Source organism: Giraffa tippelskirchi, chromosome 11 (assembly GCF_054371585.1).
Source record: "Giraffa tippelskirchi isolate mGirTip1 chromosome 11, T2T-mGirTip1v1.2.pri, whole genome shotgun sequence".
NCBI classification, from domain to species: domain Eukaryota; kingdom Metazoa; phylum Chordata; class Mammalia; order Artiodactyla; family Giraffidae; genus Giraffa; species Giraffa tippelskirchi.
Genome location: NC_137285.1, coordinates 38819411 through 39396126, shown reverse-complemented (window position 1 = coordinate 39396126; position 576716 = coordinate 38819411). Strand labels below are relative to the sequence as shown.

The 576716-nt window shown below is 36.6% G+C and overlaps 1 long non-coding RNA gene across 1 annotated transcript; it reads left to right on the top strand.

Annotated features, from left to right (window-relative positions):
* Nucleotides 1–150295: 150295 nt before the first annotated feature.
* LOC145525362 (uncharacterized) lies at nucleotides 150296–424091 on the top strand. The gene is made up of 7 exons (XR_014068136.1): nucleotides 150296–150361; nucleotides 151857–152046; nucleotides 305699–305751; nucleotides 366773–366844; nucleotides 368788–368845; nucleotides 415753–415927; nucleotides 422088–424091. It is a non-coding gene; the product is annotated as an uncharacterized LOC145525362 (long non-coding RNA).
* Nucleotides 424092–576716: the final 152625 nt, after the last annotated feature.

Here is a 576716-nt window from a genome sequence, read left to right as displayed (position 1 = left end):
TTTAGAAGGTGAGTGATCAGAGGTAAGATTTTCCCTTAAACAGCTTTTTATCTGAGGTATAATTGACACACAATATGCAATGCACTTAATGTGAACAGTTTTGAACTGTTGAATTTGAATGTGAGTTTTGAACATATGTGCATAACCATGAAACCATCATTGCAATCAAGATGATGAACATGCCCATCACTGACATAAGTTTCTTAGAACACCCTTGTAATTCCTCCCTTCCAGTCCTTTTGCCTTCCTACTTCTGGATTCCCAGGTAACCACTGATAAGCTTTCTGTCCCTATACATTAGTGTGCAGTTTTTAGAACTTGATAGAAGTGTTTTTGTCTAGCTTGTTTCACTCAGGACACCTTTTCAGAGCTTCATCTGTATTATAGTTTTCTTCTATACTGTATTAGTTTTATACCTAAGCAATATGTCTTTGGATGGATATAGTATCGTTGTTTACCCATTCACCCTTTTGATGGGTGTTTGGATTGCTTTTAGTTTTTGGCCATTACAAATAAAACTACTATGAGTATTAACTTAAGAATCATTATATGGACCTGTGCTTTTATGTAGATGTTTTACACCCAGCTTTAGTTCCACATTCTCTTGGGTAAATAATTAGGAATGGAATTCCTGAATCATATGATGCAAGAATGTTTTTAAGAACTGTTTTTTCTAAGCGATTGTACAATTTTACACTACCGCCAGTAGGTTGTAAGAGTTCCTGTTTCCCCAACATTCTCCATTACTTACCAACACTTGGTATGATCATACAATGAAAAGATAAGTAGAAGGCAGATAGAGACTCAGATGGTCACCTGAGGAATTTGATCTTCCCACGAAGACTCATTAAAAAGTTTGGAATATTGGAGAGGTAAGATGTATGAGGTGATTTAGGAAGGTAAGTCTCTTATGGTGTATGCAAGGTAGACTAGGGTAGGGAAAGGCTGAAAGTTGGAAATTCAGCTTAGGTGGCCAAGTTGAAGGTGCTTGCAGTAGTTCAGGCATGAGAAGATAAATGTTGATGGGGGTGAAAAGGGAAAGGAAGAAGCACATTCAAGAGGGAGTTTGAAGGAAGAATTAATGAGGTAAGTTTTATTTGTTTTTATTTCTTATAGGAATGGAAAGAGAACTTTATTTGGAGGCTTATATTTGGGAAACTTTCCCCACAAAACTGTCAGTTCAAGTTAAGAGCTATGGATGACCACTCCAGAGGTCATTCATGGTATTTCAGAGGACCATTTCATGGGTGGCTTTACTGGGAATCCTGTTTACAGTTTTCATCATTTTCTAAGATGGTTGTCATGAACTATGTCAATCTCTGTCCAATTCTTTCTTCTTTGCTGGTTTTCCTCAAATCCCACCATTGTTGGGAATGTCCACATCTGTTTTATTACCTAGGGTCCGGTTCTTTACTACTAGCACTGCCTGGGAAGCCCCTAACAGACACGTACCCAACTACCCACCTATCTCTAGGGTCAGGTTCTTTACTATTAGCACCACCCGGGAAGCCCCTGACACACACACACAAACACACACCCACAGAGTTATATGGCCAGGAATTTTATTCTACTGTTGTATCTTTAAAAGATGATTCCAGAATTCAAATCAGTAGTGTTGTATGCAGTGTTATAGAGCCTTAGGGAAATGTAATTTAAAATTTAGCTTTGGGGAAATTACTCTTTGGGCATTTCTTACTGTATTTAGAATTCATATTTAAATGACTGAGGCCAAATAGAAGAAAATAAGTCTCTTAGATTTCATGAACTAGAGAAATGTTTATAGACTGCTGGCGAACTGTGTGTGGCAGTCAGGGAGTCAAGCTACGGCACCCTTCATGTTGCCACAGAACAGATCCTTGAGAATGCCTAAAATGATCATGACGATGCATCTTTTGATGAGGACTTCCCATTCTGTTCTTGCCCACAACTAGCCACACAGCCTGAGACCACTTACTTCATCATGAAATAGTGATTTTTTTTAACAGTTTGTAAGAGAGAAAGTGTTTAAGTGTGACTTTTTAAAAAAGCAAACACACTGTATTGATGCCTCAGGAGACATAATGAGCTATGTTGAATCCCTGCCAGTACTTTCATACTAAAGTGGTTCATTTAAATGTAGTGTTTTCTGTGGATTGAGAGAAAAATAAAAATTTTTTTGTTGTTGATTCTTCTTCTGTTTTCTTTGTTTTAGGTAGAATAACATTCTTTATGTCAATATTAGCATTTATTGAAAACAGTATTTGTTACGTTGTGTTAGACTAGGATTGAATGCAACTGTCATTTGTCTCCTGATTCCAGTTTGTACATATGCTTCTTAATGGCCTTAACAATCTTTGCTCTGGGTCAGGTATTGTTCCGATTTATCTGTTTATATTTATTGCATATTAATATTTTATACTCACTGATTAAAGTATTGTTCTATAGGATTAGAGCATTACAGGTGGCCTTGCTTGGGATTGACATGTGAGCACTATTGTGTTTAAAGTGGATAACCAGCAAGGACCTATTGTATAACACAGGGAACTCAGCTCAATATTATGTAACAACCTAAAAAAATTTGAAAAAGAATAGATGTATGTATAACTGAATCACTTTGCTCCATACTTGAAACTAACATTGTTAATCAACTCTACCCAAATATAAAAAGTTTAAAGAAAGCAGCACTATTAGGGTTACAATTTTCAGCAGGTTTATTTAGCCAAGTTTGTCATTTTAGTGTTCTACTTCAGTTTTGTCATCTTTCCTGAAAGTTTATAATTGAGCTCAATCATGAAAAGTGCCAAAAGTAGTAGAGCGTGACAGTTAGAAGCATGGGCCTAGAATCAGACTATACTGCTGGAAGATGCTCCTTCAATGAATAATTTTTTAATTTTGGTAGGTATTTAATTGTGCTTTAGTTTCCTCAGATGTACTCAGATGTACAGTGGCAATAAAATAGTAAATGTTTCAGTGGGCTTTTGGGAATAACGATATGTTTTCAGAGGAAGCAGTAAGTAAAGTTAGCAAATAACAAGAATAAAAACAAATGAGAATCTTAACCAGCTCTAAGGCTTAATCACAGATTTTCTTTCTGCGTGTAGGTGGAGCACCATCCATTCAGGGACACATGTTGGATAAGTTCTTCAAATTCTGTGAAAGACTTCTGTATCCATTATCTATTGCTGGGTAACACACCACCCCAAGCAGTAATGGTTTAAAGCAACACAAATGATTCTTTAAAATCTCAGATGGCTTCTTTGGTCAGGAATTCAGGAGTGGCTGAGCTAAGCAAGGCAATTTTGGCTTGAATCTCTCATGCCATCGTGGTAAGATCGTGTCTAGGAACAAGGATCTCTTGAAGGCTTTTTCAGTCATGTGTCAGGTTGTGAGGACTGAAGACTCCAACAGCTTGGGGCTGAAATAGTAAGGTCTCCCCTGACATCTCTCTGTCTGTGTATCTTCTTCATTTCATTTTTCTAATATGCTAGCTTCAGGACAGCCAGGCTTCTTAAATGTTGCCTCTAAACTCCCAAGATATGTATCCTCAGAGAGAGAGAGAAAGAAGTGGAAACCATATCATCTTTTATGACCAAGCCTGGGAAGTCAGTGTTCCTTGCAGCATAATCTAGTACGTGAAGCAGTTACTAATATGATGATCCAGCAGGTTCAAAGTGAGGGAGTATAAACAAAGTGGAGAAGTGTAAACATCATGTTGTAAGAGATGATGTGGAATAGAGTTCATATTTATGTATTTTAGGAAAATGAAACATGTCACAGCAGCCAAACCTCCTGGTATTTATACTTAGATGGTTGTCTAACATGGGTAAGTGATTTTTAAGAATCTGGTTAAATAATATGGCTTTAAATTCTCTGCTGCTCTGTGCTCATCAGAACTTCAATTGTGAGAAATAATATTCAGGGAGGATTTTAAAAAATATCTTGCCTTTTATCTTTTGATTAAACTAGACCAAACTTTGAATTCTTCCAAAAATGTTTTACCTAACTTGACCTTTGATCTTAACCCCCTGGCCTGCTTTTGAGGAATCTGTTAGAAATGGCCATATGAAAATTACTCATGCATTAAATATAGAGATGTTTAATCCTTACTACTCCCTCTTCCACTAATGTTCTTCTTCTCAATTCTTATAAATCCACTTCCTTAAGTTGTAAACTTGTGTGTCTTCTTTGGCTTTACCCTTTACTTCATAGCAAATTTATGATCAAATTTTCTTGTTACACTGTTTGAAATTTGTATCCTTTTTTTCCTGCATATACCTGGAGATGGTCTTGCACTGAAGGAGATCAAGAGTACAGATTTGGTTTTACTCTCATTTTGGGATTAAAATTTAGGAGAAAAATGCAGAAAAAAAGAAACAGATTTTGGACTTCCCTGGTGGCTCAGTAGTAGAAGACATGGGTTCAGGTCCTTGCCTGGGAAGATCTCACATGCCAGGGAACCCATGTGTCACACCTATTAAGCCTGTGCTCTAGAGCCCGGAAGCCACGATTACTGAGCCCTTGACCCTAGGGCCCTATCTTTGGCCCCCACTTTCTGCAACTAGAGAAAAGCTCACTCTGCAATGAAGCAACAAGAGAGTAGCACCAGCTCTCTTCAGCTAGAGAAGGCCTACGTAGCAACAAAGACCCAGCACAACAAAAAATAAATACATAAATAAAATTATTTTAAAAAAGAAAAGATTTTAAGGAGCATTTCTCATTTTTTTTTTTTTTTAGAGGGGAATGAAACTTTTTTTTCATTGATTTTTGACCAGTGAATTTCTTAGTGTCCTGAACCACAAGTAATTGCATTTCATGTTGAACTAATTAAGCATTATCTATCTTATTATCCCTGGAGTTAAATTTTTTTTTGTGACATTTGCATTTAAACTTTATTGATTGTGACTGTAATATTTTGGACTATAGTGCATAAGATTGGTATAATCATGTTTTTTAGCTCATAGTAAGTGCCACCATTGATCCATGCAAGGCTTATTTTAAAAAAATTGATTATCTTCATTCTCTTTTGTCTGCCTCATTACCATAAATAGCTATTCTAAATCATTCACTGTGTAGCCTTTTAGTTTGATATATACTCTTACTAAATTCTATTGTTGCTTTGTAACATGTATTTTACATTTACATAATTGATATTCTGGTATTGATCTTATTCTGTTTCTTCCATTAAAAATTGCCCTTAGGAATTTGTTTGTTTGTGGGTAAATCCAGTTCATTGCTTCAAACAATTTTTAAAGTAATTATGTTTCTTTTCACTTAATGTCAGTTATTCTGCATTTTTTTTTTCACAAATGAGGACAAAAATCATTGGTCTGTTGTTCCTTAAGTGTAGTTTAAACTTATAGTTTAATTATAAAGTTAATTAAAGTTCATAATAGTTAGAAAAAATATCAGTCACTTTCCTTATTCTTTTGTGCTGCATTTGTTCTCATGTTTATATTTCAGACTTATCACTGAAGGATAGCTATCTTTCCTCTAAGAATCATTCCACTGTTTAAAATCTTTCATTTAACTCTTTCTTACTAAATAGATGTTTAAAAAGTATCGAAAGCAGTGGCACACTGAACTCAGGGATCTGACTATTGTTATCTGAAACTGATTTCAGGACACCATTTAACAAATACGCTATAAATTTGTGTCTGGCATTTTAATAGAATTTTTTTTTTTTTCTAATCATGGAATTAAAGCATCAGCTACTATATGTTTATTCATCCTGAATATTTACCACCCTCTTGACAACACACATGTGTAAAGGGAGGTCATTTTCCCCTTTGGCTTGTCTCGGTGTATATTTGCTGGCTTTGATTAGCAGCATGATGAAGCAATCTGAAATAAATTAGTATCAATGGAATGGAAATCTTAGCGGTTTAAGTATCACTATTAGTATATACTGCATGTCTGAAACTCTGCATTCCTTTCCTGGCTGCATCTCCTTGTTCCCAGTCTTTCCAAGATTCTGTCAATGAAGTCCTAAGTAGTTGACTACTTGGATGAGATCTGGAAATCAAAGAGACTTTCAACTTTTATACAGAAGGGTCATTTTGTGGACCTGATGAAAGTTTAGGTCTTGGTGGGCCCACGTTAAAACAGATCAGAACCTTAGGTTGAGAATGAAATTTGCCTACAGTTCATCTTAGTCTTAAGTGGAAGAATGTTAATTGTATTGGTTGTATCCTACAGACAAATAAGACAGGTATTACTTAGAGATTTTTATGGGCAGACTCAAATGGAAACAGTCTCCTTCCAGGCTTGTACTTCGCAAAGCTCCACTAAAAGTAGGTAGGAAAGGCAGAGAAATTAGCACAGGTTTAGCATTGTTGACATGAATCAGTCGTTTGTACATGACAGATTTTTCTTTACCTGGTGCCCTTTCTCTGTTTCTCTTCCTTCCGCTGCTATTTTCCATGCCCTCTCCTTTCCTCCTACCCCTTCTACTTGGAACAGAACTCTGGATAACCATTAGTGAGGAGTTTGTCAAGTTAGAATTGCTGATTTGGACATATTTGTTAGGCAGACAACAAAAAAGTCGTAAACACTGGCTTGCTGGCAAGTAGAGAGCTGACGGAAAGGAGAGAGCCTGTGTTTTCACTCGTGCTCTGCTTACTCAGGAAGCATACGGCCATTGACAAGTTAGGAAATGCACCTCCCCTCCACCTTCTTGCCAGGAAAAACACAACCTTTGGAGAATAGGGGCATAAGAAACGGCTGGCGTAAGACCTTTCTGTGCCTGCTGGCACTTGAAGTCACCATTGCTGTGGTTCACTTTGCTGCTCATTCTTGGTCTTCATGCGCGTGACTGGCCTGATTTATCTTTATGGCTTTATAGCTGAGGAGGATTTGAGTACAAAAAAACTTTCTCCTAAGATTGCTGAAAGGTCTTTCCCTTTTGAATGGAAGCAGAATTAACTTTTGATGACTTCTGAGTTTAAACGGTACTCCCCCTGTATAGTAGCAACAACCACCCTGACAGTTACAGCAGCAACTCAGGACCTGGGATGTAAGTTTAGGTTGCTTTCAATTTAATTTCTATTATGTCACTTTATTTTTTTAATAGGTTTTATGATATCTGTGTGAACCATGCAGCCAGTTAGAAATGGACTTCTTCTCAGATCATGATGGAAGGTTTCCCCCAACCCCCAGATAAAGGTATGTAAAGTGAGTATAAACATGCAGATCCTTAATCAGACTCACCCATCAATCAGAAATTTTTAACCCTGTAATTTTTTTAAGCAATAGGTAAAAGGACATTAAGTGCCTATCAGTGCTTGCTTTATACTAAACCTTTGTAACTACAACCTAAATGTCAGTGCAGCTCTGCTTCTGTTTCTTAACCTCTGACTTCATAGATAAAGCACTAAGTTAACCGATTCCCAAAGGTGCAACCTGAGGAACTATAGCTATCTGAATCATCAAATAGAGATAGAATTGTATTCTCCATGCTGCATTTAACAAGTCAGGAAAACAGACTAATGCATTTATAAACATTTTTGATCCTGAGGGTTGAAATAAGAAGGGTTTTTCTATTCAATTATGAGTTGACCAGAAAATCCAATGACCTAGAACATCTCCTTTCCTGAGAATTTCAATCAGTTGTGGTTTTGGAGTATTTACATGAGGTTCATGTTGCATAAGCTGTATGGGATCATACTGAACAGAGTCATGTCCTCATATATCAGGGAATCTAAGTATAAAGACTCTAGCTTAGCTTTCCAAAGGTGAGGGAGATTAAACTTCTGCCTTGGGAATCAGACCCATATGCGTATTAACGTCACCAGGATTCATACTCTCTTCCCCACCTTCCAGTGTGGGTTGCAGGGGGGAGGGGGAACACCAAATCTACCCCAAACTTAGGATCTTTGCCTCCTTTTTCCAGGACTCTAGATTTTTCTCTCACTGGATTAATTACTTTATATAGAGATATTAAACCCCTAAGGAAGGTTGTATTTGAAGTCCATTACAGGATAATATTCCACAAAAATTGTTCTTTTGAAGTTTGATTTGAAACTCATGCACCTCATTAACACGGGCAGCAGGAAGGCGGTAGACCTGGCTCTGAAAAGGACTTGTTTTGAGCTGGGGAAACAGCTTGAATCCTCAGCATGGATGTACAGAGTTAAAAGCAAAGCCAGGCAAGAAATGAGATCAAGCCTGGAATGATGTATCTGTTAGTAATTCAGATCCGCGTGACTAGTGAGACAGCATGTTTGTTCTCTAGCTGTTTTTGTTTTTTTTTTTTTTAGAGACTGATCAGCGTAGAGTTGAAGCAGGATTTTAACTTTTGACTTTGATTCTAATTTCAAGATTTTTCTTCTTCCTAAATTTAGCCTTGCAAATATCCCTGTGAAATGCTTGAGTCAGGACACAATCAGTCCTTTTCACATATCATCAGAGTCTCTCCTCAACATGAAGAAATAACAGAGTAGGAAAGAATTCCTTTGGGGACAGAGCATACTTTGTAGTTTTTTCTTTCTTCTTCTTCTTCTTTTTTTTTTTAAAAAGTGAAAATTATCCAGGCAGAACTTGGTTGTCAGTAAAGATGTTTGTTTTATTTGGCAATCAGCATGTTTAGTCTGAGAATAGGGACTTTGAGCTCAGAGGTTAAAGCCTGAAGGTGCATTGTCTCCAGACTGAGAGAGAGCAAAGAAATTGGTGGAGTAAGTAAGGCAGTGATGACTTTAGGTCTGTTTCACAGACTCAATCTGATTTTTACTTACTCAACTGGAATTTGTTGTGAGTGTGAAGTATGTTTGTGTTTTTCAGCATATGCACTTGAATCTAGGCCTAGGTTTATAAGTGGTACTTGGGGTAGAGGTGGCAAGAGGGAAGAATATAGCAGTTCTCCTTTTGGAAGCTGTAAGGGAGTTTTCCAAAGGGAAGAATGGAATCGATTCAAGCTAGAGAATCCCTCCATTGTTTTCCTTCTCATTTTCTCTATCTTGTTTCTTTCATACTTTACCTCATTTAACAAATATTTGTTTAACTTATGAAGTAGCATGGTGATTAAGAGCAAATATTCCCATTAGAATGATCCACATTCCAATCTCTTAAGCTTCAGTTTCTTCATCACTAAAATGGGGGTAAAAATAACATCTACAGCGATGGTTAGCGTCAGTATTAGATGATATAATCCCTGTTAAGCTGCTTAGTGTACAGCACCTGGTAGATAGGACATACTTAATAGTTATGTCATTTATTTATTTCTTAAATTCTCTATGATCAAAAATAGATATTTATCAATACATTGAATATTTAACTAAAATTATTAGTATTAAGTGTAGTTTCCTTCTAGAGGTGATTTCTAAACTGGGAGCCATGGGAAGTGGGGTGATGTGATCATTCTTTTGACTGAATATTTCTCTGGAAATTATGTGTATTTTCTCTCTCTCTTTTTGGTAATCAGTCTCCCCCACTAAAGGACAAAGGAAGACAGAAATTTACTGTTTTGAGAAATGAATAAGATCAGAGAATGGGACAGGGCTCTGGAAGAGGAAAGATGGCATGCATGTTGGACCAGAGTCCGGGTGAGTTTGGGCACTCAGGAACAGGCTGGGAGGAACCAGTCATGGTGATCAGAGCAAGCATGTTTGAAGTTTGGCTGAATACTTGACTGAAAGTTGGTGTTAAAATTGTTTAGTAGGAAACTGCTCAGAAGCCCAGCGGGGCAGAATCTGACCTCCTACTACCTTCAGTGAGTAGGTTGAGTATGTCATCAGGGATTGCTCAGATTCAGGTATTTTTAAACCTTTGCACTGAAAATTTCTAGAAAGATTTGTAAACTTTGTCCTTGTTATTTAAAAATTAAAACAGCAGGACATCATAAAACATAAACCTTAAATTATTGCTGAAAGTGAAACTGTGTTTTTTATTTTGATTTTTTTATGGACAATTTTGTTGAAGAGGAACATTTTTGTGTGCCCTTACCTTGCTAGTATCCTGAGCATGTATGTAGTCTGTCTGTTGGATAGTAATATAGCACCACTCTCAGTCCTGAAGCCAAAGCTGGGTGAGCAGAAACAGTCAGGGCTATGCCACCTTGATTCATGAGTATTCATCACACAGAGATGGCTGTCTTAGTTTGCGTTCTTTAAACTGTCACTGAAACAAATTTTGTTTTCTAATGATACTGGTATCTTCAGTGATTAAGTTAAAATGGGTATAAAACAGAAAAAGTGGATTTTTTTTCTTGCATAAAATTTACCACCATTACTCTTGGAAGGAACAATTAAAGTCTTGTGGGAAAGCTAAGTATTTTGGTAACTGCTAGTTGTCACCTTCTAGCTCAAGGATTGTTGGTGTACAGTTTGCATTTCAATATTAACCATATTTTACTTCATTACTCTTCCTCTGGAGCTCTTTGCAAGCAGAGGAGAGCTTTCTTATGTTTAGATTTTAAATTGATTATTGAATGAATGAACAAGTAATTATTTTGCTCTTTGTTTTAATCTTTTTTCTTTTATCTTAGTGTTATCTGGGATGACAGTGGAGGTTTCATCTGAATCCGACTCATGCTAACCTAAATAATGTCAGCTCATTACCATTGACTTTTAGCAATATAGTAAATTTGGAGTATCCATGCCTTTCATGTTCGTATAAACATCTTTTCTTTCAATTTGATATTTTTTTCAGTTGAACTTTTGCTCTCTTTATTCACCACTCTCTAGATTCCTCTCAAATCTCTTTTATTTTCCTTAATTAAAACATCATGATGAAACATAATGGTCTAATATATGTGTGTATAAAACTTCAGACAGGTCCACAGATAAGATTTCAGTTTCATTTCACTTACTTTGTATTCCTCATGTTTAAAATTAAAATTAAAACCTAATAAAGCTAACATATAACAAAGAAGAAAAATAATCCAACTTAATAGTCTCAAAATATCTACATCCAATTCAGAGTGGCTGAAGCCTATTAAATTCTAAAGACTTGGCAGGCTTAAATTTTGTATTCTCTTTCTCAGACAGTATTGCTTAATGTGTTTTGTGTAAAGAAAGTAAATGACACATGGCGTCTACCTTGAGTGGAGAACTGAGGATTTAGTTTTATTACCCACAGGGCAAGGGCATGGGCAGATGTCTTGTATTTTGTTGCTCCTTTAATTGCTGAGAGAGATGACCGCCACCTTTGAAATAGCTTTAAGGAAGTTTTCAGACTTGATGATCACAAGTCTGACATTTAGGATATAGTACTATATTATGGGCTTTCCAGGTGGTCCTAGTGGTAAAGAACCTACCTGCCAATGCAGAAGACATAGAGATGTGGGTTTGATCTCTGGGTTGAAAAGATGCCCTGGAGGAAGACATGACAACACACTCTAGTATTCTTGCCTGGAGAATCCCATAGACAGAAGAGCCTGGCAGGCTACAGTCCATAGGGTTGCAAAGAGTCAGACACTACTGAAGCGACTTTTCATGCATGCATTTGCTGTATTATAGTCTGAGGGTCTAGAGAAAGCAGAGATAAACCTACAAAGAAATAGAGTTTTGTGGCCTAAGTGTCTGATAATGTAATCAACTCTCAATTATTCATGGCATTGAGAGCTGGAGATACATAGATCATTGATATCTACTCATAAATCTAAAGCCTCAGTTTAATAAACCATTACTGTATCCTGTTCTATGAGAAGGACTAACAAGAAGTGGGATAGATTAGTTTGTGTTTCAGCAGATTTTACTTCTCCTGCCCAGCCTTGAGTGGGGTTGCTAATGAGCAATGTAATGTCCAAAAGGCCAGGAGCCAGAGGGAAAAATGAGACAGCGGCTAGCAGAGTCCATGACCCAGTAATTAGCTTCAGAATAATATAGTGTAAACTGTGTGTCCATTAGTAAGAGAGAAGCAGATGAGCTCCTTTGTGGTCCTTGACTGTTGAAAAATATCTACCCTCTCTCCTCAGAATCTTTTCATTTAGAAACATGTATTCTGTGTATTCTAGTAAGTTGAAAACTAGAAATAGATCTTATGCAGTATCATGGTTAATTTGAACAGCAGCTTACTTTTTCAGAGTTAGCTGCACATGGGTTCTGCACCTTCTTGTGTTAACAGCACACATCATGGCTGGTTTGGTTTGGTTTTGCTACCCCACCATCACCACAGTAAGAGTAAGTGATGCAATTTACAGTGAAGGGATTCCCTATTGGGAAACAGCTGGTGCCTGAAAGCCTTTCCTGTGCATGTATAAAGGCAGTTAAACATTGTTTTTGCCTCAACACAGGGTGAAATTCCAAAATACCATAGAGAGAGAAAACCATGTTTTGCATTTAAGAATAAGGGCAGTACTGCATAATCTATGTACATTCAAGTAAACATTTTCCCCACTTGAACAACTGCTCCATAATTAAATGTAAATGCCCCATTCCTGCATAATATGTCTATGCTCGAACTCACCAGTAATATCCCCATGGAACCTTCTGACATACTGTCTGCCTTAAACTAGATGAAGAACTATAAAAACTTGCCCAAACAGTCATGTAATTATCTCAGGTCTTTGGCCTACAGCCTGATAGAAGCTAGACCATGTCTAAATGAACTCAGACTCCAGGCAGATAGGAGACATAGGCGCTCATGACACGGAAGAGAAAAATCTGAACGTTGAAACTGCTTCACAGTTATTCATTGTAAAATCACTGCATTGGAGGCTTGAGTGGAAGGATTACAAAAAGTTTAAATGAAGGGTTGATATTTTAGGCTTTTAAGTAAAAACACTCAGGTGCATTATAAAAAAAAAAACCCAAAACACCTATATATACCATTGCTGACTTTCTTGTTAAAAAATAAACCGTGATGAAGATTCTCTGGATATGAAAGATATTTTATTTCTGTGAAATTTTAATAGACTGCAAACTGTCTGCAGGAAAAAGACTAATTAGTCCATATGTTTCTTTTTCATTGACTGCTCTTTGAAAATATAATAACTTCATGTATAATTAAAATAATGGAGAAGGTATTTAAAAATGACCAAATTAAGTATGGAAATAATATTTTTTTCAAAGCCCCTTCCCACCAAAGGATCATTTATATAGCAAAACCTTAAATAAAGTGGCATGTTTCATATTATTGATGATTCTTGACAAAGAAAGGCAGAAAAGGTTTTTGAATGGGCACAATATACTTCTTTGACTATTCTGTTATCTATTACATTATAGCCAGTATAGAAATTTGTTTTAAGTGGATGGACTTTATAGGATGAAAAGAGATGGACTGAAGGTGGAAGGTATAAAGTTCTCTTTCAAGAATTGTTTTGTGAAGTTTTTTGAGATGAAATATTGAGTTCTTTTTAAATTGGGAGAAATTTGCTCTTCTTTTTTCTTCTGTCTATCTATCATCTATCTGTCTATCTACCTACCTACCTACCTGTTCTGGATCTTAGTTGTACACACAGAATCTTTAGTCTTTGAGCAGCATGCAGGATATTTAGTTGAGGCATGTGAACTCTGAATTGTGGCATGTGGGATGTAGTTCCCTGACCAGGGATTGAATCTGAGTCCCTTGCATTGGGAGCATGGAGTCTTAGCCACTGGACCACCAGGGAAGTTCCTTTTTTTTTCCAATTTAGGGAAGTGGCTATCACTAAAAGATTGTATAAATGAAGGGGATTGTATTAAGAAGGACAAACTAAGGAAATATGATATGGAATAAGATTCAAGACAAAGTAAGGAGAGACGGCAAGGATGAACAAATGATGTTATAAAGACAGTTAAAGCTTGGAAAAAGGGAATTTGCATTGGAAGACCTTGATGAAGTAGAAAACTGAGAAAATGAGCTGGGTAGATGTAGGATAAGGGCATTGGGATGGTAGTGAAAGTTTAAAACACTTACATATTAACAGAAATGGAGAAGTGAGCTTTCCAAAGAAAAAGACAAGCATTTATTAAGTCCAGCTCAGAGTCTCTAAAACTTGGCCTAGAGTAGAAAGTTGGATTGATCTATCACAGAGGCCTTGTCAGGTGAATGGGGTAGGAGGACCAAGATGGGAAAAAGTGAGGATGTTAATAATAAAGGCTGGACAATTTGGAGAGAGCCAAATAGGGAAGGCAAAAGGGAGGAATCAAGGAACTGAGATTACAGTGAAATTTAGGTAGGTTTAGTGGGAATGAAGAGCTTCCCAGGTGGCACTAGTGGTAAAGAACCCGCCTGCCAAGGCAGGAGATGTAAGAGATGCCAGTTGGGTCCCTGGTCTGGAAGATCTGCTGGAGGAGGGCATGGCAACCCACTCCAGTATTCTTGGCCTGGGAAATCACAGAGGAGCCTGGCGGGCTACAGTCATAGGGTCTCAAAGAGTCTCAAACCACTAAAGCGATTTAGCAGCAGCAGCAGTAGCAGTGGGAGGGAAACAAGATGGGAGATTTTCTCTTGAGTAGAATACTGATGTTTAAGGTTTTAGAGGAGGAACTGGGTGATGACAAGGGCCAGTATACAGCCAAGACAGTGGGTTGCTTCCATCTACATGCTGTTACATACATATGGAAAAGATCAGAAATGAGGAGCTTTTCATTACCAGCTTCTTTAAAGGCATCTTGGTACAGCATGCTGGAAAAGCACTAGCAGGACTCACGTGGGTTCTGGCCCTGCTGTTCCACAGTTCTTGCTCTCCACTTTGATAAAGTGGGTGTGAGTTTATCTGTGACAGTCCCCTTTCAGGTATGCTGGGAAGAATACATTATATATGTGCAAGTTCTTTGAAAGCTGCAAAGCACTGTGTATTTATTGAGTATTGTTAAGGAATAAATTTTTAAAAGTGGCCTCACTGTGAGCTGGGCCAGTTAGGAAATCTTTAACAAATAAGATAAGGATCTTAATTTTTAGAACTTAATTATCAGATTCTGAAACCTTATCTTGCGAGTCCTTAGCCTGAACCTCACTTCCCAACTTCCATGACTCTCAAGTGAATAGTTGAAGGCTTGTTAGAAACTGAAGTATTTACCTAGAGTTAACACCCCACCACCCATCACCTGACCCACAGTATTGCCACTGCTTAGAAATTCTTGTTTTCACAGCTCAGTTGCTACACCAGACCCTGATGTATAAAGTTGCTGGCTTGGATTGAGCCCAGTGTGCTAGAATAATACACTGGTCACTTTTATTTGGACTTCTGATTATCTTCCTTGAAGTCAGCTGCATAGCCTAGTTTACAAAACTCGGGTCCAATTCTCCATGATCTCTCTTCTTTCCGGCTGATCTAATATGGAGGTTTCAGTGAGCCTTATCTGATTCTGTTACATTGCTATGGCATTAGAAAATGATTGAAGTGGTAAAACAAACAGACAGGGAAAAATGACACAATCGGTTTTCTTTTGAGGGAGAGTAATAATTGAAGTCAAAATATTTTTTGAGTCTTCCTCAACGAATGCATTTCAAAACTCTCTGATACTAGTTTTATCTGATGTGTATGTTGATACAGGTATTGTTTAATATGTAGTAGTAGTTTTCAAATGGATGGAATGTCTCAGAATTCATTATCTTAAGGTGTATTTTCCAAAGAAATTGGAAAATACCTTGTTATGAGAACAAAGTTGGGGTGAAATTATAAAAAAAAATATAGATACTGAAAATAAGAACAATGAGATTGCTTTCTTTGCCCTATTCTGTCTGATTGTCTGATGGGCAATTTTGCATTCATTTGCAAATGATACTTCAGAAGAAAACAGTTGTATTTGGTGAAACACATGTGGAGGTTCAGACCTTGATTTTTTATCCTCCTCTTTGAAGCCCCCCTTTTTTCCCTCCCTGACTTACATACATAGAAACCATCAATAGATTCCAGCTGGCTATATGTCCTAAAATAGTTCAGAAAAAGAAAATCCCAATTTGAAAACCTTTATAATGATCTGTTTGATAAAGCCATGGGATGACTAATCTCTCATGAAAAAGACCTAGCCAAGTTTTATGCTCATGAAGAGAAGTTTAGATATCTCTTAGACATGCATTTACCATCAACAGTAGCACAGTTAATAGAGAGACCTGCAGAGCTAAACTTTACCTCACTGTCAGAAAAGAATGTACTTGTTGCAATGTATTAGGCTTTTCTTTGAGACACCATAATGAAACAGTTGCATGGGGCAGACAAATAAAGTAATCTATCAGATAAATAGTCTTGTCCTATTCATAGTGTTCACAAGCTAAGTTCATGTGGGGAATGGGATTGGGAGAGATTTCTTTGTCATAGTTTTCTGGACAGTTTTCTCTTTTTTTTTCATATGGTCCAAATCTTTGTATACATTGAATAAAGTATGGTAAGGCCCAGCAAAAAGATATGTAAACATATAAAGTGCTTTGCAAATAAAACTTTAGAAGTAAAAAGCAGTATTTAAAGCAGATTTCTGGGTCTGATATTCAGTTATTCTATGAACTGAATTGTGTCCTCTCAACATTTTTATGTTCACCTCCAGTGGGACTGCATTTGAAATCACCTGTGAGGAGATGATAACAGTTTAATGAAGTCATAATCCAGCAAATCCAGCAGGACTGGTGCCTTTCTCTCTGTGCCCACTTTGGAAAGCTTATGTGAGCACATGGAGAAAAGGCAGCCGTCTGCAAGCCAGGAAGAGAACTCTCACCAGAAGCCGAATTGCCTGGTACCTTGACCTTGGGCTTAGAGCCTCTAGAGCTATGAGAAAATGAATTTCTACTGTTTAAGCCACCCAGTCTATAGTATATATTTATGGTGTATGTACTACTAAGTTGTTTCAGTCGTGTTTGACTCTTTGCAACACCGTAGACTGTAGCCCACCCTGCTCTTCTGTCCATGAGATTCTCCAGGCAAGAATACTGGAGCAGGTTGCCATTTCCTGCTTCAGGGGATCTACCCAATTCATGGAACGAACCCGAGTCTCATGTCTCCTGCATTGCACGTAGGTTCTTTACCACTAGCGCCACCCCAGAGCTAATACAGATTTTTGTACTGTGAAATGAGCTGCTGTTATAACAAATGCCTAAAAATGTGAAAGTAGCTTTGGATCTGGTTAATGGGTAGAGGTTAGAGGAATTCTGAGGTACATATTAGAAAGACACTAGATTGCTGCGAACTGAATATTGATAGAAATATAGCCCTTATAGGCTATTCTGATGACGTCTCTGACAGAAATGCAGAACAGATTTATAGAAAACTGGAGGAAAGGAATCCTCATTACAAAGTGACAAACAACTTGGTTGAACTGTGTTCTAGGATATTCTGGAAAGTGGAGCTTGTGAAACATGAAATTGGATATTTAGGTGAGGATGTTTCAGACCAAAATATTGAAGGTATGGTCCCAGTCCATCTGTCTGTTTACAATAAAATGTGAGAGGAGAGAGAGGGAAATTGAAGAAGGAATTAAGTAAAAAGGAACCAGAATTTAAAGATTTGGAAAATCCTCAGGTTGTCCGTATTGCAAAAGAAGAAAAAAAAGAAAGAAAATCGATCAAAGGTGTTCCAAAGTGAACACCAAGGGTATGGCTGGGCTGTCATTTGATAAAGAGATTACGGGGTTATACAAATAGAGACCCTGCCAGGGTGAACTGAAAGGGGACAAAGATGGGACAAAATGAAGTATCAAGGGCTCTCAGATTCTACATGACAGGATGATGGAGCTATTCTGCTGCATGCATGCCTTATCTTCCAAGAAAAGGGAAAAATGACTCTGAAGATGTTTCATAGGTTGTCAGGGCTGCCATGCCTACCATATATCCAAGAGTCCAGGCTCATTCCTCTTGTTTCCTCTTCAGTTTTGGCAGATCAGAATGTTCTACCCAGTGCTTCATGGATAGAACCCTTGCTGAGAGCTGTAGGGGCGGAGCTGTCCCAAGAGCCATGGGTTTGATTTTGCCTCTCAGTGGACTTAGAGGGCAAAGCACGGAACCAGAGAGGATTATTCTCAAGCCTTGAAATCTGATGGAATTTGCCTTGTTGGGTTTTGGACTTGCTTTGTACACATCACCCCTTCCTTCTTTCTGATTCCTCTGTCTGTTCATAACTTGTCTATTTTGACAGGTTGATATCTGGAGAGAAATTTTGCCTAGGGATGAATCAATACTGCGAATCTCACCCATGTGTGATTTAGATGATACTTACTTATTTCTGCTTTACATATTCTGTTCTTAGGTTTAGTTGGCTTACAATATTATATTAGTTTCAGGTGTACAACACAGTGATTCAAAATGTTTTTAGATTACACCCTACAGAGTTATCACTTGTTTTGCTTCCCCTGCTCCAGGTCCCTGTAACTACTAGTTTATTCTCTGTATCTGTGAGTCTGTTTCTGTTTTGCTTTATTTGTTTGTTTTTTAGATTCCACACATAGTTAAAAACATACAGTAGTTGTCTTTCTCTATGTGACTTATTTCACTGTGCATAAAACTTTCAGGTTTATCCATGCTGAGGCAAATGGCAAGATTTCATTCTTTTTATGACTAATTTCCATTGTATAAATATACCACATCTTCTTAATCAATTTATCTATTGATGAACACCAAGGTTGCTTCCTTATCTTGGCTGATGTAAGTAATACTGCTATGAATATTGAGGTGCATATATCTTTTTTAATTGGTGTTTTTGTTTTCTTTAGAGAAAGAAGTGGAATTTTTGGATCATCCCATCATTCTACTTTTACTTTTTTGAGAAACCTGCATACTGTTTTCCATAACGGTTTTACCAATTTATATTCTAACTAAGCAGGTATTAGCATTCTTCTCCACATCCTCACCCATGCTTGTTATTTATGGTCTTTTTGATAACAGCCATTCTGACAGGTATAAGGTGATATCGCATTGTGGTTTTGATTTGCATTTTCCTAATGACTAGTGATGCTGAGCATTGCTTCATGTGCCTATTGGCTACCTGTGTGTCTCCTTTGGAAAAATGCCTATTCAGGTCCTCTTCCATTTTTTAATTGAGCTTTTTGATTTTGATATTGAGTTGTATGAGTTCTTTATATATTTTGCATATTAACCCCTTATTGAATATGTCACTTGCAAATATATTTTCCCATTAAGTAGATTGCCTTTTCATTTTGTTGATGGTTTCCTTCACAGTGCAAAAGGTTTTTAGTTTGAGGTAGTCTCATTGGTTTATTTTTGCTTTTGTTTCCCTTGCTTGAGGAGACAGAGCCAAAAATTTTTTGCTAAGACTGCTGTTGAAGAGTATACTGTGTTTGTTTTTCTTCTAGGAGTTTTATGATTTCAATTCTTACATTTAAATCTTTAATCCAGTTTTGAGGGTTTTTTTTTTTTTTTTGGTATGTGGTGTGAGAAAATGTTCTAATTTCATTCTTTTACACTCAGCTGTCTGGTTTCCCCAACATCATTTATTGAAGGTACTGTCCTTTTGCCATTGTATATTCTTGCTTCCTTTTCATAGATTAATTGGTCATATGTGCATGGGTTTATTTCTGGGCTCTCTAATCTGTTTCACTGATCTATATGTCCATTTTTGTGCTAGTATCATTGGTTGTGTCATTTTAAGTTGTGTCCAACTCTTTGAAACCCCCTGAATTGTAGCTCACCAGGCTCCTCTGTCTATGAGATTTCCCGGCAAGAGTACTGGAGTGCATTGCCATTTTCTTCTCCATGAGATCCTCCTAACGCAGGGATTGAATGTACATCTGTTGCATTGGCAGTCGGATTGTTTACCACTGAGCCATCATGGAAGCCCATACTGTTTTGCTTACTGTAGCTTTGAGTATAGTCTGAAGTCAAGGAGTGTGATACCTCCCTCTCTGTTTTACTTTCTCAAGATTGGTTTGTCTATCTTTTATGGTTCCATACAAATTTAAAAATTATTTGTTCCAGTTATATGAAAAATGCCATTGGTTGTTTTTATAGGGATTGCATTGAATCTGTAGATTGCCTTGAGTGTTACAGTCATTTTAACAATAGTAATTCTTTTAATCTATGCACACAGGGTTTCTTGTCATTTATTTGTATCATTGTCAGTTTCTTTCCTTAATGTTTTTCAGTTTTCAGGATACAGGTCTTTTACCTCCTAGGTTAAATTTATTCCTAGATGTTTTATTCTTCTTGATGCATTTATTGATTTCTCTTTATGATTTCTTGATGCATTTATTGATTTCTCTTTTCTTTCTCTTTTTTTTTTTTTTTTGGTCTGCTTGCTTTTTCTAAGTCTTCTAATACTGTGTTAAATAGAAGCAGTGAGGGTGGGCATTTTTATTTGTTTCTAATCTTATAGGAAATGCTCTCAGCTTTTTCATTATTGTGTATCATGTTAGTTGTATTGTGTATCATGTTAGGCTGCTCATATGTGGCCTTTATTACATCGAAGGACATATCTTTATACACAGTTTGTTGAGAGTTTTATTATTAAAAGATGCTGAATTTTGTCAAGTGCTTTTTCTGCAGTTTTCAGAAGAAGTTTCTCTGTGTGTGTAGCTGTACCTTTGTAGGATGAAGAGAGCTTATAAGCCTCCTGGGTAATTGTATTGGTTGACTCTTGAGTGCCTGTTTTGTACTGGATACTGTCCAGGCATTGGGACTACAGAAATGAATGCAATGAAGTCGCTGCCCTGGTGGAACTTGTATCGGTGAAGGTGTAATATAATGTCAGGTAATGGTTATTTCTGAGAAGAAAAGTAGAGCAGAGTAAAGAAGGTAGTGAAAGGCTGGAAGGAGCTATTTAGGCTATTCAGGGAGGGCCTTTCTGAAGAGAAGCCTCGCGAAAGAAATGAGAAGAGACTCATGCATGTGGATATCTGGAAAATACATAAGTCCCTGAGACTAGAACATGATTGGTGTGTTCAAGAAAACCGGGATATGCCAGTGCTGAAGGATAGAGAGAAACTGGCAAATGGTCACTAAGGCCAGATCATATGAGGCCTGTAGGCCATGATCAGGAGATAGAATTTTCTCTGTGATGGGAAGCCATTGAGCTACCATCTACTTAAAAAAAAAAAAAATCACTCTGACTGCAGTATGGAGAGTAGACTTTAGAGTTAGCGAGAGGAAAAAATTAAGCTGTGTAACCGGATAGTTGTGTAACTATTATAATAATACAGTTGAGAAAGATGGTGGCTTGATCAATGGTCAGTGCTTTTCACCCTTGGCTCCTGTTACTGCCTTTGTGGTTACTACTTTGGACAGTGATTCTCAACCTTGGCTGCTTGTTGAAATCACTGGGAAGACTTAAATGTACCAGTTCTTGGCCACACCCACAAATATTTTTATTAGTGGCTTTGGATTTGGCCTTAACATAGGAATCTTTTAGAAGTCACCATCTGGAGTGATTTTGGGACCCCTCAAAAAATAAAGTCATATGTCCTTTGTGGTTAAATAAGTCCATGTCAGTAGCAATGTTGTGCAGAGTACTGTGATGGTGAATAAGGCATTCGATATGTCTAATGACATTGCTGCTGGCAGAAAAATTACACACTGGGGAGGCAAATGTATATCTAAAATATGTCTGTGCTAGTGAGGGCAAACCATGCACTGCTACTAATGCAAAAGGTTTAATGTTTAAATTTGCCACCTGTTGGCTGACTGAGTCCCTCAGGGAAGAGTGACATCTTGGGGATGTAACCTTAATTTCTGCTGTTGGCATGGTAGATACTGAAAATTAATAGATAAATCTTGTGTGTGTGTTAGTTGTTCAGTCATGTCCAGCTCTTTGTGTCCCCATGAACTAAATGTTGCCTGCTAGGATCCTCCGTCCGTGGAATTCTCCAGGCAAGAATACTGGAGTGGGTTGTCATTTCCTTTTCCAGGAGCCTTAGATATTGATAGTTCATGATGTTGAGTACATTTGTAGCCTCTTTTCCTGTTATTGAGGCTCTTTTTACAATTTTTTAAAGCAAGCACATAGATGGTTTGTTAGAGAGACTGAGTAACATCCATAAAGCATGTCATCTCTCTACCTGATTATTGGAATCTTCTCTGCATGTGATGTTCTTTTGTGAGCATTCATATGAAGCACAAACATCCCCACTCTCTGGCCCATTCTGAGATGTCCTCCCAGCTGTTCTTTCTCTAGTCCTTCTTGTCATTAATTTTCTAGTGCTGTTCTTTAAAATTCTCTGACTATCAGCTAAACAGCTAGTTACTGACTACTTTAGATCTGCATTTCTCAGTCCATACAAAGTGGAAAACAGGTGAATTATTTGATGTGTTCCTCATAGGGAGGGTTACCTCACTGCCGCTGCTGCTGCTAAGTCGCTTCAGTCGTGTCCGACTCTGTGCGACCCCATAGACGGCAGCCCACCAGGCTCCGCCATCCCTGGGATTCTCCAGGCAAGAATACTGGAGTGGGTTGCCATTTCCTTCTCCAATGCATGAACGGGAAAAGTGAAAGTGAAGTCGCTCAGTCGTGTCCGACTCTTAGCGACCCCATTACCTCACTACTCTCTGTCAGAGCATTGCTGGATGGCAGTAGCAGTCCATTTGCAGGTTGTGACAGCATATCATGCAGAATCACCCTTAAAACAGGATTTTTCTTCCTCATTCAAATGATCAAAATACTTCCCTGTGAGGCACTGAGTATGGATTAGGGAAGAAGAGACAATGAAACAGTAGGCGACATATGAGTATGAGCCACCCACTCAACACCTTCCTTCCAGGCCAGCCTCATCACTTGTATGTCATTTTTACTTTACAAAGATTTGCTGCATCCTCTTAACATTGTGATTTGGAGGGGTCAGATAACACCAGAGCACTAGTTTACAATGTGTATCTCAAGTCACATGGTCCCTTGATGACCCATGTTAGAAGTACAATCTCTGTCAGGGTCCAGGAATAAGCTCAGGGCTGTTTTTGAAAGGGAAAATAGTTGTCTACAGAAGAATACATCTTTTTGTTATAAAATCTGGGCATTCTGTGTTGTAATTCTTCTTTGAGATCTTGCTAGAGACTTTATTTGGCATCCTTATTTGCCACAGAAACTTTGAATATCATTGGATCTGTTGGATCATAAAGTCCAAGTGACCACCTGTACTGCAGCTTGGTTCTGCTGCAGAGTCTTCTATTGCTGTAGGCTTTGCTTACAACTGGTAGGCTTTGAGGTTAGTTCATAAGTGAGTCTGAGCAGTGTGCTCATATATGGTACGTATTACTTCCAAAACCCAAACAGATCCGTCAAACATTACACCTCTTTTTAAATAGTAGGTGGATTCAAGGTTCAATAACTTGTCTTGCACTTTGGAGGAAATATATCAATATATCCCTGAAATGACTCCTGAAATGACTATAAAATAATAGGCTCCTCAATTTTCATTTACAAAATGAAAAATTTTCTGCGTTACCCAAACCTTTTTAAGCCACATACCTTCTCTTTAAAGTTTAATATTTCAAGAGTAACTTAAAGCCCTGGGTCACTCAGGAAACAGACTTTATAGGATTTAATTTTTTAAATAAATAAAATGGACAAGTTTGGCTAGTGATGGGAGTTTCACTATTAGGGGAGCACCGCTGAGGATAGAAATTACACAGTGTGCTTACTGACCCTACCCATGTCCATCCTTTACTTATGCAGATATCACTGGTTCACCAGATTATGGCCTCTTTCTAAGCCTGAATATTTTCTCTATATCAACAGAGGGCCTAAGCAAGCCAAAAAAACTGATGAGAATTGAAACTTGTTAGCTATTTCATGGAACTCCTGCATGAGAATCAATGGAATGCTTGTTAAAAATTTCCTGGCCCCACATTAGGGCCTTTCGAATAAGAATGACAGGTATCAGGAATTTGTAGTTTAGCTAGTATTAACCAAGAACACCTTCTTGGCTCTCAGCTTGACTTAACCCTAGTTTTGTTTCTTTCTGATATAGACCCTTATCTCCTGTTGCTTGAAGCATTTACTTTAGAAAATTTGTAATTATACATTCATTCTCATCCTCTTTGAGATGTAAGCGTTCTCTCGGAATGTTGTGAAACTGACAGTCCAGGATGTCTTTCTCAAGGACCTGAGAAATATCCCCTTTAGATGTAATCATCGGGACTTCCCTGGTAGTCCAGTGGTTAGGACTCAGCACTTTCACTGCTGTATTGTTCTTGTTCAGTTGCTAAGTCATGCCCGACTCTTTGAGACCCCATGAACTGCAGCACGCCAGGCTTCCCTGTCCTTCCCTATCTCCTGGAGTTTTCTCAAACTCGTGTTCATTGAGTCAATGATGCCATCCAACCATCTCATCCTCTGCTGCCCTTTTCACCTCCTGTCCTCAACCTTTCCCAGCATCAGGGTCTTTTCCAGTGAGTCAGCTCTTCCCATCAGGTGGCCAAAGAGTTGGGAGCTTCAGCTTCAGCATCAGTCCTTCCAATGAATATTCAGGGTTGACTTCCTTTAGAATTGACTGATTTGATGTCCTTTCTGTTCAAGGGATTCTCAAGCGTCTTCTCCAGCACCACAATTGGAAAGCATCAATTCTTTGGTACTCAGTCTTCTTTATGGTCCAACTCTTACATCCATACATGACTACTGGAAAAATCATAGCTTTGACTATATGGAACTTTGTCAGCAAAGTGATATCTCTTCTTTTTAATATGCTGTCTAGGTTTGCCATAGCTTTTCTTCCAAGGACCAAGCCTCTTTTAATGTTGTGGCTGCAGTCACCATCCACAGTGATTTTGGAGCCCAAAAGAATAAAATCTGTCACTGCTTCCACTTTTTCCCTATCTGTTTGCCATGAAGTAATGGGACTGGATGCCATAATTTTAGTTTTTTTAATGTTGAATTTTTAAAAGCCAGCATTTTCACTCTTTCACCCTCATCAAGAGGCTCTTTAGTTCCTCTTCACTTTCTACCATTAGAGTGGTATCATCTACACATCTGAGGTTGTTGATATTTCTCTTGGCAGTCTTGAGTCCTGCTTGGGATTCATCCAATCCAGCATTTTGCATGATGTGCTCTGTAGAAGTTAAATAAGCAGGGTGACAGTATACAGCTTTGATGTACTCTTTTCCCTATTTTGAACCCTATTTTAACAATGGAGCCATTGTTCCATGTCCTGTTCAAACCATTGCTTCTTGACCTGCCTATAGTTTTCTCAGGAGACAGGCAAGGTGGTCTGGTATTCTCATCTCTTTTAAGAATTTTCCACAGTTTGTTGTGATCCACACAGTCAAAAGCTTTAGTGTAGTCAATGAAGCAGAAGTAGATGTTTGTCTGAAATTACCTTGCTTTCTCCATGACCCAATGAATGTCGGCAGTTGGATCTCTGGTTCCTCTACCTTTAAAAAACCTGGCTTGCATATCTGCAAGATAGTTTGAATGTTCTTTGGCATTTCCTTCTTTGGGTTTGGAATGAAAAACTAATCTTTTCCAGTCCTGTGATCACTGCTGAGTTTTCCAAATTTGCTGGCATATTGAGGGCAGCACTTTAATAGGGTCATCTTTTAGGATTTGAAATAGCTCAGCTAGAATTCCATCACCTCCACTAGCTTTGTTTGTAGTAACACATCCTAAGGCCCACTTGACTTCACAGTCTAGGATGTCTGGTTCTAGGTGAGTGACCACACCATTGTGGTTATCCAGGGCATTTAGACCTTTTTTGTATAGTTCTTCTCTGTATTCATTGCTGTAACCCAGGTTGGGTGACTAAGATACCTCAAGCTGCATAGCATAGCAAGAACAAACAAAACAAATAGATATCATCAAGAAAGGGAGCACCCCTACCTCTCAATAAGCTCCAATTAGCATCACAGATGGTCAACACACATTGACTAATCTTCCCATTGATGTCCTCTAGTGAATTTCCCTTAGCTAACCACAGAATTTAAATGTTCTGCTGCCTTTTATTTTAGTACATTTGAGTTCAGTCTCTTTCCCTTATTGTAATAGTCTTGAATAAAGTCTTCTTTGGTTAACTTGTTTGCTCCAATTTTTCTTTGACAGTCCCACAGGTAATTTTCATTAATATTCAAATACTACAGGGGAAACATTTCTAGATACTGAAGAGTAATCTTCAGGGAATTAAATAGTCATTAACCTGCGGTGGAAAGATCTGCTGGAAATGGGATTGACAACTCACTCCAGTATTCTTGCCTGTGAAATCCCATGGACAGAGGATCCTGGTGGACTACAGTCTGCAGGGTCGCAAAGAGTCAGACACAATTGAGTGACTGAACGTAAACACACAACAAATAAACAGATAGTGTCCTTTCCCCAAGACCCATTTACTATTTCTGACCTAGTATTAGAAGGGATTGGTCATTTAAATGGCTTCTTCAATGGATGAATTTTGACTAAGTGAAAATTCTTATTTAGTAAACCTGATGGTAGGTGCCCATATTTGTGAGATGACTGGTTAGGGAAAGTAGTACAGTCTGTAGTAATTGCTCAGAATGATGCTAAATAAACATATAAATTAGATATTACTGTAGGAGTAGAATTTGTTTAGAATGAAATTAGAATAAATGATCAGCACCCAAACTTTGCCTTATTATCGGATTAAGCTCAATTATTTTCCATATCTTCCTGAGGAATCTTACTGCTTTTAGAATCTGTCAACATTCTATTCTGTGGGAGCTGCTTTATCCAATATATAGCACCTCATATTGATGTACAAATGGTTGCCACAAAGCTGCATCCCAGAGGTTTTCATGGGATATGGCAGAATAAAAATATTAACTGGACCTTTCAAGCTGTCTCGGTATCCTTTCATTAATGTGAGCCAAAGTCAACAGGAGGGTGATTTTTCTTTCTGTTAGTCAGTGCCTATGGACATTCATTTTTATCTGTAAAATGAGGGAGGCTTAACTCACATTGTAAATATTAGTATGCATTTTGATATTCTCATTTTCCAGTCTCACCTATCAGTCACAGCCAGTGGTTCAGTGATCCTATGAGTCTGTGAAACAGGACTAGATTTTTGATGTGGTTTCAATATTTGTATGATCAAAGAATCCAAAAACTTGAGTTCAGTAAGAATGATTGTGTGAGATAATCATTCCACTGAATATTTCACCCACTTTTTCTTCCTCATCTGCTGGCCATAATGTTTTCAGGTGATCAGGTCAGATGTACCATTTGGGTTATAATCAGAATTTATTCAAATCATGATGGATACTGAACAGCTTGAGAGTGAAAGAAAAATGTCTTTATTTTGTGGTCAGTTTTGTCCTGCTATAAGTAGGAATTTAATACTGCTATTTTTTTTTGACAGCAGAGATTTACTTGAAATTCTATTTACTTCTTATTTAGATTCATGAAAGTTTTATAATTCATATTAATGTTCATGGCTATCAATATTTTCATGGCTATCAGTATTTTATATCAGTAATTATAAAATTGTATAAATAAATTAACCATAAGGAGTACTTTTTTCTTTCTTTCTTTCATCTGTTTAAATATTGATGTCATAAATATTGGCTGAAAGCCTACTATTATGTTGCTGTGCTAAGTGCTGAGGATACAAAAATCAAAGAGGTATAGCAAGTAACTTCCAGTGTAAGTATTAACACTTACACTATGTAAGTGTTAATGGACTTAGGCACCAAATATTAAAGGAGTACTAAGGATTGTTTGATGACTTCATGGGATGAGGCAAGGTATTGTTAAGAGAAAACTTCATAGAGCAAGTGATATTTGACCTGAGTCTTGTACAGAGACCAGGGATTTGCTACATGAAAAAAAAAAAAAATGGGAAAAGAGGATAACAGAGGATGAAAAACTTGTAAGGAATGATTTTGAGAGAAATGATTGTCTAATGAAAGACAAAGGCTTTTTTTGTGCCAGTTTCTTCATCTGCATTTCCAATAGGAAGTCATTAACCTTGGCCTTACAATGAAATTCAGTGTAATGCTGATGAAATGATACCTGATTCATGAACAGTTTCCCATGGAAAATCCTCATAAAATCTGTTGTTTCTCACAGATTCATGAGTCTGTAAAGCAAAAAGGCCTATAAAGAGAAACATTTGTGCTCATGAATGTAAAATGTTATCCCCTCTGCTGTGATTATAACAGGTTCACTTGAACCTCTGCGTAATAACAGAGTAAAAATGCTACTAATGTAGACCTCCCTTTATTAGTCAAGAGGTGTTGTCTGTTTGATTTGTTTGCATTTGCTCCAGGAGATGATATTGAAGAGATAGTTAATTAGTTTGGAGTCCGTTTTTCCCAGAATAAGAGAAAAATCAATTTGACCAACTAAAACTTGAAAGAGAACAAACTACCACTAAGTGTGGGCTGTGTTTTTTCAGATGCTTCTTTGGACTGTTTTTAGATTATCATGAAACTTTGATGTCTCCTCTTTAAGTACTGTTTTATAGTTTTTTAGTCAATATTATTAACCACTACCTCTTGAAAAAATCAAAATCACAGTCTTAAAAAGTCAGGATATAATACAATTGTTTACTCAATATCAAAACTTTCATAAGGATGTGTATACTGTTATCTGATAGCAAGGAAAATGTAAATGAAATAATACTGTTTGTTTGCACCATCTCTAGTAAGTTGGATATTTATCAGGTCTTAAATTAGTCTTCTTTTAGACTAATAGTAATTAGAGAAAGTTTGCTTTCTTTTAAAAAAGTTTTTTTTTTTTTTTTGAGGTGGACCATTTTTAAAGTCTTTATTGAATTTGTTACAATATTGCTTCTGTTTTATGTTTCCATTTTTTGACCACGGGGGCACCGTATGTTAGCTCCCTGACCAGGGACTGAACCCACACTCTCTGCATTAGAAGGTGAAGTCTTAACCCCTGAACAGCCAGGAAAGTTCCGAATCTTTACTTTTATTATTACTTTGGAATATCTGAGAAAAGAGAGTTTTTTGAAAGGCTTTTTCTTCTTTTTTGTCTTTTTTAAACTTTTAATTTGAGAAAGAAATTACATTGCAATGTCAAAGCTATGCTTTCCATAGCAGTAAATTAGAGAGAGCTGATTTGTGGGCATAGCCATACTCTGATAGCTATAGATAGATTTTCCCTTTAATTGAAATCTCAATGAGGAAACTTTAGGAATCTCAGTGGCATCTTCCAGGAGATTTAAATCTCTCTCTCAGTTTCTTCATTTTAGATGTCCTTCCAATAAAAAGCTTATATTTCTGGAACCCTCTAAAGCCTAAAAGGATATTCAATGGTTACTGTAATAAGAAACTCTATTTACAAAGATGTTTAGAGTACCCAGGTTCTTAAGGGATTAAAGATCTTATTTCACTTCTTCTTATTGGAAAAAGAGGAATCAGTGATGCATGTACTATGTAAGTCCTGGAGTTCTTTGCTTAAGTAATACGTAAAACTTTATGAACTGATTTATGCACTTTCCAAGTTGAATTTGTTGTACATATGGGTTATTGGTTTCTTAATTTTCTCAGTGTTTTTAGGTGCTTAAACACAGAGTATTCTTTTACTAATTTGGTTATCTTGTGCTGCTCAAAATATTCTGAAAAAAACTGACTTAATGCTTTGCCAGTAGAAATTACGTATAGCCTTGTTGGCTTTATTTAGTTGTAACAGAGAGAAGAGCTATTATACATACAGCATTGGGGATTATATTGTATTTTGGGTTTCTTGTATCATAGCAAAGAAAGTAGACTATTGCTGAGAGAGAAAACACTGTGTACTGCCTTTGAATTATTCTTTTCCATATTGGTAGAGTCAAAATCTTGGTAATTCTCAAAAAAAAATTTTATATGTAATAACTTACATCACATTTTCCTAGTGAAACTAAAATGAGCTTCATTTCAAGGTAAGGGCTAACCAGTTGATCCTGTGAAGAAATATCACATTCATCTGAAAGTGAGAAGTTAGACAGCTTCAAAGTATAGTCCACAAGGCTGCCCTCACTTATGATACTAATTGCATGTTTGGGGGTTCTCAAGAAGGTTCTCCTTCAACTTCAAAAATTTGTTAGGACCCACAGAACTCACTAAAATCTATTATATTCAATAGTTGTGGTTTACTGTAGTGAAAGAATACAGATTGCAATCAGCCAAGGGAAGAAGTTCATGGAACAGAGATCAGGAAGCTTCCCAATAGAGAGCTTCCAGTTGTCCTGTCTCCCTGGAGTCATGGATAGCATTGCTCTCTCAGCAATGATGTGTGTTAATACACATGGAATATTGCTAACCAGAGAAGCTCCCCTGTTGGTGTCCAGAGTTTTATTTGGGTGCTATGGTATATTACTCACATGATTGCTTTTAATTGCCATCCCTCCTGGAGTTAATGTGGTTACTACATGGGTCAAACTCTCCATCACAATTCACATTTTTTAAACTGTGAGGTGGCCAAGGCTCTGAGTAAGAAAAGACATTCTTTCTAGAGATCACCTTCTGTCTGAAGAGGGCAAAAGCAGATGTCTCTTTGAGTAAGGCTAATCCCTTAATCCACAGAAAATGATATGAATAGTTCTGAGAAAGAGCTGAGCATTTGAATGTGAAGTCTGTCTTTTAGGTTGTGACTTTTTAGCTGTAGAGGCTTCATGAGTGATCAGAAGTGATTAGCTAGGAAATAGATCTCAGCTGATGTTCACTGGTTTGTGTGAGTATTTGGCTGCTGCTGCTGCTAAGTCGCTTCAGTCGTGTCCGACTCTGTGCGACCCCATAGATGGCAGCCTACCAGGCTCCTCCATCACTGGGATTCTCCAGGCAAGAACACTGGAGTGGGTTGCCATTTCCTTCTCCAATGCTTGAAAGTGAAAAATGAAAGTTAAGTTGCTCAGTCGTGTCTGACTCTTCGCGACCCCATGGACTGCAGCCCACCAGGCTCCTCCGTCCATGGGATTTTCCAGGCAAGAGTACTGGAGTAGGGTGCCATTGCCTTCTCCAGTGAGTATTTGGCATGTTGATTCAAAAAGCTGTTTTATTTTCCTTAGCTTCAGTTTCATGGATAATGAAACCAAAATAACCATCCCTAACTAGTTCACTAGATGATAGTGAAACCTAAATAATAAAAATGCACAAGTGCTTCATAAATTTCCATAGTAATGTAATTTATAATATTTAACATCTCTGAAAAAGATCTGGCAGTTATGAGTAATCAAACCATTTGAGTTAATAATTTTTTACTTGAAATTGCAAAGAATGTTGTTAGCAAAGTCCACAACTATTTTAAATAGAATTAAGTACTATAATATAAAGTATAAAAGATGATGCTATGAAAGTGCCGCACTCAATATGCCAGCAAATTTGGAAACTTCAGCAATGGCCATCAGACTGGACAAGATCAGTTCTCATTCTAATCCCAAAGAAGAGCAATGCCAAAGAATACTGAAACTACTGCACAATTGCACTCATTTCAATTCAGTTCAGTCGCTCAGTCATGTCTGACTCTTTGCAACCCCATGAACCACAGCACACCAGGCCTCCCTGTCCATCACCAATTCCCTGAGTCCGCCCAAACCCATGTCCATCGAGTCGGTGATGCCATCCAGCCATCTCATCCTCTGTCATCCCCTTCTCCTCCTGCCCTCAATCTTTCCCAGCATCAGGGTCTTTTCCAATGAGTCAGCTCTTCGCATAAGGTGGCCAAAGGATTGGAGTTTCAGCTTCAACATCAGTCCTTCCAATGAACACCCAGGACTGTTCTGCTTTAGGATGGACTGGTTGGATCTCCTTGCAGTCCAAGGGACTCTCAAGAGTCTTCTCCAACACCATAGTTCAAAAGTATCAATTCTTCGATGCTTAGCTTTCTTATAGTCCAACTCTTACATCCATACATGACCACTGGAAAAACCATAGCCTTGACTAGACGGACCTTTGTTGCAAAGTAATGTCTCTGCTTTTAAATATGCTATCTAGGTTGGGTTTGGGTAGACTCCGGGAGTTGGTGATGGACAGAGAGGCCTGGCGTGCTGCAATTCATGGGGTCGCAAAGAGTCGGACACGACTGAGCGACTGAACTGAACTGAACTGAGGTTGGTCATAACTTTCCTTCCCTGGCGTGCTGCAATTCATGGGGTTGCAAAGAGTCGGACACGACTGAGCGACTGAACTGAACTGAACTGAGGCTGGTCATAACTTTCCTTCCAAGGAGTAAGCATCTTTTAATTTCATGGCTGCAGTCACCATCTGCAGTGATATGCTAGCAAAGTAATGCTCAAATCTCTCCAAGCTAGGCTTCAGCAGTATGTGAACCGAGAACTTCCAGATGTTGAAGCTGGTTTTAGAAAAGGCAGAGGAACCAGAGATCAAATTGCCAACACCTGTTTGATCATAGAAAAAGCAAGAGAATTCCAGAAAAACATCTACTTCTTCTTCATTGACTGTGCCAAAGCCTTTGACTGTATGAATCATGACAAACTGTGGAAAATTCTTCAAGAGATGTGAATACCATACCACCTTACCTGGCTTCTGAAAAACCTTTATACAGGTCAAGAAGCAATGGTTAGAACCAAACACAGAACAACACACTGGTTCCAAATTGGGAAAGGAGTATGTTAAGGCTGTATATTGTCACCCTACTTATTTAACTTATATGCAGAGTACATCATGTGAAATGCCAGGTTGGATGAAGCACAAACTGGAATCAAGATTGGTGGGAGAAATATCAATAACCTCAGATATGCAGATGGTAGCACGCTTATGGCAGAAAGTGAAGAGGACCAAAGAGCCTCTTGATGAAGGTGAAGGAGGAGAGTGAAAAAGCTGGCTTAAAACTCAACATTCAAAAAACAAAGATTATGGCATCTGGTCCCATCACTTCATGGCAAACAGATGGGGAAACAATGGAAATGGTGAGAGACTTTATTTTCTTGGGCTCCAAAATCACTGCAGATGGTGACTGCAGCCATGAAGCTAAAAGACACTTGCTCCTTGGAAGAAAAACTATGAACAACCTAGACAGCATATAAAAACCAGAGACATTACTTTGCCAACAAAGGTCCATCTAGTCAGAGCTATGGTTTTTCCAGTAGTCACGTATGGATGTTAGAGTTGGACCATAAAGAAAGCTGAGCACCGAAGAATTGAAGCTTTTGAACTGTGATGTTGGAGAAGACTGTTAAGAGTCCTTTATACTGCAAGGGGATCAAGTCAGTCAATCCTAAAGGAAATCAGTCCTGAATATTCATTAGAGAGACTGATGCTGAAGCTGAAGCTCCAGTACTTCAGCCACCTGATGTGAAGAGCCGACTCATTAGAAAAGATCCTGATGCTGGGAAAGATTGAAGGCAGGAGAAGAAGGGGATGACTGTGGATGAGATGGTTGGATGGCATCACTGATTCAATGGACATGAGTTTGAGAAAGCTCTGGGAGATGGTGAAGGACAAGGAAGCCTGGCACGCTGTAATCCATAGGGTCACACAACTGAGTGAACAACAACATAAAGCATCAATGTTTAAATATTTTATTTTCAGGTATATGATTTCTACTATAGACTGCAAGGAATTTTTATAGATAAAGCTATTTTACAAAAGTAAAATGTGTGAGCTTTAAAGACAGAGAGTTCAAGAAATGTCGAATCACTGGAGAATAACTCATGTGTATAATGCATTGGTCGACACATCTTACATGGGTCATGTTATCATTTAATAATTTAACCATGGCAGAAATATAGTCTGCTGATGTATTTCATATTTTAAGAAATAATGTCAAGTAGAATTAGAACTAGTAGGAAGCTGCCTTTGGACAATCCCTTGTGCTCCTTGTGTAAATAGGCATTATTTAAATTTATTTAGCAAAATGCCACTGCTGACAAATAATGCTTGTACTTTCTGAGACTGTCATCATTTGAGAAGTTGATTAAGCAACAGTTACATTCCAATTACCTGCAGAACGTTTCATAAAGAGCACTTCTACTAAGAACATATATCCATGCACACCCACTGACTTTGGTTAGTGGTTATAAACTTGATATATTGTGCAAGTTTGTTCCTTTTGTTGGAAAAACAAAAGAGAAGAATTATATACCTGGCTCCTGCCCTGAAGGCTAGCCCAAGAAGGGGATGATGTAGGGTGAAGACTTAGAATCCTCACACCAAATCAGTGTCTTGCTGACATCATGAAGCCGTGTATACTTACGAAGTGCCAAGGTTCTCCGCACGGTCCCTGTTACCCACCTCTAATTCTTTCACACACAAGGTCTTCCAGATGTTCCTGAGGCAAATGTATCTCTTTATAATAAAAGTTATATTAGCTATCATTTTCCACATATTCCTATGGTACCTATTTACAAGAATTTGTAGTACATTCCCAAACATCTGCAGATAGTATCTCCATAATTACTTTTGAAATTACTAGCCACCTGTCAGCACAGGGATTACTACTATGAATAATGTCAAATGGGAATTAAAGTTTTGTATTAGGTCACAAGCATTCTACCATAGACATACTGTAGATGGATAGGGCTGTTTCAGCACACAGTTTTATTAGATACAATAAATTTGGAGGCTACATACTCTGTTACTGCATATGCATATTTATAGTGTGCCTATTTACTCAGCACTAAGTGAAAACTGTTGAGGATAGTAATAGTACCTTGGGGTTTGGGTTTAGATTAAAAAGAGATGTTTGGCTTCTTCATTTCTTGATCAAAATATATTTGTTTAAAGAGCAACTGGAGGTACTTAGAAAGCATGTTTTTTGACTCATGGAAATGTTGTGGACTTTAATTTTGCAAGCAAATAAATAGATTGAGAGGATAACTTTTAGGAATTAGGGTGTGAAGAAAACGGAAAAATTAGGAGGCTGAAGAATGAGCCTGATGGATGTGGCACAACTATGGAATATCTCATAGGGCCTATGTGAGAAGTCAGAGCAAGGGTTATTGGTTTGCTTTTGATGTCTGCCTACTCTTCCAGGACTAATAGATAATATTTGAAAGTTTGCAGTCTGACAAGTGCTGTGTTGAATATTTAATATGTGATTTAGTCTGCATAATACACTTTGAAGTAGGAATTAATCTTACGATCATCATCTCATCATGTTTAAAAAAGAAAAAAGTTTTTCCACAGTCATGGCTAGTCAGTAGTGACACTGGGATTTCTGACTTCTATCATCTACACTAGTATCTGAAGTCACCAATGGCCTCCATGTGCTAAACTTCATGGGCTTTTCATCTTATTCGACTCAATAGTAGAATTTGAACAACAGAATACATATTCCATAAAGCATTTTATTTCCTCTTAGCTTCAAGGATAATATATACTCCCTATTTTCTCATTCTGGACCCCGGGTCATAGCTGTTGCTTCTTTATCATCCCAGGGCTCAGTCCTGAGCTTCGCTTTCCTATTTCACTCACTGTCTTGGTGATTTCATTTAGTTTCAAAACCTGCAATACTTTCTGCAAGCAAATGGTTCGTTCTGTATATCTTCAGGCTAGACTTTACCAGACTCAAGGCATCTTTCGGATTTACCTTCTCTCTTTTCCTCTATGTGACTGATCAGAGCTAAAAGTAAGATCTGAGGTTCCAGTTTGGATTCAGAGGCCTTTTATGTCTCTAGCATAATACAGTGCAAATTCTAACTCAATAGGATAGTCTTCATTTGAGTTTAGGGCCCAATGCATGCCTAATAATAAAGGTTTTTTTTTTTTTTTTATTATTATTCCTATTTCTTTTTCTTTTGCAGGTATTTCCTCTGTCTGCTTCCTTAGGAACCACAGGGTAAGGGATGTTTCCTGTGGTCTGGGGCAGAATTTACATATTTCAGGATTCCCTGGCTAAAACCATCTTATTAAATCTAAATTTTATTTTTAACTGTCAGACTTGCACAGTAATGTACATTTTGAGGGTATAGGCATATTGAGTCTAAGAATGTATAGTAAAGTGTTTTTAGGTGATAACTTTTCAGAGGAATTTGAATTACTTCTGTGTGATTTGACATTCTAGGATATGATACGATGTGATATGATATGATATATACCCTTTGTAAGACTTGGTGGGCTTTTCAGTAGGGCTCACCTGGGCCAAATTGGATTTGATTCCTGGAAATATCAAGGATGGTTTTTAAGAGGTAATAAAATTCAAGTTGTCTTCAGGCTTTGTAATAAAGGGCAGGAGCTTGTAAGAGTTCCACAAGCTGGGGAAATGGCATGTTAACAGTTCTGGTGGTAAAAACAAGAAGACACATTTGGGAAGTTATAAGTAATGTGGCAAGTATATAGAATGCCTGTAGACAGTGACAGGATGATGCCAAAAGGTAGGCAGGATAAGAAACATCAATTGTCTTGGACTCTGAGGAGGCCTGCAAATGGCATCTTTGCTTTTCTAGCTTTGATTATAAATTGTGCTCACTCACTCGTGTTTGACTCTTTTGGTACCCCATGGACTGTAGCCCACCAGGTTCCTCTGTCCGTGGGATTTTTCCGGCAAGAATACTGGAGTGAGTTGCCAGTTCCTTCTCCAAGGGATCTTCCCGACCCAGGGATCAAACCTGTATCTCCTGCTTTGGCAGTCAGATTCTTTATCCACTGAGCCACCTGGGAAGCCCTTAATTGGTAAAATGGAGTCATTAGAACTAAACATCAGCTTTACTAATGATAAAACTCATATGGGAGAAAGTGACATGGATGTATGACATTGGTGGACTACTTCTTACTGAAGTTCAGAATTAGACAGGTAGACTTACCCAGTCACAGTGGTGGCCACACACAATATAGATCACCACACATGGAGCCCTGCTTTTATGGGGGAGAGGGAAAGAAAAACAGAAAAATATAGTATAAGGAGGAGTAGATAAAAATGTTGGCTCTCTGATTCCCACTGAGAAAGAAGAGGGAAGTAACTGAGTTTTCTCATACTTTAAAATCACAAAATGAATAGTACTTCAACAAGGAGGATTAAGGAGTGGACTAAGCGACTTCACTTTCACTTTAAAAGACTGGAGTATTTAGAAGACTAAAGGAGTAAAGAAGCATTACCCTTACTCATTGCCCCAGGATTGAATTATTCAGGCAGTGGGAAATGATTGAAGAACTTTAAGCAGGAAATCAAAGCATAGTTGTTTAGTGCTTAGATATGGGGTTTGGTGGGTAGGTATGGGACGATTAGGGCCTTCAGTGTTAAGGTACAGGTTTTAAATGAATTTAGTAGATGACAGAGAGCCATCAACATTACTGAGCAGAAAATATTTAATCTGAAAGTGATATGCAGAACTGAAGGGGTTTGAAAGGAACTGGAAGAAGGGACCCAAGTAGTAAGCAATGATAATAGTGGTAGGCAGTAACAGGAACTACTAAGGTATTCTAGAGATGAAAATAAAGAATAGATGTTAACAGTGAAAGTGAAAGTGTTAGTCCCTCAGTCATGTCCAACTCTTTGTGACCCCATGGACTTTTGCCTGCCAGACTCCCCCGTCAATGGGATTTCCCAGGCAAGAATACTGAAGTAGGTTGCCATTCCCTTCTCCAGGGGATCTTCCTGACACAGGGATTGAACCTGGCTCTCCTGCATTGCAGTCAGATTCTTTACCATCTGAAGCACCAGATAAGAATGGGTAAGTAGAACTAGATGATTGTTTTAGAAGAGCGAGAAGGAGAAATCAAACCTCAACCTTGGGTTACTCTGCTCATGTGATCAGGGGACTTTTGGATTAAATTAATAGAGAAAAATAAGGTGCTGGATGGAGAAGATGGTAGATTCATATGGTAGACATGAAGATCTGGAATATGGAATAGGGGTTATACAGTTTATTTAGATTTGAGAGGCTTCTTAAAAAATAATGAGTTGAAGGTATGACAATACAAGATAATGTATAAAGAGAAGAGCGACTGAGATCTGAGGCATAATATAGAAGGAATAGAAAAAAAAAATAGGATAGCTGAAGTCAGAAGTAGGAGTAAAACTGGAGAAATAAGGAGATTCAGGCCAAATGTATACTAGAAATCATTATATGTAATAAGTGTTAATAATGGCGGTTGTTTAATGATGAAGACTACAAATTGTGTAAACTCCTTCTTCCTTGACAAGTGTATTGAACTTAGTGTGAAGATTAATGTTTATTGAGGTTTCTGGTATGTGGTATGTCTGATTAAGGAGAAGCACTAGAAGGAGTATACCAGTGAAGAGATGATGCAGGGAGGCTATGTATGAGAAACACACCCTAATTTACTCACATAATAGACATATCTGCTGCTATTAGTATAGAATGGCTGTAAGAGAATTCTGAGTCACTGATATTTTTCTTATTCCTTTGTTTTCATTCATATATAAAACTTAGAAGAACAAAACAATGTGTGTGGAATTAATTATCAGACATCATAATTCTTTCAAGTGACCATAATTAAACCCTTGGGTCTTGCACTCTCTGAATAAAAACTGATCTATGATATTTATAACAATTTCCAGTGTCTAAGCATTCAATATCCAGGAAATGAGTCCTTCAAAATATTTCTTTTAGTAAGTTTTAAGGGAAACCTTTAATCTGTAATATGGTTAAATCTTGTGATTCATCCCATAGTGTGGAGTTTCTCTGCCAAGTGAGACTGGCTTCTACCATGTGAGTCAGAATTTTGTTATGTATTACTTGGCTCAGGAGATATTGTAGAAAAATTTATCTATATATCATTTGGCCTAGAGGAATTTCTGAGAATGCCTTTTTGCCTATTAATTAGCCAGAAAACCACTTATAATATTTAATTTGACATTTTTATTCATAAAATCCTTTCTTTCAATAACTGTCATTTAAAAAAGATGTTGCAGATTGGAAGATAAATGTTCTCTTTCAGAAGAGCTGTTTTTCTCCTAAAAGTAAAACATTGGCAAATTTAAGGTTATTATATAGAACAGATCAAATATCTCATCAATGCAGGGATCCCTTTCCTAAAACCCATGATTATTGATAATCTGGCCTCTGCTTGAATAATTCTTTTGCCCAAGTCATATTTTATCTTGCATCAAAATCTACATTTTAGTTTCACTGAATTTATTAATAAATACACAGGTATACCATCTTAACTTTATGTCTTATAACCATTTTATAAATATTTGAAGGCAGCCATTTTATTCTGGTGCCCTGCCCTCATGTCTTCTCTTCACTGGATATAAAGTCCCTTTTACCTTGACCACTATTCATGCACATGGCCTGTAGTTCTTTTAGCTTCTAAGAGATGTACTGCTAGGTAAAATATTTAATTAAACCCTTGATATTGGAGAAGTAGCCTTGATTTGGACTAAAATGCAATTTATCCGGAATTAATTTTCTTTCTGTATATTTAACCACAATAATTTTGAAAGTGCATAGTCATGAAAAGTAAATATTTTATTCTAGACTGTAGAAGATATTTTGATTAGCTAAAAAGTGGATGAGACCAGAAATAAAACGAGGTTCAGAAATTAAAAAGGTAGATTTCCACTTCTTCCACTACTTACCTATTCTTCAAGGATATACACTTCTATCAATTAGAAAATCAGTAGCAAATGTTCCATTGTATGAAACATAAGGTGAACAACTTGCTCATTCCCCATTCCCCTACTATATTTTTTCTTTCTACATCACTTGTATCCATTTTTATCTACATCCATTCTGTTATTCTCTAGTTAATGAAATGTGGGCAGTGGTAAAAATGACAGGCACAAGAATTCAGTAATCTGAAAGGTGTAACCAATCATACAAAAGGAGAGAATGAGGAACAGCCATTGGTGTTCTGTGTTTCTGGAAATAAAGAAAGCTCCTCACCATCTAGCAAAACTATCAGCCTCCGCTTATGAAACTATAGAGGTCACTCTGGCAATCTCTACTTCTAGGCTAGGCAGATAATTATATCTGATTGGAATCATGCCTACTGAGATGTAAGTTCATAATTTTCATTTATGGCCTCTCCAGAGTGGGACTATAAGATGTTGCAGGCTATTTTGGGTATTGCCAGCATATCATATAGAACCATCTCTAAATATGACCCATTATTTTCTTCCTCAGTCAGTTGGTCATAAAGAATTCCCCGTAAGAACATAGGTGCAGGTTGAGAGAGAGGAGAAAGTATATAATATAGCAGGAATTAGGTTCATGAACTCCAGGCCACTTGCTCTGAAGTTTACTAGTGGTTTTAAGAACCTACTCAAGCCTTGTTTTGTATATTTCACTTTCATATGATAATGAGTGTTGTGGTATAGGCCAAAATTTACAGTTGTTATTCAATTGCACAGTCATATCCGACTGTTTGCCTCCCCATGGACTGCAGCACTCCAGGCTTCCCCGCCCTTCACTATCTCCCAGAGTTTGCTCAAACTCATGTCCACTGAGTCAATGATGCCATCCAGCCATCTCCTCCTCTGTCGTCCCCTTCTCCTCCTGCCCCCAATCCTTTCCACTATCAGGGTCTTTTCCAGTGAGTCGGCTCTTCATGTCAGGAAGACAAAGTATTGGAGCTTCAGCTTCAGCATCAGTCCTTCCAGTGAATATTCAGGGTTAATTTCCTTTAGGATTGACTGGTTTTATCTCCTTGCTGTCCAAGGGACTCTCAAGAGTCTTCTCCAGCACCAGCTTTTGAAAGCATCAATTCTTTGACACTTAGCCTTATGGTCCATCTCTCACATCCGTACATGACTACTGGAAAAACCATAGCTTTGACTATACAGACTTTTGTTGGCAAGGTGATGTCCTTGCTTTTTAATGCACTGTCTAGGTTTGTCATAGCTTTTCTTCCAAGCAGCAGGCGTCTTTTAATTTTATGGCTTCAGTCACCATCTGCAGTGATTTTGGAGCCCAAGAAAATAGTCTGTCACTCTTTCCGTTTTTTCCTCATCTATTTGCCATAAAGTGATGGGGAACCATGATCTTCATTTTTAGAATGTTGAGTTTAAAGCCAGCTTTTTAACTGATGAATCAGATAATCTTCCTGCCATAAACATAAAATGTATACATATAAAATATAAATATAAAATGTGAATTATGCTGATAAATATAATTACTAAATTATTCCAGGTTGTTTTAAAAAGCTGATATACTACTGCATTCAAAATGAAAAATTGAAAGTAATTTAATCTTGAAATGAGAGCATTGTTAGGTAAATTATGTTGTATTAAACAGAAAATTATTGCATAGTCAATAAAACATATATTAATAGAATCATATAGTATACATTTGCTACTGATATAATACTAAGTAAAAAGAAGCAGGGTATAAAATTATACCTACCCTGAGTTACTTGCATGTGTAAAATAGACATGGGAGACAAAAGGATTATACATAAACATACCAATGTTAACACTGATCTTCTTAGAGTAGTGAGATTATATAAGATATGGAAAAAAATCTATTTAAGTAAACCTTTCATAATGTGATTCTGTTCACTTTATAATAAAAGGAAAATTCAAATTAAAAATATATCATCCATGCTATTTTTATATGAATTATTGATTATTCACCTTCTGATAGATTTGGGAGGGAAATTTATTTATTTTTTTGGACTATATACAAGTACTTTACTTGCCCCCACTAAATTTTGTCATGCTAATTTTGGGTTCTCCTTATAGTATATTAATTTTTTTTAATGGTGAGTCACTTATTGATATTAATTTTTGTAATCACATCTATAGATTTGATGAACACATCTTTTTTGCTTTTATCTAAATTGTTAATGAACAAATTTTACTGCTAAAATAAAACCACTTTTAAAAGTTTTTGATGTACCTTCTAAATTGCAAATACAGTAGACTAATCTCAGTTCTCATTTTTCTGTATCAGGGAATATTGACCTCTGCCTCCTAAAATGTTTCACTTGAGCACAGCCTGTCCTAGTTTTCTACTATCATTCCTACCACCTAGATCAAAGCATTCTGAAGGTTGTACATATTCTGATCACTATTCTTTTTCTATTAATAGTTTCCTTGAGTATCTTATCTGCTTCCAATTTTCTAAAGATGACCTCTGTTAAGATGACTCCCAGTTATCTACTTGAGTCTGGATGTCTCTGATTTTTAATATGCTGTCTAGGTTTTCTTCCAAGGAGTGAGCGTCTTTTAATTTCTTAGCTGCAGTTACCATCTGCAGTGATTTTGGATCCCAAGAAAATAACGTCTCTCACCACTTCCATTGTTTCCCCATCTATTTGCCATGAAGTGAAGAGACCGCATGCCACGATCTTAGTTTTCTGAATGTTGAGTTTTAAGCCAACTTTTTTGCTCTCCTCTTTCACTTTCATCAAGAGGCTCTTTGGTGGTTCTTCGCTTTCTGCCATAAAAGTGGTGTCATCTGCATATCTGAAGTTATTGATATTTCTCCCAGCAATCTTGATTCCAGCTTGTGCTTCATCCAGCCCAGCATTTTGCATGATGTACTCTGCATATAAGTTAAATAGCATGGTGACAATATATAGCCTTGACATACTCCTTTCCCTATTTGGAACCAGTCTGTTGTTCCATGTCCAGTTCTAACTGTTGCTTCTTGACCTGCATACAGATTTCTCAGGAGGCAGGTCAGGTGGTCTGGTATTCCCATCTCTTTCAGAATTTTCCACAGTTTGTTGTGAGCCACACAGTCAAAGGCTTTGGCATAGTCAATAAAGCAGAAGTAGATGTTTTTCTGGAACTCTCTTGCTTTTTCAATGATCCAGTGGGTGTTGGCAGTCTGATCTCTGGTTCCTCTGCCTTTTCTAAATCCAGCTTGAACATCTGGAAGTTCATGGTTCATGTACTGTTGAAGCCTGACTTGGAGAATTTTGAGCATTACTTTGCTAGCATGTGAGATGGCTGCAATTGTGCAGTAGTTTGAACATTCTTTGGCATTGGCTTTCTTTGGAATTGCAATGAAAACTGCCTGTTTCTTGTCCTGTGGCCACTGGTGAGTTTTCCAAATTTGCTGACATATTGAGTGCAGTACTTTAACAGCCTCATCTCTTAGGATTTGGAATAGCTCAACTGGAATTTATCACCTCCATTAGTTTTGTTCATAGTGATGCTTTCTAAGGCTCACTTCACTTCGCATTCCAGGATGTCTGGTTCTAGGTGAGTGATCACACCATCGTGGTTATCTGGGTCATGAAGGTCTTTTATGTATTGTTCTTCTGTGTATTGTTGCCACCTCTTCTTTTGCTTTTGTTAGGTCCATACCATTTCTGTCTGTGCAGAATACCTGATGAAAAATGCCAGGCTGAATGAATCACAAGCTGGAATCAAGATTGCCAAGATTTCTCCTCAGATATGCAGATGACACCACTCTAATGGCAGAAAGCAAAAAAGGAACAAAAGAGTCTCTTGGTAAGGGTGAAAGAAAATAGTGAAAAAGCTGGCTTAAATCTCAGTATAAGATCATAGCATTCAGTCACATAACTTTATAGCAACCGAAGGGGAAAAAAGTGGAAGCAGTGACAGATTTTATTTTCTTGGGCTCCAAAATCACTTCAGACAGCCGCTGAAGCCCCCAAAATAAAAGCCTCTTGCTCCTTGGAAGGAAAGCTATGGCAAACCTAGGCAGTGTGTTAAAAAGCAGAGGCATTACTTTGCTAACGAAGGTCCATCTAGTCAGAGCTATGGTTTTTCCAGTAGTCATATAAGGATGAGAGAGCTGGACCATAAAGATGGCTGAGCACTAAAGAATTGATGCTTTCAAACTGTGGTCCTGGAGAAGACTCTTGAGAGTAGGTTGGATAGCAATGTGATCAAACCAATCAATCCCAAAGGAAATGAACCATGAATATTAATTTGAAGAATTGATGCTGAAGCGCCAATACTTTGGCCAACTGATGTGAAAAGTCGACTCAACAACCCTGATGCTGGGAAAGATTGAAGGCAAAAGTAGAAGAGGATGACAGAGGATGAGATGGTTAGATAATGTCACTGCTCAATGGACATTAATTTGAGAAATCTCTGGTCCATAGTGAAGGACAGGAGAGTGTAGCGTGCTATAATCCATGGGGTTGCAAAGAGTTGGAGATGGCTTAGCGACTGAACAACAACAACAGTAATCTCTGAACTCTAAACTTATATTTCTAGATGCTTTCTTGACCTGATAGTTCTGTTGGAACTTAAAGTGTGCTTTCCCAAAACTCTCTTTACTTTGATAAGAGCAGTATTCTTGTAACCTAATTTTGGACCCATATTTGACCTTTTTTCACTTTCCTTTAATACTTAGTTGCAATTTGTTGAGTTCTATCTAAGCAGCATTTCTTGGTCTTTCTGCCCAGACTGAGAAGCAGTGTGCTGAATCATTAGGGTCTTGGTCTCTAGATGCAGACTACTTGAGTTCAGGCTAGAGCTTTACTACAAACTACTGTGTGACTTTAAGTAATTTCTTAAGCTCTCTTTGCCTCAGTTTCCTCATTTGTACATTGGAGATGACAATATTTTTATCCATATGTCTCATAGGATTATTTTGAAGAAATGGATAATGTATGTTGTGTTGTAGAATAGTAGTGCTCAATCTTATCTTTTATTATTATTGTTATTTCCATTCCAGTTCTCTACCACCTTATTTTAGACTCCTTTTATTTCTAAGGTCAGTGATGTCAAGATGGATCATCTGCTTCTGCAGAAAAGATCTATATTTTTTTATTTGAGATACAATTTTAAAATTTATATGGAATCCTCTGAATTTGACTAAGATTTATGTCTCTTGTAACTTCTGATTAAGGAAATAGAAAAGCTTCACAGTGGAAATGTTTTGTTCCCATTGTACAGGGGTGGAGGTGGCATTTAGTGTGAAACCAGCAGGTTCAGAAGAAGCCTCAGAAAATCCAAAGATAGATGCACAGTTTGGAATGTAAAAATAAAACAAAACTGAAGTGCTCAGGCAATATCAACTCAGGCAAAATTAGTCTGGGGAAAATTTACGCATCAGAAAATCTCAGAAGAGGGAAATGGGAAGCTGTGGTATAGCCTCTGGACTTCTCTGAAAGGATTACTTGGTTAAGCAACAACATCAAGTAATTCCTCTCTGTAGTCATGTGCACTCTGGATCATGATGAGTTCCTGTTTCTGTTTTCTTTTCTTCTGCAGACAACCACGTTTTACCTCAGTCAAACCATTTGCTCAGAATGAAAACCTCATTTATGTAATCATTTTACATGCTTTTTATGCTAATTCACAAATTGTTTATTTCTCTGAAAAACAGTTATGATATTTTCTCATTCGTGTTGTGTATTTAATACTGCTAATTTTAAATGGTTCTAATTTGGGTTTCTTACCAAATGCATATCTTAAAAAGCTGGTTAAAGTGTATAAAAATTTCCATAGTTTCCAGTTTCGTTGTATCATGGTTTCTTTTAAAATGGCACCTGGGAAATATTGACTAAGTTTTATTGTAGTTAATTTCCTTTGTCCTGTGGCTTATTCCTGTCTATTTTTGTCCAAGTTATGTAATGTTTATCCATATGCCAAAGGACCATGAAGAATTGTATGGACTCTTCAGAAAGAATTAATTGAATACTGTATAAAGAACTTAACTGTGTGATTTTATAAAGGCCTGTGACAATAGAATTAACTTTCTTTTGTTCCTGGTACTAAGTATCATGGATAGACATGAATCTCGATTTGCTGAATCATTCATATTTCCTACATCTAGAACTGTTGAACTGACTTTTTTATTGTGCTGTCAACTGAGGAGAGCAAAGTTCCCTTTGTATTACTCTAAAATGAAAACTTCAGAAGCAAGTAAACTGTGATTATTTATCCATCTACCTACACACCTACTTATCTATTCATCCATCTATCTGTGATCATCCCTGCCGTTCTTCTCTTTGTATTCATGCTGACAATCAGTGTCCATTCCTGCCTCATCCCCCATAATTACCTTCATCCCCTTTCAAAGTGAGGCAGCATAGATTAGTGTTATGATTAGAGATTATGGAGTGATACCTGAGTTTTAACTGTGGGCTGCCATTTATTTGCTTTGTTATCATCTCTTCATCTGGAAGAGAAGGTAGTCGTTAAGTGTTCCTGCAGGTTGTTATGAGGATTAATTTATATAAAGGTATAATGTACATAAAAATGTATATTATAGATAAGAACTTGATCCTCTCTGATGGGAAGGGAGAACAGTGTTAAGATCTCAAATTTTTGGAAACTGTCCTTTGATTTGCACTTCCTAGATCTCTCTTTGAATCTTACTGATTACGTCTGGGGTTTCATTTTTGTTCTGGGTGTATCACTTCTTTCCTTTTTCCAAAACTAAGGTTTTTATCCTAAATCTTTGCAATTTTTGTTTTAACTATCCTTTTGTTCTTGACTTCTGTAAAATTGTTATATTTTTTAGGAACTTCTTGTCTGAGGGGTGTATCTGTGAGAACAGGAGTAGAAGGCAAATGGGAAGTAAGAGAAAGTTTATCTTTAAATTTTGGGTCCTGAATCCCAGATGAGGGTTGGGCTGACAAATCTCAAATCCTGAAGATCTAAACAGAGTTGTAGAATCATTCATGGATAATAACTTGCTTTAGACCTAGGTCAAGAGGATATTTCATCAGCTAGGAACAATCAAACACTACAGATTTAGATACCGCCAAATCACTTTTCTGCCCAAATTTCATTTATTCACTGTAGTGATATTAATACTTTCTCTTATCTTCTTATATCTGATTGAGGATTCCTCGTGTTGACTGAAAACTTCAGCATACTTCCTGTATGTCCTTTTGTTTGTAGTACATACTCTTTGGAGTCACTGTCTTTTATGGCAATGATTTAGATATGCTTATACTTCTTCTCTTTGGTTAGTTTTTAAAAGGGCCCACTTAAAAAAAAATTCCTTTTCTTTTTTGGCTGCAAGGCACGTGGGATCTTAGTTCCCCAATCAGGGATTAAACCCACCATTCCCCCGCCTGCCTTAGAAGCATAGTCTTACCCACTGGATTGCCAGGAAGTCCCTAGGTATGCTTTCAGTCAGTAATTACCTATGTACCAGTTGGATTAAGCTTCACTCTAGAGTCAACTTGTTGCCCTAATCAGGAAGGCACCATTCAAGGACTGTTTTCTATATTTGAAGCAAGAAGCCAATTATACAGAGGTAGCTACTATCAGAACTTTTGTTATTTGTTTCAGTATCTAATATTGCTAATGAGCACACTGATTATAAAAAGTGAGTTTCCCTTTGTAGCACCTGAGGCTTGATTTCAAATCAATCATTTGTCTAGCCATGAATTTAGGAAAATTTCTTGTTGCTTGATACTGACTGTAAAGTAACAGAGTCTTGTCTCTGGAATCTTATGTCTGTGCTGAGTGCACAACTGGTGCTCATGTGAAGCATGCTTGGGAGGGACTCACACTTAAGTTAATGCTCTGCTGTTGTCATGCTGAAGTTTTTAAAATTTTCAAAGAAGGAACTTCACTTTTATTTTGCACTGGGCTCCACATATCATTTAACCAGTCCTGACTGAATTAACTTTTCATGCCAGGACACCTGTAAGGATAGAGCCAGGACTTCCTTGAGTTTATCATGTTGAAGAAATACTTATGTCTGCTTATTTAATGAACGTTGATTTATGGGGTAGATATGGTTTGAAACTTGCTTCAGTAAGAACCAGTGAAGTTGTGGAAGTAGCTCACCGTCTTCACCTTCACTGACTGTTGTTTTTTTACAGAAAAGAACCTAAGATTTACAAAACCAAATTATCTTAGGTGGGTTCATAACAATGTCATCTAGGTTTCAAGGGCTACTTAGTTCATCATAACAGGGAGAAATAAAACTCTTGATACAGAATGCTTTGTAATTTTGGTGCCATTCAACTTGTATCAGTGTTCTTACCAGAAAATTAAATATCGGATTATAAAACAGTTTTACTTATTTTGCTAAATTTTATAATGTTTTATCCTGTCTCTCTATACCAGAGCACAGTAACTCTGTATACAGTTTTACTGGAAACAGTAGATTGGATTGTGTTTTTATATAGAGCACATGATTTTTCAAAGGATCAGTTCATTGTTTAGGCAGTACTCCTAAATGTCAACCTTTAGAGCAAGATTTGATTTAAAACCTCATGCATAGAAGCAAATTATTGCCCAGTAATATTGATTGAGTGATGGTCTGACAAAGATCCTAGGAGATGAGGCATTATCTTCAATTTAAAAAAATTTTTCATAAACCACATTTTTGTTCCCCTCTGTTATGACTGTACTTTTCTTTTTTCTTTCTTTTTTTTTTTTGAAGTTAGAACATAGACATATTTTCCAAATGAATGGAAATTCAGTTTGTAATGAGATGGCAAAGTCTCCTTTATGGAGAAGAATAACCTGGGGACTCATAGAGGCCTGCTTCAGGCTAGACTGGAAATAAAAAAAAAATGATGTTTTCTGGCCTTTAAGGAGCATTCTCTTGACTCAGAGCTTTTTAATCTTCTTTTGAACATGTGTAATTCTTCTTTCTATAAAACCATTGGGGATTATTCTGCCTGTTGGTTGTTGGTGCTTTCTCTAGGATGCAGTTTTAGCATTATATGTATTTTTTTCACCTTAGCCAAATGAAGAGTAAAGGGGAGGTGAGAGTCCTGCTCTTTCACAGGTTTACTTAGGCAACTAAAGTAAAATTAGAGTCTTTTAGCAAGTAACCCCCCCCCCCCAAAAAAAAATTACCCCATAGTGTTTTTCCTTAATAGGTGCATCAGGGCCTTTTTAGCAGTGACACTGTGGTTATTGTGCTACAGAAGGCCTATTGCACATCTGACTGGCATTAGGAAATGTGTAGTGTGACCCACAATCTTTGATTGAATTTAAAGGATGACATCCAGCAAGCTCAGGTCATATCTTTCTGGCTTTTTGAACATGTAGAACCATCAGTTTTTTAGCCACCTTGCATTTATTGCCTATTTTGCAATGTATTTCACACTTGAATGGATTAAGTAAACAACCAAACAGGAAAACAAAACAAAAAACTCAAAATAAGCAACTCAGTTTCATAAATTTCTTCAAATTTTGGTTGGAGTTAATGTGCTGTGTTGTGAGCATATCTAGTTATTTAGAATCAAGCAGTCCTCTGGGGGCTTTCCCGGTGACTCAGTGCTAAAGAATCTGCCTGCCAACACAGGAGACACAGGAGAGACAGGAGACATGGGTTTGATCCCTGGGTCAGGAAATCTGGAGATTTGGAGGAGGAAATGGCAACCTACTCCAGTATTCTTGCAGGAAAATTCCAGGGATAGAAGAGCCTGGTGAGCTACAGTCCATGGCATCACAAAGAATTGGGCACGTTTGCTAGACTGAGCACACACTGGGTTTTATAATTTGTTGCTGTTATTCAGTCGCTCAGTCGTGTCCAATCCTTTGTGACCCCATGGACTGAAGCATGTCAGGTTTTCCTGTCCTTAACTATCGCCTGGAGTTTGTTCAAATTCATGTCCATTGAGTCAGTGATACTGTCCAACCATCTCATCCTCTGTCACCCCCTTCTTTTCCTGCCCTCAATCTTTCCCAGCATCAAGGTCTTTTTCAGTGAGTCAGCTCTTTGCATCAGGTGGCCAAAATATTGGAGCTTCAGCTTCAGCATCAGTCCTTCCAATGAATATTCAGGATTGATTTCCTTTAGGATTAACTGGTTTAATCTCCCTGCTGTCCAAGGGATTCTCAAGAGTCTTCTCCAGCACCACTGTTTGAAAGCATCAATTCTGTGCTCCAACTCTCACATCCATACATGACTACTGGAAAAACCATAGCTTTGACTATATGGACCTTTGTCGACAAAGTGATGTCTCTGCTCTTTAACATGCTATCTAGGTTTGCCATGCTCCTTTTCTTCCAAAGAGCATTTATCTCAATACTGTGGCTGTAGCCACTGTCTGCAGTGATTTTGGAGCCCAAGAAAATAAAATCTGTCACTATTTCCACTTTTTCTTCATCTATTTGCCATGATCCTATTTAATCAGCTTCTGTGGATTTTAAATAACATCCTTTCAACTTTGTGTTCTTATGTTATTTTTTGAGGTAATCAGTACTAGAATTTTCTTTCCAACATGCTTCTACCACTAAAAAGTCTAATTTTATTAGACCTCATTCACAAGGGTCATGCAAAGAGAAAACAGAGTGCTTTATTTTAGATAAGGGCCGCATATTATCATAAGAAGTATGTGTCATATGTTGTAGTCAGCATTTTTAATAGCAATAATAAATGTGGCTCTAAGTCAACGTTGAGCACATAATTTAATACTGGTAATTATATACCCACAAACCTCATACAAACTAGGCTTATACTTTCAGTTTGAGCAGGCATATATGTATCACTAAATGACTGTGGGTTTTCAAATATTTCACCAGAAAAGTATTTTTTATTTCAATGCCGTTTTGTGTCAGGTCAAAAGACTCTCTTCACGGGTATGTTTTATTTAAGGGAAACCTTTATACTACATAGATTTTATATGAAAATCACAAAGCTGGGTGAATTTACAACTCTGAATTGTGACCAAGTTAAAGGAAAGAGCCTGTAATGGTCACTTAAATGAGAAACACAATTGTAAAATCTTCACAGTTTTCATAGAATTTTTTCCCTAATATTTCAGCTCTTATGTCTTATTTAAAAATTTTTCTAAAATGTATTTATTTATCTATTTTTTTACTTTACAATATTGTATTGATTTTGCCGTACATTGACATGAATCCACCATGGGTGTACATGTGTTCCCCTTCCAGAACCCCCCTCCCACCTCCCTCTCTATCCCATCCCTCCGGGTCATCCCAGTGTACCAGCCCCGAGCACCCTGTATCATGCATCGAACCTGGACTAGCGATTCGTTTCACATATGATAATTAACATGCTTCAGTGCCATTCTCCCATATCATCCCGCCCTCGCCCTCTCCCATAGAGTCCAAAATATAGTTCTATATATCTGTGTCTCTTTTGCTGTCTCGCATACAGGGTTATCTTTACCGATTTACTTAATTCCATATATATGCATTAGTATACTGTATTGGTGTTTTTCTTTCTGGCTTACTTCACTCTGTATAATAGGCTCCAGTTTCATCCACCTCATTAGAACTGATTCGAATGGATTCTTTTTAATGGCTGAGTAACATTCCATTGTGTATATGTACCATGGCTTCCTTATCCATTCATCTGCTGATGGACATCTAGGTTGCTTCCATGTGCTGGCTATTATAAACAGTGCTGCAATGAACATTGGGGTACACGTGTCTCTTTCAATTCTGGTTTCCTTGGTGTGTATGTGTATGCCTAGCAGTGGGATTGCTGGGTCATATGGCAGTTCTATTTCCAGTTTCTTGAGGAATCTCCTCACTGTTCTCCATAGTGGCCATACTAGTTTGCATTCCCATCAACAGTGTAAGAGGGTTCCCTTTTCTCCACACCTTCTCCAGCATTTATTGTTAGTAGACTTTTGGATAGCAGCCATTCTGATGGGCATGAAATGGTACCTCTTTGTGGTTTTGATTTGCATTTCTCTGATAATGAGAAATGATGGGAATACCAGACCATCTGACCTGTCTCTTGAGAAACCTGTATGCAGGTCAGGAAGCAACAGTTAGAACTAGACATGGAACAACAGACTGGTTCCAAATAGAAAAAGGAGTACGTCAAGGCTGTATATTGTCACCCTGCTTATTTAACTTACATGCAGAATACATCATGAGAAACGCTGGCCTGGAAGAAACACGGGCTGAAATCAAGATTGCTGGGAGAAATATCAATAACCTCAGATATGCAGATGACACCACCCTTATGGCAGAAAGTGAAGAAGAACTAAAGAGCCTCTTAATGAAAGTGAAAGAGGAGAGTGAAAAAGTTGGCTTAAAGCTCAATGTTCAGAAAACTAAGATCATGGCATCTGGTCCCATCACTTCATGGGAAATAGATGCAGAAACAGTGCAAACAGTGTCAGACTTTATTTTTTTGGGCTCCAAAATCACTGCTGATGGTGATTGCAGCCATGAAGTTAAAAGACGCTTGCTCCTTGGAAGGAAGGTTATGACCAACCTAGATAACATATTTAAAAGCAGAGACATTACTTGGCCAACAAAGTTCCGTCTAGTCAAGGCTATGGTTTATCCATTGGTCGTGTATGGATGTGAGAGTTGGACGGTGAAGAAAGCTGAGTGCCGAAGAATTGATGCTTTTGAACTGTGGTGTTGGAGAAGACTCTTGAGAGTCCCTTGGACTGCAAGGAGATCCAACCAGTCCATCCTAAATGAGATCAATCCTGGGTGTTCATTGGAAGGACTGATGTTGAAGCTGAAACTCCAATACTTTGGCCACCTCATGCGAAGAGTTGACTCATTGGAAAAGACCCTGATGCTGGGAAGGATTGGGGGCAGGAGGAGAAGGGGATGACAGAGGATGAGATGGTTGGATGGCATCACCGACTCGATGGACATGGGTTTGGGTAAACTCCGGGAGTTGGTGATGGACAGGGAGGCCTGGCATGCTGCGATTCATGGGGTCGCAAAGAGTTGGACACAACTGAGAGACTGAACTGAACTGAACTGATAATGAGTGATGTTGAGCATCTTTTCATGTGTTTGTTAGCCATCTGTATGTCTTCTTTGGAGAAGTGTCTGTTTAGTTCTTTGCCCCACTTTTTGATTGGGTCGTTTATTTTGTCTGAAATTGAGCTGCAGGAGTTGCTTGTATATTTTTGAGATTAATTCTTTGTCCATTGCTTCGTTTGCTCTTATTTTCTCCCATTCTGAAGGCTGTCTTTTCACCTTGCTTATAGTTTCCTTTGTTGTGCAAAAGCTTTTAGTTTTAATTCGGTCCCATTTGTTTATTTTTGCTTTTATTTCCAATATTCTGGGAGGTGGGTCATAGAGCATCCTGCTGTTGTTTATGTCGGAGAGTGTTTTGCCTATGTTTTCCTTTAGGAGTTTTATAGTTTCTGGTCTTGCGTTTAGATCTTTAATCCATTTTGAGTTTATTTTTGTGTATGTTGTTAGAAAGTGTTCTAGTTTCATTCTTTTACAAGTAGTTGACCAGTTTTCCCAGCACCACTTGTTAAAGAGATTTTCTTTTCTCCATTGTATATTCTTGCCTCCTTTGTCAAAGATAAGGTGTCCATAGGTGCGTGGATTTATCTCTGGCCTTTCTATTTTGTTCCATTGATCTATATTTCTGTCTTTGTGCCAGTACCATACTGTCTTGATGACTGTGGCTTTGTAGTAGAGCCTGAAGTCAGGCAGGTTGATTCCTCCAGTTCCATTCTTCTTTCTCAAGATTGCTTTGGCTATTCGAGGTTTTTTGTATTTCCTTACAAGTTGTGAAATTATTTGTTCTAGTTCTCTGAAAAATACCTTTGGTAGCTTGATAGGGATTGCATTGAATCTATAGATTGCTTTGGGTAGTATACTCCTTTTCACTATATTGATTCTTCCAATCCATGAACACGGTATATTTCTCCATCTATTTGTGTCCTCTTTGATTTCTTTCACCAGTGTTTTATAGTTTTCTATATAAAGGTCTTGTGTTTCTTTAGGTAGATATATTCCTAAGTATTTTATTCTTCTTGTTGCGATGGTGAATGGAATTATTTCCTTAATTTCTCTTTCTGTTTTCTCATTGTTAGTGTATAGGAATGCAAGGGGTTTCTGTGTGTTGATTTTATATCCTGCAACTTTACTATATTCATTGATTAGCTCTAGTAATTTTCTGGTGGAGTCTTTAGGGTTTTCTATTGAAAGGATCATGTCATCTGCAAACAGTGAGAGTTTTACTTCTTCTTTTCCAATCTGGATTCCTTTTATTTCTTTTTCTGCTCTGATTGCTGTGGCCAAAACTTCCAAAAATATATTTAATAGTAGTGGTGAGAGTGGGTACCCTTGTCTTGTTCCTGACTTTAGAGGAAATGCTTTCAATTTTTCGCCATTTAGGATAATGTTTGCTGTGGGTTTGTCATATATAGCTTTTATTATGTTGAGGTATGGTCCTTCTATTTCTGATTTTTGGAGGGGTTTTTTTTATCATAAATGAATGTTGAATTTTGTCAGAGGTCTTCTCTGCATCTATTGAAATAATCATATGGTTTTTATTTGTCAATTTGTTAATGTGGTGTATTACATTGTTTGATTTGCAGATATTGAAGAATCCTTGTATCCCTGGGATAAAGCCCAGTTAACAGTTTAGCACAGTTGCCTCTTCTATCTAATATATACACATCTGTTTATCCATCTCTGCATATATGTATGTATGTACTATGTATCATCCATTTCTGTTATTTATCTTTTCTTTCCATTTGAGAATCTGTTGCATATGTGATGTTCTGTTACTTCTAAATACCTCAGAGTCTATTTCCTACTCTCCCATAATACATGAATATATCAAAATCAGAAAATTAACCTTGGTATGAGAATATCATAATCCACAAACCCCTTTCAGATTTCAGTGATTGACCCAATGACATCATTTATAGCAACAGATAAGACAAGGAGGAAGAGAAGGTGGATGAGGAGGACAATGGGGAAGAAAGATAGGGGGAAGAGGAAGGAAAAGGGGAAATAAGAGAGGAGTTGAGGGGGAGGAGGACATATGCAATATTAAAAACAAAACTCCTGGTGTAGGGACCAGTTCAGGATCAAGAGTTTCATTTAATTGCCATGTTTCTTTAATTTCCTTTGATCTGGAGCAATTTTTTGGCCTTTATTTCTTAACCTAGGCATTTTAGAAGTGTATAAGCCAATTATTTTGTAGCATGTGGGTCACTTACTTTTAAAGTAATCTGTAGTCTGGGGGGTCACAAAGAGTTGGACACAACTGAGTGACTGAGCACACACATGTAATTATTGCCATTTTGCTACTTATTTTCTGGTTGTTATGCAATCTTTGCTCTTTTCTTTTTCTTTTCATTCTTCCCTTGTGAAATGATGACTACATTTAGTGTTATGTTTGGATTTGTATTTCTTTTTGGTGGGCATATGTATGATAGATTTTTGATTTGTGTGTACCATGAGGTTTATATATGGGACTTGCCTCATGGCTCAGATGGTAAAGAATCTGCCTGCAATGAAGGAGACCTAGGTTCAATCCCTGGGTTGGAAAGATCCTTTGGAGAGGGAATGGCAATGTGGTCTAGTATTCTTGTCCAGAGGATTCCATGGACAGAGGGGCCTGATGGGCTGCAGTCCATATAGCAACCTTTATATTTATTTATGTGATTATTTTGAGTTGATAATCTCTTAAGTTTGAACACATTCTAACAACCAGGTATGTTTATTGCTCTTACCTCATCTCCATTTAATGTTTTTCTATCATATTTCACATGTTTTTGTCTTGTGTATTCCTTAATTTCTTATTGTACATATAGATTACTATTTTTTTTTCCTTTTACTCTTCCTACTAGTTTTTTAAGTGGTTGATCAACTACCCTTACTGTGTATTTGCCTTTACTCACAGGGTTTTTCTTTTTGCAATATTTACATGTTTAGTGGTGATCTTTTCTTTCCCTCCAAAAAGTCCCTTTAATATTTCTTGTTAAGTCAGTTTTGTGGTGCTGAACTCTTTTAGCTTTTGCTTGTCTATAAAATTATTTCTCTCTCCTTCAAATCTGAATGATAGCCTTGCTGGGTTTCTTAGTTGTAGGATTTTTTCCTTTCATCACTTTATATGTATCATGCCACTCCGTTCTGTCCTTCAGGGTTCTGATGAAAAGTGATCTGGTAGTATCATAGGAGTGCCCTTGTATGAAAGTAACTGCCTTTCCCTTGCTGCTTTTGGTATTATCTCTGTCTTCCTTCCTCCCGCATTTTTAAGTGTAATGTGTGGAGTTTTTGGAGTTCGTTTTTTTGGGGACTTTATATTCTTCCTGATCATAGCAAATTGTGGAAGCTCTTAAAGAGATGGGAATACCTGACCATTTTACGTGTCTCCTGTGAAACCTGTATGTTGGTCAAGAAGCAACAGTTAAAACCCTGTATGGAACAACTAATTGATTCAGGATTGAGAAAGGAATACGACAGGGCTGTCTGTTGTCATCCTGTTTGTTTAACCTATATGCTGAGCACATCATGTGAAATGCCAGGCTGGATGAGTTACAAGCTGGAATCAAGATAGGCAGAAGAAAAATCAACAACCTGAAATATGTGGATGATACCACTCTAGTGGCAGAAAGTGAAGAGGAACTATAGAACCTCTTGATGAGGGTGAAAGTGGAGAGTGAAAAAGCCACCTTAAAACTAAATATTGAAAAATAACCCCACAAAATTAAAATCATGGCATCTGGCCCCACTCCTTCCTGGCAAATAGAAGGGAAAAAGGTGGAAATAGTGACAGATTTCCTCTTCTTGGGTTCTAAAATCACTGTGGATGGAGACTGCAGCCATAAAATCAGGACAATTCTTTCTTGGCAGGAAAGCGATAACAAACCTCGACTGTGTATTGAAAAGCAGAGACATCACAAGGTCCCTGAATTCAAGGCTATGGTCTTCCCAGTGGTCACATAAGATTGTGAGAGCTGGACCGTAAAGAGGGCAGAGCACCAAAGAATTGATACCTTTGAATTATGATGCTGGAAAAGACTCCTTAGAGACCTTTGAACAGCAAGGAGATCAAACCAGTCAGTCTTACAGGAAATAAGCCCCGAATAGTCATTGGAAGGACTGATGCTGAAGCTGAAGCTCCAGTATTTTGGCCACTTGATACAAATAGCTGACTCACTCCAAAAGTCCTGATGCTGAGAAAGATTGAAGGCAGAATGAGAAGAGGGCGTCAGAGGATTAGATGGCTTGATGGCATCACAGATGCAATGGACATGAACTTGGGCAAACTCCTGGAGACTGTCAGGGACAGGGAGGCTTGGTGTGCTGCAGTCCATGGGGTCATAAAGAGTCAGACACGACTGGGCAACTGAACGAACAAAAATGCTTCCTGGACCTGAATGACTATTTCCTTTACCAGGTTACGGAGGTTTTCAGTTATTATTCTTCGAATAATTTCTCTGCCTCTTTCTTTATCTTATAAACTTCTGGGACCTCTATATCATGAATCTTTGCATGCCTGAGTTTTTCCTAGTTATATCCTAAATTGTACTCATGTTTAAAATTTTTTTTTTCATGTTGGGTGATTTTCACTACTTAATCTTCCAGTTTGCTTATCCATTCCTCTGTGCTATCTCATCTACTTTTGACTTCTTCTACTTTATTTTTAGTTTCAGTTATTATATTCTTGCAGCTTCCCTGGTGGTTCATATAGTAAAAAAAATCTGTGTGCAATGCAAGAGACCTGGGTTTCTGTTGGTTTTTATTGATATATTGTTACTCTTTATTACAATTCTGTGTTTAGTCATTCTCCTACCAACTTTTTTGAGCAACTTTATGATCATGGGCTTCCCAGGTGGCACTGCTGGTAAAGAATCCACTGCTAATGCAGGAGATGTAAGAGATGCAAGTTGGATCCCTGGGTTGGGAAGATCCCTTGGAGGGAAGCATGGCAGCCCACTCCAGTATTCTTGCCTGGAGAATTCCATGGACAGAGGAACCTGGTAGAGCCATAGGATCACAAAGAATCTGACATGACTGATGTGACTTAGCACCCATGATCATTACCTTAACCTCTTTATTAGGTTGATTGATTTTCTATACTTTTAATTCTTCTTTTGGGGTTTTATCTTCTTTCATTGTTTGGAATATATATATATATATATTTGTCTCTTCATTTTGCCATATTCTCTGTGTTTATTTGTGTGTATTAAGTTATGTTTCCTGATCTTGGAGCAGCAGCTCTGTAGGAGATGTCTGATGGAGCCCAGAAGAACACTTTCCTTTTGTCATCAGAGCTAAATGCTGTAGGATTGCATCCTATGTGGCTTGTATTGGCACTTCTATTGTGATTTAGCCAGCTGTTTAGATGTCCTGGTAGACAGGGCCCCATTGGCTGCCAGACTGATGATGAGTGGGCTTGAGTCCTGGGGTGACTGGCAGTGGCTTGCAGTTGGTGCTTCCTCACTGGTGGGTGGGCTTTGGCTCTGAAATGATTGATTACTGTGCTAGGGGGCCTGGAATCTGGTATCAGCCCACTGATGGGTAGAGCTGGATTCTAGGCAACTGGCAGCAGGGCTGGTGAGAGGGCAGTGCTGGTGCTGTCCCTCCAGTGAACAGAGCCAGATCCCTGCATGGCAGACTTCATGACACTGGGGTTCCTGGACTTCTGATGGCCTGCTGGTAGGCAGGTGAGCCCCCGTACTGATAGACTGGAGGGAGAACTCCATAATATCACTTGACAGCACAATGTCTTGATGGTAAAATGGGCTCCCAGAATGGCTGCTGTCAGCATTTGCGTCCCCTCAGTGAGTCCTAGTTGCTGCCTCTTGGGAGGTTCTCTAAGATCAGCAAGCAGATCTGACCCAGGCTTCTTTCAAATTACTGACTCTGCAATGGGACTTGAAGTGTGTAGGATTTGGTATTCATTCTTTGAGAGTAGAGTCTGTTCTGTACAGCCCTCTGACTCTCCATATGCAAGTTCCACTGTCCTTCAAATCCAGACATTCTGGGCACTCATCTTCCAGGTTCAGGATCCCTGGTATGCAGAGTCCAAGGTGGGGCTTAGACCCCCCTCTCTTTTAGAGGAGAGCCACTGCAATTAGAGTATCTTCCTTTTTGAGCATATCCTACCACACAGTGTGAATCTTGACTGTACCATACGTCTGGCCCTCCTACCCATCTCTTTGTGGTTTCTTCTTCATATCTTCAGGTGTGAAAAATATTTTTTTGCTGGTCATCAGGCTAATCTCATATATAGCTACTCTTCAAGTGGTTGTAATTTTGATGTGTCAGTGCTCAGGGTGTTCCTAGTCTGCCATCTGGGCCACGCCTCCCAAGAACTGCCTTTTCTGCACTAAAATTACACCTGCATTATTAAGTGAGCCTAGCTGAATGGGTATTACCTCTTTTAAGCAATTTTCCAAAGGAATTAAACTCATAAAAGAGATAATTGGATAACTGTGTTCCCTTGCATGAAATTGAGGTGTTTAATCTTTGAATTATTAGAAAGGACCTTTAAAAATGATTCTATACCTTGTTCTGGAGACTCATGATTCAATGGCAAGAATTATAACTGTGCAATGTAAAATAAAGACTTGGTGGTGCTAAATGGATAAAGATATTTGCTTCCCTTCTTATACTGTTAGAAATAACTAAAAAGGTTAGATTATTCAGTCCATCAGGGGTATGGTTTTGAACAAGTTGCTCATTTAGTTTTGGAATGCTGCTGCTGCTGCTGCGTCGCATCAGTCGTGTCTGACTCTATGCAATCCCATAGATGGCAGCCCACCAGGCTCCTCTGTCCCTGGGATTCTCCAGGCAAGAATAGTGGAGTGGGTTGCCATTGCCTTCTCCTTTGGAATGCATGGCACCACTATATCCCTCACTCTTGTGTTTTTCTTCCATGTTAGAGAAGAATGATCCAATCTGTATTTTATGACTTACTCAAAATATGTTATTATTATTGTTAATCTTCTGTACTTTTGTAACTAAGAGTGAGGAAGGTGATGTTTGTCAGCATATATAACAGTGACTTAATAACTAGGTCAAGTCAAAAATGCCATGCACTGAGTCTTGATTCAGAAACTCAATGAAGTCTTTTGTTTGAAAATGATGAGTGAGTCCCTTTCATCAGCAAGAATTTCTCTGTAACCCTTGACAGTGTAGGTTGGTTGGAAATAAATAAGCTTGAGATAAATGGATAAAACAGGATAGTTGGTTCTAATGAAATCAAGTTAATTTGGGATCCATGTCCTTGTCTTAGTTCAATCACTAACCATCAGAGTGACACTATAACCATGCTTTTGATCGAGTGACAAACTATAAATTAAAGGAGAAGAATTAGTGCTACTCTTTCCATAATAAAAATATTTGACAAATTGTTAACAAATATGAAATATTATTAAAACAGCCAAGTCTTATTTTAAACATGTGAATGACCATGTGAATAAAGGAGGAAAATAGTAATATGGTTATTTCTAAACAGCTTTTAGTGGAACTGTTTCTTCTTGTGCCAGTTCATATACTGAAAGAATTAAGAGACTTGTAAGAAATTGTGGATTTCATTGCCACTCTTGAGTGATGGGGAGGGATGAGAAGGAGTTTATGTCTCTCATCCATCAGTCTGGATCCTCAGTCCCAGTCTAAAGAAAGACAAGAAGACCCACTTTCATCATCACTGCCTTAGAATTCAAGCCAGATAGGATGAGGCCAAGTAGATGAAACATTTGTGTCTTCCCCCAGTGTTCCTTAAGCCTCCTTAATCTTTGGTTTTGTAATGCTTTGTATTGTGTTGTATACAGCAGATTTGTCTTATAAATGTGCTTTATTTAACCATGCCCTTTGAAAAAAAAAACTAAGTGATACAGAATTGTACTATATAGGATGTCAATTTTAAAAGTAACTCTGTTATGATAATGACAAATTTTAAAATAAATATATGTATTTATATATATATATATATATATATATATACATATATATATATATATATATATATATAAGGTTTTTCTTGTGCATTAAAAAGTTCACCTTTATGACCTTGGGCAACTTTTTAGCTAAATTTCCTAATGTGTTTCCTGAAGCTTTTGAACTTACTGACCTTTGCAGTACTATCTTATCTGAGCTTACTGTGGTTCTATGCCTTAAGAGCACAGAGAACTTTAAGAGACCTTAGGGATTTGAGGCAAGAGACATGGGAGTGTAACTGAGTGCAATGAATAAGACTGAATACCAAAAGGAAAATATATTGTGCATGAAAGATCTGGATTTGTGGCTATTTTTGCTGGTCAGTAAAAGGGGAAAATCTTACAGGGTCAGAATTTTCTTCAGTCAAACCACAGTATTAATGTCTTAAAAATACAATCATGTTTGGAAGATTTATATTCTGGTGAAGAGAGATCAGATAAGTACATGTATACGACTCCAAATGAAATGTGAAAGGAAAAAATTATTAAAGGTCAAGTCACTTTTCCCATATATTCTAAGAGGGTAGTGTTGGGAGGGGAATCCATATTTTAGGGGAGAACAATAAGAAGCCACATTCCTGGACTCGGTGTGTATAAATGCCGTATAGAAGGGCGATATTTTTGTATATGTGACAGTGCAGTAGGAATCCTGTTCATTCTTGATTGTAGCTAATTTAGACATATCTGAAGTTCCCTAGGAACCTGGTGGAATTTGCCTGGCAGGTGCTTCTTTGTGAGAGGACTTCAGGAGTTTTTGGGAGGAGAGAACCTATCCTAAGGGAAGAAGTCAGCCATATGAACTGACCCCACCACGGCACAGTCATTGGAAGGCTGGCGTTCTTTTGTATTGTCTTGGTACATAGTACAGATCTACATTCCCAGAAGCATAATAAAAAGGAAAAGAGCCATTTTTGCAAATTTTGAGTGTTTGATGTAGCATTGAGTGGATCGTATCAGATGAGATGTTTATGCTAAAGAAGATACACTTTTTCCCTAAATTAGCTTTGAATTGAGTGACATGTCCGTCTCTGGCTTCAGTGGGGGACGTGGCAAGTGATGAAGATGCTGTGGTGTTGTAGAGTTGATAAACATGTGCAGAGGAGGCTTGTACATGTGGGAAGTCCAGAAAAGGCAGTAATGGGGGTGACTGATAACCAAGACTAGAGTGCTCGAAGGAAGTAGACTGACCTAAGTATGTTGTATGTATAGAATGCTGCACACATAGAGTCAGCAAAGATACCCAACTGCAAAAAAATAACAGAAATTGTGAACAGGAATAACAAAGGTAAAAAAATTATGGAAAAATTATAAACCAAATTATAAAGGCAGGTATAATCAAAGCTTAAGAGCATTAGAGAAGAAGTAATAATAGAAGCATTATATATTAAGATTGTATAGTTGTCAATAGAAAAGAAGTGAGAGGGGTGGTAGGATTAAGAATGGAGACAGGAAGTTAATCATAGCACCAAGAACAGCAACTATAGTTTCTGTAAGATATTTTTTAAGAAGGAGAACTACACTGAAGAAAAAGAATGGAAGGGCAATAGTTGACAAGAAACTCCTAAGCACCAGGCCCTGTTTTGGAATATATTATTTCAAAATGTTTGAAATATATTGTTACATGTAGTCTTCTTGTCAAACAATTTGCCCTAAGAACAGCTACTAAATGTCAAACCTGGATTTGAACCCAGTCATCTGACTCCAAAGCCAATTTTTTCCTCCCCCTCTTTTGGAAAGACTGTAGACACATCCGGAAGTTTCAGTCAAAGGCTAAAGATAAAAAGAAGTGATCTACCAACAAGGCCCTTAGTTTAAGAAATGAGCAGCACAATCACGTTGTGGAAGAGGAGCTCATGATTTTAGCTCTGGTGTCCTTATTTTTGAGTTCAGAAAGGCTTCTGAGTTTTGTCTAAACAGTTTTTGGCTATTGTTTTCATTGGCATATGGGAGAGAGAGAGGTAAAATAATCAACAAAATGAAGTTAGGAATTTTAACTAAATATATTTTTTAAAAGGAAAAGGGAGAAGATTAGAAACAGGGCAGCAGATTCACCATCAGAGAGCAGAGCACAGGAACCCTCAGTAAAGAATATGCAAGTCGGTGCTCTGTGAGCTAAAGAGGTGCCAACAGGTGCTCTGTGAGCTGTATCCAACAAAATGGGGCTGGGTGTGTAAGATAAAGCTTTTGTTAAGACATACCACAAAGAAATTATGGGTCTGACTACCTGCTGAAAAATAAAAAAAAAAAAAAACTTAAAAATCAATGTAATCAGTTTAACCACAATTTGGGTATATATTGACAGTTAGATGACAAAATTCATATAGAAATGCAAAGAGTTAAGAATGAGCAAAACAAAGAAAAATGTTTCAGTCTTACTCAGTAAGATAATTAAGACATTGCAATATTGATGCCAATATAGACTAATAAACTGATAGAATAGAGAGACCAGAAACAAACCACACTTGATTCACACCAAAGCTGGTATTACAGAGTCATGAACAAAGGATAATTCTTCATGAAATGATGTTTGGATCAATAGAATACCACCATAAGGAAAGAAAAAGCAAACTTGACCCATGGATCAAATCATATAAAAAATCGATTCCAGGTTGATTGTTGATCTAAAAGTAACAGGTAAAACAATAAAGCTTCAAGAAGATAAAATAGGACCTATCTTCATATGACCTATACCTTAGATTAGGTATAATTTCTTATATGGGGCACAAAAGTTCCAACATTAAAGAATGTTAATTGTACTACATTAAATTAAGAATGTCTATTTATTAAAAGATATCATTAAAAAGTGAAAAGGCAAGCTGAGTGGGAAAAGATATATACTATACATTTGACAAAGGTTGTTATACATGTAACTGACAAAGAATATATAAAGAGCTATCATAAATCAATAATGAAAACCAGACAGCTGTGTAAAAATGGGGAAGATGTTGAACAGGGACTTCACAAAGAAGAAATCCAGTTGGTCAGAGAACATAAGAAAATATGTTCAACTCCTTAGAAAACAGAGAAATACAAATTAAAATCATAAGGAGATACCTCCTAACACCTTCCAGGATGGCAAATAAACAAACATAAAACTGACAATACCTAGTGCTGGTGAGGATATAGAGCAACTGGAACTCCCATGGTTGCTGGTGCAATGCTTGGGGAAATTGGAAGCATCTATTAAGATAAAGACACATTCCTGGGAGCCAGCAGTTCTTCTCCTAGGTATATATCCAGTGGAATTATGGCCACATATATATCATATATACCAATCTTACAAGTGAAAATTTTCCATGGCAATGTCATTCATAATAGCAAAAACTTGGAAAGAATTCAGATGTCCAGAGAGGATAAATTAATTGTAGTATATTTATGCAGTGGACTAGAATACAGCATTAAAAGTGAACAACTACCAATACAAGTATCAAGATGTATAAATATCAAAAACATAATGTAAATGAAAGAAGCAATTCTTGAAAGAATATATAAGAATATATAAAAGAATCCACATGCAGTTCCAATGCAGCCACTACTAATTTATGGTACTGAAAATGAGGGTGGGGTTCCTTGAGAAGCATAAGGTGTAACTGGGTAGAAGCGGGGCTTGCAAGTTTCTGGGAAACTATTTTCCTTGACCTGGTGAGTTGTTACCTGGGAGAAATTTCATTGTAATAATTCACTGGTATGTGTATACTTATTAACTTTTGAACTTATGTATATTTTGAACTTTTGTAGTTTTATGTTAATTGTATTTAGTAAGAAGTTTATTTATTTTTTTAAAAGACCCTAACAAAATATTGTAACAACACTTTTATGCATATGAGGACGGGAGAGGAAAAGTTAAAATGACAAAACTGATACTCTCCTGTCGTTTTGTGGGTACTCTGAAGTTCTCATTAGAGAAAGAAAAGCTTAAATGAAAGGAAGTATAAGGAAAAACGGTCACGATACAGACTGAATGTAGTTGTTTAGATATTTTCAACTAATAATAAAGGGAGAAAAGGAATAAATACTTAAATTTATCAAAATGACCAGACAAATTACCACAGCTACCAACAAAAAGGTCCTAAATATGTTAGAAAGGGAAGAACATAAAAATATTAAAAACAGAAAGTAGAGTTTATGGCAGACAGAGTATTTGGTGTCCTTGTCTTTGGGGGAAGGTGAATAAGATTGACCCAATGCCAGTAATTTTTTCTTCTATTTTGGTTATGCATGAGCAGAATAGGTGGTTCTATCTTTGGGCATCTTTCTGACTTCTGCTAGCAGTGTTTATAATTTATAAGACAAGTGTTTATAATTTATAGCCAGGTTTGTGCACCTAAACATCCCATTTCTCTTAGAAGACTGACCCTTGAAAACCGTTTGGACCTGTATTGTCTGATACTGTTTTTTCCCAAGCGTATAGTCACTCCATTTTGGGGGCCCATTAATCACCAGTGACTAATTTGCAATTTTGAGAACCCACAAATTGTATGAAACTCATCTCAACAAAACCAGCACCTGTAGGCATTCTCTTTAGCAGTTTTGAATTCTACCGGTCTACTTCTACAAACTGGTGGGAAGGGAAAGATCCAGTGACGTGAAAACAATTTAAAAAACAGAAAAACATCAGTCAGTGGGAGCAAAGGTTGAGAAAGATGAGGCAGTGAAGGTTGGATTATGAAGAGCTAATGCTAGAAAGTGAGAGAGTGCAAGCCAGAGAAATATCAAAAGAATGTGACAGCTTATACAGTATACAATGACTAACATAAGGCTTAAGACTCCAGAAGAAAGCTTTAGGATCCTGGAAAAATGAAAAGAATGGAAGAAAGCATAAATGTTGTATGGGATGTTCTGTTTTAACAAATTATTTAATATTAATACTGTTTCAAATGACCATGAAGTTATGAGTCAGAAAAGAATATTCTGTCAGTGAAAGGTATAGGAAGAATCAGACACAGTAACACTCTGTACATGTGCCAGAACAAGTGACGTGGGAGGAAACAGGTAAATCTTAATTGTAAAGATTCTATTTCTTAAAGGTAGAAAAAGGAAGACTAAAGAACTATGATTTATGGGTAGCAATGAATCAAAACAATTGAAAAAGTTAAAACTGATAAAGAGAAATAATAATAAAGATAAATGATTTATATCTGTATAGCACAGAGTCCATATTTCATTTTTACTTTTAATACTTTATAGTGTTTTTGTTGTTGTTTAGTTGCTAAGTCATGTCCGACTCTTTGCAACCCCATGGACTATAGCCCTCCAGGCTCCTCTGTCCATGAGATTTTTCAGGCGAGAATACTGAAGTGGGTTGCCATTTTCTTCTCCAGAGGATCTTCCCCTGGCTCACAAAATCCTTCACATCATGGAGGTTGGCTTTATGTTAGTAAATCTCTCTCTCTGAAAGAAGATAAGTGATGGTGAAGCAATGTGGCATATTGATTAGGAGTCTGAACTGCCCGAGTTAATACTTCTGCTGGTGTTCTAGACTTATTACCCTGGGCAACATATTTAATTCTCTGTACCTCAGTTTCCTTAACTGTAAAATGGAGATAATAATATAATTTATTTCAGAGTTTTATGAGTATCAAGTATTATTTAATTATTAAGAACTCAGTCAGTGTTAGCTGTTATTATCTAAAGCTACACTTCTCTTTAAAAGCACAGTGTGGACTCAAGTCCAGTTTTTCTGTCTTAAAATCCAGTGCCCTTTCCTGAATGCCCTTTTCTCTTTCTTCCTTGATGAGTTAGAATCTGGGCCTCTAGCCAAGTTGCGGCCTTAAGAGTCAGGGCCAAAAAGTAAGAGGGCAATCTCTGAGGGATTGATGCATAGATGAAGTGTGATCCAACTTGCAAGTTAATCAATCTAGTTAGCAAGAAACAGGCCAAAACATAAGGCCCAGAGGGGTAGACAGCAAGAATCAGCTCTAAGATGTATGCTCTATAATGCAGATAGGTAGGACAGTGATAGGATTTTGAGATGGGAGACTAGTAGAAATCGCTAGGGTAATTGTGTATATATCATGTTATTTGTACTTTTTGGCAGTGGGAATCCAACTGTAAATGTTTATGAAATAATGACCTACTTGGCTTCTACCTCTGGCAGCTGGGACTACTTCACACCTACCTGCAGGTCCAACCTCATCTCAAATTTCTGTGTCAGTTTTGGCCCTCACCAAGGAGATTCTTAAGGAGTCCACCAACTAGTCAACTAGCATCAAGTCATTCTTCTAGGTGGAGGCAATCTGATGCTGTGCTTTGTTTTCCTAAACAAAGCCCTCCCTCTAGTACATTAGTTATTTGAGATTATATAAAGTTCCTTGAGAGCAGTTAGAATGGATTTTTAGTTAATGAAACTAAGTTCCCATCGCCTGAAGCTGCCTTTCTCTAAAGGGAAGTGAAACTCTGCACCTCTTCTGTCCTGGAGCTCTGTCTTTTGCCTGCTGTCTGCCCCGTTCGAGTGCCAGGATTGCCACCTGTTGCTTACTCATTTGAACTGTATTGTTATGCTGGCTTATTCTTTTGGTCTGTTTAGTCTCTTGGGCATGACTTGTTTTTGATGAGATTTGTCCTACTAAAGGTGAATCATTTCTTTAGTTATGACACACATGCAGTATTAATCTTTAATATAGGGCTTTAGCTAACACTAAACATTTCTATGTCCTAGAAACACTAAACATTTCTATGTGCCTTGTGTTTTATACTCATTTTCTTACTTTTCCCTCAAGTAGGAAATGGCAACCCACTCTCGTATTCCTGCCTGGAGAATCTCATGGACAGAGGAGCCTGGTGGGCTACAGTCCATGGGGTTGCGAAGAGTTGAACACGACGGAGCGACTAACACTTTCTTACTTAATCTTCCCAAGAACCAGTGATGTAGGTACTATATTGTTAGGCTCAGTTTTCAAATGAAAAACTGAGGCTCAGAGAGGTTAAGAAAATTTTCCAAGGTCACATAGCTGGTGAAGTGGTAAATTTGGGAATCAAAACCAGAGATCTATTATATAATATATTATATATTATAAAATATATTATATAATGTCTGAGACCTTAGATGTTATATGTTGACAATAAAAGAAATAATAAACTAGAGAGGATGTGGAACAGTTTAAAAGAGAATTGATCTGGTAAGACAAAATATTATTAATAGTATTAAAACTGTTATTAATAATATTGAATTTATTGTTAATAGATTTTTCATCTTGATGCTCATTAATTCCACCAGCAATATCAAAGAGATGCTGTTTGAGTGTTTTGAGATTACCCTATATCTGAAAGAAAGGCAAAGATTGTAACAGAGGAAAGAGCAAGACTGTTTTTTAGAAAAGTATTTTGGAGTATGTTAAATGGTAATTAATGAGAATTCAGGAGAGTGTGGAATCACCCACCATAATCAAATACTAATGAGATATAATCACTGCAATGGGTACAAGTAGTCACAACCAACACTGACCAAGTACAGAGATGGAGAATTATGAATTGTACTCTACTGAGGATAATTTATAAGTTAAAGAGAAAGTCATTGGTCATTAGTGACTGATTAAGTGATAATGTTCAACTGTCTTCTATATCTCAAGTGGCCTTCCTGGATTTAGTAAAGGGAGATCCCTAAAACAGAAAACTACAACAAATGATATGGTTTCATTTGTTCAGGATCCAAAATAGTTGTTCATACTTTAAAAAACAAAAAACAAAAAACAAAAAAAAACAAAACTCAGGAGGCCCTTTGCAAATATAATAAATTCTACATACTCTTTCCATAGGAAAATACATAAAGTCCACATCCTTGCACAATTTATCACAGTTTTATGTTCTTCCCCAAAGCCTGTTCACAGACCCCAGGCTGACAATCCATGATTTGGAAGAACTCTTTTTGACTAGGGGAGAATTCCAGTGTTAGAATTAAATCCTAGTGAATATCTCTTGCCAGATGCTTTCAGAGAGCTGTGGTAGTGGCGACTGCAGTGTGTACGGTTCACTTACTTGTGAGTAGAATGGCTGCTGCTGTTTCAGAATCTGACGGTTTTCATAACAAGAGACACATACATATACATCTCACATTCTTATTTTTCAATTCTTGTTATCACTTTTATATATAGATAATTTTTTCCCAAATTCTGCCAAAGGATTCTAAGATGGGCAAGAGATTTTTAAAAATCTGCTATGGTGGCCTTTTTTTATAAAATGAAGTATGTTTTTTCTTTAAGCCATAAAATTACTGTAGGTTTTGCCGTAGAGACATTTTCATAGTTGGAGCAACTTTGGAGCCCTAATTCTAGGGTTGTTAATCAGGCCCACTGACAGGACCTAGAAACATAATACAGATTTAGATAATCAGCCTGTTGTTTGTGCCTTTTTATGTTGGATTAATGCTCTAGGAACCTCTTCAAAATTATGCTGTGGAGTACTCCAAGCATTTGTTTTCATAATATTCTTATGTAACTAAATTCTTTCTATTCATTTTCCTCTTCCATGTAAGTAAGAAATCAAAGGCACTCAAGTGTAGATTGGAGCCATTTTGCATCCTTTTCTAGCATTGCTGCTACTACTGCTAAGTCGCTTCCGTTGTGTCCGACTCCTAGCGACTCCACAGACTGCAGCCTACCAGCTCCTCTGTCCATGGGATTTTCCAGGCAAGAGTCCTGGAGAGGGTTGCCATTGCCTTCTCTGTTTCTAGCATTAGGTCAGTTGATTCTTTACAGTCATCTTTGGCTTTATCCTTTGTGGCCGCATGATAATGATATATAGATAAAGTTTATTCACACATACCTGAAATGAAGGCTTTGAAACATATCTGTATTGTGCTAGGTTGAATGAGGAAGCCTATTTTTTTCTCTTTTCTTCAGAATGCCACCATATTCCCTCTGATATATGAATGTATCTTGGTACAGTGATAAAGCTGAGATTCATTTGTTAGGTGGGATAAATATTTGGATTCATAAAAAGTAAAACCTAATTTATTTTAAATTAGTGTTGAAGCCGAATTAGAATTAAGCTGCTGTGTGGATAGGGAGGTATAGGTATGTCTGATGGTCCTCTCCTCATTACAGGCAATAGCTATTAAGATGGAAGGGCTGGGTTTGAGAATGAGAAACACAAAGTGCAGGTTTTTTTTGTTTTTGTTTTGCTAACAAGGAATTGTCTCTTTGCTTGAGAATATCATTCATTTCAATTAACCTCAGTTAATTGAAAGTAGAAAATGGAATGCTTTTAACAGTTTGGAAAGACAGAAAGTAGCTGGTTTGAACTACCATCTGTGTAGGCGCTATGTAAACTTTTCTGTTTCTGCCAGTGAACACAGACTCTACCATCAGTGCCCTGTTCTTCTACTGTCCATCCTGTCTTCAGAAGATACTGCAAAAAAACAAAACAAAACTGAGTCTGGGTACATATATGTTGTAGGTAACTTAACTGAAACCTTAGGAAGAGAATATAAGATAATGTGGTGAATAACAGATGGTACTGACATGCTGACATTCTGAATTAGATGTATCAGTTCTTGTCTGGAGTCATCACTCATACTTCCCAGTATGGCCCAACCCAAGATGTATCACCAAATCCCCAGACGTGAAAGGTCACTGTGGTCACCCACTGGGACAAATATAGATTCTCTGCACATGAAGTTTTAATTAGCAGGGTTTCAGGATGAGACATCAGCCATTTTTAACTGATAGTGATAGCTTTATTGTTTCCTTCAAAGTTCAGTGACACTACAGAGGATGTTGTGGACAAAACCTGCATGGAATTAAAGGAAAAAGCCCAATCTCTGTTTGAATAAAATTTCAGGTATTCTTCACTAGTGAAGTTTGCAGTTTAGAGTGTGGTAATTGTCTCATTCTGGCAGTTACATAATAACTATATTGAAGGGTGATTTCCTACATATGTGTCCATAGTTGGCATGAATCCAGTTTGGTACTATCTTCTCTCAACCTTCCTCTAACTGTACTTTAGAGAATGAACAGGCACCTTCCAATGAGAAGACTCTGCTCCAGCACATGCCTATTTTTAGAGTGTCTCTGAAGAGGCCACACTCATTCTCAGTATAGCAAACTTTTTAAGTTAAAATTGATTGCCTTTCCAAACAGTTTTAGTGCTGCTTTGGTGAGAGTTCTGGGATTTGAACCCGGGCCTTATCTGATTTCAGTAGATGAAGTAAGTAAAGTCAGACAGACTTGAGTTAGAGACCGTCATTAGGTAATTGTATCAGTTTGATCAAGTTATTTAACTGTTCTGAGGTTGTTTTCTTTCTTTCTTTATGATAATAGCTGAAAAGCTTGTAGCTGGAGTAAAATGAGATCAGATACAGAAAGCACTTATATCAGTTAAGTTCAGTTGCTCAGTCATGTCTGACTCTGCAACCCCATGAATCGCAGCATGCCAGGGCTCCCTGTCCATCACCAACTCCCAGAGTTTACCCACACCCATGTCCATCGAGTCGGTGATGCCATCCAACCATCTCATCCTCTGTCGTCCCCTTCTCCTCCTGCCCCCAATCCTTCCCAGCATCAGGGTCTTTTCCAATGAGTCAACTCTTCGCATGAGGTGGCCAAAGTATTGGAGTTTCAGCTTCAACATCAGTCCTTCCAAAGAACACCCAGGACTAATCTCCTTTAGGATAGACTGGTTGGATCTTCTTGCAGTCCAAGGGACTCTCAAGAGTCTTCTCCAACACCACAGTTCAAAAGCATCAATTCTTTGGCGCTCAGCTTTCTTTATCATCCAACTCTCATATCCATACATGACCACTGGAAAAACCATAGTCTTGACTAGACGGACCTGTGTTGGCAAAGTAATGTCTCTGCTTTTAAATATGCTATCTAGGTTGGTCATAACCTTCCTTCCAAGGAGTAAGCACCTTTTAATTTCATGGCTGCAATCACCACCAGCAGTGATTTTGGAGCCCAAAAAAGTAAAGTCTGACACTGTTTCCATTGTTCCCCCATCTACTTCCCATGAAGTGATGGGACCAGATGCCATGATCTTAGTTTTCTGAACATTGAGCTTTAAGCCAACTTTTTCACTCTCCTCTTTCACTTTCATCAAGAGGCTCTTTAGTTCTTCTTCAGTTTCTGCCATAAAGGTGGTGTCATCTGCATATCTGAGGTTATTGATATTTCTCCCGGCAATCTTGATTCCAGATTGTGTTTCTTCCAGGCCAGCGTTTCTCATGATGTACTCTGCATATAAGTTAAATAAGCAGGGTGACAATATACAGCCTTGACATACTCCTTTTCCTATTTGGAACCAATCTGTTGTTCCATGTCCAGTTCTAACTGTTGCTTCCTGACCTGCATACAGGTTTCTCAAGACACAGGTCAGATGGTCTGGTATCCCCATCTCTTTCAGAATTTTCCACAGTTTATTGTGATCCACACAGTCAAAGGCTTTGGCATAGTCAATAAAGCAGAAATAGATGTTTTTCTGGAACTCTCTTGCTTTTTCGATGATCCAGAGGATGTTGGCAATTTGATCTCTGGTTCCTCTGCCTTTTCTAAAACCAGCTTGAACATCTGGAAGTTCACGGTTCATGTATTGCTGAAGCCTGGCTTGGAGAATTTTGAGCATTACTTTACTAGCATGTGAGATGAGTGCAATTATGTGGTAGTTTCTGACATAAAATAGGCATTCAATAATTAGTAGCTAATACTGCTGTTCATAAAGGATCATGGAAACATAATAGTCATATGTAAAAACATGGTAGTTCTGAAGGTATGTATATTTTGCTTCCCTACTCTTACCATATAGTGAAATCTTTAAACTTAGAGACTCATGTTTTCTGTTATGTAAAACCTACTAGTTTTTGGTGATATTGAATGGTTAGTACATATAAAACAGTGAAAAATAGGCAATTTAAAGATGGAAAAAAAGAGCAAACAACAAAGGGTAGGATATTAAGAAAAATGTGTCACCTTATTTCCAAACTTTAGATTGAATGAAACTTAGTATTTTGGAAAAAATTGTCAAATAGTAAAAATAAAGTTTTGAGAGGCATTGAATGTCACACTTATGTATAGAAATTTTTAGGGATCTGTTGTACACTGCAGATTTCTGTGGAAGACAAGGTTGTTGTTGATGGCTTATATTGTTTGCCTGTATTTATTTTCAATCTGGAAGTTCATAGAGGACATTTAATAACATTTCCTATGATATAAGCCTTGACACTAGGCAGTCTGAAGGGATGAGTTCTGGCAAAGTGGGATCAAGTTAATTTTTTAGATATTGGGGATTCTTAGGTGACTTGCTTAGGTTGTTTTTTGTTTTTAATGTAATCTACTCTGTGTTAGATGCAGAAGGAAATGGCAACCCAGTCCAGTAGTCTCGCCTGAAAAATCCCTTGGACAGAGGAGCCTGGTGGGCTACAGTCCATGAGTTTGTGGGGGGTTGGTCACAACTGAGCAACTAAGCATGTACTCTGTGTTAGAGCCATACTTGTTTATGTTTGGTTACTGTCATGTAGCAGTGAGACTTTGAATAAGTTACTTAACTTCCCTTATTTAAGTTGCTTTTTTCTTGGTGATAAACTGAAAATAACAATACTTACTTTGCCACATTGCAGCGAAGATTAACTGAAATTAAAGTGGATGTGAGGAGAAAGTAGAAAAGTATATAGATCATGAAATATTAAAGAGGTAAAGATTAGTTCTTACTATATATAGAAGAACACATGTATCTGGCTGTTGATTGCTTATTAATATAAATGTGAATTATTTTCCATACATACTGTTTATATATAAAAATATTTTTGGGGGCTCCAAAATCACTGCAGATGGTGATTGCACCCATGAAATTAAAAGATGCTTACTGTTTGGAAGGAAGGTTATGGCCAACCTAGACAGCATATTAAAAAGCAGAGACTTTACTTTGTCAACAAAGGTCCGTCTAGTCAAGGCTATGGTTTTTCCAGTGGTCATGTATGGATGTGAGAGTTGAATGATAAAGAAAGCTGAGCGCCAAAGAATTGATGCTTTTGAACTGTGGTGTTGGAGAAGACTCTTGAGAGTCCCTTGGACTGCAAGGAGATCCAACCAGTCCATCCTAAAGCAGATCAGTCCTGGGTGCTCATTGGAAGGACTGTTGTTGAAGCTGAAACTCCAATACTTTGGCCACCTGATGTGAAGAACTGACTCATTTGAGAAGACCCTGATGCTGGGAAAGATTGAGGGCAGGAGGAGAAGGGGATGACAGAGGATGGGATGGTTGGATGGCATCACCAACAATGGACATGGGTTTGGGTAGACTCTGGGAGTTGGTGATGGACAGGGAGGCCTGGTGTGCTGCAGTTCACAGGGTTGCAAAGAGTTGAACATGACTGAGCAACTGAACTGAACTGTTTATAAGATACTATTTTAGAGACTTCAATACTTAACTTTTTACATGTCAGAGTTGAGTAGAAATACTTTTTGAAAATTGTTAGGATGATTGTGTAGGAGCAGCAAAGGGTCATGTATCCTAATAATAGTTAAGAGGTCAGGAGACTATTGCTATCATTGATTTTCTGAATTATTTCATTTTTATGCTTATATTGGATTAAACTAAAAAATGTGATTCACCACAGATGACAAGTTGAGGTAAAAATCATGCGTTTTTCTTAGAACGCTGCTCAAAGTTATGTGGCAGCCTGGTTGGGAGGGTCATTTGGCGGAGAATGGATGCATGTATATGTATGGCTGCGTCCCTTTGTTGTTCACCTGAAACCATCACAACATTGTTTGTTAATTGGCTATACCCCCATACAGAATAAAAAGCTCAAATGTTAAAAACATGATGCATTTTTGCTCTCTAATTGATGCATTATTTTAATTCTCTGTCTTTAATTCCTTTGGAATCTAAATATTACAAATTGAGGATAAATATATTTTATTGATATATGCTTGGAAACAATATTATACACATGTTTTTTCTTTCATACATGCAGCTGGGACTTTACTGTTCTTATTTCCAGCACTTGTTTTCAACATCTCTGTGGTTTTGTGTTGCGCTCTAGCAGATATGTGGACTGAGAATAATTAGAAATGGTGAGTAACCTAGAAGAGTCAAAAGGAGAACACTCAACTCAGGGAATTTGTGAAATGTTCTTTATCTGAATATGTGCCTTGGGCTGTGTATACAAGCATTGTTAGAAGTTGATGTTGATGCATGGCTTTTTGTGCTATGCTCTGTTAAGCAAGGTATTATAAAGAATGTAAAGACTGAATGAATTTTTCTATTTGTTTAGTGACAAGGCAGAAGGACTTTGTGTGTATGCATGTGTTTGTGTGTGTGTATTTCAACTTCCTGTTGTGGGTGAGTCTTTAATATTGACGGACAGAGCTGGGTTTTAAATTTGGTAGTGATAACAGAGTATCTCCTCAAACATTCAAAGATTGAAAACTGGCAGAACCTAGTTTCTTTTTAACTATTGGCAGTCATTCTCCATGAAACAAACATTATTCTGAAGAAAGAATTACACTGATGTTTTAATATCCTATTATCTCCAATGTTTTTGTGTAATACCTGACAAAAGTTTGATTTAGTTTGGTTTAGCACTCGATTCCAAATACTACAGATTTTGGATTAAATTGAGCTAAGGTGAAATCAAGATAAATTTATTGAAGATCTGTCAGAGAGCTGGGTGATTTTTGAAATCAGTAGGCCAGTTGTCTTATTTTACAGATGAGCATCCAGTCCTATTACTTCATGGCAAATAGATGGTGAAACAATGGAAACAGTGAGAGATTTTATTTTCTTGGGCTCCAAAATCACTGCAGATGGTGACTGCAGGCACAAAATTAAAACACACTTGCTCCTTGGAAGAAAAGCAATGACTAACCTAGACAGCATATTAAAAAGCAGAGATGTTACTTTGCCAACAAAGGTGTATATAGTCAAAGCTATGGTTTTTCCAATAGTCATGTATGGATGTGAAAGCAGGACCATAAAGAAGGGTGAGTGCCAAAGAATTGATGCTTTTGAACTGTGGTGTTGGAGAAGACTCTTGAGAGTCCCTTGGACTGCAAGGAGATCCAACCAGTCAATCCTAAAGGAAATCAACCCTGAATATTTGTTGGAGGGACTGATGCTGAAGCTGAAGCTCCAATACTTTGGCCACCTGTTGTGATGAGCTGACTCATTAGAAAAGACTCTGATGCTGGGAAAGATTGAAGGCAGGAGGAGAAGGGGATAACAGAGGATGAAATGGTTGGATAACATCACTGACTCAATGGACATGAGTTTGAGCAAGTTCCAGGAGATGGTGAAGGACATAGAGGCCTGGCATGCTGCAGTCCATGGGGTCACAAAGAGTTGGACATGACTGAGTGACCAAACAACAACAACAGATGAGAAAACCAAAAACAAAAAGGTTGCTCAAAAATAATAATGACAAAAGTTCTTATTTTAATATACAGTATGAAATACAGTTCAATACATTGAAATATTGTGGTGAAGAACAAATATCTAGAATTATTAGCTCTATATCACCTTGAAAATCATAAAAATTTTTATTATTTTACATATTCTTTTATCTCTTTATTCCTTTTGTCATGTCTGGTCATTAGGCCAAGCACCCCAAATTTCCTCAAACACTGAGGAGAAACATGTATCCAAAGGGTAAGAGACTTAAGACAGAATGAGTTAGGGTAAGGAAGTACAAGATGTGGGTATCATTGACAAAGTTGATTTGATTCTGGTGACATTTTATTGCTAACCAAGCTTGTGTGCTGATAATCCTTATTTGTAAAGAAGTTATAGCACTTCCTGATGTATCTGAAGACAAATTTCATTCAATAATTGTTGTAAATACTTTTAGTCCCTTTGATTTCATTTTCACCATCATGCTTAGAATTTTAAAACAATTTTTATTTTTTTCTTTTAACTGATTTATATATGAGAGTAATCTGTCATATATAGGAGGTGTCTTTTCTTCTTTATCATCTGTAATTGTTGAGAAAAAACTTTGAGAAGAAATATTTTGCTTATTATTTCCCCAGTGTGAGGATATCGTTGTTTAGTCGCTAAGTCGTGTCTGACTCTTTTGTGACCCCAGGGACTATATCCGGCCAGGCTCTTCTGTCTATGGAATTTCTCAGGCAAGAATATATAATTATGTAAAAGAATGTCTATGTTTTTGAGAGGTATAGGCTGTAGATCATATAGGATGTGTGTGTATCTGTGCACTCAGTTGTGTCTGACTTTTTGCAAACCAGTGAACTGTAGCCTGCCAGAATTTCCTGTCCATAGCACTTTCCAGGCAAGAGCACTGGAATGGGTTACCTTTTCTTTCTCCAAGGGATCTTCCCAACCCAGGAATTCAGCGCATATCTCCTGTGTCTTCTGCATTGGCAGGTGTGTTCTTTACTGTCCAGCCACCAGGGAAGCCCGATGTGATTGTATTGTTCTGAAATGGAGAAAAAAGTTGATAAAGAATGATAGTGTGTTCAATAAGATTATCATGAAGGGTTACTGCTAAATTACAAGCTAGTGTTATTTCCCCTTCTTCATCTTAACTCTTGAATTCCTGCCCCAGAAAACCAGAAGACTACAAATATCACTCCTGAATTGCTGCCTCTACTCTCATACATTGCCTGACTACTCACTCCAGAGCCTAACACACACCTCAGCTAATAGACTTGTGACCCTGGCAGGAAACTGTTACTTTGTTCTGAGCATGGCTATAGAACTATTCAGGTGGCTTTGCTTTAGGAAGAGTGGTGTCCAGAGAAGAATTATTACTTCCTTTACTTTGTGGCCCTGGTGAGAACTCAGGAGGTGAACCTAAAACATGAGTGCCAGATGGCTGTAGAAAGGATGTTCCTGGAGGCCACTGCTGCAGAGAAACTCCAGAAAGGTTGACTTTGAAGTTGATTATTTACAAGATGGACCTTGTGTAGTAGCCCAGGTCTCTACCCCATGGTGGCAGGAAAACCTGTTGTCACCAGACTAATCTTTGTATTGATAATAAACTGACACAGTGGAGGCAGAGTGGAACCCAGAAAAACACATATTGCCATTGTACTCGATCAGTTATGCTGGCTACAATTCTTCATCCATCAGTGAAGTGAAAAATTCTGGAAAACAGGAAAGACACGCTGAGATTCAGGGTCCAGTCTCCATCCATGCACGCCCTGGAAAACCTGACAGGACTCTGCATATGAAGTCTAACACTGACCCTGAAGGGCAGGGCTCATCGGGATTAAAACAATGTAAACTTTAGCCAGAATCAAATTGATTGAAATGAAATAGTTTGATATGAAAATTTGATTGAACAAATGTGAGTGAAAGTGAAAGTGTTAGTGTCTCAGTTGTGTCTGACTCTGCGACCCCATGGACTGTAGCCCACCAGGCTCCTTTGTCCATAGGATTTCCCAGGCAAGAACACTGGAGTGAGTTGCCATTCCCTTCTCCAGGGGATCTTTCTGACCCAGGGATCAAACCTGGATCTCCTGCATTGCAGGCAGATTCTTTACTATCTGAGCCACCGTGGAAGCCCTGAACAAATGTATGTGATGTATGTGTATATTTGTTAAGTTACTGTCACTGTATTCCGGGGTGTTAGTAATTTAGAGAGAGATAAAGTAATTAAGAGCACAGTTCTGGTATCAAAATGACTGGCTCTAAACCCCAGCTGCACCATACATGTACTGTCAGTGTGGCCTTGTGTCTGTGGATTTGAATTCCAGCTCTGCAATATGCTAGATGTGTAACTTGGGTGAGTTACTGAGTTTCTCTGAACCCTCAGTTTTCTCACCTGTTTTTGTTGCTATTGTTTAGTCGCTAAGTCGTATCTGACCCTTTGTGACCCCCTGGAGTGTAGCCTCGCTAGGCTTCTCTGTCCATGGGGTCTCCTAGCAAGAATACTTGAGTGGGTTGCCATTTCCTACTCCAGGGGATCTTCCTGACCTAGGGCTTGAACCCATGTCTCTTGCGCTTCTTGCATTGACAGGCAGATGTTTTACCACTGAGCCACCAGGGAAACCTACCCACACATAGTAAGCATTCATAATTCATATAATATAGATATATTGACTGAACTGAACTGATTGGTATACTTTTGGACAGGGTGTTACTCTCAGTACACTGTATATATTATCAATTAATGTAAAACTATTATAATCATTGTTATTTTTGGATACCCAATGATTATGTTTGTTTTGAAGCTCTTATTCTCTTTAAGAACTTCTACTTGCCTTACTTTCCCCCCCTTTTTATTTCTGATTTATTTTCAGCTATAGTAAAAGAGGTTCAGTTCAGTTCAGTTAAGTTCAGTTGCTCAGTCATGTCTGACTCTTTCTGACCCCATGAACCGCAGTATGCCAGGCCTCCCTGTTCATCACCAACTCCCAGAGTCCACCCAAACCCATGTCCATCGAGTCAGTGATGCCATCCAACCATCTCATCCTCTGTCATCCCCTTCTCCTCCTGCCCTCAATCTTTCCCATCATCAGAGTCTTTTCAAATGAGTCAACACTTCGCATCAGTTGGCCAAAGTATTGGAGTTTCAGCTTCAACATCAGTCCTTCCAATGAGCACCCAGGACTGATCTGCTTTAGGATGGACTGGTTGGATCTCCTTGCAGTCCAAGGGACTCTCAAGAGTCTTCTCCAACACCACAGTTCAAAAGCATCAATTCTTCAGTGCTCAGCTTTCTTTATCATCCAACTCTCACATCCATACATGACCACTGGAAAAACCATAGCCTTGACTAGATGGACCTTTGTTGACAAAGTAATGTCTCTGCTTTTTAATATGCTGTCTAGGTTGATCATAACCTTCCTTCCAAGGAGTAAGCGTCTTTTAATTTCATGGCTGCAGTTGCCATCTGCAGTGATTTTGGAGCCCCCCAAAATAAAGTCTGACACTGTTTTCTCATCTATTTGCCATGAAGAGATGGGGCCAGATGCCATGATCTTAGTTTTCTGAATGTTGAGCTTTAAGCCAACATTTTCAATCTCTTCTTTCAGTTTCATCAAGAGGCTCTTTAGTTCTTCTTCAGTTTCTGCCATAAGAGTGGTGTCATCTGCATATCTGAGGTTTCTTGATTCCAGCTTGTGCTTCCTCCAGCCCAGCATTTCTCATGATGTACTCTGCTTATAAGTTAAATAAGCAGGGTGACAATATACAGCCTTGACATACTCCTTTTTCTATTTGGAACCAGTCTATTGTTCCATGTCCAATTCTAACAGTTGCTTCCTGACCTGCATACAGATTTCTCAAGAGGCAGGTCAGGTGGTCTTATATTCTCATCTCTTTCACAGTTTTCCACAGTTTATTGTGATTCACACAGTCAAAGGCTTTGCCATAGTCAACAAAGCAGAAATAGATGTTTTTCTGGAACTCTCTTGCTTTTTTGATGATCCAGAGGATGTTGGCAGTTTGATCTGTGGTTCCTCTGCCTTTTCTAACCAGCTTGAACATCTGGAATTTGCTGGTTCACTTATTGCTGAAGCCTGGCTTGGAGAATTTTAAGCATTACTTTACTAGCGTGTGAGATGAGTGCAATTGTGCAGTAGTTTGAGCATTCTTTGGTATTTCCTTTCTTTGGAATTGGAATGAAAACTGACCTTTTCCAGTCCTGTAGCCACTGCTGAGACATATTGAGTACAGCACTTTCATAGCATCATCTTTGAGGATTTGAAATAGCTCAACTGGAATTCCATCACCTCCACTAGCTTTGTTTGTAGTGATGCTTCCTAAGGCCCATTTGACTTCACATTCCAGGATGTCTGGTTCTAGGTGAGTGATCACACCATCGTGATTATCTGGGTCATGAAGATCTTTATTGTACAGTTCTTCTGTGTATTCTTGCCACCTCTTCTTAATATCTTCTGCTTCTGTTAGGCCCATACCATTTCTGTCCTTTATTGAGCCCATCTTTGCATTAAATGTTCTCTTGGTATCTCTAATTTTCTTGAAGAGATCTTTAGTTTTTCCCATTCTGTTGTTTTCCTTTGTTTATTTGCATTGATCGCTGAGGAAGGCTTTCTTATCTCTCCTTGCTATTCTTTGGAACTCTGCATTCAAATGGATACATTGTCCCTTTTCTCCTTTGCTTTGCTTTTCTTTTTTTTTTTCAATAAATTTATTTATTTTTACATGTACACAATGGAATATTACTCAGCCGTTAAAAAAATACATTTGAATCGGTTCTATTGAGATGGATGAAACTGGAGCCCATTATACAGAGTGAAGTAAGCCAGAAAGAAAAACACCAGTATAGTATACTAATGCATATATATGGACTTTGAAATATGGTAATGTAACCCTATATGTGAGACAGAATAAGAGACACAGATGCATAGAACAGTCTTAAGGACTCTGAGGGAGAAGGTGAGGGTGGGACGTTCTGGGACAATAGCATTGAAACATGTATATTATCTCCTTTGCTTTTCGCTTCTCTTCTTTTCACAGCTATTTGTAAGGCCTCCTCAGACAGCCATTTTGCTTTTGCATTTCTTTTTCTGCGGATGGTCTTGATCCCTGTCTCCTGTACAATGTCATGAATGACGTCTGTCCATAGTTCATCAGGCACCCTGTCTATCAGATCTAGTCCCTTAAATCTATTTCTCACTTCCACTGTATAATCATAAGGGATTTGATTGAGGTCATACCTGAATGGTCTAGTGGTTTTCCCCGCTTTCTTCAGTTTTAGTCTGAATTTGCAATAAGGAGTGAGTTCATGTTCTGAGCCACAGCCAGCTCCTGGTCTTGTTTTTGTTGACTGTATAGAGCTTCTCCATCTTTGGCTGCAAAGAGGTGGAATAACTTAAGTTTCCAAACATTATACATTAGTGTTGAGGTTCCATATTTCAGAGGTGGTGTGGTTTGGGGTATAAGAATAATAAGAACTAACAATAGAGTATTACTGTATACAAAGCACTATAGAGTAAGTACCTTTATAATCCCATTTATCAAATAAGATAACAAGTTTATAGAGAACCTAAAAATGAGTAGCTGGTAACATAACCATAACTATTGATGGAACTAACATTTCTATCTAGTAGACTCATTCCAGAAAGAATGTGTATTGTATGCTCATAGGACATATATAGCTGAAAGAATAAAAGTGGAAGTTATTGGAGATGAAAACATCAGTAAAGTCTGTAAAAAGGGCTTGATGAGTTACTCATGTGGATGTTGATGTCACCCCTGACTGATGGTACATCAAGGAAAAGAAAGACTGTAAGTCATGAGGTAAAGCCCTTGACAGACAGATAGGATGAACCAAGTGATAGTAACAACGAATAATGGAGGCTAATATACTACCACTGGTGCTTCCCAGGTGGCTTAGTGGTAAAGAATTTGCCTGTTGATGTAGGTAAAGAATTTGCCTGTTGATGTAGGAGATGCAGAAGACACAGGTTCCATCCCTGGGGTCGGGACAATCCCCTGGGGGAGGAAATGGCAGCCCACTCCAGTATTCTTGCCTGGAAAGTCCCATGGATAGAGGAGCCTTGTGAGCTACAGTTCATAGGGTCGCAAAGATTCAGATGTGAGTGAGCAACTGAGCACGCACAATACTACTACCACTAGGAAATGAACAGCAAGCTAATATTTACAGAGTCCATTTTATGCGTCTGGCTTTGTATGGAAGTTTGGAATAGCATTATCTCAAGAAATCCACTCAATGATCCTTTGAGGAAGATGCTATTGTTCCCATTTATTACTCAACCTTGGTTTTAGAAAAATTAAGTAAATTGACCAAGTCATCCAAGGTAGCTCTGTGAAATATTTTCTAAGAAGTCACTCATCTCTCCATCCATTTGTTCATCACATTTGAATATCTGCTGGAGATTAAGCTCTAGCGATCAAAAAAGTACTTTAAATCGCAGTCCCCATTCTTTAGTCTGATGAGAAGAAGAGCGATACAGGAACAATCGGTGAAATCTACAGTAGAGGTATGACTTAATTATTTGTGAAATGAGAATACTGTGTTGCATAATCTTTAAGATTTGTTCCAAATTCCCTCTCCGTGATTCTAGAAATGTCAAGAAGTAATCAATAAAAGCAAAACTATGCACAGCTTGGTGGTATAAAACTTGAATCTACTTAACTGCTATTAGCATAAGACCTTCCGTATTTTCACAGACTGGCGAGTTTGGCAGTGGAGGAACTCAGTGTGAGGCAGCTGGGCATGATTTGGAGTGGGAGACTCGGAGTCAGTGTTGGTGATGTGTTTACAGTTTGCATGTGCATTGCAGGTGTGTGACATCACTTCCCAAGGCTGATGCAAATGCTGGGAATGATGGCAAGAGACCCAGAGCTTGCCTTTAACCCTTTCCAAACAAGCCATCTTGTAGGCAGATGTTGACCACACCTTCTTGTGCATCTCTCTGAATGAGCCTGGAGATGAGCCAGTTTTTGCTGATCCAGGCCTGGCATTAGAATGCACAGTCTCTGAACCTCTTCAGGAAATGAAGATAGGAAACCAAGTGCTTTCTGTTAATGCTCCAGGTGATGGAAGTGATGGGAAAAATCAGCATTATTATACTGTTTAGGCTGCAGTCAAACCTCATTATTGTGATTGTAATTTTGGATGGAGTGGGAGTAGAAATAGGTTTCCTAAGTAGGAGAAAGTCCTATTAAAGAAATAGTTTTCCAAAGTACTAGTGTATGCAAAATCACAGAGAGAAATATTAAAATTACTTAAGGGTACAAAATGTTTTCATGTTTTTCCTTGCACATACTTCTCTAGTTTATCCAGTGCATGCTTTCTGTTGATATAAAGGCAACAAACAGAATGAACAGTTATGGTAACATAAAATCATCTCTGTGAAGTTATTAAAACAGATTATGCTTTTAGTTTGTACATATTCTGCAATGTTAAATCAGGCATTTGATATGATGTCTAAGCAATTTAGAATGACCACAAAAAAATGTTGCTAGGAATTGGCTAAGGATTTTTTATATTGCCTGCTTAATATATTTTTCTGTAACATATGTGTGCATGCACATGTAAATGTAAACTAATGTAAATGTAAGTTTTATAGGAATAAAAGTAGCAATATTTAACTTAAAATAGCTGTATTTTAGGTTTTTCAGTAATTTGTGTAATTTTCCCTCTAATTCATGTTAAAGATTTAATAGTATGATACTTTTTATCTTAGATGTTTATAGTGTTTGAAGTACTGTTGTGGCTTTTACTCTTACATACAACTTCAGGGTGTGTGGATAAGAGGGTTCTTACTTGTAAGTTATCACTGGAGAAGGCAGAGCCTGAGACTCAATGTATTATTAATCATTATTTCTGGAATCATAATGGCTATTTTGAGCAAGGGAGGAAAGTGGCATCTGAAAATGGACCCCACTGAAGAAAACAAAGACCCATATTCCAGCCCTTTCTTTATCTTCTTATATCAGGATTGGCACTCTGTGTAGTGCCTGTTTGGATCACTTTATCTATGAAATGCATTTGAAAAAAATTGCTAGCCCTCTTGCAGCTGTAAGTGCTAGTTATTTTGCTTCAATTTGTAGTTTTGTGCTGTTTTCTGGCATGAATGCATGATTTTGTAAAAAATTTAGACACAGCCTACATTTGTTTTTCTTTAAGTCCTAGACAGTTCTAACTGGACAAGTCTGATTAACATGTTGAAAAGTTTGAAGCCAAATCTTCACAACCCTGCCTTTGAAAAATGTCCAGATTTTTAGAAGAGGAGATTACTTTTAAGGAAACGAAGCTTCCTTATGTTTCAAGTTTGAAGATGAAATGAGATTGTGTCTCTTTAATTTGCATAACTTTGAAGATGGTAGAGACAGGATGGCAGAAACTAGGATATAAAATTTTCTAAAGCAATTTCGTTTCAGAGTATTACTGGGATCTAACTACAATGCTAGAAAATTTAGTTGACATCTTCATTTTTTTTTTTTTTAGTTGAACTCATCAGATTTTCCTATTTATATCATATAGGCCACAAGAATTAGTTTTGGAAAATTACAAGAGAAAAACTTAGAAGACATGTCTCTTTTCAAAAATGTTTTATTCAAGAATAGTTGGTTAATAATGTGTGAATTTCTGCTGTATAGAAAAGTGATTCAGTTATACATATATATACACACTCTGGATGGTGACTGCAGCCTTGAAATTAAAAGGTGCTTGCTCCTTGGAAGAAAGGCTATGACAAACCTAGACAGCATATTAAAAAACAGAGACATTACTTTGCCGACAAAAGTGTGTATAGTCAAAGCTATGGTTTTTTCAGTAGTCATGTACAGATGTGAGAATTGGACAATAAAAATGGCTGAGTGGCAAAGAATTGATGCCTTCAAACTGTGGTGCTGGAGAAGATTCTTGAGAGTCCCTTGGACAGCAAGGAGATCAAACCAGTCAGTCCTAAAGGAAATCAACCCTGAATACTCATTGGAAGGACTGACAGTAAAGCTGAAGCTCCAATACTTTGGCCACCTGATGTGAAGAGACTACTCATTGGAAAAGACCCTGATGCTGGGGAAGATTGAGAGCAAGGGTGTGGGCTAGGGGTGCAATAGAGGATGAGATGGTTGGATGGCATCACCAATTCAATGGATATGAGTTTGCCCAAACTATGGGAGACAGTGAAGGACAAGGAAGCCGGGCGTGCTTCAGTTCATGTGGTCGCAAGTGTTGGACATGACTTAGCAACTGAACAACACAAAAATTACATTCTTTTTCATATTCTTTTCCATTATGATTTACCATAGTATATTGAATATAGTTCCTTTTGCTATGTAGTAGGACCGTGTTGTTTATATATTCTATATATAGTAGTTTGCATCTGCTGATCAGGACATCTCTAACTTAATATCCTAGAGAGACATCCACTTCTGTCTTTTCTGTAACCATTTGTGTTTGTGAGAAGTAGAGTGTGTAACATTAATGTGGATCTCCTTCCATCATGGCTGCGACCTGACACATTTGAACACACAAATGAAATTAGAATGATTGGTGAGTCTACCTTGGAAAACTCAGAAGCCAACTGGAGATCCTGTTGCAGCCAAAATCAGGCACATAATCAAAACCAGGTTAGCTTTTTAAAATCAGAAAATTAAAAATGACGTGTACTGGCTCTGTGAAGGGGTTTGGGGCCCCTCTTACTGGTAGTGGCAATTCATAATCATGCGTCAGAGCCAAGGTAATTGTTACTAGCTATATTGCAAATTTTCCTTGTCTTTTAAATATTTCTGAAAGAACCTTTTTTTAGGTGATGAAATTAAAAACATTCCGAAATGTACAATCTGTTAATGTTTTTTAAAAACTGTTTATTTTGAGATAATTTTAGATTCACATGCAATTTTAAGAAATAAGGTAAAGAGATCCATACCTCCTTAACTTGATTTCCCCCAGTGGTTACATCTTGCATATATATTGTATAATACCATATCATAACCAGGAAATTAACATTGATATAATTCATCAGCCTGATTTAGATTCATGGGTTTTATGTGAACTCACTTGTATGCGTGTGTGTGTCTGTATATTTAGCTCTATTCAGTTTTATTACATGTGCAGATTCATGTGATCAGCATCACAGGATGCAGAACAATTCCATCATCGTGAGTATCCCTGCTGCTAGTTATTAGTTTTTGATGGGGAATAAATCGAAAGATTTATCACCAATTAAATAGCTTCTCTAAGGCTATGTTCTACCTAAAATAGCTTTGAAAGTACACTAAGTGACTAAGAAGACAGAAGTTAACCTTTACACTCATTCTAAGAATAGGCTGAAGTTGTGGGAGCTGGTCTCCCTGTGGAGTTCTCTGGAAATATAAACAATGAATGACCATGCTGCTTTAGAAAGGAGAAATTGCTGAGCAGAGTGGAGGAAGATTTTAATGATATGCACAACAGAATAAGGCAGGGCTTTAAGGACACAGGTTAATAGGTCCCTTGCACAGTTTTAACAAAAGGAAGTTAAAAATTGCAGTCTTAGATTATTTTGTGTAAAAAAAAAAAACAATGTTAGCAAGAATTAAAAAAAAATTGTTGCTGATCTGTGCTGTTTGAAAAGAGTTTTCTCCCCTTGGGAAAACGATAAAAAATTATTTGCCCCTGTATCAAGTTTAGGACCACTTACCAAAATGGCTAGCTTGGCAGAGGCTGTCACTTAACTCCGAGCTCAATTGTATGATTCACTTGTAGCTCAGCATGAACTTTCCACATAGACAATAGACATTTGTGTTCACACATTTGGAAAATGAACTTACACAAATAAGGGCAATTTATACAGTTTCTTAAAACCATAAAACGTTGACACTTTTCAACTAATGGGCTTTGGGCTACCCTCACACTTTGTGTTCTTTGCTGCTACCCTTTATGTATAGGGTAATGAAGACCATCTATGAAGTGAAATTGTTAATAGCAAAAAATTGTGAGAAGTCAATCATAAAAGCTGCATTCTGGATATTTCCCCCTACTTGTGGCCCTTTGGAAATTAAAGCTATTCCTTCTGTTTTAAAGAGAATATTGGTTTAGTTATAACATGATTAAAATTCTGCTCTTTTCTACTCATAGGTGGAAAAGACTGTCTGACATACTACTAATGGCCTTTTAGAATGGCTGTTTGTTTGAACAACTACATTGAGGATTATTTTTGAAGACCTGTGATTCGCTCCTAGATCTAGATGGTAAAGGTCTAGGAAAGTGAATGAACCTAAAATACATCAAGTAGAATATTATTTCCTTAGAAAATTCTAGGAGGACTAAAGCAAAGGAACCCAAGACACACGGTCTTGAAGGTTTTCCTTCTGTGGTGCTAGGTCTGTTTCATCTCCTAAGCCTGCCTCACCCCTCCAACCACAGGTCCTTGAAGGCTCACTCACTCCCACTGCCTTAGGTAGGAGTTTTGTGTGTTGTGTGCTGTGCTATGTTGCGTAGTCATGTCTGACTCTTTGCGACCCCATGAATTATAGCCCTCCAGGCTCCTCTGTCCGTGGAGATTCTCCAGGCAAGAATACTGGAGTGGGTTGCCATGCTCTCCTCCAGGGGATTTTCCCAACCCGGGGATCGAACCCAGGTCTCCCGCATTGCAGGCAGACTCTTTACCATCTAAGCCACCAGGGATTATGTAGTTGCTCTTAACCCCTCTAAGAATCTGGAGGGGATTAGAATTTATATACTTCCACACTTTCACTTTTCCCTTTCATGCACTGGAGAAGGAAATGGCAACCCACTCCAGTATTCTTGCCTGGAGAATCCCAGGGACGGCGGAACGTGGTGGGCTGCCGCCTGTGGGGTCGCACAGAGTCGGACACGACTGAAGCGACTTAGCATAAACATAAGGGAGAGGAATAGTGTGAAGGGGCTTCCAGGTGGTTCAGATGGTGAAGTGTCTGCCTGCAATGCGGGAGACCAGGGTTTGATCCTTGGGACAGGAAGATCCCCTGGAAAAGGAAATGGTAACCCACTCGAGTACTCTTGCCTGGAAAATTCCTTGGACGGAGGAGCCTGGTAGGCTACAGTCCATGGGGTTGCAAAGAGTTGGATATGACTCGGAGACTACACTTTATAGACATAAGGTCTGGAGCAGCTCTGTGCATGTTGAGCTTCTGAGAATCTCCTTAGGTCTGGAATTTGGTTCCCTGGGATGAACCCTGGGTTCTGTCTTAATGGTTAGTGGTCATTCTTTCTTTTTTTTGCACATTGACCCAGTTGTAGGGACTGGTCTTTTACCCTAGCCTCTACCTCTGAGACATTGTTTGAACTTTCAGTTCAGAGGTTTCTTTTTAGTTTGACATTTTGGTTCCTTTCACCTGGGGTTGGAACCTTGCTCTACATCCCATCAGGGGGATGCTTTTTCTTTTTTTTAACATTTTCCCCTTTAAATCAAGTGCCTCCAGTGACAACACTTTCTATTTCTCTATCTTTGTTTTAAAATATTTTGGTATAAATAATCTTTTTTTGAGAAGCTAATGAAAACTCCAGATTCTCTTCCAGGAATAGTATGTGTGTATGTGTGTGTGTGTGTATATAATTTTGTGTTCTCTAGAAAAGTACACATAGCCATAATTTTTATTAAAGTTTCAAAAGATCTCTCTCTCTCTCTTTAGTCACTAAGTCATGTCCAACTCTTGTGACCCATGGACTGTAGCCTGCCAGGCTCCTCTGTTCGTGGGATTCTCCAGCCAAGAATACTGGAGTGGGTTGCCATTTCAAAAGATAATAGCACTCTAAATTCCATGTATGGATCTCACAGAAGTCTGTGTGACTTGGGTCAATAAATCCTTAATTTATTCTCTTAATTTTCAGGTGAAAAATTGTGGCCCTCAGAAGGTCAGGGGTAGGTCTTTATGGCTTCCCTAGGATGTTAAGAGTAGGCCTTTGCTTCAATACTGGATTATTGGTCAGTTGGCTGTTAAAGGAAGCAAAAGTCTGTAAATTTCTTTTTCAATAATGTATCAATGCTCATTTTACTTACTTGCTTATCCTTTCTCTCTTGCATCACTGGTTTTAGATTTTGACTTTTCTCTATATCTGTTCTGTGTGTAATGCTTAGACTGATGTTTATATGACTTCTTTGCTCTAGTCTCTATAGGCACTCCTGTTTGAAGCAAAACTTTCCTCCTCTCCAAAGTTATTGTGGACTAACTGTTGACCCTCTAGATGGGAGGCAGTGTCTTATCTGGTATTATATATAAAACTGGACCTTAATTATTGTAAAATGTACATTGGTAGATAGTGACTCCCAGAACCTAATGTTGGGTATATTTATGTGGATTGTGCATCTGTATTAGCCTGCTTAGGGTGTTATATGGATAAAACAACGGAAACTTTTTTCCACACAGTTTTGGAAGTTGGAAGTTCAAAGTCTGAGGGCTAGTGTGGTTGAGTCCTGGTGATTTGTGTGGTTCTGTTCCTGATTTGCATCCAGCCATCTTCTCACTATGTCCTCACATGGCATAAAGAGAGAGACAGATCTCTGGTGTCTGTTCTTATAAGGGCACTAATCCCATCATGAGATTCCCAACCTTATGAACTCATCTAAATCAGATTATCTTCCAAAGATAATCAAATCTTATCTCCAGCTACCGTCATATCAAGGGTCGGGCTTCAGTATGTGAATTTTAGGGAGACACACAATTCAGTCCATAGTGGCATTTCTGAAAGAGGAATATGGTGAAAGGCACTAGTGACCAGTTCTACAAAGAAGAATGGCCTTCCAGCTGGGGCTTATGTCCTAAGAAATACATGTGAAAAGAAGGTCAGGTAAAAATCGCAGAATCTAAGAGAACAACAAAGAAAACAGGATTTCTAAGGGTAGGATTTTATTGGACACTCATCTGTTTGAAGAATAATTTTTAGCAGAATCAAAGTGGACAGATTAGGGACCCTACCAGATAAAGACTGTTACTCCAGAAATGAAAAATGTATTTTATTTCAGTAAATTAGGATTAAGGGTGAAAGGTAGGAGAACAATTTCAAGCATTGCCCTTGGATTTACTCTTAACTTTCATATATACCATATAGTGTTAATTACATTTATCATGTTGTACATTACATCTGTAGTGCTTATTTATCTTTTAAAAAGTTTTATTGGCATATAGTTGATTTACAATGTTGTTAGTTTCAGGTGTACAGCAAAGTGAATCAGTTATACATATACATTTATATACTCTTTTTTTAAAAGATTCTTTTCCCATATAGGCCATTAGTGACTATTTAATAGAATTCCCTAGGCCATACAGAAAGTTTCCTTAAATCAGGGGTTTTGACTTTGTGATACACTCACTCTCAGTCTCATTACTGGGAGGGAGTGGTTTAGAGCATGAATCTCAGTGTTGGTTCCTAAATTTGGATCTACCTTTCATGAGCTCTTGTGACCTCAGGCAAATTACATGGACTTATCTAACTAAGACTCAGTTTCCTAACTTGGAGCTTGTGAGGATCAGTTAAGATAATGTAAAGAAAGAGCTGGGTTAGCTGGGAACCAGTGGAGAGTCCTGGAGAAGGAAATGGCAACCCACTCCAGTATTCTTGCCTAGAGAATCCTGTGGATAGAGGAGCCTGGTGGGCTGCCCTCTATGGGGTTGCAGAGTCGGACAAGACTGAAGTGACTTAGCAGCAGCAGCAAAGAAAGAGCTGAATATAGGACTCGGCACATTTTAAAGCTCTACAAATGAGAGGGGTTATCAGACCGATAATTCATCAGTACAGTGATTGACCATTAAATCTCTGTCAAGCCCACTTTCTTCCACAAATTGCAGAGTGGATTTGTGATAGCAAGCTCTTCCTTTCTTCCTCCTAGTGGGTATCCATGGTTCTTGACTCTTTACTGACTCAGAATGCCAGGGAACAAAAGTAGACATGTGCAGCTTTTGCCCTCTTTTCCTACAATAAAAATCCCTGTAAGTTAAAAAACACCTGAAGTGAAATTCAAATGAGAAGCAGCAGAAGACAGTTACCTTCTTGGGGAGAACAATTCATTGATTTTGTCTGAATATGTTTTAACTAAACCTAAACTTACAGACCAAGGATTATTTTCAGGCATAATCCTAAACTGATGCAAGATGGAATCAATTCATTAAGTTTTATTTATTTAGCCTGTATAATATATGTAATCTCAATGTAATTAGGGGTTTATTAGTAATCCTAGATAAGGTTCAGTTATTTGAGTTATTTATCAAATCAGGGATTTCAGGCATAAATTGAAAAGCTATTCCTCTGTATATTAATTATTAAGCATTTTATACCTGATGTAACAATATCCTGTAAAAAATTAAAATCCAAGATCTTGAAGGAAAAGGTTGCTACCTAGCACCATGAAGAGAAGCGTGTGCTTTTAGTGGAATGTTTTGGTAAAAGTAGTAAAGTAAGTTTTTACTGAAAGGATTAAGTAGCTATGGCAGCCACTTCTAATAAAGGGTATTATAACTGAATATGGTACAGTAGCCAGATCACAAAAGGGGTAAAAATGTTCAATTGTGAATAAGGAAGATAGTTCTGTTTCACACTATCCTTTTCCTATTACTTTCTCCCACACAGATGTGCAACCTCAGATCAAAATTCTGCTTCTATTATACTGTATATGGAATTTAATAAGATTCAATAGCTCCATTATGCATTATTTTCTCAATATCTGTTAGCCACAGTTTCTGAACTTAACTTTAAAGCCTTCTCCCTTGCTATTAATGTCCTGTTCATTTGCAATTTTTTTTGTAACCCAGTAAAACCACCCTTTTGCAGCCCAAGTTTAAGTTATTTGTTTGCTTGCCTGGGGCTGACCGTGCACACACGCTGAGTGGTCAACTAAAGTGTTAGGTTATTCTAGATTCTTGGTTCATAATAATCATCTAAAAACACTAGATGGCACAGGAGAGGTATAAATGGATCACAGAGAGAGCCCAGTGCTCAAACTTTATGTGTTTCTTTAGAATTCTTGTGGTTAAAAGAGCAACATTTTAAGATATTCTTGTATCACCTGTATCACTTGTATATTCTTTTGTATCACCTTTCCTATTGCTGTTTCAAGCTTTATCATTGGGATTTTTCAGAACTGGGTGATGTAAGATAACATTCTCCTTTCTAGCTTGAAAGCAAACACAAAATTTCTTGCTTTAGTTGTGCCTTTTTTATTCCATTTCTTTAATTTATCATAGAAAACATACATACATGCTATATGTATAGTAACAATATGTTCTATAGTGTTTATATGTATTTGTTTGTATATGTGTATGATATCTTTATGATGAATTAATTAAACATGTGCTGTTCCAGGACGCTTAGAGATAATGTACACCATGGTATTATACATGTGCATGTGACTGTGTTTATTGTTTCAATCATGTGACTAGAACTGAATTACAAGAAATCCTTTCTAAGAGAAGATATATAAACGTACTAGCTGATGCCATTAATTTCTGTTTTTAATCAGCTTGCAGTGAGTACATGTATTCCAGGAAATTCCATGTATATTATGTTTATTAAATAGGAGGTTAATTTATCATTTATTTTAATAGAAAAATGATAAGGTATGAATAGGAAAGTATGTTAAGCAAATATTGTACATTGAAACTCAAACCACTAATGATTGCAAAAAAGAGTACTATTAACAATAATTATAAAAACTCATTCATAGGAACATTGTTCATGTACAATCATGGGCTAATCTCATGGTTTGCTATTAAACAATTTAATGGCAAAATTAATGGAGTAAAACTATATAAAAAGGAAGCTTATAGCTGGTCATGTTTAAAAGATACTTGGATAGAGAAAACTGGCATGATTATGAAAGAATGAATAGATTCTCATTTTCTAAAAAATTAGATCTGGATTATTTGTGTTTTTTTGAAAGTTCTTTGGGTAATTAGTGTTAACTTAAAACCGGTGGAAACTGTTTTGACATGTTTGTTCCTCAGTCTTTTCCATAGACTAACTGAGCTCACTGGCAAAATATTGTTTTCTTACCTGTAATATGGGGAAAATGACACCTACTTTAACAGATTGTTTTGAGAATTAGAGATAATGCACATGCATGTATATAAATTTAATTAATCTCAAGTTTTACATTTTAACAACTTTATTGCTGAATTAAATAATTTAGAAAGAAACAAGACTAACCAGAAACCAAATGACAATATCGTTTCTAATCTAAATTTAAACAGAAGATGTACAGAGTCCACATGTTTCTGAAAGTTGCCTGTAAAGAAGTCATCTGCAATTACTTTAAACTTTTCTGCATTTCTGTATTCTTCCAATCATTTTGAAGAAATGATTGCGCAATGTATCATATAACCACATGCAGCACAGTTATCTTTTTATCTAAAAATGATAGCTTTTTAAAAACTTTTTATTTTGTATTGGAGTATTGTCCATTAACTCGGAGAAGGCAATGGCACCCCACTCCAGTACTCTTGCTTGGGAAACCCCATGGATGGAGGAGCCTGGTGGGCTGCAGCCCATGGGGTCGCTAAGAGTCAGACACGATTGAGCGACTTCACTTTCACTTTCACTTTCATTGCCCATTAACAGCATTATGATCGCTTCAGGTGCACAGCAAAGTGACTCAGTCTTACATGTACATATATAGCAAAGAGAATGGATACATGTAAAAAATGATAGTTATTAAGAATTTTGGGTGGCTGCTGCTGGTGCTAAGTCGCTTCAGTTGTGTCTGACTCTGTGCGACCCTATAGATGGCAGCCCACCAGGCTCCTCTGTCCCTGGGATTCTCCAGGATACTGGAGTGGCTTGCCGTTTCCTTCTCCAATGCATGATTTTGGGTGGAGGCTGTGCTGTATTGCAGAGAATATGAGTTTAGGGTTCCAAGACAATGATTTGAATTCTTTTCCCACCACTTATTAAGTAAGTAACCTTGAATACTTAGTTTTCAAGGTCTTATTTTCTTCTTTGTAACTTAGAATTAATACCATCTCATTATACAGGGTTTCTATGGGTTAAACAGGATTTCTCAGTCTCAGTACCTCAGCACTATGGGTGCTTGGGGCCAAATAATTTTTTGTTGTAGGGACCACCCTATGCATTGTAGGATGTTCAGCAACATTCCTGGCTTCCACACACTAGATACCAGTAGCACCTCTCCCACACTGATGACAACCAGAAGTGTCTCTGGACATAGCCAAATGTTCCCTGGAGGGCAAAATTGCCCTCCTTTGAAATGCCACAGATGTGTAATACCCAATACATAAAACTGAGTAAACATCTGAAGAATGATAGCTGTTATTACTTTTTAGCTCAGCACTCATTAGCTTTGTGGAGAAGGCAATGACAACCCACTCCAATACTCTTGCCTGGAAAATCCCATGGACGGAGGAGCCTGGTAGGCTGCAGTCCATGGGGTCGCCAAGAGTCGGACATGACTGAGCGATTTCACTTTCACTTTCATGCATTGGAGAAGGAAATGGCAACCCACTCCAGTGTTCTTGCCTGGAGAATCCCAGGGACCAGGGAGCCTGGTGGGCTGCTGTCTATGGGGTCGCACAGAGTCAGACATGACTGAACAGACTTAGCAGCAGCAGCACGATAAGCTTTGAAATTAATGACGTCATCAGAAATCACCAGATTTATCTCCAGTCATCTAATGTAGAGACCTTTATTTGAGACAGAAGTTCGACAAGAATATTTTCATAAAGCTACTTGTTTATACTTGTGGGTTAACCTAATGATTCAGTTCCTTTAGTCATCAGTTCAGTTCAGTTCAGTTACTCAGTCGTGTCCGACTCTTTGCGACCCCATGAGCTGCAACACGCCAGGCCTTCCTGTCCATCACCAACTCCCGGAGCCTACCCAAACTCATGTCCATTGAGTCGGTGATGCCATAAAACCATCTCAACCTCTGTTGTCCCCTTTTCCTCCTGCCCTCAATCTTTCCCAGCCTTAGGGTCTTTTCCAAAGAGTCAACACTTAGCATCAGCTGGCCAAAGTATTGGAGTTTCAACCTCAGCATCAGTCCTTCCAATGAACACCCAGGACTGATCTCCTGTGGGATGGACTGGTTGGATCTCCTTGCAGTCCAAGGTAGTTTCAAGAGTCTTCTCCAACACCACAGTTAAAAATCATCAATTCTTCGGCGCTTGGCTTTCTTTATCATCCAACTCTCACATCCATACATAACTACTGGAAAAACCATAGCCTTGACTAGATGGACCTTTGCTGGCAAAGTAGTGTCTCTGCTTTTTAATATGCTGTCTAGGTTGGTCGTAACTTTCCTACAAGGAAGTAAGCGTCTTTAATTTCATGGCTTCAGTCACCATCTGTAGTGATTTTGGAGCCCCCCAAAATAAAGTCTCTCACTGTTTCCACTGTTTCCCCATCTATTTGCCAAGAAGTGATGGGACCGGATGCCATGATCTTAGTTTTCTGAATGTTGAGCTTTAAGCCAACTTTTTCACTCTCCTCTTTCACTTTCATCAAGAGGCTCTTTAGTATTTCTCCACTTTCTGCCATAAGGGTGATGTCATCTGCATATCTGAGGTTATTGATATTTCTCCGAGCAATCTTGATTCCAGCTTGTGCTTCATCCAGCCCAGCGTTTCTCATGATGTACTCTGCATATAAGTTAAATAAGCAGGGTGACAATATACAGCCTTGACATACTCCTTTTCCTATTTGGAGCCAGTCTGTTGTTCCATGTCCAGTTCTAACTGTTGCTTCCTGACCTGCATACAGATTTCTCAAGAGACAGGTCAGATGGTCTGGTATTCTCACCTCTTTCAGAATTTTTCACAGTTTATTGTGATCCACACAGTCAAAGGCCTTGGCATAGTCAATGAAGCAGACATAGGTGTTTTTCTGGTACTCTCTTGCTTTTTCAATGATCCAGCGGATGTTGGCAGTTTAATCTCTGGGTCCTCTGCATTTTCTAAAACCAGCTTGAACATCTGGAAGTTCCTGGTTCATGTATTGCTGAAGCCTGGCTTTGAGAATTTTGAGCATTATTTTCCTAGCATATGAGATGAGTGCAATTGTGTGGTAGTTAGAGCATTCTTTGGTATTGCCTTTCTTTGGGATTGGAATGAAAACTGACCTTTTCCAGTCCTGTGGCCACTGCTGAGTTTTCCAAATTTGCTGACATATTGAGTACAGCACTTTCACAGCATCATCTTTTAGGATTTGAAATAGCTGAATTGGGATTCCATCACCTCCACTAGCTTTGTTCGTAGTGATGCTTCCTAAGGCCCACTTGACTTCACAGTCCAGGATGTCTGGCTCTAGGTGAGTGATCACACTATCATGATTAACTGGGTCATGAAGATCTTTATTGTACAGTTCTTCTGTGTATTCTTGCCACCTCTTCTTAATATCTTCTGCTTCTGTCAGGTCCATACCATTACTGTCCTTTATTGAGCCCATCTTTGCATGAAATGTTCCCTTGGTATCTCTAATTTTCTTGAAGAGATCTCTAGTCTTTCCCATTCTATTGTTTTCCTCTATTTCTTTGCATTGATCGCTGAGGAAAGCTTTCTCATTCAAATGGGTATATCTTTCCTTTTCTCCTTTGCTTTTGGCTTTTCTTCTTTTCACTGTTATTTGTAAGGCCTCCTCAGACAGCCATTTTACTTTTGCATTTCTTTTTCCTGGAGATGGTCTTGTTCTTTGTCTCCTGTACAGTGTCACAAACCTCCATCCATAGTTCATCAGGCACTCTTATCTATCAGATCTAGTCCCTTAAATCTATTTCTCACTTCCACTGTATAATCATAAGGGATTTGATTTAGGTCATACATGAATGGTTTAGTGGTTTTCCCCACTTTCTTCAATTTAAGTCTGAAATTGGCAATAAAAAGTTCATGATCTGAGCCACAGTCAGCTCCTGGTCTTGTTTTTGCTGACTGTATAGAGCTTCTCCAACTTTGGCTGCAAAGAATATAATCAATCTGATTTCGGTGTTGGCCATCTGGTGATGTCCCTGGAATGCAAAAGTAGGAAGTCAGGAAACACCTGGAGTAACAGGCAAATTTGGCCTTGGAGTACAGAATGAAGCAGGGCAAAGGCTAATAGAGTTTTTCCAAGAGAACACACTGGTCATAGCAAACACCCTCTTCCTTTAGTCATACTTTAAATCAATTATGAAGTGTAGATAGTGTTAAATGGGCTTCCCAGGTGGCTTGGTGGTAAAGAATCTGCCTGCCAATGCAGGAGCAGGAGACGTGGGTTCAGTCTCTGGGTCAGTCAGATTCCCTGGAGGAGGAAATAGCAACCCACTCCAGTATTTTTGCCTGGAAAATTCTGTGGACAGAGGAGCCTGGCTGGGCTACAGTCCTACACTCCATGGGGTTTAAAAAGTCAGACATAACAGCACACACACTCAAACAGAATTAAATAATGGCTAGGAGCAAAGTTTTGTATATGTCACTTTTATGGGGCCAAATCCTTAAAGGACATATATTAAATCTAGAGACTAATCAAACCTCTCTGTGAGCCTATCAGCTGGATGCTGAGCAGCAGGGAACCCGCAAGTATTCTTTATCTCTCTGGCTATATGATAATCACTCATCATACAGCTGTTTAATGTCATCTTAATATTAACCATTGCATTAAGTCCCCTGGGGAGTCAGTGCCATTCCTTAAAGATTATAATGGGAAAAATAGACAAACGAACCATAATTCAGTGAGGTCAGAAATATGGATTGCATCTTTTGGAGGGTCTCTGAATCCACTGGGAATGTAAGAGAAAACTTCCTGGAAAAGGTAAAATCTTGGCTAAACAATGAAATTAGAACAGATATAAGCAAGGTGAGAGTTGAGAGGAATGGATAGTCTGTAGTATAGTAGCATGTGAGTAGGGTGTAGGGAATATGGCATAATTTACTTTCTCAAGGAAATCCATGTATTAAATGAGAGTTATGAATGAATGGTCAGATGGTCAATTCATGAAATACCTCATACACACACTAAAGGGTTTAGAGTTTATCTACTAGAGTACTGATTAAATTATTATAATCTGAGGTGTGACCTCATTTAATTTGAATTTAAGGTCACTGTGATATTGGGACAGAAAGAACCAGAGGGAAAGGTAGGTGTAGAAGCCGAATATTTAGAATACTACAATAATCCTGATAAGAAATAACAGAAACTGAAAACTAAGTTAAATAACATTAGGAATAAAAGAAGGCAGAACCAAAAAAATTCAGCAGGTAAAATTAAGAGGAATTGTTTATTAACTATATGGGAGAAATAAGGAAAATATGTTGTACTTAGAATGATTATTGTGCTTTCTATTTGGGATTAGAGAATGGTGATTTCAATTTCAGAAATTGGAAACAGAAAGGAAGACACTGTATTGAGAGTGGCAGAAGAATCCAGGGGAAGAGAGGTGTGGAGTTCAGTATTGCCATATTGAACATGAGTTGCCAGTGAGAGTAGAGAATCTGATCAGTAGTTAGCATAGGTTTAGAACTATGGGTGGAAGTGGGCCTAGAGATAGAGATAGAGGAATTTTCAGGACACAGATGGTAATGGATGAGTTCATCAAAAGAATGTTGACCAAGACTTACAATGAGGGTAAATCACTGGCAATGTGAATAGTTAAGGTCAATAGAGAAAGCAGAACCTCCAGAGTAAAGTGAGGAGTGGAGTAGAAGATAGTAGATATCCACGAAAGGGTAGAGTCAGAGAACCTCAAAGGAGGAAGCAGTTGAAAGACAGTGTAAGTAGAATAATGCCCATTGATCCTTCTTTGGGAAATTTGAATAAGAGATTGAGGTAGGGTTAGGAACGGTGGGGTCCTGGGAGCAAATTCGGAGAGAATTTTTCAATAGTTTTTATTTTGAGTACCTTTACTTGGCACTATTCCTTTTCTAGCTTCTACATGCTCCATTTGTTAAAAAACTTAGAAAATGGGGTCAGAGACTATAGGTCTCAATAAGTTAAATAAAAAATATATTGACATGAGGAGACATAGAAAACTAAGAACAGACTGGACATAATACTACAATCTTATAGAACAGTTGTTTTGTTTTTTTTTTGAGTATTTACTGAAACTAGTATCAGTTGCAAGGTTACTGACTAAATGGAAATCAGGTATTTGAAGATCTGTCTAATAGTGGAGATAAGAGAAACACACTGGTAAATTCTCAAGATGTCAGTTAAAAAGAATACATTTCTAGAGAATTAAAGAATACATTTTATTGTCTACAAGTTAAAGCACTTCAGCATAAGTAGTGTTGTGTGTATGTGTGTGCTGAGTTATAATCTGTATAGTGGGGGTGGGATATGGTTAGTTAAAATTAAAAACAACCAAGTATGGAATACACACGCTCGGTAGGGGGAAGATTTGGCAAGCTTTTGAAAGGCTCTAATCACATCCCTACACTTTGGAGGTGTCTAATCCAAGCTTTCTGTTCTCTTTATTCCAGACCAATACCAGATGGTGTGGTAATTAGTGTGTTGGATATAGAAATGTTTTGTTATTGGTAAAATTAGTTATGTTCAAGATGATCTGTGATTGGCTAGTTACTTTGAGCTGGGGCTCCTGCATGGATAGGATTTTAGAATATGGTCAACCTGATAGCCTACATCCCTTAAGAATGGTCCCTTAGTATAGGATCCCAAACCCATATGATATGAGTGCACTTATCTGAGTTTTTTGTTTGTTTTTGCTTTGTTTATTTTGTTTTTTTGCTTGACTCCTACTGGGGTCGCTGAATCCTGCCTCTAGGATATTGCTTTTCTGCCATCCATTAACCTTATTTATACAGGATACTGATGAATACCTGAACCAAAGAGAGCTGGTACTTCATTGAGCCTGTAGAACTAGTTGCATTAGTAATTTTTATGGCTTCCTACTGTCAAAAGTCTGCACATCTGGCATGATTTCGTCTTCAATATTCACTGATTGCATTATTATACTCAACATCAAGGCTGCAGGTAAGGAAATTTATTAAAGCTAGCAATATCTACCACAAATAACCCAACAATTGTGAATTACCAAATTAGATTGGTTTGCAACATCTGGTACTCATTCTTCTGAATGGGACAGTGTAAAATTTCTTATTCTGTACCTAGAAAATTTTGACAAGTCAATAACCAAACTTGATTTCCTTATTTAATAGGTCAGAAAAAAATATCCATTCCAAGACTAACAATAGCAAATAATTTATTAACACTATTCTTGAGACTTTACATATATACATTTCATTTCATTTCTATACCACCACATAAAGTAGTTAAAACTATTATCTGCTTTTTTTGGATGAGAAAATTGAGGCACAGTGAGGTTAAGTAGTTTGTATGTTCAAAGTCACACTTGTAATAATAGACCTGAAATCGTAAGATTAGTCAGTATGGTTCTAGAGACTATGCTCTTAAACATAACCTTCTATTAACTCACTAGTTTACATGAAATAATTTATATGAATTTTCTTATTAGCATTTTCTTGGCTAGGTTTCACTGGAACTAGGCAAGAGATTAAAGAGCTTTCTTAAAGTTTCTGTCACTAGATAAACACTTAAATACTGGTCAAATGTGAATTGATTCTGCTGCTGCTGCTGCTAAGTTGCTTCAGTCGTGCCCGACTCTGTGCGACCTCATAGACGGCAGCCAACCAAGCTCCCCCGTCCCTGGGATTCTCCAGGCAAGAACACTGGAGTGGGTTGCCTTTTCCTTCTCCAATGCATGAAAGTGAAAAGTGAAAGTGAAGTCGCTCAGTCGTGTCCGACTCTGTGCGACCCCATAGACGGCAGCCTACCAGGCTCCTCCGTCCATGGGATTTTCCAGGCAAGAGTACTGGAGCGGGTTGCCATTGCCTTCTCCGTGAATTGATTCTAGAATGATCCAAACTTGATGCATATTTATGCACTTATTTTGCTATAGTGAATCTGTATTTGTGAATTAATCACAGTATTCATGTACAAAATGTTAAGTCTAGTACTGGTAAATCAGGTAAAGATGAAGAAAAGAATACCCAAGTGGATATTTCTTTCAGTTCAGTTCAGTTCAGTTCAGTCGCTCAGTCGTGTCCGACTCTCTGCGACCCCATGAATTGCAGCACGCCAGGCCCCCCTGTCCATCACCAACTCCTGGAGTCTACCGAAACCCATGTTCATCGAGTTGGTGATGCCATCCAACCATCTCATCCTCTGTCGTCCCCTTCTCCTCCCGCCCCCAATCCTACCTAGCATTAGGGTCTTAACCAATGAGTCAGCCCTTCGCATGAGGTGCCCAAAGTATAGGAGTTTCAGCTTCAACATCAGACCTTCCAATGAACACCCAGGATTGATCTCTTTTAGGATGGATTGATTGGATCTCCTTGCAGTCCAAGGGACCCTCAAGAGTCTTCTCCAACACCACAATTCAAAAGCATCAATTCTTTGGCGCTCAGCTTTCTTCACCGTCCAACTGTCACATCCATACATGACCACTGGAAAAACCATAGCCTTGACTAGACAGAGTTTTGTTGGCAAAGTAATGTCTCTGCTTTTAAATATGCTATCTAGGTTGGCCATAACCTTCATTCCAAGGAGTAAGTGTCTTTTAATTTCATGGCTGCAGTCACCATCAGAAGTGATTCTGGAGCCCAAAAAAATAAAGTCTGACACTGTTTCCACTGTTTCCCCATCTATTTCCCATGGAGTGATGGGACCAGATGCCATGATCTTAGTTTTCTGAATGTTGAGCTTTAAGCCAACTTTTTCACTCTCCTCTTTCACCTTCATCAAGAGGCTCTTTAGTTCTTCTTCACTCTCTGCCATAAGGGTGGTGTCATCCGCATATCTGAGGTTATTGATATTTCTCCCGGCAATCTTGATTCCAGCTTGTGTTTCTTCCAGCCCAGCGTTTCTCATGATGTACTCTGCATATAAGTTAAATAAGCAGGGTGACAATATACAGCCTTGAGGTACTCCTTTTCCTATTTGGAACCAGTCTGTTGTTCCATGTGCAGTTCTAACTGTTGCTTCCTGACCTGCATACAGGTTTCTCAAGAGACAGGTCAGATGGTCTGGTATGCCCATCTCTTTCAGAATTTTCCACAGTTTATTGTGATCCACACAGTCAAAGGCTTTGGCATAGTCAATAAAGCAGAAATAGATGTTTTTCTGGAACTCTCTTGCTTTTTCGATGATCCAGCAGATATTGGCAATTTGATCTCTGGTTCCTCTGCCTTTTCGAAAACGAGCTTGAACATCTGGAAGTTCACGGTTCACGTATTGCTGAAGCCTGGCTTGGATAATTTTGAGCATTACTTTACTAGTATGTGAGATGAGTGCAATTGTGCGGTAGTTTGAGCATTCTTTGGCATTGCCTTTCTTTGGGATTGGAATGAAAACTGACCTTTTCCAGTCCTGTGGCCACTGTTGAGTTTTCCAAATTTGCTGGCATATCGAGTGCAGCACTTTCACAGCATCACCTTTGAGGATTTGAAATAGCTCAACTGGAATTCCATCACCTCCACTAGCTTTGTTTGTAGTGATGCTTTCTAAGGCCCACTTGACTTCTTTATTAGGCTGTATTTTGCAACCTTATCATGTATGTGTTACATCCATGTTTTACTTTGGTTTTATTATTTTTAATAAATCCATTAAAACTTTATTCTTGAACACAGTCCTTACACAGTTGAAAAATTCTTCAAGTATTTCGATGAAATTTCCTTACTCAGCACTGATTTTTATTTCCAGAAAAATTTCCAGATCTATTAAGAAAAAAAAAAATCAGCTTACTTTTTCGTTTGAAATTCCAATAAAGCAGTCCTGACTTTTCCACTAATTGCTGATCAGACCTTGAAAAGTATAATTGGAAACAAGGTTATTATTATTTTTTTCTGTTTAGTAAGTACCTTCACATACTAATTTTTACTGACTGAAGTATTTTCTTGGCTAGGTTTCACTGCAACTAGGCAAGAGATTAAAGAGCTTTTTTCTTTTCTTTTGAAAATGCAATTTTTTTTTTTCCTGGGGTACATATCAGCTTTAGATAAGCCTTCTGAGATCTACAAAAGAAGTTAAAACTTTGCTTCTCAGCTTTAGAGTTTCCACAAATGTGTTCAGTTCACCTAATAGCATCTCAGTAGAATGGACAGGGGAATATGGAGGAGAAATGAGATTTCATCTGAGCTTTAGAGGCAGGAGGAGAGAATGTTTGTTCCATGTGTTCACTCTTTGGAAAGCAGAGGAAAGTCTGTTTGTCATTAATATTAACATGAATTAGAGTTGCTTACTTCCCATCAGAGCCTATGATATAAAGACAGGGTGGGCCAAAATTATTCCCAAGAAAGATGGGTAAATATTCCAGAGGAGCTATAGACCTAGCATCTGAAAAATGTAAACAGGGATGAAACAGCAAAGCCTGTGGGGAGGAGGGAGACGTTTTTTCACTTCTGCCAATGTGCAGTTCACTTGTGGTGCTTTCTATGCTGAGAAACACAGGGAAAGAAAATATTTAATGAGCAGAGTGGATGGGTTTTCTGTGTTAATTGATTTGCTGTTATTTTAAAATAAGGCATTAAGTTTATGTTGTTTCTATTTATAAAGCAGGATTTTAAAATCAAGCTTTCTTTCTTATTCAGAAATTTGTTGTGTAAATTCCGTGAAACCATAAAGAGAGCAGATATTCAACAAAGTAGTTATTTAAAGAAGCCAAATCCAAGTAGTTTAAACGGTAACTTTAACCATATATGCTGTCATAATTGTAGCTCACATGTACGGTTATAGTTACTATAGACTAGCTATTGTTTGTGATTTTATAAGAGTTATTTCATTAAATCAAAACAAATCTATTAATGTTCTTCTCTCTTTGTATTTGAGGAAATGGAAGGTAGCAGTGGTTAACTTTCTCAAGATCACATACCTAAATGATAGAGTCGGGATTTAACCAAGCATACATAATACCACTTGCCATTTAACAGTGTTCTCTCTTTTTAAAAAAAAAAATAATAATAATCTATTTATTTTAATTGGAGGCTAACTACTTTACAGTACTGTAGTGTTTTTTGCCATACATTGACATGAATCATCCATGGGTGTACATGTGTTCCCCATCCTGAACACCCCCTCCCACCTCCCTCCTGAATAAATGTTGGACAAATTTTACCGATCTTTTTCTGTGTTCTTCCAGAGGATTTAGAACAGATGACCCCATTTTAGCCCTTTCAGTAGCTGAAGAAGACTCAATGCTCTTGGCACTCCTGTTGGAAGCTGGTCACTTAATTTCTGTGGCCTGTGTAGCAAATATTATAGAAACAAGACTTGTGAACTGTATTTAGTAAGTAAATGTCATTGGAGGATTGCTGTAAATTCTTAAACCTAGTCATTTCAGGATTGTGGCATATTTTGTATCTATGTCTATTTAGCAGTAAAACTCTCAGCAGACTGTGAATGTGAACCATGTAAGTAATGTTTCAGTTCAGTTTAGTTCAGTTCAGTCTCTCAGTTGTGTACGACTCTTTGCGATCCCATGCACTGCAGCTCACCAGGCCTCCCTGTCCTTCACCAACTCCCAGAGTTTACTTAAACTCATGTCCATTGAGTCGGTGATGCCATCCAACTGTCTCATCCTCTGAAGTCCCCTTCTCGTCCCACCTTCAATCTTTCCCAGCATCAGGGTTTTTCCAGTTAGTCACTTTTTCACATCAGGTGGTCAAAGTATTGAAGTTTCAGCTTCAGCATCAGTTCTTCCAAAGAATATTCAGGGCTGATTTCATTTAGGATGGACTGGTTTGATCTTATTGCTGTCCAAGGGACTCTCAAGAGTCTTCTCCAACACCACAGTTCAAAAACATCAATTCTTCGGTGCTCAGCTTTCTTTATAGTCCAACTCTCACATCCAAACATGAATACTGGAAAAACCACGGCTTTGAGTAGATGGACTTTTGTTGACAAAGTAATGTCTCTGCTTTTTAATATGATGTCTAGGTTGGTCATGTCTTTTCTTCCAAGGAGCAAGCATCTTTTAATTTCATGGCTGCAGTCACCATCTGCAGTGATTTTTGGAGACCCCCAAAATAAATCTGTCACTGTTTCCATTGCTTCCCCATCTATTTGCCATGAAATGATAGGACCAGATGCCATGATTTTAGTTTTCTGAATGTTGAGCTTTAAGCCAACTTTTTCACTCTCCTCTTTCACTTTCATCAAGAGGCTCTTGAGTTCTTCTTCACTTTCTGCCATAAGGGTGGCATCTTCTGCATATCTGAGGTTATTGATATTTCTCCCGGCAATCTTGATTCCAGCTTGTGCTTCCTCCAGCCCAGCGTTTCTCATGATGTACTCTGCATATAAGTTAAATAAGCAGGGTGACAATATACAGCCTTGACGTACTCCTATCCTGATTTGGAACCAGTCCGTTGTTCCACGTCCAGTTCTAACTGTTGCTTCCTGACCTGCATACAGATTTCTCAAGAGGCAGGTCAGGTGGTCTGGTATTCCCATCTCTTTCAGAATTTTCCACAGTTTGTTGTAATCCACACGGTCAAAGGCTTTGGCATAGTCAATAATGCAGAAGTAGATGTTTTTCTGGAACTCTCTTGCTGTTTAAAAAGGTTTCATAAGATCCAAGAGTTGAGGTGGACTGGTGGATGGAAGAAATGGATTATGAGTGTTCATAGGATATATTCTTGGGCTTTTTGAACTGTTAATGGTTGTAGCTCCCTTTGTTCATAGCTCTTCATTTTAATTAGTTCAAGTAGAGTAATCAAAAATACAGTAAACAGAGAGGGGGAAAACCTCTCTTTAGGGTGGTATCAAATTTTTTAATTTGTCAAATAAAAAAGTAAAAGTATTTATGAGTTGAAGACAGTGAAGAACACTGACAATGTCTGACCTTAGCCAATTTTCAAAGTTACTATTAATTGTGTGTTTTCTCTTTATCAGAGCTATGCTAGATCTTTTATATATGTTAATATTTTAAATCTTTATAACATTGGGAAAAGGATAATATGTTTAAACCTTATTTTATAAAAGACATGCTGAAGCATGAAAACTTTCCCAGTGCTATAAACTTGTTAAAAAGATCAGAGGCAATTGCATTCACTGATAATGGCATACTTTTCTAATCTTTTCTCATGAAAAGAGCATTGACATTGATCTTAATTCTCCTGCCTTTTGTCATAATATAGTCCAGAGGATCTGGACTGCCTGGATATTTTATAGAATACCTTATTATGTCTTATTGGTGCTATATTGATGGTATCATGGTGTTTATAAGAAATGAACTACTCAGAAAAGGCAAATACATTTGAAGGCTCTATAGACAGAAGGAAGGAGATGAACCCTATGAAGATTCAAGTACCCACCATATCAGTTCAAATTTTCTGGATTCTAACATGGGCATGCTGTGTGATACCACCTCCAAAGTAAAGGACAGACCATTTTCATCTTCTCTATCCCCAAGAAAGAAGCACAGTGCTTGATAAACCCCTTGATCACTTTAGGATTTTTGTGGCAAGGAAACAATAGACAAAACTGAAATCATCACACTGGCAGAGGTAAATGACCCTGATCATCGGGAAGAGATAGGACTGCTGCTAGAAAACATGGGCAGAGAATAATACTTTTGATATTGAGGACTTGTTATATCCATCTGGACATCTCTTGGTGCCCCGATACCCCTCAGCCATAGCCTGAGAAGAGCACAGTAACTAGAAATTCAGACTCACAGAGATGAAGTTCTGGGTCATTCTATCAGGTTATCTGCCTAGTGTGTGATCCAAGTATCTCATTGGAAATGGCCAGGGGTAAATGGAGGAAAAATGTGATTTCATTGTGCATTTTAGAGACAGGAGAAGAGAATTTTGTTCTATGTGTTCACTCTTTGGAAAGCAGAGGGTTTTTCATCTGTCATTAGAGTTAGCATGAATTAGAGCTGCTAGGCCAGGATGGAGGGGAATTTATAAGGGCAGTTGGAAGGGGAATGTTGGTTAACTGTTACAGCCTCAAGAGTTGCAACAGTGGGGCTGTAGTTCATTTCATTAGCACTTCTCTTATTAAGTTTTTCCAGAAAACAAGGCCAATCAGAACATGGTGGAAACTCCTCAGGTGGGGTGAATTTGCTTTGAGAAGGAGTCCATCTGAGTGGTGCAAGGGGTAGATTCTGGAGTTCTCCATGCAGATTCCCAAACTGATGGTGTGCAGCTTTGTCCTTCACTGAGAATTTAACTTAGCCCAGAGAACTGCCTAGTGCGAGGCAGTTGCACAATTTAGTTTGGTTCTGTTTCACAATGTTTAGGGCCTCAGCTAGGAAGACTAGAAGACTAGGAATTAGTCTGTGGCTGGGATTTGGAAACATCTGGAGGCTTCTGCTCTCATGTCTGGGAGTTGATGCCGGTTGTAGGCTGTGGCCTTATTTGGACTGTCAGCTGGAATTACCTACACTGTGGCCTCTTCTTATGATATGCCATTCTAGTCTGGACCTCACAGCATGGTAGGTGGATTTCAAGAGCTACCAGCCCAGGAGAGAATGAGGCAGAAGTGCTTGGCATTTTATGGTCTAGTTTTAGAAGTCACGTACCATTAATTTGGCTATACTCTAGTGGTCAAGGAGTCACTAAGATTCACTCTGCTTCAAAGGAGAGGAAGTATAGACCCCATCAATGGATGGAAGTAATGCCAATTTGCCATTTTAAGAAGACCATGGAGGATGTGAGATATTGATGTAACCATCTTTGGAAAATACAATCTGCCACATCAAGGAAGAGAGACTAACTTCTTCTCTTTCCTGTGCATTCTACTTTTTCCAGCACATCATTGATACATTAATTTTCTTAAAACAATATCTTGAACAAAGCATTTCCTTAACGAAAATAAAAATAAAAACCAAAACAGAGCATAAAACTTTCAGAGTCTGCTAATTCCTTATAGAATGAAGTTCTAGTTTCTTAAATTAGCATTTAAGAGCTTTGAAAATTCAGATATAATCTCTTTTTACCCCTTATCCTGTTATTTTCAGGTACATACTGTAGCTGATGGCCAATTTACATAATTTACCAATGCCATGATGTGTCCTGAGCTTTTTACTTTTGTCCCTTTGAACATGCTTTTCTCTGACCTCAGAATTCCACTATAGAGGTGGTCTCAACATTTACCTAATAAAATACTGCTCATCTTTTAAGGCCTTTCCTCATGCCCAAACCAGAAGTGATTGCTTCTTTCTACTTTCAAGTAACAGTCATGTGTCATATATCACACTGTGCTAAACTATATGTTACTTTGGAAAGAGGCAGTGCTTTATTATGATTTGGCCTGTGAGTTAGTGCTATTCTCATAGCAAAAAGGATGTCCTCCCTTAGCAAAATTTAGAGAGAGATCATACCTTTATCTGATCTTATTGCTTCTGAACTAGTTATTTATCATAGCAGAAGTTCATCTAAAAAACCTGAGTACTTCATGTTTCTTTATTACCACCAGATTCGAAAATGTTCTGGGAGCTAACTTACCTCTTAGTAGGTTTCCAGGGCACCCAGAGTGTTAATGCAAAGACACACAGGTATTTAATTATGTCGATGAGCCACAGAATGTGTTGGAGTGGATTAAAGTCAGTTGGAATAAGTGAAACATTAATACCTGGGGAAAATTTTTCAATTTTCATTCATAATAATTTGGATATATATGTGTGTATATATATATATATATATGCACATACACATACGCCTCTGCTGGCTTAGATAGTAAAGAATCTGCCTGCCATATGGGAGGTATAGATCTGATCCCTGGATCATGAAGATGCCATGGAAAAGGGAATGGTTACCCACTCCAGTGTTCTTGCTTGAGATATCCCATGGACAGAGGAGCCCGGTGGGCTACAAGTCTATGGGATTATAAAGAGTCTGACATGACTGAGTGACTAACACTTTCCCTTTCATATATATACACACATACTCTTATGTATATAAATCTTTGTAAAAATTTTATAAAATATTTTTAGGAACATGAATTTAAGGTTTACTTTACAATTTTTGCACCTTTAATTCTGTTGCTATGCTTTGTGACTCTGGAAGTGTCTAAAATAAGGTAGTGTTCCCTATGGACCCCTGTGAGATTATGGGCCGAGGACTCTTCCAAGAATTACATGTGAGAAGGCAGTCATGTTACAGTGTGGTTCTGCCTCTGCTACTTTGCCTAAGGAAGGACTTGACCCTGTAGGGCCAATGAGTCTTTGTCCCAGGATGTTTGAATTCAGAACTGAAACAGAGGGGGCCAGTCTTGCTTGAGTGCCTTGATTGTAGGTAAATTAAACACTCAGGATCTATTAATAACCTTTTTTCCTACCACATAGAAGTGAAAGGAGCCTGGTTCTTACCAGGAAAAAAAATGAAACCAAGGGGAGAAAAAGATAGTGAGTCCTAAGAGCACTCGAATCCTTGGATCTAGCTGCTTCTAAGTCCACATTCTTGACCTTAGGTTCCCTGTGACATTCCATATTCCTTATAAACATTCTCCCCTTTCTCAATATAGTTCTTTTTTTTCCTTCTTATAACCAAAAATATTCCAATTAAAATGCCACAGAGCTTTTTTTTTTTTTCCATCAAAGCATTTTATGGGATTAATGTTACATAAAGCTCATTTTGGATAATGCTAGTTGTAAAATGATGAAAATAAAACAAAAGGGGCAGCTTCTCCAAAGCGCAGCCTAAGACAGATTGGACTAAATCTGGTTCCTTTAAATTTCTACTCTGTAGCTCATTATCGGTTTTATAATTACATGTACATATTTCTAAACATAATAATAAATTTTTGGAACTGCAGTGGTCCTTGGGAAAAAATATTATTGAATTTTAAAATTTTACCTGTAAAGAAACGAAGATCCAAAGAAGGTCAACATTTAACCCAAGATCGCACAGACAGATGACAATGATCTCAACCATGCATTTTCTAAATATTGCAATCCACAATAGTTTGTTACTGGGGACTCTCCCTATGCAAAGATGCTTCAGATTCAGCAGAATCTCCAGATTCTGCTTATTTGCAGGAAGTGATGTGTGCAACCTCCTGGGTGTTTCTCAGAGGCCCACTACTGTCCCTGAACTTATTTTCTGTTTTACACTTGTTGAATCATGGTGACAACTTCAGCAGTCACTATAGACACACAGATGGAAAGCACAAGTTAAGATAAGTGGAGCTACCCCAGCAGCAGAGTCCCTGGGAGCCTCATGGAGCAGAGCCCATCACCTGTTCTGGAATTTTACTTAAGAGAGAAGTCAACCTTTGCTTTGTCTGAGCTCTTATACTTTGGCTCTCTTTGTTACAGCTGCTCGTCTTATACCTGAACTAATATTTCCCCAAAATAAACCTTTGTAAGTATTGTAAGAAACTGGTAGACAGTGTAAGCAATGGGCACACAGTGTGTGTGTGTGCTCAGTCACTCAGTCGTGTTCGACTGTTTGTGACCCCAGGGACTGTAGCCTGCCAGGCTCTTCTGTCCATGAAATTTCTCAGGCAAGAATACAGGAGCAGGTTGCCATTTTCTTCTCCAGAGGATCTTCCCAACCCAGGGATTGGCAAGTGGTTTCTTTACCATTAGTGCCACCTCGGAACCCTGAGTACACAATAGCTTTTATTATTTTAATTTTTAATAGCTTTTGTTATTTTCATTTTTTTGCTGAATATATCTGGCCTCTTTTGTAGTTGACACTTCAGATACCATTATTGGTCCCTGAGCTCACCTCTGTTTTCCTCAGTAACTCATTGGATCCGTGCTAGTAACTGTGGACCGAAGCATCCCACTCTACACCAATCTTTGGTTTGGGAAACCTGGTCTGAGTCAGAGTTCTGGGGTTCTAATTGTCCAGGAATTAAGGTTATGGATTCATAGAGCTAATAGCAGAATCCAAATTTCATTATATTTTGCTCTCAGAGAGAAATTCATTCATTTTGAAGACTAAAGCATTGTGCTGGTTATTTTGTGTTCATCTTTCAGTTATTATGGCATATGTTCTCACTTTTTAGTTTACCAGAGATCTTGTAATATGGAGAAATCTCAGAGAAGTGAGAGAGTGATCTACCTGCTTAATTCTCTATCAGCTGCCAAGATGGACACCAGTTAGTGCTCAAATGAGCAGTAATTTTCTGTCTGGGATGATGCCCAGAAGTTTATCATCCAAGATGATCTACTGTTCAGGCTCCTGAGCTATCACCTGAGGGGGGGTCATTTTTTACTAATGCCACTTTCAAAATATGCAGATATTCTATCCCTGCCAACAAATCAGATTTCAAAAAGGAAAGCAGAGTGAAGGTAAACAAAGAAAATGAGGGAACTGTATAACTGTATATACCGTACTGAAGTTAGGTCATATTTTATTTTTTAATTTTTAAATGGGATCCAAAGTGCCTTTGTACTGACATATGAAACCATCAGTTCTTTTATGATTTTAGTGAATATCACACAGTGGTAATGATCAGGAAGACAAAGACACCTTCAGAAAAAGGCCTATTAACTTTAATACAGGGAACACTGGCTTTGCTTGAAAACTCAGTGGTTAGAAACGATTACTGGGGAAATGCCGCCCAGTCTTGAGCCAGTGCAGATCCGGACAGGGATGTATAAAGACATTATTAATTTGGATGAAAGTTTTGTTTTTGCCAATATATCTTTTATTTGGCTACAGATAAGAGGATTGTTCGGAACTTTTCAAAAGACCTTTAGTATGCTATTTATTAGAGAAACATTCATTTAATCAAATAACACTCACTTTATAGAGGAAGAAATATTCCTCAGCTTTGAGGGCCATAGGTCATATGCTGGAGTATGGCTTTGGTCACTGACAGTGCTGACATGATGGAGATTTTTTTCTTCTTCCCTTATGAGGATTCCTTTCTGTAACCTCTGGCTACATTAGAAACTTCACTGCTTAACAGAAACAATTGCTCTTTGTTCTCATGGCCAAATGAAAGCTCTTGTTTTCCAGTCCAGTTCTGCTGGCCGGTTAGATGCAATCAGGAGTGTCATCAAGGGGAGATGAGAATATGCAGAATACAACCACTTGTTGTTTTTCAAGGCAAAATGCCCACTTTTTTGGTTAAGTCAAAGCTAAGCACATGTGAGAGGAAAGAAGGCTAAACTGTGGCTCTTTCAATGTGATGGTTAATGCTTTGCACAAATTCAAAGTGATGGTTGAGAGTGTCAACATTTCTGACCATTTTCCTAAGACAGACACTTACACAGACAGATTATTTTTACCTGTCTCAGAAACTCTGAGATCAAATATGCTGCATTAAATAATCCATAATGCCAACACCTTAGCTCTTGTTCAGGAATCTTTTACATGGTGTCTTTAGTAGAAATCCTATAATAAAATGATCTGGGGGAAGAAAAATAGCTAAAAGTATGTAGGGAAGTCTCATTTGTTTCAGGTTTTAGGATTTTTAGCTAGGTTGCTGTCACACTGTGCTAGGCCTTCCCCTCGCCACAAACTCTTCATTTTTCATCGTGTTGATGATCCATTTGCTGAGACAGCTCTTTGATTCTTTGGTCGTTGTATACGAGTTATATCTGTAAAGTGCCGTGATGCCTATTTTCCTGTGGTAGGTAAAGGTCAGGGTATTGAAAAGATTCACTTTTGTGATTGTAATTCTAGTATTATATAAAAGCAGAGAAATTAAGGGAGACACTAAAATGTAACTCAGGAAAGTATCATCATAGCCAAGAGGTATTGTTAGAAACTGTATGACTGGTGTTTTCAGAGACATGTGAATGGTGCAAATACAGAGAGAGGAAGCAGGGGCTAAAGTCAGTTGGAATTCCAGAATGCAACTTGTCCCAGGAGTCATTAGAGAGAAGGGCAGGTCATTGAAGAATCATGGAAGAGGAACTTTGAAGAAAAAGAAGATGAGCGTTATTGTTAAATGTAGCAGTGTTTGAAGATTGAGAAGAGGCCGTTATGAGTATTGAGAGAGAATAGAGTCTCAGGGGAATTAGGCTAAAGAATATTCTCAAGCAGAAAAATTTCAAAAACATTCATTTAGCCATCTGGGGTTTTAAAAAAAGGAACATTTTTTCCTATGTTTTGAAAGGAAAGATTTGACTTTTAATGAGAAGTCTGCATTTCATCTTAAAGGAAGAACACATCTTAAGCTTAATTATTCTCCACAGGAAAATCCTGTGTGTGTGTGTGTGTGTGTGTGTGTGTGTTGTATGCTTGGTATACATTAAACATATTTTTCAGCAAAGTTTTATCTGGTGTAATGCACATATATATGAGTAGACAATGTATATATGTTCTGAGTTTTTTCTTAGCTCTTAGTTCATGATTATAGCAAATAATATTGACTTGGACAGAATAAAAAATTCTGGTTGTCTCCAAGATGCTTATTTGAAGGCACTGATTCATGACATGTATTGTGGAGTCAGTTCTGCCAGATCTGCTAGTGACGGTAAAGGAAGTAAAGCTTTTGTTAGGAAAATAATAGCCTTGGGAATCAGATATAAGTGCCTATCATGATATCTTTATATGTTTATTCAGTGATAACTTGTTTTGTAGGTTTGTATAAGGATTAATTGAAATAAAACATATGAAAGTACTTTTAGGATTAGATTTCTATGCAAATGAATGACACATGTAAATTTTGTATATAAGGATATTATGATATGTCAAAGTCTCTGGGAAAGCATGTATATGATATTTATACTAAACTTCAAGTCGAAGACTGGAAAAATGTGTTCCAGGCTCTGGCAGATGTTCTCTGATCAAATGATGTTTTTGTGAAAATTTATGTAAAATGTTCAGCTGATGGAGGATTAAACATGAAAGGACAGTATAATGGGTTCGCTTTTGGTTAAAAAGAACCATTTATTCAAGTTTGTGTGTTATTTTAGTCATGTGTTTTAGATCTAGTAATGGATGTAATGGGAGTTTCAGATGAGGCTTCTAAACTATTTATATTTTGAATTTTTATACTGGATTCCATTAGGATTTAAGACATTTTGCAATAAAATCACAAACAGTAAATGGTAAACTACAAATAAGAAATTGAAAAAATATATACCCAAGGAAAAAAAGGAAATAAAAAGTAGAAACCAAAGAAGAAAAATAGAATGGATGCAGTAAGGGCTTAGAAAGTTCTTATGGTTATGCCACAAATATTATGCAGTTTTTCAACTGAAAAATAAATATAATAAATGATTTTTATAGAAAATGTTAAAGCACAAAAAGTTGTAAAATAAGAAATGAATATCTCCTAAAATTTATCTACCCATAAGTAACTATTAACATTTTGATAAGCATCATTCCAGCAATTTTTCTCTGTATTAATACAAACCTACTTTTTATATAGTTTTTATTTCACATATTGCTCTCTTTGTACTGCAGTATATCTGATCATTTTTCATGCCTTTGAAAATGCTTTAAGAAATTATTTTAAATTGCTGCATAAAGAGGTATGAGTAACCATAAATTACTCAACCAATATCTTAATATTAGACATATGCATTGTCTCTAAGTATTGCTATGATAAATGACTGCCCTAAGCATATTTGTGTATTAATATTTGTGTGAATCCTTAATAATTTATTGGAAAACATTTCTAGAAGACAGTAGAAATTTTGATTTTGTTAAAGGTCATAACCAATTTTTAGGATCTGAGGTTCAATTGCATTTTTTTTTAATAATTTGACTGAGCTGGGTCTTTGTTGCGGCATGCAGGATCTAGTTCCCTGTGTGTACATAATCAACCCCTAAGTCATGTCCACCTTTCTGCGACCCCATGGACTGTAGCTTGCCAGGCCGCTCTGCCCATGGGATTTTTCCAGGCAAGAATACTGGACCCCACTCCCTGACCCCAGGGATCAAACCTGGGCCCCCTGCATTGGGATTATGGAGTTTAAACTACTGGACCACCAGGGAATGGCTTATCTACGTCATGTCTCTGTGACTTTAAGTAAGTTGTTTAACATTTTTTTGGTTCAGTTTATATCTGAAAATAACAAGTTTATATCTGAAAATAACAAGCTGGAATCAAGATTGCCGGGAGGAATATCAATAACCTCAGATATGCGGATGACACCACCCTTATGGCAGAAAGTGAAGAAGAACTAAGGAGCCTCTTGATGAAGGTGAAAGAGGAGAGTGAAAAAGTTGGCTTAAAGCTCAACGTTCAGAAAACTGAGATCATGGCATCTGGTCCCATCACTTCATGGGAAATAGATGGGGAAACAGTGGAAACAGTGTAAGACTTTATTTTTGGGGGCTCCAAAATCACTGCTGATGGTGATTGCAGCCATGAAATTAAAAGACGCTTACTCCTTGGAAGGAAGGTTATGGCCAACCTAGATAGCATATTTAAAAGCAGAGACATTACTTTGCCAACAAAAGTCCGTCTAGTCAAGGCTATGGTTTTTCCAGTGGTCATGTATGGATGTGAGAGTTGGACGGTGAAGAAAGCTGAGCACCGAAGAATTGATGCTTTTGAACTGTGGTGTTGGAGAAGACTCTTGAGAGTCCCTTGGACTGCAAGGAGATCCAATCAATCCATCCTAAAAGAGATCAATCCTGGGTGTTCATTGGAAGGTCTGATGTTGAAGCTGAAACTCCTATACTTTGGGCACTTCATGCGAAGGGCTGACTCATTGGTTAAGACCCTAATGCTGGGCAGGATTGGGGGCGGGAGGAGAAGGGGACGACAGAGGATGAGATGGTTGGATGACATCACCGACTCGATGGACATGGGTTTGGGTAGACTTCGGGAGTTGGTGATGGACAGAGAGGCCTGGCGTGCTGCAATTCATGGGGTCGCAAAGAGTTGGACACGACTGAGCGACTGAACTGAACTGATATCTGAAAATAAGGACTATAATAATACCTTCCTCTTAGTTTTGCTATGAGAATTTCATTTGATATTTAAGTGCTAAGCCCTATTTGTGTCATCTAATGAATGTCAAGTTATTCTTTATTATATTTCTTAATTACCCTTCAGAAACGCTGTGTCAGTTTAAAACTCTTATCATTTCTTTTGCTGAACATATTTTAAAAATTCTTCACATGGTATTTTATAATTCTTAATACAGTAAAGATGCTGATTGTTTGTCTTATATGTTTTATATGTTATTATACTTCATTTGCATTTTAAGTTTTATACTTACATACTTTTTGAGTCATTTATAATTTATACTTTATATTTTTAAGTCTGTTTTACACAGTCAAAGAAAGATGAATGGTTAGCTACAAATACTTCAAAATCCAAGAAGTACATGACGAGGTTGACATTCCTTTGTGAAAACTAATTCTCTTAGACAAGGTTCTGTGTATATTTATTTGTCACTGAGATGGAGAAATAGATTGCATTAAGACCTGTGAGCATAGTGAAAGAGTAATTAGGTAACACTGGATTCAGATTACACAGTAACCTCTTTATCAAAGCCAGTGAAAGTGAAAGTCTCTCAGTTGTGTCTGACTCTTTGTGACCCCATTGCCTATACAGTCCATGGATTTTCCAGGCCAGAATACTGGAGTGGGTAGCCTTTCCCTTCTCCAGGGAATCTTCCCAACCTAGGGATGGAGCCCAGGTCTCCTGCATTGCGGGCAGATTCTTTACCAACTGAGCTATGCCAGAAGTGTGTCTAAAGCTGTGTTAGTTTGCCCATTCTTTGTACTGTCATTGAGTTCACCCTGGGAGAGAAATTGAATGTTTTTCTATTGATATTTAAACTTATCTATACTTTAGGTTCTTTGCTAGAAAAAAAGAGAGGAGCAATGTCTTGGAATTGTTGAAAACCTAACCTTAATCAGCCTTGTAGTCTTTTCTTGGAATTTATTCAATTGTTTTTACAGACAAACTTATATGATCAACACAAAAGTCTGAAATTAATTTGTTGATAACAAAGGGATACATCTTTTTAAAATATTTACAATATTTTGATGATATAAATATTTATGATAGTTCAATAATATAAGTATTTATAATATATTTTTTTGGTAAAAACTCTTTTCAAACTTGAAATCTGAAAACCACACAATTAATTTTATTATTGTTTTTAAAGTTTTTAAGAGAATTTCTACCCTTACACACAGACTGAGAGATAGGAGTGCTCTCTTTCTTGATGATTAACCCCTCACCCCCCACTCCATCCACCTCTCCATCCCCACCCTGTGCTGTGAGGCATATGGGGGTCTTAATTCCCCAACCAGGGACTGAACCAGTGCTCCCTACAGCGGAAGTTCCAGGTTCTAACCCCTGGATGGCCAGTGAATCCCCACACAATTTATTTTAAAAGAAGAGTTTATGACATTTCTTTTATTTTTCTGCAGGTTTTTTCAAGGAAGGAAATTATAGTGCTGGTATAGAGTAAAGATTAAAAATGTGAATTCTAACTTAAGGTTGTCCAGAAACTACAGGAAGGAGCTCTAGACCTTGAATAGAAGTGTGTGTGTGTGTATGTGTGTGTGTGTGTGTGTGTGTGTGTGTATTGGGTGGGAATATAGTTGGGGAATATGTTTGATAATGCTTCTAAGTTCTCTTCCACTGTTAACATTTGAATTCTAGAATACCTATTTTGTAGCATAGTGAATTTATTCAAGGCATTATATGGAATTAAACTGCTAAATTTATTATTTTTAAGCCATATGGCTGGCTCCAATCACTTAACCACTTGGAGATGTTTCCCTATTTTAATATAAAGAGATTGCTTGGTCAATTTGTGTCACAGGATTATTGGAAATAGAGAAGTTTGTGCATGTGAAACTTGAAAAAATAATAAAGATCATTTTTGTTACCATCACTATATTTGTACTTAAAACACAAACATACATGTTTACATATATTTAAAACAGTCACCCTGGGCTTCTCTGGGGGCTCAGTGATGAAAAATCTGCCTGCCAATGTGGGAGACCTGAGTTTGATCCCTGATCCAGGAAGATTCCATATGGAGTGGAGCAAGTAAACCCATGGGACACAACTGTTGAGCCTGTGCTCTAGAGCTTGGGAGCCACAATTACTGAGTCCACTTGCCGTAGTGACTGAAGCCTGTGTGCCCTAGAACCTGTGCTCTGCAACAAGAGAGGCCACTGCAGTGAGAAGCCCGTGCACTGCAACTGGAGAGTAGCCTCCGCTTTCCATAACCAGAGAAAAGCCCATGCAGCAGGGAAGATGTAGCACAGCAACCCCCACCCCAAACAAGAAAAACAACACCACCACCACCAAAAGTTGCTCCATAGTATAAAATCCTCATTTTCTGCAGCTTGATTTATGTTAGTCTGTACCTAGAAATTATACAGGCTGACAAAACTTCAGTGTGTACTCTCTTGTAAGGACTAATCCTGAGTAAACCTGTTCCCCACTGCCTAATAGTTTTCTGAACAAATTGCTGAGCTACTATCAGCTGGACTGACTGACAGTCATTGGAATCTTCCAATATCATTAATTATGTGTTCAAAAAAATAGCATTTGGCACCTTAAGAACTGCTAATTATGCCCAGATCCTAATCTTAATTTCTCAGTTTATTATAATTTCTTCATATGTCCTCATTGTCTGAGTAAATGGCTTATCTTCCAGTATCGCCTCTGACAGATGTTCTCTCAAAACAGATGTTGGCACTTCAAGAGAAGAAATGATAATCAGATTAATTATGTGGAAAGGTTTAGAGGGTAGTATCATGTCTTCTGTCCAGATCTGCCTTTTCATTACTCCCAGTGAAGATCAAAACAGGCAAATAAAAAATAGAGGTAGCTCTTTCTTCTTTCACCTATTTATTCCTCTTTCTCTTCATCCTCCCCTCCCTCTATACCTTTCTTCTTTCCTTTTAAGACATTTGTTTTTTCTAGTTTAAGCTACTAGAAGAATTCAATCCTTAATTGAAAATCTGATTTTAAAGTTGGAAATTTGTACTGAAATATTCTCCACTTCAAATGTATACAGTTAATGATAAAAATAAAATAATAGTAAATAATAAAATACAATAATTTAAAATTGATTGAGTTTATAGCTTCCTTTATGCTTCCATAATTTCTGTGGGGTTAGAATTCCACAAGTGATCCTAAAAATTAAGAAATTTGCTATGAATTATGAGAATTTCTCAATTTACATAGGCTTTATGTAATGTCATAGGATGAAACAACTAATCCAGAGAACTGTCTAAAGCAACCTCCTCATTTCATTGATAGGAAAAACTAAAGTTCTGAGAGATCCAATGATTTAATTATGGATACAAACTAGTTGTTGGCAGATCTACAGAGAAAACATAGTTGTGTTTCCCAGTTGTTTAAAATTTTTACTTAGAAATTGGTGAATTAAAAAAAAATTTCATCTAGCATGATACTATCATTCCCCAGTCCGTTGTTGTTGTTTAGTCACCAAGTTGTGTCCGACTCTTTGTGACCCCATGGACTGTAGCCCACCAGGCTCCTCTGTCCATGGGATTTCCCAGGCAAGAACACTGGAGTGGGTTGCTATCTCCTTCTCCATCCTCAGTCCCTAGAAAGGCATTTAAATGTGGTGTATGTATATTAAGTATTTGTCTTTAAACAGATACTTTTTTGTTTTACTAACAGCTTTCTCATTGAGAAGGCACTATTGTACCGAAGTTATCAGTGAGAGTTTAGGTACCATAACTGTCTGGGTTCATTTTCTGTCTCCTCCATTCAATATCAATGTGCTCTTGGGCAAAGGGCCTAAATTCTCTCTGATTCCATTTCCTAAATCTCCCTAAAATGAGGATAACAGTAAGATTTGCCTTAGATTTTCATGAAGAATAAGTTAAAATACTTGAAATGATGCTAGGCTAACACATAGTAAATATTAAAAAATATGAAATACTATGTTTGCTTTATGAACTAATTAAACACATATTCTAGGAATGAAGGTGTAACTTTCCGTTAATGAATGTGCTATATAAGAATCTAAACATAAACATATAATGGAGGTTATGAGTATGGGATAGTTCAGTTCAGTCGCTCAGTTGTGTCCGACTCTTTGCGACCCCATGAACTGCAGCACGCCAGGCCTCTCTGTCCATCACCAACTCCCGGAGTCTACCCAAACCCATGTCCATCGAGTCGGTGATGCCATCCAACCACCTCATCCTCTGTCGTCCCCTTCTCCTCCCGCCCCCAGTCCTGCCCAGCATTAGGGTCTTTCCAATGAGTCAACCCTTCGCATGAGGTGCCCAAAGTATAGGAGTTTCAGCTTCAACATCAGACCTTCCAATGAACACCCAGGATTGATCTCTTTTAGGATGGATTGATTGGATCTCCTTGCAGTCCAAGGGACTCTCAAGAATCTTCTCCAACACCACAGTTCAAAAGCATTAATTCTTCGGCGCTCAGCTTTCTTCACCGTCCAACTCTCACATCCATACATGGCCACTGGAAAAACCATAGCCTTGACTAGACAGACTTTTGTTGGCAAAGTAATGTCTCTGCTTTTAAATATGCTATCTAGGTTGGCCATAACCTTCCTTCCAAGGAGTAAGCACCTTTTAATTTCATGGCTGCAATCACCATCAGCAGTGATTTTGGAGCCCAAAAAAATAAAATCATCCACTGTTTCCACTGTTTCCCCATCTATTTCCCATGAAGTGATGGGACCAGATGCCATGATCTTAGTTTTCTGAACGTTGAGCTTTAAGCCAACTTTTTCACTCTCCTCTTTCACCTTCATCAAGAGGCTCTTTAGTTCTTCTTCACTTTCTGCCATAAGGGTGGTGTCATCCGCATATCTGAGGTTATTGATATTTCTCCCGGCAATCTTGATTCCAGCTTGTGTTTCTTCCAGTCCAGCATTTCTCATGATGTACTCTGCATATAAGTTAAATAAGCAGGGTGACAATATACAGCCTTGACGTACTCCTTTTCCTATTTGGAACCAGTCTGTTGTTCCATGTCCAGTTCTAACTGTTGCTTCCTGACCTGCATACAGGTTTCTCAAGAGACAGGTCAGATGGTCTGGTATGCCCATCTCTTTCAGAATTTTCCACAGTTTATTGTGATCCACACAGTCAAAGGCTTTGGCATAGTCAATAAAGCAAAAATAGATGTTTTTCTGGAACTCTCTTGCTTTTTTGATGATCCAGCAGATATTGGCAATTTGATCTCTGGTTCCTCTGCCTTTTCTAAAACGAGCTTGAACATCTGGAAGTTCACGGTTCACATATTGCTGAAGCCTGGCTTGGAGAATTTTGAGCATTACTTTACTAGTATGTGAGATGAGTGCAATTGTGCGGTAGTTTGAGCATTCTCTGGCATTGCCTTTCTTTGGGATTGGAATGAAGACTGACCTCTTCCAGTCCTGTGGCCACTGCTGAGTTTTCCAAATTTGCTGGCATATCGAGTGCAGCACTTTCACAGCATCACCTTTGAGGATTTGAAATAGCTCAACTGGAATTCCATCACCTCCACTAGCTTTGTTCGTAGTGATGCTTTCTAAGGCCCACTTGACTTCACATTCCAGGATATCTGGCTCTAGGTGAGTGATCACACCATCGTTATTATCTGGGTCGTGAAGATCTTTTTTGTACACTTCTTCTGTGTATTCTTGCCACCTCCTCTTAATATCTTCTGCTTCTGTTAGGTCCATACCATTTCTGTCCTTTATCGAGCCCATCTTTGCATGAAGTGTTCCTTTGGTATCTCTAATTTTCTTGAAGAGATCTCTAGTCTTTCCCAATCTGTTGTTTTCCTCTATTTCTTTGCACTGATTGCTGAGGAAGGCTTTCTTATCTCTCCTTGCTATTCTTTGGAACTCTGCATTCAGATGGGAATATCTTTCCTTTTCTCCTTTGCCTTTGGCTTCTCTTCTCTTCCAAGCTATCTGTAAAGCCTCCTCAGACAGCCATTTTGCTTTTTTGCGTTTCTTTTCCATGGAGATTTTCTTGATCCCTGTCTCCTGTACAATGTCACGAACCTCTGTCCATAGTTCATCAGGCACTCTGTCTATCAGGTCTAGTCCCTTAAATCTATTTGTCACTTCCACGGTATACTCATAAGGGATTTGATCTAGGTCATACCTGAATGGTCTAGTGATTTTCCCTACTTTCTTCAATTTAGGTCTGAATTTGGCAATAAGCAGTTCATGATCCGAGCCACAGTCTGCTCCCGGTCTTGTTTTTGCTGACTGTGTAGAGCTTCTCAATCTTTGGCTGTAAAGAATATAATCAATCTGATTTCGGTGTTGACCATCTGGTGATGTCCACGTGTAGAGTCTTCTCTTGTGTTGTTGGAATAGGGTGTTTGCTATTACCAGTGCGTTCTCGTGGCAAAACTCTATTAGCCTTTGCCCTGCTTCATTCTGTACTCCAAGGCCAAACTTGCCTGTTACGCCAGGTGTTTCTTGACTTCCTACTTTTGCATTCCAGTCCCCTATAATGAAAAGGACATCTTTTTTGGGCGTTAGTTCTAGAAGGTCTTGTAGTTCTTCATAGAATCGTTCAACTTCAGCTTCTTCGGCATTACTGGTTGGGGCATAGACTTGGATTACCGTGATATTGAATGGTTTGCCTTGGAAACGAACAGAGATCATTCTATCGTTTTTGAGATTGCATCCAAGTACTGCATTTTGGATTCTTTTGTTGACCATGAGGGCTACTCCATTTCTTCTAAGGGATTCTTGCCCACAGTAGTAGATATAATGGTCATCTGAGTTAAATTCACCCATTCCAGTCCATCTTAGTTCGCTGATTCCTAGAATGTCAACGTTCACTCTTGCCATCTCCTGTTTGACCACTTCCAGTTTGCCTTGATTCATGGACCTAACATTCCAGGTTCCTATGCAATATTGCTCTTTACAGCATCGGACTTTGCATGTATCACCAGTCACATCCACAGTTGTGTATCGTTTTTGCTTTGGCTCCATCCCATCGTTCTTTCTGGAGTTACTTCTCCACTGATCTCCATTAGTATATTGGGCACCTACTGACCTGGGGAGTTCATCTTTCAGTGTCCTATCATTTTGCCTTTTCATACTGTTCATGGGGTTCTCAAGGCAAGAATACTGAAGTGGTTTGCCATGCCCTTCTCCAGTGGACCACAATCCGTCAGACCTCTCCACCATGACCCATCCGTTTTGGGTGGCCCCACACGGCATGGCTTAGTTTCATTGAGATAGACAAGGCTGCGGTCTGTGTGATCAGATTAGCTAGTTTTCCCTGTCGGCCGCCGCCCCCGGCCCCCGGCCCGGCCTAGCCCCTGTTGGCCGCCACCCCCGGCCCTCGTCCCGCGCTAGGACCTCTCGGCCGCCGCCCCCGGCCCCCGGCCCCTGGCCCGGCCTAGGCTCTGCTGGTCGCCGCCCCGGAGTATGGGATAAAGTGTGATGAATTGCTTATTTATTTTATAAATAAAACTTTATTGGCAAAACTATTGAAATTCTGTTTCATTTATTTGGAGAGCATTTTTGGTGAGTCTCTTTGATTGCACTGTCCAGTTTTTTAGTAACATAACCCATGATCTAAAAGTGAGTTTAGAATTTCAACTCTCTGCTTTCATCTCCCAGAAATATTAGATATACCTCACTTTATAGAAAAATTAGTATAACAAACTGTTGAATCAATGAGTAATTATATATTTTGAATACAAACCACTTATCAGTCTATTGTTTGCACATATTTTCTTTCACTCAGTAGGTTTTCTTTTAGTTTTATTGATAGTTACCTTTGCTGTGCAAAAGCTTATTTAGGTCCCATTTAAAATTTTTTGGTTTTATTTCCTTTCCTTTAGGAAACAGAACCAAAAAGAATATTGCTACAATTTATATCAACGTGTATACTTTAATTAATAAGAAACTGCCAAATTGTTTCTCAGCATGATTGTATCATTTTGCACTCTTATCAGCAACATAGTGTCTACAAGTTCCATTTGCTCCACATCCACACCAGCACTTAGGCTTCTAACTTCCTTTTATGTTTTCTTTTAGGAATTTTATGGTTTCTGATATGAATGCCTGTGTGCTCACTTGTTTCTGACTCTTTGCAACCCTGTGGACCATAGCCTACCAGGCTCTGCTTCCACGGAATTCTTCAAGCAAGAATACTTGAGTGGATTATCATGCCCTTCTCCAGGGGATCTTCCTGACCCAGGGATCGAACCCACATCTCTTGCATCCTTGCATTGGCAGGCAGGTTGTTTACCACCAGTGCCACCTGGGAAGCTGGTTTCTGGTATATTTAGGTCTTTAATCTGTTTTGAGTTTATTTTTATATATGGTGTTACAGAATGTTTTAATTTCATTCTTCTACGTGTAGATTTGCAGTTTTCCCAGAACCACTCATTGAAGAGACTCTTTTCTCCATTGTATATTCTTGCCTCCTTTGATATAGATTAGTTGCCCATGTGCTGTGCTTAGTCTCAGTTGTGTCTGAATCTTTGTGATCCTGTGGACTGTAGCTCGCCAGGCCTCTCTATCCATGGGGATTCTCCAGGCAAGAATACTGGAGTGGGTTGCCATGCTCTCCTCCTCCAGAGGATCTTCCCAACCCAGGGATTGAACCCAGGTCTCCCTCATTTCAGGCAGATTCTTTACCATCTGAGCCACCAGGGAAGCCCATCAGTATGTGGATTTATTTCATAACTGTCTGTTTTATTATATCCATTTATGTGTCTGTTTTTGTAACAGCACCGTGACGTTTTGATGACTACACCTTTGTAGTGAAGTCTGAAGTTAGGGAGTGTAATTCCTCTAGCTCTGTTCTTTCTCAAGATTGTTTTGACTATTCAGGGTTTTTGTGTTTCCATGCAAAATTTAAAAATATTTGTTCTAATTCTGTTAAAAATGTCCTTGGCATTTTTAATATATTTTTTTAAGTCTTTCTTGAATTTGTAACAATATTACTTCTGTTTTATGTTTTGCTTTTTTGGCCCAAGGCATTTGGGATCTTACCTCTCCAACCAGGGATTGAACCTACACTCCCTACATTGGAAGGTGAAGTCTTAACCACTGGACCAGAAAGTCCCATCCTTGGTATTTTGATAAAGGTTGCATTGAATCTATAGATTGCTTTGGGTAATAGTGTGGTCATTTTAACACCATTAATTCTTCCAGTCCATGAACAGGGTATATCATTCCATATGTTTGTGTTATCTTCAATTCGTTTCATCAGTGAAAGAGTAATTATAAATAAGGAGAAAGTAGGTGAGATAAATGTAATTTAACTTTCAGTTGGATACACCCTATTGCTAGGATATTTGCAACTCCTATCAGTAGCTTAAGAGGACGTGTAGAATTTTAAAGAAAAATATTGATGTTTCTGTAAAATTAATCAGACAATTATTAAGGGAGATATGAAAATATCAGTCTTCATCATTGTGAAGAAATGTCTTATAAGCATTTTCTCCAATTGGTAGGCAAAAAGTTAGGTATTTTGCTTTGAAGTCAGCACTCCAAAGTGTGAAAGTAAGGGGTAGGATTAATATTTATAATAGCAATGGATTAATGAGTAAAACAATTATGTCTTTCTCATATTTAAAAAATCTTTAATCCTTTTTAGGTCATATTTATCGGGCATAAATTTCATATAAAACTTCACCTCTTTAAGTAAGTGTACAGTCTGATGAGTGGTGAATAATCTGCCAGACACTCTGTCGCTTACTCTCACTTCTCAGCAGCAATTGATCTTGTATCCTTAAAATGTTGCATTTTCCAGAATATTATATAGTTTCCAGAATATTATATAAATGAAATAATACAGTATGTAGCTTTAGAAATCTGGGTACTTTCACTTAGCCTAATATATTTCAGATTCAACCATGTTATTGTATGCATTGGTAGTCTATTTCTTTGTTTTGCTATATAGTATTTTATTACATGGATTAACCATGGTTTGTTTGTTCATTCACCAGTTACAGGGTTTGGATTGTGATCAATTTTTTGCTGATTATTAACAATCATTTATGAGTATTTATGTGGACATATACATTTTCATTTATATATGTTTTTATTTTTCCTGGGTAAATACCTAAGAGTGGGATCATTAAGAAGAAACTGCCAAGTTGTTTCTCAGCGTGACTGTACTATTTGCACTCTTATCAGCAATAAAGTGCATACAAATTCCAGTTGCTCTACGTTCACATCAGCACTTAGTCTTCTCAGGTTTTTTAAAAACTATTCTAGTAGAAAGGTAGTGGTGACTCACTGTGGTTTGAATTTGCATTTCCCTAAAGACTAATGATGTTGAGCACCATTTTATGTATTTCTTTTCCCTTTTTTGTATCTTCTTTGGTGAATCTTTGCAAAACTTGTTTTCCTATTAGTATATATATATTTTTCTTGGCAGTAAGTTATAGGAGGTTTTTATATATTCAAGATTCAAGTATTTTTTATCAAATATGGATATTGCAAATATATTCTCCCTGTCTGTTGGTTATGCTTTAATTTTTAAATTACTTTTGAAGAGTGTAAGCTTATAATTTTTGTGAGGTCTAATTTATCAGCTTTTTATGGTTTGTGTTTTTTAAAAAATAATTTTAATCTTTACTTTTAGGTGTATACTTAATTTGGGATCAATTTTTCAATGAAGTGCAAGATAAACTTCAAGATTTATTTTTTCTCCTTTGGCATATAAATGTCCGATTGTTGCAGCATTGATTTTGGGAAGATTATTCTTTCCTCATTGAATTATCTTGGTACCATTGGTCAAAAATAACGTGACCTTATCTGTGTGGGTCTATAGCTAATCTCTTCATTCCATTTTGTTAATCTGCATGTCTAATCTTTATGGTGTATCATACTACTTTGGTGCCAGTGCTTTACCCAATACTTTATATTAAAGTATTAAAATTATGTAGTGTGGATCTTCCAACATTGATTTTTGTCTTCAAAATTTTTGACTATGCTATGTCCTTTGCTATTCTATAAAATGTTTGGAATCAACTTGTAAATTTCGGTTAAAATATCTGTTGCGGTTTGTTTCTTAATACGATAAAATCTATAGATCAGCTCAATCTCTCATCCGGGAAGATCCCCTGGAGAAGGAAATGGCAACCCACTCCAATATTCTTGTGTGGGAAATATTATGGACAGAGGAGCCTGGTAGGCTACAGTCCATGGGGCTGCAAAAAGCTGAACACAACTGAAGTTACTGAGGGCTTCCCAGGTGGTGCTAGTGGTCAAGGACCCACCTGCCAATGCATGAGACTTAAGAAATGCTGGTTCGATCCCTGGGTCAGGAAGATCCCTTGGTGGATGGTATGGCCACCCACTCCAGTATTCTTGCCTGGAGAATCCCTTGGACAGAGAAGCCTGTCAGGCTACAGTCCATAGGGTCACAAAGAATCAGACATGACTGAAGTGACTTAGCATGCACACACGAAGCGATTGAACAACAACAAACAGATCAGTTTGGGGAAAACTGATGTCCTAACAACACAGAGTCTTTCCAGGAATGCATACACTATGTCTCTCCATTCATTTGGGCATTTTTTGGTAGTGTTCAGCATATAAATCTTTTCACTTAGTTTTTAGATTCACCTCTACATATTTCACATCAATTATTTCTATTCTGTTGGGTACCTGATGATTTTAGAGGGTGGTGGTCATTGGTTATGCTCCAGTTCTCCTTTTATTGACCTTTTGTTAAGTTTGTCCTTCACTGCTTTCTTGAAGATGTGACACACTTTGGCCAATATGACATTTCTAAGCAGAAGTCTTTGAAACTTTATGGGCAATTCACCCCTTCCTGTTGCCCCTCAATATGGAAAAGTTTTAGGAAGAATGGTGTATCTTTATGACGTATGCATGTCAGGGTGGTTGGAATGTAGGGTATGCTGAATGTGAGGAAGCCTAGAAAAGTGGTGGTTAAGATTATAGAGACATTTAGTACCATTTCAAAGCAAGGGTACAACTTCTGAAGATTTGTAAGTAGGGAAATAGAGTGCCCATAGCTGAGCTACAGAATGACAAATCTAGGATAGGAAGGATTAGACTGAAAAGGAAGAGATACTAATGATACCTGTTTAGGAAACTATTCCTCTAGTCTGTTGATGAAGAGGGTCATCTGTGTTTGTATCAATAATAGAGCAAATGGAAAGGATAAAAGAAAATGAAACACTGGTAAAGAGGAGAAACAGAAATTGATACCTGATTGAATGTAGTAAATTGAGAAGAGGGAGACTCTTTCAGGGAAGAAGTTCTGTGGCCGTATTGTAGAGGATTTTTCTTTTTAGGGCACTATTTGGAAAATATACATGTTTCTGTGTAATTATATAGGGAGCTATTGTGGGGCATTATCCTTGTCAAGATTTTCATTTTTGCTGAGATATGAAATGGGGTTCCTACCGTCTCCCTGTCATGGGATGAAGGGAAAGAGACACAGTGGCAGAGAGAGATTCTTCTAAATTCTGACTCAATAAGAAATAGCTTCCTACTTATTACTAAAGACAGTGAAGGTGCTTCATGTATCCTGGTTTCTCTTGGCACTTGAAGTACTCTGTGCACAATCGTGAACTGGCTATCCTTAGCATATTTCTAACTTTGATTCTAGGACCTCTTATGAGGTCATTTTTCTTACTTTTAAAATCAGGAGTGTGGTTTTCAACATCTGCATCAGCTTACAAACATGAGAGACGAAGTGTGGACATAACTATGTTTATTCTCACTGGAGAATGAAGTTTGGTGCTTTTCCCATCTTACTTTCTCATGTGGGAGACAAACATACTTTCATCAGTTTTAAATGTCTTCCCTCTCCTCTTTTCTGTGCAGACTCTATACAGCTTGAAGCTGGACTGCCTATGAGAATGACTGTGACCTGCTGCCAGTTTTCTGAGTTTTGGTTTTACTGTCTAATACATGGACTTTTCTCCTTTGATTTTGGAATCGTAGTGCTCTAGTAATGCCCCAGAGCCCAGCTTTCCTGTAGCATATCCATTTTGCCTCTTAGGTCCCCGTGCTTTGAAATACATTCATGCACAATGAAGGAGTTGCATATATCTTGTATTATCTTTCTGTTAGCCTAGAAAGCATACACATTAGGGAAAAACACCCTCACTGTAAGCTCTACAATTTTAAATTTTGTCAGCATCATATGCCTTGAGGATTGATCTGACCACAAGCAGTATGCTGCTTAGATTTGGCTTGGGGAAGCCATGTCTTTTTTACCTTTTAAAATGAAGTAGTATATCTGTGTACATGCTAAGTCACTTCAGTTGTGTCTGACTCTTTGGGACCCTGTGAACTGCAGCCTACCAGGCTGCTCTGTCCATGGGATTCTCCAGGCAAGAATACTGGAGTGGGCTGCCATTTCCTTCTCTAGGGGAATCTTCCCGACCCAGGGATCAAACCCTCATCTCTTATGTTTTCTGCATTGGCAGGTGGGTTCTTTACCCATTAGCACCCCCTTGGAAGGGCAGTAAAAAAAATGTGGTTAGTCAATAATCTAAACACACCTATTAGATAAGGATATAAACACCAGAGTCTAAGACAGTCATGGAGCTAAGTCTAGTTGCTTCTCTTTATTGTTATAGAGTGTATAAAGAATGACTTTGGAAGTAACCTAGCTAAGAACAAGAAACTTCAAATAATCATTAGAATAATTGTCATCAAAACAAAAGTAGGCAGTCTCCTTTGCATTTTCTATTAGGCTTTAGTGAATAATAATAATGAAAAAATATACAGTGGAAACAGTGCCCCCAGCTGAGTGTTAAAATCTGTTGTTAATCTAGGGGGTTTTAGAAATTGAGAAGAGGGCTGCAGCTGTCTGCTGTGTCTTTCAAGTGGTATCCAGACAACATAGTGGCCTTAGCCAATTTACAGAAAAACTCACCTGTGGACCGGGTTTTTTCATGAACTCTTTTTTCCTATTTCTTCTGTTTCTTTTATTTCTTTTGATCTCTGGTCTCTCAGTTTACCTCTCTGCATCTTTTTTTTCGTGTTGACCAATTCATATCATTCCACTGTTCCTAAGTGATAAAATAGTGATGAATTCACCTTCCATCTTATAAAATGCCTTTGAGAAGTTATCTGTAAAGTGTCATATTTACATATTATACTTAATATGTTTGTCTATTTTGGTATCCATTTCAATTTGATTTTTACATCTTTGAATGAGTTAAGACATTTAGGGACTTTTTCTTGAAACTCCTAAGCACCAAATTTCCTCTTGTGTAAGAGTGGCCATATCAGTAGTGAATAAATAATTAATAATAATTAAATTAATTAATATTAAATTAATAGCAAACACCCTCTTCCAACAACACAAGAGAAGACTCTACACATGGACATCACCAGATGATCAACACCAAAATCAGACTGATGATAGTCTTTGCAGCCAAAGATGGAGAAGCTCTATACAGTCAGCAAAAACAAGACTGGGAGCTGACTATGGCTCAGATCATGAGCTCCTTATTTCAAATTCAGACTTAAATTGAAGAAAGTAGGGAAAACCACAAGACCATTCAAGTATGACATAAATCACATCCCTAATGATTATACAGTGGAAGTGAGAAATAGATTTAAGGGACTAGATCTGATAGACAGAGTGCCTGATGAACTATGGACGGAGGTTCGTGACATTGTACAGGAGACAGGGAGCAAGACCATCCCCAAGAAAAAGAAATGCAAAAGAGCAAAACGGCTGTCTGAGGAGGCCTTACAAATAGCTATGAAAAGAAGAGAAGCCAAAAGCAAAGGAGAAAAGGAAAGATATTCCCATCTGAATGCAGAGTTCCAAAGAATAGCAAGGAGGGATAAGAAAGCCTTCCTCAGTGATCAGTGCAAAGAAATAGAGGAAAACAATAGAATGGGAAAGACTAGAAATCTCTTCAAGAAAATTAGAGATTCAAGGGAACATTTATGCAAAAATGGACTCAATAAAGGACAGAAATGATATGGACCTAACAGAAGCAGAAGATATTAAGAAGAGGTGGCAAGAATACACAGAAGAACAATACAAAAAAGATCTTCATGACCCAAATAATCATGATGGTATGATCACTTACCTAGAGCCAGACATCATGTGAAGTCAAGTGGGCCTTAGGAAGCATCACTAGGAACAAAAGTAGTGTAGGTGATGGAATTCCAGTTTGAGTTATTTCAAATTCTAAAATATGATGCTGTGAAAGTGCTGACTCAGTATCCCAACAAATTTGGAAAACTCAGCAGTGGCCACAGGACTGGAAAAGGTCAGTTTTCATTCCAATCCCAAAGAAAGACAATGCCAAAGAATTCTCAAACTACTGCACAATAGCACTCATCTCACATGCTAGTAAAGTATTGCTCAAAATTCTCCAAGCCAGGCTTCAACAATATGTGAACCATGAACTTCCAGATGTTCAAGCTGTATTTAGAAAAAGCAGAACCAGAGATCAAATTGCCAACATCTGCTGGATCATTGAAAAAGCAAGAGAGTTCCAGAAAAAGATCTACTTCTGCTTAATTGACTATGCCAAAGCCTTTGACTGTGTCGATCACAACAAACTGGGAAAAATTCTTCAAGAGATGGGAATACCAAACCACCTTATCTGCCTCTTGAGGAATCTGTATGCAGGTTAGGAAGCAACAGTTAGAACTGGGCATGTAACAACAGACTGGTTCCAAATAGGAAAAGGAATACGTCAAGGCTGTATATTGTCACTGTGTTTATTTAACTTATATGCAGAGTACATCATGAGAAATGCTGGGCTGGATGAAGCACAAGCTGGAATCATGATTGCTGGGAGAAATATCAATAACCTCAGATATGCAGATAACACCACCCTTATGACAGAAGGTAGATAAGAAGTAAAGAGCCTCTTGATGAAAGTGAAAGAGGAGAGTGAAAAAGTTGGCTTGAAGCTCAACATTCAGAAAACTAAGATCATGGCATCAGGTCCCATCACTTCATGGCAAATAGATGGAGAAACAGTGGCAGACTTTATTTTGGGGGGCTCCAAAATCACTGCTGATGGTGACTGTGGCCATGAAATTAAAAGGCACTTACTCCTTGGAAGAAAAGTTATGACCAACCTAGACAGCATATTAAAAAGCAGAGACATTACTTTGACAGCAAAGGTTCATCTAATCAAGACTGTGGTTTTTCCAGTAGTCATGTATGGGTATGAGAGTTGGAATATAGAGAAAGCTGAGTGCCAAAGAGTTGATGCTTTTGAACTGTGGTGTTGGAGAAGACTCTTGAGAGCCCCTTGGACTGCAAGGAGATCCAATCGGTCAATCCTAAAGGAAATCAGTTCTGAATATTCATTGGAAGGACTGAGGTTGAAGCTGAAACTCCAATGCTTTGGCCACTTGATGCGAAGAATTGACTCATTTGAAAAGACCCTGATGCTGGGAAAGATTGAAGGCAGGAGGAGAAGGGGACGACAGAAGATGAGAGGGTTGGATGGCATCACCGACTCAATGGACATGAGTTTGAGTAAACTCCAGGAGTTGGTGATGGATAGGGATGCCTGACGTGCTGCAGTCCATGGGGTCGCAAAGAGTCGGACATGACTGAACAACTGAACTGAACTGAATATTAAATTAATAAATTAAATAATTAGTCTTTATTAATTAATAGATTAATGTTAAAAATAACTTAATTACTTGATTAAACACTGAGGAAAATGGAACCTGACATAAATTTGATATCAAAATATAAATCTAACACATTTATATGTTTATCGGTATAAACTGAAAATGGAAGATTGTTTCCTTGAGATTATTGTGGTTATTTGACTTTAGCTAAGAATATTATTAGACTCTGTGAAAGACAGGTATTGTCAACTGGAAGCACTTGTACACATAGAGGCCATGCTGTCAGATTTCAGTTGTCTATGCATAGGAAGAAATATGAACTTCAAAGGAAGCTTTCTTGTCAAGAAGCAGTTTGATACACAGAAAAATAATGGACTGAGAAGACCAATTTTAAGAAGGATCAATAATACACCACCATTTCATCTTCCATGAAGGATCATAAAAAGATGTTTAAAAAATTAGAATTTGAAGTTAGAATTTCTGGACACATGACAGTTGAATAAAATTTACTGATTATAGATTCTTCTGTCATTGTCATAATCGGTGGTTAACTTGGATGGCCGTAGATATAGCCTTAACACTTACGGAGATATAAATACTTTTAAAGCTTGGCATTTTTCTAATAGGTCCGATAGACAGAGGAAAATATGTTTGTGGGACTGAACTTACAAGTTGCTTAACTTTTATGAGGGAGTAACTTTGGTGCCAGGAGGATCTGGTTCACATTTTTCTTTCTTTTTCCTGTACTGTATGTCAATACAGAGGGTGTAGTTCCCCACTTAATTAGACACGGTCCCTTCCCAGTGGGTTTAACACTAAAAATAAATGGGTTTCCAGTCAGACTGGTGTTGTTCATTCACAAAAGGAAAATAATTTCAAATCGGAGCATGTGTCTGTGTAAACTCATACTGCTGACATGTACAAAAAAAGAGGTTTAGTTCACACATGTTTTTCATTACCACACAGGGATACAAATGAGAAAATTAGGCTATAAGACTTGATTAAAGTTTAAGTATATGGGCATTTTAAAAAAAGTGTCCATGGAACAGCATTCTAACGTTTTCCCCTGGCTTTGCTATCCTATTGGGTAGCAACAAGCCCCTCTATAGCAAGCAAGCTTGATGCTATTAGTGACAAAATTTCTTCCCACGTGGTATAGATCTGTCTCATTTCTCTGAAATGTGCTCTCTTGCATGCCGAAATCCTTCCTATGTTCCCTCTGAAGAAATCATCTCTAATTTGAAAACCTCTGTAGATGGAATCCATACATCGTTTTACTATTTGGGGAGGAAGGAGCACTCTTCTTTGGGTACCAGATTATAATAGATTTTGTGGGTTTGACAGCAATATGGCCAGATTCTCTGTGAAAAGAATTGCTTTCCTGCTGTTATTTGAAAGAAGAAGAACAGCCCTTGTTATTGAAGGAATTGCTTCTTTTCATCAAAACTTCTGATGTATCTAATTGACTCCGAAGATATTCCCTTTCTGTCTATGCTGAGTTTCTGCCACTGGCCTGAGGTTTGAAACTGCAGATGTCCACTACCAGACCAGAAGCATTATTTTTTGAGTAGTTTCTTACTTTTTAGCATCAAAACTGAAGATATGATCACTAAAATCTCTTCTTTGTGTAATAGGTTAAAAATGGAGAGGCATTTCTGGCTAAGATGGGATTCTACATTTTGAACATTTTTTAAGGGAGAATGAGAAGCAGATTGTCATTGATTATTCATAGTATGTTCATAGAGAGGAGTTTAATAAGCACAGTGTTCTAGAAAACACAGCTTTGGAAGGGTCACATTGCCTGGCCACATGTTATGTATTAAGGAGAATTAATGCAATCGGAGATAATTTGTGCTATGGTGTTACTGCTGCTTATTAGTGCAGGAGCTGGAGGGTACGTGAACTAAATGTTCCTTATTCACAGGGTGGTGCATGATGCATTTTCTTGGCTCTCCTGACAAAGCCGTAAACTGATTGAATGAACTGAAAAATAAATCCAAAATAATTTTCAGAGGGCAAGTACTCTTTGGGGGCTATTCTTGACCAAATGGCTACTTGGCTCTGTTATCTGAACATCACATAATCTCTAATTGCTCCAGTTACTTCATAGGTCAAGTACAACTCTGTCTGTGTCTACATAGCACCATCACAACTATTTGAAATCAAAGCATTGTGTATTAAAATCAGCTGAACTAATTTTGTTTTTCCCTTGAGTTGACAGTTTTGTTTGGGTGTTGTATAGACAAAGCCTCAATAATCAGCAGTAAAACTCATCCATTTAAACTCTACTGATTCATAATTTGTGTTAGTTTGACCTGGGTGGATCTAAAGTTTATCTTAGTACAATCTGTTAAAGACAATTAATAAAATGAATATACTAATAGTATAAACTAAACAAGACTGCAGAGGAGATTGGATCAAGATGGAAAAACGAACATATGCTCCTATTTTTCCTTCCATCTCAAAATCAGTTGACTAAGGAAACTATAGCCCTTCAAGTACACAAGAGGGCAGGGCAAAATATATGTGGAGGAGTCTAGGTAACTTCTCCACTTTAAGAACATTGGATCTCAGAGATGTCTCTGAGAAAAATCAAAGCAGTTAGTTGGAGTGTGAAACTTAGACAAGCTGGTGAATTGCTCCACAACCGACTCCAGAGTTCTAAGTCTGATATTTTTTTCTTGGCATAGTGAGTATGAGGATTTGAGTCAGAGGAGGGGTGGCCCTTGATGGCTTGTGATACTCAGGTAGAATAGACAGCCTGTTCTCCTGTAAAATGATTTGCTAGTACTCCTCGGTTAGGTAGTTTGTCCTAGTCCTTTCCCATAGTGGAAAAACCACAGTAAATACGCAATCATAAGCCTATTGCTGAAAGTCATCAGGCATTGAACTAATGAATATAACACCTGAAAAAAGAAAGCCAATGAAGCATACAGGTAAAGGCTTTGAAATAAGTGTAAATAATATTCCCAATGGGATAAGAGACCATATCTCATCCATGAAAGAAGACGTCTTGGTGATAACAATATAATTGAAAAATAATTGAATAAATTTAATAGCAGATCTAAATAACCCAGGCATGAATTAATGAGCTGCAAGATTAAGCAAAAATAATTCTATATTTTATTGTTTATATGCTATATAAATATAGCATAAAATAACAAATAAATGGTTCTATGAAAGAAAAGTTGAAATAAGCTGAAGTTTAAATGTCAGTTATCAATGTGTCTGAGAATGAAAAATAATCAAAGCAATGATAGAAAAAAATTTCCAGAGATCAAGATAGACATGAACCTTCAGATGGCCTGTGAATGCTGAGCTAGGTGAATGAAAAAAGAGCCACATGCAAATAGATACATTGTGGTGAAAGTTCAAAACTAAGGAAAAAGATATATTTCTAAAGATTCAGAGAGTAATTCAGAATCATTCAAATGAGAAATGGAAATCAAATTAACAGTAGACTTCTCATTGTCCACATTGGAGACTAGAAGGAAGTGAAGAAATATCTTTAATTTATTTTAGATCCATAATTCTGTATATCCTTAAACTAATTTACATTTTACAGGGATAGGAGTTTGAAATTTATAAAATTTTTCAAGATTTACAAAGGCTCGGAATGTTCATCACAGAAGCATTCTAAAAGAAGTACTAAAGAGGTTTGTTGAAGTGAGGTGAAAGAAAAAAAAGTAAGAGAAAGATGTGAAATAGAAGAAATAATGATGATAAAAATAATAAATTGATTGTATAATTTAAAAATTGTGGTTGTAATTACTTAAACAAGAATTTATTTGACGCATACTTTTTTCAGGAACTGTTTTAGGAGCTATTCATTGATTGAATGTTTGAACATTCATGTTACAAATATAAGGCAAAATATTGGAAGACTGATCATAATATGTGTATCTCTGAAGTCAAGGAAAAGAATGAAATGAGAAAACTTAATCAATTCTACAATAGCAAGAAAAGTGCATAAGAAGCAACCAGAGGCATGGTTTAATAAAAAAAATAAAACAAGATATAAGAAACAAGACCAAAATATTAAAAGATACAGTCATAATCACAATAAAGTTATAATCATATTAAAAGATTACATTCTCCCACTAAAAGATAAGGATTCAGATTAGTTTTAAAAAAGAGAGATCGGGTTATTTGATATATATGACTTAAACTTTGATACCTACTTTTGATGTACTCAGCTGTTTCCTTCTCTCTGAATACACCACTCACGTCTGTATGAAATCATAGATACTGCCTTTGTGAAGTGTAGAGAGAGAGTTATATCTCAAAAAGGATTTTGCCAGATAGAGTTGAGTATAGTCTGATATGTAAATATCAACAGACCAAAAAAGTTTTTTAGGAAGCTACAAAGTATCATCAACATGGGTTAAAAGAGAGAGTGACAGTTTAATACTTAAAAAGACCTTTTGATCCTCTGTGTTGGGTGTGGGTATTAGTTATTCATTCGTGCCTGACTCAGTGACCCCATGGACTGAAGCCCACTGGGCTCCTCTGTCCATGGAATTTTCCAGGCAAGGATACTGGAGTGGTTTGCCATTTCCTATTCTAGGGGAACTTCCCGACCCAGGTATCGAACATGGGTCTTCTGCACAGCAGGTAGATTCTTTACCAACTGAGCTACCGGGAAGGGTGGTCAGTCACTAACTCATGTCTGGCGCTTTGTGACCCATAGACTTCAGCACGCCAGGCTTCCCTGTACATCACCAACACTTGGAGCTTGCTCAAACTCATGTCCATCAAGTCAATTATGCCATCCAACCATCTCATGCTCTGTCGTCCCCTTACCCTCCTGCCTTCAGTCTTTCCCAGCATCAGGGTCTTTTCCAATGAGTTGACTGTTCACATCAGGTGGCCAAAGTATTGGAATTTCAGCTTCAGCATCAGTCCTTCCAATGAATATTCAATGAATATTAATTTCCTTTAGGATTGACTGGTTTGATCTTCCTGTGCAGGGGAGTCTCAAGAGTCTTCTCCAGCAACACAGTTCAAAAGCATCAATTCTTCAGTAAACAATGTTCTTTATGGTCCAACTCGCACATCAGTACATGACTACGGGGAAAACCATAGCCTTGACTATACAGACCTTTGCCTGCAAAGTGATGTCTTTGCTTTTTAATATGCTGTCTTGGTTTGTCATAGCTTTTCATCCAAGAAGCAAGTCAATTAATTTCATGACTACAGTCACCATCTGCAGTGATTTTGGAGCCCAGGAAAGTAAAATCTGTCACTGTTTTCCACTTTTTGCTTTCTAGTTACCATGAAGTGATGGGACCATTTTCCATGATCTTAGTTTTTAGAGTGCTGAGTTTTAAGCCAGCTTTTTCACCCTTCTCTTTCACCTTCATCAAGAGGCTCCTTAGTTCCTCTTTACTTTCTGTCATTGTAATGACAATGTGGTATCATCTGTGGTATCATCTGTATATCTGAGGTTGCTGATATTTTCCCCAGCAATCTTAACTCAGCCTGTGATTCATCCAACCTGGCATTTTGCATGATGTGCTCTGCATGTAAGTTAAACGAACAGGGTGACAATATATAGCTTTGTCATACTCCTTTCCCAATTTCGAACTAGTTTGTTTCACATCTGATTCTGACTGTTGCTTATTGACCCGCATGTAGGTTTCTCAGGAGACAGGTAAGGTGGTCTGGTGTTCCCATCTCTTTAAGAATTTTCCACAGTTTGTTGTGATCCACACAGTCAAAGGCTTTAGCACAGTCAGTGAAGCAGAATTAGATAATTTTTTTGTAATTACCTTGCTTTTTCTATGATCCAATGAATGTTGGCAATTTGAACTGTGGTCCCTCTGCATTTTTCAAACCCGGCCTGCACATCTGGAAGTTCTCAGTTCACGTACTGTTGAAGCCTGACCTGAAGGATTTTGAGCCTAATCTTAGTATCTTGCAAAATGAACGCAATTGTCCAGTAGTTTGAACTTTCTTTGATATTGCCCTTCTTTGAATAGGGATGAAAACTGACCTTTTCCAGTCCTGTGGCCACTGCTGAGTTTTCCAAATTTGCTGGCATATTGAGTGAAGCACTTTAACACCATCATCTTTTAGGATTTGAAATAGCTCAACTGGAATTCTATCATCTCCACTGCCTTTGTTCCCAGTGATGCTTCCTAAAGCCCACTTCACATTTCAGGATGTCTGGCTCTAGGTGAATGATCACACCGTTGTGGTTATCTGGATGGTGAAGATCTTTTTTGTATTGTTCTTCTGTGTATTCTTGCCACCTCTTCTTAATATCTTCTGCTTCTGTTAGGGCCATACCATTTCTGTCCTTTATTTTGCTTATCTTGCATGAAATATTCCCTTGGTATCTCTAACTTTCTTGAAGAGATCCCTAGTCTTCCCCATTCTATTGTTTTCCTCTCTTTCTTTGCATTGATCACTGAGGAATGCTTTCTTATCTCTCCGTGCTGTTCTTTGGAACTCTTCATTCAAATGTGTTTATCTTTCCTTTTCTCCTTTACCTTTAGCTTCTCTTCTTTTCTCAGCTATTTGTGAACCATTTTAGTTCGTGAGTTTTAAAATGTCTGTGTTTACTTTTGCCATCTCCTTCTTGACCACATCCAAGGTAAGTTGATTCATGGGCCCAACATTCCAGGTTCCTATGCAACATTGTTCTTTACAGCATTGGACTTTACTTTCAGTGCCAGACACATCCACAACTGAGTTTGTTTCCATTTTGTCCCAGCCTCTTCATTCCTTCAGAAGCTATTAGTAATTACCATCTACTCTTTTCCAGTAACATATTGGACACCTTTTGACCTGGGGGCCTCATTCTGATGTCGTATCTTTTGTCTTTTCACGCTATTCATGTTAATGAGAATATGGCAAGAATACCTGTGTGGTTTGCCATTCCCTTCTCCAGTGGACCACATCTTCTCAGAAGCCTCCCCATGACCCATCTGTCCTGGTTGACCCTGCATGACATACCTCTAAGCTTTATTAGTTATACAAGCCCCTTCGCCACAACAAGGCTGTGATCCCTGAAGGCGTTTGACCCTCTAGCTTTCTACAAACAGGAAACAGGTGGAAAAAGAGACTTATCAACCATTGATGGGATTTTCTCCAGTGCTTTCTTCATTTATGGCCAAGGAAGAGGAAGAATATCCCAAAGAATGGAGCTAGTAGTCAAGGAGAAAAATGGACTGGGAAGTTTCTCCTAAGAAACAGGACTTGGCCTAATTAAGAGACATTTTCTATCCCATGGTAGGGCATTCTGTCCAGTGATTTAGAGTAGCTCTAGACCAGTAAATGCTATTGCCTTTCATTCTTTCCCTTTTGAAATGGTGATGCTCATTTCAGTTATCCTTTCCCCATCCCACCATTTATGATGGATATATGAGAGTGTGGGTCTGACCAAGTGTGACCCTGACTAAGAACAGAGAGCTTCAGGAGACCTTAGACCCATGAAGAAGAAAGGAGAGCTTTTTGTTACAAGCTACTGAGTTTTGGAGTTGATTGCTATGCAGTATTATTCCAACAGAGATCAAATACAATGGGAATTGGTAGAAAGAGTAGTTAAAAGATGTATGTAAAAGAAATCAACCTTGAATATTCATTGGAAGGACTGATGTTGAATCTTCAATACTTTGCAAAAGATGCAAAGAGCCGACTCACTGAAAAAGACCCTGATGCTGGGAAAGACTGAGGGCAGAAGGAGAAGGGGATGACAGAGGATGAGATGTTTGGATAGCATCACCGACTATGGATATGAATTTTAGCGAACTGTGGGAGATGGTGAAGGACAGGGAAGCCTGGCGTGCTGCAGTCCATGAGGTCGCAATACTTACAACAACAGTCTGTTAAAATGGACTAGCTTATAATGTGACAACAAACAGTCACAATATCTCAGTAACTTATAACCACAGAGGTTTGTGTGTGGCTCATTCAGTGTGTCCATTGAGGGTTGGCTGTGACTAATTCAGGACCCAGGCTGATGGGGCAGCTACAGCCTAGAACATTGGTGGCGTCATGGCTAAAGAGGAAAGTGAGGATGACAAAGCATATGATGATTCTCAAAGCTTGCAGCCAAAAGTAAGAAATGATGATTCTGGTCAGATTTCATTGCCATAGGAAATAACATAGCTACTCTGAAGGTCAGTAGGGTGGAGACGTTGTCTTCCCACAGGGTGGAGATGTTGAGTCTTCCCACAGGGAAGATCAGATATAACAGGTTAATAACAAGTTTAAAATAAGAAGAACAAAACCAAATTGTTATGCTAAATGTATCCTACATCGTTTCTGCATAGATTCTGACAGTCGTCATAAAATGTTAATTGTTATTGTGATTACAAAAGAAAAATTCTTATAGTAAGTCAACTTCAGCTTCCTTCATGTAATTGCAACCTATATTGTGGCATGTTCAATCAATACATCATGTTGAAGTTTGGGGACCTAAAGTAAAGCTGTCACTTATCCCATTCTGCCTTTATGAGCTTTCTGCATTTTCAAGAGCTGTCAGTTATGTGCTTTCTGTGGTAGAAAGAGTACTATTTTTTGAATATTCAAATTCTGATTCCTTTTTTTCCTATTTGAACTCTCCGAATGTATCTTCATAACAGTAAAATTGAGGAGAGTAATATCTCTATTTTATTGCATATCTATGAGGATTAAAAAGATGTCACTTCAAATGTCTGAACATTGGGGTGCTCAAAACTAGCTGTTGCTGTTGTTGATTTTCTTGGTGGTCTTGTTCTTATCTAGGAAATTTCTTGGATAATCAGTGTGTTGTAGATAAATACTTGATTATTATATATATATATATGTATAAATATATATGTATGTGTTACACACACACCATTCAAGTAGGTGACAGTAGCATGAATCTCCTTTAGTATAGTGGTACTCAAGGCCCAAATAATGACAGCCAGATACTTGAAGTTTTGAACTGTTAGCCTATTTAATGTTGGAGGAGAAAAAAAGAAGAAAATTAAAATACTCATCAATCAGAACAATTCTTATGGAGATAATCATTTGGAAACTACATTACCATTGTTGATGAGAGCTAGAGGAACTTGACTTTATATTTTAAAAAATCTATAGAACAGACACTTCAGATATATTTGAGCCTGTTGTGAAACTATATTATCATAATAATCCAGCATCACTCCAAGGAGTGTACTCAGAGATCTATCATTTAGAAGACACATGTATTATTTTCACAGCTGGCATACGTAGAATTTTGTCAGATTCCTTAACAGTATTGTTTCTTCTCTTTTTTCTATTATTTGAGCTCTAGGCAAGATATACTATGGCACTCAAAATCCAGAAAATTTTTGCTCAAAAGAAACTCCTGAAAGTCCAGCATGCTGAATGTGTCCTCTCTTTTGAACTCAGGGGAAATTCACATGGAAAGTGTAGAGTAAAAAGAAACATCTTTTTTAGAGAGAGAAAGGTTTGCCTGCAATTTTGGAAGCTGTGTCCCTTGGGATGTGACATGATAAGAGCTGGAAAGGTTTCTTGTAAAATCAACCAGTCATGGGCTACTCAGCATTGTGCTGGCATTGGTGGGGTTACAGAAGCATGAGGCTTCAAGGACTCTCTCTCTCTAAGTAGTTTCCAGTCAAGATAAGAAATTATAATAATAAATATTATTGCAAAACCCTAATGTAATACTGTGTCAAATTGAGCAAACATGCTATAAAAATTCAGAGAAGAGTACAGTGAAGACTTGGAAGAGAAGTGAAGGGTCAAGTTAACCTTGAACAGTCCATAATGCTCTGAGGTATGGGAGAATCATGAATGATGATAGGGAGGTGGACACTAGCCTATTAACAAATTATAACCAACCTAAGTCCATAGTTCACATCATGATTCACTCTAGGTGTTGTGCATTCTATGGGTTTGGACTAATGTATAATGACATGGGCTTCCTTTGTGGCTCAGCTAGTAAAGAATCTACCTGCAATGAGGGATATCTGGGTTCAATCCCTGGGTTGGAAAGATCCCTTGGATAAGGGAAAGGCTACCCACTCCAGTATTCTGGTCTGGAGAATTCCGTGGACTATATAGTCCATGGGGTTTCAAAGAGTCAGACACCACTGAGGGATTTTCACTTTCACTTTCTTTCTCTAATGACATGTGTCCAACATTATGGTGTCCTACAGAGTATTTTTACTGCCCTAAAAATTCTCTATGTTCTACCTGTTCTTCTTTCCCCTACCTCCAGCTCCTGACAGCTACTGATATTTTTACTATATGTATAGTTTTGCTTTTTCCAGAATGTCGTGTAGTTGTATTCATATAGCATGAAGCATTTTCAGATTGTTCTCTTTCAGTTGTTAATATGCATTTAAAGTTTTCTCATGTCTTCCCATGGCTTGATAGCTCATTTCTTTTTAAAACTCAATAATATTCCAGTGTCTGGATATACTGCAGTTTATTTATCCATTCACCTGAAAGACATCTTGATTGCTTCCAAGTTTTGGCAGTTATGACTAAAGCTGCTATGACCATCCATGTGTAGGTTTTTGTGTGGACACATTTTCAACTTCTTTGGATGAGTACCAAGGAGCTGGATTATATGATAAGAATGTTTAGTTTTATAAGAAACTTGACAACTAATTTCTAAAGTGTTTGTACTATTTTGTATTCTCACCAGCAGTGAATGAATGTTCTTACTTCATATCCTCCCCAGCATTTGGTGTTGTCCATGCTATGGGTTTTGGTCATTCTAGCAGTTGTGTGATGGTATCTCGTTGTTGTTTTAATTTGCTTTTCTCTTATGCCAGATGCTGTTGAACATCTTTTTATATGCTTATTTTCCATCTGTATATCTTCTTTGGTGAGGTCCTTTTCAGAATTTTGTTCTGTGTTTAGATCAGGTTATTTTATTTTTGTTGAGTTTTAAGAGTCCCTTTTGAGTTGAGTTATTTAGGATAATAGTCCTTATCAAGTGTCTTTTGCAAAATATTTTCTCCCAGTCTGTGTCTTGTCTTCTCTCTCTCACTTTTTTTTTCCCCAGTAATGTCTTTTGCAGAACAGAAGTTTCAAATTTTAATAAAGTCCAGCTTATCAATTATCCTTTTCATGATCATGCTTTTGACATTTATTAGGTTTGCATGTTTGAAAGAACACCCTGGTTTCAATGTGAAGAAAGGTTTGGAGGGAGATAAAGCCAGATACAGGAAGAGTGGTTGGAATGCCACTATACGTATATAGAGGGTTGGTTATACAGAAAGGCTGAGCATAGCACCTACTTGATCCTACTTTCCTACCAAGGAGAAAGTCAATTAACCTGCAGGCCACAAGGAAAATGTCAGATTGCCCTGTGGAGTTGTACAGTACAAAAAGCATCATGACATTATTTGGGAAAAAAAAAACCTACTTTATGCCAATCAGCAGTTATTTGCCCACATTAATCACTAACTCTGTGTCCATTTCCCTCTCTAGAAGCTTCAGCAAATGAACAGAAACTCTTCTGACTCAAACTTTTCTTTCTGTATTTCTTTGGAATGTTATCATTTTTCTAGAATATACCAAAAGTTAAAATAAACATGTTGGTATGAATAAAGAAGCAGACTTCCAAAGTAGGATTAGGAGTCCAGTAAATATTGCATTTTAAAAATAGACATTCATTATCTTCAAGCATTCTCTGCCTTACTCACATGTGGTACCAGGCAATGCTGTGCTGGATTGTCCCATCACGTGTACTCCAGCCTTGGTGGACACACACCAGACACACATGACTTTTGAATCATGGAGTAATCTGAGAGGCCCATGATGTCATTTTGAGCTTTCTGCTGACAGGGCTGCATTGTTCTTTACCAAAGAGCTTTAAACCCATGGCCTAGTTGAGAGTGAAACAGTTCTTTCTAAATGGCTCTATCCTTCCTCTCTTAGGCTCCTTCTTTATCCTAAATGAGGTTCATGAAATTTTTCATTCTTCATTCTTTTGAGTTCCTTCTTTGTCATTTTTTTTTTCCTACCCCTTATATGGAATTTAATCTCATCCTTTTGTTTTCTGGTGTGTCTGAAGCTTAGGCAAAAACAGGTTGTTGTTAATTTCAGCAATGCATATCAGGGGAGTTGCCTTTGAAATGTTCCCTTTGCTAGGTGGTCCGAGAATCCGGTCACTGGGTTGGTATCTCGCACTAGGTAGTCCTTCAGGGCTAGGTGGAAGCCTTCTCTGACCCTGCTGTCCACCTGCACAGGGATACTGGGCCACATTTCTCCCTCTGCAAGTGTGTCTCCTGGAACTACTCTTTGGAAAATTCTGGCCATAGGTAGCCAAACTAAAGCTATTCGTAAAGTGGGGTCCTCTTCTTTGTTTTCATGTAAGTGTAAAACCTCACACTTCAAAAATCTACAACTTTATCCTGCCCAAACTTGATCTGCTTTGCTATTAGATTCAAAAGAGCTTTATCTCTTAAAATAAAAATACAGTAGAGTGTGTGTACTGAAAAGATCATTGGTGTGATGTTTATTGGTTTGTAAATCTGTGTGTGTGTGTGTGCTTGCACGTGCGTGTGTGTGTGTTCAATTGCCAAGTCATGTCTGACTCTTTGTAACCCCAAGGACTGTGGTACACCAGGCCTCCCTGTCTCTAACCATCTCCTGGAGTTTGCCCAAGTTCATGTCCACTGAATTGGTGATGCCATCCAACCATCTCATCTTCTGTCATCCTCTTCTCCTTCTGCTTTTAATCTTTTGCAACATCAAGGTCTTTTCAGTGAGTTTTCTCTTTGCATCAGGTGGCCAAAGTATTGGAGTTTCAGCTTCAGCATCAGTCCTTCCAATGAATATTCACAGTAAATTTCCTTTAGAATTGACTGTTTTGATCTCCTTTCTGTCCAAGGGAATTTCAAAAGTCTTCTGCAACACCACAGTTGGAAAACATCAATTCTTTGGTGCTCAGCTTTCTTTATGGTCCAACTCTCACATCCAAACATAACTACTGCAAAGACTACAGCCTTGAATATATGGACCTTTGTCAGCAGAGTGATATCTTTGCTTTTTAATATACTGTCTAGGTTTGTCATAACTTTCCTGCCAAGAAGCAATCGTCTTCTAATTTCATGGCTGCAGCCACAGTCCACAGTAATTTTGGAGCCTAAAACATAATGTCTGTCACTGCTTCCACTTGAAACCCTTCTATTCACCATGAAGTGATGGGACTGGATGCCATGATTCTTAGTTTTTTTAATATTGAGTTTTAACCCAGCTTTTTAAATCTCCTCTTTCACTTTCATCAAGAGGTTCTTTAATTCCTCTTCACTTTCTACCATTAGGGTGGTATAATCTGCATTTCTGAGTTTGTTGATATTTCTCCGGGCAGTCTTGACTCCAGCTTGTAACTCAGCCAGCCTGGCATTTTACATGATGTGCTCTGCATATTAGTTAAATAAACAGGGTGACAGTATACAGCCTTGTCATACCCCTTTCTCAATTTTGAATCAGCCAGTTGCTCCTTATACATAAGGTTCTAATTGTTGCTTCTTGACCTGCATACAGGTTTCTTAAGAGACAGGTATGATAGTCTGGTATTCCCATCTCTTTAAGAGTTTTCCAGTTTTTTGTGATCCACACAATCAAAGGCTTTAGCATAGTCAGTGAAACAGAAGTAGATGTTTTTCTGGAATTTTGGTTTGTAAATCTGTCAGAATTTAAAGAATGAGATGTGTCTTTCATATTGACCATTGTTTCCATCTTTAAGAGAAAAGAAAATGCCCATTCTACTTGTCAGTACTTACAATAGCAGTCAGTTCTGCATTTAATTTTGATGTATTATGTCCCACTGTATTTTTATATTTTTCTTTTGTGTTTTAATATTATCACGTTGTGAAAATAACATAGATATCCTATTCTTGTGTGTTCTAGAAACTTATCTTTTGGTGAACCAATGACTTTTCAAAAATGTTCTCTGCAGTGAAGTGTTTTGAGGTCAAACATCTTAAAAAGACATAGAAATGAAAGCTTTGGCTTTAGACCACTAATGGCTTCTTTTCTGTCTTTTAAAACAAGGATCTCTTAGTTGAGCTTGAACTTAGATATCTGGTTCTGTGATATCTTCAGTTATTATTCTGTGAGTTTTTCCCTCTGCATTTTCCCCCTCCTCATCCCATTACTCCACACTCCCTGTAAGCAGTGAATGGATGTGTAATACCTAACTCAGGGAGGCCTGTGGCAGGGCAAACTGTCCAGTCTGGACATATAAAGGGCTTAAATGAATGGCAGTTACTGATTATGAAATAATCTTAAAGAATCATGAGACAGAAATGAATTTCCTCTGATATATCTTTAATATTTTCTTGGAGGGGGAGAGAGGGAGGATATGTGACCCCAAGAACACAGTAGACCTGCCCTGATTTTTTGGCAGCATATGGCTAGATCTTAGAAAGCAGAGGCTTCATGGGGCATCTAGGTTGGCAAGGCCATAGGAAACCTTGCAAGAGCTTTCCAAGCATAGTAGAAATCATCCGACGGTTGATAAACATGGAAAGGCCAGGCTGAGAGGATCACTAACATCTTGGTGCTAATTTGTTTGCTAGTTTTGCTGAAGAGATACTGTAGTTAACCACAGCTTTCCAACCCCTTAGTGCTGCCTAGAGCATCTCTAAATTTTGTCATGGACCATAAGTTTCCCACTGGCTCATGGGGATGACAGCTTGAATGTAACTTAAGTTGCTTTATAAAAGTGTTGATTATTTCTCACATGCTTGAGTTTGTGGCCTGATATTTATATTCTTTCTATATATGTATAGTATTCTCTTAAGTCACTACTGCCATAAGAAATCTATTAAATCTCATAAAATGAACATCCCTAAGACTTAAAGGACATCCCTCTCTGGGACACTTTGCAAGAGCATCCTCTCTACATATTAGGTGCTTAGGTATTTTACTTTAGGAGAAAATAGAAGCTCACTATTCCTTAGATCCCTACAATTCTGGCCATTGGAAGCCTAGCTATGGAAGCGATTCCACCACAGGAGTCATCATCTTGAAGTATCTGGGGTTTGTAGAAGAAGGAAAAAGCAAGCATTATTTTAAGCTATTTGGGCTTCTGGCTTTCAGGATATATCATCAGGATAACTGAGAAAAAGAATTTGTTTTTTAGGAAGTAACTTTCATCCATACATTCACTAGTAGAATCCATGATTTACCAATTATTTTGGATGAACTGGCATTTTAATATGTACTTTCTAACATATATATGTATATATTCTTTATCTTAAAAGTCAAAATGTGTGTGTATATGTGCATAGAATTTTCTTTCTGAATCTTCTCTGTTCTTTTAGCTTCAATGCAAATAGAGAAAGCATAAGGGAAAAATAAAGATGGAGAGAGACAGAAATTATTGGCTTCTCTTCTGTCCTACACTTAAAGTATTGACACAATGTGTACAGTTTTAGATAGGTCAAATGTTATAACACAGTATTTAGTTTGGGACTTTTCTATGCCAAGTCAAAATCTTGGCAATTTCTATTTACTAGTTAGCAACTTATGTTTGGATCTGGCTACCAGTTCAGATTACACAGTAAGCCTTACCAAAATAGGCTTTCTCAACACCATCTTCTTAAGAGTCATATTGGCACAAATTAGAGAATAAAGGACCATTTTGGATTTCTGTTGGATGACGTGGAAAATTTCAAAATCCTTGAGAGAGGCTTGGCAATAGACTTATACTTTATCCTTGTGTTATTGTGGTTATCAACATCAAACTTTCTTGACTATGCATGCATGCTCATATATAGTCATGAACATATATTTGTATCTGGCATAGGAAATCCCTCAAAAGGAATATAAAACAATAAGGAACATAGTGCTGAATTGTGCCTCAAGAGTGAGAAAAACCTAGAGGAGAAAATGAAATAGAATCTCTCAAAAGGAGGGAGAGCTCCTAGTTACAACTGCTAGATTTACCAAATACAAATTTAATTTGTCTCCCAATTAAATGTGAATTACAGATACATTTCAGATATTGCATGGATTATAGCTATACTGTGAAAGTATTCATTGTTTATCTAAAATTCAGGTTTAATGAAAACCTGTATTTGATCTGGAAACCTTAGTACAGGTAGACAAGATTTGTGGATCATTTTCTCTTGGCGAGTAGAGGGTAAGTGGCTACCTCTGAGAAGGCAGATTCAGGGTCCAGAAATTGTGTGATAATCCCAGGATAAAATTTCAAGGAAATCCTATCTTCAGCCTGGGGAGGAGTATGTGTGAGGCCTAGAATCGTAAAGGTTTCCTGTTGTGACGGAATTCCTCTGATTCTCTTGAGAGATAAATAAATCAGTAGGTTGGAGAGCAGAAAAATAGGAGGTGATTCTTAGAAATGACCTTTCTAGGAGAGAAAGAACAATGACAGCAACAGCAACCAAAAGGCAAAGAGTTTTGAGAGTGATGAACTGATGTAAAAAAATGAAGGAGAAATAACACAAATGCCCAGGTTGGTTATCACTGAATCCTCTTCTTTATTGCAGGTCCTTCCCTGAAGAAATGAGGGAGATTTGAATGAAACTAGATTGCCCAAAACATTGTAAGTAATAATGAATGGAAGAAAATCTGGATTTATTTTCTTTCTTTTTCCTAATTATTTTCCTTTGCATTCATGTGTATTCATACTTAATACATATGTATACTCACATAGGGAAAAGTAGTATACATTTTACTTTTCACTTGGTGGTTTAAGAAGGTAGTAACTGTAAGATTAGTGAAAAAATGAAGTATAAATTTTAAATGGAGTGCAGTCCAATGTTTTGGTCATTTTTATTTCTCAGTTGCATTTTCTTGTTCTTACTCTGGATTCTGCAAACCTATAATCCATAGTAATTAATTTAAATTTTCTTTTGATGTTGATCTTCGTCAGCTCTTGGTTTAAATACCAAACACTTCACACACCACAGATTCTTGTTTTAATCCCTGAATTTAATCAACATTTCATATTCTCCTTCATATGCTTGCTATTAGTAAGCTTCCAAGTTCTGTTCTCAATTACCACAGATATGCTAAGTGTATGTGTAGCAGAAATTTGCTAATTTGTGACTTAAAAGCCTGGAAAACAATGGGCTTAAATCAATTGGGTATCTGGTATTTTTTAAATTACGAAACAACCAAACATTAACTAGGTTGAGAAAGAACAATTATTGTACTTTATATAATGCACGGTTTTATATGAACAGATAATGGCCTACTTGAGACTTCTAGGTTAGCTCACAACTCTGCATGTTCATACAGCTGTCTTTAGGTACTGGCTCTAGTCAATATGCCAGAAACCAATTTACTGAATGACCAGTTCACTAAATTACAGAATTTCTTAGAGCTTTAGTTTTCCCTGTGTCGCTGCTCTTACCCTTGCCTCTCTGTTATATGCAGGTGAGTGTTTTCCCTTAAATACCGTTTTCTGAATTCTCTATTTATGTGGGCTTAGGTTTGCTCTTGTCTCTGCCAGTAAATGATTAAGGCAGTGTGCGCATGTGTGCCAAGTTGCATCAACTGTGTTTAACTTTATGCAGCCCTATGGATTGTAGCCTACTAGGCTCCTTTGTCCATGGGATTCTCCAGGCAAGAATACTGGAGTGAGTTGCCATGCCCTCCTGCAGGGCATCTTCCCCACCCAGGAATCGAACCCATGTCTCTTACATCTGCATTGGCAGGTGGGTCCTTTACTAACAGCACCATCTGAGAATCCCTTAAGGCAGACATTTAGATTATATTAGGTTAAAACTTAGTTTGGGCCTTTAGTACTGAGGAATGCTAAGCAAGAACTAGAAAAGAACATTGGTCTGATGAGGAGGAATCTGGCTTTGTCATTAGGCATCTGAGTGACCTTGAACAATCAGTTTCTCTTCTCAAGGCTTAGATTTCCTAATCTCATGTTATCTCTCATGTTATCAGTCTCAACCGAGAGATGGATCTATGGGAAGGAAAGAAGTATACTTGCATTTCAAATACAATTGAATAGAGCTTGTGGTCCCCTTTACCCTTGGAAAACTGTGTTACTCATGTCAATAGTACCTGAATTGTGTGTGTCCTGATAGATAGAGGATCAAGACTGTGATTCTCAGATGCCTTCTAGTCTTGCTGTTGTATAATTTCACTGTCCTCTAGGTACCAGGACTCCTGTTATTAGTGTGATATTTTTGAGTCTATGATTTAGGGAATTTCAACTCAATAGTTTTCTAGGAGATTCACAGTGCCAGGTTTGGATAACATGTTTCAACTAAATGGGAAATAAAAACAAGATACTTAGAACAGTTTTACTAATGAAATAAATATTTGTGTGTGTACACTTAATTCATTCATTTACTAGCAAATATTTATTGTGTACCTACTATGTTCTTACAGTGGATCTGGAACTCAGGGTATAAAGGTTTTCACAAAGTGCTCATGGTCTTTTCAGAAATAGTCATGCAGTCAGGCAAGCAAGTATAACACAATGTGGTAAATTCCTTGTAAGTTATATACAAAGAGTGTTGGATATCCGAGGTCTCAGAATGCTGCCACCTCACAATCCTTTCATGAGACTCCTTCACCATGGTTACCGTGCTACTGCCAATGGACTTGCCACTCTGGTCAAAGCTGACTCTGCCACCACATAGCATATCTTCTAAGCTGGACAGTGTACTCCTGGGGTGAGTGGTAGAAAATAACACCTCAGTAGAGATCATGGTGCCTAATTGCATTGATACAATCTTTTCTTCCAAATGGGGCTTCACTGGGTGAATCAGTCAGTAAAGAAACAACCTGCAAAGCTGGAGACCCAGGGTCAGTCCCTGGGTCGGGAAGATCACCTGGAGAAGGGAATGGCAACCCACTCCAGTATTCTTGCCTGAATAATCCCATGGATGGAGAAACCTGGTGGGCTACCGTCAACAGGGTTGCAGAGTCAGACATGACTGTACAACTAACTTCATTTCATTTTTTTCCGAATAGTTTGAGCTCAACATATAGAAAAAGTCATGCAGTAGATAAAATGGAAACAGAAGTTAGAAGACCCTGTGGTATAGTAACGACAAGGCATGAGCAAAGGGCTTAACATATGCTTGCTTCTGATATAAGTCATGAGAGCTGCCCTGGAACCTCAGTGCTTTCCTCTCTCTGAGCTGTGCTCCAACTTCCTGAGGCCTGGCTGGGTGGGTATTCCAGCATTCCCACGGGGCCTCTCCTCCTCATTCCTGCTCCTGTTTTCACAACAGATGTCCATTTGTTTGTAGCCTGGGTGGTTTCTGGTTTTAGCAATGTGAAGTGCCAAACACAAAGGTTCTATGAGATGATGAAAGAGAGAGTCCTGACTCTATATCAGGGAGTACATCATAGCGTACTTCACCTGAGACTTGGAGGGCCCATAGGGTGGGCCAAGGGGAGGAGAGGGGACCACCTGTGAAGTACAGGGAGGCAAGAGAGAACAAGTGATCTCAGGGAACAGGTAGTAGTTTAGCAAGGCTGGTACAGGAAACATGTGTGGGGGCAGGATGTGACTTGTCCTATAAGTACTAAAGCAGGATGATTTTGCATTGTGTACTACAGGTAGGGAGAAGCGACTGTGGGCATTTTTAAATGAGTACCTCGGTAGCAGTGTGGAGGATTTATTGGATAGGAATAAATCTGGGATTTAAAAGATAAGTTATTGGGTTTATTTCAGTGGTATAGATGAGATATAACAGCCTTTACTAGAGCAGAAGCACTTAGTTTAGGGGAGTAATTATAAAAGAGATTCTAGAACAGAGTGGATGAGGAAGAATTGGTAACTGTACGAGGGAACACTCAGGGATGACTCTCAGGGTTTCTGGTTGGATGATTATGAAGATGAAGGTGACAGTTCTCAAGCAAGAGGACATGGGAGAGAAACAAATTTGATGGAAGAAAAGCTAAATTCAGTTTTAGTTCTTTTGGATTTACGGCACAAAAATATTTGATTGTCTTTTGACTATGAGGTCTAAACTAAAAACAGAAGTAAAGAAAGATGATATAGAAGCAAATTATTCTAGGCTTCAGATGAATTTGGCATTGTTCTTCTTTTTCTTAGTTACCATTTTCTAATTATGGACCTCTCTGCATAGATTTAAAGTAGCCAGGAGAGAGTCCTTGAAGGGATTTCCAGTGATTTTGCAATCCTTTGACTTTAAGGTGACTCTGGGAGGCAGCTGGTTGGTGTACACCTGGTTCACGCTACATCTCCCTAGGGACTGCCATCAGTCCCTGTGCTAGGCTGTGCAGTGGTGAGCAGTGATGGGGATGAGAGGAACCTAAACAACAGCATACAAAAACTCTTCTTGGCTTTCAGTTTCCTCTCAGTGCTCTTTCACTGACTCTAAAGGTAAGATAATGGCCTTTGTTTTCCTTCTTGTCTAGATTGTTTGACTCAACAGTCGGGCTGATTTCTGAAACAAAGGGTGCCTTATATAACCGGCAACTGTCTATTACTGTCCTCTACATGGCAACCCACTCCAGTGTTCTTGCCTGGAGAATCCCAGGGACGGCAGAGCCTGGTGGGCTGCCGTCTGTGGGGTCGCACAGAGTCGGACACGACTGAAGCGCCTTAGCAGCAGCAAGCTTCCTTTGTCCCCTTGATCATTTTTAGATTGTTAGTGGGTTTTTGTTTGTTTGTTTGTTTGTTTGTTTTTGCACTATACACTGGTGAATTTGTTTATCATTAGAAGGAGTTCATTGGAGAAATTTACTCTGGACTCACTTAAGACTGATGCTGCATGCATGCATGCACTGCTTCCAGGGTTACTCACTCCTTTAGCTTTGGTAAGGAATCTGTCAGTCAAATGAGTGGCTGCTGACAGCAACTTTTAAAGACTCTTTTCTCTTGACCATAACACATTAAACACTTTTAAAACAGATAAGTAAACATTGTCTTAGAATCTGTTGTGCATGAAACATGCACACTTGCTGCACACTTCAATATAATGAAATTCATGTTGTGCAAGGAGAATTTTGTTGAAATGCATCAAATTTCAGTCTTTATCCTTGTATCCATATGTGTATGGCTTCCCACAAATCCATGACATATAGGGCTAATGTGATAATGAATTTTCATTTTAAATGTTGAAGGTCCTTATTATGATCCACAGCTCAACTGAAGTTTTCCTTGTGAAAAATATGATGTTACTCTTTGCATCTATTCTCTTTTGTTTTGCTCATCTCTTCCATTAGGATGAATCTTAACATTTTGAAACCAAGAGAGGCACTATCGGTGGCTTTTGTTTAGGGGAGTATCCTCGCTGAAAGCAATACCGGAGAAGCTACGTGGAAATAGGCTTTATGATGATGAATTACTGTTGCAAAAAGAACTCAGTGACACTGATAAATATTAAAGAGCCACTACAGCCCCCATGGAAACCATTTTATTTAGTTGCTTCTAAAACCTATTCTCTGTACTTCTCTTCCCTTTTATTTCTGAGCTGATTTACATGACAACAGAGTCTATGGTCTAAGTATGTCTGCTCTTGCTGCTATTCTCTACTTTGAGTCGTCACCCTCTCTTTGCTGAGATGAGTGACAATGAAGTGAGGAGTAAATGGCTACTGGAGCAGATGAACTCTGAGAAACAAAGATCCCCTTTTCATGCAAATCTCCATAGTAATTTAACATGAAGGAAGAAAAGAAACCAGGGTACAAGGTATCAAGAGAACTGGATGGTATTCAAGGTTGTTTCATGAAGCCTTGACGTCTCTTTAGGAGTGTCATCTATCAAAGCATCTCTTTCTCTTTCATATGGAGTGAAAACACATCTCCATTTTGAAGGGAAATGAGGAGGAACATAAAACTAGCCTCAGTCACGGGAGCTGGATGTGTGCTCACGCTGCCCGTCCCCTCAGTGTCAGGTTTGACTCTGTCACTCATTCCCAGCCAATAAAAACTTATCTCAGCATGACTGCCGATTGCCCAAGTTTTCTTCTCTGCCCTGGAGGCCTGCTCCTCTTCCTTTCTTAGTCCAGCTTTCTTTATCTTTCAAAGCTTAACTCAAGAACTGTTGTTTTATTCTTAAAGCCTTTCTTTTAAATTGAGTATTCTTTATTCAGAATTCCCATTGCATTTTGAGTTGGTGTCTATAATTTAATCGTCAGTTCCTTCATATGATAGAGATTTTTCTCTCACCAAAATATACTGAGGAAAGGGACCATGTATTATACTGCATTACTCTTTATCCACAACTCTTGATATAATAGCAGATATATAATATGTCATTGTTAGATGGATTAGCTACTATTTAAGAATCATGAACCAAGAAGGGTAAATTTGAAATAGATGCCATGATTGTTTTTCTTGTATCTTCAACTCATGGTACCTTTCCTTAAAGATAAGGCATGGCCTGCATTTGATGACTATTCAGTGATGACATTGATTTCAGGATGGTCAATCAATGTATTTCAGTTAAAATAATTTTTAACTCAGAGGCTTGATACCTACTCACATTTTTTTTTTTTAAGTTGGGATACTTTATTGATAACAGTAATGTTTATAAGAGGAAATACTTAAGAGCTCACCTTGTGTCCAGCAGGAGTCCAAGCATTTTAAGTATATGTATTATTCTTTAATCCTCACAATAGCCCCGTGAAATAAATAGTATCATTGTCATCACCATTTCATAGAAAAAGAAACTGAGTGTTAAGTAACTTGCCTACTGTTACAGAATTTGTACCTCATCAGGCTAGCTCCGGAGCTTGTACTTTTAAAAAATGTTATTGGAATATCAGTTCAGTTCAGTCGCTCAGTTGTGTCTGACTCTTTGCAACCCCATGAACCACAGCACGCCTCCCTGTCCATCACTAACTCCCAGAGTTTACCCAAACTCATGTCCATTGAGTTGGTGATGCCATCCAACCATCTCATCCTCTGTCGTCCCCTTCTCCTCCTACCCTCAATCTTTCCCAGCATCAGGGTCTTTTCAAATGAGTCAGCTGTTTGCATCAGTTGGCCAAAGTGTTGGAGTTTCAGCTTCAACATCAGTCCTTCCAGTGAATACCCAGGACTGATCTCCTTTAGGATGAACTGGTTGGATTTCCTTGCAGTCCAAGGGACTCTCAAGAGTCTTCTCCAACAACACAGTTCCAAAGCATCAATTCTTCAGCCCTCAGCTTTCTTTATAGTCCAACTCTCACATCCATACATGACTACTGGAAAAACCATAGCCTTGACGAGATGGACCTTTGTTGGCAAAGTAATGTCTCTGCTTTTTAATATGCTATCCAGGTTGGTCATAACTTTCCTTCCAAGGAGTAAGCGTCTTTTAATTTCATGACTGCAGTCACCATCAGCAGTGATTTTGGAGCCCAAAAAAATAAAATCATCCACTGTTTCCACTGTTTCCCCATCTATTTACCATGAAGTGATGGGATCGGATGCTGTGATCTTAGTTTTCTGAATGTTGAGCTTTAAACCAACTTTTTCACTCTCCTCTTTCACTTTCATCAAGAGGCTCTTTAGTTCCTCTTTACTTTCTGCCATTAAGGTGGTGTCATCGGCATATCTGAGGTTATTGATATTTCTCCCGGCAATCTTGATTCCAGCTTGTGCTTCATCCAGCCCAGTGTTTCTCGTGATGTATTCTGCATAGAAGTTAAATAAGCAGGGTGACAATATACAGCCTTGACGTACTCCTTTTCCTATTTGGAACCAGTCTGTTGTTCCATGTCTAGTTCTAACTGTTGCTTCCTGACCTGCATACATGTTTCTTAAGAGGCAGGTCAGCTGGTCTGGTAGTCTCATCTCTTTCAGAATTTTCCACAGTTTATTGTGATCCACAGTCAAAGGTTTTGGCATAGTCAATAAAGCAGAAAGATGTTTTTCTGGAACTCTCTTGCTTTTTCGATGATCCAGCGGATGTTGGCAGTTTGATCTCTGGTTCCTCTGCCTTCTCTAAAACCAGCTTGAGTATCTGGAAGTTTACGGTTCACGTATTGCTGAATCCTGGCATGGAAACTTTTGAGCATTACTTTGCTAATGTGTGAGATGAGTGCAATTGTGTGGTAGTTTGAACATTCTTTCGCATTGCCTTTCTTTGGGATTGGAATGAAAACTGACCTTTTCTAGTCCTGTGGCCACTGCTGAATTTTCCAAATTTGCTGACATATTGAGTGCAGCACTTTCATAGCAACATCTTTTAGGATTTGAAATAGTTCAACTGAAATTCCAGCACCTCCACTAGCTTTGTTTGTAGTGATGCTTCCTAAGGCCCACTTGACTTCACATTCCAGGATGTCTGGCTCTAGGTGAGTGATCACACCATCGTCATTATCTGGGTCATGAAGATCTTTTTTGTGCAGTTCTTCTGTGTATTCTTGCCACCTCTTCTTAAAATCTTCTGCTTCTGTTAGGTCCATACCATTTCTGTCCTTTATTGAGCCCATGTTTGCATGAAATGTTCCCTTGGTATCTCTAATTTTCTTGAAGAAATCTCTAGTCTTTCCCATTCTATTGTTTTCTTCTATTTCTTCGCATTAATCGCTGAGGAAGGCTTTCTTATCTCTCCTTGCTATTCTTTGGAACTCTGCATTCAGATGCTTATATCTTTCCTTTTCTCTGTTGCTTTTCACTTTTCTTCTTTTCACAGCTATTTGTAAGGCCTCCTGAGACAGCCATTTTGCCTTTTTGCATTTCTTTTTCTTGGGGATGGTCTTGATCCCTGTCTCCTGTACAATGTCACGAACTTCTGTCCATAGATCATCAGGCACTCTGTCCATCAGATCTAGTCCCTTAAACCTATTTGTCACTTCTACTGTATAATCATAAGGATTTGATTTAGGTCTTACCTGAATGGTCTAGTGGTTTTCCCCACTTTCTTCAATTGGAGTATAGTTTATTTATAATGTGTTAGTTTCAGGCATATAGCTAACTGAATCAGTTTTACATATACATATATCCACTCTTCTTTTTTTGAGTCTTTCGTCATATAAGACATTACAGAGTATTGAGTTGAATTCCCTGTGCTATATAGTAGGTCCTTATTAGTTAATTTTGTATGTAGTAGTGTAGATATGTCAATCACAGTCTCCCATTTTTTCCCTCCCTCCCCCTTTCTCCTGGTAACTGTAAGTTTGTTTTCTACATCTGTGACTCTCTTTCTGTTTTGTGGATAAGTTCATTTGCATCTGTTTTTTAGAGTCCACATATAAGTGATATCATATGCTTTTTGTCTTTCTCTCTCTGACTGACTTCACTCAATATGAGAATCTCTGGGTCCATTCATATCTCTGCAAAAGGCATTATTTCCTTCTTTTTTGTGTGAAGACTGTGCTCTGAACCACTCTTCTATTCTGCCTCTTCCACTGCCATTGGGTTTCTCCATACTGTCACCCTTTCTTGTGTACAGTGTCCCTCAGCATCCAAACTCGGGGACCAGAGATTCTGAGGTTTCTGATAAGACTCTTATCTGGGATCTTAATATTCACCACGTCAAACTCAGGGGTGGATTCAAATTGGATATCAAGATTTACTCTGAATAAAATATATTAGGATATTACAGTTAAAAGTATGATCATATGATTGTTGGAAACTTTTAAAAATTAATGTGTATGTGGTACCAATGAAAACCTAAATGAAGGTTAGTGAGTCAGATAGTTTGATTAGAATTCCTTTTAATCACCATTTCTTTTAATTGGCTATTTGTCAAGTTACATAATGGCTAAATGAAGCTGAAATTACACAAGTTTTTGTAAAACTAAAAGGAGGAGTATATAAAGCTGTTGGGGAAATATATAAAGGAAATGATTCCTGGACTTATTTTTCTTTATGCTATGGGGAAAAATATCTTCCTAGTTGAGACAGAAGACTGTCTTTCACTATGATGCTTATTTAGGGAGCCAAACTTGTGTTCTGGGAGTGAATTACTATTGAAGTGGATTGATCTTTAAATACCTCAAAGGACAGGTTTTTTTTTTTTTTTTAATATGTGTGTGTTTGTATGACCCTTTGATAAGGTTATGGGATGTATTTAGATTCCATTTAGATGTATAAAACCACTTAGATGACAGATGTATTTTCTGAACTAATATATAGTGAAATAAAGGCCTCATATCTCTCCTTTTCTCCCGAGTGTGGTAAGAATTAGAGGGGAGAGCAAAATTTGACTTTGCATCCATACTGTAAAAACATGATTTCAGGAGTGCTCCTTGCACAGGAATTTCAGAGACTTCTGCCAGCTGTGTACTAGAGAATGAAGCCCAATCACTTATAAATTAACCTGCATTGGAGCAAGGGATGATATGCTACATTTCAGCAAGTATCATCACCCTCACTAAGTTAGACACCTGATCACCTGATTTTCCAAACTGAAATAAACCAAGAACAACCAGCACAAGCCTAAAAATTACTCAGTTGTCATACATCTAGTGGGAGCCTACTGTCAGATACTCTACTAAGCTCCATGGGTAGAAAAAGAATAAATTGTACTCTCTGTGCTTTACAGCCTCATAATCTGTGGTAGGGGAGGTAAAGAGCAGCAGGATGATGGGAAATGAGAAAATTGGTCTTAAAAATTACAATAAACATGAAAAGGGATATGTCTTTTAATACTCCTTAAGTATTAAAGAGTAGGAGTGGAGAAAGGTTTATCAGAGCAAGTAGCCTTTCTGGCTGGGCACACAAAGAGAATTGAGCCTGGCTGAGTAGAAGCAAGGAGAGCAATGTTTTTGTAGGAGGAACAGCTTGTAGAAAGGCATCAGGTTGTAACAAAGCAGAATTCTGTTGGAAAACTGCAAATTGGAAAACACAAAGAAATGTGGTTTCATTTTTGCTTATAGTTCTCATTCATTTAGAACACTTGATATAAAAATGGTGCTTAATTAATCTTTAAAACTTCCCTCTGAGAATGGGTCTTTGGAGTTCAGCATCAGGTCTGGGCTGCCATATGTGACAGGTCTTGGTGAAGGGTTGTCCTGGGCATCTCCAGGAGTGCACGCCCTGTGCAGGGGCACCTGTGTTGCAGATTACAAACAATGCAGGAAAACTTGTGTGGCTGCAGGTCAGAGATGTGGCCTTTGGGGGAGCTGATGCGCTGTGCCCTAGATGTCCTTCTTTCTCTTGCATTCCTGTGTATTACGTTCCCTGTCCCATTGGCTCTAAACATCCTCTTCCTTTCTTCTACATGAGAAAGTCATTCTTATTTTGAAATTAAAAACTAAAGGCTACTATGTGGAAAAGGTTCTCATTTCGCCTGTGTAATATATTCCATATATATACTTTGCTTGTGCATGGTGGAGAAACATGTGTAAAGGTTTTATATTTCCTTTTATAGTATAACAGGTTTGTCTGAATTTATTTTAGTCATCTGAATTAGTCACGAGTCAAGACAACATTTGACTTTCAGAAACTACAGTCATCATGGCTTGGTAATGATTGTGTAAGTAGGAAGAGTGAGTGAGTGTGTGTGTGTGTGTGTGTGTGTGTGTGTGTGTGTGTGAAGGGAGGGCATAAGAGAGTGAACTTGCCATTCACAAGCATAAAATAACCCAAAGAAAACATTCTGAAATTTTAATATGCCATGTTGTCCCCTAAAAGCAGCTGTATTCCCTCATCAGCCTCTCAGAAAGCTCAACAGACTGCCCGGTGCCCTGCTGCATGCCCCATCACCACAGACAACGTGTCTGCGGTGTCACAAGGCAAATAACATGGCCAGAGCCACTGTTTTAATCTTCCAGTTGACATCTGAATGTAGGCAGTTGTTTTAAAGTAGCAATTAGCTACACCCTCTGGGAATTTATTTCCAAAATTTATGCTAGTCCTTATGTGTCTCATTATTTTGCTTATGTAGGCTGTCTTGTTCAGCTAAATACAGCTATGTGGTGATTATCTGCTTTCCTTAGGAGTCCTACTTTAAATTTGATAGACAGAGGAAATGATGGTTATGCCTGCAGTTTGCACCAGAGTCAAAGACATGATGTAACACTATGGGGATATTTATTTGGTTTCCAGACTTTATTTTGAACTTACAAAAGAGTAGAAATTCAGGTATTTTTATAGATTATGATGTGCTTAGACATGAGGAGATAAACTCCAGACATCTATCTACATGTTGGCAAATATAGAAAAGCCTGATTTGAGAATTTGGTTGGCAGTGATTTCCAGCTTTGGTCCTAAAGTAAAATATAAACTGTACTGATTTGTTCATTCCATAGTGTGTGTCATAAGATAGGCTTCAGCTTTAACATCGGCCCTCCCCCTGCTCAAGTACAGATCCAAAATACTGTGTTAGAATTGTTATGCTGTCTCCTCAAAGAGCATGGAACAGAGGATGAGCCTAGAACTATGTGGAATTAGCAAAATTGTGCCTTAACTTCCTACTAAGAGAAATTAGTACATATGTAATTAAATGGATCACTCATAAAAATTATAGGCATTTCTTCTTGAGTGTAATTGTCTTTAACTTAACTTTTTCCGAATCATAGTGGTTTTCCACTATAGTATATGCCTTATACTTTTCGATTCCTTACCTATAAAGAGGAAGACTGGAAAATATGAGTCAAGGATTTAGTAAATTTGAAACTTTCTTTGTTCAGACAGTTTATAATGAAAGTCACATCACAGTGAGATAGTCTGAGCTTGGGCCACTTAGCAGTTTCCTGCTTACATCATGGACACACCTCCGTGGTGAATTCCATACTGTCTGTATGATCTGATTGAGGAAGTCAGACTTACTGATTTCATTGACCTTTCATTCATATGAAACTGCCAATCCCTCTCTTCTCTATGAAGGAGGAATTATAAGTAGAAGACATTTGCCATCCAGGCTGCCTACCCTCAGTGCTAGAGGTGGTCCTTACCCAGCTCTGCAGAGTACAGTGATCACTTCACCAATCTCTTAACTAACCTGCCAGTTCATCAGTGTGTGCTTCATCCCTCAGTGGTGTCTGAGTCTCTGCGACCCCATGGACTATAGCCTGCTAGGCTCCTCTGTCCATGGGGATTCTCCAGGCAAGAATACTGGAGTGGGTTGCCACGCCCTTCTTCAGGTTTCCGCGTTGCAGGTGAATTCGTTACCGTTTGAGCCATCAGGGTCTCCATGAAACATACTGCTTAGGGCCAAGAGCACATGCAAGCGTCTTGCAAACCGGCTCCACTCTGATGTTCTTGTACATCTTTGCACCTGTACATTTTAAAGTTACTTGCTTATAATAAAGAGTTAGTTGTTTTATTCTTCAGTCAGGTTCCCTGGGAGGTGGATTCTGAGACAGAGATTAGCATACTTGAAGTTTATTAGGGAGTGCTTTTGAAACAACACCTGGAAAAATAAAGGGAAGGAGACAGGCTTCAGCAGAGGGATAAGCTGGGCTATAACAGTTTCAAAAAAGCCTTCATCCACCACCACAAACAGCTCCTGAAATCTGGAATGCCACTTTAGAGATGTATCAGACTGGGGATCAAGGTGCTGGACCTTCTCCCCTCATGCTGACTGGTCATTGACTCTGAGCTGCTCCAGGCACTGGCTTTCTCTTCTGCAGGAGAATGAGAGCTGGCGGCTGAGGACTATTTGTACTGCCCTCCCAGTATCTGGGGGAGCAAGGCCTTTCGTCCTGAAGGGGGATCTGTTTCCACTAAACCTATTGATAAACATTGTAGTCATTGCCAGTACATTTATTTAGTTAAATAATACTTAAATCCACATAAGATACAGTCAGAAGGAGGTAGCTCCTTCTATGGCAAGTAAATTGATTTTGTTTTTAAAGACTCAAAAATTAAGAACTGAGTTACATGCTAAGTATATAAATATTGCTCTTTTCATAGGTCCCAAATTAACCTTCTGAAATGACCATTTTATAGGACATAAATGTTAAGGTTGACAATTTCATAAGGAAAACACTAATATAAATGATTGGAAAAATGTCATAGAAATACAGAAGGAGTTTGCAAGCAAGTAACTTTATGAGATGCTTCTTTCAGTTCTAACAAAATGAAACTATTAATTATTGACTCAGTGGTATGGGCATGGTTTCTTTAAAAAATGTGGTACACCAATCAGTGATCTATTCTCAGAGAAAATGCTTTGACCCTACATCAGACAACTGGTCAAGGAATATACCCTTAGACATTTCAAGTTTAAATGAAATATTGGAAAAATTTAGCCTGGTGACAGTTACCTCCTTGGCTGGCTTCTTATTTTTTGGTGTCTCTGCCATTTTGTATTCCTTCCAAGTTGCTGACTGATACTCAGTTTCAGAATAGGGATAGTTCTAGGATTTGTGCAACTTTAAAGCATCTACAATTTGGTGATCCTCAAGAAAAGGGATATTGAACTAGGTATAAGTGATTACTTGAAATAAAATAAAAAATCACACAAAAAACTAACTTTAAAAAGTTTATAAATAGTATAATTATAGTAAAATTTATAAATATAACATTTTATTAATTGGCTGCATCTTTTAAAATTTTTATTTATTTTATTTGGAGGATAATTACTTTACAATATTGTGATGGTTTTTTCCATATATCAATATGAATTGGCCATAGGTATACATCTTATACCTCTATATCACTGCTTTCTTTTTTTTTTCAATTTTGCTTGCATACATTTTGATCACTTTTTAAATGAAAATAATTTTGTAATATTTTTTTTATAAAGAGAAATAGAGGAGTAGTTCAATCTATCTTCTAGCATGGTTGATAATTTAGATAAACCTCTTTTATCTTTATAACTCATCATTGGTAATCTTTTGTGTGTTTTCAGATTGTCAAGCAGAAGAAAACCTTTATCAAGTTTCAGATACAAACTTTCTCAGAGTATACAGAGTATAATACCCTTTATGGTGCAATGTCAAATCTTAAATCCTCTTTGATTTCATAATCTTTAGTAACCAGTTTGTCACTGATGACATCATTAGAGAGTTTTACCTTATCTGAACTTCAGCATTTTGCATAATTAGCAGAAAGTTAAGTCTTTTTCATATATTTCATTTTTTTTACCATGTCTAATTTGTATTTTATTGATGATGTTGAAAACACTTTCAGTGCTTTTTTTTATTGCAAGATATTTGCTTTAGAATATTGTGCTGGTTTCTGCTATACGTCAGCGTGAATCAGTCATAGGTATACATATGTCCTCTTCCTCTTAAATCTACCTCCCATCTCCCACCCCATCCCATCCCTCTAGGTTGTCACAGAGCATTGGGTTGAGTTCCCTGTGTCACACAGCAAATTCCCACTGGCTGTCTGTTTTACATATGGTAATGTATATATTTCTATGCTACTCTCTCAATTCATTCACCCTGTCCCTCCCACACTGTGTTCCCAAATATGTTCTCTATGTCAGTGTCACCATTGCTGCCCTGCAAATAGATTCATCAGTATTATCTTTCTAGATTCTGTACACATACATTAATATACAATATTTGTCTTTCTCTTTCTGACTTGCTTCACTCTGTACAATAGCGTCTAGGTTCATCTACCTTATTAGGACTGACTCAGTGCGTTCTTTTGTAAATCTGAGTAACATTCCATTTTATATATGCACCACAATTTCTATATCCATTCATCTGTCAATGGACATCTAGGTTGCTTCCATGTCCTAGGTATTGTAAATAGTGCCACATCACTGGGGTACAAGAATCTCTTTCAGTTATGGTTTTCTCAGGGTATATGCCCAGTAGTGGGATTGCTGGGTCATATGGTAGTTCTATCCCTAGTTTTTAAAGGAATCTCCATACTGTTTTCCATAGTGGTTGTGTCAATTTGATTTCCACCAACAGTGCAAGGGGATTCCCTTTTCTCCATATCCTCTCCAACATTTATTGTTTGTAATCCCCTTTCACTGAAATCATCATTCTGCATTGAAACACAGTTTACCTCTTACATTTAGCCCTGTCCCTAGTTTCTTCACTTTTTTTCCTTCTGGAATTTTAGCATACCACTCAGCTGACATTACATGTAGTTATAATAGAAATTTTGAAAAACAACCAAAGTAGATTCTAGAAGAAAAATATTTGGTAAAAGTATATCTGTATTTAAATCAAAAGTTGTAAGAATAATACATAATCTTGATGAAGGAATTATTGAAACTGGAGGAATATTCCTTCTATTCCTGGAAGTCAAATGGTACTGTAGGGTGTTACTGACATACTATCTGTTAACAGGTTAACGAGAATGAAAGTCTCCCTCCACCTAAACCTGGCTGATCGTCATACATCTGGTTTGAGATTATTTAGTGTGAGTGAACAAAGGAAATTTCTCTGAACACTGTCAGAAACTATTCCACTAAGAACTCCAGACACTGCAACATGATAAATGGATACTTTGTTTATTTTAATTATTGGACAAGATGTTGGATGGCTAAGTTTTTATGTTGTATAAGGGTTTCTGTTTTATATTTCTTTGGGTTTTGATCTGCATTGGTCTACTTTCCCATTACAGCAGAACTTAGGTTCTTCATAGTTTGATATCATTCCTGTTATTAATCACATACTTTTTAGTGCTGTTAGACCACTGAATTATTTGACACAGGTGGTCAAAACAATATCCTTCCAAGATAATTACATGTAATTTCAAACAACCAGGGATGGGCCAATCTAGGGTAGGTTGTGATATGTTGTGTTTCACACATTTTCCCTGGTGTTCCCAGCATTCCAGAAGCTCTGTTGAATTTTATTCTCTAGTTCGTGCTCATTGACCTTTTCAGAAATTGGAGGCCATTCTCTGAAATCCCACCGTAGGAGCAGGGAAAATATGTGAGCCTAGCAGGTAGGTGAACAAGAATAACATCAGTATGAATAAAAAACTTTACATGTAAAATTACAACTTGCAACTGTAATGTGATAGCCTCTTTTCTTCCAGTGAAACATGAGAAAATATTTTAGTTTTTTTAAAGTATTGCTCTTTAAAGCCTGAATTCTACCTTTTGAAAAATAGGCTTTAAATTTCTGTTCTCTGCCATTTAAATAATTGTGTCAGGCTTCCAAAGAACTTTCCTTAAAGATGTCTACCTGTTCTTAAGAAGTTATGAGTGTGATTAAAAAAAAAAATGGTATTTTAGATTAATCTTTTTGTCTGAAGATTATAACATTTTTGTCCTTTCTCCATATTCTAAAAGCAAAAACACTAAATACCAAGTATATGTGTTTATGGTATGCAGGTCTTTCCGATGAGCCCATAAAAAGTGAAGCCCTACATTTCCTTGTGAACTGATGATTTATTACCATAGTTGAATAGTTCTTTTCATTGGCATAGGATATTTTTTTCAAGGTGTACTTCTTCATGATTAATGACTTTCAGAATATTAGAGCCTCCAAAATCCTAAGTATGTGGCTTATCCATAACATGTCGATTACTTAAAAAATTAATGAACCTTAATTTTTAAAAATTTTGTGCAACTATATTCTAGAAAACATTTCTGTTCAATGCAGATAAAATTGAAATAAATTTATGTCAATAAATTTAAATGATTTTAAAGTACTGAATATATAGAAATAGCTTATGTATATGATACATATGTACAGAAAATTATTTATATGCAACTATCCATTAAATGGGGCTTCCCAGGTTGTGCTAGTGGTAAAGGACCTGCCTGCCAATGCAGGAGACATTAGAGACATGGGTTCAATCCCTGTTGGAAAGATTCCCTGGAGGAGGGCACAACAGCCCATTCCAGTATTCTTGCCTGGAGAATCCCATGGAGAGAGGAGCCTGGTGGGCTACAGTCCATGGGGTCACAGAGAGTTGGACGTGACTGAAGTGACTGAGCACACACACACGCATTCATTAAATGAAATGATACTCAAGAATAAATTTCAAAGTAACTTTAAACAATTATACAGATTAATATATTCCATGATAAAAAATTTTGATATATGGTTCCATCTTAATTTTTGTTGTCCTTCACTAACTGACCAGATATATTACATAATAGTATATCACAACTAATTAATTCCTTTATAAATTTTAACTGACTCAAATTAATAACTGATAGTCACTGCCATATTATCCTGTATATTCTAATACCGTCATTGGTGCTTGGTGATTCTACTGTATAGTGATTGAAAACTAATCAAATTAAGTAATATATTGGATAAAAAACATTCAGCCATTAAAATTTGACATAAACAGAATTGAAACAAATTTGAAAGGATCACAAAAATATGAAAAAAGTACTTTATAAACATCTTTAGTGGGACTATTTAAATTCTGGCAGTAATTATTAATAAGACAAGTGAGAAGTTGCATTCAAGTGATCATCATTAGTACATATTTTTTGAGTTCTGTTTTTCAGTTCCTGTTTTGAGTCCATTTTTGAACTGGAAAACAAGTGTGATATATGTTATGTCTGCCTTGTAGGAATTTAACTTCTATTTAGTGAGGCAAAAGCAATTCATATAAAACAGCATATCCTACTTTTCATGGGATACATTGTAAGAATACACTTTATTGATCAACTGTTATCATAGAAATTGTCAGGTCATATCAGTGCAAAAGTGAGTGATTACTTGTATAGATGCCTGATGATAGAGAAAGAATCTGGAATTTGGCATTAGAAGACTATCTGTGTCAGATTCCTCTTATGCCCAAAGTTACATTATTTCAGCCTACAATTTTTCTCCAGTCATTGCTGTAGCAACCAGCTGGGACTGGGGTAACTTGGTGTAACCTCACCTCTGCTGCATTAAATATTTGTCACCACATTGCTTCTCAGCTGCTATCACATGGGAGATAATGGAAACTCACTCAGCAGTTCTGGAAGTGTGAGAAACACTTAGGTCACTAAGAAGCGTGAGCTGGTAGATAAATATTTCCCTCTGTTGTCCATCTGTAGCCAATTCTAGGGTGCATTCTCCACACTTCTCAGAGGGTACCCAGTGAGATGAAACCCCAGTTATTATCATGAGACTTGATAAGGCATCCTTGAGCTTTTCCTTCTTCTTTCTTTCACTAGTACAAATGCCCTGTTCCTAATTCCTAGGATCTATACATAAAGTAAATTATTTGCACACAAACCTTGAAGGAAATAGCTACCTACTTCAATATCTTTGCCAGGAAACTTCCATGGACAGAGGAGCCTAGTGGGCTGCAGTCCATGGGATCCCAAAGAGTTGGATACCACTGAGAAACTAACACTTTCACTGCTTTTATGACATTGTTTTTAAGCATCATAACATTAAGATACTTTTTAAAAAAAATATTTACTAAGAATGTGACATGGCAAAACAAAAAAGAAAAACAATAAAACCCCCTTTAAATCAAGAGGCAGCCTGGATTGCTTGGGTTCAGGCTCAAAGTTTGTTAGTGACTAGCTGTATGACCTTCAGCAGGCTAAGTGTTTTGTGTCCTGGTTTTCATACTTATAAGTATGGATAAAACTAGTACCTACATTGTAAGGGTTGCTGTGACAATTAAACATAAAAGTGTCTTAGCAGTAACTGACTTAGCTGAGTAAGGCTAAAATGATTTCATTTATACAAAGCATTATAATAATGTCAGGCACAGTAATGACTTAAAACAATGCACACTTATTTTACAGTCTGGAGATCAAGATTTCCACAGGACTGTGTTCCTTGCTTTTCTAGCTTCTGGAGCCTCCTTACTGTGGGGCCCCTTCTTCCCAACTCTTCTTCTATTGTCACGTCTCCTCTCACTCTGACTTCCCTGCCTTCTTCTTATTGGGTTTACAAGGATAATCAGAATAATCTCATCTCAACATATTTAATCACATTCACAAATTCTGTTTTGCCAGAACAGGCAAAGGTGACATATTTATGGGTTTCAAGGATTAGAATGTGGATCTCTTTCGGGAACAATTATTCTCTCTAACAAAGTGCTCAACAAAGTTGGCCAAATAAATTCCTCTGAGCCCCATGTACATCATTTATTGCAATCAAAATAATTATAGTCAGAATGACATGATTTGGTAAGATTAAACAGGAACAGTCTATGTTTATTATATAAGTTTGTACCATTATAAAATCATACTTTAAAACTGCACTTTCGGGACTGCCCCAGTGGTCCAGTGGTTAACACTCCATGCTTCCAATGCAAGGGGCCCAGGTCCCATCTCTGATTGGGGGACTAAGATCCCACATGCCACAGCTAAAGATCCTGCATGCTGCAACCAAGAGCTGGCACAGCCAAATAAAACTAAGTAAATAAAATTGGCCTTTCAATGCTGTCTTAATCCTTACACTGATTCATAGGTTGCTTTATTTTATCTCATGTTAAGTTTGAGCCCTGGTCATTCTAAGAGATTTGGAGTTTCCCAAACCCCCATGATACTCAAGACTAACTTTTATTATTTTTTAATTTGTCACTTTTCTTTCTCCCTTAGAAGACTCTCAGCTTCTTGAAGTGCTGTGTCCTGGTTTTCTATGAATGTTCTATTTGGCCATGTCTAGAACAAAGTAATGATCACTAATTTCTGTTGAATGATCCATAGCCAAATGAATGTATACATTTGTGAGAAAAGGCCAAGCACATAGAATGCTTAAACGATAGATTTTCAATCTGATGTTGTTTAGTCTATAACTGTTGAAAAGATTAAGTGTAATTTTTTTGCATTTAAGCTGCTAAACAGCAAAGATACAAAAATAAGTATTGCAGTTGTAAATATTTTGGTGGTAATATTTTGGGTTAATATTGTGAGAAAGTGTGTACCCTACAAATAAACCCTAATTGCTGAGGGCAGAGAACTTAAATACACCTGATTGTCAACTTCTCTCTCAGAAAGCAAGTGCAGAACTGATGATCTCAGAGTTCTATTGTGTTATGGTTGGAAAAACAAGCCCTTGAAGACACTTACATGGTAAAATACAAATGCAAGCAAATACTGCTGCTGTACTCTTTATATTTGCAGCAAAAATATGCAACTGTATAGTCAAATTAGGTCGTGCTGTTGGCAGTCTGGAATTTTGCCTCAGGTGACATGAGATTTTGATTCTATCCTGAAACTACATGCCAGAATGCTAGAAGTTTCCAATCTTAATTTTGTAGTGAAATTAGGTGCAAATGTGATGACTGATGTAATGTGTGCTGTCCTATCAGATTTATATTTGGCATTAATATATTGCTTCTGGGTACAGTAGTGACTTTCCCAATTTTCCCTGTCCCTTAGCTTGTTGGAAGGAAGCCATCCCAACAGCATGAGGTCAGGCCAAGGCTCGTTTTTTCAGTTGCTGAAATCACACTTGATGTAGGACACTGAAGTATTTTGTGTGGTCCGCAAATTCAAATTCAAGCTTTAAATGTCTTTCCTTTACATTAGTAGTGTTGTTTTTCAGTAGAATTGTGTTCCTTATTTGGAAAGTGTCTTTGTACAATTATTCAAGATTTGATATGCCCAGATTTACAGAATCATTGAGGCTTTAAGATATGCTGCTTAGGACTTAGGATAGCAAAACCAGTTTCAGTAATACTGCTCTTCTGTGATATTCATAGTTTCCAAAATTTAAAGTTTACATGTGAGCCACTGTGATGGTTATTATATGTCAGATTGACTAGACTCCAGCATTGTTGTTTGGTCAAATACCAGTTGGGTGTTGCTGTAAAGATATTTATTAGATGTGCTTGGTAGACTATGTACAGATGAGTATACAGATATGGGAAAAATCATGAAGAAGTTTCGAAAATACTGGCCTGCAAAATATCTGGAACTTTTTATTTATTTAAAAGTTTCTACCTTTAAATTTGATATTTTGACTGAAGAATGGATACTGGTTTAAGAATTTTTTAACATATGTAAATAAAAGCAATATGAATTGGATATCAAGGAGTTAAATGTAATATCTGATAATAAGATGACTTTGTAAGGTACTGCCTTAAAAGATTATAAACTTGCAGTATAGCTATGGTAGAGGAATTAAGTACTAGATTATTTTGTCTCAAAGCAATTATTATTGATTCCAGATGGGGAGGTAAATACCATACACACATACACACACACACACACACACACACACACACACACACACACATACATCATTCATTCATTCATTCATTTAGTTGTGTGTATAAATTTAGAATAACATTGCGGGTAATTGGGATCTATTTTATTCATTTAGGTCCAGTAAAGGAAATGTTTTGAAAGAGATATTTTTTATTTTTAAATAATGGAAAATAACATGAATAAAGTAATTCAAGACAAAGAATACTTGAGTAGGAGGCTACAGTCTTAGATCCCTTACAGCTAGTCAGAAGTGCCTTCCCAGATTATGTTAGGAATTAAAGTATGTTTAGGGCTGTGTTAGGTTTAAAAAAATAATACGGTGTAACAATTCTATGAGTGTATTTTGGAGCTAGGTTTGGATTCTAGATCTGTTACTTGACTCAGTGACTATGGCAAGCTTATTTAACCTGCTTATCTATGAAGTAGGGAAAAGTGACAGTAAGCAATTCTAGAGGATTCTGAGGATTAAAGGAACCACTAGAATAGTGTCTAGCACACAGTAAATGGTCAGTAAAGTGAAGATTCTCCCGTGCTTTCATCCTCATGTAGTTTTTTAATACAAAATTAAAATTAAAAAAAAAAAAACTGGCAAGAAGTTATTTTACTTTTGTCTTAATGTTTTTAAAACGTGTGGCTAAAGCCAATAGTCCCCACATACTTTGTGAAAGTCGTCATTGTGCTACATTGAACAGAATGAGAAATGGAAGTGTCACTAGTGTGTTGCATAAATCTGTCTCTGTTGGCCCTTAAATATGATTTCTTGTGAACTGTTGAAATTCCTTAATTTCAATTTTGAGATCCTAATACATGCTGTTGTTTAAGTGCTTATGAAATGCAAAGTGTACACAGTTGCTATAAGGATGACAAGTAAAAATGATGGAGATTGACTACAGTTTTCAGAACACATAAGACCTCAGAGACACTAAAAATAAATCAGTTGAGATGTAGAAAAATAATCTGAGTGTGAATAAATGCCTTCTTTGATATACTCTGCATACATATTCTGAACCTTCATTCATCCTTTCATCCTGTTGTCATAAACCCATGGATGGTATAACGCTGCCATAATGCTTTTTCTTATAACATATGGGAGTCCATGCAGGCTTTGAATGCATGTCCCACTTGATTCATTTTTATGGGAATTACTGCATGCAAATAAAGATGAATAATACTTGTTCTGTTTTCATTTCTTGCTTTGACCAGAATATCTTAATGTGAGTTACATCACAAAAAAGTTTACTTTAAATGTATTTTTTGCATCATGATGTCCAGTTATTGGTCAGACCATTTCACTTCATCCTTCTTGACCGTCTCTTGAATGGGCCTAGTGTTTATACCAGAATAACTTTCTTCAGCTGGATCATCTATGCATATATAATTCCTCACATAGAACTTCCTGCCATCTGTTTCACATTTTATTTCCCATGTATGCTTTCTTGTTTCATCATCTGTATTAGTTTGGAGCTAATTCTTAAGTAAGAAGTAATGCTCTTTCCTGAGTCTGTTCTGAATTGCTGGTGGTTTTGAAAAACCTCTTATGCAAAAACAGTGAGCATTATGGGTATTAGGGAAAATTATACTACTTTAAATATTTTGTGTTGAATCATCATTCAGATTTAGGTACAACTCAGATAGTGTTTACTAACTTGACCCAATTTGGAAATTAATGTCTCTTTAAGAATATATGGGAGAATTATATGATACTATAATATTTGATGGCATGACAAATTCACAGGGAAGTTTGGAACTTACACACAAAGGTTTCATAAAGAACCATTTTACATAAAGAAGCTGGGGTTCCCAGGTAGCACAAGTGGTAAAGAACCCACCTGCCAATGCGGGAGACATAAGAGACATGAGTTTGATCTCTGGGTTGAGAAGAGCCCCTGGAGGAGGGCATGGCAACCCATTCCAGTATTCTTGCCTGGAGAATTCCATGGACAGAGGAGCCTGGCAGACTATGGTCTATAGTGTCGCAAAGGGTTGGACATGGCTGAAGCGACTTAGCACACACACAAACCAAGATTTTCCTTCAGCATTTTCTATAAAAGAGAAGTGTAATATATTGGTGCTATCTTCTTCTAAGCAAAGAAGTGTATAGATAACTGATAGCTTCTTCATCTTTGCCTGTGACATTTTCGTCAAGAAATAAGCGCAATCTACATAGTAAACTGGGCATTCCGAGTCTATACTTTGCATTAATTTATACGTTAGCCAAAGTAAGTATTGTACACGTTTTGTTATGGATGTTTCCAAGTCAGTTTTCAGTATCTTCAGCCTCAGGAGACTTGAGAAAATTGCAAAGAATGCCAGTAAGTTTAAGACTTGAAGCCTTGATAGATGTCTTAGCCTGACTGAGCAAGTTGGGAAATAATGGAAGCCAAGGATAGCATGTCCTTTGAACTTAGCAGAAGCACTGACGGCAGCATGTCCTGGGGTCTTTAGGGTGAACGAGGAGAGAGAAGTGCATGAGCACATCCTTAGTCTTCTCTCTCTGAAAGGATGCCTTGGGTTTTGAGAAGAAGACAGCTCTTCTAAGGCATCACTTATTAAAGTTTTATGTCCTACTTTAAAAATGAAAATTAAACATAACTCGTTCTCCAGGAGATTCTAAATTTTGCCTAAGTCTAATTGTAATAAAAATGTTCTTGTTAGACTCAGTCAGGCTTTCTGGAACCCGAGCACAATCAAAATGTTCTACAGTGTTTAAGATGCTTGGATAAGAAAGAAACACCAGCAATTGGTTTGAGCAACCCTGAACAGCAGATAGTGTTGCTGGAAGGGGTACTTTGGACAACAGTCTGATTGTCCATGCAGTTGTAGCTTCTGAAATGTAAAGTCATTGTATTTTAGGGTGAAAGCAATTTAGAAATAAAAGGATTCAGCCAACTTGGTTTCCATGAGCCATATTTTGATGCTAGAAGAACCAGAGATCAAATTGCCAACATCCGATGGATCATTGAAAAAAAAAGAGAGTACCAGAAAAACATCTATTTCTGCTTTATTGACTGTGCAAAAGCCTTTGACTGTGTGGATCACAATAAACAGTGGAAAATCCTGAAAGAAATGAGAATACCAGACCACCTGACCTGCCTCTTGAGAAACCTGTATGGAGGTCAGGAAGCAACAGTTAGAACTATACATGGAACAACAGACTGGTTCCAAATCGGAAAATGAATAGGTCAAGGCTGTATATTGTCACTCTGCTTATTTAACTTGTATGCAGAGTACATCATGAGAAACGCTGGGCTGGATGAAGCACAAGCTGGAATCAAGATTGCCGGGAGAAATATCAATAACCTCAGATATGCAGATGACACCACCCCTATGGCAGAAAGTAAAGAGGAACTAAAGAGCCTCTTGATGAAAGTGAAAGAGAAGAGTGAAAAAGTTGGCTTAAAACTCAACATTCAGAAAACTAAGATCATGGCATCCGGTCCCATCACTTTATGGCAGATAGATGGGGAAACAGTAGAAACAGTGGCTGACTTTTATTTTTCTGGGCTCCAAAATCACTGCAGATGGTGACTGCAGCCATGAAATTAAAAGACACTTACTCCTTGGAAGGAAAGTTATGACCAACCTAGATAACATATTAAAAAGCAGAGACATTACTTTGCCAACAAAGGTCCATCTAGTCAAGGCTATGGTTTTTCCAGTGGTCATGTATGGATGTGAGAATTGGACTATAAAGAAAGCTGAGCGTCGAAGAATTGATGCTTTTGAACTGTGGTGTTGGAGAAGCTTCTTGAGAGTCCCTTGGACTGCAAGGAGATCCAACCAGTCCATCCTAAAGGAGATCAGTCCTGGGTGTTCATTGGAAGGACTGATGTTGAAGCTGAAACTCCAATACTTTGGCCACCTGATGTGAAGAGCTGACTCATTGGAAAAGACCCTGGTGCTGGGAAGGATTGGGAGCAGGAAGAGAAGGGGACGACAGAGGATGAGATGGCTGTATGACATCATCAGCTCAATGGACATGGGTTTGGGTGGACTCTGGGAATTAGTGATGGACAGGGAGGCCTGGCGTGTGGCGATTCATGGAGTCGCAAAGAGTCGGACACGACTAAGCGACTGAACTGAACTGAAGTGCTATTTTTTCCTAGTTAATTATGGGAACTTTAAAGAAAACACAGAATCATAAACAACATATATTATGGCAAATGGTATGGTCTTATTCATGTGGTTTACTTATGAGTAGAAAATTATCTTTATTCTGGTACTTTATAAGAATGCCTCAGTGGCGTTAGAGCCATCAACTTCAAGAAATGTTTAATCATTTTTCCATCGAGTGGTTAGCCTCACTATAGCCTATTTCTATATACTTCAGTGCTCCACTACTAGAAAACAATTTTTTTTAAAAAGGCTTTTTTTCTTTCTGGTGCTTATTTCACTAAGCTGTTATATTAAACATTCTTTTGTCATATCTCTGCTGTCAGGTGATGCTAAAATAATAAAACTGCTTTGTGTAATTCAGCAAAAAAAGGTAATCCATTTGTGTTTGACTGAAGAGTCTTTAGAATAAATCAATAAGACATGCTACATGTGTAATTATTTCAGGAAACAAAGCAGCCCTAAATACTGTTTTTTCCATTTATCCTCTTTCCTGTTCAATTTTAGTTGTTTCCAAGTTTTAAGAACTGGCAGGAGTAAACAGTTAAGTGCTTCCCTGCAGGGTTATGGTCTTGTTGGTGCTCTTATAACTAGTGTGTATAGAAAAGTTCCTAACTATTTATCTGCTGCTAATGGTTGTGACCCAAAGGGAGTGTTATAACCAGATTTATATGTATATGATATATATACACACACACACATTATATATATAAATGCATATATATATGTATACATGTGTACACACATTTTTCAGCTTTGCTGAAGATATTGATAGCACTTGTGATGTGATGAAGGAAGAATATACTATGTGCTGTTTTCCATAAGGGATGAGATAAATGACCATTACTCAGCCCTCAAATGCATACCAACCCAATATGAAAGCAGCTCGGCAGAAGAGGAATGTGCACCTAATTTGGGGGCAAAGAATTATGCAGAATGTGTCCAAGACACCTGCAGAAAATTAAAAGACTTTACTTCTCTGTATGTGAAATTCTCACGAGGTAATTACCCTCAGTGTCAGACATAATACCGCTCCCATTAGACAGAACACATTGAGGGAAAATTGAATAGACTTTTTGTCGGGAGTGCTCCTAAGGATTAATAGGGCTGTCTAAAGCAGTAATTGGAAGGTTTTCCCCCACTTTGCATGCAGCCATCCTCACTTATGTCTTTCAGGTTTATTATTAGGCCGTTGCCCTTCTATTTACCATGGAGGCACAAGCATCTTCGTTGTTAACACTCCTGCCAGCACATTTGTTTCTTTGGAATGGGCTGCTGCCTTTAACCACTTCCCTTTTTGTGCTGGCCTTGCCTTGCTTCCCTTTATGTCTCTCCATAGTCAGAGTGCCAAGAGCTGGCAGAAAAGGGGCTCCTTTTCCATGCATGCATCACAAAGATGAAAGTGACCAAATAGGGCTTGATCAGCTGAAGCATCTCACTTTGTTCCAGGGCTCTTTCATCCTCCAGGGAACTTCCTCAGTGGGGGTGGAGCCAAGAGCTAATCTTTCTGTGTTTTGGCATCTGTAACACCGATATCCAGTTTATAGATCTATACAGCAGATCTCTTTATTTGGATGTTTAGTGTGTCACTAATTATTGCATGATAAGATTTCTGAGCTAAAAGGTATTCAGAAATCTGTATCATATTATTTTCTCTGCTTCTTTAGCATATGGGGCCATGTTGATGGATTCATACTAAATTGGCACGAGTTGTAATTTATCAGTAATGGTGTTCTGGTTTAGGTTTAACTAAAAGTGACTTTAAAAGTACTGAATGTGCAATCAGATTTTTGTGTATCACAGTGGTTGACTCAGGTGTGAGGGGTGTGTGTGTGTGACTGTGTTGTCAGAAGGAGAGAGGGTTTGGGATGGGAAATGAGGAAGAAGAATATTTATGTAGGCTAATGATTTTGAGATTCTCCTTCTTAGATATTGTACTTGAAGCTAGAAACTTTAACTTTGCCTTTCAGTGCACATTTGAACACTTATGTATTGAATGAAAAATATCAGAATGGAAAATGTTCTGCCAAGAACAAGGACCATCACTATTAATTGTGCTGAAATAAGTCATTGAGAATGAAGAGATACCACCTATTCCTTCACTTTATTCCTATACATTCCTCTTTATTCCTCTGAGTTGATTTTGTGACCAAATAATGCCATTTGAAATCACTGTGAATGGATTTGGGGTTGTTTTTAAAGACAACTATATGATTTAGAGGATTACCGTTGCTGATATGTTCATCTTAACGTATGTATTTCAACTTAAAGTATACTCACTTTTCTTTTTAGAAGAACTCAAGGAAATCAAATATTTGATTCTGGTTAATTCTCATTATCTTCTACTTGTGTGTTTCTTATTCGTCTCACTAGAATATATAAAGTCCTTAAAGATGGCTACTGTCTGTCTGATCTCACTTTTGCATATCTTTCTTTCTTGACACAGCAAACTTTCAATAAATACTTGTTAAATACAACCTTTTAGGGTAATTGTGGGGCTTCTCTGGTGGCTCAGATGGTAAAGAATCTGCCTGCACTGCAGGAGACCTGGGTTTGATCCCTGGGTTGGGAAGATCCCCTGAACGAGGGCATGGCAACCCACTCCAGTGTTCTTGCCTGGGGAGTCCCCAGGGACAGAGGAGCCTAGTGGGCTATGTAGTCCATGCGGTCTCAAAGAGTCGGACATGACTGAGTGACCAAACATAAGCACAGAGTAATTGTGATGGTTTTCACTAAATGACATACCAACAGGTATGTGCTTGTTCAGGGGAAAAGTTTGCTCACTTTCACTTTTAAACCAAGCAATTTTTTTTTCTGATATTCAGGGTAAAGAATAAAATAAAAATGATAACCAAGAAAAATTTTAGTTTTAAATATTGATCTTGCAAGAATCTCTTTTGAATTTAGTAAAATGATCAATCCTTAATCTGTAATACTGTCCCTGCAGCTAATTTCATATATATAGTTACTTATGAGATATATGAATATATATGAGATATACATGTACATTTTATTTTTAATTTATTTTTTGTTGAAGTATAGTTGACATTGTATTTAAACAAACATAATATTTATTGGATATTTCCTATTTATTAGATACTATTCTAACTAGTTTATATTCATTGTATCATTTAACTCTGAGACAGTTAATTATATTGTTATCCTCATTTCATGAATGGATAAATTATAGTAACAGCCGACGATCCCTTGTATTCTTGGGAAACAATGAGTGTACACAGTAAACATATCTTGTCAAAGGGATAGGAAACCACTGTGTGTATAATCTATGTGCACAGTACCATGATTTATATACACAGTTAAAAGATTGATGATCTAAATGACCAGAAACACTTAATAAGGGCAGGTACTGTGCAATATATTTAAATATTTCAATCTAAATTGTCTTTAATTCAATATTTAAATGAATAAACTTCAGTTTTCTAAAAAATACTCTTGTGTATAGAATGTCCTCCTAGGCACATGTAACTCTTTACCAGTTGAAAAGTCACTAGTACAACTGAGAAAATAAACTTTTACTTTTATATCATCTTGATTAATATAATTTAAATTTTAAAACTTAAAACTATCTTTGTTGGACTAGATCTCACTTTAACCTTTGTGTAGAATAAGGTAGTACTGTAGTTTGCACAATAGGAAATTACTTATTTCATAGCTTCACATGTTACACATAAATACTTATAAGCTTTTATATGTAAATAATATTTATACATGTTTATATATATAAAAGATTATATATGTATGTATGTACTTAACAATGTTATGCTCCAATAAAAAGAGCAAAACATGGAGATTTAAACTTATAAGACTGATACATCATTGTTTTTATCAAAGGACTCAACATAGATAGCTTTTGCTAGGTATTTAAATATAATTAAATATTTTAAGCTTAGACACAGAAGTATAAAGTGCATAATATAATGCCTCACACTTAGGTGCTCACTGAAAATGGCAGTTGTTATCACTATTCTTGTTACTACTTTTAGGCATGTGTAGCATAGTGGATCTAACACTGGACTTTAGCTTATGTTAAGAATATGTCCTGACTCATTCCTATACTCCCTGTGTGTACTTTGGCAAGGTTTTTACTTCTAGAATTAAAATTTTCCACATTTGTGATAGGTGAAGTCATTTGATAAATTGTAAATTTCTTTATGATTGGAGACCAATATTATTTTAATAATTTTTTTTATGGCTTATTTCCAGAACTGAATCTGTAATATAACTCAGTTACATATAAAGCACATTTACCTGATTATCTATTTATTCTAAGATTCTTCTGATCTGTGGCTAATAGATTATTTAACAGAATGCATCATAATGAATTGTGTGATATGTCAGTTACAGCGCTTATGGAACTGAGTTTTTCAAAAGAAAGGCCTATTCATCAAGCACCTCTATTTTTGAAATTTGGCCTTGCCAACTGAATACTGGTAGATGATCCAAACTGAGAGCTCTGTGAGGTATCAGTGAAATGAGGTATCAATGAAACTCCCTCTTTGTTTGACTGGACATACTACACTTACCAGGTGGCCTTGGCCAGGAGCCTCCGTGCCAACCTGGGGAGGACCACCACAGGCCATGAATGGCTGTTTAGTCTCCAGACTTTCTTGATTTCTGCCCACCTCCACCCCCAGCAGATTTTAAGCAAAAGCCTAATTAATGGTGGTGACACCTGCCCACCAAAGAATGATGGAAGACCATCAGCTCAAGTCTCAAAGATCACTGAGTGTCTAGTAGGTTATGAAAACATTTGATCATGACTCATACACCACTTGGACTAGGTTCAAAGTGGGGAAACTAATTTCTGGTTCCTTCAAAAATTAAGCTACCTCCTCTGAATAAAATACATAAACCACCTAAATGTATAATGCATATACCCTCTGGGATTTTGGCTTTCACAGGTTGACTATTGTACACAGCCATGTAACATTATTATGGCACATCTCTTTGTACGTGTTTGTTAACCTTACATTAGTAAAGAGATAAGAAACTTTTAAAGTATATTCATGTTGAAATAATCTTTTCCCTTTGCCTATATTTTTATATTAATAAAATGTGACTTGAGAAAACAGAGGGTAAATTTTTCCTTCATGAACACTTACAAGGTGAAGCTAGTAATTTCCCTTTGCTTTATTACTAGAAAAATAGCCATTTTATCTTTATCTGTGTATCTGTTTTGAATTTTTAATCCACTATACTTTTGAGGGTGACATAGTGACACATTGAAAACAGTGAACTGATTTTCTTTAAGAGTTTGTTCAAGATTTTAGGACCCCCTTTATCCTCCCTACTTTACCTTGTTTAGAGTTTTTTAAAATTATTTTTTTCCCATGACCATTCTTGTTAGACTTTTACTTTTTTCCTAGCTCAGTACAACATACCCTCTCTTAACTTGAGGAATTAAAATAAACCTCTAAATTTTCAAAGTGGCAGATAAAATCTATTGGTTAAATTTTTCTCATCAAATATTTAATATCTTTTAATACATATGATAGTTTCCTTGAAAATATTTAGAAAATATGTTATACAAAAGACTGTATAAATTCATATGTGCCAAAAATTGTAACATGAAAGTAACACTCATGTATCCATCATCTAGCTTAAGAAATGAAATATATGCCATTGTTACCCTCCATATAACATTCTGTTCTCTTTCTCTATTTTGGGTCTAACTACATGTATATTCCATAACAGTATGTTTTGTTTACTGGTTTGAACTTTATGAATGGAATTGTAATGTATGATGTGTCTATCTATGCCTTATTGTCTTTTGTTCAAAATTATTCAAGATTCACTTTTGATGCTATGCATAGTAGTATATCATTCATTAGAATTTTAGTGTATGAATATACCTTAATTTATTTCTTTGCTCCATGTAACTCACATAACCACATAACAGCAATAGGTTTTGTGGTGCATTTGTTTTCATACACATTTGTGATTGTTAGGAACAATGGTGCTATGCATCTTTGTTATGCAAATCTGCCAGTATATAGATGTAAGGTATTCTGTTAGGAATATAATTACAGAGTTGCTACATATACACGTGCTCAACTTTAAATGCCAAATATTTTCCAAAGTGTTTGCACCAGTTTACCCACACTCCAGCAGTGATTAGGTGGACAAGTCCTCGTGTTCCAACTTTTTTCTAAAATTGACATCGACTCACTTTAAAATTTTTACCTGAAATTCTACCTTCTTGTAGTTTTAAATTGTTATTTCATGATTATTAACAAGAATGAACACACTTTCATGTTCATGATCTATCTGTTTATTCTTTTTATAAAATGTCTGTTTATGTCTACTGCAAGCTTTATTTGGGTTATATGTCTTTTTCTTTTTGATAATAAAAACTTTTACATGTCCTGAATACTAATCCTTATTTATAGATGCTGAAAATTTTTTCTTATAGGCAACAGCTTCTCTTTATTCTCTTCATGGTGTATTTTAACTAAATCATTTTAATGTAACTGAACTTATTACTTTCTTTATGACTAAATTTTTTATATTATTAGTGGATCTTTTCCTTCCCCAATCTCATTAAGATCTTATCTTAATTGTCAAATGAAAGGTTTATAGATTTTATTTTATAAAAATAAAGTGTTTATTATATCTGGCGCTTATAATTTGTGTAGAGTGTGAAGTAATGATCATATATATTTTTCTTCTTTTTTCCAAATGAGTAACAAGTCTCCCAGCATCTTTTTGAATAGTCATTTCCTCACCAGTCTACAATGTCAGATGACACACTTATGTATGTCTGGATTTATTTCTGTTCTGTCTCTTTTCACTTATATTCTTTATCTTTATACCTTATATCTGTGGTATTTATGAATCTCAATATTTGGCAAGGGAAATCATCCCACCTTTATTTTTCAGGCCTGTTTTTCTTGTTTCTAAGCCTTTATAATATGGTTACCCACTCCAGTATTCTTGCCTGGAGAATCCCATGGACGGAGGAGCCTGATGGGCTATAGTCCGTGAGTTGCAAATGAGTTGAACACAACTGAAGTAACTTAGCATGCATAGCTCATTTTGGGAAAATTTACATCTCAACTCTTCTTGGTACCCCTATCAAAACACATAATTATGCCTATCCAAATAGAGAAGATTAAACAAATAGCTTTCAATGAGTATTTACAATTTTCGTCACATACATTTTGCAGAATTTTGTTAGATTTACTTTTATATTCCTTTTATGATATAAAACTATTTATATATATATATACTTTTTAAGCTGGTACATATTATAAACAAATAAAAAGTGCCTGAAACACAAAGTTCAGCTTAATTATTAGAAATTCACATAGCCGTGTGACCAACCACCAGGTTAAGAAATACAATAATGGTAGCTACTCTCTAGAAGCCTCATTTATGATCTCTTCTTGTCATAACTCTCTCCTAATGTTTCTCTCTAGCTACTCTCCTATCTTTCTTGTCCTTCATAGCTAAACATATAAAAAACATTATCTAAATTTGTTGCTGCACTTTATTTCTTTGTTGATTTCTCAGCCTTCTGTAAAATACCTTGTGCCCCTTTCCTAACTGCTGTTACCATAATTGGTAATGACAGTAAATCTAAGGAATGTATTTTAGGTCTTATTATAATTGTTTTCCAGAAATATATGATATGATCAATCATTCTTTTCTTCATGAAGCATTATATTTTGACTCCTATGATTCAAAGATCAACATATTGTTCCTCTAGTCTACTTAGCCACACCTCCTTAACTTTTTTTTTCATAATTCTCATGCTCTATCTGATAGATTCTGTTCAGGGCCCTTCCTCTTTCACTCTAAATATGCAGCCTGGGTAATCTCATCCACTCTGATTGTCTCAATCATTGATAGACTGATGATTCATCCTGGTTTCCACTCTCTTGAGCCTCAGGTGTACCTACTCAAATGCATATTCTGCAAATGCATGTTCCTCAGGTACTGGACACTCAGCATTCCAAATTAAACTTGCCGTCTTTTCTCCCTTCCTGCTCCCCCTCTGTGATTCCAGTCATAGCACATGCCACCACAACCTAGGCAAGGCAAAAAACTAAGTTATTCTTCATTGATTCTCTCCTTTTCATTCAACTTCCAAATCTGAAAAATTATCATTTTCTGTTGATTTTAATGCCTTTTGAATATCTCTACTTCTTTTCATCGCCACTAATGTCACCATAGATCAGCCTCCATGAGCTCTTTCTTGAATTTCTAAACTACCTTTCCAGGAGATTTTAGTAGCCCCAATCTTCATTCTTCTAAAGTCTACAGAAAAATCTGATTATGGTGCTCCTTATTTAAAACTTCGAATTGCTTCCCATTTATCTCAATTTAAAAACAGCAAAAGAAAGCATCCATTTTCTTTTCATGGTCAACATGACCATGTATGATTATTACCCTCTCCTTTCTTCATTTCCTCTTTATTTCCTTTTCTATCATTTCCATAAGGCTTCACCTCTCCCCCAACTCGCTACCATATTGCTTCTGTAGAGCTCTATATTTCATGTCTTCTAGAACACATTGGACACTGTTGCACTTAAAATTTTTCTTGTTTGAATTTCTCCTTCATTAAGCTCTATGAGTAGGGTTACCAAAGTTTTTAACAAAACTAACATATGATTTAGATTACTATAATAAAAAGCCATGATATGGAAACTGTAATGGCAGTAGTCTATACTATTATATTATAAGTGGATATTTTGCACTAAGTTTCATTGCCTCATTGTTTATCATAGCAGAGTATTTGGTTGGCCAAAATGTTCACTGGAGTTTTTCCCTAAGCTGTTATGGAGAAAAGACCAAATGAACTTTTTGGCCAACCTAATAATATACTTAATCTGGGAATAAAAGACATTTATGGGTTTGATTCTTTTCTCTTTATTCGTAAGTTCAAAAATAAGACCGCCTGGTTCAAAATTTGCACCTGAAAAAGCTTTCTGTGAAAGCTGACCCAGGTTCATATGTTGGTCATTCTATACCAAGTGCCTAGCACAGGACTTAACTCATCATAAGTCCTCATTAGATAGTTATTGAGTGAGTGAATGAAGGAGAGAATGTGGGGGAGCATGAAGAAATAATTAAGTGTTGGTATTTATCTGGTAAAATTAGGAGAGAAGTTACTGATCTAACAAGATCAAGCATAAGGCAGTAAAGGGCAGTTGTAGTAAAGAGAGAAAGGTTTGGGGATTTAGTGTTTCTACAATCACTATTTTATCTTGATTATTCCTTACCTCATTTTCATCACAGCAGTTCAGTTAAATTCTCACTTTTAGAATAAATCATTTTGTTAAGAATAGACATTGTTTTGAAGGTAATCTATTTTTTCCTATAATAATATTCATATGAAATTTCTACCTGTATCATGCTGGGCATTCACCGCCTCTGCTTCTATCTACCTCTGTTTGAAAATAACCACTACTGAGACAGCAATAAATATCCTCTAGATCAGTGTTAGATAAACTTTATCTGTAAAATGCTAGACAGTAAATGTTTTTAACTTTGAGGGCCCTAGGGTTCCTTTGCAACTACTCAGCTCTGACTTTGTAGTGGGAAAGCAATACAGATGATATGTAAATAAGTGTGTGTGGCTGTGTTGCAATAATTTATTTACAAAAACTAGTTGAAGGATGTGTTTACCCCATGGACCATATTTTTGCAACCCCACTCTAGAGGAAATATTGAAGGGAGAGGAAAGGTATATGGGAATAATACTAGATTAGAGCTCAGCTCTGTATTTAGGCATTTTTCTCCAAAAGCCAGTGAAGATGAGCAACTAGGCCTCTTCTAGTCAAAAGAGGAGGCAGGCAACTGTGCCTTCCATCCCTCTTTCATGTTGGCAATTTCACCAACATGTTCCTTTGTATTTCCAACCTCCATGATAATGCTTTGACTTTCAGTTTGAAAAGCAACTGGTTTAGAAAAATAGTTTCTCTGGAAAAATGGTTTCAATATTTATTTTACATGAGCAAGATATGTTTGAGATAAATTTGGTCTGCTTCCAAGTTAGCTCTGGGGACTTCTGTGGTCTATCTGTAAGTGTTTACAAGGCAGAGTTTGCAGATTATTTTTAAACCAGGAATAGCTTGGTAACTGAATGTTTCCTCATTGAAAGGGCAATGAATTTCCCCAAGAAAACACAAGCACGCTAAGAACAGTCTGACCACTTCAACAGAATTTTAATAAGTTCCAGGATATGCGGCAAGTGTGGATATGGCCGAAAAGCAACCATTTTTTTAGCATATGCTTCTACCCATGTGCTGTGTGTGTATGTCTCAACTCTGCCATTGGCACTATAATCTAGTTTGGGGAAGAAATGTCAATAAGGATACTGAAATTCATATTATATGTTGTATAATATTTTTGTAAAGCTCTATGCCATGATTTCTCTTGATGCCATAAGAATTAACCTACTTAATTCAAGTTTTATGTCTGGCATCCTACTGGGACATTACCCCAGCATTGTTATACCCTACTCATTTGGGTTACATGACAGCCAGTAGTACAATACTGGTCCTATTCAAAAAAGTGCTGCATAAGTCTTCTTCAGGGGACCATCACTGCAAACTGAGAGTTGTGTGGATTTAAAACTGTAAAACAAGGTTTCCCTGTTTCCTCAGTGGTAAAGAATAAGCCTGTCAGTGGAGGAGGCACAGGTTTGATCCGTAGTCCAGGAAAATCCCACATGCCATGGAAGAACTAAGCTTGTATGCCACAGCTATTGAGCCTGTTCTCTAGAGCCCGGAGATCGCAACTACTGAGCCCACATGCCCTAAGCCATCACAATGTGAGGCCTGCACACCACAATGAGAGGATAGCCCCACTCTCCATAACTAGAGAAAAGCCTGCACAGCAACAAAGACCCAGTACAGTCAAAAATAAATAAATAAATACAATTTTAAAAGAGACTTTAAAACTGAGAAAAAATTAGAATAACTTTAAAAATTAAGACTTTATTTTTTAAGGCAGGCATAGGTTTAAAACAGTGGCTTTTAAATATTTAGGATCATCAGGCAAACTTGTGTACATGCTTGGGATTTGCCTACAGAGATTATGATTGCATGTATCTAAAGAGATACTCAAGAATCTCCTTTTATTCATCATTGTAGATAATTCTGAAGGAGTTGGTCCCCACCCAGACTTCGCTTTGAGAACACTGTTCTTAAAGCTTATTCTTTTTGTGACTTATGGGTCTGTAGCAAATACCTTGAGATATAAATTGTATTTCACCATTGGGTTGCCTCCAAAGTGTTCTCTGGTGTATGAAAAACTTGATGATTTGAATTGTGCACTTCATTCAGCAAGAGCCTACTGGCTCACACATTCAACAATAATACCATGGAAGCCACAATAAAGAGGCAGATGCCTGGATCCTGCTGTTCATGTGATAGAAATGATTGTATTCAGCAGCAAAATCCAGAGAGACTGGATGAAACCTAATCAGGCAAGTCAGTTTCCAGAAATATAATCCATTCCTAAGAATGAAGAACAATACTATGCAACTCATTAAAATCATTACATCAGTCTTGCATTTGAAGAAGAGCTTTTAATGTTTCTGCCTTGTTTTATATATAGCCAGACCTCTTAATCCTATAATTCTCTCCTCTGACTGCCAAGAAGACACTTGAAGAATGAATTGAAATGACATTTCATGGGCTTCACACTTGAAATGATCAAGCATGTTTGGTGATAAAAGCTGAATTATTCATAAACAAATAGTCTGGAGACATATACTATTGTTTTGTGGTTGAAGAGCTATAGTTATTTCCCCTAAAAGCTCCCTTTTATTCTTTGAATAATTACTCAGGACATATTTAAAAGAAATGTAGTTCATCTAGTTGTAGTTTCAGATGCCTTCCTTCTCCCTCTGTTTCTCCTCTTTCTCTTTCCTCTTTTTCACCTTTTTTTTTCAATGGACATACTTTAGGAACAGCTTTGTTAGATTTTACAAGGACACAGGCTAGTGAAGATTTTTCTTTAATTTTCATACTCTTATTGATTAACATATTGTTGAGTCACTATTTTATTAATGACTATTTTTTTCCATTTTTATTAAGAGTAAGATGATACTATCTCTACAGCTAAAGGCATATAAACAATTGAAGTAATATAGAAAGCTTATTCTAAACTAGTAATAGGTAAGCACAGATGTTACTATCTTCCATAAGAGATTATATTAATTTAAGCTCACTTGTTTTGAAATTGAATTTTAGAAGTTTCTTTAAATCTCTACTATATTCCTGAGGAGTAATACAGCATGTGCCAGAGAAGAAGCCCCTTTCTGGAGTTTTATATTGACTTTAATGGTGCCTAACCCTCTGGTGAGTAACTGCTCGTAAAATAAGTTGTTGACACTAGTGAAGAGAATACATTCTTTCATGGCTCTGGCAAGCTCCATAACTTACATCTGATCTATCTTAAAACTAAGCCCTGTTTGTTACACTGTCACAGCATTGGTCACTTATTCTTTATTTTTAGCTCCTTAACAATATTTAGAAATTATTTAATTGTACAGCATACTAAAAAGGATGTAGTAATTTCATTTTGGCAGCATAAGGCATCGTTTGTGCTAATTTAGATGCAAGCCATAAGAACATCTGTCAGTTCCTGTTTGTTAGTTGGAGCCTCAGTGCTTCTTTCTGATGCTCTCAGGAGACCGACACATGCTGTCCTCAGAACTTGGTTTGTGACTCCCACATCCCTCCTGTAGATTTCCATGTATAGCCTAACTGTGACTTTGGAGTTCTTGTAATTTATTCTCAAAGAGATATCAGGAGGAAAATAATGTTTAGATGAAGAAAACAGCCTGCAGAGGAACAACTGAATATTGTCCGACATCCTTTTGCACACTGAAGTCTGTATAGTCAAAGCTATATGTTTTTTTCTAGTAGTCAGGTATGGATGAGAGAGTTGGACCATAAAGAAGGCAGATCACCAAAGAAATGATGCTTTCAAATTGTGATGCTGGAGAAGACTCCTGAGAGTCCTTTGGACATCACGGAGATCAAACCAGTCAATCCTAAGGGAACTCAACCCTGAATATTCGTTGGAAGGACTGATACTGAACCAGAAGCTCCAGTACTTTGACCACCTGTTGTGAAGAGCTGACTCATTGGGAAAAACTTTGATGCTGGGAAAGACTGAAGTCAAAAGAAGGGGGCAGCAGAGGATGAGAATGGTTAGATAATCACTTACTCAATGAATTTGAGCAAACTCCACAAGATAGTGAGGGACAGGGAAGCCTGGTGGGCCACAGTCCATGGGGTTGCAAAGAGTGAGACACAGCTTAGTGACTGAAAAACAGCAGCAACACCTTGTTGAAATTGTCTTGACTTGATGAAATTAACATTAACCTCCAGGAGGTAGAGCAAAAGATACTAGACTAGGAACCAGAGACCTGATAGTGTCCCTGAATGACAGTGGCAAGACATTTAACCTCTCCGAATTTTATTTTTCCCTGTCTCTATGAATGTAACTTAAAATAATAAAACAGATTTTTGTGGGATTAAATGAGATAATCTGCCTTACACTGTATTTTGAACTCTAAATCTAAGGTGCTATATACTGTGTGGCGTTACTGCTCTTGGTGTTGAATTTGTATTTGTTAGATTAAGAATCTGTGAATTGGAAACATTAGTCTAAAAATTGACTGTTTTCCAATGAATGAATAGTTTACTAGTATACTTTCAGCAAAAATCTTTTTTTCTACTGTCCTCCAGAACATAATGTTGACACAGTCTTTTTCCTACCAGAGACTATCCAGGAGTAATGTTTTTATGATCAGATGGTTTATGATTAGAATATTCTTTTCTCTGTGTCAGCTGAGTCCTAACAATGGAAAAACCCATCTATTTCCTTTGATTTATATGTTACTGTTTCTTCGTCCCTCACACCACCTTCTCAGAAAAGATTGTTCATCTGGTTGGTTGAAATAATGACACATTCAGATTAGAGCTTCTGAGGTATCAAGGATGGAGTACACTCAGTGGCTTTATAAACAGTGGTTAAAACACTAATTAGTTCATAGAACCTTAAGAAGAATTGATAAAACTATGAACTTCTCTCCCTTTCTTAGCCCATTCCATAGGAAAAAATGAGTAGTTTAGAATTTGGAAGGTAGGGGAAAGAAAAAAAGATGTTTGTATTTTGAAAATGCTCCCCTGAAAATCAGAGTGATCCCCTTCTGAAGTAGTTTTCCCCTCCTTCTTCATTTTATTGTCCCTCTGTCCCATGGGTATATTTCTATTTCAAAAAGCTTATTAAAAATAAGTTTTTATTATAGATAATGACATTCTCTCCAATGAGAAACAAATGAGAAATTTGATAAGTATGTAAGAAACTGAAGATTGCTGAAACCTTGGTTTAGTACACAGCTGCATGGCAGGTGGAGTTCCTTTTATTAAGCTATATTTGTAATTTTTATTTTGCTAGGATGAAGTAAAATGTGATAAATGCTAATACCTGGGGTTATTAAGATTGTTAAGGAAGAGACATAAGGAACGTAGATTTTGGCAGGATATTGTATATGACGGTTTCAGAATCTAGACAATCGCAATGTGCCTTTTTAAAATCTCTTTTCACTCCCACACACTTGCAATAAAAAAATAAGTGGTATATAGGAGAGAATTCACTGGGTACCACCAGGGTTGTGTGGGCTTAGTTTTGTGATTGTGACTTTTAGGAAAGTGCTCCTGTGGTAAGAAATGTGAAAATGAAAGAAGAAAAAAATGGTAGCACTATGGGGAAGGAACCAGGGGTTTTTTCCTTCCTTTGCGTCCCATAACACTTGGACCACCAGATACCCATGCTGGTTTCAGTGAATAGGTATGTGTCAAATGTGGATTCTGACAAGGGCTTGGAGTTTAGTGTCTAGATATTGAAAGCAAGAGTTATTGCTGAGACACTGAGCTGGGAGCTAGTCAGGCAAGGACACTTTCAGAATCCCATAAGCAGGGATTCACAGGTGTTTTATAAAATGAGATTTTTTTCAGAGAATTCTGTTTCTGTATTCATTCTATAGGTTTGATGTTTGCTTTGTTGTTTTGTATTCATTGAACCTCTTTGTACAGGCTCATTTGCAACAAGAGGATGATGTTGGCTATCCAATATATGAAATGTTCTGGGTGTCTTGTATTAAGATAAGTATGACCTGAATAGAGCTAAACTAAGGGAGTGATCGGAGAAGGAAATGGCAACCCACTCCAGTGTTCTTGCCTGGAAAATCCCATGGATGGAGGAGCCTAGTAGGCTTCAGTCCATGGGGTCGCGAAGAGTCGGACATGACTGGGCAACTTCACTTTCACTTTTCACTTTCATGCATTGGAGAAGGAAATGGCAACCCACTCCAGTGTTCTTGCCTGAAGAATCCCAGGGACAGTGGAGCCTGACGGGCTGCCATCTTTGGGGTCGCACAGAGTCGGGCACGACTGAAGTGACTTAGCAGCAGCAGCAGCAGCAAGGGAGTGATATCTGGGCTCTCATGTTTTATTGCGCAGCTGTACAGGAAGGATCTAAGTAATTAATTAATTGTATTTCTTTTTGTTTCAAATCATTTTAAAGTGATTTTAAAAGTTATGTAAAATAGAACAAATTAGAATATGCTAAAAATTTGCAAGAGAAAAACTAAAACCATTTAGGGAAATGACATAAAATGGAGAGGTAGTAAGCAGAGGATAGATATGCTTGTCAAAAGTTACTCAGTTGCTCTGAGTTAGTGAAGAAATATGATTCTAAAATTTCTAGCAGCCAATAAGAAAACTTCAGTTACTCAATTTCAAGTGTCTGTTAAAACAAAAATTGCTCCAGAGAATTACTGTATTATAATGTAGCAGCAGCAGTTCAGGCGCTATTCTCCTTGGTTACTTTAAAAAAGTAAAATACAATATGTTATAGAGCCTAGTCTTCAAAATAATCTGACTTTTACAACCTGGAACTCTCCAAATTCACTGTGTGAGATTGTAACGCCAAGACTGTAGAGCTACAGACTGCAAATCAGAAACTCAGAATCATGTCCATGTGTTGATTCTGGGCTTTCTTATCATCATGTGTTAATAATGAATACCTTTGTTGTGTTCTGAAGTGATAAAACCAAAAATTAAGTAGCATTCAAATTTAAGAAATTAGTTGTAGTCATCCAGTGAAGACTCCTAATACTTTATAATTCTACTAACCTGGAATGATATGCAAGTGCTTTTTTTTTTTTTTAACAGAGTCAGTGTTCTTCACCTGGACAGCTTTTTTTATTTTTTTCCTGCCTGATATTCCATACATTCATTTATGACTCTTTGCAATGAAGGGATGCACGACATCTGTTTCAAATCAGATTTTCCCTAATTTTTATGTATGCCCTCTTGTTCCATCATCCGCATTAAAATTCACAAGCAGACATGATCTATTCCACACCGGATTTCATCTTCTGTACTGCAGATCTATAAAACCTATCTTTACTGCCTTGTTTCACATGTCTCTTCTGTAAGAATTTGTCTGCTTGGCATTTCTTTCTTTCACCTTTGACCAGAAATCAGGCATAATTTTGGGTCCTTTCTTTGTCATGTCAATGACTAAAGCATCTTTCTGTAAAGGAGAAGAGCTAATCAAGTTGGCAATCCAAGAGAGGTCTGTGTATTCTCACTTCTCATATTTGCAACACCTTCTCATCGTTCTCTCAGTGCCTCTTCTTATTTCTGTGGAGTTTTAAAAATTATTCCCCTGCACGGTGAAGACATCTGGACATTCTGAATACGTGTCTGGTTGTGCGCTGTGTATGTGTTTTCCTTTAAAAAGAGGCAAATTCCATCCCTTTTGCTTGTGTTCATTCTTACAGGATTGGTAAAATTCTTACTTTGTATGGAGTCATTCTTTCCCAGCAAGGTGAACTTTTGGAAATTTTTTTGGAAAACATCTGTGTGACATCTCTTCTATCCTGGAAAGCAGCCTGCTTGTGTAGTGCTGAGGGATTCGTTTAATTATGAGGGGCAGGAGCCTGCTTTGAATCGCCAAATGGTGCATTCTGAATTCTCCAGTCTTCTCATAAGAACTCTGGTCTTTGTAGCACATCACTGTGGGATACAAGAAGAGTTTTACACTTTTAGGGAATATCCTGCTATTTAAATGAGTGGATTTTGAGAGAGTAACATAATGAGAAACTTTGTCATTTCTATACCCTATTAAGGCTAGTAGATTATTAAATGTATTTAAATAATTTGCTTAGAACCTACTATTCTTAACAAATATACCTGTATGATTTTTATCTTCAACTTGTAGAAATGATGACTAATACATTGTTCATGCCTCTAAATTCACAATCTAATACATGAGCTTATTGACCCATTGGAAAACATCGGCTGGTTATTTTAATGTTGATCTTTAGAAAGAGCTGTAGTGTGTGATGGAAGAAAACTGTTCAAATATCTTCACATAATAGTCTTTTGCTTCTTTCTACTTTGTTTTCAAATTCTGTAGTTTGAAGCATGTTTTGTGGGGGAGGCTTACCAAATGTTCTGCAATATCTTTGTTCTTCTTTCCATTTGTTCAAACATCTAAAAATCCCTTTACATTTGTAAAACAAGTGATTTCTAATTCTTGGACTTAATCCTATTGCAAGTAGGTGGATAGATTAAAAATATTTTGTTTTGGTTTTCATGTATTTCCAGCTACTGTAGTTACCTAGTGACAATTTTCTGTGTTTTTGACTGGTTATTTGCATAACCTGTAACTGATAACTGGCATACCAGTTTATGGCAAATTATTATTTGGAATGCCCTCTTGATTGCCTGGAGACTTAGAATATGCCCTTTGAAGTTAGAAGATATTTAATATTGGGTTTTTATGATAGATAGGAATCATACTATTATTTTTAAATTTAGCCATCTTTCTTGGTCCACTCCTATATTTTACTACTAAACATTTTTAAGAAGAATAATATTAGAATTTATATCTAATTTTGGTTTATTTATTTTTAAAGATTTTTTTGATGTGGACCATTTTTAAAGTCTTTATTGAATTTGTTACGATATTGCTTCTTTTTTATGTTTTTTGTCTGTGAGTCATGTGGGATCTTAGCTCCCCAACCAGGGATCAAACCCATACACCCTGGAAAGTGAAGTCTTAACCATTGGACCACCAGGGAAGTCCCTATATCTAATTTTTAAGATACTCCTTTAATATGTTCTCTAAATCTGTACATATAGTTGTCATAATCTTGCTGACTGATAGGCAATATCAGGAATATAAGGAATAACTGACAATTGGTGGAGTGTTGAGACATCATCAGTATTGAACACAAGTTGGAAAACTACAGCCTATGAGTCAAATCTGGGCCACCACCAATTTTTGTAAATAAAGATTTTTGTGATGCAGCCTTACCCATTTGTTTACCTGTTACCTGTGGCTGATTTTGTACTATAAAGGCAGAGTCTAGTTGTTGCAACAATGACCATGTGGTGTGCAAAGCCGAAAATAATGAGCATTCAGTCTTTGCAGAAAGTTTATTGATCCCTGTTCTTGAGGATCACTCAATTTATTACTATGTAACTGCCTAGTGCGTTGAAGCCAGAGTTCATTCTGTTTCTCTTACAGAATCTGATCATTTAGTTTTCTTCTGCAAATTAGGATTTAGGAAAATCTCTTGATGTGGCTGGGAACTCAGTGATTTCATGTAAATCAGTTCATTTCAAACTCATTCTTAGTGACAAGTTGGCCAACTCTTGATTGATTTAATATTTTGATACTTTTAGTAAGTAATGATGTGGTGATATAATTAAGCCATTAATTTTAATGACTTCTCAGGAAAAGGAAGTAAAATTAGTTGAATGCCTCCCATGATACAGGCTCTTTGCTAGATTCCAGTCTCCAGGTGGCAGTTAAAATTCAGAAAGTAATATATCAGCAACACAGAGAAAAAAGGTTCCAAAGGATACATTCCATTTCTCATATTCTCTTCCACCCATTTTTTTTTTAAACAGGTGAAAAAATTAAATTCAGTAGGGTTAAATAACTTGATTGGAATTACAAATTAGAAAGTGGCAGAGTTGATATTTGTGTATAGACCTGCAGGTTTTCAGAGCCCAAGCTTCTTATGTTAAACTGTATTGCTTAGTATGTTATGTCAAGACATATAGAGTCTTCAAAATAATCTACTTGTGGATTGTGGCCTTTAAAAAAAATAGCACTAGAATTTTCCCCAGAAGTTAACTACTTATAGTACCTTACTAACCCAATGGATAAGAAGATATTGAGCAGGTCTAATATAATCCCATTTGGATACAGGACTATCAAAATCATAGCCACTTCAAGAAATTATGTAATCAGCCACTTTGTAAGATATATGTCATAGCCACTTCAAGAAACCAACAGAGTTTGACAATAAAAAGGGTATCTGGTGTTAAAATCGCTCTCAATTGTGACTGCATGCATTTTATCCCGTTAGTACATGGGAAAAAATGTCTATTTCTCTTCTAAGTTCTTTTGTCTAGGGTGTTCTTTTTCAGAGAGTATTATTATTTTTATTATTACTTTTATATGATGGGATTAGTGGAGAATAACCTGAAAGCAAGGAACATTAGTGATCCAGCAGGACAGTCAACAAGCTTTAGAGCCTAAAAAAATTTTTGTTTTTACATTTTTTTTAGCTCAGTCATGTCTGACTCTTTGTGACCCTATAGACTGTAGCCTGCCAGGCTCTTGTGTCCATGGGATTCTCCAGGCAAGAATACTGGAGTGGGTTGGCATGCCCTTCTCCAGGAGATCTTCCGGACCCAGGGCTCAAACCTGTGTCTCCTGCAGCTCTTGCATTGCAAGCAGATTCCTTTACCAATGAGCTACTGAGGAAGCCCTTAGACCTTATTACAGGCCCTGATATAATGCTTGATGTATCAATCAAAATGAGCGCCAATTCTGTCTTGTCCTTTGATGCTGATTCCTTTGGTTCTTTATAAATGGCAAACTCCTGCAATTGCTATTCTGCTGCCTGACACTGACATCACTTGGAGAAAAATTAGCAGCTACTCAAGAACTCCAGACTTGTAGAAATATTCATAATACTTTAGTTCTTTTGTGACAAGTCATTGGGTCTGGTTAACAAACCAAAAATGAAATGGACTTTTCTAAGAATTGCAAAATATCTGTGGATTGTCTCTTTTGTCATCAGTTTTTCCTCTAAATAATTTGTATTTAACTTGTCTGACTGATTCAAGCCCTGAAGCAATTATAAACTGTTTATAACTATTTGAAATAGTGTGCAATTTGCATATATGTACAGCTTAGGTTTCATAATGGATAAATCTATTGAATTACACTCCCGACCTGTACTAATTCTGTTTCTTTTTTTTGCATATAGATGTCAAATAATTAAGGCCACACTGAGTATATTAATTTCTTATTTATGGTAATATAGAGCACATTAGCTCAGAAAGAAGCAGGAAGCAGATACTTTGTTTACTGCTTTATGTAGGTGTAACAAACTCTAACCTATATATAGGTTCTGCTGCCAAGTGAAATCTTTGGTTATGATGGGAGAAAAATAAAGGAATTGATTGTTTTGGCTCAACTCTTTAGGTAGTGCTAAGTATAAGATTGTGTCAAGGGGGTAAAAATCTTAGAGGATGTCGATAAAAAGAGTTGAAAAAATACATATATTCCACATTTGCTGCATGTAAAATTGTAACCATATCATAACAGAAAACATATGTGGTGCCACTAGCTTGACTTGAATTACTAAACATGCATATAGGCCCCTTTTTCCAGCGTTTTAAATAATGTCATATTATCCTAAAGGTTGTTTTAAGAGGGCATGTCAAACCAACCTGATGGTTAAGTAATATAAGAAAATAAGAAACAATTAGAAGTATGGGAGTAAACACTGTCCTACAAAATTCGGACCTTAAATTAATAAATAAGGAGATGAATTTCAATAGTAATAAGCTGGCATTTAAGGACTTTTTTTTTCCAAATGTACAAATCATGCTAATCTTGTTGTCTGGAGGTGATTAGCTTATTATGACAGACTATGAGGTCATTAAGAGAATTAACATATTCCAGGTGTATTATTCTACTGGCACAATGCCATTGGGGAAATGTGTTTATTCATCTGAAACCAAGAAAATGTAATTTAATTCACATGTGCAAGATAAAGCTCAGTTCAAAACTTCTAGTGACATTTTCCCCCAATTGGCATCAAAAAACAAAACCTGAACTTTTAACAATATGTTTTAGCAAATCACATAGTTTGCATGAGAATTTTCAACTTCAAAATCCATCAACACAGTGAACAGGGGTATGATATAATATGTTTTTGTGTGCTGATTTGCATTCTTTTACAGGGGAATAGTTAGATATCAAGTTTTATGAAAGTTACATTAATGAATTTATATACACACTTATAAACCTTTATCTAATTGATTCATTAATAAAAAAATTTGAATGCTTACTATGTATCGTGCTCTGATCTTAGGTATGTATTGATGAATAAAACATCTCCCAAGTTAAAATATCTTTTATGTTCAGTTTGTTCTGAAAATAACTTTCATTTGTGAATAAAAATAAAAGATTTGAAAAGATGTATTACTTTCCCAAGGATTTGATCAACTTTTTAAATTAGTAAATTAGTTACTTGGAGTATTTTGGAAGAGACCCAAATATTTAAATTTTGAAGTAGCAATTAATTTATTGAAATATAGGAAGTATTGATATTCTTATTATAAAAAAAGCATAAAATTAAGTCTATGTATATCTTGATTTAAGATGAATTATTTATGAGCGTCTCAGTATAGTTTTAGCCTTTTAAGTCTTTTCAGTTTCACAACAGAATTAGTATTTGTCACTCAAAATGCTTTTATAAAGATTCTCTTTTTACTTATTTTGTCAGTTTTTCACAACTGAGAGAGGAGAATTTGACTTTTATGGAGTGGTACAGTGTTTCTGATTATGTTGGGAAAATAAAAACTACTTTTCTATTGCACAGATTTCCCCCTAATAACATTTTGGGAGTGCCAGGTTAGAGTATGCCAGAATTATTTTATATATTTTTCCTAAAGTAAGTCAATTTTTAATGAAGTCACTTTTATCTCTTTAGTCTAATACTAGTGAATGATAGTTGGAAAGAAAAGAAAAAATATCCAGCTGGAATTCAAGTTTCACTAGATTACACTGGAGGGGGAATTTCCCTTCTAAAAATACAGATGCCTTTTAAGTTACTATTTTTGCATCACGATGTGTTCATATGTCACAGTGAAGCCTGAAAAACATGATTCAGAAATAGAGCCTTGACACTTCCTTGTTGTTGTTCAGTTGCTAAGTCGTGTCCGACTGTTTGTGACCCCATGGACTGCAGCACGCCAGGCTTCCCTGTTCTTCACTATTTCATGGAGCTTGCTCAAAGTCATGTCCATTGAATCAATGATGCCATCCAATCATTTCATCCTCTGTCACCTGTTTCTCTCCAACCCAGGAACATGGAATATCTCTCCATCTGTTTTATGTTGTCTTTGATTTCTTTAATGAATGTCTTACAGTTTTCTGTTTACTTCTCTTTTGTCTCCTGAGGTAGGTTTATTCCTAGGTGTGTTATTTTTGTTGCAGTGGTAAATGGGACTGATTCCTTAATTTCTTGTTTTGATTTTTCATTGTTAGTGTAAAGGAATGCTAGTGATTTTTGTGTATTGATTTTGTATCCTGTGAGTTTACTAAATTCACTGATTAGCTCTAGTAATTTTCTGAGAGTATCTTTGGGGTTTTTTATGTATAGTATCATGTCATCAGCAAACAGTGAGAGTTTTACTTCTTTTCCAATCTGGATTCTTTTAATTTACTTTTCCTCTCTGATTGCCATAGCTAAGAATTCTAAAACTATGTTGAATAACAGTGGCTAGAATGGGCACCATTGTCTTGTTCCTGATCTTGGAGGGAATGCTTTCAGTTTTTCACCACTGAGAATAATGTTTGTTGTGGGTTTGTTTTATATAGCCTTTATTGTGTTGAAATAAGTTCCTTCTATGCCCAGTTTTTGAAGAGTGTTTTTTATCATAAATGGGTGCTGAAATTTGTTGAAAGCTTTTTATGCATCCATTGAGATGGTCATATGGTTTTATCTTTCAATTTGTTAATATGGTGTAACACATTGATTGATTTGTATATATTGAAGAATCCTTGCATCCATGGGATAAATCCAGCTTGATCGTGTTGTATGATCTTTTTAATGTATTGTTAAATTCTGTTTGCTAGAATTTTGTTGAGGATTTTTGCATCTGTGTTCATCAGTGATATTGGCCTGTAATTTTCCTCTTTTGTAATGTCTTTGTCTGGTTTTGGTATCAGGGTGATGATTGCCTCACAGAATGAGTTTGGAAGTGTTCCTTCCTCCACAATTTTTAAAAAGAGTTTCAGAAGGATAGATATTAACTCTTCTCTAAAAGTTTGATAGAATTTACCTGTGAAGCCATCTGGCCCTGGGCTTTTGTTTTTGAGGAGATTTTGATCACAGTTTCTTTTTTTTTGTTTTATAAATTTATTTATTTTAGTTGGGGGCTAATTACTTTACAATATTGTAATAGTTTTTGCCATACATTGACATGAATCAGCCATGGGTTTACATGTGTTCCCCTTCCTGGACCCCCCACCCACCTCCCTCCCCATCCCATCCCTCTGGGTCATCCCATTGCCCCAGCCCTGAGCCCTTGTCTCATGCATCGAACATGGAATGGTGTTCTCTTTCACATATGATAATATACATGTTTCAATGCTGTTCTCCCAGAACGTCCCACCCTCACCTTCTCCCTCAGAGTCCATAAAATTGTTCTATGCATCTGTGTCTCTTATTCTGTCTCACATATAGGGTTATCGTTACCGTCTTTCAAATTCCATATATATGCATTAGTATACTGTATTGTTGTCACAGTTTCAATTTCAATGCTTGTGATTAGCTTGTTCATAATTTCTGTTTCTTCCTGATTCAGTCTTGGGTGTTTGAACTTTTCTAAGAATCTGTGGCATATTTGCTCGTAATAGTCTCTTATGATCCCTTGTATTTCTGAATTGTCTGTTGTAACCTCTCCTTTTTCATTTCTAATTTTGTTGATTTGATTCTTCTCCCTTTTTTTCTTGATGAGTCTGGCTAATTGTCGATTTTGTTTATCTTATCAAAGAACTGGCTTTTAGTTTTATTAAGCTTTACTATTGTTTCCTTCATTTCTTTTTCACTTTTTTGTGCTCTGATCTTTGTGATTAGTTCCCTACTGACTTTGAAGGTTTTGTTGTTGTTGTTGTTGTTGTTCTGTTTCCAGTTGTATTAGATGTAAAGTTAAGTTGTTTATTTGGTATTTTTCTTGTTACTTCAGTGTATTACTGTAAGCCTACACAAATTTTAGGATAATTTGTTCTAGTTCTGTGAAAATGCTATTGGTGTTTTGATAGAGATTGTATTAAGTCTGTAGATTGCCTTGGGTAGTATGTTTATTTTAACAATGTTAATTCTCTCAGTCCATGAGCTGACTGTGTCTTTCCATTTGTTTGTATAATTCTAAATTTCATTCAGCAGTGTCCTTTAGTTTTCTGAGTGCAGATTTTTATAACTCCTTAGTTAACTTTATTCTCAGGTGTTTTATTCTTTGTTTGCCTTACTTCACTTGTAGTCTCTAGGTCCATCCATGTTGCTGAAAGTGGCATTATTTCATTCTCTTTTATGGCTGAGTAGTATTCCATTGTGTGGAATTTCTCTTTATGATATTTACATAAATATCATATATATATGTATACACACATACACACACACACATACATACATAACATATCTTCTTTATCCATTCCTCAGTTGATGGACATTTAGGTTGCTTCCACATCTAGGCTATTGTAAATAGTGCTACTGTGAACCCTGGAGTGCATGTATCTTTCCAAATTAGAGTTTTCTCTGGATATATGCTCAGGAAGTGGATTGCTTGATCATCATACTCAATGATAAAAAGCTGAAAGCATTCCCTCTAAGATCACAAACAAGACAAGGATGCCTAGTCATGCCAATTTATTCAATGTAGCTTTGGAAATCTTAACCATAGCACTTAGAGAAGAAAAAGAAATAAAAATAATACAAATTGGAAAAGAAGAAGTAAAATGGTCATTGTTTGCAGATGACATGATGCTATACACAGAAAATCCTAAAGATGCTATCAGAAAACTACTAGAGCTCATCAATAAATTCAGTAATGTTTCAAGGCACAAAGTTAAAATACCAAAATCTGTTGCATTTCTATAAACTAACAATGAAATATCATAAAGAGAAATTAAGGGAACGATCCCATTTATCATCACATCAAAAATAGTAAAATATCTAGGGATAAATCTACCTAAGGAGGTAAAAGGCCTATACTCTCAAGACTATAAAATCTGATGAAAGAAATAGAAGACAGCAGAAACAGATGGAAAAAATATGCTGTGGTTTTGGATGGGAAGAATCAATATTGTTAAAATGACCATACTACTCAAGACAATCAATGCAATGTCTATCAAATTACTAATGGCATTTTCCACAGAACTAGAACAAAAATTTTAAGATTTGTATGGAAACAAAAAAAAGTACCCTGAATAATGAAAACAATCTTGAAAAAGAAGAATTGAGCTGGAAAAATCATGCTGTCTGACTTCAGACTATACTACAAAGCCAAACAGTATGGTACTGACACAAAGACTTATAGATCAATGAAACAGGATAGAAATCCTAGAAATAAATTGGTGCATTTGTGGTCATTTAATCTATAGCAAAGGAGGCAACAATATACAGTGGAGAAAAGACTAGTCTCTTCAGTTAAGTGGTGCTGTGAAAACTGTACAATTACATGTACACAAATGACATTAAAAATTATCTAACACCATACAAAAATAAACTCAAAATGGATTAAAGACTTAAATCTAAGACTTGATACTCTAAAACTCCTAGAGAAAAATATAGGCAGAACACTCTTTGACATAAATAGCAGCACTATATTTTTGGACCTATCTCCTAGAGTAATGGAAATAAAAACAAAAATAAACAAATGGGTCCTAATTAACTTAAAAGCTTTTGCATAGCAAAGGAAACCATAAGCAAAATGAAACAGCAACTTGCAGAATGGGAGAAAATATTTACAAATGACAAGGGATTGATTTCCCCAACATAGAAACAGCTCATACAGCTCAGTATAAAAAACATAAAACAGCCAGATCAAAAAATGGGCATTTTAAAGAGACATTAAAGAGACATTTCTCCAAAGAACTCATATAGATGACCAAGAAGCACATGAAATGATACGCAACATCACTAATTATTCAAGAAATGGAAATCAAAACTACAGTAAGATATCACCTTTCACTAGTCAGAATGGCCATCATTAAGAAGTCTACTAATAGTAAATGCTAGAGAGAGTATGGAAAAAAAGGAAGCCTCCTCCACTGCTGGTGGAATGTAAATTGGTGCAGCCACTATGGAGAACAGTATGGAGGTTCCTTGAAAAACTAAGTATAGAGTTAGCATATGAATTTTATTCTTCAGTTTGTTAATGTGGTGTATCACATTGATTTGTTTGTGTATTTTAAGACATCTTTGCATTTTTAGTATAAATCCCACTTGATCATGATATATAATCCTTTTAATGTATTGCTGGATTCAGTTTGCTAGGATTTTGTTCAGGAGTTTTTGCACCTATGTTCATCAGTGACATTAGCCTGTAATTTTTTGTGTGTGTCTGTGTGATATCTTTGTTTGGTTTTAGTATCAGGACATTGGTCACTTCATGGAATGAGTTTTGAAGCATTCTTTCCTCTGCACATTTTTTGAAATAGTTTATGAAGCAAAACTCTTTATAATGTTTGGTGTAATTCACTTATGAAGCCATCTGGTCATTGACTTTTGTTGGGAGTTTTTTGTTGTTTTTTTTTAATTGCTAATTCAGTTTTATTAGTGACACTGGTTTGGTTCATATTTTCTGTTTTCTTGCTGATTCAGTCTGTGGAGACAGTACATTTCTAGGAATTTATGCATTTTTTTTTAGGTTGTCCATTGACATATAATTGTAATAGTCTCTTATGATTCTTTGCATTTCTATGAGTCACTTGTAGCATCTCTTTCATTTCTGATCTTGTTTACTTGTGCCCACTCCCTTTTATTCTTGATGAGTCTGGCTAAAAGCTTATCAATTATGTTTATCTTTTCAAAAAACCAGGTTCTAGTTTAATTGATCTTTTCTGTGGTTTTTTTTAGACAGTATTTATTTCTGCTCTGATTGTTAGTATTTCTTTTTTGCTGACTCTGCATTTGTTATTGTTATTTCCTTTTTCTTTTATCTGTGCAATTAGATTGTTTGATTTTTTTTTTTTTTATTTCCTGGAGTAGGCTTGTATCAGCATAACTTCCTTTTTAGAACTGCATTTGCTCTATTTTATAGATATTTGATCATTTTGTTCCCAATTTTATTTGTCACCAATTATTTTTATATTTTCTTTTTGATTTCTTCAGTGATCTATTCATTGGTTGTTTAGTAGAATATTATTCAGCTTCCACATGTTTGTTTGTTTTTTTCCTGCAGTTTTTTCTTATAATGTATTTCTATTTCAGAATGTAATGGTTGGAGAAGATGTTTGAAATGATTTCAGTCTTCTTAAATTCATATCTGAAGGATGACCTTGTGGGTATTCTTGGTTGTAGTTTTTTTTTCCCCATCACTTTAAATATATTGTGCCACTCCTTTCTGGCATGCAAATTTTGTGCTAAAAAGTCAACTCAGAGTCTTATGGGAGTTCCCTTGTATGTCACCTCACTTTGCCTAATTCTCTGTGTTTATTTGTATATATTAGTTAGGTTCGGAGAAGGCAATGGCACCCCACTCCAGTACTCTTGCCTGGAAAATCCCATGGACGGAGGAGCCTGGTAGGCTACAGTCCATGGGGTCGCTAAGAGTCGGACACGACTGAGCGACTTCACTTTCACTTTTCCCTTTCATGCACTGGAGAAGGAAATGGCAACCCACTCCAGTATTCTTGCCTGGAGAATCCTAGGGATGGCAGAGCCTGGTGAGCTGCTGTCTATGGGGTCGCACAGAGTCGGACACGACTGAAGCGACTTAGCATAGCATAGCATAGCATTAGTTAGGTTGATTACATTTCCCAGTCTTGTTAGTTAGAATTAGTTTTACATAGGAAATGTTCTCTGGGGCCCAGCAGCACAGTCTCCCCTGCTCACCAGAAATATATGCTCTAGGAGTGGCCCCTGTGTGGGCTGAGTGGGCCCTTCTGTTGGGACTGGGCCAACTACTGTGGTGTGAAGTTAAGAAGAGCTGTCCCCTGACTTGGCTGGTTCCTGCGCAGTGACCTGTGGGGCCATGTCCCAGCAGGGCTGGATTTGGCCCTGGGTGAACTGGCTACTGGAACGATGGGCAAGTGCAGCGGGCACTGCATGCTGGTTGCCTTCTGCTGTCTCTCCCATCAGGAAGCTTCCATAAGTCTCTTATCCTTATCATTCAGAGGGTAGACAGAATGAAAACCACAATCACAGAAAACTAATCAATCTGATCACATGGACCAGCCTTGTGTAACTCAGTGAAACTATGAGCCATGCTGTGTAGGGCCCCCAAGACGGATGGGTCATGGTGGAGAGTTCTAACAAAATGTGGTCCACTGGAGAAGGGAATGGTAAACCACTCTGTATTCTTGCCTTGAGAACCCAATGAGCAGTATGAAAAGGCAAAAAGATAGGACACTGAAAGATGAACTCCCCAGGTTGGTAGGTGCCCAATATGCTACTAGAAAAGAGTGGAGAAATAACTCCAGAAAGAATAACGAGACAGAGCCAAAGTGAAAACAACGCCCAGTTGTGGATGTGACTGGTGATGGAAGTAAAGTCATGCTGTAAACAGCAAAATGCATAGGAACCTGGAATGTTAGGTCCATGAATCAAGGTAAATTAGAACTGGTCAAACAGGAGATGGCAAGAGTGAATGTCGACATTTCAGGAATCAGTGAACTAGAATGGACTGGAATAGGAGAATTTAATTCAGATGACCATTATATCTACTACTGTGGGCAAGAATCCCTTAGAAGAAATGGAGTTGCTCTCATAGTCAACAAAAGAGTCCAAAATGCAGTACTTGGATGCAATCTCAAAAATGACAGAATAATCTCTGTTTGTTTCCAAGGCAATCCATTCAATATCAAAATAATCCAAGTTTATGCCCCAACCATTAATGCTGAAGAATCTGAGGTTGAATGGTTCTATGAAGACCTACAAGACCTTCTAGAACTAATAGACAAAAAACATGTCCTTTTCATCATAGGGGACTGGAATGCAAAAATAGGAAGTCAAGAGATACCTCAAATTAAAGGCAAATTTGGTATTGGAGTACAAAATGAAGCAGGGTGAAGGCTAACAGAGTTTTGCCAAGAGAATGCACTGGTCATAGCGAGCACCCTCGTCCAACAACACAAGTGAAGACTCTACATATGGACATCACCAGATGGTCAATGCCAAAATCAGATTGATTATGTTATTTGCAGCCAAAGATGGAGAATCTCTGCAGATGGAGAATCTACAGCCAGCAAAAAGAAGACTGGGAACTTACTGTGGCTCAGATCATGAACTGCTTATTGCTAAATTCAGACTTAAATTGAAGAAAGTAGGGAAAACCATTAGACCATTCAGGTATGACCTAAATCAAATCACTTATGATTATACAGTGGAAGTGACAAATAGATCCAAGGGATTAGATCTGATAGACAGAGTGCCTGAAGAATTATGGACAGAGGTTTGTGACACTGTACAGGAGGCAGTGATCAGGACCATCTCCAAGAAAAAGAAATGCAAAATGGCAAAATGGTTGTCTGAGGAGGCCTTACAAATAGCTGAGGAAAGAAGAGAAGTGAAAGGCAAAGGAAAAAAAGAAAGATATTCCCATCTGAATACTGAGTTCCTAAGAATAGCAAGGAGAGATAAGAAAGCCTTCCTCAGTGATCAATGCAAAACATAGAGGAAAACAATATAATGGAGAAGACTAGAGATATCTTTCAAGAAAATTTGAGATACCAAGGGAATATTTCATGAAAAGATGGGCACAGTAAAGGACGGAAATGGTATGGAACTAACAGAAGCGGAAGATATTAAGAGGTGGCAAGAATACATTGAAGAACTATACAAAAAAGATCTTCATGACTCAGATAACCACAATGGTGTGATCAGTAGACTAGATCCGGACATCCTGGAATGCAAAGTCAAGTGGGCCTTAGGAAGCATCACTATGAACAAAGCTAGTGGAGGTGATGGAATTCCACTTGAGCTATTTCAAATCCTAAAAGATGCTGCTGCTAAAGTACTGCACTCAATATGCCAGCAAATTTGGAAAACTCAGCAGGGGCCAAAGGACTAGAAAATGTCAGTTTTCATTCCAGTCTCAAAGAAAGGGAATGCCAAAGAATGTTCAAACTACTACATAGTTGCACTCTTTTCACACGCTAGCAAAGTAATGCTCAAAATTCTCCAAGCCAGGCTTCAACACTATGTGAACCGATAACTTCCATTTGTTCAGGCTGGATTTAGAAAAAGCAGAGGAACCAGAGATCAAATTGCCAACATCAATTGGATCATAGAGAAAACAAGAGAATTCCAGAAAAAAACTTCTAATTTATTGATGATGCCAAAGCATTTGTGTAGATCACAACAAACTGTGAAAAATTCTTCAAGAGAAGGAATTCCAGACCACCTTACCTGCCATCTGAGAAACCTGTACGCAGGTCAAGAAGCAATAGTTAAAACCTGACGTGAAACCACAGACTGGTTCCAAATTGGGAAAGGAGTATATCAAGGCTGTATATTGTCACCCTGCTTGTTTAACTTATATGCAGAGTACATCATGAAAAATCCTGGACTGGGTAAAGCACAAGCTAGAATCAAGATTGCCCAGAGAAATATCAGTAACCTCAGATACACAGGTGACACCACCCTTATGGAGGAAAGTGAAGAGGAACTGAAGAGCCTATTGATAAAAGAGAAAAAGAAGAGTAAAAAAGCTGTGTTAAAACTCAACATTCAAAAAAGAAAGATTATGGCATCTGGTCCCATCACTTCATGGCAAATAGATTGGCAAACAGTGGAAACAGTGGCAGACTCTATTTTCTTGGGCTCTAAAATCACTGGCAGTGGTGACCACAGGCATGAAATTAAAAGACGTTTGCTCCTTAAAAGCCATGACCAACCTAGACAGCATATTAAAAAGCAGAGACAGTTGCCAACAAAGGTCGGTGTAGTCAAAGCTATGGTTTTTCCAGTAGTCATGAGTGTATGTGGAGGTTGGACTATAAAGAAAACTGAGTGCGAAAACACTGATGATTTTGAACTGTGGTGTTGGAGAAGACTCTTGAGAGTCCCTTGGACTGCAAAGAGATCAAAGTAGTCAATCCTAAAGGAAATCAGTCCTGAATATTCATTTGAAGGACTGATGCTGAAGCTGAAACTCCAATACTTTGGCCACCTGATGCAAAGAACTGACTCATTGGAAAAGATCTTGATGCTGGGAAAGATTGAAGGCAGGAGGAGAAGGAGATGACAGAGGATGAGAGGGTTGGATGGCATTGCTGACTTGATGGGCATGAGTTTGATCAAGCTCCGGGAGTTGGTGATGGACAGGGAAGCCTGGCATGCTGCAGTCCATGGGGTCGCAAAGAATCGGACATGACTGAGTAACTGAACTGAACTGAACTGACTACAGGGCTTAAGAGTTCTGAGCTGGTGGTCTCCTGCTGGTGGGTGGTGTTGAGTCCTGACGTGACTCGCTGTGGGTGCTAAGGCATCTTGTTGTTACTTCTGACCCACTAGTGGGCATAGTGGAAGGAACTGATGCAGAATTCAGGTCCTTTCCTCCTTGTGGAGAACTTCTGCAGTTCTGAAACATGCTTGGGCATTTGACCCTTTGCTTCAGAGTTGCTATGCTTGCACTTGGACAGATGCCTCCTTGTGCAACAAAATACAAAGAAACTATAAGGGACTAAAAATAACTGCATGCATTTGCAGTTATGGCAAATTCTGGATTAAAGATACAAAAAGACCATAAAAGAGAAACTGCCACTTCTGGGAGCAAATCGGGGTGTTGGGAGCAAAAGGTGCCTGTCCCCTGCACTCAGAACCACAAAGGGGTGGCAAACCACCTAAGCCACACCTCAGGCCCAATCCCTAGATGCATCTCTGCTCTCAACCCCATCCAAGGGACTAGCTCATCTGCCCATTAGGGAGTGAGCTAACAAAGGGACCTGCTACTTGTTCTCGTAGAGGCCTTGCTACAGTAGAAGCCCCAATAAAAACCTTTCCTGAATTTCTTGTCTGGGCTCTAATCAATTTCCATTGATTAAGGAGGCCAAGAACCCTGGCCAGTAATAAATTAACTATTCTTCCATTTGTGGGTAACCTATCTGGGGAATGGGCCTTGCTTGATCCACATATCCACTCCTCCTACTCTTCTTACTGTGGATTCTTCTGTATATATTGAATTGTAGAAGGTCTTTTCTGCTGGTCTTCAGGTTGTTCTCACCTACAGCTCCTCTGGAAATTCTTGTAATTTTGCTGTGCCTGAGAGAGGGCATGAACTCAGGGTCTTTGTATCCCACCATCTTGGCCACTCTCCCTAAGTTAGTTCTTAAATAACAACTCTGTTACAGAATTATTTGGAAAATTGCTGACACATCTGCTTTTTAATGTAATTATGTCATTTTAGTATTAGGACTTGTATACTCAAATTATATCTTTTTATCCTTAATTAATAGTCTCTTTGAAAAAAAATATTATGTAGTTTATGTTGAATCTTCAGTGTTTTGAAATGGAATTAGAAAGTTTGTGTTTGTTTAAAAGACTCCACAACTGTTTAGAAAACTGTGAGGCTACAGAAATTACAGAACACTGAAGTATATTATGAAGATTGGTAAGACTGAGAGGTTACAAAACTGAGGACATGATGCAAGTGGTCTGAGATGAGAAATATTCACTCATTCATATTATCCGTGATGATCAGGGTATTAAAGTTGAAGTCAAGAGACATTCCAGGTTTTAAGAAATACATCTGCTAACTATTAAGGAAGGTAGAATTGAGAAATAGGCCACATTACCTTGTTACCTATGTAACTCTTATTCTAGATCACCATAGCTATGGCCTTGGCTGTGCCTCCAGAATCTACAAACAGAAATTAGTACTTTCTTTTCATTAAAAAAAAAAAAAAAGTAAACTTAACTAGATGATGTCTGCTAGAACACTTAACATATGGGTTTGATGCACAGATCTCTCTTTTGGCAGAAAGGGAACATTTCTAGAGGGAGCCAGGGCTTTTGGAGTCTGGTCACCATTGTTTTAGTCAGTGTCAACAAGTCTGATTATTCAGTCTTATGAAACAAAATGCTTGATTTGTTGAATGTAAAGTAGGTATGTAAAATTTTGTGAAATTTAAAAAATTGAGTCACTGACTACCATTCTTGTATTTTTATTAAAGAATTAATAAGCAAATGTAAATGAAAGGTAATGAAAATGACTGAATAATTTAGAGGAAAAAAAACAGTTATCATTTATTTGTTAAAATAGTTCCTGTGGGAAAACTTCCTAGCATGGTTATATAAATATGCTTTTGTGTCTGATTCAATCTAATTTTGCTAATTACTTTTTATATAATATTTTTATGATTCTGAACTTTTAGTTATTCAGTAGGTTTAGCTTTTTCACATGTGTTTTGGTTATATTTTCTCTTTCTGGCTTCTCGGTAGTCTGTGATTTTTAAAAATAGTATGAATAGGAGTCTTTGACCAATACTTTTTCATGGTTATACCTAGTTCACATATTTTAATTCTGGAGAAGATTTCATTCTCAAACGTTTTTAGTGTCCTGAACTGAAATAGATTTGAAAGATCATGAGTCATTCATTGCATGACAAGTGAGATGTCTTTTATGTTACCATCCCGAATGGGGAAATAGCATGTCCTATATTTTTAAAAACTGGTAATTCAACTGAATAGACCCTTTTTCAAGATAATTTGTTTATCAAAATTTTATTCAAGATATATAAATGTTAAATAGGAAACTATGTTTTAATATAAAGGAACAACTGGCATAGAGAGATCTAAACTGATTTCTTTTTCCTGTCAAGATATATGAAATTCTATGTTTTTTCTCTGTTTTGTAATCTTAGGTGGGTTGTATTTTGTCCAAAACGGACTAGTTATTTATTGTCCTTTGGACAAACTCAATTAATATTTGCTTTTTGGAAAGGGTAGTATACTGATAAGACTGAGGCACCACTGTCTCCTCACGTTTAAAATGCTTACTTTCTTATTAAAGAAACTGTCCAGTCTTAATTAAAAAAAAATTATTGACAAATAAAATAGAAAAATATTTCAGTTTTAATTGTAGTTTAGACCAAGAGACCTAGTTTGATTCTTTTGGAATACTCAAAGTTTTTGAGACCCAGATCATTCTTTCTGTCATTTAAAATTTTAAACCTATGTACATATAATCACCACAACTTAATTACATCAAGTGAACTATGTTTCGATATGTATCATGGTAAAAAGTATATATGAATCCCTAAATCTTAGCTGTTTGTGATAAGTTATTTTATATTTTGCTCTGCATATTTTTGTTCAGTGTATTAATAGATAAAATTTGAATGCCTTGACCAAGAATCTGAACTTTTGAAAGTCAGACAATTTAATGATAGAGGTAATATATTAAGAAATAAGAAGCCTTTTCCTGTGCTTAATGAAATGAATTTTAGAAATATCATGTACTGAACAATCACTTCTAGATAGGTTTACAAAGATCAAAATTACTACAAATCAAAACTTAACAATCAAACTGTTTTACAATGCTGATAAAGTTTAAGAAAATAGGGAGATAGTTTTAGGATAGCATGAATATGAAACTCTGTATGTAAGTCTTTTGTTAAGAAACTATCTTATGTTTTCTGTAATAAATTTAAAATTCCTTATTTAATCAGGTAAATAACTCAGATGAATTCAGTTTAATTACCTATTTCATACTTACTGTGTATTTTAAAAGTTACTAGATGAAGAAGCTAAGATCCAGAGAGGCTCCATGATTTTTTTGGGGGGGCGGGGGAGGGCGTGAAGATCATAATATTTGTTTGTTGTAGGACCAGAACCAAAGTGGAGCTGTGTTCTCACTTTAAACTAGACTGTACTATTTTAATGTATATAAACTTTCTATCCCCTATCCCTAAAGATGCCTGTATTCCTTATCCTAGACACTTTTAAGTATGTTAGTTTACATGGCAAAGGGAAGTTAAGGTTGGAGATGGAATTAAGTTTGTTAGCCCAATGTAATTTCCAGGTGGAGAGTAGCCCAAATTACCCAGGTGTTCCCAATGTAATTATGGGGCTCCTAAACTGTGGAAGAGGGAGGTGGAAGAGCAGAGTCGGAGTAATGGCCTGGGAGAAAGCTATAGCTAGCTTTTGTTGTCTTTGAATATGGACCAAGAGGGCTATGAGTCAAATTCTAGAAAGGTAAAAAGCCTAGATTCAGATTCTCCCCAGAGCTTCAGAAAGAATGCGACCTTTCAGAAACCTTGATTTTAGTTCAGTGAAGCCTGTTTCAGACCCGTGACCTCCGGAAAGGTTAGTAAGACGCTAAGTCCTGTTGTTCGTGCCCACTAAATTTATAGTACATTGTTACCGTGGTGCTTGGAAACCAGTACAAGTTAGAAATGGAAATATGATGTAAATTGAATGATTTCTACACCTAAGGAATCTTGTTAAAGGAAAATTAAGAATAAAAAGGCTCTGTGTGGATTCTTTCTTCATTTTAGGGTTCACAAATAAGTTTGTTTTCTTCCCCAGTTCTTTAAGCTCAGTGTCCATAATTCAGTGGGTAGATTTTTATCTACAGTTGGAAAATAACATACATTTGTTTTGTTGTCTTCTTAAGGTTTCCCTTACGACCTGTATGGCCTACTTTGTTTAAAAGCAAGTTTTCCTGTCAATTCATGGTTGTGCCTTAAGAACTTTATTATTTATCTTTCAGAAAAAAAACAAACAAAACTGCAAAATGGGAGTAATGCTACTCATATCATAGATAAGGCTAGGATTTTCTCTTTGAAGACTTAATGTGATAGAAAAATTCATTTGTATTTTTAATTTTTACGATAGAGAGATGTAGTATATAAAAAAGTCCTGATGCTTTGATCTTATTCATTGACAAACAGGTTTTCTAAAACTACCTTGTGGTCTTTTTTCTTTATTTTTGTTCAGACACTTAAATTTGCTTTATTGGGGATTATTTGGGTTCACTGCTATTTTCATGACAGCTTAAGAACTGTAGCATTGACCTCCTGATTCAACTGTGGTTATAATAGCTTCCACCCTTTGTTTCCTAGGTCCCTCTTAGCAGTCATGCTGAAAGCAGTTTCATAAAGACTAGGCATATTTGATTTCTTGGCAAGATTCCTGGGAACATTGTCACATGAACTTTACCAAAGTCTGTATCTGGTACGAAATGCTTTTATTGAGATTCAAACAGCAGGGTGGGTAATTTGGCACAGTTGGAAAACAGGCCAACTTCCTACAACAATATGTCCTCTAGTTAGACCTTCATAGTGGCTGGTTCATTTTCTTGTAGGAGTTAACACCAAATGGTGTCACTATAGTAAAGATGTACCTCAGAGGCGCTTTGTAATTTTGACTTTGTCTTTAATATAACGTGATATACAACTTTTAAAATTGAAACTTAATTTTAGTCAAACTAGACTCTTGCCTTCCTTTTATGTCTGTCATCAGGATTAGAAACCTTAAAAACTATGAAGACTCATTACTCTCATGTTAATTGATATATTTCCAATTGATAGATTAACTTCCAGTGAGTTAGTGCCTGGACTTATGACATTATTTATGAAACAAAAAAACTAAATTTGTTAATTTCTAGGAAGATCCGCTGTAGAACATGTTAATAATAACTTTCTTTATTTGGATGGCTTTCATTGGTTATTCAAGGATATGCTGAACAATTTTATTTAATGCTGGTGTTGTATAATGAAGCATTTGGCTGATCTTTGTCCCTGGTTCCTGGAATTTCCCAAGCAATAGGAGTACCTTTGTTGTTAAGGTGGACACCTGACACCACACCTGAGTTTATGCTAACAAGATGACTCATCATGGGTCCTAGATAGTTTCATCATGGGGGATGACCATGGTGAGAACACCAGCCTGGTGACTAGATGAGTGACTTTGAACCATACGATGTAAGACCAGACATCCTGACCTTAGAAGGAAAGGGGAACTGGAGATAGAGTTCAGTTTCACAGCCGATGATTCAATCGATCATGCCTCCATAATGAAATTTCAATAAAATTCTGGATGTCTGAAGCTTGGATGAGCTTATTTGTTGGTGATATCAATGTGTCAAGAGGGTAATGTGTCCTGAGGATGCAGAAGCTTTGCATCTGGGACCCTCCCAGACTTCCCCTATGCATCTCTTCCTTTGGCTGGCTCTTATTTATATTTTTTAATAACAAAACTATAATCATAAGTATGTGTTTTCCTGAGTACTGTGAGTCATCTCAGCCAAGTATTGAGCCTGAGGGTGTAGTGGGAACCCCAGAACTTGTAGACAACTGGTCAGAAGTATTGGTAACCTGAGGACCCCAGAGATGGTAGCTATGTGTTAAATGGGGAGAGTCTTGTGAAGGACTGTGCCCTTAATTTGTGAAGTTTAAATTAACTCCAGGTAATTTATGTCATAATTGCGTTATAGCCAATTATAACTTGATACCTAGAAATATGTATCAGCTTATGTATATCTGCATCATAGAGTTAATTTTGCTGTTTAATTTAGAACTTTGATTTTTTATCTTCATACATAATATACTGAACTAACAATGCTTTAAAATAATTTTCAGTAGATTTTAAATAGTTGGTTTTTAGTGAAAAGGCATGTGAGAAGGAATTCTCCTAGTCTTCTGATGAAACTAAAATTGTTTATTCTTTGATTATTCAAATGCTTGCTTCCATTCACAACAAAATTTGACAAAGAATGCTGAGATGGTTGCTTGATAATCCTAATAAAGTACTGATATACATAATGTCACTAGGTAAAGGTATGCCATTTACCTAATCATATCCTAAATCGTTTCGGTATCCTGGACTCAGGGACTATTGTGATGATAGTATTGTTCTTTGATTATCATCCAAATACCTGCTACCATTCATTATAATTGTTAGAATTAAACACTAAAAACTTGCTTGATATTCTTTTAAATTGAAACAAAATGGTCATGATACAGATACTAATATTACCTTTATTATTGATGAGGAAATTGAGGCATAAAAAGTTTATGTAAATTATGAAGGTTACAGAAGTAGTGGGTGGCAGGCCAGTAATCAATCCCAATCCCCCTTGCTGTGTCCTTGACCACTGAACATTTCATTGACTGGTCGTGTTTACATCTTACTTTTATAAGGTGATGATGATTTTCAGACTCTGTTGCAGTTAAAATGTAATTGGATACTTTGGATTCAATGTCAGTGATTCATTTTTAGTTCACAGAGCATCTGTCATGTTTCACATACTGGGCGGGTACTAGGGATACAGCTCAAAATTAACAGAATTATTTTACTTTACCTCAGGGCAGACTGTGTGCACCAGATATTCCTGTCAGACCTAACCTTTCCCAACACACTCACTCACTGAGAAAATTCTAGACTTGGTTTTCTTTGTATCTTTTGTGTCTGTTGGGGGAAGCCAGGAAGAGATAAAAGGAGGTAAGAGAACCAAAATCAATTCAGACTAGGAAAAATACAATAGAAGAACTGCATTAAAATGATAACTTTATTTGTTCACATTTTCACATCCTGTTTTTCAGTCCTTTGCAGTTAGAAAAATCAATCTATTTAAATTTCAGTGGGATTTTACAGTTCTGAGGTTGTGTTACCAGAACATTCTCATATTTAAGATTCCTTTGACCTTATATATTTATTTCTATTCATTTTTTCCTTCTCTTGGCCATTTGAGATCATTGAGGCCCCAAATTCTGGCTCTCCCACTACCCCAAATTCCATAATCTATTACTTTTGACTTTCCTTCTCTCCCTCTCTGTGTCACACACACACACACAATTAAGGAAAAGCTGATTTTTCACATAGGATAAAATATAAAACTGCTTCAAATGTAAATTGTTTTTGAGCTTCCACAGGAACTCAGTGTCAAACTTAGGGCAGAAGACTTGAGCATAAAAATCTACAAAATATTTAGCTAAATCATATTATAGATTAATATTTGGTACAATATAATGTATATTCTTAAAGTTTTTGCCTTCATGAAATTGGAGGTTCTTTTTAATCTAAATGTAGTACTATGTATGTTATAGTAATTACTTTCCTGCATATTGTATATATTTCATCAGTGGGCATATTATATTTTAAATCATTTAGAATTTGTGCAGTTGCTCTATGTTGGCATAGAGAAATTGGTCCATCAAAGTGGGGATTCAAAAAAAAGTAATTTTATGCCATTTGTTTCAAGAAACTGTTAAGATACTTTGAAATTATTTACCTGGGATCTTTACATGGTAACTGAAGTGGATAATTGAGATAGCTACGTGAATTACTTCAGAAAAGTTTATTTTAACCAACTGTATATATTTTTATTTGATTTTATAACTATTTGGCCTAATAATTTGGGTAATATGTTAACTTTTTAGTAGTCCTATACACATAAGCTTTCCAACATACTTTTTACAACATTTTTTATATCATGTGAGTTTCCATTTAAGGATTATTATTGAAATAAATGAAAATAATATTATTTAAAAATAAAGCTAAAAGGCAAATAAAAAATATTTTAAGAATATTTAATTTAACAAAATTAATTTTACCTCAAAGCCAAAAGATAAATCTGTTGTGCTCTAGCAATAGTTCATTTAAACTTCCTTTTCTAAGTGTTCATTAACAAAAAAAAGTTTAGGAGAGGATTAAAGGAAGATGTATCAGTTGTTTCAATTCCCTTCAATCTTCCTCTCAGGTCCATAAAATATAGGTACGTATATGTGCTGGGGGAGGCCTGCCGGGCAGGTTGAGAGGATTAAAGGAAGATGTATCAGTTGTTTCAATTCCCTTCAATCTTCCTCTCAGGTCCATAAAATATAGGTACGTATATGTGCTGGGGGAGGCCTGCCGGGCAGGTTGATGGAACTTGGAAGCTTTGTTCATTACCGAGTATCTGTGAAGAAACACATTGGCTGGGGAACTTTGCTTAGTACTAAGTATTAAGTAATATACTGTCTAAATGGTAGTTAGAAAAGTCCTTGTCATTTAGCTACTAAGTCGTGTCCAACTCTTGCGACCCCATGGGATTTTCCAGGCAAGAATACTGGAGTGGGTTGCCATTTCCTTCTCCAAGTTAGAAAAGTGTTCGCTGTTTCTTTTTTCATTATATTATATGTTTATACATTGTTTACTTTTGCCTTGATGCATTATATCACATAATTTAAGAAAAAAAGCAAAAGTGTAATTTTAATGAGGGAATAAAACAAAAAGTAGACAAATAATAGAGAGCTGCTCATGGTGTTTGGTGAAAACATGATAAACATGGCAATTTGTTTTTATGTGTTGAATGCAATTTTAGGGCAGTGGTTTCAAAAATTAGATAAAACTATATACAAATTTATATGAAAGAATAAATGTCCTGGAGAAATCAAGAAAGGTATTAGAAGTATATTAAGTGGATATTTGCTTTGCCTGATACTGAAACGTACTACTATATCATTGTAATCATATGATGGCGATACCAGACCACCTGACCTGCCTTCTGACAAATCTATGTGCAGGCCAAGAAGCAACAATTAGCACTGGACATGGAACAACAGATTGGTTCCAAATCAGGAAAGGAGTATATCAAGGCTGTATATTGTCACCCTGATTATTTAACTTATATGGAGAGTGCATCATGCCAAGTGCAGGGCTGGTTGAAGCACATGCTGGAATCAAGACTGCCAGGAGAAATATCAATAACCTTAGATATGCAGATGACAACACCGTTATGGCAGAAAGTGAAGAAGAACTAAAGAGCCCCTTGATGAAAGTGAAAGAGAAGAGTGAAAAGTTGGCTTAAAACTCAACATTCAAAAAACTAAGATCATGGCATCTGGTCCCATCACTTCATGGCAAATAGATGGGGAAACAGTGAGAAACTTTATTTTGGGGGCTCCAAAAAATCACTGCAGATGGTGATTGCAGCCATGAAATTAAAAGATGCTTGCTGCTTGGATGAGAAACTATGACCAACCTAGACAGCATATTAAAAAACAGAGACATTACATTGCTGACAAAGGTCTGTAAAGTCAAAGCTATGGTTTTTCCAGTAGTCATGTATGGATGTGAGAGTTGGATTATAAAGGAAGCTGAGCACTAAAGAATTGATACCTTTGAACTGTGGTGTTGGAGAAGACTCTTGAGAGTCCTTTGGACTGCAAGGAGATCCAACCAGTCCATCCTAAAGGAAATCAGCCCTGAATATTCATTGGAAGGACTGATGCTGAAGCTGAAACTCCAATACTTTGGCCACCTGATGCAAAGAACTGACTCACTGGAAAAGACCCTGATGTTGGGAATGATTGAAGGCAGAGGAGAAGGGGATGACAGAGGATGAGATGGTTGGATGGAATCATTGACTTGATAGACATAAGTTTGAGCAAGCTCCAGAACTTGGTGATGGACAGGGAAGCTTGGGATGCTGCATTCCAAGGGGTGGCAAAGAGTCAAACATGACTGAGTGAGTGAACTGAATTGAAAGGATGCATTAATATATATTTCTAATAACAGCTGGCACACAAACAAGTTTTAAAATTGTTTAGGAAAAAAATGTGGTGGAAAAGCTTATTTAGGTAGAAATTTAAAGGAGATACTTGAACAAAGTAGATCCAAAGGGTCTATACTAAAACAGTAATATATAAAATCATAATCTGAAAGAAGATTGAAGAGACTTTGTGTAACTGAGTAAAAAAGAAAAAAAAAGTGAGTATTCCATTTTAATCCAGAAGCAAAGTTATGTATTTTCGCAGGAGAAAGAATGTGTTGTCAGTTTGCATTCCGGTAAAATCTTTGTTATATGTGTATGCCTTAGATACATATTTTGATGCTATTTCAGCAATCATTCTCATTAACAATATCAGTCCAGTTAAAAGAGAGTTAAGTACTTGTGAAGTTTAAATCTTGGTACAAGTCTGATATTGAAAGTAGTAGAATATTAGTTATGTTTCCCCCTCTAGCAGCCATGGACAGAGGAGCCTGGCAGGCTACTATCCATGGGGGTCACAAGAGTCAGACCCAACTTACCAACTAAACCACCTCCACCTCTGGGAGCCATGGGAGTGTGCCTCAAAGTTCCACCTGCAAGCATGTGATTGACAGAAGACCCCAGGTTGCCTGCTCTGAAGTCTGTCAAGGCATTTTCACAGAAGCCATGCTTTCCATGGCCTACTGCTACTGTGAGCACAGGTGGGACTCTAAAGTAGGCCTGTTCCTGGCAGTCACAGGGTTTCTCTGATAGATATCTGGGGCTCAGGCTCCCTGAGAGCCTGGGCTGAATCTCCCTTAAACTGCAGGACAGTCTAGGATGCTTCCATCAAGCCTTTATTTCATCCCTCCTTCCCTTGGAGTCAGGCTTATATCAGGTGTTGATGTCTCTCCCCGCCTCTCCTGGCTCCCTCCCCATTTCCTCACACAGACATTTTCCTTAATAAAATCTTTGCATGTTTAATCCCATCTTGGATCTGTTCTTAGGCATGCCTGATCTAACATTTCTCCTTATTTTAATGAAATTGCATGCTAAACCTATCTCATAAAGGTCTAACCCAAAGAGGATTTTTGAGTATTTTTAATTTCTTTGACCTTTAAAGTAATTATTTCAGGTGGTAGTTTTAAGCCTTTGTTCATTCTGTAAAGGAATCTAATTACATTTCTGGGATGGCAGCTATCATTCATGATTACATGTTTTGGCTCAGCATAGTAGATTCTATCTTTATGTCTTTTTTGTTTTTTTAAGTAGCGGCAGTGAATTTTTGGGGTAACTACTAAAGCCGTTATCACCAAAGCCATTATCAGCATTCATACATATACTGACGTTTATATAGTTTTAAGTTACATTCAGGGTATTAGGAGGTTTTTAGGATGATTACTCTGAAACGGAAGTTTGGGTTATAAGATGTCATTATTTTTCTCAAAGCAGTTCAGGTTAGCATTGCATCTGATGGTATACCAGAGGTCATCATACCAGAGGTAGAAACAAAAGCCTGAATGAGTTAGATGTATTTACAAATGTCATTTGAAAAACTCAGCAGTGGCCACAGGACTGGAAAAGGTCAGTTTTCATTCCAATCTCAAAGAAAGGCAATGCCAAAGAATTCTCAAACTACCACACAATAGCACTCATCTCACACACTAGTAAAACAATGCTCAAAATTCTCCAAGCCAGGCTTCAACAGTACGTGAACTGTGAACTTCCAGATGTTCAGCTGGATTTAGAAAAGGCAGAGGAACCAGAGATCAAATTGCCAACATCCGCTGGATCAGGGAAAAAGCAAGAGAGTTCCAGAAAAAGATCTACTTCTGCTTTATTGACTATGCCAAAGCCTTTGTGTGGATCACAACAAACTGTGGAAAATTGTTCAAGAGATGGGAATACCAGACCACCTGACCTACCTCCTAAGAAATCTGTAGCAGGTCAAGAAGCAACTGTTAGAACTGGACATGGAACAACAGACTGGCTCCAAATAGGCAAAGGAGTACATCAAGGCTGTATTTTGTCACCCCGATTATTTAACTTATACGCAGAGTACATCATGCTAAGTGCCAGGCTGATTGAAGCACATGCTGGAATCAAGACTGCCGGGAGAAATATCAATAACCTTAGATATGCAGATGGCACCACCTTTATGGCAGAAAGCAAAGAAGAACTAAAGAGCCTCTTGATGAAAGTGAAAGAAGAGAGTGAAAAAGTTGGCTTAAAGCTCAGCATTCAGAAAACTAAGATCATGGCATCTGGTCCCATCACTTCATGGCAAATAGATGGGGAAATAATGGGAACAGTGAGAGACTTTATTTTTTGGGGCTCCAAAATCACTGCAGATAGAGACTGCAGCCATGAAATTAAAAAACGCTTGCTCCTTGGAAGAAAAGCTGTGAGAAAACTAAAGAGCATATTAAAAAGCAGAGACATTACGTTGTTGACAAAGGTCCATCTAGTCAAAGCTATCGTTTTTCCAGTAGTCATGTATGGATGTGAGAATTGGACTATAAAAAAGCTGAGCGCCAAAGAATTGATGCTTTTGAACTGTGGTGTTGGAGAAGACTCTTGAGAGTCCCTTGGACTGCAAGGAGATCCAACCAGTCCATCCTAAAGGAGATCAGTCCTGAGTGTTCGTTGGAAGGACTGACGTTGAAGCTGAAATTCCAATACTTTGGCCACCTGATGTGAGAGAACTGACTCATTGGAAAAGACCTTGATGCTGGGAATGATTGAAGGCAGGACGAGAAAGGGATGACACTGGATGGGATTGTTGGATGGCATCACTGACTTAATGGACATGAGTTTGAGTAAGCTCCGGGTGTTGCTGATAGACAGGGAAGCCTGATGTGCCACAGTCCACGGGGTCACAGAGTCAGACACATCTGAGTGACTGAACTGAACTGAACAAATATGATAGCTCAGTTGGTAAAGAATCTGCCTGCAATGCCGGAGACCTTGGTTCAATTCCTGGGTTGGAAAGATCTGCTGGAGAAAGGATAGGCTACCCACTCCCGTATTCTTGGGCTTCCCTTGTGGCTCAGCTGGTAGAGAATCTGCCTGCAATACAGGAGACCTGGGTTCTGTCCCTGGGTTGGGAAGATCCCTGGAGAAGGGAAAGGCTACCTACTCCAGTATCTGGCCTGGAGAATTCCGTGGACTATATAATCCATGGGGTCACAAAGAGTTGGACACGAGTGAGTGACTTTCACTCTACCCACTCACTCTGATCTACAAATAAAAATATTTTCTCTTCAATTGGAAAATTAAAACAATGATCACTCTATTATTCTGTCTGGAGTTATCAGGAGAATTTTGAATACATTTTAAGACCAATGCAGAGTAATTTTTTTCTCATGGTTGATACTTATTAAACTTTTTCAGTGTCAATGTAATATCCTTATTTCTCCTTTCTTCTCAGATTAGTATATATATTAGAAATTCAGTGATGAATTTAAGTGAGTTGGTAAATGTGTATTTGAGGGCAAAAGTTAAGAAAAATTTTAAAGATTCATTAGGTTTAAGAAAGAGAATGACCATCGATCAGAAAGAATTCATGAAGTTAGTTTTAATTCTGTAGTTATCTAAAGTCAACTCCAAAATCTATTGTCAAGGAATAGACAATAGCAAAATCAAATGTCTACCATATGGTTTAGAAGAGAAAATGGCTTTAGCTGTTAATCCCTGAACGCTTCTTAAACAATGAGAGATAGTTAAAGGGAGTGAGACTGTTTCAGATCCACATGTGAACAACATAGTTATGTTAAGCTGGAGTAATTCTTATTTACTGAATATTCTTTAATATTAAAAGCATTGATTTTTTATGAGCAGACTCTTTACTGGCTTTTTAAAGTTATGTGCAACACAGAATATAGATTTTGATTATGAAAACTTACATGATTCTGTTTTGAAAACTTACATGATTCTGTTTTCAATGGATGGTATCCATTTTCTGTTGCTCTTCATGCTTCTTAACGTCTAGGTTAACATTACTGATATTGAAAGGTTGCTGCTGAACCATGAAAGATGCCAAGATTCTTGGCCTCTGGAGTAGAAGAATTCAATCCGGGTCCAGAGACAAGGCTTGATCGCTCAGAGCTTTTGTGTGATAAAGTTTCATTAAAGTATAAAAGAGATAGAGAAAGCTTCTGATATAGACATCAGAAGGAGGCCAAAAGAGTACCCCCTCACTAGTGTTAGCAATGGAGTTATATACTTTTTAATTAGTTATTACAGTGAATCAAAAGAATGTCTGGAGGTTGTAAAGACCTTACTAGACCCTCCCTGATAATTTACATTTTAAGATAACAGAATTAGCCAGGTTTTTTCCAGAAACTGTCCTCAAGCAGAATACATTATTGTTATATAATCCTAAGGAATGTAGAGAAAAAACAAAAAAACAAAAAACGTTTGTCCTTTCGTCCTCCTTGATTCCAGACCGCTCTCTCCTTGGGGACCCCTGGACTTCTTATCAACCTGCCTAGGAATTGACTCTCTCAATATGATGCAAGTGCAGAATTGATCCCTGCAATTGCATATCTCCTTAAATTTTGAACCCTGGGTGCCTTGCTTCCCTCACCTTCCAGCTCTGTTGTTATCCTCTCTCTTATGATACTATTTGACAGGATTAACTTCCTGAAAGATATGTTACCCTGTAACAATGTATCTTAGTTCCTTGACTTGACAGACACCTTTTCCAGTAATCTTTCTTTTAATTCACTTGTTTTTAGGGTCATACCTTAGACCTTGTTACTATCAAAGATTACACCGCTTCCAAAACATAGATATCAAGCATCCCATTTTTCATCAACTCTACTAACTTTACAGTGCACTTGCTCTAGTATCCTCACTGGATGAATTCTCATGCCTAATTGAGAAATTGAATGTTACTGTCCACATCATACTCTTTTTCATGTGCTCATTTTCCCATTTTCCATGCTTAAAGTCAGTTACTGAAATCACCACCTTGCATGCATCTACATTTCTCTATCATCTAAATTTACCAGGTTAAATCCAAGCCTTCTGTTCCAAACCTATAACCAACAGGTGGTTATATTTGAAAAAAAAAAAAAAAAGAAAACAACCAACAAACAGAAAACTCATTGACTGGTGTCCGTTTTCACAGTTTAAGCTTTCCTTCAGCTCTGTCCAGTTGTTCTACTGCACTTCCCTAGTCAACTTTTCTCCTATTTTTCAGCATTTATTTTACAGTTTCTCCTTGTCAGACCTTCAACATCTATTTCTTATTCTTCACTCTCAGCTAATAAAGCAGTCAAAACACAAATCTCATCTTAATTTATTACCTTCAGTTTATCAATTTCCCTGTATTTGTGTTCGTATTCTCAACCTTCTATTATGATGATGAACAGTTTCAAAAGCTATTGTATTCCCATGTGCTTACTTAAGGATTTTACTTCTGAGTTACCTCCTCCATGTCCTGGGTCATCAATTTTTCCTTTTTACCAAATCAATCCACTAGTATAACCAATATATCATATTAATCATTCTGATCTTAAAAATTTAAGAAAGCTATCCCCTTGACTTTATATCTGCATCTACATCCAGCTGTTTTATATTTCTTTCCTTCCCTTTAGAACAAAATTCCTTGAAAAGTTTTGTACTTGTAGGGAGAGAATGAGTGTTCTGTAATAGGGATTAATTATAGAAATTATGGCAGGGAGGAGCTGGGAACAAGACTACAAAAGGGGGAGTTGGAGGATCAAAGAAAAGTTTCTGATCACTCTTCTGAAACACTGGTGTGGGTGAACAAGCTAGAGGCTTCTGGAAAGCCAGACATGTCTGACTGCCAGAGTGAGGCCATGAAGCAGAGCTAGAGAGTCCATGGAAGGCTCTTGCCTCTGGACCTGGTGGTAGGTCTGGGGTTGCTGTTGGTTAGCAGGGCTTGCAATAAGGAAGAAGAATTACCTGTGGAACAAGAAGAGGGCAGTGGTCACCGCTTCATTCTGTCTGAAAGTTTCTTTGTTGTCCAGCTCTAATCCAGAACTATAGAGAGAATGGGTTTTTATAAAACACAGTTCCAAACTACTCAAGTCACCACAGTACAGAAGCACCACAGCACTCATTGCATCAACTTTTCGTGCTTTTCATTCTTGTTTTAATTCATTCATATGCTATGCTATGCTATGCTAAGTCGCTTCAGTCGTGTCCGACTCTGTGCGACCCCATAGACGGCAGCTCACCAGGCTCCGCCGTCCCTAGGATTCTCCAGGCAAGAATACTGGAGTGGGTTGCCATTTCCTTCTCCAATGCATGAGAGTGAAAAGTGAAAGTGAAGTCGCTCAGTCGTGTCCGACTCTTAGCGACCCCATGGACTGTAGCCTACCAGGCTCCTCCGTCCATGGGATTTTCCAGGCAAGAGTACTGGAATGGGGTGCCATTGCCTTCTCCGTTAATTCATTCATATCTACATTTTATTCCCATCATGTCATTTAGTACATTCTTATTAAGTTTATGTGTAAACTCTTGTCATAAAATTCAATGATAATTTCTTAAACATTGTGTTCACTAACTTTCAGCTGTATTTGATGCAGCTCTTAAAAAAATTCTTTCCCTTGATTCAGGGATATGCCGTCTGTATTTCTTTCTTCCTCATTGGCTAGATCCTTCCATTCTCCTTTGCAGGCTTTTTCCTTCTTCATGATTTCTATCTGTTGGAGTACCCTATATCTGCTTGCTTAGTCCTCACCTTCTTTGTTGCCTGCTGTTGCTCTGCAAGGCTTCCCAGGTGGAGCTAGTAGTAAAGAACCTTTCTGCTGATGCAGGAAACATAAGAGACGTGGTCTTGATCTCCAGGTTGGGAAGATCCCCTGGAGGAGAACATGGCAACCAACTGTAGTATTCTTGCCTGGAGAACCCCATGGATGGAGGAGCCTGGTGGGCTATAGTCCATAGGGTCACAGTCGCACAAAGTCAGTCATGACTGATGCAACTTAGCATGCATGCACACATGCATCACTCTACAGAGGATCTCATTAATTCCCACTGTTTAAATATCATGTATATCCTGATATACACTCATATTATTTTGTTAGTCCTAACCTGTCCTCTAATTTCTAGACTTGTTTATATAGCTGCCAACTTGACACCCTTATCTCTGTGTCTAATAGACATCTCAAACATAACATTTCCAACGAAGAAGTCTTTACTACCCTCCTTAAATCTGATATTTCCCAAATTATTCCCCATAACATATACTATTATTTTCCCCGTTGCTAAGACACAAAATTACCAAGTTATCCTTAGTTTCTCTCCTACCCTTATTCTCCTCTTACCTTTAATTTTAAAATATTTTCCTTAATTAGATAATTGCTCACTACCTTCTCTTCTTCCACCCTAATGCAAGCCAGTACCACCTTTCAATAGACCCATGTAATAATCTCCTAAAATGTTTTACTGTTTCCACTCTTTTTTTTTATAGCTTGAAATACCAATTTATTATTTCAGTGTTATTTGATCAGAAGTCCAACACAACAGGACTGGTTACTCTGCTCAGAAACCTACAAGGTTAAAATCAAGGTCTCAACCAGGCTGTGTTCCTTTCCAGAGACTGTATGGAAGACCCTGCTTTCAAGCTCAGGCCTATCATTGGCAAAATTCAGTTCACTCCAGTTGTAGGACTGAGGTCTCCATTTCCTTGCCAGCCAGCCTCCTCCATCTTCACACCAGCCTCAGCACAATGAATACTTCTCATACTTTGAATCACTTCAATTTCCTCTTTGCCTCTGCTTTTAAGGCCTCCTGGGATTACATTGGGCCCTCCTAGATAATCCAGGATAAAATCTCTATTTTAAGATCAACTGATTAATAATCCTAATTACATTTCAAAGTCCCCTTGCTATGTGTGATATCTCATCATTTTTAGTCCTGGGGATTAGGATTGAAATGTTCTTAGAGCCATAATTCTGCCTACCCATTTCTTCATAGGTAGTAAGGGACAGACCAGGGGCATATACCCGAATCTGTTTTATTTGACTTTTATCCTGTTTCCTCCTTAAACTCACCTTAACTTTTATCTGAGCTGCATAAGCACAAACCAGTAATATCTGAGGGTGCTGGTGAGATGGTAGAGTGTAATGTCTAAACCATACACTCTAAAGCAGTCCTAGCTGTAGTCAAATCCTCAGTCCTCTCATTTGTAGAATGGGTATGATATCAATATTCACCTCTAGAGTTGTGAGAATCAGTGGCTTAGTATATGTAAAAGACTGAGAACATTCCCTGTCATATAGCAAACATCATAGAAGTGATTTTAAATAAATAAAATAAATGAACATGAGGTGTGAGAGAGAAAAAGACAGAGGACAGCAGTTGAGAAGTGATTTTTCCCATTCTATTACCCTGTGAGAATTTATACCTTGTGTAAAAGTTGAATTGTTGGTGATTATAACACTGCCTTACTTTTCAGCTGATACTATAAGAAGTATCTTCACCAAGTTTCAACCAATATTTTGAGGGTAAGGAATATGATTTCTATGCATTAGATTCTCACTAATCACTTGGGGGAGTTGAATTGTATTCAGGAAATTATATAATGGGGACTTCATGAATTTTTTTTATGTCTATTTCCAAACACGTTATTAGTTGGGAAAATAATTGTAAAAAGATGTTTTTCTATTAAAGTTTTGTTTTAAGAGGATATGGAGAGTTTTATTTATTGAAGCAGCTGCTCTGAGAGCAAAATCACAACATAGTTAATAAATAGTTAAAATAATCTCTGTGATTGAAGAACCTTTGCTATGAGTATGGTTTTATCACAGACATAGCAGCAGACATCCTCCATGGTTGACTCCGATGTATAATATGAAGGTATTTACAAGACTTGCATCTGCCCTAAAATGCCATGTCCCTTGGCTGATGACAGCTATGGAAACTGCTCTTAATATCTAACAAGATACTCTTGTTAATATTTATGATATCTGGGAGGGAGTTTTCATCAGTGAAATAGCACCTAGTAATTAGATGATTAAGAGAAAAAGAAGAGCTGTTTCTTTTCTTGCACCAATGCTTTGGAAAAGAATTTTCCCAATGAAATTAATATATTTGTATACTGGATTATTTATAGTATAAACATATTGGTAAAATCTTAAATAATAGTAGAATAAAAGTAGATTGCATGTCTCTAATTTGCTAGAGAATGAAAAAATGGAAACAATATATTGATCAGCAGATGAGAGGGAACAAAAGAAGGAAAAAGGAAGTAAAAAGGAAGAAAGCAGAAGTAAGAACTAATGTATCAGTTACAACAATAAATATGAGTTGAACTCCATTATAAGACAAAAGATTCACAAAGCAAATTCTACTACATGCTATTCAAAATATTATTGTTGAGTCTCTAAGTTGTGTCCAACTCTGCGCCCCATGGACTGCAGCATGCCAGACTCCCCTGTCCTTCACCAGCTCCTGGAGTTTGCTCAAACTCATGTCCATTGAGTCGATGATGCCATCCAAGCATCTCATCCTCTGTCACCCCCTTCTCCTACTCTCAATCTTTCCCAGCATCAGGGTCTTTTCCAGACTCAGCTCTTTACACAGCTTAAAAATAAAATGATGGGAAAATATGTAAAGCAAATGAATTTAAACAAAGAGAAATGGGAGTAAAACATTGTCTTTAAATTGATTGTTTCTTTATTATTTCTATTTCCACTCTTTCTTTGTAGTCTTTTCTCCAAAGAGAAGTCAGAATGTGCTTTCAAAAATATAGACAGATTTCCATTCACAATGGATTCTCATCACACGTATTCATTTTTCTAGTTTGAAAGGTTACATTATCTTACATCATCATTGCTTTTCCTACCACTTAGAGATAAGGTTCTTACTACTATCTCTTTTCTACCTGTGGCTCCTACCATCCTGCCCTACTTGTTACTCCTCACACATATGAAGGTCATGATTACATTTTGGTTTTTATCCTTTTGAACTTTGATCTCCTGTTCAACCTATTTGTCTTGAAATGTTTCTTTCTTTTGATTCTGGGATTCCATTTCTTCTAGTTTCAACTTTTTTTTTTTTTTTTTGTCACCCTTCTAAAATTTCTTCTGATCCATTGGGTATGCCTGTTGGGTATGCCAAATGCAGATGATGTTGGAAGCATTAATTTGATAGAGTAGGATTGGTGAGGAAAGGTACAAAAAAGTTTTGAGGAGCTATTTTAACATTATCAATGCTCTGTCCCATTTATATTGGTGTAGCTGAAGTTAGAGTAGAAATAATACAGTATCAAGTGAACTCCAGAATTCATGACAAATCATTGATGCCCTACTAAATTTCTATTCCAGAGATGTTCATGTTGGATAAAATATGATCCAGGAAATATGTCTCATGCTTTTATGATATTCTCTTCCAAATCAGTGTTACATGTGCCTGGCAAATTCTCCTGTCCTCCTAACTCAAGAAAAGCTATCTTCACTATCATCACTACTACAGGCTTTCATGGGATATATAATTTAGTAAAATAGTTCAACCTAAGATGTTGTAGTCTGGATGATGAGGAAATACATCAACATTAACCCAAATAGGCAGTAGTCTAAAATTGTAGGCTTTGAGGACTTAGCAGCAAAGAGTGAATGATATGAAGATTTTATTCATTGTGGCAAGATTGATAGAGGAGGTAATTTAAAAATATTTTTTATTATGGAATCTTGTGAGTCTAAGGTTGATCTTTTAAATTTTTTTTTTGTTTTAGGTTCTCAAAACTAAGGGTATTATGGCTTGTGACTAAATCTATGGAAATAAACTTGAATATGGAATTAGAAAACGGGAACCTCCACGTTAGCAGTAATAGATACTCAGGGGTAAATGAGATTGATTTTGTTTGCATATAGCACTTGTTAATGTTGTTTTTCATAAAAAGAGATAGTAACATATTTTAAAAGATGAAATATCATGCTCTGAAAAGATGATTGCATCTTGGAAGTTCATTCAATAGACTGTCATAACGTGACTGTCAGCAACTGTATTCTAAACAAAGCTGAGTTGTTATCTCTGAAAATGCTTCTCCTGCAGCATTTTGCTAACCTCTGTGAGAGCAGAGTGGCAGTCTCTTACGAACTCTTCACTCATTCCAGCAATAATGGTGTATTCTTTGGCTTCTTAGACTGGAGTTGTTTCTGTATCGGATTACTGCTTTGCAAATGAGCAGCAGTTTTTTTTCCTGCTGTGGTCTTGTGGTCTAATATTAATACATTTTTGCAATGAAAACCCCATGGATTAGATAATTTTTCTAGGTTTGTATCCCATGGGATATCTAACCTACAATGCTTGTTTTAATTAAATTACCACGTTTTCCATATGAGTGAATGCCTGAATAATGAAGACTTATGGGACTAAATTTTAATGCACCATACATTAATATGAGCAATGAGGGGAAACATATGATTTTACTTTAAGTAAAATCTTTCAGTAGCAAATGTTTTACCTCTTCTCTCTTTTTTCCCCAAAGCAAATGAATGTTTCAGCACTGCAGAACACCAACCAGTGGAGCCTTCTGCAGTGGCGTTCAGCGAATGGGAAAGAGCATCTTTGAGATTTTCTTTTAGATTTTGGAATATGAAAGGAAATTGAGTATGGGCCAGTGTTTTTGGAGTAATGAAACTGGCTGACTCCTTTTCCTCCTGGAGTAGGATAACTTGCCTTTTTTTTTTTTTTCCTCTCCCCACATGTCAGGTATACTTTGCATCAGCCATGTAGACCTATCAACCCATCAATATGAATAGTCATGGGGTAGCTAATAGAAAAATTGGGTACAACCACTTTAAATTTCAACAAAGACTAATTTGTACAATCTTTTTCTGTTTTCTAGTATCATCATGATAACCTCAAAGTCAAAAACAATTAGGCAAAATGGGAAAAATATATCTTGATTTTTACATCAGAAACATTCCCTGAGCTGTGGTTATTAGGCTAAAAATGAATCCTCTGTAGTAAATTCTGTGAATACTTTTGTCAGAAGTTATTACATTTAGTTACATCTGAGATCAGTTAGGTGTTTTATTTTCTATTTCACTGTTAAATAATAATTCTACTGTAAAATTATGTATATTTATTACCTTAACCTGAGTTTAATTGAGCAGAACATGAGAAGGAATGTAATATATTGACCAAGTATTGTTTTTGTAGGTCACACTTAAAAAGAAATTCTATCATCTTCAGATTCTAACATGGTGGTGATTGTTTTGTGTTTGTTTGTTTTCTGCTTTGGGCTTCTCTGAGAAAAAATCAGGAGAAAATTTGGGGCATTGTTTTAGTAACTTAGGGATATAGCATAGATTTTGGTGTTCAAATTCTGGTACTTCCTAACTCTATAGTTTTGGCATCAGTTCCTTCATCTACATAATGGGGTTATCAGTACTTACCTCACAGGATTTTTCTGATTAAATGAAATAGTACTTCTGAAAGATTCTAAGTATCATGTAATAAATGCTCAAAATGTGAGGTCCCCTTTCTTCCCTCTCTCCCTCTGGAAACTTCTACCATGTGTGAATGAGAGAAAAAAAAAAGAGACGTTTCTTTTCTGGTTTTCTCTCCTTTTAAAAAGCCATAAAGTATTTAAGGAAAATACTACAGTAGATTTTGAGATGGATAAAACACATGCATTTGGTTTATTAACTTTCTAGTTAAGAGATTTATTCCCTAACTCGTTTAAATATTTTGAGAAACATACTGTTACATTTAAACATGAAATCTGTCTCCCTTACACTTCATGAAGCTTTTCCAGTTTCCTGTCTTCAAGTTAGGAAATGATGAGGTTGAAAGCATTCTGGCCTTAAGACACCAACATTTCTGAGCCAACCACAAGAGTTCATTCAACTTCTCATAAATGCCTCAAGACCTTCAAATGCAAAACATTTGGGCCATAGACTTAGTCAAGGGACATGATACCAGCCTCCTTTGTGTGCCATTTGTCAGACCTTGATTTGTTGAGTACCAGGTTTCAAAGCTTGACTTTTCTTCTCAGGCACTGCATACCATTCAGGGTATCTCATTCCCTGATGTTTGTAGTCCTTTCTGCTCATGATTCACTTCCTAGTCTGCCCAGCTTCATATTGTCATAGTTATTTTGCCTGTGGTTTTTTCCTTCCTTTAAGAATTTTTTTTTTTTCAGAGTTGTAGGAAGGGTATATAAGGTCTGACTCATTTAAGGGAACGTCATTTTATATTTTTGACAAATATTTGCCCTAAATAATATGGGTAGAGTACCATTATCTTAGTGTATCTCTGGTTGATAATAGCCTCAGTCTTGACCTCTCAGTATAAATAAATAGGATCTCATAGTTTGTAACCATGGAGAAAGCAAGAGTTTACAAACATTTATACACAGTTTTAAAGCTTCCCTGGAGGAAAATGGATGCAACTGAAGGGAAGATAAATTATCTTTAAAGATGTTTCTCAGATTGGATTGTTCTTAATAAATAACTCCATTCTACACATTTTCTTTCTTGGAGCCAAGTTCTGCCTTTGGTTTGCTGGCTTGTTCTGTTTGCTCACTGAGGGAGGTCCGCATGGGAAAGCGTGTGGTTGTCTCAACTTTAAAGAATTTAAGAAAAGGAGAAACATGCATTGCTGAGGAGGTTTATTCATTTCAGTCAGTGAGTATTTATTGAGCGTCTACTATGTGATCTTCACTGGTAGCTTGTTAGATAGATACATGGAAAGCTAGTCAGTGACACAGGACAGCAGACATCAAGGTACCAAAGGACTTGCAATATATTACTTTAGAACAGTGGTTCTCAATTGGGATGACTTTGCCCTCCAGAGGCATTTGGCAATGTCTGGAGACATTTTTGACTGTCACAATTATTTGCTGCTGACATCTCAGTGGGGCAGCCTTTGTAGAATCTTTAGTAGCATCCTGCAGTGCACAGCCCAGACCCCACAACAAAGAATCATCTGGTCCAGTAATGCAGGAGTTGAACAACCTTGCTTTAGAAGTGTCACAGCAGAGAGAGTATCCATCAGGTGGAAAAAAGCCTCTGTTCTGCAAAATTCTCAGAATACAATAATATAACCTTTAAAATACTCTTTCTTCTTTTTTGAAGAAGCTACCATATAGGTGTTGATTAATATCCTTGTTTTTGAGTAAATGAAGTGCCTTCTAGTTGTGAGTTGGACACCAGAGTGGTACTTCTTATGTGTTTCTGAGTGTCAGTTTTTCTGGAAAATGCTTCTTGAATTTTGGCTTATAGTTTTTCGCTCCTTTGGGCTCAGATAGGAATCCAGTAGACTTGGTGAGGTAATCAATGTCCACGAAGCACAAAATTTTGTCTTTTACCAAGTTTTCCTTTACTCTTTCCAAAACTGTCATGTAAATAACCTCCTGGAAGATGTCCCCACTAAACCATCTTACCTGCCAAGACACAGTCAAACATCACCAGAGGACAGAGTTAAGGGCAGAGCTGGGATCCTTGCCACTTGCTCTGGTGCTTTGTAATCAGGGAGAGAATAAAATGGGTGAGAGGGAGGCGGGAGTGGGATGTGGAGGGTGAGGGGAGAGGTAGAGAAGGAAGGGAGGGGAGGAGAAGAGAGGGAAAGGAAGGTAGGCAAAGGGATGGCATTTTGGACATCATTCATAAGTGTTCTGATACCCCACATCTTCTGGATGTGGCTATGTTGCCCCTCAGCTTTCTTTCCTTTCTTCTTCAGAGTAAACTTCCCTAGACTTCCTGGAGCTTTAGGGGGCCTTCCACATTCTCCTACACAGTCTCTGCATATATCTCAGTGAGCATTTATATTAAAATTGTCTGTTTAGGTGTTCATCTTCCCAAATAATGTGAAAACAACTTGAGGTCAAGTGCTGCCTAAGCTCCCAATTTCCAGGACAGTGCCTGCCTAGACATAAACGCCTATGGTATTAAGGAAGAAGCTGATCCCCACTCTAGTGCTTAACTTCAAACAAGGAGACCACTTATGCAGTTTTTCATTTTCTGGGTTTGCTAGGGCTCCAATTCTGCCTCCAATTCGAATTTTCTTGGTGAAAGATAAAGGGAGGTTTGCTGTGTTTTATTTCTTTTACCTTATACAGTCACTGTGCAAGGTTTATTTTGCTCCATCTCCATCTTGCAATCTCCCATTCTAAGTCTCTTTTCATAAGAATTGTCTCTATTCCTATTGGTTGTATATTTTATCTCCTCATTGAATTGCAGGATAACAGAGACTATGTCATATCTTTGGTTGCTTGTGGGTTTTTTTTTTTTTTTTTTTGGCTGTATTGCGTGGCATGCTGGATCCTAGTTCCCCAACCAGGGATCAAACCCGCACACCCCATAGTGGAAGTACAGAACTTTAGCTGCTGGACCACCAGGAAAGTCCCATATCTTTGGTTTTTATATTCCAAAATACTTCTTTTCCACTAATGTGCATGAAAATGCCTGGAGTTGCAGTATGCAAAACATCTCTTTACTTTCATTGTCTTACATGCTGAGTGATGGGTTTTGCTAGGAAGATATCCTTTCTCATTAATACAGGAAATATTTTCTTGCTTTTGTTTTTGGCTTCTCATGGCTATAAAGTGTGAGGTTAATTAAATTTGACTTTATTTCATAAAGAATCTATTTTTTACAAATGGCCTACACTATAGTGTTAAGGAGTAACTCTGGTATAAATTCTCACATAACACCTAACTACATATAATAAGAAAGATAACAGCAGCTAGTATTCAACTGTTGTCTCCTAATGCAGAGTGCCATGAAACTTATAGTTTTTTTCATTATTCTGTGTAGAAAGGCAGAGAAAATTAAAATGGAGAGGATTGGAGATAAAATAAAAGTTTAAGTGGGAAGGGAAAGAATAAAGTTTTAATGGGACAGAACAATGGGTTAAAATTCATGATAAAAGTTAAATAAAAGGAACCTAGTGAGAGATGCAGGAAGTTAGAATGGAGATTAAGGGGTAGAAAGCATAGGTCCTCATCATAAGTTTGTGCAAGGAATCTTAGATTTCTCTTTACTTTAACTTCTGTAACAGAAAGACAAGTAGTAGACTCAAAATAGATATCATATTAAAGGGCAGTTGTCTCCAAGTTTTTAGTCTCATTGCTACTCTGATGGAGAAATGACTTCATGGAGAGAAAGGAATGCTATTTGCCGTTTTTCATTCTCGCCTCTGTAGTACTGAGCTATATTTGTTTAGGCGAGATTAACTTTTCTCAGATACAGTGGGAAATCCTGTGTGGGATTTACAAATCTGTTGCTCATGTTCTCATTTTATGATCAGCTTAGGTATCATTAAGTAAACTTAGAGTTGACTAACCTTTTTCTTTTCTCTCCGCCCCCTCTCTTTCTCTCCCTCTCTCTTATTTTCTTCCTTTCTCCATTTGTGTGTGTGTATGTATGTGTGTGTGAATATATATATAGATAGATAGATACATATATATATATATAATTTATCAGTTATTATATCTTGGCATTTAGAATGAGCATAAATCATCTGATTTTAAATAAAATTTTAAAGGCATGCAGATTGTTTTCAAGCTTTGCTCTTGCATTATACATTAGCAGACACATTGTCTTTCCCATTGCAGAACTGTAAATTGTAAAATACGTGCAACATACTTATACAGTTTATGATGAGCAGCTGACAAGATGGATTAAATCAGAAGGCAAGATGCTCTGCTGGAATTGAGTGGAGTCACTGCTGTTGAAATGCCAGAGTGCAGTGTGTGCATTTCACCCTCTCCTCTCACTGCCTAATTGAGAGAGGCGTTAATGTGGTGAAGAGTGCTGAAAGCAAAATGCCAGCTTTGTCAAACAGGAAACAGATACATTCAATTATTACTATTTTTTTGGGTTGCACTACCATCTATGATAAAGCAAAACAAATGTGGTTGCTGCTTTGCCTGTATTGAAGTTATGAACAAGAGAGCGAGAGGGATATGTGGCGTGAATTCAGCAGTTGATAGCACACTGCCCCCAGCCCCCCAAACACAAGGAAACTCAAGATCCTGGTTATTTATATGATAAGTTTAGATGATAAGCCCTACTTGATAAGTGTAATAATTGAATCAAAATATTCAGTATATTTTGGGTTTTATGCATCGACTGATACTTTCTGAAAGATGAGTAATATTGATCCTCACATTTCACTCTTGCCTTTAGGATTAGTAGAGGGAATTGTTCTCATGGTGTCAAACTGCTTTGGATGAAGCTCTCTCTAAAAGACTAAATTGCAATTACGGAATAGAGTTTAGCGTTAGCATGAAAGAAGATTGGATGGGCCAAAGTATCATCATTAAATACGATGCACGTAACATACTGGCTCATGTTAATTAGTCTGTCACTGAAAAGCAAGACCCTCCAAGTGACTGTGGGAAAGTGACTTGGTGATTTGCTATTGCTGGTCAGTCTCACAAAAGGAGAATTGTCTATTGTGAAAAAAAGAATCTGTTAGAATTTGGATATGGTGATAGTAAGAGCAATGAGTCAGAGGAATCTAAAACCTGTGGGATTGATTTCCTAATAATATAACTTGGATCTATCTGTGGGGTTCCAAAGAAGACTAGTGGTTAGAAGACTGACATCATGTAAACTGTTCTTTTATACTTATTCACATTGTTCAGGTGAACAAACTTAAGATTTAGTGGAAAAGGAAAGAACCCACATTTAGATGTTAGAATCTTTTCAGTACAGCTCCCAAAAATAGGCCGTAGAACAGAATCAAAAGAAACTCAACTTACTATGCAAATCTTTTATTTGCTTGTAATTTCTAGGTGCTGCTCTTACATGCACATTACTTCCTTGGTTTGGATATATGTAGTAATTGTAATCTAATAATAAAAGTTAAAATTATCCTAACAAACAGAAGCCATACTCAAATAATATATTCTGACTTTTAGTAATAGCACAAAAAAGCTTAGATGAGGAAATGAAAGATTGGAATTCCCATACTAAGGATCTGCCACAGACAAAATGTAGGTTAATCACACAGGTTTTAGTATAGTTAATGTCCATTCAATGGCTAATGACCAAGATGTAAGGAAAGAAGTAGAGCACAATTTTATTTGAGCAAATATGAGTGTTTTCCTGTGAAGCAAAGTATTAACAATTTATTCTGTCAATTATTTTTATTCTATAGTGTTTATGCTCCAAACAGCTTTAAATAAATGAGTTGCTGAATTCATTGGGTCAAATTAGTCCATTTCTTACCCTTGTTTCCTTTATTCTCCTCTCCCTCCTCCTTTCTTTCCTTTCTTCCTTTCATATTTATTGAGCAGCCAACTAATTTCAAGCATTTGGGTAGGTGCTAGTGACATAATGATTAAAATTATTTCCCATCTTCATTTTTTGGATGAGTATAATGCAGCTGGTTTTAGCTACAAATCTCTTGGTCTAATGGGACTGTCTCCTTGGGTTACAAATTCTCTAAGCACTGCTGACATAGAATCATGAAGAAACTAAAAAAAAAAAAAAAAAAAAAAATCCACTGCAGTTGTGAATGGATAAGCCAGATATCTCTCCAACACATTGATTTTTTTCCTCTTATATTATTTAAATAATAGCAGATTTTTAAAGAATCAAATACTATGAAACTCTTGGATATAATCTGTAAAACAGTTTTTCTCTTTTTTAAAGGAGAATTTGCTGGGGTCATATGGTAAGCTAGAAGGGCAATCGAACTTAATATGTTAGTGATTTTGCATTTGAAGTACATCAAATTACTTCATTCAAATAAGATATCTCTAGTCTAGGACAAAAAGGGCTGTAGGATATTAAAGAGGGTGTTAGGTGATGATTTGGAAATACATTTTGTATTGAGAGTAGAATTGCATCTGCCTCACTCAGTGGTCTAATAGACTGTGTTTCAGACCTTGCTATATTTTGGTTATATGATCAAGAATTTGTAACTATATACAATGATTTGATGCAAGAAAATGCCTTTTAATTTTTTTCATTATTTTATCCCTTTTTGTGAGGTCTGTTAATATTTCTTTCCAAAAGATATATCTAATTCTGTCTTAGTTTTCCCTCTACATTCATAATTTTCCTTCTTTTCTTGCAATCTTTAGACTCCAATCATCTCTCATCTTCCTTAAAAATGAAAACTAATAAAGCTTTAATGTCTCTTTAGGATAGAATCTCATTGCTTTTTAAAATAATATATGTCTGGGCATATTTAATAAATAAAGAATTGATATTTTTTTCTACAAGCATACAACAGACCAGTGCATTCTCTTGGCAAAACTCTGTTTTGCCCTGCTTTATTTTGTACTCCACGGCCAAACTTGCCTGTTACTCCAGCTATCTCTTGACTTCCTACTTTTGCATTCCAGTCCCCTATGATGAAAAGGACATCTTTTTTGGGTATTAGTTCTAGAAGTCTTGTAGGTCTTTATAAAACTGTTCAGCTTCTTGACATTAGAGGTTGGGGCATAGACTTGGATTACTTTGATATTGAATGGTTTGCCTTGGAAACAGACATAGATCATTCTGTTATTTTTGAGGTTGCACCCAAGTACTGAATTTCAGACTCCTTTGTTGACTATGAGGGCTACTCCATTTCTTCTAAGGGATTCTTGCCCACAGTAGTAGATATAATGGTCATCAGAATTAAATTCGCCCATTCCAGTTCACTTTAGTTCACTGATGCCTAAAATGTCGATGTTCACTCATGTCATCTCCTGTTGACCACTTCCAATTTACCTTGATTCATGGACCTAACATTTCAGGTTCCTATGTAATACTGTTTTTTACAGCATCAGACTTAACTTCTGTCACCAGTCATGTCCACAACTGGGTGTTGTTTTTGCTTTGGCTCTGTCTCTTTCTTTCTGAAGTTACTTTTCCACTCTTTTCCAGTAGCATATTGGGCACCTACTGACCTGAGGAGTTCATATTCAGCCAAAGATGGAGAAGCTCTATATAGTCATCAAAAATAAGACTGGGAGCTGACTGTGGCTCAGATCATGAATTCTGTATTGCAAAATTCAGATGTAAATTGAAGAAAGTGGGGAAAACCACCAGACCATTCAGGTATGACTAAAATCAAATCCCTTATGATTATATATTGGAAGAGACAAGTAGATTCAAGGGATTAGATCTGAGAGACAGAGTGCCTGAAGAACAATGGACATAGGTTTGTGACATTGTATAGGAGGCAGTGATCAAGACCATGTCCCCAAAAAATAAATGCAAAAAGGCAAAATGCTTGTCTGAGGAGGGCTTACAAATAGTTGAGAAAAGAAGAGAAGCAAAAGGCAAAGGAGAAAAGAAAAGATAGACCCTTATGAATGCAGAGTTCCAAAGTATAGCAAGGAGAGGTAAGAAAGCCTTCCTCAGTGATAAGTGCAAAGAAATAGAGGAAAACAATAAAATGGGAAAGACTGGAGATCTCTTCAAGAAATTTGAGAAAAGAAGAGAAGCAAAAGGCAAAGGAGAAAAGAAAAGATAGACCCTTATGAATGCAGAGTTCCAAAGTATAGCAAGGAGAGGTAAGAAAGCCTTCCTCAGTGGTAAGTGCAAAGAAATAGAGGAAAACAATAAAATGGGAAAGACTGGAGATCTCTTCAAGAAAATTAGAGATATTAAGGTAACATGTCATGTAAAGATCAGCACAGTAAAGACAAAAATGGTAGGAACCTAATAGAAGCAGAAGAAATTAAGAACAGGTGGCAGGAATGGTGGCAGGAATACACAGAAAAAGTACGCAAAAAAGATCTTCATGACCCAGATAACCACAATGGTGTGATCACTCATCTAGAGCCAGACATCCTGGAATGTGAAGTCAAGTGGGCCTTAGGAAGCATCACTAGGAACAAAGGTACTGGAGGTGATGGAATTCCAGTTGAGCTACTTCAAATCCTAAAAGATGATGCTGTGAAAGTGCTGCACTCAATATGCCAGCAAATTTGGAAAACTCAGAAGTAGCCACAGGAGTGGAAAAGATTAATTTTCATTCCAATCCCAAAGAAAGTCAATGCCAAAGAATGTTCAAACTACCGCACAATAGCACTCTTCTCACATGCCAGCAAAGTAATGCTCAAAATTCTCCAAGTCAGGCTTCAACAGTATGTGAACTAAGAACTTCCAAATGGTCAAGCTGCATTTAGAAAAGGTGGAGAAACCAGAGATCAAATTGCTAACAACCGTTGGATCATCAAAAAAGCAAGAGAGTTCCAGAAAAACATCTACTTCTGCTTTGTTGACTATGCCAAAGCCTTTGACTGTGTGGATCACTACAAACTGTGGAAAATTCTTAATGAGAAGGGGATACCAGACCACCTGACCTGCCTCCTGAGACATCTGTATGCAGGTTAAGAAGCAACACTTAGAACTGGACATAGAATAATGGACTGGTTACAAAATGGGAAAGCAGTATGTCATGGCTGTATATTGTCACCCTCCTTGTTTTACTTATATGCAGAATACAGCATGCGAAATGCGAGGATCCATGAAGCACAAGCTGGAATCAAGATTGCCTGGAGAAATATCAATATCCTAAGATCCACAAATGACACCACCCTCATGGCAGAAAGCAAAGAACTAAAGAGCCTCTTTATGAAAGTGAAAGAATAGAGTGAAAAAGTTGGCTTAAAACTCAACATTCAAAAAATGAAGATCATGGCATCTGGTCCCATTACTCCATGGCAAATAGATGGGGAAACAATGGAAACCATGACAGACTTTATTTTGGGGGGGCTCCAAAATCACTGCAGATGATGACTGCAGCCACGAAATTAAAAGATGTTTTCTCCTTGGAAGAAAATCTATGAGAAAACTAGACAGCATATTAAAAAGCAGAGACATTACTTTGTCTACAAAGGGCCATCTAGTCAAAGCTATGGTTTTCCCAGTAGTCATGTATGGATGTGAGAGGTGGACTGTAAAGAAAGTTGACTGCCGAAGAATTGTTACTTTTGAACTGTGGTTTTGGAGAAGACTCTTGAGAGTCCGTTGGACTGCAAGGAGATCCAGTCAATCCTCAAGGAAATCAGTCCTAAATATTCATTGGAAGGACTGATGCTGAAGCTGAAACTACAATACTTCGGCCACCTGATGTGAAGAACTGAGTCATTGGAAAAGACCCTAATGCTGGGAAGGATTGAAGGCAGGAGGAGAAGGTGATGACAGAGGATGAGATGTTTGGATGGCACCACCAACTTCATGGACATGAGTTTCAGCAAGCTTATGTTGTTGGTGATGGACAGGGAAGTCTGGCGTGCTGCAGTCCATGGGGTTGCAAAGAATCAGACATGACTGAACAACTTAACTTAACTGATTTAACAGAGTCTTTATCAAAAAGCAACAATGGCCATCTCAAATTAGTAACAAATAGTTAAGAGAACCACCATACTCAGGAAGTAGGATTGCTCTCTGTCCTTGTTGGGAGTTTTGTGACTGCTCCCTTTAGGAAGCAATCAAAATTTTATGGATGTTACATACAGCTTTTAAAGAAATTTGCTTTTAAATGTAGAAGTTTTCTAATTCCATGTTTAAGAAACCAAGCGTGTGAACTGCAGAAAGAGTAAAGTAGTTGTCAATGTGTGTGAAAGTTTTGAAAGTGTTAGTCGTTCAGCCATGTCCAACTCTTTAGGACCCCATGGATTGTAGCCCCCAGGTTCCTCTGTGCATGGGATTCTCCAGGCAAGAATACTGGAGTGGTTAGTCATTCCCTTCTCCAGGGGATTTTCCTGACCCAGGGATTGAACCTGGGTCTCCTGCATTGCAGGCAAGATTCTTCACCATCTGAGTCACCAGGGAGGCCCCATGAATGTGTGTGAATAGTGATAAATGACATGAATGTTTTGCTCTAGCCTACCCCCCCGCCCCCCCCCCACCCCCGGCACACACATTCTTAGGAATAAAGTTAAAGTGAAATGGATGAATATAGTCTGGTTCTTTTTTTGTTTGTTTCTTTTTTACTGTCAGTTCTTTGTTTGGTTTTCTGGATTGGAGGAGGGCATTTTAGACAGTGGAGTAATCTAAGGGCTGAAATGAGTTTTGAATATTGCCCTGTGGACTTAGTGCTAGTTCGGGTGCTTGAGGGAAGGGGCTCCTTATTATGTGGAAATTTCTCTCCAGGAACTGGCAAAAGTGAGCAGTTAAGGCTGTGTGAATGGAGAGCTGGACTGGCCTGGAGTTCAGTATAGGCCTCTTTCCTATTTCTGTGTGTATCCATTCTATGCTTATGGGAGCAAGGGGGATACAAGCACACATATTTGCACAGGCAAACATGCAGGTTCCCAAACACAGTGTACGCCTGGAAGTCTTTGTGTTAAGCTCTAATCAGAGAGAGAAATTATTTATGGGTCACACCTTCAGGGGAGAAGCATGGAATAAGCTCCAGACAATAGGCTTGGTCTGAGAATTACAAGGAGAAAGGAGAATGCTGCAGTTAGGCTAAGTGGATTGTCTACCATTGTATTTTTATTAATCAATTGGCATTCTAGCAGTTTAAAAAAGGAAACAGAAATCGGGCTTAGTTGTGACTTTCCAGCCAGGATATTATGGCTGGCATAAAGATGCAACCATCTGAAAGACTTAAATTGATTTTGAGAGTTAGATTGACTTGAGCATGAAGAAGCTATCGAACCCATGACACCCATGACACTTGTTTTTTTTTTCCCTCTGTGATCTACAATTAGATGGATATGTTCAAGATAATCTTAAAAGAATCAGTATAATTATAAAGCACCGCCGTAAATAATGCCCTTTATTAAAAGCCTTCATTTAAAAAGCTGAAAATACTTTGACATCTAGTTCCTCCTTCATCCTTGGAAAAGAGACAAGACAAGATTGAGGTAGTTTTGGGAAAAAAGAAACAGTAATTAAAAAGATAAGAAAGTAACCTCAAACTAGATTGGTCTGGAATGGCATGGGCCTAGCCCAGATTAGGAGGGAAAAAGCAGGCTTTGGGCCACCTTTTTTTTTCCCATAGTTTCCTTTGTGCTTTCACTATTTCTTCCCATAGAGTTCTCCTACAGTTTCTTAGATGGCCATGGGATTTTTGTGTGGTTCCTTATGGCTAACTCACTGTGTTTGAAGAATTTATGACCATTCCTGACCTTGGCCTTATTTACCCCGTTTCTCTAAAACTCAGTGTTTGACTGGGTGTATAAGGGGTAAACTAGTTCTAAACTATGCCTTCTCATGAAGGAGGCTTAAGTCCTATGAAATGTTAGGTGCTTTAGTATCATTACATTATGTTCTGTGTATAGAGGGCTTGGGCTACATTATGGCAAGAAATCTGCTGATTATATCTCAAATCTTACTTCAGCTTACTCTGGGTTAGTTGCTTGAAAGGTAGGAATTGGCTTCAACTGAAATATTTATTGAATTCTGTCTCATAATATATGTTGGCCTGTAACATATCTTCATTATACCTGATGAGATTCTTTGAGTAATAAGGAAGTAGAAGTACAAATGTTACTATTTTAAGGCCATCTTAACACCCCCCCCCCGTGTCACATTGCACTGATTAAATAATTGGTTCCGTTCTCTATCAAGTAGTGGCCTTATAAACAATAAATTAATTTGTTTTGAAACAGTTTGTTAATTCCTGTTGACTTTTTGTCACTTTACTGTTTTAAATCCATATCCAAGAATCAAAGAAGGCATGCCATGCAAACCATTCATTTACGCTCATTAGATTCTGTGTTATAGGATGATGGCAGTGATAGGGTTCTGATACTCTATGAGGGTTTCTAGTACCCAAGTTATCAAGCCCATTCCAAAGAATACATGATATGTAGAATATCATACCTGTTAATACTTGTTTGAACATATTTTTCAAGGACACATAATCTATGCTTTGTAGAGTAGTGATTTATGTGGTCGGATTACAGAAAGGAGGTTGTTTGAGGCTTAAATGCTCCTGTGGGTTTATTATGCATAAAATCCTGAGATTTAAACATTTTACTGAAGTGGTTCCATGATCATACAAAGCAAGTTATTCTTGGCTGCCTGAAAAGAAAGTAAAACACATTCTTGGTCTTATTTCTGTCTTTTATTCCCACCTGATGTCATCCTTAAATCATGCAATATCCTCAAACAGGGAGGTTACAACTAATTCCAAACAAATTTTACTGGGGACTTTCCTTCCTGCAGACATTCCCTAACACAGAGTATTCTATAAACATTCTCAGAGCTCCCAGACAAGAGACGATCTTAATGTTTGGTTGCCCCTGCAAACCCTTAGCCTTGGTCTACTACACATGATTCAGTCAGAAACCTTCCTTCCCCCAGCAAAACATTGCATGGCATACTGAAAGACTTCCATTAAAGCAGGCTCAAACAGATGAATGCTGATATACCAGAGAAATAAACAGAAGGAAAAATGGCACATTTTCTGGGAGCCAGTCAAAAGCAGTTGGGTTGCTAGGCAGGAGGAAAGCATATAAACAATTTTAGATCCCAAATTCTATTTGGGTATCTGAATGAATACAGTTGAATTCATAGCAAAATTTTAAAATAAAAAATTTAAAAAGAAATTATTGATGCATGTCACCCCACACTTCCAAGTTTCACTTTATTTTGGTTTCCAAGTTTCCATTCTCCTAAATCAAACTATGTGATCGCTTCAGATAGTTTGTATTTGAGATTTGGTTTTGATCCTTGTGAATAGTTGTAATTTACATATAAAGAAGTTGCAGTTGTATTTTAAGCTATCTTTCTAATAAGGATTTAATTTAGGTTTATTAGGACAGTTATCACGTTAATTAAATACTGATGGATTATGAGAAACATATTTACTCTGGTTTATCACCAAGGTACAAAAATATGTTTTTAATCTAAGTTTGACATTTAGCTAGTTTGCAGATTCTATTGTAGAGAGACACAATTCTTCCAAGTTAATAATATGTGTATTTTACTGAGATTAAATTGCACATGACAGTTAAAGTATTTGTATTTGCTCTCAAGGTTTATAGTTATGTTGCAGAGATGTTATGTGGATGTATTTTCGATCAGTGAACACTGAAACTTCTGACATCAATTATATATTTAAAAATCAATTTATCTGTTTTTATAGCTACATTAAACTTTTGAAATTTATTTCTAACAGGTAGTTATAAAATTTTTTCTGATGAACTTCTCTTTTTTATCAATTCTTCAATATTCTGTTTATTAGAGATGATGTGTGTTAAGAATATTTTCTTCAAATCAACATCTCTCATCTACTGGACCAATTGTATATTCTCTAATTGAACTCATTTTCTCTCACCGTGGTTATGAAAACATTTGATTGAATCCACCTTTTGTCATCAGAGCCAATATTTCTCCTCATCTCTCTCTGTCTTTTTTGTATGAGTGATTTTCACACTTTTTTTTTTTTTTTTTTTCTGTCTCCTTTTCTATCATTTTATCCCTAAAGCCTCCCCTAAGGACTTAAAACCTGGCTTTCCACCAAAGTACATTGTCTGGAGTCAGAGATCTTAAGAGTGCTGAGTTAACTTATCTCCTGAGTTTCTACGCACTTTATAAAGACTACACAGTAAGACAATGGGAGCCAGTAAAAGTAGAGAGTTGAAGAATTATCTGAAAAATGTGCCCAGTATGCACAGCAAATCTGGATCATTTCATGTCTAATTTTTTCCCCTCAATAACAGGATTATGTGAATCTTGACACTTGCATTAAATTTCTACTTCTTTGTGCATACAGAGATGCAGCCAAAGGCAAGAGGTGATTCTGAGTTTTATTTTTATTAAAGCAAAATATCTGAAATCCATGACACATGAGCTCTCATAACATGTTTCATTGTACTTAAAAAAAAAAAGGTAAAATTACTTGTGTGCTGAGGAAGAGAACACAAGGTGGCAGGGCCACAGCAGAAATAGAACTGCTGTTATCAAAAGACACGTGCAGGGTGGGCCAGAGAGATGAACAGCTCTAAATTATTGTGAAGTGCATTTTTTTTTCATTAAAATTTTACATAATTTATTACTTTTTTTTCCATTAGCAAACCTCTAATCCTTTTGTGGTACAATAGATCTTGGTTTGTTAAGTTGAAATGTATAAGGACAGCAAACCAACTTAACATTACAAACTATCGGAAGTATGTTGCATTATTTATTCTTATCTTTTATGGCATAAACTTTTTAATTAAAATGCTTTATAAGTAATTCTGTAGAAGAGAACAATATATTTTCAATGATCTAGATAATTTGAGGCTTCCCAGGTAGCACAGTGGTAAAGAGTCTGCCTGCCAATGCAGGAGATGCCAGAGATGCAAGTTTGATCCCTGGGTTGGGAAGATCCCCTGGAGGAGGGAATGGCAACCCACTCCAGTATTCTTGCCTGGAAAATTCTATGGACAGAGGAGCCTGGCGTGCTATATGGTCCATGGAGTCACAAAGAGTTGGACATGACTGAGCAAGTGAGTGTAGACACACACAGATAATTTGAATATTCCTTATTTCTGTTACATTTCAGAGTGTTTTGGTTCTTTGGGAATTATTGACATTTTTTGTTGTGTTATGAGATAGGATAAAATTCTATTGAATTTATCTCTATGCTATTCAGGCAGTAGAAGTAAATAATAGTGATGGATATTTTAAGCTTTTGTTGGTAATACACTGGAATATTTTATTTTGGAAAAAAATGGAAATTGCTTGTGCTAGTTAAGGTACCAGAATTTATGTAAAACATTAATAAAACAATTTCAGTAATTTAATGCAACATAAGCTTTTAATTAATTTTTATTTTATATTGGAATATAGGTGATTAACAATGTTGTGTTAGTTTCAGGTGTACAGCAAAGTGACTTAGTTATGTATATACATGTATTTATTCTTTTTCAAATTCTTTTCCTATTTAGGTTATTACAGAATATTGAGCAGAGTTCCCTGTGCTATAAATTAATTCCTTGTTAAATATAGCAGTGAGTTCATGTCAACATGTAATACAATGTAAGTTTAATTTTTTAAAATCAAAAGTCTAATCAAAAGTCTCAAACAGGCAATCGTGAGTGGCAGGCAGCATTTGTGAAAACATTGATTCAGTAACCCATTTTCTATTTATTGGCTCAATAATCTTCAACATCTGACTTCTGAAATTACCACAGAAGGGGAAAAGGCATGGGGGTTGCAAACTTTTGCTTGTATAGGCAAATGTGGAAGTAGTATTAATCACTTCTACTCATATTCCACTGGCCAGAACTCAGCCATATGGCCATGCACAACTGTAAAGGATACTTGGAAATATGATCTGTATGTGTGTCCAGGAGGAGGAGGAAATGTTTAGTGACCAGCTAGCTAGTCTCTGCCTTGGAGCCATTGGTGATTTTAAGTAAATTATTACAGAGGGAAGATTAAGAATTAGGATATATTTTGAGACGATATCTCCATATCTGTCTGTCTGGCTATCTATCTATCTGTCTGTCTGTCTAATCAGTCGGGGTTCAACCGGGGAAATAGAACTAGTAGGAGGACTGTATTAAGAGAAGTGACTTGTATGATGTGAAGGCAGGCTAGGCAAGTCAGAAATCCTTAGTGCAAACCATCAGGAAGGGCAGGCTGGAACTCTCAGGTTTCATTGAACATGCAGTTTATAAGTGGAATACCTTCTTTGTGGACTCCTCAGCTCTGAAATAAAGGCCTTTCAGTGATTGAATCAGGCCTACCTAGATGATGGAGGCTAGTCTTACTTCATCAACTGCTTATGAACTTTAATCACATCTACCAAATACCTTAGTAACAGTGTATAGGTTAGTGTTTATTGAGAAATTAATTTATCCAGGTTTACATAAAATAATGACCATCACAATATTTATGTGTATGTGTATATGCATATGTATGTATAGTTATAGTTAGTGTTAAGTTGCTCGGTCATGTCTGACTTTTTGAAACCCCATGAACTGTAGCTCTTCAGGCTCCTCTATTCATGGAGTTCTCCAGGCAAGAATACTGGAGTGGGTAGCCATTCCCTTCTCCACGGGATCTTCTCAACCCAGGGATTGTATTACAGGTGGATTCTTTACTATCTGAGCCACTAAATAAGTAAGTAGTATATAGTAAGTAAGTATGTATAGTTATAATATCTCTATTAATATAACTCAAAGTCATTTTCACTTCATCTTTTGACATTTAGGATGACTACACAGTGGCTTCCCTGGTGGCTTAGACAGTAAAGAATCTGCCTGCCAGTCAGGAGAACTGGGTTCAATTTCAGGTGGCTCAGTGGTAAAGAATCTGCCTGTCAAGCAGGAGACATGAGTTTGATTTCTGGGTCAGAAAGATCCCCTGGAGAAGGAAATGGTAACCTACTCCAGAGGACCCTGGTGGGCTACAGTCCATGGGGTCACAAAGATTCTGACACGACTTAACGACTAAACAGCAATGACTATGCAGAAACATGTTCATATGTACTATATTTTGGAAGCCAAAATTTTTTTCCCTCTTGGTATTAATATATTTACTTAGGAAATAAGTAAAATGCATCATGACACAGGTAGGATAAACTCTAGCTTTGAAATCAAACAGAGATGAATTTGAAATCTTTTCCCACTATTTGTAAATAATTCTGTGACTTTGGACAATGTTACTCAGTTTTTTTGAGGCCAGTTTCTTTGTTGTAAAACAGTTCTTGGTTTGGGATAGCTGCTCAATAAATGATTTATATTATTAAGTTAGTTAGGAGAGATCCAACAGCAAGGCTAGACTCTCTCCTAGAGTGCTAACAAGACTCAGAAACCAGGAAAAGTTTCTGTGATATTGTCTCCCTCCCTCAGGGTAGAAGTCTCCTAGGAGAATGATGGTAGGAGAGGCGGCATTCAGGACAATGTCAGTGTCATGGAAGATGGTTTCTAAGACCATAAAATTCTTGCCTCAATATTACATATTGCCTCAATAATTACAATATTAGCTTGCCTCAATAATTACAATATTAGCTGTTTTCAAAAAGCTCTTGAAGAACAATAGGGATATCAGAAGTTTGTTCATTATAGTCTTTTTTAAAGTCATCAAATATTTATTGTTTCTGCTAACTCCTTGACATTGCTCTAGATGAGAGTAACAGAAACGTTGAGACTTTTGTGGAGAGGTGGACTTGTTATTACCTTAGCATCTTATATTTTTCCATTAAAGATTTCTGGAACTCTAAATTTTTTACTTGATGTTTATATAATATATTTTCTTAAAAGAAAAAAAATTGTTTTATGGCTGATTCATCTCAATGTATGGCAAAAACTATTGCAATGTTGTGAAGTGATTGGCCCCCAACTAAAATAAATAAATTTATTAAAAAAAATAATAAAAAAAAAAGAAAAAAAGAAAAAAAATTGTTTTAAATCAGTCTAGTCGATGCTTTCTACAAATGACCTTTGATAAAAGTATCAATATTTCGGAGTCAAATTCTTAAGAAACATTCGCATATGAACAGTAGATGGAAGTAGTCATTACTTGACTGGAGAATCATTTGAGTCGTGACAGTTTTCTAAGATGCAGAAAACTGAAGATAGCTCTTTTTACTTTCCATTGGTTGAGGATAGTTAATTATGAGATCAGGAGTCAGATTCTCAATGTTAGTTAAATACTGAATGAAAAACAATGTCTGTCTCAGGCAACACCTACCAGTGTTCATGCAGTCTGGGTCTATGTCCAGCCAACTCTGGAATATTAATGATAATGTGTAATTGTGTGTGATATAGGAAAATTGTTTTATATCATATGCTATTAAATATTTCTTGGCAAATATCACATTGTATATAGGCAAATCTATCATTTTCCCACTTGTGTCACATACTGTTTAATTAACTGAATTAGTTTTCAGAAAGGCATAACTTGTCAATAAACATTTTCAAATGAAAAATTTGATGTTTGGTTTAGAGACTGAATGTGTGTTAAATATCAAGGAGAACATAAAACTACATTTTTAGTATTAAAAATAGATGAAAAGACCAATAATCCTGTGAAGGATTCAGCTATTTTTTAATATAATTTTGTTTCTTGTTCTATGTGAAGGTTGTGCATACACTGCAGATGTGGATACTCTTTTTTCCTCAATAAAGAAAAAAAGCAATAAAAATTGACAATTTTTATTGACAATGGTCAATTTTTATTTTGACCATTTTTCACATATAGAGACTTCTTGATATGCAGTATAAAGATATTGATCAAAAAAGAAAAAAAATATTGATCAGATATATGAAATTTATAAGTAAGCAGAAGATATTTTTGTCTGCTGTGGCTATTTTATAGCAAAGAAGGCTGAGGTTTAGAGATGTTTATTGCTGAAGTAGGTCCATTATTAAGCTTGTGTTTGTGAATAAATCTCAAAATGTATCTATATGTATATGTATTATAGGAAGATTTGATAGCTAAATGTTTTCCTTCCTTTCTCCTTCCCTCCCTCCCTTCCTTCTTTATATATTTTTTCTTTGAAGAATTGCTTTTTAAAAAGCATTCATTTAAAAAGAAATGTGTATGACGTTAATATATTTGCATCAGTTTCCCTTCTTTCACAAAATTATAAGTGGTATCTATTTTGTGTTTTCAGTGACTATTTCACTGAATTGGCCTTTGACCAATAGTAACACTGATTTCATTTAAAGATATCAATAACAAAATAGATACAAATAGTGGCCTTTTGTGGAGAAGGCAATGGCACCCCACTCCAGTACTCTTGCCTGGAAAATCCCATGGACGGAGGAGCCTGGTAGGCTGCAGTCCACGGGGTCGCGAAGAGTCGGACACGACTGAGCAACTTCACTTTCACTTTTCACTTTCGTGCACGGAGAAGGAAATGGCAACCCACTCCAGTGTTCTTGCCTGGGGAATACCAGGGACGGAGGAGCCTGGTGGGCTGCCGTCTATGGGGTCGCACAGAGTCGGAAACGACTGAAGTAACTTAGCAGCAGTAGCAGCAGTGGCCTTTTGACTTGATCTTGGAAAGTTTATCATGGATCTATGATCTAAGAAGATTTTCACTAGCGTTACCAATTGCTTCTTATTACTGACTGGTTTTAGTTGTACTCTTCTCTGCCAGATAGCACCTCATCCTCACCACTGAGACTTGAAAAACATTTTTTTTTTCATTTATTTTATAGTTTCAAAATGCCCAAATGAATTTTATTTCTCTTAGTTATAATAATGTTAAAGTTAACTTACTGGCATTCAAGTTCTAGTCTTTTTAAGGTATTTAAGTGTATTTAATAAAGGAAGCAGAAGGAGTAACACTTGTGAACTGCAATACTATGTGGAAGAAATAACTCAAAAACTGTTAAAGTGGTAACAGTCTGAGTAATTTGTAAGATTCCAGGAGTGGAACAGCTACAGTAAATATGCCAGTGATCAGTAGTAGTTTTTAATAATCAATGCTGTTTTTAAAGTGACTGTTTCCACAGTGTCACTTTTTTTTTTAGTGTTCAAAATTTTACTGAAGGCAAACAATTCAATTTAAAGGGTAAAAATGAACTTATTTATAAAACAGAAGTAGAGCCACAGATGTAGAAGACAAACTTATGGTTACCAGGGTATAAAGAGAGTGGGGGATAAATTGGGGGATTGTGATTGACATATACATACTACTATATATAAAATAGATAATCAATGAGGACCTTTTGTATAGCACAGGGAACTCTACTTAATCCTCTGTAATAAACGGTATGAGAAAGTTAAAAAAGAGTGGAGATATATATGTATATATATATGATTCACTTTGCTGTACACCTGAAGCTATACTATACTAATACTATATCATCAAATATCATTAAAACTAACTAACTAATACTATATCAAACTGTGCATGCATACATGCTGTGTCACTTCAGTCATGTCCCACTCTTTGCAACCCTATGGACTATAGCCTGCCAGGCTTCCCTGTCCTTCACCATCTCTTGGAACTTGCTCAAACTCATGTCCATTGAGTTGATGATGCGATCCAACCATCTCATCCTCTGTCATCCCCTTCTCTTCCTGCTTTCAATCTTTCCCAGCATCAGAGTTTTTTTTCCGCAAGTCAGCTCTTCCCATCAGGTGGCCAAAGTATGGAAGCTTCAGCTTCAACATTAGTTCTTCCAGTGAATATTCAGGGTTAATTTCCTTTAGGATTGACTGGTTTGATCTCCTTAGAGTCCAAGGGACTCTCAAGTGTGTTTCTCCAGCATGACATTTCTAAAGTATCAATTCTTTGAAGCTCAGCCATCTTTATGGTCCAGCTCTCACATCCGTACATGACTACAGAAAAACAATAGCTTTGACTATCCAAACTTTTGTCAGCAAAGTGACAAGGTTCCTCTGCGTGTTCTAAATTCAGCCTGTGCATCTGGAATTTCTTGGTTCACACACTATTGAATCCTAGCTTGAAGAATTTTGAGCATTACCTTGCTAGCATGTGAAATGAATATAGTTGTCTGGTAATTTGAACGTTCTGTGGCATTGCCCTTCTTTGAGAATGGAATGAAAACTGACCTTTTCCTGTGGCCACTGCTGAGTTTTCCAAATTTGCTGGCACACTGAGTGCAGCACTTTCACAGCATCATCTTTTAGGATTTGAAGTAGCTCAGCTGGAATTCCACCACCTCCACTACCTTCATTCATAGTGATGCTTCCTAAGGCCCACTTGACTTCATACTCCAGGATACCTGGCTCTAGGTTAGTGACCACCATCATGGTTATCCAGGTCATTAAGACCTTTTTTTTGTACAGTTCTTCTGTGTATTCTTGCCACCTCTTAATCTATTCTACTTCTGTTGGGTCCTTACTGTTTCTGTCCTTTATTGTGCCCATCTTTCCCTGAAATTTTCCTGTGGTATCTCCATTTTTCTTGAGGAGATCTCTAGTCTTTCCCATTCCATTTTTTCCTTTTTCTTTGCATTGTTCTCTTAAGAAGGCTTTCTTATCTCTCGTTGCTGTTCCTTGGAACTCTGTATTCAGTTGGTTATATCTTTCCTTTGCTTTTAGCTTCTCTTCTTTTCTCAGCTATTTTTAAGGCCTTCTCAGACAATTATTTTGCCTCCTTGCATTTTACTTAAAAAGGGGCATGGCTCAATAAACTCTGTTGTAATTAATGCTACTGAATAGTTTGAAACAATTAAAAATAATAAAGAATATTTACATGTATTATCAAAGATTTCCAAAATATATTGTTTTGGGAATAAAAGAAAGTTTTATAAAAAACATATATATTATAAAATAATTCATGTAAAATATAGAAAATCACAATGATAAAACTGTGTTTTATGGCTATATGTACACATATATGGAAAGCATATAGAAAGAAAATAAATATAACCTTATGAACTAATTAAGAATTTGAGGGAGAAATTTAGAAGAAATGATAACTTGAGCTTATCTCACATAGCTTAAATTTTTATAAGAAAATCTTATTAACATATGCCTTATGCAATTAAAACTGATTTGAAACTACTAAAGAAGAATACTCTTTAATCCATCAAGTAAGTATATTAAATGACATAATGTGGTAAACATGTGTAGCACTGAGCCTGGTTGACAGGAGTACGTGATAATTGCTTATAGCATGTATATGATATGTATGATATATATATAATATATGATATATATAGGATAGTATATATATATCATAGATAACATATATTTATCATATATATCATGTTCATGATAGTATAAATGATGCCAAAATGTGGTATATGATAGTAGGCAAATGATTGTTGAAAGATATATTACAAAAATATTAACAATGTTTTCGCCTTTGTATCCAAAAAGACAAAGTCCTTTGATATCTAAGAATGAAAATATACACCTCTAATGATAAAAATAATTGTTTTTCTAAAGCAAAATTATGACATCTTCCTTAAAAATCATCTCTACTAAAATAAAGACAAAATAAAGTTTCTCTATAATCACTCTAATTATGTAACATTGTTCAAGAATTCTGGCCAATGCAAAGAGAAATAAATCGAATTGAAGCAATGAAACAGAAGATTATAGTTACATAACCCCAGGTAAAGAGGACCACATTTTATCTTTATCATTTAGTGTGCTTTTTTTTTTTTTGAGTGGAAAATGGTAGAATTACAGGTACTGTTCTAAAAACTGGATCTTTCCCTGACTACTCCCATCCAAATTTGTTATGTATGTAAACACTGTCAGTGGGGACTTCTCTATGGAAAAAGTTTAAAAACTTTTAGCTTTTACTTTACTTTTTATGGTATTAAATAATACCATAAAACTTCCATAAAAGTACAAAAGAACCTGTAAACATCATACCATAGTTTAAAAAGTCCTGTGTGTTTTTGTCTCAGATACATATAAAAAAAATATAGATGTATACTAGGCAGTTAATTAGTTTAATTTTGTGTTGCTTATAGTGTTTGTCAGCTTTTCAACGTTTATAATTGGTTCAGTTTTTCTCCTTCTAAATGTATGCTGCTGCTGCTGCTAAGTCGCTTCAGTCATGTCCGACTCTGTGCGACCCCATAGACGGCAGCCCTCCAGGCTCCTCTGTCCCTAGGATTCTCCAGGCAAGAATACTGGAGTGGGTTGCCATTTCCTTCTCCCAATGCATGCATGCATGCTAAGCCGCTTCAGTTGTATCCGACTCTGTGCAACCCTATGGACAGCAGCCCACCAGGCTCCTCTGTCCACAGGATTCTGTAGGCAAGAATACTGGAGTGGGTTGCCATTTCCTTCTCCATTCTAAATATATACTCATTGATATACTAAATTTGGTATCTGTAACATCAAATTACTTTTCTTAAAGATGACCCTCCAAAGAGTATAAATATCAGAGCCCATAAAATCTGAATCCATTCTTACTACAGAAAGAGAAATTATAGGGCTGAGGCCAGACACCTTGGACTCACCTTTATTTATATAAATATAATCTGCAAAGGAGTCAGAGTTAGGACAGATATGAGGTTAGGCATTGGGAAATGTCAAAAATGTCAAGATGTGTATGCTTTTCTGTGTTTTATACTTTAAAAGATTGTAACAAAACACACAAGAATTTCAAGGAATATTTGAACAGTCAATGGGCTGAAAGTGGTATCTGAGACAAGCACACACAGTGTCACTTTTATTATCAGGAACAATTTGGGCATTTTTAGTATAGCTTTTTAGACACCATACAGCCCTGATTGATTTTATGGCATTCAGTATGTTCTGAGAATGCTCTTGATGTTAATTTTTGTAGTGCGTATACCAAAAATATGCTGAATGCTTTCAATGTTCCAGTCCTAAAAATCACATTTTGCATCCAGATGATCCTTATAAATTTGTTTCCCAGAAGACCATAATACAGTATTGAAAAATGCAGTTTAATATCAGATGTTTTCTGAGCATCTGTTTTGCAAGGTTCATAATTCAGTAGAATGTCATGTTTCAAAGTACAGTGTATTTTTAAATAATTAGGAATGGGTAAGCCAATTTGGAACCATGACAAATTCTAGCTCTGTGAATATTAGGAATGTACTGGTAGCAAGAGCAGAAAGAGAATCTGGGATATGGTCTGCTCTGATATTGGAGGTAAGAGAAAATAATCCCACCAGAAGGAGCCAAATGAGATATATAGTTATGCATAAATCAATACACAGCTGTGGAGCAGGCATCTCAAGTTGGACTCATCAGACCGTCGGTGAAAAAAACAGTTTTGGGAAGTGGGGGAGGGGTCATGGACTAATCAAGAGCAGGTAAAACACCAGTATATTGGATTCCATGAGACAATTAAATTGTTTTGTAGTGGCTGGATATGTTGCTGTAAATATTTTCATTCTGAAAGAGGGAGGAAAAGCTTAAGCATGGCTTAAGCATAGCTTATCCAAAGCAAATGAAGAAGGAAAACAAAATAAGTGCTTTGAATGCAAAATTAAAAAATGGAATGGTGAGTAATATACCATATCCTCCCAGCTCAGTAGTTTGTTTTGTTGTTCTGTTTGGAAAGTTTATAGCTATTTCGAGGCTGGAATGTGGGTTTACATGAAGAAGGAAAACGTAAGAGACACCTAACCTAGTATTGTTGATAGAGAAAGTTCACAAAATATTGAACAAAGGAGTAAAATTTGAAAGCTAATCGCTGCTTGAAGCAGGGTTTTGCTCATAGTGTGACACTCCCTCCACAGGCTGATTCAGATTCAGCTTCAGTGTGCCCTTCCTTGTCCTTTCTTGTAGAAAGAGTGCTGGTGGGAGGGGGGTCCAGGAAGGGGAACACATGTAAACCCATGGCTGATTCATGTCAATGTATGGCAAAAACTACTACAATATTGTAAAGTAATTAGCCCCCAACTAAAATAAATAAATTTATTAAAAAAAAAAAAAGAGTGCTGGAGGGCTGCAATCCTCTTCTCCTTACAGATCCCCTTTGCTATTCTTCACAGAAACTTGCAAATGAAAGAAGCTATGCTCTTGCATTGACTCAGGAGGTTTCAAATTGATATAAGTAGTTTTCAGTGTGGATCCAGACAACTCTTCAAAAAATTATTTTTCTCATGAGAAGTATAAACTCTTGACATTAAATATGTTTTTGCAGTGATGTTGGATCATTTGGAACATTACGGTAGCAAAATAACTCTAGAGTTCTTTCACGGGCAAGCTCTTGCACTCTACACATCAATGATCTGTAGACTGCACCTTAGCAATTAAGGCCCCTCAAGTACGTTGTGCCTACAGTACTAAAGACCAACTTGCTTTTTATGTCCTGACTGCGCAGATCAAATAAGTGGTCATGGCCCCCTAATAACTGATTGCAAACACTTAACCACATGATATCTTGAAAACACTGAATTTTGGAGTCCGAAGCGTTATTAGAGGTTATTTTATAAGTGAAGCAGATGAAGATGAGCCCAGTGTTAGAGCAGGTGCTAGTCCTCAGGTATCTCGATGTTTATATTTGCTTTCCTTTTCTCTCTGCAGTTTCATTCCTTCCCACTTCCTGAAAGGCAAGGTTCTAACCCAGTTCTGCCCTGGGACTACAGTGTCCTTCTTTCAGTTAGTAATAATGAACCACTTGCTAAGTGCAAGAGATGAAGCTAGGCGAAATATCTAACTGTGACACTCAAGCTAGTTTGGTCATCAGAAGTACTTGAGAAGTTGTATAGGAATTCAAATTCTCCATCCCCACATCCGATCTACTGAAACAAAATCTGTGTGTATGTCTCAGTACTTTATATTTTGAAAAAATATTCTGTTATTGGATAGGGAGAGTTGAAGAGGACACTTCCTCATGGGCCTCGGTTCTTGGTAAGGACACAAAGAAGAATCTGAGGTCTTATCTGTGACAAAAACAAGTTTACTGAAGAAAGAACAGAAAGAACACCTCAAGGGAGAGGTGTGCCAACCCAAGAGAGGCACTGGTGCTGGAATGATGTGGTACTGGGGTTTTCAAGACAGGGCTTTTACATATTCATCTAAACAGGTTTAGACTGACAGTTTTGATTGACAGTTGCAAATTACATAACAGGGTCTATTGTGCATGTCTTCCCCATAATTTAGTCTGTTATAATCAGATAAATGTGTGTGTGCTTCTTTGTCCATGGAATTTTTCAGGCAAGAATACTGGAGCAGATTGCCATTTGCCATTTTCTTCTCCAGGGGATCTTCCTGACCCAGGGATTGAAGCCAGGTCTCCTGTATTGCAGGCAGGTTCATTACCATCTGATCCACCAGGGAAGCCCATAGAATATTTATGAACCCTTAATGGGTTCCCCGGTAACTAAGATCACTTGAGGACATAGCTGTGCACCAAGGGTGCATGAGCCAGGGGTGGAGAAGTCCCTGTGGTTAGTTTGTATTTACTCTGCACCTAGGGCGCTTGCACAGAAGATGGAAATGCCTCTGTGGTTATTTTGTAACATGTCCGTGAGCTCTCCTGTGCCACATAAGGGCATGTCCATAGGGTGGAGATCAGCTTGAATCATTTTCAACTAGTCCACCACTCATTGCTCTTGCCTAACTTCCAGCCTAACATACAGTAATAGTAAGTAAAATGATGAGCTAGGTTTTGTTGTTGTTGTTTAGTCATTAAGTCATGTCCAACTCTTTTGCAACCCCATGGACTGTAGCCCACCAGGCTCCTCTGTCCATGGGATTTTCTGGGCAAAAATACTGCAGCAAGTTGCCATTTCCTACTCCTGGGGATCTTCCTGACCCAGGGATAGAACCCACATCCCTTGAGTCTCCTGCATTAGCTAGCAGGCAGATTCTTTACTACTGCGCAACCTGGGAAGCCCATCACTTGAGTAGAGTGGGACGTATTGTAGGCACTATTTTCCAGAGGTGTTCATCCATAGTACTCCTTTTTCTACAGAGTATCCAGAGGAACTGGTGTCTAGAAAATGCCCTATGATGGGCTGCCTTTTGGCTATGGGCATCTCTAAGGTGTCTTTTGGGGAAGAAAAAAAAAAACAACTTTGTGTCTATTTTGAAATTGTCAGACCATTGCTTCCTATCTTTCCTCCTAGTTATTTTCATTACTGAATGGGATAGAAAAGCTTTCCAGGTTAATTTCTATTGCTCTCTAATTCTTCAAAGTTAGCTATACAAGTGAGAAATGGTTTTGCAAAACCTGGAAGAGGAATTTTTAAGATATAGGCATAGAGGAGATATAAGTAATTGCCCTTAGGAAGAGTATAAAAGAGACTAATTGCATCTGACTGAATAACTGCAGTGGCCTTTCTCTTTAGCCCATTGTTGTTATTGTTGTTCAGTCGCCCAGTCTTGTCTGACTCTGCGACCCCATGGATTGCCGCACACCAGGCCTCCCTGCTCCTCACCTCTCCCGAAGTTTGCTCAAGTTCATGTTCACTGAATTGGTGATGCCATCCAGCCCTCTCACCCTCTGACACCCTCTTCTCCTTCTGCCTTCAATCTTTCCCAGCATCAGGAACTTTTCCAGTGAGACAGCTGTTCGCATCAGATGACCAAAATACTGGAGCTCATTATTAGGTTAGTATATGTACAGTGACCATTAGTCAAATGGGCCATTTCCTATATTACTGTGTCTCTTGGGACTAGGAAATAAGAAATACTTCCTCTATGTTTTTTCCTGCCTTGTCTCCTGCTCTTGGGAACCTGCAATTTTTAAAACTTAGTGACCCCAAAATGCTATGAATATTTTGTCAACTATCAACTGTCTTAAATGTGTATGGTTTCAGTTCCCTATAGTAGCCAATATAGCCAAATAGATCCTAACTTTCATAACACTGAAAAACTCCATGGGGGGAAAAGGATGACAAATTTGATCCTCTGTGGACAGAAAAAAAAAAATACAGAAAACTAAATCAAAGTTTTTAATTTTCTCTCAAGCTTGCTAATTTGATGTCACGAAGATATTACTTTCTAGTTTCTACTCATTAATGAGTCAAGCAAATGAAGTTACTTGTACACACTGAAATATTATTTAAATATCTTTTTTCTTTTTTATAGAATTTTCCATTATTTTTGTTAAAGTATAGTTTATTTAGAATGTTATGCCAGTCTCTGCTGTATAGCAAAGTGACTCACTTATACACATGTAGCCATTCTTTTTTAAATACTTTTTTCCATTATTTCCTGGTTTATCACAGGAAATGAAAATAGTTCCAAGTGTTATACACTAAGACCCTGTTGCTTATCCATGCTATGTATAATAGTTTAATCTGCTAGTTCCAAACTTCTAGTCCTCTCTCCCCCTTTGAACTCAGTCTATTCAGTGTCTGTGTGAGTCTGTTTTTGTTTTGTAGGTACATTCATTTGTTCCATGTTTTAGCTTCTGCATATAAGTGATATAGTATTTATCTTTCTCTTTCTGACTTACTTCACTTAATATGACAATATCTGGTAGCATCATGTTGCTGCAAATGGCATTATTTTGTTTTTTTGATGGCTGAGTAGTATCCCATTGTTTATATGGACCACATCTTCTTTATCTACCATCTGTTGATAGACATTTAGGTTGTTTCCATGTTGTGATTATTATGAGTAGTGTGCAAATATCACTTTTTGAATTTTAGTTTTGTCCAAGTATATGCCTAGGAGTGGGATTACTGGATCATATGATAACTCTAGTTTTAGTTTTTTGAGGAACATCCACAGTATTCTCCATAGTTGCTGTACCAACTTACATTCCCACCAACAGTGTAAGATGGATCTGTTTTCTCTACAATATCTCCAGCATTTGTTATTTGTAGAATTTTAATGATGGCTGTTCTGAACAGTGTGAAGTGGTACCTCACTGTAGTTTTGATTTGCTTTTCTTTATTAATTAGAGATGTTGAGCATCTTTTCATTTGCCTACTAGCCATCTGTATGTCTTCTTTGGAGAAATGTCTATTAAGGTCTTCTGTTCATATTTTAATTGAGTCTTTTTTTTTTTTTGTCGAGTTGTATGAGCTGTTTGTATATTTTGGAGATTAAGCCTTTCTCACATCATTTGATTATTTTATCCCATTCTGTAGGTTGTCTTTTTGTTTGTTTATTTTTATACTTTGCTGTGCAAAGCTTGTAGGTTCTATTAGGTCCCATTTGTTTATTTGTCACTTTATTTAAATAAGCCCACATCAAACTTTTAAGTTAAATGTATATTTTAGTAAATCTCCACCATCTCCTAGGTAAAAATATGTATTTTTCATAAAACAATTTTTTTTAATTTTTCCATTTACATAAGACATAATAATGGAAAATTGATTTTAAAAATAGTAATGTATAAAACATAATAATAAAAATAATTTTAATAGTAATATTGTAACATTGATTTTTCCATTAACTTAACCATATAATAGTGTTATCAAAATGTCATTGCTCAATATTTGAATATTTTAAAAATCTACAGGCTTTTGTTTTATCAGATGGTTCTTAAAACTTTTGGTTATTTTATAGCCAGGAGGGAAGAAAGATGTAGGCCAGGATGTTAAAAATTTGCATGTCATGTCAAAATAGATTATGTTTCAAAGGACTGTAGAACATATAACCATTAGCATATTTTGTCTCTACTCCTGGTGACATTGTTCTCTAGTGCTAAGATAAATGAGATATGAAGAACAATCTATCTAACTCAAGAATTTAAAGACAATCTCCACTTATTTCTGGATTGTTTCTTGCTTGAATCTTGTCTATATTTAAAGACTGTACAAATTATTTGAAAACATTGCATAAACTAATTTTTAGGTATATTTGTTTCATGCCCAATAATACACTCAATATGTGTTTTCACTCATCCTCTAGGCACCTATTTAGATGAAGTATCTCTGAATTTCAAGCGATGGGTTCAAATGTCATTCTCAGAAAAGTACAAAAATAAACTGTTTCCTGTTTCCCCATATTTGTAGATGCTCTTTATTCATTATATTCATTACACAAGTTTAATGGGTTTTGTTGCATATAAAAATTTCTGCAACCTATTTTAAGTAAATGATAAATTGCTGCCAGGGAGGCAGATTTAGGTATATTAAGTCCCTGTGTTTTATTAATATTATAGGAGTTCCTGGTTAGGTCTGAAAAAATTTAGAGAAACGGAAAAAATTACTTTCATAGCAAGAAACAATGATTAAACATGATGTCAAAAATCAAGATTATATCATATGTTTGATTTACTATAAAATGTGTGAAAAAATTGCATGAAGTCAAAAAGATTGTTTTAACTAAGTCTTACTGCATTTATCGTGAGTACATTCTCTCTCTATAGCACACTTTGTGTCAGGTTGGTTTTCGTATTTTTCTTTTTCGGTGTATTTTTTTTTTTTCGGTGTATTTTGAATGATGAATAATTTTCTCTTGTTCCTTGAAATGAAAGTCAGAGTAATATATGTATTTCACTGCCACCTTCTAAACTTATTTTCATACTGTCCATACTGCAAGAATACTGAAGTGGTTTGCCATTGCCTTCTCCAGTGGACCACGTTTGTCAGAGCTCTCCATATGGCCCGTCTGTCTTGGGTGGCTGTACACGGTGTGGCTCATAGTTTGATTGAGTTAGACAAGGCCATGGTCAGTGTGATCAGTTTGATTAGTTTTCAATGGTATGAAAAGGCTAAAAGATATGACACTGAAAGATGAACTCCCTAGGTCGATAAGTGCTCGATACGCTACTGGAGAAAAGTGGAGAAATAACTCCAGAAAGAATGACGAGACGTACCCAAAGCAAAAAAATGCCCAGTTGTGGATATGACTGGTGATGGAAGTAAAATATGATACTATAAAGAACAATATTGCATAGGAAACTGGAATGTTAGGTCCATGAATCAAGGTAAATTGGAAGTGGTCAAACAGGAGACGGCAAAAATGAACATCGACATTTTAGGCATCAGTGAACTAAAATGGACTGGAATGGGCAAATTTAATACAGATGACCATTATATCTACTACTGTGGGCAAGAATCCCTTAGAAGAAATGGAGTAGCTCTTTTAGTCAACAAAAGAGTCCAAAATGCAGTACTTGGATGCAACCTCAAAAATGACAGAATGATCTCTGTTCGTTTCCAAGGCAAACTATTCAATATCAAAGTAATCCAAGTCTATGCCCCAACCAGTAATGCTGAAGAAGTTCAAGTTGAATGGTTCTACGAAGGCCTACAAGACCTTCTAGAACACCCGAAAAAGATGTCCTTTTCATCATAGGGGACTGGAATGCAAAAGTAGGAAGTCAAGAGATACCTTGAATAACAGGCAAATTTTGCCTTGGAGTACAAAATAAAGCAGGTCTAAGGCTAACAGTTTTGCCAAGAGAACATACTGGTCATAGCAAACACCCTCTTCTAACAATACAAGAGAAGACTCTACACGTGGACATCACGAGATGGCCAATACCGAAATCAGATTGAGTATATTCTTTGTAGTCAAAGATGGAGAAGCCTTATACAGTCAGCAAAAACAAGACTGGGAGCTCAATGGCTCAGATCATGAACTCCTTATTGCCAAATTCGGACTTAAATTGAAGAAAGTAGGGAAAACCACTAGACCATTCAGGTATGACCTAAATCAAATCCCTTACAATTATACAGTGTAGTGACAAATAGATTCAAGGGATTAGATCTGATAGACAGAGTGCCTGAAGAACTATGGGGAGATGTTCATGACATTGTATAAGAGGCAGTGATCAAGAAATCCCCCCAAAAAAAGAAATTCAAAAAGGCAAAATGGTTGTCTGAGGAAGCCTTACAAATATCTGAGAAAAGGCAAAGGAGAAAAGAAAAGATATACCCATCTGAATACAGAGTTCCAAAGAATAGCAAGGAGAGTTATGAAAGCTTCCCTCACTGATCAGTGCAAAGAAATGGAGGAACATAATAGAATGGGAAAGAATAGAGATCTCAAGAAAATTAGAGATACCAAGGGAACATTTCATGCAAAAATGGGCACAATAAAGGACAGAAATGGTATGGACCTAATAGAGGCAGAACATATGAAGAAGAGGTGGCAAGAATACATAGAAGAAGTACACAAAAAAGATCTTCATGATGCAGATAACCAAGATGGCATGATCACTCACCTAGAGCCAGACATCCTGGAATGCAAAGTCAAGTGGGCCTTAGGAAGCATCACTATGAACAAAGCTAGTGGAGGTGATGGAATTCCAGTTGAGCTATTTCAAATCCTAACAGATGATGCTGTGAGAGTGCTACATTCAATATGCGAGCAAATTTGGAAAACTCAGCAGTGGCCACAGGACTGGAAAAGGTCGGTTGTCATTCCAATCTGAAAGAAGTGCAATGCCACAGAATGTTCATACTGAAAAATTGCACTCACCTCACACACTAGCAAAGTGATGCTCAAAATTCTTCAAGCCAGGCTTCAACAGTACGTGATCCATGAACTTGCAGGTGTTCATGCTGTTTAGAAAAGGGAGAGTAAACAGAGATCAAATTGCCAGCATCCATTGGATCATAGAAAAAGCAAGATAGTTCCAGAAAAACATCTACTTCTGCTTTATTGACTGTGCCAAAGCCTTTGAGTTTATGGATCATAACAAATGGTAGAAAATTGTTTAAGAGATGGAAATACCAGACCACCTCACTTGCCTCCTGAGAAATCTATATGTAGGTCAAGAAGCAACAGTTAGAACTGGACATGGAACAACAGACTGGTTCCAAATTGGGAAAGGAATATATCAAGGCTATGTATTGTCACCCTGCTTATTTAACTTATATGCAGAGAACATTATGAGAAATACTGGGCTGGGTGAAGCACAAACTTGAATCAAGATTGCTGGGAGAAATATCAATAACCTCGATATGCAGATGACACCACCCTTATGGCAGAAAGTGAAGAAGAACTAAAGCGCCCCTTGCTGAAAGTGAAAGAGGAGAGTGAAACAGTTGGCTTAAAACTCAGTATTCAGAAAACTAAGATCATGGCATCCAGACCCGTCACTTCATGGCAAATAGATTGGGAAATAATGGAAACGGTGAAAGACTTTATCTTTTGGGATTTCAGAATCACTGCAGATGGTGACTGCATCCATGAAATTAAAAGATGCTTGCTCCTTGGAAGAAAAGCTATGACCAACCTACACAGTCTATTAAAAAGAGAGACATTACTTTGCCAACAAAGATCCATCTAATCAAAGCTTTAGTTTATCCAGTAGTCATTATGGATGTGAGAATTGAAGTATAAAGAAAGCTGAGCACTGAAGAATTGATGCTTTTGAACTGTGTTGTTGGAGAAGACTCTAGAGAGCCCTTGGACTGCAATGAGATCAAAGCAGTCAATCCTAAAGGAAATCAGTCCTGAATATTCATTGGAAGGACTGATGGTGAAGCTGAAACTCCAATATTTTGGCCACCTGATGTGAAGAACTGAGTCATTGGAAAAGACCCTGGTGCTGGGTGAGATTGAAGGCGGAAGGTGAAAGGGATGACAGAGAATGAGATTGGATTGTTGGATGGCGTTAGTGACTTGATGGGCATGAGTTTGAGTCAGCTATGGGAATTGGTTATGAATAGGGAAGCCTGGTGTGCTGCAGTCCGTGGGGTTGCAAAGAGTCGGACATGACTGAGCAACTCAACTGAACTGAAACTTTGTTTAAATTTTTTTTCAAAGCAGACAAAGTATTGCTTGAGACAAGTTGCTGACTGTATCATAAGTCCTTTAGAAAGTTCTTTTCCTTTTTTTTTTTTTTAGGATGGAGCACTCTTTTATTTTTAGACACTTTCACAAAGGGGTTTTCAGTACACTTAAAGCAGGCACAAGTGCTCCGCCAAGCCGCAAAATACATATATTGCTTTCTAGAATGCATAATATTAAGTTGGTGAAAATGTAATTGCCTTTTTGGATCCTAAAATTTATATCATTATGTTAGGGGGGTGTAATTTCCTCAGTCTGTCTCGTCACAACTAAATTTTGAAGCAACAGACGTTAAAAGCCTCGGCATGTCACAGTTCTCGGACAGTGTTACAGTTCAGTTTTATTTAGAAAATAAAGGAAAATACATCCTTGAGCCACGAGGGCATGCCAACCCAAAAGATGTGAAGAGAAGAGAGAGAGAGAGTGCAAGTGTGGGACGAGACCCCCAGTCCTTTGGCTCCTCTTTTTATATGTTTTTTCCTCCCCCTGGGCCTGCCCTATGTAAATTAGGCTAGCCAGGAGTGCTGTTTGTTCTACCTGAGGTCCTCACTCCGGTCCTGGGACCTTCATCTGACCTTCCTTTGTTCTATTTCCACAGGCTTTTCCCTTCCTTTTCTTTTAGCCACCGCCATTCTGGACTCCCTTTTCCTATTCTAACTACCTAACAATTATAACTAGGCTCAAACACATCTCTATTAGTCAAATAGTAACCAATATAATCAACACATTTTTGTCAGTGACGAAAAGGTTTGTTTATTCCTGCAGCATAAATATCCATGCTTCGGATTTCAGTGAACTCTTGGAAGGCATATTCTGCCTCCAGCAATTGTGGAAGTGTTTTACCTGCAAAAAGTTTTCAAGATGCTTGAAGAAGTGGTAGTTGTTTGGCGAGATGTCAGGTGAATGTGACTCATGAGGCAAAGCTTCATAGTCCAATTTGTTCAACTTTTGAAGCATTGGTTGTGTGGTGTGCAGTTCAGCATTGTCATGGAAAGTTAAACTCATTCTGTTGACCAATGTTGGCTGCAGGCTTTGCAGTTTTTGGTCCATCTCATCAATTTTCTCAGTATACTTCTCAGATGTAATGGTTTCTCCTGGATTCAGAAAGCTGTAGTGGATAGATGGGAAGCAGACCACCAAACAGTGACCATAACCATTTTTTGGTGCAAGTTTGGCCTTGGGAAGTGCTTTGAAGCTTCTTTTTGGTCCACCCACTGAGGTGGTCATTGCTGATTGTCATATAAAAATCTTTCCGTCTCATGTCACATTTGGATTGAGAAATGGCTTGTTTTGTTGTGTAGAATAAAAGAAGACAACACTTCAAAACGATGATTGTTTTTTGACTTGCGGTCAGCTCATGAGGCACCCATTTGTCAAGCTTTTTCAATTTTCCAGTTTGCCTCAAATGCCAAATGACCATAGAATGGTTGACCTTGAGTTCTTCAGCAACTTCTCTTATAAGAGGGTCAGCTTTGATGATCCTCTCAGTTGGCCATTGTCAACTTACAATGGCCAGCCACTACACACATCTTCAAGGCTCTAGTCTCCTTTGCAAAACTTCTTGAATGACCACTGCACTGTATGTTCATTAGCAGTTCCTGGGCCAAATGCGTTGGTGATGTTGTGAGTTGTCTCTGCTGCTTATTACCCATTTTGAACTTAAATAAGAAAATCACTCGAATTTGCTTTTTATCTAACATCATTTCCGTAATCTAAACCAAATTTAAAATAAACAGCAAGTAATAAGTCATTAGCAAAAAAACATAAAGCGAGAAATGCACATTAAAATGATATATAACATAACCACACTTATTTAAGAATGTATTCCAATAGCAAACAGCAAAGTACAATGATGCAAAACTACAGTTGCTTTTATATCACCCTATAGCTAAAGCATTTTATCTTTACAGCTGAATTTTTACTTAAATTCAGCAATTTTTTTTTTAACACTTCACCTACAGAATCTCTTATTATGCCTGTTGCCTAATTGGCACTCAATTGACACTCAGTATTTGGGAATGAGAGAACAGATGCAAATATTTTGTTAGCTGAAACACGTTATATATAAAGGTATGTAACTGGGGATTCAAACAAGTAAAGACAGAAAAGAAGGCTTTCGGGTAGAAAGAACTAAATGCAGAAGAGCAGGAAAATGAGAACACTCAGGAAGTGCTTGGGCACTGTACATGGTTCCATGTCCTTGGAACTTCGTACTCTATGCGTAGGGTAGAATGAGAACTTAAGTGAATTGACCTCTCACTTTAGAGAGATTTTAACCTAGACTGCATTTTAGTTAAATGCTTGGGTAATGGACACATCTTGGAAGTGTTTTGAGTGCAGAGATGACTTGGTGTTAGGAAGTAATTGGATGGTAGTTTGCTAAGTGACATGTCAGCCTGCAGAAAGAGGTTGCTGGAAGTGGAACAGCTAAGAGGCAGAACAGGCCATTTGGTGATAGTTAGGGCTGTGTTTCTCAGATTATCGTTACTTTCATTTTCTGGATACTTATAGTCTTGCCTTCCAGTGTTTACTGGCAACTCTAGAACAGTTTTCGTCTTAAGCATATCTTAGCTAACAGTCTCTTAAATCCGTAGCATAATACCTTTACTTTCTTCCTTAGGTATGATATTTAGCTATACTGAGCTTTTCAAAATACTGCATTAGTTCAGATCATATATGTACATGTATGTGTGTGTGTGTAGCATTGGCTGATATTGCTGTTCATCCTAGTTATCATTAAAAATTCCAAATATGTGTAGGTCATAGTTGGCAAAGATGAAAGCATGTATAATTGTGCTTAAGATCAATTATCCTCTATTTACCATATTTAGGTTCAACAAAGATTTTTAGAACATGAACTATTCTCTAAGTACTTTCTTTTACTAGTGATAATTAACTTTTGTAGTGTATAATAAGGTGTCATTGTGCTAACATACTACATATATTATCCTATGTAATAATTTGGCTTCCCTGGTGGCTAAGACAGTAAGGAATCTGCCTGCAATGCAGGAGATCTAGGTTCAATCCCTGGATTGGGAAGATCCCCTGTAGAAGGGAATGACAACCCACTCCATTATTCTTGCCTGGAGAATTCCATGGTCAGAGGAGCCTGGTTGGCTACAGTCCATGGGGTTGCAAAGGGTCAGACATGACTAAGTGACTACACTTTCACTTTCATGTAATAATTACAATCCTATGATTTGTATGTTTTCTTACCCATTTCTTAGAATACATTGAGGTTTAGAGACATTAAATATTTTTCATATGTCAGGCAGCTAATAAACAATAGAGGAAGTATCCAAGTTAGTCTGGTTTCAAGTAATGCTACTTTTTAAAAATCAATTAATATAACTGAATCCTTACAGATACAGCTTGTTGCAGTCTGCATTATCTCCATTTGTTTTTAGATTAGTGAACAGACTCATTTATCCAGATAGAAAATGGCTAAGCTGAGCTTTAATTTAAGGTTTCCTGCTCCAAATTTCATGACCTGCATGCTGTATTAATTTCCTTATCGAGTTTAGGATTAAGAAGCAAAGTAAAATACAAATAATTTGGGGCCCTAAGCTCCCTGTTAATTACTGACTTCTCTAAAATATTGCCAGTTTTTGTTTTGTTTTAATCATTCATACCCTCAGCTTTATTAATCTAATCATGGTCTTGGATTGAGTGTTTTCTGGTATGAATTTTATCTGCAAATCTGTATTTTTAGTAAGTTTTATTTCTACTGCTGTCTAGTATTAGAATCTTAAAACTCCATATTCTTCCCCAGGGCTTTATTTTCTATTGCTTCTAGTCATCCACAGGAAATGGTACGTATGACCATAGGCATCTTCATGGTAGTTTTTCCTGCAGCTTTCTTCTGTCTATTCTGTACAGCTGCCTAATGAGTCATTTCAATGTCCACTCCATATTTCCCACCTGTGTTTCATTTAGTTACCCAATGTAGTTCAGATGCATGAAGAAACACTTCTTAGAAGGTTTGTGTTCAAGAATGCTTAGATTAGTGGGTGGCTTGGAGGGGAGGAGAGAAGGATGACAGGAAGAAATTAATGGGTTCCTCACAGAAAGATGATTTTTAAAAATGCACAATAAAGAATTTCTTATAACTCAAATCATTCGACAATATACATAATACAGTTTGAGCAAACACTTATCTTAACTTTTGAAACAACTCTTAGTTTATTAAAGTGAAAGTGCTTGGTAACATTCGTTTCAGCTTGCACAGAAGAGGTAAATGATTGGTTTAAAAATGTTTCATAATACAGAGTTAATTAATGGGTCTTAGGGGCTTAAAATTGTTAGGAATGATTTTTTTTTTTAATCTATAGTACAGGCTTTAAAGCACCACCTGCAAAATGAACAAGTGTTCTGTTGCTTGAAATATACTGATAGGAGCTAAAGGGAAGCTCATAAATTTTTTTGTTCTGTTTCTCTTCTGAACAAACACAGCTTAGGGTTATATAGTGCATTTCTGGGGTGGTCCTGGTCATTGTGCTGTCAGAAAGTGGTTTGCTATGTTGTGCCAGAAATATAGATGTGATATATTTTATTAGTGGGAAAAGATTCTGCAATGTTCCAGCATTATTCTCCTTGCCTTTAGGTACAGTTTACTTAGTAAACATTTGTAGAATTAACACTGATTAGAACATTTATTCTCCAGTATGACATACACCAATTCTTACTGCATTGTACTCAAAGCAGCCTTTTCATTTATGTTATCTCATTGGCTCCCCTAGGAATTGAAAGCATTTAATTGTTTTTTTTTAATTGGGATAAAATATATATAGCACAGATTTTAGCATTTTAAGCATTTTTAAGTATATAGTTCAGTGGCATTAACTATACTCAGCATTACTGTGCAACCATCACCACCATCCATTGCCAGAACATTTTTTTTTTTAACTTAAACAGAAGATCCATAATTATTAAGGAGTAATTCTCCATTGCCCCATCCTACTAGCCCTTGGCAACCATCACTCTACTCTCTGTCTCTATGAATCTGACTACTCTATATACTTCATATAAGTAGAATTATACAATATTTGTCTTTTTGGCCTCATAAGCATTTAAGTTAATGTATTATTACTGTTTTATTCACCCTCCTCCAAAATTGCATCTGGACAGAATGAAGACTCAGAAATGAGAGTGTGCAGGCAGAGTCATATAAGTAATTGATGGTAAACCTAGGCCGGAACCAATTTCTTTTCTCCTAGACTTGTGTTCATTGCACTGAAGATGTAGATTTACTTATTTTCTCATTCACATAAAGTGATATTATAAATTTTTAAACCAAAAATGAGAGACAAAACATCACATTCAAATAAAATTCAGCCTAAACCTAGGTTGTGGTTCAATATTTGAAAAAGTCTCTAATCATGTGATAGTGTTTCAAAATTCTTACTTACAAAATTATAAATCAATAGAATTTGTTAAAAATACCCATAATATATTCTGTGTTTACCTTTCTGATTGAATATGTCTCTTTTCTGGACTACCCAATGAAAATAAGGCACAATGGTATAAGCATAGAGACAAATGCCCTAAAATGTTTCAAATACGTGGTTTATATCCATCCAGCAGCCTCAACTGATTGGAATCGGTGCCAGAACACCATTCCAGTGGCTGATTTGATATAACTTTTCTATGCATTTACCCTTGGGTTTGTGTGCTAAGTTACTTTAGTTATATCCAACTCTTCTTTTTATAAATAATTATATTTATTTTTAATTGATGATTGCTTTACAATATTGGTTTGATTTCTGTCATACATCAACATGAATTAACTATAAGAGTACACAGGTCCCCTCACTCTTGAACCTCCCTCCCAACTCTGTAGTTTTATTCCTAGATTTTTAAGGACTGTTGGCTACCCTGTGTAACTATAGCCCACCGGGCTCCTCTGTCTGTGAGATTCTCCACTCAAGAATGCTGGAGTGGTTGCCATTCCTCCCTCCAGAGGGTCTTCCCAACCAGAGATAGAATCTGAGTCTCCTTATCTCCTGCATTGCAGGCAGATTCTTTACTGCTGAGCCACCAGGTAAGGATTTATCCTTAGAAAAGGTTAAAAGTGATTATTATTTTTTTAAAAATCATTTTATGTTTAGACTAATTTAAGCTGTGTTTGAGTGAATTATTTTTCTTTTGGTTAAGACTGAAGTTCTGCCTAAAAACGTTTTTGGCTTGACCTTGGCCCACAAAGGATGAACTCTCTGCCAGGCACTGTGGCATAACAAGTACACATTTGACTTCTAATGAAGCCCTAAACTTCTTTCCCAAGGGGAGGTATAAAGAATTTCTCCAGTGTTTACCTTTAGCCCTCGCACAATAATTGAAGGCCAGCGCTCATCCAAAAGTCCTCTTTGATTATAAGCTGCCTGCCTATCCAAAATTATCACATGTTTATCCTAAATTTCATATAGTTCTCTATTTTTTCTCATGCACTAGAACTGTGGGATGTTAGCCTTTGTTTCATAATAAAATTATGTAGTTAAAAACTTTAGGAAATACCAAGTTAATAAAATGTAACTTTTTTCTTTACTTTGTTTAGAACCTTTAATATGCTAAGATGTGAATTGTATATTTATGCAAAGGCTATATAACAGTATCTCCCAGACTTTCTTGACCAACAAGTTCCATACTAATGGTTTTTGAGGCTGGAATTCATTCTAGAGTATATTCTCTAGGAAAGAAATACTAAAAACATTTTCTTGGGTAACTTTTTATATTAATTTAAAAAACATTTTAGATAAGGAATTAAGCTCAATAATATGCAATTTGGAAACATTTCAGTCTCTATTATCAAGGACATCCTGGCCTTAAGGAAAAGAGACTAGTCAAACCTAGTAGACTCTGTGATGGAAATAAGGTGCTGTGGGGACTCACTGAAGGGACACAAGACAGAGATAGAGAAGATTCCCCAAAAAGGTGATACTTAAAGGATGAACAGAGACTAAAAGAAAAAAGCATGTTGTTTTAAGAAGATAGAGGTTAAGCAGACACAGGATGAGCAGGATGATTCTGATGGCTGTATAGGTGTGTGGATAAAATTATTCAGAGTGTTGTTTAGGGAGAGAGCACTAAGAGAACAGAAGCAATCTCCAAATGGAAGTAAACCCATGGCAATGAAGCAAAAGGAAGGTGAAGTGTCATAATTGGAGAGACTGCAGCAAGTCTGTAGAAGTTGGAAAGTGAATATGAGCTGGGAAGTGGATTCAACATGGTACAAAAAAACTATTTAAGAATAATATGACCCTATGAAGCTTTTAGAGGTATTACTGGGTGACACTTAGGTGGAACCCCAGAGGCAGGTACCAAGTGTAGATGTGAGAAGAGCAGGTGGAATAGGCAAGTAATTAAAGACGTGTTATGGAATCCTTGTGCCAGATGCTATTCCTGTATCCTCTAGCCTTTTGTACCCCAAGCACAGAACAACTTTGGTGTGTGTATACCCAGACAAGAAAATCAGAGGGCTCTTCTGTAAAGAGAATGGCTAACCTTCTTAAGGAGAGCTGAGGTTACTAAAGCGGACATTGGCACTCCAAAATAGTCCTCTACAGCCTGACTACTGTGGGACCACCACGATACATACACCCCAAGGAAGTCAGTCCATACCCCTAAGCTGTGCACATAGAGCTCCCAGCAAGCTTCTCAGTTGAGAGAGAGGCCTGATGACTGCCAGATACCCCTGGAATCAACATAATCCTTTCCTCAAACAGGAAAAAGGGAATCACAGTCACAGGCTTCAAGTCACAGGCTAAGCCTGGAAGGAAAACTGGCTGGTTGGGTGAGAAAAACCAAGATGCTGCTAAGTAGCACCAACCGGTGTATATCCCCTGGATAGCAGAATTAGACAGGAACATAGTACTTAGAGTTGTGGAAGTCACCAACAAAAGCAGGAAATACAAATTATTGCCTCTGGCTGGTGGGACTGGGCCTTGTGTTGATGTGTGCTGGGAGGGATAGGGAAGAAGCTGTTACTTTTCGTTACAAATTTTATAAGGTAACATATACAGGCATTAATTGTTAAAAATAAAACAACTTTTTGTACGTTTGTATTCTGAACATTGTACAGAATATACAGCACTCAGTGTTAAAAACAAACCCAAAGAACTACTGTATCATTGAATTCTCCACAAATTATATATGTTTCACAGGATATTTAATCATAGTTGCAAGATTTTGAGGGTTTTTTTGTCTTTGACTTCAAAACACTCTTCCAAAACTTTTCCTGAAACAACCAACTCATGAATCTATATTTACTTTGTAATGGTTCAGATTTATAGTCACATAACAGAATATGGTTTATATAGGAAATCTTTCTAAAGAGACTCATCTAAATCATTGTAGAAATTTTTGTGTAGTTTGTAATAATTTGGGGGGAAGAAAATTGGCCACTGGTGAATGTTTAAACACAATTTAAGCAGCCATAGATGGAAAATACTTTTCCTAAATTATGTTTAGAGATACACTAGTCTAATGAATCTATTTATGTTGACGCTTTATCTTTAAAAAATCATTTCTTCTTGCTCAACGTCTCTTTGTATGTAGATTCATTTTCTCAAACAGTCTCAAACAGTTTTAAGAAACTGTGGTTTAATAAAGTTTGATGACTTACTGGAATTACAGCCCAAGTTTTCTGATTAATTCACTTCTTTTACTGCACCAAGAATTCATAATTGTAGGGATTTTTCAAAATCATTCAAAGCCCATAATTTTAAAATATTTGGTGGAAATATATGTTATGTATTTATTTTTTTCAATGATGAAAGAACTCTGGAATTATCTTAGCATTTTAGCCCAGACTGGTGATACCTAAAATTCTTAGTATGACAGTTCTTTAGATTTGTGTTTAATCAGTGAATGGCACATGTAAGACAGCTGTTGTGTAACGGAGGAAGAGGTTCATAAATCTTGTTAAAGAACAAGCAGTTAAGAAGATCAGAAACAATATAGATATTTATTGGTAGGGACACTATACTTGTAAAGTCAAAGTTTTCTAAAACAAGGAGACATTTTGCTCTGACAGCAAAGTGATGGAATTTAGTTAACTTTTATGTACCACATACTTTGTAGTTGAGATCCTGTGAGGTAATCTAAATTTCTGTTCTCTTTTCTTTTCTCCTCACTCTATCATTGAGTCCCCTGCCCTCTTTTTACTTTTTGTTGAAGAATGGACTTGGAAAACCTTGTGTTGGTATTTCTCGCTCAGACCTAGTCAATTCTCAATATAGGTCTGGTGAATTAATTAAACTATATGTTATTAACATCTCTAAAGCAATATAATAGGCTTGAATGCTAAAGAATGTGATGATAATAAAGGAATTTGTTTTCATTATTGTGTTTCCTTTCAAACGAATTAGTGATCCTATTTTTCTTAGATATATGATAACGAGTCCAGTGTTTCATCTCTTGAGAGACTAATGCAATAGATAATACAAGTATCAGATTTTAACAAAGGAAACCCTTCTGACTTTATAATATGTTTGAAAAGACTAGATTTATTTGAAAGCCAACTTCTATTGAGGAAAGTCACTTTTATATCAGGTTGGTAATTGGTAATGAGGCCAGTATTCAAACTCACCTGTCATTATACCTACAATACACATTTCCTAAACTATATTCTTTTACCATGGTTGCAGCTTGCTTATTATTTGCATCTTATTAATATTGTGAAAGTTCTCATTACTGATTTTATCTGTTTAGGCCTAAATAATCTTTGAATGCAAAGATTTCAACCTTCATGTTCTCTGAACTTTCTCTAATATATAATTAGCACTTTGTTGATTTCTCAGATTAATTTTATCTTAATGCATTTTTACCTCTGAAAACATTTAAATGTTTTACCGAGTAAATAAATGTTCAGAATGCATTTGCTTTCTTAATAATCCCATGAAACAGTGCTGTATATATGGTGAGTTATCCTCAAAGTGGATGATCTTATACTATTCCTTATGTAATAAAACTGTTTTTGTAATAATCATGAAATGAAGCAGATAATAGCAGAAATAATAACAGGAAAAGGAATACAGGGAAATTTTAATGTATTAAATTTTGTATATATAATTATGCCAGTAAAAAATTACAAAATTAAAAAATATTAATGGATTCAGTTCAGTTCAGTTCAGTCGCTCAGTCGTGACCGACTCTTTGCGACCCCATGAATTGCAGCACGCCAGGCCTCTCTGTCCATCACCAACTCCCGGAGTCTATGCAAACCCATGCCCATCGAGTCGGTGATGCCATCCAACCATCTCATCCTCTGTTGTCTCCTTCTCCTCCCGCCCCCAATCCTACCCAGCATTAGGGTATTTTCCAATGAGTCAACCCTTCGCATGAGGTGGCCAAAGTATTGAGTTTCAGCTTCAACATCAGACCTTCCAATGAACACCCAGGATTGATCTCTTTTAGGATGGATTGATTGGATCTCCTTGCAGTCCAAGGGACTCTCAAGAGTCTTCTCCAACACCACAGTTCAAAAGCATCAATTCTTCGGCACTCAACTTTCTTGACCGTCCAACTCTCACATCCATACATGACCACTGGAAAAACCATAGCCTTGACTAGATGGACTTTTGTTGGCAAAGTAATGTCTCTGCTTTTAAATATGCTATCTAGGTTGGCCATAACCTTCCTTCCAAGGACTAAGTGTCTTTTAATTTCATGGCTGCAGTCACCATCAGCAGTGATTCTGGAGCCCCCAAAAATAAAGTCTTACACTGTTTCCACTGTTTCCCCATCTATTTCCCATGAAGTGATGGGACCAGATGCCATGATCTTAGTTTTCTGAACATTGAGCTTTAAGCCAACTTTTTCACTCTCCTCTTTCACCTTCATCAAGAGGCTCTTTAGTTCTCCTTCACTTTCTGCCATAAGGGTGGTGTCATCCGCATATCTGAGGTTATTGATATTTCTCCCAGCAATCTTGATTCCAGCTTGTGTTTCTTCCAGCCCTGCGTTTCTCATGATGTACTCTGCATATAAGTTAAATTAGCAGGGTGACAATATACAGCCTTGACGTACTCCTTTTCCTATTTGGAACCAGTCTGTTGTTCCATGTCCAGCTCTAACTGTTGCTTCCTGACCTGCATACAGGTTTCTCAAGAGACAGGTCAGATGGCCTGGAATTCCCATCTCTTTCAGAATTTTCCACAGTTTATTGTGATCCACACAGTCAAAGGCTTTGGCATAGTCAATAAAGCAGAAATAGATGTTTTTCTGGAACTCTCTTGCTTTTTCGATGATCCAGCAGATATTGTCAATTTGATCTCTGGTTCCTCTGCCTTTTCTAAAACCAGCTTGAACATCTGGAAGTTCATGGTTCCAAATGGAAAGATGAACTCCCCAGGTCAGTAGGTGCCCAATATGCTAATGGAGATCAGTGGAGGAATAACTCCAGAAAGAATGATGGGATGGAACCAAAGCAAAAACAATACCCAACTGTGGAGGTGACTGGTGATAGACGCAAAGTCCGATGCTGTAAAGAGCAATATTGCATAGGAACCTGGAATGTTAGGTCCATGAATCAAGGCAAATTGGAAGTGGTCAAACAGGAGATGGCAAGAGTGAATGTCGACATTCTAGGAATCAGCGAACTAAGATTGACTGGAATGGGTGAATTTAACTCAGATGACCATTATATCTACTACTGTGGGCAAGAATCCCTTAGAAGAAATGGAGTAGCCATCATGGTCAACAAAAGAGTCCAAAATGCAGTACTTGGATGCAATCTCAAAAATGATAGAATGATCTCTGTTCGTTTCCAAAGCAAACCATTCAATATCACGGTAATCCAAGTCTATGCCCTGACCAGTAACGCCGAAGAAGCTGAAGTTGAACGGTTCTATGAAGACCTACAAGACCTTCTAGAACTAACACCCAAAAAAGATGTCCTTTTCATTATAGGGGACTGGAATGCAAAAGTAGGAAGTCAAGAAACACCTGGCGTAACTGGCAAGTTTGGCCTTGGAGTACAGAATGAAGCAGGGCAAAGGCTAATAGAGTTTTGCCATGAGAACACACTGGTAATAGCAAACACCCTATTCCAACAACACAAGAGAAGACTCTACACATGAACATCACCAGATGGTCAACACCGAAATCAGATTGATTATATTCTTTGCAGCCAAAGATGGAGAAGCTCTATACAGTCAGCATAAACAAGACCAGGATCAGACTGTGGCTCAGATCATGGACTGCTTATTGCCAAATTCAGACTTAAATTGAAGAAAGTAGGGAAAACCACTAGTCCATTCAGGTATGACCTAGATCAAATCCCTTATGAGTATACAGTGAAAATGACAAATAGATTTAAGGGACTAGACCTGATAGACAGAGTGCCTGATGAACTATGGACAGAGGTTCGTGACATTGTACAGGAGACAGGGATCAAGACAATCCCCATGGAAAAGAAATGCAAAAAAGCAAAATGGCTGTCTGAGGAGACCTTACAGATAGCTGGGAAGAGAAGAGAAGCGAAAAGCAAAGGAGCAAAGGAAAGATATTCCCATCTGAATGCAGAGTTCCAAAGAATAGCAAGGAGTGATAAGAAAGCCTTCCTCAGCGATCAGTGCAAAGAAATAGAGGAAAACAACAGATTGGGAAAGACTAGAAATCTCTTCAAGAAAATTAGAGATACCAAAGGAACATTTCATGCAAAGATAAGCTCGATAAAGGACAGAAATGGTATGGAACTAACAGAAGCAGAAGATATTAAGAAGAGGTGGCAAGAATACATAGAAGATCTGTACAAAAAAGATCTTCACGACCCAGATAATCACGATGGCGTGATCACTCACCTAGAGCCAGACATCCTGGAATGTGAAGTCAAGTGGGCCTTAGAAAGCATCACTACGAACAAAGCTAGTGGAGGTGATGGTATTCCAGTTGAGCTCTTTCAAATCCTCAAAGATGATGCTGTGAAAGTGTTGCACTCGATATGCCAGCAAACTTGGAAAACTCAGCAGTGGCCACAGGACTGGAAAAGGTCAGTTTTCATTCCAATCCCATATTAATGGATTAATACTTCTTAATTTCATTAAAGTATTTTTTAAAAAATAGGGAAGAAACACATGATGGATACCTTCAAGAAAATAAATTCTGCAAGATTCAGAGAATGATTTGTGAATAGAGTTACATTATTAAAGTAAGCCATACACTCTTTCTTCATCTTAACAAACATGGTGCTATCATGCAGTAATATCTTGAGCCATAGTGGTTATAGTTGTGAACTGTGCCTGAACTGAACTGTTATTTCAAACTATGTTGAATTTACTTTTAAAATGCATGTGGGAAGCTACGATAGCTGAATTTGTGTGTGTCAGGGCTGACTGGGTAACTTGGAATTTACCAAATTAGCTTGCCCATAGAATACCATTTTTATTAAAGGTAAATAATAAACACTCGCTAATTTGAAACGTACATATATTTCATTAAAATTCAACAATAACAAAAGCATTGTTAAGAACATAGAACAGAGATTTGCAAACTACAGCCTGGAGGCCAAATCCCATATCATCCCAAGTGCACCATTTTTGGGCAGAGTAAGAGGGAGAGCAATGCCACCCCACTCCAGTACTCTTGCCTGGAAAATCCCATGGACGGAGGAGCCTGGTAGGCTGCCGTCCATGGGGTCGCTAAGAGTCGGACATGACTGAGTGACTTCACTTTCACGCATTGGAGAAGGAAATGGCAACCCACTCCAGTGTTCTTGCCTGGAGAATCCCAGGGATGGGGGTGCCTGGTGGGCTGCCGTCTATGGGGTTGCACAGAGTCGGACATGACTGAAGCGACTTAGCAGCAACAGCAGCAGCAAGAGGGAGAGCAGAAGGCTAAGATGCCATTTCTGAGCATGAACATACAAAGTGGGGCTGGAGATTGCTGTGTATGTGAGTGTTGCTCTATTAGGCTAAATTAAAAAGTGAACACAGACTATGGCATTTCACTGCCCAGTTGCTTTGCATCTTATGTGTTGACTTTCTCAGTAGTAAATGTGGTTCACTTGAGTGTGGTTGAGAACATGTATGTCTCATGTGTTTGAACCTCCATTTTTTGTGGAGAAAATCCAAACTACATATTTAAATCAAAGCCTTTGAGGAGTTATATTTCTTCAAGGAGCTTGACCTTGATATAGGTTTATCTCTTACATGTTCATTAAAAATAGTTTAATGACTGGGAAACTGTCTTTACATAAATATTTGCAAGCAGTGCCTTTGAAATAATTTCTCTCCTTTTGTCTAAACTTATTCAAATTAAGTGTCTCTTAATTAGGTAATTAAATTTCATAGACTTTTTCTTTAAAGTGCATTACATTGTTTTTAGCATCTCATAAAAATTTTCCGTACATTAAGGAACATTACCCTGTCATATTTAGCAGACCAGAAATATAAATTGTAAGAAGAATAACTTTTATATTATCATTTGCTTTAGCAAATAGATCACCATGTTGTTAGTCTCTGTGAAGATTCACACCCAAGTGGAATAGTCTTTGCTTCTTTCTGTGTAATTATTCATAGATACTCCTGAATTTATACTGCAGTGACTACAATTTTTACACCATAGGCTACTGTCTATGATATTTCAATCATGCTGGTTCTTTTAGTGTAGTGATTTTTCTCCATTTTGTGTGTATCATGCAAAGTTAAACACATATAGGAAATGCCAGTTTTAGACTATAAAACTGTGTAATTGCATATGTAACTAATAGAGATATAACCATATATTTTGTGTACTTTAAGTTTCCAAAGCTTTGAGAAATTTAAAAAAAAATCCTGTATTATCTAGATATGTACTTTAGGAAAGTAAAGACATGAGATCCGGCTTGTATGTAATCTCAGACATAGGACCAAGAAGACACTAAGGCTGGCACACTTCAGTGCATTGTGCTCTCCTGGAATACAAGTATAATCAGTCAACCAGATTCCAAATGAAATTGTTAAATAAAAATATAGAAATTCTATGGGAATGGAATGAAAACTGACCTTTTCCAGTCCTGTGGCCACTGCTGAGTTTTCCAAATTTGCTGACATATTGAGTGCAGCACTTTCACAACATCATCTTTTAGGATTTGAAATAGCTCAACTGAAATTCCATCACCTCCACTAGGTTTGTTTGTAATGATGCTTCTAAGGCCCACTTGACTTCGCATTCAAAGATGTCTAGCTCAAAGTGAGAGATCACACCATCATGGTTATCTGGGTCATTAATATCTTTTTTGTATTGTTTTTCTGTGTAGTTTTGCCACTCTTAATATCTTCTGCTTCTGTTAGGTCCATATCATTTCTGTCCTTTATTGTGCTCATCTTTACATGAAATGTTCCCTTGGTATCTCTAATTTTCTTGAAGAGATCTCTAGTTTTTCCCATTCTGTTGTTTTTCTCTATTACTTTGCACTGATCACTGAGGAATGCTTTCTTATCTCTCCTTGCTATTCTTTGGAACTCTGCATTCAAATGGGTATATCTTTCCTTTTCTCCTTTGCTTTTCACTTGTCTTCTTTTCTAAGCTATATGTAAGGCCTCCTCAAACAACCATATTTGCCTTTTTGCATTTCTTTTTCTTGGGGATGGTGTTGATCACTGCCTCCTGTACAATGTCACGAACCTCAATCTATAGTTCTTCAGGCACACTGTCTCTCAGATCTAATCCTCTGACTCTATTAGTCACTTCCACTGTATAATCATAAGGGATTTGATTTAGTTCATATGTGAATAGTCTACTGGTTTTCCCTACTCTCTTCAATTTAAGTCTGAATTTTGCATTAAGGAGTTCATGACCTGAGCCACAGTCAGCTCCTGGTCTTGTTTTTGCTGACAGTATAGAGCTTCTCCATCGTTGGCTGCAAAGAATATAATCAGTTTGATTTCGATATTGACCATCTGGTGATCTCCATGTGTAGAGTCTTCTCTTGTGTTGTTGGAAGAGGGGGTTTGCAATGACCAGTGCCTTCAAAATTCTCCAAGCCAGGCTTCAACAGTACGTGAACTGTGAACTTCCAGATGTTCAAGCTGGATTTAGAAAAGACAGAGGAACCAGTGATCAAATTGCCAACATCCATTGGATCATAGAAAAAGCAAGAGAGTTCCAGGAAAAGATCTACTTCTGCTTTATTGACTATGCCAAAGCCTTTGACTGTGTGGATCACAACAAACTGTGGAAATTTCATAAAGTGATGGGAATACCAGACCATCTCACCTGACTCCAGAGAATTCTGTATGCAGGTTAGGAAGCAACAGTTAGAACTGGACATGGAACAACAGACTGGTTCCAAATCAGGAAAGGAGTACATCAAGACTGTATATTGTCACCCTGCTTATTTAACTTATATGCAGAGTACATCATATGAAATGCCAGGCTGGATGAAGCACAAGTTTGAATCAAGATTGCCAGGAGAAATATCAGTAACCTCAGATATGCAGATAACACCACCCTTATGGCAGAAAGTGAAGAAGAACTGAACAGCCTCTTGATGAAAGTGAAAGAGGAGAGTGAAACAGTTGGCTTAAAATTCAACATTCAGAAAACTAAGATTATGGCATCCGGTCCCATTACTTCATGACAAATAGTTGGGGAAACAATGGAAACAGTGAGAGACTTTTATTTTGAGGGGCTCTCAAATCACTGCAGATAGTGACCGCACCATGAAATTAAAAGATGCTTGCTCCTTGGAAGAAAAGCTATGACCAACCAAGACAGCATATTAAAAAGCAGAGACATTACTTTGCCAACGAAGGGCCATCTAGTCAAGACTATGGTTTTTCCAGTAGTCATGTATGGATGTGAGAGTTGGACTATAAAGAAAGCTGAGCACTGAAGACTCGATGCTTTTGAACTGTGGTGTTGGAAAAGACTCTTGAGCGTCCCTTGGACTGCAAGGAAACCAACCAGTCCATCCTAAAGGAGGTCAGTCCTGAATTTTCATTGGAAGGACTGATGCTGAAGCTGAAACTGTAATACTTTGGCCACCTGATGTGTAGAACTGAGTCACTGGTAAAGATCATGATGCTGGGAAAGATTGAAGGCAGGAGGAGAAGGGGACGACAGAGGATGAGATGGTTGGATGGCATCCCTGACTGATAGACACGCGTTTGAGTCAGCTATGGGAGTTGGTCTTGAATAGGGAAGCCTGGTGTGCTGCGGTCCATGGGGGCACAGAGTCAGACAGAACTGAACGACTGAACTGAACTGAACAGTAATTCTGAGTCTTACTCTTTGTCAGTATTTACTCAGCTCTTCACACTGTTTAAGAGATTCCTTACTTTGAAAGAATCGGGCCATAATCAACTGGTTGATGTATAATTTGGAAGTCATAAAGAACTTTCCTCTGTTACGAAGGTAGAGATAAATTTTGATGCCCATTCTAAACGCAGTTTACAGCATTTATTGCCATGTGCCCAATTTGGTCCAAGCAAAACGAATGGACAGCTCATGCTCAAAAAACCCAAATTCCCTGGTGGCTTTTGAAGAAGGGTTTTTAATGACAGTATGAGGAAGAGGGTCACAGGTATATGATCAGCATGTGCTTACTTCTCTGATTGATTTGTGAGAGAGCAGTTCAATGTTTCTGGATTCCAGAAACATCCAATCAGAGAAGTAAGCACAATCTGATCATATACCTGAACTAATCAGAACTAATAATATTTGTGCAAGGAAGTTTTGACATACTTTTTCTACTACCTTATTGTTACAGCAGGCAGGTAGCTAGATATGAGCAGAGAAATGGGGGCAGGGACCAGGTGGAAAGAAATCACACATCTTTAAACAGTGGAGGTCTATGAACAGGCAAAGAAAAACAGGAAACTTCAGATTGACAGGAAGCCACCCATTCTGGGAGATAAATGTCCTGGAGACAGACAAAGAAAGTTGGGCAAAGATTGGAATCTCCTGCCTATGAATGTAAACTTTAGCTCATTATGTTCTCGTTAAAATAAAATTAGTTTGCATATAAGAAGTACCCATTAGGCACCAACACTATGACACTTCCTATCTGAGCTAAATGAGAATAAAAACCCTCCCCCCAGGAAGATGGAGCTGAGATGAAAATCAGGGAGTACAACCTTAAACCCCTTCATCCCCAATGAATATTCCACCTCTTCATTTGTATTTCCCTCATAACTGGCTTGCCAAAAAACCCAGGACAGAAACTACTCTCCTGTCTGCTGGCTTTCCCTCTAAGAGTGTATTTTTGCTTAAATAAATCTTCACTTTACTTTTTGAACCTCCCTGTCTCATCTCTGAATTCTTTCCGTGACAAAGTAAGAACCTTAAATTGACCAGGGACTTGATCACTGTAAATTCATCACTCTGTTAGTAGAATTTGTCATCATCTCAATAGATACAGGGAAGTCATTCAGTGTTGTAGACACATAAAAGTGTCAGTGTGTTTGTGTATGTGTGTGTATTGAGTAGAAGAGAATTTTACTTAACCTACTTGTGTGTATATTCCACAACTGAATGCAAAAAAATGGTGCTTAATTTTTAACTTCAGAAGCATCTTAAAAAGCAATGCCCCCTCTCACTTGTGGCTGTTGTTCAGGCGCTCAGTCATGTCCGACTCTTTGTGACCCCATGGACTGCGGCACACCAGACTTCCCTGTCCTTCACTGCCTTCCAGAGTTTGCTGAAACTGATGTCCACTGAGTCCGTGATACCATCCAACCATCTTATCCTTTGTCACCCCCTTCTTCTGCCCTCAATCCTTCACAGCATCAGGATCTTTTCCAATGAGTCAGCTCTTCACATCAGGTGGCCAAAGTATTGGCATTTCAACTTCAGCATCAGTCCTTCCAATGAATATTGAGGGTTGATTTCCTTTAAAATTGACTGGTTTGATCTCCTTGCTGTCCAAGGAACTGTCAAGAGTCTTCTCCAACACCACAATTTGAAAGCATCAGTTCTTTGACACTTATGATCCAACTGTCACGTCTAACATGACTACTGGAAAAACCATAGCTTTGATTATACAGATCTTTGTTGACCAAGTGATGTCTTTGCTTTTTAATATGCTGTTGAGGTTTGTCATAGCTTTTCTTCCAAGAAGCAAGCATCTTTTTATTTCACGGCTGCCGTCACCATCTGCAGTGATTTCGGAGTCCCCCAAAATAGAATCTGTCACCGTTTCCACTTTTCCCCCATCTATTTGTCATGAAGTGACAGATGCCATGATCTTAGTTTTCTGAATGTTGAGTTTTAAGCTAGCTTTTTCACTCTTCTCTTTCACTTTCATCAAGAGGTTCTTTAGTTCCTCTTTGTTTTCTGCTATTAAGGTGGTTCTGCATATCCAGAGTTATTGATATTTCTCCTCAGAATCTTGATTCCATTTTGAGCTTCATGCAGCCCAGCATTTCACATGAAGTACTCTGCATATAAGTTAAATAAGCAGGGTGACAATATACAGCCTTAATGTACTCCTTTCCCAATATTGAACCAATCTGTTGTCCCATGTCCCATTTGTTGTTCTAACTATTGCTTCTTGTCCTGCATACAGGTTTCCCACTCTCACTACTCGCACTTAAATCATTAATTACTGCAGGTCCTGCAATGTAATATGATTTTCTTTTCTGAATTTATGGATTACTGGATTATTTAGATGTGACTGTTATGGCTTTCAAATATTTGGTAGTTTTGCTCTTTTTTTGGTTTGTTATAGTTTTGTTAATTTCTGTTATTGAACTTCATAGGGCTGTGATGAGAGAAGACAGTCTTAGAATATCAATTATTTAGAATTTGTGGAAGCTTTATTTCTGTGGCTTACTACATAGTTAATGTCTCCTTAGTGAAATGTACACTTATATATATTCAGTGAGGAACTAAAATTTCTGTGTCCTTGATTTATAAAAATGTCTTTAATTCATCCTCTTGAGTGATAGTCTGAAAAGGCATATAATGAATACAAGGTATTTTTCCTACAACTGTCTATATATACTTATTGTCTGATTTCTGTTATATATTTCTAGGAATAAGAAATCTGCCATCCATCCAAGTAGCGAAGTTTCCTTACGGAAAATCAGGCTCTTATAGTAAATAATTTTTACTAAAAAATATTTTCATTGCTACTAACAGTAGCAAAGTTCATTATGTGTAGAGATGTAGATTAGGCATTTGGTGCACTTTTTTTTTTTTTAACCTGACGATTCACATAATTAGTTCTGGGAAAATTTCAGCTCTCATATCCTCAAATATTACCTCTTTGTAGTCTTTCTATTTTTTTTTGTTTTCGAAATTTGGCAGATATATGAGCCCCTCATGTCTTTTAATCTCTGTCTCTTTTTCTCTGTTTTAGTTTCTGGGAGATTCCTTTAGTTCTATTTTCTAGCTTATTAATTTTGTGGTTACATTTCTTTGAGATTTACCCTGTAGTTTGAAGGATTTTAAAATTTCCCTAACAACTCTATTTTGTATTTCAAAATTATTAATTTATCCTTTTTCCTGTCTGCTGTTTTATAATCACATATCACTTTCATAAAAATCTTTTCTCTTTATCTCTTTGACATATTTATTTGTTTTTAAATAGTTATTATTTTTTTTTATTGACTATGCCACATGATATGTGGGATCTTAGTTCCCTGACCAGGTACAAAGTCATACCCCCTCTAAGCACAGAGTCTTAACCACTGGACCACCAGCAGATATTTAAACAATTCTTTTAACATTTTTCTTAAATTATTAACTTAATTTTCTGGGTTCAAATTCTCTTCTGTTGGAAGCAATGAACACTCTTACATTTTATCTGTTTATTGTGTGTTTGATTTTACTTCTGCTGGTACATAATGTTTGCTCCATGAAGGTGCTGATTTGTTAACTACTTTTATAAAAAATCATTATTTTTTTTTAATCAATCTCAACATTTAGGCTTATAGTAGGTAATATGACCTCTATGGTGGCTCACATGGTAAAGAACCTGCCTGCAATGCAGTAATGCTTGTGCTTTTGTTCTTTTTAAAATCTTTTCTGTAAACTCACACTAAATGGATTTGTAACTGTCTATGTAACTGCTTGTGTTTATTTCGTCTCTGGGTTTATAAGGTGCGTGGCTTGAACACGGTAAACGTTTGGCTTAAAACTCTTAGTCTGTGTGATGCCTCGTATTCATGCTGCACACAACTAACTTTTCACCTGTGCTAGGCTGTCGTCTGGTAGTTTATTTCTTTCCCTTTTCAAGGGAAGAGGGTACAGATCTGGCTCCCAGGTTTGTATCAGTCTAGCCCATGATTTCATAACCTGTATTTGCCTCTGTATTCATAGGTTACATAACTAGAGTTTCAATTACTTTCTTTCTCTTGCTTTTACTTTTTCTAAGCTATCCTTTTTCTGCTTCCTGGATATTTACCTATTTAGTTAATGAGTTTGTCTCCATATTTTAAACAAACAAAAAAAATAAGCCATTGCCTATCATTTCTTTATTTTGAGAATAGAAGAGATAATTCTATATGTTTTCCTATCTTCAACTAAAAAATGTTTGATTTGTCCACAAAATTCAGAATCATTTATACATCTTCTTATTTCAGCCCCAAAGAGAAAAAAAAATGCTTTTCTAGGTGGTAGCATGGAGTTATAACAAATAAATTCATATTTTTCATGAAAAGACAGCCAGTCTAAGTGATACTGGGAAAACTGGACTGCTGCATGTAAAAAAATGAAACTAGAACACTTCCTAACACCTTATACATAAATAAGCTCAAAATGGATTAAAGACTTAAATGTAAGGCCAGAAACTATAAAGCTCTTAGAGGAAAACATAGGCAGATCCTCTTTGACCCACCTCCTAGAGTAATGGAAATAAAAATAAACAAATGGGACTTAATTAAACTTAAAAGTTTTGCACAGCAAAGGAACCAATAAACAAGAGTAAATGACAGCTTTCAGAATGGGAGAAAATAGTTGCAAATGAAAGAACTGACAAAGGATTAATCTTCAGAATATATAAGCCGCTCATTCAGCTAACATCAGGAAAGCAAACAACCCAATCAAAAAATGGGCAGAAGACTTAAACAAACATTTCTCCAAAGATGTACAGGTGGCTAATAAACACATGAAAAGATGCTCAACATTGCTCATTATTAGAGAAATGCAAATCAAAACTCCAATGAGATATCACCTCAAATGGTCAGAATGGCCATCATCAAAATCTATAAACAATCCTTCTGGAGAGGATTTGGAGAAATGGGAACCCTTTTCCACTGTTGGTGGGAATGTAAATTGATACAGCCACTATATCTGTATGGAGGACATACTGATAAGGACAAAAGAATGGAGATTCTTTAAAAGCTAGTAATAGAACTAATATATGACCCAAGAATCCCACTACTGGGCATATACTCTGAGAAAACCATAATTGAAAGAGATACATATACCCTGCAGCATTATTTACAATAGCTAGGATATGAAAGCAACCTAGCTGTCCATTGACAGATGAATGGATAAAGAAGTTGTGTATACAATGTATAATGGGATATCACTCAGGCAACCTGGATGTCCACTGACAGATGAATGGATAAAGAAGTTGTGTGTATAATCCATAATGGAATATCACTCAGCCATAAAAAGGAATATATTTGAGTCAGTTCTAATGAGATAGATGAACCTAGAGCCTACTATACAGAGTGAAGTAAGTCAGAAAGACAGAAACAAATGTCATATATTAACACATGTGTATGGAATCTAGAAAGCTGGTACTGATGACCTATTTGCAGGACAGCAAATGAAGACGCAGACATAGAGAACAGACTTGTGGACACAGTAGGGGAAGGAGAAGGTGGGATGAACTGACAGAGTAACACTGAAACATAAACATTAGCATACATAAAATAGGTAGCCATTGGGAATTTGCTGTGTGACTCAGGAAGCTCAAACCCAGTGCTCTGTGACAACCTAGAGGGGTGGGATGGGGTAGGAGGTGGGAGGGAATTTCAAGAGAGAGGGTACATGTATACCTATGGCTGATTCATGTTGATGTATGGAAGAAACCAACAGAATATTGTAAAGAAATTATCCTCCAATTAAAAATAAATAAATTTTAAAAAATAGTGGCTCCTCTTACACAGTGCTGGTTTAATGAAACTTTATGCCACAAATTATACTATTGCATCAACTCCTTAAACTTCTAGGAGGTAAATTAAGGCATTTATGATGGTCTTATTTAATTTTAAACTTCTTAAGTCTATATTGCTTCTGGTCTTCTTGTCTGTTTAGAGAGTAAATGGTACTTAATCACTTGCAACATGATTTATACAAATGCAGGTATTCATAAAAATGCTAAATTTGGCTTCTAGAGGAGAGTGGACTTTCCTACAGGAAGCCCATAGGATAATTACCCTAGACTATAATCATGGGGTTTCAGTCCTTGTATCATGATTTTTTTATTCAACTAATTGGTATCTGCTTTCATGTTTTTTTTCAACCTCAAATTCAAATCTATCATCCTCTGAAGCTTGCCAAAATATTACCTAGTTTCCAAAAAAACAGTTTTGAATTCTTAATTTTTTTCTAGAAAACTTTTAAGACAAATTAGGGAAAAATACCACTTCTATTCTAAACTCTTCCATGAACGTATCAGTTCAGTTCAGTTCAGTTGCTCAGTCGTGTCCGACTCTTTGCGACCCCATGAATTGCAGCACGCCAGGCCTCCCTGTCCATCACCAACTCCCAGAGTCCACCCAAACCCATGTCCATCGAGTTGGTGATGCCATCCAACCATCTCATCCTCTGTCGTCCCCTTCTCCTCCTGCCCCCAATCCCACCCAGCATCAGGGTCTTTTCCAATGAGTCAACTCTTTGCATGAGGTGGCCAAAGTATTGGAGTTTCAGTTTCAACATCAGTCCTTCCAATGAACACCCAGGATTGATCTCTTTTAGGATGGATTGATTGGATCTCCTTGCAGTCCAAGGGACTCTCAAGAGTCTTCTCCAACATATATAGTAATCATAAAATGCTCTTATCATCCTCAACTATTTTCTCAAATTATTTCCCATTTATACTGTGTTAATACCTGTTATGAATTTAAGTATTATCATGTGTTTTAAGTCACTCAGTCATGATCAGCTCTTCAGCCCCATGGACTGTAGCCCGCCAGACTCCTCTGTCCATGGGCGTCTCCAGGCAAAAATACTGAAGTGGGTTACCATTTCCTTCTCCAGGGGATCTTCCAGACCCAGGAATTGAACCTGGGTCTCCCACATTGTGGCCAGATTCTTTATCATCTAAGCCATTAGGAAAGCCCAAGTAATATATGTATCTATTTTGTCCTTCTTTCATATTTGTAGATAAGGTCTTTGTGGTTGTGCCTTACACTATTCATGTATCTGGATAAATAGTAAACATTTGGTTAAGTTATCTCGACATTAAGCTGTGTAATGCCAAGTATATGATTGTTTTTGTTCTTTAGTCACTAAGTCATGTCTGACTCTTTGTGACCCTAGGAATTGCAGTATACCAGGCTTTCCTGTCCTTCACTATCTCCCAGAGTTTGCTCAAACTCATGTCTGTTGAGACAATGATGCCATCCAAATATCTCATGCTCTGTTGCCTGCTTTTCCTCTTGCCCTCAACCTTTCCCAGCATCGGGGTCTTTTCTAATGAGTTGGCTCTTTATATCAGCTGGCCAAAGTATTAGAGCTTCACCTTCAGCATCAGTCCTTCCAGTGAATATTCAGGGTTGATTTTCTTTAGGGTTGACTGGTTTGATCTCCTTGCTGCCCAAAGGACTCTTGAGAGTCTTCTCTAGCACCACAGTTTAAAAGCATCAATTCTTCAGCGCTCAACTTTCTTCACAGTCCAACTCTCACATCCATACATGACCACTGGAAAAACCATAGCCTTGACTAGACGGACCTTTGTTGGCAAAGTAATGTCTCTGCTTTTTAATATGCTATCTAGGTTGGTCATAACTTTCCTTCCAAGGAGTAAGTGTCTTTTAATTTCATGGCTGCAGTCACCATCTGCAGTGATTTTGGAGCCCAGAAAAATAAAGCCTGACACTGTTTCCACTGTTTCCACTGTTTCCCCATCTATTTGCCATGAAGTGATGGGACCAGATGCCATGATCTTAGTTTTCTGAACATTGAGCTTTAAGCCAACTTTTCAGTCTCCTCTTTTACTTTCATCAAGAGGCTCTTTAGTTCTTCTTAACTTTCTGCCATAAGGGTGGTGTCATCTGCATATCTGAGGTTATTGATATTTCTCCAAGCAATCTTGATTCCAGCTTGTGCTTCTTCCAGGCCAGCATTTCTCATGATGTACTCTGCATACAAGTTAAATAAACACAGTGACAACATACAGCCTTGACGTACTCCTTTTCCTATTTGGAACCAGTCTGTTGTTCCATGTCCAGTTCTAACTGTTGCTTCCTGACCTGCATACAGGTTTCTTAAGAAGCAGGTCAAGCGGTCTGGTATCCCCATCTCTTTCAGAATTTTCCACAGTTTATTGTGATCCACACAGTCAAAGGTTTTGGCATAGTCAATAAAGCAGAAATAGATGTTTTTCTGGAACTCTCTTGCTTTTTCGATGATCCAGTGGATGTTGGCAATTTGATCTTTGATTCCTCTGCCTTTTCTAAAACCAGCTTGAACATCTGGAAGTTCACGGTTCACATATTGCTGAAGCCTGGCTTAGAAATTTTGAGCATTACTTTACTAGCGTGTGAGATGAGTGCAATTGTGCAGTAGTTTGAGCATTCTTTGGCATTGCCTTTCTTTGGGATTGGGATGAAAACTGACCTCAATTCTAAGGATTTGGTAATACACTCTGGACTTATTTAAATAGTACTTTTTCTATTCCTGTTTTGAGTCTTAATATTTGCCCCTATTTGATTTTATTGCATGTTAATTTCTGTGTATGCTTTTGCTACTGCTGCATAGTCTTTTTTGGCAGCACAATCTAGTTTCAGCTTTTATATCTTTCCAATTGATGTAACAGTTCTTGGCATATTTTGACAGATGTGGCATCTATCGTTAGCTAGTCAGAAATGATCATACTGTTGATATTTTTCTTTTTTTTTGTAGCATTGCCTGAAATACTAGATGATGAATTATAGTGACTCACACCATGTATTCTCTAATACATTTATTTGAGGCACCCACTTAGAGTACCTTTCACAAATAGGTAAATTATACTTTGATGCTTTCTCCCTGAATAACATTTTAGCTTAAATGATTTTTACCAGAGTTCCAATTTTACCAGAGGAGTCTCTACTACTGTAAAGTACTATAACTTTTCTCTTTGAGAAATCAATACCTGTTACCTTCAGGTTATACTTTAAAAAAAAGAAAAAATTGACCTGTTTCCATTAGTTTGAAAATGTCATAGTATCTTGTGAATATATCTTTATAAATGATCATGATAAAAATTCAGTGAAAGTCTGACTTATGTATATGAGAAACTTATGACTGAGAATCTGAATAAACAACAGGACAAGTCAGCATTTCAACTTTAACATGTTTAACAAAGGATTATAGAATTGTCCTACAAGCATAAGCTAAATCATGAAAATTTACATTTTCCTTCTGTAGGACAGTTCCTTCTAACAGTATCCCCAGAACAACAGTTCGTTTTCTTGTGCCAGTATTCTATTCCCTGAACTGCAGCTTGGCAGCAGCCAGGTCTCAAATTTCAACCACATGTATTTCAAAAAATCAAAAGATCCTTATTTGGCACTTTAGTCACATATCTTTAAAAGCAGTGTTTGTGCATCAGATTTAAGAATAATTGAAACCAGGGGGTTCAAAAAACCAAACTTTTCTTCCAAGATGTTTCAACTTCAGCTGATTCCAAAACACTGAAAGCAAGAGAATGGAAATGAGAATAGAAACTGCATGCAGCCTGCAGCTTCATAAACCAACAGTGCTGGCAGAAACACATTCGAGATGTGCACTGTACCCTCAGGTCAGGACAGGGATCCTTGAAGGGCCTTGATCCAGTCTGTGCCACAGCTGGCCTGAAAACAGTCCTAGGGCTTTGTGGGGATGCAGAGAGTGCGTAGGCCCATGAGATCATTTTCTCTAAGACTCAACTCCTCCCCAAAGATAGGAACACATGTAGCTGTTTTGAGTTGGTTATCCAATATTTAAAAAATCACATTAAAAACTATAGGCATATATATTTCATGGTCATGATTGATTTTCCATTCCTCAGATTTGATTTTTTTTTTTTTTTTTAAAGAGGGATTCTTGCATCATGTTCTTGTCATAACTTTGAAGAATCTATCAAAGCTGTGCTTATATGTCCTTGTGAGCAGCATGGTTTGGAGTTCCGTTTTGGTGCTGAGCATTTGTCAAGCTGACCTAATAATGTGAAAACAGCACTATATATTTGTGTCAAGACCTGTTCTTTTGTATTTGTTGGCTTTAAAAGAAGCTGAAAAGAGCCCAATGCTTTTTAAGAAAAACGACTCCTTATTGTTAAGTGCAGATAAAGGACATATCATTAGCAAATAGGTCCTTGTAGATTTATAGCACATGCTTCCCCTGTTGTGTGCAGGAGGGTAGCAGTGATCTCTCTGGTCCAAAGGAGCAATTAGTATTCCCTTTCTGAAGATAAGCAAAGAATGAATTTCACTCTGCCTATAGATAAAATAGGATAATAGACATGTATAAAAATGATAAATAGAAAATGACTCAATTTTTATGTAAATATGTTTACTTTTAACTCTAATGTTACATACATAAAACTTTTTTCCTATAATTAAAGGGCGTAAAGTGTTGGTTATTTTGATCAGACAACCTTTTATTTTAAACTACAACACTAATTTAATAATTTTGTGTTTCTTTCGACTTTCATTCATTCTTTATTCCAAACATTGTTGATGTTAAGTAGATTCACGTTTACAGAGAACAGCTTATATTGTCCTCTGACCGTTGGAAAACACCCTCTCGTTAAATCACCATTTTCTTCTATTCAATCATGTTCAGACACCTTAGCCTGGAAGTAAGATTCCTTACAATTTTTACAATTGGCCTTCAAATCCCTTTCCAGTTTTAAAGCCATCATTCCCTCACCTTCCCCCTTGCCTATCCTCATTGCATAGCAGAAAATCCTATTCTTCCTAGCAGAGTATCTGTAAAAAGAACAGACTTTCAGAATTCAGAAAACTAAAAGTAAAATGTCAACTTTATCATTTCTTTGTTCTGAAATCTTATAAAAATCATTTACTATTTACAAGATATCTCTGTGATACATAGCCCTTGGATTTTCCTAATGAAAAAATCCAAAGGAAACATTTTGAAAAATAAAATGTGATGTACCATTAGTTCTCAAAGAGTACTAATTCCATTTTATTTTCACAGTTTTCTATTAAAATGTGGCTCCATGCTTACATGTGTTTATTTGAATCCCAGCTCCACAGTTTACTAGCTGCCAACTTGGATAACTTTGTGATACTTAATCTCTTTTGTAAAATGGAAATAATAATGATTCCCTCAAGTTCTTTTGTGTTCATTCTTATGAGAAGTTTAATGAAGAGTTAACATTTGAAAAAATGTCTAGAAGAGTACCTCCTGAAAAGGTAATGCCAGATGAAGGTTTGCTGCACAAATAAGCACCGCATTAAGTAATGGCATTAAGTAACTTTCTTTACTTTAGGACTTATTAGCAACTATGCATTGTTGCTTTCCAAGAGAGAATATAATGGACAGAATTTCTCAAAATTATTTCCAAAAGGAAAATTTCCTTTGAAGACTACCTTGGAAAATGCTGTTCTTTACCAATTGTAGTTTAATTTTTCCTTGACAAATCATTCATTTTCCTCACTGCCTAACTTTATTAAAGAATAAGATTCACATTGTCACGACCTTCTTAATTTGCATAGCATTGGAAATAATCTTTAAAAAACTTTAATGAACTTTGTTTTTAGAGAAGTTTTAGATTCATTAGGAAAACTGAGCTGAAAATACAGAGTTCCAATATACTCCCACTTCCATACCCATAGAACGTCCCCAACATTTGGCATTCCACACTACAGTGGTGTATTTGTGATGATCAGTGAACCTATACAGACGCATCATTATCACCCCAAATCTGTACTTTATATGGGGTTTCACTCTTGTTTTTTACATTCTGTGGGTTTTTGACAAATGTATAATAACATATACCCACTGCTTTAACATCATACAGAATAGTTTTGCTCTCTTGAAATTCCTCTGTGATCTGCCTTTTCATCCCTCCCTCCCTCCAGACTCTTGCAGCTACTGAACTTCTTACTGTTTCCATAGTTTCCCTTTCCAGAATACCATATGGTTGGAATTATACAGTATGTAACCTTCTCAAATTGGCTTCTTTCATATAGTGTATGCATATAAATTTCCTCCATTTCTTTTCATGGTTTGATACTTCATTTCTTTTTAGCACTGAGTAATATTTCACTATCTGGATGTCCTACAGTTTACCTATTCAGTTGCCTACTAAGTACATCTTGGTTGCTTCCAAATTTTATCAATTATGAATAAGTCTCCTATAAACATAATTTTCAGTTTTTCTGAGTGAATACCAAGGAGCATGATTTCTGGATTATATGATAAGAGTATGCTTAGGTTTATAAGAAACTTCCAGATTGTTTTCCAAAGTAGTTGCACCATTTTGCATTTAAACCAACAGCAAATGAGAGTTCATGTTGTTTCATATACTCACCAGTATTTGGCATCAGTGTTTTGGATTTTGACCATTCTAATAGGTGTGTAGTGGCACATACTTATTAAGGGTTATTGTATTCTTTTAATATTGACATTTTTATCACTATGTAGTTTCTCTTTATCCCTGATAACTTTCATTACTCTGAAGACTGCTCTATCTGAAATTAATATACCTGCTTCTGCTTTATTTGAATTAGTGTTCATGTGGTATATCTTTCTTCATTCCATTACTTTTAAAGTGTGTTTCTTCCAGGCAATTTACAGTTAGGTCTTTCCTTTTTTTGAGGGAGGGAATCCTCTTTGACAATCTCTTTTTTAAGTTGGTGCTTTAGGTTGTTTATGTGTAAAGTATTTATTGATATAATTGGATTAATATCTGTCCTATTTGTTACTGTTTTCTCTTTGTTGCCTCTGTTCTTTGTTCCAGTTGCTATCCTTTACAACTTTTCTGACTTTTATGGTTTTAAATGAGCATTTTATATGAGTGTGATTTCTCTCCTTAGCATACCAGTTTTACTTTCTTTCTTTAATTTTATATATTTTTACTTTTTTAGTGATTGTTCAAGTATTTGGAATATATACTTACAACTAATCCAAGTCCATTTTCAAATAATGCTGCACTGTTTCATGGGTAGTGCAAACACCATATAGTGACAACAGTTACTAACTTTTCTCTCCTGTTTCTAGTATCATTACTGTCATTTATTTCACTTATACATAAGCATTCATATGCATATTTATACATAAGCATACATAATTGTTTCAATTATAATTTTGAAGGAACTGTTGCTTTTTAATTAAGAATAAGAAAAGTAAAAGTTTTTGTTTTACTTATATTTTCTTCCTGCTCTTTTTTTCTTTATGTAGATCTTGCTGAAGAACTTCATTTAACATTTCTTCTAAAACAGGTTTACTAACAACAAATTCCTTCAATTTTTGTTTGAGAAAGTCTCCTTCACTTTTGAAGGACAATTTCAGAGGGCACACAATTCTAGGTTGAGGTTTTTTTCCCTCTCTTAACACTTACAATATTTCAGTTTACTTACTTTGCTTGCGTAGTTTCTGAGAAGTCAGATGTAATTTACCTTTGCTCTTCTATAGCTAAAAATTTATTTCCTCTTTGGCTTCTTTCAGGATTTTTTTCTTTATCTTCGAATATGTATAGTTTTGTCAGGCGAGTATATTCTCCTCAGTTCTGTCTCGTCACAACAAAGATTTGAAGTGATGGGCATTAAAGCCCTTGGTGCTTCACAGCTCTTGGGTCTTGGACAGACCATGTTGTAGCTCTCAGGTCTAGAACAGACCATGTTGTAGCTCTTAGACAGATCAGTGTTACAGCTCTGTGTTACACCTCTATTTTATTTAGAAAATAGCAGGAAAATCCATCCTCGAGGCTTGAGGGCATGCCGACCCAAAGATGCGAAGAGAAGAGAGTGGGGGAGCATGTGAGCGTGCAGGAGAGAGAGAGAGAGAGAGAGACCTGGCCCTTTGGCTCCTCTTTTTATATGCTTTTTCCTCCCCCATGGGCCTGCCCTATGTAAACTGGTCTAGCCAGGAGTGCTGTTTGTTCCACCTGAGGTCCTCACTCCAGTCCTCAGACCTTCCTTTGTTCTATTTTCGCAGGCTTTTCCCTTGTCTTTTAGCCACTGCCATTTTGAACTCCTGTTTCCTATTCTAAATACCTAACAGTTTGAATATGATATGCCTAGGACTAATTTTTCTTTTTTTTGTTTTTGTATTGTCCTGCTTGCTGCACTGAGCTTCCTCCAAAAGAGGTGTTGTATCTGACATTGATTTGGGGAAATTCTCAATCATTATTTCTTTGACTATTTCTTCTTTTCCTTTCTTCTCCTGATATTAACGTAAATCGTATGTTATATCTCTTGCCATTTTCCCACAATTCATGTATATTCTGTACATTTTATTTAGTTTTTTTTTTCCTAATTAAAAAATAGCTTGGGATGTTTTTTTATCATCATATTTTTATGCTCATAGATCCTTTCTTCAGCCATGTCCAGTCTACTTCTGTGCCCATCAAAGGCATTCTCATTTCTCATACACATTTTTGTATCTCAGATTTCCTTTTTATTCTTTCCTGGTGTTAGGTTGGTTTATTTTCTCTCCCTCATTTCTTTTCTCGAGGTAACAAAGATTTGGAACAACAGACTAATTGCAGCTTAGGCAGGGTTTCTCAATTCCTGTCTCGTTTAAGACCAGAAATTATAAAACTCCTAGAGGAAAACATAGGCAAAACACTCTCCGACATAAACCACAGCAGGATCCTCTATGACCCACCTCCCAGAATATTGGAAATAAAGGCAAAAATAAACAAATGGGACCTAATTAAAATTAAAAGCTTCTGCACAACAAAGGAAACTATAAGCAAGGTGAAAAGACAGCCTTCAGAATGGGAGAAAATAATAGCAAACAAAGCAACGGACAAAGAATTAATCTCAAAAATATACAAGCAACTCCTGCAGCTCAAATCCAGAAAAATAAACGACCCAATCAAAAAGTGGGCCAAAGAACTAAACAGACATTTCTCCAAAGAAGACATACAGATGGCTAACAAACACATGAAAAGATGCTCAACATCACTCATTATCAGAGAAATGCAAATCAAAACCACAATGAGGTACCATTTCACGCCCATCAGAATGGCTGCTATCCAAAAGTCTACAAGCAATAAATGCTGGAGAGGGTGTGGAGAAAAGGGAACCCTCTTCCACTGTTGGTGGGAATGCAAACTAGTACAGCCACTATGGAGAACAGTGTGGAGATTCCTCAAGAAACTGGAAATAGAACTGCCATATGACCCAGCAATCCCACTGCTGGGCATACACACCAAGGAAACCAGAATTGAAAGAGACACGTGTACCCCAGTGTTCATCGCAGCACTATTTATAATAGCAAGGACATGGAAGCAATCTAGATGTCCATTAGCAGATGAATGGATAAGGAAGCTGTGGTACATGTACACATGGAATACTACTCACCATTAAAAAGAATACATTCGAATCAGTTCTAATGAGGTAGATGAAACTGGAGCCCATTATACAGAGTGAAGTAAGCCAGAAAGAAAAACACCAATATAGTATACTAACACATATATATGGAATTTAGTAAATTGGTAAAGATAACCCTGTATGCGAGACAGCAAAAGAGACACAGATGTGTAGAACAGTATTATGGACTCTATGGGAGACGGTGAGGGTGGGTTGATATGGAAGAATGGCATTGAAGCATGTAAATTATAATATGTGAAACAAATCGCCACTCCAGTTTTGATGCATGATACAGGGTGCTCGGGGCTGGTGCACCGGGATGACCTGGAGGGATGGAATGGGGAGGGATGTAGGAGGGGGGTTCTGGAAGGGGAACACATGTACACCCATGGTGGATTCATGTCAATGTATGGCAAAACCAATACAATATTGTAAAGTTTAAAAATATATAAACTAATTTAAAATAAAAAAAATTAAATATATATAATGACTCCTTAAAAAAAGAAAAGAAAAGACTGGTTACAGCTCAGTTACAGCTCAAGCAGACAGATCTTTTATTGAACAGACAGAGGATAGTACACTCCTGAAACTTGGGAGCAGACTGGCCCCGAATGTGTGGCCACGTTTCCTCTTGACTTTCCCTTTTCCTTGTATCCTCCTCTTGGTTCTGCCCTGTGCAAAATGCAGAAGCGGGTATGCTCAAGGCCAGGCCGGAAGGAGGTATCTGAGCACATGCAAAATAGGGCTTTCACATATTCACTTGGATGGGCATGGACTGAGAGTTTTGATTGACAACAGGCTCTACTGCATGTCTTTCCTGTAACTCAGTCTGTTATAATCAGGTATATGTATGTATAGAATATTTATGAACCCTTAATGGGCTCCTAGCTGCCTAAGGTTACTTGAAGTCATAGCTGTGCATTAAGGGCACATGTGTTGGAGTCAAAGAAGCCCCTGTGTTTCCTCTGTATCCACTGTGTGCCTAGGGGGCATATGCAGGAGTTGGAAAAGTCTCTGTGGTTATTTTCATAGCATAGCTGTGTGCTCACTCACCTGGGTGTATCTGGGTTGGGGTTTAAAGATCAGCTTGCATCCTTTTCAGCTAGGCCATCTCTCATTACTCATGCCAAACTTCTACCTAACTCTCTGCTTATATTATCTGCCTTGTCTACTCTTGCAGTTTGTCTACTTTTCTCATTAAAGCCTTTACCATATTAATCGTAGTTTAAAGGCAGTACTTCTGTTGTTCTGACTGTGATTCTGATGTTTACTCACTTTCTTTATGCTTTTTTTGCCTTTTAGTATGCTTTGTAATTTTCTGTTGACATGTGAACATGATATGCTAGGTTAAAAGGACTATGGTAATAGATCTTTAGTTATGTGGTAGTAAGGGGGTGGCTGCATCAGCTATAGTACCAAGATTAAGTCTCAGTCTTTTGTTGAGCCGGTATCCCTGGGCTGTGAATTTCACCAGTGCCTCTCAGTTGATTATTGCCCCTGTAGGTAGAACAAGATGGCTAGAGTAGGCTGGAGTTGGGTATTTCCCTTTCCCTGGGTAGGGTGGATTTTGTAAAACCCATTGGGTTATTTTTTGGTAAAATAGTTTCTCTTAAGGTCAGGCCATGTTAAGAAGAGCAGAATGCTATTGTATATTTCAAAATGGTTAATATCCCCCTCCTCCTGCTAGAAGAATAAGGGGATTTTTCTTTAATATTCACTGAAAACCTAGTAGAGCTTCCTAGAGGTAACACTCCCAAGTGTGTGAGTTCTATGACTGTGTCGCCTTGGAGTTTTTAACTTGCAGAATTGTCTACACTGAATCTCTAGCAATTTGTCAGTTACAAGTTAGATTTTCATACCCTGGATTGGTTCCCATGGAGGTTTCTGCTAGTAGGTTTCTGCTTTTCTAAGTTCTGGTTCTCAGTATCTACTTGTCTAATTTTCGAGGCAGCCTTTGGGCTTGCGACCTCACTTCTCTGATGTGTCTAAGAAGAGGTTTTTTTGTTTTTGTTTTTTTTTTTCAATTTGTTCAACTTTTTATTTTTTGTTAACATGGAGTGGGGACTTCTAACCTCCTTAAATTACCAGACTGGAAACCTGAAGTATCAATAGCCTTTCTTCATTAAAAAAAAAAAAAAAAAAAAAATTAAGATCCAATTGCCTACAAAAATGAACAAGATATAATTACTAAAATTACTAACACCATTAGTTGTATTTCCACATAAGAGGGTTTTTATTTTTAAACTATATATAATATCTGAGATTGGGCTAATTTTCCAGTGTAATATTTTATGATTTGTAAAATTACTTTTTGACATCTTTCATTCCTCCTTTTTTGTTGCAAGTATTTTATCTTCATTATTTCTCTGTAGTTTAGTTTCTTTTGAAAGATAATAGTAATATTATTCTAATTTTGGCGTGATGAAATATAACATACGTTTTAATTTAAATAATCAAATTGGATTAAGCAATTTTTATTTTATTATTTGAAAATTTCATTGAAAGATTTTATTGTAGGAAAGTCCAGCCAATTGTGAAACAATATAACATGTTATCTTATAATACATTAATCTCATTGCTGTATGTTTGTACTGCTTAAATACAATTGATACAACTCTTTTAAGTATAATTTTTAAAGTACATTTTTAAATAGCTATTTCCTATAATTGATGATTTTAGGATTCTTTTTTTGCTTATCTTTTGAAACATTCATAGGTATTCTTTGCTTAAAACATTAAATAATCTGGCTGCTATAATATTAGGACAATCTATAATCTGTAGACATAGTTTTTCTTCCTGGTATGTTTATATGTTTTCGAAACACAACGAATTTATGAAATTTACTCAGTTTTGTTAGCAAAATATTGTGGTCGATAAAGAAGACTCTCAAAATTTTTCATGTCATAGATGTTTGTATTGTGGTCTTTTATCTTTTGATTTATCCATTAATGGAACTTGGTTCCATTTTTCTTTAAGAATGCACTGAATTTGAAACTGTATCTTCATTGCAAAATATGTGAATAGATGCATTCTAAATGTAATATGGAAGGGACACATACTTTATCAGTCTGAAAGTTGTATAGCATCGTACAGTCAATGTAAGCCTCATGAAAAAAAAGTATTGTTATTTCATTTTTCTTATTTTATTGTATATTTCATAAATCTTGGACAGATATTTCTATGTAACTATATGTATGCTGTGTTCTCAGTTGCTTGTTCATGTCCAACTGTTTGTGACTCTAGGCTGTAGCCAGCCAGATTTTTCAGTTCATGGGATTCTCCAGGCAAGAATAGTGAAGTTGGTTACCACTTCCTCTTCCAGGGGATCTTCCCTGACCCAGGGGTTGAACCCACATCTCCTGCATCTCCTGCGTTGGCAGGCAGATTCTTTACCACTGTGGTACTTGGGTACACAAAATGTTTTTGATCCTTTTCTTTTACTATATTTTTATGTTCATTCATGGCCTCTTTTTAATAAGTGATAAACACATAAATTTTTTAAGGGAAAATAGAGTATTGAAAATGTATAAAAACATACAAAACCATAGTTACAAACATACAAACATAGCTACAACATAAACATAGTTAAAATAGCATTTTCCAACGTAAGATCAACATACAAGTGGTAGAATGTGAAAATATTAGGAGCAGGCATATGAGCAATCTTCTTTTTTTACTTTTAATTACTACTTACTTATTGTATGCCATTAGAAAAATGTTAATACATCCAAGTCTTAATTTCATGAGAAATAGAAGAATATGTTAAAAAGAGTTATGTCTTACAAAGAAAAAGGCTAAGTAAGTGATAGTATACACTGTGTGAAGGTACAACAAAACTTAAGATGTCAAGCATGAAAGTCTGAGAAATAGTGAGTTATGAGTCAATAGCGGTATTACAACAACATTTCCTTTTGTAATGCAATTATTTTCAGTAGCCTGACTTCCTAGTGTATTTAGTTATAACTCACAAAAATTAGCTTGATATGTATTAGCTAAGATCAGGGCTTCCCAGGTGGCTCAGTGGGTAAAGAATCTGCCTGTAGGAGAAGCAGGTTCGATCCCTGGGTCAGGAAGATCCCCTGGAGAAAGGCATGGCAACCCATTCTGGTATTCTTGCCTGAGAAATCTCATGGACAAAGGAGCCTGGCAGGCTGCAGTCCATAGGGTCGCAAAGACTCGGACATAACTGAAGCAACTGAGCGACACACACACACACAAACACACACACACACACACACACACACACATAACTGAAGCGACTGAGCAACACACACACACCGACGCACATACACACACACCCTAAATTCAGGTTCAAGTGAAAGTCTCAGAGTTCATACTATCACACAAAGAGTGAAGAAAGACAAAAACCACTAACTTGCATTTATCCAGTGAAGCAATTTTGGTGCAAATGCTTTGCAACCTCAAATTATTGCACACACAAAAGAAATGAAGGCACATACGATGACTTATCCTGGAAGTTATGTATAGGCTGAACCCTGTAACTCTTGTGACTAATCTCTCCTCTCTCACGCCCTGTGACATAAAACCATTTGTCTTAGAGCTGCTGAATCTTATTGATGCCTTCCTATTATCACTATATGCCCAAATTATTAGTGTTTGAAGAGGAAGTAATAGAAAAGGTACTTGATGTAAGCTTAAAACTTGTACTTTGTAAATCCCTGAACCTTTGACATGTAATCTGTTTCTTTCTTCCACTACATGAGATGACGAGCACCTGCTTGGTTTCCCAGATGGTGCTGGAATCTCTTCTTCAGATTTGTTTGGTTCTATTTATTCCTTCATCATATATTATTTGGTTAATACAGTTATAAAAAGAAATTCAAAGTCTACGAGATAGTTATTTTTCTTTTTAATGACAAATATATGAAGTGATTTGCCTCTTAACCTCAGGGAAGTTTCCATTCATAAATCATAGCCATTTAAAGATGAAAGTGATCTTAAGGATAATCTTCGACTGATTTCCTCTATGATCGACTTTTAAAACTAAGAATTATTTTTTGCCACTCAGTAAAATATAATAGTCACTTGCCTCTCATGTGTGACTACACATACATTATCTGCAGATTAAGAGGAAGAAGAAAGGGAAAAAGGAGGAATGAGAAAATCTCTTTTGGGGGGAAAATTGTCTTAGTATAACATCATGCACATATGGAACTTTGTTGTCAGAAAGATGTAGACTGCTGTATGTGGTTGGAAAAAGAGAAGCTATTTGATTTGCAATAGAAAGAATAGGGTTATTTGTGGATATAGAAAGCCAGGTAAAAAGGACATAGTTCAAGCTGAAAGAGAGAGGTGAGGTTATACAGTACTACATATTAGGTTGTTAATGATCTTACCTGATGATATAAAATCTTACTTCTTGTTTCTGGTTTTGAGTTGGTGGTGGTAAGGAGAAGGGGCAGAACTCCATCCAGAAGGACGATACGGTGTGTACAAGGCACAGTACTTCTAGGACATGAAAAGCAGAACATAATTTAAGGATTGAGTTGAATAAATATTTGCTTGTGGCGGTATGATAGACTAGAAACTCTGGAGCAATCTTTTGCTATAGAACAACTAGATTTTGCATAAATCATACCTTTTTTTTTTTGTCCCCTCAAGGACCATCTTCTACCATTATCTTCCAAAACAAATAAACAAACCAAAGTGTACAGATCCAAAGCTCAAAAAGTATGCCCTAGGAGATGGAAGGCAGGGATACTTTCAGGCAGATGTTCAAAGAACCGCTGGCATTCAGATGAGTGCTTTGAGCCCACTGTGGTGGTGTATACGAGCCTGGTACTACCATGTCCGCTTCAGAGGGCAACAGAAATTTTGCCAAGTTTGTGGTATCCACCCTCTCCGGCTATAAGGAGAAGAAATAGAAACATCCTACTGAAGACTTTCAAGATTCCCACAGATTTTTAAGCTCAGAGAACTCACAAAAAGCATCAGGCACAGGGGGAGACAAGCCACCATGAATGAGAGTCAGCAGAAACAATGAACAGATTCAGGTTCACAAAGACATCAGATACTGGATCTGTTGAAATCAGGATATAGACAGCCTATACGTGAAATAGTTAATAAAGGATGAAATCATAAAAGTAAGCATCAATAAAAATGGAATTTTAAAATGAAAATTACAGTTAAAAAATTGAAAGAAATTAAATTGAAGCATTAAGAAGCAGATTAGATATAGGACTAATGAATAGGAAATAGATATCTGAAATTTTTAAAAATTGAAGTATATTTCCATTACACTATATAGTTTTCAGGTGTACAGTATAGTGATTTGATATTTTTATAGATTATACTTCAGGCTTCCCTAGTAGCTCAGTTGGTAAAGAATCTGCCTTCAATGCAGGAGACCCTGGTTTAATTCCTGGGTTGTGAAGATCTGCTGGAGAAGTGACAGGCTACCCACTACAGTATTCTTGGGCTTCCCTGGTGGCTTAGCTGGTAAAGAATCTGCCTCCAATGTGGGAGACCTGGGTTTGATCCCTGGGTTGGGAAGATCCCCTGGAGAAGGGAACAGCTACCCACTCCAGTATTCTGGCCTGGAGAATTCCATAGACTGTATAGTCCATGGGGTCACAGAGTCATTTTATAGATTATGCTTCATCTAAAGTCCTTATAAAATACTGACTATATCCCTATATGGTATATTACAGTGTTACATCTTATTTATTTCATGCCCAGTAGTTTGTAACTCTAATCCCTTTTCCCTAACTTTCATCTTCTGTCAACCCTCTCTCCTATGGTAACCACTAGTTTATTCTCTGTGTTTGTGAATCTGTTTCTGTTTTGTTATATATGTTCATTAGTTTTATTTTTACAGGTTCCATATTTAAGTGAAAATATACTACATATGCTTTATTGGACATAATATACTCCAGTTCCATCCATGTTGTTGTAAATGCAAAATTTCTACTATTCAATAGGTTACCTTTTTGTTTTGTTGATGATTTCTCTCATACTGCAAAAGCTTTTAAGTTTGATGTGTCCCATTTGTTTAGTTTTTGGTTTTGTTTTCCTTGCCTGAGGAAACAGGTCCAAAAAAAAATATTGCTAAGACCTGTATCAGCGAGTGTTCTCCCTATGTCCTCTTATAGGCATTTTACAGTTTCTAGTTTTACATTTATGTTTTTAACAGGCTTTGAGTTTATTTTGAGATATAGTGTGAAAAAATGTTCTCATTTCATTATTTTACATATTTGCTGTTCAGTTGCTCAGTTGTGTCAGACTCTTTGTGACCCCATGGACTGCAGCTCTCCAGGCTTCCCTAGCTTCACCATCTCCCATAACTTGCTCAAACTCATATCCATTGAGTTGATGATGGCATCCAACCATCTAATTCTCTGCCATCCCCTTCTCCTTCCTTCTATCTTTCCCAACATCAGGGTCTTTTCCAATGAGTCAGCTCTTCATATCAGTAGCCAAAGTATTGGAGATTCAGCATCAACCCATCCAATGAAAATTCAGGCTTGATTTCCTTTAGGATTGACTGGTTTGATCTCCTTGCAGTCCAAGAGATTCTCAAGAGTCTTCTCCAACACCATAGTTTGAAAACATCAATTCTTCAGGCTCAGCCTTCTTTATGGTCCAACTCTCACATCCTTACACAACTACTGGAGAAACCATAGCTTTGATTATATCGACATTGTTGGCAAAGTAATGTCTCTGCTTTTTAATGTGCTATCTAGGTTTGTCATAACTTTTCTTCCAAGGAGCAAGCATCTTTTAATTTTATGGCTGTAGTCATCATCGGCAGTGATTTTGAAGCCCAAGAAAATAAAGTCTATCTCTGTTTTCATTGTTTCCTCATCTATTTGCCGTGAAGTGTTGGGACGGGATGTCATGATCTTAGTGTTCTGAATGCTGAGTTTTAAGCTAGTTTTTTCACTCTCCTTTTTCACCCACATCAAGAGGCTCTTTTGTTCCTCTTCACTTTATGCCATAAGGGTGGTGTTATCGGCATATTTGGAGAAGGAAATTGCAACCCACTCCAGTATTCTTGCCTAGAGAATCCTGTGGACAGAGTAGTCTGGTGGGCTGCTGTCCATAGGGTCGCATAGAGTTGGATATGACTGAAGCGACTTAGCATGATGCATGCATTGGAGAAGGAAATGGCAACCCACTCCAGTATTCTTGCCTGGAGAATCCCAGGGATGGAGGAGCCTGGTGGGCTGCCATCTATGAGGTCGCATAGAGTCGGACACGACTGAAGCGACTTAGCATCAGCAGCAGCAGCAGCATATTTGAGGTTATTGATATTTCTCCTGGCCATCTTGACTTCAGCTTGTGCTTCATCCAGCCTGGCATTTCACATGATGTACTCTGCATACATGTTAAATAAGCAGAGTGACAATATATAGCTTTGATGTACTCCTTTTCCAATTTTGAACCATTCTGTTGTTCCATGTCTGGTTCTAATTGTTGCTTCTTGACTTGCATAGAGGTATTCTCATCTCTTTAAGAAATTCTTTTACATATAGCTGTCCAGTTTTCTTTGCACCAATTATTGGAGAGACTGTCTTTTCCCCTTTGTATATTCTTGGCATTTGTGTCATAGATTAATTCACAGTATGTGTATGAGTTTATTTCAAGGCTCTTTGTTTTGTTTTTGATCTATGTGTCTGTTTTTGTACCAGTACCTTACTGTTTTGATTAGTGTAGTTTTGAGTATAGTCTGAAATCAGGGTGTGTGATACCTCCAGTTGTGTGTGTGTATGTTTTCCCCTCAAGATTGCTTTGGCTATTTGAAGCCTTTGTGGTTCCGAACAATTAGTATTAATTGTTCTAGTTCTGTAAAAAATGTCATGGTTATTTCGATAGGCATTGCATTAAATCTGTAGATTTTTTATGAGTGGTATGAATGTTTCAGTTGTATTAATTCTTCTAATCCATGAACCTGGGATATCTTTCCGTTTATGTTTTGTCTTCAATTTCCTTCATTGGTAGCTTATATTTGTCAGACGATAAGTCTTTTGACCTCCTGGATTAGATTTATTAGTGGGTATTTTATTTTCTTAAAAGTGATTTTGAACAGGCTTACTTTCTTCCTCACTATTTCTGATAATTCATTATTAGTGTATAGAGATGAAATAGATTTCTGTGTATGAATCTTGTATTCTACAACTTGAATGAATTCATTTTTTGTAATAACTTTTTGGTGTAAACTTTAGGGTCTCCTGTATATAGTGTCATTTCATTGGCAGATAGTGACAGTTTTACTTTTTCCTTTCTAATATGGATGCCTTTTGTTTTATTTACTTGCCTGATTGCTGTGATTAGGACTTCCAATACAGTGTTGAATAAAATTGGTCAGAGTGAGCCTGTCTGTCTTGTTCCTGATCCTAAAGGAAAAGTTTATAGTTTTTGAACATTGAGTATGACATTAGCTGTGAGTTTGTCATAAACCTGTCATGTCTTTCATTATGTTGAGATATGTTCCCTCTATATCAAATTTGTTAAGAGTTTTTTATCATGGATGAATGTTGAATTTTCTCAAATACTTTTTCTGTATCTATTGACACGATAATTTTATTTTTATTCTTTATTTTGTTGAGTTTCGGATATTGAACAATTCTTGTATCCCTGGGATAAATTCCACTTTGTTATTGTATAGATTCAAGGGACTAGGTCTGGTAGACAGAGTGCCTGAAGAACTATGGACAAAGGTTCATAATGTTGAATGGGAGGTGGTGACCAAAACCATCCCCAAGAAAAAGAAATGCAAGAAGGCAAAGTGGTTGTCTGAGGAGGCCTTACAAATAGCTGTGAAAAGAAGAGAATTGAAAGGCAAAGGAGAAAGGGAAAAATAAACCCAACTGAATGCAGAGTTCCAGAGAATAGCAAGGAGAGATAAAAAGTCCTTCTTAAGTGAACAATGCAAAGAAATAGAGGAAAGCAATAGAATCAGAAAGATTAGAGATCTCTTTAAGAAAATTGGAGATACCAAGGGGCCATTTCATGCAAAGGAGAGAAATTGCAAGAGATTAAGAAGAGGCGGCAAGAATATACATAAATGCGCAAAAAAGGTCTTTATGACCCAGATAACCACAATGGTGTTGTCACTCAACTAGACAGAGCCAGACATACTGAAATGTGAAGTCAAGTGGGCCTTGGGAAGCATTACTAGGAACAAAACTAGTGGAGGCAATAGAATTCCAGCTGAGTTATTTCAAATCCTAAAAGATGGTGCTGTTAAAGTGCTGCACTCAATATGCCAGCAAATTTGGAAAACTCAGCAGTGGCCACAGGGACTGGAAAAGATCAGTTTTCATTCCAATCCCAAAGAAAGGCAATGCCAAAGAATGTTCAAACTGTCGTTCAGTTATACTCATTTCACATGGTAGCAAGATTATGCTCAAAATCCTTCAAGCTAGGCTTCAACAGTACATGAGCCAAGATCTTCCAGATGTTCAAGCTGGATTTAGAAAAGGCAGAGGAACCAGAGTTCAAATTGCCAACATCCACTGGATCATAGAAAAAGCAAGGGAATTGTTTAAAAACATCTGCTTCATTGACCATGCTAAAGCCTTTGACTGTATGGATCATAACAAACCGTGGAAAATTCCTAAAGAGATGAGAATACCAGACCATCTTACCTGTCACCTGAGAAACCTGTATGCAGGTCAAGAAGCAATATTTATAAGTGGACATGGAACAATGAACTGGTTCAAAATTGAAAAAGGAGTATGTCAAGGCTGTGTATTGTCACCCTGCTTACTTAAATTATATGCCAGCCTTGTTGACTCACAAGCTGGAATCAAGATTGACAGGAGAAAGATCAATAATCTCAGATATCCAAATGATACCACTTTAATGGAAGAAAGGGAAGAAGAACTAAAGAACCTCTTGATGAAGGTGAAAGAGGAGAGTGAAAAAACTGGCTTAAAACTCAGCACTCAAAAAAATGAAAATGATGGAATCTGGCCCCATTACTTCATGACAAATAGGTGGTGAAACAATGGAAACAGTGACAGATTTTATTCCTTAGGCTCTGAATCACTATGGACAGTGATTACAACCACAGAATTAAATGGAGCTGTTCCTTGGAAGAAAAGCCATGGCGAACCTAGACAGCAGATTAAGAAATAGAGACATTACTTTGCCAACAAATGTACATATAGTCAAAACTATGGTTTTTCTAGTAGTTCTGTATGAATGTGAGAGTTTACAACCATAAAGAAGGCTGAGCACCGAAGAACTGATTTGAATTGTGGTGCTGGAGAAGATTCTTGAGAGTCCCTTGGACAGGAAGGAGATCAAACCTATCAATCCTAAAGGAAGTTAACCCTGAATATTTATTGAAAAAAGTGATGCTGAAGCTGAAGCTCCAGTACTTTGGGCATCTGATGAGAAGAGCTGACCAATTGGAAAAGACCCTGATGCAGGGAAAGGTTGAGGGCAAGAGGAGATGGGGGAGCAACAGAGGACAAGATGGTTGCATGGCATCGCTGTCTCAATGGACATAAGTTGGACAGGGAAACCTGGCATGCTGAAATTCATGGGGTCACAAATAGTCTGACACAATTTACCAACTGAACAACAACAACAATGATCCTTTTTAATGTTTTGTTGAGTTTAATTTGTCAATATTTTGTTAAGGATTTTTGCATCTATATCCATTAGAGATATTGCCTGAAGTTTTCTTTTTTTTCTTGATATTGTCTCTGTCTGGTTTTGTTATCAGGCCTTCTAGAATGAATTTGAAATTATTCCCTCCTCTTCAAGAGTTTGTGAAGCGTAAGTATTAACTCTCCCTTAAATGTTTGGTAGAATTCTCCTGTGAAACTGTCTATGCCTGACTGGACTTTTGTTTTGGGGGGGGATTTTTAAAAATTTAAATGATTTAATTAACTGATGTAATTTTAATGTTAGTCATTGGTCTGTTCAGATTGTCTATTTCTTCCCAGTTCCCTCTGGGAAGATTTTATTTTTCTGTAAATTTATCCATTTCTTCTAGGTTGTCTAATGTGTTGGAGTATAATTTCATAGTATTATAGTTGTTTGTATTTCTGTGATATCTGTGGTAACCTCTCCTCTTATTTTTAATTTTGTTTCTTTGGGTTATCTCTGTTGTTTTTTTTTTCTTGATTATCGTGGCTAGAAGCTTATTAGTTTTAGCTTTTCAAAAAAATAAAACCAGCTCTTGGCTTCATTGACCTTTTCTATTTATTTGTTTTTTGTTATTTATTTCTGCTCTGATCTTTATTACTTCCTTCGTTCTGCTGACTTTGGCTTTGCTTCTTCTTCTTTTTCTAATTCCTTTATATGGAAGGAATATGAGTTTTTCTTATTTCTTACAGTTGATCTTTATTGTTATAAACTTCTAGTTTAGATCTCTTAGACCAGCTTTTACTGTGTCCCATAGATTTTGGAATGTTGTGTTTTTATTTTCATTTGTTTTGAATTATTTCCTTCTTTCCTCTTTATGTTTTCATTTACCTATTTTTTTGCACTTGTTTGTATTTTTTCCATTTTTCATCCTGTAATTGATTTCTGATTTTATACTGTTGTGGTTGGAAAACATACTTGATATAATTTCAGTCTTCTTAAATTTGTTGAAATGTTTTTGTGGTTTACCATGTGATTTGTGCTGGAGAATTTTCCACGTGCACTTGAAATAAATGTGTATTCTGGAATTTTTGGATGGAATGTCTTGTAAATATCTAAGTCCAGCAACTAATGCTTCTGTTTGCCTATTGATTTTCTATGTGGATATTTTATCCATTGATGTAAATGGTGTGTTAAAGTCCCATAAAGTTTTTTTTTTTAATTACTGTCAGTTTTAATTTCTCCCTTGATATCTGTTAATATTTCTTTATGTATTTGAATGCTCCTATATTAGATCCATATATGTTTGCGAATGGCATATCTTTTTGTATTGACCCAGTTATCATTATATAATTTCCTTTTTGTTTTTTATTGATTTATTTCAAAGTCTGCTTTGTTAGTTGTGAGTGTTGCTACCCCAGTTTCTTTTTATTTCAATGTGCATGGAGTATCTTTTCCATCCCCTTATTTTCAGTATGCATGTGTCTTTAGCTCTGATGTGAGTCTTACAGGTAGCACATCAGATGGGTCTTTTTTTTTTTTTTTTTTTTAATTTAATCAGCCATCCTACTTCTATTGAATGGAACATTTAGCCCATTGACTCTTAAAGTGATTATTGACAGATGTGAACTTATTGCCATTTTATTACTGTGAACTGGTTGTTTTGTAGTTTTTCTTTATTCTTTTATTTTTTAAGTCTCTTCCCTTGTGATTTGATGGTTTTCTTTGGCATTATGTTTTTGTTCCCTTCTAATTTTTGTATATCTATCATAGGTTTTTAATTTGTGGTTACCATGAAATTCATATATATTGATCTATATCTACTTATTTTAAGCTTATAGTAATTTAAGTTCAAACACATTCTAAGAGATCTATACTTTTATTACTCCCTAAATGTTTTGTGTTTTGCCATACATCTAAAAAATTTTATTTATTTATTTATTTTTGACCATACTGTGTCTTCACTGTGGTGCACAAGCTGAGTAGTTGTGGTGCATAAACTCAGTAGTTGTTGTGCATGGGCTTAATTGCTCTGAGTTACATGGAATCTTCCTGGACCAGGGATTCGAACCTGTGTTCACTGCATTGGCACGTGGTAGATTCTTAACCACTGGACCACCTGGGAAGTCCTGTTTTGTGATTTTAATTTTGTACTTTGCATCCTCATGTCTAACCCTTAATTGTTTATTGTTGTGATAGTTGATTTTACACTTGTCTTTTAACCTTAATATTAGCTTATTTAAGTGATTGATCCATTGTCTTTACTATATATTTGCCTTTACCAGTGGGATCTTTCCCTTCCTACATCTTTTTATTTTTTGTTATAGCTGTTTCTTTTTCAGTTAAAGACACCCTTTCTAGTAAAGTCACTTTAGTAGTGATGCACTTGTTAAGTTTGTGCTTGTCTGGGAAACTCTGTATCTTTCCTTTAGTTATGAATGATAATTTTGAGGGTAAAGTATCCTAGGTTATAGGGTTTTTTTTGCTTTCAGTATTTTAAATATATCTTGCCACTCCTTTATGGCCTGCAAATTTTCTGCTGAAAAATCTTTTGATAGCCTTATAGTGGTTTCCTTGTCTCTTATTTTTTCTTCTTGCTGCCTTTAAAATTCTCTGTTTAAGTGTTCTTATTTGTACCTTTTGATTAACTTTATCCAGTTGTTCCTCCTCCTAACCTCCCACCTTTAGTAACTAGAGATTTGATCTACTATCCCTTAATTTTTATATTACCGAAGATTCCCCATATTACCTTCCTGTTTTTAAGTTGCATTTTCCTGGATTCTTTTTCTTTTTTATTTCCTGTGGCAATTTGATAAATATATTTTCAAGTACCATTGATGAAAAGGTGGAAGATTCATAACTTTCTGATGTTTAATATATGGATTTTTTTATTCTATCTTCCAATTGGTTATCAAATTGTTGGGTACAAAATTTATCATTTGAACCTTTAAGAAATTAAATTGTTTCCTGATTGTTGTTTAGCATCCAGTGTTGCTAATGAGACAACTGATGCTCATGCAACATAGTAATATTTTTGAGTTATTTAACTAATATATTTCTACTTAGATAATACCTTGCCATTCTTTGGTAATCAGTGGCATCCACTTCAATGGGAGGGTAATTCAATCTAGAAAATAGTGATCTTTTGCTCAGTTTAGGGGTCTCAAATTACACTTCTTCAATCCACATGAAGAAAATTATCTTGAAAGCCCAAACTTGCTGAAAAGAAAAAAAAAAAATTACTTCCTAAATTCCAGAAGTTTTTATTTACATAATCAGAACAAGGTTTACATATATTAGAGCTTAAAGTCTAAAGATAAACTATAATGAAAAATAGTGCTTCCCAGGTAGCACAGTGATAAAGAATCTGCCTGCTAATTCAGGAGACATGGGTTTGAGTCCTGGGTTGGGAATTTACCCTGGAGTAGGAAATGGCAACCCACTTCGGTATTCTTGCCTGGAAAATTCCACTGACAGAGGAGTCTGGTGGGCCACTGTCCATGGGTCAAAAAGAGTCTACCATGACTGAGCACACACGCACATAGTGAAAATAATATATTTTAGAGTTATAGTCTCATCGTTTAGAAGTATAGATCCATTTGAGCTTTAGAAGCTTAGGCAAGAGCAAAAATCAAATGAAAGAGAGAGGAGAAAGGAGGTGAGAAATAGTCTTGATAGCATCTTTGTGTGTTGACTTTTTACATATTGAATTTTCTCACTATTTTTTTCCACCTAGCATGGAAACAGTAGAGTAGCCTCAGTAACAAAAGTGTGTAGATGGAAGAACCTGAAATATCACTCCAAGTTGTCTGGGTCCCCCATGTAACTGGTTTGGTGTAAAGAAATTTTGACACACTTTGGGAAGACAGGTAAAGAAGTGTCAAGACAATCGAATTGTTTTGAAAAAGTCTGGAGTAATAGTAGGTAGACTGCAGAGAATGAGAGTGCAACAGAGACTGTGAAATTTGAGTAAGAGTTCCAGTATAGGGCTCTTGAAGACTGACAGATCAGACTCTGATTTAACAGACACCAGCACAGGAAGGCTCATGGCCTGGGGGAAGAAACAGCTCAGTAGAGACCAGAGGATCCACAGGATAGCATGTAGAACAGAGACCTTCCCCCACTTCTGCAACAGAATGTGCAGCAGCTCAGCTGCTATTTAGAGAGCACTCAAGTACTCTTGCCTGGGAAACCCCATGGACAGAGGAGCCTGGTAGGCTACAGCCCATGGGGTCTCGAAGAGTCAGACACGACTGAGCGACTTCACTTTCACTTTTCTCTTTCATGCACTGGAGAAGGAAATGGCAACCCACTCCAATATTCTTGCCTGGGGAATCCCAGGGACGAAGGAGCCTGGTGGGCTGCCGTCTATGGGGTCGCACAGAGTTGGACATGACTAAAGCGACTTAGCAGCAGCAGCAGCAGCAACTCAAATTGCCTTAAAATAATAAAGAGATTTATTGACACACACTACTTAAGGACTGCAGGTAGGGTGGGCTTCAAGGTGTTTTCTTGTCTCTTTCACCGAACATGATGCTGCCAGTTGTGCTCTCTGTGTTGACTTCATCCGCATGGTGGTTAGCTAGATGGCTATAGACGCTTGGGCCTCCTATCTATGTAGGCTTTTGACCAGCGAAAGGGAGTGACCACTTGTTTTATGTGTCTCTCTGAGGGCAGTGCTGCTTTTCATAAGAAATCTCTGGGGAATTTTCCCCTGAATTTTATGTGTCTGAAGTTTTACATGCTCCTCTCTGAATCTATCATTGAACCAACTGGATTTCCATAAGTTGAAGGGGGCATGGTATAGACTTTCTCATGTTTTCATGGATTAGTACACCCAGAGCTTCTTCCCGGTGGGAGAGGGTTACTGATGTGAGAGCCACAGTAATTCCAGTCATCTTCAGATAATACATGAGGTAGAAAATGGGTGAGTGGAAAAAAAACTCTTGGGAACTGAGAAAGAGCTTGACAGGATATTTGTAACTAAAATTACTTAATGTTCCCCACAAAATGACTCATTTAAAGCAGTTTGACATTTAAGTGCATGTATATGCCTTCATATTTTTCAAGTCCCCCATCTAGTCTTCGCCAATGAGGATCCAAAGTTCCTCTTTTTTCCCCCCTTACATTTGATTTGTACTATGCTAATTATGACCTGGTTACTCTAGTTTTCTTTTTGTTGCTTTGTATGTTGTATATTTTCTTTCTTTGGAAACTTTTAGAATCTCTTTTTCCCTTAACATTCTAAAATTTCACAAGGCTCTATCTAGGTCTAGATATTTTATTAATTTAGACATATGTCACTTTCTGAGTGTGCACTTTTAATGCTACATTTCATGTTTTTATATGAATTTTTATAATTTCTAATTCTTTTTTATGTATTTATTGTTAGGTATCGAACCTTTTCAATACCTTTTCAATCCTGGTATTGAACCAGGATTCCTTGGTAGCTCAGCTGGTAAATAATCCACCTGCATTGGAGACCCAGGTTCAATTCCTAGGTCAGGACGATCCCCTGGAGAAGGGGTAGGCTACCCACTCCAGTATTCTTGGGCTTCCCTGATGGCTCAGTTGCTAAGGAATCTGCCTGCATTGTGGGAAACCTGGGTTTGATCTCTCGATGGGAAGATCCCTTGGAAAAAGGGATGGCTACCCACTCCTATATTCTGGCCTGGAGAATTCCACGGACTGTACAGTCCATGGGGTCGCAAAGAATCAGACACAACAGAGCAACTTTCACATTGAACCTTTAAGATTGAGCCTCTATTTTTTTTTCTCTTATGTTTCTCATCTTGTCTTTTGTAATATATTTTGAGACATTTCCTACAATTTACATCATAGACTTTCTATTCTTTAACAGTTATGTATTTTAATTTCTAGGAAGTTTTTCTTGTTCTCTTTTCATCCCTTTTTTTAACATCTCAATCTTACTTGATATGCGTTTTTTCTTTTATCTCTGTAATAAAATCCACTACAAAATTGTAAAATATTTTCTTTTGTTCCCTTCATTATTCTGAGACTTATTTTTTAATAATTTGATTTGCTTATTTTTGGCTGTGCTTGGTCTTTGTTGTTTAGTAGGCTTTTCTCTAGTTGTGGCAAATGGTGGGAGCGAGGGGGCTACTCTCTAGTTGTGGTTCTCCAGCTTCTCATTGCGGCAGCTTCTTTATTGCAGAGCATGGACTCTAGATGCATGGGCTCCAGTAGTTGTGACTCCTGGGCAGTCTTAGCAGCTGTGGCACATGGGCTTGGTTGCTCCGCAGAATGTGGAACCTTCCCAGACCAGGGACAAAACCCGTATCTCCTACATTGGCAGGCGGATTCTTTACCACTGAGCCACTAGGGAAGTCCTCTGTTTATTTTTGACTTCCTTTTTCAAACTGTCCCTGTGTTTAAAGATCATAATTGTCCATTTATATTGAAAGTGGAAGAACCAGATTGACTTTTCTTAGGTGGCTCTGGAATTCCTCTGCTCTCTGTTTCCTGATATGGCACTCAAATAGGAGGAAATGTGAATGAGGAACCGTCCTTTGGGGGGAATTAAGTCCATAGTCAGGTTCTATTTAGGGTGAGAGGATGCCGTGACAGCTTTCAGGCATGGAGCTGGTGTATGAATCTGGGGTAACAATGCCAAACCTAAAAGCAGAGCTTCTGTTCTGTTTAAAAGTTAATTTACAGAAAAGATATTTGCTTTTTTCCTGGTCAGAAACACTGCTTTGCTTGCTGCTCTGAGAATAAAATAGGATTTATCCATTAATTTCTTGTATGTTCAGCTAATGCCACCCTCTGTATCACTCTATAATATCAGCTGACTCTGAGATGGAATTTTCTCCTGGGTTCCAATGGACCTGTGCTCTCATCTCAGATACAGCCCCTCACAGCATATACTGGGATGCAATTCCTTCCTCTTTAATTCATCAAGTAAAAAACACAGTTGGTTCCTCCAGACATGTATTGAGATTGTATATTTGCTTGATGAATCTCCTTTACATTTTCCTGGCTGACATTTTACAGTTGTATACTGTCATTCTGTAGAGACCTGAGAGACTGACAGATATGCTCAGCACAACAGATATTTATTGTTCTTCACCTTTGTGCCAGATCCTATTCCATATATTTGGCACTGAAGTAAAAATCACAAATCCCTCCTGGCTCAGAAGGTAAAGAATCTGCCTGCAATGTGAGAGACCCAGGTTCAGTCCCTGGGACGGGAAGATCCCCTGGTGAAGGGAATGGCTATCCACTCCAGTTTTCTTGCCAGATAATCCTATGGACAGAGATGCTTGGCGGGCTACAGTCCATGGGGTCACAAAGAGTTGGACATGTCTGAGCAACTAACACTTTCACTTTCACTTCTAAAATAGGTTTTAGACTGACAAATCAATGAGTGGAGTTGGGGGTGGTGGTGAGATCAGGGAACAATTTTTTAAGAACAAAAAATTTATCTGAAGGAGTAGTAAATTATCAGAAAGAAGAAATACAAAGTGCTTCAATGTCACCCAACGTGAGCCAGAGAATCTGGCTAGAGCATAAACTGTTTAAGAGAGGAAAGATGGCTAGGAGATAGGCTAGGCAGGGTGAAATAGGATTCAGTGGCAGAGAGGGTGAACAACAGTGCTGCCAGCAGAGGCAGAGGATAGAGAATTGTCTGTATTTTGGGGGAAACAGAAGAAAATAGTTGGCAGGACCATGAAGATGTGAGATAGAAAGACCAAAGGCTCTGATAGTGCTGTCAGTTTTGTTGACAGTTTTGACTGTTTTTCAAAGAGTAATAGAAAGCCTTTAAAAGCTTATAATCGATGGAGTAACAGCGAGCATTTCAGAAAGCTCACTCTGCTGACATGAAAAATGAGTTAGAGGGAAACGAGCCTGGATAAATGGAGGAAAACTTTAGGAGATTCATGTAGTCTTGACCTTGACCGGTCCTGGTCTAGGATCTTGATAGTGGTGATGAAACCAACTGGAAGGATTTGGTAGATATTTGGTAGGGGGAGACTTAGTAGAGGTTTTTGACTTTTTCCCTATGAGAAATGAGGAGAAGGAAGGATTCAAAGATGATCCTCAATCAAGCTGTTCCATCTCACGGTCTAGAGTGAAACCTGGAATAGGGTCGGATATGTAGGGAAAGTGCAGTTACTAATGATTTTTTCAATGTGGGGTATTTTGACTCAGCTGAACCAAGAGTCAACAAGAGAAAGAAAAGCTGATCAGAATTTCTGAGGTGGGGGTTCAGGTCCAGTGCCACTGGTGTTCTCAGCTGGGTTGCCCTTCATATGGATACCCGAAAGGGTTTTTCCCCCCCACCAAGGATGAAAAACTATCTGGACAATCTTAACTGAAACCGTAATATGAATAAAATACTTTATGCCAAGTTGAAAGCCAAGCTGTTTAATACAAATAAACAAAAATAAATGATTTAAATTAGAATTGTTATCTAGAATTCAAGATGTATATTAATAGAATGATAAAGAGGTAGATGGGTAGTAAGACAAAGTTTCTAAAATGGCATATTAGAGGGTTTGTTTTTTTTTAATGGTGATGGCCCAGTCTCATATGTGTTTGTGTATGTGTGTGTACACATACACATACAATGTTTTCTTAATGTGGTTAGGAGAATTGGAAAACTTAGGAGAAGAAACTAAGGAGTTAAGAGGACAATAATAACCAAACACCTATTGAGTGCAAACAATGTGCCAGGTCCCGTTCTAGGTGTCTCTCTCGTGTGAAATCTTCTAATCCTCATACACAGGAAGGTAGGTGCTATTAGCATCCAGTTGCACCAAGGAGGACACTGAGGCACAAAGCCGTTAAGTAATTTTCGCAATTTTGCATGTTTAAAAATTGGTGGAATTCGGATTTGAACCTTGGCAGTCTGACTCTGGATTTCAGCTAATTATCTATCACATTATATAAGCTTTATATAAATACATACATATCTATACATGACATAGTCATAATATGCAATCAGATAACTTATCCTAGGTCTATACATGGTAGAGCTGCTAAATAGAACAGTTAAATGCTTGACTGAATGTGCAGATGCTTTCACTGATATGACATGAAAATCAAATTAATTAATATATATGACACATATATATCTAAAGTAGTATACATTAAGTTGTGAATGATGATAGAAAGGGAAGCCCACCTGTATACATCATGTATTTCTTTGATTAAGAAAAGAGGGGGAAATAGTTAAACTATTAGTGAATTTGCAGGACAGGCCAAGAAAGGGATATTACTATTTTCCAATAGCTCCTAGATATATAGGCACAGTGGAAGCAGTGACCTTAAAGTGACAGAAGAAGTAAAAAGAATTTTGAAAATTTTTCTTTTTATGTTTGGTATTTTCATGTGTGAGTTGCTCATAATATGGGCATTGCTAAATGCAGCTATCCCTGTTTTTATTTTAATCTTTTTAATACGATTTGATGTATATAAAATTGAAACCTGTCTACATAAATATGAATTTTAAATTTTTTAAACTAGAGAAAGTTTAAGATAAAAATATCCATGTGCATATATTCAGGGAAAAAATGTAGTCATTTAATGCTGCCCATGGGCAGTTTTGAAAGTATGAACATAAATAAGGATTTAATTTTCTCACTCAAATATTTTCCTAATTTGATGAACAAGCTGAAAAAGTAGAAATGACAGCCATTTGAACGATCTTCCAGAAAAGCTTAAAAGGGACCTCAAAATCTTATTTTTTTTCTTAAAGGCAACTCTCTGTATGTGTACCCAGACATAAATACATTTTGTAATTGAAGTTAAAGCCATAGAATGTTGCCTTAAACTCAGCCATCCCATTAGCTGTAAAGAAAAGGATAAACTGAATCAGGGGCCCTTGGGAAAATTTAAGCAGGGGGCATAATTCATAGCCTCCAGGAGACAAAATCTATTTATGTAAAAGTGTAAGAACAGATGAGTCAGGAGCATAAAAATATCAGAAATGGGAAAAAAAAAAAATCCTGGACTCTAGTAGGGGCAGAAGATTGACCTAAAAACAAACTGGGTAGACTCAAGTATCCCTCATGCTTCTCATACATGTTTGTTTTTTGGTTTCAACTTAAAATTAGTGACATGAAAAAAAAAAATATTTAAATGAAATACCAAATCACCCGCATGTGACTCACAGCAAGTAACAAACAAGACAGACATTTGTCACCATTAAACAGCTCCATGATATTTGTTATTTACATAGTGTGCAGTTACCAAGGAGGGTTTTCACAAAAGTAAAACATTAAAAGTAATTTTAAGAATTATAACCAATTCATGGTTACCATAGATAGGCAAAAATATTTATTTTATAATTTTGTGAGTTTCTATGTGAACACTTTCCTACCTAGAAAATTGATATATGTGTGGATGAATATGCACACTTGTTTTGAAAGACAACCTATTTACAGAATTGATTCCCATGCCCTTTGGCTAGTGCCTAGTGTTTACGTCCAGCTGGATAACTTACTCCTGGTCTGTCTATAAATAGTGGAAACATGGGATAGAGTAGTCAGGCGCCTGACTGAATTGTGTGTGTGTTTTCATTAATGCACCACAGAAAGTAATTTGACTAAAAACATCTCTTGTAGCTTTTAATAGTGTGGTAGTTAAGTTCAAATTATATTTAAATTTGTTTTCTAGAATTATTTCTCAACCTTGAATTGCATAATTTAGCATAGAAACCTAGTCAATTTGCTCAGACCTGAAGGTTTGCTCTGATAATCCAATTTATAAAACCTCACTTAGGAGATTTCTATTTTATTTTTTATTAAAACTTCTACTTCCAAAATACACATGTTCAACATTTTTTTTTTTTGAGACCTTGAGGGTAAATGTTACTGGGCACACTTGCTACTTTCAGTATTATTAGAGTTAATTGAAACAGCAAAATAATTAGTGCTCTTCAAGCTATTGTACACTCCATATTTGGAGACATGGCTTTCTTTTAAACTATGAAGGTTTTCTTGGTTTTCTTTTACTGCATGTTATAGTTCTTTTCTTGTCATAAAATTAATCACAAGATCTTGTAGCTGTTAACTGTGCATTGGTGTCTTTTGGGCACACATTTACGAAAAACTTGCATCAACTCAAATAAGCAGTTAAACAAATAAGCAAGTAGAAAGACTGATTAAAAGGCTGCTAATGTGCTCACATAATCAGAGCTCTTGGAGCAGGGGCAGGTAGCTTGGGGGACTCAGCTGCAGGACCTAGCAAAGCTTCTCTATAGATCTGTAGCCTGAAAATTATGGTACAAACACCAAACACCATTGCCTGCAAGCTAATAAGCTTTTGTTTTGTTTAAGTTTTGAATAATTAGAAAACTAAAGATAATACTACTTTGTGACACAGAAGAATTATATGAAAATCAAATTTCAGTGATCGTAAATAAAGTTTTACAGAAACATACTTCTACCCATTCATTTATGTATCGCGTGTGGTTGCTTTTGTGCTACAATGATGGGATTATAGTGACAGAATTGTTTGCAGAGAGCTTTGCCTACAAAGCTGAAAATATTTATTTCTGGGCCTTTACAGGGTAGTTTTGCTAACCCATAGACTAGAGAACTCACTTAAGATAGCTAGTCTTTAATCTCTCTTGGTAGTCGTGTCTCCAGCCATTTCAAGTAGCCAGGAGAAAGAGTCTGAAAAGCTTAGTAAACTTCGATCAGGTTTTCATCCCCTGACCTATGACTGTTGGTGGGAACATTGGTTTATAACTGGACCAGCCTTGACACTACTGAAGCAACTTGGCATGCAGCCTTGTTTTGTGTGTTTAAAGTAGTGGGATCTACAAACTGAAGGGAGGACCCACACGAAAGCCTCTGAGCAAACAAAAATAATGACCATTTCAACACTACAATCACATGATCCTTTCTCTCATTTCTTTGTTAATGCAGCCTTTATTTCAGAAGATCAACAAGCTCTTACTAAGTACATATCTTATATGTTCTTTTCATTGGATCAGGCATCAGATAGACATAATGAAATAGTTCCTATTTGAAGCTATTTGAGGGTTTCAAATTAGGAAGACAGTTATTCAAAAACAGAAATAAAATACCATGTGATAAGAACTACAGAAGAGATATAAACCAAGTGGAAGAAGAGCAAAGAGAGAGGAATAAAAGTGAATTTACCTTAGAACTCTAACATTATAAAGAATGTATGCGTATATATATATATATATATATATATATATATATATATATATGCCTATATATAGGCTTATATATAGGCTTATATATAGGCATATATATATATATATATAAGCTTCCCTGGTGACTCAGTGATAAAGAATCCGCCTGTCAATGGAGTAAACATAGGTTTGATCCCTGAGTCAGGAAGATGCCCTGGATAAGGGAATGGCAATGCATTCAAGTATTGTTGCCTAGAAAATCCTGTGGACAAAAGGAACCTGGTGCGCTGCAGTCCAAGTGGTTGCAAAAGAGTCATACATGACTTAGCGATTAAACAACAACTATATGTAGACTGTTCATAGGTAAATTGGAAGTGTTCAAACAGGAGATAGCAAGAGTGAACATCAACATTTTAGGAATCAGTGAACTCAATTGAAAGAGATGGGAATACCAGACCACCTGACCTGCCTCTTGAGAACCCTGTATGCAGGTCAGAAAGCAACAGTTAGAACGGGACATGGAACAACAGACTGGTTCCAAATAGGAAAAGGAGTATGTCAAGGCTGTATATTGTCACCCTGCTTATTTAACTTATATGCAGAGTACATCATGAGAAATGCTGGGTTGGATGAAACACAAGCTGGAATCAAGATTGCTGGGAGAAATATCAATAACCTCAGATATGCAGATGACACCACCCTTATGGCAGAAAGTGAAGAGGAACTAAAAAGCCTCTTGATGAAAGTGAAAGTGGAGAGTAAAAAAGTTGGCTTAAATCTCAACATTCAGGTAACTTAGATCATGGCATCTGGTCCCATCACTTCATGGGAAATAGATGGGGAAACAGTGGAAACAGTGAGAGATTTTATTTTTCTGGGCTCCAAAATCACTGCAGATGGTGATTGCAGCCATTAAATTAAAAAAACACTTACTCCTTGGAAGGAAAGTTATGACCAATCTAGACAGCATATTAAAAAGCAGAGACATTACTTTGTCAACAAAGGTCTGTTTAGTCAAGGCTATGGTTTTTCCAGTGGTCATGTATGGATGTGAGAGTTGGACTATAAAGAAAGTTGAGCACCAAAGAATTAATGCTTTTGAACTGTGGTGTTGGAGAAGACTCTTGAGAGTCCCTTGGGCTGCAAGGAGATCCGACAAGCCCATCCTAAAGGAGATCAGTCCTGAGTGTTTATTGGTAGGACTGCATTTGCAGCTGAAACTCCAATACTTTGGCCACCTCATGTGAAGAGCTGACTCATTGGAAAAGACCCTGATGCTGGGAAAGATTGGGGGCAGGAGGAGAAGGGGATGACAGAGGATGAGATGGCTGGATGGCATCATCGACTCAATGGACACGGGTTTGGATGGACTCTGGGAGTGGGTGATGGACAGGCCTGGCATGCTGCAGTTCATGAGGTCGCAAAGAGTCGGACATGACTGAGCGACTGAACTGAACTGAGCTGAACTCAAATGGACTGGAATGGGTGAATTTAATTCAGATGACCATTATATCTACTACTGTGGGCAAGAATCCCTTAGAAGAAATGGAGTAGCCCTCATACTCCACAAAAGAAATGCAGTACTTGGGTGCAATCTCAAAAACAACAGAATGATCTCTGTTTGTTTCCAAGGAAAACCATTCAGTATTACAGTAATCCAAGTCTATGCCCCAACCAGTAATGCTGAAGAAGCTGAAATTGAATGGTTCTATGAAGCCCTACAAGATCTTGTAGAACTAACAACCAGAACAAGATGTCCTTTTCATCATAGGGGACTGGAATGCAAAAGTAGGAAGTCAAGAGATACCTACGGTAGAGGAAAGTTTGGCCTTGGAGTACAAAATGAAGCAGGACAAAGGCTAACAGAGTTTTGCCAAGAGAACCCACTGGTCACAGCAAACACCCTCTTCCAATAACACAAGAGACAACTCTACACATGGACGTCACCAGATGGTCAAAACCAAAATCAGATTGATGATATTCTGTTCAGGCAAAGATGGAGAAGCTCTATACAGTCAGCAAAACAAGACTGGGAGCTGACTGTGGCTCAGATCATGAACTCCTTATTGCCAAATTCAGGCTTAAATTGAAGAAAATGGGGAAAACCACTAGACCATTCAGGTATGACCTGAATCAAATCCCTTATGATTATACAGTGGAAGTGACAAATAGATCCAAGGGATTAGATCTGATAGGCAGAGTGACTGAGGAACTGTGGACAGAGGTTTGTGACTTGGTGATGGGCAGGAAAGCCTGTTGTGCTGCAGTCCATGGGATCACAAAGAATTGGACACAACTGAGTAACTGAACTGAATATGTATACAACTATATATATGTATATATATCTCACAATTTTTTTATCCATTCACCTGTAGATGGGCACTTAGGTTGCCTCCATGTCTTGGTTATTGACAATAGTACTTCTGTGGGCAATTGGGTACATATATATTTTCAAAGTAGAGTTTTCATCTTTTCTGGATATAGTCTTAGGATTTGGATTTCTGGATCATATGGCAACTGTATTTTTAGTGTTTTAAGGAACCTCCATGCTGTTTTCCTTACTGGCCACACCAATTTACATTCCCATCAGCAGTGGAGGAGGGTTCCCTTTTTTCTGCACACTCAGCCATAAAAAGGAATGAAATAAGGTCAGTTTCAGCAACATGAGTGGACCTAGAGATTATCATACTAAGTGAAGTAAACCAGACAGAGAAAGATAAATATCATATGATATCACTTAAACGTGGAATCTAAAAAAAGTGATACAAGTGAACTTATTTACAAAATAGAAACAGACTCACAGACATAGACAACAAATTTATGGTTACCAAATGGGAAAGACAAAGGAGGGTAAATTAGGAGCATGAAATTAACAAATATACACTACGATAGAGGACCCTGGCAGGCTACAGTCCATAGGGTCGCAAAGAGTTGGACGTGACTGAAGCAACTTAGCACACACCCATGTATAAAACACGTAAACGAGGGCCTACTATATAGCACAGGGAACTGTATCCAGTACCTTGTGATAATCCATAATTTAATATATATAACTGAATTGCTTTGCTATATACCTGACAACTAAGACAATCACATATACTTCAGTAAATTATTTTTTCTGCAGGAATATAAAAACTGGATTGCTGCCACAGTGTGGGGAGCAAGTCGGGGAAAGAATAGGTAAATTCTGAGCTGCATCTTTAAGGATAATGTTCCAATTATTTATTACTATAAAAGAGCCCCCAAATTTAGTGGCTTAAGACAACATTTGTTTTACTCAGTGAACTGTATTTTGTGCAGTGCTTGGTAGGAACAAACTATGGCTGCTCTATTGGGACAGGTCAAATAGTGATTAGAGGACCAGCTTTCAAGATATCACTCACTCTCTGGCTAGTTGGTGCTGGCTGTTGATTTGAAAGGGCCCTGGGTCTTCTATGAGCTTCTCTGGTGGCTCAGCTGGTAAAGAATCCATCTGCAGTGTGGGAGACCTGGATTTGATCTCTGGGCTGGGAAGATCCTCTGGAGAAGGGAACAGCTACCCACTCCAGTATTCTTGCCTGGAGAATTCCATAACTGTATAGTCCATGGAGTCACAAAGAGTTGGACATGACTGAGCAACTTTACTTTCAACCGTTGGTCTTCTGTATGTGAACCTCTTCACAGGCTGCTTGAGCTTCCTCATAACATGATAGGTGGTTCCTAAGATCTAAGATCCCAAGTAAACAGAGTGGAAACACAGAGCATTTTTCTAATATAGCCTTGGATTTCACATTGTGTTACCTGCGCCATAGTCCATTGGGTGAGGCAGTCACAAAGTGCTGCTCAGTTTTAAGAAGAGACATAGACAGTAACTCTTGATGGGAAAGCTGCAGGCTTCCAGAAGAGTTTGAGATATCTTTGTATTAGTCTTTGAAAACTATAATTTTCCATGGGTTAGAAGAAATTTGAAAAACTAAGAAGATAGGAAATATTATTAGGAAATGTAGAAAAAAAATGTGCCAAAGCAAGGATTTGTGAAGGGCTTAGCACATTCAAGGAGCCTCAGATTTTCAGTGACTTGAGTGTTTATAGCACTGAATATGTGCTGTAGACAGTGCTTAAAGATGCAGCTCCAAATTCACCTGTTCTTTGTAAGATTTCTGGAATTCTAAAGATAAATTTAGTTGTTACTTCTGTTGTTTTTATTCCTCTGATACTGGGATTATATCTCTCTTGCAGTATTTATCAAATAGTATTTTATTTTTACTTTTAGATGACTGTTTTCCTCATACAACTATTAGAGCAGACTTACAGAAGCATTTAAATAGTAGTATAATTTTAGGTTCTTTTTTAAAATAAGGGATTACATCCTTTTATGTCTTAGTTATATCCTTCAAGTTAAAAGCATAAGCACAAATATGAATATAATCATATTTAATAACATGAACTTGGTAACATACTATACATTTACTGTTATAAGTACATTTTATTTTTTTTCAAGTTATTATAGATTGAATGTATGACTGACTTAGAATTTTTCCATGATCAAATGGAAATGTTTCTTGCTGGACACACAAACCACAAACTTGAAATGTCAAATTTTGCAAGTAAAAAAAAAAAAAAAAAAAATTTTGCAAGTAAAACACTGGTGGCTGTTTGTCATCAGCACAGTCTAAGAGTTTCTAGTTCTCAGAAAAACCTTTGTTTCTTAAATATCTCTATTTTTCTTCCAGAATCATTAACGTAGCCCCTAGCAACTTGATTGATTCTAATTTTGAAATCTGTGCCTTTTTTGACTTAAAATTTCTTTTTCTGCTACCTTTTTTTTCATACCATACAGTTTGAAACTAAAATTTGAATATTCAAGTATTTCTAGGTTAACCACATTTGAGGTCAATTGCATTGTAACAAATACAACAAACCTAGCTGCTTTATGAGCTCACAGTTTTGTAGGTTAGAAATCTGGGCCCAGTATATCCCAGATATCCCAGATCTTACAAGGCTGAAATAAAGGTGTTGGCTAGTGCTGTAGTCTCATTTGGAGGTCAGGGTTCTCTTCCAAGATAACCTGGTTGTGACAGAATTCAGTTCCTTGTGGTTATGGGACTGTGGTCCCCCTTCCCTATTGGCTGTCAGCTAGGAGCCATTCTCAAATCCTAGAGGCTGACTGCATTCCTTGCACATGACTCCTTCTGTTCTAACACAGAATGAAAAATCTCCCTTGTAGCATATCTCTGATACTTCAAATCTCTTTCTTCAAAAAGAGGCCTGTCCCTTTTAAGGGCTCAATTGTTTAAGGTGGTCCATCCCAGATAGTTTTTTTTTTTTTTTTAATAAAGGCAACTATGCCATAAAACACAGCCTAATCATGAGAGTGAAATCTGTCATGGTCATGGTTCTGTTCCAGGGGGCAGAAATTTTGTGGGATAAACATTCAAAATTGGACAATTTTGAGAGTAAATGGGGGCACTTTTACTTTATTAATAGTTACACTGAGACAATAAGTGGAAACTGAGGCTATCTTGGGAAAACAGGATCATGTTTACATTTAATTATTTCCTTTGCTTTTGCTTTTCATTAACTCTTAAGTCCACATGCTCACTTTTCAACTCCTTTCTGTTTCTTTTATTTTCAAATTTATTTATTATTTGAAACATGCAACAAAATTAATACATGCAACATGTAAGTTATGAAGCACAAAAACCTTAAAACCATGAACCCAACATATAGCTTAAGATTCTTAACATACCACTACCATTGCATCTGCCTTCAGCCTCCTCCCTTGTCCCATTGCCGGGTGCCTCCTCTTTGCTCCACCATTATCTCCAGCTTCTGCCAGAGCTTGTGGTTTTCACATTAGAGTTGAACTTTGAGTGTCTAAGAGGCCACTGTGTGTAGAGTTACCAGATGGAAAAGTCACCGAGGTGCTGAATATTTTTCCCCATGTTGACTGTAGTAGCCTAAAGTTATCATGATGCTGACCCCTAAATCCTCCAAAGTATTCATGGAAAGCCAGCTGTTATTTGGAGTCATCTCAGTAGTATCCCTTTGTAACTTAACTGAATTTAGTGTATTGTTTCTGGCCACTTGACACTTGGAGGTACTCTCCACTGACCAACCACTTTCATCACAAGGCTTTGCTGGCACTGATCAGGGTCCTGTAATTTTCCTCAACAGCATTTTCCCATTTGATAGTTCTACCGTATTTTTTTTTTTTTTCTCACAGCTGCTGCTGCTGTGAAATTGTGTCCACTAAATTCCTGAGAGTCCTTCCTTGATTATTTTGGTTTATAAGCACATGGATACTTCCCACAGTGAAAACTCATTTGTACCATATTGTGTACAAAAGCATCCAGGTATCTGGTCTGGTGACATCAGCAACATACTTTAACAACAACGACAAAATCTTATATTTCTTTGGTTTATAGTCTTAATATGTTAGCAAGTCTGTTTTAACCCTGATTTTCACTGACTATCGCCTACCTCCAAAAAGCAACTGAAATCATAAAGCACTTTGCATTGATAATACTGTATTTTTCTACTCTAAGAGATGGCCTGTATTCCTTATACTTCCAAAGAGTCATTTGTGAAAATTCAAAATTCAGTTTGTCAGGACCTGTCTAGTTCCTAGAATTTTTGACTCACTTTTTTCACAGCTAGTACCAGTTAATTGCAGCCTGTAAGCTCAGCTCACCTTATGTCAGAGGGGAAGTTCTAGCTTAAAAAGAGAAGTCAAAATAGTTTTCACTCATTTCTGTTAGACTGTGCATAAATCTCTATTGTTTGTCCACCTTTGACATTTGCACAGTTCTCATTATTGCGATTCTGCCTTATCCTTGCTAACCATTTTCTGATATTTGCATATTTTCCTAGAGGTATATTCCTTTATGGGAGTAGGGCCTTGTCTACCTCATACCATACCTTTTTCTTATTCTGCCTACATAGTCCAGGGACCTACTACTTGTTGACATAATATCCATAAACTGCTACCTGTCTTTTGGCATTCAGGGCATTCTTTGGTCTTGGCCTCTGTATTCAGGGTCAATTGCCTATGAATACTATATTTTTTTTCTCTACTATTCAAGATGTTTAGCTCAATTTCTGCCTTCTAGTGCCTGCTCACTGGCACTGCACATCTGTGGTAGGCCTCTGGGTTTCTGTAGAAACAGGATTATGTCTGCTTGTGACTTTAGAAAGGACACAGAATGGGAATCATGTCAAATTATGTGCAATAAAATATTAAATTTTATTGATGAGTCAACAAACATTTATTATTTTCTAGCTCCAAAGCAGACGGTATTTGTCAGCAAATACAGTACATCAGCCCCCTGCCATAAATTGTCTTCCTCCTTTCTAATAAAAATTTCAGTCTCACTTGTATTTTCATTTAGATGGGTTTCATAGCAGTTTCTTTAATCACATTGCAATTTCTCTGTGTTCATTGTTTATTCCTAAAGGAAATAAATTCTTTGTCTGAGATCTAATACACTTATTGTGACATTCACAGTATGACTCAGATACTTTCTCCCAACTTTCTAATTTAACTTCTTTTTCAGTTTGAAGTTCTCATCTAATATCTATCAAATATTTGAATTATAACAAATTACCAGTACTTGGCCAAATGTGAAGATTCTGTGTAGATATCAGCTGCTATTAATCTTTTATTTTCTTTGAATTCATATGATACTAATGGCTTCCATCACAGCCCTTGCTCAACAGCTGCTCTCATTCCCTTTGAAGTGCAGCTCCCTAACATGCTCTGCATGGTCTGCCTGCCCTTCCTCAAGTCCCACAGACCTGACTTTCACTTTTCTTTCTTTTGTTCCCTTCTGTCACCTTGCAGATGACGAAGTGGACCTATAAACACGACTTCTTTGCATTTTCACCTTACTTTGCCTCCCTTCCTTCAGGCCTCTTCTGTAGCTGGGCTCCCCATATTTATCTCTCTTCTGTACTTCCTCCTTTCCATGGTTCTGATTATAGATGATAGTTGAGACTCTCCAGACCCTTGGCAGCCGCGAGGGGAACACAGTGGAGGTTGTGTTTTTCCTAACTCCCACAGGCCGGTTCCTCCAGATGTTCTCACTGTTCTCCCTGTCCCCTGGCTCGGTCCTCCTCGTGCCTCCATGACACACTCCACAGGCCAGCTCCTCTGCTCCTGAGTGCCTGTGGGAGTCGCCGCAGCAGGCTCTGTGACCTCTCATTGTCATCGTTCTCTGGGATGTGAAGCCCTCTGGGAGCTCATTCACTGGTGAAGGCCATTTGATTCCATGGGCATCTGATATACAGATAATAATTCTTCAAAGCCCTCTGTTTACAAAGATGAGAAAACTAGGGCAAAGATAGATTAAAAGACTTTGAAGCAGTCACATGGCATTTACTTGTTAGATTTGAACTTGCTACTAAATCTCTTGACTTCTAAGCAAAAAATTTAAAAAAAAAAATTGTGGAACAAGTCGGGGTGGGTGTTAGGAATAGATGCCTCTATCCATACATTCTAATTTATTCTCAGCCCCCAAACACTTATTTGTAAACATGCCAATCTGCTATTATTATGTTGGACTTAAATCTTCTTCAGAAAAGTCATTGAAATTTTAAACAGAAAGATAATTAGTTTTCTTTGAGTACCAGACCCAGAAGTTCAAATATAAAGGTCTTGGAATTTATCTTTACACATTTTCTTGCTTGGATGTGGACTTTGAGGGAACTTGGAGTTAAATTTCATAATCCATTTTAAGATTGTATTGCTTAAAAAGGGAGGACCACTGGTGACTCAGTGGTAAAGAATCTGCCTGCAATGCAGGAGACATTGGTTGGATTCCTGGTTCAGGAAGATATCCTGGAGAAGGAAATGGCAACTCACTCCAGTATTCTTGCCTGGAAAATCCCATGGAGAGAGGAACCTGTTGGTCTACAGTCCATGGGATCATAAAAGAGTCAGACAGGACATAGTGACAAAACAACAACAATAATTACATATTTATTGTTTCTTTTCATATAAGAAAAGTGAATCTGTACCTTCACTTGCAAATATCATTTCAGTCACTGTAAACTAATTAATATTATAAAATAACTATTTATAAGCATATCTCTAAATAGCATTTACAACTTTTCTTTTAACCTGATATACAGTTCTCATAAAAAGATAGCTGCATAACTTATCTGAAACATAGGGTATCAGAAAATACCCCTGCTGGTTTTGAAGTGAAAATCATAATTTCCAGGAACAGTTTTTATTCAGAACTAACCTCTCAGGCTGTATCTAGTAAAAGCCAAAACAGCAGTCTGAATAACTAAAATTTGAATCAAACTAAAAATAGATTTTATATTCCCTAAATGGCTCAAATCTAATATGTTTCTTAAGCTCTTTCTGAATGATGTGGTTCATAATAGGTCAAAATACATGGAAAATAAGGTTTAAATGAAGGTAGTACTGGAGTGGGGTGACGTTGCCTTCTCCGTAAATGTTTTATACAGTACCATAATTAAGGCAACTATCAGTGACATATAAGCTACACTCCAAATAAATGACATTTACAGAGAACCTCCTATGTTCCCAATATTTTTCTAATCCTGTGTACAGAGGAGAACATAGTAGTCCCTGAGAGCAGTAATTCCAACCCATGAGGCATTTAAGTCTTAGTTTGAAAAATAAGATGAAAATAATAGGGAAAGGATGTGTTTAATATATATATATATATATATATATACATATATAATATATAAGCTATTTTTGTCCCACTTCTCATAATATTTTAATATGTTCTTCAGTTGACTTTAAAATTTTAAAAAATAATGCATTCATGTTGTGACATAGTTATGATTCATACATTTATATATTATTTGTGAATGTTCACCCTGTTTTATATAGGGACAAATTTCACACCATTTAGAAGGGCTTGACTTTTTAAAATAAAGTTCTATTTAGTAACTGTGACATGGTATTTGAATTTAGAAAACCCTTGTAAAATAGATCCATGTGACTGGAAAGATTAATGAATCTTCAAAGAATGACATCACTGAATGAGTAAGTACTGTGACATTTTAAATGAATCTATAATGTAAAATTTACTCCTTAAAACTGTAAAATATGTCATATTTTCTTTACCAAATGTACAGATCCCTCAAGATTAAGGTCTTCTAGTCTAGTACATTTATTTTATAGGTATGGATACGCTTGTGTTTTTTCTTCTTAGTCTATTTTCATGTGAGAAATTGTCTATAATCTTTTAGAATAAAAAATGTTTTCTCTGTAATTTTTCTTACAGCTTCACACTATCTAATGTGAAGCTGAATTTACCCTAGAATTCATCTAACTGTTTGCTAATGTTCAGAAGTTCACTGAGAAATATATTTTGTACTTTAATAGCCTTTAGAATAAATAGATACATATGCAGGATAAATTGCTAAGGAATAAGGAGAAAGGAATAATAAAAGAGATGTTAAATCAGGGTAGGATGATACATAGAGAGAGACGATTCAGTGGAGAGTTGCACTATTTTGTATGTGTAGTTTGCAGAATTGAGTGAGTTTTCTGTAAAATATTTTTCTCCAGCTGCTCAGTGATTCAAATTTAAGATTACTTTGTTCATATCCATTTAAATTTGTTGTATCAAGTGTACCTCTAAAGGTAATGTTAAATGAAATATTCATTTTTGTATGTATGTCAATGTGATATTAAAAACCACAGAGCAACAATTTTGTGCCAGGAGCCTACCAATAACTATTAGCTATTAGAGTTCAATTTTCTGAGATTTGAGATTAAAAGGATCCCAAATGGAGTACATAAAAGTCATAGCTTACCAGTTTGAAGAGTAGCATTCCATGGATTGATATTTAGTTTATCAACTGTATTTTAAGTGAAATGATAACTCAGGGTTAGGGGAAAGAAAGTCTTATATTTCTTTCCCTCTCCCCAGTACTCACTGCTAGCCATTGAAAATTGAATAGTCCTTCTGAGTCTCTTATGTTATTATGAGCATTCAGGATACTGGCTTAACATTATACCAAAATTTTAAATGATTACTTGTCATGCAGTGAAACTGATCCTCATGGACATTAATTTTGTAAATTGAATTTTCCCTAGCCTAAATAGCCCAAATTGCTCAACTGATCTTTCATCCTTTGGTTCTTTTCTAGACTTTATGATTTAAGTCAAATGAAATCTCCTGGGAGACTCCTAATTCCTTGTGTAAAAGAACCCTATTCATATTTTTGTTATAAAACTTACCATATTTTACTGAATATGTCTGCTTATGTATTAAAATCTCTTTCATGTAAGATTATAATTTCTAGAAGTGGTTATGAGGTGAAGGAGGGAGAGAGAAGCAAAGACCATGTCATTAGTATCTTATGTGTCCTGTTTTCTCCAGGACCTCAGAGTAGGTTTCTATGAATATGTTATAAACAATTATGGATGGAGCTACGTCATGATTATCAACTGGTCTTACTCCATTTTAAGCCCTGTGTTTTAGTGATCTGTATTGTGATAACTAGTATTTTATCTAATGCAGAAATACCCTTACTTTCATCCTTGTCTGTAAAATTTATTCTAATTTTGTTCATGAGTTTATTGTGGTTAACTTCATATGTTAGTTATAAACCACGGTGAAGACAATTCAATTTAAAAATCACTTCTATGATTCAAAGTACTTTTCTAATGTTGTCAAACTGTTTAATAAACAGGAGACTTTGCTAAAAGAGTGTAGATTTCCCCACAACCTCTTCCTCCCCTTCCCCCTTAAGAAAATCAATGTTTGTCCTTCAGAGTTTTTGGAATGTTGAAGACCGCTCTATACACTGTAAGGACTCTAATAACTTTGTCATAGTTTTAGAGTTTAAGTTCTTAAACTGGAACAATATTTGCATACCTTTTTTACACCCTCCAGCCTAGGAGGTTTCTAAAAATGGCTTGGAAACTAGATAAGAATAGGAAAGTTGACAATCTTTTTTTTTTTTTTTTTTTAGTTTCCTTCATCATGGGAATGTGAAGGTAGAGGATAGCATGTTGAGCTTTTTCAGGGAGAAGCATGTGCTAAACAGACCCTGTGCTTTAGCCAAGGTCCCACTTTGAGAGAGTATTTAAACACAAATCCCATAATGTCTGGAAATGAACGTTATTGCAATCTGACACTGGATGAAGTAAATGTTTTCTCTAATGCCTAAAGAAAGCCTCCTTTATTAAAGGGGACTAGGTGCCTGCTGATGAAGAAATCTAGATCCTCCTGGCTGGCAGTGGTAGGCATTCTCCTGTTTTCGTACTGTCTTTGTCAGAAGGATCCTATAGTTCCCTAGATGAGACTGTAAACTTCCCTGGAATTTTCCCCTCCTAACACTCACTTGGTCATAGGTAAATTGATTACTGTAGCTCAGTTGCTTTGTGAATAAAGTGCTCAGTCTGTTTTGATTCTTGGTCTTCAATCTTCATCTGTCATGCATCATATATTGTTTTTTTCTGCACCATTACCCATAGCGGCAGACTAGACAAGACTGTATCATTGACTGCAGACCTCATTGCAGCCCCTCTGGAATTGAAAACACATTGCTGATTATTATGTTTAAAGTCCCTAACCTGTATGCAATCTGTTTAGGGTAACAAGATTTTGAAGTTAGCTTTCTGATTCTGTGAACCATGACAGAATTTAATTCTTTCAGGCTACTTGCAGAGAAAACCAGATCTTGACCATGTAAAGCTAAGGAAAGTCAGGAGAAAAAGAAATAAATATAAAGTAAAAGAGTTGAGGGCCCACTCTTATCTTAGGAATTAACTCACAAATATGCCCCCCAAAAGATACAGTTTAAAAATTAAACTGAGTTTTTACCCTATCTCATTTCAAAAAGGATTTGAATCGGAGAGCAAAAGTTGTCTTCCTTCTTTTTTCTGCTTTAAAAATAAAAGGTAGAAACATGAAGTAAATAAATATTTTTTTGAATTATCACACTGGAACTTATTTATTCAAATGTATTTTCACCTTTAAAGTAGTGGCTTTAGTCTGCTATAAGCCTAGTTAATCATACCACCTTTGATCCAAAAATATGATTCCACTGCATATTTTTTAGAATAACTCCAATCCCTGGGTCAGGAAGATCCCCTGGAGGAGGGAATGGCTACACACTCCAGTATTCTTACCTGGAGAATTCCGTGGGCAGAGGAACCTGGTGGGTGACAGTTCACAGGGGTGCAAAGACTCCAAAGAGTTGGACATGACGAGCTACTAACACTTTGGGCTTCTCAGGTGGTGCTAGTGGTAAAGAATCTGCCATCCAATACAGGAGACATAAGAGATGCAGATTCAGTCCCTGGGTCAGGAAGATCTTCTGGAGAAGGGAATGGGAACCCACTCCAGTATTCTTACCTGGAGAATCCCATTGTGGAGGAGCCTGGTGGGCTACAGTCCATGGGGTTGCAAAGACTTGGACAGGAGTGAAGTGACTTAGCATGCACAAAGTGCAATTATTAGTCTTTTGGGGATTGTTTATAGTTTCTGAAATGGCTTAAAGTCTGTTGGATACATATTTCATAAACAGGAAACATATATAAGCTGAATAATATACATTTTTATTCAAAAATGTCACATAGAAATAATGAAACTGATTTCATGTGTGTATGTGGCTGATAAAAATTGATTCTATGATAATCCAGGAAAAAGATTTTCCATAATTAACTTGTGTATATACTTTCTTTTATTTTATATTTTACTTTCAAACACTGATTTAAAGTTCCTTGCCGTATATTTCAAATCTATTAAAAGATAACCCACTAACCATTTCATGACCTCATGACTTTTTCTCTCTTCTCCTTTTGTAACCATGCACTCTATTAGGGAATTTATAGCACTTTCCATATTTTCTTCTAATTCCATGACTTTGTATAGAAGATAATGCCACATTAGCTTTACCTTAAATTTGTCATATTCAAAGGGAATTATTTCTACTTCCATTGTTGTAATTTTCAAACTATTGTCATGTTCCTGTTCACTTATCAGTGATGTCATTCTTCATTTCTTAGTCTTGCATTTTTCTTCTCTGCAACTGCAAATGGAAATTCTTCATAGTTTCTCTTTGCTGTTCACATTATTAAATTCTTCTTGCTTCATATTCAGCATACTCACATGACTATTCCATTACATTGCTCCATACTTATTCTTTTAATTTATGTAAATTCATGTACTTTGATAATTCATTTACCTAGTAGGTATATGTTTAGCTAGATTTTATGGGTGGTTGTGGTCAGAAACTGAATCTCAACTACTTTCGGTAGCTTTATCATATCATTAATAAAGTGTCAAACAGTGGCATCATGGGAAATGAATGTGACTCAATATATAAAACAATTCTTAGGGACCATGACATTTATTTACATATCAAGAAAGGCAGTCACAACATGTCACACACTAGCCCACACTTTGTTTGTCTTGTCAGTGAACAATCTGGCAAACATCTTGGTTTCAGCCTTACCTTGAGAGATCCTGTTTTGACTCTGTCAACCTTTCCAGCAATCTGACATGTTCACCCACCTCTATACTATGAAGGGTATAAGCAGAAGGAAAAACTGCTAGTAGTATTCAGTCCTAAACTGACTTCAGAATCTTCCAGAACCATATCATTGTACATTTCAATATTCCTTTGTGAAATATACAGGAAATTTGTTGAGTGTAACCTCAAGATTGTTTGAAATAGATTTTAGGTGGAGAAGTCAGAGATGACTTTAAGATGATTGGTAGCAAAATATGTCATTCCACTGTCTTTGTGATTATCCATTCTTGTGGTTTCTCTGTATACTCAATACAAAATGTTCAAATGTGGAAATTAATGACTTTCTTATGCAGTAAAATATAAGTCAACACAGGAAAAACTATTAGTTTCAAGCTGAAGTAATATTTATAAGAAAAAATAACATTCTGTTATCTTAATGGCAAACAGTTTAATGAACCAAACTTACATAAGTCTACAACCATATTTTTGTATTCAATAACTCTCATTTCCAACACTAAATGCTGGCTGTACCACTCAAAATTCAACCCAAGAGTGATTGTTTTCGTAAGACAGTAAATTCTGTAAGGATGCCATCATATCACAATGCCTTCCTCTTCAGATTGCCTTGGTTTCATATTATTCATGTCAATGCAGGAAGGGTTATAGATTCATTTAGAGTTTATAATAGGAAAACAGGTGGAGTCTTGTTTTCTGGGCTATTCTCATCTTACACATCCTATGATGCAATCTTTGTAATTGAATTATTTGTCTTGAATGTAATTAATTTCAGTGTAAAAGTAGTACAATTCAAATAACTAAATTCTTATTATTTTCCTTAATCCTCCCCCAATATACATACATGCATTACTTTCAAAATCCCTGAATTTTGAAATTTTCAAAATTCAAACTGGAATCTGTAGAAAAACTGGACATGGAAGAAATTAATTAATTCTCTCCAGGAAGATATGGGACATGAAAACCAGAAATTTGGTTTTTTACTTTGTATTATTTCTATACTATGGTAGCCCTTCTGAGATACTTCATCAACAGATGATGCTTAACTGAATCTTCCCAAAGAGGGTATTAGACATTGGAGAAATTAATATTTTCTGCCAAAAGTCCTTAATCCTAAATTACTGCCCAAGTCATCAATTCTAAAAAACATGTAACAATGGTTAAGTTAGCTTTAGGAGGTAAAAGCTGAAAAACAAACTAAACAAAGAGCTGACTAATTCCTATAGTACCTTTTCCTAAGCTGTATCAAGGAACATTAGTTCAGCAAGTTATTAATAAGTGTTAAATGAAGGAAAAATGCATGACCAAATATTGTATACTTTCTGTTTTATACAACTCTTGTTGTTTAGTCGCTGAGTTATGTCCAACTCTTTTGTGACCCCGTGGCCTGTAGCCTGCCAGGCTCCTCTGGCCATAGAATTATCCAGGGAAGAATACTGGAGTGAGGAGCCATTCCCCTCTCCAGGGGATATCTTCTCAATCCAGGGATCAGATCTGGGTCTTCTGCATTGGTGATAGATTCTTTACTGCTGAGCCACTGGGGAAGCCCTTTTACACAACTACATAGATTTTATAAGATGCGATCTACAACAACAACTGTTTTGTGTACAGGGAATGTTCAAAAGCAAAACTGATAAAGAAAATGTACCTATCAATTTGAAGATATTGCTTAATGTTAGATGGGTTAAACACAATGAGTTTAGGAAACTCTGCATAATGTATTTGTTGTTCAGTCATGAAGTCCTGTCTGACACTTTGCAACCCTATGGACTGCAGGATGCCAGGCTTCCCTGTCCTTCATTATCTCCCAGAATTTGCTCAAACTTATGTCCATTGAGTAGGTGGTGCCATTCAAACATCTAATCCTTTGCCACCCTCTTCTCCTTTTACCTTCAATCTTTCCCAGCATCAGGATCTTTCCCAGTGAGTTGGTTCTTCACATCAGGTGGGCAAAGTATTGGAGCTTTAGCTTCAGCATCATTCCTTCAAATAAATATTTAGGGTTGATTTCCTTTAGGATTGACTGGATTAATCTCCTTCCAGACCAAGAGACTCTCAAGTATCTTCTCCAGCACAAAAATTTGAAGGCATCAATTCGTCAGCACTCTGCCTCCTTTATGGTCCAACTCTCATATCCAAAAATGGCTACTGGAAAAACCATAGCTTTGACTACACAGACATGTCAGCTAAATGATGTCTTTGCTTTTTAATATGCTGTCTAAGTTTGTCATAGCTTTTCTTCCAAGGAGCAAGCATCTTTTAATTTCATGGCTGCAGTCACCGTCTGCAGTGATTTTGGAGCCCAAGAAAATAAAATCTGTCACTGTTTCCACTTTTTCCATATCTATTCTGCATGAAGTGATGGGACCGGATGCCATGATCTTCATTTTTGGTTGAGTTTTAAGCCAGCCTTTTCACTCTCCTCTTTCACCCTCATCAAGAGGCTCTTTAGTTCCTCTTCGCTTTCTGCCATTTAAGTGGTAACATCTGCATACTAAGGTTATTGATATTTCTCCCTGAAATCTTGATTCCAGTTTGTGATTCATCTGACCCAGCATTTAGCATGATGTACTCTCTATATAGTTAAATAAACAGGAGGATGGTATACAGCCTTGTCGTACTCTTTTCCCAATTTTGAACCACTCCATTGTTCCATGCCCAGTTCTAATTGTAGCTTCTTGACCAGCATACAGGTTTCTCAGGAGGCAGGTAAGGTGGTCTGATACTCCCATCTCTCAGAATTTTCCACAGTTTTTTGTGATCCACACAGTCAAAGGCTTTAGCGTAGTCAGTGAAACAGAAGTAGATATGTTTTTCGAATTCCCAGGCTTTTTCTATGATCCCACATATGTTGGCAATATGATCTCTGGTTCCTCTGCCTTTTCTAAGCCCAACTTGTACATCTGGAAGTTCTTGGTTCACCCACTACTGAAGCTTAGCTTGAAGGATTTTGAGAATAATCAAAATGAGCACAATTGTATGGTAGTTTTTATATTCTTTGGCACTACCCTTCTTTGGGATTGGAATGAAAACTGACCTTTTCCAGTCCTGTGGCCACTGCTGAGTTTTCCAAGTTTGCTGGTGTATTGAGTGCAGCACTTTATCAGCATTAACTTTTAGGATTTTAAATAGCTCAGCTGGAATTTCATTACCTCTACTAACCTTGTTTATAGTAATGCTTCCTAAAGTCCACTTGACTTTAGCCTCAGGGATGTCACATTCTAGGTGAGTGACCACAACATCATGGTTATCTGGGTGATTAAGACCTTTATATATATATATATACACACACACATATATATATATATATTTCTTCTGTGTATTCTTGCCACTCTTTTTATCTTTTCTGCTTCTGTTAGGTCCTTACTGTTTCTGTTCTTTATCGTGCCAATTCTTGCATGAAATGTTCCCTTGATAGCTCCAATTTTATGGAAGACATGTCTAGTCTTTCTCATTCTATTGTTTTGCTCTACTTCTTTGCATTGTGCATTTAAGAATGACTTCTATCACCTTGCTATCCTCTGGAACTCTACATTCAGTTAGGTACATCTTTCCCTTTATCCCTTGCTCTCTGCTTCTCTTCTTTCCTCTGCTGTGTGTCAAGCCTCCTCAGACAACCAATTTCTTTCATTTCTTTTTCTTTGTGATGGTTTGGTCACTGCCTCCTGTGCAATATATGAACCTCTGTCTATAATTCCTCAGGCACACTGTTTACCAGATCTCATCTCTTGACTCTATTCATCACCTCCACTGTGTAATCATAAGGGATTTGATTCAGGTCATACCTGAATGGTCTAGTGGTTTTTTCCCTACTTTCTTCAATTTAAGCATGAGTTTTGCAATACGTTGTTCATGATCTGAGCCACAGTCAGCTCCAAGTCTTGTTTCTGCAGACTATATAGACCTTCTCCATCTTTGATTGCAAAGAATATAATCAATCTGGTTTCGATATTTACCATCTGCTGATGTCCATGTGAAGAGTCGTCTCTTGTGTTGTTGGAAAAGGGTGTTTGCTATGACCAATGTGTTCTCTTGACAAAACACTATTAGCCTCTGTCCGACTTCATTTTGTACTCCAGGGCCAAACGTGCCTGTTAGTCCAGGTATCTCTTGACTTCTACTTTTGCATTCCAATCCCCTGTGATTAAAAGGATATCTTTTTTGGTGTTAGTCTTAGAAGGTCTTATAGGTCTTCATATAACTGTTCAACTTAAGCTTCTCTGGCATTAGTGGTTGGAGCATAGACTTGGATTACCCTGATGATGAATTGTTTGCTTTGGAAATGAACCAAGATCATTCTGTCATTTTTTAAGATTGCACCCAAAACTGTATTTCAGACTCTTTTGTTGATGATGAGGACTACTCCATTTATTCTAAGGGATTCGTGCCCACAGTTGTAGATTACGATGGCCGTTTGAATTTGAATTCAGTTCAGATCAGTATAGTTGCTCAGTTGTGTCCTACTCTTTGCGAACCCATGGACTGCATCACGCCAGGCTTCCCTGTCCATCACCAATGCCCGGAGTTTACTCAAACTCTTGTCCATTGAGTTGGTGATGCCATCCAACCATCTCATCCTCTGTTGTCCCCTTCTCCTTCTGCCTTCAATCTTTCCCAGCATCAGGGTCTTTTCAAATGAGTCAGCTCTTCACATCAGGTAATCAAAGTATTGGATTTTCAGCTTCAGCATCAGTCCTTCCAATGAACACTCAGGGCTCATCTCCTTTAGGATAGACTGGTTGGATCTCCTTGCAGTCCAAGGGACTCTCAAGAGTCTTCTCCAACACCGCAGTTCAAAAGCATCAATTCTTTGGCACTCAGCTTTCTTTACAGTCCAACTCTCACGTCCATACATGACTACTGGAAAAACCATAGCTTTGACTATATGGACCTTTGTTGGCAAAGTAATGTCTCTGCTTTTTAATATGCTGTCTAGGTTTGTCATAACTTTTCTTCCAAGGAGCAAGTGTCTTTTAATTTCATGGCTGCAGTCAACATCTACAGTGATTTCTAAATTCACTCATTTCCATCCATTTTAGTTCCCTGATTCCTATATCTGTGTTCACTCTTGCCATCTCCTGCTTGACCTCATCCAGTTTACCTTTATTCATAGGCCTAATATTCCAACTGCCTATGCAATATTGCTCTTTACAGTGTCTGAATTTACTTTTACCACCAGACACATCCGCAACTGAGCACTGTTTCTGCTTTGGCCCATCCTCTTCATTCTTTCTAAAGCTATTAGTAATTGCCCTCCACTCTTCGCCAATGGCATATTGGGCACCTTCCAACCTGGGGGGGCTCATTTTCCCATGTTATATCATTTTACCTTATCAAACTGTTCACTGTGTTCTTGTGGCAAGAATATTGGAGTGGTTTGCCATTCCTTTCTCCAGTGGACAACGTTTTGTCAGAACTCTCCGTTGTGACTCATCCACCTTGGGTGGCCGTTCATGACATGGTTCATAGCTTCACTGAGTTACGCAAGTCCATTATGTATTTACCTCTTGGAAATTCAGACTGGGCATTTGTAGAGTGAAAGGTCCATCTATGGAATAATATTTGGGAATTTCAATGCTGGAAAATCAACTACAGACTTTTTTGAAGAAAATGGTTTACGATATGTTTTATACTTTCATTGTAATCTTTTACATTTCTGCCACACAATCTCTAGTTTTTGGTCACAACAAAATACACGAGTTTCTTAAGCCATTTTTTCCCCTACCTTGATGCATTCATTTATTGCTTCCTTTGCATGTAATTGATTTTTATCCAATTCTTTTTAGTGAATTCCTATTCTTTTCTTAATATTGTACTCATTTGAGGATCCATATTGGTAACTATCCAAATTCACATCACTTTTCTCTTAACTCTTATTATGTAAACAATAACATAAATTGTATAACTTATAGTTTATGTATTCCCTTTTCTATATACAAGTCTGGTTAACTTTTCCTCTTTAATTTTTTTTATAAAAACAAAGCAGCCATCTTACTCTCTTAAGTAAGAGCAGAATTATTACTTATAATAAAAACAGCTTGTACAAAAGGATTATTCTGAGCTGTAGGCAAGGTCCATAGTGCTGCTTAGTAATGCTGAGTCAAGCATCAGCTGTTAGAACACAGACAGGAAAAGGAAGTTGATTCCACTTGGGAGTTAGTAAATAGATTTAGCTCCTGACCTGTTTTTATGTATTTTTTTATTCCTGTAGTATGATATTATGCTCCCTTTCTTTCTGTTTGACAATGGAATGTAGTTATGTTAGTTTCAGGAGTACTCATGGGTTTCTTAAGGACAAGGGGCCTTTGATCTTTAACACAGAATTGTAGTTCATAAACACAAAAGAGTACCTCTTGATTTGATATTACAATTGTGGTATAGTTATGTGGAAAAAAGGAACAGTAACCTTAATAATTTTGCCAATATAAATTTCAAGGAATGTCTCTGATATTCTTTAGTCAGGAGTAGAAATTCCAAATTATAATTGTCTTTTTATATTTAATTTCAGTTAGATAAATAAATTTAAAAACTTGCATGATAGACTAGTGGGTTTTTTTAGTGTGAAAGTTCATTGACCTTATTTTAGAGTCCAGTTATGTTTAAGCAACTACTTTTAATAGTAAATTAGTTGGTTTTTGATAGCATTATAAGTAGAAAGTATAAAACATAAAATTTACTTCTTAACTATTTTACATTGTAAAGTTCAATAGTGTTAAGTGTATTTGCATTGCTTTGACACAGATCTCTGGAACCTTTTCATTTTCCAAACTAAAGCCCTATAGACATTAAACAAGTTTCTTTTCCTCCCTTCTTGCAGTGCCTGATAACCACCATTCTACTTTCTATTCCTCCAAATTCAACTATTTTAGATACTTCATGAACTTCCCTGGTGGCTCAGATGGTAGAGTCTGCCTGCAATTATACTTCATATAAGTGGAATCATACAGTATTTTTCTTATTGTTACTGGCTTATTTCACTTAGCATAATTTCCTCAAGATTTCATCATGTTGTAGCATGTGACAGGATTTCCTTCCTTTTTTAGGTTGAATAATTTTCTGTTTTATGTATATCAGAGTTGATCCATTGACCCATCAACTGACATATGGATTCATTCTACCTCATGGCTCCTGTGAACACTGCTGCTATGAACATGAATGTGCATATATCTCTTCCAGACTCTGCTTGTGATTCTTTTGGGTTGCAGGATTTTTTTATTAATTGCTTACAATTAATTTGGATAAACTAATAAGTTTGGTTATAAGATCAATGATGGTTCTTTTCTTAATTTTTTGAGGAACCTCAATACTGTTTTTATAGTAATTGCACTATTCTAAAATCCCACCAAAAGGTACATGATTTCAGTGTCTTTGTATCCTCACCAACACTTGTTTAAGTTTTTTGTTTTTCTATTTGTAGTACCATACTGAATTTCTGTGATGATTGTGATGTTGAGCATTTTTTCATGTTGGGTGGTCATTTGTATATTATCCTGGAGAAATTTCTAGTGAAGTCCTTGGTCATTTTTTCATTGTAAATTTGTGTGTGTGTGTGTGTGTGTGTGTGTGTGTGTGTGTGTGTAGTTGACTTGTACGATAGAAACTCCTCTTAAGATACATGATTGGCAAAGATTTTCTCACAGTTATGTCTTGTCTTCTAATTCTCTTGACATTGTCTTTCAAAGATAGAAGTTTTACATTTTAATGTACTCCAGCTTATCAGTTATTTTTTTCATAGATCATGTCTGTGGTGTATTATAAAGGCATCACTGTACCCAAAGTCATCTAGATTTTCTTCTATGTTACACTTTGTAATTTATGGGTCTGTGTTTCACATTTAGTTCTGTGATTCATATTGAGTTCATTATTGTGAAGAGTATGAGTTCTGTGCCTAAGTTATTATATATATATATATATATATATATATATATATATATATATATATATATATATATATTTTTGCATGTGCATGTCCAGTTGTTCCAGCTCCTTTAATGAAGAGATTATTTTTGGTCCATTGTATTGTCTTTGCTTTTTTGTCAAAGATGCGTTGGCTATATTTATGTGGTCTATTTCTAGTCTCTCTGTTCTCTTCCACTGACCTGTTTGTCTCCTCTTTGACTAATATGACACTGGGTGACTACTATATATCTAGAGTAAGTCTTAAAGTTGGCTAATGTCAGTCCTCTTAATTTCATTCTTCTTTAATGTCATGTTGGCTATTCTGAGCCTTGTCCCTCTACATAAAAGTTAAAAATAAGCTTGTTCATATTCGTAAAATAACTTGTTTGAATTTTGATTGTGATTGCGTTAATTTATAGACTTTGGATAACTGACACTATGACAATATTGAGTCTTGAATCTATGAACTGGAATATTTCTTATTTAGTTCTTTGATTTTGTTCATTATACTATTACAGTTTCTCTTATTTAGATCTTGTATTTTGTTAAATTTATATAAATATTTTGTATTTTTGGATGCCAATGTAAATGATATTGTGTTTCTAATTTTAAATTCCACTTGTTCATTGCCAGTATAAAGGAAAGCAGTTGAATTTTGTATAAATTTTGTATCCCACAACCATGCTATAATTACTTACTAGTCCCAAAGGTTGTTGTTGAAAATTCTTTTGGATTTTTCATGTAGATGATAGTGTCATCTGTGAATGAGGACAGTTTTATATGTTCCTTCCCAATGTGTATACACTTTACTTCCTTTTAGTTAGGACTTCAAGTACTAAATTAAATAGGAGTAGTGAGAGGGAAAGGAGAAGGCAATGGCAACCCACTCCAGTACTCTTGCCTGGAAAATCCCATGGACAGAGGAGCCTGGTAGGCTGCAGTCCATGGGGTCGCGAAGAGTCGGACCCGACTGAGCGGCTTCACTTTTACTTTTCACTTTCATGCATTGGAGAAGGAAATGGCAACCCACTCCAGTGTTCTTGCCTGGAGAATCCCAGGGACAGGGGAGCCTGGTGGGCTGCCGTCTATGGGGTCGCACAGAGTCGGACACTACTGAAGCGACTTAGCAGCAGCAGCAGCAGTGAGAGGGAATAGCCTTGCCTTGTATTATACCTAATCTCACTGGGAAAGCTTCAAATTTCTGACCATTAAGTATGATGTTAGCCATAGGTGTTTTGTTTGTTTTTTTTTTTGTAGATAGTCTTTGTTAAACTCTCTTTTTATTTTTAGTTCACTGAGAATTTTTATCATGATTGGTTGTGGTACGTTACTGCTTACTATAGTTCAGACTTTATTCAGATTTTGCCAGTTTCCTCATTAGTGTTCTCTTGTACTCCAGGATTCAATCCAGTATTCCACAATGCATTAAGTTGTAATTCTGGTGACAATTTCTTCAGTCTTTATTTTGTGTGTGACCTTGACAATTTTGAAGAGACTGTAGACTGTTCAAGTATATTACAGAATGCTCTTTAATTTGAGTTTCTATGAGGAAACTTCATGGTTAGACCAGGGTCATGGATTTTTGTGGTGGGATAGCACTGAGATAATGTACTGTTCTCATTAGGGTGTACCTACATCATATTGGGAAGTTGATGTAACTGATATGTTACATTTGATCACTTGTTAAGACCCCGCCCATCAACTTTAATTCTAAAGTTACTGTTTTTCCATTTCTATATTCTGTTCTTTGAAAGTGATTCACTAAGAATTCCCAGGTCCACCCTATATTTGAGGGCCAGGGATAGGGTTAAACTCAACCTCCTGAGGAGGAGAATTTTAAATGAATGACTAGGCTTCCTTAGTGGCTCAGATGGTGAAGACTCTGCTTGTGATGCAGGAGATCCAGGTTCAATCCCTGGGTCAGGAAGATCCCCTGGAGAAGGGAATGGCAAGCCACTCCAGTATTCTTATCTGGAGAATATCATGGACAGAGGATCCTGATGGGCTATAGCCCATGGGGTCAAAAAGAGTCATATACAACTAAGCGACTAACACTTAACTTACTTAGACTAATAAATAAATATTTTAAAAGTCCATCAGTTTTACTTTCCACTATGACATATTTCTACATTAAAAAAAAAAAACCTCTAGTGTCTTCTATCATTTTTAAGAGTATTATGGAATCCTGAAACCAAAATGTTTTAGAGCCACTTGTCTAACTGTTGAAGTGACTATGGTCTTTTTATCCAGATTGCTCTTCAGTTATGTATTTGGAAATATACTACTTCATTGTTGTATAGCTCCTTACTTTAAATGAATCTCTGTATCCCGACCCTCTTTTCCCTCTTCTATAGCTCAATTACTGTTGTTTCATACTCTTTCCATTTACAGACGGATAAGTAGTTTCAGAATTGCTAACTGACTCACCTCATATGACCAAAAGCCTTAATTCTTTCTATTCCTCTACCAGTGTTTGTTTATAGTGTCAATACATGCAATTATTTTTTATAGCTGTACTCATTTCAGGGGACTGAAATGCATTCTGTAATGTTTCTGTGAGAAATATACTAAAAGATAACAGCATATTGTTACATAGAATCCATTTAAGAACTATCAAGATGAAAAAATAATTATGATCTTTAGAAAATGGTCATGTTGAAGCCACACGAAAAAGGTCAACTGTGATAACAGTTTAGATATTACTGCTATAAAATGCTGTAGTTGATTAAAAAGTAAAACATTATTATGTCTTAAGTTTAAAATATTTTCTAATATGCAACATATTAAAAAGGACTATGTCTTTTCAAATATTCTTGAATTTCTTCAAAACTTCTTAAGCCAATATAGTATATTATTACAGATCTTAAGGAACTAAGATAAGGATGCCTTATTAGAAATATTAACACCTGTGTTTTTTAAGTGGTGAAATGATGAAGAGTGAGTTTTTGTGTTGTAAACATGTGCTGTGCTTCCCACTTGTGGTTCAAAGATGACCGGTGCATATTTGACATGAATCAGGATGATCCAGGGGGCTTTTTATTAATGAATTCATGGGCTTCCCTTACAACTTATTGAATCTGAATCTCTTTGAGTGTGATGGCATAACTGGAATCTTAAATACTCATGACAGATGCTTTTTGTTTATTCTAAAATGTATAGTCACTAAAGTAAAAGAAAACACCAGGTAACTTTTTGCTTCAAGAAGTTGATTTGATTTTTGTACGAGAGTTCAGTTCTTGTGTGTTCTCACCAAGAATAGTTCTGCTGTTAATGGAGCCTGTGTAAGGTTATAAGAGCTGGCGTAGGATGAAATACAAGGATAACTCAGTGTATCAGGGTAAATTCTTGAAAAGTACAAGTCCTCGAAGGCTCTCAGGAATGAAAAAAATTTAGCCAAGATGCTAAGCATGGGGAGGTTCATCTTAAGTACAGAATTCTTGAAGACAGCAGTACTCTTGAAGGCCGCAGCCCTCTAAAACTTTTATCTGATTGACAACTTCATAAATACAGAGGGAAAAAAAGTACCTTTTGGAATTTAAGGCATACACTTTAAGGAATCACAGGAAAGCTAAGGAGAACTTATTAATATAGTAGGAATTTCAGAAATGGTTACACAAAAGGTATTTTCTACTATTGTTCAATCCCAATTCCCAAACTCATTGGTATTCAGAATTCTTGCCTGAAATGTAAGATGAAAACTGTATTTTTACATTGTGGAGCTGAAACACAGTTTAGATTAAATCCAGCTCTTGTAAGTTTCCATTGCAAATTACCAAAGGATTTTAAATTAAATTGTCGATGTGCCTCTTTCCTTTTGGTACTGAATGCCCTAGGACCTTCTAGGAACCTGGGATGGAGGGCATGTGTGGAAATGTTCTTTGTAGTAACTCTTCTCTGGATTTAATTTGCACTGCATTCAATGAGTACACTCTTATTATGTTTTTCCTGGGAGAGCTGAAACTAAATTGTAGCAGTGTGTTTAGAGGGAAACACATTTAAGCTATTTGTATGGAGAAAATCATGATTATGTGGCCAATTTTAAAAGTGTACTGTGTCAAAATGACATAGGTGTTCTTATTTACATATGGATAACTGAAGAAAAATGTATACTTTTGAAATATTTTGTCCTACATTGTTGGTTTCTGATAAAAGTTTTAGTTATTGCTTAAGATGACGTTTTAAAGTTCCTCTTCAAGTTTTATAGGATTATGAATTGCATTTACACTAAGTAGTGGTGGATTTCTTAGTTTGTTTCATTAGACTTTTTGATTACCAGAATGTGTTAGACATTTTTGCTTATATGAAAGAATGAAACCCGTTTGATTTTAAAATACTATTCAACCTATGTTGATAGTGTACATGTTTAAAAAAATGATATGTAAGATAGAAAGATGAATAAGATAAATTTTCCTAACTTCAAAGAGCTTGTGATTCAGCTGGCTAGATTATGCATGTACTTGAATAAATGTGAGGCACTTAAATCTATTTAGATTGTCCTAAGAAGAACAGAGAAGATACTGTGGCTGTTCATAGGATCAGGGATGGCTATCAGGAAATCTGTGATTTTGCCTTCTCTGATGAAATCTTAATGGCATGAAAGCTCTTGATGGTCATTTTCTTCTTGATTTTGCAAGGTTCACAGTATAAACAAATGCTTGGGTGAAAATGTTCAACTACTAGAAGGAAGAAGAGAATGACATTTAACATAGCACATAGGTAGTATACACAGACATGATAGAAAGGGTTTGTTTCTAAACACCCTACCCCCTGCTCCCCACCAAGGTCATATAGAACCAATTCTCTAATTCTCTTCCAATTCTCTAAGAACTTATAATTTACTTGGCACAGTCAAGTAAAAACCAGTCTTGATTTAGAGTTTTTAATCCAAAACTTTCTGAAGTTGCTTCTTCACTGGTTTTGTACTAAACCCTTGGAGAAATTAGGTGATCCAAAAGAACATTAAGGAAACCCTGACATTTTAGCCATCATGCCTGAAAATTGTCTTTTTATTCTCCCTAAATCTAGCTATAATTCATTTGCATTAAAGATAAAGCTCATTTATATACTGCAGTTCCAACAGCATGAGGGAGGCATTATTTGAACACAAACTGCAGTTATGCAAAAGAATTTACTTGAGCATAAGGATAATTAACCAGAATACTATGTAAGTTTTCCATCATCTATAAAGAAAAAGAAAGCTTAGTAAAGAAAGTTGTATGTAATGCATAAATCTGTTATCAATGCAGATGACTCCTAATCCCCACTCTGAAGAGAATATGAACAGCAGGAATGTATCCAAGGATTCTTTCTTATATCAGTGACAAGAATTCTTACGGAACGGGAGAAGGGAGTTATGGTACTGTTTAGCCAAGACTCCTCTTGGTGCCAAAAAAAAAAATAAAAGAAAATCCCAGGATTCTTTTGGTTAGGAGGGTAAGAATCAATTCCAGAAAGTAAAAATCTGTATAAGAATAGGTTGTGACACAATTTGATTATGCTTCCTTCTGTTAGAAGTTCTTCTTGCAGTGTGGTAGTTCATCTTGTTAAGTGATATTTTTATTTTTCCATTCCAAAACTCCCCCATATTTTTCTTCGTTGAGCTCAACCTCGAAATACAGTTGTGGAAACTATTACAAGTTAAGAAAAGTTTGCACTTAATGATCAGGAATATTATCATAAATATTGCAAAACATACTAATAAATTCCACAATAATATAGGGAGTAAAAAGATGAGTAGGAGATATTAAGTTAAAAATAAAACACCTGATTTTGATATGTGATTTGGCATCCTAATAGTTATTTCTGGCACATGTATCTACAGACTTATTCAAAGTAATAGATCATTTAAACTTGAAAATATGTTTCTTTTTAATATAATTTATATATATTGGATAGAGTTTATTAATAGTCTTTAAAGTACCTGGAAAAGTTTGTCATATTTTTGAGGAAGAACTATGTAATCTCTTCTTGAAGTGAGATTTAAATATTTCAAATATTCAAAGACTGTATAAACAGCTTTTATAACTTTTTTCTTTGTCCTTACATTGGTCTACGAACTATTATAAAGGCTTTGAAAGGTAGTATAGTCCTTGACTCTTCATGAAATTCTTACTTATGAGAGCATTCAGTTCAGTTTTGGAATTCTATTTCAATTCAGATGCAAATTGTTGTGATTTTAATTACATAGTAGTGAATATACATTTGTTTATCTCAAGCAGCTGTTTCAAGATAATGACTCCTAACTAATGTCTTCAACTAGAGTCTAAGCAATGGCCTTTGGTAAATCTTCCCAAGTGTTCAATTGAAGGGATGCTATGTTTTTAATCTGGGGATCTTTATTGTTGATTATGTCACAATAGTAGAGATGTGGATTAAAAAACAAATAGGGGAGAATGCCTTTACCCAAACTCTCTCCTTTTTACCAAATGAGGAGTAAGAGGTGAAAGGGAGAAATTGGGAATGGCAGAAGAGTCATTTGCATGTGCTTGCAAGTGAAAATGTAGAATTAAAGTTGTGAGAAGAACTTTTGTAATGACACCCTCCTTCATTTTCTGTCAAATTTAAGCACTCTTTGGGGATTATAGATTTCCTGAGTATGGTTAGGAGTTAAAGGCTTTAAAAATATTATTAAAAATGCTTTCAAAGGAATATATTTGTGCAGTTTGAGATAAGAACGGTTAAATTTAATCATTCAGCCTCATTTGAGGTCAAAGATACTTGCGTTTATCCATGTTGTACAGCATCTAACTTTGATACATGTATATATTTACCCTGTTTAAATTAAAACATTATAGGTGTTTTTAACTTAGTCAGGGCACAACATAAACAGTTTAAAATTCTTGGGGATGAATGACTGCATTTTGCTATAATTAAGGAATATAATGAAAATATAAAGAGTGGATGGCCAGTGCTCTGGTTGATCCATGGCCAGCTAGGTTCTGACTTCATTGACACGTTTCATGGAAAGGGTGTCTAATGAAGGATGGAATTGTAGATAATTCATTCCATGCTATGAGGTTAACCACAAGACTCTAAGAAATCACCAAACTTATTACTCCTGCAGATGTGCTGGAACTAAAAGCAGGGATTGAAACTCTGAAAGCACTAAGGTTTTTTTATGACTTGATTTTATTGTGAAAACTACTTTGGTTAGGTGGTTGATTTAAACAATATAAATAAATAAATAGTGTGTGTATATATATATATATATATATACACATACACACACATATATATACGCGCGTGAGCGCGCACACACACACACACACACACACACACACACACATATATGTGTGTACTCAGTTGTGTCCCACTCTTTGTGAATCACTGGACTGTAGCTTACCGCACTCCTCTCTCCATGGGATTTTCCTGGCAAGAATACTGGAGTGGGTTGCCATTTCCTCCTCCAGGGGCTCTTCTTGACCCAGGAATTGAACCTGTGTCTACTGCATTACAAGCCGATTCTTGACCAGTGAGCCACCCAGTGTTTCTCTCTCTCTCTCTCTCACACACACACACACACACACACACACACACACACACACACACATATATTTAAAAATATACATGTACAGGTGTGTATATACACATATGTATATATAAATAAAAATGTTCTTTTATAAAAGACTATGTAATATACAAATGAAATGTTCTCAAAAAAGTAGAGAAAATATATATTTTCAATGCTTCTTTGACAAGCACTTCTTTTTATTGGCATTTCAGCAGTATAATTAAGATAATTTTGAAGTGGTAAATGCTGAAAGTGTAAATATACACTACATTTTGCTGCTTCATACTATTTTCACAGATAAGTCTTCCCCAGTGTTATTACTTCTACTTATACTCCAGCATTCTGACTCTGGGGTTTCTCAGGTGGCACAATGGTAAAGAATCTGCCTCCCATTGAAGTAGGCACAAGAAACCCGAGTTCAATTCCTGGATCAGGAAGATCCCCTGGAGGAGGAAATGGCAACCCACTCCAGTGTTCTTACCTGGGAAATCCCATGGACATAGGAGCCTGGTCGACTACAGTCTATAGAAATGAAAGTGAAAGTCGCTCAGTCGTGTCCGACTCTTTGCGACCTCATGGACTGTATCTATGGAATTCTCCAGGCCAGAATACTGGAGTGAATAGCCTTTCCCTTCTCCAGAGGATCTTCCCAACCCAGGAATCGAACCAGGGTCTCCTCAATTGCAGGCGGATTCTTTACCAACTGAGCTATGAGGGAAGCCAGTCTATGGGGTCACAAGGAATTGGACATGCCTGAGTGACTGAGCACACACACATTCGCTCATCTCCTAGCTCAGCAAATATGGTGCCATCATTATGAAATTAATAAGGCAGGTAAATAAATTTGATACTTTTTTCTTCTACCTTTCTCACCCTATTTTCTGTAACAGCTGGACACCATGCTATTTACAATTTGTTGACAATATGATGGTATGAATAGAAGTTTGACAGTTCTTGCCTTAGGCCTGAGGAAAGGGATATGTTAGAATTAGTCACATGGAAATCAGAAAAAAAAAATGGTTCATTTCTCTTCTGTTTTTTAAGTATTAAAATTTTAGTTCCCAAAGGCAATTGAGGAGAAGACAGTGGATTCAGGCATAACAAGGAAAAATGGATGTATTTTTAAAAAAGCATACAAAGAATTTTTTACAAAGCATACAAAGAATTTCTTTCCAATATTGAGTTTAGATAGATTCCCTAGGATTCAGGAAGGAGAATGGAATGAGAGGAAAAGCAAGATGCAGAGCATTTACATCCACCTGCCCTCTTCCCTTCTGTCTCCCCACTCTCCTCTTCCCTCAGTCTCTGCTGCCCCAGGCCTTTGGCAATCTCATTTTGGCAGGGCAGAAGTGACTCAGTGCTCCAGTCCTAAAGAATTCTGTGGTTGGAAATCAAAGGTGACTAAACATCAGTCTCGACTCATAGCCAGGAACTGGTGGGCATGGTGGTACCCCTCATACCTCCCACACCAGTATGGTTAGATGATATATGATACCTTGACATTAAGTCATCTCTCAAGAAGTTGCATGAAAACCTGGGGCATTAGGAGAGAGTTTCCTAAATGAGTGATGTTTAAGTTTTGATGATCTTGTAGAATGTGAGCTCAAGAAATTGGGTTGAGTTATGGAAATTTATTCATTATTTTTTTTTTCTTTCCTACGAGTTTGTGGCCTGATATTGTAGTAATTGAATATCTATGGGATTAGAACAAAGAATATGGATTAAATATTAATCTGCAAAGTCAAGTATATTATGGGATTAGAACAAAGAATATGGATTAAATATTAATCTGCAAAGTCAAGTATATTATGCATGTTGAGTAGCTAATGGCAAAAGACTGGCATATTTATGGATTAAATTGGCGATAAGAGCCTGCACAAGAATAAATCTATTCTTTTGTAAATAATTATTTTTCTTATTTTATGTTATGTTTAGGGAGTAGGGGAGGGAAGAACTAGGAGCTATGGATTAGCAAGTGTAAATTATTTTATATAGGATGGTTCTGCTAATATAGCACAGGGAACTATAGTCAATATCCTATGATAAACCATAATGAAAAATAATTTAAAACAATAATACTGATATGTGTACAGCTAAGTAATTTTACTGTACAGCAGAGATTGGTATAACTATGAATTGACTATGGTTCAAAAAACAAATTACAAAAAGAAAGTTTAAGAAAATGAATTTTAAAAATGATATTCTAATTCTTTCAGAACAAGAAAATGCATTAATACCCATGTATGCACTATAGGTTATGCTGAAACATTCTTAGCCTCATTTACTTCACCTATACCTTTTTATACTTTTGCCTTTCAAGTATTATGTATTCAACGGTCATGAATGCTAAACTCAAATGTTTCCTTACTATTCCCTAGCAATCATGCTGTATTTCTCTAAACCTTTTCTTTCCTAGATGCTTTTTCTATAACTTTTCCCCTTGACCAAACCTTCTGATTTATTCCCAATTTTACAGAGATAGAAGAGGAAATCAGGTGAGCTCTTCCAGTTTCTTACTGTACCAGTGTTTCATCATCTGTGACCATGCACTCTGCTTCTTTGCCATATTCAAGTCAATATTTATATGTTTACACTGAATCTTTTCCTCTGTGTTTATTCAAAGACCACATTCGAACGATTCTGATTCTTCCCTCTCCTTCTGCTTTTCTCTCTCGTTACTACAACCAGCCTAAAACAAACAAACAGAAACTATAATGACTTCTAATTAAAAAGAAAAAAAACAACATTCTTTGATGCTCTTCCCTCATTTCCCTCTGGCTATTGTCTCATTTCTTCATTCCCTTCTAAAGCAAATTTGACAAAGTGGCAGTGTGTATTTGCAGTTAGTAATTACTCACATTCTCTCATGGAGTTTATGGACTTTCTGCTCACCCAACCAGTCCACAGATAATGTTCTTGAAGTCACCAATGCCCAACATTTGCTGAAGTTTATAGTCAGTTCTTAATCCTCTCATCCTTTGGCTTCTCTGCAGCATTGAATAGAGATAAGATCTTCCTTGTCCTTGAAGGACTATTTTCACTTGTCTTCCACTTTCCTTCCTACCCTACTCTTTGTTAATCAAACTGCCAGACTAACAAAAATAAAATTTGCATGTAGTGCATGACAAAATTGCATTATAGTTGATTTACAGTACTGTGTTAGTTTCTGGTATGAGGAGGTACATCTTAAATCTTTGAAATAACTGAAGAAATATCATTTTTAGTGGACTTGAAAATATTAGCAATAGAATAACTCATTTAAAGGACAATTTAGATATTAAATTTTAGCTTATATTTGATGAACTTTAAAAAAGGAGATGTATTTAATATTCCATTTATTTTCTGATGACTTTTAAAGATACTGGGTTTTTTAAATTTGTGAAATATTCCTTTTGAAAGAATTGCATAAATTCATCCAGTTATTTTAAGCTTGAAAAAGAGAATATGTAAAGATACAACAGAGATGCTGCTGGTAATATAACTAACAATTTAGCACGCATAAAAATTATCAATTAATATGCTATACGTTTATATCATTTGTGGAAAAGAAAGAAGTTGCTAAAAATAATTAAAATGTAGTCAGACTTTGGGAGGAACTGTTTTTATTCAAGAATAAGTACACCATTTTAAGAACTATTAAAATTGCTTATTGGTGAAACCCTGCATTTTTACAAAGATTCCTATTTGTTATGATTTTAAAATCAGTATTTACCTAGGCCTTAGTTTTTGTTAGTTTTTTGGTAACATCTACCCGAAGAAGCTGCAATAGATTATCTGGCTTTCCCTTCTACTGTTATAAAAGAAGAAGACTGGAAAAATAAAATATAATTACAATGTGAATGAAATGTATTATTAATGGGAGCTTTAAGTAACACCAAATATTATCTCAACTTATTTTAAATAATGAGGAATTTATTATTACATTATAAAATGTCTGGAGTCTTATTTCAAGAAAGATATAAATTTGTTAAAACGCGAAGCTTATCTTTCTGTGATGGCATCAAAAACTCAGGTTCTTGTCGCTCAAATCTTACAATATTAATTCCCTCATAATTATAGTATGATAATGTTCTGTGCTTAGTCGCTTCAGTCAGTTCTGACTCTTTGCAACACCACGGGCTATAGCCTGCCAGGCACCTCTGTCTGTGGGGATTCTCCAGGCCAAGAATGCTGGAATGGGTTGCCATGCCCTCTTCCAGGGGATCTTCCCAACCCAGGGATGGCAACCAGGTCTCCTGCATTGCAGGCAAATTCTTTACTGTCTGAGGAACCTGGGAAGCCCAGTAAGACCGTGCTGCTGCTGCTGCTGCTAAGTCGCTTCAGTCGTGTCCGACTCTGTGCGACCCCATAGACGGCACCCCACCAGGCTCCGCCGTCCCTGGGATTCTCCAGGCAAGAATACTGGAGTGGGTTGCCATTTCCTTCTCCAGTGCATGAAAGGGAAAAGTGAAAGTGAAGTCGCTCAGTCGTGTCCGACTCTTAGCGACCCCGTGGACTGTAGCCTACCAGGCTCCTCCGTCCATGGGATTTTCCAGGCAAGAGTACTGGAGTGGGGTGCCATAGTAAGACCATAGCAGGTCCAAATATCCCTTCTTTATACTCTTAATGCAGAGTAGAAAAAGGATTAGCTTTTACCTTATAGCCATCTTTACTGTTAACACAGAATTTCACAGGGATTTTTCCAGTGGAGTATTTTTCAAGTCTCACTCAAGTCAAGGGGAGTGAGATGATCTTCTTTAACCTAAGGCAGTCATTATTTCCACAAATAAAATGTGAGAAAGTTGAAGACCAGAATTAAAATCAGGATCGAACAGACACAGAGAAGGAGAAGGAGAAGAAAACTATTGAAGAGAGAGCCCACAGTATTTGCTACCGGTAGGAGTCAACCCATGTGACAAAGAAATTGGCAATAATAGTAATAATAAATGCTTACATACATATATTACTCTAAAAACAAAGCATTAAAAATTGGAATGCATTTCATTTTAATGTGACATCAGGTAAGTGTACTTTTAAAATATCAATAACTGTTACATTTTACAAAAGATTCCTATATCCACACAGGTCATCACAAACTGACAAGAATTGTCATAGGCACTCAGGGAAAGACACAAATCATCGGGAATCTTTCCTGAATCTTTTCTTTGATTCAACTAACATTTTTGAGAGCCTAGATCATGCTGGTATGAGGTTGACCATAATGTTTGTTCAAGTTTTTCTATACAGTCTCATGGAAAAACCTGAATGAACTTTTTGGCCAACCTCCTGCAATGCAGGAGATCAAGGTTCGATCCCTAGATTGGGAATATCTCCTGGAGAAGGGAATGGCTATCCACTCCAATATTCTTACCTGCAAAATTCCAGGGAGAGAGGAGACTGCTGGATTATAGTCCATGGGGTCGTAAAGAGTGGGGCATGACTGCGCAACTAACACTTTCACTTTCAATATAGAAATAATTTAAGTAGTTCTACCCTCAAGGAACTAATGAGTATGAAGGATAGATGGTGTGACAGCTACAAAATGATTGCAATACACGTGTAAATACCTGAAGAAAATGGAGGCACCCAAGTATGCATCTCTCAGTATTTCCTCCCCAAATAATGCTATACAGAATAGCATTACAAAAGGTAAAATTACACAAAAGTTCACTATCAAACATAGCTTGGAGTCAGAGAATGCCCAAACTTCAATGTAACTATAAATAAAAGAAAACCAAATTCTAGTGAGTGATCTTTTGCCTGACTGGTGGTGGCAGAAGCCAAGCAAAGGTTGACTGAGATTAACTGTGATGCAGGGAAAAGAGAGGAACTAGAGACAGGCCTAAACTTCATCTGAAACCATCACCAGAAAGAATCAGTTCATCCTCAGCAGGAAAATATTTAGAAGTGTCCTGGTGAATCAAAGATAAATTTTAGAGAAAGACTTAAAAATATACATGATAGGAAATAACAGCCTTTGGGATACATGGGTTTTGGTGAAGAGAAAAGGCAAAAGGGAAGGAGGAGGCACTCTTTGGAAACTGGGGTTGAAGAGAAGAAGCAGCAAAAGGGAACACTTAGGATCTTGCAAGACAAAAGGGAATCAATTAATTGGAATACGTATATTATTCTCTACCAGCCAAAAAAGAAACAAACAGTACTAAAATATCTGCACTGATAGATAAGAAAGTTTTAAAAACAGTATCAGAATTATGAGGTACATTAAAAATCCCTATCACTCAAAACTATTGATAGTAAAAAATAAAAAAAAATCAATTATTGAGTCAAAACAAAACTAGAATAAGTATGTAAAGCAAAAGAAAGCACAAAACAGAAACAGTATAGATAGATAAAAGCTAAAAGTAATGAGATAGAGAATAGAAAAGCAATAGGTCTATTTATTATATTAAATCAAAATCTTGTTTTTTGAGACAAATAACAGATAGTTACTTATATAAACAAAAATAAATACATATAAGAAGGGTAAACCAAAAATAATGAGCTTAGTTGGTTATGAAAAATAAATCAAGATATGTAGGAAGAATAGGAAGAAGGAACTACATATAGTATAGAAGAAATAATGAAGGGATGACACTCAGCATATTTCTTTGCTTAGTTTGGCTTTTAGTATGTCGGTGATATGTAACATATGTAAAATATAAATAAATAATTAAAATTAACCAGGACATGGGGAGAATCCAGAGTAGAATAAAAATAGTAATAAGCATAACTGTGTTACAGAAAATTAACATAAATGTACTGAGAGATTAGGGAAGAAATTAACCAATTAATTTTGGAAAAGAGCATTTGACTTGATATTGCAAAGCCACAGATGAAAATGAGTGGATACAAGTATAGTGATTTTTTTGGCAAAGTTATGGGTTAGCAATTTTGAAGTTACTTTGCAAACATTGTGGATAATGAAAACTAATGGTTTCTCACTTTCAGAGAAAAGTGTTACAAATATGGAAAGAAATAATACTAAATTGAACTCTCTTGTGTTGGATTGGAATTAGATATATACAGACATATGCGTATACATTTATACCTATTGTTTCTTAGCTTTGCTCACTGAGAAGCTATAAAACCCTAGGAGCAATGAGCTCAGCTGGCTTCCACAGCTTGATTTGTGAATACCATTCTCTAACCAAAGACATGAGACTAACTTGCAGAAGTGATCCATGTCTGGGTCAAGGAAAGTCTGAACTAAGCCTGCATGTTGAAAAGACACAGGAACCAACTTGAAGGAGCTCCCAGTGCCCAAATATGGTATAATCAGAGCCACAAAATAAATAATTGTAATTTTGAGTGTTATTCATAAAAGCAAACAAAAATCTGTGCTTTCTTTAAGTTATAGGTATTGAACAAATAAATTAAATAGGGGTACTCTCAGAGTAAAATTCCAAGTAATAAATGGAGAAGGAAAGATGGAATTTAAAATCACTATATGGCAAGCCACTTTGGCCACCTGATGCAAAGAGCTGACTCATTAGAAAAGACCCTGATGCTGGGAAAGATGGAAGGCAGGAGGAGAAGGAGGCGACAGAGGACGAGATGCTTGGATGGCATCAATGACCTAATGGACATGAGTTTGAGCAAGCTCCAGGAGATGGTGAAGGACAGGGAAGCCTGGTGTGCTACAGTCCATGGGGTCACAAAGAGTCAGACATGACTGAGCGACTGGACAACAACAAATATGGTAAGCACCACAGTAGTAATTGCTGCATCAATGAATGTGCTATAGTTGGAAAAAATTATGGGGTGTAGGATTATTGAATAATCTCAAATTATATGTCTAAAAGATTATAAATTATGCAGGAAAATTTTAGTTTACTTTTTGGAAAAAAACTGGTAGACATCATCTCAGTCAACTAGTAAGAGACTCACTGCTATCAAATGTCTCCTGATTTGATGCACTGAGAGGAGGACAGCATCCCTTATGTGGAATTCTTATCAAAATGTAAAACCTGAATTTAATCATGGGGAAATATACTTGCAGTGAGGGCTAGGCCATAAAATAACTGGCCATTTTTTTCAAAAGTGTCAAGGCCTTGAAACCTAAGCAAGAAAAGAAATACAGTAACTGATTATTGAAAACTAAGGAGGCTTGACATCTAAATGCAATGTGAGATCCTCAGTCAGATCTTGTGTCATAAATTTTCATTAATAGAAGTGATTTCTATACATTGTTTAATATTGTAGTATCTATCACTGTTATTTTTCTGATACTTTCCTATGATATATGGTATACTAGCTTTTAAAGAAGTTTAGTGAAGAGTAAATGGGAATACTTTGAGCCACTTTTACAATCTTTTATAAATCTGAAATTGCTTCAGAAAAGAAATCTAAAAAAAAATCTGAAAGTTAAAGGAATCATACATGGCAGTATGTGTCATGATAACAATGTATAAATTCAAAACTAGAGCATATGCATATGGGAATAATTTGGTCAAGAGGTTGTCAGAGAGAGTCATTAAGGAGGGTAAAAGTTAATTGGTTTTGTAAAAATTTTTAAAAATTCTGTAGAGGAGCAAAGATCTTAATAAGCTAATTTGAATATTCTGGTAGGGAGATGTAGAAAATGGGCTACCTTAGTGGCTCAGTGGTGAAGAATCCTCCTGCAATGCAGGAGACCCAGGGGATCTTCCGGACCAAGGGATCGTTTGATCCCTTGGTCCGGAAGATCCCCTGGAGAAGGGAATAGCAACCCACTGCAATATGCTTGCCTGGAGAATTCCATGGACAGAGGAGCCTGGCAGGCTACAGTTCATGGAGGTCGCACAAGAGTTGGACACAACTGAGTGACTAACATATAGAAAATAGCCCTTCTCCATCTTATCTGACTTTTTCTCATATCACCCCTCACTGACATAAATTCCAAGAAATGAACTTTATTAAATGTTAATGCAAGCAGTGAGTAGCCAAGAGGGTATTTTTAGTGAGGAATGGATGTGTTAAGTAAGATTCACCTTCAGAGACATCGAGTCCAATCATTTGCTCCAAAACATAAAAAACACAAGCATAGTAGGGTCACCTTATAACCAAACTTTCAGCCCATTTCTGGGCCTTAGGCACATCTGATGCCCATTTATTTCAGCCCATTTATTTGGTGAACTGAGAAGACAAGCCCCAAAGGAAGTCATTTCTACTGGGTGGAGGAGCCTCTTGAAAAAGATTTCAGATCCTCAAAGTTAAAAAAACAGTAGTTAATATTGAGACATTTTAAGTTCTAGCCATTTTGTGAAACCATTTTGATGCTTTCTGTTTGCTGGGGAAACCAGAAAGGAAGAGCCTCTTCAGTTCCTTCTAAAGATCTTCAGGGATTGGATATGGCTGTCCTTTGGTCTCAAGACGGACTTGGTCTACGAAGTTGAGTTTCCATAAGCAGAAACTGATATTACCCTTTTAAGTAAAATCTGAGCAAACTCAGTACAATCACTTGAATGCATTAGGATTGCAAATGAATGTACAACCTAACCTCCGTAGCTAAAAGTTATTTTTCAGCGTCCTCTGCTGTATGTCACCATCACATTGCTGTTTTCCAGGCAGTGTAGTTAATGACTGCTGGACCTCTGGCTGCATTTGTGGACATGTGTGTTGTTTGTGGAAAGGGTACTTAGTAGAAAGGTGTGAGGTGAGTGCATTTGAGTGTTTGACTTATCTGTTAAATTTGTTTAGTTACATTTTTTTAGTGTCCTACCTTTTGAGCTTTCTATGCCACTAGTGGTAGATTTCTTCTATATTTTCACCATGAAAACTGTATGTATGTTACCCTAATGTCACAATCATAGTTTAAAAGTTTCTTTTTTAGGCCCTTTGAATAGTTGCCTTTTAAAACATCCTCATTCTTCTAAATACATTCCAGACTAGCGTGGGTTTTCTTTTGTGTTTTTGCTAATGGTTCTGTGTATAAATCTTTAGGATATGCAATCCTATTAGGATTTCAATCACATGTCCTGTCTTCACTTACCTTACACTGGAAAGACAAAAAAACATTTTTTTTTTGTCATTGTTGCCTAGCTATATTACTATGTATACTCTCAGATCTAGAGTTTTAATGAATTTTCCTGATATTTGGGTTTCATGCTATTGCAATCCAAACAAAACGCCCTATTCATTTTGCCACTGAATAGGAAATGATCCCACCTAAAGAATGCTCAGCCTCCTTGATGGTTTGGTAATAGATTTTTTTTTTAATTTGACAAATATTTCTGTTTCATTTTTTTAAATTTATTATTTATTTTAATTGGAGGCTAATTGCTTTACAATATTGTGGTGTGTTTGTTTTTTTTTTTTTGCCATACATTGACATGAATGAGCCATGGGTAATAGATTTTAATACCATCTTTTTGGGCAATTAAACTCCCTAGCTGGGAAATCTTCTTCCAAATGTCTAAGTTTTCCTTGCCTCAAGAACAAGACAGCTGGTATTGGAGCACAACTCTGGGTGCAGTCAGTTTTCTGGGCACAGTCTTCTCACTGCTAAGGATATTCCCATCCAGCTCAAGTTCACTGCTGCTGCATGAAAATCTGCCTAGTGTCTCAGGGAAGATGTGTGTGAATAAAACTCCTGAGATGGTTGATACCATCTGTTACTCCTGGTACTAGTAAGGATTTAGGGCAAATACTGGAAGGAGGAACTGAACACTATGATTTAATTTCACTCAAACGTGTGTTGCATGAAAAGACCAATATGGGTAAGGACAGCCTTAAGTTAAAAAAAAATTAACATCCAAAAAAAAAAAAAAATTACCATCCTCTACACACAACCCCAAAACATCGTCCTCTATCTTGATAGTTATTCTAAGCTCTTGATAATATTTCTGCTTCCATATTACATATCTATACTTTGCCACTTCCTAAATTCCATGTAAGATAATAATAGTAAAAGGAAAAATAATGACATGCTCATGAAAAACCTTCATAATTCAAAAATAAGCTATCAAATGGGTCATCTTGTTTGTCTTGAAAGCAAATATATGAAATAAATAGGAATTTTATTATTCTTATTCATTTTTAAATCTGGATACCAAAGCATTTAAGTGATTTGTTAATGGTCATATAAACACATATTAACAGGTTGAGGTCCAGGTCTTGCAACTACAAAAATCAGGACTGTTCCTAGCAGGCTCTTCTCATATTCCTCCTCACTGGTTCTTTCTCTCAACTTGTTGTATTCTGATATCATCCATATTTTCCCATAGTATTCAGTTACCTCAATGCTTGCTTTTTGTATAACTTCTTAATTCCTGTGTTTTTGAATTCCTCATTTATAACTTCTTTCACTAAACCTTCATAAAATTATAAGATCATAGGTCATTAATCTTAGAAGGCATAAAACTTTAGTCTGAACTTCAAAGAAAGTTTATTTTTTCCCACAAAATCCTAAATGTATGTTTTTCTACTTTTTCTTGAGTATCTCATTCAAATTTTGATCCTAGTTTTGCCACCTGAAGCTAATGAAGGTTTGTTCTTTTAATACTCAAAGACAGATTTCATTTCCTGAAAACTCTTTTTAGGTAGGCTTTATTAATCTTAATTTTATTAATTATTCTTCCTTGGGTTTCAAATCAGTTAGAGATCTTTTAGATTCAAATGATAAAAAAGCATGATCCAAACTTAACTTTAAAAAAGAATTTATTTTCTTAAACAACTGAAATATCTAGAATCAGACTACAAGATTGAGCTGGTATAGAGGTTCAAACACACTCCCATGTTGATTGTAGAAGAACAGCGTGAAGGAATTCTGGATTAAGGGGAATGTTCTTTATTATGACTATGGTGGTGGATACTCAACTCTATGCATTTGTCAAAGGGCATAGAGCTATATAAAATACACCATAAAGAGTGTATTTTATTGATGCATACCTAAAAAATCAGGATGTGGGAATAACCCAAATTGGAATGGAATGTTTATGCCTACTGTATTATGGGAGAAAAACCAACTATCTCCATATCATCCTCTCTAACAGTGGAACAGAATAACACAGAACCATAACCAGATTTTTTTTCATATGTAGCAGATGAATTTTCTGGCATTGCATATGAAAGAAGCAAGGAGAAACAGAAATGCCTTCTGTGAATATTAGTATGGCCAAATAGTCAAAGAACAAGATATTCAATGTAGAAAAAATAATATAAACTTCTTGCTTTGAGCTTACTAGGTTCAATATATGGAATTATATTAATATGTGATATGGTAATCACATTTATCTCAATATAGTTAATCAGAAGAAGAAATAATCATTAAATCCCAAATCCTATTCCTGATCAGGACTCAATTACTTGTGTTGAAATCTCAAACCATGTAAATTCCAATATAATATTTTATGTCACTTGGAAAGTTTTTACAACTGTTAACCTTCAATTTTTTTTTAAATTTAGAAGAGAGTAAACTAAGTAATTTCTCCAGGTTCTTACATCTTGATTATTTGATTATACTCATTGACTCACTTTATTCAATTTCCCTCTCAGTATTTATAAGTGCTTTTCTTCCTGTCAAGGATAATAAAATGTGAGACACAGAGTGGTATTTATTGGCAAGAATAGTACAGAATTCTATTCATGAAAACTATAAGCAATCTTTGTGAAAAATACTACTACACTGTATTCAGGTCAAAATGAAAGCTTTTAGTTCATTATATTAACTCATCTTTTAAAATGTAACTTTATATCAAGGTATTTGCAGCAGAATGCTGTTATCAAAAATATGGTTCACTTAAATACTTGGAGTATTTTTTAAAAACCCAGAATTTACTAGCTAAAATACTTATCAGCTCTTAAAAAGATTTAGGAACCAAAGTTGTATTTATTTTTAATTCATCTAGTAAACCATGCAAATCTTTAAAACGGTATGTTTGTCGCGACACTTCAAGCATTGACAGTTCACTGGATTTCATGATGTCTAGGATGCTTTATAGTCACTGAAGATGTAATTTATTTTCTTTTCATTAAGTCAAAGACATTCTTCTTTTACATAAATATTCATATAAGAGTTAGACAAGCATCCAAAAAAACCTGTTTGACTTGATTTTGTTTTTCTCATCTTCATTCATTTTTTTGCTTAATTTATATTCTCCTTTCTCATCCCTTTGAATATAAAATGAGTTCCTTCTTAAACTTTCTGGTATAGTTTAGCATTTATTTTTTAAGTAACTTTTTCCATATGTTTGTTTTTACCTCCATGAAGTCTCTGTGTCTGAACGTTCTTCACTCTCTACTCCTAAACTAAAGAAAAAAACCCCAAAACTTTAGTTTTCCTTGTTGTGTTTGGCTATGATCTGTAAAATCAGTCATTCTCAGCTTTCTACTCTAAGTTTATAATTTTATTTAGCTTCTGTATAAAATTTCCCTCCTGACTCCATTGCCCAGTTAAAAGAAGTTTCAACTTCCTCGACTCCCAAGAAGTGAGATGTGCAGGAAAACAGTGATTAAAGGATTAAAAAGAAACCCTTAGAAATCCAGTTTCTTCTCTGAAGAAAATTAGATCAAGTTTTGCCATGTTTTCTACTTGGCTTCAGAGTTCATGGCTGGCCAACAGTATTTGATGATTTAAAATGGCTTTTGGCTTTCCCTTTTAAAAACAAGATTAGTTATGTGTGTCATGTGAACTCCTGTATTTGTGGTAGCACACACTAGAATTAAGGTTATTATTCTTTTTTCCATTACTGATGCTGTCTTTACTCAGAAGTTTATCAAGGATATTCCTTCTTGAGTTGGAAATTTTAATGCTTGGTCTCAGAGGTTGACCAATTACTGTTCATCTGAGCTCATTCAAATCTTCAAAGACAGTGTCAAAACAAATAATGGAGCATGGTAGAGAAAAGTATGTTAATCCCCCTGAAAGAAAGACAAATTAGGCAGTATCTATGCGATCAAGGAAGAATAGGATGTAACTGAAAGATACAGTCATTCCAGTTTTCCAAAACCTTTCACCAATATCCAGCTGGAAGTGGAATTTAGGAAAAAGATGTGATCAGGCTGTAAGATAATATGTTGAGAATGAAACTCACCTATTCTATTTTTCATGTTTCTTCTGTCCTGAAAAAAAATTCAGAGTTCATGTAGATTACATGATTTAGGTATGTATTTTATTTGAATGTAGAATTATTAATTAAAACTTTTCTCACTTGCTTTTTTGACATCACTCTTGTTCTCCATGCTCTCTAGAAGACCATAGATTGTGGCTCAGAGAGATTTTGCATCTAGTATCCTCAATATCAGTGGACAAGGAATGGTGTTCTGGAGCCTGCTCATTCTGGATCCTGAAAGCTGATTGTTAAATATTTCGGGAATTTGTGACCAGTTGTTAAACACAGCTTCTATTAAAAGATAAATATATAGTAAGCCATATTAAAATTTCACTGTTTCTTAATTATTGTACTGTATGTCCCTGAGGTTGTTTATATCTGTTGCATCTGCCATATGGGAATACTGCATTGCACTGTTCATCCATTCATAACTCTGTATTGCTGAGGTTGTTTATATCTGTTGGATCTGCCATGTGGGAATACTGCATTGCACGGTTCATCTATTCATAATTCTGTGTTCAGTGATGCCATGTGGGTGGTTTGCAATTGGCCATGATGGAAGTATATACACTGTGTGAATGGAAAATGCTGCTTATCAGAGCTTCCTCCCACACTTTTTACTCCAGAAAGTTAAAATTTTACCATCCTACCACTGGATATAGTGTACTTAAAAAAAAAAAAAGAACCTAGAACTCATTAAACTTCTTAAAACTGCATTATCCAGGGATCCTGATTTATCTTGACTTTTGATTATTTATATTTATATGATTATTATTATATTTTTATGATTATTCTAGCTTTCCCAGTAGGAAAATTTTGAAGTTAACAGATATTGTCAAGCTTGTGTTTCTGCAGCTTCTATCTGCTTTCAAATATACCTAGAAGATTGGAAAATCAACTTATACAAGTACTAAAACCAATAAAATAGTTCAAGAAGTTTAATATATGATCAAGATGACATTTCAACTCACTAGGAAAAGGTTAGAAGATTATAATTTTAGAATGTGCAATGTTTGTAGGTAGGGGTATCACTTATTTTAGTCACTTTAGAGGATAACTAGGCCCCAAATTTGTTATTCACATATTTCAAGTCCCAGTAATGTTGCTCATATTTACTCTGGAGAAACACTTTCTATATCCCCAAGGTGCCATGTACAACAAAGTATTAAAAAAATTGATATCTTGTAACATAAGAATAACCAAGACAGACAACAAAGAAACTGCTAAAACATGGTACTATTAACAGTTGTATATCCTCAAGCTATTCTGTGTAGTGAAAATTGTAAACTGCAAGCTGATTTCCACAATATGTATCACTTATGGATAAGTGGAGGGAGGAAATGAGAAGAAGGGAAGGAGCAGGGAGAAGAGAGGAAAGGAAATTTTCTGCACACATTCACACATGTCTGTATAAAATGACCTAGAAGTGTACATAGTAAGTTCATAATTATAGTTGACAGTTAGTTGATACTAATCTTTACCTGTATTATTAGCTTTAAATTTATTTTATATTTTTATGTATTATCTGAGTAATGAATATTAGTTAAATATTTAATCAGAAAACACTTCCTGGCAATATTATATTTTACCACATAGATAAAATATCCCTATATTTACATATTTTGCTTTGCAAATTCAACTAATTGAATTTTAGTTGAGTCTGTTGAGTTTTTACCTATGTATTCACCTTTGAACCCACTACCCACTTCAAGATACAGATCATAAAATAACTAAATTATAGTACAGGTATATATGATCCCACTCTCTCTTTTTATTTTTTTATTTTTTAAAGGGAAATGATAATGGAATTGAGGAAAGGTATAAATATCACATCTATCTTAGTGACAGCTCACAGATTGGAACATCATTTATATGGAACAACATTTATATGTACATAGTAAAACAGCAAGATGAAAATAAAATACATTTTGACAAAAATATGTTGTGTACAAAAAATAGAGGAGTTTAATGATATTATGGTGAGAGTCTTCCTTGATTTGTCAGCACATTGATTTTTATCTAATCCAGTTATGACTCTTTCCTGTAATGATTATTTCATTACCATCAGGATAACAACTAGCAGTTATGAACTGATCAACAAACTATTTTTGCTTTGAAAACAACTGGATAGTGTTGTTTATTTGCTGGAGAAGTTACTCTTGTACTTTCCTGTAGGTGTTAATCGCTTTAAAGTTAATAACTGCATTAGATAGAGTAATGGTTTTGATGGTTAGAAAAAGTGGAACCATAAACAGGTGTCTTATATTATTAGGTGATCTAAACCTTTATCTTGGAGAAGGAAATGGCACCCCACTCCAGTACTCTTGCCTGGAAAATCCCATGGATGGAGGAGCCTGGTAGGCTACAGTCCATGGGGTCGCAAAGAGTCGGACATGACTGAGCAACTTCACTTCACTCTCTTCACTCACTTCATACTTGATCTCTGGAGAAGGAAATGGCAACCCACTCCAGTGTTCTTGCCTGGAGAATCTCATGGACAGAGGAGCCTGGCGGGCCATGGTCCATGGGGTCTCAGAGAGTCGGACACGACTGAAGTGACTGAGCACGCAAACCTTTATCTAGAGCAGTGATGGACTTTGGAAGAGTAGATTTTATACTTGATTCTAACTGTTAATGATGCTTTGTTTGATTAGGAGGCTGGTAAAACATATGCAGAGTCTTGCAGAAGCTAGAAAATAATGGTTTGTTTAGCTTATATTATTCCTGATGAAGACCTCACAGAGCTGACATGTGAAACTCAGTTTTCACTCTTCTTTCTAATGTAAAACACACGCGCAATGCACATACATACACCTATACTTCAAACAAATGGAAAAATATAGAAAATAGTATAATGAATATACATGCATCTTCATCTAGGCTGGTGACATCTGAATAGTGTACAGCATTTGCTTCCTTTTTTAAAGATCACTTTTAAGGAAAAAAATATTATTTTTATAGTTGAAATTATGTTTGTGCCTTTCCCTATTCTAAAGTTTGTCCTTTCCAGAGAGAAAGACTATTTGGATTTGGTATTTCTCATCTTATATATGTTTCATACTTTTGTGAACATATGTATTTCATATACATTTCATTCTTTTGTGAATATATATATATATATATTTTTTGTTTTGCAAGTTTTATGATTTCCCATCAATTATATCATATTCCATGTACCTTTTAAAAATTTACTTGTTTCTTTTTTTTTTTTTTTTTTATAAATTTATTTATTTTAGTTGGGGGCTAATTACTTTACAATATTGTAATAGTTTTTGCCATACATTGACATGAATCAGCCGTGGGTTTACATGTGTTCCCCTTCCTGGACCCCCCACCCTACTTGTTTCTTTTAATTCAATGTAGTTTTTGAGATTTAGTCAAGATAAAACATCGAGTTCTGTTAGCCTCAAATCTTCTCTGGTCTGTAAAATGTTGTTATTGTTCAGTTGCTAAGTTGTGTCCAACTGTGCAATTCCAAGGACTGCAGCACACCAGCCTCCTCTATCCTCCACTGTCTCCCAGAGTTATTCATGTCCATTCAAATTCATGTCCATTAAGTCAATAATGCAATCTAACCATCTCATCCTCTGTTGCCCCTTTCTCCTTTAACCTTCAATCTCTCCCAGCATTGAGGTATTTTTCTATTGTGTCAGCTTTTTGCATCAGGTGGCCAAGGTATTGGAGCTTCAGCCCCTTAGTCCTTCCAATGAATATTCAGGATTGATTTCCTTTAGGATTGACTGGTTTATTCTTGCAGTCCAAGGGACTCTCAAGAGCCTTCTCTAGCACCACAACTCAAAAGCATCAATTCTTTGTCACTCAAGTCTTCTTTATGGTCCAACACTCATATCCAATCTGTAAAATAGTCATTACAAATAGAGTGGTTCCCATCCTCCAAGAACCATTATTTCTGTTCCCGCTGGAGATGAATAGTATTGTTAATGCTATGACCAGTCAAAACTATTTGCACTTTTACTACATGCATATGTACCTAGAAGTAATTAATTATATTATTTTGTGTGTTTGCATACTGTAATTATATGTGTTTTGCCTTTTTATAATTATGAAATTTTATTTTTAATTGTACAATACTTCTTGGGAGTAAAGTCTCTTTTTACTTGTGTTTATATAGCCACTCCAGACTTCTTCCATTTACTATTTGCATACTTTATCTTTTTCTAACCTTTTACTTTCAAATCATTTGTTCCTTTATATTGAAAGGCACATAGCATATCTTGCTTTTTTAAATTTTTAAAATCTTGCTTTTTAAATTTAGTCTGATAACCTGCTTTTTATTTGGAGAACTTAGTGCATTTATATTTAATATAATTGCTGATATGGTTGGATATAGTTTTCTCATTTTACATTTTTTCTCTATTCTATCTAATTTTATTTACTTTGATCCCTATCTTCACATGTTAAGTATTTTTTTATATTCCACTTTATTTTTGCTATAACTCTTTATATTTAAGTTTTTTCTCTAATAATTATAAAACATGTCTGTAAATGATCCCAGTTCCAATTTGTCTTTATAATTGTTGGTGAAGGTCAATGAGAGAACTGCTAGTTGACCTGTGAGCTGGACTTGGGCAATAGGAAGACTCCCATTTCCTTCCCTTTCCTTGCAATGTATGTTTTGTTTGCCTTCCCAATTTTGAGAAGTTTCCTGAGGACACAGCATTGAAATAGTAATGTGGTATTGAGACCATCTGGGTAGTGTATGTGACTAAACTCAGTTAAGGCCTCTGTATAAACTTTTAAAATTCTGGCAAGCAGGTGTGGAGATCTACTCATTTTGTTTGTCTCAGACTGCCTAAGACAAGCCTCGTATGTAAATTCCCTTGCTTATTAAACCTGCCACCTACCATTTGGAGTAATTGGCTTCTTTTTTCAATCTACCCCAGCCCTCTGCACATGGGGGTCAGATTATACCCAGGGAACTCCAGGAGATTGCCAATGAGCAATGGCCTACTTTGTGTAAAGTGTGAAATGCTTGTTAATGGTTTAGTTTCAATTTGTGATATAATACGTATTAGGTTTATCTGTATAAAAAATTCAGTAGTAAAGCATTATAAATTTGCTACCATGGATCATTTTTTCATTTCAAAAAAAATTTAAAAAAGAGAAGGGAAAAATGTATCTTATTTATCCATAAGATTGTCATTTTTATCATTTTATTTTTTCTTGTAGATTTGAATTTATATCTGGTATGGAGTTTAATCCCTTCATTTTTTCGGCAAGTGACAATGTTCAATAGAAATGGTGAGTGTAGACATCTTTTTTATTTCCAATTTAAACATATGGCTTCTCATGTTCCTTAATTTGAATAATATTGTTGGAGGTTAATCATGCTTCTTATTTTCTATATTACTTTACTGAGTTATTATCATGAATGAGTACGTAATTTTATTGAAGTCAACTATATTTAGGGGGATGATCATGTTTACCTTCTTCAATCTGGCAATATAGTAAGGATTATGTCTGGAATTTCTATGAAGCCAACCTTTGTATTCTTAGGATGGAGACAACTTGGTCACTTTTTAATGATCATTTTTTTAAAAACTAGTATGAAATTTGAATTATTTTGAATTTTTACATTTATATTAATGAGTGACATGAATTTTTAATTTTCTTTTTTTAGTACAGTGCTTTTTCTGATTGGTTATTCCTGAGTACATTCAGTAGTTCTGTAGCAGTTCTTCAGTAGTTCTGTAACAGTATGTTAATGGCAAGTTATCTCAGATTTTGTTTTCCTGAGAAGGACCTTAATTTTATCCTCATCTTGATTGGTTATTTTTCTGGGCATATATTAATTATCAAAAAGTAACTTCAGCACTTTAAATGTATTATTGCATTTTTTCTGATTTCTACATTTTTTTAATGAAATCAATCAGAGTAACTTTATTTTTCATAATTCTTTCCTAGTAATTTGTCTTTTCTCTTTGGTTGCTTTTAACTTCTTTCTCTTGGGGTTCTGTAAACTTTTGTGATTATACATTTAAGTTTAGATTCCTTCTAATTTATTATATTCAGTTATTGTTGCATCTTGAAATAAAAGTTTAAGTAGTCCCCTAAATGTGTTCAGGTGTCAACCATTATTTTTTCAAATTTTGCCTTTCTGAATCCTGTCTAATCTTTCATTTTGGAAATCCTGTTATTCAAGAATTGAATTTCCTCATTCTATACTTGATGATATTTAACCCATCTTTCCTATTTTCTATTTCTTTGTCTCCCTGTGTTCTGACCCATGCTTTTATTTTATACCCAAATATTTCCCATCTTTTCTATGGGGTGTTTTCTTTTCTATGGGGTGTTTTCTTTTCTTATGTCTATCTGATTACTATATTTCATTATTATTTAAAATATATCTATAGTTTTATATGAGAGGATTACTAGTTGAAGTGCTTGATGGTCTGGTTATGTGGGTGTTATGCCCGTTTACTTTTGCTTATAGTGTATTACAATTTTGGATTTGTAAGCATCTTTTTAATATACCTTCAGCTGTGAGAATCCTGTGAAGTTTGAAGGAGTGTTTGATTTACTTTCACCAGGGACCCATTTTATTGTTTTTTTTTTAAATTTCACTGATCCCTATTCAAACAGATAATACAAATTTAAATACCTATTATATGTTATGGTAGATCCATAAAATAAAAGATTTTATTTACTTCTATCAGAGACCTGTTTTTATGTTAATTCCTTAGTGTGCAGTGGTCTCCATTGAAACAAAAAATGTACATTTAAAAATCTATCAAAAGTCATAGTAGATCCATGACTAAATATTTCTTTACTCTGTATGGTTTATATACACACAGTAGATTGGCCTAGCAGAGAAATACTTTTGATAAATTGTACTCTATAGTAAAAATTGCACATAATTTTTTTTAATAAAAATGATTTAAAAATTCTGAGAGATAACATGGAAAAAGAAGATTTATAAATGATTAAAGTACTATGAATACTCATTTACCATGCTCAGTTAAAATATTTACTTAAAAGTGGTACACTGTAATTTTGAGGGGCAGTTTTACTAATATATTTACAATATTAGGAAAATACTTTCAGTGATATATGCCACCAGGAACTGAAAATTACAGAAATAAATCAGCATTTGAAGTGTACAAGTACCAGAATTTTTTAGTAACATAAACCTTTATTACATTTTTAGTGGATGTGATAATAAAATAATAATATATTTTTTTCAGAGTTCACGTAGTACTTCAGAGTTGCAGTTATTTGATTTTTATAGAAGTCCTAAAAGAGGTATGGCAGATAATCATTATACTCATTTTACAGATAGATAAATTTAGCCTTTGCCTAGGTAAGTTACTTTCTTTCTAATACATGGAAGCAAGATTGAATCCCAGATTATTTAACACTAAAATCACTACTGTGCTAAAGTGAAAGTGAAAGTGACTCAGTGGTGTCTGACTCTTATCGACCCCATGGACTATAGCCCTCCAGGCTCCTCCTTGAAATTCTCTAGGCAATTCTACTGGAGTGGTTAGCCACTCCCTTCTCCAGGGGATTTTCCCAACCCAGGGATCAAACCCAGATCTCCCACATTATTGGCAAATTCTTTACCGTTTGAGCCACCAGGGAATCCTAGATACAAGAAATACTTGTTAAACACAAAACAAAACAACAGCAACAAATCTCAAAGGATTTTCTGTACACTATGAGTTTTACTAATTCTTTTGATTTAATTTAAAGATTTGTGGAAATAGAAAAAATATTTTAAGAGATAGAAATGTTGTAATCTAGATTTTCATTGAATTGGTTTTCTTCCGTGTGAAAGTTACACAACTGTAATTGCAACATTTTAGGTATCCATCCTAGTGGTTAAATGTTGAATCACTGGATTTGTCATGCAATAAAAAATAAAATGATACATTTCTTTACTTAATTCAACAAAAACAGATTATGTAAGATGATCTCAGATCTTGTCACACTGCAGATTTTCCTTGTTAAATCTAACAGTAACCAACTGTTGGATGAAGCTAGAGGGTTTCTGTGTTTGATATGTTTTTATCTAGTTGCTGCTGCTGCTGCTGCTGCTAAGTCGCTTCAGTCGCGTCTGACTCTGTGCGACCTCATAGATGGCAGCCCACCAGGCTCCGCTGTCCCTGGGATTCTCCAGGCAAGAACACTCGAGTGGGTTGCCATTTCTTTCTCCAATGCATGAAAGTGAAGTTGCTCAGTGACCCCATGAACTGTAGCCTACTAGGCTCCTCTGTCCATGTATTTTCCAGGCAAGAGTACTGGAGTGGGTTGCCATTGCCTTCTCCATCTATCTAGTTGAATATAGCACAATTTCAGCATCTGAGATTTTATTAAGAAAGTATGTGTGAGTTAAGCTTTAGTTAAGTGCTGTAACCAATAATGTCTTTATCTCTTGCAAATATGTGATTGATAAAATATACAATATATCTATATCTATCTATATATATATATAAGATGGAGTCGGAAATGGCAACCTACTTTAGTATTCTCACCTGGAAAATTCCACAGACAGAAGAGCCTGGTAGGCTACAGTTCATGGGGTCCCTAAGAGTTAGACATGACTAAGCACATTTTCTGACCTGATAGATCTATCATATGTGTATCAGAAAGTGACCTCTTAAATAGCATATAGATAAGAAGATATAATGCATAGGTATTTTGCTTTATTTCCTATCTTATAAAATAGAAATGTTGTCTGAGGAAGATATTGTAGATGATGGTATATTTTTCTGTCAAAAACTGCTTTGATTTTATATATTTTGTTGTTAGTAGATGAGTTGTGTCACACTGGGGCTCTGAGTTCACATTATTTTACTTTGGATATAGTGTAGAAGTTATAGTTTCAGTATAAATCTTTATCAATAAATGTAAATCATTATGTAGTATTTATTTAGCATATTATTTATATATACATATTTTCCTTAATGATATCCATGTTTCTAGCTGTTATTTATTATCTTTGTAAAAGATTTACTTCAATGTCCAGGCTAAAGGTATGTGCTTGTCTATTCATTTATTTGAAATTGTTCATTACAAGTTACTGAACTCCATGAATTCTTCCATAAATATTAGTATTAATGATAAAATGGAAACAATTCAATTGATTTCATGGATTCAAGTATTCTCTTATATAGTACTTTGAAATAAAAAAAAACAATTAGATACACAGGAGTTTCAAAAGTCTTCAGCATTATACTTCAAATATGTGTGTGTATATATATATGTGTGTGTGTGTATATATATATATGTGTGTGTATATATATATATATATGTATATAAAATACACAAAAACTTTTATGAGATATTTGGAGGCTATGTGGGAACTATTCAATATCTTAGATCTAGAATTGTTTACTTGCTTATTTTTGTTTGATATGGATGCAAAAATTTTCCTGTGTTCTGATTTGTATTTTCTTAATTTATGAGACTCCACTTTCTTTCACTAGAGTTATTTATTTTGTTTTTTTAAACTATTTTGATTGAAAAGAGTTTATTAAAATATGTGAAATGTATGGGGAAAAGATAGCTAGAAGGTATATCAATACTCTATCAATTTTGAGAGACTATTGAACTTGAATTATTCAGTGTCACCAACTTTCACCTACAAAAGCAAGAATTAATTGTAAATTAAGCACAGTTATTTTTAATAGAAACTTGCATAATACTTATATTTTATATTTATATTGTTTTTCATTTTTTGCGATAGATATTACAGTAAGAAGCACATTATGTTTGAAATCAAGAGCAACTTAAGATATTCCACTTTTTTAATATAAACATGTACTTGTTAAAGAATCACTAACATTTATTCTGTTATAGTGGTAAGGAATTATAAACCTCAGTAAAATATAAATCAAATAACTTCTTTATCCCTAAAGTAATGTCATAATTAGAAACTTTCTGCAAAGATAACTGTGTCTAGCCTATGCTGGAGGCAACACTGCCATGAAAAAGATCTACCACTGTCACAATAGGGCAAGATATAGTCAAGAAAAGCATCTTTCCCTGACAATTCATTTTTTTGTCCATGACGTAATTTAGAAAAGTTTTCCCCAGGTCAGTTTTCCCATAAGGAGAAGATCACTTGAAAGCACTCAGCATTTTCTCACAACAAAAGTATCTGGCAGTGTTTTTTTTTTTAAAAAAAAACTCTTGCTTGTTGGAAAACTCTGGGTTTTAAAGAGATCAAATTTATTAAGCCAAGGCAGAAAACAGTGTCAGGAACTCAGTACAACAGTAATAAACAGTCATCTCCTGATGCCACACGTCACAACTCATGGAGTCCTGCTGGTTCATTTCTTTTACCAATCATGTAACACTGTGTTTTATAGCAGTGCCTCAGGACACAGTGAAGGGCTTGGATGTTGTACAGTTTTTCTCACTGAGCATCTGTCCTTGAGATTGTTATATATGTGTTGTGTAGTATATCCTCAGGCACGCAAAGAGGCATGGAGCATGGAATGAGAGTCAATAAATTTCTATGATTTCATGAGCCTGTATCCAAGCATATTATCTAGCATATGAAAAACCGAGTAGCTAAAATTTCTAAAAGTAATACAAATAGAAAGGTCTAATCAAAAGGTACTTTGTACACAGCAACACACTATATTATAATAAATAAAGCAAAGAGGAAGAAGTCAAATAATATTTTAGAAATTCAGTAAGTACTTTAAAAATATTTAAGTCCCATATCTATATATATGCAAATATCTGTGTTCCATTCCCCATCATGTCATGTCTATCTCATTCCTGTTTCTCTCATGCTATCTGTTTGTTTACTCTGCTTCTGCCTTGTCAGTTTAGAGGAATATTAGATTTAGTTTCTTTTCATCAAAGAGATGAAAAGTATCTGAAGGTATTCAGAGAGGAGGAGTTGTTTAGTTGCTAAGTTGTGTTGAATCTTTTGCAGCCCCATGGACTGTAGCCAGCCAGGCTCCTCTGTGTATGGGATTGCCTAGGCAAGAATGCTGGATTGGGTTTCTATTTCTGTCTTTAGGGGATCTTCCTGACCCAAGGATTGAAGCCACATCTCCTGCATTGCAGGTAGCTTCTTTACTGTTGCGCTACTAGGGAAGCCCTTCAGAGAGGAGGGTAGTGTATTAAATGATTCCTGAAACACTTCAACATGCTGAAAAAAAGAAAAACATTCCTGTGTAATAAAATCACTTGAGAAATTGAATATCAATGGTGAGTGTTAGGAAAATGCACTATTTCTTTACCTTTAATTTCCCTACCTCTTTTCTAGATTTAAATTTAATGATTCCAAGGTGCTGAAGAATTTTCTTATTTTTAAAAAATTATTTTTACAAGTGTCAAGCCTCTACATTATGCAGTAGCAAATTTATTGTGGAAATAAACAACCCAAATAGAATTAGCACAGATAGTGTTTAGGTCCAAAGTAGTCCAAAGAAACAAATACCTAGTAATTATATTACATGATACAAAGCTCATGGTTACAAAACTCAAACATCTTAAAACATATAGATATTTAGAAATACTAAAAAGATTAACTGATTTTTTTAGTTTATTTTAGAATTCAGATTTGTTCCTTGTTGCCCAAGACATAGAGTGCAAACTTTTGTTTTCTTCATTAAAGTAGTTAAGTTTTATTTGAATGTATATAATGAGAATTTGGTAGAAAATATGACTCTTTTACTGAAATAGACAGAAACAAACTCCATAACCTTTTAATATGGATATTTTGGCTTATTGTTTTAATATAAATATAGTAAATATGGGCTTCCCTGGTGGCTCAGGCAGTAAAGAATTTGCCTGGCTTCCCTGGTGGCTCAGGCAGTAAAGAATTGCCTGCAATTTGGAAGACCTGGGTTCAATCCCCTGGGTCGGGAAGATCCCCTGGGGAAGGGAATGGCAGCCCACTCCAGTATTCTAGTTACAATGACACATGGGTTTGAACTTTCTTGTCAGTGAAACAAAACAGATTTGTACACAGGTACACAGGAGGGTACCAGCATAAGAATGGTAAATAGCTATTAAAACATGCCACATTTCACTAGAATTACTTTTTAAAAAATCCACACAAGAAGGGAGGGGGCAACAGCAAGATGACAGAATAGAGACCAGAGACTTCATCTCTGCACAAACACAGTTAAATAGCTATCCCAGAATGAAAACATCTCTGCAAAAGTGCATATGTCCAGTTAAATAGGGCTTCCCTGGTGGCTCAGAGGTTAAAGCATCTGCCTGCAATGTGGGAGACCCGGGTTTGATCCCTGGGTTGGGAAGACCCCCTGGAGAAGGAAATGGCAACCCAATCCAGTATTCTTGCCTGGAGAATACCATGGAGAGAGGAGCCTGGTAGGCTACAGTCCACAGGGTCCCAAAGAGTTAGACATGACTGAGGGACTTCACTTTCACTTTTCCAGTTAAATAGCTGCAGCAAAACAATGGAGGAAAACAAAACAAAACAGAACAACAGCAACAACAACAACAAAAAACATAAGAATAATAACACTAAAATGGTAGGAAGAGCATTTTGCCTATTTTCCCAGGCTGCCACAGCTCACCATCACAAATTCTGCTCAGAGAGGACAAGGAAGGCAGGATGAATGACCAGCTTCTTCAGCCTTTTGGAGCACTGCCTGAGGATCTGCACTGATTTTACCCCACCCAGATTGTTGTGGAAATCAGCATAGCTGAGATGTCTGTTTTTGACAAAAATAAAGAAGTTGGAGGTTATCAATATCAGCAATACAGTAGGTAAAACTGTGGTCACCAGTGGCCTTCTCTGCAGAGGACCCTAGCAACCTTTGCCACTGCGAACCTCAGTAGACAATGGGGCATGGACATCCAACAGGTTTTATCCCCAGGGCACCTATGGCTCATTGCTGTGGACCCCAGTAGCTTGCTCTGCAGAGAATCCTAGTAAATTTTGCCAGTGAGTAAACCAACAGCCATTACAGCCCCAGTGGATCTGCTGCAGTTTCACTCATGAGGGTCCCACAGTTTTTGCGTTTGCAGAATCCAGCTACTTTGGTGTATTCAAAGTACTGAAAGAAAAATAAAAATTGTCAACAAGTGATATTCTTTTTTTTTTTGAAGAGAATTATACATATACACATACACATGTATATACATATACATACAGTGAAATATTATTAATAAAGGAATTCTATTTATGACAATATGAATAAACCTGGAGAACATTATGCCAGGTGAAATAAGCCAGACACAGAAAGACAACTACTTCATGATCTCACTTATAGATGGAATCTAAAATAGTTGAACTCATAAAAGCAGAGAGTATAATAGTCATTGACAGGGCAGAGGGGTGTGAAGAAAGGGGAGATACTAGTCAAAGGTTATGAAAGTTTAGTTATATGGGATGACTAAGTTCTGGAGGTCTAATATACAATATGGTGACAATAGTTAACAGTACTATACTATTATACTTGAAATTTTCTAGGAGAATAGGTCTTAAAATACACACACACATGCAGATACTATGTGATGATAGATATGATTAGCTGGATTGTGGTGATCATTTCACAATGTATACATATAAAAACACCAAACTGTACACCTTAAATGTATATAATTTTTATATGTCAATGGTTTCTCAATAAGGGGACTTCCCAGGTCGCACTAATGATAAAGAACCTGCCTGCCAGTGCAGGAGACATAAGAGATATGGGTTCGATCCCTGGGTCGGGAAGATCCCCAAGAAGGGAATGGCAAGCCACTCCAGTATTTTTGCCTGGAGAATCTCCATGGACAGAGGAGTCTGGTGGGCTACAGGGCTACATCACACGGGGTCCCAAAGAGTCGGACACGACTGAAGTGATTTAGCACAGCATATCTCAATAAAGCACTTAAAAACCCACATCCCTTAGAAATACACTCTCTGTATCTGAAATATTTTGGAAGTGTTGTATAATTTGAATATTTATGAGAGAAACATGTTATTCTCATCTAAAGTTCTTTGTGTTCATAAAAGACTGTTAATTTATGAGCAGGTAATCATTTGTGGGATGTTTGAAATTCAGTGCATTGTGTATTGAATTGCACACAAGTATGTAAAAAAAATTTAAAAAGATGTGTTCAAGAAATAGAGTTAAAAGCCATTCAAAGCTCTGGCTAAATAACTGTCAAATGGAGAGTGCAAGTACTCATAGAAGGGTCAAGTTCTACATCAGTTGGGCTGAGACAGTCTGGAGAGATTCTTGCTGCATGTGGGCCTGAATTAACATATTTTGATTGAAAGAGAAATGATTATGTATCTTCAGAGGATAGAGAGAAGGCCAATGAACCTGGATAAAGAATAGATTAGTATTCAGAAATCAAGCTGGTTAGGTTAAAGGGCGTTAGGCTATGGAGACTTTTCCTTTTTTTAAACATTACTGGAAAATACAAACATTTGCAAAAGTAGTGAGAAGAGATTCATTATCAGCACAGGGCCAATCTTGTTACCCTAACTTTAACCCCTGTATTATTTTCAAGGAAATCCTTTAATTTAAAATATAAGTAATTCAGTAAGTATCTCTATGAGATAACTATTTTTCATGCTGAAAAATATATACCACAGTACTCTTGTCACACCTAAAAATAGCTCTAATTCCTAAGTAACATCAAATATCCAGTCAGTGCTGTGAACAGTTGTTAAAATAGAATTGATATTCGATTTGAGATTCAAAAATTATCATGTAGGCATTGAAGAATCAGAGACATTTTTGTAATACTAGGGAGGAACACTATGAAACAATATTTCTAGGTGGTTAATCAGGAAAAATGACATGACAAAATAATAGGTAGATATATCAATGTACTTTCTAGCAAATGGCTTTGGTAATTCTTTGCTTAAGTTCTGTTCAGTATGCACAGAACACGCTAAACACAGATCAGAAAATGTGATTGTGGATATTCACAAATGTAAAATATTAATTGAGCGTCAGCTACATGTCAAGCCCTATTTATTTTCTGTGATGGAAAAGTGTGTATGTTATGTAATGAGACAGAAATAACACTTGTTCCTTTATATCTTGCCTTCTGGAGGTGTAAGACATAATACGTAGCAAACAAATGAAGGATCAACATATTTGAAATAGTAAAGAGTGCTGAAAATAAAATTAAACATAATGGCAAAGAGTGATTAATGGAAGGTGCAAATATCTACTTTAGATTGATTGACTATAGTGGCCTACTTAGCTGACAGCTGAGTAGTAAGAGGCCAGCCTTGGGAGAGCCAAAGACCTTCCTAAATTAAGTCCTATGGGCTTGCCTAGAGAGTAGAACAAATAGAAACAGAAAATCAGTGAAACACAGATGACCTTGGTTTGTTCAGTGAGGATATGTGACAGGTGAGAAAGAGTGTCAGAACAAGATGATGTATGGCCTTATGAATGTCTGTATTTTAGTTAGTGTGCAGTGGATGATATTGGAAGGTTTTGTAGCTTGAACTTATATATATATATATATATATATATCAGATATATGTATATCAGAGAAGGCAATGGCATCCCACTCCAGTACTCTTGCCTGGAAAATCCCATGGATGGAGGAGTCTGGTAGGCTGCAGTCCATGGGGTCGCTAAGAGTCGGACATGACTGAGCATCCTCGCTTTCACGCATTGGAGAAGGAAATGGCAACCCACTCCATACTCTTGCCTGGAGAATCCCAGGGACGGGGGAGCCTAGTGGGCTGCCGTCTATGGGGTCGCATAGAGTCGCACACGACTGAAGTGACTTAGCAGCAGCATATATATATATATATATAAAATAATGTTATTACATATATATCTAATAACATTGACTATGCTAAGGAAAATAGATTTTGGGAGGAATTGAATGAGAGTGGAGTCTGGCAGACTAGTAAAAAAATCATCCTTTTTCAGGACTATTTATGCTTAAAATAATACAACTAACCCAACTAAAATCAATCAGTCTGTTCATTTTAGCAATCTATGTATGATTTTCAACAAATTAAAAATTATATGTATGCAAAAGAAAAAAGTATTTTTCCTTTTGATACACTGCCATTTACATTATCAATGTTGACAATTTTTTGTTTGCATTATGCAATCTGATTATATTGTGATGAAAATGAAGCAATAACTAAAGAATAGCTAAAATAATCCTTTAGATAAAGAAACAAAAACAAACAATGAGCATTACAAAATATTACATTGATTTACTTGGAATCATATGTCAATAAAAATACTACATATAAAATCTTGTGAACTACATTTAAAACAGTACTTAGAAGGAAAACTTAACTTCAAAAATGCTTTTTTAAGAAACGGGAAAATAATAATGATTATAAAGGCAATTAAAGCATTCTATTTAAGAAGTTGGAAATATGAGAACAGAGTATATAAAAGATACAAGAAAAATAAAATTTTTAGAATTTTTTAAATGTTTAAATAATTAAAATGGGCTCTTGGAAAAAATAATTGGAAGAGAGCTCTTTGGAAAATTCAGTCAATTGAAAAGGGAGATAATAAAGTCAAAGTATGAATATAATAATACAATAACTAAAAACATGTCATAAAGTATATGAGGACAAATCTCTGCCCCTAAATTTGAAACTTTGATTATACAAATGGGTGTTTACAAAGTAAGTGTTTAAAAAAATCTAAAAATATAATTGATCATTTAATAAATTAAAATGTCATAAAAAATTTAAGTCACAAATCTAACTAGTGTAATAAATGAATTCTAAAAACCTTTCAAAAGTATAGCTAACATTTATCTTTTTCATGATGCCCCTGAAAATTGAACATCAGTCAGAGTTGTAGACTGTTCTTAGAAGGCTGGTAAAATCTTGATTCTAAGGTAAAATAAAAGATAATGTAAAACAATTACAGGCAATGTCACGGAATAAAAATTCTTTAAATACATATGAATCAGATATATTTAACATTTTTTTACCAAAAAATGCATCATTTAATGGTTTATTTCAGGAATGCAGTGATTGTTTAACATTATAAAACTTTATCAATACAAACTAGCATATGAATGACGAATTAAAAAAAAAACCCTGCTAGAAATAAAAGAGAAGGGCCTGAATTTTATTCATTCTACATAGTAGAATTTTATCACATACCTCACAATGGTTGAAGCAACTTTAAATGAATTCCATTTAATATTTATAAATAATAAAAAGGTATGTGATATGACTGTTCAAAATAGTACAAAAGTTTCAGATCAGAGTAGTTCATTCATTCATTTGTTCAGCAAATGTTTATTGAGTACCTGCTTTGTTCTAGATAATATTCTTGGGTCTGGGATACTGCAGTGAATGAAATTAAAAAACACACACAAAACTGGTGCTCATGAGACTTACATTCTACAACAAGAAATAAACAATTAACTGGTAGGTACATTGTATAGTATATAAATATTTTCTTTTTTTTTTTGCTAGTGCTTTTCCAGCAGGCTTTATTTCAATTTCATCACGCAAACTTGCAGATGTTGTTTTCATGAAAGATACATTTGTAGAAAGAATGTAATATTGACATAACACCTGCATAGAACCATATAGAATATACACAGAATTTGTGTTTTATTCTAGGTATAATTAGAAATCTTTGAAAGGTTTTAAGTACCCAAAAGTTATTCAAGTTTTAATTTTATTGATTGATTGAGTGGTTATGTGCATTAAACATCAGAAAGAAAAGTTTAAGAGAGTAAAACTTACCAAAAATTGTGTTCTAATTTCAGTTAAACACTCATGACTAAGATCTTAACAATTGGGGGAAATTGTAGCAAAATAAGGAACTGGTTTAACAGCCCTTTTCAGAATTGTATAGTATATTAGAATGTGGTTAAGCACTGTGAAGAAAACATGACAGAAAGAGGAATTTAGGAATTGCAAGAAGTGAGGAGTTTGTATTGGTTGCAGTTTAAGATAGAATAATCAGGGCAAGCCTTACTGCTTCTAAATAAAGATGGAAGAAATGAGAAAGTGAGTCATATAGACAGGTGGAGAGGAGCATACCACACACAGAAAATGCAATGTAAAGGCTCTAGGACTTGTGTGTTTGAGGAGTAATAAAGGAGTTGTTGCTGTGGCTGGAGCTGTGAATGAACCAAGGAAAGTGTAGCAGGAAATAAGGTCAGAGAGGAGACAGAAGTCTTGTTCTCTAAGTGATATGGGAGGAAAATATGAAGAAAAAAAAAAAACCTTCCCCCACCAACAGGACTATTTAGGTTTATGAAAGTGTTAGTTGCTCAGTTGTGTCTGACTCTTTGCCACACCAGTGGACTGTAGCCCGCCAGGCTCCTCTGTTTATGGGATTTCCCAGGCAAGAATACTCAAGTGGGTAACTATTTCCTTCTCCAGGGGATCTTCCTCACCCAGGGACTGAACCAAGGTTTCCTGCATTGCAGGCAGATTCTTTACTGTCTGAGCCACCAGGGAAACCCCTTTAGGTTCCTAATTGAGAACAAACTAGTCAAGTGAAAAGTAGAAGATGGAGACAATTAGGGATCTAGTGACATAATCTGGGAACAAGATAATGGTGGTTTACCTGAGGATGGTAGGTATGAATGTGATAGGAGGTGGTTAGATTTTGAATATATTTGGGAGGTAGAGTTAAGAGAATTTGCTGATGGGTTGAATGTAGGCTTTGAGAGAAAGAGAAGTCTAGAAAATTGTCAAATATTTTTGTCTAAGTAACTGAATTAATGACATTACTATTCACTGAGGGAATAGAATTCCACAAGAAGCAGATATCCAGGAAAGAAAGATGGGAGTATGAGTTTGGAGTAAGTTTGGTGTGCCTATTATGTATTTAAGCAGACGCTAAGTAAGCTGCTGGGTGTTAAGTGTCTTAGGTCCTAATGAAAGGTTTATATTGTAGATCAAACTTTAGAACTCATCAGCACATAGGCTTTATTTTTTTTTATTTATTTATCTATTTTTTTTACTTTACAATATTGTATTGATTTTGCCATACATTGACATGAATCCACCATGGGTGTACATGTGTTCCCCTTCCAGAACCCCCCTCCCACCTCCCTCCCCAGCCCATCCCTCTGGGTCATCCCAGTGCACCAGCCCCGAGCACTCTGTATCATGCATCGAACCTGGACTGGTGATTTGTTTCACATATGATAATTTACATGCTTCAATGCCATTCTCCCATATCATCCCGCCCTCGTCCTCTCCCATAGAGTCCAAAATACTGTTCTATACATCTGTGTCTCTTTTGCTGTCTCGCATACAGGGTTATCTTTACCGATTTACTAAATTCCATATATATACGTTAGCATACTATATTGGTGTTTTTCTTTCTGACTTACTTCACTCTGTATAATAGGCTCCAGTTTCATCCACCTCATTCCTTTAAATGTAAACTAGATGAGCTCACCAAGGAAATCAGTGTCAACACAAAAGATAGATAGTGAGCCTTTGAGAATCTTTAAGTGGAGTCCTTAGGGGATGAAGAGTTAGGGAAAGGGGTTGGGGAAATGACCAATACGATATGAGAAAAAAAACAGAAAAATGGAATGTCATGGTGGCATTGTGAGGAAAATATTTTGTTATTGGGTGATCAACCATAGAAAATGCTCATGACAGATTCAGTATGGTTATAACTACATAATGGCCATTGGATTTAGCACAGTTATGTCATTGATGATCTTGACAAGCATAGTTTCTGTGTGATAGTGTCTTAAAACCAGACTCAAGTGAATTTCAGAGTAAACGAGGAGAAGAATTGGAATCAATGAGAGTAGACAACCTTTTCAAGAACTATTGCTGTCGACGAGGAAAGAGAAATGGTGCGGAAGATGGAAGGAAAAGTGCAGTAAAAAGAGTTTTCTTTCTTTCTTTTTTTTACTGTGTGAGAAATGATAGCATGTTTATATTCTGATGGGAGTAATATAATTTAGAGGGAAAAGATAACGATGCTGAAGAGAGTGGGAGGATTGCTATAGCAATGGATTCTGTAGGCAAGAAGGATGGGAACAAAGAGGTGGTACATAAATGGAGAGGATTATTTAGAAGAGCAGAGACAATAATAACAAAAAGGAAGACAGTATACTTGGCCATTGTGCTTATTAATGGGCAGAGATGCTGATGAGAACTGTTGAAGTTCCCTTCCATTTGTTTCTGAGTAAAGTTAACACCTGAGTCAGATGTAGGATGTGGGGTTGATAGCTTGAGGAGAGAGAAGTCATGAGATAGATTTCTGGCTGACTGAAAGGGCTAGGAGATACAAGTGTATATTATGGGTCACCAGGTGGCCCTAGTGGTAAAGAACCCACCCCCAGGAGACTTGAGAGGTGAGTTCGATCCTTGTGTTAGGGAGATCCCCAGGAGGAGGGCACGACAACCCACTCCAGCATTCTTGTCTGGAGAATCCCATGGACAGAGGAGCCTGGTGGGATACAGTCCAAGGGGTTGCAAAGAGTTGCGCATGACTGAAGTGACTTAGCATGCACATGATATTTGTAGTTATGCATTTAATGTGAAATTAATGTTCATGTTTATATATAATATGCATGTGGAACTAGGAGAGACTGCACAAATTTATTTGGACATATGTTAATCTACACATAAAACCCAATAGCTTTATCATAAAATCATTTTAATTAATAAAAGACAGCATTAATGCTTCAGGATGTAAATTTAATTTAGAAAAATCATCACGTCTTTATAGCATTAAGAAAATATACACTAATAAGAATATATATATGTATGTATAATTATATATATATATTTCATGATATTATTTATAATAAAGGACTAAAATGTGATCTGAGGATTATATTAATAAATAATATATGGAATTTAGAAACAATGTGTAACATTATAAAAGAGCTATATGTATGGTATGTATGTTAGTCACTCAGTCGCGTCCGACTCTTTGTGACCCCATGGACTGTAGCCCACTAGGCTCATCTGTCGATGGGATTCTCAAGGTAAGAATACTGGAATGGGTTGCCATTTCCTTCTCCAGGGGATCTTCCCGACCCAGGGATCGAACCCAGGTTTCCTACATTGCAAGCAGATTCTTTACTGCTGAGCCACCAGGGAAGCACTGAAAGAGCTGTGAAAATAATAAAATTAGAGAGAGGGGCATTTAGTAATAGTAATAGATAATTTGAACTAATTATAATACAACTTGAACATCAGAATACAACTAGAAAAAATAGGCAGAACATTTTTAAAATGATATATTTGAGGGGAAAAGAAAGCTAAAAAATAAAATATTGGGATAACATCCTGTAGAAAAAGGAAGCTCAGAGAGATAAGACAGATTTGGTGCTATTATAGCATCATAAACCAACTTATGAAGAAGTATCTGGACTCTTAAAAGTAGAATAAAGTTTTTGATAAATTAAAGTAGCTAGAAACAAAAAATAAATTGGAGTTTGCAACTTTATGAAGGAAAGTCTGGTACCTCCCAGCAATTAGGTAGGGACCAAAATGGGCTAAATCATAAGAGCCAAATGAAGTGGAAATAGATCAGATGTCATTAATACTGAGGCCCAATTTCAAATAATCTCTAATTGAATTAATAATGACTAATGATAATGCTCCTACCATCCTGTTAAAAACGTGTACAAGTTTTCCCTGGGGAACGATATCATCATCCTACATTTCAAATTATCTTCAGAAGTTTTTCTTATGTTTTATCTAACAAGCAAGCAAAAAAAGATCACTCATAAATGATAGCTTTAGAGCATTTAGCAGAGAACTACATTAACTTTAAAGGATTCATAGAAATTACAGAATTGAAAAAATATAACCAAAATAAGGTACGTAGTGGATGAAGTTAATGGCAAACTTGATTAAGAGTGAATGTAAAATTGTACAACACTAGAAAAGAAATTATTCAGAGAAAATGGAGAGACAGAAGTTTGGAAAACATAAAGGGGAAGTGAGATAAAGGGAGAACAAGAAGATCTAACATGTATCTAATTGAGATCCCAGAAGTAAGTGAACTATGGAATAGGATGGAAATTACATTTGAAGAGAAATGAGAGTTTTTAAAAACCTGGTAAAAGGCATAGATGACACATTCAAAAGCAGTGCATGTTTCAAACATGATAATTAGAGGAAATGACATTTCAATAGTATAATAAAGCTGTTGAAACCAGACAACAGTACAATTTTTAAAGTTTGGAAGATAAATTATTTTCAAAGGAGCAAAAATGAGACTAACAGAAGTAACTGAACCCAGAAAATCACAGAATTATACTTTTTAAAATCACAGGATTATATTTTTAAAGCAATGAATGAAACTATGTAATCTTCAACCTAGCCATTGAAAATAGGATTCTAAAATGAAACAAAGATTTTTCCTTGACTTTTCTTCAGCATTGAGTCTTTACTGTGCAGTGGGAGTGACAGGGATTCCTGCTACCTCTTCAGAAGTTTGGGATTTTTCCTCCCTGTAAGCAGTGAGCTCCCTGTAAGCAGTGAGCTAACGCAAAAACAAATGATACTTTGTGACTCCCAGGGCAGTGACCATGCACCTCCTGCAAGCTCCTGCAAGCTTCTGGAATCCCCTCCTTCCCCTTTCTTGTGCATGCCAGCTAGATAAGCGATCCATGAGAGGTTGAGTCTGAATAAGTGTGAGCTCATCTTGTGTCTGTGGTTACCAGGGGTTCTATATTCCGTCCTATACCTAGACTTTAGAAATAAAATTTCAGCTCCTTTTTCCTTCCTGTTTGTATTTGTTGTTGTTTAATCAGTATTGTGTCCGACTCTTTGTGACCCCATGGACTGTAGACCACCAGGCTCCTCTGGCCATGGGCTTTCCCAGGCAAGAATACTGGAATGGATTGCCATTTCCTTTTCCATGGGATCTTCCCTCCCAGGGGTCAAACCGGGTCTCCTACATTGCAGGTGAACTCTTTACCGTCTGAGCCACCAGGGAAGTCCCACAGCTATTCTTGTGCTTTGCCAGTCTGTACTTTCTGTCTCTTTTCGAAGGGATTCACTATCTGTGAAATTAAGACTTCTTGACTTGTGTGTGACATGTCTCTCTCATGAGATCAAGAAAACTTATTATTTTATAGTTGATTTGGATTTTTAGAGTGCAGTTGATGTTCTTCTAGCTTTCCCTAAAGACATTTGTAAATAAACAGAAAATATGAGTATTCAGCATTATTATACATGCAGTAAGGAAAAAAATAGAATGTGTTCCTTCAATCAGAAGACAATCTTAGATGAAATCTCAGATATTAAGAAGTAATGATAACCCACAAGGAAGGCAAAAATATGGATACATTTAAATACATTTAGACTGAAAGCACTAATAATGACTTGTGGGATTAAAATATTTACATAACATTAGTGCATAAGTTATTATGCTAGTGCATAAATCAGTATAAAGAGGACAGTAATAAAGAGAAGACATTTTAAGATGCTTGCATTTTCCTGGGGCAAATAATGTACTTTGCCTGGGGCAAATAAGGTACTAATTTTAAGTCAATGATTTTAAACTGTGAGCATAAGCATGGGTGCATATTGTAAATTCTAGAGTCATGATACAAGAAATATGAGATTAATAATAGAATAATTCAATCCAAAATAGACATTTAATCACAAAAAATCTATGAAAGAGAGACAATCGAAAACAAAAAGAATAAACAGAAAGCAAGTTATAGGAGTGAAGATTTTAGCTAAACTTAATAAGATGAATATTTCATAATGATTAATAATTTTATAATAAATCAATTTAACAGATGTATAAATTCAAAAATATATTTATATAATAGCATATTCTCAATATGTGCAAAATAGGTAGATCTGAAATGAAAAAGACAATGTCGTACATCTAGTGGGAAATTTAGTGCACCTCTGAAAAATTGATAGAACAGCAATAAAAAAATTAAACATATAGAATATTGTGCAATGAGAGATATACATCACAAGATATTATCTTAAAGTATGAATGAAACATTTATAAAAACTGGTCATATTCTAGAGAATAAATTATATGTCAACAAATTTCAAAAAAGTAAAATCATATAGAATCTGTTATCTATCATAATAGAATTAATCTATAAAGAGGTAAACAATTACTAAAACTTACCCTATATTTGATAATTAACTAATATACTTCTTTATAATCATAATGTTAAAACTCAGGAGAGTTAACTATCTTTGGGCATAAGGAATGGAATATTGACCGGGAAGGGTGCTAGTAATATTTTATTTCCTAATCACTTTTACTCATTTGGCTGTACTGACATGCACATTTTGTATATTTTCTTTTACTTCAATAAAAACAAAAGTGTGAATATAAAAATATAAACATATATAGATGAAAGGAAGATATAACAGGCTTGATGTGTTGAGTCATATGTAAGGAAAAAAATGATCTATGACAAAGATAGGATCACAAATCAGTGAGCAAAGATGACCTGTGTGATTGTCTTCAGAAAAATGGCCTATTAAATAAAAAAGTGTTGACTCTAGCCTTGAAGCTTACACAAAAGTGGAATCCAAATAGCTCAGTCTTAAATATGAAAAGTAATACAATGAAATACACACAGACAGGAGAATGTGTAAACCATGAAGTAGGGAAAGATTTCCTGAGATAAATGTTCTAGCCATAAATCAAAAGAAAATATGGAGCTCAGCTTGGGGCTCTGTGATGACCTAGGGGATAGGAGGTGGGGATCAGGAGGGAGGCTTGAGAGGGAGATGATATGTGTATACATATAGCTGATTCACATTGTTGTACAGCAGAAACATACTAATTGTAAAGCAGTTATACTCCAATTAAGAAAAAAAAAAGAGCATATAGTCATCACTCAACTCACTCATTTGCTCAGTCATGTCTGACTCTTTGCAGCCCCATGATAGCTGTAGAGGGGGGAAAAAAAGGCTGATGGATGTGCCCATATTAAATGTATATTCAAGGACGTAGATGGTGGGTTTAGAGACTATTTCAAATGAATATAGTTTGAATATCTGCAAAACAGAGGGAGACCCTATGGAAAAAAAAAAATAGATGAAGTGTATGGATGGAAAATTCACAGAAGAGAATATTTAACTAGGCTAACGATCGTAAAAAAAGGATGATTATCAACCTCATTAATAAAATGAGGGAAAAAGAGGGCCGTTTTACTCACTTAAATCCGTCAGGTTAGTAGCTGTGAACATGTCAGGTAATTCCAAGTGAAAGTGTAGAACAGAAAGCCTCATGACCTGCTTGTAAGAGACCAAATCAGTAGTCATTCTGGAGAGCAGTTAATAGCACTTAATGAAATTATGCATTTATATGGAAATCTTAAGCATTTATTCCAGATAATTTCTTACACATGTCCATAAATTCTAAAACATGAAGGAAGTCAGTGCAGCCTTTTTGTGTTTGTTGAGGAGTTAGTGATAATCCAGGTGTTCATCATATGGAACACATAGATTAAACATAGTGGACGTATAAACAAAGGGTTATCAGCCAGGAAAAGCAGTGGAAGTATAAATGTTTACAGAAACTCGGGTTGATGTTCAAAACTGACTTTTGAGTAAAAATATAAAAACCAGTTTAATTACTATAACAAAATACCATTTGTATACATTAAAACATACCCCTTATACCAAGGAAACCTACATTTTGAGAGAGTACATGAATATACAAGAAAACAGATAAAGCACATTAAAAGATATGATGTATGTGGAATAGGGAGAGATGGACATGGTGATGAAAAATGTAGGAGAAAAATACCAAAACAAAAGAAGGCTCTTGCAGTAATGACCATGTTACTGTTCCTTGAACAGAGAAGTGATTACTAGGGTCAAAAAAAAATCAAATATCCACAGAAGGAAAAAAAAATGCATTTAGGTAAATCATATACCACCATTTTTATGTTGTGAGATGCCAGGCTTTTATTTTTGTATGGTTCCCCTATTCCACTTTATTCTTTCTTACATGGATGTAAAAGTAAAATAGTGGAAATCCGTGGTTGAAATTCCTTGCCAGAATGAATTATTAAAGTCCTATAAAAATCCATTGAAAAATACTTAAAATGAGAAACACACTGTCACCAAATACTGGTTTATTAGTGACTTATAGTCACTTTGTTCCAACTACAGAGTTTTTAGGTCAATTTCTTTTACATGATAGGAGAATATACATAATAGATGATTAACAGGGTATATTAAAAATGATTGACGTCTTAAAATTTTATTTTGCAAATTGTTCATTGCTAACGCACTTAATAGGTAAGACTAATCATAATATCCAATATCATATTCAATTTTCTTGAATCGTGTAAATTAAGAAAATTATGTGGATGCTCTTTTAGAAGCAAGAGCTATAGCATCAACATGATAAGGACTCTGATTTTTTTCTCTCTATGAAATTCTTATATAAAGATTGATATTCTCATTCATCTTAGGATGCCAGCTGTGTAAGTGGAGGGTGTAACATAGTGTAAGCAAAAGGAAAGATAAAACCGTACTCAGATACATGAACTGCACAAAGTAACCTCATAAGCAAAATTACCATCTGTTTCTGGGTTCAGCTAACGAGAGAACTTGTTCAATTGCACATCGAGTCAATCTGATAATAATAAAACCAGGACTTCTATGAGTTAAAAAATATGCTCCTCTAACCTCCCCTCCTCAACCTCTAGTTTCACTTGTTGAAAAACAAGGAAAACAAATAGACATGTGGCCACCCACACGGTTGTGTAAATCGGAGAGAAAAGTGAAAATAACGTGCGACAGAATGCCTGAAGGTTTCACTTAGTCCTACACACATGGACTTGATCACTTTGGCAAATTCTCTCTCCCTCCCATAGGAACTTTATAGACCATTTTTCAAATTAGAAGTGCCCTCTCTTCTTTAATGTTTTAAGAACTAGTGGCTCAGGGAAAAGCTGGGAAGTGATTTGGGAAACTGTGCCATCATCTAGGAATTTTGCTGCTTTAAACAAAAATTCACTGGAAATGTGCCAATACTGTAGATTTGTTAAAATTTCCTGAGAGCGTCTTGTTGTGTTTGATGGTATGTGTGTGTGTGGGGGGTAGGATGTGTGTGTGTGCATGTGCACACCCGTTATCTAAGTTGAAGCCCTTTCTCAAGTTGTAAATGTTTAAATTCCATTGGATATGTATACTGTATTAGGGCCAATCGATGTTTCATTGAGGTTTTGCTTTTAGAGTTACTTCTAGGGGCTAACTGCTGTGGGAATTAATGATTAGAGCTAATGATCAAAATCATCTGATTGTATTCACCATGGAGAGTGACCTAATTCTACACCTACTTAAAACGTTTCCAGCAAGAGCACTTTACTCTTTAAAATTGGAAAATCATCAACTCTCGAGTGGAATGAAGACCTTTCTTTTCCTGATACCCTGTACAGTTCAAGTTTACATGGGAAGTATGAATAACTTGGCAGAGTAACAGCTACTATAAAGGCTTACTCAGAGAAGAATTTCATAGATCTGCATTACACAGAGTTAGTCAACAAAAATCACATGAAAGTCCATTGAATTCAGTAGATTCAAGGTCAACAGACAACTTGGCCTGTTCAAGGTGCTCCTGTGAGTGTTCTGGAATGTGTTCACCATAGCCTTTATTTCCATCCTTCCTAGTTCCCTTGCTTCATGTATATCTGCTCCATTAATCCCGTTTTTCTTGACATGCTTGCTATCTACAAGTTGGTATTTAGCAATAGACCCTCCACCAGTCAAAATACTTAATGTTACTGCTTCCCTGTGTTTGTCAGTCTTGTAATTTAGAGGCTGGCAAATATTTTCTGTGAAGAGTCAGACTGTATTTTAGGCTTTGTGGGCCAGAGGACATTTCTCACAACAACTTCACTCTGCTGTTGTAATGTGAAGGCAGTTATACACAATGGGAAAGAACTAGTGTACCTGTGTTCCCAAAAACCAAAACCCTTTATTTATGAAAATAAATGATTAGCTTGATTTTGCCCTTGGACTATAGTTTGCTGACCTCTGAACCATAACTGCTCAGAGGGGAAGAGATCGCTCTTCTTAGTGTGAAAACAATTTGACAGTCTTTGCATTGATGTGAATGCAGTCATCCCCCCACTCTTTTTTTTCTTTGGCTGCAAGGCATAGTGGTGAAGAGTATCTGCTTGGTGGAAGTCGAATCAGAAGCTCTGTGCTCTTGGGAAAGTGACAACCTTTCAATCCTTTATGTTTTCTCCTCTGTAAAATGGAATAATGATAATATATACTTTAAAGATTTGTTATGAGATAAAATGAGAAAATGTATAGAAAAGGGGCAGTATATTTACATCATATTTCAGGGTTTTATTTTTAGAAAGTGACTTCTGGATATAGTAAATGAACTGTATTGATACAAATTCCTTTATAAAATCTCTTGTAATCAATGACTCATCGGGCCTTTTTATTGCAGATAATACAATTCAAGATTAAAATATAAGCAAAAGCAGGGGAGCAAAATGCAAGCTATAAGAGCAAACCAGAATCCTTACATTGGAAGATTCCATGGCCTTTAATCTGTTCCATTTGTGCCATTTGTTAACTTATTACCTGGAAAATTGTTTTAAGTTACTGACAAAAGCTAGGAACACTTGATGATGACTTTTTTAAACACTAGGTGAAAAGAGATGAGATGGATGTGAGGAAGAGAGTTTTTGAAGTGCTTCTCAACTGTGCTCTAGAAGTGAGTCTTTTAGGTGAACAGTATTTATCTAGAATCACAGTACTCTGAATCTGAGCTTCTGAGAAACTGCCTTGTCCCAGCAAAACTGGGGCATGAACTTTCCAACCTCTTAACTCAAAGCTAGTATGTTTACCTCATCAATTTAGTTGAATATGTTCATAGTCCCTGAAGGAAATAGTTAAGAACAAATATTATTTTAGTATGATCCCCAATGGAAATGGTATAAAATATGAATCTGTTTAATAAGTAATTATATTCAAGTTTGGTTGACTTAATAATATGTATTGAGTTAAAACTGTGTCTTTCCTGCTGCTTTAGGAAAAGTCTAAGTGCTAAATTCAACATGTATTTTTAAAATTCTCTCCCTGTGATGTAATTGTTTCACTGATAAGCCTTGATATAAGGATTTGACTATAGTGCCAGACAGAATGCCTGAGATGATTCCATTGGACCATTACACCATGGTTAGTGCCAGACAGATCCCACAGAAGCTGAGGACATTTACTCTACTCTGTATATATGGAGGAGAAACTCCATTAATATTGGTAAATTTCAATTTATTCCTATAGTTGATTGCTTATTGTGAATTCTAATACTTAGTATGCATACATAACATATTATTTTTAAAGTTAGAATTCTATACAGTGTGTTTAGAGAGCTTCCAAATTTTTCTGAGCAATGGTAAAAGATAAGATTTGCAATGATACACAAAGAAAATTTGGTGGTGATGCTGTCTAAGAAAATTTTGGACAGTGTACAGCGAATGTCCAAATAATTAAGCTCTTGTCTGCACCTTCTTGAGGTTTTCAAGATATCCGTGCTTTCCTGTAAAATATAAATTCTAGATCAGTGAGTTTCCATATTTGCCTTTTAATGTAATTCAAGTGCTCTGCTTTGTATGCATGCCTTGTGTTTTAGTATGTGTTTTCTTGATGAGTTTATTATATTATGCAGTCTCATGGTTAAAATCATTCCATCCCTTTTTAAGAATATTGTAGCAATAGGCAAAACTTTGAAAAATTCCATTTAAAATACCGATTGCAACACAAAAAAGATATATTCTTGATTAATAAATAGCATGTGATATACATTTTGAATGAACATCAGTATTTAAAACCATCTTTATATTAGGATTCATCATTTATTGTCAGTTTAAAACAATTTGTAATGGTTAGTGTGTACATAGTGACATATACTCTGCTGTAGTGTAAAAAGTGAAGATGGTTTTTCTGCTCTTGCTAAGTTAATTAAAAAAAAAAAAAGGTTCAATATACAGTCTGTAGTAGTTCTGCTGCGCAAGGAGAAAGATAAAGCTATAAGGGCAATAAGACTCTTGGATAATTTTCCCCTAGACCTACAGTCTGTCTTTTTAACTATATTTAGATTTTTCAACTTCTTTCAGTGCAATTGAGTGACACCAAAACTTTTAATTATAAATAGCAGATTGAAAAAAAAAAAATTATGGGAAAAAGCCTTATGGCTCCTTCATTCTTTCTTTGCCGTTCGTAATAATGGTATTTTTTGTCTGTCTTCTTTTCATTATCCTACAAGCTTTCCTGTAACTGAGTACTAAAACTGGAATTGTTGGCTGTTTGGGGGAGTCCCATAACTTTCCTTGTGTGTACAGACCTCATGAGGACAATGCTTGTCTTATTCCTCATCAGTGTTATTTCTGACCCAACTCTTTGGTGAGGGGAAGAAGGAAAGCGTTGAAAAGTATGTTCCCTCCCCAGCCTTTTAGAGAGAAAGATGTAGGACTGGGATTTTCTCAAAGCAAATTTCATCAAATGCATGACTCTCCTTGAGCACTCTTTGGCTGGCAGGATGCAAAGAACTCAGATTACTGAACTCCTACTGGGATACCAGAAATAGATAAATATGACCAAGCATTTCCAAATCCTTAGCCAGGCAATCAGAGGATATGACTGTAACACAATGGCTACAGTGTGTTTTGCACATGATTTTAAAGCCCTAGACAACTGGACTTGAATTCTTCATATACAGTGATTTTGCATTAAAAAGATCAGACAAGTTTTGGCTGGCTTGTGCCTCAGAATGCTGGGATCAATTATTATTTGGGAATCAGCTGTTTATTTTTTTTCTGATCTGAAACATTGTGATGGAAGGAATTATTACATTGTCACATTGCTTTAAAAGCTGAGTTCCAGGCAGCCTTTGCTCATCCCTGGCTGATTCAGCCTGATCAGCACTGATGAGAAATTGACTTCTGATTCTTGCTATGAAACTGCTTCATCATCTGGGAAAGTGCAACTCCTAACCACTATTTCATATTTTCAAATGTTAGTGATAAATTTAGCTGGCACACTGAATTCAACAATAAATTGAAAGCTTTCATATTTTATTATTTTAAAAGGAAGAGCTCTCAGCACTGCAGCACACATTCACAGTATTTTTAAGGAAGGTTTAACACAAGAATATTAAAGTTTCATTACCAGAAATTTAGGGCTTCCCAGGTGGCGCTAGTGGTAAAGAACCCACTTGCCAATGCAGGAGACATGAGACACGAGTTTGATCCCTAGGTGGGGAAGACCCCCTGGAGGAAGGCATGGCAACCCACTCTAGTATTCCAACCTGGAGAATCCCATGGACAGAGGAGCCTGGTGGGCTACAGTCCACAGGGTTGCAAAGAGTCGGACAGGATTGAAGCAGCTTAGCATACACACACATCAGATATTTAAGCTTTAACTCCATAACCAAAGTTCTTTGGTTTTTAAAATCTGTTTTACTAGCCAGCATGTTTGGCCCGATGTTAAAGGGCTTGTTTCTTCATTAGATCCTTCAAAAGCAAAAGGAAGTTTCAAGGTGTCAGTTTTCTGATAATGCATATTAAAAACATGTTTAAGTTACTCTCCTGTACTTTTATATATAGGCTACATATCCTCAGCTATTACCTTCACTCTAACAAATACATATGATCACAAAGTGAGGAATTTTTAATTTACTTTAATAACTTCACTTGAGAATAAATGTAAATCTCACCTACTAAACAGGAAAATTTGGAAAACAGAGAATACCTTTTCCTCATTTTCCCTGTCAAAATACATGCCTCTAACTTAAACACAGCCCACAAGATGCAGAGTATTTGTTTATAATATTTTGGAAGATTGCATAGTTTATATATGTTGTTTATAAATTAATTTCTGTGTAAGTAGAAAGAAATATGTACACAGCATTTATAACAATTACATGGAGTTAACTGTAGGTTTCTGAACTCATCTCAGACAGAAACTGGGTCTTCTGATTTTTTCCCAATGGGATTTATTTCTCTGTCTACAATGGTTATTCAGTAGATATTGTTGTCTTATTAACTACATACTAAATGTGGTAAGATTCATTAAATTAACCTAAGAATAACACTCAGTGAACATTCATGCAACTCTTTGGAGCAGTCAGATATTTTGGATTAATTATTTGTTTTCAGTTCAGTTCGGTTCAGTCACTCAGTCATGTCTGATTCTTTGCGACCCCATGGACTATAGCACGCCAGGCCTCCCTGTCCATCACCAACTCCGAGAGTTTACTCCAACTCATGTCCATTGAGTTGGTAATGCCATCCAACCATCTCATCCTCTGTTGTCCCCTGCTCCTCCCACCTTCAATCTTTCCCAGCATCAGGATCTTTTCTAATGAGTCAGTTCTTTGCATCAGGTGGCCAAAATATTGGAGTTTCAGCTTCAGCATCAGTTCTTCCAATTAATATTCAGGACAGATTTCCTTTAAGATGGACTGGTTGTGTCTCCTTGCAGTCCAAGGGACTCTCAAGAGTCTTCTCCCAACACCACAGTTCAAAAGCATCAATTCTTCAGTGCTCAACTTTCTTTATAGTCCAACTCTCACATCCATACATTATTACTTGAAAAACCATAGCCTTGACTAGACGAACCTTTGTTGGCAAAGTAATGTCTCTGCTTTTTAATATGCTGTCTAGGTTGAACATAGCTTTTCTTCCAAGGAGTAAGCATCTTTTAATTTCATGGCTGCAGTCATCATCTGGAGTGATTTTGGAACCCAAAAAAATAAAGTCTGTCACTGTTTCCATTGTTTCCCCATCTATTTGTCATGAAGTGATGGGACCGGTTGCCATGATCTTAGTTTTCTGAACATTGAGTTTTACGCCAACTTTTTCACTCTCCTCTTTCAATCTTTCATCAAGAGGCTCTTTAGTTCTTCTTCACCTTTTGCCATAATGGTGGTGTCATCTGCATAACTGAGGTTATTAATATTTCTCCCGGCAATCTTGATTCCAGCTTGTGCTTCATCCAGCCTGGCATTTCTCATGATGTTCTCTGCACATAAGTTAAAAAGGCAGGGCAAAAACATATAGCCTTGATGTACTCCTTTCCCGATTTTGAACCAGTCTGTTGTTGCATGTCCGGTTCTAACTGTCGCTTCTTAACCTGCATACCGATTTCTCAGGAGACAGGTGAGGTGGTCTGGTATTCCCATCTCTTTTAGAATTTCCACAGTTTGTTGTGATCCACACAGTCAAAGGCTTTGGCACAGTCAATAAAGCAGAAGTATTTGTTTTATTATACAGTAATTGTATGAGATAGAAGCTAGTATTACCTACCACTGAGTCAAGGGAATAGTAGAAACTTGCTTGAAGCTTCACAGCTACCTTAAATAGAGTGATGGAGCAGAACATAAGCTGATCTGAATAGCTAGTGTTCTTCAACACCACTCTAACTGAGATTTGGGGAACACGTTCTGTTTCTGACTTTTAAATGCTCAGAGAATAGAAGCAGGAATATCACCTCACCCCATTCTTTTGGAGTACATAGTGCACAGGTAATAGCCAAATATCCAAATAAACAAAGCAGTGTGATGTGTGTTAAAATAAAAATACCTACCAGTTTCAAATTAAATTATTTTTAAAAATTCTGTTGCGATTTTTATGAAAAATTAAAAATAAAAAGTCAATAAAAATACACATGTAAATGTCCACAGGAAGCCAGAATAGGGAGAAGTGCATTTGCCTGGTGGAGCTAGAGAAAGTATCCCGAGGGAAGTAATGTTCACGTTTGAATCTTAAAGGAACAGTAGAAAATTTCTGGCTAAAAGTGTAGGGAGAATCCCAGAGATGAGTAAACGGAATGTGGGAAGGCTGGCAGGTATACATTTTAGTAGAGCATTTTACTTGAATAGGAAATTGAGTTGCATCATGTTTCCCTGTCTACTTGGTGGTCTGAAGTTTAATACCAGCTGATTTATAGAGTTATAATTCCTTTTTCTATTAAACACAGTATCACTGCCAGAAATCAGTGAATAAAGTATTTAGCTTAAAAGAAACATATATAGTTATTTGTTATTCAGACACTACTTATTTATAATTTCTCCCACATTAGATTAAGTTTACTGATCTAAGGAGGTCAATATCTGATTTTCTAATCAAGATTAAAAGAAATTTTATGAATTTACAGTGGATTGCAAATATTTCAGTTGGAGAAGAAACCATTTCTATTAGAAATAGAAACACTGACAATGCTATGAAATGACTGAATATAAGCTTCATGAGGACAGGAATCTTTGTCCATTGCTATATCCTCGGCAGTAGGGTATTCCTAGCAAATTATGGGTACATTACAAATATTTGTTGAATGATTTTGAGTGAAATAGCAACTAGGTATGAGCAAAGCATACAGAAACAACTAATACAAAAACATAGCCATTAGGAGTAATTTAGAATAATTGGTGGCAAAAATAGCTAGGTGTATGAAATAGTATATAACAGGTGATGCTCTGAATGAAGATCCTGAATAGACAGGAAAAGATTAAATCATCCTGAATACTTTTTAAAATAAAACTTGGAGAATTTTTTTCTTTTTAGAAAAAATTCAAAAATGAGTAGAATAAAAAGAATCGCTGGTCAAAGTGATAAACTTCTCTTTCAGAAAAGTTACTTTTGTTGAATATATTCTAATAATGTTAATAAATCAAGCACTACTGTAATCTAATAATTTCATCTAAATATGTGCTACCTTAAATACACAATAGCTACTATGTTTCATCTTAAATAGGTAAATTTGAAGTTAACTTCTATTGAAAACAACTTATATAATAATGACAATTAGTTAAAATCACAAAATAGTTGAGGATTTTGTTTCAGAGTTTGCTTTAATAGTTTCAGTGATTATTGGGTTTAGTCATTTAAAGAGAGTGAAAGTACTGACTACTTTGATTCATTTTAAATGATTAAATATGAGTTTCTCTTTTTTCCTAAATTGAAACATAGGTAATTCAGCTGATCATGTCAAGGTACTGCTGGTAAGATTGCCCCATGTACTGTTGCTCTTTTTCCCTCTTGTGACACTCTTTGGGAGGAAGACACTATGTGAAGGTCACACTTCCAGAATGAAGAGTTATGTTCCACCTCCCTGAGGGTAAAGTGTCTACATACATTATTTGGAATTCTTCTGCATGGGTTATTTTCCTCTTTGTTCCCATGATTTAAGATCTTCCGTCATAGCTTAGTTGGTCGAGAATCTGCCTGCAATGCAGGAGACCCTGGTTTGATTCCTGGGTTGGGAAGATCTGCTGGAGAAGGGATAGGCTACCCACTCCAGTATTCTTGGGCTTCCCTTGTGGCTCAGCTGATAAAGAATCCACCCGCAATGCGGAGGACCTGGGTTTGATCCCTGGGTTGGGAAGATCCTCTGGGGAAAGGAAAAGCTACCCATTCCAGTATTCTGGCTTGGAGAATTCCATGGACTGTATAGTCCTTGGGGTCGCAAAGAGGCGGACACGACTTTCACTTCCCATGTATTTATTTATTCAATCAGTTATTCATAGGAATGTGGAATTGTGGATATTTATTTTATACTTGGGTTATAATTCAATACTACTTTATTTTGCTGCTCAAATTGTTGCCAATTTGGCCATTGGGATCTCTTTCAGTTGGCTCTTGGGTCCCTTTGACATATCCCATTATCTTGTTTTTGTTTGAGTACTTCCTTATCTTTTGGCACTGCTCCGTGCTCCAGGTTCAGGTGATATATTTCTCATTCCTAGAATCAGTCATTTCTCCAGGTATCCTTGGTTGTTTTCATTAGAAAATTGTATTGTAAACCAATAGCTAAGCACTAGATATGCTTGTATTTACTGAGGCATGACTGGTTCTGTTTGCTTTTAGCTGACAAAATAAGTAAATAAGTGTGTATACTAATCCATATACATGCATAAATCTATTATTATTTCTATATATAACCCTCTGGTTATTTTATGCTGAATATGTTTATACTGATATCTCCATCTCTAATTCTAATACATTATTGCATGTATCTTTCTAGCCTCCTCCTCTTGATTCTCTGTGACCTTCCACTCCAGCAGTGAGAAAACTGGCTCTACCATCTCCCTCCACTTATTTCATTATTCAGTTCCAGATACATATGTAGTAGTTTTTGAATTGATAGCCCATACCTCCAAGGGATACAACATAATAGTGCTATGTGCCTTGCCTTATGCTTTTAGTCTTACAGATTCCATATACTTCCAGTTACTTGAGTCAGCAGTTGTCACATTATGCAACTAATCCAGGGATCTCCTGACCTCCTAAATGATTTTTTTTAAAGCTGTACGCATGAAGTATCCCTCTGTGCTACTGGTGTCATATACCTGCCGTTACAGTATCATACAGGATAGATTCACTGACTTAAAAATTACTTGTGTGTCGTCTAACTTTCCTCTCTCCTCCCCATCATTTCTGGCAGCCTATTTTTTAAAACTGATTTTTATTGGCCAGACAATCCATTTTAATACTTAAGAACTTACACAACAGTGACTGAATGTGCTAGCCTAAGGAGTACTATTGCCTATTTCCTTTATTTGATTTTTTATTATTTAATCCATCCTGAGTCTTCTTATACTATTTTTTTTTAAAGAATTCTGAAATCTGACATTTCTGAGTTCATGAAATTAGTTTCTCTAATTTCATTGGGGTGAATCAACAACCACATATCTTGTATTCCTGGATAGACCCTGTATTCTGTTGAGTAAGCTCTGTCTAGAAACACCTTGGGACATTAAGAACTTTGCTTTTTAATGACTCAAATAATACGATACTTATCAGATTACCCATTTATAGTGAATCAACTATGACATTATAGTAAAAAGAGATTTCCCTTATGTGTGACTAATTTTAATTAGAATAACCAGCTATGGAGCTGGCTCACTCAGTAAAACTTGAACTATATACCGTGTGATAAATGGTCTCTTAGTTATGTCATGAAATTTTGGTTTTTATTAAAAATTTCAACTGTGGCATATACATAGACTGGACACTCTAGTTGTCTCTCCAGTATCCCTTTTGCCATTCCTCTAATGTGTGGTCAATGTTGCATTGTATCTGACTCTTTGTGGCCTAATGGACAGTAGCCCTCCAGGCTCCTCTGTCCATGGAATTCTCCAGGCAAGAATACTAGAGTGTGTAGCCATTCCCTTGTCCAGGGGATCTTCCTGACCCAGGGATCTAACCTGGGTCTCAGAGCAGGCAGGTTCTTTATCATCTGAGTCACTAGGGAAGCCCCTCTTCCCTGGTGTAGCAGCCATGTAATTTAGTAGGAATTAATGCCATCCCAAATTCTAGTGGTGAATCTTGACTTGTAACAAAGACTGCAGCCAGCTAGCACATAGCATTCTCTTGGCCACAGGATTTAGCACAGTGGTAATCAGGGTAACACTGAGAACTTTTTTAGATTGTTATGGGATATATCCCTTCTCTCTGGATGTGAAGGTTGAAGGATGATCCCAGTCATTGATGACATCCATATTATGACCCTGAGTCAAGCCAACCTGAAGATATGGCTCATGTAAGAAGGCCAAGGTCAGAAATGTCAGAGACGTAGAGCTAGAATCTTTTTCTCATTCTACCTGAAACCTACCTCAGGACATTTTGGTAATATGCTGGAGTAAATCCCCTTATATGATTAAGTTGCTTTATGTTTTCTGTTATTAGCAATTCAAAGTATTCAAACAGATAAGCATAATTGGGAAAAGTGAGACTTTAAGTTGTTTAAAATTCAGTAGCTTAACATTCCAGTTTATCTACTCTGACCCTCCTTTGTCAGTTCTTCTCTTTCTCAACTCTTTCTGATCCCATATTTTTGTAGATTACTTTTTTATATCACATCTAGACAATCTGCTTAAAATGTGAAATTATTTTCATGAATTAAAATTTTCCAAAGGCTCCAGCAGCATACAGTTCAGGCATAAAATGAAATATATAGCAACAAAATAAGTATTTTAAATAACATCCTTATATGATTCTTATGATTTTTCTTTATTATAATTATTTAGTATCTCCTGGACATATAGCTATTTCTACTCTGTGCCTAATATAATAATTAAGAACTTAAGATATTTGATATGCATTTTAAATAGAGTAATATAGATGGATAGTTTCATTATATACTATTAAGTCTAGTAGTACAACTAAGTTGTTCTTGAATATTTGGTTTTGGTCGGCTTTATAAGTAGATAAGTATTTATCCTCCTGTTTTTACAACCCCTCCCCTCAACTGCTTCATAGGAGACTAATATTAATCAAAAACTTACTGTGTGTCAAGGACTTTATTACAGTTTAAACTCTTCTAATTGCCTTAATAGGTAGTTCATTTTGTAGATTAGACAACTGTGATCTGGATAGATTTGTCTCCTACTGAATATCACACAGCTACTGTGTAGCTCCAGGTGTGTTTGAAAATAGGCCTGTCTGCCTCTAGAGTCAGTTTATTCACTGAATTTCAAGGTCTCACATCCTTTGTCTTTTCCTCTCAGTGCCTGCCCACTATATATAAGAACAATAGTGTTTTAATCTAGCCTTTGTGAGGGAAGAAGGGAGGAAAATGAGATAAGGGGAAGGAGGAGTAAAGCTCTCTTGTGGCCAGATTCACTGCTGGAGCCCATTAAATCAATTCAGGAAATTCTAAAGAAAAAGCATATGTGGTAGATAGCAGAATGGACATGTTGAAATGGCTTCCCCAATGTTCTATAGTGAAAACATGGATTATAGATGAATCCTCATACTTCTGAGGGACTCTGATAGTGTGGAACCTACTTGTGGAGGTATGATTCTAAAGGAATTCCACATGTTCTTTTAAGACGCAAATTTATTTACGTTTCCTTTTTTTCCCCCCTCTGTAGTCAGGGAGAGGGGGATGTGAGTGGCACATCATTTTTAGCCTTCTACAACATGGCCCATATGGAACTCTTTTTATTTGACAATTCTTTTGATGCTAAATTGGTAATGATTAATCTCTTTTAAATTAGATGTATTATTGCATCTTACTGTCAAAGCCCTTTAACTTTTTAAAACTTTTTTCACTTTTAAAAATTTTCAGTAACTTAAAGCTTACAATGATTATAAGACACTGAATTTTTCACTTTTTTAGAGTAAAAATTCATTAAGTAAAACCATTTTTTCAGCCCTACTGTGTGTATGTGTGCTCAGTCGTTCAATCATGTCTGACTCTTTGCTGTCCCGTAGACTATAGCTCACCAGACTCCTCTGTCCATGGAATTTTCCAGGCAAGAATACTAGGATGGGTTGCCATTTCCTACTCTAGGGGATCTTCCCGACTCAGGGATTGAACGCACTTGTGCAAAAGTCTCTTGTATCTCCTACACTGGTAGGCAGATTCTTTACCAGTAGCACCACCTGGGAAGCCCTGCTGATACAAGAGAACAATTAAATAAATGAACATAATATATTTTAATTATTAAACCAGACTTAGTGACTCCTCTGAAGACATCATAGTAAAATTTCCCTTAGGGCAAAAACACACTGAGTTATGTTGTAAGACAGGAGAACAATTTACCTTTACCTGAAAAATGAAATGTATTATAGGATAGATTCAGTTATGAAAGACTGTTGAACTCAAGTGCTGTAATTCATTATACCTTTAGAGAGCTCTGAGTAGTAATGACTGGTAAGTAGACTTTTCTATAGTTTGATAAAAGGGGAGTGATTTTTGAAATGTTTCTGTTCATTCCGATCAAATAAAATTTTAATTTAATTTTCAAGTTGATCACTCCAAACATCTGAATAAAAATAAACATAATAAGAACTATGTGTTGTCATCCCTCGGAATCCACAAGAGATTGGTTCCAGAACACCTTGCAGATACCAAAATCTATAGATGCTCAAGTCACTTATATAAAATGGCCTAGAACAGTTGGTCTTCTATAAGCACAGATATTGAGGGATGATAGTATTAGGTATTTAAGTATAATAACTTCCTCCTTCAAATGGACTAATTTTCCTAACTGATTCAATTAACTAAAAAAGGAGAAATCTCCCTTTCAATCTATTTAGGTATATTTGAATTTTTTTTTTATGGAATTGTCTTCAGAGCAGCAATCTGGTTGGATATAAGTGTGTTGGAGTTGGAATCACCCGGTAGATAATCTCTCTTTGAAGATACCTATTCTTTGCAAATGAAGGGAAAGAACTTTCCCTTTGGAGTTCTTTTTTTACAATGGGTCTCTAAAGTTCCACAAATTAACCCTATCTTGCTTGTCTTTGTGCTGTATAGCAAAAAAGAAAAAAAAAAACTTATTAGTTTTCTTTCCTTAAAAAATTAATAATGATTGCCACTAGAAGATTCTGATAACTATTTGAAAAGTATGGCGATAATACACACATCACACAGTAAAGATGAAGTTGTCAACTAAAATACGGTATTACTTTTTATGGCCTTGCTTTATACTTAGTGGCCTTCTTGTTATTGAATAAATCTGAATAACAGAAAGATGGAATTTAATATTATCTTAATTAACTGAAATGAGAGTGACGGTTTATTACTCATACTATTTTTGGCATATATACTATACAAATATTAAGTATTTTTAGTTTTAAGGAGATAGAAAAACTAAAATTTTTACAAACTGCCAAAGTTTAACTATTTCTCTTCCAGATTATTGGGCCATTTCCCTTCCTTGTGGATTGACCCCTTAGTCTTTCTAATAAATTCTGTGTCAGCTTTAAACTAGTTTTAACCCAAAGCCTCTGTGTAATTTGCATCATCGAAATGTGTCTAGAAAGACTTTAATGTTCAGTTTGTTCTGTAAATTTACCTTAGCGGTGTTTGGAGTTTTTAATTAGATATTTTTATTTATGTATACATATATAATGTGTGTATTTGCAGTTATATATTTATACCACTCATGTGATCATAGTATCCATCATAGAAATATCAAAGTGTGATTAATTATATCCATTTAAAATTATTGCATAATTACATTTTATGTCACTGTGTGTGTGACAAGATGCCACTTTAAATGTGTCATTTCCCTTTTATCTTTGTATATTTATATATATTATAAATTCAGTGAGAAAAATAAGCTAATATTTTAATTTTCAAATTAAATAAAAACAAAAGAATTAGTGTCTTTGAAATGACTTTTGGTTCCATTTTAGAAAAAGTTGAAGACATAACAGGTTTTATATTTTCATATTATTTTATCATAATATGGATATAAAATATAATATGTTAGAGTGAAATAAAAATCATATTATTTTTTCATTAATTTATAGTTCTTAGATTGTTCATTTTTAAAACACTGAGCATATATATAAAGAAAAGTGGAATGTATAAACATTTATCTGGATAATTCCAGTAAAAATAGTATGGCTTAGTTATTTAGATATTTTAAACCTTTATTTATTTTAATTTTTGGAGATGCAGTTGGTGTTTCTTTATACACAATATACCATGATATTTACATAGCTTTGTATTGTATAATAGTATACTGTAAAGTACATTTTCTTATTTGTACCTCATAATAAACTTGGAACATGGGCAGGATAGGTTCTTTCTCCATTAGTTAATGAAAGGACAAAAATATTTAAAATTTTGCCCAATTCATGGGGCCACTAAAGGGCAAGACAGGAAAGAAGCAAAATATAAATTGCAGTAGGGTCTTTTTTGACCCACCTCCTAGAGTAATGGAAATAAAAATTAACAAGTGAACCTAATTAAACTTAATAGCTTTTGCACAGCAAAGGAAACTGTAAATAAGAATAGAAGACAACCCTTAGAATGCAACAAAATATTTGCAAATGAAGCAACTGACAAAGTATTAATCTCCAAAATATAAAAACAGTTCACATACCTCAATGTAAAAAAATAACTAATACAATAAAAAAATGGGCAGAAGACCTAAGTAGACGTTTCTCCAAAGAAGACATACAAATACCTAACAAACACATGAAAAGATGTTCAATATCAGTAATTATTAGAGAAATGCAAATTAAAACTACAATGAGATATCACCTCACACCTGTCAGAATGATCATCAGTCCAAAAAAATTGAGTTTGGGGCTTTTAGGGCAGGAGAGACACTGTCTCCTGGCATGGCCCTGCAAGGAAGTGTTCTCTGATCCAAACTCAGACATTTCTTTCTTTCTTTCTTTTTTTTTTTTTTTTTTTATGCCTCTCTGTACAAGGGACTTATTAACTAGCCTTAACAAGGGGAAGGAGACCTACAGGAAAGGATATACCTGGGATCTTGGAGCCAGCTGTGCTCGATTCTGGGAGGGTGGGACTTTGTCTCCTGCCTGGGGTCTGGTTTCATCTCCAGCTTCAGCAACTCTCCCCTGAATACCTGCCCCCTCCTGAGGAGGGACCAGCCTCTCTTCCATCTAGGTGATGGCCAGAGATCAAGCCCTGAGCCTTTGGAGTGGAAGCACTGACTCCATGACCCTAGACTACCAGAAAACTAACCCTAGGGAGTATCAAATAGTGAGAACTCACACAAAGGAAACCACTGGAATACAAGACCCAGCATCACCCAACCACCAGTAGCATCCTGTGCAGGATGCCTCATCTAAACAACAAACAAAACAAACATACAAATCAAATCATCAGAAGACAGGATTACCACCTCACTCAGCCTTGCCCTTCAGAGGAAAAACAAACAAACAAAATTTAGTACAAATCTCACCCTATATGAAGCTTACACAAAACACTGGACCAACCTTAGGAGGACAGAAACCAAAAGGAAGAACAAATTTAACCTTGAAGCCTGGGAAAAGGAGACCTCAAACACAATAAGTTAAAAAAAAAATAATGAAAAGGCAGAGAAATACTATACAAATGAAGGAACAAACTGGAAACACAGAAGTCCAAATAAATGAAGAGGAAATAGGCAAACTACCTGAAAAAGAATTCAGAATAATGATAGTAAAGATGATCAAAAACCTTGAAAATAAAATGGAGAAAATGCAAGAATCAATTAAAAAAAGACCAAGAAGAATTAAAGAATAGACACAGAGAGACAAACAACACAATTACTGAAATTAAAAATACTTTAGAAGGAATCAATAGCAGAATATCTGAAGCAGAGGAATGAATCAGTGAGCTGAAAGATAATGGTGGAAATAAATTCTGAAGAGCAGAATAAAGTAAAAAGAATGAAAAGAACTGAGGATAGTCTCAGTGACCTCTGGGACAATATCAAACACACCAACATTCAAATTATAGGAGTCCCAGAAGAAGAAGAGAAAAAGGGTATAAGAAAATTTTTGAAGAGATTATAGTTGAAAATTTCCCCAACATGGAAAAGGAAATAGTCAATCAAGTTCAAGAGGCACAAAGAGTCCCATACAGGATAAACCCAAGGAGAAACACACTAAGACATGTACTAATCAAACTAACAAAGACTTATCACAAAGAAAGAATGTTAAAAAAAAGCAAGGGAGAAGCAACAAGTAACATACAAGGGAAACCCCATACACTTAACAGCTGATCTTTCAGCAGAGACTCTGTGGGCCAGAAGGGAATGGCAGAATACATTTAAAGTACTGAAAGGGAAAAATCTACAACCAAGATTACTGTCCCTGGCAAGGATCTCATTCAAAATTGATGGAGAAAGAAAAAGCTTTTCAAACAAGCAAAAGTTAAGAGAATTCAGTACCACCAAACCAGCTTTACAACAAATGTAAAAAGAACTTACATAGTCAAGAAATACAAGAGAAGAAAAAAAAATCTACAAAATCAACCCCAAGCAATTAAGAAAATGACAATAGGAGCATATATATCAGTAATTACTTTAAATATAAATGGAGTAAATACTTTAACCAAAAGACATAGACTGGCTGAATGGATACAAAAACAAGACCCATATATATGCTGTCTATAAGAAACCCACTTCAGACCTAAAGACACGTATAGATTGAAAGTGAGAGGATTGAAAAATATATTCCATGCAGATGGGAAGTAAGAGAAAGCTGGAGTAACAATCCTCATATCAGACAAAATAGACCTTAAAATAAAGATGATTACAACAGATAAGGAAGGACATTACATAATGATCAAGGGATCAATCCAAGAGGAAGACATAACACTTGTAAATATCTATGCACCCAACATAGGAGCACCTCAATACATAAGACAAACACTAACAGACATAAAAGGAGAAATTGACAGTAACACAATAATAGTAGGAGACTTTAACACCCCAGTCACACCAATGGACAGATCCTCAAAACAGAAAATTAATAAGGAAACACAAGTCTTAAATGATACATTAGATGAGGTGGATCTCATTGATATCTTCAGGACATTCTATCCAAATGCAGAAGAATATATCTTCTTCTCACATGCACATGGAACATTCTCCAGGATGACCACATCTTGGATCACAAATCAAACCTCAGTAAATTTAAGAAAATTGAAATTGTATCAAGCATCTTCTCTGATCACAACACTATGAGACTAGATATCACTTACAAGAAAAAAACTATAAGCAACACAAACACATGGAGATTAAACAACACATTTCTAAATAACCAATAGGTTACTGAAGAAATCAAAAGGGAAATAAAAAAAATTCTAGAAACAAATGACAATGAAGATACAACAACTCAAAACCTATGGGATGCAGAAAAAGCATTTCTAAGAGGGAAGTGTATAGCAATTCAATCCTACCTCAAGAAACGAGAAACATTGAATAGACAACCTAACTTCACATCTAAAAAAACTGGAAAAAGACGAGCAAAAAAACCCCCAAATTAGTAAAAGGAAAGAAATAATAAAGATCTGAGCAGAAATAAATGAAAAAGAAATGAAAGAAACAGTAGTAAAGATGAATAAAACTAAAAGCTGGTTCTTTGAGAAGATAAACAAAATTGACAAACCTTTAGCCAGACTGATCAAGAGAAAAAGAGAAAAATCAAGTCAACGAAATTAGAAACGGAGAGCTTACAACAGACACTGCAGAAATATGAAGGATTATAAGAGACTATTATGAACAACTATATGGCAATAAAATGGATACCCTGGAAGAAATGGACAGATTCTTAGAAAAGTTCAATCTTCCAAAAACTGAACCAGGAAGAAATAGAAATTATGAACAACTCAATTACAAGCACTGAAATTGAAGCTGTGATCAAAAATCTCCCCTAAAACAAAAGCCCAGGACCAGATGTCTTCACAGGAGAATTCTATCACATGTTTAGAGACGAACTAAACCCTATCCTTCTAAAACTCTTTCAAAAAATTGCAAAGAAAGGAACACTTCCAAACTCATTCTACAAGGCCACCATCACCCTGATACCAAAAGTAGAAAAAGACAACACAAAAAAAGAAAACTACAGGCCAATATCACTGATGAACACAGAAGCAAAAATCCTCAACAAAATTTTAGCAGATTCAGCAACACATCCAAAAGCTCATACACCATGATCAAGTTGAGTTTATTCCAGGAATGCAAGGATTCTTCAATATACCCAAATCAATCAATGTGATACACCATATTAACAAATTGAAAGATAAAAACCATATGATAATTTCAATAGATGCAGAAAAAGCCTTTGACAAAATTCAGCACCCATTTGTGATTAAAACTTAAAAAACTGGACACAGAAGGAACCTACCTCAACATAGTAAAAGCCATATGTGGTAAGCCTACAGCCAACATTATTCTCAATGGTGAAAAACTGGAAGCATTCCCCCTAAGATCAGGAACTAGACAAGGATGTCCACTTTCACCACTATTATTCTACATATTTCTGGAAGTCCTAGCTTCAGCAATCAGTGAAGAAAAAGAAATAAAAGGAATCCAGATCAGAAAAGAAGAAGTAAAGCTCTCACTGTTTGCAGATGACATGATACTGTACACAAAAAACCCAAAAGATAGTATCAGAAAATTACTAGAGCTAATCAGTGAATTTAGCAAAGTTGCAGAATAAAAACATCAATACACATAAATCACTTGCACTTCTATATACTAACAATGAAAAATCAGAAAGAGAATTAAGGAATCAATCCCATTCACCATTGCAACAAAAAGAGTTAAATATCTAGAAACAAACTTACCTTGTACACGGAAAATTATAAGACACTGATGAAAGAAATCAAAGATGACATAAACAGATGAAGAGATAGTCCATGTTTCTGGGTAGAAAGAATCAATATTGTGAAAATGAGTATAGTACCAAGTGCAATCTACAAATTTAATGTGATCCCTATCAAATTACCAATGGCATTTTTCACAGAACCAGAACAAAAAATTTCACAGTTCATATGGAAACTCAAAAGACCCCTAATAGCCAAAGCAGTCTTGAGAAAGAAGAACGGGGCTGGAGGAATCAACCTTCCTGACTTCAGGCTATACTATAAAGCTACAGTCATCATGACAGTGTGGTACTGGCACAAAAACAGAAATATAGACCAATGGAACAAGATAGAAAGCTCAGAAATAAACCCATGCACCTATGGGTACCTTATTTTTGGTAAAAGAGGAAAGAACATACAATGGGGCAAAGACAGCTTCTTCAATAAATGATACTGGGAAAACTGAACAGCTACATGTAAAATAATGAAATTAGAATACTTTCTAACACCATACACAAAGATAAACTCCAAATGGATTAAAGAACTAAATGTAAGACCAGAAACTATAAAACTCTCAGAGGAAAACTATAAGCAAGGTGAAAAGACCACCCTCAGAATGGGAGAAAATAATAGCAAATGAAACAACTGACAAAGGATTAATTTCTAAAATATACAAGCAGCTTATACAACTTAATGCCAGAAAAACAAACAACCCAATCAAAAAGTGGGAAAAAGACCTAAACAGACATTTCTCCAAAGAAGACATACAGATGGCTAACAAACACATGAAAAGATGATCAACATCGTTCATTATTAGAGAAATGCAAATCAAAACCACAATGAGATATTACCTCACACTGGTCAGAATGGCCATCATCAAAAAGGTTACAAGCAAGAAATTCTGGAGAGGGTGTGGAGAAATGGAATGCTCTTGCACTGTCGGTGGGAATGTAAATTGATACAACCACTATGGAAGATGGTATGGAGATTCCTTAAAACAATAAGAATAAAACCACCATATGACCCAGTAATCCCACTCCTAGGCATGTACCCTGAGGAAAGCAAAATTGAAAAAGACACATGTATCCCATTGTTTATTGTAACACTATTTACAATAGCTAGAACATGGAAGTAACCTAAATGTCCATCGACAGATGAATGGATAAAGAAGTTGTGGTACATATACACAATGGAATATACTCAGCTTTAAAAAGGAATGCATTTGAGTCAGTTCTGATGAGGTGGATGAACCTAGAACCTATTATACAGAGTGAAGTAAATCAGAAAGAGAAAGATAAATACTGTATTCTAATGCATATATGCGGAATCTAGAAAAATGGTACTGAAGAATTTATTTACAGGGCAGCAATGGAGAAACAGGCATAGAGAATAGACTTACGGACACAGGGAGAGGGGAGGAGAGGGTGAAATGTATGGAAAGAGTAACGTGGAAACTTACATTACATTATGTAAAATAGATAGCCGACAGAAATTTGTTGTATGGTTCAGGAAACTCAAACAGGGGCTCTGTATCCACCTAGAGGGGTGGGATGGGGAGGAAGATGGGAGGGAGCTTCAATAGGGAGGGGACATATGTTTGCCTATGGTGGATTCATGTTGAGGTTTGACAGAAAACAACAAAATTCTGTAAAGTAATTATCCTTCAATAAAAAAAGAAAAAAAATGTATATATGCAGCAAGCAATAAAGGTCTACTGTACAGCACAGGGAACTATAGTCAATATCTTGTTATAACCTATAATGGAAAATAATTTCAAAAGTAATGTGTACATGTACAACTGAATCACATTTCTCTGCACCGGAAACATTGTAAGTCAACTATACTTCAATAAAAGATATATATGAAGAAAAAGAATCTACAAACACTAAATGCTGGAGAGGGTGTGGAGAAAAGGGAACCCTCTTGCACTGTTGGTAGAGATGCAAATTGATACAGCCACTATGGAGAACACTATGGTGGTTCCTTTAAAAACTAAAGATAGATCTATTGTTTGTCCCAGCAGTCCCACTACTGTGCATGTACCTAGAGACAATCTTACTGCAAAGGGACGCATACACCTCAATGTTCATTGCAGCACATTGTTTACAACAGACATGGAAGCAACCCTAAATGTCCGTCAACGGAGGAATGGATAGTGAAGATGTGGTACATATATACAAATGGAATATTACTCAGTCAGAAAAAGGAATGAAATTGGATCATTTTTAGAGATGTGGATGGATATAGAGACTGTCATACTGAGAGAAGTAAGTCAGAAAGGGAAAAACAAAGAAGGTATATTAATGCCTGTATGTGGAATCTAGAAAAATGGTACAGATGAATGTATTTGCAGAGCAGGAATAGAGATGCAGACGTAGAGAATAAACATGAACACCAAGAGGTGAAAGCGGTGAGGTGTGGGATGAATTGGGAGATTGAGATTGACATATATACACTACTGATACTATGTATAAAATAGATAACTAATGAGAATCTAATGTTCATCACAGAGAACTCTACTCAATGCTCTGTGGTGACCTGAATGGGAAGGAAATCCAAACATGAGAGGCTATATGTACACATATAGCCAATTCACTTTATTGTACAGTAGAAACTAACACAATGTTGTAAAGCAACTATAATTCAATTAAAAATTAATTCAAAAAAGAGTAGAAACAAACACTATGGAGAAGCTGTTTTCTTTCCATTTTAGCATGTCTGTTACAAACGATGCAATGGGATGATGACTATATATATATATACGTATATATATATATATATATACGTATATATATATATATACACACAAACATATACATGCACATACCTATATATGTAGGTATACCTATGTATATACACATGCATATGTGTGTTAGTTGCTCAGCTGTGTCTGACTCTTCGTGACCACATGGACTATAGCCCACCAGGCTCCTCTGTCCATGGAATTCTCCAGGTAAGAATACTGGAGTGGGTAGCCTTTCCCTTCTCTGGGGAATCTTCTCAACCCAGGGATTGAACCCAGGGCTTCTTCATTGCAGGCAGATTCTTTACCATTTGAGCCACGAGGGAAGACTATATATATACATACATATGTGTGTGTGTGTGTGTGTGTACATACATACATACATACACACATATGTGGATAAATTTAACAAGAATTTTGCATGCCTATATGAAGGAAATGGCTGGATTTTACTAAGGAGCACAGAAAAAAATTTTGAGTAAGTGATGAGAGAGATATTTCTGGAGAGGAAGAAGTCAATTCTCTCCAAGTTAACCTATAAACTTCACACATTTCTAATCAAATTCCCAATGGGACTTTTTTGGAACTTGTCAAATGATTCTAAACTTCATCTGGAAAAAAAATTTAATGATCAGCCAGAACTTTTATTTTTAAAGAAGAGCAATGCCCCCACCAGATTGTAAAATGCACTGTTAAACCATAAAAATAATATACAATAGGATTGTGCCAGACTAGACAGAAAGATCTGTGAAAAAGAAGAGAAACCCAGAAACATAACAACTATATATGGGATTTTAGTGTATGATAGAGATGACATTTCAAACTCATGAGGAAAGAATGGATAATTGAATAAATGGTGCTGGAGCCAATTGGAAACAACCTCACACCTTATACCAAACTGAATTCCAGATCAGTTAAATATTTATATGGAAAAACTGAACTTAGAAATCTGCTGGAGCAAAATAGAAGTGAATATTTATACACTGAAACAGAGAAAGGATTTTCTAAGACTCAATACAGAAAGAAGAAAGATTTATAAATCTGAGTACATAAAAATGTTAAAATTTAGTGTGGCCAATAATCATAATTAAAATTAAAAAGTTAATTGATGAACATAGGATTAGTAACAATAATTAGGAATCTTATCAGTTAATAAAATTATGAATGTGATAATATAAAGTTGAGCAGAGATCCAGGCATAAATAATTTACTAAAGGATAATTACAAATGAATGACAGTCAAATGAAAATGTTTACTAGATTAACAAATTTTGCACATTAAGTCAAGGCAACAGTTATCCTGTAAAGGAAAAATGACAATGATTTTCATCCAATACTGAGAATACAAATGTTTTTAAGACAAACTCTTCAAGTGCTTATTATACATAGATTATAAATCAGAATCTGTGAATGTTTTCCTACAAAAAAAAACTGAATTTCACTTTGACAGGATATGTTATAGGGCAGGTAATATGTAGACTTTAATGTACTCCACTATTGACTTTGACAACTTTCAAAATATATAGGAGCCATGGGCACAGGTAGGTGACATAGTATTAATACGATTGTCTTATTTTTAATTTGATACTCATGATCTAATGGAAGCCAAATGGAATACATTGCTTTGAGGTAGCATCCTTACATTTTAGAGAGAGCTGGTAGTAGATTGAGCAAGTGAGGCACTAACTTAGGGTACAAAACTAAGGGGACACCAAAACAGACTGAGACTAACAGATAAGAAATCCCCAATTACCTGATGTGATACTTTCATGTGTAGTGTAAAAATTAGAATGAATGCAGAAAATTCTGGCAAAGAGTATATAAAATCTTTAAATAAAGACAGGATCAATATTCTTGACTGTTTCTTCACAGATCCTCCCAAATGGCTCTGCATGGCACTGCTTTTAAAGAATAAGATCAAAAGGACATTTTCAAACTCGAGAATTTGAAGTTCTGATTCATAGGAACAGTGGTAAATGTTAGAGAGGAAAACTGTTTGGAACCTCAGCTCATTTTTTTCCCTTGAGATAGGGCATTCTAGATGGCCAAAGACCTAATTTATTAAGCCTGTTTCAAGGTAACTAGAGAAAATATGGGGAAATATTGGATTTAAATTATGCCTTACAGATGGAATAATGGACTCTCACTCCTTTCCACACTATTCCCAAAGAGTGGAAGGTCCCACATGTTATAATTATACCCTGGTACTAGAGAACATGACTTTCAGAGAAAGGAACTATGAACTCCAAGTACTCATTTCTCTATGAAATTCACTCTTGACACTTCTTCCTTTGAATTGCTTTGTAGTCCTCCTCTCCCACCCATTGGCTTTCTAAGTACTAATTAATATTTCAAATAGTGCAATGTGGACTATAGACAGTTTTATTTGCATATTTTACGTTAACTTAGTATTTAAAAATACAGCCACTTTCACAGAAATTCAGAATTTGAAGGGATTCAATTAAATAAAATCTTCAAAGCCACACTGCTTATTTTTTCCTATTTGTACTTTTTAGATATTTTCCTCTCCATTTTGTATTGTTCATTTTAAAGTAGAATCTTTTAAAATTCTGAAGTGTGGTGAATGGGTTTTGTGTAGATGAGTTCCACAGTTAGGTTTATGCATCTTGAAATCATACTGAAAAATCCTGTGAACACTAAGTGGTTTCAGATGCTAATGATTTTCATTGATGAATCACATGACAGTTGAAAAAAAAATGCCATAAAAACATCATAGACTAGAAGTAGGGGTGTGAATTCCACTTTACCATGTAAGAAAGTATATATATTGGTCCGTGTTTTAGGTTTTTCAAAGTCCAAATATATAAAAAGTGCAAATTCAGAAGCCTTTTAGCTTCTGAATAGAAAGCTGTATTAAGAATATTTAAAATTCTTTAGTTTACTTACATCCATACATATTATTGGAGAAGGCAATGGCACCCCACTCCAGTACTCTTGCCTGGAAAATCCCATGGACGGAGGAGCCTGGCGGGCTGCAGTCCATGGGGTCACTGAGTCGGACACGACTGAGCGACTCCACTTTCACTTTTCACTTTCATTCCCTGGAGAAGGAAATGGCAACCCACTCCAGTGTTCTTGCCTGGAGAATCCCAGGGACGGGGGAGCCTGGTGGGCTGCCGTCTATGGGGTCGCACAGAGTCGGACACGACTGACGCGACTTAGCAGCAGCATACATATTATGTTTATAAATGTGCTTCCCAACATTAAAAAAATTTTACTGAAATATATTTGACATATACCATTGTATAAATCTAAGGTGTATTGCATGTTAGCTGGACACATTTATATGTTGTAATAGGACTGACACTGTAGTGATAATTAGCACCTCATTCACAGCACATGGGCTTCACTGGTAGCTCAGCTGGTAAAGAATCTACCTGTAATGCAGGAGACCCTGGTTCGATTTCTGGGTCAGGAAGATTCTCTGGAGAAGGGTTAGGCTATCCACTCCAGTATTCTTGGGCTTCCCTGGTGGCTCAACTGGTAAAGAATCCACTTGCGATGCAGGAGACCTGTATTTGATTCCTGGATTCGGAAGATCCGCTGGAGAAGGGGAAGGCTACCCACTCCAGTATTACGGCCTGGAGAATTCCATGACTGAGCAACTTTCACTTTCATTTTCACATCACATCATAATCACTTCTTTTTAGTGGTTTTAATTATTAAGAACTAGTCTGTTAGTTTGATGTATAAAATGATATTATCGTCTATATTTACTGTACTGTGCTTTGCATCTCTGAGACTTCCTATTCCTTGCAAGTTTGTCCCCTTAAAATCGGTCCTATCCCCTCACCCCCCAGCCCTGATAACCACCATTTTACTCTGTTTTTACAGATTGGGCTTTTTCCGATTCCACAAGTGATATCACACTGTTCTTTTCTTTGTCTGACTAATCTCACTTAGCATAGCAATTGCTGTGACTACAGCACATACCTGACCACAGGGTACAACTGCTGTGAATTTGTGCCAGAGTCCAATATAAAGAAGGAAGGAATTCTAGAGTGAAGACTGTAGGACTGAACTCTGTCTACTATTTGCTAACAAGAAAAAATAAAAAAAAACTTCATAGGCTGCCTGTAGCAGTGACTGTTTTGGTGTATTGAATTTTCCCTTTATACTTTGATTGTAATTGAGAATTTATAACCACAGGAAACATTTTCAGTCTTATGATTCTGGCCTTCCTAGACATTTTAAGATATGTTGTAACAAAGTTTGGATCTCTTTTGTAAAATCCTTTTGGGATAAAATGCCTTTCTCATGATTATCTGATCAAAGATGCATCTGGTATTTCTCAGGCTCTCTGACCTGAGGCTTCTGGTTCAGGTGGTCTAGGATGGGGTTAGGGGGCGGAGGCATATTCCCATGATATGTCAATGAGAGAGTGCTTTAAAAATAATTTATCTTTAAAAAGCTGGAAGCTTTGTTACAATTAATGTACTTACATTGACATATTATCACTCAGTCTTTAGTTTTTATTGTTTTGCTCTTGATGTACATTATGTGCACTTGAGCGCATTTATAATGGCATGTATCCACCATAGTGTGAATGTTTTGATGGTGAAGGCAGTGCTTATGGAAAAGAAGGGGATATAATAGGAGGAAATCTCTGTACCTTCTACTCAGTAAGCTGTGTATCTAAATGTGCTCTAAAAATGAGAAATAAGTCTTGAAAAATCTTAACCTATAAAAGTGAACATAAAAACTTGAATAAACATTGAAACAATCAAATGCTGATCAACACTGTATTTTTCAGAGATTTTATGGAGAACATTGAGAATATTGGTTGGAGAAGGAAATGGCAACCCACTCCAGTACTCTTGCCTGGAGAATTCCAAGGACAGAGAAGCCTGGTGGGCTATAGTCCATGGGATTGCAAAGAGTTGGACACGACTGTGCAACTTTCACTTTCACTTGAGAATATTGGAAAGAGTTAACCAGATTGGTCTGACTGATTTTTAATATAAGTTTCCAGCCCCATTTTTTCCCTCAGTGATGCTTGATGGTTATTTTACTTTGCATTTCCTATACCGTCTGTCAAAAATCCCACCTATTCCCAACAGGAGCCCTTTTATGACTACATTCCTACATCAAATATTCTTGTTTCTGAAGAAGAAACCAATTTTCACTGGATGTGAACTCACTCTAAGACCTCCAGTTTCTCTCTCTTTGTTCCTTTCTGATGCAGAGGAAAATGTTTCCTTTCTCTTTCACAAGTTGATTTCTCAACCTCGGCTTTGAATATGTCCTCAAGACCTTTCTCCAACAATGACCCTCCCTCTTCTGTTCCCTGTATTTTTGAACACTTGTTCATCTCCTTGCTAGCTCCTTCCTCACTCAAGTCGTCCTCACCCTAAGGAGGTTATTGCTCACAATGCAGCTTCTTTGTTAGCTAAGTCATGTTGTTTTCTTTCCATCATTACTCATATTCTTGTAAGAGTCACTTACAAGATCCTTTTCTGTATTGCAGACTACTGTCTTCTTGTATTCTCACACGGCTGAAGTGCTAAGAGAGCTCTCTGGAGTCCCTTTTTGAGGGCACTGTATTGTGTGTGTGCTGTGCTTAGTCGCTCAATCATGTCCAACTCTTTGCGACCCGATGGACTGTAGCCTGACAGGCTCCTCTGTCCATAAGGATTCTCCAGGTAAGAATACTGGAATGGGTTGCCATGCCCTTCTCCAGGGGATCTTCCCATCCCAGGGATCGAACCCAGGTCTCCCACATTGCGTGTGGATTGAGGGCACTAGTCTCATACAAAAGAGCTCTACCTTCATGCACCTAATTATCTCCTGAAGGTCCCACTTCCTAATAGCATCACGCTGGAGATTAAGATGTCAACATATGAATTTTGGGGAGATACAAACATTCAACCCATTGCAGTCTCAATCTGAGCATGTCAAAAAATCAGTGTTGATTTTCTATCTCAGATATGCTTCTCCTTCACTGCCACCTATTTTAACAGACAACTTCATTCATTCTGGGATGGTTTGGTCTTGGCTCCCATTTCCTCTTTGTCCTCATGTCTATTATGTTAGCAAATCCTAACAAGTCTGCACATATAATGTGTCTCAAAATCCCTTCTTTGTGCTGACCTTGTTAGTCTCGGCCATTATGACTTATAGGCTGAGTACCACAGAGCTTACTAATTAGTCTCCCTTCTGCTTCATGATCTCTGTCTATAATCCATTCTCTACAGAACAAAGCGAATGATTTATTTCAAATGCACATATCTTCATCCCCTCTGAAAATCTGGCAGTAGTAACTTTTGACTCAAAATCTCTAACAGGTCCTACAGGACTGTGCAAAATTTAATGCTCCCTCCTTATTTCCTTTTTTTCTTTCTCTCTCTCTCTAAGTTGATTTTTCTGCTTTACTGCCAACCTACAGTACCCAGTGTGAATAGGCCACTCATCTTACTGAGGTTGGTTAACAATTGCTACCACCTTATGCTGCAGGGCTTTTTCTTAAGTTACTCTTTCACTGAAGTTCTTCATCCTCTGCTGTTATCTGATTACCTTCTACTCTTCTGTCATGGCCTCACTTGAATGCTGTTTCCTTAGGGTGGCCTTCCTTGAATCATTAGTGAGTAGTAGTGAAAGTCACTCAGTCGTGTCCAGCTCTTGCAACCCCATGAACTGTAGCCCGCCAGGTTCCTCTGTCCATGGGATTCTCCAGACAAGAATACTGAAGTGGATTGCCATTTCCTTCTGCAGGGTATCTTCCCGACCCAGGAATCGAACCCAAGTTTCCTGCATTGCAGGCAGATTCTTTACCGACTGATCTAGGAGGGACTTGAATCATTAGCTGAAGAAGAATAAGCATGCTGTTTAGGTTCCCTGTCTATATTCTTTCATAACAGCCAATGTTTTTCCCTACAGTCTTGCTTACAATCGCAATGGTATACTTATCTGAAGCATTATTTTTTTAACATCCATTTGCTTATTAGACTGTAAGTGCCTGGATGGCAGAGACAGTTACCTATATCCACTGTTGTAAACATATTGCCTAGTATAAAACTTGGTAGCTGTGAACAATGTACCTGCTGAATAAAGGACAGAATGAATAAGTGAATGAATGAATGAATGGTGCTTAGGATGCAGCGACTAATTGTTTTCAAATTGCTTGAATGACACCTCCATAGAACCGTGTTCACAATTGCTTTTTAAGTTGATCTAAGCTGTGACAGCAAGAACATTTTCTTGAGAATCTGTGTTCTTACTTTATCCTATGAAGACATTAATTGTGATTTCATAAATTTCAATAGTTATGACTACTAAGTACCTGACGTCATAAAACAAAGCAAAACAAAAACTCCATTATATTATGTAATTATCAAGTCTGAGTCATGGAATTATTAGAATCTCATTAACTTAATGAGAAATCTAACAAAACTGAAGAGAAGTACATATGTCCACACACTAATCTTACCATGTAGTGGCTTCCGCTGATTCAAATATAGACATTTGGTGTAGTCAATAAATTGTTTAATTAAAACTGGCCATAATTGGAGACATAAGTCAGGTAGTTTTCAGTTCACTAGAAAAAAGTAATCAGTTGGACTACTAATTTTAAAGAAAAAGTAGAGTTCACTGTTCAGCATATGTATTTCTAGCATACCTGTCTTTAGAAAAAGGCAACAGCACCCCGTTTTACTGCTTCAAAGATATTCTAATGGACAAATACATGCTGAGATAACAATATAGTTACTGTATGCTTACAATTAAAGGTTTGTTTCCCCAAGTAACACTATTTTAATTTTTTTTTTCTAAAATGAAGGATAATTACTTTACAATGTTGTGTTGGTTTCTGCCATAGAACAACACAAATCAGTCACAAAGATACATATATCCCCTCCCTCTTGAGACTGTCCCCAACCCCCAACCAACCCATCACCCCTCTAGGGCATTAGAGAGTGCCAGGCTGGCCTCCCTGTGTTATATAGCTGCTTCCCACTAGCTCTCTGGTTTACACATGGCAGTGTATATATCTCAGTGCTACTTTTTCAGGTCAACCCACTCTCTTTCCCCAGCGTGTCCATAGTCTTTTCTCTACATCTGCATCCCTATTCTTGCCCTAAAAATTACTTCATCAGTACCATTTTTCTACCTTCCATATATATGTATTAATACTGCAAAATTTGTTTTTCTCTTTCTGAGTTCACTCTGTATAACAGGCTCTAGGTTTATCTACTTCAGTTTAACTGACTCACATTTGTTGCTTTTCATAGACTTTCTAAGTCCTACAAAGTCAAACCAAAATAAGTTTTATTAGGAGAAAAGAATATAGATGACCAAAAAACTCTATAAATTGGAAAAATAGCTGTCATTTTCATTAAAAAGAAAGCAAGATAAAATTTTAGGCACTTTTGTAGAGATTTATATAAGAATACTATTTTGTGATGATATTGCCATCATGTTCATAATCTCTACTTATTGATATTTTATTATTTTTATTTTCACTATGAACAATGTAAACCCATATCAAGAAATCTTGTTTTATGGTTTCATAAAGAGATATAGCTTTTAAAGTCTTTGAAATAAGCAGTTGTGACTAGATGTCAATTTATACCTCAGTATTAAGTATGCATGTATTGATTTTGAGTTAATTCATGTGTTAGAACTTGAATATTTATTTAAATTTTTAACAAATAAATATTAGGAGTTTTAAGCTTAAGTAGATGAAATACATGTTTTTAAAATTGAGAAGTGACTTGAAAATATAATTTTTAAAAGTAACAGTTACTTTTCACATTGGTTTGTATTTGCAAAGTATTTTTTATGACTATGAAATACTCTTTTAATTCTTATTTCATGTATGAATAATAAGTAATAGAAATTTCAGTGGATCACTGAAGATTGCATCTTTCTGGTATGAGTAATGTGATAGAAATTCTCCAAAAGATTTCTTTTAAAATGCTGAGATAATTTTATTTTTACATAGAAATATTAACTCTTTATACCTCGAACTGTTTAATTTTGGTATTTACATTCTAAAGAGATTCTAAAAGTTGTTATTTTGACTGTGACATTAATAGAAATCTCCATTTTGCATTTTTTATGGAATGTGATAATGAGAGACAGAGTAGGCAACATTTTACACTGCTAATAACAGAAAATATCTTTCCCAAATTTCACAAAAAATGATCAATTAATTTCAAACACTACCACTTATAGTGCACAGCCATTAAATATTAAATTACAGTGACTGATTTTTAAAGAGAAAAGTTTCATATATATATTTTGAAAGACCTTCTCACCTTACAAAAGTTTATTACAAAGCCTAGGGCTATTAAAAATATTAAAATACATTCTTGGCCACTTGATTTACATTTCTGGAATACCACCTACTGTCCCACAATACTTGTAATTCTCTTCACATTCAGATACACTTTGTTGTGCCTGAACCTCTTTTATGATGTTCCTAAAATCCCTTGTGTGACCCAAGATAATAATACTCTCAGTGTCTAAGTTTATATTGAACTCCAGACTGCTAAGTGAATATATTTTGTCCTTTTATTTTTCTGCTGATAAAAAGCAAACCCCTCATTCTTACAAGGTGTTCATTTTCTATAAAGTATTTAAGTTAGGGACTCATAAATCCAGGAAGGCTTTTTTGCCATTATAAAAGTCTTATAGAAGTAAATGTTTTTATCCTTAGCATTGAAAACCTGTAAATATATACATATCTTATATGTCTTGAGTTTTAATCAGCTACTTGCCCATCAACTTGGTGAAAACTTACCTGACTGATAAGTAGAGGAAATGAGCTGTGAAGAACATCTTACAAGTTTCTGGATTCACTTAAACCACAGAATTTCAATAATGAAATACATTTCTTTCTAAAATAAATTTATCGTGTATCTATTTTGCCAGCAACTAGGTTAAACGGTACTTTGCACTTGAAATAGGACTTATACCGTTGTACTTTTCTGCCTTTCACTGGTATCATTCCATATATTTTGATCATCGACATCCAGATTCCTCCTCCCAATAAACATCTTTGCTAAAGTAAGCAACATCATAAGAAACTTCATTGGATTTACCAAGTGTTTCACTAATTAAAAAAAAAACACAAACCTCAAAATGCCTCAGGCGTTTGATTCTCTTCAAAGAATGTAATCCAAACAATACCAGCAAATCAAATGATAAATCAGGAAATGACATACGAGTATCTAACACATATTTCCCTTTCATAGTATTCCACAGAATAGCTGAACATTGAATAACATTGAGTTTGGAAATCAAAGTAATGTAGATAAACATCATATGACTAACACTGAGCTCAGTTTAACAAATCTATTTAGCAATTACTGACAGCTATTGATTTTTTATTTCTATTTCTGGAATAAAATTTTTCTTGCTTCTGTGAACTTGTTGCTCCTACCACTGTGCTCTTTCTTTCGTCTTTACTGAGACCTTTTGCAAACTGATTTGGTTACAGCCAGGTATTTCTAATAATATTTCAAACAAACATCTCTACCCCATTTCCATCAAGAGCAAAACATTTCTATAATCTACTCATTACTGTCTCTATAAATTATTAGGGAAATTTTAGAGTGATGACCCAAATAGATCTCATATAGCATTTTTATAATACAATATGACTCGTATAATTTTACCCATATCTACCCATACTCATATCACAGTTTTAATTGATTTAAATAGTTCTGTACTAGAGCCTTCTTAGACCGGATAGAAAGGGGGCTTCTATCCTTCTCACAAGTTATTCTCTTTAGCTGGCTACACTGCTCAGTTTTAAATATTAACTGTCCAAAATATTCAGAATCCTTTTTGAGAATGATTATAGGGGCTTCCCTGGTGGCTCAGAGGGTAACGAATCTGCCTGCAATGTGGGAGACCCAGGTTCGATCCCTGGGTCAGGAAGATCCTCTAGAGAAGAGAATGGCAACCCACCGTTGCTATTCTTGCCTGGAAAATCCCATGGACAGAGGGGCCTGGCAGGCTACAGTCCATGAGGTTGCAAAGAGTCAGACACCACTGAATGAACACACACAGAGATTTACATTGAATAATGTTGACTGATAACTTTAGGAACACTGTGCTAACTTAAGAATGACATTTGTTTTGCAACAGTTAAGACATCCCTGGGAATGGTTTATGTGGAATGTTGTATCTTTCAACTTCTTGGACTATATAAGAATATCTCTTTATTTCTCCTGGCTCAATTCCTTATGCTAATAATTTTTACAACTGTATAGCTGTATCTGTATGGTACAGTCATATACATAGGCAGTACTGAAAGCTGTAGTTGTAATTTTCTGAACTTGCTATTTCAGCTGATCTATTTTCTGTGATTTAGATTAGACTTCCACTCAGACCTATTGATTGATTAATACAGCAATTACTTTATCCAGTGTTTATTAATAATAACAAAAGGCAAATTTTCTACAAAGTTGGAGAAGAAGTAAACCATTCTTCATTCTCAGGATAGTTAGTACTTAGAACACCCTCATACTGGTGGATACAGATTATTTTTTTCTGCTTCATAACATAAACTGAATTATTTAGCTTTCTCTTGGTCTGACAAATATTCTGGTGAAAAATGAAATTGTCTGGGCCAGTTGGTTGGATCAAGTCAGATTCATTACTGGGAGAGATACATGTGCACACACAACACACATGTGCACTCAAATATTACCGTCTTCTGAGCAAAAAATCAGTGACAAAGGAAAACTTTATGCAGAAACAGAAAGGATGTCCCTTAGATAATGTGACTGAGTACATGCTAAATCACATTAGGTCTTTTAATATTTCTTAATTATTTTACCTCTCCTTTTGTCGTAGAAAGCTCCTCTTCTCAATGTGGAGCGTGAACTTAACTCGTGGCAAGTGTGTGGTAGGTGAGAAGAAGCACTAGGTAACTATGACACATATTTTTGAGTGTTAGTTTTACAAAAGGGTGAATAATTTCAATGGAGATATAGTACAGATTTATTATAATATTAACATATAAATTTCTGACTTCAAAGGAGTTTCCTGACTCTCATAGTCTATTTCAGAAGACTTTCTCTTTGTCATCCTTGATGAGCCGGTTTGCCAAAAAAGTGTTTGGATTGTTTTTCCATGAAAGTAGCTGGTATAGCTGACATATTTCGATTTAAGGAGACTCCCTGTCTGAAAAGAATGTCTTTTGCTATTCATATGAACCTAAGTGCTTAAATTGATCGTAATGCTTATAAGGACTGCAGTGTCTTTGAGTTTTTCAATAAACTTGTTAAAATGCATATGTAATTAGGAAAGAATGATCAATTACACTGTCATTTTTTTTTTTTTTTAATCGCAGTAAACTGTACTTCCAGCAGATAAACAACTACATAAATATTTAAGTCAGGGAAAATGTGAAATGTCTATTTAGGTAGGGTAATAGTTCAGTAATTATGTGGAATGCCTTGATTCTCACCCCATCACAAACACATCAGGGTAGTCATACAATGTTGAATAACTGAAGGATTGTATATAATATTGAGAATCTCATAAAGGAGATGCAGTAGAAGGTATTTATAATTGTTCATTCAGCTTGGAAGGTAACTGTGGTTAGGGTTGATTGGGATTGGTAGGAACACATTTGTCCTGTATGAACTGTATCATAAATAGATTGTTTCAAGAGAGTTCAGTTTGCCAAGTTATATGTCTGTGTGCAATCTGACACACCCAGGGCACAATTTGGATTCTTTTCTTACAGCCTTTAGCCCCCTCACTGTATAAAGGAGATCTAAGGTTAAGACCATTTCAAAAGTCTAGCATAGTGTCTAGACCTACAAACTGCTTATTACATTTTGAATCTTTTCTTACCTCTCTATTATACTCTTACTACATTTTGTTAATTTACTACTAGATTTAAAGCAATAAAGTCATTGGCCCAGAAAGATTTATATATGAAATTATGCCATTGCTCTCCTACTTCAAGAAATTGGAACATGGTCAACTAATTTAAATAATCAAGATGATTTACTGCTACACATTTCAGTGTCCAGTAATGCTTTTCTGCTTGGGTTTTTCTTGTTTTTGTCTGAGGTCTCTGCCTGTATTGAGTCAATTTTATTATCATTACCGGTACTCTCAATCTTTTGGCAACATCTCTGTAGCCTTAGGGAGGGCAGCCAACCAGCAAAACGAGCAAATGCAGAAACAGGAGTTGCTGGGGCGGTTGAGGGGAGAGAGACCAGGAGTTCAGCCAACCAGTCAGCCAGGGGACTCAGCTAGTTCCAAGAGGTCAGGCATCAGTCAGCCAATATTTGATAAACAAATGAACTCAGCTACTGAGCTTCAGTCAGCCTCATTTTCATGAGTTCTATCTTGGGAGAGATGATCTGAATCTTCCTTAAATTCCAGTGGACCTTCCAGCTAATCACTATGTTTTGGAGCCAAATGCTGAAGAGTGTTACATATATGGCAAAAAATTACATCCTTTTCTTCTGCATTGGGAAGATAAAAATATGAAACAAAGTTCAAAGGTAGTCTGTTTGCCAAGTATCCAGATCAGTGATGGTATAATCCTATTGTGTAAGTGTCACAGGACAGAATGAATTGAATTTTTCATTATTTTTGTTTATTGTTTTTAATATGCTTCTTTTTATGTAGTTTTTGTAATAGCTTAAAATATGCATACAGTTTGCCAGAAGGTACAGAAAACTTCTGAGTTCTAAGTACAAAGTATTCCAAAGTACAAAAAATCCCTCTGCCAAAGCAATACTATGTTCTAGAGTCTCAAACTCACACACTACTGCATTATTCTCTCTCCCCCCCCAAATAAAATTTCCCTATATTGCCTTCATAAAGTTCCCCAACTAAGAAATCAACACTGATATAATGATATCATTCATATTTTACCAATTGTCCCAGCAGTGTCTCTTTTTCCTTTGTTTCCAGGATTCTGTCGCACCTAGCTATCAGATCTCATCAATTTTCTTTGATTTCATCCCTAAATCTTGCCTTGTCTTTCACGTCACAGATTCAGGCCATGCTTTCATGGCAGGAATGCCACAGGAATGATGCAAGGCTCTTCTCAGTGTACACCATCATGTGACACATGATGTCATTTGTCCCACTACTTATAATGTTAACTTTTATTACCTAATCTAGTCACTGCCCATTCCTTTTCTTCAATATAAATTCACTATTTTCTTTTTGGTATTTGACTAACATTTTGTGAAGTGATATTCCAGTATTTTCTAATATCCTGTACCTCATAAACTTTTACCCACTGATTTTAGCATCCATTAATCATTCTTTTGTATATCAAGTACTTCTGTGATGGCTACCAAATGAAGAAATATGTATTGTTTACTTTTTCTACTTTGATCAGTTACCATTCTACTGTTTCTTATGTCTGTGATGGATATTCCTCTCCCTTTTAATGTAAGGCTTGATAATGTTAATTTCAAAATTTTTGAAGTCAATGATTAAAAGAAACAGTTATGTTTTAAACTTTAAATAATCAGTACACTTATTTTATCTCCTTTAAGAGGATCATTGAGAAGGAAACAAAGCAAAAAAGTGACAATTACTTACATTTAACTATATTAAAAATACCCCCAATGGAAAAATTCTCAAAAACAGCTAACCAAAGGAAAAAAAATCCCAAACTCAAGAGTGTCAATAGATTGATTACAGACATTGGCAGTATTCATATTATAACAACAATTTATAACAAAAAGTTATAATCATAGATTATTCTACATAGGTATCAATATAGGACACATTTAAGTAACAAGTTAAATTAAATATATGCATTTAAATATGACACTTGTAATAATATATATAATTTTGACAGTTTTGAAATTAGGTTCATTATTTTCATATATAAACAATTGACAATACTATAATATAAATAAAATCTATAAAATTATTCAATTTTTCAAAGATCTTTCAATAATAACCACTTTTTAAAAATTTTTTTACTGTAGTATAACTGACATGTAAGGACTTCTCAGGTGGTCTAGTGGTAAAGAATCCACCTGCCAATGCAGGAGATTCAGGAGTTGGGGGTTTGATCCCCTGGAGTAGTAAATGGCACCCAACCCCAGTATTCTTGCCTGGAAAATTCCATGGGCAGAAGAGCCTGGCAGGCTATAGTCCATGGGGCTGCAAAGAGTCCAACACAATTGAGTGACTAAGCTCAACTGACATATAACATTATGACTGTTTTCTTGCAAGGACTTACCATTTGGTATTCATTTAACACATACTCACACACAAAGGACAGAAGTTTCTGTTATTTCTTATTTTCTATCTAAACTGAATAATTGCTGTTGAGTTTTTCCTCTCTTACGTCATGCATCCCTCCCTAGGCTCTTACTTTTCCTTTGGACAAAAACTCTGTGTTTAAAAGAGAAGCTTACTCTGATTAAAAATCATTTATTAGCATGACATCTGCTTATAGCCTAACTTTAGATATAAATCTAGAATGATACGTAATATAGATACAATGCTTAGGCACAGATATCTCATAAGTGTCAGCAATTGTATAACTCTTTGATATCTGGAAATTTATATAGTTTTGGCAAGTCTAGCAATAATAAAAAACAAACTCACAGCCAGTGAGAAGCTTGATAATGCCTAGGGTCATGACATGGAGAAACCCAGTAAAGAACAATAAGAGGTAAGAGGGTAGCTTGCTCCCCTAGCCTTGTGGTGAGAGCTTATCAGGGTTACTAGGATGATCTGATAGTGCCTAAAAACACTGAAAGAAGTTAGATGTTATCTGTAATATTATCCCCATTATTGTTTTTATCCATGCATTTGAGTTTTTCTGTAAATGAAGCATATCCTTTTTATGTTACCAATACATCCAAATGATTCTCTCAACCACCATTATATGATAAAATCCATTAAATTTCTCTTCCAAAATTGAACTTGGTTCCTGGTGACAATACGTTTTAACAATAATAATCAATACAACAGAGACCAAATATATCAGTAGTCTACATAGTATTTGCTTGCTGTTACTTCATTGACCCATGTGGAACATAATTGAGGGCAGTTTCATAGAGATAATTAGGAATATTACGAGACTCCTAAATCGTTTTTTGAGATTATCATGGAACTGAAACTTTATATTAAGGATACTGAAAGTCTATTGGTGAACTGAATTGAAAAGAATATCTGTATAACTAAGATTTATATCAATTCAGTTCAGTCACTCAGTCATGTCCAACTCTTTATGACCCCATGGACTGCAGCACGCCAGGCTTCCCTGTCTATCAACAACTCCCGGAGCTTGCTCAAACTCATGTCCATAGAGTGGGTGATGCCATCCAACAATATCATCCTCTGTCGTCCCCTTTTCCTTCTTCTCCGCCTTCAATCTTTCCTCAGGGTCTTTTCAAATGAGTCAGTTCTTTGCATTAAGTGGCCAAAATATTGAGTTTCAGCTTCAGCATCAGTCCTCCCAATGAATATTCAGGACTGATTTCCTGTAGGACTGACTGGTTTGATCTCCTTTCTGTCCAAGGGACTCTCAAGAGTCTTCTCCAATACCACAGTTCAAAATCATCAATTCTTTGGTGCTCAGCTTTCTTTGTAATCAAACTCTCACATCCATACATGACTACTGGAAAAAACCCTAGCTTTGACTAGACGGATCTTTGTTGGCAAAGTAACGTCTATGCTTTTAATATGCTGTCTAGATTGGTCATAGCTTTTCTTCCAAGGAGCAAGCATCTTTTAATTTCATGGCAGCAGTCACCATCTACAGTGATTTTGGAGCCCAAGAAATAAAGTCTCTCACTGTTTCCATTGTTTCCCCATCTATTTGCCATGAAGTGATGGGACCAGATGCCATGATCTTAGTTTTTTGCATGTTGAATTTTAAGCCAGATTTTCCACTCTCCTCTTTCACTTTCATCAAGAGGTTCTTTAGTTCCTCTTCACTTTCTGCCGTAAGGGTGGTGTCATCTTCATATCTGAAGTTATTGATATTTCCCCTGGCAATCTTGATTCCAGCTTGTACTTCATCCAGCCTGGCATTTTGTATGATGTACTCTGCATATTAGTTTAACAAGCAGGATGACGATATACAGCCTTGACATACTCCTTTCCCAATTTGGAACTAGTTTGTTATTCCATGTCCAGTTCTAACTGGTGCTTCTTGACCCACATACAGATTTCCCAGGAAGCGGGTAAGGTGGTCTGGTATTCCCATCTCTTGAAGACTTTTGATTGTACAGTATCTGTTAACTTAACTTGCAATTATTAGAACTAGTTTTCAGTGTAAGAAAGTTTTGATTGCAGTATTTACTTCTGTGATCACCTTCCTGGCTTTTCTGGCACACTGACTGTGGAGTTGTAAAGACTTCTGTGAAGCTGCTGTCTCTCCTTTCAGCCTGAAACAGAGGTCACATACTCTGTAGTCTCTTCACCTCTTTACTTTTTTCTTTCTTCACAGCAATTGGTCATACAGTGATTTTTCTCTCTCTAGCCAAGACTCTTCCTGAATTAGACACACATCCAGATCAGTTTATGATGCCGTCAAAGTAAGGGAACTACATTTTGGTAATGCTTAATATGCTGTCCTGTTTTCCCCTACTCATTCATTTTCTCCTTCCCCAAGCCCAGTAATCATGTGTTGCTCCTACTAAGCTCTGCAGTATTCCCTTATCTCCTTTCAGTTTTGTTTCACCACATCCATAGTCCATTTACATGTTGTAATCACATTTATAGGAGTCCTTTACTTTGGAAATAATTAGCAAGAAAGGAAACTCAAGCTTAGAAGTACAAAGGAAATGGTAGAAGAATAGAGAGTTATTTGGAGACAAACCTTATGAAATATAATGAATGAGAGAACAAGTTTCGATTTATGATATGGGAGGAACTGAGGCATATCTAATGTCATTTATAAGGGCACAGACTAAGGGATTGAAAGAAGAATACTAGGAATTAAGAAAGTGACATGTGGAAAGTTGGAATCAGCACATTCTGAGTTAAAAAAGTAGTAAAAGTAATAAAGGTGTTGAATATTTATATATAAATTCACATATGAAAAATACTTCCCAGTGTCTGTTCCCTGGGGACTCAGGGGTAAAGAATCCACCTGCAATGCAGGAGATGCAAGTTTGATCCCTGGATCAGAAAGATCCCCTGGAGAAGGAAATGGCGACTCATTCCAGTATTCTTACCTGGGAAATCTCATGGACAGAGGAGCCTGGGAGACTATAGTCCATGGGGTCTCAAGAGAGTCAGACATTACTTAGTAACTAAAAAGCAGCAAGAGTGTATGTTACCTGTGACAGACCAAAGTGAATTTTTAGGCATCACCTTGAAACTTCTAAGGGGGAGATCCAAAGAACTTTGAAGGAGCATGGAAGATAAAGGAAATTAAGAGTCTAACATCATTTGTATATTGTTACTTTGACATTGTATAGCATGTTACTTAACTCTATTTTTACTTGATGTAAAATTGCTGTAACCGCTTTTCATATTTTCATATCTACCTCAAAGACCCAACCTAATATTCCACTTAAAATGTTAAAATTCTTAGTTGTGTATTCCTCATTAATATAATTGATTACATGCCAAAAATTTTATTGGTAGCAAAATTCTGTTTTTTTTCAAATGTTTTTTCATAATTCAACAAAATAGAACCATTAGCAAAATCATAAGTGGTTTTCCTTCTAATTTTATTAGATTTCCATTTAAAAAGAATATGTATCTTCAAGGAGACCTTGCTATACTTGGATGTAATAATTGGGTTTCTGGGTTGGGAAGATCCCCTGGAGAAGGGAAAGGCTACCCACTCCAGTATTCTGGCCTGGAGAATTCCATGGTACAGTCCATGGTGTTGCAGAGTCAGACACGACTGAGACTGAGCGACTTTCACTTTCACTTCACTTTCTCTTCTGAATTTTTTTTTTTGGAATTCATCCTTTTAGTTTTATTTTATTTCTATTTATTTATTTTTAACTTGACTGTGGCTGATCTTGGTGGCACATGGGAGATTTAGTTGTGGCATGTGGGATCTAGTTCCCTGATCAGGGATCAAACCCAGGCCCTCTGCACTGGGAGAGTGGAGTATTAACCACTAGACAACCAGGGAAGCCCTGAAATTCTTTCTTTAATTCACCTTTGTTTTTATCATCCCTATCTAACTTCTAGTCCCCTCTTTTCTCTCCCTTGTATGCCTGTGTGCTTACTCATACCACACTGTACCATTATCATCACCATCACCATCAGTAATAGCAACAACAAAACACAGAGGCTATAGTAGATATTTCCAAACAATGTATAGAGGGGACTTGGACACGGAAGGTACATAGTATATGTTGGATAATAAACTATGTGCTGTAGTTCTAGTTAATCTATCAGTAACCATCCAACTGTGTTTACTTAAATTTTTGTAGCTTTATTTCTTTATCTGTACAATGGTAAGAATTGTCTTTTTTTTTCTTCTTCTAAATCACAAGGGTATGGTGTGAACCAAATAAAATAATGAGAAACATTTAAAATTGTCTAATGTTATGTAAAACTCCCTATTATTTTTATTATCATTATTGTAAGAAAACATTTTACTTTTACTTATTGTAGGCCCTTATGTGCCTGAGTAGGTCATAGTTGGCCTAATTTGAAAACAAGACCAAAAATGTATATTTTAATTCCCGTTGACTTCTTATCTGTAGTGATTTAAATGGAAAGTTTTAAAATTTATAAGAATAATGGTTTGAAATAAAAGAGGAACTTTAAACATGAATTTTTTTATAACACGGAAAGCTTTAAGATAAATAAAATCAAATAATTTTCATTATATAGCCCAAAGATCACAGTTTCTAACAATAGTTTTAAAAGTTAATTTTATATATATCTTTAACAGCAAAACACAGGAATGTGGTCAATAGAAATTTCATTCCACATTGTATTATTTCTATTCTAAGAGCAATCATCTAGATTAGTGGTACTCATAAAACTTATACTAAATTGCAACAGGGTCATCAAGAGGAAAATGTAGATTTTGGTTAAAGATGCTACTGACTAAACAAAAAGACTTAACTACCTGAGGTTTGTTTTGTTTTCTTAGTGTTGGATAAACAAGGTAGAATTTTCTATACTTGAATGTTGAAGTAAAAAATACTAATATTTTATTTAAATAATAGCATTGTAATTTTAAGCAGTCTATCTGGAATATTATTACATTTTTAATAGAGGAAATTTTGTTATAATTAAAAATATTTGATTTTTTTTGTAGTGTTAAATATAAAGTATAGATGATTGACTATGACTTCATATGTGTAATTCCCCTTTGTAAATTATGTATGATATTTATTTTAAAAGAACTGAGTATATTGTTAAGGGATATTCAGTTCAACTTTACTATTTTTGTACTATTTACATACAACTAGAATGTTGTGAATCTGCTGCTGCTGCTAAGTCACTTCAGTTGTGTCTGACTCTGTGCGACCCCAGAGATGGCAGCCCACCAGGCTCCGCCGTCCCTGGGATTCTTCAGGCAAGAACACTGGAGTGGGTTGCCATTTCCTTCTCCAATGCATGAGAGTGAAAAGTGAAAGTGAAGTTGCTCAATCGTGGTCGACTCTTCAAGACCCCGTGGACTGCAGCCTACCAGGCTTCTCCATCCATGGGATTTTCCAGGCAAGAGTACTGGAGTGGGTTGCCATTGCCTTCTCCAGTTGTGAATCTAAAGGCATGAAAATTATTGAGCATTTTAAGTGAAGCTTATTGCTTATTTCATACTTAAAAAAAAAAAAATGTCTCTAGATTCCTTCTGAAGACCTCAGACTTTCTACAAAGGAACGTGTACCCTTTCTAAATTTCCCCCCAAGAAAGGATTAAAATAAACTGTCTTTCGGTTTTTCATTGCAACTATGACATGTAAGTAGGCATATTCATTGTTCAAGAAAGTTACAAAACTGTAAAAATGTCATTACAAAATCTATCTTAAAAAATATTACATGCCTCATGATTACTCTCTCTTCTGATCATCCTATCTCTTTGGTGTTCTAAAAACTATGAGTAAAGTCTGTAAATTAAACTTTGGCTTTCCATATTGGATTTCCTAACACTGATGTTATCCGGACAGGCAATCTTGAACATTTATTTGGACTACCAGCTCTGTTTACGTTTAAAATATTTGTATTTAAACCATCCATACAATTATTTGTTTTCTATTTGTCCCATCTGGTCTATATAATTTTTTTCTCTCTTTTTTCTCATTCTTTTTGGATTAAGTATTTTTTTAAATTTAATTAATTCTCCTTTATTTAGTTTAACATTGCATTCTCTAGATATTCTTTCTGTGGTTACCAGGGGGCAGACCAGAAATATCCTTAACATATATAAATTAAGGATGTTACCACTTTCTGGGACAATGAATGGACTTTTTAATCCTTAAATCCATTTTTACCTCCTGCCTATCGTTCCGTTCTTTTCATGTATTCTATCTATTTGTCTATAAATAGATATATTCTATATATTTATCATGTATTCAATTCTATTTTATATATCATGTATTCTAATATTTGAGTCCTTACAACTTATTACTAATCTTGTTTTACATGGTCAGTATTCATTTAGAGTCACCAAATATTTACCCTTTTGATATTTCTCATTCCTTTCTTTATCTCTGTGCTTTCAAATATGATTTATTTTCCTTTTAATAAAAGAACTTTTAATGTTTATTTTTTATCTTCTGAGACTGAATCCTCTCAGGTTATTTTGTTGTTGTTTTTATTCTAAATATTTTTCTTTCCTCATTTTTCCTCCATCTTTCATTTTGAAAAAATTCAAACCTAGGGAAGATTTGAAAGATCAACTTGATGAAACATATTTTTAAGCTAGGCTGATATATTTTTAACATTTTGCCACATTTGCTTTCTTTGTTTACTGATCCACATTTGTCTGTCTATCTATCAATCTATCTATCTATTTATGCTTTTGTTCTTCTTGCTAAAGCACTTTAAAGTAATTTCCAGATATCATGACATTTTACTCCAGACATTTCAGACTCCATATCCAGAGAACAAGCACATTCTCCTACATAACTCCAGCATAGTTATAACCAAAAATATTAATTCAATATTTATTACTGATTCAGTCATGATGTTTGAAATATAGTCCATAGTATGTATAGTCCATTTCTGCAAATTTTCCAAGTATGTCCTATCTGAAATAGTCAGTATCGATGCACTGTATTTATTTTTCATGTCCCTAGTTTCCTTTAGTTTCAAACAGTGATCCACTTTTTTATGTCTTTCATGAACTTCTCATTTTAAAAATTCAGATTTTTAATAAAATGTCTTACAATTTGAATGTGATGAATTGTATCCTATTATTCAGATTAGAAAGTTTTATAAATAATTTTCATATGTGATGCTCTGCATTTTCTGTTCTATCACATCAAACATAGTTTATTCTATTTTTTTGGTAATCCTCAATTTGATTAGCTGGTTAAAGTATCAGTAGTACCTACCAGCTCTTTGAGCTTTAAAACTTATTAAGTAATCTGTAAGATGATACATTGGCGTTGTGTTCTGTTCCCCAGTATGACCTTTGATTAGAGTCATTCTTCACTTTTCTGTCATTTAATGGATTCGTGGATTTTTAAATATATGTTATGATGAATTATTATCTGTATCCTTTTTTGGTGCTTAAAAATGCCCCATATTTGGCCAGCAAAATAATAGATTGCAGAATATCTATTAATATATATATGTATATATGTATACATATAATTATAATATTTATAAGGTTATATACATATATAATATATGTGTATGTATTCATATATATTATATTTACTGGATTACAGAATATCTATATGTATATATAGATATATACTCATATGTATATATCCCCATTTTGAAGATATACTTGCTATTTTGATAAAAGTTTGGTAATTTTATAATAGTAAGTATTCTGATAGGTGTGTGAAAGCATTTTGCCATGTGTTTAATTTGCATTTCTCTTATGGGTAATGAAATTGAGCACAGTTTAATATCAAAGCACAGCAAAATATCAATTTGGATAGTCTGTTTTGTGAAATGACTATTTAAGCCTTTTGTATACTTTTCTATTATCTTTTTGTTGTCATTGATTTGTAGGAATTTGTTATATATTTTGGGTGTGATTCTTTTGTCATATATGCATTGCAACTATCTTCTCCCATTCTTTGCTTTGACATTATTTTTCTCTGAATGGTGTCTTTTGATAAATATAAGCTTTGAAATGCCAAGTATTAGCTGAACAGAGAGGAAACAGAGCTTTCTTACTTTGCTGGTGAGAGTGTAAATTTATACAACCATTTTTGAAAACTTTGGCACTGTTTACCAAAGAGAAGATATAAATACTCTGTGACACATCAGTCTAATCCTAGGTATAAACTTAAGAGAAATGCATATACATTTATCACCAAAGGGCATATGAAAACTGTTTAGAGTTGTCCCAGATGTCAACCTCACATTTTGAGCTTTCCCTTTTTTCTTAGAGTCATGATTCCTCCAATTGCTACTGCGTTAGTAGTAGTCCAACACTTCCAAACAGATTTAAAATAGTTTTCAGTGTTTCTAGTGACTCTTTACAGAGGATTAGCGTGCAATATATTATTTGGCCATTGTCAGAAGCAGAAATCTTAAAATGGTATTATGTATGTTTTTTCACATATCAAGTCCTAAATTCCTAAGTGGGGTCATTAACTTAAAATCAGAAATAAAGTAACTTTTATTGTTGTAAGTCTACAAATGTAAGTGTAGAATCTCTGAATTCCCACTTAATTTGCATGTGTCTTTTGTATAATATCAGCATTAGTAAAACCGGGGTGGTCAGGATTTTCAGTTTTTTCAGGGATTCCAAGTCCATTTCTATCCAGTCTGATTCTTTTATAGCATCCACTTAATGGTAGGTTTGTGATCCCTCTGAGTGTTACTGCTGTTGTGTGCCCACTCTTCAGGCAGTGTAGTGCTCTGCCTTAAGTGTAACAGCTGTGGTCTCATCATTCTTATCTAGCTATATTAACCATTTTCTCTATGTGACGTTAAAAGGGCCATTCAAATGGATTTTCACCATAGCAATTCTCAGAACACTGGTGTTAATTAATACATGTAACAAGTATTATAATTAGTACCAAAAACTTCACCAATTAAACACATTAGATTAAAGTCTCTAGGAGAAATATAAACAAGCATTTTTCTTTCCTTAAAACAGGATATTTTTGTCTCTTGAGATTTCAAAAACGAAAGTTCTTATAGTTTTCAATTTTTTATAATCTGCTAATTTGCTTTGAGAAGAAAAATTTGGGATTCCCCAGTGTACCTTTTAAATTTTAAAATGTTGAAGTAAGTGCATAGGACTGGACCAAGCAGAGAAAAGCAAACATCAAATACTGCAGAAATGAGCCTTGCCAAGGGATGGTCTGGATGACCTAATGTGGGGTTTTTGCCATCACTAACACCTAAGGCTTGAGGGACTTTAAGATTAACTGCATTGGAGCAGAGATATATGCTGTCCTCATTGGAAATTCTTGTGTCTGGTGAGATATAACGTCATAAAGTTACTTCATAAAGTAGTGCTTTACAAAGGGAAGGAGGGGAGTTGCACTGTAGGCCAAAAATGATTTAAAATAAAGGCTAATCATTATATACCTCTAGGAGCCACTTACATAATACTTAGAACAAATAAATTCATCAAATTCTCTGTTCTTTTCTTTGGTACAGTACTAGAAGTGTGTTAAAATGTAGTCAAAAGTCAGTTGGCAGAATGGGAAATCTATATTCTCAGATGTGGTTGGTTGAAGAAGAAAGTTACACAGTTCAACAAATGACAATTTGACAATGAAGTAACCTACTCCCTATAAAATCTGGGACATTATGTGGAATGAAATATAGTGCTATTGACCATTGGCTCAGTTTTAAAGTGGGAGTAGATGGAATGACCTTATCATCTCCATGAGGAATAGGGTGAGGATAGGAAATGAAAGTCTGTTGGTCAGGTGGGACCAAGACATTGAAGTGTACGTGCACACTTTTGTAGTAATTATTCTATTTCCCACGTGTACAAAACAGTTATGTGGGAACACATTATTTTGCTTTTGTTTACAGTTGCTAACCAAATATTTGAATGAAAAGTACTGGTTTTCATTAACTTGTAAAAACACAACACTATATTTTATATAGTTGAATTTTTGAACCCAATTATACTGCTATAGGAGCTCATTGTCTTTAAAAATAAAATGATATGTGTATTTATATATTCAGGAATTTTATCTTTTGGAATTTAATTTACAGATATTCTTATCTACTCTAAAAATGACTGCTATAAAATGTTACACACTGAAGCTTTATTGATGCAGAAAAATTATACATGCCCAGAAATGTCCATTGATTAAATATGTTATGGAATATATTCAATATATAAAAAGGGAGCTTATTGTGTACTGAGAACTAACTATCTTAAAATGTCTATAACATGCTCCTTGATGTATTAGCGTTAGTGCAAAAGTAATTATGGTTTTGGACTATGAATTTTAAATCATTATAACTAGGCTCAAATACACCTTTATTAATCAAAATAGGAACCATTACAATCAACACATTTTTGCCAATGAGAAATGTTTGTTTATTCCTGTAGCATAAAAATGCATGTTTCAGGGTTTGGCTATATTTCGGAAGGCATTTTCTGCATCCTGCTGGTTGTGAAAGCATTTTCACTGCAAAAAGATATTGAGATGCTTAAAGAAGTGATGGTTGGTGAGAGGTCAGGTGAATATGGCAGATGAGGCAGAACTTTGCAGCCCAATTTCTTCAACTTTTGAAACGTTGGTTGTGCGACGTGCAGTTGAGTGTTGTTGCGAAGCAGAATTGGTCTCTTTCTGTTGACCAATGCTGGCTGCAGATGTTTCAGCTTTGAGTGCTTCCCATTGATTTGCTGAGCATAGTTCTCAGATGTGATGGTTTCACGGGGATTCAGAAAGCTGTGGTGGATCAGTCCCGCAGCAGATCAACAAACAGTGACCATGACCATTTTTGGTGCAGGTTTGGCTTTGGAAAGTGCTTTGGAGCTTCTTCTTGGTCTAGCCCCTGAGCTGGTCATTGCTAATTGCTGTATACAATCCATTTTGTCTCATATCACATCCAATTGAGAAATGGTTTGTTGTTGCATACAAAAGAGAAGACAACACTTCAGAATGAAGATTCTTTTGATTGCAGTCAGCTCATGAGGAACCCACTTATTGAGCTTTCTTACCTGTCCAGTTTGCTTCAAATGCCAAACAACTGTAGAATGGCTGACGTTGAATTCTTGGGGAACTTCTCATGTAGTTGGAAGAGGATCAGGTTCGAAGATCCTCTTAGATGGTCGCTGTCAACTTCCAGTGGCAGCCACTGTGCTCCTCATCTTCAAGGCTCTCGTCTCCTTTGCAAAACGTCTTGAACCACCACTGCACTGTACATTCATCATCAGTTCCTTGACTAAATAAGTTGGTGATGTTGCAAGTCATCTCCACTGCCTTGTGACACATTTTGAAATCGAATAAGAAAATCACTCAAATTTGCTTTTTGTCTAACATCAATTCCATAGTCGAAAATGTATGTAAAAATATGTAAAATAAGCAGCAAGTAATAATTCATTAGCAAAAAACATAAAGCAAGAAATACACATTAAAATGATGTCTAACATAACCACATTTATTTAAGAGTGTATTCCAATATCAAATGACAGAGTTCAACAATGCAAAACTATAATTACTTTTGTACCAATGTAATATATTAAGCATTCTGTATGTGTATCTCTTTATTTATGAATAGAGAAATTATGCAAGGAGAAATAGAAATTCAGGACTTCCTTTGGAGATAGAGACAGGGGTCAGGTGGTAGAGGGATGCAGAGAGGCTTTCCATACCTTTTATTCTTTCTTTTTGAATCATGAAAACATAGCACTTATTCCAAAAATAATATTTAAATTGCAGTCACAAAATGAAGATCAACTATAATTTGTGAATAATAAATATAGCAGCGATACTTAGATTAGTTTTGAGTTGTGCCAAAGTGTTATTAGATCATAGAAAAGCAAGGAAATTCCAAAAATCATCACTACTTTTGCTTCATTGATTACACTAAAGCCTTTGGCTGTAATCACAACATATTAGAATATTCTTAAAGAGATGGGAATACCAGACCACCTTATCTGCCTCCTGATAAACCTGTATGCAAAACAAAAAGCAACAGTTAGAACTGGACGTAGAATGACAGACTGGTTCAAAATTGGGAAAGGAGCACATCAAGGCTCTATATTGTCTGCTTATTTAACTTACATGCAGAATACATAATATGAAATGCTGGGCTGAATGACTCACCAGCTGGAATCAAGATTGCCGGGAGAAATATCAACAACTTCAGATATGCAAGTGATACCACTTTAATGGCAGAAAGCGAAGAAGAACTAAAGAGCCTCTTGATGAAAGTGAAAGAGGAGAGTGATCATGCTGCCTTAAAACTCAGTATTCAAAAAACAAAGACATGGCATCCAGTCCCATCACTTCACGGCAAATAGAGGTGGAAACAATGGAAACAGTACCAGATTTCATTTTCTTGGGCTCCAAAATCACTGTGGATGGTCACTGCAGCCATGAAATTAAAAGACGCTTGCTCCTTGGAAGGAAAACTATGACAAACATAGACAGCATATTAAAAATCAGAGACATCACTTTGCCAACAAAAGTCCATCTATTCAAAACTATGTTTTTTTCCAGTAGTCACATATGGATGTGATAGTTGGACCATAAAGAAGACTGAGTGCTGAAGAATTGATGCTTTCCAACTGTGGTGCTGGAGAATACTCTTGAGAATCCCCTGGACAGTGGAGATCAAACCAGTCCATGCTAAAGGAAATCAACCCTGAATATTCATTGGGAGAACAGGTGCTGAAGCTGAAGCTCCAGTATTTTGACCACCTGATGCGAAGAGCCAGCTCATTGGAAAAGATGCTAATGCTGGGAAATATTGAGGGCAAGAAGAGAAGGGAGCAATAGAGGATGAGATGGTTGGATGGTATCACTGACTCAATGGACATGAGTTTGAGCAAACTCTGGCAGATAGTGAAGGATAGGGAAGCCTGGTGTGCTGCAGTGCACGGGTCACAAAGATTTGAATATGACTTAGCAACTGAAAAAGAACAAAGTATTACAGTTATGTTTTAGTCTTTCTTACTTGAGGGATTTGATTGATTATCTTGTCTTAAAGATATATTTGTATCTCACAAATCACAGTGCTGACAGAATCCCCTACCTTACAAAGATCACATTCTCTGATTTTTCTTTACAAGAACAGACATATTTAGAAGACTGTAATTTCGATAATCTGTCCTTAACGTAGTACCAAATGATATATTGGAGGACGGTATTTCACGGTTTTTTGCATCATGAAATAAAGAACAAAAATCGCTTATGACCCTTTACATTACGTTTGTGTAATCATTAGGAAGCTATCAGGTAGGCTTTTTTCCAGTTTCCTGATGTGATTAATTTTGTTAGTTTAGGTTTACTTCTTGTCCCTGTATTTCATGAACACTGATATGATATATGTGTGTGTGTGTGTGTGTGTGTGTGTGTATTCTTGGACTTGCCAGGTGGTGCAGTGGTGAAGAATCCAACAGGAGACACAAGAGACATGGGTTCAGTTCTGAGTCAGGAAGATCCCCTGAGAAGAAAATGGCAACCCTCTTCAGTATTCTTGTCTGGGAAATCCTATGAACAGAGAAACCTGCTGGGCTACAGTCCATAGAGTCGTAAAGAATAAGAAATGTCTGAGTAACTGAGTAGCAATGAGAAATATAGATATGTAAACTTGCATATATATATATATGTATATATATATATACACACACACACATTTATATATAGTAAATCTTGTCTGCATGAACATATTCTTCATAAAAAATTACAGTGATGTCATAGGACCTTAAAAATGTATTTTGTATAATGACATTTAAATGAGTGTTATTTTTGCCAAACTAGTCCACCGTGAGAGATTTACATACGTATTATGAACTTTCCTTATGATGTACCTCTAGAATTATCCTTTAAGAAATTTTATGAGACTCTTTTAAGAATGAAATTAAGCATCCATGATCAATTTAACTCAGATGACCATTATATCTACTACTGTGGGCAAGAATCCCTTAGAAGAAATGGAGTAGCCATCATGGTCAACAAAAGAGTCTGAAGGGCAGTACTTGGATGCAATCTCAAAAATGATAGAATGATCTCTGTTCGTTTCCAAGGGAAACCATTCAATATCACAGTAATCCAAGTCTATGCCCCGACCAGTAACACTAAAGAAGCTGAAGGTGAACTGTTCTATGAAGACCTACAAGACCTTCTAGATCTAACACCCAAAAAAGATGTCCTTTTCATTATAGGGGACTGGAATGCAAAAGTAGGAAGTCAAGAAACACCTGGCATAACAGGCAAATTTGGCCTTGTAGTACAGAATGAAGCAGGGCAAAGACTAATAGAGTTTTGCCAAGAGAACGCACTGGTAATAGCAAACACCTTCTTCCAACAACACAAGAGAAGACTCTACACGTGGACCTCACCGGATGGTCAACACCAAAATCAGATTGATTATATTCTTTGCAGCCAAAGATGGAGAAGCTCTATACAGTCAGCAAAAACAAGACCGAGAGCAGACTGTGGCTCAGATCATGAACTGCTTATTGCCAAATTCAGACTTAAATTGAAGAAGGTAGGGAAAACCACTAGTCCATTCAGGTATGACCTAGATCAGATCATTTATGAGTATACAGTAGAAGTGACAAATAGATTTAAGGGACTAGATCTGATAGACAGAGTGCCTGATGAACTATGGACAGAGGTTCGTGACATTGTACAGGAGACAGGGATCAAGACAATCCCCATGGAAAAGAAATGCAAAAAAGCAAAATGGCTGTCTGAGGAGGCCTTACAGATAGCTGGGAAGAGAAGAGAAGCGAAAAGCAAAGGAGAAAAGGAAAGATATTCTCATCTGAATGCAGAGTTCCAAAGAATAGCAAGGAGAGATAAGAAAGGCTTCCTCAGCGATCAATGCAAAGAAATAGAGGAAAACAACAGATTGGGAAAGACTAGAGATCTCTTCAAGAAAATTAGAGCTACCAAAGGAACATTTCATGCAAAGATAGGCTCAATAAAGGGCAGAAATGGTATGGACCTAACAGAAGCAGAAGATATTAAGAGGTGGCAAGAATACACAGAAGAGCTATACAAAAAAGATCTTCACGACTCAGATAATCATGATGGTGTGATCACTCACCTAGAGCCAGACATCCTGGAATGTGAAGTCAAGTGGGCGTTAGAAAGCATCACTACAAACAAAGCTAGTGGAGGTGATGGAATTCCAGCTGAGCTATTTCAAATCCTCAAAGATGATGCTGTGAACGTACTGCACTCAATATGCCAGCAAATTTGGAAAACTCAGCAGTGTCCACAAGACTGGAAAAGGTCAGTTTTCATTCCCATCCCAAAGAAAGGCAATGCCAAAGAATGCTCAAACTACCACACAATTGCACTCATCTCACATGCTAGTAAGGTAATGCTCAAAATACTCCAAGCCAGGCTTCAGCAATATGTGAACCGTGAACTTCCAGATGTTCAAGCTGGTTTTAGAAAAGGCAGAGGAACCAGAGATCAAATTGCCAATATCCGCTGGATCATTGAAAAAGCAAGAGAGCTCCGGAAAAACATCTATTTCTGCTTTATTAACTATGCCAAAGCCTCTGACTGTGTGGATCACAATAAAGTGTGGAAAATCCTGAAAGAGATGGGAATACCAGACCATCTGACCTGTCTCTTGAGAAACCTGTATGCAGGTCAGGAAGCAACAGTTAGAACTGGACATGGAACAACCGATTGATTCCAAATAGGAAAAGGAGAAAGTCAAGGCTGTATATTGTCACCCTACTTATTTAACTTATATGCAGAGTACATCATGAGAAACACTGGGCTGGAAGAAACACAAGCTGGAATCAAGATTGCCGGGAGAAATATCAATAACCTCAGATATGCAGATGACACCACCCTTATGGCAGAAAGTGAAGAAGAACTAAAGAGCCTCTTGATGAAAGTGAAAGAGGAAAATGAAAAAGTTGGCTTAAAGCTCAACGTTCAGAAAACTAAGATCATGGCATCTGGTCCCATCACTTCATGGGAAATAGATGGGGAAACAGCGGAAACAGTGTCAGACTTTATTTTTTGGGGCTGTAAAATCACTGCTGATGGTGATTGCAGCCATGAAATTGAAGACACTTACTCCTTGGAAGGAAGGTTATGACCAACCTAGATAGCATGTTTAAAAGCAGAGACATTACTTTGCCAACAAAAGTCCATCTAGTCAAGGCTATGGTTTTTCCAGTGGTCATGTATGGATGTGAGAGTTGGACAGTGAAGAAAGCTGAGCACCGCAGAATTGATGCTTTTGAACTGTGGTGTTGGATTAAACTCTTGAGAATCCCTCGGACTGCAAGGAGATCCAACCAATCCATCCTAAAGGAGATCAATCCTGGGTGTTCATTGGAAGGACTGATGTCGAAGCTGAAACTCCAATACTTTGGCCACCTCATGCGAAGAGTTGACTCATTGGAAAAGACTCTGATGCTGGGTAGGAATGGGGGCAGGAGGAGAAGGGGACGACAGAGGATGAGATGGTTGGATGGCATCACTGACTCAATGGATGTGGGTTTGGGTAGAGTCCGGGAGTTGGTGATGGACAGAGAGGCCTGGCATGCTGCAATTCATGGGGTCGCAAAGAGTCGGACACGACTGAGCTACTGAACTGAACTGAACTGATCACACATACTTTCATAGCCAAAGTACTATTCATCTGATGACTGAATTTGTTTGCTAGTGCCGCCATAACAAAGTACCACACGGTGGTTGGCTTAAACAGCAGACATTTATTTTCTCACAGCTCGGGAATCTAGAAGTCAGAAGTCAAATTTCAGCAGGGTAGGTCTCTTCTGGAGTTTCTCTCCTTGTTTCCAGAGGGCCGTTTCCTCCTCCCTTGACGTGGTCTTCCCTCTCTTTGTGTCTGTAGCCAAATATCCTCTTCTTCTACGTCCACCTGCATGCCTTCATTTTGACTTGATTACCTCTTTAAAGACTTTATCTCCAAGTATGGTTACATTTTGTGATATTGTACAACCCTGGTGTGCTAAATGCCAACTGTGCTAAGCAGAAAATGTGGAAGCAATAGCTTTGGCTTCCATTCAACTTTCAAACTCTCACTCACTTTCTTCTCATTTGCTGAACCTGAAAGAGCTCTTCCAGCAAAGGCTGCCTGGTGAAAGTGTGTCCAAGGTGTACAGACCTGTGATTCAGGGGAGAGCAAGTCAGGCAGTGAGTAATTCTGAACAACAGACAGACAGGCTAGCAAGTTTCAATATGTTAGTTGATAATTAAACCATTACACCAAAACCATAATTTACAGTCACATTTTGAGAAGAAAAATAACACATCTAACCCAACTTTGTCATTTCAGTGTGTCCAATATGTGTCATTCATTTGAAATCTACAGGATACTTGACTGCATTCACCAGGTGTTTTAAAACAAATGGTATTTTAAAAGAATTCAGTGAAGACTGTAAGGTTTATTTGAAAAAGTGATACAATGTGTATTTGAATTTTCCTCAATTATTGTAAATTTTATCACTGACTGTTGAAATTAAAGCTTTAAGAAAGTAACCCTGAGTTCAAGAATTCACTAGAACAGAACATTTCTTTTTTTTTTAAATAGTTATTTGCTTACTAGTAATCAGAATAACTTCTAAATAGTACAAATACAATATATCCTTCATTTTGTTTTCTTTTAGATAATAACACAGCTTTACTTCCCCTGTTCTCTTAATCTACTATTGAAAATGATTCCAGATATTTTTAATAGAATATTTGTCCTTTGTTTACTTTCCCTAATTTCAATAAAGTCTTTATATTATCAAACAACAACAAAACGAGAAACCAGTCTTCTCTTCCAGAAGAAACAGCTTTTGCTTGTTTAAAATTAAAGTCTAATGGCCCTGAGAGTAAATGGGAAAGGCAAAAAAAGGAATTTAAAAAAGAAATATGCAGTATCCTTCTCAAGGTTTTCCTGACTGTCATTGTCCAATTTTCCATTCTTTTATTTCAATTTTACTAGCTGGGATGTCTGCTAAAGGAAGTATGAAAACGAGCAGAACCCAGATAGAATTACACAAGTTGATAATTTGCAAGCTTTCATATTATTTGACTCATTATGGAAATTTCTGCCAACCTAAAACCTTTGCCTGATTCCATGATTCTGTGTTAGGTTTAACTAGGTAGGCATGAAAGATACTGTATATGTCCAGTGAAATGTAACCAGCTCCCAAAGCATGTGCTACTTTGGATGAATATAATGTGCATACACATTGTCAAATGTACTCCTTGAAAATGACAACAGAGTGGTTCCAAGACAGATGCAATTTTAGTTTTATATAAAAAAAATATAAGTGGATGAGTGGGTATAGAGATCTAAAGCCCAATGGTTCTGACCAAGGGAAAAATAAATATTAACAGGTACACTGAATTAATAAATGATGTTTCTAACTTTGAAGCATTTAGTCTAAGAGTTTCTTTGTATTTCAAAAGATGATACAACACCACCATCAGAGGGTAAAAATTTGTTACTCATATGCTCTAACTTTTATAATAAATAGACACTAGCTTCACAATGACTGTAATTTTCTTTAGCTTGTTTATATGACAGTAGTATTTAACTGTTGAAATAGTTTTATAGGCATAGATGCCTTTCCTAGTGCCAGAGGAAGTATCCATATTTTCATTTTGCTTTGCCCCCACAGGGGGAAAAAAAAGACCCAAAATGATCTAATTATGTTTTGAAAACAGAGATATATGAAGTTTTCACTTCTAATTGACATATATACACTACCATGTGTAAAACAGGTAGCTAGTGAGAAACTGCTTGTATAGCACAGGGAGCTCAGCTCAGCACTCCATGATGACCTAGGGGGTGGGATGGCAGATGGTGAGGGCGGGGGGAAGGCTCAAGTGGGAGGGGATGAATGTATGCATATGGCTGATTAGCATTATTGCACAGCCCTCTAATGAATGGAAGTATCGATTCCTTCTACTTTCATCTTGAGAATTGATTATTTGTTTTTATGACAAATGTTCAGAAACATCAGCTCCAATCAGCACAATGCAGGGGAGATGTATGTACCGTAAATATTAACATCTGTAGTATTTTCAGAAGGAAAAAGTGAGCTAATTGAGGTTTTTGAATGGGGTAACACTATACAACAAAACTGAAATTGATACTTTCATAGCACTATAACAATTATTTAAAAAGGAAAGCAAAAGTAAAATAGTGTAGTTGTCTGAGTACTTGTCTGTTCTAATTCTCAGCTGACTTGGGTAAACACTCAATATAAGGCTAACTGTAATTTATAGTGATTTCTCTCTTAAGTTGTTTTGGCTGTTTTGTGTCCTTTTCCATATGAATTTTAGGATCAGTTGGAATTTTGATATGAATTTCCTTGAATCTGAAAAGCCTATAGTTTGGGGTGTAGTGCCATTTTAACAGTGTTAAGATTTTCAATCCGTGAACATGGAAGCTCTTTCTACTTCTTTAGATTGTTTTTAATTTCTTTAAACAATGTGTTTTATAGTTTTAGTGTACAAGTCATGCACATCTGAGGGTAGTTCTATTTCTAATTATTTTATTATTTTTGAGATTTCTTTAAACACCTAGAACCAAAAAACACAAAATCTTCTATTACTTCCCAAGGGGCTTTGTGTGTGTTGGGCTGTATGTACCAGGGCACACCATCAACACACATCCAGGAGGTTTAAAATTGTGCCTGCATCTTCACTTTATGCTTCCTCAGAGCCTCAAGATTATCAAGAGATAACAGCTACGGCTTTCTCTAGTCTTTCCTGAGCACTTATTATTGTTCAGTCGCTATGTCATATCTGACTCTGTGACCCCATGGACTGCAGCATGCCAGGCTTTCCTGTCCTTCTCTATCTCCCAGAGTTTGCTCAAACTCTTGCCCACTGAGTCAGTGATGCCATCCAACTATCTCATCCTCTGTTGCCCTCTCCTCATCCTGCCCTCAATCTTTCCTAGCATGAGGGTCTTTTCCAATGAGTCAGCTCTTTGCATCAGGTGGCCAAAGTATTGGAGCTTCAGCTTCAGCATCAGTCCTTCCAATGACTATTCAGGGTTGATTGCCTTTAGGATTGATTGGTTTGATCTCCTTACTGTCCAAGGGATTCTCAAGAGTCTTCTCCAGCACCACAGTTTGAAAGTATCAATTCTTCAGCACTCAGCCATTTTTATGGTCCAGTTCCTACATCCATACATGACTACTAGAAAAAATAGAGCTTTGACTAGATGGATCGTTGTTGGTAAAGTGATGTCTCCTTTTTTATCAACTCTCTAGGTTTGTCATTGCTTGCCTTATAACAAGCAAGCGTCTTTTAATTTCATGGCTACAGTCATATCTGCAGTGATTTTGGAGCCCAAGAAATTAAAATCCGTCACTGTTGGCATTTTTTACCCATCTATTTGCCATGAAGTGATGGGACCAGATGCCATGATCTTAGTTTATTGAATGTTGAATTTGACCAGCTTTTTCACTCTCCTCTTTCACCCTCCTCTTTCACCCTCATTAAGAGGCTCTTTAGTTCCTCTTTGCTTTCGTTTTCTGCTATTTGAGTGGTGTCATCTGCATATCCTAATGTTGTTGATATTTCTTCAGGCAGTCTTGATTCCAGTTGGTGCTTCATCCAGCCTGGCATTTCACATGATGCCCTATGCATATAAGTTAGATAAACAGGGTGACAACACGCAGCCTTGATATACTTCTTTCCCAATTTTTGACAGGTTCTATGTCCGGCTCTAACTGTTCCTTCTTGACCTTGATTAGATGTTTTTCTGGAATCCCTTTGCTTTTTCTATGATACAGTGGATGTTGGCAATTTGATCTCTGGTTCCTCTGCCTTTTCTAAACCCAGCTTGTACATCTGGAATTTCTCAGTTAACCTACTACTGAAGCCTAGCATGAAGGATTTTGAGCATTACCTTGCCAGTGTGTGAAATGAGTACAGTTGTACGGTGGTTTGGACATTCTTTGGCACTGTCCTTTTTTGAGACTGGAATGAAAACTGTGCAGTTATGAACATGTGCAGGAACTTTGAAATTCCCAGGAAAATGTTGAAGTTTTCAAAGTCCAAATTAAAAGATGCTTGCTCCTTGGAAGGAAAGTTATGACCAACCTAGATAGCATGTTAAAAAGCAGAGACATTACTTTTTCAACAAAGGTCCATCTAGTCAAGGCTATGGTTTTTCCAGTGGTCATATATGGATGTGAGAGTTGGATTATAAAGAGGGCTGAGTGCAGAAGAATTGATGCTTTTGAACTGTGGTGTTGGAGAAGACTCTTGAGATTCCCTTGGACTGCAAGGAGATCCAACCAGTCCATCCTAAGGGAAATCGGTCCTGGGTATTCATTGGAAGGACTGGTGTTAAAGCCGAAACTCCAGTATTTTGGCCACCTGATATGAAGAACTGACTCATTTGAAAAGACCCTTATGCTGGGAAAGATTGAAAGCAAGAGGAGAAGGGGATGACAGAAAACTGAACTAAGGACACATCTTTCCCCAGCCTTTCATCCAAAGCTTTTTTTTTTTTTTTTTAGGCTATTGTTTGCCTCAGCTGTTATCTATCGCCTTGGGCAGAAGCACAGTGTAAATATTTTTGACAAATTCTCTTGGAAGTAGCAATAGAAATAAGCTTTTAGAAATACGCTAGTCAATTCTGGTAGGTAAAATGAAGACACAACTTTTATGCTGTTATTCTCGGGCACAGGTCAGAACAAATAATTAGTTATAATTCTTTATGAATGAGGTCTATTCTGCTCTTTCAGGTACTAGGAATGTAGGTTGTGACTTTCACTCATTCTGTTGAACTGGGGTGTGGGAGATGGGACTGGGGTAAGCTACAACTTCACTGTTCTTGCCAAGAATCCACTTTTCTTTTTCTTCTTCCTTTTTTTTTTTTTTGAATAAGTGTTCCCTCGATTGCTTCAAGCCTTTGGTTAATTGTGAGTGCTGAAAAAGTTTATTCTGATGATCTTTGCCCATTTGAAAAAAAAATTTCTTTATGGACGGGCAGATTTTCAAATTCCTTATTGTGCAATTTTTGCTGATATGCTGACATCATTGTGTGCTGCTGCTGCTGCTGCTAAGTCACTTCAGTCGTGTCCGACTCTGTGTGACCCCATAGACGGCAGCTCATCAGGCTCCGCCGTCCCTGGGATTCTCCAGGCAAGAACACTGGAGTGGGTTGCCATTTCCTACTCCAATGCATGAGGGTGAAAAGTGAAAGTGAAGTTGCTCAGTCGTGTCCAACTCTTAGCGACCGCATGGACTGTAGCCTACCAGGCTCCTCTGTCCATGGGATTTTCCAGGCAAGAGTACTGGAGTGAGGTGCCATTGCCTTCTCCGTCATTGTGTGCTAATTTTTACTAAAAAAAGTCTTTACCTTTTTGTTGATCAACAAATTTATAGTCTTTTTTTGTTAATCTTTTATTAGTTGATGAAAGCTTTCTTTTTGACAGTCTATTTTGCTATACTGGCTCTTCTGATAATAAACTTTATAAATATATTTGTGCAACCTCTGTTTATTCAGCAAACATTAATTGAATGCACACTATATGTGAGGTACGTATCTTACTAGACATAGGATATATACAAGTGAGCAACTCAAAGTTTAGTGGGGTAGACAAGCATCCAAATAGTGTGATCATTTATACACTTTTGCCATTAATTATAAACATCACATTTTTTTCTAATATGAATATATTTACTCATTAAATAAGTCACTTAAATTAAAATAACAAGGTTAATTTAGCACCTGGGTATTTCTAATTTTGAAAGCACAGTCCTATTAAGGTATAGAACAAGGATTCTGAAAACCAGACATTCTCCTTAAGTTTGTTTAACTTGGACCAAGGACCTCCTTGCCTGAATGACATGCTTCATTCCAACTTTTAAACTGTCGACCGAGTTAAGATGTGTTGATGAATACTAATTTCTTTTACTAAAAGCTCTAACACTGAGACATGCCTGTTGTCTGCTTGTTCCATCAAATAATTAAAGGTCTTGGCGATTTCCTCCAACGTGTGGATGTTGGCACCTGGAGCTAATGGACATGTTTCAGAGAGCCCGTGCTATAGACTACTCTGTTTTGCCCTTTATTGATGGCCTCGAAGGTGCCTTTATTCTATTTCTGCTGCACGTGTTTGATACTGTAGCCCCCTTTTGAGACCGTCTCAGGGATTTTTTATAATGTACTGATGTTCCCTTATTACTAGCTGCTATTTCTGCACAGAAGCATGAGGTTTGTTGACACTTGTTTTACTGCTGAAACTTTATTTTTGGTGTCTGGTAGACCACTATGGAGTTTCACTCCTGAAACATTATGGCAGCCTGAGTGAAAAGTCACCCCATGCTCATTTTCCTGTGGGTCCTAAAGGTTCAAATAAGCACCTGAATAAGCTTTAGAGCTTGACAGATAATGCGATTTCACAGTGTTACTGTATTCTTGTTTCATTTGGCACTTTCTTACAGTTTGTGGGGTTGATAACTTTCCTTTGTAGGAGTATTTAAAAAATAGGTCCAAAGTTACAGCGTGAATGTAAATTTATAGAAGGGAGACATATTAAAGCATTTTTTCAAATTTAATTTTGGAACAGTGCTTTTTTAGCACTGCTGAGTAATTCCCAAGGCTGGCTCTCCTGTGATTTAGGAATCTACTCACAGAAACAACGTGAGATGATGGGAAGCCTTCACTCTGCCCAGTTTGCAGGGGGTGCTTTTTTCTTCAGCTTCTTCATGAAGAGCTCCAAGCTAAGGTGCTTTGGGCAGCCTTGGTTCTTTTTCTTCTCTGCCCTTTAGACAACTCTGCACCATCTCCTTTCTAGTTTAGGATAATCTAACCATTTTTAAATGGATGCATACAAACTAATTTTTAATTTAAAGTGCATCTTGGGGGAAAAACATTAACAAAATTGTATTTTCATTCTTTGAAGCAAGTTGTGTTTTTAAAAATATTCATTTATTTATGGCTGTGTTGGGTCTCAGTTGCAGCACTCTGTCTTCTGTCTAGTTGTGGATGTGACAGACTAGCTGCTCTGCAGCTTGTGGGATCTTAGTTCCCAGACCAGGGATTGAACCCATGTCCTCTGAATTGGAAGGCGGATTCTTAACCACTGGGCCACCAGGGATGTCCCAAGTTGTGTCTTTTAATTAAAGCTTTTCCTCTATAAAATATGTATCCAAGAGTGTTTTACTGTTTCATTTTTCTTTGGTTTTAATATGTTATGAAACAAGAAGGCTAGAGCTACATGTAAAATAACCCAAAATTTTATAAAACCTAGGGTAAGAAGATGTTTCTCATATATATACACACATACATACATATATAGGTATATAGTGTATGTATGCATACATATAAATATACAAATTACTCATCAGTGCCTATATACATGCATTGATTGCATATACACATGTATATATACATATGTATATATAATGTCTATTGTATGCCTCTTTGTATACATATTTATTTGTGTTTATATATGTGTGTATACAGCTGGGAAAGATTGAAGGTGGGAGGAGAAGGGGACAACAGAGTATAAGATGGTTGGATGGCATCCCTGACTCAATGGATGTGAGTTTGAGTAAACTCCAGGAGTTGGTGATGGACAGGGAGGCCTGGCATGCTGCAGTCTGTGGAGTCGCAAAGAGTTGGACACAACTGAGCAACTGAACTGAACTGAACTGATACACATATAAATATGTATACAAAGAGACATACACATTGGTATACAATATATATCCACATGTATATATGTATACACACACACACTTGGATTTCCCAGGTGGCGCAGTGGTAAAGAATCCCCCTGCCAATGCAGGAGACGCAAGAGATTCAGGTTCAATCCTTGGGTTGGGAAGATCTCCTGCAGTAGGAAATTTTCCTCTGGAAAATTCTATTGACAGAGGAGCCTGGTGGGCTACAGTCCATGGGGTCGCAAAGAGTCAAACATGACTGAGCACACACAAATACACCCACACCTATGTGGTTATATATGTAAATATGTGTGTATATATATGTACACGAAAATGCCTAAAATTTAGAAACAGATAAGTAGAATGTAATTTTGCTCATTTATTCAACATTTGTTTTTGATTTCCTAACGTATGCTCAGTTATAATGCTCAGCATTGAGATACAAAGTGGCAAATTAAAACTTGGTCTTATGTGTAATGACTATTTGTGTTTCTTTTTCTGAGAAATTCTTGTTACTCTTCTTGGCCTGATTTTCATTGGGGATTGTTCATTCTTTAGTCATTGATTAGTATATCTTATTGTAAATGAACGGACATAGTCATTTATTACTCATATATGCTATAGGCATTCTTCCAATCTGTCTTTTGTTTTTGACATTTTCAGTAAAAAAAGCCTTGCGTTTGTTTGGGGGAGGGGACTTGGTCTTGCTTTCAGGTTACTTATACAGTGGAGGTTGCAGACAGTAATAGGAGCCTTTGAAAACTTCTGAGAGAACAAGCAGAGGGTACTAGAAGAGGAATCGAAACCACTTGAGGAGGCACAGAAGACTTCTGTGAGGAATTCCTGTCTACTAAGACCTGCAAGGTTGAATCATCCTCACTAGACAGAAGAAATGAGTGATGAGGAGGAGGTGAGGAAGCAAACCAGAGCAGAAGGGGCAGCATATCTGAAGGCTAAGAGACCAAGTTGACAGAGGAAGCAGAAAGAGAGCATATATATATATATATATATATATATATATATATATATAGCTGGGGAAATAGGAATGGTCTTCATCAGGAAGATTTTCATAACTCATGTTAATTAGTTTTGAGTAGGAGAATGAAATGATCACATTGAACATGTAGCAAAGAGCTGCACGATAGTGAGGTTGGAAATTCTACAGTAATACAGCCATCAAGGAATTTTAAAACATGTCATTGATACTTAATAGCTCCGAATCATTTTTGATAAGTCTATAGGGCTTCCCTGGTGGCTCACCCTATAACGAATCTGCCTGCAATGCAGGAGACCTGGGTTCAATCCCTAGGTTGGGAAGCTCCCCTAGAGAAGGGAATGGCAACCCATTCCAATATTCTTGCCTGGAGAATCCCCATGGACAGAGGAGCCTTGTGGGCTACCGTCAATGGAGTCACAAAGAGTCGGACATGACTGAGTGACTAACACTTTCACTTTCATGTAGGTTAACAATAGTTAAACATCAGTTAGGTTGATCTTGTTTTATCCCGTAAATTATATAGTATGTGGTAGTGAAGATCCCTTAAAATTCCAGGTTGAGTTTGCTATGAATGTTTTCTCTCTGGTTAGAGACAGTATTAGTATTAATATCTTCTCGTTTCCTCTCTTAGTTTATTATGAATAGCAATTAGGCAAACCTAGTAAATAGTAAGTTGTCAAAAGAAAATAGGAGAGAATTACAGACATATGAAAGTCCACGTGAGGAAAATTCAGATTCTATGTATTTTGGAATATCAAGAAAACAAGAAAACCTTTTATGGGACAGTTCAAATTCCCTTACCAAAAAAAAAAAAAAATCATGAACATCATCAAGCCCCAAAGGGAGAAATATCTTAAGGATAAATAATGGTTAAATATGTGATAAAACTTTAAGGAAGTCCCAAAGTTGTTGATGGCCCAGAGGACCTGTATAGCAGGATTTTCAAGATTCCTAGAATCTTCAATCTTATGCACCTCTTTGAGTTGGATCTGACTCTTGAAGATCATATTAAAATACTTTCATATTTCCCTAGAAGAGTTATATATGAATTCATTAGCCTAGATTAGTTTGCCAGCCGAGTTGAGTGTTGTCCAAGTGATGATAAAGTTGAGAAGAAACAGGAATTGGAGTACATGTATTCTATGTGATAGAAGCAAGTTTGGGAAACTTGAAGATTTAAAAAAGTCAAGCTTAAGTGGGGAGCAATAACAGCAGTCTCACTATCTGGGGGCAAGAGGAGTTAAAACTTGGAAGTATGTTAAAGAGAAATTGAAGAAAAATTTGCATCTTGAAACTGCTAATTGTATATTGATTCTAAGTGCAAATTTAATCAACAGAATTTTAACACAGTTACAGCTATCTGGGGATATCTTAGAATTAATTGTAACGAAATGAGTTTTAGCATTAAAGTTCAGAGAAACAATGTTTCCTTGTCTTGCTGTTGTTGTTCAGTTGCTCACTTGTGCCTGAGTATTTGCTCCTCCACGGAAGCATGCCAGGCTTCCCTGTCCTTCACCATCTCCCAGAGCTTGCTCAAACTGACGTCCATTGGTTGGTGATGCCATTCAACCATCTCATCCTCTGTCGTCCCCTTCTTCTCCTGCCTTCAATCTTTCTCAGCATTAGGGTCTTTCTAATAAGTCAGCTCTTTGCATCAGATGGACAAAGTATTGGAGCTTCAGCTTCAGCATCAATCCTTCCAATGAATATTCAGGACTGATTTCCTTTAGGATTGACTGGCTTGATCTCCTTGTAGTCCAAGGGATTTTCCAGAGTCTTCTCTAACACCACAGTTCAAAAGCATCAATTCTTTGGCATTCAGCCTTCTTTATAGTTCAACTCTCACATCTATACATGACTACTGGAAAAAGCATAGCTTTGACTATATGGACCTTTGTTGGCAAAGTAATGTCTCTGCTTTTTAATACACTGTCTAGGTTGGTCATAGCTTTTCTTCCAATGAGCAATTGTCTTCTAATTTCTTGACTGCAGTCACCATCTGCAGTGATTTCGGAGCCCAAGAAAGTTAAGTCTGTCACTGTTTCTATTGTTTCCCCATCTATTTGCCATGAAGTGATGGGACCGGATGCCATGATCTTTGTTTTTCAAATGTTGAGCTTGAAGCAGCTTTTTCACTCTCCTTTTTCACCTTCATCAAGAGGCTGTTTGGTTCCTCTTTGCTTTCTGCCATAAGTTTGTTGTCATCTGCACATCTGAGGTTATGATATTCTACCAGCAACCTTGATTCACCTTTTACCTCATTGAAGAAGAAATCACCAAGACTTGGAGTCTATTACATGCTCCAGCCTCTGATTGTTTTGGTAGCTGAGTAACATTGAGAAGCGAACAGCTAATAGATCATATAATCCAGTGATGTCTATAGTTCAGTAGGAGTGTTGTCACTGTCACTGTGTTCCCTGGGGTTTCTGAATAGTTTGCTCATAAGGATAACGAGGAAATGTAACAGTTGCCTTTTGAGGAACCCTTGCATTCTGTTCAGGAGCTTTTAGGAAAAGAGGGAGAGGGAGGCTAGTACTTGGGCCCTCCCTTCTCAAGCGGAAGAGGGCAGAGTCACTGTTTTAGTAATTAGGGTTCCATATAAGATTTCCTTGGGAAAAAAAATGCTACTTTTTAAAAGAAGAAGAAAAATATGTGAATCCATTCTTCTCACTTTACCTTGAAAAAACACTATATACACAGAGGTTTAGCTCAGGGTTATACACACATTAGAGCAAAACCGGGCAGTGAACTGGGATGCCTTATTTTCTAGTCCAATTTCTAGTCACCATACGGTCCTACAGTACAGTCAGTACACATGGGTATCCACTTTTTAATTAACAAAATGTGTTAGACCACAGCTCAGAAGGCAGGCTTACTCAGTCATTTGTGTATACTTAATCATATATGTCTTTTAATTTCCTAAATTCATGGCTAATGCTAACTGATATAGTGGATGACTTGTGATGCATTTGGTGATGAATTGAAAGTAAGCCTGGTGTTTTTCTTTTCTGGCATACTTAATTCTTATTTGTGGATTAATCACTGATCCTAATCAAGCAGCTTGAGATAGATTTACTTCTTATAAGTAGAAACAGCTCTTCTTGGGATAATAATGGATATAGGACACATACATAGGCTTGGTCATATTTTTGAGTGTTTTGTGCTTATCTGCATGCATATTTTCCTGTGTATCTTATCAGTAGCATGGATTGAAATGAAATATTTTTGAGACAAAGGATTGCTTGGTAAGCTTGACAAGGGGTGCAACCACAATTGTCTGGATAGGCCTTGTGGAAGTAAACATTCTTTTATTAGTTGGAAGTGTGCCCATTTTCAAATTTGTTTAAAAGGAAAAGGAAATTTTCTCCTCACTGCTTATTCCATTTCTAAACATCTTGTAAAGACCTCTTTTTCATCTTTTATTACAGGACATTATGAGGATGGCAGAAATTAGACTTTCCTGGGCATTTACAGACCTAGTGTTTTGAAAGGTATATTACTTTTTCCACTGGAAATTAATGTAATGAGAAATGTTTTACAGATACTCTAAACTATAAAAACACAAACACGTTTCATGTGTGGCATTTCTATTTCAGTGGAACCCTAGTTTCTGGGTAGATCATCCCTCCATGGCCCTGACACTGTGACCTCTGCCTTACTAGCTTACCAGTTTTTCTCCCTGGTTCACTTTTCTCCTAAATGGTATTTACACCTTTGTTACTTTTCGATCTGCCCTTACTTCTTATTCCTTTTCTCTAACAATTGCACTTTCTCATTAGCTTGTGTTTATATGAATAAATGACATTTTTCTTTCAGATTTGCCTTGATATATTTCTATTCTTCCTGGATTTATATTATTCTTTTATGCTGAGGGCTCCTAAATCTATATTCCTAACCACTGGAGGAGGAAATTGTAACCTACTCGAGTACTCTTGCCTCGAGAACCCCATGAATGGTATGAAAAGGCAAAACGATATGACACCAGAAGATGAGTCCCCCAACTCTGAAGGTTTCCAATATGTTACTAGGGAAGAGTGGAGGGCAATTACTAATAGCTCCAGAAGCAGTGAAGAGGCTTGGTTAAAGCAGAAATGGTGCTCATTTGTGGCTATGTCTGGTGGTGAAAGTAAAGTCCGATGCTAAAAGAACAATATTTCATAGGAATCTGGAATGTAGGTCCATGAATCAAGGTCAAGCAGTAGATGGCAAGATTGAATATCGACATATTAAGAATCAGTGAACTAAAATGGATGGGAATGGGCCAATTTAATTCTGTACTACTATAGGCAAGAATCTCTTTGAAGAACTGGATTAACCCTCACAGTCAATGGAAGAGTCTGAAACACAGTACTTGGGTGCAGAGCTTCAAAAATGACAGTATAATCTCAGTTCATTTCCAAGGCAAATCATTCAACATCACAGTAATCCAAGTCCATGCCCCAACTACTAATGCCAAAGAAGCAAGCTGAAGTTGGATGGTTCTGTGAAGATCTGTAACACTTCTTAGAGCTAACATCACAAAAGATGTCATTTTCATCGTAGGGGATTGGCATGCAAAAATGTAGAAAGTCAAGAGATACTTGGAGTAGCAGGCAAGATTGGCCTTGGAGTACAAAATGAAGCAGAGCAAAGGCTAACAAAGTCTTGTAAAAAAATACTCTGGTCAAAGCGAACACCCTTTTCTAACAACACAAAAAATGACTCTATACATGGAATCACCAGATGATCAATACTGAAATCAGATTGATTATATTCTTTGCAGGTGAAGATGGAAAAGCTCTATACAATCATCAAAAAACATGACCAAGAGCTGGCTGTGGTTCCGATCGTGAACTCGTTATTGCAAACTTCAGGCTTAGATTTTAGAGAGTAGGGAAAACTGCTAAACCATTCAGGTATAACCTAAATCAAATCTTTTGTGATCATACAATGGAGGTGATGAATAGATTCAAGGAATTAGATCCGATAGACAGACTGCCTGAAGAACTATGAACAGAAGTTTGTAACAGGGTACAGGAGGCAGTGACCAAACCCATACTAAAGAAAAAGAAATGCAAGAAGGCAAAGTGGTTGTCTGAGGAGGCCTTACAAATATCTGAGAAAAGAAGAGAAGTGAAAGGCAAGGGAGAAAGGGAAAGATAGACCCCAACTGAATACAGATCTCCAAAGAATAGCAAGGAGAAATAAGACAGCTTCTTAAATGAGCAATGCGAAGAAATAGAGGAAAATGATAGAATGAGAAAGTCTAGAGGTCTCTTCCAAGAAAACTGGATGTATCAAGGGAATATTTTATGCAAGGGTGTGCATGATAAAGGACAGAAAAGGTAAGGACCTAACAGAAGCAGAAGAGATTAAGAAGAAATGGCAAGAATACACAGATAAACTCTACAATAAAGGTCTTAATGACTCAGTTAACCACAATGGTGTGGTCACTCACTTAGAGCTGGACATCCTGAAGTGAAGTCAATTGGGCCTTAGGAAACATGACTATGAACAAAGCTAATGAAGGTGACAGAATTCCATCTGAGCTATTTAAAATCCTAAAAGGTGATGCTGTTAAAGTGCTACACTCAATATGCCAACAAATTTGGAAAACTCAGCAGTGGCCACAGGACTGGAAAAGGTCAGTTTTTATTCCAATCCCAAAGAAGGGCAATGCCAAAGAATGTTCAAACTACTGCACAAATGCACTCATATCACATGCTAGCAAGGTTATGCTCAAAATCCTTCAAGCTAGGCTTTAGCAGTATCTGAACCAAGAACTTCCAGATGTACAAACTAGTTTTTTGAAAAGGCAAAGGAACCAGAGATCATATTGCCAACAATCGTTGGATCATGGAGAAAGCGAGGGAGTTCTTGAAAAACATCTACTTTTGCTTCATTGACTATGCTAAAGCCTTTGACTGTGTGGATCACAACAAACTGTTAAAGAGATGGGAATATCAGACCACCTTACCTGTCTCCTGAGAAGCCTGTATGTAGATCAAGAAGCAACAGTTAAAACCAGAACAACTGATTGGTTCAAAATTAAGAAAGAAGTATGATAAGGCTGTATTTTGTCGCTCTGCTTATTTAACTTATATGTAGAATACGTGCATGCTAAGAATACCCCTGGACTACAGCCTCCCAGGCTCCTCTGTCCATGGGATTTCCTAGGCAAGAGTACTGCAGTGGGTAGCCATTCCATTCTCCAGGCGATCTCCCCAACTCATGGATCAAATCCAGGTCACCTGCATTGCAGGCAGATTCTTTACTATCTGAGCCACCAGGGAAGCCCAAGTATTATATGGATATTGTTAAATGGAATTTAAATTGCAAAAATAAATGCAGTTTGGTACTGTTGCTATGTAAGTTAATATTGTTATTGTTAGGAAATACACATCGAAATATTCAGGGATAAATGACAATGGTATATGGAAAATATTCTTAAATGGTTTAAAAAGTAATGTTAATGTACACATGCATGTATATGCACATAACATATGTAGATGTTTGTTTAATTGAGTGGATAGGTGGACAATGAAAAAGCAAATGAAGTAAAATATTAAATGTAGGTAGATACAGAAACAGGGTATATGAGTATTCATTTTATCATTTTTATCTTTGTCTAAGTTATGTCATTCCCATATGTGATGTCTGTGATTTATTATGTGGGCCTCAAAGGGAAGACCTTTAAATGAGTAGATGTTTTTCACAGACTTTGAGAACTTTTTATTTATCTGCATGGTTTATTACTTTTATTTTTAACCTGACTTTCTCATAAATTAGTCTGCCCAAGATAATAAATAGTTGATTATACCTGTATTAATTAAGAATTGATGATATTCAAAATATGTAAATTCTTAGCAGCCAGTAGGACTTAGGCACTGACTAATCACAACAGACACTTTGGATTGTAGTCATCTGGCTGACATGTGAGGTCAAAAGCTACCTTGAGCTGAAGTGGTGTGTGCTAGTGAAAAATTAGCTATGATATTCCTACTTTGAAGAAAGAATGAGAAAAATCTCATCTTTAAAGGTAAGATAAAGAAAATGTATGAGACTTAGCTGGTCAGATCACTTTAAGGTCTTTGCTGATAACTTTATGTGGTTCTAAACTTACATTTTTTCCATGAAACTACTTTTCTTCTCCCCAAGTTGCTGCCTTTCTCTGTAGAAAGCCAAGTCTGCTTGGCACTTTACATGTGTTATGTTTTATATCAAGCGTAAGAATATATGTTTTATGGATGAGGAAATTGAGTCACAGAGCAGTAGATAAATAAAATGCTTTTAAATTTAGAGGTTTTCTCATGGTTAGCACAGTAAATTCTATTCCAGAGGATCCAGTTTTAATAAAGAATTTGGTCTATTTAATCTAATACAGTCTTAATTAAACAACACATTTATGCACATATAGTACATATACCAATTATATACACAACATATATAATATATGTAACATACACATAATATTTATATACCATATATAAAGAAATTTCTCTCCAGCATAGTCTACAAAATTTCTGTTTTCATAAGCAGTGTGTTAAATCTATTTCCTGAAATCTTCTCCAAAAACTTGGCAGTTTTGTTTTTGGGAGTTCTGTAATCTGATAGATGTGGTTTGGGAATATTTCTTCAATACCTAAATATTTTCAATACTAGATAGGGCCTTCAAAATCATCTATTTCAAATCTTCATTTTCATGTAGAAAAGTGAGTCTTAGGACCTTTAAGTGATTTAGCTAAACTTTTAAAATCCATTACTTGACTCTCTCCCAGTCTTGTTCCCATTCTAATGTGCTGCAACCAGTGATCAGTGATCTTATCTATCTAAATTGCTTCATACACTGTTTCTAAGTTAAACTTTTTTAAATCATTCAGTGCTAATTTTAATTTGAATTATTTGTCTGAGAAGATATAATACAGAAAAATAGAAGTTGGTCTTTATGATTTAGATCAGCAAATTCTTTCAAGCTATTAAAATTGTTCCATAACCTGATTGAATGGCATTGTGCAATTAAATTATTTATTCATTGAATTGAGCTTCAGTATTTACAGTACGCATTACACTCTCTGAGATATTCTTTAGTTTTGCATTATTAACATGGATAAAATTAAGTATTAATTTAGAACATTCTGTAAAAAATTTATAACATTCTATAATTTAGAAGCGTGTGCCCTAACTCTAATGTTATCACTGTAGTGGATAATGACTCTGGAAGTAAAATTGAATTCCATAGATTACTTTAGTAATTCAAATGTGGTTTTACTAAAACCGTTAAATGTGCATGAGAACAACCTTTAAATGTGGATAATTTGAATACTTTCTTCCCATTTTAAAATGTTAGTTTTGTTTTTCCCACTACCCTCCAATCATTGTCTTTAAAAAAAAGCAATTAACTTTAGAATACATACTTGACATTACTCCAGGGACCTAATTCTGAAAAAGATTAGCCGGGATAATAGAAGAGGGACAGGGTAGTTTTGTATTTCCCATGAGCTGATGCTTGATTTTCCTCAGGTCTTCATTAGATTTACCTTATGCTTCTTGGCATCTGTGTTGGTGCTTATTTCCAAGATTTTATTAAGGTAGTTAATTATGCTGTTGTTTGTGGACTTTTAATCTGAACCTCATTATTTTTTCAATAACTGTTTACTCTGAATTTAGAATGCACAGCAGGAAAGCCAAATTAAAGGGCTCATTATAGAGCAAGAGGTGCAGAGTGCTTAAGAAGCTTTAAAAAATGAATTTGACATTAAAACAGTTTTAAAAACCTTTAAAAATTCCCTCTCTCTCCCTGACTCTCTGTCTCTCTCTGTCTCTGTCTTTTATTTATTTTTTGACCTGGAGTTTATTTGTGTCCTTTAACCACACAGGAGATGATGTCAGATGACAGGAGAGTGTTATAATGTCTATATGAATTATCATAATGGGTTACAGACTTGACGGTCTGCCATGATCTCACCAAGGAAACGAGGTTAATACAGATTCGTATGTTGGAAGCACACAGTCTGGAGCTGTACTAGTGAGTCAGAGAGTAGATATCTTAATTCAGGTTCCTACAACCTGCATATTTCTAAAATACTAATTCATCAATATCCCATAAACTGCATTAGTTTCAGAAATTCACTGACAAACAATTTTATTTTTTTAGGTGGTGAATAGGGAAATTATCTCTTACTATATTTGAAAAATCTCTCCAGTATTTTTCATCTTTAAGCTAAGAAGTATTTGTGAAGAGTTAAAGTTTCATTATCTTTATGTTTGCAGTTTTGAACCAATGACTCAATATGGGTCTTAATGGTGCAACAATGAGTACTAATTGAGTGGAAGAAAAGAGAAAATTGTTATGTTTGGTGGACAAATGGCATGAGTGTGGAGAAGGTCTCTGCTTCTTTGTCAGTACTTACTTTACCTTGGACTCACAAGTTTAGATTTTAAGAAAAGTTATCTCTGTAGAAATTGCATTTAGAAGGTATCCTGTTCAATAATATTGTGTAATAGAGTACAAATAGCTTTGCCAAAGTGGTAGGCAATCTAAAGTAGCTCAGTTAGAGATAAAGACAAAGAGAATTTATGTTGCCCATACTAAAATGAAAATTGCTCTTCCTTTCTCCGAGTATGAGTTAGTCTGGACTCAATTAACAGCTGCCTACCTACCCAATGTAAACTCAATTATAACATGCTATTAGGTGACTATCTTTTAATTTTTGTGTCTGTAGTCATTTATACTTAACATACTTTCAAGTTGAATTGTCCCATATGAAATGGTTTACTTTAAAACAGATAAGATAGTATAAAATGTATATTTTATATGATCAAATGTATATGTTAGAGCATGTATATTATTGTTGATATTGATTACATACTACTCATTTTGTTAATTTTGTGACTTATCATTAGTAGTCAAAACAATGATTTATCATTAGTCCCACATGATTATCTTAGCCTACGAAATTCAAGATGTTTTCAGTTTTTAAACATTAACATGGACAACAGCTGGATGATGGAAAACACGTTCATGTTCCCCAAGACTGCTTTTCATGTGAACCATAAATAGAAAATCTTAAAACAGACAACTGAGGGTTCTAAGATTAGCCCAGCTTAAAGACAGAGATAACATATCAACATGAATTTCCAAAAATAATTGAGCGAAAGAACACATGAAAAATGTAGGTTCTTTTACAGCCCTGACTGTAATATGTGCTATCTTTTTTTGTCAGGTAGAAACTAAAGCGTAGGATTTGGATCTTTCATTTTCTTTTTAAGTTTTCTTTCCTCACCTTGTGTATCTTATCTTTGAAAAAATCCATTTCTGAGCGACGGTTAACTGATTTCACTTTCTCATTTACAGTGACTTCTAATTTATATAGTTTTACATGTATGACATCCAACTTGGTTAAACCACAGAAGAGAGGAACACGTCTTTTAGGCAAGAATGTTAGTGTATCTTGAACAGAAAAATTTAAAAGGACATAGTACACATTCTAAAAGAAATATATATGGTCTTCTTATTTATTTATCTCAGAGGCTTGATAACTTATTATTTTACCTGGTGTCTTATTATAATGTGTCCCAATCTGATGTCTCAGGTACCATAATAACCAACTATGATGCCTTTGTTTTTTGATAATAAGTTTTGTAAAACTTTCCAGATTAATGTCAAACCAACTTTTCTGATACACAATGAAAAGGTGCTTATTGGCCTATCTAGCCTAATACTGCTATGTTCTAGTCAAATATCAAAATTGTAAATCTCATTTAACTATTTTCTTTCGGTTTTCTGAAATTTGGGAAAATTTGCAACTACTGGTGAATAAAAAATATTATTCCTTAGGTAGAAATATGGTATTTATGACTCTAAATAATTGTAATTAAGAAAATAATATAATATAAAATACAGACATTAAAAAGGACCTCTAGTAAGTCAAAGAAACACAAAACATAAAGGAAAGACAGAGAAGTGGGGTAAGCAAACGGCAAAATATTGCACTGTATGTAGAAAAATATATTTCTAAAAATTTACATTGATATCATTAGATAAATCTTTTTAGAAATATTTGGAAAAAATCTCCAAAGCATAAAATATTACAAAACATAGTTAAGTACAATAAATTAGAGAGACTAGGCTAAAAATATGCCCATCAAGTTTAGCAAATTTGAAAATGATAGAAAATAACTTAAATTTTTCTTTAAATAAAAATAATCTATTATTAAATAGAATCCATTTATCTGCTAATAAAAGAGGCACCAAAAAAATCACATTAATTTAAATACTAATAAGAAAAAAACATATATAAATTGAACTCAAATAAGCGTAGGGATTTTAATATCAATTTTGAAACATAGAATTTAAGCTGAGAAAACTCTAAATTTCATTTCATGTGAAAATCACTGATTACAATATATTAAAATTTAAGGTGACTTATTATTACATCTTTTGTATAAAAATCATAGCAGCAGGACAAAACATTGTTAAAAAAACATGATAAATAGAATTTTAGATAGAAAATCTTAAACATTATTATTAGTATGTCAGAACAAGTAGTGAGCAGAATCAGTAAAGAAATGAATAATTTGAGTACAGACAGAATAAAATGTATCACATTACACACTTTGCAAATATAGACTATGCTTTCTGTTGTGTCCATTTAATATATATGTTGATGATCTTTATTAACAAATACAATTCCAATAAATACAATAAGAAAAAAAAAACAGGGTTCTGTTTTCTGATGAAAATATAATTGTGTGTTTGTGTGTATGTGTGCACAGTCACTCAGTCATGTGCAACTCTTTTGCAGCCTCATGGACTGTAGCCTGCCGGCTCCTCTGTCCATGTAGTTTTCCAGGCAAGAATAATGGAGTGGGTAGCCATTCCCTTCTCCAGGGTATCTTCCTGAAGCCGGGAATGAACCCATGTCTCTTTGCATCTCCTGTGTTAGCAAGCAGATTCTTTACCTCTGTGTCACCTGGAAAGATTTAATAAAAATTAATTGAAGGTCAATAAAAATTAAGTGGAAACAGTGACAGATTTTATTTTCTTGGGCTGAAAATTCACTGTGGACGGTGACTGCAGCCACAAAATTATAAGATGTTTGCTCCTTGGAAGAAAAGCTATGACAAACCTAGACAGCATATTAAAAAGCAGATACATCACTTTGCCAAAAAAGGTCTGTATAGTCAAAGCTATGTACAGATGTGAGAGTTGGACCATAAAGAAGGCTGAGCACTGAAGAACTGATGCTTTCAAATTATGGTGCTCAAGAAGACTCTTGAGAGTCTCTTGGATAGCAAGGAGATCAAACCAGTCAATCCTAAAGGAAATCAACCCTGCATATTCATTGGAAGAACTGGTGCTGAAGCTGAAGCTCCAGTACTTTGTCCACCTGATATGAAGGGCCAGCTCAGTGGAAAAGACTCTTTTGCTGGGAAAAACTGAGAGCAAGAAAAGGAGGGGGGGAACAGAGGATGAGATGGTTGGATGGCATTACTAACTCATTGGACATGAGTTTAAGCAGCTCTGGGAGAGCAAGCCTGATGTGCTACAGTCCATGGGATTGAAAAGAGTCAGACATGACTTAGTGAGTGAACAACAATTAATTAAATGAATTAAATAATTTAAAAATGTATAATAAAATATTAGATAAATCAAACATTTGATGAAATTAATTCAACTAATTAACAAATTCAGCTAAAATAATGACAACTATGAAATAATTCAGTTAAAATAATTATAACTATTGCATCAAAAAGAGCTAATATATTTATAGCAAAGTAATATAATTACCTTAAAATTGAGAATATGATAGAAAACTACAGAATTTGGATTTTTAAAAATTACATTTTTATGGTTTCATAAATAAATATAGAACAGACATATGTGAGCCAAGCTTTAATATCAACATTTAATAAGGTATAAAATACTGTTAATCAAAAAATAGTAAAAATAATGAATATACATGAATTATAAATGAGATATTAATATATATGTTATATTTAATAAAACTATTTCCCATAGTCACACACTATTTATTTTATAATACAAAATTAATAATCAGAGAGCTATATATAAAAAAAAAAAACATAAACCCCACTTTTTCTTAGTATATTCTTGAAGCCAGAAAGGAAGAAATAAAGAGACAAACATTTGAACTGTTGAACATCTTTTTCTCTGTCAGTATGACTGAATATAAGCAAAATCTTACTCTTTTGGATTTCATGTACAACCTAGCATGCTTTCTTATGTTTATTGTCAAATATGGGGTTTCTCTTATAGTTCAGTTGGTAAAGAATCTGCCTGCAATGCAGGAGACCCTGGTTCAATTCCTGGGTTGGGAAGATCCACTGGAGAAGGGAAGGGCTACCCACTCTAGTATTCTGGCCTGGAGAGTTCCATGGACTATACAGTCCATGGGGTCTCAAAGAGTCAGACACGACTGAGCGACTTTCACTTTCACTGTCAAATATATAAGGGAATCTATAGCATTTATCTAGTGCAAACTGCTCTCCACTATAGATGGACAGGAAAAATCATTATTTCCTTCATCTTAATTTCCATTTCTTTTTCCTCCAGCAATGTGAGTCTTTGTATTTACTTTATTGAAAGTTAACCTGGGAAGCCCCAACAGGAGAAAGGGAAATAAGGCAAAGAACTGAAAGAATTCATGATAGAGTGCATTAATGAGATGTTATCCTTGTGGGCAAATGAGGCTTTGACCTGTTGGAGACTGCTCATGTAAAGAACACTTCTGGAATCAGTGCCACTGAAGGGGAGTGAAAGCTGGGGCATTTATTCTTCAGTTCTCATTCATCAATGGCCAAGATTGCCAGGGTTGAGAGGGAGTTCTCTCTCTAGCACTAATGAACTGCCCCTTGCCGAGGGAAAGTCCTGGATGAAGAGTCACAGGTACAAGTACTAGATACTAGATCTGAGAGGTTACAAGCAGAACACCTATGGTAAGAGGGCTTCCTCCCCTCCTGCCTTAAAGAATCTTTTTACACAAAATAACTCTGATGAGGCAAGCAAATTGACATTACTAGTACAATATCTGAGTCATAATGAAGTATTATAGATGGCAAGTGAAATATTATTCTTGGAAAGAATGAACTGCTGAACTTTTTAAAAATAGGAAAGAGATCAATAAAATATATACAGAAAGATTTTTTTGGACATAGCTGAAAAAAAATTCAAAACTGAGCAGACGTGTTAAAGTAGAAGATGGGATTAAATGAGAAATCTTTATAGTCTGTTTATATGGAAAGTAATAAATAGATGTTTCAAGTAAAACGTTGTAAATTATTTCAAATTACACCCATGCTCAGTTTTGGAATAGTGATTTATAATGGAAATTTAAGAGACTTTGCATTTTTTAAGACAGGTATTTTAGAGTATTTATATATATGTATATATAAGCATATTTAAATATATACTTTAAATATATTTTTAAAATACATATTTTAAAAATATATATTTCTCCCCACTTGAGAAACTAAAGCATCTTTGTTAGAATATAGAATACACAAATAAGCAAATATCAACAGAAAATGCTTCATGGTTCATTAATTGATTGTTCAGTTCATAATTAAAATAAAATGTTTAATTTTTATGACATTTAATAATTTGAACATGAAAAGTGGCTGGTGAATACTTTTATTGTTCGGTATGGAAAAACAACTTATATATTTGATTCAAACTTCTTGTTTTAATTAAGAAATGCTATGCATTAGAAACCTACAAAGCTATGCATTATTTTCACTTAAAATCAGTTAAATTTATTTATAGTGGTTGAAGTAGAACCACATTTTAAAGGTGGGATATTCCTGACTATCACAGTTTTATCATGAGATTATTTTTAGGTGTGATTGGAAATCCTATGTTCTGTACTTCTCATAATTAGTATAATGCACCGATATATTTTTGTCCCATCCTCCCTCCCTCCTTTCCTCCCTTCCTTTCTTCATTTCTTCTATCCGCCCTTCTTTTTTTTTATGTGATATTTTCTGAAACATTTAGCTCTATTTACATTTCTTATTTCAAGTTCAATATAAATGGTTGCATATATTTTATGTAACACTGAGATTTTCACAGCATACATAGTGTAAACACATGACTTGTATAATTCCAAATTCTGAATTATTCCTTCATTTATAACTCCATTTTTTTCTTCCATTCAGAAGAGTGTATGGAAATTCAGTCAAGTAACAGTGACAATTAAAGAGAGAAAAAAATTCAAAATCCAGTTTCTTGTTGCTCAGGCTATTAGTCTCAAACTAGCTTTCAGTATTCATCAAATACTGTCAGCACTTTGATCTACAGTCTATTCTAGAGGGAACTTCTTTGTTGCCATACTGAGTGTTATTGCTCAGAATTCTGAAGGAATAAGTATCTGTTCCTAATCACACACAAGATTTTGTTCATTTTTTTATCCATCTTTCTTGAATGGTTAATGCTAATGGAAATTACCTTGATCTTGCCCAGCTTCACTTTTTCTTAGTTAATTTTTCCACAGAAGGATGAGGCAGGGTGAATCAGGTGTCAAATGGACATTATTCAATTTTACTGTTATTAGAATAATATTGAACTATATTCATATGAACAACTGTCATGTTTATGGATTCTTGATTATGATTAAGAATGAGAGAATTTGTGATTTTTTAAAAAATATGCTTGCTGTGACAACACTAGATTTTTCCTCAGAAGAAAACTCCTCATGTAAGTTCCTGAGCCTGGCTTAATTCAACATCAAGTGTTCTAATTGGGCTATGTTTATCTTCTAATGACATCTGTTTTTTCATTTAAATTGTTTCAAGTTTCTTAGGGTTTAGACTCAAACTCAGGATATCATGCTATACAGAAATTAACATGTGCTTTCTTGAAGGAAATTATTCAAATCACCTGAAAGGAAGGCAGTTATATTTTTGTTTTCATTTATAACATAGAAAACCTTGATTTGAGAAAAACAAAAAGCAACAGCAACCACCAAAACTCCTGTGTCCCTCTTCTTAGTAAGGCCTGCAACACTGCTGATAATCAACCCAGGATCTAATCAGCCTACACAGCTTGACAAAACTGCAGCTTCTGGGTCCTTTAACAGTAAATCAAATGCATCAGATTATCTGCTACTGAGACCCAGAGTTCACCCTCCTCTAAGACTGTTGTAACTGTCTACTATTTTCGAATCTCTGTTTTCCTCAATCAGTGTCCAAAATGTAAGCCTTTGGCCGCTGATTTTTTATTTTTTTTTTATTTTTATTTATTTATTTATTTATTTATTTTAGTTGGGGGCTAATTACTTTCCAATATTGTAATAGTTTTTGCCATACATTGACATGAATCAGCCATGGGTTTACATGTGTTCCCCTTCCTGGACCCCCCACCCACCTCCCTCCCCATCCCATCCCTCTGGGTCATCCCATTGCCCCGGCCCTGAGCCCTTGTCTCATGCATCGAACAAGGAATGGTGTTCTGTTTCACATATGATAATATACATGTTTCAATGCTATTCTCCCAGAACGTCCCACCCTCACCTTCTCCCTCAGAGTCCATAAAATTGTTCTATGCATCTGTGTCTCTTATTCTTTTTGCCACATCATAATGTCACCCATAACGGTTGTACATCTTTACTCCTAATGTAATCCTTCATATGTCCCCACTATGCTGGAATTGGTCTATAGCAGTCCTGTCCAATAGAAATATAATGTCAGCCCCATATACAATTTAAAATTTTCTAGTAACTGCATTAAAAAAAGCAAAAAAAGAAACAAGTGAAAATAGTGTTAATAATATTTTAACCTCGTATATTCAATATTACTATTTTATATGTATTGACAGATTATATATTACAGGTTGACTATATAATGGGCTTCCCAGGTGGCGTTAGTGATAAAGAACCTGCCTGCCAATGAAGGAGACATAAGAGAGGCAGGTTTGATCTCTGGGTTGGGAAGATCCCCTGGAGGAGGGCATGGCAACCCACTTCAGTATTCTTGCCTGGAGAATTCTGTGGATAGAGGAGCCTGGCAGGCTACAGTCAGTGAGTGGGGTTGCAAAGAGTCAGACATGACAGAAGTGACTTAGCATGGATGCATATATGTAATAAATATAAAAATAATTTTTAAAATATTGTATATTTTTATATACTAAACCTTAGAAATCTGGTGTGTACTTTACACTTACATCATGTCTTAATTCAAAGTAGCCACATTTCAATGTTCGATAGCTACACGTGGGTAATGGATACCACATTGGACAGAGCAGCCATGAAGAACATGGCATTTATTCTCAATCTTTCTTTCTGTATTTCCTGGATATCAAATTTGAAGGGATAAATTTACATGACCCAGAGAAGTCTCAGCAGGAGACTGAACATTGGAGTGAGTCAGACATCTTTCTTGTGCAGTGGCAGCTGGCAAGCCATGTTGAACATAGTGAGTGTGGTGGCCAGGCTCCACGTTTCATGTGTGGTCACCTCCTCCATGGGGGTGGGGCAGTGGGGCAATGGACTGGTGGGAGTAGTAGCAGAACCACCTGATCTTTTTTTCCACGTGAGGTCCTTCAGTTTTCTCTCAATGTCTAGTCATCTTTTCATCGTATCCTTTCTTTCTTTGAGTAATACGGTTTCAAGAGCTAGCACAGGAAACATCTCCTGAGCAACATTCCCTGACCTCATTCACTCTCTTACCAATGTACAATTACTTCTTCCCTGAGTACTTATCACACTATTTTATAGTCGCTTTTTAAATTTCTCTGTCTTACTGAAAGTGGGGATAGTCTTTTCACTATTGCTGTTTTTATTGTTAATAGTTGTTTAGTATCTGGCACATTATAGGTTTTCAGTAAATGCTTATGAAATGAATGACTGAAAGGTGGACAGAATAACAGTGGTCAGAGTACACAGAACTATGGATAGGACAATCTTGGGGCATGCGGTGCAAAAGGAGTTCTGCAGTGTGGGAGTTTTTCGCACTGGGGCACAGCATGTGTAACTTAGGTCCTTGGTGGTCAGCTTGGAGGACAATATGCAAAAATATAAACAAAGGAGTATCAGTGCTTCTAAGCATTTTCTTTATGGGCTTGGGCATACACAGAGCTGCTCCCAATCTGGGATTAATAGTAGGTGTCTAATAAATTCTCACTGACAAATTAATGGAATAAGTAGCTAAACAAACATATATATGATCGTTACATTTCTGCTATTAATCTTTCATTAGTGCTAACATATACTTTGTCCTTTCTAACACTGACCCTGGTTTTGTACTTAGATAGGTATCAATAGAGATAGACTAGCCAACCATTTGTTAAAAGAAAAATGTTTACCTACCTTTTGGTTATAGCCTCCACATTTAATTAGCCCCCAAAAGGTACAGGGCTACTGTGGTGGCCCAGGTGGTCAAGAATCCACATGCAAAGTGAGAGACCTGGGTTTGATCCCTGAGTCGGAAAGATCCCCTGGAAAAGGGAATGGCAGCCCACTCCAGTATTCTTACCTGGGAAATCCCATGGACAGAGGAGCCTGGTGAGCTACAGTCCATAGGGTCGAAAAGAGTCAGACATGACTGAGCAACTAACACTTTGACTTGAAAGAGGAACAAGCCTCAAAAGGAAGAGTCTTCTCATGAAGGAATGATAAGAAAACTATGGTCTCCAGGATCCAACCACTGGAGACCACCAATACCCTTCATTTTGGTCCCCTAAATTTACTGAAACAAAAGGCTTCCATTTAATATAGATTTCAATATGGAAAATCAATAAAATCTTTCTCAAAGTGTCTTTAGATTTTTTTTTTGTTGCTGTGTTTTGCTCTCCTGAGCTGTTTGAAAAGTGCCGGATTGATTTGCAAATTTATATATAATTTCTGAAATATTGCCAAAAATTATGATGAGATATGAGAAATGAGGTTTAAAGTTTAAGAGATTTATTTAATGATCAAAATTTGTATTACAGATTTTGACTGTTAAGAGGAAATTCATTGAATTCATATCCTAAGTTTGGAGAAAGGGTTAGAAGTCATCCTGAGATCTTCATAGGAATCTTACAGTTATGTGTTCTCTTAGCTCCAAATCACTATTGGTAGCTATTATAATCGGGGTAAAATTTCTAACATGGAATTTTCTGGTGAGGAGAAAGGGTAAATAGAAACCAGGGGAATTCATGTGGCACTAAAAGTGAAGACAGCTCAGGAGACCAAAACACAACAAAAAATAAATCTAAAGACACTTCCTGAAAGATCTTATTGATTTTTCATAATGAAATCCATATTAAAAGGGAGCCTCAAAAAAAAAAAAAAAAGGGAGCCTCTGTTGTAGTAAATTTAGGGGACCAAAATGAAGGGAATTGGTGGTCTCCAGTGGTTGGATCCTGGAGGCCATAGTTTTCTTACCATTCATAGAACACTAACCAATCTGACCACATGGACCACAGCCTTGTCTAACTCAATGAAACTATGAGCCATGCCTTGTAGGGCCACACAAGATGGATGGGTCATGGTGGAGAGTTTTGACAAAACATGGTCCACTGGAGAAGGGAATGGCAAACCACTTCAGTATTCTTGCCTTGAGAACCCCATGAACAGTATGAAAAGGCAAGAAGATATACATTGAAAGATGAACTCCCCATGTCAGTAGGTGCCCAGTATGCTGCTGGAGATCAGTGGAGAAATAACCCCAGAAAGAATGAAGAGATGGAACCAAAGGAAAAACAGCCCCAGCTGTGGAGGTGACTGGTGATGAAAGTAAAGTCCAATGCTGTAAAGAGCAATATCGCATAGGAACATGGAATGTTAGGTCCATGAATCAAGGCAAATTGGAAGTGGTCAAACAGGGGATGGCAAGTATGAACACTAACATTTTAGGAATCAGAGAACTAAAATGGACTGGATGGGTGAATTTAACTCAGATGCACATGATATCTACTACTGTGGGCAAGAATCCCTTAGAAGAAATGGAGTAGCCATTATAGTCAACAAAAGAGTCCGAAATGCAGTACTTGGATGCAATCTCAAAAACAACAGAATGATCTCTGTTCGTCTCCAAGGAAAGCCATTCAATATCAGAGTAATCCATGTCTATGCCCCAATCAGTAATGCTGAAGAGGCTGAAGTTGAACGGTTCTATGAAGACCTACAAGACCTTCTAGAACTAACACCCAAAAAAGATATCCTTTTCATTATAGGAGACTGGAATGCAAAAGTAGGAAGTCAAGAGATAACCTGGAGTAACAGGCTAATTTGACCTTGGAGTACAGAATGAAACAGGGCAAAGACTAATAGAGTTTTGCCAAGAGAACACACTGGTCATCGCAAACACCTTCTTCCAACAACGTAAGAGACTTTACACGTGGACATCACCAGATGGTCTATACTGAAATCAGATTGATTATAATCTTTACAGCCAAAGATGGAGAAGCTCGATACAGTCAGCAAAAACAAGACCAGGAGCTGACTGTGGCTAAGATCATGAACTCCTTATTGCCAAATTCAGACTGAATTTGAAGAAAGTGGGGAAAACCACTAGTCCATGCAGGTACGACCTAAATCAAATCCCTTACGATTATACAGTGGAAGTGACAAATAGATTCAAGGGATTAGATCTGATAGAGTGCCTGAAGAACTGTGAATGGAGGTTTGTGACATTGTACAGGAGGCAGGGGTCAAGATCATCCCCAAGAAAAACAAATGCAAAAAGGAAAAATGGTTGTCTGAGGAGGCCTTACAAATGGCTGTGAAAAGAAGAGAAGTGAAAGGCAAAGGAGAAAAGGAAAGATATACCCATTTGAATGTAGAGATCCAAAGAACAGTAAGGAGAGATAAGAGAGCCTTCCTCAGTGATCAATGCAAGGAAATAGAGGAAAACAACATAATGGAAAAGACTAGATTTCTCTTCAAGAAACTTAGAGATATCAATGGAACATTTCATGCAAAAATGGGCTCAATAAAGGACAGAAATGGTATGGACCTCACAGAAGCAGAAGATATTAAGACGAGGTGGAAGAATACACAGAAGAACTATACAAAAAAGATCTTCATGACCCAGATAATCATGATGCTGTGATCACTCACCTAGAGCCAGGCATCCTGAAATGTGAAGTCAAGTGGGCCTTAGGAAGCATCACTACAAACAAAGCTAGTGGAGATGATGGAATTCCAGTTGAGCTATTTCAAATCCTAAAAGATGATGCTGTGAAAGTACTGCACTCAGTATACCAGCAAATTTGGAAAACCATCAGTGGCCACAGGACTGGAAAAAGTCAGTTTTCATTCCAATCCCAAAGAAAGGCAATGCCAAAAAATGTTCAAACTACCACACAATTGCACTCATCTCACATGCTAGTAAAGTAATGCTCAAAATTCTCCAAGCCAGGATTCAACAGTATGTGAACTGTGAACTTCCAGATGTTCAAGCTGGATTTAGAAAAGTCATAGGAACTAGAGATCAAATTGCCAACATCCTTGGATCATTGAAAAAGCAAGAAAGTTCCAGGAAAACATCTACTTATGCTTTATTGACTCTAGCAAATCCTTTTGCTGTATAGATCACAACAAATTGTGGAAAATTCTTAAAGAGTTGGGAATACCAGACCACCTTACCTGCCTCTTGAGAAATCTGTATGTAGGTCAAGAAGCACCAGTTAGAACTGGACCTGGAACTATAGACTGGTTCCAAATTGGGAAAGGAGTACCTCAAGGATGTATATCATCACCGTGCTTATTTAACTTATAGGCAGAGTACATCATGAGAAATGCCGGACTGGATGAAACACAAGCTGGAATCAAGATTGCCAGGAGAAATATCAATAACCTCAGATATGCAGATGATACCACCCTTATGGCATAAAGCAAAGAAGAACTAAACAGCCTCTTGATGAAAGTGCAAGAGAAGAGTGAAAAAATTGGCTTAAAACTCAACATTCAGAAAACTAAGATCATGGCATCCGGTCCCATCACTTCATGGCAAATAGATGGGGAATCAATGTAAACATTGACAGACTTTATTTTGGGGGGCTCCAAAATCACTGCAGATGGTGACTGTAGCCATGAAATAAAAAGACGCTTGCTCCTTGGAAGAAAAGTTATGACAGACCTAGACAGCATATTAAAAGGCAGAGACATTCCTTTGCCAACAAACGTCTGTCTAGTCAAAGCTATGGTTTTTCCATTAGTCATGTATGGATGTGGGAGTTGGAGTATGAAGAAAACTGAGTGCCAAAGAATTAATGCTTTTGAACTGTGGTGTTGGAGAAGACTCTTGAGAGTCCCTTGGACAGCAAGGATGTCCAACCATCCATCTTAAAGGAGATCAATCCTGAATATTGATTGAAAGGACTGATGCTGAAGCTGAAACTCCGATACTTTGGCCACCTGATGTGAAGAACTGACTCATTTGAAAAGGCCCTTATGCTGGGAAAGATTGAAGGTGGGAGGAGCAGGGGACAACAGAGGATGAGATGGTTGGATGGCATCACCGACTCAATGGACATGAGTTTGAGTAAGCTCCGAGAGTTGGTGATGGACAGGGAAGCCCGGCATGCTGCCATCAATGGGGTCACAAAGAGTCGGACATGACTGAGCGGCTGAACTGAACTGAAAAGTGGAGATATAGTAGGAATTTATTGGGATAGTCAGATCCCCTTTCATATAAAATCCTTGGATTGCTGCTTTAATCAGCTTTTTGACTATATCCATTTTTTTTCTTTAATTTGTTTCAAGTTTTTGAAGCAAACTCTTTGTTTTTCTTTCCATGGAAAATACAGTTTATTTTTCTTTGCAGCCCTCCTCCCTGTTTAACTGTGTAATAGAATTTGATTTTATCATCATAGTTCTGATCATAAAATTAGCACAGAATTCTTTTAGATATTCTAATATTTTATACTGAGAGCAACATGAGAAAATAAATGACAAGATTTTAAAGAAGTTTAATGAAACTTATCTCTATTACTTAGTAAAATATCTTAATCATCATATATTTTAATACAATACAATAACAACCCACATGATGCTAATGCTAAAGAACCTGTCTGCCAATGCAGGAGACTTAAAGACACCGATTTGATCCCTGGGTCAGGAAGATCCCCTGAAGAAGGACATGGCAACTCACTCCAGTATTCTTGCCTGGAGAATCCCATGGACAAGGGAGCCCGGTGGGCTACAGTCCATGGGGTTGCAAAGAGTTGGACATGACTGAAGAGACTTAGTATGCATGTATGAACTCTTGATAATTTTCACATGATTACAACATCTCTGTTGTTAAGGATTTCAGTCAGTACATTTGCAGAATTCCTTTTGATTAAGCAAGGGGACTTTCTTTTATTGCCTCATCCTCTCTGTCCAAACCTAGCAACACTTCTTGATTTTAGCACTAAAATTTTCTGCAGAGGATTTTGTTGAGCAATGTATCTGGATGATATCACTAGGTATTCTATGAAAGAGGGCATCCTTTGGGAATCTCAGTTGGGTAAATGCTCTAGCTCAGGTTCTAAAATAATTTCAGAGTTTTTAGTATGTTGACATGGAAGAAAACTCTCTAAGATGAGAGAGTTTTGAACATTTTCTCAGCTGATCTAATTACAGAAGTATTTTGTGTTTTGCTTTAACATTTTTGTTTTTATTTTTATTATTTTTAATGTTTTTGTTTTTAAAGTATTCAACTGAAAGTATTGTTATGCTGCAAACACTTAATTTTCAATTACTTGAAAGGATACATTTCATATATACAAGAATACTAGATATAACTTTTAGTTTCCAGAATACTCAGGCAGTATTACCCCTCAATTCAAGAGTAATCTAAATTTTATAGTTCTTCCAGGATCTGTTGTATTTTTAAAAAGGAATTATATCATGGAGTTAAATCTGATCTGTCTTTTGTGGAGAGGAAAAATGGTTTAGTCACACAACTCTACGTGCTCTACTGCAATGGAAGGGGGTAAAGAACCTGTAGAAGGAACTGGCTCTCTTAACATTTCAGTCCTCCCCCAAGATATAGTACCTTCTACTGTATTACTCTGGTCTTTTGTAGTAAAGCAGCAACCACTTAGGTATTCTTCTAGGAATAAGTTTAAAATGCACTTAGCAGCAATATATACAACACTAGGAGTCGTGAGGGAGCAAATGTTAGGTTTTGCTAGGTTGCTAGGTTTTGAAGCAAAGGTTGCCTTCAACAACTTGGGAAGTGCAAAGATCGCAGAAAGCTACCACTAATAGAGTGGACCACTCCCAACACCAAAGTTTATGCAGGAAGTCTCCCTAAACTAACGGCAAAGAACCCATGGATCTACCATCTTCCACTGCCCACATGACTTCCCACAATGACCACAGAAAATAATGGTCATTTCTTATCTTTTGTCTCTAAAGTCATGTCTCATTGGCCATGTCCAAACAGACCTGCTGGCAAGTGAATCCATAAAATATTTGTGGGATTTAATGCTCTATGATCTAGGAGAGGCCTTAGAAGGATGGAACTAGAACCTGAGTGACAACAACAAAAAATATCTAGTATACCTAAATTGTAGGTAGCAAGTGGAAATATATAAGGTGGCAGTTATATTGAGCAGTTAATGCCCATTCAGTGTTGGAGGAAAAGGAAAAATTACAAAGAAAAATGGTGTTCCTAATTCCACTAATTGGAATAATCAGTTATCAGAAAAGATCATATACATTTTTGGTTCTTAAAGTATGGTTTATGTTTCAGCAACAACAATGTCACCTGCAAGTTTTTAGAAATGAAAAATCTTGGGCCACCGCAGACAAACTGAATCAAAAAATCTGGGAATGGAGCCTTGAAATCTGTATTTTAATAAGCTTACTGGATATTTCTGACATACACTAAGTTTTGAGAATCACTGGTATAAAGTTTCTGAAGGGAGTATTCCATGAGTATGGCTTCCTTTCTTCAGAATGGTAAAGAATGCTTGAAGCTTTATAAACTCTTAGTAGAGGCTAAAATGCCTGAGATTCTGTCCAAGAATATCTGGGTAGAGCTGAGAAATTTAAAAAGGAAGCAAGCCAGCTGAACTTTCCATTTTGCAGAGTATTAGTGTAAGGGTAGGAAGACTGGTGTCTGAATTACTCAAAATGAGCTGGCACTCACAACAAAAGACATTAAAGGGATCAATGTAAGTGATTCTAGTTTTTATACACACACTCCATGTAAAAACGGATAGGGTATGGGACATGGATATGGAGCAAGCCACCAGAATTGCCAGTGTAGTTCCCTGGTCTTCAAAGTTCATGCATCCTGAGCAGCAGTTCAGAGCTTCAGGCAGCTTCTGTTCTGTGTTTGATCCACTGTAAGTTCTCTGCATTAACCCTTCATCCGCTCGTGAAAAGCACCTTGCACTGAGGGATCATGGGGACGTGAAGACCTACAGCTTTGCAGCCACCATGAGGCTAATTATGGTAAAAGCAATGCTTGCTTTATTACTTCCAAAAAGGGATCTCTGTTTTTCCCCATCCTTAATTTTAAATGCAGGAAGAAGAAAAAAAAACACCAATTATTGGTTAACAAAACTGAGGGAGTTTGAACTCTTACATGCACAAAGTGAAAACAGGTTTTCAAACTGTCTTTTTTAATTTAAATATTGCTTCTGTATAAGAAGATTTTCCAAAGTCATCTTGCAGGTAGCTCAAGGGCACAGTTACTCTAGCAGCCATCCTTCCCTGGGGATTGAAAGGAATGACTTCTGAAACCAGCCATTTCTTAGCAAATCATATAAAAACCTCACTGGAGAATTTTGCTGCCAGGAGAGAGATTTTATGCATCCACTGATGAAACCTCTAAGACAATAAAGAGTGCCAGATGCATCCGATTTGAGTTTTAAAACTGCTGATGTTCACATTTAGCCTAAACATACTTTATCCAATCTTGAAAAACTAATGTAGTGCTACATTCTTTCATGTGAGGTAATGTCAATTTGGAGAGATTTTCTTTTCCTGCTAATATAAATAAGAAGGGTGGCTGTCTGTATAAAGCAAAGAAAAACAAAAATAGAAATATAACATCCTGATTTATAGTGGAAAGAGAAGGGTATATGTTTTGTTGAGGGGGAGGTGGGTTGTAGTTTGAAAGGGAGGGAGTGAAGGAGAGAGAGGGAAAGAAAGATGGATAATATACATCCCCTGTTCTGAAAGAAATGAGAGTTAAGTCTTTCAATGTATTTGATTTTATGTATAATCATCCTATAATTGAATGTCTTCTATTAATCAGAGCCAAAGTAAAGAAAAGATATTAAATTTTTGTCATGGATCAGGCTTTTTAAAAGTAGCTCTTATAAAATTCTTATACATATAGGGATGTTTGGAAGTGATCAAACTGTTCTATGTCTTGATTGAGGTACTGGTAGCATCACTACATGCATCTGTCAAAACTTACAGAACTGTGCTCTCAAATGGGTGAGTTTTACTGCGGTAAGTGTAATCTTAGTAAGAAAGTCGCTCTCCATATTTTAGACTGCTGAGAGAGTAATCATTGTTCTGAGCATCTCTGAAGTTGTCAGTAAAGCAAATTAATTTTATAATTTGTTGAATTAAGTTGTGCAAGAAATATGTTTGAAATTAATGCCAAGATCAAGTACATCAATAAGAAAAAATTGCACTGGAGAAAAACAATACTAGTAGTTTAACTTAGCATGGGCTATAAACGGAATATTTTGATTTAAGTTCCTTGAGTGTATTTTTCTTGTTCCTCCAAAAATCTAGATCCACCTTCATTTTTAAAAAGAGTCAGATGAGGTAACACTGGCAGTCTTCGTTGTGGAAATTTTTACACACTATTTAAATGCTCTATTTCTGTGACATGAGCAACCAATTATTTTCTGTGAATATATACACAAATTTTCACATAGATGCCTAAGTAGGAGGAAATATGCATTAACCAGGTGATGAAAAATTATCTTATATTAGTTTCACTTTTATAATAAGCAATTAATGATTTTGGATTTTTTGTTTCTGCTTCCACAGTGTACTTTTTTTAAGCATTTTCATAAAGTATATTTTTAAACTTGATTGTTAAAATGAGTTTTATCATGACTCTTTCCAGTGTCTTTAAACTTTGGATTCCATCTCCACCCTCTCCCCTCCCGGCCAAGCCATTGTAACCTTCTAATGGGTCCCTTACTTTTCCTCGTTAAATCTTTACAACCTATTACTGGCTCTAGGCTGGTTGGCTTGCTGCAGAAATATATGCTGTTTTTGAATCCTAAGTGCTTAAGGGCTTTTGGGTCAGATAAGGGCCATGGGGTAGAGCCAAAGGAACTGGCAATGTTGGTACCTAAAAGAAATCTGAAATGAAGGCTTATTTAATGCAGAGAGTGATGAGGTGAGAAACCAGGAGGTTTGTGTGTAGCTTACTGTATTTGCTGTTTGACAATGTCATTCTTTTTTTTTTTTTTTTGACAATGTCATTCTTTAAAAATAAAAACCCTTTTCACTTAAAAGGTATGAATTACATCACCCAACCTACACTTTCTCTCCCTTCCTTTTTACACACTTGTCCCAATACATCAGTTGACCCAACTTAATTAATTTTCTTTATTCAATATTACTGACTTTTACTCCATTTTTTTTTTTTTTGCAAAATCCCCAAAAGAAGAAAATAAGCAAAATTTGTGATTGTCATGCTCATCATTTTTAAAATTGCCATTTTATTTAAAAGTAGATGAACCTTAAGGTCACTTTGAAATAAACTGTAGTTATATTATCAAACTCAGGTCCAGCTGCTCACGACGGGAAAATCAATACTAGAGAGACAGGCAAATGTTGATAAAAAAGGAAAGTTGCTTTTAATTAGAACGCTGGCCATCTGGGAAGATGGTGTACTCTTTTTGGCAAAAACCCCAAAATTCAACTTGGCCTTGCAAGTTTTTGAAGGGAAAAGGGGAAGTGCTGCTAAGTCACCTCAGTCGTGTCCGACTCTGTGCGACCCCAGAGATGGCCGCCCACCAGGCTCCCCCGTCCCTGGGATTCTCCAGGCAAGAGTACTGGAGTAGGTTGCCATTTCCCTCTCCAAGGCATGAAAGTGAAAAGTGAAGTAATCTGAGCTAATCATTTGAGATAGATCAGACTCATCTCTGTCTCCAACCTTGTACAATCTTGTTTACTTCCTACCTTCTTTATTTAGATACTATCTTGTTCATGCAGTTTGTACCCATTGTTAGATTCTTCTCCCTTGATTCTTTTCTGGTTATAGCAAAGAACTGAAATTACAGACCATGATAGCTCAAGCAGGCAAAATTCATTGAGTATGCTGTAAGCAGTACTCTCTCAATACACGAGAGTGGATCAACCCCTGCAGGACGGTCCTAGTCCATCTTGGCTTCCCTTTTAATATCCTTTGTTCCCTCTCTTGGGTAGTTCCTGGGGCCTGATTGGTTGTGCCCTATGCAAATGAGGCATGAGCTCCAGGCCAATCAGGGAAGGGGCTGTGCCAGGCGTGTTTTCCCCCGGGAAGTCTTCACTTAAGTTTGCGGCTTTCTTTCCCTTTTTTTTTTTTCTTTCTCTTTTCTTTGTTGGCCCTCCATATATGTGATCTAGCTGCTACTTCCTCTAACTGCCATTTTGGACCCCTTTCTTCCTATTTTAACTGCTTAACAATGTGATTACTGAAGGGGAAGGTAAGGAAATCATGTGTTAGTTACTTACTCTTCATTTCTACTTCTTTGACCTATGGAAAGAATCAACAGGTTAGGCAAGATATTGTGTGATCAAAAGATCTGAAAGGTATGCTAAGGTCAGAGATGAGCAGATCATGGAGGTGCCTGATTTAAAAGTTAGTTACAAAATTGGCTTAAATTGACAAGAAAAGGGGTTTCTTCCTTAGAGCAGTTTCCTGCAAAGTGCTGCTTATGGTTATACTGAAAAAAATTTCAGTGAAGAGATTAACTTTTATAAATCACCATAACAGGTCAGTCATCCTTTTATTTGAACAACTGTAACATTCTTAATTTTCAATTTAACATCAAGCTCATCATACCAAAGTGACACTAATAGATAAGTTACAAATAATAAAACTGCGGGCCATGTCCAATAAAGTTTGACATAATTCCAGTTAGATTAGTAACAGACATCTTGAAAGAGGTGAGGACTTAGAATGGGTGGGGCTGCCACTGAGAATTCTGAGAAGGTATTTGTACAGATAAATTTCCCTGGTAAAACTTCACATCTTACTGTTGCTGCAATTACACACTGAAGCAAATCCTTTGACTTGGATACACTGACTTCATTTTCCTCACTTCCAGTATTGTTTAGATTTGGTAGTGCCCACTCTTTTCACAGTAAGACACTAGTGGAACTGGTGTTACTGACAAAGAGATTATGATGTTTGAGGAACTGGCAAGAAATAGAAGGCAGGCTGGATTAGAAATGTAAATATGAAGAAAATGGTTGTACTTGGTAAGAATATGAGTTGATTGAGGATTGCTGGTAACCTGTATGGCTTCTTCAACTAATTAGAAGCAGAAAAGGAGGGCAGATTCCTTTTATGTTATGGTCATGCGAGAAAAGCAGAGGAGCCTCCCACTCAAAATTTGGTTCATATTGAGACTGATGATGCTGTATGAATACATATGAAAAGTGTATAAAAAATTTATTTCCTACAAAATTGAGGTTTCTGGGGGAGAACAGGAGGAGAGGAGCCAGGCCTGGGTTTTAACTGTGGTGCTTTGTGAGGTGGGGCTGGAGTGACAGTAGGGGTTTGCATGGTTTTAGTCTCCCTGGGGTGCTAAGGGGAAGCCAGGCTTTCTAATCAGCTTGGCAGATGTAGGGTGCAGGGGAATAGGGAGTGGTAAAGCTTAAAAGCTTTCAGCACTCAAACATCAAAAAATGGGATCAGACCCCTCATTATAACGTAGGCTCCAAATTCCAGCAATTCTGGTCTTACCTCTTCCCTTGAGAAGGAAGTCCAGGTTTTATTTATTTATTTATTTTTTCTCCCCCCACCCCCTATTATCTTTCATGACAAATTACCTCAGCATTTTTGTGTTCTATTCAAAACTGAGGTCTATTATCTTGTTTACCTGCTAAAGGAAGGGAACTGTCATCTCTTTGATGCATATATAGACAGTTGCTGGCTTTCAGCACAGCCCTGCCTTGATAAACTCCCTTACAGAAATTACATTATTGTTTTTTGCTGAAGAGGAGGCCTAGAAAGAGAGCTGATACCTGGACAGACTCCATCTGCAAGAACATTGATCCAAAACCTCGGTGGTTGTTACTGATATCACAGTCATTGCTGCCAGTGTCAGCTGATTTGTGCAGGTCTAGTTGGCAATTCTCAAGGCATAAAATTAGAGGAGTCTTGCTGGAGAAAGAGAGAAGTTCATCAAATCTCACTTGGATTTTTGTGACTGAGGAGACCAGCAGCAGTTCCATTAATGATAGAGAATAACATGCTCATGTAGAACAGCTTACAGCAATAACTTCTCAAGGTCCTTACTAGTTAACTGCACTGAGAACAGCTATGTATTTCAGGGCAAATGCTCACTCCAACCCTCATCCTGTTAGAGCCCCTAAACCTCCGATAGATACTTACATAAAAGCCTATTGTTACCTTTCTCAATATCAAAGGTTTTTACTGGCATCAGTGTGGAAAGCATACTGTCTATACTAATGATTATAATATTTAAATACTTCTTCAGGATAATCTAGAAATCTTGGTTAAAACCAAAAGCCAGATGCTTCAGTTAATCTGGAGAACACATCAAGCACCCTGCTGTTTTTTGGTTGGTTATAGAGGTATGACATGATAAAGCCTGAGTGTGTTGTTACCTTACATTAGCTGCTCAAGATAGTGTATTTGAGGAGGTGATAGTAAGAGGACATTGAAAAGAACCCTGAATGTGCTACACTAACCAAGCTCCCTTTCTCTCAGTCTTCCAGTTGGGTTCAGCTCATGGATTGGCCGATGCTATGCTCCTCTACTTAAGGCCAGAGCCCTTGATGGGGGCTTCCCTCTCATACTCTCATAGCTACAAAGAAAACTAAACTTTCTTGGGTCCAGTAGCTGCTTGTCTTCCTTTGCTCCTTCAAACTTTGGGTTGGTGGCTTCCACACTGTTGCTAGCCCCAATTTTTGGTTTCTTTGCCCTGCCTACAGCTTTGTAAATAAACTCTTTATTAAATTTTCCCCAAGTACTCTGAATTTGCCCCTCTCTTCTCCTGGAGCATTGTCTGATTTCCTAAAATATAGGAAGGAGTCAGCCATGCAGAGTTAGGGGAAGGGCATACCAGGCAATGATGTCAGCAGGTTCGTTTGTGTGAAACATAAACATGTAATGATGCAGATAGTTGTGATATAAAAGGGAGAAATTAATTATAATACATCCAGGGTTATTTTAGATGGGTGAGTTACACAACTCGTTGCTGTTACACAATTTTTTTTTTAATCACCTGTTTGTTTAAGGTCATGAACTAGGTACTGCCGCTGTATTATAGATCCAGTTCAAATATTGCCATATTCATTGTTGAATTTGAGTCTGTCAACAGATCACATTCTTTTGATGATGACTTATTGGGAGTAAAAGCACATTTTTATAGTGGGATCACTTAAAGAGTTCCTTCCTTAGTGACAGTGCATGAATTGAGATGACTACTTAGAACTTTCCATCCCTTTATGCCCTCTCTCCACACACACACACGCGCACACACACACACACACGCACACACACACACACATCCACAAAACAAAGTTTTAATTTATTCAAGTTTTAGCTTCATACTTGAAATTGTCTCTAACAAGGTAATGTAGGTTCTTTGCTACAGGTTTTATACTTCAAAGCATATTATCCTTAGCTTGGCATCTACTCTAATATTGCCTTTATAAGAACATTCTTTTCTGTTTTGGAGTCATATACTGCTTTGATATGATTAATGACAGTCCAATATTCCCTTCACAATTTCAGTAGAAGAATATGGCTTTTCACAAAATGTCCTCATGCGATAAACAGATGCCAGAATTTTGTTCCATGCAAGTTTTCATTAGATATTAAATCAGAAATGAAAATGTAGTTTGGGGAAATAAGAGGGAGTCCTGTTTGGCTTTGGTTTTCTCTGTTGGTTGTATTTTTACAGTGACTTTTATCAGCCCTCTTCTCTATCATGAAGCTTGGGAAAGCTATTTCCATTGCTTTTCCTGTTTTCATTTGGCAGACATGCATTGTTAAGAAAAAAAAAAGAAAGTCTTCCTTAAAACCCAAAGGCAAGAGAAAGAGAGAAATTCTCTCAAAATTTTAATCATTTTTTCTAGTCTAAATTTTAAAAATTTTATATTTAATCTTTTTTATACCATACATTTCATTTAAAAATAATTCTCTTTCCATCAAAAATTTTTGTTGATCACACATTAATTTTTCTTAACTTTTACTGGCTTAGTTTTCCAAGAAAATTGTTTTCTTTTTTTCTGTATTTATGACATATTTGTTTAGAATGCAAATCTAAGAAAGTTTCTTCTTGTGAATTTTGATTCTTCTCTCATATTATATACACTTGTTCAATTTACAGTTTCTATTCAGTTTTGAGAATTTTATTTCTCCCTAATTAAATGTTTGAACAAAGAAGACATGTGGTATTGAAGACAGAATTGGATAAAGTACACAGAAGTATGATATCTTGCATATCAGTTCAGTTCAGTCGCTCAGTTGTGTCCCACTCTGCGACCCCATGAATTGCAGCATGCCGGGCCTCCCTGTCCATCACCAACTCCCGGAGTTTCCCAAACCCATGTCCATCGAGTTGGTGATGCCATCCAACCATCTCATCCTCTGTTGTCCCCTTCTCCTCCTGCCCCCAATCCTTCCCAGCATTAGGGTCTTTTCCAATGAGTCAACTCTTTGCATGAGGTGGCCAAAGTATTGGAGTTTCAGCTTCAACATCAGTCTTTCCAATGAACACCCAGGACTGATCTCCTTTAGGATGGACTGGTTGGATCTCCTTGCAGTCCAAGGGACTTTCAAGAGTCTCCTCCAACACCACAGTTCAAAAGCATCAATTCTGCGGCGCTCAGCTTTCTTCACCATCAAACTGTCACATCCATACATGACCACTGGAAAAACCATAGCCTTGACTAAACAGACCTTTGTTGACAAAGTAATGTCTCTGCTTTTAAACATGCTATCTAGGTTAGTCATAACCTTCCTTCCAAGGAGTAAGCGTCTTTTAATTTCATGGCTGCAATCACCATCAGCAGTGATTTTGGAGCCCAAAAAAATAAAGTCTGACACTGTTTCCACTGTTTCCCCATCTATTTCCCATGAAGCTTTGGGACCAGACGCCATGATCTTAGTTTTCTGAATGTTGAGCTTTAAGCCAACATTTTTCACTCTCCTCTTTCACTTTCATCAAGCGGCTTTTTAGTTCTTCTTCACTTTCTGCCATAAGGGTGGTGTCATCTGCATATCTGAGGTTATTGATATTTCTCCAGGCAATCTTGATTCCAGCTTGTGCTTCTTCCAGCCCAGCGTTTCTCATGATATATTCTGCATATAAGTTAAATAAGCAGGGTGACAATATACAGCCTTGACCTACTCCTTTTCCTAGTTGGAACCAGTCTGTTGTTCCATGTCCAGTTCTAACTGTTGCTTCCTGACCTGCATACAGGTTTCTCAAAAGACAGGTCAGAAAACTCTATTATTAGTACAGAGACTAAAAGAACATTCTGAAATCTTATTAGGGAAATGTTTGATATGTCCAAATATGTTTTAATTATGACTGCTTTTGGGAAGGCATAATAGGTAGAATTGTCTCCCAAAGATGTCTATACCCTAATTTATTTAACCCATGAATATGTAACATTTCATGTAAAAGTAAGAAAGATTCAAACCTTGAGATGGTCTCTATTAGATTATATCTATCAACTATCAGTTAATCTTATTATATTTTGGAAAGAGCTTAAAGATAGTCATTTAAATATTGACCTCTCTAGAAAATCCTGAAATGCCAATATCATCTGAGTCATTGGTAGAAACACTGATACGTGGTAGATACAGATTCTAGATGACAAATATAAAATCAGTAATTTTGTGTTCCATATATGTTGGGGTAGGTGTGAAATTGCCTTCAATGTTGGGTAAGATGTTAAGAGTACCCCTCGAGCTGGGTAGAACCAAGGTGGTTTTTACCCTAATTCCTGGGCGTGCTGGGGGTGGTGGGTCAAACTAAGAAAACTGGTAGAATGGAGACTTGTCTTATGTCAGTAAATGTACTACTATCCGCACACTTGCTCAAATCATAATTTAGAGATCATCCATGATTTTTTCCCAAGATATTTCTATCAACCTTCTGATATATATGATTCCACTCTTTATGTCTTTCCATGCTCACTGGGTGGTACCATCCTAAAAAAGGATACCTACAATTTATAATACTCTTACTACTAAGTGCTAACTCCAATAATATATATGTGGGCTTCTCTGGTGGCTCAACTGGTAAAGAATCTGCCTGCAGTGTGGGAGACCTGGGTTAGATCCCTGGGTTGGAAAGATCCCCTGGAGAAGGGAAAGGCTACCCACTCCAGTATTCTGGCCTGGAGAATTCCATGGACTGTATAGACCATGGGGTCACAAAGAGTCGGACATGACTGAGTGACTTGCACTTTCACTTTTTTTCACAACCCCTGGTAGCCACTGTTATTATTTTCTTTGAAATAACAAAGAATCTAGAGAAGTGACTTGCTCAAAATCACACAGGTTGTAAATGGCAGAGAAGAGTTTTGTCAATCTCTTTCCATAGCCTGCACTCAACCACTCCATTACATTATCTTCCAAGTCCAGACCCAAGACCCCTTCACACTGCACTGAAACACCAATACCTGTGTACTTCTGTGGACATTTATCTAGGAAAATGCTGCTTCTTAACATCTCTGCTTAGTTTTAGGGAGTATTCTATTGTGTGAGAATTGGTCGGAGGCACTCCCCTCTGGTTTTCACTATAGAAAACAAAGGGACCAGGTTTGTCTTGTGACATCCTTTATAAGTTTGAGTATGGACATATGACACAATTTAGACCTTTGTTTGATAGCACTCAGGAGTTTGAAGACATGATGCACAGAGGCAGAAAGAATGGGGGGAATGTTTATGACAACAGAAAGGCATCTAGAATCCAGCAGAGATTATGAGACTTTAGCACATGCATCACTGAGTAATCAGTGGCAGTGACATTTGGGAAGGCATCCCTCCAGATTATGTTTTTATCTTCATTTTTCTGTGCTTCCTGTTGTCCACCCTTTCTTGATTCCTGATGGCTTTTATATCCAATCCTCCAGGCTTCTGGATGATTCTGTGGGTTATTTGACATTCTTCCAAACAGTTCCTTTCCTGTGTAAGTTAGTCAAAGTATGTTTCTAATGCTTGCAGCCAAGAACCTTCATTGTCTTCCAACTTCTACTGTTGGTCTACTTGTATTCTCTTCTCTCCTTGGCAGTCAGAATGGCCTTTAAAAACATTAATTGATATTATCTCTCTCATTAAAAACTCACAATTGCACTGAGAATAACATTCAAATTCTTTACTCGGGCTTACAGGCTTACAAAGTCCAACAGTATTTACCTACAGACTTTTCTTATTTACCCTTGTTCCAATAACTCTGTTTTTCAGAGTTGTTTTCTCTAGTTAAAAGGGTGCCCATCATATGGTTCAATAAGTATCTTTTGGATAAACTAGCATATCAATTAATATTTGAACTTGTTATATTTTACCCTACCTCTCCTTTCATTGTACCTCTTTTTTCTTTCTATTAGCACACTTCTCATCTGGAAGTGGCCAGGTCCTCTTTCTCTTCCCATAAATGCAAGTGAAGCAGGTAGCACGGGTTTAGATATTCGGACTTGATGCCCAGACAAGGACATAGAGACAGGTAGAAGTCATGTTTTAACCAGTGGCAGCAACTGTATTAAAACCAGCCTCTTCCTGTTGTGTGGCTTTGCTATATATGTTTTTTATTGCCTCACTTTGTCAGAAGTTCTTGGTTCCTGTCAGTTTCCCAAAAGCTGATATTCCAGGTTCCTATTCTTTCTGTGAGACTATGATATTTTTCCAATAAATTCATTTTTTTTACTTAAAATATGTTGCTAACTGCCAAAAATGTCACTGATAATTATAGCTTGGTAATCTTAGGTCTAAGTGGAGGGAAACAAAACTCTGTCAAACTTAAAAATCAGACCAAGATATAACCACAGTATGGTTGGTTGGATGTATGTCTGGGGATATAGGGAAGTGGAATGCAATAAGTTTAGGAGACCTGATTCATTAATCAGGCTCATATTCTCAGATCGTCACTTTACATTTTTTAGGCAGGGGGCCTTATCTGTTGTACCTTCACCTGAGGTAGTACCATGTCTATAGAAAGAGCAAATATTTTTCTTAAAAAAAAAATAGTTAAGTGGAATTTGTGTTTACTAAACTGAGAGACAAGAACTTGTGTGGAGCCCTAGAGTTCTGTCATAAATTAAATGTAGAAGTGAAATATTCTGGTGATATTGAAGTACCAATGAATGTCTGGTTAAGTCTGGTTTGGAATGATGGTAGAGTTCATTACATACATAATCCTAGGTGGAGTTCATTACAAACATAATCCAAGGATTTTGGCAGAGCCCTGGATCTCAGGGTAATAGGAAATCCTAATGATGTAGGGAAATTTCACTCAAATTTGACAACTCAAAATTGAATGGATTCTTTGTTGGGCCTCAAGCAAAATTTCCAGCTGATTATTTTCTCGAAAGTTTGGTTATATTTATTAGAAGTGGGTTGGGAGTTCTGCTAGAGTGTTTACTTATGTTCATGATGCTAATTACTACATTTAGTTTATTTTGTTACTTTTTCTATGACCCATTCTTCAGGATCCATTCTTCATATGGCTGCCAAAGAGATCTTTTAAAAACATAAATTAGATTCTGTCACTTTCTTCCTTAACCTTACAATGACTCCTATTGCATTTTCTGAAATCAGCCTCCTAACCATGCCCTGAAAGGACTTACTATATCTGTTTCTGTACATTTTGCTTTCTAATATCCAATCACACTGATACACATGAAATATATCAGGCTTATTCCTATTTTGGGTCCTTTGTCACTCACCATTACCTCTATCTAGAATGCTGTTTCCTCAGTGGTCTTTCCTTTGGCTGGGTTGCAGTTCTGAATGTACTCTTCAAAGAGTACTCAAAGAGTACTTCAAAGAGTACTTTGTCTCTTCAAAGAGTACTTGTCCACGACTCTAAAATACTTCTTCCCCATTACTTTCTGTGTTTTGCTGTGCTCTCCTTTGTTCACAGCACTTAACACTTCCTTATGCTTGCTTTATTTGCTTGATATCTTTCCCATTGAAATTTAAACTATTGACCAGGAAATCTATTTATTTCATTCACTGAGGCATTTCCTATATATAGAACAATGCCTAGGTGAGTAAGTAGTGTTTTATAGAAGATCTAGATGAAGATTAGTAAATAATGCTCTACCTGTTGATAGGGTTGTGGATTTGCTACCAAGTGAGACCACAGTAAAGTGGGAAGCCAGGAAGTGGGTGGTATAGAATAATGACTACCTAAGTTAGGCCCCCAAGTGGTTCTCTGATGATGTGTTCTCAGTTTGAGTGGAACTCCCTTTAATGAAAACAGCCTTTGAGGTACTAGTAGCCATGCAGCCTTCTGCCAGGCCTTTAGCTCCCCTTACACTATAACACTTTGGGAGCATCCCATCACAACCCACATGCCTTGTTAGGAAGGAAGTGTAGCATGGAATTTAGCCAGTGCTAACCAGAGCTAGACACAGAGCTCAATTAGTTTGGCTTCTCTGCCAGATTTCACAGCCAAGTCAGTTCATCCTTTGGGCCTACGGTGAATATTTTTTGGAATTACACCTGCAGTGAAATATGATCCCAAGACAGTTCTTAAGTAAATAATTAAAATGCAGAGGCATAATAATCAATAAGATGTAGGAATGAAATGTAGAAATGATTAACTGAGTAATTAGGTAGGGTCCTCACAGAAAGATATTTGAGCTTGAGTTTCGGGGCAAAGGATGAATAACATTTAACCAGGCAAAGGAGAAAGATCAAATGCAAGGCATATGTTAAACATGAATAGAAGTGAGAAATTCATAGTGTGGATAACTGAGATTAGTTTGGCCTCAATAAATTATGAAAGAAGGGGAGAAGTCAAGAGATGATGGAGGTTGAGACTGGAAACCTCATGAGAGTCCAGATTATGAAGGAGCTTGAGGGTTAAGGAATTTCATAATCATTTTATAGTGGCACAAAACTAATGATGTCATTTATTTTGAGGAATATCAAAATCATTTTTGTGTCTAAAGCAGTCTATTACTTTTTAATAACATTCATTCAATACACATATATTCAGCATCAGTACTTCCAATGAATATTCAGGACTGATTTTCTTTAGGATTGACTGATTTGATCTCCTTGCAGTCTAAGGGACTCTCAAGAGTCTTCTCCAGCACCTCAGTTCGAAAGCATCAGTTCTTTGATGCTCAGCCTTCTTTATGGTCCAGTCCTCACATCCATACATGACTACTGGGAAAACCATAGCTTTGACTAGACTGACATTTGTCGGCAAAGTAATGTCTCTGCTTTTTAATGTGCTGTCTAAATTTGTCATAACTTTTCCTCCAAGAAGCAAACATCTTTTAATTTCATGGCTACAGTCACCATCTGCAGTGGTTTTGGAGTCCAAGAAAATAAAATCTGTCACGGTTTCCATTGTATCCCCATCTATTTGCCATGAAGTGATGGGACCTGATGCCATGATCTTAGTTTTTAGAATTGAGTTTTAAACCAGGCTTTTTACTTTCTCTTTCACCTTCATCAAGAGGCTCTTTACTTTCACTTTGCTTTCTGCCATAAGTGTTGTGTCATCTGCATATGTGAGATAACTGATGATTTCTCCTGGCAATCTTCATTCCGCTTGTGCTTCATCCAGTCTGGGATTCCACATGATGTACTCTGAGTATAAGTTAAATAAGCATGGTGACAATATACAGCCTTCACATACTCATTTCCCAGTTTGGAACCAGTCTGTTGTTCTATGTCTGGTTCTAACTGTTGCTTGACGACCTGCATACAGGTTGCTCAGGAGGCAGGTATGGTGGTCTGATATTTCCATCTCTTGAAGAATTTTCCACAGTTTGTTGTGATCCACACAAAGGCTTTAACGTAGTCAATGAAGAAGAAGTCAATGTTTTTCTGGAATTCTCTTCCTTTTTCTATAATCCAATGGATGTTGACAATTTGATGTCTGGTTCTTCTTTTCTAAATCCAGCTTAAACATCCAGAAGTTCTCAGTTCACATACTGTTGAAGTCTAATTTGGAGAATTTTGAGCATTGCTTCACTAGCATGTGAGATGAATGCAGTTGTGCAGTAGTTTGAACATTCTTGAGCATTGCTTTTCTTTGGGATTGGAATGAAACCTGACATTTTTCAGTCCTGTGGCCACTGCTGAGTTTTCCAAATTTTCTGGCATACTGAGTGCAGCACTTTCACAGCACCATATTTTGGAATTTGAAATAGCTCAACTGGAATTCTATCACCTCTACTCACTTTGTTTGTAGTGATGCTTCTTAGGGCCCACTTGACTTCACACTCCAAGGTGTCTGGCTCTAGGTGAGTGATCACACTATCGTGGTTATCTGGGTCATTAAGATCTTTTTTGTTTAGCTCTTCTGTGTATTCTTACCACCTGTTCTAAATATCTTCTGCTTCTGTGAGGTCCATACCACTTCTGTCCTTTATTGTATATTGAAGTTTATATAATAAAATAAATGACATTATATTTTTAAAATATCATAATAGATGGAACATGGATCCACTGGGTAAATTAAGAATATTTTGGATGGAATGCTCAATAAAAGAAACCAGAGTCTATAACTGTAGCAGATTAAAGAATTTCAAATTCTTTGCCACTAATTCCATGTTTTTTTGTTTTTTTTTTAAGGGGAAGGAATTGGTTGTTGCAAACTTCTGTCTTTTTTTCTTTCGTTTTTGACTGTGCTTGGTCTTCATTGCTACGCAAAGGCTTTCTCTAGGTGCAGCGAGTGGGGGTTACTCTCTAGTTGTGGTGCAAACACTTCTTGTCGCAGTGGCTTCTCTTGTCCTAGAGCACAGGCTGTAGGGCACGTGGGCTCAGTAGTTTCAGGCTGTGATCTCTAGAGTGCAGGCTCATTAGTTGTGAGCCACGGGCTTAGTTACCCAGTGGCATATGAGATCCTTCCAGGCCAGGGATTGAACCAATGTGCCCTGCATTTTAGGGTGAACTCCCAACCACTGGACCACCAGAGATGCCCTATGTCGTTGTTTCTAATTTCCCTTCCCTTGAATTTGGGATGGCAGTAGTGAAATATAATCAATAAGCTAAAAAAGAAATAACCTTCTGGAATTTCGTAAGTGAAGTCATTGAAGCCTTTGCAGCTTTCTTCCAGGCCTTTTAAGATACTAGCTCTTAGAACTCTAGATGACATACAAGCATTGGGCTACCCTTAGGGCATCATGATGGAGAGACCATATTGAGGGAACATATACAGTGGCCCTGAGATGACATAAAGAAAAGTTAATGCTTGGCCAGTCTCTAGCTGTCCTGCTGCTGCTGCTGCTAAGTCGTGTCAGTCGTGTCCGACTCTGTGTGACCCCATAGACGGCAGCCCACCACGCTCCGCCGTCCCTGGGATTCTCCAGGCAAGAACACTGGAGTGGGTTGCCATTGCCTTCTCCGCTAGCTGTCCTAGCCACCAGCTATTAGAGCGAACCCGGCTGAGGTGTGAGACAGTGTAGAGTGGAAATGAGTAGTTACTTCCTAGCTGTCTCAAACTGCAAACACGTGGGTTTTTCAAGGCACGTGAAATACCAGAGAGTCAATCCAAAGTGAGAAGGAGAGACAAATTCAAAGTATGAAGATAAATAGACATGGGATACAAGAATTGGAGGGAAAAGAAAGACTTCAGGGTAGTTGCTACTGTGGTCACTAGTTGTCTAATATTAGTTAGAAAGTTAGTCCAGATTAAGAATGCAGTGTCAGGGAAAACAACCATAGAAATATGAAACAGTGCCATCATAAACCTTCTAACTTACTACAGTGGATGAAAACCCAGAAGTTGACCAAAAACATGTGTAATCTCAGAGGAGAATAATAGAATAGAAAAACTTTAAATATTAGAATAGTAGAATTGAGTAACATTTATATATATGTAAAATTATAATTCTTAACTTTAAAAAATAATTCACATAGGAGTAAAAATCCCTCATTTTTTCCTCTGTGAAAACAGATACTACTTTTTGAAATTAGTATTTATATGAAAAATGAAAAGAGAATGGGATGGAATTGAATGACAATAGTTTGGAATATTGGGACATTGAAGTTGTATCAGGGTGATTGGGTTGTGAGTAATTTTTTTTCTAGTAATTTTTCTTTACTGTAGTGTTACATTGTTGGTTTAATTTAAAAGTTAAAGTATAGAAATTGAAAAATTCAAATAAAATCTGTTTTATTTCCTGAGTATATAGTGCATTTTCATTTTTCCTCTAGATAAAACTGTGTTTTCTTCACTGTTAATATTGGTATTGCCAAATCTTGCTAATTTTATTTTCTTTGAAAGACTTGTAAATATTCTATAAATTTCCTAGTGTTGCAAAATTGTCTTCAGTTTGCCTATTTTTCTTTATGGAAATTCTTGTGAAATTTCACCAACAGCATTGAAATGCCTATTACTGTTAAAATAAAGAGTACAAATATTCTATATGTCAACATTTATGTATAATTTATATGTATATTTTAAAAATTCTTGACTATGTTTGCAATTTTGGGAGTAATCACTGATATCTATTGTATTCCTGGTTCTATTTTTAGGTTCACAGGATATAGTTAAAAATAAAAAAACATCATGAAAAAAAAAACATTTTTATACCCGTGACGCTTGTGTGAAATATTGGATTGGCCAAAAAGTTCATCCAGTATTTCCTGTACCATCTTCCAGAAAAATCTGAATGAGCTTTTTAGCCAATCCATATATATTTGTGCGAAAGGAGAGAATAGGAAAGAAAAGAAATAACAGATACATAAGATAAATTTTGATAGTGATAAGTATTAAGTAGAAATAATTTTTGGCGGCATCTTATTGGCTATCTAGGAAAATACAAATCTAATTTTTACCATACCTGCTTACCTTTATCTTTGTTTTCCTTAAGGCATCTAATCCCTTTATTGATATCATGAAATCTGTCTCTTTTTAAAATCAGTATGTCCATCATAAAACAGCATTATTAATGTCTCAACTCTGAAAGTCATTATTGTAGACCACTGCAAATGTTATTTGTAATACTAAGTAATGAAATAACAACACTGATTAGTTATATAATACATAGTTTATATTGTATCTAAGATCTTGGATATTTTAAGTTGTTTCTGAAATACAGAAATTGGTCTCAAGAGTTTTTAACCCTCAACTTGGTTATAAATATGCAAATAAGTACATAGCCACAATTATATGATTGAAAAGAAAATTAAGCAGGGACTTAAGTTAATTACTATGGGCTCCTTTATTTATATTTTTGGTAGTTTGGACATTCAAAAAATTATTTGCTACTTGGGACTTAAGACATTTGCTCAAGCAGAATCAATATTATCTTATTTTGAAATGTAACATCTGTTATATTATGTAGTTTATTCTTCCCCAAAACAAAAATCCATGACTGTTTTCAGCCTTGAAATATATTTCATTTTTTCCTTCTATTTCATGTTTGGGTTTTTTGCCCTGTAAATTTAATCTTTGAAGTTTCAAGGTCTTGTTAAGTTTACTGGTATATGAGATCAAACATGCTTTCAAATGCTAAAGTTTTATACAGTCCAAAAAAGAGCATCAGTCACTCATTCATTTCTAGGATGCCCTTTAATGGTATTTTTAGTTACATGGATTTACCAGAACTTGGAAATTTACAGTGACTATTTTTTTATGTATTTTATGGTGTATTTTTATATGGAATAGAACCTTCTTCTCTGTTAAAGTCAAAGATGTCATTTTAAATTTACTTTACATTTAAAAAGTCACTCTCAGAACTTTCTGAATGGCAATATTGCCCTTCTACACCTTTAATGTAATTATAAAAGTTTGCCTTTGAATTTCTAACTGTTGGATATTTTTGTTTAAACGTATTATACCCAAGTTTCCCTAGTAATTTAATAAATGTGAGCCCTTAAATGAATATGACTTGTATCTTTGCTAAATAAAAAAATATATAACTTAAAAGTCAGATGCCCTGCACATATGGAGAAGATTTCATTGACCCAGCATCAGTTGGCCATGTGTCTTTAGTTGTTTTTTCCAATAATTGTAATGGATTTACACTCATTCACCCATACCCTTTCATCCAATTCTCATTGTGAAGAAGAGCATACACATGCAAGATGGCTGGAACAGAGAGTGCATATGAGAGTCACAGAACAAAGAGAAGTTAAGATACACCAAATGTCTGTTCAGTGTTTGCTGACACCAGGCTTTAAGTGCATTTTTAATGGATTCTATTAATTAAATTTTGCATAGAGGAAAATCAATCAGCTTGTTATTTTGTATAGTGAATTTTTAAAATGTTCTTTAAAAGAAAGACATTCAGAATCTTTAAAAATAATACATATATATATATATATATAAATTATTATTATGCCAAATCGCTTCAGGTCGTGTCCGACTCTGAAACCCCATGGACTGTAGCCCACCAAGCTCCTCTGTGATCCATGGGATTCTCCAGGCAAGAATACTGGAGTGGGTTGCTGTACCCTCCTAGAGGATACTCCCAACCCAGGAATCAAACCTGAGGTACCTATGGCTCCTGTGTTGCAGGTGGGTTCTTTACCACTAGCGCCACCTGGGAAACCCATATATATATACACACACACATATATACATATATATACATATATATGTTTTTGTGTGTGTGTGTATAGCCTACCTGAAGTAAAGAAGAAACCATTTCCAAATGTTAACGTCCTTTTGAAAGGATATAAGTCAGGGCCTAAAGGAATCTTTGTATTGGGAAGAGGCCTATTGGATGGGTGTTATATGTAGTATAGACATTCTACTACTAGAAACAACCAAGAAGAATAGAAAAATCAGGGTACAGAGTCTAAGCTGCAGACCACAAAACAGCCCTATACATTCCAGACCATGTTGAAACTTTCTGAAAATCTGTCATATGAGGTCCTTTCTGGATGAGTAAGAATTTGCTAAATATTTTAGGGCTTGTTTTTTATTTGTTTATAATGTTAGTACATGATTACCTGAGGGAAGTTATTTCTATAATTATAACTCCTTGGAAAGAGGGCAGAAATCAAGATAGTTTATGCAAGTATCATGGTACTAGAGGAAAAATAGCAACAACTTTGTCCTGCTCTGTCAGTGCTGACTGTAAGCGCGATTCAGTCCCAAGTGCCGCTGTAGTTTTTCACTCTGAGTAAGATACAACAGATGTGCTAAAATAATTCACTTCCTCATACCACATATTAGCCTTGAAAAAAAAAAAGAAAGTGTTAGTTGCTCAATCATGTCCTATTCTTAGTGACGCCGTGTAGCCTGCCAAGCTCCTCTGTTCTTGGAATTCTCCAGACAAGAATACTGGAGTGGGTAGCCATTTTCTTCTCTAGGGGATCTTCCTGACCCAGGGATTGAACCCTGGTCTCCTGCACTGCAGGCAGATTCTTTACCATTGGAAACGCCAGGGAAGCCCTACAGGCCTATAATCCAATGGATCTCACCTCTTCACCTTCAGATGGACCATCTGTGGGCAGGATAGACCAGTGAATGATGAGGTACCCTTCTCTTCCCCCTAATTCTGATGACAGGAATTGGGAGAAAATTTAGTAAAACATTAACTTTATTAGACTAATTAGAGTAAACTAATAAAATATTAGTTTTATTATACTAAACACTAGTCTTATTAGACTAAAGTAATAGTTGTTAGTATTATTAGTCTGATAAGAATGACCTCTGGTCACTTGCGTCACTGTTTATATATCATTGTAAAAACAGGAAATCATAAATAAATAAAACATCAAACCTATTGCCATGGCCTGGACATACCTTTTATAATATTTTAAAGTAATTTTTTTACAGCATGTTTTTCTGTTTAAAGTAGTGAAGATAGTTCTTTTTATTTTGCCTTTAAAATATATACTTTTCCCTGAGTTTTATAATTTTTCATTTACTGTGGCTGTATGATATGCCATTACATGAATATACTTGATTAATTTTAATCTTTTCTTTATTTTGAGATATATATTTTGAGATCACTTGTTTCTTAGTGTGAATATGTTCTCGACAAGCATTGTTGTGAGCAAGTCTTTACATATGTTGTGTGTGTGTGTGTGTGTGTATCTCTGTATGCCCCCGATAGACTCCTGCAAGTTAATATACTTGGGTCAAAGTGTAAGAAAATGTATGAGGTTGTTAATAAAAATTGCCAAATTGCTTTCCAAACCATTGATTTGACTTTCATTCCTTCAAGTAATGTATGAAAGAGCCTGTTGAACAACACCCAGGGAAACACCTTGTTAAAAGTCTGATGCCTGAAGCAGGAGGGACAGGCTGAGGCACTAATGTTCACACATTCTGCTAAAAATAGATAGAAGCCTGAGACATTTTGGCGTAGAAAGCTGGCCACTTCCAAATCCCTACAGCCAAGGCAGGCTGAGGCCTTCTAAAGCCAGCTTCTCGCTGGTTATGTGACCAGCTGTGCTTGGTCCAGGCCAGAGACTGAGTCACACCATCTGGGAGTATCAGTGTGAGTGTTTAATAATGTGCTTCCTCAAAACTAATCGAGTCATTTATGGATTGTTTCCATAGCACCTATGCATTATTAAGTAAACTTCGCCTAAGTATATCCGGCTCACACTCTTGTACATCAGCTAATGATGGACTGTTTTACAATATCTTCTGTGGGATGTCTTCCAGCCAGTTATTTAGAAGTTGTGGTTTCATTGTCTTTGTCTAGAGAGCCTACTTATTTATGTGGCTGATTATGTAAAGAGTTGATGTAAAAATGAGTGAGAAATAGAGATGAAAGTTCTGATAAACCATTAGAATTATATGTTAGGATTTTAGTATTAAGTATCAAGAAAAACAAAATGCAACTTGATTAAAGATAAAATGCATATTAATTAGGCTAAAATTTATAACTTATGAAATGATTTGGACTTTCAGAAACAGTGTTTCCTTTGTTTCAGAATAGCTTTGGTGGATATCTAGAGCATTGAATGAGCATTGAACTGAAGGAATATAAAGGAAAATAACACTACTAAGGGGAGGTATGAAATAGTATGAACATACTATTAAAATTGTGTCCAAAATGTATTAGTCTGTTAACAAAACCAAGTTATTTCACATAAGCCTATTGGTTGGCTTTCTTTCACTCTCTCATCACACTCTCTTCAACAACACACCATGCCTTGGTGGAGGTGTACTACTCATGCACAAGAGCCTATTGGAGAAGCATTCCGTTGCTTACGATTCTATTTCTTTGAAATTACTCCTTTGTAAATTTTTTTTTTTTTTATTTTGGTGGTGGTACTTCATTTCTTCTGGGTTATACATTATTTGTGCTATATTATTTTAATAAGGAATTAATATAAAATTTACACTTTTTATTGTAGTGCTAATTTACTTCACACACACAGAACAGTGACCAATGAAGGACTTATTGCTTAATCTTCATTCCAGACTAAGCCTTCATCAAAGTACAAAATTCCTGGCAAAGTTTAGTTTGGAGAAGATGCCTATCAAATTACATTCTTGGGTTTAGAGATCAATTACTAATGTTAGAGAATTTAACTTCGTAAGTGATGTTTCAAAGTTCTGATATGATTTTCTTTCTATTAAGTGCTAAGAAAGGTATAAAATATTTTTCTTCATATCCACTGTATTATTTATAGTCATTCCTTCTTTCTCCACTTATAGTTTTTGGTACTCTTCTTATTTTTCTCTTCTAACAGTAAAGTAACTAATAATTTTTTTTAATTGCTATTATATTGCTTTCAAATAAAAAGTATATATTCATAATACTCTCTATTCTTATACTCAAAGTAATAGCATATATGGCTGTTAAGAGTAATCAATTAGATAGTTAAAAAGTAATTACAATTTTATTTTCTCTATACTTCATTGTATATATTTCTCTGTTGCTCCATGCAGGAAGGAGAAAACCACAAGAGAGGTAATTCATTTTACATTGGGTGGAATACTCTTATCTCTGAGTTTCTAACAGTCTACTATATGAATATCAAGGACCCAAGTCATAATGAGTAGCATTCTACTATTGTCGATCGCATGCCAAGCTCTATGTTAAATATTTTAGACCCTTTCTTGTTTAATCTTCACAATGATTCTATGAATTGGGTGGTAATATTTTAAAAAAGGAATTGATAGAAAAATTAATTAATAGTATTACTTTGCATTTATTTAAACAAAAGCAGTGATTTGGGCATTTATACGTTTATTTATATTTACCAAGAATAAGTGCAAAACTATTTTTTAAGAACATTAAAAAATGTACTGAATATTTTCTATACACCAGAGTCTTTCCACTTTGACCTAACATTTGTTGCTAGTCCTTGATTCTGGGTTCAACCATATTACTTGCTTCATAAAATGGCATGTTAACATATACGATGCAAGCAGAGTTTCAAAGCATGCTTTTTTGATTAGGCTTACTCTTTCTTGTGCATTTGCTATTGCCACAAGAAGATATGCCTACCTGAACCCCAAATACCCATAGGCAGATGACAGACACCCCAGAAGCAAGAGTGAGACCCTAACCTAAATCACTCTGTTCCCAGTATTGTAATTTGTCAGCTGTAATAATTTTGGATTGGTATTTTCATCAGCGATAAAAGTCTTGAGATGAGTTACTCATAGAACCTCCTAAGAAGGAAAAATGAGAGTTACAATTATATGAACTTTACATAGTACTTTTCTGTATACTAACACATTTTTTTGCCCTCTAAATGGTGAAGTTCACAAAACTGATTGATGTAATGGAGTTGTGCAAATTTAATTTCATTCCAGGGGAGAGATTGATATCACATGTATTCAGTAATAAAAGTGTTATTGAAGTATTGTAATTCTCAGAGATCAATATCTCCAGTTTTTGTTTTTTTCTCTCTCTCCAATCCCCTTGCTATACTTCAGCCATAGGAGTGATTCAAAACAACAAATCTTGTCAGTTTCCTGCTAAAAATCTTTCACATATAAGGTCCAAAATTCTTAATATAGTGGACAGGGTCTTACCTATCTTGTACATCTTTTTCTAGCTTAATTTCATGTCATTCAAACTCCTATTTTTCATGCTATGTTTCTACCTCTTTTTATTTCTTTCTGACTAGCTGTTGTCTCTTTGATCCCTGTGCCTTCATGCACATGGTTCCCTCCACCTAGGACATGTACTATGTTATTTCTTGCCTAATTTAAAAAATATATTTTTCCACTTTCATCTTAGAAATCAGTTCATTTAAGAAGTCTTCCCTTCTCTGCTAGTGCAAGTTAGGTAGTCCTTCATTTAGGACAGGATACTTCCTTTTACTTTCAGTTACACTGCAGGCAATTGTTAGTTTATGGAACCCTATGAAACCAAGTACCCTGCAGATTCACTTATTGCATTCATAGGTGCTTGCATGGGACTTGGCAAGATGAATGCCCTTCAAGTCCTTAATAAATATATGTGCTGTGCTATCTGTTAGACTTTTTGTGATCCCATGGGCTGTAGCCCACCAGGGTCCTCTGTCCATGGGGATTCTCCAGGCAAGAATACTAGAGTGGGTTGCCATGCCCTCCTCCAGGGGATCTTCCCAACCCAGGGATCAAACCCAGGTCTCCCACATTGCAGGTCGATTCTTTACAGTCTGAGCCACCAGGAAAGCCCTAATAAATATTTTCATTTAACTTAGATCAGTCTCTCTAAAGTAGGATTAGTAAAGACTGCAAAGTATGAACCACTTTGACCATTCAGTCATGCTTGTAAAGTTAAGAGGTAGATTTTATGATTTGAATGTTTAATTTCCTGAGGATACAGACATCACTAGGCAAACTTGGGACACTTTGATTCATTGAACTATTTTACAGTGTTTTACATAAATTATTTTTGGATGAATTAGTCTTATTACTAATGAACCATATAAGCCAAATGTTGTGTTGTATTCTTTAAGGATTGTCTCCATACTCACTGAGTATTTTCCTGGCACACACATTAGGCACCAGTATAATCATTGTCAGCATTTTCTCTAACTCGTTTTATTTTCATATGTCTGTGTATTATTTTGTTGTTGGCGTTTGTAGCAAATACTGTAGTAGAGCCAACCGATATACATTTCTATTTTATGTCTATTTTATATTGAGTTTGAAAAACCTTATGGAAAAGTTACGTCTTAGTGTTTGTGGAAACAAATACATAACTGGTTTAAAGATATCTTCCTATAAAGAACTCTTTGAGGATCTATATGTGTGTGCATGCATGATTTTTTCTTTCCTTATTTTTTTAAATTAATGAGGCCATGTTTCTCCTGAGGAGCTGAGGATAGGGAGTAGAAAGAGTGTGGCTTTTGTTTTGTTTTTCCTGAGGAAGAGGACTTGTATTAATACTGTCTCATGATGTTGCTGGTAATGAGTTATTATTGAATAAAGGATGGGTGTAAAACCCACTGGACCTGAATGCTTGGAATTTATTAATGTAACACTAAGCTCTTTCATTTCGTAGAGCTATGTGGGCATATAATTCAGACGTAAATGATCACAAAGGCTAATTTTGAGGGGCAAAGTAGAATTGCATATCCCATTTGCTTTGGCACATCGATTAAAAAGCCAGATGTTAAGAACAGATGTCAATGAGCTATTTTTCATATGCCATGGTTTACAGTTATGAACTCTCCATTTATCACCTCAGATGGGAACAGTTAATTTGACAGTGAGTGCTTTGGTTGTTAGCCAATTTCAACATGAGTCCTTGGTTTTTGAAATCTGATGTACAGATATGTGATAAAAGACTTACAATGGAAGCACTGTTAACTTGATTTTTGTTCTTTAGAGTTTACCAATGTATATGATGCAGTAGAAATGAATGTTCGCTCTTCTGGTGAATGAACATAAATTCAGTATTGGCAAATAAATAATGTAAATGTTATGACTGAATTACAGAATGGCTAATCCAAATGTAAATTCTAAAAACCAAAGTCAGACCTTATATGGGTAAATGGCATAGTGAGTTTTGCTTATTTGTTGTATTTGATTGTAATAACAGAGTTCATTGAAATATTTCTGGGCTATGTTTGTATTAAACATATTTTTGGTGTTGGTTTCAAAATTTTGCTCTATTATGAAGTAATTATGGTATAGAATACCATATTTCAAATAGTTTGTTAGCTTTGTTGATATAATAAGTATTTTAAATCAGCCATTTACTATAATCTATAAAAAGTAACAGACAAAAATAGCATCATAATAATTTTAAAATGCATATGGGAAATATTTGGAATGTTAAAAATACTTATATATATATCTTTATATTTTCACATCAACTTTATGAGATAAATCATTATTTTTACTTTATTATTCCTAAGGCTAGGAAGGATGGAGATGGAATTTCAGGGTTTTCTTTTTCCTATTTTCTATACTGTTTTTTTTCTTATTGCATTTCACTCCCTCTTCTTCAGTTCAGAACTCAAAAAATAATAGTTCAATCCAGGGGTTTAAAAATGTATCATTTGGCCTTTGGAGATCTGATCATATTCCAAACAATTTAACCCCTTTCCAAATTGTTACCTAAACTGATGACTTTGATAAGTGCAATAGAAATTAGGTTAAATTACCCTTAACCAACTGCTGGATTAACTGAAGCTCTCCATTTTCTCTGTAACATACTGATTTGAGCCAATAGCACACTGAAACCTCTGTATTTCTGTTCATACCACATTAACTGTGTGCTGAGTATAAGTCAGTACTGTCTTTTCATGAGTCTTTGTGCTATTAATAGTTGCTTCTGTTATATTAGTTGAATATTGTATAAGCCAGTAAAATATGAAAACTAACAAATAATTACTTGTATGAGAACTAAGTGGAATGGTTTGAAATGTTAAATCAAGGTTAGCTGCAATAAAATTGTGTACCTGAAAGCTTATGATTATTGGGGGAGGGTATTATAAAATACTAGAAGACTTTTGCATTCAATTTGATTTGCATTTACTTTTACAAATTCTAGTTTTTCTTTAAAATGGCAGGATTAGATGGTGCCTTTTGCATATAACTGATGTAAGAAAAAGGATAATTTTATAAGTAACTGCAAGCTGTAGATCAATTCTTCAAGAAGGCCTTGTTTCCTACCATAGAGAACTTCTGTGTTTCAAATTAAAATTAAATGTTTAAATTATGATTATATTGTTTATGAATTCCAGATTTAGCTTCTTTTTACAATGATCTTACCAATGCCTGATCTCAAATATTCCAGATATGAGCGATTCAGTTATTTCTAAATACCTAATATTGACTTATTAAATACATGTTGGCTAGCCCAGGGTCCATATTACAGTGATAGTTGTTCATGGAGCCCCAGAGTAGACTGGTAGAGGTTTCAAAAGTCCCCATGGACTGTAGTAACCAGGCCTCTGTCCATCACCAACTCCCAGAGTTTGCTCAAACTCATGTCCACCGAGTCAATGATGCCATCCAACCATCTCATCCTCTGTCATCCCCTTCTCCTCCTGCCTTCAATCTTTTCCAGCATCAGGATCTTTTCCAAGGAATCAGTTCTTCACATCAGGCAGACAGTATTGGAGTTTCAGCTTCAGCATCGGTCCTTCCAGTGAATATTCAGGACTGATTTCCTTTAGGATTGACTGGTTAGATCTCCTTGCAGTCTAAGGGACTCTCAAGAGTCTTCTCCAACACTACAGTTCGAAATCAGCGATTCTTCGGCACTCAGCTTTCTTTATAGTCCAACTCTCACATCCATACATGACTACTGGAAAAACCGTAGCTTTGACTAGATGGGCTTTTGTCAGCAAAATAATGTCTCTGCTTTTTAATATGCTGTCTTGGTTTGTCATAGCTTTTCTTCCAAGGAGCAAGCATCTTTTAATTTCATGGCTGCAATCACCATCTGCAGTGATTTTGGAGCCGAAGAAAATAAAGTCTATCACTGTTTCCAATATTTACCTATCTATTTGCCATGAAGTGATGGGACCAGGTGCCATGATCTTTGTTTTTTGAATGTTGAGTTTTAAGCCAACTGTTTCACTCTCCTCTTACACTTTCATTAAGAGACTCTTTCGTTGTTCTTCGCTTTCTGCTATAAGGGTGGTGTCATCTGCGTATCTGAGGTTATTGGTATTTCTCCTGGCAGTCTTGATTCCAGCTTGTACTTCACCCAGCCAGGCATTTTGCATGATGTACTCTGCATATAAGTTAAATAAGCAGGGTGACAATATACAACCTTGACATATTCCTTTCCCAAGTTGGAACCAGTCTGTTTTTCCATATCCAGTTTCAAAATTGCATACAGGTTTCTCAGGTAGTCTGATATTCCCATCTCATGAAGAATTTTCCACAGTTTTCTGCAATTTTCTACACAGTCAAAGGCTTTGGCATAATCAATAAAGCGGAAGTAAATGTTTTTCTGGAGTTCCAGCTTTTTCGATGATTCAGCAGATGTTGGCAATTTGATCTGGTCCCTCTGCTTTTTCGAAATCCTGCTTGAACATCTGGAAGTTCATGATTCACATACTGTTGAAGCTTTGCTTGGAGAATTTTGAGCATTACTTTGCTAGCATGTGAGATAAGTGCAATTGCACAGTAGTTTGAACATTCTTGGCATTGCTTTCCTCTGGGATTGGAATGAAAACTGACCTTTTTCAGTCCTGTGGCCTCTGCTGAGTTTTCCAAATTTGCTGGTATATTGAGTGCAGTACTTTCACAGCATCAATTTTTAGAATTTGAAATGGCTAAACTGAAATTCCATCACCTCCATTAGCTTTGTTCATAGTGGTGCTTCTTAAGGCCCACTTGACTTTGCATTCCAGGATGTCTGGCTCTAGGTGAGTGATCACACCATTGTGGTTATCTGGGTCATGAAGATCGTTTTTTGTATAGTTCTACTGTGTATTCTTCCACCTCTTGTTAATATCTTCTGCTTCTGTTAGGTCCATTCCCTTTCTGTCCTTTATTGTGCCCATTTTTGCATGAAATATTCCCTTGGTATCTAATTTTCTTGAAGAGATCTCTATTTCCTTTCTATTGTTTTCCTTTTCTATTGCCTTTCCTATTCTATTATTTTCCACTATTTCATTGCATTGGTCACTGGGGAAGGCTTTCTCATCTCTCCGTGCTATTCTTTGGAACTCTGCTTTCAAATAGGTATATCATTCCTTTTCCCTTTGCCTTAGCTTCTTCTTTTCTCAGCAATTTGTAAGGCCTCCTGAGACAACCATTTTGCCTTTTTGCATTTCTTTTTCTTGGGGACGGTCTTGATCCGTGCCTCCTGTACAATGTCACGAACCTTTGTCCATAGTTCTTCAGGCACTCTATCAGATCTGGTCCCTTAAATCTATTTCTCACTTCCACTGTACAATCATAAGGGATTTGATTTAGGTTATACCTGAATGGTCTAGTGGTTTTCCCTAATTTCTTCAACTTAAGTCTGAATTTGGCGATAAGGAGTTCATGATCTGAGCCACCATCAGCTCCCAGTCTTGTTTTTGCTGACAGTATAGAGCTTTTCCATCTTTGGCTGCAAAGAATATAATCAATCTGATTTTGGTATTGACCATGTGGTGATGTCCATGTGTAGAGTCTTCTCTTATGTTGTTGGAAGAGGGTGTTTGCTATGACCAGTGTGTTCTCTTGGCAAAACTCTGTTAATTAGCCTTTGCCCTGCTTCATTTTGTACTCCAAGGCCAAATTTGCCTGTTACTCCAGGTATCTCTTGACTTCCTACATTTGCATTCCTGTCCCCTATGATGAAAAAGACATCTTTTTTGGGTGTTAGTTCTAAAAGGTCTAGTAGGTCTTCATAAAACTGTTCAACTTCAGCTTATTCAGCCTTACTGGTTGGGGCATAGACTTTGATTACTCTAATATTGAATGGCTTTCCTTGGAAATGAAAAGAGATCATTCTGTCGTTTTTGAGATTGCATCCAAGTACTGCATTTTGGATTCTTTTGTTGACTATGATGGCTACTCCATTTCTTCTAAGGGAGTCTTGCCCACTGTAGTAGATATAATGGTCATCTTAATTAAATTTGCCCCTTCCAGTCCATTTTAGTTCACTGATTCCTAAAATGTCAGTGATCATTCTTTCCATCTCCTGTTTGACCACTAAAAATTTACCTTGTTTCATGGACCTAACATTCCAGGTTCCAATGCAATATTGTTCTTTACAGCGTTGGACTTTACATCTGTCACCAGTCACATCCACAACTTCTCTGGCTCCCCTCTCTTCATTCTTTTTGGAGTTACTTCTCCACTGATCCAGTAGCATACTGGGCACCTACCAACCTAGGGAGTTCATTTTTCAGTGTCTATCTTTTTGCCTTTTCATACTGTTCATGGTGTTCTCAAGGCAAGAATACTGAAGTGGTTTGCCATTCCCTTCTTCAGTGGACCATGTTTTGTCAGAACTCTCCACCATGACTCATTTTTCTTGGGTGGCCCTACACCGCATGGCTCATAGTTTCATTGAGTTAGACGCAGCTGTGGTCCATGTGATCAGTTTGATTAGTTTCCTGTGATTCCAGCTTGTCATTAAAAAATATATATTTCACTCTCATATAAAGTTTCTTTAAATGTATTTTTCTGACTAAAGGGCTAAAAACCATTCGTTAGGATAAAGACAAAAATAGTAAAATATTTTTACACACATTCATTTTGAAACTTAAATGCACACACAGTTATTTTATATCAACTCTGGTTAAATCTCCTGGAATATTTAATCTTCAGTTATACATGTAAACCTCTTTTGGTCCTTCTAGCACCTATATATATGGCAGAAAAGTGCTTATTTTTGCACACAGATATTAATGATTATTACTAGAGGTAATCTAGTAATGATTATTACTAGAATAATAATTCAGATTATTTTGTTAATTTAAATTTGGCTCTGTTAAAAATTCTGTAATTCTCTTTTATGATCCATATAAATATGACCTTGGAAGGAAAAGCATACAACTTAAAATAAAATATAATACCTATCAGTTCTTAGGTTTTGTTTTTTCATCTGCAGTCCTGCAAAACACATTCCATTCCCATCCACAAGTTAATTTCTTAAAGTTGTCTTAAGAATTTTATCTGCATGAAAATTTTCAGTTACTGTGAAGTAACTCGAAATTTCTCCAAAGATATTATGATTAAATTACCAGGAAAAGTCTTACATGCTTGGAATTTCAGAATGATTTGGACAAGCAACCAAAATCTTTGTCATCAAATCTGTAGTTACCAAGTATAGCTAGACAATTTATTGCTGTTTTTGTGCTTTGCATTCCTCAATTCTGTGACAGAAAAATCAAGATTGTACACATATCTATGTGCATAGCTAATGAGGCCATATTGACTGAACTGACCCAAGATGAGAAGGGAGACTGTTCTTCAAGAAAAATTCTGGGTTTTTTTCCCCTAGAATTTTCTTGCTATTTATTTGTCTACTAATTTAATCAGAATGTTCAAATGGTGTACAATTGGCCCTCTGTATTTGCAGGTTTCCCATCAGTGATTTTAGCCAATCTTGGATCAAAAAATCTTTTTAAAAATCCAGAAAATTCCAAAAAGCAAAACTTGAATTTGTGTTTGCATGGCATTTACATTATATTTATAACTATTTTCATAGCATTTACATTGTATTACATATTATAAGTCACTTCAGTTGTGTCTGACTCTTTGCAACCTTGTGGACCATAGCCCATCAGGCTCCTCTGTCCACAGGATTCTCCAAGCAAGAATACTGGAGTGGGTTGCCATACATTCTCCAGGGGATCTTCCTGACCCAGGGATCAAACTTTTATCTCTTAATCTCCTGTATTAGCAAGCAGGTTCTTTACCACTAGCACTACCTGGGGAGCTGTAGAGTTGATTTAAGGTAAAAGGGAAGATGTGCATGGGCTATGTGCAAATATTGTACCATTTTATATAAGGGACTTGAGCATCCATGGATTTTGGTATCTGCAGGGGTTCCTGGAACCAATCTCCCTTAGATACAGAGGAATGACTATATATGCAAATTAAATCAGAATTCATTGAGAAGTTCAGTTTTTTCCCTTCTTTTATAAAACTTTATTATTAATATTATCATTCTCTTTTAATGCAGTTTTAGGGTTCACAGCAAAATTGAGTGAAAGGTACAGAGATTTCCCATTTATTCCCTATCCCCACACAAGCACAGCCTCCTTTATTCTTAACACGCTTCACCAGAAGGTACATGTGTTATGACTGATGAAACTACATTAGTACCATAAACAAATGGTTTAGGTTTTGAAACAATAAGTTCTGATGACCTACTGTGTACCTCATGTATAAGTGGACTCTTTAAAATTTGTGAAAAATATATATAGCAATCTTTGTACAGATAGTCCTCTTCTGTTGAATTATTTCTGTTATTTAATTTGGGAAGGTTGTAGATTCATAGGTTCAGTCACCATATTAACTGGAAATTTCCATCAGGTGTTCTAGGCACTTATCATATTTTAAGGTGTGTGTGCTTAGTTGCTCAGTTGTGTCCAACTCTTTGTGACCCCATGGACTGTAGCCCACCAGGCTCCTTTGTCCATGGGATTCTCCAGGCAAGACTATTGGAGTGGGTATCCATTCTGTTTCCAGGGTATCTTTCCGACCCAGGGATTGAACCTGGGTCTCCTACATTGTAGGCAGATTCCTTATCATCTGAGCCACCAGGGGGTAGGAGCGAATTTGAAAACGTATGCAAAGTAATGAAGAGGTTAAGGATATAGAGGCTAGATTATTTTTAATAATCAAAGAAACTGAATACATTTACTTTTGGTAAAACTGCTTGTGAAGGCATGTCTTCAAATATGTGGAGGGGTGTCATTTCAAGTGCAGATTAGACTTACTGTTTTAAACTCCAAATGGCTGAGGGAACTAAGAATAAAATAACTGAATAGGAAAACATATTTTAGTTTAAAAATGACATTTTAAAATTTAAAATAGTCCAAAAATTGAAAAAATGCTGCATGAGATTGTGGTGTATTTCCTTTGGTGGTAAGAGAACATACTTTGTTTAATTTCTATTCTTTTAAATTTTGTAAAGTGTGTTTTATGTCCCAGGATATGGTATATCTTGATGACAATTCTATGTGAGATTAAGAAGAATTTAGATTCTGCTGTTAATGGAACCCCTGGTGGCTCAGTGGTAAAGAATCCGCCTGCCGATGTAGGAGAAGCAGGTTCAGTCCCTGGGTCAGAAAGATCCCCTGGAGAAGGAAATGGCAACCTACTCCAGTATTCTTGCCTGGGAAATCCCATAGACTGAGGAGCCTGGTGGGCTACAGTCCATGGGATTGCAAAAGAGTCATACATGACTTAGTGAATAAACAACAACATGGCAGTTTGATTGATAGTGATATTTAGATCCTCTTCATCCTTACTCATTTTCTGCCTGCTGAATCTGCCTGCTGAACACTACTGACAGAGGAGTGCTGAAGTCTTCAATTGGAGTACTGCTTTTGTCTACTTCTTATTTTAATGCTCTAAGTTTTTCCTCACAAATTTGATCTCACTTTTTAGGTGGATGCAGGCATAAGATTGTTCTGTCTTCTCGATAAGTTGACCTCTTTGTCATTTTGTCATCCTAGTCTTTATTCTTGATAATGTTCCTTGTGTTGAAGTCAACTGTATCTGAAATCAGTAGTTATTCCAACTTTCTTTTGATTAGTGTTATTGTGGCATATCTCTCTCTATACATTTATTTTTAACTTATTTAAAGTCATTTTTTTGTTGGCAACATAGAGTTGGGTCTCACCTCTTAATCCACTCTGAGAAACTGTCTTTTATTTGGTGAATATAGATCCTTAACATTTAAAATATTATTAACATATTTGGATTCATATCTATCATGTTTGTAACTGTCTTCTACTTGTGACCTTTGTCCTTTGTCTTTTCCCCTCCTCACACTTTTTCTGTAGCTTTAATTTATGTAATTGGATATAATTCCATTTTATTTTATAATTTTTTATAGCATGTCAATTACATTTCCTTTTATAAGGTTCTTAGGATTGCCCCAGAATTTGTAATATACTTTTTAAACTAACCTAAACCAACTTTAAAATTATATAATACCACTTCCATGTGTTGGAAATATCCTATGAAAGAGTATTCCCATTTTCTCTCTTTTCTCCCATTTTCTCCCTCCCATCCCTTGTGACATTACTGTTATTCATTTCATTTATTCAGATGCTATAATCACCCAATACATTGTTACTATTTTTACTTTAAACAAACAGTTGTTTTGGCAATCTTTTAAGAAAGAAAAAGGAGCTTCCCTTGTGGTTCAGGTTGTAAAGAATCCACCTGCAATGCGAGAGACCTGGGTTCAATCCTGGGTTGGGAAGATCCCCTAGAGAAGGGAAAGGCTACCCACTCCAGTATTCCATGAAGAATTGCATGGACTATATAGTCCATGGGGTCTCAAAGATACAACTGAAAGCAACTTTCACTTTCTCACTTTCTTTAAGAAAGAAAAAAAAAATGAAGGATCTTATATTACTTTCATTTATTCCTTCTCTAATGCTCTTCATTTCTTTATATATTAATAGATCTAATTTTCTTTCTCTATATCATTTTTATTTTCCTGAAGACTTTCTAAAATATTTCTTGCAAGACAATTCTGCTGGTAATGAATTAGCTTAACTTTTATTTGCAGACAAAAGTTTCATTTCTTCTTCAGTTTTGCAGGATAATTTTACTGGATGTAGAATTCTAGGTTGATGGTATATTTTTTTCTAACACTTAATTTTTTCCAACTCTATTCCTGCTTCCATGGTATGAGAAGAATACTCCAATTCTTATGTTTGTTCCTCTATAGTGAAGATTTTTCCCCTCTCAGGTTTTTCTTCTCCAAGAATTCCTTTTTCTCTTTCTGATGTTTGAATATGATATGCTCTTAGGTTTTTATTTTTTTGTACAGGAGTGGTATATGTACCCTTAGGTACTCTCTGATGTCTCTAGATCTGTGATTTGGTATCTGTTATCGATTTTGAAAAGTTCTCACTATTTGTGACCAGTCCTCAGATATAGTATGGAACCAGATCAAAATTTGATACAAAAGTTGATTCTGATGATAACACATACACACACACACAAACACACATACACAAGAAAAGAGAGTATGACAAGTTTTTTGTTTTTTGTTTTTCTCTTATAATTAGGCTCTCTGGAAAGAGCAGGAGAACTCTCTAGCAAATGGTAAAATGGCTTGTGAGAGCTTGTGAAAGGGAATGCATTTTTTGTGGTGGTTGGGTGATAGAGGCAGGATGAAGATTCCTGCTTGTGGTGGGAGTTTTCTACTATCCCTGAAGGAAGGGGCACATAGGCTTATCAGATGTGGAGGAAAAGGTGAGAGAGGGAAGGTGAGGCTGGAAAGATGTCAGTTAGATTCATTATTATATTACTTCCAATATTTTTTTTATGGTCCATTCTCTTTTTCTGATATTCAATTGTGTTTATGTTACAACTTTTGAAATTGTCTATTTTGGAAGTTCTGTTGTAATTTCTTTTTTTATTCTATTTTTTTGTTTTTTTCTATCAGTATTTCAGTTGAGAGATTTCTATTGACCTAGATTCCCTGGTGGGTCAGCAGTAAAGAATCTGCCTGCCAACACAGGAGATGCAAGTTGTGAATTTGATCTCTGGGGCAGAAAGATCCCCTCGAGGAGGAAATGGTAAACCACTCTTGCCTGGGAAATCCCATGGACAAAGCAGCCTGGAGGGCTACAGTCCACAGGTTTGCAAAGAGTTGGACACGACTGAGTAACTAAACAACAAACAATCTTCACGATACTTAGTCCTTCTAAGTTAACTGAGTTCTTCCTCAGTTAAGTCAAGTCGCTAAGCCTATCAAAAGCATTCTTCATTTCTATTACAGGGTTTTGGATTTCTAGCAATTAAAAATTATTTCTTAGAAGGGTATATTATATACAATGGGAAATATAGCTAATATTTTACAATAATATAAATGGAATATAACCTTTAAAAATTGTGAATCATTATATTGTACACCTTTTCATACTGTAAAATAAATAGAGGAAAAAAATAGAATGGGAAAGACAAAAGATCTCTTCAAGAAAATTAGAGATACCAAGGGAATATGTCATGCAAAGATGGGTACAATAAAGGACAAAAGATGTGGACCTAACAGAAGCAGAGATATTAAGAAGAGGTGTGAAGAATACACAGAAGAACTATACAAAAAAGATCTTAATGACCCAGATAACCACAATGGTGTGATCACTCACCTGGAACCAGATATCCTGGAGTCTGAAGACAAGTGGGCCTTAGGAGGCCTCACTATGAGGAAAGCTAGTACATGCAATGGAATTCTAGCTGAGCTATTTTAAGTCCTAAAAGATGATGCTGTGAAAGTGCTGCACACTATGCCAGCAAATTTGGAATATTCAGCAGTGGCCACAAGACTCGACAAGGTCAGTTTTCATTCCAGTTCCAAGAAAGTGAATGGAAAGTTGCCGATTCGTGTCCCACTCTTTGCAACCCTGTGGACTATAGGGTCCATGGGATTCTCCAGAGCAGAATACTGGAGAGAGTAGCCTTTCCCTTCTCCAGGGCTATCCCAAAGAAAGACAATGCCCGAGAATGTTCTAACTACCACACAATTGCACTTGTCTCACATGCTAGCAAAGTAATGCTCAAAATTCTCCAAGCTGGGCTTCAACAGTATGTGAACTGAGAAATTCCAGATGTTCAAACTGGATTTAGAAAAGACAGAGGAACCAGAGATCAAATTGCCAACATCTGATGGATCATAGGAAAAGCAAGAGAGTTCCAGAAAAAAATCTACTTTTGCTTTATTGACTATGCCAAAGCCTTTGACTGTGTGGATCACAATAAACTGTGGAAAATTCTTAAAGAGATGGGAATACCGGACCACCTTACCTGCCTCCTGAGAAATCTGTATGCAGGTTTAGGAGAAACAGTTAGAATCAGACATGGAACAGCGGACTGGTTCCAAATTGGGAAAGGAGTATGTCGGGCTGTAGATTGTTACCCTGCTCATTTAACTTATATGCAGGGTACATCATGCAAAATGCCAGACTGGATGAAGCACAAGCTGGAATCAAGATTGCCAGGAGAAATATCAATAACCTCAGATATGCAGATGACACCACCCTTATGGCAGAAAGCAAAGAGGAACTGAAGAGCCCCCGATGAAACTGAAAGAGGAGAATGAAAAAGCTGGCTTGAAACCCAACATTCAAAAAATGAAGTTCATGGCATCTGGTCCCATCACTTCATGGCAAGTAGATGGGGAAGCAATGAAAACAGTGACAGACTCTATTTTCTTGGGCTTCAAAACCACTGCGGACGGTGACTGCATCCATGAAATTAAAAGATGCTTGCTCCTTGGAGGAAAAGCTATGACCAACTTAGACAGCATATTAAGAAACAGAGATATTACTTTGCTGACAAATGCCCATCTAGTCAAAGCTATGGTTTTTCTAGTAGTCATGTATCGATGTGAGAATTGGACTATAAAGAAAGCTGAGTGCTGAAGAATTGATGCTTTTGAACTGTGGTATTTGAGAAGATTCTTAAGAGTCCCTTGGACTTCAAGGAGATCAAAGCAGACCATCCTAAAGGAAATCAGTCCTGAATATTCACTGGAAGTGCTGCTGATGAAGCTGAAGCTGCAATACTTGGCAACCTGATGTGAAGAACTAACTCATTTGAAAAGATCCTGATGCTGGGAAGGATTGAGGGCAGGGGGAGAACGTGACGGCAGAGGATGATATGGTTGGATGGCATCACCACCTTGATGGACTTCAGTTTGAGTAAGATTCAGGAATTGGTGATGGACAGGGAATCCTGGCATGCTGCAGTCCATGGCGTCACGTAGAGTTGGACACGGCTGAGAGACGGAACTGACAGTGTATACTTGTAACTTATATAGTACTATATAGCTACTATACTTCAGTTTGAAAAAAAGAATAGAATGGTCCAAGGAAACGATGTAAAAACAAATTGTTATACATCTGTTTGGTTTTTTTCCATGTTGTTTTCTATATCTGCTAGCCCTTAACATGTTAATCATAGTTGATTTAAATTTTCTATCTGGCAATACCAATATCTGTAGTATTCTCTTAAGTCTATTTCTGATAATCACCTTTCCTCTTCAAGCTCTATTTTTACTTGCTCTTAGGCATTTCTTACAATTTTGTTGTTGAAAGCTGGGCATGTTTTATTGCATAATAGGAGCTGAGCTAAATAGAACTTAAGTGTGGGAATTTATGTTACCCTGACTAGGAGTTAGACTTTGTTTAATGTTAGCTGTATTATACATGATAGAGCTATTTATTTTATGTTTCTAATATCATTGTTTTGTCTACCTCTTGGCTTTGCACTTTCTTAAGCATTCCTCATCAGTGTGATTGAAGCTCCTTCATCTATAATCTACTATTTTAAATTGGATTCCTGTTGGTGTGGTAATGAAGTTTGGAGGAACAGGAGCATACTTTAATCTTCCACCTATATAAAAATGCTTTAGTATGCCTGTGTTTCGAGGCTGTGATCTTGGCAAGTGTTTCTTCAATGATACAGCTTTAATCTCCTGACCCTCTTATATCCATTCTGATATCAGCTTTTCCAATCCATTTCTTTGAAGCCTCAATCCTGTTAATAAATATGTTTTCTTTTTTTCCATAAGTGACTAGAGGGTGCTAGAGTGGGAGAATGCCCCGTTTTTCACCTGTGAAAAGACTCCAAACAAATCTTTTTCTTTTAACAGTAGGCTTTTGTTATGAAGAAGGCTCTGTATGTTTAACAATGATTATTCTTCTTTTACCCCTACCAGAGCCACAAGGGGTCATTCTGAGATATTCACCTGGTTGGGTTCAGGGAGGTAAAGAGCATGAAATTGTGGGAGTTTCTCTAAGTCTGCATTTCCTAGGAGTTTTTTACTCTCAAGCTAGTCCACATTTTTGTTATTCAGTCTTTAAGTCATGTCTGACTCTTTGCAACCCCATGAATGCCAGGCTCCCCTGTCCTTCACTATCTCCCAGGGTTTGCTCAAATTTATGTACATTGCATCGGTGATGCTATCTAACCTTCTCTGCAGCCTATCTATCCTCTGCTGATGATCCCTTCCCCTTTTGCTTTCAACCTTTCCAAACATCAGGCTCTTTTCCAAAGAGTCAGTTCTTCGCATCAAATGGCCAAAACATTGGAGCTTAAGTTCACCATCAGCCCTTGTAAAGAATATTCAGGGATGATTTCCTTTTGACTGCTTTGATCTCCTTGCAGTCCAAGGCACTCTCAAGAGCCTTCTCCAACACCACAGTTCAAAGCCATTAATTGTTTGGTGCTCATCTTTCTTTATGATCCAACTGTCACGTCCCATACATGACTATTGGAAAAAACATAGCTTTGACTCTGTGGACCTTGGTTGGGAAAGTGATGTCTCTGCTTTTTAATACACTGTCCAGATTGGTCATAGGTTTTCTTCCAAGGAGCAAGATACAATTTTGTGGCTGTAGTCACCATCCATAGTGATTTTGGAGCCCAAGAAAATAAAATCTGTCACTGCTTTTACTTTTTCCCCATCTGTTTGTGATGTGTAATGGAAACAGATGCCATAATCTTAGATTTTGAATGTTGAGTTTTAAGCCAGCTTTTTCATTCTCCTCTTTCACCTTCGTCAAGAGGGTCTTTAGTTCCTCTTTACTTTCTGCTGTTAGAGTAGTATCATCTGCACTGTCCTGTAGAAATTCATCAAAATTACCAGTTAAGTGTTTCTGATAGTTCATGACTCCAGTAGTTTCCACTCTAGGTACATTGATTCTGGTTGTGTCTCTCATGATAATTTTGTCTCTCCAAATTCTAGGGTAGTGGTTTGGCCTATAATCTAATTTATTTTTATTTTTGGCCTTGCTGTGCAGCATGTGGGATCTTATTTCCCTGACCAGGGATCGAACCCATACCCCTGTAATGGAAGCACATGGTCTTAAACTACTAGATCACTAAGGAAGTCCCAACAACCTCATTTCTTGATGAAGTCCCAACAACCTCATTTCTCGATGACTTCAAGAAGTCATTGATTTTCTGTTTATCTCGATTTTGTTGTTGTTGCATGAACAGGAGTGATGACTCCCAAGTTCTTTACAAATTGAAGCTAGAATCTGGTCCTTTGTTTTTAATGATCAGAAAAAGTTTAAGATTAAGGAAAGGTTTAAATTCATGTAGTTCATAAATAGTATTGGAAAATAGTGAAGATTGTCTTTTCAGCCTCAGGATATTTGTGTCTGGTTTCTCTTCTGCCCTTAATTCTCTTCATTGTTTCCTCATTCTCAGGTCTCCTCTTAAAAGTTACTTCCTCAGAGGTGCCAGGAAGATATAAAATTCTTTGGGCATAGACTCTGTAGTTAACCTGCATGTATTTGACAGCTAGCTCCATCACTTACTAGAGGTTAACCTTTAGCATGTTACTTACGCATTCTCTGCCTTAATTCCCTCACTTGTGAAATAGAAACAAGAAGAGACTTACCACATTAATAAGTTATTTAATTCCTTTGAATAATATGTGGTACATAGTTAAGCACTCTACAGGTGTTACATATGTTAAATGAGTGGCCTACAGTGAGGGTAACTTATTGTATGTCTCCATCATGAACTTCATTTCAGGGCTTACTTTGAATAATCAGGAAGCAATACCTTGTAAAGTGTAACAATTTATAGGACCATTAAATTGATGTCAGCCACCATACTTTTTATTCTGATTGTCATAATCTTTTGATATAGTTTGGGCAGACATTATCTTTCTCACTTTATAAGGACTTCATTATCTTGCCAAAATTCCATCAGGAAGTAGCTGAACTAGCACCTCAATCTATGCTTTCTTTCTGAAGTATAGTAATTATTCTATATCTTGTACACCTTGGCAGATTTTAATGAGCTCTTAATCATATTCATGTTATAGTTTAATTGGTATCCCATTATATCTGAGAGAAAGTCATGAAAAAAATGAGAATTAAAAATTACTTTCATTTTAGCCTTCAATATTCCTTTAACACTCTGGGCAAAGCTGTGGTTTAATTAATTAATTATTTTTTTCTGCTGAAATGCACCTTAGAAATCTCAGCATTTATAAAATGATAGTAATTATATAGAAAATACAAGTCTAACCAACATTTCTGTTCACAACATCTAAGAAAACGAAGGTGACTATTTTGAAGGAAACTGAGTTACTGTATAATTGTCCCAGTTTTCACTTCATCTTAAATTTGTGCATGCTACATAGAATCACTAAAGATTTCACAAGTATTACATTAGATTTAATATATAGCTGTGGTGAATGTAATTACAGCTTACTTTCCAGGCCTGTTGTTGTCAACAGTTTACAATATTCTACATTTATGTCTGCTTTTGTTACCAGATGCTTTGCTATGTTTATTTGCCATCAGTCTACAAGTTGGCATCCCGCTATTAATATTATGGATTTCCAACTTGACAGTGAAGTAATTATTACATGGAAGAAGGAATAGGTTGTTAAATTGCAACCATGATCCAATTATTTTATTTTTTCATAAACTTCTTCATAATCTATTTTTATAACCTAAACTGCTTTAGATGTTTTAAGAGCAGGACACTGTGCTACTGTTCAGATTATTAACTCACTCTGGATGGGTCCTTTAATGTCATGCTACAAGAAGAACTTGTTCTTGATCCAGGGGGAAACCACAACATTGAACCAAATCTGTAAGCCAAGAAGAAAGTAGGGCCTATATCTTTGTCCTATTTCTGTCAAACTGGTCACACTTCTATTACACTTGAGAAGAGTTGACAAATTTGTAGTGCATTTTCCAAATGTCACACTTAGCTAAGAACAATTTATATCCTTTGGGTTTTCCAGTAAGGCATTCTAATCTACTTTAATATTTTTGGCTTCTCCATCTTGCCTAAATAAAAGGCTAGGAAAAGGGAAATTCATAGTTTTAACAATGAAAATACTCAGTTGTTTTGCCAGCTCTTCTGGAGAACACACACTTTATTTCCCAGCTGTATGAATTATATACATTTCATTTTACAGTACACAGATAGAATTTTTTTTTCATAGCTGTATAAACAGACAAATTAAACTGCTATTCAGGCTTGCTTAATCAAGAACCACAGTTCTGTATTATTTGCTAAGTCTTTTTTTTTTTTTTGCACTAACTAAACACTTTCTTTTATTTCCACTTACAATGAAACATTTAAAGTGAAAAATTTTTTAAAAAGCTTCCTGTAAGATCTGATAATGTTTTATTTTTCAATTTATTGAGAACTGTTTATAATTCTTTAAAGGATGGATGCATTCTCATACTTCATGAAATAGTAGATTTCAAAATAGGTTTCCAGGATTTCTAGGGTCATAGGGAAGTGCCTCAGGGTTACTGTGGGCTCCCCTGGTGGCTCAGTGGTAAAGAATCCATGTGCCAATGGAGGGGACCTCAGCTAGATCCCTGGATTGGGAAGATCTCCTGGAAAAGGGAATGGCAACCCACTCTAGTATTCTGGCCTGCAGAATCCCATGGACAGAGAAGCCTGGTGGACTACGTCCATGAGGTCACAAAGAGTCGGACACAACTTAGCAACTAAACAACAGCAACAGGGCTGCTGCAGAGGTGGAGAGAGAACTGTGGAGGGGAATAATGAGTTATGGATTTTCCAGTCCTATCTCAACCTGAATAGGTGGTGCTTTATAATATTTATTTTGTTACTAGAAAAAAAAATTAGAATTCTACTACTAAAACACCAACACAAATTTGAAGTCCTCTATTTTTTGGCAGGTGATATTTGTTTTTAAATGATGTAATATTGGGGGTGTACTGTGTCAGGAAACAACATTAAAAATAAGTGTGATGATTTACTCTCAGACTTTTAGAATTTTTAATAGGGAATAAAGATTTTAGGAAAATGTTAAGGTTGAAAAGAAGCATGTTATACCATATATTTTTATGTATGGGAGGATATAAGGACACTGGAATTTCTATTCTGCAAGGAAGCCTGTGAACATCCAGTTGGTCATTGTTCTTAGGAATTGTTGTCCAACATATGCTGCTGCTGCTGCTGCTAAGTCGCTTCAGTCATGTCCGACTCTGTGCGACCCCATAGATGGCAGCCCACCAGGCTCCCCCATCCCTGGGATTCTCCAGGCAAGAACACTGGAGTGGGTTGCCATTTCCTTCTCCAATGCATGCAAGTGGAAAGTGAAAGTGAAGTCGCTCAGCCGTGTCCGACTCGTAGCGACCCCATGGACTGCAGCCCACCAGGCTCCTCCGTCCATGGGATTTTCTAGGCAAGAGTACTGGAGTGAGGTGCCATTGCCCTCTCCAACATATATTGATACTTAAATAGCCAAACTCCCATGTCGTTCCCTCAATACTTGAAAGTCTATTCAACTCTAAATACCCAGAAGAAAACACTGTATTTTCATCTTAAATTACTAAAAATTGGAGCAACCATTGAATTACCACAAGGTGACCTTAAGAATTTTCCCCCAAAATAATTTTAGTTCAATATTTGAAAGTATTTAAGAGATATTACTTGCTAGCAGATGATTTGTATTATAGAAGTATGGATAGGACTTCCATAATTATCCTCTGTGGACAGTTTTCCTTTGCTTTCATTTTTGCTCAAAAAAATTCTTTTGTCAAATTTCAACCTTTAACCTTAAATTTCATTTTACTGTGAGGCCTGCCAAATTCTCATCAAGGCAACAGAATATAGATACAAAGGAAGTATAAATTATTATCATTAATAATCTGTCCTGTTCTTCCCCAACCTCATTTAAACTAATGGACCATATGTTGCCATTTTCTTTCAACTATATCCAAGAATATTTCAGAACAAAAGAGGAGAAGAGATTGTAAAATGTTATATGGCCACAACCTCACATTTATTTTCCAATTAAGACAAGGAAAGTAATGATAACTGTGATACTTTTCATCTGTCTCCATGGAAATATTTTTTGATTAAAAATAGGGTAATCAAATTTTCATTTTTTAAGGTTGCAAAGGAGAAAAATACTTTTGAAACTGTTTCAAGGATTTCTAAAATTTAAAGGACAAACATCAATAAAACTTTGTCTATCCTTTACAGTGTAATTATAGCTGATTTTTTTTCCTTTTACTACATAATTGGCCAAGTTTTCGTTTGTCTGTGAATCTTGTCATCATTTTATGTTCATTATGAAGGCATATATAGTGTTGAATGTGTAGAATGTGCTTTCTAGGCAGTAGGGGAAATAGAAGTGAGAGAATCCTAGCAGTTGGATGTAGATCCTTTTCAGGAGGCAACAGGCAGTGGAGAGAAACTGAGCTGTAGCTAATAGTAAAGAAGAATGGAAACTGATGTAGGGATTGCGAATGTTTCAAATCATATATGTCTTAAAGATTGGGGCCAAATCGAATAGACTCTTGAGGAAGAATTTAGCAAACATGAGGGCAAACATGACTGAGGCACAGAAATTAGGTTCAGAAAACTCCACAAGGGTAAGCAGAAAGAGGTGGATCACTCTATGCTATGGTAGTGACTCAGTCTATCCAAGAATTCAAGCCTTGTTGGCTCTAAGCTGGGAGATCAATACAACATGTCTTTCATAACAGGTTTCAGGAGCACCATTGTGTTACTTTCATTAGAGAGGAGGTTCCCCAGATTTGGCAATGCTATAAGATTATGCTGAGGCATAGTTATCAGTTCTCTCAGTCTTGGACTTTGGAGGATTGCTATGTGAGTTAGAATATCTGCAGAGTGATTATGGGCGAAGCTAAAGAAATGCTTCACTTTTTTTCATTTTCAGTTGCTCTTACGAAGTAATAGAGAGGTGTGGCCAGGATGGTGGAATAGGAAGACCCTGAGCTCCCCTCCTCCCATGGGCATACCAAATTTACAACTATTTACAGAGCAGATATCAATGAGAATAACCTGAAGCCTAGAAGAAAAGATTTCCCAGAACTAAAGAAATGAAGAAGGAACCACAGTGAACTGGGTAGGAGGGACAGAGAATGTGGTATAGACTCACACCCCCAGGTAGCTGACCCCCAAACATAAAGGTAATCACAATTACAGAGATTCTCCCCAAGGAGCAAGGGGTCTGAGCCCTACATCACACTCTCTAGTGCAGGTCACTGCCCTGGAAAGACAAGTTCCCAGAACATCTGGCTTTGGTGCCAGCAGGAATTACTTTCAGGTGAGCCAGAAGGCTGTAGGAGATAGACTGCTCTTAATGGATGTGTGCAAAATCTCACACACTCTTGAGTCCTAGCACAAAGGTAGTCATTTGAAAAGAGCTTGGGTCAGCCTCACTTGCTAATCTTGTTGAGCTTCCCAGAGAGGCCAAAGACACCTGGAACTCCCTCTGGGGACATAGATGGCCATGGCAACCATTTTGGGGAGTTTGTTCAACCGTGAGGACAGTGGTGATGGCAAGCACACTCGGAGCCTTCTTTCTAGCTTAGTGGTGCCAAGCATCTTATCCATTTAACAGCAGGCCAGCACCATCCCCAGCCTCACCTGCGCCCCACATCCAGCCACCCTGGGACTTGGTCCTGCTCATCAATGGGCTGGCACCAGCCCTGGCCCCCTCAGCACCCACAGCCAGTTGTCTCAGGACCTGACTCTACCCACCAATAGGCCAGCACCAGCACCAGCTTCCCTGGGCTGTGCATCCAGCTGACCCAGGACTCAGCCCCACACACCAGTGGGCCTGAACTAGCCCTGGAACCCTTCAGCCCCTGCAGCCAACGGCTCTAGGAATTGGTCCCATCCATTATTTTTCTCAATAAACATGGAACAAAAGCAATCAGAGGCATCAATGCTTATATCAGATAAAAAGTACTTTAAAACAGAGACTGTAATGAGAAGCGTGGAAGGCCTTCCATAATGATAAGAGGGTTGATCCAAAAAGAAGGTGTAACAATTGTAAATATATATGTGCCCTACATAGGAGGACATAAATATACACAGTAAATATTAACAAGAAGAAAGAAAGAAATTGACAGCAACACAATAGTAGTAGGGAAGTTGAATATTTCTCTTACATCAGTGGATAGAGCATCCAAATAGAAAATCTGTAAGAAAATACTGGTCTTAAATGATAGTTTAGGCCAGATGAACTTAATAGATACATGTAGAATCTTCCTTCCAAAAGTAGCCTAATACACATTCTTTTCAAGTACGTGTTGAACCTTCCCCAGGATATAGCACATGCTAAGTCACCAAAAATGTCCTAGTAAATTTAAGAAGGCTGAAATTATATCAAGTATGTTTTCTGACCACAAAGGTATAAGATCAAAAATCAACTATAAGAAAAGAAAGAAAAAAAAAAACTGCAGAAAACACAAACATGTGGAGGCTAAGTGTTAGTTGCTCAGTCTTCCTGACTCTTTGCGACTCCATGAACTGTAGCCCACGAGGCTCCTCTGTCCATGGGATTCTCCAGGCAAGAATACTGGAATGGGTTGCCATGCCCTTCTCCAGGGGATCTTCCCAACAACCCAGGGATCAAACCCACATCTTTTATATCTCCCTGCATTGACGTTCTTTACTGTCTGAGCCAGCAGGGAAGCCCTGTGGAGGCTAAACAGCATGCTAAAAAAACACTAATGGGTCACTTAAGAAATCTAAAAAAAACCCGGAAGCAAATAAAAATGGAAATATACAATGCAGATCTTTGAAATGCTGTGAAAGCAGTTCTGACAAATAAGTTTATAGTAATACAAACCCACCTAAAGAAATAAGAACATTCTCAAGCAAACACCCTAGCTTTACACCTAACGGAACTAGAAAATTAAGAAATAAAACCCAATGTTTATAAAAGGAAAAAAATAATAAAGATCAGAGCTGAAATAAATGAAATAGAGACTCAAAAAGCAATAGGAAAGACAAATGAAACAAAGAACTGACTCTTTGAATAGATAAACAAAATTGATAAACCTTTAGCCAAACTTATCAAGAAGAAAAAAGAAAGAAGGCATAGATAAATAAAATCTGAAATGCAAGATTAGTTACAACTGACATCACAAAAATACAAAGAATCAGGACAGTACTATGAACAATTATACACCAATAGAATAGATAACCTAGAGGAAATGGATAAATTCCTAGAAATGCATTATCTTTCAAGACTGTATCAGAAAGAAATGGAAAATGTGAAAAGACCAGTTGTGATATTGAAACAGTAATAAAAAAGTCTCTCAACAAGCAAAAGTACAGGACCAGATGGCTTCACATGAGAATTCTGTCAAACAGTTAAAGAAGAGTTAACACCTATCCTTCTCAAAATTTTTCCAAAATTTGAAGAGGAAGGAACACTTCTGAAATCATTGCATGAGGCCAACATCACCCTGATGTCAAAAGCAGACAAAGACACCACAACATTTATAAAGACTTGCAAAAAGTAGATACAGAGGAAACATACCTCAAAATAATTAAGGCCATATACGACAAACCCACAGCCAGCACTACACTCAGCGTTGAAAAGCTGTAGCCATTTACTCTAAGATCAGAAACAAGACAAGGGCACTCATTCTCACCACTTTTATTCAGCCATAGTATTGGAAGTCCTTGCTACAGCAATCAGGAAGGGGCAATGAAAGAAAACAAGCAAATGGGACTGTATCAAACTAAAGATTTTGCAAAGCAAAGGAAACTATTAACAAGAGAAAAGCTAGACTATTGAATGGGAGTAGATATTTGTAAATTATATTTCTGATAAGGGCTTAATATCCAAAATATATAAAGAATGCATACAACTCAACATCAAACAAACAACTTAAAAAAAAAAAACTCTGAGAGGATGTTTTTCCGAAGAAGGTATATAGAACAGACACATGAAAGATGCTCAAAATCACTTCTTATCAGGGAACTGCAAGTCAAAACCGTGATGAGACACTATCCCACACCTGTTGGAATGGTTATCATCCAGAAGGCAACAAATAACAAATGTGGTGAGGATGTGGAGAAAATAAAACTCTGGTGCACTCTTGGTATGATTGTAAATTGGTGCAGTCACTATGGAAAATATTATGGATGTTTATCAAAAAATTAAAAATAGAACAGCCATAAGATCTAGCATTTTCACTCTGGGTATTTACCCAAAGAAAACAAAAAAAAAAAAAACATTAATTGGAAAAGATATATGCACTCCAATGTTTATGGTAGCATTATTTACAATAGCCAAGATATGGAAGAAATCTGTATCCACTATCAGATAAAAGGATAAAGAAAACATGGCATATATAAGAATAGAATATTACTCAGCTATAAAAGATTAATGAAATCTTGCCATTTGATACAACACGGATAGATCTAGAGGGTATTATGCTAAGTGAAATAAGTCAGAGAAAGGCAAATTTGATGGTAAAGGATCTGCCTACCAATGCAGGGGATGTGGGTCTGATCTCTGTGTCAGGAAGATCCCCTGGAGAAGGATATGGCAACCCACTCCAGTATTCTTGCCTGGAATATCCCATTAATATAGGAGCCTGGTAGGCTACAGTCCTTGAGGTTGCAAAGAGTTGGACATGACTTATCCACTGAACCACAACATGATCTTGCTTACATTGGAAATCTAAAAACAAACAAACAGAAAATGTAAACAGACTACTAGGATAGATATAGAGAACAGACTGGTCGCTGCCAGGAGAGGTGAGGGCTGGTGGGTGAAGGGGATTAAGAGCAGCTAACCTCTATTTATATAATAAACAACTCATGAGGATGTAATAAATAACATATGGAACATGATCAATAATATTTTAATAGCTTTGTATAGGGACATGGGCTTAATAGACTTGTTATTGAACCAAACCTGGGTCCATTTACCTATGCTCAGTAAAGGCAATCTACTGATACTGGGTTATGGTAAAGGAAAGCGCAGTGTTTATTGCAGGGCGCCGAGCAGGGAGACCAGTCCTGCTCAAAAGGCCTGGAGGGAAGTTTTTAAGGCTTTCAGGGAAAGGTTTTTAAAGACAGAGTGAGGGAGGGGGCTTGTGAGATGTGTAATCAGCTCATGAACACTCTTCTGATTGGTTGGTGGTGAGGTAATTGGGAGTCGACACATTAACCTTCTGGTTCCAAACCCTCTAGGGTCTCTGTGTTGTGGGCGGCATACAGTTAACTTCTTCCACCTAGTGGGGGTTTCAGTATCTGCAAAACAACTCAAAGGACAGGGCTTAGAATATTATTTGTAGCCCTTGAGGGAGAAACTAAATGTCCTTGACTTTGCTTACAGGATTATTTTGTCTTGCTTGAGTGTTTTCTTTTCTTCCTGCATTTTCTCAACTTCTTTGATTAAATGTATTCTTTGGGACTCAGGGAAGACTAGGAGGCTACAGTTTTTCTACAGACAAAAGGCAGGTGGCAGACATACATGGGGACCAGGGCTATTCTGGGAAGGCCCCATGGAGTCCTACTAGGTTACTGACTCATTGTGGTGGATCGTTTTAGAATGTATCCAGGTGTCAAATCATTATGTTGTACACCTGAAGCTAACATAATATTGTACCTCAACTATACTTCAATAAAAAGCATAAAATAGTGACATAATCTAGACATTTAGGTACTAATAAAATAAGTCTATTTTTGCTTTGAAAATTGTTATTTATGACCCTGGATTAATCAGGATAGGAAAGCAATTTATATTTTTTCCTTATTGCATTTCTAGTATGAAAGCCATGGAGAAAAAATAATAGACTCTGAAATTGTAGAAAATTATATATTTGACTTAACTCATATTTTATGATTCATGTTTCAACTTGTCTTCACCAGTTAAAATTAGCTATTAAATATCAATTATATACCGGGTATCTTGCTAGATCTTAGCTAAAGAAAAATTAAAAACTGAGGTCTGTGTTCTCAGAAACACTTATTTACTTGAGAGGATTTTCTTAGTTTTCTCTGACTTTTTTTCTGAATAAATGGAAATAAAAAAGGATAGGACAGGAGGGCTAAATGAAAGAAGGAAGAATTTCACAGTCCATAACCTACTATTTGGCCTCCCTATTTCTTCTCTTGCTACCCTAATAATATTCTTCACATAGAAGATCTTGTGAAGTTTAGATCATATCATTCTGCTGCATAAAATACTCAAGAGTCCCCATATGGCTTAAAGAATAAAACCGAACTCCCAGCTTTGAACACCTTGTCTCAAACTTCCTCTCTAAGCTTCAGATATATTCTTTCCTCTTTATATTTCTTGCCTCGCACCATCACACTAGGTGTCTTCTGACCTGAGAAACTCCCTGCCTGGTTCTTGTCATGGCCATCTCCTTCTTCAGCTCGATTACCTCTCCAGAGAACATTCTCATGACCTTCAAATAGAAAGTCATTTTCCAGAATACGGTCATATACTGTTTTCTTCATGTGAATTCTTATTACCAGAGATTAATTGTTCTACACATTTTTTTATTATCTTTTACTCATGAGAATGTAAATTTCATATGCTTGTTTTATTTACTACTGAATAGCCACATCTTAGAATAAGCTCTTATATAAAATTTTCATTAAAAATCCTCATGTAAATGTCAAATAAAGAAAACAAGGTCAGGTAAAAAATGTAAAAAAAAAATCATCCTAGAATTTGCAAAAATGTCCAAAAACACATTTCATTTGTCTGGAAAATAAATAACAATAAATAATTAAAAATACTGAACTCATTACAGGCGAGACAGAAATTTTGAAAAAAAATAGTAAATTTATTGGTTTATCCTAGTGAAAATTCCAGTGGTATTTCAAGTGGAAGTTTCAAGAAACTTCAAGCATGGTAGAATCCATGTACTATAAGAACATTTTCATATTTCAGTCTCCCTATATTCATATCCCCAGTCTGCTTTTGTTATGTTGGCTTGATATTCAGGCTGGATTTCTCCACCTGGTTGGCTACTATTACTTCAAGGCTTATTATCCTATAAAGTAGTAACCTAAGCAGAAGGAGAACTTTTCTTTTTCCAAAATTTTCCATTAAAAAAAAAAAATCTAAGCTTAGGTATCATTGAACTTGCTTGGACCCTGTGATAATTCCTAACTTAAATCCTATGGAGTACTCTGACCAAAGCCTTAAAGCCATGTAGATGGGTGAGATTATCTGGAGCAATATGGAATGAGGGTGGGATAAATTCTCAGAGGAAACAGGAATGTTGTCATATATGAAAAGAGATGGATAAAAGTAGGCAAAAACCAAAAAGAAAAAAAATTCACAAGACCAAAGCATGTGTTATCATTGTACTCGTTACATAAAAACAATAGAGATTGTAATATTTCAGTACACTGATATGAAGCAGAAAGTGGAGTAGGAGGGACAGAACCACTACTTTTTATTTCAGAGAAAGCAAGATATTTTATTATTAGTGCCTGCTAGATTGATATGAATTTAGGAGCTATTTGAGCAACTTGAAGTCATTGACAACTAAATTTATAAAATTAATGGCTATTTCTCAAAATACTGATACACAATCTACATAATATATTAAATTCTATTAAATTTTCAGTAGCCAATGTTGACTTTAATGATATAGTACTTTTACTTTATGTTGCTATTATATGGCATGAAAATCATATATTACCAGGCAATATAAGCAAGGAGTAATTTTTAATTCTGTGATAGGGATTATACAAATCCTTGACTTCTTTTCAGTAATAGTGTCTGAAGCATGTCTTATTCAATATGAAAACTTCAATCTATAAACACTGTCTACTTCCTGAGATCACAGCTCAGAAGCAAATACAGAGCATACTTAGAGGTGGAAAGATCTGCTGGAACATTTCAATTTCTGGAAATTAGCAGAGACCAACATGGGAGAGGAGAGGGGGTGGATGTAACTCCTTATAAAAAATGTCACCAAAAAATCCTGTATGTATAATAAACTTATAATAGCAAGCAGAGAGATTTTAACTTGTTGCATTGCCATTAAAAACTTGTACAGAAATTTTCTTTCAAGTGTTAGATAATCAGCTACTGTCAGGGGTGAATTGTATTCCCTCTAAGTTCTAACTCCGTTATCTCATAATGTAACCATATTTAGAGAAAAGGTTTGTAAAGTGGTAACAAAACTAAAGAGAGGTCAATAGGGTGAGCCCTAAACTAATATGGCTGGTGTCATCGTAAAAAAGGGAAATTTGGACACACATATCCTCATAGAGTATCCCTCAGAAGCCTGAGATAGGTCCTTCTCTCATAGCCTTCAGAAAATACCAATTTTAATAACACCTTCATTTTAGACTTTCAGCCTCTGAAAAATAAATAAGGACAATGAAAGAAGGTGTACCATTTTTTTCTTAAAAAAATAATTAGAAATTGATATCAGATCTACATTTTATACTACTGTATACTATCTAAAATGTGTTGTGTTTGTTGGTAGTCTAGTAAACTACACATAATTCATAGTATGGATATTCAAAATAATATATTTTATTATCCTTATAAATACTGAATTAAATGGACATCTTTAACAGAGGTGAATTGCAAATATATGCATAATTCTTGAGAAATATGTCTCTGGTATTCTGTTCCATTTTGGGGGAAGTGAACAAACACATTCTGTGATATCCTATGTGTTAGTGTAAGCTACAAACACACACCTAAAGGGGTTGACTAGATTGGCGCCACCCTCTGAGGAACAGTGCTTTGAAAGAGTTTAGTACTTTCCTAGTATACCCAGGCCGCCCCCCCTCCACCCCCCCGAGAAGGCAATGGCAACCCACTCCAGTGTTCTTGCCTAGAAAATCCCATGGACGGAGGAGCCTGGTGGGCTGCCATCTCTGGGGTCGCACAGAGTTGGACACGACTGAAGTGACTTAGCAGCAGCAGCAGTATACCCCCCAATATATTCCCACTTTATTTCTTCTTTGAATAATACACTGACATCCATTTGCATGAAAGACAATTGAAATTAATAATTTTTCTTTTAGTCACAGCCTCTGAAATTTATATTTAGTGTAAAAAATATAAAATACAGATCCTAATTTTTCAGCATGAGTGTAGTAAATAATTACCAATTCCTAATCGTAGGCTAAGAGTACGGTGTAGTTTGCAGTGTTTGCTTTGCTTAATAAAGGAAGAACTAACATTTGAGTGCTTGCTTATTATTCTCTTTCATATTTATGCTTTTATTTACCATAAGAAGATTAAAAAAAATAAAACTTTTCCTAAATGAGAAAGGACTAACTTTTTGAGACATATAACAATTTCTTTGATTGCTGTTGATTATGTAAGAATTAGATTCAGGTTTAAACAAGGCACGCTAATTCAGATTAATATAAAAATCTCTGCATCATTTGTCTTACTTTGTTGATATTGCACTCTTTCAAAAAAATATTGTTTTTCAAACTTTATTCAGGGACTCATCATTTGTTTAAAATCAGTTGTCCCAAATTTGTTTTCATGTAATATATTAAAATAGGAAACTAATCAGCCTGAAAAAACATCAGTATGTACAGTGATTCTTTTTTGTACTGGGAAACAAACCATGTTCTGTATTTAGAAATTCCGAAAGAGGCAGCAAGACACATTTTACTTTACAAATGTACAAATTTGAAAATAGATCATACACACTAATTATTTGGAAAATGTTCTTAATTGTACCATATATATATATATATATATATTATGAAAAGCCAGGGTAAAATGTGTAAAATATTAACTGAATTTTCAGGATTATCTGTTAATGAGGTATGCTTAAGTGGTCTTCTTTTCTAAGATGTTTACATTTGTAAGTCATTATTTTTTAATTAAACTAAATCAGGCACATCTGTGTCGAGAATGTGATGAAAAGTCCATATTTCATACCTCAGTCTTTGTGCTGCTAATTCTAAGTTAAAAAAGTGCATAGTACAATTTTGCCCTCAAAACAAAATACCAACTAAATAATCTGGAAAGTGTTACTGAGGAGCTGGAGCCTGGTTTCTGTACTTAGTTTGAATTAAAGCATGCTTTATCCTTTCACAATATTTAAATGGTGAAAACTGCCAGGTAGTGTTTAATAAGAATAAAAATGATTGCATGAATGCTTAATTATTTACCACATTTAATTTACCTGTGCCTACATGTCCAGCATTGTTATTCCACCATCTAGTCAGTTCATTGCAGTTTGAAAAACAAATGTAAGTATTAAGTTGTAGGAGAGGACTGTTGAGGTATCCTGGGTTTATTTAAGGAAAAAATTTCAGAACAGAAAAATAATTGCAAAAAAACACTATAGCCTGTGAAAAAATTAATTCATGACTTTTACCACATCAGAAAAAGCAGGACTGTAATGCTACTTAACAGGTCAAAATCTACAATCCTTTTTATTTGTTTTTGTTATTTCCTATGTTTATTTTTGTGGTTCAGAGTCCATGTAAGCTGTGCATATAAAGGCATTAGAATAATTGAATGATAAAAATTTAGCCATTAGAAAATAACATTATGTAAAGACTTATGTTGAAGTTTTTTTTCTTACATACATTTATTTTTCATTGATTGAATTATTAGGTTATATTGGCAACATTTACAAATTGCTCTTTTCAATCATCTTTTTTTTTGTTTGTTTTAAGAAAGAAGGATTCCTTCCATGGGTGGTAACTATTTTGCTCCTTAAATTAGCTCATGTGTAATCATAGGATAATTTATGCTTTTAAATATCTTCATTCTTTATTTTCTTTCTATAAAATTAAAAGCCAGAAACTGTGATTTCAATTATTTATTTTTTCTTTTCCAATACATTATTTAAAAAATGAAGTTGAGTATTTTGTTGTGTTATTTTACATAGTTTATGACTGCTATTGAATTTTATATCTACAGATTCCTTTATGAGTAAACACTTATTTGACCAAAAACTTAAAATTAGACAAAACTTTTCTAGAGCATTTCTACTGCTGAATATGTAAATATAGTCAGATAGTTGAAGACTACTTGATCTTGTCATCACCAAGTCTGAATAAGTTTTAAACAGAGTGGAAAGCAAAAGGTATAAAGTTAGACTGTCTGGGTTCAAATTCAGACACTAAAAATTACTAGCTTTGTAAACATGGATAAAACACCTAATTTTTCTAACCATCAGTTTTCATATATAGAATATGGGTAAAATAATAGTGTCAAACTCATGGTTCATTGTGAGGAACCATGGTGAATGGTTCCTCATGCAAAATGGCCAGCAAACTTCCTGACAAGTAATGAGCACTCAAATGTTTTTAAGTTCCTTCAATGTTTTATTTAAATTATTATTTAATTCTTATCACCTTTACAGATTGATTTATTAATAAATCACATTATTTTTTGAGTTTTACTTATTCAGTGGTAATAAATAGTTGATAATCTCCTATTGCCATTATTGCATGCATTATTTTACCTAACAGAAGCAAAATGTAGAGATATTCTTCTATTCTGCATAACAGTAGACTTCTTTACTTTTGGGTAGCCTAGGAGTTTTCTCAGTAAATATTGAAGACTCTACTGGATGCATAGACTTACTGTCATGAAAACACCAAATTAACCTTCAATATGAGTGAGAATTTTATAAGAAAAATTCTACTGTATAATATTTAATACAACAGCACCCTTTGTTAAAGTTTGGGTTAATACGGATTGCCATTTTTTCCAAGTTAAATATATAAAATTTTAGAACTGTAATTTCACTTTTCATTCACACTTCTTTCCATGATGGTTTCATTATGTTTTAATCTCATGTTAAATGAATAAATGTATTCAATTAGCTAGTACATTTATAGGATTTCTGTCACAATGATTCTGGATATTCCATATTCAAGGACATAAATTAATAGAGAAAGCATTTTTCATTTTAAATTTAAGCAGTTGTTACATTTAGCAAGGCATGCTTTATTAATTTCCTTTTATTTCAGAAGAGAATTTTCTGAAAAATTTTATGCCATCTTTTAAAGACATTTTAAATGTAACAAATTTAATTAGAGTGATACACAAGATTCACCATTAATGGTTTAATTACTTTTAGTTTAGGTATTAAACATTCTTTGTGAATCATTATATTTCTATAACTAACATTTTTCTGAAAGAAAAGTTGTCTATTTTGGAATATTTCATTGAAACTTACAGAAAGTCCCTTTCAAGAGCTTTCTGTACATCAACTTGGAGAAGGCAATGGCACCCCACTCCAGTACTCTTGCCTGGAAAATCCCATGGACGGAGGAGCCTGGTAGGCTACAGTCCATGGGGTCGCTAAGAGTTGGACACGATTGAGCGACTTCACTTTCACTTTTCCCTTTCATGCACTGGAGAAGGAAATGGCAACCCACTCCAGTATTCTTGCCTGGAGAATCCCACGGACGGCGGAGCCCAGTGGGCTGCCGTCTATGGGGTCGCACAGAGTCGGACACGACTGAAGCGACTTAGCAGCAGCAGCAGTACATCAACTGTCTCTCCTCAGTTGTCCCAGTTCAGCAATGACTTCAGTGTTAGTGTCTGCTTCTGCTCTATTTAATACCTCAGTTTCTAACTAAGCCCAAATGACTGAGTGAAAGTTAGGTAAGGCTGAAGGTTGTTAACTTTAATTGAGACAGATGGATAACTTTATTTTTGAGAGAAGTAATAATCCCTAAAGTAGATATTATGATTATACACATACATGAGATGTACTATGCTCCACCAAAAATATATATGCAGAACCAGAGTTATAAGGATTTGTCAGTGCTTGGAGAAATATGTGTTTGTGTGAGAAACAGTATATAGTAACATCGTATACATATGTTTATGTATAATGTATATGTTAACACATATGCTTACATATATGCCATTGGTGCCTTCATATGTATGTATATATCTATGCAAGGGTACATATATAATATACATTTTTAAATTATATAATGTATTTATATGTGAATATAGTACATATATATGTAAAATATCTTGGTTTACTTGTAATAACCTGTAACTACATATATCTCATTAAAAAAATAAAAAACAAAAGAGTAATTCTTCAATCAATCTATCTTAATCCAAAAGCCTACCTTCTACTTAAAGGCAAAATATTGGAAGGATTTTCAAGAAGAGACAGGCACGTCTTTTGTCACCATTGCAGTTTGGCATCAGACTGCAAGAGACAAGTGCAATTATACTTTTTTATTTTCTTGCAATTTATACAACTTATTCTGACTTAAGTCAAAATGATCTATTATGTTTAAACTCTTCATTAAGGTACAGCATGAATGCAGAAAACGTAACAAGTCCAGGTGTCCAGAATGAGACATTCTTGGAGGGTACACCGGTGGTGTCAGCATCCTGTTCAAGTTCTCAGCAGTCTCCCTGGTGTTCTCTTCCAGGCGCTACTCTCCCCAGAGTTATAAACTCTGATTGTTTAACAGTGTATATTAACTTTGCCAAAAGAGGCTACTCGTTTAACTACATTTACTTATTATACGGAAAGTTATGCTGTAGTAATAAAGCAAATTCTTTGTCAAAGCCAGTAAGATTCTGCAAGTAGCTAACAAATAAACAAGAACTAGGTTACAAAAGTTGGAAGCTGTGCTAAAATTTGTTAAATGTTTTTATTACGTAAAACCGAAGGAAGATGCTGGTGAGATTCGTCGTTGGCCTCACTGCTGATAATAGAACCTCAGACCTGGGAATATGGCCTCTTGGCCCTGTTAGAAGCTTTATCCTTGACCCACTTTGGCATTGGTCATTGGGAGCTTGAAATAAGAAGCTCAAATGCTTAGCTTCAGATAGAGAAGATAGTCTTAAGGGGAACTGTGGAATCTGAATTGTAGCAGCAATTGCTGAAATCCTTTGTGTCTGGCGTTAGCCTTTGGAAATACAATATTCACCTTCACTTTCTCCCAAGGAACATGAATAGCACTGCATAGGAATTGGTAAATGAGCCATGGAGAATGAGGATGGAATCAAATTGAGTGAAATAATTTCAGCTGCTGGGAACTCTTAATAGGCATGTAAACAAGAAGGGGTTTGTTGTGTGTGAACGCTCTCACGGAGGTGCGTGAACTCTTATCTCTTCATGCTGCTGCATTTGGAGTGGTTCATGTTTAATTCGAAACAGTCTCCTGATGGTTCAGTTCAATTTGAAACTGTGCTCGACCCATTACTTTATTATTCTTAGCTTAGAACAAAAGAAAACATTGTGAAGTAACAGTCCTTTCAACTTGGTGGGTTGCATAGGACGCTCTTTATCATTTTTCAAAGTATCACTGTACTATTTGAATATGTAGTTAAAGGGTTAGAGGTACTACATGTGATGCATTTTATTTGTGTCAGAAATGAAAAAAAAAAAAAAGAGTAGAGGAATCATGCCTAAAATTTTCTATAAAGCATGTAGTTGTTTTGTTAATGGGTCTAGATCTTCCTTTTCTTTTTCCACCCTTTACAATGTCATTGTCTATATATCCTTATTTCTGTTTATTTGTTAGAAAAATCAATGAAATTAGACCTTTGATATTTTTCCCACAAAATCTCACGTCTTAGGGTTATTTTTCATTCCTCATTATCATTTTTCTATACGTTTCTGTGCCTTTACCAAGATCTGTGATGCTTTATGTATGCTTAGCAGAAGAGCATTTTAATTACATTAGCTATTTTAAAAGTAACTGTTTTAGAATAAAAAAAGAACATAAAAAAACTTCTGTGTCTATGATTAAAATGGCTATTATTATACTTTAACAATTCATGTATCAATGAACATTATTGGAAAAAAAAACACAATTTTGGGGAAAAAAACATAATTTTTTTAAAAAAAAGCCCCTTTTCCTCCTATAATTAAAAAAAAACACAAAAGGAATTTTAGGAAAATACTACTTTAATGCCCTGTCGATGAAAAGTTACCCATTCCCTCCGAACAAACTAATGTTTTTAGTGATTTTAAACATGATGGAATTTAACCCCAATTTTCCTGTGCTATAAACAAAGTCGTGACTGTTGCAAACATCTGACAAAATTAAGTTTAATGCTTACTTTGTTTTTCATTATTCCCACTCTGTCTTGGACTCTGCTAAATGCTACAAAAGAAAGAAGCAGGAAAAGAAAAAATACAAACAAACCCTGAATAGTTTCAGTTAGTCAAATCAAATTTCTGAAAACAGTAAATATATGTGTTAATGTCAATATAAATTGAATAAGACATATTGAAGCGATTCTTCCTCTAGTTTACTAATTGTCATTTTGAACAAAATCATCCAGTCATAGTTCATTATCAGCAAGAGTATTTAAGGTAAAATGGCCTGGGAAGCACAGAACATTTGTGTATGCGCTCAGAGGATTATAACATGGAATGAGAACACGGCTCTGGTTCTGTTTTTGGTGTAGTTTTGTTCTTCCTTAGATGTCAAGCAGTCCCGATGGTTCATTATCACAACACCTCAGGAAGAAATGTAGAGGACGCCTTTTTATCTACAGCTTCTAGGTGGGGAAATAAAATGCCCCAGTAAAATTTACTAATTTAATTCTGGCCAATAAAAGAAGTAAAAACAACATCTCTAAATGTCTCATGTCCTTTTTCTTTTCCTTCTCAAAAGATATTTCTCCCAAGCTAATTGTTATAGAAACATAAAGTACAGAGCTCATGCTACTTTAGATAATAGGTTATGTGGTAAAGATGTATCATTAGAAGAGTCGTTCCATAAAAGATAACTTAGTACAGATGAAATTAGGAACTAGTAAAGGCATTCCCGTGTTATCCTTTATTTTTTGAAGAGGGATTGACAAACTACAGTCCTAGGGCCAAATCTGGTCTGCTGTCTGTTTTTGTAAATAAAGTTTTGCTGGAACATAGCCATTCCTATTCATTTACATATTTACTAAGGCTGCTTTCATGTTTCAACTGTAGAAGAGTTAAGGCGTTACAATAAAGATCACGTGGCCTACAAAACCTAAAATGTTTACTGTACTACCTGGCCCTTTAGAGAAAAAGTTTTCAAACCTCTGTTTTAGAAAATAAATCTCATGCCACATCATTGATTACAAATGATGCTTAAGCACTGTGACTGCTTAACTCTATTTTTACTTCTTTTTCAGTACCTAAATTCAAGTAAAACTTAATAAGTCTATATTTATCACCTGACGTGTCTAATAATATACTAAAATGGAGATTGTTTAAAGTACTAAGTCTGTGGTAATTCATTGTTGTTGTGTTACTGTAGTGCAGTTGTTAATTTGTGTCCGACTCTTTGTGACCCCATGGAATGCAGTACACCAGACTCTGCTGTTCTCCACTATCTCTGGGAGCTTGTTCAAATTCATGTCCATTGAGTTGGTGATGCTATCTAGCCATCCTCATCCTCAGCCACCTCCTTCTCCTTTTGCCTTCTATCTTTCATTATTAATTAATTTTGCAATTTAAAAGTAATGAAATAGGTATTTCTATTTTGTTGATAAATACCTCCCTCCAGATTTACCTTGAGGCTTTCCTAATAGCTCAGTTGGTAAAGAATCCGCCTGCAATGCAGCAGACCCCATTTCCTGAATCAGGAAGATCCGCTGGAGAAGGGATAGGCTACCCACTCCAATATTCTTGGGCTTCCCTTGTGGCTCAGCTGGTAAAGAATTTGCCCTTAATGTGGGAGATCTGGGTTCAATCCCTGGGTTGGGAAGATCCCCTGGAGAAGGGAACAGCTAACCCACTCCAGGATTCTGGCTTGGAGAATTCCATGGGATCACAAAGAGTTGGACAGACTGAGCAACTTTCACTTTCAGATTTACCTTACTCCGAACTGTTGGGAGTGTTTGGTGTTTCTTGGGAAAATTTATCCCAGGGTGATTTCTGTCCCATAACATGGATCTGTGTTTCTAAAAGGCTGTTCTTATTTTCACCCAGTTAGACAGGATTACCAAAACAAGGTAAAATGTATATATTTATTTTACATTTAAGGCGGAGAAGGAAATGTTGGAATGCATTTCAACTTTCTATCTGCTGAAAGATTGATCAAAAAATCATCAGAATATTATGAAAAGAAACAAATATCATTTTAAAAATATTGCATGCGGTCTGTTTTATTATAAGATCATTTCCTTAGGACAGGTGGTTGGCCATACAATCATTTAAAGTGAGGCATGTTATGTCCAAGCAAGCTGATCTGTTCATCATTTAGGACATCAGAAAGAAGAGAAGTGGAAACCTGTGTACTGTAAATTTTCAAATATAGAAACAAAATAGATGAATGAGAAATAAAGAATATGATCATATAATAATCAATAACAGTTTATAATGATAATACTTTTTTCTTTATAGAATTCATTAAATTAACAATGAAGTCAAAGTAAGGTACTTTATGAAGTTAAAATTGATTCTTGGGGTTGGAAAATTTTTATTACATTAAGAAAGATACAAGTGTTTATACATATGCTAGAGGTAATGGAGCTACCCGAAAGCTAAGGAACTAGAAAAAAATCCATATATTTAGGGTGTGACATTGCATGGCTGTCTAGTTTAGAACCGCTTTGTTACTAACCAGAGGAGCGTGCAAAGGGAGTTGGAGATTCTCTCCTAGCAACATCTGGTTACTTGAAGCCTAATAAAAGTTGGGTAGAACTTTCTGGAGCGTCTTCTTCCTCAATGCTCTACACCTGTGTTTACAGAGAACCTTGAGACAACTTCTCTTCCCATGGTGTATCAGAAGCATCATTTGGATGCTGTTCATCTATTTTGTAAAGAGCGTTTCATTCAAAATTTCCTAAGCCTGGGAAATTGTAAACTAACTAATCATAGTGTGAGTTCAGTATTTAATGTTAATTCAAAATCTAAGGCAAATTGCAAAAGTTCTTAATTAGAGCCAAATGTTGACAATACATCAAAAACTGAGAACAAAACTTTCTACCAAGAGCTATTTCTTTAAAGAATTAGTATACTTCCTCTGTTTGTATGTTTTGGAAGAAATGACAGTGTGACTGACTTTAAAGTTTTTATCCAGCAACATTTTACTGACATGCACATGAGAATACAAATTAAAAACTCACACCAGATGATTTGGTTTGTTTTTCTCATCTAATTAAAAATAAATTTTAATTTTTATAATAATAAACATAGGGCCAAATTATGGCAAAGTATAAGTTAATAGAGCCTAATAAATTTTGAAAGAACAATATTATAAAATGTCATAAATGCTAACTTTTTTCAGGATATGACTAACATCTCAATTTTGACAGTTTTTTAAAAACTAGTTTTCAATATTTGGGAAAATTAATCCATGAATGATATTAAACAATATTATTTTGTTGAAACAATATTTTTATAAATGTTTTGAAGATAATTTTTCTAATTAATTGTAATTATTGATCAATAGCTGCATGAACTATTATGAAGCCAAGATTAGAGACCATAAGGCTATATGTACAAACTTTAAGAGTTGTTTAAACAAAAACTTTTTAAAAGAAAATTTTACTTAATTACTGAAAGTAAATAAAGATTATGTGAATAAACTAAGAAGGATTAATCACTGTTTCTGAAGTCAGGACACTCCTAAATCAAACTATATGTGATTTCTCTACAAGAAACTAGGTACCTAGTTTATCTTCCCAGAAAAATACTGAACAGTATCCTAAATTGAATCAAAATGCACGCAGCAGAACCTAATCTGACTGAAAGTTTAAGATTTCCTTTATTTTTTAGCTATTATTTTTATTGTTGTAGATTTTTCAAAAACTCATAAGTACCCCTAATAATGGTTTTAATTCTACTGGAAGGATAAAGAGTGAAAGGATATGGGCTTTGAAATTAAACATGTCCCAGTTTGCTACTTATCTCCAATCCATACCTGAGTGAATCCTATAAACTTTTCTTGGGTTAATTACCTTCAAAATGGGATAAACTTTGCTCATCATAGGTAGTCATATGCTAAACTTGTCCAAAATGCTACTACTCATTGTTTGGTTGCTCAGGTAATTTGAAACTTGTAGGCATTATTATGAATAAAATGATTATATCCCACATTAAAATATTAGACGGTCTTATAACTATACTAAATTTAGAAGTATTTTAAAACTAAAGGGTATTAAAACATTAAAATTAAAATTTCTTCTTGTATATTTGATTATTTTGTTTTATAACAAAGACTATAAAGAAATGTTAAGCTACAGGGTAAGAGGAGCAGAGTAACACAAAAGTCTAGCAGAAAAGTAATACTATAAAATAATGTGTAAAACAGAATATCAAACTCTACAAGGCATATAGCAGTGAGCAAATGCCAAAAACCCTGTCATCATGTAGGTAATATTCTGGCATAGATAGTAAATCCTGCTTAGAATTCCTTTATTTTTTTTTAAATGTGCTCAGTTGCTAAGTTGTGTCTGACTCTTTGTGACCCCATAGACTGCAGCCCACTAGGCTTCTCTGTCCAAAGGATTCCTCATATTACAGATTTAGAATTAATGACCATGAACTTTGGCATTTTCTCAATCTCAATCAATGGAACGATCTCATTACCCAAGACACTTGATATGATGCCTTGTACAAGTATGAGAAATCAGTCATCTCTTTAAGTAGCAAAGAAAAACTTAAAACATTTATTTTTTAAAAAGGAAAATTATAAATAAAATATTATTTATTAGGTTGGTTAAATTTTCAAGGTTCCCTAGCTGCTAAATGTCATTTTTATTGGGGCTTTAGTCTTCTTGCAAACTTTCTTTCTTTTAAAACTTGAAAATGTCTCCCTTGTATCTCAGCATACCTTTTTATATATGCATGCATATGAATATATGTAAATATGTATTTATATGTTATAAATATATTTTAAATGCGTGCATATTTTGTATATTCTCAGAAACTTTCAGTTATACCATATTTTATATTGGTTTCATACAATTACTGAAGATGCTAAATAAAACCATACCTACTCCTAATGTATTTGACTCTGTCTCGTATCCTCTTTACCCCATCTTGTCAGGTTGCTATTTCTCATACCTTTTGTTTATATCTGTTTTTGCTATTCTTCAGTCCTTTTGAAAGCTTCAGCAAATAACAATGCAAATTCATTTAGCTGGAAAAGCAAATCCTGATTCTGGGTTGTAAACTTGCATTATATTGAGTCAAATTTATCCAATCACTAGAGCAGTGTTTCAGAAAAATATTAATGTGGTCTGATTTTCTATGCTCATTTGTCTCATTTTAAAATCCATCATTTGTTCATTTGTAAAATATTCATGTTAGATAAAGGCAGTTTCTAATGATGCAATAATAGTGACCTGTTATGATTACAGGATTTAGAAAATAGCAACTCTATTAAGAAATAGTTTTGTTTGGCTCAAACCAGTGAAATAGACTGAGTTTTCCTTTTGTTGTTGTTGTTCAGTCACTAAGTTTTGTCCAACTCTTTGCAACCCCGTGGACGGTAGCCCACCAGTCTCCTCTGTCCTTCACTATCTCCTAGAGTTTGCTCAGATTCATGTCCTTAGAGTAGGTGGTATTATCTGTCTCATCCTCTGCTGCCCCCTTCTCCTCTTGCCCTCAATCTTTCTCAGCAGGGTCATCAGACTCTTTCCAAAGAGTTGACTCTGCATCAGGTGACCAAAGTAGTGGAGCTTCAGCTTAAGCAATAGTCCTTCCAATGAATATCCAGGGTTGATTTCCTTTAGGATTGACCCATTCTCCATAGAATACATGAAACTTGATTTCAAAAAGCTCAGTTTCTTTTCCTCAATTAAGGTAGCTCTCTGAAAAGGTGCTCTAATACAATTTTAAATTGATTGAAGAAGTTAATTGTATTATGATTCAGATGAGGAACTGTTAGAATTGCAGGTGTTTTTATGAAGACTCTTGCTTCTAGAATAGTATTAATAATTTGAACCTGTTTTTATATCTTTTTTCCTTCTTCATGCTGTAAGTTATATATTGATTACAATAAAGAAGGAAAACCAAAAACATTTACAGAATGTCCATACTCCAAAGGAGAGATCATTGTAAAACTACAATCTAGAGATAAGTGCTTTGGCTTTGTTATGTTTAGATTTGTATTGTTTTTTTTATATATATTATAAAACATATACTTTAAAATTGGATTATATTTAAAAATTTAATGTAGTATTTAAAAATGTTAAAATGTATGGTGAATGTAATTTCTTTAACATCATTGGCAGTGGTTGCATGGTGGTCCACCATATAGATGGTTAATGATTAATTTGCCTTCCCTGTGAAACTTTGGTTTGTTTACAGTTTTTTGATAATAAAAACAATGCTAGGGAAACACGATAGTACCTATGTCTTTGTACAAACCATGATTATTTACTTAGGATAAATTCTAAGAAATGGAAATATGTAGTCAAAATTAGATACACACTTTAGAAGTCCTCATATGAATTGCCTGGAAATTTGTACAAATTTAGATCCTGTCTGATATTTAACATACAGTTAGCAAGATCCATCATTAACACTGACTAGCTTTTCTTTTTTTATTATTTTGTTTTAACATTTGTTAAGTTGAAAATGGCACATTTTAAATTGTATTCCTTTGGGTTTTAGTCATTTAAAACTTTCCTCCTACTTATTTTAGTCATTTTTATTTATTTTATGTAAACTTCCTTTCATGTCCTTTGCTATTTTTTGTCTGTGACGTTGATAGTATTTACTTGATTTGCAAATTCCTTGGCGCTTAAGAAAATAATATATTATCTATCATTATATTTTGTATATTTCTTTAAGCTACGTTTGTAGGCATGGCAACCCACTCCAGTATTCATGCCTGAGAAATCCTATGGACAGAGGGGGCCTGACAGGCTACAATCCATAGGGTCACAAAGAGTTGGCCATGACTGAAGTGACAGCATGCATAATATATTTAAATATATAAGTAAAATATATTATTTTAATGTCTAATTTATACATTTCATGTTACCAACTTTCTCACAAGAAGCTAATACAACAAAACTTATCTTAGAACAGTGTCTGGCAAATAGTGAAAGGCTATTTATGGATTAGATATTACCATGATTCTAATTTTTATAATGGAGGAAACTGGCAGACATATACCATTAGGTTGGTGCAAAACTAATTTCGGTTTTGCATTGGTGAACTTTGCTATTTGATATTGTAATATATTCTTAAATGTGGTTATGCTATACATCATTATGCACATTTCTTGCTTTATGTTTTTTGCTAATGAATTACCACTTTCTGTTTATTTTATATGTATTTTAGACTATGAAATGACGTTAGAAAAAAAGCAAATTTGAGCAATTTTCTTATTTGAGTACAAAATGGGTCATAAAGCCACAGAGACAACTCGCAACATCAGCGACACATTTGGCCTAGGAGCTACTAATGAACGTACAGTGCAGTGGTGATTCAAGAAGTTTTGTAAAGGAGACAAGAGCATTGAAGATGAGGACCATAGTAGCCAGCCATTGGAAGTTGACAATGACCAACTGAGATTGCATCATGAAAGCTAATCCTCTTACAACTATACAACAAGTTGTCCAAGAACTGAACATTGGTCATTCTACAGTTGTTCGTCATTTGAAGCAAATAGAAAAGGTGAAAAAGCTAGATAGACGGGTGCCTCATGAGCTGACCGTGAATCAAAAAAAATCATCGTTTTAAAGTGTCTTCTCTTATTCTACACAAAAACAAGGAACAGTTTCTCAGTTGGATTGGGATGTGGGATGAAAAGTGGATTTTATATGACACCTGGTGATGAATAACTCAGTGATTGGGCTGAAGTAAGTTCCAAGGCAATTCCCAAAGCCAAACTTGCACTCCAGCAAAGGTCATCGTTACTGTTTGGTGGTCTGCTGTCAGTCTGGTCCACCATAGCTTTCTGAAGCCCAGCGAAACCATTACATCTGAGAAGTGTGCTGAGCAAACCAGTGAGATATACTGAAGATTGCAATGCCTTCAGCTGGCATTGATCAACAGAATGGGCCCAATTCTCAATGACAATGCCCAACCACAGGTCACACAACCAATGCTTCAAAGTTAAATTAATTGGACTATGAAGTTTTTCCTTATCTGCTATATTCACCTGATGTCTTGCCAACTGACTACCACTTCTTCAAGCATCTCTCAACAACTTTTTGCAGGGAAAATGCTTCCACAACCAGAAGGACACAGAAAATGCTTTCCAAGAGTTCACTGAATCCACAAGCACAGATTTTTTGTTGTTGTTGTTACAAGAATAAACAAACTTGTTTCTCATTGGCAAAAATGTGTTGATTGGAATGGTTCCTTTTTGACTACTAAAGATGTATTTGAGCCTAGTTAAAATGATTTAAAAGTTAGGGTCCAAAACCACTATTATTTTTGCACCAACCTAATAATATAACTTGCTCAAGGTCATATAGCTTAAAATGTGTGCCTGAGATACAAACTCAAGCAGGGTAGACTCTCTTTACTTATTAGACTGAAATAAGCCTTTTCTTCAAAGAGTCTTATTAGTTCCTTTTAATGGGAAATGTTACTTAAAAATCAAGATATACTTATTGCTAATGGTGTATTATTGCTTCTAGGCTCTTGTAGACTATTCTGATTCTTTCTAAAAATCTAGAAAACACACACACATACACACACTTCCCCAGAGTGCTTTCTCACCTTCCACATTAGATATTTGTATATTCTTTCGTACACACTGACTCCTCTGGTTCCTGAGAATATCAATGTGTTTGGCTATGTGCTGTATCTTACATCACACACAAAAGTGTTTTATATTTAATTACAGTCATTCCAGGATTCCTGTAGCTCAGTGGTAAAGAATCCACCTGCAATTGAGGAAATGTGAGTTTGATTCTTGGGTTGAGTAGATCCCCTAGAGAAAGAAATGGCAACCTATTCTAGTATTCTTACCTGGGAAATCCCATGGACAGAGGAGCTTGGTGGGCTACAGTCCATGGGGTGGCAAAGAGTCGGACTCGACTTAACAATCGAACAACAACAACAACAAACATTGATTCCACAACAATAAACAAACCAATTAAGTAATTATTTTGCAGTTAGTTTTGTCCTTGGAATGTCTACCACTAAGTGTGTTCTGTCAGAAGACTGTGTCTGAAAGTTGCTTGAACTCATTCTATTTCTTGTGTGTGTTATAAATTTGAAATAAAATTTGTTTTTTTTTTTCTGTAGGTGCAATTTGAAGTTGACCTGTTGTATTCTTGTGATTTCATTTTTGAATATGCAGAATATTAATGGTTCAAAAGTCAAACCATACAAAAATTTGAACTTGGGTAGTTCTCACTCCCAGAGCTATTGCATTAATTCCTCTACCTCTCAGTCTCTCTGTGTGATGATTTTTTTTATCCTGATTTATCCTTCCTAGGTTTTCTTCCACAAAAATAACAAATGCATACATGCCTTCTGATTTCTTTTTCTATCTTACAGAAGAGTGGAGTATGAAACATTGTTTGTACCTTATGTTTTTACTTAATACATTGTGGAAACCATTCCACAGTGGTTTCACAGAGATTCCACACCCTTGCTAGTTTATGCTTCCATAGAAATCCAGTGTGTTAGGTTGTTTCTAGTATTTTATTACAGATAATGCTTTATTGAATAAATTTGTTCATGTAATATTTTATATTTGTGGAGTTGTATATTCAGTTAAACCCTAGAATCAGAATTGTGTCAATTTCAACTTTTACTTAGCAGTGAGTGAAAGGGTCTGTTCTCCCACAGTCTTTGAACTTTTACACATTTCAGAGGTGAAAAGTGATATCTTGTAGTACTTTTAATTTGTGTTTCTCTTAATATGAGAGAAAATGAGTGTATTTTAACATATATAAGGATCTTTTATATATCTTTTCCCCCTATAAACTGTTCATTCAGTTCAGTCACTCAGTCATGTCTGACTCTTGTGACCCCATGGACTGCAGCATGTTAGGCGTCCCTGTCCATCACCATCTCCTGGAGCTTGCTCACACTCACGTCCATTGAGTCAGTGATGCCATCCAACCTTCTCACCCTCTGTCATCCCTTTCTCCTCCTGCTTTCAATCTTTTCCAGCATCAGGGTCTTTTCAAATGAGTCAGTTCTTTGCATCAGGTGGCCAAATTATTGGATTTTCAGCTTCAACATTGTTCCTTCCAAAGAATACTTGGGACTGATTTCCTTTAGAATTGACTGGTTTGATCTCTTTGCATTCCAAAGGGCTCTCGAGTCTTCTCCAACAGCACAGTTCAAAAGCATCAATTCTTCGGCACTCAGCTTTCTTTATAGTCCAACTCTCACATCCATACATGACTACGATTCATTATTTTGCTTTTTTAATCAACTGAGGATTTGGTCCTTTTTCTTCAGTTTTCAGGGCTTTCATGATAGCTCAGTTGGTAAAGAATCCGCCAGAAATGCAGGAGACCTGGGTGCAGATTCCTGGGTTGGGAAGATCTGCTGGAGAAGGGATAGGCTACCCACTCCAGTATTCTTGGGCTTGCCTTGTGGCTTAGCTGGTAAAGAATTTGCGTGCAATGCAGGAGACCTGGATTTGATCCCTGGGTTTGGACGATCCCCTGGAGAAGGGAAGGGCTATTCACTCCAGTATTCAGGCCTGGAGAATTCCATGAACTATATAGTCCATGGGGATCGCAAAGAGTCGTACACAGCCGAGTGACTTTCACTTTCACTTTCTTCAGTTTTCAAGAGTCCTTGATATATATATCAGTCCTTTACCCATGATATATATTGTTAATATTATTTTTCAGGTTATCAGTTTTCTTTTGACTTTACTTATTATATTTTCCATATGGTAGTTTTTTTTTTTTTTTATGTATTTGAATTTACCAATATTGTATTTTACTGCTGATTTCCCCAAAACCAGAACTTAAAAGAAAAATAGAAAATGTTTTTTTCTAGTAATTACAATAAAAGTGAAACATACCTTATTAATAATATTATTGGTATTTAAATTATTTGAATGTAACCCAGGACTCTCCCGGAGAAGGCAATGGGAACCCACTCCAATACTCTTGCCTGGAAAATCCCATGGACCAAGGAGCCTGGTAGGCTACAGTCCCTGGGGAAGCACAGAGTCAGACACAACTGAAGCGACTTCACTTTCACTTTTCACTTTCATGCATTGGAGAAGGAAATGGCAACCCACTCTAGTACTCTTGCCTGGAGAATCCCAGGGACAGAGGAGCCTGGTGGGCTGCCATCTATGGGGTCGCACAGAGTCGGACACGACTGAAGTGACTTAGCAGCAGCAACAGCCAGACTGTCCCAGTAAAATAAAGTTATATAGTTGCTTGTTATAAGTATTATCTCATTTAAACTATATAGTTAACATCTGCATCATTTACTTTATTTTCTTATGTAAATTTATTTTTTCAATTTAATTTCTACTTTATATTGGGGGTATATATGATTTACAATGTTATAAAACTTTTAGGTGTACAGCAAAATGGTTCATTTATGTATATACATTTATCCCGTTTTTTCCAGATTCTCTTCCCATATAGGTTATTACAGAATATTTAGTAGAGTTTCCTGTGCTGTATAGCAGGTCCTTGTTGGTTATCTATCTTATATATAGTAGTGTGTCAATGTTAAATCCCAAACTCCTGATTTATTCATCCCCCCACGTTTCTACTTTGGTAACCATAAATATGTTTTTGAAGTTTGTGAGTGTGTTTCTGTCTTGTAAATAAGTTCATTTGAATCATCTTTTTAGCTTCCACATGTAAGTGAGATCATATGGTATTTGTCTTTCTCTTTCTGACTTACTTCATTTAGTATGATAATCTTTAGGTCCATCCAGATGGCATTGCTGCAGATGGCATTATTTCATTCCTTTTTTATGGCGGAGTAATACTACGTCATATACATATACTACATGTTCTTTATCCATTTCTCTGTTGATGGACTTTTAGGTTTCTTGAAAGTAGTAGCTATTGTAAATAGTTCTGTTATGAACATTGGGTTAAATGTATATTTTTGAATTATAGTTTTCTTCAGATATATGCACAGGAGTGAGATTGCTGGATCATACAGTGGGGAAGATCCCCTGGAGAAAGGGCATGACAACCCCTCCAGTATTCTTGCCTGGAGAATCCCCATGGACAGAGAAGTCTGGTGGGCTATAGTCCATGGAATCACAAAGAGTTGGACATGACTGAAGTGACTTAACACGCACACATGATAGTTCTATTCTTAGTTTTTTAAGAAACCTCCATACTGTTCTTCATATTGATTGTAAGAATTTACATTCCCACAAACAGTGTAGGAGGATTCCTTTTTCTCCACACCCGCTCTAGCATTTATTGTTTGTAGATTTTTTGATGATGGTCATTCTGACAGGTGTGAAGTGATACTGCTTTGTAGTTTTGATTTGCATGTCTCTAATAATTAGTGATGTTGAGCATCTTTTCCTGTGTTTTTTGGGCATCTGTATGTCTTATTTGGAGAAATGTCTATTTAAACCCTCAGCCCATTTTTTGAGGTTTTTTTTTTTTTTTTTTAATATTGAGCTGTGTGAACTGTTTGTATATTTTGGAGATTAATCCCTTGTCAGTGGACCATTCATTTGCAAATATTTTCTCCCATTCTGTGGGTTGTCTTTTTGTTTTGTTGATGGTTTCCTTTGCTATGCAAAAGCTTTTAAGTTTAATCATATTCCATTTGTTTATATTTGTTTTTATTTTCATTACTTGAGGAGATGGATCCAAAAACTTATTGCTGCAATTTATGTCAGAGGGTGTTCTGCCTATGTTCTCCTCTAAGAATTGTGTAGTTCCTGATCTTACATTTAGGTATTTATTACATTTTGAGCTTATTTTTGTAATATCAGAGAATGTTCTAATTTCATTCTTTTGCATGTAGCCATCCAGTTTTTCCAGCACCACTTGTTGAAGAGTCATCTTTTTTCTCTTGTATAGTCTTCCCTCCTTTTTGTAGATTAATTGACCACAGGTATATGGCTTGATTTCCATGCTTTCTATCCTGTTCTGTTGATCTATATTTCTGTTTTTGTGCCAGTATTATGCTGTTTTGATTACTGTGGCTTTGTAGTATAGTTTGAAGTCCAGGAGCCTGATTCTTCCAGGTTCATTTTTCTTTTTCAGTATTGCTTTGGCTATTCAGGGTCTTTGTATTTCCTAAGAAGTTAAAAAAAAAAATATTCTAACTTTGTGAAAAAATGCCATTGATGGTTTGATAGGGGTTGCATTGAATCTGTAGATTGCCTTGGGTAGTATAATCATTTTGACAATATTGATTCTTTTAATTCAAAAAAAGAATGCATCTTTCCATCTGCATCATTTTTCATTTCTTTCATTAATGTCTTATAGTTTTTAAAATACATGTCTTTTGCCTCCTTAGGTAGGTTTATTCCCAGGTATTCTATTCTTTTTGATGCAATTGTTTGTAATTTAGGTTAAAGCTATAGCTATTCTGTTTTCCATTGTAAATATTTTATTCTGTTATCAAAGGTAGTGCAATGCAAGTAGGTTAAAGAATGCTGTATTTCCTGGTATTATCATATTGTGGGGTAAATGTATATTAAGCATAGGCTGCCCCTTTAAATTTTCACTGATTTAAGAATGTATCAGGTTTATTTATTCATACTACATAAGAGTTGTATTCCAGATCTTTATTTTTAATTAATCAATAATTAAAGCTCTATAAATAAAAATGATTAATCATCTTTAATTATTCTATACTGCAGAAACTGTATTTACTTCTTGAAATTCTTCTATAGTTGTTGTCATCAGTTAAAAAAGAAGTGCACCCATCCACATTAGAACCGAATTAATTTCAGTGGGGAGAAGAAAATTAATCCCACTGTGAATTTAATTTGTACTGTTTTACCTATGTAATTTCACTGAACCCTCCAGAGAGCTCAATATATCCCATATTACTATCCTTGTTTATTAAGGGCAGATACTGAGACCCGAAGTTAACTAATCTGCCTAAGGCAGAAAGTTAGAAATGAAGCGAATGAGGATATAAACTCAAGACTGCATCACTGCAAAGAACTTGCTTTCCCACAATACTTTGTGGCCTCAGATGGAAAGCAAATTGCTAAGTTTTCCGGGAATTTCTCAGAGCGAACTATTTTTTACTTGTTTTACTGTCATATGTTAGCAATGTAGCTAGCTGTAAGCGCCCGTGACACTCACATTTTCACTCTACTTCACACATGATTTAAAGATGAATCTCATATTCTAGTGAAACAAAGCATAACAAATCACAGAATATAAGTTCCAATGTAGTCATGATGATAATCTTTCCAGATCAGCTGTCAAGTGGGTGTTGGATATTCCTATGTACAGGGGTATACACTGCCTTAGTTTAGATTTCCCCTTCCCCATTTTGTTGTCATCCATACAAGGGATGTGTGTTCTTAGAACATGGGATTTCTCTAAAGACTTCTTTCAGTAGGCCATTGAGGGATGGACTTGCTTCTTCTCAGGGTCTGAGAAATTAAAGGACATGCATAGCCTCAGGCCCTCATTTTGAAAGCACTATCCATTCCTTATAAAATGACAAAGGAAGCAGCAAAACCAACCTTTTATTTTCCCACCTTGCACTTCGATCTGTTTAGTAATACCATGACATTTCTATCAGGTTTTCTCCATAAAACCCTTTCAAAACACAAATAAAAGAATGAATACAGAAGCTGAGCTTTCTCCCATTCAACTTTCAGCTCTGTTAGCTTTCAATACCAGAAATGTATTTAAAACTGGATAAGGTTTGTTAACTCTTATATACCACTGTCAGTCATCCAGATAGAAAAGAAAAAAAAAAAAAAAAAAACTATATATGTGATAAGATTTGCAATTCAAATTAAACTGTTTCAGTTTGAAAATATAGGGTGTTGTGAGTTGGGGAAGCCAGAGAAGGAATGACAGAAGAAGGCTTTGCGTTTACTTTTAGTGATCATATTGTGGTCAGTGTTCAGAAAACTTTAGCTATATATTTTTGTATATTCTTTAGAGAATATTGTAAAGGTACTTTCTGATGAGGCTATACTTTATATTTGATTCTGAGAAGCTTACTGTTTTATAACACATCAACTTTTAGACATTTATTTCTGAAACAGATTTAGATTTCTGAAGCCCGAAAGCCAAAGAAATAAAGCTACTTCAAATTTTTCTGGAAAAAAACAAAAAATGTATTTTAAGTCAGATGTTGTAGGTCCCACCATATTTCACATAACTTATTTCTGCAGAGAGGCAAAGAGAACTGAATGGGTATAATCAGAATCTTTCAAAATGGAACACAAAACAAACAGTGAACAAACTCTCTTCATAACGGTTAAGCTAAATTTCACTGCCTGCTACTCAGAATAATATTATTTTAATAATTTCATAAAAGGCTTATTCCAGTAACTTCAACTCACTTTAACTTGAAAAATAAACTCAACAGTTTTTTTTTTCTTTGAATCACAGTGATATCAAAGTCCATTGGATTTATTTTAAATTGATTTTGAAGAACTTTGTATAATGAAACAGCACAAGAAATGTTTCTAAGTTATATGCTAGAGTAGTGACTGTGTGATATATCATAGGTCTTTAGGAAACAATAGAAGCAAGGAACACAAAATGAATTCAGCATGACTACATTTTAGACTGGCAGTAGGCTAGCTTCAGTGGAGATTTACAGAGAATCAGATGCAGATAATAGAGAACAGCTTAGCATTGTTATGCTAAATCGCCTGAATCTAAGAACTATCTACCTGATTCCTAAGACTGATCTGAAACCAACCATGTTTATGGTGCATGACCCATCCCAATTCAAGTTTTGATTTGCCTAGCTCTGGATATTTGAATCAGACAAAACCCATCAGATTCCTTCTCCCATGATTTTGGAGTTTTGATCTGCAGACCCATAAGATTCCTGGCGAAATGAATCTATGATCTGTATACTAAGAGAAAGTATAGGACTTTCAACAACTAAGATCTCTAAAATGATTCTTATTTCTCCCGTTTCTGAAGCTTAGTATATCAGTTCACCCTTGGATTCTGTGAGGTTACCCAATATCCTTTCAATAATTGTCCTAATTATTCTACCACAAGTTAGTTTCTGGTATTTGCAACTGAATATTCATTGGAAGGACTGGTGTTGAAGCTGAAGTTCTAATACATGGGCCACCTGAAGGAAAGAACTGACTCATTGAAAAAGACCCTGATGCTGGGAAAGATTGAAGGCAGGAGGAGAAGGGGCGACAGTAGATGAGATGGGTGGATGGCATCACCAGCTCGATGGACATGAGTTTGAGCAAGCTCCAGGAGATGGTGATGGACAGGGAAGCCTGGTGTGCTGCAGTCCATGGGGTCATAAAGAGTCAAGAGTTGGACACTACTGAGCGACTGTACAATAATAACTTGAAACCGAAAGAACCTCAGTAGAAATTGAGGTTTAATGTGTTTAATATGTTCCCTTGTACACCTCTTATTAATCTTTTTAATATCACAATATCATAAACATACATACCTTTCAATACAATTTTTTTGGCAATGCTTAAATAATTTATGTGTGTGTGTGTGTGTGTGTGTGTGTATAAGTTGCTTCAGTTGTGTCTGACTCTTTGCAAGCCCATGAACTATAGCATGCTATGCTGCTCTATCCACAGAATTCTCCAGGGAAGAATACTGGAGTGGGTTGCCATTCCTTCTCCAGGGGATCTTCCCAACCCAAGGATCAAACCTGGGTGTCCTGCATTGCAGGCAGATTCTTTACCGTCTGAGCCACCAAGGAATATATATATATATATATATATATATATATATATATATATATATATATTTAGCCTCAAATGATGTACATATTTTCAACAAAAGTGTGTCTAAGAAAATTATAGAAATACATTCTAAATTCAGTTTCTATACCATCATAGTCATGTGTAGACCTTCTGAAAAGCATGCATAATGTCAAAAATTGGAATATGAATTTTTGATGTAACTGGAGCTAAAAGAGGTCATGACTACACAGAGTTACTTTAATTGTTCTGGAAGAAATGTTTAAGCATTTAAAGTTCTAATACAATGCTACCTTAGTGTTTTAATTATATTTTAGAAACTGGTTGAAAGTGCTGGTTGATATTTAAATTATACATTTCCCATTTAATGGGGTCTGCCCTGGTGGCTCAGACAGTAAGGAAACTGCCTGGCATGTAGGAAACCTGCGTTTGATCCCTGGATTGGGAAGATTCCCCTGGAGAAGGGAATGGCTACTCACTGCACTAGTCTTGCCTGGGAAATCCCATGGACAGAGGAGCCCCCTACAGTCCAGGGAGTCACAAAGAGTTGGACATGACTGAAGCAACCTAGCACAAGACAGTCTTCCATAAGACCATGTTGCAACACCATTGAAGGAGCTTCTTGATCCTGAACGGAACAATGATGGCACCACAGAATCTGTCAGAGAACAAGGAATGAGGTGGACCAACTGCCTTCCAATACCTCCATGAGAACTGACATCCCTCCACCCCCACACCCACCTAAGGAAAGTGACAAGTGGCTCCTTGTTCATAGGTGTAATTTTTTTTTTTAATACATAGATAGAAAATGTTTGCTTTCAGTCTCCTAATTCTAATCTTTCAGTGATAGATCAACACTCAAAAATGTATACCTACTTATTTTATGGCAGCAAAGTGTGATGTGAAAATACTTACCAGAATGAGAAACTGAGATTACTCAGGAATGCAGACTCTTTGGTTCTTTGAGTCTAAAGTTCCTCGTTTATATTCAGTTACAGGATTTCTTATTTTCTCAAAGCCCTTTCAGATATGACTGAATTACCATGCAGTCAGCAGTCCGTATTTAGTCATACACTTGTATAAGTACTCTTATTTGGAAAGCATTCCTGATCATTCAGCTCCTGGAATTATTTACCTCTGTTAAGCTGTCTCTCTTCTCCCAGACTATAAACCTGTAAACCTGTATGAAGAGACCCTGGCATATACTTCTGTATCACTCACTGAAAAACTGGAAACAGAGAACAAAAACAAACAAAAATAATGGAAAATAGGTCTCCTGTTTTTTTTTTGGCTTCTAGTCAGAAATTGCTTACTAAATGAATAGGAAATCCCCATCCATAAATGTGCTTGCAAACACTGGAAGTTTCTGTCTGTCCCTGATGCACAGTTAAAAGTGGTATTCTCCTCAAGGACAGTGAAGAATAGTATTATGGGGATTCCCAGGAAACAGAGGAACTGATGCTTGACATCATGTAGGAGATGTTTGTCAGCAAAGCAAAGAGGCAAAGATTTGAGACTTAACATTTTGGACCTCTACATAGAGATGATAGATAAAGTAGAATTGCAAAAATAAAAGTCAGAGCAAATAAAAATGTTTTGAGAAACAATTTGGATATTCTTCATATTAAGATGGGAATAAGTCTTTGAAATCATGTGCTAACACGTGTATGTGTGGTTTTCTTAAGAAATGATCAAGGCCTTTCATCAAATTCCCCCCAACCCTCAGCTGAAAATTAAAAGAACCACAGCTCTGTAGGAATGAATAGCTTAAATTGCAATTATTTTTAAAGAAGCTGCCAGTTTTTCTTAAATTATGCTTTCTGTAAGGAATGGTCAAAAGAAAGCATAAGATTATATAAGAAAATAATTTAACAAAAAAGTTTCCAGTGATGTTTTAGTATTTTAATACACTTGTATATTCACTAGACAACTTTTAAGGAATCACAACAGTGATACAGTCACAGAAACGAAAAAGATTGCCCTCACTGGATTAAAACATAGAATCAACCCATTTTGAAAGAGAGTGGTGTTAAGCTCTAAAGCACTTAGGAAAAAGGGATATTCATACCAGGAAGACCAGACCATAATATGAGTGAAAGATTTTAGCATAGCTAAAGGAAAAAAAATAGAACAAATAAAAATTAAAAGGAGGAAGTTTGTTTAGGAAGAGAGCCCTTAAAAAGGATTACAGTTATAAATATTAATAGGGCTCATCCTTTCTTAACCTTGTCTTGGAAGAAGGTAGCTTAATCAAACCTAAGAACCAAATCTTTTTGTCCTGATGGTCTGGGGACCTAACAGAAAGACCTAGGCATGAGACTGTTTTAACCTCATGGCACTTAGCTTTTAAATCATATTTCAGTCTTACATAGCCATGATTTATAATCATCAAACAGCATTTTGATTTTGATTTAACTTCCTGTGTAGCCTTATGAAATAGGATACCATGTATCTTATCACTTGGACTGTTCAACGAGTGATAAGTGTTTATCACTTGGACAGGTCAGACCTTTGTGACCCTTAGTATAGCCCCTTCTTCCTTTCCCTTCTTGAGAGTTGGCTTGCCCAGAGAGAAAATATTGTTAGTCCTAATCATTTAGCTTGGGAAGATAGTGATTTTTCAGCCTTGCTTATAAAAGGATGTACAATTGTGGAGTTCAGTATTGAGAAATACTTGCCCACAGCAATAAAGCCCCTTCTGCAAAAACCAGGTTGATCATATGGTTAGTAAGTTTAGATGTGGGTTGCCCATTTCTAAAACTCCAGTTGCAACATTTGTTATGTATGGACATCTTTATCTGTTTACAAGAAATATTTCCATCTACACCATTTTCCTCCTCTGGAAAAGTAAATAGTGCCTTTGAAGAAATATTCAAATGTAAATATATATAATGAAATTGTCAGTGAATATACATATGCTGTGCTGTGCTTAGTTGCATCTGACTCTCTGCGACTCCATGAAATTTAGCCTGCCAGACTCCTCTGTCCATGGGGATTCTCCAGGCAAGAATTCTGGAGTGGGTTGCCATGCCCTCCTCCAGGGAATTTCCCTAACCCAGGGATTGAACCCAGGTTCCCACATTTAGGCAGATTCTTTACCATCTGAGCCATTAGGGAAGCCAAAGAATACTAGAGTGGGTAGCCTATCCCTTCTCCAGGGGCTCTTCCAGACCCAGGAATCAAACCGGGATCTCCTGCATTGCAGGTAGATTTTTTACCAGCTGAGCTATGAGGAAAGGACGAATATATGTATACTTCTTGCTAAACGTGAAACATGTAAAATTCAGAATATAGAAAATTATGTCTCATACATTTAATTTAGGGCTGATGCTTAGCAAAATCTGAGAACAAAGACAATCCTGGCTGGTTGTGATGGATTTCTTTTTGCAGTCTGTGATGTCTGAAGTTACTTTTTTAAATGTTGCTTTATAATGAATTGAAAAAAGGCTTCTTCAATTGATGTCTGTCCACATTATAGAATCTGATTTTCTTTAAAGAATATAATAGTGCTCCCCTCCTCCAATATACAAACCATTGTTCTGTGTAAGGAGAGACTTTCCAACTCAAAATTTCAGCTAAAAGCCCACACTTACACATACATCTCTCTTTTCCTGTTTCACATGTCCTTTATTTCCACAAGATAAGAATGACATTTCTCTAAGATTGATATGCTGTGGCTGTAACTCTTTTATATAAAACTAAATTTTTCATTGGATGATTATATTGCTTGGAGGTTTTCAATCATTATATTGTTTAAAGTAACAAAAGCATATAGTTACATTTTTCTCAAACATCACATTTGAAGATTGGTTTGTCCTCAGAGAAATAGTAGAAATTATAGTTACAAAAATGAGAGATGATGAGGAATGATAAATACTTACTCTCATATAAATGTGAAGTTTCTGATTATCCCACTCTTGAATGCCAGAGACATGTTTCAGTAGTGCAAAAGAAAATGCTATTTTTAGTCCTTGTAGAATATGCATGTCAACTTATTTCCTTTCCACTGTAACAGATAATATAAACATAACTATTCTATAGTAACATCATATTATCTTGTGTGAGGCTGTGCAATATAAAATACTTTATAAGCATGTAAATTACCTCTCTAAATTATAAATAAGATAAAGCAAAACACCATTAGATTATTAATAGCTCTGGGAAATGGGAGATGAATACATAATGTTTTATAGTTTATCTGCTTACATTCTTTTTTTAAATTAACTTACCAAGTGCCCAAAAGATTTAATGAACACTACTATTCTATAGACAGTGATCTATACATGGAAGGTATAGCTATGAAAAATGAGGTAAAATTTATTTTTCTCATGGGCTTATGTTCTAAGGAAATATGGGCAGTTAAAGTTAGTTTAGATAGGGGAAAGTGGTATACATAAAGTAAAACAGGTTAATAGAGCCACTAAGCAAGTAAGCTCTTTTAGACAGAATTAGGGAAAACCTTTCTCGGGAAGAGATATTTGGGCTGAGACCTGAATGAGGAAAGACAGGCAATTATGCAAAAGTCCCTGAGAAATGCTTTCCATGCACAGAGAACAGGGACTGTAAATGCTCTGAAGATAAATATCCTTATACATGTGAGGAAATCAAAGACCAGTGAGTGATACATAATGAATCAGGTGGAGATGGGATCAAATAAAGAAGCATAGACCAGATCAAGGAAGAGAGCTTACACATTATAGATTTCCTATTTTGTCTTGAGTCTCTTAAAGTAGAGCAGTGATGTGTCTTAAAGTATAGCTTTAAAATCTCCTTCTCGATCCTGTGGGGAAAATTACTGCAGAGAAATCTATAAACTGTGATATTAACAAAAAGAAATAATATGTATGTAAGAATAGACTTCCACTCTGCCCAAGGTGGAGTAACAGAAATTGGATTTACCCATACACATGAAAGAATGGAAAAAAACTTGACAAAATGTATGAAAAAACGGTTTTTAAGAGCTTGGATATGAAATATTAAAGGGAAGTAATCCCTGAGAGATAATGGGGTGAGCCCTGTAATTGTCCATCTTGAGTTCACAGCCTTGAGAGAGTTTGTAGGCTGCAGTGCAGAGAAGCAGGTGGGGGCACAGAGGATTTCATTAGTTGAGGTGACAGAGCTGAGACTTAGGGTGAAAATGGGTTTGCCATAGATAGCAGGACATAAGATCTGAGGGGAAAAAAAAACTGCACAGAAGTCTGGAGGTCAGCACAATACTGATCAGCATGTGTAGAAGAGGAAGCTACCTATGGCTGTAGAAAGAACCAGGTCAAAGAATTTGAAATAACAATATTCAGATCTCCTGGAGAATTAAGAATAGTGCCTATCATCACAGTCAGATTGGAAAACCTCATTACTCATAGGGCACTGGGAAGAGTGCTTGGAAAGCTTTGCCTCGGGTAGTAAGGGATTTATATGGTATTAAATTTACGTATTTGTCATACATACATTTCTTGTATGTGCATGCTCAGTTGTGTCTGACTCTTTGCAACCGGCCTGGCTCCTCTGTCCGTGGATTTCCCAGGCAAGAATACTGGCGTGAGTTGCCATTTCCTCCTCCAGGCGATCTTCACAATTCAGGGATCAAACCCGTGTCCCCTGTATTGGCAGGCAGATCCTTTACCACTGAGCCACCTAGGAAGCCAAGTTGTTTTCTAGAGCTGTACTAATAAAGCACCGCTGGCTGAGTAGCTGCAATAAGAGAAGTGTATTAAATAGTCTCACAGTTCTGGTTGCTGGGAATCTGCGATCAAGGTGTTGACATAGTTGGTTCCTTCTGACATTTGTGAAGCGAAGGTTTCACATCTCTCTCCTGACTCCTGGTGGCCCTGATACCTTGGCTTGTGGCAGCATAATTCCAATCTGTATTCTCATATGACCATCTTATTCCTGTGTGTGTCTGTACAAACTCCCCCTTTTTATAATGACACCAGTCTTATTAGGGCCCACCCATGACCTCATCTGAAGCTGCTTAAATGTGCAATCATTGTATTTCCAAATAATGGTTAGGAATTTAGCAAAAATTTTTTTTTGAGAGGACTCAATTTAACCCGTAACACCTTTAGTAAAGGGTAATAATTAGCTTCAGAATAAATACTACCACAGTGTTACCTAACAAACTTTGAAATAAATATCAAAAGAATCAAATGGTTTCCAAGTAACAGTGTCCCAGAACAAAACTCAGAGATACATATAGGGAAATAGGAAATATGTAGCACCAAACAAGGCAAAATTTACAATGTGTCTGGCATCCAGTCCAAATCACCAGGCAAAAAGGCAGGAAAATATGAACCACATTATGAAAAATATACTAATCATCTTATCCTCTGGACATTTACTTTATGGCATTTTGTTATTCAGTTTTGGGGCAGGAAGTGCACATTATTTAGCAGTAAATTCTTAGTCCTAACTTTTGTATGATCATAGTGCTTTGGGTATTCTTAGCATGGTGCTTGCTCTTCTGTGCTTAGTCACAGTTGTGTCCGACTCTTTGCGACCCCGTTGAATATAGCCCACCAGGCTCCTCTGTCCATGGCAATTCTCCAGGCAAGAATACTGGAGTGGATTGCCATGCCATCCTCCAGGGAATCTTCCCAACCCAGGGATCGAACCCAGGTCTCCCACCATTGCAGGTGAAATCTTTACCATCTGAGCCATCAGGGAAGTCCAAGAATACTGGAGTGGATAATCTATTAGCCTTTCCCTTCTCCAGGGGAACTTCCCAACCCAGGAATCAAACTAAGGTCTTCTGCTTTGCAGGAGGATTCTTTACCAGCTGAGCTACCCAGGAAGTCCAGCCCCATGCTTATGTTTGAATAAATATATACTGTGTTACTGGGCTCCACAGGTGGCGCTAGTGGTAAAGAACCTGCCTGCCAATGCAGGAGACATAAGGGATGTGGGTTTGGTTGATCCCTGGATTGGCAAGATCCCTGGGAGGAGGGCTTGGCAACCTGCTTCAGTATTCTTGCCTAGAGAATTCTATGGACAGAGGAGCCTGGCAGTCTATAGTCCATAGGACTGCAAATAGTTGGATATGACTGAAGCAACTTACTGCGTGCACACACACACACACACACACACACACACACACACTGTTATTATTATATATTATATAGTGTAATCATGAAGACCATATGATCAAAATGGATATTTGGTAAAATAACATGGAGAAAGTTATGATGTCTTCACTGTCTATCAGGATCTAGATAGGAGAGAAAACTTTATGATATATGAATATAAGTGATGATATAGTACAGCTTCGATAATGTTAGTTTTAAAGAAAATCACTAATTTTTTATTTATATAATATGTATTTGTTTTTCATACTACAAAAACATTTATTTTAAAATATATGGAAAAGAAAGATTTAAACACAATGTAATTATATAAGTTGTATGTTTAGAGTATTTTAATTTGATACAGTATCATGAGAATTATTCATGCCATTTAATTTTCTTTTAAAACATAGTTTAAAATGGTTCCATAATATTTAATTGTATAAGCTATCCTAAAGTGTAAATATTTCTTTACTCTTGGGTATCTTGTAATTTTGGAGAATAATTTCTCTTAAACAAGTATTTAGCTCTGAACAAAGCTATTGTGTGCAAAGTACCAAATTTATAGTTCTTATGTGTTAAGAACTATACATACTGTTACAGCTACATATTTTGTGTTGACAAATAACTTGGCAATAATTTTCTTGTGTATTTAACCAGTGCAAAGCTCAAAAACCCCTATATATTAGAGATAATTTTTTAATATAACTCTAGAATATTTGGGGGAAAATTAAAAGTTAAAGATTAAAAAATAACAAACCATGAAGGAACTCGTGCTCAAAAATTATAAAGGATTTCTTACTTCAAACCCTTGATGCTGAAATAAATACAGTTTACATCTGGACAATATGCATAACTTACGAGGTATTTAAAAATTCATGAAAATTAATTAATACAATTATGTTTAACATCAACTCCTAAAAGATAATAAGCTGATCATTGTCAATAAAGAGAAATGTTGTACTATTTGTTGTATGTACAAGAAAATGAAAACAGAAGCTTTGAACCTCTAAGAAAATTTGATATTAAATATGTTGTTATTGTTGTTGTTATTCAGTTGCTAAGTCATGTCCGACTCTGTAATCCCATGGACTGCAGCATGCCAGGCTCCCCTGTCCTTCACTATCTCCTGGAGTTTGCTAAGATTCATGTCCATTGAGTTGGTGATATATACTAAATAGGACCTGGGCTTAATCTCAGATGTACCATTTCTATTTTATGATGAATTGCTGGGCCCATTTGACAGTATGACTTGCAGGGCAGACTTTCCCATGGTCAAGCACCCCATCTGTCCCAAGGATCAGTAGCTGTTTCTCACAAGGTTTACAGTTCTTTCCTATGGCCCTGCTCCAGATTCTCAGGAGCCTACATTGTGATCCTCTTGCTGCTGTTTGCCAAAAGCTTCACACTGTGTCTTGCTCACCCCTGATACCGCCACACAACAGGGTCTGCTCAGTTGTTTGTCCCAAGGGGCAGAGCAGCTTGCCTTGAGTCATGGATCACACCAGCTGAGATGTGGCAGCCTCCGTATCACCCAAGGCTGGAGCAGTCTTCCTTGGTGTGGAATGTGGTATTTCAAGATCTAAAGAGGCCTACCAGGCACTGTGCTTTCCTTCTGTGCTAGGGGATATAAGATGCAGTACTTTGCTTCTTATTTTTAAGGTGATAACTGGGTGGGCCTTTGCCTGTTACCTCCCTAAATTTTCTCTAAATTGGCATGCCTCTCAAATCTTCACAGGTCTTAACACACACTTCGTGAAACACCATATCTTGTCAAGCTGTCCAGGGTACTAGCTAGCTGTCTCTTGTTCTTTCCAATTGGCAGGATCTCTTCAATACAGTGATTAATGTGGTACTCTGGGGATATTTATGTGGTTCAGACCTCTTTGTATTATTTTGTGATAGAGGGCAGGAGGTTAACACAGCTCTGAGGAAAATGGTAAATGAATATTTTATGTATTCTACTTAAACATGAGTTGTTTCTGATTCTCTTTTTTAATTGACATGGAAAATAACCACGTTCACCAGATATTCAAATACCATGTAATTGGGGGCTTCCCTGGTGATTCAGTGGTAAAGAATCTGCCTGCCGGTTCAGGAGACACGGGTTCAATCCCTGAGTCGGGAAGATCCCCTGGAGAAGAAAATGGCAGCCCACGCCAGTATTCTTGCCTGGAGAATTCCATGAACAGAGGAGTCTGGTGGACTACAGTCCATGGGGTTGCAAAGAGTTGGACATGGCTTAGCAACTAAATAACAACAACAACCATGTATCTAAGGCCTTATTAATATGCTCTAGTGAGGAAATTATATTTGGCACAGTAGCAGTGACCAAGGACGTTACCTGATTTAACCTGCCTTAGTCTAAAATCATTCTCAAGAATGTTCTCAATTTTTCCAGGGGCCAGACTGGCTATCAAATGCAAAGAAGATTGCATCACCACTGAATTCTTTAGGTCATTAATAGTGGTGCTAATTGCTGCCACCGTACTCCACTCTACCCCTGAGATGTAATATTATTATTCACTTACTACCTTGGTTGAGGGCTGTTAAGTTTCATAGGTTCCCACTTGGCCTTACCTACTATGAATGCTCTTCCTTAGAGGCTAAAGATGTGGGGATCATTGTAACTGCTAAACATAACAATTCAAATGATGTACCTGAGCACTGGAGAAACGAACACTGAGTCACTCCCAGTTCTCCTTTGTGAGCTGGACTTTAGCCAGGGCTTCATTTATTGTGAAGAGCCAGTAAGTCCTGACTTTACTCAAGGGCCATGATAATGCCTTAATGTTGACTCAGACTGCAGTCCTCCAGCTATTTCGGTGTTCCTCCTACCTCAGTGCGCAGTGACCTGAGTAAATGGCCATCGCTGCCTCTGAGGAAAGTACTGGGAGAATCATTGCAGTCCTGTAATAGCTTCAAGTTCCCTCTTCTAGGGACCGGCCACTTTGTTAGTCAATGGGTTCCAGATTTGAAAACTGGCTCAGGGAAACGAGTAAGAGCTCGTTACTTTTTATTGGAGCAATTGCCCTCACGCCTCTGCTCCTGCATTTTTGCCTTTTTCGGTTATAGATGTTAAGCAGCACCCTTCTTGACAGCTCATCTGTTTTGCCCCCAGGGATGCTTTGTCTATTAACCATATGTCTACAGCTCCCTGAGGATGACGCCCCCTCTGCTGCTCCGCTGACCTCGGCTTGCAATTATTGTAACTGCAGCCTCCTGGTTTCTGGTGATTAAACAGTGCCACCTGGCTTCTACGAGTGGGGGGCATCGTCCCCATGAAGCTAATGAGCTCAGATCCACAGCAGCTGCAATGTCTTCAGCCTCAGCCTGCAAAGGTGAGCTACTGGTGAACTTCTTAAGGATGCTGAGCATTGTCCACAGAAGGAGGTGAATCTCCCCTGTCACCAGAGCAGGCCTAGTGTCCTTGGTGAACAGTGTGCCCTTGTATCCCTCCTCTGGATCCCTGCCTCAGTGGGTCTCCATTCCAGCATATCCACTGACCTCAGATTCTTTGTTCCCTTCTCTGCCATACATTAGGGTTATTCGGGCATTTCTCCTTTTCTGAGCGTAGGCCTTTGTTTTCTCTAGGACTCCGAGAACCAGCATAGTAGGGAGTTTGCTTCATTCCCTGAGGCTCTATCCAGGACCAGGGTGTTCAATCTTGTGTCATAAAAGCAGTCAGTCCAAGTGAATAAATTCTGGTTTGTCCCACCTTACCTTATAGCCCTCTTAAGCAAGCTCTCTTATATTCCAACCTCAGGAATGTTTTCCTGGCTCCTACTTGTTCAAAAGAGTTAATTCTTCAAACTCTGGTTGTATAGTCTGTTTCATCACTTGTGAGGCCCAGCACTTCTCCTGACAGATTAGGGAGGGCATCCAGAACAGGTAATAGGAGTGGCTCCTGAAGCACTCACCTGTTGCAGGTTGTAGGGAGGGTGCCCTGCAACATCGTAGTCCAGTGTGGTCGAAATGCTGGCTCTTGTGAGGAAAGGGTGGGCTACCTCTGTAAACCTCGAGGTGTTTGTGGGGCCTGCAGTGCCAGATTCCCAGGTGCACACATCCTGACCTCCCAGTTCACAGTGCAGGGTCCCATATTTTTCCTTACCAAGTCCTGGACCTGTGCATGACACACTTACGTTGGCTGAGTGCATTAGTCAGGGTTCTCTAAGAGACAATGAGAGAGAGGCAGGCAGAGGGGGACAGAGGGATGGAAGAGAATGGGAGAGAGATTACACTATGACAAACTGACTCACAGTTATGGAGGAAGAGAAGTCTCACCATCTGCTCTCTACAGGTTGGAGACCGAGGAAAATCAGTTGTTAATTCAGACTCTGAAAGCCTGAGAACCAAGAAAGCTGAGGGCAGGAGATCAATGTCCCAACTAAAGCACTCTGGTAGAAAGGGGAGGATTCTGTCTTTCTCAACCTTTTGTTCTATTCAGGCTCTCGACAGATTGGATAATGTTCACCCACATCCACATATGGGGGAGGGCCATCTACTCTACTCCTTCGACCAATTCAAATGCTAATCTCATCCAGAAATACCCTTACTGCTGCTGCTAGGTCGCTTCAGTCATGTCCGACCCTGTGCAACCCCATAGACGGCAGCCCACCAGGCTCCTCCGTCCCCAGGATTCTCCAGGCAAGAACACTGGAGTGGGTTGCCATTTCCTTCTCCAATGCATGAAAGTGAAAAATGAAAGTGAAGTCGCTCAGTCCTGTACTACTCTTAGCAACCCCATAGACTGCAGCCTACCAGGCTCCCCCGTCCATGGAATTTTCCAGGCAAGAGTACTGGAGTGGGTTGCCATTGCCTTCTCCAAAATATCCTTAGGTCTCCCAGAAACAACGTTTAATCTGGGCACCTCCTGGCTGGTCAAGCTGACACATCAAACTAACCATCATGCTGAAGATTCAAAAGTCTTTGGACTCTAAAGTTTACAACTGTTTATTCAGCCTGCCTCTCAGCTATTTCTGCTCCTCCACATAAAATCTTTAGCCAGTGAGATGACACTTTTTGCCAGGGACTATCCATGCCCCAACTCACCAACCAGGATAGAACCCTCTTGGCTGCTGAGTGGGTAATGAGTCAGTTCCAAAACTCTATCTTAACTGTCTGCTTTCTATTTTACAGAGAACTTTCCCAAGCGCCTACCATGATGTTTATGTTAATATATCTACTATCCATATCTGCACACTTGTGCACTATTTCTGCCTTTTATGCTATAGGAACTCTCAGTGCTTCTAAGTAAAGCCAAGTGGAAGTGCTAGTCGCTCAGTCATGTCCTGCTCTTTGTGACCCCATGGTCTGTAGCCCTCTGGGCTCCTCTGTCCATGGAATTCTCCAGGCAAGAATACTGGAGTGGGTTGCCATTCCCTTCTCCAGTGCATCTTCCTGATCCAGGGATCAAATCTGGGTCTCCTGCATTGCAGGCAGATTCTTTACTGTCTGAGCCACCAGGGAAGCCCCAGGTAAAAACAATCCCTCCACTTTTGCAATAGGTTCTATTCCCTCTCTCTTAAATATATCACTCCAGCAATTTCCTCCTGTCTGTACTGCATCATCAATTTGTCAATATATCTGCATTCATCATTTTCACTGCTTATACTGTTAACATTACACTCAACCACCATAATCACACACATATACCACTGTGAAGCCTCTTAAATGTTCTCCCTACTTATACCTTCCTTCCACCCCCAGCCTATTCTCAATACAACAGCGAGAAATAATCTTATAAAATTCAAGTCAGATCAAGTCCCTCTTTTGCTCAAAATTCCCCAGTAAGCTTCCCATCTCAGCAGCCAGTCTTACAATGCTCTCCAAGGCCGTACATGACCTGGTTGTCCATTCCATCTCTGAGTTCATCTTCTAGTACACTTCCTCACTCCATTCCTGTTGCATTTTCTCTGCACATCCTTGAATATGCCAGGCATGTTTCACCTAAAAGAACTAACAATGACTCTTCCCTCTCCAGGGAGTATAATCCCCTCAGATATTTACCTGGCTAATACCCTCACTCCTCTCAAATATTTGCTCAAATGACACCTTTTCAGAGAGATATACTCTGACACTTCATTTAGAACTCCTGTTCTCATCATCTTGTTTCATCTTTCCCCCGTGAGACTTCTCATCTTCTAACATACCAGTGTTCTTTATTGATTTATTACAACTATTTTTCTTTTACTGCCTCCTCTCAAGAGAATGCAATCTCTGAAGATGATGTTTAATATGAAATATGAGTGTCAAGAAGAAAATACATTCCCGGTGGAAGTGCTAATGTCAAATCCTTAAGGAGAAATGGAGTAGCTGTTTCTGAGAAACCAAAGGAAACTGAGCTTGATGGGAGTTTAGTAGGGGAAGGTTTACCCAGGGCTAAGCGGGGGTTCCTGGAAGGTGAGATTTTTCAGGGCTAAAATGAAGACAGTCTCAGGCAAGCCTTGGTCTTGGTACTGGGATAGGCAACATTGTAAGGTATCTGACAAGATTCTACCCCGTGGGCTACACTCAGCTTCTTTCCAATTAGTCAATCAAGCACAGAAAATGCTGCTGTGAGCTCCCTGATTGGTAGACCCTAAGAAAAGGGTGTGTCCTAGAGGAACCTGAGCTAATTAAACAGGCTGGTATAAGAATACAGAGGGCTTTTAAGTAGCACAGGCTCTCCGACTGACCTGACAGCAAGTCGGTAGCCATGTTGTGAGCTTCCTCTTCAAGCAGGGGTCACACGAGTAGGACCTGAGAGTGGCTTTTAGCCACTAAGAGTGAGCCCAAGCACCAGCCCCAAGAAATGGGGACTTAGGCCGTACAACCACAGCGCTAAATTCTGCCAACAACTTAAATGAATTTGATGGAGGCCTGAGCTCCACAGTCCCAGCCAACACCTCACTTTCAGCTTGGCAAGGCCCTGAACTGTGAACCTGGTTATGCCACACCAAGACTTCTGACCTGCAGAAACTGTGAGTTAATGAACAGATACTGTTTTCTATAGTGAAGTTTGTGGTAATTTGTTACACAGAAGTAGAGAACTAGCACAATGTTCTGAAGCAAGGAGAACTTTTGAAGAAAAATTCAGACTGAAGGTAGGCTCTAGATCACATAAGTCTTTTCTAAGTTGGGGGATGGAGTTTGGATTTTATTTTTAGTGCTGTAGGAAGACAAAAAAAAAAAAAAAATGATTTTAAATGGAGAGGTACAAGTTGTTTTTTTGTTTTTTTTCTCTAATCTGACATGTCCATGACCACTGGCTCCTTGAAAATAATACCTATGTGTCAGTCCTCTGAATCCTCACAGAGTTGATCTACCTCACTTTTGTAATACAAGTGTCTCAACAAAGTCCCCTTCAGTGGATCGATGTGATGTTCTACCAAACGTCCAGAGAGTTCTCAGCTCTCTGGACTGTATTATAACACACCATAGGGGACGTAATGTAACCGGGGCAAAACTATAAACGCATGTTGTTTTCTGTTTCATGTAATTACAAATTTTTAGTGAGATTTTTTTTTGCTGGCACTACAATAGATGGAAAAGAATACATTCATCAAATCAGTGGCTACCCACCATATCCAAAGGGCTATTCATCTACTCTAAAACAGATACTCTATCTGGCAAGGTGGCTGCAGGTTGGAGCTTTTACTTGGTGAAGTTTGCAGTGGTCTATTTTCAACCTATAGGATCTAACTTCTGTAGGAAGTAGATTGATGAAACAGAGATGTGTAAGAACCTACACTCCTGCATTTTTTCCAGTTTGTGAAATTTATTTATTTGGCTTCTCCGGGTGTTAGTTGCAACACACAGGATCTTCGTTGCTCCATGTGGGATCTTTAGTTGCGGCAAGTGAACTGTTAGTTGTAGGATGTGGGACCTAGTTCCCTCACCAGGGTTGAACCCCGACCCCCTGCATTGGGACCTTGGAGCCTTAACCACCCCACCGAACCATGAGGAAAGTCTATCCTGCATTTTTAAAATCCTCAAAGGAGACACAGTTTCCATCACACTCTTCCTCCAAAGCGATACCGTTTTTGATGTACTCTAATGGCTCAGAAAAGGCTGTAGTTGGGGGAGGGCTGGGTATGGCCAGCAGTTTCAGGTGCTGCCACTTGGCTTTCAGTTAACTGTTAATTGATCCCAGCTTTTTGTTATCTTCTCATAAAGCATACATTGACTTTAGATCATTGGATGCTGTTTTTCCTAAGCTTACAGTTTTCTCCATATGTTTCAAACAACTGGTAAATTGCACATTCCTTTCCACTGGTAGATTATTCTGTTTTACAAGTAGATTTTAAACACCTTGTACCAGGGAATATCCTATGCTTACCTAACCACAGGAGATGGGCTCCTGCATGCCAACTGGAGATGAGTGATCTAGCTCCAAGACGCAGCTCATGCCTGCCTTCTTGGACCACTCTTGACATCAGCTGTCATAGTTTGGATTTCTAGGAAGCAGACTGAGATGAAGTTAAATGTGCAGACGTTTTCTAGGGAGAGTCCTAGAAATTAATACTTATGGAAGGGAGGTAAAAGCAGTAGGGTTGGGCAGAGGCAGAAGACGAGGAGTAACATGGGTCTGATAGCTTATCCCACCACAGGGAGCTCTGAACTCCCCTTTACAATGTCCATCAAAGCAGATCTTATTGATTATCATAGGTTACTATGAGTACTTCCCAGGAAAGCAGAATTTTTTTGTTGTTGAACTTCACATCACTCATTTTTCATGAACAACCAGCTCAAACAGCCGGGCATTTTCATGCTTGCCCCAGCAGTCTCTGGCAAACATGGGACCTTGGCTAAGATGTTCTCTGCAGCTGAGGTGATCCCTGAAGGGTTGTCTGCTGGTAGCAATCCCAGCATTCAGGGCAACAAATTCTTCCTTACAATGTGATTTGGGAACTGTATCTCTACGTCCATCAAATCCACTATCGTTAATTATCATAGGTTAACAGGGAATACTTTCTGACAGGGGAAAGTTGTGTTTTTCATGTTCACATCAGTTATTTTAATGAATAATTAGTACAAGAAGCAGAGTAAGAATGACCCTCAGGTCTTCAGTCTAGCTGTCCTTTACAGACATCTCCACACCTTGGTCATTGCCATGGGGTCAGCACTTCTGATCCTGGTATGAGGTGTGGAGATGTCTGTAAGGGACCCTGTGTGGTTCTCTGGGTGCTCTGTTATGCTCCCAGCAGCTTCTGGTGACAGGTCCAATCCTCAGGGGCTACACAGCCCCCAAACCTGACATCCCTGAGGATTAGGAAGGCCCACCAGATGACTTTTGCGTAGAGAGCCCCACGCTGCTTTCTCTTTGATCATTTTCGCCTGTGGTCCAGGAGGCTGGGAGAGCAGCATTGTGCTTCTCCACCTTCCTACTGTGCTGATGCTGGTGTTGGGCATGAATTTGAGTCTACACTTGGCATTTTGGAAGGGCTCCTTCCTGGTGCGGAGCTGCAGATGGTCAATCAGTTTCTCCTTTTTAGCTGTAGCAGCCCCCACACTCAGAACACAGGAAGGGGTGCTCACTTGTGTGCAGGTGAGCCTGGAGCCAGAAGCACACATGCTCTTCCTGCATTCAGGGATACCAGCAGGACCAGCGCCTCTTACAGCCTGATGGTTCCTGGACACACGCCACCACTCCTGTGCACTGTGCCTCCCGTGCTCCACAGCCAGGTGCAGTAGCGAGGGAGGCAGGAGCTCCAAGTCTGACAGCAGCCAGCTTGGCTTCCTGCCATCCATGCCAGGAGAAGCGCCCCTTGGGGTCTGGGGGTTCACTCTGGTAGCTCTCAGCCGTAGAGCTTGTCCTGAGGCAGAGGCACTTGGCAGGCATGGGGCTCTTACCCACAGATTGCCTGTTCCCCATCATCCTCTGACACCATCTCACTTCTCTTCTCAGGATTTCCCCTGCTTCTTGTAAAGCATACATTTTGAGGGTTTGAACAAATGTTCACACTACCACTGGTACCTTTCTGTTTATTAACAGAAAGATGGAATCTTCAATATCCTTGGGCCTCTTTCCATCAGGAAAGGAAATAGTCTTCCCATTAGGTCCCAGGTCTTTAAAGGGGAAACAGAGAAAGGATGGTTGGACTTCTTCAGCACAAGTCTTCACCACACCCTCTCCACACTGACTCCCCGAGTGCATAGGTTCCATTTTAGCACACGCCTGTGTACTTGAGTGTGTGTTCCTGGGTGTGCTTGTGTGTGTGGGGGGTCAGCCGGTGTCACACTTCATACAACCATAGGTCATTTTGACCTCCTGATTTCACCCACCCATCAGCTGAACTAGATCTTTCCAGCTTCTCTCACTTGTCCCTTCTGTGGAGCTGACTCCATGGGACCTGTTTTGCAAACTGTTCTCCTCCCATCTCCCCAGTATGTACACATACCAATGAGTTCTATCATATTGGTTGCATATCTAAACCCCATTTTTGGTGTTTGTGTTTATTCTTTTTGCAATTTTATTAGGAGACTCTGAAAATCAAAGTTTACCACCAGATACCTGAGTTATGTGTTCCCCAATATTTTATGGCAGTTAAGAGTCCTAAAGATACTTTGGCACACGATAGGTTTATTTTTTGAGTACAGAGACAGGATCACAATGGGTAACTATTGCCTAACTTTTCAGATTAGTATATTACAATTTTTATCCACATGCTAGGCATAAAATGCATACAGAGTAATCCATCACTCATGTAAATGATGTCTTCAAGAACTATTGCTTCATTATGAAATTGGTAAAACTTTCAATCAGGTAAGATGAAGGCGCTTGTTCTGTGCTTTGTGATCCACTCCCTTCTTTCACTCCCATGTATTATTTTCTATGTCTCACACTGTGCCGTAACCCACCCTGGTTTGCATCAGAATGGGATATTCAGTGAGTCAAACGCTTTATACTAACTTCAAAAACATCATTTTCTCTGACAATGCCTACTTCAAGATTAGACTCTTGAGAACAAAGTCTTTCTCACCTGAGTTTCTATTCTAACAACATCTGTTGCTAATTTGCTAATGCAAATATCCCTGATGGATTTCAGGATGATCTATGGCCTGCAGCTTCTTTGACATTTCTCTTCAAGTGTGAAGTGGAAAAGAGTGCCTGGCATGGAGAAAATAACAGAAGCTTTCTTTTTTGAAGTTGTAATGATAAGCCTCTAAAAAATGAAACCTGTTTCTTTTATTAATTCTGTTTCTTGTTATTAATTCCATTTGTAGAATTAACATAGTACTGATCATGGAATGCTATCTAACTGTGAAAATAATTCACTATATATTAGTGCTCGTCAAACTATGGGGAAGAATTCTCTGGAGCATTTTTATAAATTATAGATATCTTTAAAAAATATTCATTATGTATTTTTGGCTGCTCTTGGTCTTTGTTGCTTCGCACAGGCGCTCTCTAGTTGGGGCAGGGAGGGGCTGCTCTTAGTTGTGGCAGGCTTCCCATTGTGGTGGCGTCTCTAGGTGTGGGCTTAGTAGCTGTGGCTCACGGGCTTAGTTGCTCTGTAGCATGTGGGATCTTCCCGGACCAGGGATAGAACCTGTGTCCCTCACAATCGCAGGTGGATTCTTAAACACTGGACCACCAGGGAAGTCCCAATTGTATCTTGAACCTACTTCTCAAGACTCCAGTTTAGTAAGTTTGGGAGGCAGGGAATCAAGGATGGACATTTCAAGCAACCGTTCTAGATAATTCTGTTGCAAGTGGTGAGCAGTCCTTACTTAGAGAGTTATGACAGAAAGCTTTTGTGTTCATATGTTCATAAATTGGTGAAAATTGTTGGAAGGAGATGATAAACTAGAATTTGTGTTTAAAGATTATCCTAAAGGCCTCTACCTTGAAGTCACTGCCAGAAATCAAGCCAGTGCTCTTTCCATCATCACTTCCTAACTAGTATGTTATCATGTGGATGCACAGTTGGTGTGACACCATTCAGATTATAAAACCTTACTGGATTTAGTAAGCTTTACCCTGATGTTCATGAAAAAGCCAGATCTTTTGCACTGTAAATGATTCCATGTGATTGTTGCCGTAAATATATTAGCATAGATGTTTAGTATTCTGAATGATGCTTTGGTAGGCAGAAATATCATTACTCTTCTCTTTAAAAACCTTGCATGTGAAAGAATCTTGCTCTATACATTCTTTTGTAACCTCCAGGAGATACGAATAAAAGTGCCTTGCTTGCAACAAGAAAGCTGGAGATAATAAATAGATATAAGGGTCCAAGAAAGTCAACCCAAATCTATTTGGACTGTGTATGTCATCTCTGGAGATTCTAAAGAATTTTTAAAAGAGGCAAAGACAACTTATCCCTCTTTTCAGCTTATATCCTAGTAGATACTGTGGTTTTTCTGGATAGACATTGAAATATAGTATTAACATATGGTCCATATGCATTTCTAATTAAAACATTCAATGTCAGGTACAGGAGATTCCTTTTTATATAAATTACTTTGCATTTTTCTTGGTTTTCCAAGCTGAGAATTTTTGGAAAATATCATTTGACTATATACTTTCATGAGGGAATAATACTTTTGGCATGGAGTTGTTCTTATTGATGTCAGTTCTTGGCTTATATACTAAAACTGGGGAAGTCAAAATTGTTCAGCAGCATTATATATGAACCTGGGAGAAAAGAAATGTAGGCAGTAAACCATGCTGGCACGATAATAGAGAATACAGTAAACAAAGCACAGTGAAAGAATGTGTGTATTTTTTTTAAAAAAGACATTGAACTCTTAGAATTTAAAAAAATCTTGAAATCATGATAGATTTAATATTAAATCTGATTGTTAATTTGTGTATTTATAATTTCACTTAGAAAAAAAGTCACTTAGTCTCCTGAGTTAGTTGTGAATTCACAAGTTTTTATATTGTATCTTACTGTCACTTTTCAACCATGCTATCCCCAAGTAAAACATACCAATAGAATGCTTATAACTGTATAGTTATTTCAGAAAAGTAGGCCTTTTTCTCTGTTGTTTGTAACAATTTGAATAGAAAAAATGCTGTTGTGAATTTGAGTGTAAATTGTAATGCAAATTTTTAATCGTTTTTAAGAAAACCTCTTGTTTTACTTAAACAACTGTATCCCATTACAGTAAGAAAAGAATGTGAGCTGAGAAAAGGGGGGCAAAATTTAGGAATGTGGTGAAGGATATCATCTGAAGCACAGAAGTGGAGAGAGAGATGGTATGGTAGTCAGGATGGGGTGGAGTGAAGGATGGAGTGGAAATTCTGTCTCATTTATGGCTTAAAGTAAAACTGAATTTGAAATTTTAACTTTTTAAGGTGTGTTGACATCTCCCATATCAAAAAAGTCACATTAAATTCTTTTCTTCTGGACTTGATGGAGAGTAGACATGCCTTTCTTAGCTCTGAATCTTGGCAAACAGGAACTTGATTCTTTTTCCTGTCACTTGGTTGTATTTGATCCTTTTTCCAGGGCTTAGCTTAAATGTCATTTCGTCAATTCCTAGAGTCAGTAACGCTCTCCTACTCTAGAATTGAAGAAGTGACATTTAATACATACTGCAATTTAATTTTGCTTGCTTAAGTTTCATCATACTTCATTCAAATTAATTGCTTAATGACTATCTTTCTACCTACATTGTAAGTTACAAGAAGACAGGGAGCTTATCAGTTGTATTCAGAACGTAGCATTTTACTAAACAGAGGGGGTGGCAAAAAAAACGTTTGTTGTATTGTTTTTAGAGGGTGCTCTCCCACTGCATACCTTTTCTCACTGAAAACTGCTTTTTCCTACTTGGTCCCAAATTTGATACATTACAGTGCTACAATTTTCTTTCTTTTTTTGGGTTAGACCAGCTTGTCCCAAAATATGTGTGCTACAAAAAACTAGTCTTAAAAGATATTAAGGACAGACAAAATATCTAGGGTTAAATAGGTTTTAGAAATACCGTGAACTATCTAATATTATTTTTTTAATAAAAAGTATAGTTTAACATGTCAAAGGCTTTACATTCTGAGATAAAGATAACCACTTAACCTTATTTAACTTGCTATTTAATAGACTTAATACTGAGTTGACCAAAAAGTTCTTTCAGGCTTTTCTCTAAGATGTTATAGAAAATCAGAATTAACTTATTGGCCAACCCAATAGAATTTGCAGCCCTTTCTCTACGATTTTTCTATAACATCTTCCAAAAGAATCATGTCACAGAATGCCCTTTGGGGAAAGGTTGAGTTGTTTACAGCAGCATTTGTCTGTTGGCTTACATCAAGGCTGTTTCTAGCACACATGAATATCCAGTAATTAAAACCAGGATTCTAAGGGCTTCCCTGATAGCTCAATTCATAATGAATCTACCTGCAATGCAGGAGACCTGGGTTCAATCCCTGGGTTGAGAAGATCCCCTGGAGATGGGAAAGGCTACCCACTCCAGTATTCTGACCTAGAGAGTTCCATGGGCTGTATAGTCCATGGGGTCGCAAAGAGCCGGATACGACTGAGAGACTTTCACATAACCTGGATTCTAGCCGCATATTCACTATATACTGGCTATATTACCTTGAACTTTAAAAATTCATGACAGTTCCCTAAGGATCAATTTTTCACTTCTGCAATATTACCTGACCTGATACAGTGGGTTGAATTCTGTCCCCCCCTCCCCCACAACATATCTTATGTCTTAACTTGAAAAATCTCTGAATATGACCTTATTTGGAAATAGTCTTTCTAGATATAAGTGATTTGAGCATCTAAAGATGGGACCATCCTTCATTATCCACGTGGGTTCAAGATCCAAGAGGAAGAGGAAAAAATGCAGAATCAGAAGAGAATGTCATGTGGAAAAGAGAGTAAAAATTAGAGTTATACAGTCACAAGCCAGGAAAATGTTATTTCTCTTATTTCATAGATAGGAAGAAAATTTTGTTATTAATGGTAGTGTTTCTGTTGGTATTAGTCATAGTGATATTAATTAGTAGCGATTTTTGCTTAATGTGGAGAAGGAAATGGCCACTCACTCCAGTATTCTTGTCTGGGAAATCCCATGGACAGAGGAGCCTGGCAGGCTACAATCCAGGCGGTTGCACGAGTCAGACACTACTTAGCAACTACACCGACACTACCACCACCACTGGTTACTGAAAAGCTATGATATATGTACTATAAGATATACTCTGTCTTAGGCCTTTATGTGTATTTTCACACTGAAGCCTTAATTTTCAACAAAGAACAATAAAACTCAGGAGTTAAATAAAGAGCCCACAGTGACACAGATGGCCAGTTCCGGGACTACACTGGAATTTGAAGAGAAATCTTGCTAACTTTCCATTACATCATGAGTTTGTTTTTTCCCGAATTTACTTCTGAAGGAAAATCTTGGTAGCTTATTATAGGCTGTTATTATTAAAATAGTGTCATGCCGAGAGGGTCATGTGAGAGGAGGGTACTCATCTCTGGAAGGCAGAACAGTGGGGAGAAGAAGAATTAGAAGGATGAGGGTGGCCACACAAAGAGCCTTAGAGAGGACCAGGGAAAGACAAGACCCCAAATGTGCTGGTAAATGGCTAGGGAGCCTTATCTTTTCACAGTGAAGATGCTCTACATGATAACTGGCAACTAATTGTTTTCATGACTCTCTCTGCCAGGGGTTGGGGTGGGGGGGTTCGGGGAAGGGAAGCTTTCTGCCACCATCAAATCCTAGAAGAGAAAAATCTCAACAGCTGTCATTCCTTTGAGATTTATTATTCCTTGTAATATAGACGGCTTGGAAGATTTGTAATATCCACGCATTTGCCACCACAAGATCACCCAGGCCTTTTCACTTTCTTAATTTTGACCATAAAACTTAAATTTCCTCAATAGTTTTCTTGTTTTTTTAGTCCTATCATGTTTATCCATTTTGCTTATTTAATCTACATTTTCCTTTTAAATTTCTTAAGGTTGCACAGATCATTTAATATTAAATGCCTTACTTTTTTGTCTTAAATGCAAGTTTTTGCTTTTTAATTTTTGCTCATAATGAGATCTGTTTCCAAACTGTTTTGAAATTATGTGTAGTACTTAGAGGAAGAGGGGGTGTTGTGTTTTATACAAACACATACGTTAAATAAATGTTTTTGTTATTGCATCGGGGAAAAAAGTTTATGATGAACCAAAGTACAGGTTCTCAGTCTTGCATATTGAAATCTCAGTGACAAAAAAGCCTTATATTTGAGATGACAAGTTTGTTGCCTTTATACCTCTACTTATAATTATAGGGATATAATTTAAGTTAAAAATCAACTTAAAATTTATCACATGATAGAGTTTAGTGAAACCTTTCCTCTGCACTGGGATTTGTAGGAAAAGCCATATTATTGGTCAACTATTTTTCTCTTATTTCTGAGGAGGGTGGCAGTTTTTTCTTTTCATACCATGATGAAGAAAAGCAAGTGCTTTGTATGGCATGCTTCATTGATAATGCTCCATGTCCATCAATCTGTGTACCACTGTGCCTAGGTGCCTAGTAAAGGAATAACTGGGTATATTCAATGGGGGAAAATATTATCAAAGTTTTTTTTTTTGTTTGTTTTTAACTAAAAAGTCTTTCTGAGATGTGAAATTGCCTGCTGGCCACTAACAAATTTTGACAATATTTTTAGTTATAGCATTTGGAAGAAAACCTGCCACAGAGTTATAATAAAACAAAACCCAACACATTAGCTTTGCACTGTTTTTAGCAGTGAATGAAATTATTGACAGGGAAATAGAAGTTTTGTATTAATGTAGAAAAAAAAATTCTGTATTTTTCTCAATTGAACTTCAGTGATCTCAGCAGTGTCTGTATGACAGTTTACATTTAAACTGGTTACGTGTGTCACTCTTTGCTCTGATAATGAAGACATAGAAATCTACACACAAATCCATATGGCTTTGAAGTCATCTAAAAAAATTAGACTCACCCCAAATCTTTTTACCCTGATAAATGTCTTTTTCCCTTTTCTGTTCCCTAAAAAATACCTTTGGATAATCAATTAGTTCCTAAGGCTTCAGTTGTGTCATATTTTCATAAAAGACTGTCTTAAAATGAATTATTATTCAGATAGCTTCCAGCTGTAATGTTCTAGAAGACATAACTGCAAATCATTCCAAACACGTTGTCAAGTAGACATCAAAGAAAAATGAAGAAAAGTTTATTTGTAGACTTTTTCCCTTCTTTAATTCTTTCTCTCCGTTTTCCCTTCCTTTCCCTCTATGAAACAGGCCAAATGAAGGGAAAAGTCCCCATATATAATAACTTTAATTAAAAAAAAAATCTCACTATTGACTCTATGTACTATTACATGATTTTTATCCACTACTTCCAACAGTGTGTAGCCTTTGACTCTGCATTTTGCCATAGGATATACAATTAAAAAATTATAAGTAGTTTTGTCTCAATTATACCTGCATTAAATAGAAAATTTATATCTATCTTTTAGGTAGTTTTTAGCTGATTATTATAAGTATTCGACCCACTTTAAAACTGTCACAGCTGTAAGAGGAACACATATCATTGAAATAAAAATAATGGTTTTATTATTAGTACTGGTGATAATAGTATTAGTAAACAAAGATAGTAGTGAACATATATAGAGTGCTTATTATTTTTGAGGTACCGTTATGTTAGATATTTTATATGGGCAGATATTAGATTAGTACAAGAGTAATTGCATTTTCAAACCATGAATTTTATTTTATTTTATTTTTAATTTTAAATTAGTTTATTTATCTATTTTTTAACTTTACAATATTGTATTGGTTTTGCCATACATTGACATGAATCCACCATGGGTGTACATGTGTTCCCCTTCCAGAACCCCCCTCCCACCTCTCTCCCCATCTCATCCCTCCGGGTCATCCCTGTGCACCAGCCCCGAGCACCCTGTATCATGCATCGAACCTGGACTGGTGATTCGTTTCACATATGATAATTTACATGCTTCAGTGCCATTCTCCCATATCATCCCACCCTCTCCCTCTCCCATAGAGTCCATAATACTGTTCTATACATCTGTGTCTCTTTTGCTGTCTCGCATACAGGGTTATCTTTACAGATTTAATAAATTCCATATATATGCGTTAGTGTACTCTATTGGTGTTTTTCTTTCTGGCTTACTTCACTCTGTGTAATAGACTCCAGTTTCATCCACCTCATAAGTCATTATGACTAGGCTCAAATACATCTTTATTAATCAAAATGGGCTTCCCAGGTGATGCTAGTGGTAAAGAACCTGCCTGCCAATGCAGGAGGCATAAGAGACTTGGGTTCAATTCCTGAATCCGGAAGATCCCTGGAGGAGGGTGTGGCAGTTGACTCTTGTATTCTTGCCTGGGAAATCCCATGGACAGAGAAGTCTGGTGGGCTATAGTCCATAGGGTCACAAAGAGTTGGACATGACTGAAGTGACTTAGCACACAGCACACACACACACAAGTAATTGCAGTTTCAGGCCATGAATTTTAAATCATTATAATTAGGCGCAAATACATCTTTATTAATCAAAATAGGAACCACTGCAATCAACACTTTGTGCCATCGAGAAATAAGTTTGTTTATTCGTGTAGAGTCAGTATTCATGATTTTGGATTCGATGAACTCTTGGAAAGCATTTTCTGCCTCCTGCTGGTTGTAGAAGTGTTTTCCATGCAAAAAGTTGTTGAGATGATTGAAGAAGTGGTAATCAGTTGTTGAGAGGTCAGGTGAATATAGCAGATGAGGCAAAACTTCATAACCCAATTATGGGCTATGACATGAGGTCAGCATTGTCATAGAGAGGAATTGGGCCCTT